At 44.2% G+C, this 566,151-nt stretch overlaps 7 protein-coding genes, 1 long non-coding RNA gene and 1 other non-coding gene across 26 annotated transcripts; 2 read left to right on the top strand and 7 right to left on the bottom strand.

Annotated features, from left to right (window-relative positions):
* Positions 1-83,394: 83,394 nt before the first annotated feature.
* On the bottom strand, positions 83,395-137,262 carry LOC128101485 (uncharacterized). Of its 7 annotated transcripts, none has more exons than XR_008215114.1 (7): positions 137,012-137,262; positions 100,217-100,558; positions 95,966-96,048; positions 89,777-91,433; positions 87,296-87,504; positions 85,801-85,927; positions 83,395-85,189 (listed from the first exon to the last, which is right to left on the bottom strand). It is a non-coding gene; the product is annotated as an uncharacterized LOC128101485 (long non-coding RNA). The 7 variants fall into 7 exon arrangements; XR_008215113.1 differs by having other exon boundaries at positions 83,395-85,927; positions 89,777-89,888; positions 91,357-91,433; XR_008215109.1 differs by having other exon boundaries at positions 83,395-85,927.
* Positions 137,263-197,445: 60,183 nt separating this feature from the next.
* On the top strand, positions 197,446-200,991 carry Dlx2 (distal-less homeobox 2). The gene is made up of 3 exons (XM_052725546.1): positions 197,446-198,271; positions 198,744-198,928; positions 199,433-200,991. The coding sequence occupies exons 1-3, from the start codon at positions 197,851-197,853 to the stop codon at positions 199,841-199,843; spliced, it is 1,017 nt and encodes a 338-aa protein (XP_052581506.1). The 5' UTR covers positions 197,446-197,850; the 3' UTR covers positions 199,844-200,991.
* Positions 200,992-210,499: 9,508 nt separating this feature from the next.
* On the bottom strand, positions 210,500-215,051 carry Dlx1 (distal-less homeobox 1). Its single transcript, XM_052726709.1, has 3 exons — positions 214,274-215,051; positions 213,420-213,619; positions 210,500-212,210 (listed from the first exon to the last, which is right to left on the bottom strand). Exons 1-3 carry the CDS (start codon positions 214,584-214,586, stop codon positions 211,956-211,958), a joined length of 768 nt encoding a protein of 255 aa, XP_052582669.1. The 5' UTR covers positions 214,587-215,051; the 3' UTR covers positions 210,500-211,955.
* A 2,035-nt stretch (positions 215,052-217,086) lies between these two features.
* Positions 217,087-299,060, bottom strand: Metap1d (methionyl aminopeptidase type 1D, mitochondrial). Of its 5 annotated transcripts, none has more exons than XM_052726706.1 (11): positions 298,916-299,060; positions 244,377-244,535; positions 238,148-238,305; positions 235,413-235,562; positions 233,847-233,995; positions 233,242-233,284; positions 229,530-229,693; positions 222,109-222,206; positions 220,850-220,897; positions 219,912-219,990; positions 217,087-219,798 (listed from the first exon to the last, which is right to left on the bottom strand). In XM_052726706.1, the coding sequence occupies exons 1-11, from the start codon at positions 298,953-298,955 to the stop codon at positions 219,720-219,722; spliced, it is 1,167 nt and encodes a 388-aa protein (XP_052582666.1). In that variant the 5' UTR covers positions 298,956-299,060; the 3' UTR covers positions 217,087-219,719. The 5 variants fall into 5 exon arrangements, with proteins under 5 accessions (XP_052582666.1, XP_052582663.1, XP_052582662.1 ...); XM_052726703.1 differs by having other exon boundaries at positions 244,377-244,531; positions 298,916-298,960; XM_052726702.1 differs by lacking the exon at positions 298,916-299,060 and adding an exon at positions 251,155-251,263.
* Positions 299,061-299,095: 35 nt separating this feature from the next.
* Slc25a12 (solute carrier family 25 member 12) lies at positions 299,096-488,106 on the top strand. Of its 3 annotated transcripts, none has more exons than XM_052726698.1 (18): positions 299,096-299,228; positions 401,349-401,402; positions 424,737-424,879; positions 434,729-434,844; positions 443,330-443,469; positions 451,143-451,289; positions 454,602-454,740; positions 455,335-455,428; positions 457,306-457,390; positions 463,188-463,269; positions 464,979-465,137; positions 468,108-468,160; positions 468,406-468,486; positions 479,725-479,865; positions 481,684-481,822; positions 485,288-485,446; positions 485,606-485,696; positions 487,073-488,106. In XM_052726698.1, exons 1-18 carry the CDS (start codon positions 299,211-299,213, stop codon positions 487,266-487,268), a joined length of 2,037 nt encoding a protein of 678 aa, XP_052582658.1. In that variant the 5' UTR covers positions 299,096-299,210; the 3' UTR covers positions 487,269-488,106. The 3 variants fall into 3 exon arrangements, with proteins under 3 accessions (XP_052582658.1, XP_052582659.1, XP_052582660.1); XM_052726699.1 differs by lacking the exon at positions 299,096-299,228 and adding an exon at positions 400,270-400,407; XM_052726700.1 differs by lacking the exons at positions 299,096-299,228; positions 401,349-401,402; positions 424,737-424,879 and adding an exon at positions 439,132-439,235 and having other exon boundaries at positions 434,751-434,844.
* On the bottom strand, positions 317,421-373,365 carry Hat1 (histone acetyltransferase 1). The gene is made up of 11 exons (XM_052726708.1): positions 373,070-373,365; positions 370,430-370,534; positions 352,944-353,019; positions 347,197-347,317; positions 338,979-339,158; positions 338,597-338,718; positions 337,992-338,096; positions 337,583-337,689; positions 326,241-326,392; positions 322,207-322,323; positions 317,421-317,772 (listed from the first exon to the last, which is right to left on the bottom strand). Exons 1-11 carry the CDS (start codon positions 373,074-373,076, stop codon positions 317,605-317,607), a joined length of 1,260 nt encoding a protein of 419 aa, XP_052582668.1. The 5' UTR covers positions 373,077-373,365; the 3' UTR covers positions 317,421-317,604.
* LOC128102696 (eukaryotic translation initiation factor 2D-like) lies at positions 353,619-355,588 on the bottom strand. Its single transcript, XM_052726701.1, has one exon. The coding sequence runs from the start codon at positions 355,438-355,440 to the stop codon at positions 353,722-353,724; it is 1,719 nt and encodes a 572-aa protein (XP_052582661.1). The 5' UTR covers positions 355,441-355,588; the 3' UTR covers positions 353,619-353,721.
* Positions 380,411-380,518, bottom strand: LOC128102801 (U6 spliceosomal RNA). The gene has a single exon (XR_008215549.1). It is a non-coding gene; the product is annotated as a U6 spliceosomal RNA (small nuclear RNA).
* A 15,502-nt stretch (positions 488,107-503,608) lies between the features above and the next one.
* Positions 503,609-559,464, bottom strand: Dync1i2 (dynein cytoplasmic 1 intermediate chain 2). Of its 6 annotated transcripts, XM_052726194.1 has the most exons (19): positions 559,113-559,279; positions 556,923-557,039; positions 553,573-553,690; positions 541,935-541,952; positions 541,058-541,148; positions 535,910-535,969; positions 533,629-533,744; positions 523,567-523,662; positions 523,193-523,355; positions 523,000-523,099; positions 522,437-522,562; positions 521,266-521,412; positions 520,751-520,864; positions 520,128-520,261; positions 519,014-519,158; positions 509,539-509,679; positions 507,124-507,249; positions 505,261-505,420; positions 503,609-504,517 (listed from the first exon to the last, which is right to left on the bottom strand). In XM_052726194.1, exons 2-18 carry the CDS (start codon positions 557,028-557,030, stop codon positions 505,307-505,309), a joined length of 1,917 nt encoding a protein of 638 aa, XP_052582154.1. In that variant the 5' UTR covers positions 557,031-557,039; positions 559,113-559,279; the 3' UTR covers positions 503,609-504,517; positions 505,261-505,306. The 6 variants fall into 6 exon arrangements, with proteins under 6 accessions (XP_052582154.1, XP_052582153.1, XP_052582152.1 ...); XM_052726193.1 differs by lacking the exons at positions 503,609-504,517; positions 559,113-559,279 and adding an exon at positions 559,336-559,464 and having other exon boundaries at positions 504,762-505,420; XM_052726192.1 differs by lacking the exon at positions 503,609-504,517 and having other exon boundaries at positions 504,762-505,420.
* Between the last annotated feature and the right edge of the window lie 6,687 nt (positions 559,465-566,151).

Genomic DNA, 566,151 nt, shown 5'->3' with positions numbered 1-566,151 from the left:
GTCATAGTGTCTCTTCACAGGAATAGAACACTAAGACACTAGGTTATAAAAATAAAAATAAAAGAAGACACAAAGTTGGGAGGAAAAGTGGGGATGGACCTGAGAGGAATGGGGTGAATAGACTCCAAATACATTCTATGCATGTATGAAATTCTCAAAGAATTAATAAAAGTATTAAATTTTTTTTTTAAATCCATCTGATTAAAAAAGAAAAGACAAGGCTGAGGCCCCACCTCAGCCTTTCCAACTTAGAATGGCTTGGAGCAAGGGTTGGTTTCTGCCTATCCAGCCCCCAGGTGAAGGCCATGTACACTTAGGTTATCAGACTCAGGCTACCTTAATCATATCTAGCAGCAAGGCATGGTGGCCTGAGTCCTTTGTTCTAGTCTTCTGTAGAAAACAAACAAAGGCTCCAACAACTTTGGAGATGTCAGCGTCATGAGCACGATAAGAATTCTTAGAGATGGGATTTTAGCTCTATCTCACCTTATCAAGCCCTACAAGGAAAGTCATCCATGGAAAATGTGAACCTGGAGTGATTGATGTTGTGGTGGTGTTGTTGTTGTTGATGTGGCTAAGGGTTCCTAGAGCCATTGATCTCTGATTTAGTTATTTAGAAAATGAAACAGCCTAAAGTTTCTGGGAACTCCGTTCAGTTTGACATTCACAAAGAAACCCCTGGCAATGCAGAGACCTCATCCCTAGAAAACCAGATGCCATTAAGAATATCAAGATAAGAGCTGGTGGTGGTGTCACACGCCTTTAATCCCAGCACTCAGGAGGCAGAGCCAGGTGGATCTCTGTGAGTTCGAGGCCAGCCTGGTCTACAGAGAGAGAGGGATCCAGGACAGGCACCAAAACTACATGGAGAAACTCTGTCTCGAAAAAAACCAAAAAAAAAAAAAAAAACCCCAAAACCTGTGTTCATTCTGCCAAAGCCTGCCTATACCATAGGATGTATTAGAATGAAGAACCTATGGTGGCTGGAGGAATGAATAAGTGAGAGCCTGCTGTTCTTCCAGAGGACCCTGGTTCAAGTCCCAGGTCTGGCAGCTCACAACTGCCTGTAACCCCAGCTCCAGAGAATCCAATGCCCTTTCTATGAGCACCAAGCACACATACACATAAAAATGATTTCTTTCTTTTAAAAGACTTCCTTAAAAAAAAATAAAGACACTATGAAACAAAAGCTTAAAAACATAATTTAATTAGCTAAACTCTGTCTTAAATAACCCCAAAGAAGACTTTTAGAGATCTAGAATTACAATGTTAAATAAACTTGTAAAAATTGTCTCTCCTTGGAGACTTCCAGTACAAACCAAGATGAAAGAACAGATACTAGATTCATTCTTCCGCTCCAAGTAATTGAAAACTCAGAAATAATATCTACAACAGTAGCTTTTGAGACAGTACGCATCAGGCAGTGAAGGTTAGTGATTCCTGGAAGAATGGGATAAAAGATGAGATGAGCCCTGAGATTGCCCCCACTAGCCACCTCGAGAGAGTTTCCAAGCCCAGCACCGGAAAGGGAGTCCAGACAGCCAGACAAAACACTACCAGAAAAGAAAACTACAGACTTACATTTCCCATAAACAAGATGTAATAATTCTCACCAAAATTTTAGCAAACTGAGTCCAACCATATAAAAAAGAATATATTATGACTAGAAAGAAAACTAGGAATGCAAGCATGGCCTGTTCATTATTCAAAAATCCGACAGTACAACTGAGCAAATATTAGTGTTTGGCTATGAAGTGTCCTCCCAAAAGACTTATGTGTTTGTTGAAGTCTGCCTCCCAACCTGGTGCATTCAGTCACTGAGGGGTGAGTGGGTCCTGGGGGTTCTGACTTAATCAATGGACTAATTAATTCATAGATAGATTAATAACCTGATGGCATTATTGGAAAGAAATTGAAACCTTTGGATGTGAGTCTTGTTGGAGAAAGCAGGTTGGTAGGGGTGGGTTCTATAGGCCTATATCTTGCTCTGGGCCTTCTCTCTCCTTTTCTCTCTTTGCTTCCCAGACACCTCAAGGTAAATAGCCTCGTGTGTCATGAAGTGTTTATCTAATTATTCTTTATCAAAAAAAAAAAAAAAAAAAAAAAACCTCGGGATTCAGATATCGGGGTAAGAAACTGATTGATCAGAGAACCAGCAGAGAAGTGACCCGTGACCTCCCCTCTCTCTGCTTCCTCCATCCAAAGGGCCTAGAATCTTTCTAAACCCCTCCCTAGTACATCCTGTGTCTCTCTATATGTCCTTGGTCCTCCAAAACCTCTATGGCTAACTTAATAAGTGATACTTAGGGCTAAAACTAACAAAAATGTAAGACCTGCACATTCAAAATCAACTGATAAGGGCCAGAGAGGTGGCTCATTGGTTGATTAAAAGCACTTACCACCTTTCCAGAGACCAGGGTTCAGTTCCCAGAACCCATGTCAGACAGCTCACAACTGTCTGTAACTCCAGTTCCAAAGGACCTGACACCCTCTGGCCTCCATGGGTTCCTGCACGCCTGTGGTGCACATAAATTCATGCAGGCACACATACATACACACAAGTAAAAATAGATGAATTTTTAAATTTTTAAATTTAAAATTTGGATTTTTTTTGAGTGATTTTAATTTTGAATTTTTTGAATTGAATTGAACTTTTAACTTTTTAAAAAGAGATGCTGAGGGGCTGGAGTGATGGTTCAGTTGGTAAGAGCGCTTGTATGTGAGCCTGAGGACCTGAGTTCAGACACTTAGCATCTATGAAAAAAAGCATTCCTTTCCTTCCCTTCCTCCCCTTCATTTTTCTGGGTAAGAAAATAACATTCTGATTCTAAAATTAAGGTGGAAATGCAAAGGCCCTCAAAAAGTCAAAATAACTTCCAAAAGAAGAACATTAAAAGATCTACACCATCTGACTTCGGAACTTATGATAAGGGCCAGGGATGGGATGTAGCTCTTAGTGGCACGCTTGCCTGGTGTCTTAGTTAGGGTTCTATTGCTGTGAAAAGACATTATGACTATGGCTACTCTTATAAGGAGAACATTTAATTGAGGGGACTTGCTTACAGTTTCAGAGGTTCAATCCATTATCATCATCATGGCAGGGAACATGGCAGCATGCAGGCAGATGTGGTACTGGAGCTGAGAGTGCTACATCTTATAGGCAATAGGAAGTTGACTGGGCCCTATCCTAAGCATAGGAAACGTCAAAGCCCACTCCCACAGTGACACACTTCCCCCAACAAGGCCATACCTCCTAATAGTGCCTCTTCCTTTGGGGACCATTTCCTTTCAAACCACCACATTCCACTTTCTTTCAAACTACCACATTCCACTTCCTGGCTCCCAAAGGCTTATAGCCATATCATAATGCAAAAAAAAGTATTTAGTCCAACTTCAAAAGTCCCCATAGTCTATAATAGTCTCAACTTGTTTTAAAGTATGAAATATCTTCTGAGACACATGGCAATCTCTTAACCATAATTGCCCTATAAAAATCAAAATAAAAAAGCAGATCATATATTTCCAACAAATCATGGCACAGGATATACATTACCATTCCCAAATGGAGGAAAGGGCGCATAGTGAGGAAATACTGGACCAAAACAAGACAGAAAACCAGCTGGGTAAACTCCCAACTCTGCATCTCTATGTCTGATGTCAAAACGCTCTTCAGGTCTCCAATTTCATTCAACACTGTTGACTTGGAACACACCTCTTTCTCTCGGGCTGCTTCCACTCCCTCTTAGCAGCTCTCCTCAGCAGGTAGCTCGTGACTCTGGCATCTCTAACACCTTGGGATCACCAAGGCAATCCAGGCTTCTACTTCACAGCTTCACACAATGGCTTCACACATTCAGGGACACCCTGACACATGCCTGGCCTCAGTGGCTTTCTTTAGGTGTGGAGGCAAATTTCATAACCCGTTTCTTCTATCCTTAACTCTAAAGCCAGAACCACATGGCCAAAGCTGCCAGGTTCTGCTGCTTACTGGGGCTGGAACATGGCCCCGTCATTCAATTATATCTTTACTAGCTTTCTGTCTTTCACTTCCTAGGCCTGGCTGTCCTGAGACTTGCTCTGTAGACCAGGCTGGCCTCAAACTCAGAGATCTACCAGCCTCTGCCTTCCCAGTGCTGGGAGTAAAGGTGTGTATGGCCACACACCAACTCTAAGCTTTTCTTTAGTTTCTTTCCACAAGTTGGAAGCTTAACTGGGTGTGATCTTGCCCTGAGGTCACCACTCCCTTTATTCCATTTCTTAACCTGTTTATCTCCTTGAACACAGGATTTAGCTCCATTCCACTTCCTGGTGCTCCTTTTCTCCTCAAAACTTACTTTTTTAAAATTTCCCCTGTTCAGCTTGCTCTTTTTTTTTTTTTTATTATAAATCTTCATTAGAGTTTCCACTAATATCCACAAGGCAGAATTTATAGTAGGCTGTTTTGAGATTTCTTTTGCCCATGGAATTAATCCAAAACTCTTCACTTCAGACAAGGGTGAAAGGCAGTTACTTTCTTCACCAAAATATCACAAGAACAATCTCTAGGCAACATGCTAAAATTCTTCTCCTCTGAAACCTCTTGAGTGAGCCCCCAAAAGTACAAATAACTCTACCACAGTCTTCCACGTTCCTACTAGTATGGCCCATTAAACAGTGCTTAAAACATTTCACTGTTTTCCAAACCCAAAGTACCAAAGTCCAAATTCCTCCAAACAAATGCACGGTCAGGCCTATCACAGCAATACTCCAGTTCCTGGTACCAACTTCTGTCTTAGTTAGGATTTTCTATTGCTGTGAAAAGACACCAAGACCGTGGCAACTCTTATAAGGAAAACATTTAATTGAGGTGGCTAGCTTACAGTTTCAGAGGTTCAGTCCATTATCATCTTGGCAGGGAGCATGGTGGTGTGTAGGCAGACATGGTGCTGGAGCTGAGAGTCACATCTGGCATGAGAGAGGTCCTAGGTTGTACCCTCAGCATCAGGAGTGGGGGACCTTAAGATAAAGTTATACCAATCAAGGCTAATCAAGTGTGATTTGGGTGTCAAGACGTACAAACAGACTGGTATAACAAAATAGAGTCCCCAAGGAGACCCAAAGGCATGCTTCTTGAAGATAGAAGCCGGTTCTACGGAGAAAGGATAGTAATGTCAACAAATGTCCCTGGAGCAATTCGTTATTGGGGGGGGGGGGGGGAATGAACATCACTCAACATCTTTCACTGTGTGACAGATTCTTTTTTTTTTTTTTTTTTTTTTTTTTGGTTTTTCGAGACAGGGTTTCTCTGTGTAGCTTTGCGCCTTTCCTGGGACTCACTTGGTAGCCCAGGCTGGCCTCGAACTCACAGAGATCCGCCTGGCTCTGCCTCCCGAGTGCTGGGATTAAAGGCGTGCGCCACCACCCCCCGGCAACAGATTCATTTTTAAAAAAGATCAAAAACTTAAATGTGAAAAAACTGCCAGAAGAAGACATGGGAGAAAGATCTTTGTGCTTTTGTGTTTGGCAGGGGTGGGGGTGGGGATGGTGGGGGTGGTGGGGGTGGTGGGGGTGGTGGGGGTGGTGGGGGTGGTGGGGTGTTTAAGGTACAATATGCAAGGTATAATCCACAAGAGAAAAATAAATCATCAAAATTGAGAACATCTTGAAAACAAACCAAAGACTGTGGGAAATATTTGTAAATTACCCATCAGATGGAGGGCCTATGTTTGGAATATACAAAAAACTTATCTTAATGCTAGCTAACAGGAGGCTGAGTGTAAAAGTGGTCAGAAGACCTGAACAAACATCTCATTACAGAAGGTAGCAAAAAAGCACACGAACCCTGCACCTCCATGTACATATAATTAACAATATTAAATTGTACACTTTAAAGTGTGATAGGGTAGATCTCATGCTATATGTATCTTATTGTAATAACAAAAATAAAAGCCCATGAAATGATGACCAATATAATTGGTATTAGAGAAACAAAATTAAAACCACCACAAAATTCCACCACATACCTTAAATATCTACAATTAAAAATAGTGAACATACCACTGGTTGGCCACCTGCTGACGGGGGTGACAGCAGAGACACCGGATGTCTTATACTCTGCTGGTGGGAACGCCACATGGCAGAATCCTTTTGGGAAATAGTTTGGCAGCTTCTTAAAATGTGAATTGTGCACCCTAACCTTTTCATCCAGCCATTCTGCTTCTAGATATCCACAAAAGAAAAATGAGAGCTTGTCTACAAAGAAGGCATGCACTTCAGTGTCCAGAAGACATTTATTTTAACAACCTAAATCTAGAAACAACTCAAACATCCAGTAACACATGAGTGAGTAAACAAAGTGTGGCCCACTGTTTGTTCAGTAGTCATGTATCTATGTAATTGAAAGCTATTTAGCAATAAAAAGGAAGGAACTTGATACATGAAACCACTTGTGTGAATCCTGGTTATGAACAATGAAAGGCAACAGATAAAAAGGATTCAATGCCTAAGTCCATTTCCATAAAAGAAAAAAAATCTAGAAAAAGAAAGGTCATCTATGGTAGCAAAAAGCAGTCTAGAGACTGTCCAGGCTTTGAAAAACCTGGGCATGGAAGAAAGAGGGAGATTGCCAAGGGGCATGACCAAACCTTAGAAGGAGATGGACACGCACATCCTTTCAGCATAGTGATGACTTTAAGGATGGGTATGACAAGCAAATCAAAGTATACGTGCAGTTATCTCCTATCATATGCTTCAATAAAACTATCTTTGAATGAACAAATAAAACATAAAAACTATATGTTCTGCGACAAGAAGCCCATTGTACGGTTGCCACCACTCTCTGCCCAGGGCAGACATTACCAATCAGTCACACAGCTATACAGGCAGCCATCACTAATCATAGTCAGATCTTGAGATAAAACTTGTTTTTCATCTCTGATCAAGGGCAACCATTTGGTTTTACAAATTGATGCTCAAGGGCAAGGCAAATTATCAGCTAATCTGAAAATGTTGTTGAGGTTTCCTGATCGCTACTGCACTGGGCACAAGTTTAGAAAAAGGGCAGAAACTGAAGCCAGTCTAATAAAGACAGGCTGCCAACAAAATATTAAAAATTTGATTAGGATATCAGATGTGAACTTCTGAAGAATGTTGGTAATGTGCTTGTGGTTGCTGGTTTAAAAATAACATCAGTATTCTTGCATAGCATGAATGGTTTCATGCAAAGGAAAGAATTATCTGCAAGAAAACTGGTGACATCCTTACTTATTTTTATCTTATTAAAAGTATTTTTTATTTGTGAAAGGATGGATGTGTCACAGGCATATGGGTGCCTCCAGAGGCCAGAAGAGGGCATTGGATTCCCTAGGCGTTGCAGCTCCAGGCAGTGTTCCAGCACCCAACATGGGTGCTGGGAGCCAAACTCAGGTCCTCTGGAAGAGCCCTAAGTGCCCTTAGCCACTGGGTCATTTCTCTAGTCCTACCCTTATTTTTGAAATAATTTAAATCATAAAAGATGTTAAAATGACTCAAACTGTTTTTGACCTAAAATTAATATTTTTATGACCAGAAAATTGCCTTATTTTCTAAATAAGGCCAAGAAGCAAAATGATGTAGGAGTATGTAATGATATAAGCTGAACCAATGAACTCAAATGTAAAAACACTGAAATAATATTAATCTTGATGAGAAAATAAACCCTGAGTTTATAGTATGAGTAATGTTTCTCTTAAGAGGCAATGACTTCTTTCAAAGCTGTTTGGAAGCCCCGTGTTCTTTAACAATAATCATATGTGCCCATTAAGATAAAGGCAGAGGGAAGATCTGGAGCTCAGAATAGAGCATCTGTTTAGCATGCATGGAACTTTGAGTCCCAGAAGTAAAATAAGATAAAACAAAACGAAACGAAAACAAGCTGAATGCCAGCCAGCTGACGGTAAGCCGTAGACACCTAGCTAGGAGGCAGAGTTCATTGCTACAGCACGCTGAGTCCCCGGATTTCTTTACCGCTCTTTCTTTCTGTTTCCAGGCTCCTGTGAGATAACAGACGTCCTGGCTGTTTGAACCAGTCAAGATGAAGTTTTACTTAAAAAAATTTTTTATTTGATTTGTGTGTGTGTGTGAGTGGTGTGTGTGTGTGTGTGTGTGTGTGTGTGTGTGTGTGTGTGTGTGTGTGTGTGTAATGCGTGTGTGTGATGTGTGTAGGCAACCCCAGAGATCAGAAGAGGGTGTTGGACCTCTGGAGCTGTTACAGTTGATTATGAACCGCCCCATGTGGGTGCTAGGACTAAATTAGGCTCTCCTTAGAACGGCTCCCAGCCCCCAGATGAAGTTCTGTCACTGGCAGCCACAGAGGTTGGGTGGGACATAACCCCGGCCTGAGTCTGTTTCCTCAGCAGTGGAACAGGGATAGTCAAATTGGCCTCACAGAACCTGTGGCAGTCAATGAAGTAATAATACACTCAGAAGCCCCTTCACCGTGCCTGCTCGGGAGCCCACGGGGGCGGGGGTTCGAGTCCCTTTCCCCCCCTTTCCTTTTCTCTCTTGGGGAAATTTCAATGTAAATATTAGGGGGAGAGTTCCACAGTTACAAAGGTGTTCCGTGTGTCATCTGCTAAACCTGATGCTGTCAATCTGGAGAGAATTATTACATTAGCCATGATTTTTCCTCTAATTTTTGTTATTGTGAAACTCCTGAAAAGGATTTATTCCAGGAAATGAGTTTTCAAAGGGTCTGTGAATGGAAACCTAAATTTGCACCACAAATGGCAAGAAAGAAAATGGCTGAGAAATCGCTTCCCTCCAGTAAACAAGCCCTGATGCCGAGAGCCCAGCAGCTGGGGCCCATTTTCCTTCCGTGGTGATTTTTAAAAAGAACTTTTTAATTTGGAAAATGTCAAACTTACAGAAAAGTCACAATGACAAAAAACAAGGAGGCTAAGAACACCTGTACTTCTGTTCCCGGATTAAACAGTTGTCAGCACGCTGCCCATCCGCCCCGCCCGCCCCGTCTCTAGACCGACAGACAACACATATGGAAATACGTTTCCCATGCATATTAATTTTTTCCTGTTAGGTTTCCTTTTAGAATTTAAACATTTGGAAAAAGTAGACACCTGTGTACGAGTTGTTCATGGTACAAAATTCACGTTTTTATAAAGGGAATGGAGTTAAAAACAAGCCTTCTGAACCGGGCGGTGGTGCTGCACACCTTTAATCTCATCACTTGGGAGGCAGAAGAAAGAGGATCTCTGTGAGTTCGAGGCCAGCCTGGTCTACAGAGGGAGTCCCAGGACAGGCTCCAAAGTTACACAGAGAAACCCTGCCTCAAACAAAACAAAACAAAACAAAAGGGGGAAAAAAGCCTTCTTTCTTAGGAACTCGGCTTAAGAATGTATAATCCATTTATAATTTAAGGAGGACTAGGTTATAGTTTGAGTCTGAAATGTCCCCACAGGCTCACACTTTGAAAGCTCAATCCCCAGCTAAATAGCACTATTTTAGGAAGCTGTAGAACCTTCGAGAGGTGGGGCCAGGTTGGAGAAAATAAGGCACTAGGCTCAGGCCTTTGAAGACTCTACCTGAAGCCTGGTTCCGGTCCTGCTGTCTGTCTCTTGTCCCTACCATGTGAATAGTTGCCACCGTGTATCTGTCATGTCTTCCCCATTATGATGGACTGTAACTGTCTGCAATCATAAGCCAAAATAGGTCTTTTCTTCTGTAACTGTTTTTATCCGGTCATTTGTCACGGTAAAACAAAACAAAAAACAACCTAACAAGTCTGGATAGCAGGTGCAAGAGACATAGGACCATTCCTCTTATAAACCTGACCGTGTGGTTCTTGGGCCTTTGGAACTGGCTTTCAAAAAGAATTCACGAGATTTTGGAGACTCATGGGTGACAGAAACCCCAGAACACTGTAATCAGTGCTCATTGGGAGGGTAGATGGGAGTTTAAGAGACTGGGATGTCAATAGATATGTGGGGGGGTCAAGAGTGTGCCCATGAGCATTCAGACAGAAGCAAGGATTCTGCTAGCGATTGACAGCGGACATCAGTGTTACCTTCTTAGGAAAGGAATGTCTTGGAAATCTGAGTGAAGTGGGCTTTAAAAATAGTGGGCTAACTTGCTTGTTGGAGGAGACCTCCGTGCAGCACAGCATTCAGATTTCAGCAAGGTTGTTGCTGGCTTTTGTTTGTTTGTTTTCAAATATAGTTGTAAACACTTTTTAAAACTTTAATTAATTAATTAATAACTTTAATTAATTAATTAATTTCCCCCTCTCAATTACAGTTTTCTCTCCCTCCTTCCTTTCCTCCCATCCTTCCCCACAGCCTTCCCTCTTCCCTTCCCCCATTCACTCCTGTGGTGATAGATTGTGAACCCTAATAAATTTGCCTGAATACCAGAGGACAGAGCCAGCCACTAGATTAAACATAGAGGCCAGGCAGTGGTGGCACACACCTTTAATCTTAGCACTCAGGAGGCAGAGATCTGTCTGGATCTCTGTGAGTTCAAAGTCACCCTGGACTACATGAGATTGATTCAGCCTAGGAGAGAAGACAGAGCCAGGCAGTGGTGGCACACACCTTTAATCCCAGTACTTGGGAGTCACACATGCCTTTAATCCCAGCACTAGGAAGGAAGTAGTATGGCTGAGTGGAGAAAGGTATATAAGGCATGAGGAAACAGGAACTAAAGCCCTTTTCGGCTGAGGACTCAGAGACATTCAGTCAGAGGATTCGTGGAGTTGGTGAGGTGAGAAGTAGCTGTAGCTTGTTCCTTTGTCTCTCTGATCATTCAGCATTTACCCCAAGATCTGGCCCTGGTTTTTTATTAAAAGACCATTTAGCAATTTGTGTTACATACTCCTCCTTTCTCTTCAGAAAAGGGCAGACCTCCCGTGAATATAAGCCAGCCATGGTATATCAAGTTGCAATAAGACTAGACACCTCCTCTCCTATTAATGCTAGATGAGGCAACCCAGAAGGAGGAAAGGGTCCCCAAAGCAGGTAACAGAGTCAGAGACAGCCCCTGCTCCCTCTATTAGGAGTCCCACAAAAAGGCCAAGCCACACAACTGTAACATATGTGCAGAGGGCCTAGGTCAGTCCCATGCAGGCTCCCTGGTTGGGGGTTCAGTTTCTATGAGTCTCTATGAGCCCAGGTTAGTTAATTCTGTGGGTTTCCTTGAGGTGTTATCCTTTAGTTTATGGCTGATATCTATCTATGAGTACATGCCATGTTTTGTTGCTGACTTTTTCTTCCACGCTTACCTATTTTTTAGTTAACCTTTTATTAGCATTTATTAGTTATACACAATAATGGGTTTCATTGTGACACTTTCATACATGTACATATTTTGATTATACTGACGTCATTACCATATCGTATACCCTTCTTACTTTACTGATCTCCCTTTTCTTCTCCTGTTTTCATTTCCCCCCACCCTACCCCCAGCTGTGTGTGTGTGTGTATGTGTGTGTGTGTGTGTGTGTGTGTGTGTGTGTGTGTGTGTGTGTGTGTTCATGTACGTGCACCAATGAGTTTAATTATAGTTACTTGCAGAAGTACGGGTAAGAAGCTATTTATAGGAGCACGGGCAACTTGCCAGTGGCTACACCACTGAAGAAAATTCACCACTAGCTGCTTATAGATCTCAAGGGAGGGTAGAGCCTCATGAGACCCTCTCCCTCCACGACGGAGTATTGACAGGCCCAATCTGTTGTAGGCCTGGTGTGGATAATCATAGCTGCTGAGAGTTCAAAATTATAGAGGCCATGCGGTGCCCAGAGGACAGCATTCCGCCACTTCCCATCCCTTCCTCTAGCTCTTCCACCCTTTCTGCTCTCTCTTCTTCCGATGTCCCTTGAGCCTTCGAGAGCTGACACAGGTGTCCCATTTAGTGCTGAGCATTCAGCACTCACATGTAGTCAGCACTTCGAGCAGCTAGGAGTCTCTGCATTGACTGCCTCCCCTTACAAACACAGGCTTCAGTAACTCAAGCTGACAAGACTAATCTACGGCCATAAACAAAAGGCATTTAGAAGGCGATTTGACAGACACATCATCTCCATTTAGAAAAATATTAGCAGTAGCTTCCCCCACGAAGGCCTATGACTTCCCCAAGGGATGAGGTGGACAGAACCAGATGAGCACTCCATCTTGGCAGGAACCTCAGATCCAATCAGAAGATGGCTCATGACCCCACAGCTGTATGGCATTGTCCAGCCAGCAGGCACATCTTGCCTGGCAGGTTGGTGGTGTATCATAGGGGGTGCACAGCTGAGTGAGACTGCTGATGGACAGTTCTCCTCCAGCAGCCTTCCCAGCACGTCCTAGCACTGTGAAAGCTATACTGCTGCTTCCTTTTAGCCATGTTCACAGGGAGACTTGCTGACAAAAGGAGAGCAAAAAAAATGAGCAAAACGCACAGTTGGAGAGCACGTGTGAGCCTTAAGCATCACAAAGCCAGTGCAGACAAAGCAGAAGTGATTGTTAAGGAGTTTAGCACCATTAAAAAGAAGCCTCACACTTCACACTGGGCCCATAAGAAATGAATGTTGAGGGCTACCGGACTGAAAATGCAAACTCACTTGAAAGACTTTAAAAAGAGAGAGCCCCAGGGGTTCCCAGCTTGCAAAGGGGGTTGCTTAGAAAAATCTCTAGAAAACTGTTCTCCCATGTTTCACAGACACTCAGGGACTGCTGCAACTATGGTCCACAGAACCTGGAATTGCCCACATGGTGCTGTTTTATAGGTGTGCTGGCTAGGGTTTTGTTGTTTGTTTGATCCAATTTGATAAAGGCTCGGTTGATCTGGGAAGAGGAATCCTTAACTGGGAAAATATCTCCGGAAGTTTGGTCTGTAGGACTTTTTTTTTTTTTTTTTAAATTAATGATATGTGTGGGATGGCCCAGCCCACTGTGGGTGGTGCCATCCATCCTTGAGCTACTGATCATGGGTTTTATAAGAAAGCAAATTGATTGAGCCATTAGGAACCAGCCTCCACTGTCTCTGCTTCAGTTCCTGCCTCCAGGTTCCTGCCCTTGGGTTGACTTCCCGTCATGATGGACTATAAGCTATGAGATGAAATAACTCCTTCCTCCCCAAGTTGCTTTTGGTCATGGTGTTTATCATAGCAATAGAAAGCAAAGTAATACAGTAGGTATGCTTGCAAAATACAAGTAGCCATGGAGGTTTGGCCCAAGATTCTAGAAAAACCCTGCAGGAGCAGGCAATATATAGCATATATATATGTTTGTATATGTTTGTTGCAGAGAACCCCTGCTGTGTAAAGGTCTGGAGATGACGCCTAAGTCGCAATGAGCCTCCAAAATGTTCACAATTCCAATAATGAGGAGCATCTGCCATAGTAAGCTGCCACCAAGTAGGACTGGCCCAAGGGAGAGGCCAGGTGTAGTCCTGCCAGCCAGTTCCCAAATAACCACACAAAGACTCATTATTAATTATAAATGCTTGACCAATACCTTAGGCTTGTTATTAACTAGTTCTTACAACTTACATTAACCATATTTCTTATCTATGCTCTACCACATGGTTCAGTACCTTTCTTCAGCACAGAATGTTCATCTCGCTTCTCCCTGCAGCTCCTTGTGCCTCTGTCCTCTTCATCCCTGTGTTATCTGCCTGTCTGCAAGTCCCCCTCATCTCTTCCTCCTAGCTATTGATCATTTAGCTGTTTGTTAAACCCATGAGAGCAGCACATCTTCGCAGTTTACAAAAAGATTATTCCATAACATTTCCCTCCCTTTGTCTAATTAAAAAGGAAGATTTAACTTTAATATAGTAAAACTATATACAACAAAAAACAGTTATCAAGTAAGAAGTACAGTCATTCTGGATGGTGGTGCTGCATGCCTTTAGTCTCAGCATTTGGGAGGCAGAGGTAGGCAGATCTCTGTGAGTTTGAGGCCAGCCTGGTCTACAGAGCAAGTTCCAGGACAACCAGGACTGTTATATAGAGAAATCTTGTCTCAGAAAATCAAGGGAGAAAAAAAAGAATTGTAGTTACAATATCTAGTCCATTTGTATTTGGCAAATTTAAAAACAATACTCTATTATCTATCTTATCATTGTGAGTCTAAAGTTTATACCTAATTTTCTTTTTTATCATAACTACGGAAAACTATAAGTTTAGCTCTTTAGTCTTTAACACCATCACAGACCCCAGAAGGATGTACTATTACCTAACGACAGGGACATCTGGCAGCCTGGAGAGTTACACAAAGTTTATCTGTAATGTTGGGGCATCCATCTTCAGCCCGCAGGCCTCTAATATCTGACAGACACTTTTGAGAAGCAGGGAATATTGAAGCACTGGTCTACCTTGTCTTGGGAAAGTTCAGCTGTAGCTGGAGAGCTCCTCTTGAGCTCCTGCCAAGCCCCGGCAGTCCCGAAGCCCACTTATAAAATAGACACACAGACGCTTATATTATTTAAACTGTTTGACCTAATGGCTCAGGCTTCTTGCTATCTAGTTCCTATATCTCAAATTAACCCATATCTATTAGTTTATAAGTTGCCACGTGGCTCGTGGCTTACCGGTACCTTACACCTCGCTTGTCATGATGGCTTCATGACGGCAGCTGGCAGTGTCTCTCTGCTTCAGCCTTCCACCTCCCAGAATTCTTCTCCTCCTTGTCCCGCCTACCCTATCCTTCCTGTCTGGCTACTGGCTAATCAGCGTTTTCTTTATCAATCAATCATAGCAACATATATTTATGGCATATAGGACATCCCATAGCATTCAGTAGTCACTTTCTTTTGTATTCTGTTTGTTCAATTTGACCAGTATACTGTCAGCAATTGAGGCAAGGGCAGTTTCTTGTCCAAATGGCTAACTTTTGCCACAAAGAAACTATACTGAGGTTCTTCAATGCCTATCATCTTTTGTGAAGTACATTGGTGCTGTCAGGAGCACACATGTCTCATTGTCATGAAAAGCCCAAGGTTAGTAAACATATTAAATGCCACATTCTGTAGGTCTTTGACATGTTTGAAGACCGTCTATCTAAATATATATATGTTTAACCTTGAAAACATACCTTTTATGGCTACAATTTTGATTATTATAGATGACTAACTACTAACCTGTATTTCTTAATTATACATTATAGTTTTAAATAAGCTGCATTAGCACAATACCCCAAACAAGTGTAGAAACATACATATAGTATAGTAAACATAACTTTAAATTTGTATCAACATACCAAAATCAATAGTTGTTTTTTGAATTAAAATAGATTCAGTAATCTACCCTTTCCCCCTATCATTCCTATATCCCCCTTTTTTTTTTATTTAGAAAGAAGTCTTTGAATTTAACTCTTTTGTCTAGCCTTTTCCCTGACCATGACCAATAACAACTTGTAATCAATCTCCCACAAATGACAAGTATCAATAACCTATCTCTTGAGAATGTGGGCATTGTTTCTTCCACACTGCTTCCTGTTGTCTGCAGGTGCTGGCATCTTTGGGGGAACCTTGAGAAAATCAAGAGAGTTGTTAAGTCCTGGCTGGAGTAGTCTGTGAGTCTGGACCATCTCATCCAGCAGCCTTGAAGCTGTTCTGGATCCAGAACTCTGAGGAAACTGTAACAGGTATTTTGAGATGCTGATCACCTGGGCCATTCATTTTCACTGGTGTCTGGTTCCCTTGCTCGGAAAACATATAAACTTTTAAAGGTAACATACATATCTGTATTAATACAGGTATAGACTGCACTGTACACAAGTCAGCCAAAGATGATTTTTGGTTTTATGTTTGAGCAGGTAAACTATATATCACTTGTCTTGTAGTTTTTCTAGGTTTATTTCTTTTTGTCTGAAGCTAGCATTTTCAGAAGGTCTACCCCAACCAAACCTGATCTTCTTTAACCCTTTAGTTTTCTGTGGGAGCAAAAGCATAACCTCTTTCCCAAAGCAACACATCTTTTGACTTCCATTTTGAAGTCAAGACACTTTTAATCCAGCAGCCTTTGTAATCCGATGTCTTCAGCAGCTATTGTTCATTCATCAGCAGTCAAAAAATTCAAAGACAACACACTAACATACAGGATCCAGACTCCCTGTGTATTTCCCATCTCTTTGTGGCTTATTCTTTTTTTTTTTAATTTTACTTCTCTCTTTAAAGACTCTATCATTTTTAAACTATTCTTTTTCTGTGACTGTCTATATCCTTTCTCTTTTCTTTATTAAGCCTATGTCTACTTTTAAACACATTGTAACCTGTTTAGATTTTTTTTTGCTTTTGCTTTTGTTTTTTAGGTCTGGATCTGTCTTTATTGAGCATCTGTAGTATTCTCTGGTTGTATGAATCTTAAACTGCTATGTCAGTCACCGGTACAGCTCAGCTTAGTGCATGGTGCTAGCGTATGGCACTGGCAGCTGGCTCTACCCCTCTCCATTCCCTGAGAGTCTAGCCACGAATGCTACAGGTGGCAGGGCCACAGAAGAGAGCTTGCCTATACCCATTGGAGTTTATGGCATGAAACCACGTATCCGGAAGACCAGGCATGGAAACCATGGGACTTAATGTTTGCTCTATTAGGTGTTAGTCTTGCTTTGGTTCAGTCTTTCCTTGGTATCAACCTGCTGGGAATGAGACTGTTCACTTGTGAGACTCTACGTGGGAAATACATACCTCCTTTTGTTGTTTTTTGGAGGCTCATGGGTAAGTCTCTTAGGTCTCAGAGAAGATTTTACATTGGATTTTTTAATAGAGTTGGGACTGTTGGGACTCTGAGATCTCTTGAAATAGGTCAAATGCATTTTTCATTTTGAAATGGCCATGAGCCTTTAGGAATTGGGGATAGAATTTTACAGTTTGAATCTGAAACATCCCCCAACAGGCTCATGCTTTGAATAGGTGTTCTCTAGCTGGTGACGCAACTTGGGGAGGCTATGGAACCTTTGGGGGGGCCCTAATTGGCACAAGTAGGCTGCTGTGGGATGTTCTGTATGCTGTGAATATGTGTTGCTCTGATTGGTTGATAAATAAAGCCATTTGGCCTTTGGCAAGGCAGCTTAGAGGCAGGCGGGAAATCCAAACAGACAAGAAGAGAAAGGAGAGGCAAAGCAGATGCTGTAAGCTGCTGCCAGTAGAAGCAAGATGTAAAGGTATTGGTAAGCCACAAACCAATATACATGTGGCAAAGTATAGATTTATAGAAATGGGTTAATTTAAGATATAAGAGCTAGCTAGCAAGAGGCCTGCCATAGACCATACAGTTTGTAAGTAATATAAGCCTCTGTGTGGTTAATTGGGTTCGAGCAGCTGCAGGACCTGGTGGGACACAGGAAAACTTTCAGCTACAGTGGGCTACTGGGGTTAAGCCTTTAAAGGCTATAGGTGGCCCCTGGTTTCAGTCTTGCTCTCTGCTTCCTAGTCTATCATCATGTGAACAGCCAGCCTCTGCCACGCCCTCCCACCACCATGGACCCAGCTACTCTACTGCGCCTTCCTCACATGACAGAGCTCAAGCTTCTGAACCATGACCCCAAATAAATCTTTCTCCCATAAGTTGTTTCTCTCAGGCATTTTGTCATAATGATACAAAAATTAATTTAATTTAAAGATCCTGGGAATCCACTTCTTTTCCCACTCCCATTAAAAGCTCTAGCCACAGAGGATGAGGATGCTAGAGAGAAAGAGATCAGAAAATGAGTTCAATCACAAGTCAGGGCAGCTAAGTAGGGCCAGGTTCTCTGGAGCTCAGGACCAAGACCCAGACCTATTACTCCTTGGATGAGCCTAGGAGCTGAAGTGGGCTTCTTCAGCTTCTCAAATCTTTCCTCACACCATCAAATGGAGGTGGTGGTGGTAAGTCATGAGGTCCCAGGCTCTGTCTAATTTTGTAACACTCAAAGACGTCAAGAGGGACAAGAGGTCTCCAAATGTAGTCCTGTAGAGTCAGGGTGCCTGGACTCCTCAATGGTCCTTATGCTGATTGTTTAAGAACAATGTTGGATGAAGAGGATGCACTTGAACTTCCCTTGTTCTTGATTCCTTTGCAAGAAGGAGCGATAAATATTTATACCCTGTTACAACACTGTAGAAAAGAAACATAAAACTGCAAGATTCCTTTTATATACTATGCTATTTTTACCTAAACTATTAGAGCCAAAGTCATGTTTCAAGTTTTAATTGCTATGCCTAAGAGATCCATAAAACAACAATGCCTCTCACCTGTAAGCCCCTTGCTTAAGGACAGATACTTCCTGAAACACTGGAGGCTAAGATAACAAGCCACATGTTTTCACTCCCCTAAACAAGTTTATTTGACTCAACTGCCTGGGATGTGCTTGATCACATGTAGGAAGGAGGTTCACAGGCAGGAAATACATGAAGATGTACGCTTGCTCCGGATTGGATAGAAGTGGGAGGTATGCAGGTAGGAAGTATTTCAGGATATGTCCTTGCCCCTGATTGGACCTGATGGGAAACGCATAGCCTCGCGGGTTTCCCTTTATAAGCCTCTGCAAAATGTGACTCATAGCCATTTTCTGGGAACCCCTGAATGGACTTGGCCAGAGTCCATCATCCATTTAATTAAAAGTTTGCTTCAAAAGTTATGGTAGTGATCTTATTCTCGACCAATGGGATTAACAAAACTACAAACTGAGAAACTGATTCTGCCTGTGCATGTATGTGGGGTGTGTGTGTGTGTGTGTGTGTGTGTGTGTGTGTGTGTGTGTGCAGTCAACTTTAGGTCCTTTCTCTTCAGGTACCATCAACGTTGGTTTTTGAGGCAGTCTTTCACTGGCCTACAATCCACCCAGTTAGCTAGGCTGACTGACCATCCAGCCCCAGGGATCTGCCAATCTCTACCACTTGAGAGCTGAGATAACCAGCATGTGCCATTGTACTTAGCTCAAATTCAGGTCCTCCCTCTTGCAAGGCAAGCACTTTACTGATGGCACTGTCCCCTCAGCTCCTGTTTTTCAATTTTATGTAAGAATACATGGCTTTGGCCAGACACATGTTGTCATGGACATGAGAAGGTAGGACTGGGCAGTCTCAGAAGAGAAGGGTGGTCCATAACTTCCACTGCATGTGTTGAAAATTTCTACCAAACCCCTTTAGCTGGGCAGCTGCTGAAAGAACAAGCCTTTTGTTCGTGGTAAGCACTACAGAAACACCAGCATCTCCTAGAATCTTCTAGACAATCTACTGTACAAGAGACGAGAGTGATGGGTTTCACCGGCCAGTGTGAAAGCATGGCCAGGAGAGGAGTCTTCTGAAGAGAAAATCAGGGCCTGGGCAAGCTTCCTGCAACCAGACAAGCAGATGCAGAATGGAGGCATGAGTTTGCTTTCCAAATGTTAATGAGTGTTCCTAATCAGATAAATATGGCTTTCACCAACTTCTGCACCCACGCACTCCGGTTTGAGACTGGACTAGGCTTGTGTGCACTTGATTAAACAGAGCCAAGATCTAATCCAAGGCACCCCTGGCATTTTCTCTCTTATAACATTAGGGGTTTTGTGAATAAAACAGATTCAGAAAATATAAATCTCCCATCTTCTCCAGTTCCAACAAAATCATACATCAATCGGCCCAAAGGATTCAGTACCTAGCTGAAAAAAATAAGAACAAAAACCTGTGTCTATCAGATCACAGAAAAAGTGAAGGGAGGGAGGGGGGAGAGATAGATAGATAGATAGAGAGAGAGACAGAGACAGAGAGACAGAGAGAGAGAGAGAGATGAATCCAGGCCTCTGTGGACAGTACAGCAGTACAACCTGGGGCATTTTGTTGAGATATCCCCCACCCCCCAAGCCCTGAGATGCTGGATTTCAAGTCATTGAGAAAGAAAAGTCAAGGTTCAGCATGCAGCAGAGCATCCTCACCACCTGTCCTAGTGTCTGGATCTTTGACAGGCTCCTCCACTCCTCCCAAGTGGCCCCATGGCTGTAGTTGTGCACAATTTCCCTCCTGGACAAAAGTCCAGGGAAGTTGAAGCCTCAATGAGTCTGTGAGAACACAAATCCCAGACATAGAGTCCACAGCACATATTTTAATTCTTTCTTTCTTTCCTTTTTTTTTTTTTTTTTTTTTTTTTTGCTTTTTTCAAGACAGTGTTTCTCTGTGTTGTTTTGTGCCTGTCCTGGATCTCACTCTGTAGACCAGGCTGGCCTTGAACTCACAGAGATCCGCCTGGCTCTGCCTCCCGAGTGCTGGGATTAAAGGCGTGCACCGCCACCGCCTGGCTAATTCTTTATTTTCTGTGAGCATTTGCAAGAGCTATCTGTCTCTTGAAATCCAAGTCGGGGGCTCCTAGAACTTAGAATATAATAACACCAACAGACAACAGCCCCACAGACAAAGAACACAAGGGCTGTCGAGAAGGAAGGCAGGCCATTGCCTACTCTAGTTTCCTTGACTCATATAGCCCAGGTTGGCCCCAAACAAATTATATAGCCAAGGATAACATTAAACTTCGGAACCTCCTGCCTCTGCCTCCCAAATGCTACGATCACAGGCAAGCACCACCACACCTGGTTTGTCACGCCCACTTCCGCAAGCATTTGTTGCCATTGTATCCAACTCTTTATTTAAACTTTCACTGTCATAATTGAGCTCCACTGACTTTTAAAGGGCTGAAGTCATATCAATTATCAGGGAAAAACTATTTCATCAGTAGGACATCTGAGGCAAGTTTGGCTTTACCCACCGTCCTGAACACCTGCCCTTAGAGTTGCTCCTAGGTTACAGGGTATGGGTGTGGCCACGAGGGAGGAGGAACCGTGAGATTCAACCATTACTCACCACCTGAGTTTGTTCATCCTCAAAGGCGCAAAGAGCTCTGCCTAAGTGTCTCCACGAAACAAAGGTGGTCCTGCATTTTACGTGCCTGCTGGGACTTCAGGCACAACTTTGCACCGGAGGCTCCTTCTTTCCTCCTATTGTGCAAGCCTTTTGTTCCATAAGGCTCTGCATCCCAAACAAGGGGAAATGCAGATCCCCTACCAATGATGCAGGAATGAGCGAGCTGGGGTGAGCCTGCCTCCTTCAAGAAAGCAACGCCACCACACTGGGCATGGAAAGGGAAGCAGGAGGTTTTCTGTAGCTTACGCCACATAGCTCATCTGAAAAGTTCAGGCTTCCAAGCTTAACAACCAGTGCTCTGTCTCCCGCCCCTGACCTGTTCCTTTAGGTTGTTTTCTGTAGCTTCCTTTGGGTGGATAATAACATGCATGTAGTGCTCTTGATCTGTTCTTTAAGGGTATCTGCAGTTTTTTTGTTGTTTTTTTTTTAATTTATTTTTTTTTTTTTTACTCTTTGTTCTTTGTTCTTTTGGGAGCCTGCCACCCAGCTCCCAAATAACTACACATGGAGGCTTATTATTACTTACAAATACCCGGCCTTAGGTTGGCTTACTTCTAGCCAGCTTTTCTTAACTTAAATTATCCCATCTACCTTTTGCCTCTGGGCTTCTTTCTTTTCTTCTGTAATCTCACTTTTACTCTTACTCCATGGCTGGTTATGTGGCTGGGTGGCTGGCCCCTTCTTTTTTTCAATCTCTCTTTTTCTCCTTCTGTTTGTTCTCTCCACCTGCCAGCCTCACCTAGCCTTTCTCCTGCCTTGCTATTAACTGTTCAGTTCTTTATTAGACCATCAGGTGTTTTAGACAGGCACAGTAACACAGCTTCACAGAATTAAACAAATGCAACATGAAAGAATGCAGCACATCTTTGCATCATTAAACAAACGTTCCAGGGCATAAAAAAATGTAACACACCTCAAAATAACATTCCACAACTGATGTCACCTCGTAGAAGACTATGACCCTTCTTCCTGTTCGCTTCCCTCTATTCTCTCCATACAGATACATTAATTATTTTGGTTAAGTGAACCGACTCTGAAGACAGAAACACACCATCATTTCCCTTCCTTTCTCTTCTGGCACCCACAGGTGCAGCTTGAAGTCCCATGTCATCCCCATTCCCATTTGAACGGAACCTGTTTTTGTCTCTCTAAGGAGATACTTGGAGTCTTCTTTGCGCCCACACTTTGAAATGTCAAGTGGTGGAAACTGGTGTGGATCTTTTCAAACACACAGGAAGTTTCCTGGTATCATTTCTTCCCTTTTCCTCTCTTCAGTCTCTGGAATCCCTGTCAGTGAATGTTAGCCCTTCCGATCAATGCTTTCATTTTTGTATGACTTCTTCACTATTGGCCACACCTCTTTTTTTATTGTTAATTTTCCTGGGAGGTAGTCCCACTTTGCTCATTTAAAAGTTCTTCTATTTTCAGCTTCTCTAGGCTCTTTTTTTCTTGTTCTTTGATGGTCCCTGAATCAAAGCATCCTGCTTTTGATGAATGAACATCTCTTCTCTCTCTTTTTCTGTGTGTGTTTCCAAGGTCTTGTTCTGTTGCCTACATCATTCTCATTTCTGCTAAATCTCTTTTCCCCACTTGAATGACCCGAATCTCTTTCATGTTGAAAGTTTTCCTCCAGAATCAGATGCTGATGCCTGAAAGTGGCCTGTTCATATTGAATCCTAAGATCCCAAACCTGACTGTGGATTGCTTTCAGGCGTCGCTAGTGGACTCATCAGTTGGGGAAGCAAATTGACTGCAACCTAGTGGTGTTGCGGGTCTTTCAGGGTGGGACCCTGAAGTAGTCTTTTCTTTCTGTCTGCTGGTTCTCCCAGGGAAAATCCTTGCCTTCCTGCCTGTAGGATGTACACTTGGATGCAGTGACCATCAGCAGCGAGGACTTTCCAGCGAGAGTCCTGGATCCCACTCCTGTTCTCCTCTGTGTATTCTGAGGCGATGCCCCGAGCCCTTGGGGCTCAGTATCTCTGAGAAAGAAAACTTCCAACTTTATTCAAGCAGATGGCAGAGGAAGGCAAAGGATCCAGACCCCCTAAAAACTGTCTGTCTTCAGTTTCTAAGCTCCTTCCAGTGTGCTGGAGCACAAGGTATCACAGAGCCTCAGGCTTTTGGGGTTCAGCTGTGGGTGGTTCATTTGGCCGTAGAGTGTTCCACAGGCAAGGCCAGCCTTCCATCTTCACAGATGAGGCCAGCCTTCCATCTGCTCTGCATCCACCTAAACAGAACAGACAATTAAAACTCCACACAGTCCCTCTGTCCACGTGTCTGATTCATGTATTTATATCCTTTCATTGCTGTTCTGAATCTCTAATCAGAGTTTAAGTCTTGAATCTAAAGGCTTAAGTCTCCCATCTTTAACCAGAAGCCCCTTTTCACTACGTAGGTTTCACATTGCCGGGAGTTCACTCTCTGGGCTTATAAAGGTAGAAGGTCTGAACTTAGATCTACCAGGTACTGGCTATGTGGCCTTGGGCTAGCTCATTCACCCTGGACCTCCTTTCCTTGAGTATTAAATAGGTTTTTGGTAAAGTTGTAACGGTTCATCTTGGTTGTTGATACTTGGGATCAATTACCTAGGACAGTTGTCTCTGGGCATGTCTGTGAGACTCCACTTCCTGGGAGAGTCAACTAAGAAGGGAAGCATGTGGGCAGCCCCATCTCATCGCCTTGAATCCCAAACTGAGTAAAAGTAAATAAATAAAAGGAAGAAAGAGAAAGGAGAGAGTTAGCTGAAGACCAGCATTCATCACTGTCTGTTTCCTAACTGCAGACACAGTGTGACCAGCGCTCACACCCCGCTGCCATGCCTTCCCCACCGTGACGGACCGTTCCCTCAGAGCAAGGGCAAAAGAAGCACCTTCTCTCCCAAGTTGTTTCCTGTCAGATATTTGGTCTCAGCAATGAGCAAAGTAACCAATATAACCATCAATCACCCTTAACACAGAATTGCCTGTGATGTTCAAGCCGCGATAATGTTTGTAATAATAACGAATGGGGTAGGCACAATAGCAACTCTGATTTTGAGATGAGTTCTACAGAAGAAAAGTGACTGACTTAGATGTGGTGTTGGGGGTGAGGAGCAAGAGTCCTGCTGGGTTACTTCAGTGAGAGAGAAGGAAGGAAAACCAGGACTCCTGACCTGAAGAAGGGAACTGTCGCTCCTGGGCGCCACCACACCTCGACTGTAGTGCTCTTTCTTCTCTTAGAGATCTGCACAGGTGATCAGACTATCAGACCTTCCGTTCAAGGAACAAAATACCAGATGCAAACCACTTAAAGGGGGGCAGGCTTGTTTGGGCTCTTACAGCTTCAGATGGTTCAGCTCATAGGGAGGGTATAGATGGGAGGGTGGGGAGGGTGTAGAGGGGAGGGTATAGAGGGGAAGGTGGGGAGGTGAGGGTGGGGAGGGTGTAGAGGGGAGGGTGGGGAGGGTGTAGATGTGAGGGTGTAGAGGTGAGGGTGGTGAGGGTATAGAGGTGAGGGTGGGGAGGGTGTGGAGGGGAGGATGGGGAGGATGTAGTGAGGCAGAGCATTGACAGCATGGTGGCCAGGAAGCAAAGAGAGAAACTGCCTACACTGGCGGCTTCCTCCTTCTTCCTCTTTTGTTCCAGCCACACCAAGAGCCCATGGGATGGTGCCATTTGCAGGTCCAGTCCATCTTCCTAGACTAATCCTCACCGGAAATACCCTCACAGTGGCACACAGAGCTGTGATTTACTGATCTTCGAGGAAGATTTCCACCCTCTCGACTTGGCAATTAAAGTTCGTCATCATAACCAAATAACAATTCAAGAAGACATAGTACTTCCAGATCTGACTCTTGGTGTTTTGAGGCAGGATCTTTCTCTATGTATCCCAGGCTGACTTAGAACTTCCTCTATAGCTCAGGCTGGCCTCTAACTCATGATTCTCCCGTGTCAGTCTCTCTGTGCCAGCAAGTCCTGCTCACATTTTTAAGTCAATACCCTTTTCATTCAAGAAAGTAAACCATTTTCCCTGGAGTATTTCTCACCTGTGTAAATGAAGTATAATTGCCTGCACATTTCACCTGCTGCATGTTGACCCCTCTGAAGTTTTAAAATTGTTCCCATTGTTCTGTCAGTCACAGAATCTGGTGCATTGGAGCTACAGGAGATCTGAAAGTTTATGTGGTCCAGCTCCCTCATTCTAGTGATGATGTTGATAGGTTCAAACAGATTAAACTACTTACTGATAGTGTGGAACTATATCCCAGGCATTGTATGGCTAATGATATCTTGAAATTGGAGCACCTGAGAGTACCCACCTGAGATCCTCCTAAGACTGGGTTCATAAACATTCCCTCATCGGAGTGAGGCTCACAAAGCTCAAAGACCCCTCAGCAAGGATATGAAAGGGTTAACATTGCTGGAGTTGGGGACCTTTCTGCAGAGGTGTAGCTGTTCATACATTGTCCATATTTCTGCAAGTAACCCTTCACCCATACTCTAGTTAAACTCATGGGTTCAGCAAACTAGACTTGGGTAGAATCAGTTCCTTGGTCCATGGTTGGTGCCCTACCTGGAGTGAATAATAATCAATATTTGTTCATGTCTCCTAGGAAAAGTTAACACCCAAAGGCTTCAGGGAAGAGTCAGAATCAAAACTTGAGCTGGCTCTCTCCACTGTACTCAACCCACTTACCCAGAACAGATGCCCAATAGGTATCTGGTGTCCTCATCATGAACTAACCTCCCATGTTCTCTCCATTGGCCATTAGTCTGTTTTCTGTTGCTAAGGAAACAACCAACACCAGTATTCTATAGGAAAAGAGGTTTCTTTCTTTCTTATAGTTCTGGAAGTTCAAAGGCATGGTCTTGGTACTGAGCTCTAGTGAAGCTCTTATGCTAGAGAAAACAATTCCATGTTGTTGTTCCTATCATTGGTTTGTTTGGTGTGAGAAAAAGTCCCTCACAATTACTGTGGAGCCTGAGAAATGAGAGTGCTAAATGAGAGAGTTGGCTCAGTGGTTAAGAGCACTGACTGATGTTCCAGAGGAACCGGGCTCAATTCCCGGATCGTCTGGAGTCCGATCACGCCAGGATTAAAAATATAAATAAATAAATAAATAAATAAATAAATAAATAAATAAATAAATAAATAAAAATAAAAGAGTGCTAGAAGAGTCCGGAAGGAATGGTGGTGGAGCTGAGCATGAGTGCCCTGCTGTGTGCCGCACACGTCTGTTTATGATCGTGATGTATGGTGATGAGGTTGGGAAGGACAGGTATCAATGGAGCCTACAGACACGCAAGCCATCTTAGGAGGTGTCAATTTACATTTCAGCATGATGTTGAACTGCATTAAGTCCTTTGGTTGAAGTAACATTTTAACTACAGTGAGCCATTCAGTGTACAGATACAGGGGCATGCCCTGGAACTCTGGCACAGAAAGATTAGTCAGACAGTGCTGAGGAACTGAAGCGTGTAACCAAATAGCTAGCAGGACTTGAGGCAGCTTCTTGTTGTCTGGCTCTCGATCCCTCATCGTCTCATCCTGAGGAGCCTCACAGTCTCTATGCTGCCGGTAGATGTCTTTCTGTACGCTGTGGATGTAGTTGTTCCCCTTGGTTAATAAATAAGCTGCTTTGGTCTATGGCAAGGCAGCTCAGAGGCAGGTGGGAAATCCAAGGAGAGAGACAGGAAAGAGAAAGGCAGAGTCTGGGGAGACACCAGCCACCACTTGAAGGAGCAGCAAGATGCCAGCAGTCCGGTAATGCCACGCCCACGTGGCAACTTATAGATTAATAGAAATGGGTTAAGTTATAAGAGCTGGCTAACAAGAAGCCTGCCATAAGCCAGACAGTTTGTAAATAATATTAAGCCTCTGAATGGTTATTTTATAAGCGGCTGCGGGACTGCAGGGCCAGGCGGGACCCGAGAAAACCTCCGGCTACACTATGCTGCTTCTGTGTACGTGTCTACTCCTTCTCTCGGCAGATCTGTGTCCCTGACCATCCACACAGCGTCCTCATCATTTCTGGGTCAACATGACCTCCGTTTTAGCAATAAGTAGAACCCAAGTCTGATATTTTTCAGTGTTAATGCCAAACTGGCATGAGAAAGGGCCTGACTGATATTGTTTGATCCATTGTCTTTCCCTGTTCTATCAAATACAGCAGCTGAGGTGTTGACATGCTGTGGGCTATTTGTACACTGTATGAAGATATATTGCAGTGATTGGTTTGATAGAGAGCTGAATGATCAATAGCTAGGCAGGAGGTATAGGTGGGGTTTTTGGGCAGAGAGAGGAAGTAGGAGGAGATAATTGAGGTGTAGAGAAAACACCAAAGAGACATGGAGGGAGTCAGACAGAATGAAAGGCAAGAAGCCACACAGTAAAATGTAGATTAATAAAAGCAGGTTAATTTAAGTTATAAGAGCTAGTGGGACAAGCCTAAGCTAAGGCTGAGCTTCATAATTAATAAAAAGTCTCCATGTTGTTATTTGGGAGCTGGCTGGTGGAACAGAAAAAGACTCACTACACTGACAGTCAACGCAAGTCAGTTTGGCCATTCATGCCGGTCTCATGATTTTTGATAGATAATGGTGATTTCCAACAACGGACACGGAAGCCACCACTTTCCCCAACAATGTCACTGTCAGGGTGTGAACTCGAAGTCTGTCACATATACGACCCTGTAAGTAAGCAGGCACACAAAAATGTCATGCTGCCTGAGCATATGAGTTCACCGAGGCCGCGGCCCACAGGCCTGGCATGACCCGCAGAGTTTACTAAAGACACCATGGCACCCGGCAGCAGAATCGGCTCAACGTGCATGGCCGGCCCCTGTCAAGGGATGGAAGGTAGCAGAGCCTTTGGTGCTCAAACCTCTCCGAAGGGGTTAAACTGGCAGGCCCACTCTAATACAGCACCAGTTCAAGGGCAAAGGCACTGTCACCACACTTGTAGCCAGTCTACGTCTTGCCCAAGTCAGTTCTTTCTGGTACCCCTTCTGCTAACTAATGACTCTAATGGAGACGCAAGTGTCTATTTCCAGTCACTTTAGAGTGTGAATCTCTCACTAGCGTTCTTCAAAGGCAATCACCAGGCCCGAGGCTTCAGATGAAAACTAGCGTATACACACATATGTATGCACACAGACACACAGGCAAACACACACACACACACACACACACACACTCACTCTCACTCACCCTAGGTGCAGTTGTGGGTTAGTTGGTGAAAGGGCTGTGCCGGATAAAAACAGGTTCTCTTTAGAGGGCTGTCCTGGAAGCCCCTCTCCCTACCCACAATGCAGCTGACACGTCACTAATTAGCCGGCCCCATCAGGAAAGGAATCTGGAATATTCTTTTTGTGCCCGGCTATATATTGCTATTTGATTAATACAGGGGTCCTGTTGCTAAGGAAAAGAGCACATAGTGAGGGGGCAGCCAGTGGCCTCTGGGCACTGTTTGGTCTAACTCCAACCTCTTAACCTTTACCTTGGTTTCCTTATCTACAAAGCAGGCTCATCAGCACCCAACCCACCAGCTCCTCCAGGGTTTTATGAGTACCCAGTGAAAACTCTTTGAAAACGGGAAGCCTTGTTCAAATAGAAGGTATCGTTCTGAGTGTTTATCTAAGAAACCTTGGGGCTGTATAACAGTGCAAACACAACCGAACATAAACATTCATTCTTCATCTACCCAGATGAAAGTGTCATTTTTTCCCCATCAAGTCTCCATATGGCCCTTCCTCTCACCCGTGAAGCTGACTGGATACACAGAGACTAGAGGGTGATTATGCGGCATTATTGCGGCTGGTCCTGGGTTAGGCACTGTACTGCCCACAGCTGAACTTGCTTAATCCTCACATGGTTACTGGTGGGCACCCCATTACGCCACTAGTTGATAAAGGAAGCAGACACTGAAGGTAGAGAGCCCAGGCAAAGGGGGAGCAGGGGTGGGACTTGGCTCTTCCATGTGTCTAAACTCCTCTTTAATTTCAAAACACTGTAGATTGTAGTCACCATGTTGCTGGATTGAATTGCAACCCTCCTCCATGCCCCTGGAAAAAGGCATGTTGAAGTTCTAGCTGCTGATGCTGGGACAGGGACCTTCTCTGGAAAGAATCTTTACAAACATTCAGATAAAGGGCTGAGGTGTAGCTCAGTGGTAGAGCATGAATTTTAATCTGCACAAGGTCCTGGGTTTGATCCAGCACACATACACACACACACACACACACACACACACACACACACACACACACACACACACTGGATTGAAGTCAAGATGAGGTCACCTAGGTTAGGGTGATTCCCAATCTTATGACTGATGACCTATGAGAAGAGGGAACTTTGGGGGCTAAGGAACTATAGGACTGGGAAAGAGTGCTTACCTAACTTGCACAAAGCCCTGGGTGCATGGCGGTACACACCTGTAATCCCAGCTTGCAGGAAATGGAGGTAGGGACCATGAGAAACTTAAGGTCATCCTGGGCTATATTTAGTCGTAGCTCAAGGCCAGCCTGAAATACATGAGACCTTGTCTCAAACAAAAGAGGTAAGTTTGGACAGAAACACAGAGGACAGGGCCATGGGTGGGCAGATACACTGACTGGGGTGCTCAGGCTGTAAGCAAGGAGCATGGAGAATCGCTGGCACCCACCAGAAGCTGGAGGTGGCCTAGTGGTTTTCCCATGAGCCTCCAGAAGGGCCAGGGCTGCCAGATCCCGGCTTCAGAGTCTAGCCTCTCACTCACTCATGGCTGCAGCTGCCACAGAAAGCTAAACACAGACAAAAATGCGAAGAGCCTGGTGTGGTCTCTACTCCCTCCACCCAGGGCACAGGACACTTGCTCCAGGAACCACAAGGGCCTCCAGAAAGCAGAAGGTTTGGCTAGGGGAGGACTGGACCCTTTCGCATACTCTACATTTCAGTGATTCCACCTTCAAATACTGTCAACTTAATTGTTACCTCTGACTTCCCAAAGCCAGTTGTAAAACGATCCTCAAATGGAAAGGCAAAATCACCGGCTGTAGACAACAATTAAAAATATTGAGGTAAAAAGTATTGATCTGTTTGTTTTTTCTAGCAGTCACAAGCCACAGTGTGAAAGAAATGTGGTATTGTAGACCTTATTAAGCCACCGTGAGGATTCTCAACCCACCACAGATCCAGCTGTGGCACAATGTTCTGTAGGAAGAAAGTGCTGGAATGGAAAACATTAAAGACTTTTTAAAAAAGATTTTACTCATTTATTTATATATTTAGCGTGTGTGTGTGTGTGTGTGTGTGTGTGTGTGTGTGTGTGTGTGTGTATGTACTTGTGCCGTGATACCAATATGAAGGTCAGAGGACAATTTGTAGAAGTCAGCTCTCTCATTCCATCATGTGGGTCCCAGGGATTGAACTCAAGTCATCAGGCTTGGTGGAAAGTGTTTTTTCCCACTCAGCCATCGTGTTTGATTTTGTTTTGCTTTCATTATTTTTATTCTATGTGTTTGGGTGCTTTGCCTGCACATGTTTGTACATCATGTACATGCCTGGTGTCGAAGGTGTTACAGATGGTTGTGAGCCACCACGTGTGTGCTAGGAACTGAACCTGGAGCCTCTGGCAGAGAAACAAGTGCTTTGAACCACTGAACCACCTCTCCAGCCCTTGTTTTATTTTTAATACAAGATCTAATATATTATAGACTTCCCTGTGCACCCCAGGCTTGTCTTGAACTCATAATCCTCCTGCCTCAGCCTCTGAAGCTGTGGAATTACAAGCATGCACCTCATCCTCAGGCCTGCCTTGAGCAGGCTTTTACATCTGTAAGTGCCATTCACATTTACAAGAGCAGCTGCTGGCCTTTCAACCCGGAGAAATGAACAGAACGGACATCTACCATTAGCATGACCTTGTCAAGTGTCACTTTATTACCCCAGATCATAACCACCGATGTGTCTCGAGTGGAGAAAATAAATAAGACCTTCAGGCTGAGAAGAGGTCCTTTCATTGTGCTGTTCCGAGGAGAAATCTGGAAACCCAGCCAAAGAACACAGGCTGACCTTTGTTCAGACACTGGCATGAGGGAGAGTGGAAAGGGCTGTTGGGATAAAGAGATATTTGTGTTTCCGACTTGCAAGGGCTGTTGGGATGTGACACTCCCCAGCACACAGGCCCTTCTGATAAGACTCAACATAGGCAAGAGTGTCTAGTGAGGTCTCATTCTGTTCCTCTGGTAAGTTGTAAAGACCCCACAGGGATAAAAGCCCAGTATACAGACGGAAGCCTGAGGGCTTAGTGTGCCCAGGAAGTCACCCAGACCACTGGGTGTCTCAATTGTTGACATTTAAGAGTTTGACCAGCGTGTAAAACACCAATTAAGTTGTACACGTTTCCTCCCTCATCTTTTTCTCTGGCACAATGCCGTCTGTAAGCATGTTCCTTGCACACTACGACTGGACAGACGGATGGCTCTGTGGGTCTTTACTCTTGCTGAGCAAGGAGTGAGGATCTGGGTTCAGATCTCAAGAACACATACAAAGCCACAAAAGCTTGTGATGCCAATGCCCCTGCAGTGAGATGAGAGGCAGAAACAGAGAATGTCCAGAAGTTCAAGGGCCAGAAAGCTTGGCATACTCAGTAGCGAACATCAGAGACCCAGTCTCATTAGAGGTCAAAGGATTCACACCTAAAGTTGTGCTGTGACCTCCACACACATGCTATGGCACGCACACGTATGTTCATGCATGCATGCATGCGCGCACTCACTCATGCACGCACGTGCAGGCACACTTGCATACCGTCCTGGAGTTCACAGTGTGAAGTCAAGGCATCATCAGGGCCAGGCTACGCTGAAGACGCTGGGGGAGACCCTCTCCTAGCTGGGATAGCTCCTTGGTTTGTGACAGCACACTCCTAGCGTTCTCTCTGCATGCCTGCTTGTGCCCCTGTCTTCCCTTTGTGACCGCTGTCAGTCAGACTGGAGTACAGTCTCATCTTAACAAATTACATCTGCAAAGACCCTCTCGGCAGCCAAAGCCACCTTCAGTTAGAACTTCGGCACAGGAATTTTGGTGGGGCACGGCTGAATCTGCAGCATACCTCTCCCTGTGATGAGGCAGGCTGCCGAGGGCTGGCTGCGGAGTCCGGTAATGGCAGATGTCAGTGGTACACAACAGGGCATGGCTGGAAAGCGGCTGCCCCAGCCTCTTTCTCATGCCGTTCTCCGGGCCTCAAACCCACCTGTAAGATAGGCAAGAGGGCAAGGGGATGCTGGGGAAGTCAACCCTTGCCAGCACGAGGCCGAGAAGGGAGAAGACTGAGTGGGCTGTGTGCGTGCGTGCGTGCGTGCGTGCGTGCGTGCGTGCGTGCGTGCGTGTGTGTGTGTGTATGTGTGTGAGTGTACGTATGCTCCCATAGGGGTAGGATGAGGGGGCGGATGGCTGAACCAGGGTCTGGATGGGTTAGGGACAAGTTGCAGACTAGTGAACACGACACAAGTGATTTGTGCCTGGAGGTATAATGAACTATTGCCCTGAGGACACTGGCCACTTTTATACCTATCGGCACATTGTTTTCATTTTTTTTCTTTATGTGTATAGAGTAGGAGGGATCAAATCCAGAGTCATCGGCATGTTGGACCCTTTGCCACTGAGCTGCAGGCCCCTTTCAGCATTCTGCTCACCTACCTATATACCGATGTTCTTCAATTCATAACACCTTACTCATTTCATCATTGACTCGTGTGTTAGTGACTTTTCTAAAGCTGTGATAAACTCTATGACCAAAGCCACTTAAAAATAGTTTAACTGGGCTTGGATGTTCAGAGTTAGAGTCCACGATAGCTGAGCCAAGGCACGGTGGAAGAACTGCTGAGCGCTGGTACCAGAAAGCCACAAGCAGGCGGCTAAGGGTCACACGGTGAGTGACTTGAGTCTTTCGAAATCTCCAAGCCCATCCCCAGTGACACACCTCCTCCAACAAGGCCACACCTAACCCTTCCAAACAGTTCTACCAACTGGGTACCGACACATGCGCCTTCAGAAGCCATTCTCATTCAGACCACCACAGTCAGTGACTGAAATACTATCCTTGATAGACCCTTACTTTATGGCTCTATCAGAGCCATGATTTGTATCCTTTTGGAAAACATTATACACAAACAACTCATATGGTTCTCAGATTGGACTGTGATCTTAGGTCTTTGTACAAGCTATGGGCACTGTCCAGAACGTCTGTTTCCCTCTTTTTTTCTCCCTGGAGAGCTCCTAACCATTCTTCAAAGCCCAACTAAGGAGTGCCTGTTCTGTGAAGCCTTCCCTGATTTCCTCAGGAAGTTAGGTGCTCCCGAGTTGAGCAGCACTTTGCATGGGCCTCTATTTCCATGCTTTGCCCATCGTTGTCTGTGGTTTCTCGGACATGCTTATCCCAGGACATTGCACATTGCTGAATATTTGTTCAACACATTCACCTGAGTGTGTTGGGCTGTTGGGACTAAAGTCCGTGAAAACAACGTAAAGGGGGACGTTTTTATACGGGATCACAGTTTGGAGGTTTCAATGCATTACGATGAGGAGGGTATGAAGGGACACGGCAGCTCTCGTGTGGTAGTCAGGAGGGAGGGAGGGAGGGAGGGAGGGAGGGAGGGAGAGAGAGAATGCCTTCACTAGCTAGCTGGCTTCTCTTCATTTACCTGGGGCCCTAGACCACTGGATGGTTCCATTCACGTCAGAGTAGGTCTCCCTCTGTTAATCCTCTCTGGAAACACTGGCACAAACACTCCCAGAAGTGCGCTTTACAAATCTCCCGGGAGCGTCTCAGTCCAGACAGACAGTATCAGGCATCAGTCCTCCCACTTGACTGATGAACTAGGTCGTGCTTGTGTTTTCTTTCTTACAAATGAAGAAACTAAGCTTAGAGAAGGCAGAGCTTGCCCCCCCCCACACAAATAAAACATTTGAAACTTTATTATTATTGTGTGAATGTGGGTGTGCATATGATGTGTGTGTGAGTATGGGCATATGCACCACGGCACACATGTGGAGCACAGGGAATGATTTTGTGAAGTGAGTTTTCTCTTCCGTTCTTCCCCTGTGTCTTAGGTAGGGTTTCTATTGCTGTGAAGAGACACCATGATCACGGCAACAGTTAATTGGGGTGGCTCACTTACAGTTCAGAGGTTCAGTCCATTATCATCATGGTGGACCATGGCGGCATGCAGGCAGACATGGTGCTGGAGAAGGAGCTGAGAGTTCTGCATCTTGTAAGCAACAGGAAATGGTCGGTGTCACTCTGAGCAAACTTCAAGCAAAATATCCCAAAGCCCGCCCCCACAGCAACACACTTCCTCCAACAAGGCCACACCTACTTCAACAAGGCCACACCTCCTAAAAATAGTGCCACTTCCTATGAGATTATGGGGACCAGTTATATTCAAACTACAACACACGGGCTCTGGGAGTTGTCCAGTTGTCTCAGGTTGTCAGGCCAGCAGGGTGAGTGCCTTTACCTGCTGAGCCGTCTTGTCCATCCAGCAAACTGGACACTCAACTGCAGTGTTGTACTGCAGCAAAACCTCCGCCCCCCAACTCTCTTTAACTTCCACTTGAACAGAACAAAAAAGGGGGCCTTAGGTTTTTGATCCCCAGAAATTGGCATGCAGCAACCAGACAAGCTCCTTGGTTATTACCGTACAGCGTAGCCTAACTTGAAACAAGTCTCCTGATCTTACAGCGAGCGCCACACTTGACACACAGAGGAAGTTGGCAAATATCTGCCCGGAGTTAGATTGTGCAATGGCATTGGCAACTCTGGCGCCAAGTGCCCTACAAAGCAGCCAGTGGTTCCCTGGCCCTGGCATCACCTGCCCCTGCCAAAGACGGTCCTAATAAGGGGGCACCTACTAGAGTGGTTGGAGTTCACAGAAGCCTCTGCGGTGTCTGATGCCTCTGTCTCCCCTCTTGGCTAGGCCGGGGAGAGGAAAGCAAGCATGCTTCCACTCGGGAAGTGTTCAGCTCCCTACGGGCTTTAGGAGTACCTCACCTCCTCCCACTCCGGGATGGCATACACAGGGCACAATGCCAGAATGAGGCCTGCGGGATGAAACTGAGCTTTGATTACCTGGGATGGTGTGATTAACGAACCTTTGATGTTGATAAGCAGCTGGGGAACCCTTCATCTCAGCACACCCCTGTCCTTGGAGGCCTGGGCTCCAGCAAAGCAGTGTAATCATTACCCAGGGCCCCAGACCGAGTGAAAGCTGGAGCTGGCCTCCAGGCAAGGCCAGGCGGCTGCAGATGCTTTTCCTCCTATGCCAGGAAAGGTTCGAATGCAAAAACAAACGTATTTATCACTTCCAACCGCTCTGCAGGGCAGGGCATCCTGCTGCAGGGCGGGGTGTCGGTGTGCACCGGGAACAGTGGCAAGCAGCCAGAGGAAACTTGCACCACAATTCCCACCAACCACCCTGCAGCCATTCTGGAGGCCAGCATTACACCAGGCTCAGAAGCCCGCCTCCTGGCCAGCCCTGAAGACACAGGCGCCAGCAAGGACTGAGCCCCGAAACCACCAGCCAACCAACTACTGCCCAAGGGAGCCGGGCATTGAGACCAGATGAGCTGTCCCCACTTAGTCACTAAGACTCTTCCTAGCCCTGAGGTGTGGGCCAACAGAGAACGGGAACATGAGCAGGCAAGTGAGGATTTGTCTTTGAATCCTGGATGCACACACGCCCTTGGGCTCCCTGATTAAGCAACAGAAGGGCTCTCTGCTCTAAGACAATTCCACCCTTGCCCAGTGGACAAGGGACTGACTGGCCATTTCTGGAAGTTGTTGCAGACCATGGAAGTTTTGCAGCTCACAGCCTCTGGGTCATTCAGTAGCCCAGACACACACACACACACACACACACACACACACACACACACACACCCTAAGCCAGACTTCACAGCTAATGGAACTCTTTTAAAAGACAAATTGGAGCTTGTCACCCTCCAGCTGAACCTCCCGGGAAGGCCATACCCCTATGGAGGCCATTCCAGACTCCTCCCTGGTTTTGCTGTACCAATCTGTCAATCTCCTCCCCCGACTGCTTCACACATCGGCCTACATTTCCCAGGCCAGCCACCTGCTTGCATGCCCAAACTGCCATTCTTGACTTCTCCACCCTCTTCTGCTTCTGCTGCATGCCTTGAAGGTGTCTCTAGGGTGAGATCTTCCATGCCTTTTTTACCCTCATCCAGATAAAACCCGAGTGTCTTCCCGCCTGGGCCTTGGTAGTTCTGTGTACACACCATTAGGCACAATAAACCAAACTGCAGCTGTCTTACTGGAATGTGACGATATACAGCCGTATCAACTGAGACCTGATTATGAATGTTATTGAGTAAAGCGCTGTGTGTGTGAGTAAAGACTCTCTCTCTGTGTACGTGTGTGTATTATATGCATTCATGTGTTTGTGCACATGTGTATGTATAGTGTTTGTTCATAAATGTGCACATGAGTGTGGAAACCACAGATTGACACTGGGTGTCTTTTTCAATTACTTTTCACCTGATGCTCATAAATGAATTAGACCAATGAGCCCAGGGATCCCCCCATCTTCCCCTCCCCAGTGCTGGGGTTACAGGCACATGCTGTGCCCTGATTTTATGTTGGTGCTACGGATCCAAACTGAGGTCTCCATCCTTTGTGGCAAGCATTTTACCGATTGGGCCATCTCCACAACCCCAATGGCTCCTTTTTATTCATCTATCTATTCTCAGTCCAGTCACTGGCACATAAAAGCTGCTCAATTAATAGGACAAAGAAATGACTGAATGTCCTTCCTTTTCCTTATGTAAAGTAATGCAATTCTTAAGCCTTCTAGGAGCAAAAGGACATTTATTATCTGCAAGAAACGCTTTGCCCTGGACAGATTCCACCATCCCAGCATCCCTAGAGCAGCTCCAAGAGTACCAAGAGCAATGTGTAAATTAACTGCTTTCAGACCAGTGAACTCCCAGATGCCAACCAAGGCACTGCATGTTCAGAGCAAAGCCAAACCACACACACAGAAATGAAACTTCCTAAACTACCCACACTCCAAATTGCTTTGACTGTTTTGGAATCTCCTTCTGAATGGAAAGGAGCTCCAGAGGAGAGGAGAGATTTTACTGGCTCTCCTATGGCAAGTCTTCGGGTTTTTTTTACTTCTGGATGCATTGCTTCCCACAAGAAGATAAGATGGGTAATGCTCCTCATTGATGGCCTTGAGTGGGCTGTCCCTGTAAAATCCACAGCCCTGATCATCCTCATGATGCTTTTGGGTTCTTTTGATTTCAAAAGGATTATTGTTTGATGAATGTTATTGTCCTTACTGAGATTGTTGTTATTGAACAATCTCTGCAAATATTATTTGAAGCTTCTCTGAAAACAAGATGCACTAAACCCTGAAGCAAATATTTCAGCTTTCTCAAAGAGAGAATCCATAGTTCCCACATTCTTATGGTAAAATCAAATCACAATAGAGAATGTTACATCAACAAATCCCCTTTGTAGACAGAATCTCATTGGTAAGAAATGCTCTAATGTCTCAGTCCCTTTGGCAAAAGAAGGTCTAAAGTTTAACACTTTTCCTTCATCCTTACTCTACAGAACACCCCCTCCACCCTCTCTTGCCCACATGGTTGGAAAGGACACCAAAGATTCATTTAGCGCTCTTAAAAATTTTTTAATAAAATATAATTACATCATTTTCCACCTTCCCTCTCCATCCTCTAATCCCCCCACATTCATCTCCCTCTTCCTCTCAAATTGACGGCCTCTTTCTTTGGTTATTGTTACAGATAGGTAGGTAGGTAGGTGGGTGGGTGGATGGATGGATGGATGGATGGATGGATGGATGGATGGATGGGTGGACGGATGGACAGACAGACAGACAGACAGTGTGGTGGTTTGCATAGGAATGGTCCCCAGAGGCTTTCATATTTAAATGTGTGGTTGTTAGGGAGTGGCACTACTTGAGAGGAACTAGGAGGTGTGGCCTCGTTGGAGCAGGTGTGGCCTTGTTTGCAGAAGTGTGTCACGGGGAGTGGGCTTTGAGGTTTCAGAAGCCCAAGCCAGGTCCTGTGGCTATCTTACTGCTGCCTGTGGATCCTGATGTAGCACTCTCGGATCCTTCTCCAGCACCAAGTCTGCCTGCTACCGTGCTCTTCGCCATGCTGATAATGGACTAAACCTCTGAAACTGTAAGCCATCCCCAGTTAAATGCTTTCCTTTATAAGAGTTGCTGCGGCCACGGTGTCTCTTCACAGCAGTAGAACATTGACTAAGACAGACAGAGAGATAGATTGTAGACAGATGATTGTACAACTATATAAATACAACCTGCCGTGTCTGTTTTGTTGTTTGTGTGTATATGATTTTAAGGCTGACCACTTGGCATTGGATAACCAATGAGAAGGCTCACTCCTGGAAGAGGCTAGAATTCTCCCTTCCTCAGCAGTCATTAGTTGCCTGAAGGTCTTTGTCTAGGGGTGGGCCCTGTGAGAGTCTCCCCCTTCCGTGTTAGCATGTATGTTGATATTGTAGTTGTTCATGTCTTGTTGAGGTGGCCATTTCTAGGAGAAACGGTTCTGCAGCAGACTTCCTGGTCCTCTGGCTCTTACCTTCTTTCCGACTCCTCTTCCCTGACCTTTAGGTGCGGGAGCTGTATTGAAGATATATCGGTTGGTGCCGAACTCCCTATGATCTGTTGATCTCCACATTGTGTCTGACTGTGGTTTTTCCTAATGGTCTCCATTTGCTATAAAGAGAAGTTTTTTTCATGGGGGGGTAAGAGCTATATTTATCTGTGTGTGTCATGGCCTGATTGCAAATGGCCCCCCAAAGCTCATACATTTGAATTCTTGGTCCACAGTTAGTGGACCTGGTTGGGAAGGATTAGGAGGTATGGTCTGTTGTGTCACTGGGAGTGGGCTTGGAGGTTTCAAAAGATTCAGGCCGTTCTTGGTGTGCCTCTCAGCTTCCTGCTTGCGGCTTTTGGAGGTGAGCTCTCAGCTGTTCCTGCCACTATGCCTTTGGTTCACCTTCATGGACTCTGATCCCCTGGAACTGTAAGACTAATTAAACCCTTCCTTTTGTAATATGCCTGACTCACAGTATTTTACCACAGGAACAGAAAAGAAACTAATCCAGTGGGTATAAGGATGAGTTTTATAATGCCATTAGGAATTATGCTGGTCTAGTAAAGGAGCAGCAGTAGATTGTCTTCTAAGACCCATGACTTCATAGCCCAGGTAGGTAACTAGGCTTCTAGTACCAGGCATGATTTTTTTCCCCATTAAGTGGGCCTTAAATCCAACTAGATGGCTGTTGGTTACCACCAAGATATGAATGCCACTGTTGTACCTGTAGGAACAGCTTGCCATACTGGTCAGAGTTTTGGTTCATAGGTGTCACAGATGGATAAGGCTATTAATTGCAATACCAGAGGGACAAAGAGCACTACAATTGCTCAATAAAGTCTCGAGGAATCATATCACTTTATATTTACCTAAAATCATATATAATGCATATAAGTGTGAGGATGTGTATGTATACGAAGGTATGCCACCTAGACTGACAATGCTCCCCACGGGAGCCATAGACTACCTAACAAAAACCCGCACACCAGGCATGAGAAAACTCCATTCGAGTTGTTGGCCAGGGTAGTCCAAGTGACTCCCCAAACAATGTAGGCTATGGCTGTTGCCATTGGCTGCCTCTCAGAGGTTAAAGGCCAACACTTAGAACACTGGACTGCGATGATTCAGCTAGATCTTCCCTAACACCCAGGGGTCCAGTTTCCATAATAACAGAAAGTACTTTGCAAGCTGCCAAGGGAGGGAAGCAATCCCTGTATCTCTAATACCCCAGCCGCCTTTCTTGGAAATGGTGGTCCCTAGCGGGATAAAGCGAGGTGCCCCCATGCCCTATTTCTCTTCGCCTCCCCCACGGCAAACTACTTACAGCTCTCCCAAATGCGCGGCACCCTGACACCCCCTGTACCTTTTCCTAGCATCAACTCCTCTCTCAGGCAGCACCTCCTCCCCAGAGCCTTCCCCTTCTCCAAGGCTGACTCAGGGCCCTTCTAAATTGCTTGGGGTCCTCTTTCTCCTCTCCTTCGCCCGACATCAATCACACCCTTAGGGAAGGGATTGGGACGCGCTCCAGCCATACCTCTCTGTTTCGAAATTCCTGGAGTTTTTAATGTTAGAAGTTGTTCATTTTGAAGAGGCAACCAAACACTGGTATAAGGAGAAGCGATGACAGCATCCCCCAAACCCAGCAAGCACCTCCAGGAAAAGCCAAAGGTCCCCTGAGCACTGCATGATGGTTCCCTCCAGAAGCTACGTGGGCTGAAATACAGGTGTGCCCAGTGGGGCTGGCTTCGTGCAGGGTAATGTGTGCTCTTTAGACAGAGGTGCCTCTACTTCGCAAGCCTGTACCCTAGTATGTCGGCCCAGGGGGGTGCTTTCTTTCTGAGCCATATAGACACCCTTTAAGCTGGCAGTCTGTTGTCCAGTGCCAACACATAGTGTCTTTACAGAGCCCAGCGGTGACTGCATGCAACCACAACCTGTCATTGTTCTTGAAGGTGAAAGCCAGCAGTGGGTTTGATGGGTCTTCATTCACTTATCCATCATTAGCCAGTCAACAGCTGTCTGGGTCTTTCTGGAACTCTAACTATGCCCTCAGCAGTGGCTGGCCCAACAACAGTCAGAGTCTTCCTGGGAGAGTTCGACTAACTTCTCTGAGAATGATGTATACGCTATGACTTCCCTGCAGTTCTTTTCTGGAAAGACTGCTTCAGTAAAACAGATTTTTTTTTTCCCCACAATTGATGATGGTTTTCCAAGAACGATGGCTCCATGGGGTCAGCTCCTGCCCAGCTGTCCAGGCTGAAAGGCTTATCCAAGGGGCAGATAGCCTGGTGGCACAGATAGATGCCCGGGTGATGATGTTCTCACACACGCTTGCCTCCTGCTTCCTCTGACTTTTCAGTTTTTGATCTGGATGGACTCTTGTGATGGGCTGTGTCGGGGCCGACAAAGAGCTTCGGAGAGGGTCATTAGACCCACTGCTAATCTCAGATGCATCTCAGGAGAGTGAAAGACAGTCCCTTTTAGCTGCTGGCGGCAAGGAAACGCAATCTGGGCTGGGCTGGAAACTGGAGATGTGCTACAACATGGCTCATTGTTACTGGGCAGAGAGGCAAAGAATAGACAGGGATTTGCAGCTGTAAGGAAAAAGAGGTCCAGTGAAAAGCTGGAATCTGATCCTGCCTCCACTCACTCATGGGACAGTTATGAGGCTCCTGTTCCCACCAAGTGACAAGCATTGACTGCAGAGGCTGGTCTCTCAAAGTGCCACTCACAGAATTTGTTTAGAATTGTAATTATGGACCACAGCAAAGAGAGAGAGAGAGAGAGAGAGTCAAATGTGGCACGTAGCAAGAAAGAGACAGAAGCAAAGAACTATGGGTGTACTAAGAAAGTAAGGCCCTGGAGGATGATGGGAAGCTCCCAGAGTGAGGGTTTGGCACAGAGCAGAGAATGTCTGGAGAAGGCGGAGGGGACATATGGACACTGCTTGAAGGCACCGCACACGAGAGGAGAGTGGCCAGAGACACACAGGGAAAGTGGCCTAAGGCCAAAAAGCACCTTTGAGTGATGCAATAAAGTTTCCCCATGCTGAAGTAGTTTCTGAAGGATGAGCTGAGATCAAATCTCAAGGTTTTGTTTGTTTTTTACTTATTTAAAAACTGAATTAAGCCAGGCCATGGTGGCGCACGCCTTTAATCCAAGCACTTTGGAGGCAGAGGTAGGTGGATCTCTGTGAGTTCGAGGCCAGCCTGGTCTACAGAGTGAGTTCCAGGACAGCCAGGGCCACACAGTGAAACCCTGTCTCGGAAAAACCAAAGAAGACTGAATAAAAGCAGTAGCTAGAGAGAAGGCTCATCCAGAAGAAGAGCTTCCACCAAGCCTGAACACTTGAGTGTGATCCCAGAACCCACACGGTGGAAAGAGGGAACTGATTTCCACAAGTTGTCTTATGATAAACACACACACACACACACACACACACACACACACACACACACACACACCACGTCCACGTACATACCTACATGCATATATAAATGTAAGAATTTTTTTTTTTTTTTTGGTTTTTCGAGACAGGGTTTCTCTGTGTAGCTTTGCACCTTTCCTGGATCTCGCTCTGTAGACCAGGCTGGCCTCGAACTCACAGAGATCCACCTGGTTCTGCCTCCCGAGTGCTGGGACTAAAGGTGTGTGCCACCACCGCCCGGCATTTTTATTTAAAAAGAAAAACAGTGCATCTTATGAACATGGCGATGAAGGCCACACTTCAAGTACAGAGTGATGATTTTCTTCCCAGAAACAATTCTAGTTTTACATACTACCTACCAGGAGTATCACAGACACAATACTTACGTATATACACAGAACAGCAACATACTACTGTGCAGGTACACACTACATGCTACCTAACAGGAGCATCACAGACACAGTACTTATGTATATACACAGATCAGCAACACACTACTGTGCAGGTACACACTACATACTACCTACCAGGAGCATCACAGACACAGTACTTATGTATATACACAGATCAGCAACATACTACTGTGCAGGTACATGCTACATACCACCACCCAATCTAGAAGACTCAGGGGATAAATTCATTGCATAATTAATTGCTTGCTAAATTGTTCTTTGGAGGGGTGTGTATTTCAAAGAAGGGTATCTTTTCCTAATGTTTTCAAGGGCATCATAATGCTAGCCAAGAACACTTACATGCATCATGCTCACCTGGGCACAAGAGCCCATTCTCACAGATTTTTATTTATATTTATGTATTCTATAATAATTGTATAGCACCTTTACTCGGCAAGGTACCACAGGCATCATTTCACACGGGCACCTGTGTATCTACTTGATTTCCTTCTGTGGTTACTTGGCATCCTTCGGCAACCAAGATCCTTCTGAGGACAGACGGAAAACGGCTTGCTTCCAATCGGCTGAAGCCCAAACCTATCGTGATGGCTAGTCTCGGTCACCAACTGCATCTGGAATCCACTAACACACAAGCTGTTGGGCACTCCTGTGGGGAGTTTTCTTGATCACATTGTTTGAAGCAGGAAGAACCACCATCCATGAGGACAGCACCTCTGGTGGCAGCCTAGATAAAAGGGCATGGGAGAAGGAAAGTCCACTGTTTGCCTGCCAGCCCTCACTCACACTGGCGAGTTCATCTATCCTGTGACTGTGGCATTCCTGCACTGATGATGTTAAAACTAACATTTTTAGGCTTCAAAAATAGACTGAAGACCGGCAGCTCTCTGGGAATCTTCCAGACCTTCGATCTCAGATTGGGACTGCAGAGACGTCCAGTCTCATGGACTGGACAACTATTGAATTCTTGGCCTCTCCAGTGTAAGACAACCACTGTTGGACAGTCATGGCCACATCTTGTAACCCAATCTTTGAATACATATTCATTCTATCAGTTCTTTTCCTTTTGAGAATGCTAATACACCAATCCAAACCGAGAGGAAGCTCACCCAGCTGTGGTATACTCCCCAGTCTCACACCAACAGGCCCTATCCTCAAAGACCTGCTCTGTAGTAGAATATTATTCTCAGGTGTGTTACTTTTGTTTATGTTGCATTTGTTTAACTCTGTGAAGCTGTGTTACTGTGCCTGTCTAAAATACCTGATGGTCTAGTAAAGAACCGAACGGCCAATAGCAAGGCAGGAGAAAGGATAGGCAGGGCTGGCAGGCAGAGAGTGTATATAGAAGGAGAAAATTGGGAGGAGAGGAGCTAGGAGCCAGAGAAGGAGGAGACCTCCAGGGGCCAGCTGCCCAGCTACACAGCAAGCCACAGAGTAAGAGTAAGATTTACAGAAATAAGAGAACTGGAAAAGCCCAGAGGCAAAAGGCAGACGGGATAAGTTAAGGAAAGCTGGCTAGAAACTAAGTCAAGCTAAGGCCGGGCATTCATAGTTAATAATGAGCCTCCATGTGTGATTTATTTGGGAGCTGGGTCGTGGGCCCCCCAAAAGGGTAAAAACAACTTATCCCTGTCTTAACTTCCTGACTCAGGTTCCTGGAAGCTTCAAGCTCTGTTCGTGGCCAGGGCTGTTCCTAGTCTCCTGTTCATGTTGATTCTTTCTGATGAGACAAGATTTCATTATACATAAAAGAGTTACTATAGCCAGGGGAAAGTGATGGCCTGAACTCCACCAATAGGGGCTCCATTCCTGGAAAAAGAATGGGTTCAGCACCAGTCAACATTTCGGGGATGAAGGCAAAAGTAGTAAGACTCCCCTACGTAATTGGATGGTACTTATCAATGTCCTTTGGCTCTGACTCATGTCTTATCTTTACAAACAGTTCCCCAGTGGATATCTTTACACATGCAAATTTGCATATGCAAGATTATAAGTCCAGCTGCTGCAAGCAGAACGTTGAGTCAAAGCACAGCACAGCATCCTTGCAACCGTGACTGACACTGCACATTTTCCTTGGGAGGGGCTGCACCCTTCAGACCTACAGCCTCCGTGAAGATGCTTGCTTCCACACATCTTGCCTGGGTGGTGTCAATTAGCTCAGATCTGTACCATCAGAGTTCAGTTTGACATTACAAAGTCTATTGTAAGTGTCTAGCAGGAACAAGAGTAAAGGGTGTGGTTGATATATTGTGCACCCCAATAAACTTATCTGGGAGTCAGGGGAAAGGGGAGTTATGAAATGAGGAAGATATGATAAGGACCTGCTGAGGGAGCTAATGTGTGTTTGCAGGGCTGAAGCAGGATCAAGGCATGGGTGTTCCCAGAGCAATATGGCAGTGAGGACCCAGCTCTGTTCCTGGAAAATTGGCACTGAGGACGCCATTAAAGAAAGAAAGAGCCAGGCATTGTAGCACACACCTTTAACCCTAGCACTCAGGAGGCCGGGGATCTAGGAGAGTGCAAGGGCAGATGGTGTACATAGCGAGTTCTGGGTCAGTTGGGGCTGCATAATGAGACCCTGTCTCAAAGAGAGAAGATGTCGTCTATAAAGACTCTGCATTTAGAAAGAGAAAATGAGCATGCTAAAATATCAAAAACCTTAACCCAGACCCTACTCAGAGAAATCAAGTTAAACATACTCAGGTCTCAAAAAAGCAAACCTAGAAATGGAATCCTGTGTTATCAGAACACGCAATAAAGGAGCACAAGACAGCATGACAATAATGGCCAGCTGTGGTGGCACACACCTGGAATCCCAACTCTCTGGAGGTAGAGGCAGAAAGACCACACGTTCAGAGTCATCCTCAGCACACAGTGAGTTCCAGGCTAGCCTGGAGTGCATGAGACCCTGTCTCAAAAATAAACAAGCAAACAAATAAGCTGATATTTTAAAGATATATCAATTAGTGGTGAATTGAAAGAAAATGGCCCCCATAGGCTCATAGGAAGTGGTACTATTAGGAAGTGTGGCCTTGGAGTAGATGTAGCCTTGTTGGAGGAAGTGTGTCACTGGGACCGGGCTTTGAGGTTTCAGATGCTCAAGCCAGACCCAGTGTCACTCTCTCTTCCTGCTGCCTGCTGATCCAGATGTAGAACTCTCAGGTTCTTCTCCAGCACCATGGAGAAGTCTGCCTAAATGCCACCATGATTTCCCTCTATGATGATAATGGACTAAACCTCTAAAAATGTAAGCCACCCAATTAAATGTTTTCCTTTATAAGAGTTGCCATGGTCATGGTGTCTCTTCACAGCAGTAGAAACTCTAACTAAGACAGTCATGTGCAATACACACCCTGAGAACCCCTATCAAGCTAATGAAAATCTTGCTTCCCCAGGCCCTTCTTCTTGGGTCCTAGGGGCAGTTTTCTGTTTGTAATATTCTCGGGTCTGGCATCAGGCTTTGACTTGTAGACTATAGGCACCATAGGCTAGAAAAGCCAAGATCAATCTCTGAAACATTTTCCTGATCAAAAAAAATGTCTTTATTTGTCCATCAAGTATGAGGCCCCGGTTCCGTGATCCCTAGTGCCTCAAAAATATTTTTTGAAGATTTCTTTAGTCTTGTTTTATTTTATGTGTATAAGCGTTTTGCCTACATGTATGTAGGTCATCATGTACATGTCCGGTGTCCTCAGAGGTTGGAAGAGGGCATCTGATCCCCTGGAACTGGGGTTGTAGCTGGTTGTGAGCCAGGTGAGTGCTTGGAACGAAACCCTGGTCCTCTACAAGAGCAACATTTACACTTAACTGTTGAGCCATCTCTCCAGCCCTTCTGAAGACATATTCTTGATTATTTAGAAATTCTTCTTCTGATTATTGGTGGGACTGTCTATGACACAATATTTTGTTGTTGTTGATTCTGGGCTGCGTGGGCCCCTCTGCCTCACTTGCCTTCCTCTGGACACCTGAAACAATTTCTCCAGTGACTGCAATGACAGGGACAAGGATTCATTTTTCTTCCTAATCCCTAGGCCCCCAATCCTGCTTTTCTCATTATCTGAGTTCCTTCTTTCCTGTAACATTTTTGGAGGAGAAAAAAAAAAAAAAAAAACAACATTTTTGAAATATCTACAAAGGGGTGGGGATGGAGCGGAATCAAACAAGTTCCTCCAAGGTTTAGTATGCTGATGAGAAAGGGGTCTGTAAACAGTTGGTGGATGGGGGAGGTCCAGGACAGAGCGGTCAAGGTCACACACAGGATGCCTCCCTTGGCAGCAGAGTGACTTGGTGTCTTGTGGCCCTGAAGCCAAACGGGGAGAGGTCACTGGTCATTGCAAAGCCAGCTGGCACCTGAAGAAGCTGCCCTCTGAGTACTGCCATGTGCTGGGGTCCAGCACAGCCAGTCCGGGCTGCTCTGAGCGCTCTACCTAGTCCAGCTTTCTCCAGCAAAGGGCCGAAGCAGAGGTCTTGCATCTGAAGTGCGAGCAATGCTTGTTTCCTGGGCTCCCGTGGGGGCATCTCAGTCTATCCCTCAGTTTCCCTTATCTCTCAATATTAAGTATTTCGTTAGAGGTCTTTTGCTAAAGGACTCTCAGTCACCTGCTTCAGCTTCGAGAACCTTTAGCCTTTGTGTCGTTGGACTGTGGTTTCTGGGAAAGGATAAAATGATGCGATCCATCTTGGTTTGATAGCCTGCCTCTCTCCAGGGGCGGCCCCTTGCTTTACTCTGAGGAGAGTCGGAGAGACCGTGGCGGTGGGATGGCTGGAGCTTCTGCTGGTGAGAGTTCTTCTGTCACCACTGAGAAGGCAGCCGGCAGGGACAATTGGGAACCTCCAGTGGGTGTCACTCCAGGAGGCCTCACAGAAGAGGCAGTCTTCCCCTCACCTCCTGGGGTGGCAGGATAGGAGCAGCGATGGGGACTTAGGGTAGGACCAGAGAAAAGACCTCTGAGGACACAGCATTACAGTTGGGTCCAAAGATTAAAAAGCATGCTTTCATTTCCGGGAAGTACAACCTTCCACTGAGTATGAACTGCTGCACTCAGTGCAGGGTCTGACTGAAAACCAAGAAGCCCTGCTGCCAGCCTCTTCCCTTCTTCCTTCCATCCTCGGTCTTGTCTCCACCCGCCCGAGGTAGACCCCAGAGGATGAGGCCTCCGAGCCCACCCTTCATTCCAGGGGAGCTGTACAAACTCCTTCTCCTTCATTAGGAAATCAAACCTCTCAGTCTTAGTTACTGCTCTATTGCCATGACCAAACACCATGACCAAGGAAGCTTCTGTAAGAAAGCATTTAACCAGGGCTCATGGTCCAAGAAGGTAGGGGTCCATGACCACCATGGCAGGGAGTATGGCAGCAAGCAGGCAGGGAGGCATGGTGTGAGGCAGGAGCTGAGAGGGCGTACATCTTGATCTACAAGCAAGAAACAGAGAGGAGAGAGAGAGAGAGAGAGAGAGAGAGAGAGAGAGAGAGAGAGAGAAACTCATAATGGTGTCTTTTGAAACCTCAAAGCCCATCACTAATGACACACTTCCTCCAACAAGGCCACACCTCCTAATCCTTCCCAAACTGTTCCACCAACTGGGGACCAAATATTCAAATGTATGAGCCTATGGGGGGCATGTCATTCAAACCACCACATTCCTGATTGCAAATACGTAAGTTTTCAATTTACCATTATTCCTTAAATGAGGAAGAGGCGGGCCAGAGTCGTTGAAGGGACAGATAGGCCTCGTAACAAACCAACAAATGAATCCCTCTGGGAATTCCCCTGAGCAGTCTTGTTAGGGTTTATTGTAAAGTGCCCCCTCAGAAGGCTCACGCGTTAAAGGATCAGCTCCTGGTCCAGGACACTATTTGGAAATGATTGTATGACAAGGATGTTAACCTCATCAATGGCTTATGTCCAAGTTCTGGGTCAGCTGCACAATGATTGGTCTACAGCCAGCAACCCAGGGTGGAGAAGAGTTCAAGGCAGAGTTCAGTGTCCCCCCAAAGACCTGGCCACAGGGGCCTGAGTGGGCAATAGGGAAGTAGGGCTTCACCTGGAGGTGGTAGATCACAGGAGGGCTGACACGGTTGGGTCTATTGTCTCCCTGGACTGGCCTTTTGTACTCATTCATTCAATCTCTCTGTGTGTCTCTCTGTATCTCTCTGTTAACGTCTCTCCCTCCCCGCCCCCCGACTACCACGAGATGAGCAGCTCTGCCATCCTTCTGTCCTGATGCTTGCATCTTGCCGTAGATCTGAGAGCCACGGCGCCAGCCAGTCATGGACTGAAGCTCCCGAAATCAAGAGCCCAACCGAGTTCTTCTGTCTGAAGCTGTTTATCCCAGGTACTTTGTCCCCGTGGTCAGAGACAAGGCAGGGCCTGCAGAAACGAACGGCCCCCATCACAGAGGTACCAGGTCACCGAGGAAGTCGTGGTCGTGCGGCCGGTCCCCCCAAAGGCCCATGGTGTGCTGCTGGCCCAGGCCGGGCAGGGGCTGGGTTCCACTCCGCTCCTGCACGGCTTGAGGCAGGAGCTTGTGTGTAGGCAGCCGCACGGGCTCCAGCGGCCTACCCCACATGTTTTCCCTTTGCTCACAAAGCTGCTTCCTTGGCAGCTCCAAAGAGGAAACCCCTGAGTAAACAGAGAGCGTGATGTTGGCCCTGAGGTCTCTCTGAGCTGCACCCCGGGGACACACTCCCGGGTCAGGCCTACTTCCGGCCCTATTCCAGCCTCCAGTCGGTCACCATGTTGTCTCCCTGAAGTATTTCTTCGGACTACACTTACCCGGCCCTTGAAGGAAAAGCCTGTCTCCAAACAGCAGAGCAGAGGAACTCTCTGAGGCAGCTGCCTGCTGAAGGCCAGCGCCCTCTGCCCTCCCTGCCAGAGGCCCTCCCCGGCCCAGAACAATGGCTGCAAGTCACTGGGAGCACTCCACAGACTTCCAGGTTGGCCCCCTTTCAGCATCTGCGCTACTCAGAAGCTCCATCTTGTGCGATGGGTGTGGAGGAAGCCAGAAGCAGCCGGCAGGAGAGGCCCCCGAGACAGAAATGCTATTACCCTCTTTTTATAGCTGGGGAAGTAAAGGTTCGGAGGTCACATAGCTGAGAACGGGTATCCAGCCATTACTCTTTGTTTCGGGTACATGGGTGGGGGGCTGGGCCACGAACTGGGTCTACCGGCTGGAAAGCACAGTCCCTCCATCTGTTGCCAAGTTCAAGGACTTGTTTAAGAAATACCTGGCTTCTCTTTAGGAGGGGATCGAAGAAAGTAGGTTTTGGCAACAGCAAAATACCACATCCTTTGACACTATTATTGCTGCCATTTTTAGGCCACACACCTAAGACTTGGTAGGCAGTCTCTCCCGCTTACAAGTTCAGTTTCAGGCATTTTATTCAATCGCTCACATGCCTCAATTCTCTCATCTGTGAAATGGAAAGACACGAGCCCCTCCACCACAGGACAGTTAGGGTTAACTGAGTTAGTACATGCAGATGCCTTCATGGTGGTGAGCACTGTGTGTTACTGATGGTATCTGCATCCTTAGCCGGTCCGACTCCTCCTCACAACTCTCTTACTCACTGCTTTATAACCTTTAATGACACCTTTATTACAATTCTTATTGCTTTGCCTCTGAGCTGGGTAGGAATTGTGACTTCTTACTGCTGTCTCTTCTTAAGAGACTTTTTAAAAAATTATTTTATGTGTACAAGTGTCTGCTTGCTTGTGTGCATGTAGGCTCACCACACGTATGCAGTGACCACGGAGGCCAAAGAGGGTGTCAGACCCCTTGGAACTGGGGTTGTAGATGGTTGTGAGGCATTGTGTGTGTGCTGGGAACCAAACCTAAGCCCTCTACAAAAGCAATAAGCACTCTTTACTACTAAGCCATCGGTCCAACCCCCCATTGCTGAACCTCCAGAGCTCTTGTACAGGACTTGGCACACAGCAGATCTGCAATCAATATATGGTAAATGAATATAAAAGGATGCTTAATTTTAAGAATAAGTCTTTCAGGTTAATCACAAAGGTCGTCAGGTTTTTATAAGATTTAAAAATATGTGTCCCCTCCTGCTCATGCGTTCTTGGAGACGATAAATAAACATGAGGATGCATGAGGATGAAATTAAAAGGGCTGTGAAGTGCTAGACACAGGCAACTCCCAACAATGAACTCATGAACGTTACCCCAAATCAGCGGTTCTCAACCTGTGGCTCACAGCCATCAGAAAAAAAGTATTTCCAATGGTCTTAGGAACCGGGACACTGCCCAATAGCAAAACTACAGTTATGAAGTAGCAATGAAAATAAATTTAATGGTTAGGGGTTCCTAAAACCATCAGAAATAAATGTTTTCCTATGGTCATGACCCACAGGTTGAGAACGACTACCCTAAATGAAAATTTGTCAAGGAATCCCCCTTGTGTAGAGTGTGTAAAATGAACATTTCAAAGACATAGCCTCAAAATCAGCACATGAGTACCAGCTGAGCACACACTGCATGCCAGGCATTGGGCCAACCAGTAGGAGTCTAGCCATGCTGCCTATCCTGGAGAACACTGTTCTCTTAGAGTGGCAAAGACAGCTAATTCATAGACAATATATAGAGTGGTCCTCAGAGGCATGCCTGGACTATTCACACTGCAGAAGAGGAGTCCCATTTGCAAGTATAAAGGTTTTAAGATGGTCAAGGGGATTGACCTGGATGCGTTTTTAAGTTCTTTCTTGGGCAGCCGTGTTTAGAGATGCCAAGGATGACTATACACTTGACTGAACAGTAAAAAGCCCTACTGGGTGGGCGCTGTCCCCTCTGGGCATGGGCAGGGCACACCCTCCAATGTCAGCCTGTAGTCTTCTGCACAGACAAAGCCAGTGCTCTTCCTGACTGCCACAGGCTCCCAGCAGCCCGCAAGCCCTCCCCACCGGTTCTATAAATAATAACTGGACGTCTTCAGTTCACCTTGAACATGCTCAGTGCCCTAAGGGATGAGCATTATTCTGGTGTGTTTGATGATTTCCTTCCTGCCACCCAGGCCTGGACTCCCTCTGGTTATCACGGCTTAGCTTCTGGTTGTGACAGAGTCACTCTGTACTTAGGTCATTGTTTATACATAAAGGAGGTGGGCTGGCAAGTGGAACTATGGGTAATAATTTTTCTCGTGGAGATGAATAAGGGAGCCTGGGTGTTAGGCCAAGGCTTTGCTCTCTAAGGACAAGATACTCCAGCTCTGGAACCTGCAGATGAACAAGGCTGCTGTGATGTGTGCCTCCTGCCCAGGGCAAGCCGTGCAGCCTCTGCCATGAACTCACTGGAGGGGGCTAAGACCAGTTGTTCCGTGTCAGGCTCCTGTGTTCTCAACTGATTTCCTTCTGCTTTGGAGGCCCGAGGAGCTGTGCCGTATGATCCCTTGTCCCCACAAGGTCCCCTGTAATGTGGGTCCTAGGAAGGGACTCTAGGAAGAAGCTGTGTTTGAGAGAGGAGCAAGCCTTGGCAAACCCAAACTGGCACCTGAGGCTTAGAAAACTAAACATAGAGCAAAAGGCTGCTTTTGGAAACTGGACAACATCCAAAGGAAACTCCACGACCTTGAGGCACTTGCTGAAGCCGATGAGGCTGCTGAAACCAGTGAGGCAGAGGAAGGAAATACCAGGAGGCAGTAGCTGATAAAAGTTTGCCCCATAGAAGAGTCCCCCATGTGTAAAACGGAAGCAGTGAACACTTCTAGAATAATAGACATGGTCTACAGCTTGGAACATCTAGCCAGCAAAGGTATGAAGTGAACTTGTGTAAATAATAGCAATGTATCCATGTCTGTCTTTCTCATTGTAACATATGCCTCCTGCTAAGTGTTTCAAAACTGCAGAAAGTACAATGAAAACAATCAAAATTGTCAATCATCTGTCCACCCAAGAATAGACACACCACCTCATCATCCCTTCGACTTGCTCCCTACCTATCACCGAAGGCTGAGAGTCTCACTGTGTAGCCCAGGCTAGCATTGAATTGGAAGTATTCCTGCTTCAACTTCCCAAGTTTATAGATATTCACTGCACCACCACATCTGGCTTTACTTAAGACTTTTTAAAATCAACATCCCATGATATTGTTAATTATAATCACTTCTGTAACTCGTTGATCTCATAGGTATTCATTGGTGGCCTGCTATGAGTTCAGGCAATGAACAAATCATGATGTTCTCTGTCTTCCTCACAGGCCTGCACTCCTCACGGGGAGACAGGTGACAAAGTTATATGACAAGCAACAGTAACTTCTCCAGACAAAAACAGGCTTTATGGGGCTGGAGAGATGGCTCAGTGGTTAAGAGCACTGGATGCTCTTCCAGAGGTCCTGAGTTCAATTCCCAGCCACCACATGGTGGCTCACAACCAACTGTAATGAGATCTGGAGCCCTCTTCTGGCATGTGGACAGAACACTGTATACATAATAGATAAATAAATCTTTTTTTAAAAAAAAAGGCCTTATAAGGGAAGCAGAAGGGGGCGGCAGCTGTGGAGTGGGGGCGCGCAGAACCCATTCTTTTGATGCGGCACAGCCAGGGATGGTTTGGCCGATTTGGAGAGAGTTGGCTAATGTCTGAAGGAAGGGGAGGTGCATCCACAGTGTCCAGGAACAGCTGCTGCAGCCAAAGGGACAAACACACAGCACTGAGAACACGGGGCAGGTGGGAGACCATTCAGGAGTCCGTGGTGGCAGGAGAGGAAGGGCTGGAGCAGTGGGGTATGGGGTCCGAGTAGGGAATCCTCTGCTCATGAGTGGGTTGTGAGCCACACTACAGCCTGCCTTCTTTCACTTACTGTCATGGACCATTTTCCTCGTGCTGTCGTTCAAATATGAAATGTGCCCCAAAGGCCCATGAGTGAAAGCTTGGTCCATAGCCCGTGGGCTGTTAAGAATCCATGGAGCCTTGAAGAGGTGATGCCCAGGAGAGAAGTTAGGCCATCAGGGTATGCCCTAAAGGAGAACATGAAGGCTCCAGCCCATTCCTGTTTCTCACTTGGCCTCCCAGCTATCACGAGGATGAAGGCTGCCTCTGCTGTGTGCGCCCACCATGATGCGTTGCCGCTACCCCAGGCCAAAAAGCAACAGGCCACCAGACCATGGGCTGAATAATTGTGAATCCAAATAAGGTTTCTCTCCTTTTAAGTGGATTTCAAAAATGTCATCTTTGCTAAGCATGGTGGCTCCCACCTGTAATCCTAGTCGAGAGGGTAAAAGGGGCTGCGGCAGATGGATTGAGTTGTAGGCCAGCCTAGGCCGTATGGTGGGTGGCACATGATGATTCAGGCCTATGATCTCAGCTGCTCTACAGGCTGTGGCAGGAAGGTTAAAATTTCAAGGCCAGCCTGGGCTATAGATTGAGACCAGGCTAGTGTAGGCACGTTAGTGAATCCTGTCTCAAAACAAAACGTGAATAAAGGGGTGAGGGTATAGCTTTGTGTGAGCGTGCTTACCCTGGCTTTGATCCCCAGTACTTGGGGAGAAAAATCTCAGGCATATTTGCTTCTCTAAAAGTCTGGACTGCTATAAGAAAAAATATGTCACAACACAATGGAGAAAACCAATTTCTTTTCTCATGTAACAGTCACAAATGAGCTTGTCAGTCAGGGCAGCTCCATCTCCAAGTTAATCAGAGACCCAAATGCCCTCCAGGCTGTTGCTTCACAATCTTTTGGGGCACAGCTATTGTCTACATGGCACAATGAAATGGCCTCCATGCCCATGTGACCAGCAGTGTACAGGGAAAGGAATACTGACTGGTCACTCTCATCCTTCAGGTTAGGTCTCGGGATGCTCAGATCCCACTGGAAAGAGCTCAGTCATCCTGCCACTTACCTGCAAGAGGACTGTGAAAATAGTGACGTATTGCTGCCTGGGTGACAGCCTTCAGACAGCCCAGGGTTCTAAATGAATCCATGGTGTCAGTGCGAACTAAGACTTTTCTATCTGAGGGAGTTAGGGAAAAGACACTCACTCTCTTGGTGGTCTCCTTCAGACCTTTTCTTTATCTTTTTTTTTTTTTTTTTTTTTTGCATTCTCTATACTTTATTTTCCTCGTGAGTTTCTTCTCTCATTCTTGATGTTTTCCTTCCAGCCCATTTTAACTCTATCTTTATTCTTTTTCCTACAGTTTATATACCCCAGCAAAATCTTCCAGGCAATATAAAAATTACAATGTGGTTACATTCTGTTTTTCGAGTGAATGATTACAATGAATAAAAGACAAACGGTAAAAAAAAAAACAGCATGTTTTCCATATCCCTTACATGATTAAACATTTTACGTATTATAGGTGAAAAACAAATTATCCCAAGAACCCACATGCATTCATACCCAAGCAACTTGTTATAGATTAACTGTGTATGCAAGCGAGTTCTTTTTCTTAGTCAGCTCTTTTAATGGCAGGCTGCAGTTTTGCAGTTACAAAATTATTTTGAAAGGTAATCTTATAAGGAATCACAAACCTAAACTTTTATATATGAAAAAGAATCAGTCAGCTCTACTTTAAATCTTTGGGGTGCATACCCACTCATCAATAGTTTCTTATATCAAGAGACTGAGGGCAAAAATGGCTATAAGGAATTAATCATCACCTTTGGTCATCAACCAATCCTAGCAAGAAAGGTGCGTCAGTTAGTAATAATTAATTGGGCTGCTTTGGTCTTGTTCCCTGACTTTAAAGAGTTCCTCACTCAGCTCTGTGCCTTTCTAAAACTTTGGATTATCTTCTTGGGTTTTTAACCTCGAAGCAATTTGACAAAAACATCTTAGTTTAACTTTAAGTTATTTTCAAAGCTTTGTTTCAGCTGTGATGCATTCCGAAACCTGTGAACATATCTTCCAACATTAAGGTTAAAAAAAAAAAATTAAGCTAGCTGGGCTAACTGGGGCTCAATTGTTTTTTTTAATCATTAACCTAAACCACAGTCTATACATCTCCTCAATAGAAGCTCATGTGTTGTAGCAGTGTGACACTTCCTTGTTAATATTTTTAATCATTAAAACTCTATTTAACATTATTATCATTTAGACAGTACAGCTTAGGAAGAAATCATCTTTATGATAATCCACAGGTGAAAATGCCCAGTCAAATGGGATGCTTCCATGAGATAAACATAGTACATTACAGGCAGTGGGGATCTCCCCACACCCATTCACACCACGACAGACACCAGAGAAAGATGGCAGCAGCAAGCATGTAAAGGCACAACAGAAGCAAAAGACATGCCAGGGTCTGTGGTCTTGGGGGCCTTGCCTGTCCGAGATTGACCCATCAGAGAGTTTCCTCCCGGTGGGTTGACACCTTGAACTTCAATTGCCACCTGCTGCTCCTCTGTCATGGCCACCAGCAGCCACTCATCTTCCAGGAAGAAGGAGAGGCCAAATTTGGTGAGAAACTACCAAGACTGGCCATGGAAATGTGGACACCAGGAAATGTGGACAACAGAAGGCCAATGATTTAAAAAGCGATGTGTTGATTGGTGTGGTGATGTGCAGCTGTAATCCCAGCACTTGGGAATCTAAGGCATACAGATTATGAGTTCAAGAACTACATAGCAAAACCCTGCCTCTAATAGTCAACGGCTAGGAATATAGTTTGGTGCCATGGTATCTGACTAGTGTGTGCAAGGGTCTGGGTTCAAACTGCAAAAAAAAGGAAGGTATATTTAAAAAAAAGAAAACAGAAAGGTATGTCTAGTCACACACCACACCAGTTCTGGTGCCTCTCTTCAGCCCTTCTGTGTTGCTGTTGCTGTGAAAATATGAAACATTGGCACATTTGTTAGAGCAGGTTGTCTTTTCCTGGAAAGCAGGCAGAAGACTCACTGATTAAATCAAACTAACCAGAGTACACACTAATCTTTGCCTCTGAAGACAGCACTTTGGTGCTGCACTCCATCATGGCAGCTGAGGTTTTGTGCACCGACCTGACCTTATTCTGAAGGAAATGCTTTCTATTTATGTCATCAGACCCAGATGTCTGCAAGCAAGCCAGTGTAGACACTCACATCTGCTCTCCATCGTATAAAGTCAGCATGTGGCACAAATGGCAAGTTCCTTGTGAATATCTGGTCTACTTTTCTAATCCCCACCCCCCCAAATAGAAGGAACCCTTGCTTCATAGCCCAAGCTGGTATGTTTTATTATTCTTTTTTTTTTTTTGTAAGCGCTCTACCACTGAGCTAAATCTCAAACCCTGTCTTATTATTCTTAATTTTTAATTATTTTATTATTTTGTGTGAATGGGTGTTTTGCCTGCCTGAATGTATGTCTGTGTACTTGTCATGGTCCCCCTGCCTCCACCTTCTGAGTGTAGTCACTACAGACATGCACCACCAAAACCAGCTAGTCTCCTTTGTTAGAATATGATGGTTCACATGGCCACTCAAAATAAAGACCATGCATTTCTCATTATCCAGCTAGATGTGCCCATGTGTCTAGGCTCTGGCTGAGGAGTGTGAGCTGAAGGGATATGGACCTCTGATACACACATGATGTCCTTCAACAGAAAAAAGCATGTCTTTCCCTTCATCCCTTCCCTCCTCTTTCGAACTAGAACACGGATATAGTAGGATCAACTGGGAGGGGGACTGCTGTGGAATAATCCTCTTGTACACTGTAAAGACGTGTCACTCAAATTGATTTAATAAAACACTGATTGGTCAGTAGCCAGGCAGGAAGTATAGGTGGAGTGACCAAACTAAGGATGATGGGAAGGAGAAGGGCAGAGTCAGGAGTCTTGAGCCAGACACAGAGGGAGCAGGAAATGAATGTGCCATGTTAGTAAAGGTACTGCCATGTGGCAAAGCATAAATAGAAATATGGGTTAATTTAAATGTAAGAGGTAGCTAATAACAAACCTAAGCTATTGGCCGAGCATTTATAATTTATATTAAGCCTTTGAGTGACTGATTACTTGAGAGCAGCTGCAGGACACAGGAAAACTTACCTTTACAGGGGACCTAGTTCTGTGATACACTAAGAGCTAGGTCACATATGGGTTTGGAATTTAGAAGGAAATGGCCTTCTGCTTTGTTGGAATCAGGCCTCTCCAACAGCAGCTGAGCTCAAATGTGAATCTTCAAGGTCTCACGAATTCGTTCTGGTTTCACCGGGTGCCTCTTTGGCAACTTGTCTTGACTGCTCTGGCCACAGTTGGGCCTCAGCAGCTGCCACAGGCTGGCAGAGGGACTCACTCTTCATTCCCTTCCAACATATGTGTTCAACACACCCGCCATGTGCCTGGCAGGGAGGCGCAGTCTTTAGAGACCCAACAAGTAGGGCTTTTCTTCACTTTTTATTTGTTTAAAGAAGTCTGTTCTGTCTCTAGAGACAGAGGCAGGTGGATCTCTGAGTTTGAGGCCAACCTGGTTTACAGAGCAAGTTCCAGGACAGCTAGGGCTACACAGAGAAGCCCTGTCTCAAAAAGTTTCACCCCCCCCACACACACACACCAACCCCACCAAAAGAAAAAAAAAGAAGGAAAGAAAGGAAGAAAAGAAAGGAAGGAAGGAAGAAACAAAGACAAAAAGAAAAGAAAGAAAAAAAATGGTCGTTTGAAAGGTTTTAAGCTTGAAAATAAGTCATGATGGCACAGGCCTGTAATCTCAGCACTGGGAAAGATGAGAAAGAAGGATCATAAGTTCCAGGCCCGTCTGAGTCATATAGCAAGGCCTGTCCCAAATAAATAATAAAATGCAGTCAATCCAGAGATCTGTAGCCCTTGGAGTAAGCATCTAAGCTTAGAAACTCTCTGGAAAGCGCTCCTAGGAGTTTGCTTGGTTTTGTTTTGTTTTTTACTTCCTCAACTGCCTTTCCTAAGTAGCGCTCTAAAGTCCAGAGAGTCTCTTAGAGATAGTGTGGCATTTCAGTGCCATAGTCTAACGTTTTGAAGATGGTTAAAGTGAGGACGATTTAACCGACCTGAAGTTTTGCACCTCCAAGCCCGTGAGCCCGTGGCTGCCCTTCTGGTCATCATCAATCCCTTCTCATGAGAGCAGAGGATGGATGATGGCAGATCCAGCCTGGCCTGGCCCAGCTTCTAGCCCAGCCTCTCACTCAGGTGTGCTCCAGCACCCTCTTCCTGAAATACCTGGTGCTTTCCAGTGTCTGTGCCATTGTTCAAACTCTTTTTGAACCCTAGAAAACTCTTCAGACTCCCAGTGGCATCCCAAATACCGTGAGAATCATTCTGGTCCTGGAGCGGGAGCTGTCTCTCTCATGGCATGGTGGCCCAACAGAGGTGCCACGACACAGAAGTGACTGGGAGATGACTGCCCCGGTTTTCTTTTATGAAAAACTGAGATACTAATGGTAACTCCTGCTGTAGCTTTAGAGAAGAATATCAAAAGTACCATGTCTTTGTGAAACCTCTGGTTCACTAACCAGCATGTGACCTTGCTGAGGACTCTGACACTTTCTGGACTGTGTACCCTACTACAGCAGCCACATCCTACTTTGAGAACAAGGAATGGATTTTAGTAGGCACCACAGTCTCTGTCATGTTAAATCATAAAGACTGATCAACATTAAAATGCCATTCAACAAAGACACACACACACACACACACACACACACACACACACACACACACACACAAAACCAAAATGATGAGTATGAGGCAAGAAAACAATACGTTGGCCACATATAAAACTAACATAAGTGGTACCTCAACTCTGTGAAGGATTCTTTCTCAAAAGCACATCCCCTGCCAGGTGGTGGTGGTGCATACCTTTAATCCCAGCAATCAGGAGGCAGAGGCAGGCGGATCTCTGTGAGTTCGAGGCCAGCCTGATCTACAGAGTGACTTCCAGGACTGCCAGGACTGCCACACAGAGAAACCTTGTCTTGAAAAACCAAAAAAATAAAAATAAAAAAATTAAATTAAATTTTAAAAAAAAGCACATCCCTATGACATCCAAACACCCACACAAAGAGCTCCATGGCCTTTTCTGGGGCCATGTCCCCAACTGTGGGTTGATTGGCAGCCCCTCCCCAGTGTGATGACTTGGGAAGTCAGCTTCCAACGGAAGGGAGTGGGCTGCCAGAGGTGTCTGTGCACACCAGCCCCGTGTACTTGTTCTGGAACTTCAGTGGGAAGCTAGGCACTGGAGACCCCATCTTACACCCCTACAAAGGGTGAAATTCCTTGCCTTCTTGTCCTCAAACTCATGGCTGAGCAGGAGCCCTGCCCTATGACACCCCTGTCCCAAGAGCCCTTTAACGAGCTGTGTCCCTCTGCTTGTCAAGCAGATGCTAGAGCTAGGTGGAAAGTCTCTGAGCCCCAGTCACAGCTACCACTCAGGATGGAGGTCAGCCCTGCAGTATTACCCACCCTGATAACTGGAGGTTTCCAGCAACCACCACTGGCTATCATGGAAGAAGTCCCCATATGTGTCCCCCTTCACGAAGCCACTGAAATAACCACCGTGATGCAGCTCCCCCAGCTCCAGCTCAGAAGCCATCTGAACAGCCCAGTCAATAAAAGTCCATCTGCTGCTCATCAAGGTAGAGAGAAGTCACCCCAAGTGTACCTCTGGCTACGGGGAGAGGATAGCTCTTTGCCCTGGTTTTACCAGAACTGTGATTCCATAGCATTCAGGCCTGTCCCTCTGCCCCTCCCAACACACGCCCTCTTCTCTTGAAAGTCCTCTGTTTCGTTATACAAGTTCTTTCCACCACACAGTATCTGGCTACTGGCTCCATCTCATCTAAATCACAAATAGCTGTGGAAGATAAAGAAGACGAGATCAGCATTGTGGAGACACGGAAGAGCACCAGGGATAAGGCTCTAAGGCTGTCGATATCCCACCAGCCATCTCTTGTCCTTGTGGACCCAATCCCCCCGACTCAGAACTGTGAACTTGAAGATGGTAGTCTTCAAGAGTAGGGAGAGGTTCAACACACCTGGAGGTCCAGATGTGTTCTTGTGATAGTCTTGTAAGCCCGTCCCTGCTCAGCTAACTCCGACACGTCCTCTGTGTCCTGGAGGGCAATTTCTTTTCTTTGCTCCTGATTTTTGAAATAGTAACGAACATTTTTCTTGTCATCTCAGACACATGTGCTGTTGTCATGGGAGCCAAATGTTGGGGTTAGTTAGTGATCCTTAGATAAAAGATGCTTCACGTGTGTGAAAGAATCAGCTTTAATTTAATCTCTGGGGTATACGGTGAGGATTGATTACTTAATCATGGGAAAGAGGTATAGCAGTGGGCGGGGTTATAAAAAAAAAAAAAAACCCTGGAAGAAAAGCAGCTCTGAGCTTATTGGCTTAGACAAGCTCTGCTGGGGGAGGCAGAAAGAGTATTTAAGAGCCAGTGGGGATGGAGGACACCAAGGAAACAGGGCCTTCTGAATCAACAGGGCCAATGCACAAATGAGCTCACAGGGACTGTGGCAGCATGCGCAGGACCGGCATGGGTCGAAGCCAGATGGGTTCTCAGCACTGAGTGCAGAAATGTACATGACCCGCCCCCCATCCCTAACCCGGAAGCTATCTCCAATTGGTAATCGCTCACCAAGGAAAAAATAGTTTTCTCCAGAGTCTCGCCCGGTATACAAACCACTCTTAAGGGCAGGCAGGTCCCATGCCCAGCAGTAGATTGCCAACACAAACCAAATTCAATGTCATTTTTGGAGGTTCTTTTCTTTTTAACCTTCCGGGTCTTTTGCATATTTATTATGGTTTCCGGTTTTGTGTTTTTATGGAATTTCTATGTGTGTACGTGAACGTGTGTACATCTCTGTGTCTATACATGTTTCTTGTGCTTTTTCTTTGGCTTTCTTCTGTTTGTTTTGTGCTGTTACAGTTTGTTTTTATTTTATCTTATTATTATTCTTTTAGATGCCTGTTTGTTTTCTAATGAGAGAGAGAAAGAAAGGATTTGGGTCAGAGGGTAAGGATCTGGGAGGAGTTGGGGAAAGGGAAACTGTAATCAGAATATATTGTACCAAAAAATATTTCCAATAAAAAGAAAATAGAGGGAAAAATGCTCTTCTGATGGCTGTCCTGTCTCTCCGCTGTCTCCCAGACCGGAATGTCAGTGAGGAGCCGGAGTGCAGAGGTAGATCAGTGAACAAGAAACACTCAGGGTCCAATTCTGTTCTTGCTATTGACCCTGATTGGGTCCTACAGGAACAGGGCATGCTGACCTGCATAGAGCTGACCAGGACAACAGGCAAGGAAACACCAGTGGGCTCCACAGCAGCCGGTCCTTCTTCATGTCTGCCCTGTAAAATAAAAAGTAAACCACATACATGTCCAGGTGTTGCAGGCCTTTTCTGCGTGATGCCACACAGTGCCTGCTTCTTCCCATGCATTCCCTCCATCATAGAACAGCCCTGTGAGAGGATGGGGCATTTCCCACCCTCCAGAGCTGGGAAGGGAGTGTGTACCAGGAGGTCAGCTCCTAGGACTACTGTAGCCTGAAGTTGACGAGTCTAAAAACTCTTGGTCAATCTCTGTAACCATGAAGAACGGCAGCATCGGGGAGCATCTGGTTTTATTTATTTTATTTTACGTGCATTGGTGTTTTGCCTGCATGTGTCTGTGAGGGTGTTGGATCCCCTGGAACTGCAGTTACAAACCGTTGTGAGCTGCCGTGTGGTTACTGGGAATTGAACCCTGGTCCACTGGAAGAGCAGCCAGTGCTCTTAACTGCTGAGTCATCTCTCCAGCCCAGGCATATCTTTTAAATACCAAATGGAATTCTTTGTTCTGTTCCACAATGTAAGCCTGAGATCTTAGAAATAAATAGCTCCGTTATTCTTTCAGGCGTCTGAACCACTAGAGAATCTGACAATAAAGAGATCGTGAGTGCAACCCCTCTCTCCCTGCGCTTTTAACTATTGAAAGCGGATTGCATGTTGCTTCTAAACCTAGACTGCATCCTCAAACTGAAATTGTTGTTTAGACAACGGTGCTTTTGACAGCCTCTTAGCAAAACTAGCCAATTACGTGAACCCCAAATGCCAAGCTTATCTGGCTTGCAAAGGCCACTTGGAGACTTAAGTGCACTGATTTGGATCATTTTTCCAGGGACTCCTTAAAAGGAAAGCTAAGCGTGAGGATTCTTATCTGTTCTTGCCTGGATCCTCCTCTAATCTAGCCACCAGTGAACTGATTGACATGTGGCTGACATCTGAATCCCTCCTCTAATCTAGCCACCAGTGAACTGATTGACATGCGGCTGATATCTGCATGAGGCACCAGAGAAACGAGAAACACCAAGACAACTACAAATGAAAATTATTCATTTCAGTATCTGGTTGTCACTTGTACTCCCTCTGGATTCTCTTCCTCTCTTCCTCCTCCTCCTCCTCCTCTTTGAGACAGTCTCACTATGTAGCCCTGGCTGTCCTGGAACTCGCTCTGTAGATTAGGTTGGCCTCTGTTTCCCAAGTGCTGGGATTCTCCTCCTCCTCCTCCTCCTCCTCCTCCTCCTCCTCCTCCTCCTCCTCCTCTTCTTCTTCTTCCTCTTCCTCTTCCTTCTCCTCCTCTTCTTCTTTTTCTCCTCCTCCTCCTCCCCTTTCTTCTTCTTTTGGTTTTTCAAGATAGGGTTTCTCTATGTAGTGCTGGCTGTCCTGGAATTCACTCTGTAGACCAGGCTAGCCTCGAACTCACAGAGATCCACCTGCCTCTGCTTTCCAAGTGCTGGGATAAAAGCACCACCACTGCCTGACAGGATTCCGTTTCTTCTAAAGCAAGCCATGTAAGTCATAAGTAGACAGAGGGGCTAATTGCTTGGATTCACAATTGCCCGTGGGAAAGCCTACAGCTTCGGAGTCCAGCACCCGAACTTTGCAAGCCAGTGATGTGCCTGAGGACCTTGTTAATGCTTCAGATTCTGATTCTCAAAACCCTTCTAGTGATTTCCAGTAACTTCTGGTCACTGCCAAGGCTGCTGGTCTTTTGACATGTTTTGTGTGTCTAACTTTTATACCTCACTTGAGGAACAGGAAGAGGTGACTGGCTGACAGGTAATGCACAAACCAACCTGTGCAGCATCCAAAACAGTGCTGTCTTTGTAATGTAACTGTGAGGGCATGGTTGTGGGTAGACTCCAGTTTACAGAAGGTAGAAGCCCTGGGACCGAACATAAAGTAAAGCTTTATCCTTTTGTCTCCGTAAACACAAAGACCCTGAGAAGAAGGGTGTGTGTGTGTTCTGTAATTTGTTAAGGACTCTGCTGGGATTTGACCATCCCTCCAAAACTCATTGATGTTCCACTGCCACGGCAACAGTACAGTTTTTAAATTGGTTTTTATGTATTATGGGTGTTCCGCCTGCATAGATGTATGTGCACCATACCATGTGCATTCCTGGTGCCTACAAAGGTCAGAAGAGGCCAACAGATCCCCTGGAACTGGAGTTACAGATTGTTGTGAGCCAGCATGTGAGTGCTGGGAATCCAATCTGGGTCCTCTGGAAGAGCAGCTAGTGCTCATACCCAATGAGCCAACTCTGCAGCCCCACTCCTGGAGTAACGGTAAGAAGGGATTAGGTGCCATGTGTGGTGGCGCACACCTTTAGTCCCAGTTCAGAAGGCAGAGGCAGGCAGATCCCTGAGTTCGAGGCCAGTCTGGTCTACAAATGGAGTTCTAGGACAGCCACAACTAAACAGAGAAACCCTGTCTCAGGAAAAAAAAAAATAGAAAGGGATTAGGCTAAGTGTGGTGGTACACATCTTTGATCCCACCACTGGGGCAGGGGAGGCAAGAGGACCTCTGTGAGTTCCAGACCAGCCAGAGCTACATAGAAAGACCCTACTTCAAAATTAATAATAACAATAACTTGTCCTTGTTGTTGCTGTTACAAAGAAGTGATCCAGTCATGAAGACTCTGCCCTCATGAGTGAATGAGAGAGTGGGTTCCTGGGCACACTGATAGGGCTGTCTCATTTCCTCTCATTGATCTACATAGGCTTTGTCCCTCCATTTGAAGATATAGCCAAAGGCCCTGCTAGATGACAGCTCCATGCTCTTGGCTTCCCCAACTCCAGAACTGAGACACACATTCCTTTCCTTTAGAAATGACACAGTGGTACTCTACTCCAGCAACAGAAAATAGACCAAATGGGACAGGAATCGGGCATTCAAGGGAGGAGGTGAGAACACCCTGAGGGAGCCAAGGAACATGGAGATGTTGAGGATCACAAATGTCTGGGATAAGGAAGGTCAGAGCTGGAGGTCCAGAGGAGTCTCCACACACAGCAGCTTTTGCTGGCTACAGTGTTTTGGAGATGGCTGAAAATGAAGTCTCAGAAAGATGCTTTCTAGATAAACACAGAGCATGGAGACCCCAAGAAGCTTATGACACGGAGAAACGGCAGCAAGAGAACTCCAGGGAGGGCCTAAGAGCACAGCCCACTGGTGCTCAGGATGCTGACTGGCCATATCCAAATCTCCCCTCAGTCACCACATGGTCAACTGCCTGTCCTTAAGAGGCTGGCTCTTTAACTGCCTGTGCCCTGTTGACTCACTGGTCAAGAGCAATGTAGAGAAACTGTTGACATCTACTCCAGTACCTACTCCAATATCTACTCCCATCTTCTCAGAGCAGGACTCAGATACTGAGTGGTGTTACATCACCAACCAGGAAACAATACCCCAGCCTTCCAGTGGCTGGGTGTAAATAGGTAAATTTGTAGCATCTGAGTTCCATTTTTTATTATTACTGTTATTTTTAATTTTTTTCTTTTTCTTTGAGATAGGGTCTTACTATGTACCTCTGGCTGTCCTGGAACTCGCTCTGTAGACCTCGAACTCAGAGATCTGCCTGCCTGTGCCTCCTGGGTGCTGGGATTAAAGGCGTGTGCCACCATGCCTGGCTATTTGCCAGAGGAGGACATAGGGCCGTTGACTCTTTCCTTCCACCATGTGGGAACTCAGGCCGTCAGGCACCTTTACCCACCGAGCTGGACCAACAAGCATAGATGTGGGAGTCAGTCTGAGATTTATCATTGAATTTTCCTAATAGTTCTTCTGTTTTAAATTGTGTGTGTGTGTGTGTGTGTGTGCGTGTGTGTGTGTGTGTGTGTGTGTGTGGTGTGTCAGTGTGTGGGTATCTGGGTGTTAGTGCAAGTGCCAATGGAGGCAGGAGGCATCGAATCACCCAGAGCTGGAGTTACAGGTGGTTACAATCTGCCTGTTACAGGTGCTGGGAATTGAACTTGGGTCCTCTGAAAAAGCAATACATACATACCCCTAACCAATGAGCTCTCACTCAAGCCCCTTCTAATAGTTCTTATGTGACATTAGGCAAGTTATTTTCAGCACCTTAGATGGCTCATCGATCACACAGAGGTTATAACCGTAGCTGTCATGCCCCCTAGAAGTTATTAAACTTTGAGGGAGGCATGAAGGTCTAGTACCTTCTCTGAAGACACTTGCTACTCTCAGTGTCAGCAATCTCCACCACCCTCACTGCCTGACTCAACTCCCCAAAACCAGTGTGTTAGGATTCTGCCACGCCAGCTATCTGACCGCACATGCGCAGTACCGTAGCTAAGCAAGGGGTCTTATGTCTTACGTCATCAGTGCGCTGCGGGATTGCGCAAGTGTGCCCAGCGCATGCATGCATGCATGCATGGCATAGCTCGGTAAGCCCACGGGCGCGTGTGCAGGGGAATCCTTAAAAAGCTGGACACAGACTCCTCCCCTTTCTTCTGCTCTCTTCCCTGCCCCCCCCACCCCCCACTCTCTCTCTCTCTCTCTGTACATGTCTCTTCCCGGGTCTGATAATGGGTTTTGTCACGCCTCATGACCTTTCTCCCACAGTAACCAGTGCCGTTTTATTTAAAACCAAAAGTAGGCCTGGGCAAAACTAGTGGCTACTTCATAGGTTTGCTCGAAGAATTAAACGAGCCTGCCACACGGTGACGCCTCAGCAAATGATAGTCTTCTCTGTTTGTAGCGTGGTAAATCTTCCTCAGTGAAGACAAACTTGGCTCTGAATTTGGCTCTGTGATTGAGAGGAGGTCTGTGTGTGTCCGTCAAGGCTTCAACATTACACTTCCGTCCCCTTCAGTCTGAGGAATGAAGAGGAAGGAGGCTGGGGAGGGAGCACGTGCTCAGCACGTGTGAGGCCCTGGGTTTGATCCCCGGGAGAAAGAACAGGAGCAAACCCCGAGGATGGCAACAGGCTGCGGTGTTTAGAGAAGAGGCCTCTGAACGGGATTAGGAGTAAAGGGACCACAGTGGGAGCCTCCGTGGAATCCTGGCGGCTTTAGGAGAGTGAAAGGGGCCAGGCGATGGTGGCACATGCCTCTAATCCCAGCACCCGAGAGACAGAGGCCAGCCTGGGCTACAGAGTGAGTTCTCGGACAGCCAGGGCTACACAGAGAAACCCCGTCTCCAAAAGAAAAGAAAACAAAAAAGAAGTGTGAAAAGGGCAAGAAGATATTTGTAGTCGCTCTCCCCTCCCCTCCCCTCCCTCATCCCTTCCCACACAATGCCCCATACCACCCTGGTGCTCCTCAGCAAGCAGGTCTTCACCACATGGAGGCACTCCCATAACATGAGCCCAAACAAACCTCTTATTGATGGAACTTACTCTGTCTGTGGTACCGTGCCATTAGCAGCCAAGGGTTGATTAATACACTCGCATTGGGGCTCTAGTTTAATTCACGTTATTAAATGAAACCTCCTCTCGTGACTTTTGCAGAGTGAATGACAAATCAGCCTTGTGTGCATGTGGTTTGGAAAGACGCTGGCTTTGCCAGACCATGCAGGCAGCGTGCCCCCCGAGTGCAGGATGTGTACCATGGGCACGCTTCCAACCCAGCAGCCGTCTGCCAGGAGCGGCTACTCAACACATAGGAAAGCAGACAAGAAGCCCTGTCTCCCAGAACCAGTATTCACAAATGATGATCCTGTCTCATCCCAGGCCTGTGCTGGCTAGACTCCCCTGCCATTAAAAGTGCTCCATTCCAGCTGCAGCGGGAGAAAGGAGTGGTGGTTTATTTTGCAGCCTGCCGCGCCAGCACAGCATGGAGCAAGCATTCAAACGCTGGGTTTCCTCTTTCCACAAAAGACTCTGGGCAAAACAAAGCCTGGATGAGCAGGATCAAGGGCCCCTGGGTCCTAGCGGGTCACTTACGTGCAACAAAGGCAAACCAGAGCCTAGCTGGCCACAGTTCTGTGGACGGGGGGTGGGGGGTGGGGGGGGTACGTTGCCATGGTGATGGTTCAGCACCAGTCCCAGAAGCTAGTGCTGGAGACTCCAGGTGCAAGGTGCGCTTCCTGAGTGGGAAGAGGGAAACTCAGAGGGAACTCACACCAGTTCGTAGGATTTCCATGTTTTGTCTGAAAGAGGTATTTCTAGCTCATCTTCTGTTGGAAAATTGTGTTCAGAGCTCTGAACTCTGGACACAGTAGATTTACCACATCCTGAATGTCAGAGATCATTTAAAACCAGACCAGAGGGAAGGAAGTGAAGTTGAGGCTCGCGCTGTGGTCCAATCGGAGTCTGATAGAAAGCGTTCGATAACGGTCTATTTTTAGAGACATATGGGATACTCATTAGGAGGAGAGGCCAGGGTTCAGCCCCGGCTCTGTGACAGGTTTTGTGGAAGACAGTCGCCAGTGTAGAGGAATAATTTGATCTCTTGATATTTCAGATTAGATCACCAATGAACATGAGTAAGAACCGTGGAATTTCACGTTGAGGAGAAAAGCAGGAAGGGAGTTCATACATTCATTTGCAATACCAAATATATTCAATTTTATTTATTTGTTTGTTTATTTGGTTTCTGAGACAGGGTCTCTCTACAGAGAGTCACTATGTAGACCAGGCTGGACTACAGCCTGCCTCTGCCTCCCAAGTGCTGGGATTAAATAAAGGTATATGCCACCACAGTGGGCATCAAATCTTATTTTAAAAGCAGACTACGTTCAGGGACAATGGAGCAATGAGTTTATTTATATTGAATGCCTAGTTCTGACAAAGGATCACTAGGAGTTCTTATTTCTGAGCCAACGCTGTACTTGAATGGAAATGTAGTTTTTGTCAAGAGAAAGCTCATATCAGACAGCTCTTTGACCTTAAGTCCAGACTCATCTCTGTGCCCTGTGAGCCATGTGCCTCCCTCTCCCCACAGAAACAACAAGAAGCCATTAATTGGCAAGGTAGAAAAAGTCTAGCATAACATCAGAGGGCGGTGTCTGCAACCCAGCCAAAAACAGCCCCTTAGATACTAGCGGACGTGGGGAAAGGGGAGGGTCAGGGAGCTCCATCAGGGAGCCCACTCACTCCCCTCGAAGGGTTTCTGGGTTTGTTAGAACCACAGCATGCAATTTCAGGAGCTAAATGGACACTTGGGCTTGTACCGTATGATGGTTACTATCCATGGTCAACTTGATAGGCTCTAGAGTCACCTAGGAGACACACCCCTGGGTGTGTCTGTGAGGTTTCTAGGCTGAGTGAAGTGGGAAGACCTATCCTAAATGTGGGTGCCACCCATTCCATGGGCTGAGGGTCCTGGACTGGATCAAAAGGAGAAGGGGAGGTGAACGCCAGCACCCACTGCTGCTTCCCAACCGCAGAAGAAATGACCCGGCTGCCTCATGCCCCTGTTGCCTGCCTTCCCCGCCTCTGTGGACTGTTCTCCTGAACTGTGAACCAAGTAAATCCTTCCTTCGGTTGCTTTAGTCAGGCATTCTGCTTCAGCAATGTGAAAAGCAACTGGCACAGACCAGCAAGCCTGCCTGCGCATAGCTCCTGTCTATACTGCCTATTGACTCCGATGCTCACACCACTTTGAAAAGCTGATGGTATCTCCATCTTACAGAAGCAGAAACACTATCACAGAGAACAAACTGTATCCAAGGCAGTTTTGCCACGGAGAGACGCAGCCTGTGAAGTTTTGTGGTCACCAAGCAGTGAAGCCTAAACCTAGGTCCACCAGTTGGTAGCCCTGTTCCATCAAACTTTGGGACATGACCAGTCCACCACTACCTGCCAACTGAAACTTTCTATTCAAATATTAAAACCACAATAATAGCCATAATAACATTGTAAAGAAAAATTTTCTCTGAAATTTTACTCAGACATTAGTTATCCAGTAGCATCATAAAATTTAGATATGAAAATAATTGGTATCTACAATTCTTGGTTTATAAAAATATGAAACAGAGAGACACAGTGGTTAGATAACTTGCCTGGGGTCATACAGCTTAAACCACTTGTGACCTTAGTTAACATTTTCAGTCAGCTAAACCTGGAGGCACAGGCCAATAATCCCAGATATGAGTGAGGTTGAGGCAGGAGGATCACAAGGCCCTTCTGAGCTACCAAAGTGAGTTAAAGTCCAGCAGAGGCGACTTAGTGAGATCTCATATCAAAATAAAAAGTAAAAAGGGGGCTGGAGACCTAGCTGAAGGGTAGAGCACTTGTCTAGCATGTATAAGGTCCTAGGTTCAATTCCCAGTACTGGGGGGAAAGGGGGATTAGTTCAGTCATTTCACAGTTTCCAAAAAACAATGAGAAAACACCCTATCTACAGAGTGTGAGTCTCAGCCAACCTTATCTTTAAGGAGGCAATTAATTGACTTTAATTTGCTTTGATTCTCCTGGTTCCTAGGTGACTCAAAGTTAAAAACTTATAGCACATATTCCAGATGCAAGGAATGGTGAAACCAGTCTGTTACTTGAGCTGTCACTAAAGGCTCCTTGACCAGATGAAGCACCAACCATGACAAAGATGTCTTTTCTTCTCTGAGAATCCCATCAGCAGGGCAGCTCTGTTGGGGGATATTTGATCACACTGTGAACCCCGAGTTAACATTTGTGTTAATTAAATAAAATTAAGCTTGGTTCAGGATGCTGAGTTAGCAACTAGTTGACAGAAACTAATCATAGAGCATCAGAAGAGATAGAGAGGCACACCGGAAATAGAGGGGAAGGATTTGGAGTTTCGCAGTTCTTTTGTTTTGGCAGAGGGGAAGGACAGGCTTTTGGGAGGATACCAGCAAGGAGAGAAGGTTGCTACTCAACCTCTCTGAGCTAGCGGGTTTTCACCGCAGCCTTTGAATCTCAAGTCTTACTCATAAATAGAATGACAGAGGTTTAGTTAAAGCTACCTTTAGCCACAGAGCCAGTGCCTGTGGGAGCAGAAATCCTGCCAGGCTGGGGCCTGCGTGGCAGGGCCGCTTTGGGAGAAGCAAGCTGGTAACTTCGGAGTCACACTTGCTGGCTGAAATAGCGGTAGATTAAGATGGAGCCACTGTGCCAAAGTTAAAACAACACAGATCCACATGGAAGAGTTCAGTGTCTCCATTGTGTCAGCCGGAGCTTGAGTCCTTTCTCTCCCCATAACCTGTGATGCCAGGTTTGGGTTGGCAGATCACATACATTGCCATATTCATTGCCACCCCAAGATGCTGGTCTGCAGCCTGGAACACACGTAGACCCCAGCGTGCAGGGTCATAAAGAGGAGTGCTCCCTTTTTAGCCCAGGAAAACTATCCCCAGGCCCATCGTCATCAGAGTGGCTCCTTCTTGCATCGCTGCGCTGTCTTCGCGAGGGCTCGAACCTGCCTTGGTCACAGCTCTGGTCAGGGTCATTGCTTTTCAAGCTGCGGTTACAGTCCATAAGCAGCCATCAAAGTCAGTTCCATGTTAGCTTCTCATCGTTGTAACCACATACCCAAGAAAGTCACCTTAACTGCGGAGATTAACTTGCAACTTCAGAGGACCGGGTGATCAGCTCCGTGGTTTCTCACCATGATGAGACAGATCGTAAAGGAGGAGGGCACATAGCGTGCCTTGCGACAGCCAGAAAGCAGAGAAGAGTGCGCCGCCGCTCTGGTGGGCTCTCTCGCTCTGTGGCTCTTGTTCTATTGAATAGTGCCCGCCCCCCACCTCCCAGTCACAAACAGACCTACCCTCATTTGCTATCCTACATGCCAGTCATCTCTGGAGCCCCCTGACAGACACCCACAGCTGTGCTTTGCTGATGTCTGAGGCATTTCTCCACCCAAACAAGTTGACAGTCGCAGCTGATGGTTGAAAAACCATCGGAGTCGCCGTCGGGGTTTCTAGTGAAGTAGAACAGAGGGTGACCGAGCACTTTGCGCGTGAGGGTGAATATGGCTTCAAGAAACTTTGGCTCTGAGTAGTGTGTGCGCGCGCGCGCGCGCGTGTGTGCGTGTATGTGTGTACTGCGTTGCCATGTTTCCTGTCAAGGGTGGCAATGAGGTTAAAAGCCCATAGTAACAAGGGTTTGCATTGCTCATCCTGGATCCCTGGTATCTGCCATAGAAGGTCCTTGGGAAATGTCAGATGAACTACAGTGATTTTTTTTTTAATTGAGGTTTGTGCTGTATCCCACAGTTGCCTCTAGCAAAGATTCACATGCTAAATTCTTTGACAAACTTCAGACTGTTTGGGCAAGAGCTATTTCTCAATAGCCAAAATGAGCATGCCTCCTTTTGGCTAGGGATGGTAAGGGCGTAATGCGGGCCTCATTTTAGCTAATCTTCCAAGCAAGCGTCCAAAGTCAGCACCATGATTCCTACTTGTCGGCTGAAGCCATCCACGATAGTTTGTTGTTGTTGTTGTTGTTTTTAAAAAAGAGAGCTTTTTGTTGGAGTCCTAGAAGTTTAAGCAACAGAGGTTTGGGGACAAGGCTGATCCAGTCCACACCCTCGGTCCTTGCTCTCCAGTGGCAGTGACAGTGCTAGCTGCCATCCCAGCCCTCTGGAGAGGAAGGTGCAGGCACAGCAAGGGATCTACTCATTTACGGGTGAGAACTCTTTACTTTTAATTAATACAAATATTTGTACACATTCATGGGGTGCATTATGCTAATTTGATACATGTATGCCACACATCTGATCAAATCAGGGTAATTGGCATTTCTACCTCATCAAACATCAATCATTCCAATGTGCTGGGAAACTTCGGATGTTTCCGGTTATCTTGAAACATATACCAAATGGAGGTGAGCACAGTGATCGCCTCCATATGGACACCTTGGGCTCAACCAGATCCAGAAACATGAGTCTCATCTATTCCACAACTGTTGCCTTCCAATTCCAGCAGATCCAGTCTGCGTCTCTGGTGGCCCCAGACAAGAGACTCTGCACTCTGAGCTCACACAGAGCACCCTGCAGCATATGTCTCCCTCAGGGGCACACAGGCACAGTCACTTGAGGCCATGACCTCCAACAGCCCAACTGGCTTCTCTGCTTCAGGCTGGCCAAGCCTGACCTGAGGGATAAAGAACTTAGGTTCAGTTGAAAGCTACCATAGCCTTGTGAATCACCAGGCCCCTGCCCACCACATCCTTAGGTGCCTGGGCAGTGCTAGGCCTTCTGGCCCAGAGGAATGAGCTCCTGAAATGTAGCAATTATTTCATTCAACTGGTCTCACACTACATGCTCTATGGGAGAGAAGAGAACTGAACTGTGAGTCTATGGCCTGCTCAAATGATGCAGAAGGGAGGGGACAGGGACCTGAGCCCCCGAAGGGTTTGTCAAATGAATTCTTGGTCCCTGGCTCCTCAGCGATTTGCTCTTCCATTTCTAAGGTGCGTCTGACAGGCCAAGCCATTGGAAGAGGCTGGCTTGTATTCTCAGTTCTGTCTTTTACCATTTGTTTTTCAATGCCCAGCTGAAAGGACACTAAATTCTATTTAAGAAAAAGGAAGAGGATCCAAGTGTGCTGGCATTTGCCTGTAATCCCAGCATTTAGGAGACTGAGGCAGGAGAATCACCTGGAGTTCTGAGATAGTCTGGGCTACACAGCAAGGCCCAAGCTTGGCACTGTCCCCTCCCTTCTCTTTTTCTTAGTATTTTACTTGTTTTTCCTGTTTGTTTGGGAATTTGTTTGTTCATGATAGGGACTTGCTATGTAGCCATTGCTGGCCTGGAAAGCTGTGTAACCCAGGATGATCATGACAAGTCTCCTGCCTCGGCCCTCTTGAGTGCTAGGGTTATAGGCATGTACCACCATGCCCACTCTTCTGCACCCCTAAAAGTCCAACCCAAGTAGAAAGACTGAACCTGACTCCAGAGAAGCAGGTGTCTCTTAAATTCCAGTTTGATTTGTGCAGCTAGACAACAATACCCACTCTGGAGGGGGGTTCTGAGAAGACATGTCTCTCCTGGGGATTTCCCTAGGCCAATGACACACACCCTTTAAATGCAGCCTTGGCATGTGTACCTCTCCTGGCAGACCCACACAGAGCACGGCGTACTAAGAGGAGGCTGACGACCCTGCCACCCCAAGATGTGTGTGTTATGGAAAACACACCCACATCATATCTTCAGCAGCAGCATGTGCCTTTACTGAACTCGCCTCCACAATGCACACCACCACAAGGACATTTTAAATACTCTCGACCGCCCATGCTATCTGGGGTGCAGCACTGGTTCCTGTCTGGTGAACTGCATAGAGACCAAAGGAATAAGAGCTAATGTAATTGGTGGAAGTCATTTCCAGAAAAACACTGTTGGGGACACATCAGAAGGTATCTGCGTTCTGAACAGGAAATCATAATACTCAAACCACTGCAGCATCCAAATTGCTTTAGGGAAAACGATCGCTACAAAATCAGATTACAGACACACCAATGCCCCTGTCAGCTGTTGAAACAGGCTTCCTTTTTCATTACACATCATTATTTTGGTCAATTCCCTGCTTATTCTAGAATGCATCTTAACTATTCGTCATCTCTATAATTTGCTCATAAAACAGCACCACTATACTTCAGCCTCCTCTGAAATACAGCTTGACCCATGGTAGAGGACAAAAGGAGCTATACATTTTACTAGCAGGATCCACACAGTCCCAAGTGAAACATGTAAGGGCCTCCAAGATTAGAACAAGTCTAAATTGGGGCCAGAGGAAGGAAATGCATAGGCCTCCTAGGATGATGGGAAATCAGCCTTGCAGCGTTGTATTTCAAGCACCCAGGGCCCTGACGTTTATACAGGAATGGCCTTGAGAGTGAACGGTCCGATGCTGTTAGCAAGCAGCAAGATAGGGAATCTTTTTGCTTTTGCAAAAAGTGACATGTAAGCTATCTAGAAAATGCTGGTGAGGTGTGGGAAAGAAGAAGCTGGAGTGGGAAGGATGATGGGATAGGATGACCTTCACTGGACTCTGCCACTGGTCGGAAGCCCCGGTTGCAGAGTTCCTTCAGGGAGTTGATGGGCAGCAAGGAGCTTATTCTGGAAATTTCTCCATGGCTCCACAGAACTCAGCATCCTCAATACGGTGCCCTTCATTTTGCAGTGGTGTTCCGTTTTGCACTGTTCTTTCCTGCCTCCTGGCTTGCCTTGTTTGTGATTAGCTGGAAGCAAGTACATTATCATCATCGACCACTGACCATGCAATAGCACATCTTCTGTCTCTGGACATTCACTGGTTACCCCATCAATCACTTTCCATTGACCTTGAACTAAGATCCATGAATTCAAAAACAGCACTGTAAAAACTGTATAGGCAAACTAATGACATATCAATTTATAGAGAGCTGATTTCTTGATAGCATGCTTGAAGGGCACTGTCCCTGTCACTGAAGGCACTCCAGATTGGAGGTTTTTACCTACAATTACTAACCCTCTGGTATTATGTGTGGTGCTTGCCATGACTTCTGTCAACTCTAAGTTGCTGTCAGTTGTAACCCGTTCATTATTTTATTTGCTATAAAAACAAACATATTACCAGCCAATTAAAAGTGCCCACCACAGTGCATTGCTTGTGAAACTGAGAGAGCGAAAGGCTCAAGGCCCCTTGCTTGCACGGGCCCCTCCAGTGGAGTCACGTGATTATCTTTTTGTGAAACCTGCAGAAAATATTTTAGCTCTATCTGCTGGCCCGCCGTCTCTTTCCACCCTGACTTCCCCTCCGGTATACTTCTGCTTGTGTTCAAAGGCATTGGGGAGACCACAGGCAACACTGGGGATCCAATTAAGGGGAAGTTGACAGGAAAACACATTTTGTCTATCTTGGGGATATGTTCACGTGGTCACAGTCATGTCTGCACTGAAGCCACTTCTCATCATTCTGGTATAAAAACGGCTTCTTGTTTTTCTACTTTCCATGACACTAACTCCCCTGCAGCCAGACCCTCAAGTGCAGGGCTGGGAGGTTGTGTCCAGGAATACAAACATGCCTCATTGAGCTCATGGAAAGAATCCGACAGGGGTAGGAAAAAGGAACAAGGTTTCAGTCAGAAAGTCTGTGGGAAAATCCCCCAAGCCTCACAGCTCACATATAAAAGAAACTTCATAAAGATTTTGCCAAACTTAGCAACCATCCTGGCAATTTCTATGACATTGCCAAAAATAAATGATGTGGTGGCGCACGCCTTTAATCCCAGCACTCGGGAGGCAGAGGCAGGCGGATCTCTGTGAGTTCGAGGCCAGCCTGGGCTACCAAGTGAGTTCCAGGAAAGGCGCAAAGCTACACAGAGAAACCCTGTCTCGAAAAACCAAAAAAAAAAAAAAAAAAAAAAAAAAAAAAAAAAAAAAAAAAAAAAAAAAATGATGAAGTTAGAAAACACTTTTGTAAATTATCAATAGGAAAATACAACTTTCTGTCAACCATAGAGATAGCTGGGTGGTCTAACTATTCTCTTGGTAGAAAAATGACATAATAAATTCATTGTTGTAGAGACAGCTTTGACCAAAGCAAAGCAGTACAGAGACATTACAGAAGTGGGTCACAAAGTTAATTTCTAAAATATCATGAGGTGTTTGGGAGAGGGAGTATTTATGTTGTCTGTGATTTCTGTGCCCCTTTAAAAATAGGGTAATTTTGTTTTGTTTGTTTTGAGACAGGGCTTCTCTGTGTAATAGCCCTGGCTGTCTTAGAACTCACTTTCTAGATCAGGCTACCCTTGGACTCACAGAGATACACCTGCCTCTGCCTCCCGAGTGCTGGGATTAAAGGCGTGCAAAACCACCGCCCTGCTATAAGAGGGTAATTTTGTTGATTCTTCATCTAAGCAAATATGCTGTTGCCTAATTTTTAATACATAGCTTATACTCTCTTTTTAATTTTGGGGGGGGAGAATTTCATACATGATTACTGTATTGACATTATTTTTATTAAATAATATAAAGTTCAGGCCCCATAACCTAGATGCAGCCTGGGATGCCACCCCAGTTTCAGAGAACATTTTAGCATATAGGGAGAAAGTGTGTGTGCTGGAGTTGATAAAATATATAGTACATGCTATTTCATTTAGTCCCACACATTGTGAGGTCAGAATGATCATTTTACAGATGAGAAAAACTGGGCTCAAGAAGTTGAGAATGTTTCCCAGAATTGAGGGCTCAGGATTAATACTATCATGATTTCACTGACAGTGTTCAGATGCTGGTGCCACAAACAGCACTCGAGTGGAATCACTCTTTAAGGAGCCCTGGGTTCTTTTATTCCTGCTGATAGTAAAATGCAGAGCTGGGATTGGAAGCAGAGCTGTCAATCTCAACCCTGAAGTCCCACCCTAACTTCTGGAAAAGAACTGCTGCCTGCCAGCACCTTCCAGTTAACCCTTCCAAAAGGTATTCCATTTTTCACCCTCAAGTGGAATGTTGAGATTTAACATCTGTCTTCCATTCCAAAGGTTCAAGAGTTTAAGGATCTGTCCCCTAACTCGGTTGCTGGCTCCTACCCCACCACTCCATCTGTCCAAGAAGACTTTGCCACCAGATGTTATTTGAGCTAAGTATTTTAAAGTCCTCTTTCTCTCCTAATGCCCGTGTCTACCTAGAAGGAGAAACTCAATAAGGATGCTCCCTTGGACCTCATTAAGAACTAATGAGGAGACTGTGTCATTGAAAAGTGGTAATATCAAAGGACTCCTGGGAGGAAGGCAAAGTGTTGGTCCTGGCAGGGTTTGTTTTGCTTTGGAGTCAGGGCACAAAAGCACAGGATTCTGGGTACCTACAGGACAACTGGTACTGTGGTTATTCTCAATTCTGTTCTACCCAGGAAATTGCAGTAATTAAAAACCAGCTGACTGGGGCCAGGGAGATAGCTCAGCAGGTAAAGGCACCTGCTGCCAAACCTCATGATCTGAGTTCAATCCCAGGGACCCACATGGTGGAAAGAGCAAACCAACTCCCATAAGTTTTCCTCTGACTGCCCCTACACCTCTGCCCCCAGTGAATAAATAAATGTCTTAGTCACTGTTCTAGTGCTGTGAAGAGACACCATGACCATGGCAACTCTGATAAAAGAAAGCATTTAATTGGGGCTTGCTTTCAGTTTCAGAGATTTAGTCCATTATCATCATGGCAGGGAGCGTGGCAGCATGCAGGCAGACATGGTGCTGGAGAAGGAGCTGGGAGTTCTACCTCCAGATCATCAGGCAGCAGGAAGAGAGAGAACCACTGGGCCTGACTTGGGCTTTTGAAACCTCAAAGCCCGCCCCTAGTGATGCACTTCTTCCAACGAGGCCACACCTACTCCAATAAGGCCACACTTCCTAATCTTTTTCAAGTAGTCCCACTCCCTGATGACTAATCATTCAAATATATAAGTCTATGGGGGCAGGTGTTCTTATTCTAACCACCACCATCAATAAATAAGTTCCAGCTGATTAGTTACTGATGCAAAATTCCTCTTGACTATTAAGCCTGTCCCAGCAAATCCAGTACTCCAGGGGACTAGATACAAACAGGCCGCTTCCACTGCCATAGTTGGGACTGTCCATCACAGGGAACATACCAGCAGCTCTCAGCATGAGTGACTCTCTCCACTCACCATGATTTATAGGGAAAAAGCCAGAGCTTAAGGCGAGAGTGCTGTGGGATATCTTTCTGTATGCTGTGAACATGTTTCTCTGATTGGTTGATAAATAAAATGCTGATTGGCCATTAGCCAGACAGGAAGTACAGATGGGGCAAGCAGACAAGGAGAATTCTGGGAAGAGGAAGGCTGAGTCAGGAGTCACCAGCCAGACACAGAGGAAGCAAGATGACAAGGCAGAACTGAGAAAAGGTACCAAGCCCCATGGCTAAACGTAAATAAGAATTATGGGTTAATTTAAGTGTAAGAGCTAGTCAGTAATAAGCCTGAGCTAATGGCCATACAGTTTGTAATTAATATAAGCCTCTGTGTGTTTATTTGGGTCTGAGTGGCTGTGAACCATGCAGGACACAGGAAAACTTCCAGTTACACAAGAGTCCTTAAATCTCCTTAAAACTGGACACTGATTTTGTTGTTAACTGGCTCACAATGTTTTTAACTCAGATAACAGGAATTTGTGATCTGCCAGGTGTAGTGGTGCACGCTGTTAGTCCTAGCACTTGGGAGGATGAGGCAGGCAGAGCTCTATGAGTTTGAGGCCAGCCTGGTCTACAGAGAGAGTTCCAGGACAGACAGGACAGAAAAACCCAGCCTCAAAAAAAAAAAAAAAATGTGATCTATAAGACAAGCAGAGGCAGAGGCAGAGGCAGAGGCAGAGGCACGGTCGTAATAAAGACTGGAAGCTGAGTTTTTATCCACTGAGGAGTTGGTGAGAACATGGAGATTAAGAGTTTGGAGGAGGGACGCCTTTAATCCCAGCACTCGGGGAAGGAGTCATCTCTGTGGGACACGACCAGAATGGACCCAAACATTCTGCCTGAGGCCAACCCAGGGCCCAGCCTTCCTGTGTTTTCCTGTTGTGAAACCCAACAACTTGGAGGTGTTGGTGAGATTGCCCTACTGAACAACCTGCTCAGCTGAGATCCATTCGGGAGAGGTTTCAGAAGCCTACAGTTTGCAGTCTGAGGAAACAAGATCAGCTGAGGAGTTGACAAATGAGCAAATCGTGACCTGAGAACACAAAGAAGGCGCCGCCCAGCCACCGAACCAGATTACCAAAATCATAAGCCTACACTACACCGACTGGGAACAGGTAAGCCCCCATCTCTGGACCGGCAGATCAGGTCTCTAACCCCTAGGCCCCAGCCATTAGAGTCCCAGGGACCAGACAGCTACCTTTCCCTGCTCCCCCACCAAAACAAAAACAAAAACAAAAAAACAACCCCTATGAACCTAACAACCACTGGAACCATAAGCACACCCTGCACCAACTGGGAACAGCTGCTCCCTGAGACAGAACCCACTAACACTGATTAGACCAAGCTGCTCCCAGAGAAACAGAGCCCAACAGCACCCATTCGGCCAAGAACTCCTAGTGGACCAAGACTATCAGTTAGAACAAGAGAGGCACCTTCAGACACAGACACGGCCTGCACCTAGCGGAGGAAGAGATGAGTGGACACCAGTGCAAAAATACAGGCAACAACATAAAGACCTATATGACACCATCAGAACCTAGCGATTCTACACCTGCAAGACCTGAACATACCAAGGCAGAAGAAACAGAAGACTTACTTCTTTAAAGGGGGAATAATTTATTTAAACAATATTAAGGGATTCACCAGATTTTCATTTTTAAAATGCTAGATCATTTTACTTTTTAAAAATACTATTGAGCTGGGCAGCAGGGGGGCACATAAAATTCTTATGCTGTTAACTGCTGTAACTGGGTGGTAATGGCTCACACATTTAATCCCAGCACTTGGGAGGCAGAGGCAGGTGAATCTCTGTGAGTTCGAGGCCAGCCTGGGCTACAGAGTGAGTTCCATGAAAAGCTCCAAAGTTCCACAGAGAAACCCTGTCTTAAAACAAACAAACAAAAAACCAACCAAACAAACAAACAAACCAAAAAACGAACAAACAGACAAAACGAGGGTTCAGGAATGAGGTCGAATAAGGTCGAATGCGTGTGCAACCAAGACTGGACAAGGGTCCCTGGAAGGCTGTGCAGTTCCAGACTCCAGCTAAGCTCACACCTCCTGTGCAAAATCACAAGCTAGAAAGGCATGACGCAGTGTTAAGATTATGTTTGTCTGTGTGGTGCTGGGTCAAGGCCTGGGAGGACGTAAAGGGACAGAAATTAGAGGGGAAAGTGTTTTGTGTGTCAGAAGATGAATCGGGATGAAGGTCGGAGAAGACACTTTTATTTTACTTTTTAAGTAACTCCTAATGATGCCGTGATTTATTTATTTATTTTGTCGCTGTTGTTGATTCAGGAAGCTGGTTGATTTGGCAGAACTTATTGGTATTAACAGAAACCAATTGCTGTTTTTGTTCAAGTAATAAATAATGCCCTTCTAAACACAGAGTGGAATACATTTTAAAAATAGCTGTGGAATGGAAGGTCAAAATGAAGGTAGGGTAAGGTGATTTCTGTGCGGCTCCACATTCTGCATTTAGTAGTTTGACTTTCGGGCCCCAAATAGAATTTTTGCTCAATAGTAATTTTTTTGTTTGTTTTGTTTTGTTTTTGGAACAGAGTTTCTCTGTGTAACAACCCTGGCTGTCCTGGAACTCGCTTTGTAGACCAAGCTGGCCTACATAGATCCTCCTGCCTCTGCTTCCCCAGGGCTGAGATTAAAGGCATGCACCCCTACTGCCCAAGAGCTCAATAGTATTTTTAAAGATTTTTGTTTGTTTATTTGTTTGTTTCCGAGACAGGGTTTCTCTGTCTAGTTTTGGTGCCTGTCCTGGATCTCACTCTGCAGACCAGGCTGGACTCGAACTCACAGAGATCTGCCTGGCTCTGCCTCCCAAGTGCTGGGATTAAAGGCGTGCGCCACCTGCCCAGCTCTCGTTTGCTCTTCTTATTGGGGGAGGCAGTGATTTTGTCCTCAGCTTTTTGCCAAGATAATGAATGGTTAAAGGGCCCTGCTTTTCTCTAATACTGCTGGCCACAGCAGAGCATCTGATGTGGTGAAAGCAGCTGCATCCCAAACCCCTGACATCATTCCTACACTTGGGGAGTTGCACACCTTAGAGGTATTTCCTGCCTCATGGCAGAAGCCAAGCAAGCCAAAAAAACAGTCTTTGCCTGCTCCTTTTGCAGCCAGGTCTCCCGCCTAGGGCCCGATCTGCTGGTCAATGCTCTGGCACATGGCTTCATTGGGCAGCGAGATCCGTTTCCTAGAAAAGATGGTCTTGGTGGCTCTCAGGAGCAACCGCTTGTGAACTGACCCGTGGGGTCTGGAGCTGGAGGCAGTGACGGGTCATTTGCACAATTCTCAACTTTTAAAAAACTTATCTGGGCCGGGCGGTGGTGGCGCACGCCTTTAATCCCAGCACTCGGGAGGCAGAGCCAGGCGGATCTCTGTGAGTTCGAGGCCAGCCTGGTCTCCAAAGCGAGTTCCAGGAAAGGCGCAAAGCTACACAGAGAAACCCTGTCTCGAAAAACCAAAAAAAAAAAAAAACTTATCTGGATTAATCTCATATGTGTGATGATGCACATAATTTCATATATATATATATATATATATATACACTATAGCAATACATGATATAATTTATCAATACATAAGAATGGGTAGTGCAACTCAATTTCGCTCCTATGTGAATGTACAGTGACTAAAGTCTGGAGACGAGCGCTCTGGGTGACAACTCTGGCTCACGAGTGCACCCCCAGCAGATACTCAAGCAGTGTATGCTTGGCTGAAATGTAGCCAGCACCGAAAGAGAGCACATTCAGGCGGCAGTCTGTAAGTTCAGGAGCAGTTTTCTTTGCTGCCCTTTAAATTTAAATCTGAGACAAGATCTTCTCATCCATTCTGGAGATTGGAGATGGTCTCTTCCCAACGGAATGTTCAGTTGAGCGAATGGGGGAAGGGAAGCCCTGGGTATAACCTGTAAGGTCACTCCTCCCCACCAAGAACAAAGATGATCCAGCCCGGGGCCTCCCACAGGCTGGGCAAGCCCTTTACCATTGAGCGGCATCCCCGACCCCAGTGTAAGGTGCTTGGATTCTGTGGTTACTGTACTGTCACAGTGAAATGTGGATGGGAGACCCGGTAGGGGCAGGGGCTGTCAAGAACCTGCAAAGTCACTTAGGAAAATTCTGTCCCCTGGGTTTCCTCTCTCGTCTTTGCTGACCTCCCACACAATGTAATTCCAGCCCCTCCTTTCTCGGCTGATACAAAGACCTCCGACGGCTTTGAGGTGGGGGCGGGGCAGGCCTGAGCGGGAGAGAGAGGGAAGCCGCAGCAGGATGCTTAGCCATGAGTGAAAGCGCCCGACTCTGCGGGCCCTCCCGGCTCCTCTGGCAACAAGGTGAAAGGGAGCCTCCTCCGGTTTTTGTGACGTTAAAGCAGTCACCCACCATGTAAATGTGGATTCACCCCTAGAGCCTGAATGTGTCTGTGCGACACAGCTCTTACCCCATAACCGGGTGGTTGGTTTGTTTTTCTGTCATTTTTAGAATTCTGCATCAGTCAAACTGCAAACTGCCTTTTTCCTTTCTTTCTTTCTTTCTTTCTTTCTTTCTTTCTTTCTTTCTTTCTTTCTTTCTTTCTTTCTTTCTTTCTTTCTTTCTTTCTTTCTTTCTTTCTTTCTTTCTCTTTCTTTCTCTTCCTTCCTTCCTTCCTTCCTTCCTTCCTTCCTTCCTTCCTTCCTTCCTTTCTTTCTTTTCTTTTCTTTTTTTTTTTTTACCGGTTGTTTTCTTCTTAAAAACCTGAGAATAGGAAGGCTGGGTGGGTGTAGGATCGGCACAAAGCAGTGGAAACACCCGACTCAACCACCAAAGAACAGCCTGAGCTAGCGTTCTCTGGGGGGGGGGGGGGGGGGGGCTACAGCTGCTGTATTTGGAGGCACAGGGGTGACCTTTGGCTGGACAGGTCCACGGGGTCAGCCTGCCCTGAGAGAGATCAGTCTGGGGCTAACCGTGACCCACAGAACAGGTTCCTACAGTCAGGCCGGCCACCAGCCTTGCTTCTCAGGCCGGCCTGCTCTGGGGGAATCTGACCCGTTAGGACAGAAGCAGCAGCAGCCAGTCTCGGGGCATTGGGTAGTGACAACACCCCCCCCCACACACACACACACACACACCGTGGAGAGGGAGGGGCTGCTTGCAGAAGGCTGTTCCTGCCAAGGGCTCTCCTGCTGCCAGGAAAACAAGACAGTTACAGCTTCCAAGTCTCCACAAGGAGACAGAACTGAGGACCTCTTCCACTGAACCACCTGCCAGAGACCCCTCAGAAAGGCGTTTTTCTTTCGTCTTGCTCTATTTCATTTTATTTATTTATTTATTTTTTATTTATTTATTTATTTTTTTTTGGTTTTTCGAGACAGGGTTTCTCTGTGTAGCTTTGCGCCTTTCCTGGAACTCGCTTTGGAGACCAGGCTGGCCTCGAACTCACAGAGATCCGCCTGGCTCTGCCTCCCGAGTGCTGGGATTAAAGGCGTGCGCCACCACCGCCCGGCCCTCATTTTATTTTTAAATCAATATTTAAAGTTAGCACCCACAGTAAGGAGTGTCACTATGGCATTTTCCTTCATACATGTGTCCTTATACTTTGTTTCATGTTCCTTACTGATTTAAGATGTGAAACGTCATGGAAACCTTCCAGACATTTTTCATATGAGGTTTAATTCACAGAAAATAATTGTACATATTTGTCGGGTGCGATGTGATGTTTGGACATAGGTTTATATTTTGAAGTGATTAGCATTTTCTTTGTATGTGTTGGAACATTTAAAAATTGCTCTCTTGGTAGTTTTGCTAGTGTGTGTGTGTGTGTGTGTGTTAGAGAGCGTGGGTGTGTGCATGTGTGTGTGTAGGCTAGAGGTCAAGGCAGTATCTTCCTCGGATCACTTTGTCCTTTTTTTTTTTTTCCCCAAACACATCTGTCGGTGGAGCTCAGGATTCAGCTAGACTGGTTAGCCAGAGAACTCCAGGGATCCCCCTGTTTCTGCCTCTTGAGCATTCAAGGAGGTCCTCCCTTGACTTCTGGAACGTGGTGATGATCTAGCAACCCCAGCCTTTCCTGGACGGTCGGGTGCCTCTGACTTACCCTGCAGACTCTAACCAGTGCAATGACTTGTTCCACTAACAGATAGGACTGTTCAAAAACTGGGGTTCATCCTGGAGTGTGTCTCCCCACCCCACCCCATCCCGCTACCAACTCCTTCGGTCTCCTTGATTTTGTTTTCTTTCCCCTGCAGTTTTTCAGTCTGTCCTGAGCATAGGGACCCGCTCAGCGGTCCACCTTCAGATGGTGGGGAGATGATGCGAGGGAGGGGTGGGTTCACACCTGCTTCAACCGTGCCTACCTACTGTACTCTCCATTCTCTCTTTTCTTTTTAAAATCAATCTTACTTTTTATTAGTTTGTTTAAATTGTCGTACAAAATAATGGATTCCATGGTGACATTTACATACAATGTATATGTATGTCATTGTTATGCTTCCTCACTAAGGAAATTGTATTCCCAAAAGTTCCCAGCACGCTTCTTGAAGGCTTTATTCAATTCAGGGAAGTAAAAGAAGGCAAATCAGAATTCCAAACCTCAAGGTTCAACAAGGAGTGGCCAGTCTGACGGCTACTCCCCGTGTATGAACTTGTCTAACATTTTTTTCAGTCCTGAGACATAATTTGGGTGACTAATATCCCCTGGGATAGGCCAAACACTTGATCCCTCCCCAACACACCCATATCCTCATGTAGGTCTCAAAAACATGTGCTGATTGTTAGACTGCGCCAGAACCTTCAGAGCAAGATGCTACCCCCTTCCTCCTCCGGCTGGCCTTGACAGAGGCCTTAGGAAGATGGTTGGTAGAAGCAGCCAGGGTCCATGCTGAAAGAAGAAAGCATAACCCACTGGCAAGTGCCTTGGCCATGAGGAGACAGCTGCCAGGCTTTTGAGAGGAATCAGAAGAAAAACAGAGAAAGGGAGTGTGGACAAATGAAAAGGAGTGGTAAGGGAGCTTGTTGGGAAGACACTCTATGACCATCTGGATTCACGAGAGGGGAAATCTGGAAGACAACCTGGAAGCCCCTCTCATCTGCGGTGTCCCCGTTCCTGAACTCATCTCCACTGCCGGGCTGGCCGCAGCCTTTCTTGTTGAGGTCTGCAAAGTGCCGAGGATGGAAAAGCCTGAGACAGGCTTGGGAAGGGGGAAGGGAAATTGGCTATTTGTCATCAGATTTCTTTGCTTAAACAATGCCCGGTGTCACCAAGGGATCAGCGAGGTGACATTACCTTCCTGCACTCAGAGCGTCGACTTCTCTCCCTGCCCCCCAGTAAGGCTGAGACCGTAATTATAGGGAAGGTGAAGGATTTTACATCTCTCTGGAAAACCAGTCAGACTCTCCCCATCCCCCAGCCCGACTCTGCTCCTTTTAAATCCTGGGATTTTCCATCATTAACCATCAAATGAATTCTTAAATAGTTTCTTGCTAATCCCTGTCTAGGTGATTACAGACACACACATACACACAGTCAGGCTGAAGCAAGCAGCGGGCAGAGCCCTATTGATGGCAGCAATCCTGAATTATTTGTTCAAAGAGAAGGAATCTCCTGGGGCTTTGCAGGCAATAAGCACATCAGAAGTTCAGGGATGCAGCTCTCTGGGTGGTGGAGCCTGATTGCCCATCCCTAGGCTGCCCTGTGGATGTGGCATCACTGGTCCCTCTTCCTTGAGACTGGCTCACTCAGGTGGCTTGGAGCTCTGGGGCTTACCACTCAGGAGGGGCTGTGGAGGAGGGTGGGTGTCGTGAGAAGATCGTTGTCACACTCCTTAGAGACTCCATTTTCCAGTCAAGACGTCATTCTGCTTTTCAGCTTCGAACATGCCATTGCCAGGGACCTGATGGAACAATTTATTTAGCATGGTAAACTGTGGGTGGAAAGAAATCGCTGATATGCAGTTTGATTGTTGCAGTTTTTAAAAATTCCATGCAGGAGGCTCCCTCCCTTCATCCAAGGTTTACAGCTCATTTTGAAAACAAGCATTCCACTGATACGCGGATTTTTATTGTGATTACTCATAGATTGAGTATTATCCCACCATAAAAGGCAGTGAGGCTCAATCCAGCAAATGTCATGGGTAAATCTCAGAAGGACTGTGCTAAGGGGCCAGATGCGTAAGTAAGTCTGACTACCTAAGTTCAGCCCCAGAAGGGAATTCGCATGAAGGTGGAAGGAGAGAATAGACTTCACAGAACTGTCCTCTAACCTACACACACACACCATACACACACACACACCACATACACACACCATACACACACACACCACACACACACACCACATACATCATATATACACACACCATACACACACACACCACACACACACACACCATACACCACATACATCATATATACACATACCATACACACATACCATACACACAAACCATACACACAAACCATACACACATACACACACACCACACACACACACCATACACACACATCATACACCACATACATCATATATACATACACACACCATACACACACACCATACACCACATACATCATACATACACACACACACACACCATACACACATGCACACACACACACACACACACACACAATAATTAATATATTTTTAATGTTATAAAAGTTCATGCTAGCTGGGCGGTGGTGGCACACGCCTTTAATCCCAGCACTCGGGAGGCAGAGCCAGGCAGATCTCTGTGAGTTTGAGGCCAGCCTGGTCTACAGAGATCCAGGACAGACACCAAAGCTACACAGAGAAACCCTGTCTTGAAAAAAAAAAAAAAAAAGTTCATGCTAAGTGAAAGAAGCCACAAAAGCCACCCATATGTTGGGTGATTTCATGAAACTTCCAAATGGGCAGATCTATAGAGACAGAAAGCAGATTTGTGAATAACAAGCTCTGAGTGGAGAAAGGAGGATGGCCAGTGGTGACATTTTGCAATTAAATAGTAGTGATAACTGGACATCATCAAGAATAGATTAGACATCCCCAAATGACAGATTGTCTGTTATATGAAATTTTTAAATGCTAGACTTTAAGTAGGGGGTTGTCTTAACCTTCATCTTTAGCAGAAGGCTTCATTCCTGAGTCCAGCCTCAGATTACAAAATTGGAACTTGTTAAAAGCTTTCCAGAGTTAATCAGCCACCAATTTCCCCCAATCAACCCAATAAAGGAAACATTTGATTAGGTGGCTGGGTGGCAGCCGCTCCTTGTATACTGACCTTGGTCGGTGTTAATCATTGTAAGGCCGAGTCTTATGCAAGCCCAAGGAGGCTCTTACAGAGGCCAGCCAAGAAAGCAGCAGGGTGGAGATGAGCGTGTCCAGCCCAGGGAACTGAAAGACACTCCGAAGCCTAGGAGTTTGCCCTCACTGAACCACAGAGGACAAAGTGCCTTTCACCGGCCACTCCTTGGAGTAGGGACAGGCAGACTGGCATTATTGTTTAAAAAAAAAAAAGAAAAGAAAAAAATGTTTTCAGGACAGAAACACAAAACCTATCCTTCATGTCCCTCAGGCAAAGGGAAAGAAGCAGAGGAAGTTGGATATTTCCTACTTTAAAACAAAACATTTAGGAGCCGGGTGGTGGTGGTTCACACCTTTGATCCCAGCACTCAGGAGGCTGAGGCAGGAGGATCTCTGTGAGTTGGAGGCCAGCCTGGTCTACAGAGCTAGTTTCAGGACAGCCAGGGCTATGCAGAGAAACCCAGTCAAGAAAAACCAAACCAAACAAAGAAAAACCATCTAGGGGCTGGGAGGTGGCTCAGTGCTTAAGAGTACCGGCTGCTCCTCGAGAGGACCCGGCTTGGTTTCCCAACACACACACAGTAGCTCAAAACCTCTGTAACCCAGTAACTCACGCAAGCACCCATGCATACAAAATAAAAGCCTTCTTACTTTATTTTATTTTTTATAATTGATTTATTTTTATTTGATATGCATTTGTGTTTTGCCTGTATGTGTGTCTGTATGAAGGTGTCAGATCCCCTGGAACTGAAGTTATAGACAGTTGTGAGCTGCCATGTGGGTGCTGGGAATGGAACTCAGGTCCTCTGGAAGAACAGCCAGTGCTCTTAACCACTAAGTCATCTCTCCAGCCCCCTAAAAACTTTTTAATTTAAAAAAAAAACAACTTAATTTCCTAATCCTTTAATTCTTGTGTTTGCTTGTTTGATGGTGCTTTCAAGACAGGGTCTCAATATGTAACTGGCTGTCCTGGAACTCAATGTGTATACGTAGACCCGGCTGACCTCACAGACATCCGCCTGCCTCTGCCTCCCAAGTACTGGGATTAAAGGCGGGCACCAGTACACCTGGCTCTAATCAGGTAATTCTAAGGCTTTTACAGCCATAAACTATACTGCTATATGTATGTTTGCATACACTTATGGATCATACATACATTCTAAGAATCCCAGCAGGTCACTCGAGTCTCTTAACTGGGTTGTTTCATGGCAGGATCAGGAGAATTCAAACTGGAGTATCTCTCACTTGGACACTCCACAAATATCAGTGGGGGGAAAAAAGTATGGAAGGATTGCTTCAGATTATGGGAAGCTAAACAGGCCTAAGAGAAGCTGCAGTGCATGAAACTTGGCTGGAGCCTGGATCGGAAATTAATTTTTAATTAAGCTGCATCATTAAGCTAAGGTATGGTGGTGATATCCTGTAATTACTCCAGCATTCAGAAGGCTGAGGCAGGAGGATCAGGAATTCAAAGTCATCCGAGGCTACATTGTGAGATAGTCTCAAAAATAAATGAATGAATAGCCAGGTGTGGTGATGATTATCTTTCATCCCTGAACTCGGGAATCTGAGGCCAGCCTTGTTTACACAGTGAGTTCCAAAGAGACCTTGTCTCAAGCAAATAAATAAACGGAATTACTAAGAGGATTGAGAAATTGCAATGTAGACTATTGGAAACTGGAGTTGTATTTGTGATCAATGTTAAAACTCCTAGATGTCCCAGGCAGTGATGGCACACACCTTTAATCCCAGCACTCAGGAGGCAGAAGCAGGCAGATCTCTGAGTTCAAGGCCAGCCTGGTCTACAGAGTGAGTTCTAGGACAGCCAGAGCAGCACAGAGAAACCCTGTCTCAAAAAATCAACAAAACAAACCCCCTCCCAGATGTGCCCTTTGTGAGACACAGCTGCAGACTGACTGCTTTGGGGAGGCGTAGACTGAAGGGGTGGGATCTTAACAGGTGGACAGTTAACCTTCCTGTGTGTACATGTGTGTGGAAAGAGAGGTAATACTCGTGCCAGCTTTTCATTTGTTACCTAACAACTGCCCATAGAAAGACAAGCCAAGGTCTGGTCTTTGCTGTTTAAAACTCCCTGCCATTTATTTTATCACTGCAGTAGTAAAGAGTAGTCAGGTAGGACTTTAATTCTGAGTCACTAGGCATTTTCTTGTAGCTTCCTTTTTCCTTAATTTAATTATAAAACCCACACTCCCAACCGACCGGGAGTGCGCTTTCCAGAGCCCTCTCGGCGGCCATGGCCAGCTCTGTTTGTTTGCTCCGGAGGAGGGGGCGAGGGCAGGGAGGGACAGGACTGCCAGCTGCCTCTACCCTCTGCCAGCTGATCTGGGCCCAGGCAAAGGCGTCTGACCTGGAGAGCCGGCTTTTTCCAATCGATCCCCATCCTCCCACCCCGAGCGGCCTTCACGGTTTTACACATGCGCACTCAAGCTACACATACCTCTGATGATCCAGGGCTTTTTGACTGGTGATTAAATCCTGACCCCTACAGTAATTAGTCTCATTATAACACACTTCTGGTCCGTGGGACAACTTGCCAGAAACTTGGGCTCCTAAATAGGCAAAGGGACCTTGAATCTCAGGTTTTTTTACTTTTGTATTGAATTTTATTGACCAATAACTTAAACTGCACTTGTGAATGAGTGCATGTGTGTGTGTGTGTCCACTCACATGTGTATGCACGCATGCACACTGGTCAACGTTGGTGTTTTGTTTTTTTGAGACAGGCTATTTCACTGAACCCGGAAGTCACTGATTAGGCTGGCCTGGCTGGCCAACGAGCTCCAGGAATCTTCCTGTCTCCACCTCCCCAGAACTAGTTATGGACTCCTGTCTCCACACCCATTGTTTCCCATGGGCTCTGGGGATCAAACTCAGGTCCTCATATTGGAGCAGCAGGTACTCACTGAGCCATCTCCCCAGCCCCAGTTTAACCTCTTTAAGCCTCAGTTTCTTCATCTCTAAAACAGAGTGGCATAACCACCCCACAGAGCTAATTGTGCATCAGTTAATAAGACTGTGTATACACAGTGCCCAGCACATGCAGCACATCTCAACCAACCAATCTCAAAAGGACTCTTTAAACATCTTGATCTCAACTGTTCTGACAGTAGGTTATGAAAATCAGACATCATTTCAAGAAGTCACCTTAATCATAGAAAACGGATTATTTAGTGAAGAATTTAACTTTTCCTGAACAATTCACCGTGAGAAAAAAAAACTGAAAAATGATACTTTTAAAGGGCAAACTTATCACACAGTGACACTTCCAGGTTTATTATTCCCAGTATTTAACTACTTATCTTTTCAATTTTTACACAAAGCTAATCATTAATATTATCGTATTCTAGAAGTAATTATTTTAAAAGCTTTTGCTGTAATAGCTGAAGCCTCTCTGGCTATTTCTGGTATCGAAGAAGAGGAAAGTGTTTATTTCTTTAGGACTGACAAAAAAGAGATTGATTTTTTTGATGCCAAGAAATCACTTAGCATTCATGTGACTTCAACTTCATGGCATCTTGGAATATGTTTATCCTTAATCAAAATTCTTCTAGAGGCAAGATGCCAACTCTCTCTCTTTCTCCTACCTTCCCTCAGCAGTCAGGAGAGAGGCTGGAGACAAGGTCATGATCTTAAGCTTTTCACCCACGAGGTTAACATTTGAGATGTCACCTGCTGCCCACCCATGATCGGGTGAACACTTCCCACACAATTCTACTTAACACCTCCTGTCTAAAGGATAATATGAGACCTAGCTTTCTGGAAGAGAAACTGAGGCATAGAAAGGGATTTAAAGTTTCCAGACTTGGGTCCCAGAGTCCACCATTCATTATGTGAAATATAGTCAGTAATAGATGTACACATTTTCCAAATAGCCTCTTTCCCACACTTGACTTCAGTGGAGGTAATATTGTCTTTTACATTGCCCCCACATTCAATGCAAATGAAGACAAAGGAGTTTTTTTAACATATACATAATAAACATGAATTTGGTAGAGAACAAATCTTTCTGTGAATTACTGTGGAAGGTTAAGTGTGCAGGTCAGTGGTGGAACACTTGCCCAGCACTCATGAAGCCCTGAGTTCGATCTCCAGCCCTGAAAAAAAAAAAGAGTTATTGTCAGTTTAACCATGTCAAAGTGACAGACACCATTTTAAACATGGAGATATAAATACAATTTTATAATAATTTTATCACCCCCATTTGCAGATGGGGGAACTAAGGCACAGAAGGTTAAGTAGTTTGCCAGGAGTCATGGAAAGCTCCTGGGCATGGACAGACATACTTCACTCACAGTCACGGACTCCTGGAGTCAGAGAAGCCGAGAGGGCTTTCTAAGTTTGCTCTTTTTACTTAGCATTTAATATTTTCTCATAAAAATATTTCAGGTATCACATGCATAAATTTTCACATTAGAAAACTCAAAGGACCAGTTCTAAACAACCAACCACACATGAGCTCACTCTTCCTTTAAAGACCATGGGACTCTATTTGTGAGCGATATTCCATAACCTCCCAGAAATGCTCAAACATTATTTCATTGCCCACCCACCGGGCATCGGCTGGGGCTGTTGTATATGGCATCTTTACAAAAATCACCGCGAGGTATAAACCAAAACTCCAATTTCAATTTTACGTGTGCTTTGGGGCAGTATGTAGCTTATAAAATGGAATAATTATGTGCACAGTAGCACTGTCCTCATATATCTGTTGATCTCTTTTTCTAAAGAATATGGTGAAGCTGGATACCCAAGTGATTGTTATTGGACCAGTATCCTCAGGGATTATTAGTCCCAGTCTGTTCGGACAGATGTGTTTTTATAAAAGTTCTCCGTAAAGTATAGTCTATTACATAGCAATTTTCTCTGGGTGGAAAATTCCACAAAGACAGAGGAGGGAGGCTCCTGAGACTCAGGAGGCCCCCTTTCTGAGCTTATATAAGCCATATGAAATTGTCAGGGGAGAGGGGACACTTAAGTGGTATAGCTGCCTGCAAGTTGTGCAGGGGACCGCAATAATGCAACCGTCACCCATGGGTGGGCTTTTCATTGAGACAGCTGCCCAGGTCACCCATGCTCCTCTAAGTGATCCTAATAAACTCCCTGGTTCACCAAGCAGGACTTGGATGGAGTCATTTCTTTGGTCCATCATTGCCTTCTCCATTTGGAGTGAACAGAAGCAGATGCACCAGGAAAAGTCATACAACAAGCCGGAGTTGAGGACCAACACTGTGGGTTTCAGATGGCAAGTAGGAATCATTTCAGATGCTTAATCCCAGTTAACAGATGGTGGTGTGAGGAATCTGGGAAAGACCATGATCCCCTGGGCTCAGAGGCAGAGTGCTGGGAATAGGGACCACAGGTAGCAGGTAATAGGTCTGTGTCTGTCTTGGGTACAGGGAGCTGGGGTTTGAGGTGTGCTAACCAATGCCAACCCAGCTCCTTCACTTTAAAGATGAAGGAACTGAGACCACAAAGCTTATGGATCTTACTATGTTAACAAAACTAGTGAGAAGCCAAGTCTAAGCTCAGTTTTCACCTCTTAGTCAAGACGTTAACACAGTTGAGTGACTCCCACATCGACTCCCGATGCCAAGGAGGATGTAAGGGCAGCCTGACAGGTAAGCAAACTGTGTTAGTACAAAAGTCTCCATGCGACTGAATCCAGTGCCCCTCATGTTAGGAGGCAAGAGGGCCCTGAAGCGGGTGTGACCCATAGTGGCCAAGTGGGCACCATATGATTCCCTACCTACTGTCACTGCCCTGAAGCTGCTAGTAAGGGTGTCCGTAAAGAGGGCCACACAGAGCATGGCAGGGCTGGGTCAGGAGCTGTAGCCACAGCTTCAGCTCATTACTAAGCTCTGGGAGAGGCTGTTCAAGAATGCACTGGTCATGAGCAGGCTGCTGCCCTTCATATGCCCCCAGGCACATCTCTCTCTGGCATCACATCATTGCCTGTTTTACAAGCCTGCAGGGGTGACTCACATGTCCTCGTGTGTGTGTGTGTGTGTGTGTGTGTGTGTGTGTGTGTGTGTGTGTGTGTGTGTGATTCACAGATCTGTCATAAAGGCTCCATGAGTCATTCACTTCCTGACCAGCACACTGTGGAGACAGCCTCAGGATGCACAAAAGCACAGGGAAGGAGCCCATTGGCCTGGGTGAGCTACGTGTTTTCAGGAAACAGGTTGTTTTTCGTGTAACCACATATGCACAGCATCTGAACTAAAAGTCACAAGCTTATGTCTCCTCGTTGAGACAATGCTCTGTTCCTAATGCCTTCTTAAAATTACGATGGGAAAAATGTAAATTGCATCAGATTTAGCATTTTAATCATGTTTGAGTGTGCAGCTTAGTGGCATTAAGTATGCTACACCATTGGGTAAATGCCACCACAGTCTATCTCCAGGACTTTTGCATCTTCCCAAACTGAAACTACCAATTAATACCAACATGGCCCTGCACCACACACCCGCTTCCCCACACCAACATCCTTCCTTCTCATCTTCACCGACTCCTGTCCTGCCCTCACTTATCCCTGGCAATCTCTTTCTTCCCTTAGTCTCTGTGAGCCCGATTATCACCTGTTGTTACACTTCACTAATCATTTAGGTTTTCACATGATTTCTTTAAAAATACACACACACACACACACACACACACACACACACACACACACACGATTTGAATTCTTGTTTATTTCTTTCAGAGTTCCCAATATGTAAATGGAAATGACTGGCCTTTCTCCTCCTATCTGGTAGCTGTAGCTGGAGGAACAGAGGTGCCTAAGGATTGTTCCAATTGAGCAATTGAGTTTGCTTAAGAGAGCTAAATCCAATATAATGCACCAGTTGCCCCAATCCAGTGCTCCCCACCTGCAGCAGGGTGCATTGAGAGGGAGCCACAGTAGCTCCCCCTCCCAGCCAAAGTCTTCTGGAGTGCCAAAGGAAGAAGAGCAGGGTGAGCTGTGGCCTCCACGTCTTACTGTTTCACCTCATGCATCCACAGACCAGCTCCAGCTCTCTGGATGTGCAAAGTAAGTTATTTGCCCAATCACTGTTCCCTGAGGAAAATCTCACAGATAAACTCTCTATGCCTAGCCACCCAGCCTGAGGCCAGCATGGATGACCCCATCCCTCACCCATGTGCCCAGCATGGGAATTATGTAAAAAACGAAACCCAGGGAGGGACAGGTTGGGACAGTGACATGTTTGTGGACTGCAGTAAAAAACAAAAACAAAACAAAAAAGCCTGTAATCATGCAATCAGGAAGCACAGTGGCCACTTTGAAATCTATGACCAAGCCCCATGCACACCTTCCCTAAGCACCCCTCCTTTCCCCCACCATGAGTCATGAATGGCTACTTTCCTATCCTTCTTAGGACAAAGGCCAGATTCTAACAAGACCTTCAGGCTTGCCTGTCTGCCATCCCCTTGTACCTCCTCAGGTTTGCTTTGAATCCTCCTGTACTGGCTCACAGCAACATCTTCTTCATTCAGCTCTATGATTATATCACCTTCCTTCTATTTGTAGGATCTTCGCGCATTCTAATCCTTATCCATAGAAAACACTTCCTGCTCAGCCCTTCACCTAGTTCAACCCCTAAGATTCTTCAGCTTCACAAGCTCAAAGCACAGTCCCTGGTTCCCCTCATCTCCCTGTCATTCTCCTCTATCCTTATCATCACTTCAATTTTCCTCATGTGACCAGTAAGACAATCACCTCTCCTTGTTTTCAGATTTCCTGTGAACATTAGTTTTTCAATGACAGACAGAAAACAGATATCTAGTCCAGCTTTCCAATGTACATCCTGTACTACAACGATTAGAAAGTTAAAAACCTACAATTCCTAGACTCTCTTGCAGCTATATTTTCAGATGGCATGGGGATCTTACCAGTCATCTGTCTGCTTGCAATTACGATGTAGAAAGTTGAGAAGGAGGAGGACTGGTTAAAAGGTATATATATATATATATATATATATATATATATATATATATATATATATATATATATATATATATATATATATATATATATATCCTATGTGTGCAGCAATAGTCCTGTGGGACTGGAGTCAGCAGTACTGATATCTGGCTTAAAGCCAACCCTTCTGGTTGTAGTTTTCTGACTATGGCAGAGGTGGACAATGTCTCAGCAAGAGCCATTTTTGGGATACAGTTGTGGAAGTCATCCTGGAGATCCAGCCTGATGCCTGTTCCTCTAGCCTTTGCAGACATGCTGTAAGTGCCTACTCCCCTGCATTAACTCCTTTTCTGCCTCAGCTGCTCAGTGTATCTGCACTGAACACTGTCTGATAGACATGAGAAATTGCTTCTTGAACTATAAACTGCTTTGGAAATGTGGCTTATGCTCATTAAGGCTTGTGAATTGCCTCCTTATTTAATCCTACAATTCAGAATCACTGAAGCATGAGGGCTTCTGAGTATCAGTTTGCAGTTTGGTTTCCTTTGATAGCCTTGTTTCCCCCTACCTGGCAAATGGGAGCAGTCTGGGGTTTACCATGTGCAGCATTGGTAGAGAAATTGCTGAAGCTGAACATCTCTTAACTGATCTCCCAGAAGGGCAGAGAGAGACATTCCTTTATAAGGCAGAAATCTCAAGTCATACCAAGTGATCGTACACGCCTCTCTCACTTTGACAAATGCATCCTGTATCCTCGATGCTGGCTCATTCTTCAGTCATTCCCAACTCTGTAGGGACAGGAAGAAAGGAAGCCAGCTTTGGTGTCTACTCACACCGCTCACGGCCCAGGGCTGCCCATTCCTGCCCTGGGGATGATGGCCCCCGCTGAGGCTACTGGGGCGGGTCCCACAGGATGACAGCATGGAGGTCTTGCTTCTTCAGCACATTTTTTCTCCAGTTGTCTAAAGATTCTGGCTCAGCTACAGAGAGCTCAGCTGGAATGCCCTGGGTGTGGCATTCATGAGCTTGAATGGAAAACCTAAAGCTCAGGAGAGTGTGGGTGAGACCACACTAACATCACCTACAGCAGCCTCCGGCCTCTGGTTATTTCCCAGCCCACTTGACCACTCCTCAGATGCTTGTGGCCATTGCCTGCCAGGATGAAAGAGTCTCTACAAAAGGAAGTGTGGGAAGGAAGCGGGAGGAATATTAATCACACAGAGCCTGGGGATGAAGTACAGAGAAGTGCCAAGAGCAAAGAAAGAGGAAAACAAATTGCAGCCAGGCCTGGGGGGCACACTCCTGCGATCCCAGCTACTTGGCAAGCTGAAGGAGGAGGACTGTAAGTTCTATGCCTGCCTGGGCTACAGTTCCAGGCTAGCCTGGGCAACTCAATGTGATCCCGACTCAAAAAGTTCTAAAGGAAAGGAATGATTGGGGGTACAGCTCAGTGAGAGAATACTTTCCGTGTGTGTGTGTGTGTGTGTGTGTGTGTGTGTGTGTGTGTGTGTGTGTGTGTGTGTGTTTGGGGTGGGGGTGGGGAGTCTTAAGATTCCCTGTACTATAAGGAAGAAAAAAATCCACAGCCAGGTTAAGCTAGGATCTGTGTTGGCCTATGTAAAGTGAACTTGTGTCCCTCCTGAGTGGGAAATGTTCCTTTTTAATTCGTGTACATGATGTGACTGGCTGTGGAGGACCAGGTCCAGGACGTTCCTCCTCAGACAAAGCTCAGCCCTGCTGACTTTGGGACAGGGTGGCTGAGTGCAGAAGCCAGCTCACCCCATTTTCATCAGAGCCACCCCAGCTAAACTGGTCTAACTCGAATGATCTTATTTGATGAAAGTAATACACTGAGCTTTAAAAATGAAACCAGGGTCAGGAAGTGGTGGTCTATTCCTTTAATCCTAGCACTCTGGAGTCAGGGGCAGGCCGATTTCTGAGCTGGAAGCCAGCCTGATCTACAAGAGAGTTCTAGGACAGCCAGGGCTTCACAGTAAAACCCTGTCTCTGGGGGGGAATTGGGTCTGGAGAAATTGCTCAATGGTTAAAAGCACCTGCTGCTCTTAACCACAGGACGCAAGTTCTATTCCCAGCACCCGTATAGTGGCTCACAGCCATCTGTAACTCCAGTTCTAGGGGATTTGGTGCCCTCTTCTGGCCTCTGTGGCCACTGAGCACGCACACGATGCCTGTGCATACAAGCAAGCAAAACATTCATACATATAAAGCAAAAGTAAATAAATCTTTAAAAAAATAAAAAATAAACAAACAAGCAAACAACAACAACCAACACCCGGAAAGCCACTGAAGGCTTCAGTCTTCTGGAGTCCCAGTCTGTGAGTTATTTTTTCACCCCTGACTGTAGGATCACGGGAGGTTTCTACGGGGCAAGGGTACAATGCTTGCAGCTGAGATCTGCTGCAGAGCATTAGTGCTAAGAGGTCTCCTAGAAAAGACCCTCCCTCCCCCCACACACTCAGGAAAAAGAGAGTCAAACAAGAAGAACTTGGACCCTTGACAGCACCCTGAAGCAGAGTATAGGCTCTGGGACTCACCAATGCCTTCTAGATGGAAGGGGACAGCAAAGAAAAGAGGAAGAGCTATTGGGCTTGAAATGCTGTGAGCAGAATAGAGCGGAGCCTCTCTGCTCTAAACCCATGAGACAGAGAACAGCACTGAGGTGAAAGCCAGCCACTCCTCAGCTCAATACAGAGGCCAGCTGGAGGTCAGCTCCTAAAGGCTCCAGAGCTAGAGTCAGGAGACTGTGTCCAGACCACACACAGGCGGCTCGGAGGAGTCTTCAAACAGTGAAGGTGTCCTTACGGGAACAAAAGGACCTGCCTCAGCAAGCAAGGCCAGAGTCCGAGAAATAGCATACCAGTGGCTCACACCTCATGAGAGGCCCCGAGGACTGTGTCCTGGCAAACAGAGGCTGCGAACACAGAGCAGAGCCATGTTTCAGATGGAACTATGGGGCTACTGCTTTGGTGGCGTGCGTAGATGTAAGCAGTGTCCTAAGAGGCCGGAGAAGGGCTCTTTCCACCGGGGTGACTAGGGGGGCTGCTCCCAAGACATCGTCTCCGCCTGGGCCTTGCAGGGTGAGTAGAACTGGAAAAGTTCCAGGCAGAGGAAATGGTGTGAGCAGGAAGCAGAGGCAGAAAAATGGAAAGAAGCTTGGCCAGCAAGACAAGGCTACACAGCAGAGAGGACGATCACAGGCAAATGCCTCGGCCAGACGTCAGGACGCCTAGCCCCGAGTCCCCTCAACATCTCCTCTTCCACCCCTTGTAACACAGAATGAGAATGGTGCCGGTGTCCGCGTGCCTCTGACTGCTCATGGGAAAAGAAAACGTACTTGAAGCACAGAGGCGATGCCAGACAACAGTTTTCTAAAGCAGCACTAGCTGTTTCTGGGCAGTGGGATCACACAAGGACCCTCTGCAGCACGCCGCGTCTTTTCAGGAGTCCCTGCAACCCTGAAGCTCCCTGTGGTCTCCCAAGGTTCACGACGCTCAAGAACAAACACTCGTGTCTTAGGAAAGCTAGAAACCCTTTACAGTTGGGGCTCACTTTAAATGACAGTGTCACGTATGGACTAGTCAACAGTAATCTCAGTTATTTTTATCACCATACAGTGAAGTCAGGAGGCGGAGAAAGACTCAGTGTGACATGAAGCCAGTGGAGGGTCAAGTTCCAAGTGCCTTTCCGTATGTGCTCTGACCTGCCATCTTCATGGTGTGTGTGTGTGTGGAGGGGGGTTGTGTCTCTTCCCATGACAACCAGTACCAACAAGTGTCTTCATGAAACCAACTCTCAGATGGGCATGTATTCTTGGCAAACTGAGCAGGAACAAACTGAACACAATCTGTTCATAGAAAGTGGATGGCATCTAGGTATACTATGTGGTTTTTGGATGTGAACATGTGAACTTGGGGATGTTTCATTTCCCATTGGTGTGCACTAAACCTTCCTTCTTGGTGATAAGTGGACATCCTTTCTTTATGACTTTCTTCTGTGCCTGGCTAATTCCTTCTTTTTTTAAATTTTATTTTTAAATTTGTGTGTGTGCGTGTGTGTGTGTGTGTGTGTGTGTGTGTGTGTGTGTGTGTGTGTGGGTCTGCGATGTGTGTGTAGGCCCCCTTGGAAGCCAGAAGATGGTGTCAAATCCCCAGGAGCTGGAGTTATAGGCAGATGTCTGGTACCAGATGTCGGTGCTGGGAACTGAACTCACGTCCTCTGCAAGAGCATGGAGTGCTCCTAAGCACTGTAGACTCCCTAACTGGTTCTTATGAGGGCCCCAGCATCATACCAATGATCTCATTTGACCTCTTTAAAGACCTAGTCTTTAAATACAATCACATTCTGAAGAACTTCATGTTAGGACTTCAATATACTGGAGGGCACAAAAGTCAGTCCACAGAACCGCAAATAGTTTAACCAAGGACGGCACAATCACAGACTGGAATATCAGATAGTTGTTAGAAATAAGGCAGCAAAAGAAAGCCTATTTTAGAAGCTCTGGAATAATCTCCAAGATAAGTACATTATGAATAATGAAGAACTCTATATTAAACAATGAAATACTGTGGTAAGGATGGACACTTGGCTCACCTGTGCACTAGCCAGTATATGGGCCATCTTGGGATCCCCATGGGGTAGGGCAGGAAAGGTCATCTCAGAAAAAAAAAAAAAGAGGTCTAGAGACACTAGGGGCTAGAAGTGGAAAAGTGGACGAATTTCCACTGTGATTGCTCATATACATGAGGAATTATTGATTAAATAATACTACACCATAGATATTTGATTTTTATCGTGGAATATTAAAAATGAAATTGAAGGTGTAGAAAGGTACATGAGCATGTTCAGGTTTGTTGGGCGAAGTTGCAGGTCAATAAGGAGTTTGCTTTGTCCTCCAGCATCTTCCCCACCCCCTGGCTGCTTCTTCTTCACAAATACCTCTTCACAGAAGCTGTCTCCATGGCAGCTGGCCAGTGCTTTGTGGCTCCCGTTCAGGCTTGTGCTCTCTCTCTCTCTCTCTCTCTCTCTCTCTCTCTCTCTCTCTCTCTCTTTCTCACACACACACACACACACACACACACACACACACACACACACACACACACACACACACACTGACTCAGATCCAACTGCAGAAGTGGAATTTTCCAGAGTCTCCACGAACTTTGAGTGGCGGCGGCGGCACTCTGTCAGGTTATTTCCCACTGCCGAGATGAAGGCGGAGGGGAGGCGGTGAGAGAGGGAATCCATCACTCCACACACGGAATGAAAATGCAGGCTCTGCAAAGCAAACAGCCGAAAATCTCCCGAGTGTCATTCACGGTTCGAAAAGACTGTTTTTAGACAACATAATAATCCACTGCAACATTTATTCCGTCGGCAAGATCGTTTCAGCACAATTTTACCTTTCCATCTTCGGCGGCGTGGGGTGATTTCTTTAGTAGTCATCCTTTGTCTTTCCCAAGTTTGGGGTTAAGATTAATCTGAACGCTGACGTGGGGAGGGAGGGGGATGAGGCACCAGCAGCCGACAGAAGTGTGTGGGGCCTCTGGTGCCCTCGGGGCTCTCAGGCAGACTTGTTCTCAGCGTGAACCTGTGCAGTTGACTAGGTCCAGTTCCAGGCCGAGCCCACCTCCCCTTCTCTGCCTCCCTTATATGAGGACAGTGGTGCTCAGCCTTCCGAACGCTGCGACCCTTTAATCCAGCTCCTCATGCTGTGGTGACCCCCAACCATAAAATTAGTTTCATTGCTACTTCATAACGGTCATTTTCCTACCATTAGGAGTTGTAAATATCTGTGTTTTCCAACGGTCTTAGGTGACCCCCATGAAAGGGTCTTTTGACACCCCTCCCAAAAGGAGTCAAGACCCACAGGTTGAGAACCTCGGCTTTCACAACGCTTTGTTTGGCCACAGCAACATTGTTCCCTCACTAAGTAAACATCCTTTGCTTGTTTCACCTGCTACCAGCTAAACCTACTTTGGTATTTGGATGTCAAATCCCCAAGGAATGGCAGGTGAAACATTTTAGACCGGGTAGGCAAGCCTTAGCACCTGGGTCTGTCATTCGTTTGGGGACACTTTTTGCCTTTCCTTTCTTTTCTGCCCACAATGCACTCACTTGGTATCTTTACGCAAACTAGAAAAGGGAGCACCCTGTGGACATCTGGCTTGGAGCGCTTACTGGAGGAAACTGTCAGGTGCTGAGACAGCCCTGTGCGAGCTGAGCTCAGAGTCCAGTAAACAGCACCTCCGGATTGCAGCTGCTGTCTCAGCCTGGGCCCCTGTGCGGACAAACTGATCAGCCTTCTGGCGCTGTCCCGGTCTCTGTCCACCCAGGTCTACACAGCTAGATCCCAAATCGACTATGTGGAGCCTTCACACCACATCCCAGCTTCCTAGGGATTCATCTGTTTTTTGAAAGCAACCGGGTTTTTCCCATTCTTTGCACTAGGTTTCGATCAGGCAAGCTTGCCTTATAATTCAAACCTTTCCCCTTAAGAGCTGAGAAACAAAAGCATCAGACCTGTACCTCACGCACACATGCGATACCAGGTCCCTGTCCCAAGTCAGAGTGCAGGAAAGACACCGAATCCTCGGTCAAAAGCAGAAGCTCCAGGATGCCACATCTTCATGTCCCTCGCCTTCACGGCACCTCTCCACTGTGCCCACATCTCCACATCTCTTGCTCTCACAAACCTCTCCCAGCCACATGCTGTGAGGTCCGCATCCCTTCCAAGCCTAGCTTCACACAGCTTCCTTCTCGCCTTTATTCTCTGATCTTTGGAGTCTCCTTTGAAAAATTGATTTGTGTCATTTTTTAGCATAATTGAAGAACTGACTACCTTTGAGATCTCAGTTATCTGACCTAAAGGTATTTATTTATCCTTTCTGTCAACTGTGCGTGTGTGTGTGTGTGTGTGTGTGTGTGTGTGTGTGTGTGTGTGTGTTCACCATTCAGGCTAAGTCCGGGCAAACACTCCACCATGTCAAAAATCATGGTGAAATAGTTACAGGGTTCATCTCACTGTCAATACCAAACACTTGGTACAAATGAATGAGGCTCTCAAATACCCGGGGTGGGTTAGAATGAAGACGAGAAAGAGGACAGGGGCTTTAAAGAAGATATAATATTGGTGTGAGTTAGTAAGCTTTGAAATTAGAATAAGCGGGGGAAGGACCTTTCCTTAGTTGCATTTAAAGTTGCATACGAGACCTGGACTCACGTTAATGTCATTATATCCTCATCCTTACATCTGGCCCCAGAGAAGAAGCTCACCCTCCTTGTTATCAAGCTTAGTTTCATTTTTCCCCGGATTCCCATTTTATCTCTATTTGTTTGAAGCTCCAGCTCATGAGTACATAGCTTTAGTCATTGGTCCTGGCTAATCTCACGCCAGTTCCAGCCCTCTGATCTGAACTGATTTCAAGTCAGTAGGTCTTCACTGTTACATAACTCTGAACTGTGGGGAAGGCCGCTGACTTCCGCCCACATTCCTGCTGTGGCAGCACCTCCTGCGCGGTCTCTTTCTCACGTGAGGCACGAAGTCCAGTGTACAGAGCAAGAAGGTGGATCGTTTGCATGAGGGGCTCTGTGGAGGAGTCAGGGCAGAGGGCGCCCTGGTTGCTGACAACAGAGGCTGCCGGAGTCCAGAGGAGAGGGTGGGCAGGGAGCCGAGCAGAAGAGAAAGGAAAAGCTGTGTAGAGGCCTCGGGTGTAGGTGTACCTAGACGGGGCGGGGGGGGGGGGGGGGGGGGGGGGGGGGGGGGGGGGTTTGGAGAGGCAGGCAGAAAGGAGAAACGCCCCCTGCTCTGTCTGGTACTTTCTAGCTTCCTTTTCCAGCTCACTAGCCACTTCCCCCTCAGAAGTGCCTTTCCCTTCTTTTAAGATGTCTTTAATTCTATTACTTAATTTAAAAAAAAAAAGGAAATAGAAATACAGCAGGATTTGGCTGAATGAAAATCAACAACAAGGAACTCTGATTTTAAATCTTGAATCATTTATTTATTTATTTATTTATTTATCTATTTATTTGTTTGTTTGTTTATTTATTTATTTTGGTTTTTCGAGACAGGGTTCTTCTGTGTGTAGCCCTGGCTGTCTTGGAACTCAATTTGTAGCCCAGGCTGGCCTTGAACTCACAGAGATCTGCCTGTCTCTGCCTCCCAAGTGCTGGGATTAAAGACATGCGCCACCACCACCCAGCACTTAAGTCCTGGATCTTAAGTATAGCTTCTTTTCCTCTGGGGACCGCAGTCAAGCACCTCTCATGCAGTGAGCCTCTCACACTGAGTTCTGAGCAAAGACTGTGAGCAGAAGCAGAGTTTTCCCAAAGCAGTGTGGTCGTAACACACTTCTCATGTGCTGTTCCTTTCTTCCTTCCCATCCTTCTGATGAATGAAGTCCACTCTGAGGCTGAAGAGTTTTGGGTCATTTTTCATGGCAATTGACTTGAGACTAAAACAATATCTATCCCATCTTTTTTAATGTGTATGGGTGTTTTCCCTGTATGTATGCCTGTGCTCCACATGTGTGCCTGGTGAGGCCAGAAGAGGTCGTCAGATCCCCTGACTGTGATCTACCATGTGGGTGCTGGGAATTGAACCCAGGCCCTCTGGAAGAGCAGGCCGTATTCTAAACTGCTGAGTCGTCTCCCTAGTCCCTATTTCTACCATCTTAGGAACAAATACAGGGAGTGGGGATGGGACAGAAAATATAAAAGTTGAGTGCTTCATCTCAAGTAATTTTGTTTTACAATGATATCAAACAAGACCTAAGATGAGCCTGGCAAATCCTTGTAATCTTAGCACTTGGGAGGTAGAGATGGAAGAATCAGGAGTTTTAGGCCAATCTCAGCTAAATAGAGCATGCAATCTATCCTGGGCTACATGAGATCTTGTCTCAAAAACAAAGAAATAAAACAAGGCCTAAATTCACCTAAAGGACAATAAAGAAGTTATTGACAAAGCTTCCAGCTTTAGCATGGACTAAAAATCTTTCCCACAGTTGTGAGAATTATTCAGACCAGCCCAGCTTAGGTCACATGCCCACCTAGGAACCAATCAGAAAGGCCAGGAAATATGATGATGGCCCTGGTTATCTCTGGGAGGAGTAGAACGTTTCATTCCAACACCAGGACACCAGGAGTGAAACAGCTCTTCATGAAGTGTACGGTTCCCCACAAAGAAATCAGAGTACCACTCTTCTTTTTAATTTATTTATTCTGGTTTTATGTGTGTTGGTGTTTTACCTACATGGATGTCTGTATGGGGGTGTTGGATCCCCTGAAACTGAAGTTACAGAAAATTGTGAGCTACAGTGTAGGTGTTGGGAATTGAACCCAGGTCCTCTGAGAGAGCAGTTGGTGCTCTTAACCACTGAGCCATCTCTCCAGCCTCCAGAGTACCACTCTAAAGGAGGGGAAATGGATGTGGGATCCACACTCAGTAAAAGGGTTTTATTTTAGGTGCAGGACAAGCTTAACTCTTAACTGGGACTTTGGAAATGGATTGAAACTGGCTAAACAAGAGGCACTGAGGACTGTCACTCATAAAAGAATTGCATCACCAAAGACAGCAAGCTAATTAGGAAAACTGCCATGATACCGTTTTGCTGCCTCCGTAAATTCTTCCCTAGAAGACCAAAGCTCCTCTTTCAGTTCTCTCCTACCCAGTATTTCCCTGCTCTAGCCCTTTTCCAGCATCTTCAGCTAGAGCAGTGGTTCTCAACCTCCCTAAAGCTATGACTCTTAAATACAGTTCCTCATGTTGTGCTGACCCCCACCATAAAATTATTTTCATTGCTACTTCATAATTGTAATTTTGCTTCTGTTATGAATTGTAATGTAAATATCTGGATTTTTCTGATGGCTTTAGATGACCCTGTAAAGGGTCATTTGTCCCCAAAGGGGTCATGACCCACAGGTTGAGAACTGCTGAGCTAGACTCTATACCAGACCCCAGACATCTTCATTACCATGGCTTTATGTCCTGAGATGAAGTCATGCAAATCTTCCAATTTTGTTCTTTTACTCAACATTGTCTAGATTATTCTAAATTCTCTGGATGCCAATATCAATTTTAGAACCAACTTGTCAGTTTCTACTTAAATTTTGTCTTGAGGAGAAATACCATCTTTAGAAAATATTTTATATGTTGCACAAATCCTAATTGGTTTTATAATGAAAACCCGGAGCCAGATATCAGGATAAAAGGTGAAAGATCAGAGAAGCAGAGCAAGTCACCACCCCTTTTGCCTCACCAACTCCTCAGCCTGAAAGAGCGTGAATTTCTGCCTCCTCCCACCTTATATTCCTTACTCTGCCCAGTCATATCACTTCCTGTTCCAACCTTCCTGGTGCTCAGGATTAAAGGTGTCTGATCTCAAGTGCTGGAATTGAAGGTGTGTGCCGCCACTGCCTGGCTCTGTTTCTCTTTTAGACTGGATTAATCTCATGTAGCCAATGTGGCTTTGAACTCACAGAAATCCAAACAGATCTCTACCTGTGCCTCCCGAGTGCTAGGATTGACCTCTATGGCTAACTCGGTGGCTAGCTCCATCATCTGATCTTCAGGCAAGCTTTATATCCTAGATTACAAACAATATATCACCAAATTTATATTTTATGTGTATGAGTGTTTTACCTGATTTATATATATATATATATATGTGTGTGTGTGTGTGTGTGTGTGTGTGTGTGTGTGTGTGTGTGTGTACCACTTGCATGCGTGGTATCCACAAAGTTCAAGAGAGGAAGGTGTTAGACCCCCTAGAACTGGAATTACAGATGTGAGTCACCATGTGGGGCTTCTGCAAGAACAAATGCTCTTAGTTACTGACCGTTCTCTCTATCTCTGAGAAATAATTTCTTATGAAATCAAGTTTCTTCAGCCCATGAGCATAGAATGCAATTAAGTCCTAAAGTTTCTCTCAGCAGTATTTTGTAGTTTTCAATGTTTGGGTCAAACATGTAATTTACTAAATTTAACTCCGTATATCTGTCTTAGTCAGGGCTTTTATTGCTGTATGGCAACTCTTTTTTTTTAATTGTATCTATTTATTTGTTATGCATACAGTGTTCTGCCTGCATGCCTGAACATCATAAGAGGACACCAGATCTCATTACAGATGGTTGTGAGCCACTATGTGGGTGCTGGGAATTGAACTCAGGACCTCTGAAAGAGCAGCCAGTGCTCTTAACCTCTGAGCCATCTCTCCAGCCCAGTCATGGCAACTCTTATAAGGAAAATATTTAATTGGGGTGGTGTGGAGGCCCACAAAGGTTTCCTAGTGAGATCTGAGCTTGCCATACCCAGTGGAGCTGCATTAGAGGATTGCTTGACCATGTACATGGTTTCCAGATGATGGGAAGGGTCTACACTTGACTGAGCTAGGGGGAGGTCTTTTGCTCCACTCCTTGGTATTCCTATAAAAGGCCCTTTAGAAGAGACAGGAGAGGCCAGTGGATAATGATCCAGGCCCTCCCGAGGCTATCCTGTGTTTCTATCTGTTTCTCTCCCCTCTATCCTTCTGTCTAAATATTCCTCACTCCTTCCTCCTCAGAGTACCCTGGAGAAAAAGTGGGAGGGGGCCTCCCACAGAGAAATGGGTAGGGCCTCCCCACAGATGGTGCCTGAACAGGGACCAGGGACTTGGTGAAAGGGGGGTTGGGGATCCCGTAGGAATCAGCTGGGCATGTCCACTTTTGTAGTATAATGAAGTTGGGGGTATTCTGTTTCCTGGAGTGTAGATAAAGTAAGGCAGCTGAAAGAAATTCCAAAGTTAAAAGTGAGGCTGTAGCGAATCTCTCTCTCTCTCTCTCTCTCTCTCTCTCTCTCTCTCTCTCTCTCCTCCCTCTCAATTTCTATCTACAAAAATTTAGGAAAAAAATTTAAGGTAGAATACAGGAATATAGTGTAAGAAAAAACAGGATAAGGTAGAATATAGGAATATTGCATAATAAAAAACTTAGGATAAGAAAAGCAACAAGAGCCGGGCGGTGGTGGCGCATGCCTTTAATCCCAGCACTCGGGAGGCAGAGCCAGGCGGATCTCTGTGAGTTCGAGGCCAGCCTGGGCTACCAAGTGAGTTCCAGGAAAGGCGCAAAGCTACACAGAGAAACCCTGTCTCGAAAAACCAAAAAAAAAAAAAAAAAAAAAAAAAAAAAAAAAAAAAAGAAAAGCAACAAGACAGAGGAGCTATGTTCTTGGTTATCCAACTATGGGACTATGAATGCAAACTCCTGGGGAAGAATCTGAGTCGTGATAAACACATTGAGGAATTAAAAAAAAACACCATGAGGAAAACAGGCAGAAAAAGACTCCTGTGGAAGCTTTTGGCCTGTGCATAGATTAGCTTTAAGCCATGAGCGGCAGGGGAAAATATTTTTCCCTGAGGCAGACAAGGGAGGAATTGAAAAACTTAGTAATCTTTCTCTCAAAAACTGAAAGCTTTTCGGGTCTTTCCTCCTCAGATTTCTTTTCTTCCTGTAAGGGCAAAATTAGATTCACTTGGAAATTACATCTATCAGAATGAGAAAATCACCTGTAATTGCCCTAGAAAAAAACATAAAAACCTCTTGAAACATGGCAAATCCTCTCCACTAGTCCTGCCTCCCCTTCAAGCAAGTATTAGAAAAACAGAATCCCCTGTAGCCACAGCCTATGCCTGAGAGAGTACAGGCAGAAAGCTGAAGAGGGGCAGCTTCTTCCCAGGGTGGAGCCACAGCAAAGGTGGTGTAGGACCCAGAGAAGGGCTGTGGGTGTGGAGGAAGTCGTGAAGGCTTTGATATCCTCCCTGCAATGAAAAAAGCAGGGTCTGATTTCCTAGCAGTAGCTGCAATACAGGAAAAGTAAGGCAAAATTTGGCTGCACAGAACCAGGGACACAGTCCCTACCCTCAGAACAGGAAAGCAGTTAGCAGAGGAACTGAGCTGTGGCCGAGGCATCAGGAACTCTGCATCTTGGGGGAGGGGACAAGTAGAAGATCTATCGTGGGAAAAAATCTCTCTGAAAAGGCTGAAATGACTTTTATTTCAAGCACTTTCATTTTCTTTCACTGACCCGGTAAGGAAGGAGAGCAACCAAGCACCCATCCATAAGTGCATGCAGGCAGACGCAGCCCACTCTGGGAACAATGTCAGGCGAAGGAAATACATCTGCCAGTGCCAGCTCAGGGAGAACAGAAATCTCCTGTGGCAAAAAAGCAAAATCTTGGTTTCAGTACAAACACAGAACATGTAAACAGGTACCAGGAGTACAGCAGCTGCCATTGGTTGCAGCTGGACCTGAAAGGCAGCTTAGGAAGGGTAGTTCACAAAATCAGGGCAGCATAGGCAAGCAGGCCCAGAGAAAAGACAGACTGGGACAAAAATTTTCAAATGCTGCCCAAAAAACTCTGCTTTTTTTCAGCTCAAAATATTGCTTTTTTCCCAAGAGCTGCTAGAAAGCTTACTTTACTTCCCCAAAATGAGAAACAGGTGATGCTTGTCAGGAGGCAATTAAAATGCTAATGATGCTTCTCAAGTCATTTTGAATCAGAGAAATTATTTGCCTTTTAAACAGCAGCCTGCAGTGAGTGATTCCTCTGCAAATCTAATGGGGGAACAAGGAAGCATGTATTCAGAAAAGAGTGACTGTTTTGTAGATGGGGACCAAACTCCAGAAAATCTAGCTGTCTTACAAAATAGAGTCACTTCACTTGAAAGTTCCCTATAAGGAAACAATGCTAAATTAGAAAATGCTTGCTTAGTGAATGCACTGGTGTTTGTGAGAATAGGAAAAATGTGCCAAGTACTGAAGGTTGAAAAGTTACAACTATAGTCTGAGCTGAATGACTCATGATCAGAGTGGATCACAGCAACTAGTGAAATGGCATCAGGGGTTGAGAAGCTAGTGAATGAAGTGAAAATACTAAATCATGAAAATATCCTTCCTCAAAGTGAGCTAGTGAAAAGATGTGTTTCATCATAAATAAAACAACACATCTATGTTCCTGACTCCTTTGGACAGTAGCAGTTTCAATGAACAAATAACCTTGTCAGAAACATTGAGCTAATAAAAATCTATCAAAGACAAGGAATCGTTGAAAGAGCTCATGGCAGTCTAAAAAAGCAGCTTTAAGAAATTAAGAAAGGGGAAAACTGAAACCTTAGTTACCAAATGAAGCTTACTGGCTACCCACAGGAGTCTCCTCTCAAAGCTGACCATGAACTCTGGACTTTAGAAATGAAGCAGTTCACCTACAATTTTAACTGCGGTAACTCACGATTTGCAAACTCTGTCTTGTTGAAAGATCTCTGTTAAGAGATCTCTTCTAGATGTTTGCTAAAGTTTATAAAGTAGTCCTATAGAGTTTGCTTTTGAATGTAAGTTAGTCCTGTTAAGAGATTCTTCTAGATATTTGCTAAAATTTGTAAAATAGTTCTATAGCGTTTCCTTTTGAATATAAGTTTGTAAAAAGTGTAAATATGTATAGTGATATTCAGGCTACTTGTAAATATGTTGAATGTAAGTATGTAAAGTGTAAATGTTGAACATAAAAAGTGTGAATGTTGAATGTAAGTTTGTAAAAAATATAAATATGTACTAGAATTGTTTTTATTATTCCATCAATATCTGTTTAGTCTAGACAAATTAGGTAACATTAATTTTTAAAGGACAAATCAAACCAATCACATTAGAAGCATCTTGAAGTCTTTATTAGTCTTTTACCTTTAGATATATTTGAACACTTTTTATGATAGCTCAAAATATAATTTCATGGTCTCAGTGGCCCCTAGAGAACTTAAGTGAAGGTGTCATAATTAGGGGAGATTTTATGTCGTCTTCCTCAAAGTTTCCACTCCTCATCTGTTTCTGTTTAGAAAGGGATAGGCCTCCCACAATCGAGTTAGTTTGTACAGAAATTCTACTGCTATAATAGAAACACATGTATATATGAACTACTTAAACAGCTAAAAGTGTCTTTATAATTAGCATGGGTTTTTGTTTACTTGAGTGGATACTTTGAAGTGTTTTGAAATGACTGTTTTCTCCTGGGAATCAAAATAGTCTCTTGAAAATTTTATTGAGCATCTGTTAGGAGAAAGTTTTGATTTAGAAAAAGACTTGGTGCAGCTAAGACTGCTGTAGTCACCTTAGACCCATTCAAAAACAGATATTCCATCTTTATTATCCTCTACTCCTTTACTGGGAGGTGTGGCAGCTATGGAGATCACTGTGGATGTTTGCAAGCTCTTAGTAGGGACCTGGGTCAGAGCTGAGTTAAGCTCTGTACCCCCTCTTGCCAGAGGCTGGTAGCCAAAGATTGTCAACTTTCTTCTTGATAGATTCCTGGATATATATATATATAATCAAGAAGGATGACCTAAGTTAGGCACAGTCTATCTGAGGGGCCTGGGGGGCCCTTTGTTATATCAAGAAGGGGGAGTTGTGGAGGCCCACAAAGGTTTCCTAATGAGATCTGAGCTTGCTTTACCCAGCAGAGGTGCATTAAAGGATTGCTTGACCATGTATGTGGTTACCAGGTGAGGTGATTGGAAAGGGTCTGTACTTGTCTGTGCTAGGGGGAAGTCTTTCGCCCCACCCCTTGGCATTCATATAAAAGGTCTTTTAGAAGAGACATAAGGGGCTGGTGGATAATGATCCAGGCCCTCCTGAGGCTATCCTGTGTTTCTATCTGTTTCTCTCCCCTCTATACTTCTATCTAAATATTTCTCACTCTTCCTTCCTCAAGAGTACCCTGGGGAAAAAGTAGGAGTGGGCTTCCCACAGGAAAATGGGTAGGTCCTCCCATAGGGTGGCTCACTTATAGTTTCAGAGGTTCAGTCTCTTATCATGGCAGGGAAAATGACAGCATGCAGGCAGATGTGGTGCTATAGTAGCTGAGAGTGCTACATCTTGTAGGCAACAGGAAGATGACTGAGACACTGGGCAGTATCCTGAGCATATATGAGACCTCAAAGCCCGCCCCTGCAGTGACACACTTCCTCCAACAAGGCCACACCCACTCCAACAAAGCCACACCCCCTAATAGTGTCACTCTCGATGAGATTATGGGGGCAATCACATTCAAACTACCACAGTGTCTCATATTTTTATATAAAAATGGCATTTTTAAGAATTCTATTAGCATGTATTAGCTATATGTATTAATGGGGTTCATCTTGACATTTCACACATATGCATTTTGTTCATATTCACCCCCCTCATTACCCTCTCCTCACCCTTGACTCCTGCTGATTCCTGACTCTTCCCAACTAGTCATTCTACTATGTGTATGTGTGCATGTGTGTGTCTGTATATGTGTGTCTGTAGTGTGTATATGACCCCAACGCATTTAATTAGCATTGCTTACATAGTTATGGTGTAGAGGGTATTTACAGGCCTACAAGCAACTTACCAATGTCTATGACACTGAAGAAAATGTCTTCCCTTTCCCCAGCAAGTAAGCAGTGGTTTTGCTTTGGGGAGTTTGGGGGTTTGTTTGTTGCAGTGTTTGTTTGAGACAGGGTTTACCTGTGTAGTCCTGGCTGCCCTGGAACTTGCTCTGTAGACCAGGATGGCCTCGAACTCAGAGATTCTCCTGGCTTTGCCTCCCAAGTGCTGGGATTAAAGGTGTGGGCTACCACCACCAGGCACAAACAGTGTTTTTTAATGTTATATTTCTGAAGACTATCATGTAGAAACAGAATTGATTGTTACATGTTGACCTTGTTTCTCGCAACCTTGCTAAACAATGTAAAATGTCAATCACTTTGGGAACACTTCAGCAAACCTACAGCTAACAATATGGCTCAGCAAGTCCACTTTTAAGAAATGAAAACATATCCCTATGAAGACTGGTATGCAAATGTTCATAACAGCTTCTTTCATACCAGTCAGAACTGGGAACAACCCAAACATCAATCAACAGGTAAACAAATAGAAATATGCCCATGCAAAAGCCCAGCCATATGCCCAGCCATTGTGCTGGTTTGAATGAGAATGGCCTCCATAGGCTCACATATTTGAATTGCTTGGTCCTCAATTGGTAGAACTGTTTGGGAAGGATTAGGAGGCTTGGCCTTGTTGGAGGAGGTGGGTCACTAGGGGTAGGCTTTGAGATTTCAAAAGCCCACACCATTCCCACTTGACTCTGTCTTCTTCCTATGGATAAAGACTCTTAGCTACTGCTCCAGTGCCTGCCTGCCTGCCAGCTGCCATGCTCCCCACCATGATGGTCATGGACTCTAACCCTCTGGAATCATGAACCCCCAAATTAAATGCTTTCTTTCACAAGCTGCCTTGGTCATTGGTACTAGAAAAATAACTAAGTCATCCATAAAAAAGAACTGAATGAATAGAACACAATGAGATGGACATATCTCAAAAGCATGATTCTGAGGATGAGGGTCCAGACGTGAGAGAATGTTACAGGAGTCTGTTCATATAGAGTTCTAGGGGTGTCCGTTTCAATATATCATGGCAGAAAGCAGAGCAGTGCTTGCCTGGAACAAGAGAGAAGGAGGCAAAAGAAAAGGTCACAGTGAACATGAACAGTCTGTGTCTTGATGATGGTGGTCATAGGGTGCTTCACCTAGGCCAAAACTCACTGACCTATGCATGAGAATGAGTAAATTAATTTCCTATATGTTTTGCCTCAAAAAACCTCAAACCTTCTCAGGCTACCTTTTAGGAAGCAAGAGGTATGTGTCCAAGAAGTAACTGAACTTCACATAAGACAGAAAAGGGATGAAACTTTCCACATCTTCATGACATCTTAGTCTGTAGATAGATACAACACTATATAACGGAGTGTTTTCCTAACAAAACAATGGCTAAGGGGGAAGGGAGCACCATTTGGCATTTTGTTTGTTTTGTTTGAGACAGGGTCTTTCTGTGTAGCATTGGCTGTCCTGAAACTCACAGAGATCCACCTGCCTCTGCTTCCTGAGTGCTGGGATTAAAGGTGTGCACCACCACTCCCGGTGCTATTCAGTATTTTAAATGTAGCTAGCATGCAGTTGATAACATACCCTCATTTTATTTTTAAAAAAATATTTTATTTAAAATTGTGCATGTGCATGTGAGTGCTTGTGCCCCAGGGGCATCAGACCCCCTGGAGCTAGAGTTAAAAGCACTTGTGAGTCAGCTGATATGAGTGCTGGGAACAGAACCCGGCCCTATTAATCACTGAGCCATCACTCCAGTCCCTCACTTTATTTTAATTAAATTTAAATTACTCCATGTGCCCAGGGAAACAATGTTGAACAGCATAGTAAGGGTGGGAAAGATACAGTCCGATGTCTCCACGGGCCTATTACCTAATCTCAGGCCTGGTAACAAAGATAGAAAAGGACAAAAATAAAATGCAAATAACCCCACAATGGTGTAGCAGCCCTAAGTAGTGTAAGGAAAACGACATGACATGATGCGAGCCATCAAACTCAAAAGCCAAGTCACTTGGCTCCTCTTCTGTTAGGATGTGGCCTGCCTGTATTCCCGGCAGACTTTGCTGTTGTGATGGAGCTTGAATGGGAGAGTGCGAGGAATACCAATCTATATTTGCAAAGCACTGTGCATTCCGGAGGTACCGGACTAAACTGGGCTGGAGGGAGGCTGCGCTCCCACACCTCCGTCCCATTTTGGCTTTGACGTGCTCATCCTGCAATCCCTACAGAGCGTGAGCCACCTGCGCCTCATAAACCTTTTGATTTACAGACACCCGTGTGACCTTTCCCGTCCTGGGGCCGCTTTAGCAGTATTGACCGCTGACTTTCAAGGAAAGGCGCTTAGCAACTGCATAGGAAATGAAGCTTGCCCCTTCGATGTTGGTGGCCTGCAAGGATGAAAGCGGTAGGGGCGAATGAAAGCAGATCCGCCGTGAACAACCGAAATGGATCCAGGAACAGGACCGGGAGTCCTCACTTGCACCCTGCCTGGTTCCCAAGTTGCTCTGATCTCTCCAGTCACCTCTCCTCCTCCCTCCGCGGCTGTCTTTTGTCTTTGCAAGCCGGGGGAGACCGACAATAGATTATTAACTGTGCGTGCAGGTGTTATTGAAGAGACCAATTTGTGAACAATGGCCCTTCCCACGTTGTCCAAACAGAAAGATTGTTCCGCAGCTGTTATTTGCAGAACCTGTCAGCGTTCTCAACGCTGCTACGGCGGCGCCAGCTGTCCTAGAGCGCGGCTCTCCCGGCACCGCCCACTGCTGACAGCGCTGCCCGGCCCTCGCTGCGCAGCTGCCCACCGCTGGCCGCACTCCATGCCCGGCTGCCGAGCGCCCGCCACCGGACCCGGCTCCCCGCCTTCCTCGCAACAGCTCCAAAACTCTCTCCTGGGAGCATCCTTCTAGTTCTCATATCCTCGAGATGTGAAAACCGGAATCCAGAGAGCGGCTTGGGAAGCCTAATGCCTTGCGAGTTTGAAGGACAGATATTCGTGCAGACATTATGTAAAATGTGTGGCCCAGATGCCAGGTTCGGATCTTCTCTGTGGGATCTAAGTGCAGTCGTCTTGAACCCACCAATTCTGCAATCTAGGGGTGTTCCAGATTTTCTCCCGGGAATGCTTTCATTCCCTCACCTACCCTAAGGTAGAATGCAACCCTTTCAGTGCGTCCCTAAATAAAGCATCTGCTAGAGTGTCGCCCCAAAGTTTTCCACCAGAAGGGGACACTTTTCATCCGCATCCAACCCCTATGAGCTTGTTTCGTTCTAGAGAACTCTGACTTCTTCGTGTGTGTGTCTCCACCCCTTAACACACACACACACACACACACACACACACACACACACACACACACACACACACACACACACGCCATTATACCATCAGCAGTTCTCTACTCTCTAGTCCACAAGCCCTTCCTCCAAGCCTCCCTACCCAGGTCCTACCAACCGCTTCCAAGTGGCAGGACTCCCTCTCCTTCAAGGAAGAGGCTCTATTTTATTCCTGGTACAAAGACCTTCAGTTCCAGGGGTGTCCTGCTGGCGCCAGAATGTCTGCTGGGCTGCCAGTTTCTCAAAAACCTCACTGGCCTTCTGCACTCCCCTTTTCTCATTTTGAGATGACTCCCCTACAGAGGCTGTGAGTTTCCCAGGGACTAGAAAAAAGTCCATTGGCGCTTTCTGTCCTGAGTTTCCAACAATGACCTGAAAACCTTCCACAGTTGGAGCTTGCCCCATGCAGCAGCCGAGCCCAGTCTTAGTTGCTGTTCCTATACGAATTTCATTCAAACGGCCATAAGCTTTCCCAAATCCCCCAAACAGGGGCCACAGTCTTAGTCTCCAGCCTGCCTTGGGATTTGTGTGCCAAATTCAAGTCTACAGACACGAGCCGATAGCATTCTGTAGGCTACAGTACCGCCCACCTTATACTAGAGTACATTTTTTTCCACACACGAATTTCTAAGACTTCTGCCTCCTTCAAGCACAGAGACATAAAGTAGATATTCAAGCCCTCTTCTTAACCCCATTTTAGGCTGATGGTGACATTCTAAAATGATCAATCATATCCTTTCTGAAGTAACCTTAGGTCTCCTTTGCTAATTCGCAATGAAAGAAAATGTGTATATTAAAAGCATTCTACAATTCCTTGGCTCTTGACTTTTAACTAAGAAAAGAAATGATAACCATTCCAAAAAGAAAATATTAACCCTCAACTTAGCAACCTCTAGTTGATTTTGGACTATTTATTAACAGTCTGAAGGAAACACAGATAATGTGGACAAAGTTCTTCTCAACATCCTAAAAAGTACTCTGAGAATTCAAGAGATTGTAGTTTCTCAGGATTCCTGAGAATTATGTCCACCGCCCCCGCATTTCCCCAAAGCCGGGGCAGCAATATAGATCCACACAGGACTGCACTTCCTGAACACAGCATTATTTCAGATGCAAGTTGATCCACTCCAGTGTACAGTCGCTCACATGCAGCAAGTCCGTGCCTGCATTAAGATGGGTAAGTGGCTGCCGGCCCAGCCCAGGCGCTGTCTCCCAGCAGAGTTAGAATGCCACAGGCAGTAGGGATGAGAGTGTCGCTGAATGTTAACAAGCTGAGTGGAAGGAGGCAAGGCACTTACCTCGGTGCCACATTAGGCTGGGGAACAAACTGAACACCGCACAAATATTTACCTTCAGGGACCTTTGAGAGACCTCTGGGGGAAGGAAAATAAATCTGCCCACGTGTTTACTCATAATGATTCCCAACAGTCCCACCAGAATACAAGCCTAGCATGTCATTAAGCAGGCATCTTCAATGGCTGCTGAGCTGTGTAAATACATTATAAATAAAGCCACAGATCCGCTTTGCTGGCAGGGTGGAGGTGTTGCATCTGGATACATGATCCTTGTCTCCCAAATGGATTCCTTCTCTGGAGGCCCAGAAAGCAAGGAGTTTGCCAAAGGATTGTATTTCTCCTTCTCATGGGTCACTTAGAAAGAAACTTCTAATCTGAAAGCATATATGCTCACTCTTACGCTTTGGAGAAGGAGAAAGAAATGAAAACGATTTGATTTAGCTCTCTCCACACAGATTTACCCAAGAAAAGCACTGGGATTAGTAAACCCAGCCGATATCCATTGAACTGAATGAAAAATGAGTTTCCTCACGAGGCTGCACCAGCAAAGCTACCGTGGGGCTCTCTGTCAGACCCTAAGAAGGAAAAGTGCATGACCTCATGTTGACCTCTGAACATCCTTGGTGCCCTGCACGGTCCTAGGCAATGCTGAAATGCTGATGGGGAGAACAGGCTTGCCTTGGCAAAGTCTCCAGTTACACACACTCCTTCCACACAATGATTTGGCACAAGGAAATGGCTCTCCAGGCTAAAGACTCTCTGTGTCATTAGTTTCTCTTCCCTTCTCCTCCCAGCTCACCAACTGGGCAGGGCAACAGCCTCAGCAGGGAGAGGCCAGCCATGCCTCAAAAAACACAAGCGTCCTTTTAAGTATATTGGACTTTTAAACTTACTAGTCACCAAGGGATAGAAGCCAGCCAAAAAGGGATGCCGACATGAATTTGGGGCGAGGTGGGAGAGGAGAGGCACACACGCCAGTGAGTGGGGAAAAGAAAATTTCTCCTTTCCCGAAATGGCTTAGTCAACTGGGAAGGAGTCTGATCTCCTTGCCACGCTTCTCTGGAGCCTTCTGCCTCATCTGCCTTCGTAAAGCCCAAGTCCCATGAGCATCCTTTGTTACCCGCTGGAGGAGGGCAGAGGCATCATACAGTATAACAGGATCTCAACAACAGTGGAAGCAGAAAGGAACTCAGATCTGAGCCGAGAACCAGGACCAGGATACACAAGGGGCGGGCGGGCAGAGGGCGGGCAATGTCTCCCAGGCGGGAAGAATTCCTTCTGTGCATGGTGGGTCCTTTGTGTGTGGCACCTAATTTGTCCATATTGAGAGAAGACATTGCTCCGAGGGAAACACCACGTGGCGATGCCAGGGAGAGCTTGCCCACTCTCTCTGTGAAGGCCCTTCACCTTCCACCATTTAGAGAGTCCGCGGCAATGGCTTGCTTCCTGCCAGCCCTCAAATGCCACCTCACAGAAAGACCTCGCAGGGATGCTCATTCTAACCTCTGCCTGTTCCTCCATGTCACCGCTGCTGCTCGCATCCAGCCGTGCTGATGTGATTGGACCAGGACGGCTGTGAAAATAGACGATGAAGAGGGGGAGAAAAACTCCTGAGAGTCTCCACATTCAATCACACACTCCCCAGCCTGGAGGCTCCCAGCAACAGCACTCCCGTTAGCGTGATTTACAGCTAGCTTATTAACCAAACCCCACCACTTCTGGCTTGTATTTGGGCCCTGATACAAAGGAATGAGTAAAAGCTGTTTTCTCCACAGCGGTATCTCGCCTCCTTGGCAGGTGGCAGAGGGTGATGTATAGGAGAGCTGGCATCTCCTCCTCCTCCTCCTCCTCCTTGGAAAGGAATTCAGCACATAGCACCCCTGTCAGCCAACCTACCAGCCAACTGGCTCTCTGGGGGCAGCGGCAAGGCTGGTTCCAGCTGCCTAGAAGAGGAACAAGCCCCATGTGGCTGAGGACCCTGCACCAGCTCTGTCCTCTCCTGGGGTTCCAGTTCCCACCCAGGCAGCCTCTGCATCTATGCTCCAAGCCCTCAAATTCTCCTCCCTCATCCTTATGTGTAATCAATTACTGTAAAAATGTCATTGGAACTTTCTCCTCCTGCCTTCTCTAAAAGCCCATCATCAGTTCCATTAACGTGGCCTATCATCCACCACTCTTTCCTTCATTGCAATACATACATCAGCGTATTCTCCTGGATGCAGAGCTATCACTATGCTAATTGAGCCTTTTTTTTCTCCTAAATGATGAAGCTTCTAGAACAGTTTGTGCATTTCTTGTTTCTTCTATCTGTGCTCTCACAGAAACAAACTCTGATGGTGTCCAGAGGGAGCAGTTGGTGACACCGAGCTCCTCTAGCATTTTCCATCATCTGGCCCACGGACAGCCCTAATATTATCATGCAGAGGTCTGGGGCTGCAAGCTGATCAGAACAGAGACCAGTCAGGAGCTGGCTTTTCAGAGCAAGCACGCTACACTTTCTGAGATGTGCTGTTACCGTACAGAGGTTTTAAGAAGGAGCGTATGAAACCAGAGTACCAAGTTCCTACCCTACCTTAGGGCTGCATCCACCTGTCAGGGTGCTAAGAAACCCCCGGAACCATCTAGAATGAGCCTCAAGAGCCAATCAGCCTGCTCTCTTGTGTCAAAAAGAAAGCATTAAACGCTCCCATTTGCATTAGCTTGAGGCAAGGTTGAAAGGATACACATGGTCATGGGGGTGGTACAGAGTAAACAATATGAGCATGTTGATAGACATTAAGCAATATCATTATCTCGGTCTTGTGCCAGATAACTGACTCTCTAAAAGCCTCGAATAGTTTCTCTCAGGTGCCTTCAACACAACCCTGAGAAGTGTCACTTCTAACCCATTTTAAAGACAAAGAAACAGAGTCCCAGTTCTGTGGTCCCGTAAGCACTGGCCGAAAGCTTTGAAGCCAGGTCGAGCTGACTGCCAAGTTTCCCTTCTCACAGTTAGCCCTGTGAGTATCCTGGCACTTGCAACCTAATTCTAACACAGGTCACCAAAGTCCCATGGAACGAGGGTTGTCAAACTTAACCAAAACGAAACAATACCCCAACTAAATTTGAATTTCAGATAATAATGAACAACTTTTTGAAATGCGTGTGTCTCATGCAGGATCTACCAATAATTATGCTAAAATATTATTTGTTTAAGTGGAATATAGACTTAACCAAAGTCTCCTATTTTACCTGAGACTCCTAATATAGCATCATTCCCTTAAGAAAACCAGCCAACTAGTAAAGGTTAGAAACTATCTCAGGAATGATGGTTGAATTTATCCAAGTCATCTGGTCTCCAAATTAAGACCCAGAGGATCTGTGCTGGTTGGTTCTTGTTGTTGATGTTTTATCAACTTGACATAACATTTAGGAAAAGGGAATTTCAACTGAGAAAATATCTCATCAGACTGCCCAGGAGGCAGGTCTGTGGTGTGTTTGTTTTTTGTTTTTTAGTGTGGGAGGGCCCAGCCCACTGTGGGTGGTGTCACCCCTGGGCAGGTGGTCCTGAAAGAAAGCAAACTAAGGCAGGCTCTTCCATCAGGGACCTGATGGGAACTTCCCACCAGGACAGGCTAGAGCTGGACAGCCACAACCCTGGAAATGCCCTAAAAACAACTGGTGCATCCCTGCCACCCTGGTCTTAGGGCTGCAGATACACAGCTCTTTTCTCAGCTCCCTTTCATGATGTGTGCCCATGTCACATCCTCCTCTGCCCGAGGCAGGAAACTCCTTCCTGCTCCCACCCTGCCGTCTATTTTAAACAAAGGAACTAAGAATCTCTCTCATCTGGGAGAGCAGAGGGGGGAAATGGCAGTTATATAGCCCCACCACCACCAGAAAAAAAAAAATGACACTGGATGCCAGAACAAGTTCACACTGGTAAACACCAGCTCTGGCCAATGCGTTCATTTTTCATGTGTGAGCATGTTCTGACATCTAGATGCCATTTCAAACTGAGAATTGGAGAGAGCAGTAACTAGGCTTTACTGGCACTAAATTCTCTCCCTTCCTTCTTCCTCTGCAGAGGAGCAAACATCACAGTTTCCACCTCACCTTTTGTGAGAGCCCCTCTGCTCTGACCAGAGGAGCAATAACCCTAGCCAGAAAGTTCCTCAGGCAGTTCTGAAACCAAACTCTACGACCTCTCCTACCTGGCTCCTATCTCTAAGTTATCAGTATAACACACACAGACACACACAGACACACACACACACACACACACACACACACACACACACACACACACGTGACAAAACCTGCTTTTCTCAGAAGTTAGCAGTCTGACCCCAGCTTACTCTAGACAAGCCAAAAGCCGCAGGCTACCCCACACATGTAAGGCAGCACCCCCTTCCAGTTTCATAATCATCTGGTTTGGCCAGTCTGAGCTCTGGGATTCAGAGAAGGGTTTTGGAGCCTTGGCTAACCCTGACGGCAGTTACTGTGGCTCATGTCTACACCCAGGACCAGGGATTCTCACAGAGAAAGCCTGCCTTCCCCCGACAAAAAGGAGCCAAGTACAGACTGTCCAGGAAGACAGTTCAAGTGCATTTAATAGTATGCTAATTTATGTTTTTATATTTGAGTAATATAAACAATAGGCACTAAATGCCTATTGTTTTTCCATTACAGAAGAAAAGCTCCATTCTTGGAAGTGACAGGAGTCAAGTCTTCCACATTTCATGGTTGCAATAATAGCTAATGATTAAGAGCCACCTGCTACCAGGCACCACGCTAAACTGCTTACATAAAGTGTCTGCTCCCTCCCCAGCCATCCCACAAGTCTGTCAGATTGGCAGACAGAGGAATGCCCAGCTAAAGAGTAGGTAAAGAGCCAGGCAGTGGTGATGCATGCCTTTAATCCCAACACTCAGGAGGCAGAGGTAGGTGGATCTCTGTGAGTTTGAGGCCAGCCTAGTCTATAGAATAAGTTTCAGACCAGCCAAGGCTACACAGTGAAACTCTGTCTTGAAAAACAAAAACAAAAAGATTAGGAGCTGTTGCTAGGATCCAAGCAGCTGACTCCAAGATCAAACCCGAAATCACTCCACATTTGTCCATGCACTGGCATGCCCATGCTCTTGGTTTCTCATCACTTTAGATACTGCTGGCTTTCTGTCCTCTCCCAGAAAGCTGAGACCACGTTGAGAATTAGGAAAAGAATTATAAAGTCAAAGCTATTACCTCGTCATTTCCAATAGTCTATAGATGGTATACATTGTGTGCATGTTGAAAGGCCAACACTAATAGAATCACATTTTGATATGGTTCTTTCTTATTAAGTCCTTTGCCAATGGAGGAAACATTCTACTGAAGTCCAGGAAAAATCATGCTACACACACACACACACACACACACACACACACACACACACACACACACACAAATGGCAGCCACTGAAAGAACCAGTATTGTGACACCACTAAATGAGTGCCTTGGACAAACTATGTGCTAGGCAAATGCCATTCTGCTGCTGTGGGTGGGGGCACTCTGCAGAATTTTACCCCTCCCTAGCAACCTCCACAATCCTCTGGTTTGAATGTGTTTCTCAAGACCTCATGTGTTGAAATGTAATCCCCACCATGCAGGGTAGAATTTACAGGTAGACTCTTGATCCAGCAATGGCGGTTAGAGGTGGTGATGGGGGTGGGAGTCTTTGGAAGGTGTTTAGGATTAGTAAGGTCACTGAGAATGAGCTTCCATGAGTGAACCCTGACTGCTTTATCAGAAGAATTGAGAGAGCAGAAACGTCACACAGACATGACTGACTCCGTGTGATCCCATCCACGGACTTAGGAGTGATCTGCTAGCAATTCAGCCATCATTAGTTGCTATCCCCAGACCTTGGACCTTAGAACCAGGAGCCAAAACACACTTGTCTTTCTCAAACGTATCCAGTGTGGGGGGCTGTGTTACTGATGACAGAAAACGGGGTGACTCAGCAGGTGCAATGCAATAGATCTTTCAGTTACTAGACAGGTTTGAACTAACCAGGTTTAACTGAGTAGCTCTCCAACAGAGCACCCCCCCCAGGCCTGGTGTTAGACCCCAAGAAGAGGTAGTGCCAGCCAGATCATTAGAACAGTACAGACTATTGGAAAATTCTGCGTTCCATACCTTTTCTCTTTCTTTCTGCCTTTCTTTCTCTCTCTCTTTCTCTTCTTTCTTTCTCTTCTTTCTTTCTTTCTTTCTTTCTTTCTTTCTTTTTTCCTTCCTTCCTTTCTTTTCACGTGTATGTATATATGATGTAATGTGTATGTTTGTGTTTTACGTGTGTGTGTGTGTGTGTGTGTGTGTGTGTGTGTTCAGGGTGCACATGCAAGTGTGTGCACATCAGGCTGGAGGTTGACATTGGGATCTTCCTTGTTTCCACCTCCCTCCTTCTGAGGCAGGGTCTCTCAATCAAACCCAGAGATCACCAATACAGCTAGTCTTCCTAGCTGGCGTGTTCCAAGGATCCCTTATCTCTGCCTTATCCGACTGGACTTGTTACATGGGTTCTAAGGGTTCAACCTCCAGGCCTCCTGCTTGGTTGCATGGCAAGCATTTTAACAGCTGAGTCATCTCCCAGCCCCCAAGATAGTACTTTCAAATGTAAAACACCTGCGGACCAGTTTTCTTGTTGCTGTGTAAGCCTATTCGCTCACAGTTTTGAAGTCTAGGCACACAGCGGTTTCCCCCTGGATCCCGTGGTCTTTGGTACAGTTCACTTCCTTGCATCCATGAGACTGACATCTCAGATTCTCTGTCTGTCAGCTGGCACTGCCTTAGCTCCTAGAGACCATTCACATCCCTTGCATCGTGGCCTCCACCTTCAAACCGCAAATGGCATGGCAGATCCTCCTTTTGTTTCAAATCTCCCACTTGGGAACCAGCCATGGGGAATTCCACCTTTAAAGAGCTCACCCAACTAGGTCAAGGCATCAAGATACTTCTCCCTTTACCATATCACTGGGGCTCATCTGAGAAGGCTGCCTGCCATGGGTGAACAGGATTGGAAAATAACGTCTTTCCAAACATTGTTGGCAGTGGCCCAAGGACTGCTGAACTCTGAAGGAAAACAAGGACACCACTTTCCTAAAGTGACCAAGGAAGTATGGTCCCCAAAAATTACCCACTGGGATCCTCACTGAGAAAACAGCACTAAAACAAAAGAGTCGTGACCTGGAGCTGGGGAGACCTGGAGCTGGGGAGGTGACTTCACCGATAAAGAGCTCACAATGCAAACCTGAGAACCTGAGTGAGGCTCCCCAGCACTCACAGAAAAGCCAGGGATGGCAGTGTGCTTCTATAACTCGGGCACTGGGGGTGGGGGTGGGGCTGGGGGTGGGGGGTGGAGACAGCAGAGCCCAGTGGCTTGCTAGCCAGTCAGTCTAGCCAAAGCAATGAATTCAGGTACCATGAGAGGTCCTTTAAAAGTCAGGTAGAAAAGTGATTGAGGAAGACGTGATGGCGTCAACCTCTGGTCTCTGTGTGCATCTGTACGGCCAAGTTTACACACACACCCACACCTGTACACACAGGCACACCACACACACACACACAGAGAGAGAGAGAGAGAGAGAGAGAGAGAGAGAGAGAGAGAGAGAGAGAGAGGGAGAGGGAGAGGGAGAGGGAGAGGGGGAGGGAGGGAGGGAGAGAGAGACAGAGAGACACACACAGAGAGAGAGAGAGAGAGAGAGAGAGAGAGAGAGAGAGAGAGAGAGAGAGAGAGAGAGAGAGAGCGAGCCAAACCCGAGCAGGAATCTTGCAGGATAAGAAGGTTTGAATGTGTGAGAGCAGATGAAGAGAAGCTTGGCCGTGAAGGATGGGAAAGGTTTGGAAAAACAATACTGTACCAGGTTACTTCTTGAAAGTCTTCTGCGTTTTGGAGAAATGATAGCTCAGCAGTTACCAGCACTAATTGTTGTTCTAAAGGACCCAGGTTCAATTCCCAGCACCCAAATTGGGCAGCTCACAACCTTCTGTAACCCCATTCCAGGATACCTGCCTTCTGGCCTCCAAGGTCATGCCATACATGCAGCGCACATACATACGCTCAGGCACACACACATAAAGGAAATAGATCTCTTCTTAAAGGACCCTGACTGTAGGTAGAGAAGACTTCAGTGGAGAAAAAAGAACAAACACATGACCAAAGACACAGAGAAGGGCTGGGCAGAGACCAAAGGAGCAGAGAAAGTGTTACCACTTTCTATGGGGACAAGATGGACTTCTGCTTCTCAGCTATGCATGGGAAGAAGCAATGGGAAAGCCTCCAGATGTGGAGGTGGGACGAGAGCAGTGGGGCGTGGTGGTTCCGGTGTCAGTGACTGTAAAGATGAGCTCCCGGAACACAGAAGTTGAAGAAATGAGATCTTACACACGCAGTGCCAGGATTTCTTCTCCAGGCAGCTTTCCCCTGGCAGGGCGGAGATGCTCCAGGAAACAAGAGCAGGAGAGGAAGAACGAAGGCTTGCTGAGCCGTCCTCATCAGAAGCGTGCCGGTCACAAAGAGAAGTGGAAACGGCGCGAAAGTGCCTCTACTCCACGGGAAAGATGTGCAAGACAGACCACAGCACCCGGGTCCTGAAAGGGGCGCCCCACCAGAACCTGATGGCAAATTCATCCGGTTCACCTAATTTATCTTCTTTTTGCCTGTAACCAGCCAGGCATTGACAGGCATAGTTACCACTATGTTAGCTCAAGAAAATGCAACCTTTCCCACTCATGTTTTGAAAAAAAATTATTTACTTATTTAGGTTATGCAAGACAGGGTTTCTTTGTGTAGCCCTGGCTGCCTTAGAACTCACACTGTAGACTAGGTTGGTCTTGAACTCACAGAGATCTGCCTGCCTCTGTCTCCTGAGTGCTGGGATTAAAGGCATGTGCCACCACTCCACTGCCTGGCTAAATCTTAACATTTTTAAAAAGATTTTTTTTTGTTTTATGTGTATGAGTATTTTGTCTGTATGTGCACTTTGTGCATGCCTGGCACTCGTGGAGGACAGAAGAGGGCGCTGCATCTCCTGGAGCTGGAGTTATAGGTGGCTGTGAGCTACCGTGTTGGTGCCAAAACTGTACCCGGGTCCTCTGCAAGAGCAGCAAGTGCTCTTACCTGCTGAACCATCTCTCCAGTCCCCAATTTTATATATATATAAATAGTTGCTTATATTTTATATGTGTAATATATACTACATGCTTATATATGATCTACTATATACATAATTTAAAAAAGAAACTTAGAACTTACAAAAGAAAGGATTTCTTGTTGTTGCTTTTCCATGTACCAAAGCCATCTGAAGACAGCAAGGGTATTTGGGGAAATTTTATCTAATGAAGTCAGTTTTCCTCAAGTGGACAGCTACTACAGAAGAGCAATGTTTGATCCAATTCTGGTCCAGAATGATGGCTCTTGTGCAGGGGGGTGTGTGTGTGTGTGTGTGTGTGTGTGTGTGTGTGTGTGTGTGTGTGTTGTTGTTGTTGTTGTTGCTGTTGTTGTTGTTGTTTGAGACTATGTAGCCCTGACTAGTCTCAAACTCACAGAGATCCACCTGCCTCTTTCTCTGGAGACTTGGATTTAAAGGTGCGCACCATCATGCCTCATATTTTCCAGTTCTGTAAGGGGAATATACACTCTTAACCTCCTTAACATAATCTTTGACCTTGAACCTTCTCTTCCATCTGACGAGCTAGATTTTTACTGCAATTCAGGAATGCAGCTCGAATTGCTAAGGGTTTGCTGTTGTTGCTTTTATAGACTAAAGACACCTTTGTTTAACTGATACGAGTCAGCTATGTGCCATCATTTAGTAGAAATTGATAGATAAAGATGATATTTGTACAAATACATGGAGAAATGTGTAATGTGTCAAGTTTAAGAAAGTTATTTTAGCTGGGTGGTGATAGTGCACACCTTTAATCCCAGTACTCGAGAGGCAGAGGCAGGTGGATCCCTATGAGTTCAAGGCCAGCCTGACCTACAAAGCAATTTCCAGGACAATCAGGACTGTTACACACAGAAACCCTGTCACACACAAAAAAAACCCCCAAAGAACAAAAAAAAAGATAGTTATTATAAATGTTATAATGTTGTTTCACTGAAAATATTCTAATAAAGCAATAGGATTTGATACATTGTGTGTATGCATTTTGGATGAAAGTTTGTGATATCAGTCAGCCATATAAAAAAGATGATTCATAATTTAAAACAAGTGCCAAGACTTAGCAAATGGACCAGATCAAACATCGTTTTAGAGAGATAAGAAGAAATAGATTATTTTGATGGATTCCATTTCCTAAAGTTATTTTAAGTAAAATCCAGGCCAACATTGGATGAAGTCCTTCCAAGGTAAGACAAAAATGAAAGCCTGGTTGGTAAGCCTCCAGCATACCCTAGAGAAATATTGTTATGACCCAGGAATATTGAGGAAGCGGGCTGTTCAGCATTAGCCATACATCTCCTATAGATTAGAAAATTGAGTATGTTCAAGGCCATGAGGACACTCAGAGCAAAATCAGACAGAAATCCTTGTACTATTGGGCTTAAGGTTATCCTTGTCTTTCCAAGTGAAGGATAAAGATGCAAAGAAGAAAAACCAATCGTTCTTATTTACACGTTAGCCCTGGAACAAATACTGCTCAGGTTTGTTCCATCTCATACCCCCCCCCCCAGCAATTTGGGCTAGGTCATTTTGGAGAAAGTGACAGTGCTTTGGCTGAGATAGAGTCAGGGTGGAGGGGTACAAGATGACAGTGTCATCAGGGCAGGAATAGGGTGACAAACCATCCCACTTGCTCAAGACTGAGGGATTTCCTGGGACAGGGAGCTTTGAGCATAAAAACTGTGAATTATGATTAAGTTCTTTGAGCCTCAGATTTCCCATCTGTTAAATGGGATGTCAATATGACAATGCCCATGATCGCTAACTAGTGACTCAAAAGCCTTAGCTACTGCGTTACTGTTCATCTTTGCCACATCCAATATTGTTTTCTGAGGGTTTTACTCAAACTATCAGCTTTCAATCTAACAACATGCACATTCTGAGGCTCATGATACAATTACCAAACTACCCTATGTGCATCAGAGTGTAGATTCTGAGTGTAGTGCAATCCCTAAAGCATCTAATAATAAAAAGTACCTTTGTCCAGTCAAGTGGGCAAAGTGGCACACACCTTTAATCCCAGCACTCGGGAGGCAGAGGCAGGCAGATCCCCGTGAGTTCGAGGCCAGCCTGGTCTACAGAGTGGGTTCCAGGAATTCCAGGGCTATGTAGAGAAACCTTGTCTCAAAAAACAAACAACAAAAAAAGTGCCTTTGTCCATTTCCCCCAAACCTTTTTTTTCCATTCAACTTTCTTTTTGCCTTAAGTATACCTTAAATTTTAAAATTGCCTTAAAGATTATAGCTTTAATACATAAACACAGTAGAATGATCTGTCATATTTGAAAATTAGACATGTTTTCCCAAATACTGTATCTATTAAAAGGGCCAGATGGATGGTGCCAGATGTGGAGGTACATATTTTTAATCCAGATGTGGGGGTACATATTTTTCATCTCAGCACTGAGGAGGCAGGCCCGACATATCAGATGGATAGGGCTATATAGTGAGACTCTGTCTCATAAATAAATAAATAATAAATGAGTGAAAGGTGTCATTTATCTGTAATTTGTAACTAGCTGCCTGTCTGCTTCCAAAAGACAGCTTCAGGGTAAAAATAGCCTGAGACAGTTAAAAACCATCAAGAAAAAAAGTGTGGGGTTTTTGGTCTGTTTGTTGGTTAGTGTGTTGGGGTTTCTACTGCTGTGAAGAGACACCATGACCATGCAACTCTTATAAAGGAAAACATTTAATTGAGGGGGCTCGCTTACAGTTTCAGAGGTTCAGTCCGTTATCATCATGGAGGGAGCATGGCAGCACGCAGGCAGACATGAAGCTGCAGGAGTAGCTGAAAGTCCTACATCTTTCAGGCAACAGGAAGTCAACTGAAAGTCATACTGAGGGACGCTTGAGCAAGAGACCCCCAAAACCCGCCCCCACAGTGACACACTTCCTCCAGCAAAGGCATACCTCCTAATAGTGCCAATCCCTTTGGGGACCATTTTCTTTCAAACCACCACAGTGGGGTTTTTGGTTTCTAAAGACAGGGTCTCTCTATATAATCCTGGCTATCCTGGCCACTATGTATGCCAGACCTCAAGCTCTCAGGATCTACCTGCCTCTACCTCCCAAGTGCTAGGATTAAAGGCGTGCATCACCATGCCCTGAAAAAAAGGAAAAAAAAATCTAAATATTTAGTAGGATTTAGTAGGGGAACAATGTGAGATGGCCCCTCACTTCAGCTATGAGCTTCCTAATGACCACAGCAAAGTTAGAAACAGACTTTCCATCTAAATAAAAGGAAAGCACAGAGTGTATCTAGGAATCAATGTCTTCCTGTTACTGGGTTCTGAGAATTACCATGTATTGCCTTACATAAAAGGCACAAAGTAACGTAACAGTGTATTGCAGCCTGAATTTCCTGGAGACGTCAGATTTCACGTAACCATTTCTACAGACCCTTGAGAAAAAGCACGGACTGAGGAGCAGGCCCTGTTTCAGTAAAAACAGAATTTTAGCTTTGGTTGTCTTCTCCCAGCCCTCCGGCTCCTCTTCTCTGCTTCTTCCTGGACTCACATCCATTCATGATTTCCCTGCCTCTGTTCACTCAGTGCTGGTACCACATCCAGCAAAACAATCTTTTGATTCTAATAAAAATCAGGTATGTGGGGGTCTGATGATCTTAACTTTGGCATTTCTCAAATATGAGCCCAGTTAACAATGGTCATTTTGGACAGTGTTCACCAAATCTTTCTGGTTTTCTTCATTTCCAGACACACAGTGAGATTTGCACCCCTCAGCCAGATGTGGTGGCACATGTCCATCATCCCAGTGCTCCCAAGACTGAAACAAGGGGATCTTGAGAGTGAGGCCAGTCTGAAATACAGAGTAATACCCTGTCTTCAAAAGAAGAAGAAAGAGGCGGTGGTGGCGCACGCCTTTAATCCCAGCACTCGGGAGGCAGAGCCAGGCGGATCTCTGTGAGTTTGAGGCCAGCCTGGTCTACAGAGCGAGATCCAGGAAAGGCACCAAAACTACACAGAGAAACCCTGTCTCGAAACACACACACACACACACACACACACACACACACACACACACACACACACAAAAGAAAGAAAGGAAAAAAAGAAAGAAAGAAGAAAGATAAGAATAAATATTTGAAACCATGTGACATCCTATGGTCAATGAAATGTGAACATTAGCAATATTAGTAATATATGGAATTACCAAGTGAAAATGTAAGTCTGGACATCTTTTGCCATAGCATTGTGTGGTTGCCAAGGATGTTTGACATACTCCTTACTTCTGACACATATAATTATATGCAGCTAAATTAAAAATAAGTAAATTGGACTTTAAAAAGTTTTTAAAAAATTATTGTGCATCAAAGGGCATTCCTGGGATGAAGCAATCATTCTGTTGCTGAAATGCACTTGCCCAGGCATGAGGACCCAAATTTAATTTCCCAGAACCCACTTTTTAAAAACAAAAACAAGGCTGGAGAGATAGTTCAGCTGTTAAGAGCACTGGCTGCTCTTCCAGAGGACCTGAGTTCAATTCCCAGCACCCACATGGCAGCTCACAACCATCTATAGAGGAGTCGGATGCCCTCTGCTGCTGTGTGTGAAGACAGAGCACTCATATACGAAAAATACATGAAGAAATATTTTTAAAAATTTAAAAAGCAAAACAAAACAAAACCCACTGGACAGGCTGGAGAGATGGCTCAACAATCAAAAGAACTGAGTTCAGTTTTCTCAGCACCTGTATGATGGCTCACGACCACATGTAATTCTAGTTCCCCAGGGATCTGATGCCCTCTTCTGGCCTCCATGGGCACCAGACATTCAAGCAGTGCATAGACAAACATGCAGGGCAAATATTCATATACACAAATAAACATACATATGTATTATGTATTTGTTTATGTATATCATATACATACATAAATAAATAAATCTTTAAAAATTAGAGGGGGCAGGCATAGTAGTGGTTGTAACCCCGGAGCTGGGGAGGCAGGGACAGACTGACCTCTAGAGCATGAAGTTAGCCGGGCAGTCTAACTTCCTTGGTAAGTTACAGGCCAATGAGAAATCCTGTTTCATAAAACAACATCATGCCAGCTGTGGTAGCATTTCATCCCACTTAGGAGCACTTGGGAGGTGGAGGCAGGAGGATCTCTGTGAGTTCGAGGCCAGCCTGATCTACATAGAGAGACCTTGTCTCAAAACAAAACCAAACAAAAACAAAAGAAAGAAAACCAAGGTTGGCAGCATTTGAAGAATGATGGATGAGGTTCACATCTGGCTTCTATATGCACCAGAACACACACACACACACACACACACACACACACACACACACACACACACACTCGACATTATCACCAAAATAAAAAGACAAGGCACACAATGGGAGAACTGTTTTTAATTATATATATGAAAGGGATCTACTGACTAAAACACGTAAGTTACTACAACCAACAAAAAGACACATAACACAGTTTAAAAATAAATAAGAGGCCTAGGGATACAGCCCAGCACTGGAGCCACACCAGGCACCCACAGCTCGGGTCTGACTCCCAACCCTGCGGGTCTTTGAGAGCACTGGACCCTCTGTCAGCCCAGATTGTGTGACGCAGGCATTGAGGGGGCTGGACATTCAACAGACACCAAAAGCCAGCCTGAGACAGTGGCTCTGAGCTCATCGTCTCGCAGTGACGATGATTCAACACACAGAAATGTGCAGGCATAAGCAAAGCAAACGTTATTAAGTAGAATTTAGGGGGCAAGGTAAAAGAAACTACTCAGTGTTGGGAGGGCCACCAAGAAAAGAGAAAGCTGTTTATCTAGGACCTTTTGGAAGACCTGTGGTAGAAATCGGACAAACATGAGGTAATTTCTATGGAGACTGATTCATTCTCTGAATGTATCTGGGGCTGAGCCAATTGGGGGGTGGCACACTCTGTGCATGGTCTCCTGGCCCACCGGGAAATCATTGAGTACAATTCACTCACCACTCATCCAGTTAGCAGTGGCTGAAGCTCCCTGCTGGCCATCTTGTAGATCTGTTTCTTAGTTGCTGACCTTGACTGTCTGCTAGCTGCTAGTCCTGGCCAACATGCTGCTGCCCAGCTTGCAGGTGTTGCCGATCTCCAACCTTATCTGGCTGGTATCTTGCTGGCTGTCAACTATGCTCTCTGTTTTCTTGACATTTCTGTATCCAGCTGGTAGTTTTCACTATGGTCCTTTGACCTTACTACCCACAGAAAGCCAGCTCCTGCCTCACCAACACCAAGAAAGAAAGAAAGAAAGAAAGGGAGGGAGAAAGAAAGAACGAAAGAGCAAGAAAGCCAAATAAAGAGAATTTAAGTGAGTATTTCTCCATAGAAGACACATACATAGACAACAAACACATGGAAAGATGCCCACGTCATTAGTCAACGGAGAAATGCAATTCTAAACTGCACCGACTGCTGAGTCAGCTCCAGTGACAAAGGCGGACAGGAGGTGCTGGAGAGAAACGAAAGGAACAGGAACCCTCACTGCTGGGAAGTTTGTAGAATGATCCAGTTACGCAGAAAATACTTTGCCAACTCCTCAAAATGATAAATGCAGAGTTATCTTGTAATTCCGCAACTTCATTCCTAGCTATATGCTCAAGAAAATTAAAAACACAAATTCACACAAGATGTATACATGCATTATTTACAATACCCGCAACTCAACAACTCAAATGTCTATCCATCAACGTGTAGATAAATGAAATGTGGTCTGTTTGTACAGTGGGATATTAGGCAACAACAGAAAGAAATGAAAACAAACAGAAAGAAACAAAAACAAAAAGAATATATCTGCTATATACTCTAACATGAATGAGTCTTTAAAATAATATGGTAGGTGAGAGAAGTCATATATGAGAACCATCCAGAACAGGTAAACACACAGCGGCAAAAGCACATTAGTGGCCACCAAGAATTAATACGCAGGAGGAATCCTGCTAATAACTACAGGGTTCTTTCTGAGGTAATTAAAACATTATGGAATTAGTGAAGGTGATAGATTAGATTTACAACATGTAAATATAACAAAACCCATGTAATTGTGTACCTTAAAATGTCACGTTGTGATGGCATGTAAATTATATCTCAATGTTGTATTTTCTCAAAGAATCCCCAAGGCTAAGCTGGAGACTGGGCTCAGTGGTAGAGCACTTACATAACATGCACAAAGTCCCTGGGTTTGATACCCAGCAGGAGAGACAGCTAAATGAATGAAATGCTTGTATACAAGCGCGAGGGCTTGAATTTAAATCCTCAGCTCCAGCTTAAAGTGTGGGCATTGCAGTATGCTCCTGTAATCCCAAGACTGGGAGGTGGGGTCAGATGGAGAAGAAAGATCCAGTCAGCTTCAGTTTTAGTGGATGACCCTGCCTCAAAACCAAGGTCGACATCTACAGAGGAAGACAGCTGACCTTGACCAACCTGACCTCTGGCTTCCCCAACACAACACATACACACACCACACACATACATACACACCACATACATACTCAACACAACACACATACACACACCACATACATATACACACCACACACACAATACACATACACACACATACACAACATACATATACACACACCACACACACATACACACCACACACACACACATAACACAACAACACACACACACACACACACGCTTTAGCTGAGAATGGCGGGCTGAGCAACAAGCAGACATTCAAAGCCGTTCATGGCTACAAAGCAAGACCTTGTCTCAAAATGCTAAAAATAGGCTGGAGAGATGGCTCAGCGGTTAAGAGCACTGGCTGCTCTTCCAAAGGACCTGGATTCAATTCCCACCACCCGCCTGGGAACTCACAATTGTCTGTAACTCCAGTTCTGGGGATCCTACACCCTCACACAGACACACATGCAGGCAAAACACCAACACACAGAAAAAATAAAATGAAAAAACTTTTTAATTCTAAAAACAAAACAAAACCTGAAAGAAAATGAATTTTCAGAAGGCAAAATAGAACAGAGTGACCTCGAGTAGCAAAATCCCTTCAACTTTTGTTGAGTAATTAAAGACTCCTTTTCATAATTTTTTCTTTATTATTTTGGGAGTTGAAGAATAGGTATACGTGTGGGTGTAAGTCAGAGTTGGTTCTGTCCTTCCATCATATGGGTTCTGGGACTCGAACTCAGTTCATCAGGCTTGACAGCAGGAGACTTTACCTGTCTTGTCAGTCCTACAGACTCTCTGTTGCAAAATATTTGTTTACATTGTAAAGATGTGTCTTTGCTTTAGGTGCCTTCCAATTGGTTGAATAAAGAGCTTAATGGCCAATAGCTAGACAGCGGAGAATAGGTGGGACTTCTGGGCAGAGAGAGAGAAACTGGAAGAATCTAGGCATGCGAATTCACCAGCAGACTCAGAGCAAGTCGAATGTGCCATCCTAGGGAGAGGTAATTGAGCCACATGGCAAAACGTAGATTTAAAAAAGATGGGCTAATTAAGTTATAAAAACTAGTTGGGAAAAAGGCTAAGCTTAGGCCAAGCTTTTATAATTAATAATAAGTCTCCAGGTCATCCTTTGCGGGCTGGCGGTCCAAAGACAGTCCGACAAGAAAGCTTGCTATAACTCTCTTAAACAACACAAATCTGCATGGCTCCCAGAGCTCGTTTAATTATTTTCATTATTACCTTACTTAAATCTATGCAAATATAAGTTTCAGCTTAAGGTTCACTGGTTTATACATGCAAGCCACTATGTAGTCAAAATAAGCTTTCAAGTTAAGCATATTCAAAACTACAAAAAAAATCAAGTTATCAGCATTAAATGGACAAGGGAGATGATGCTGTTTACTGACACTGTCACGCTCGGGTAGATACTGACAGCTGTGGCGTAGTCTCTCCTCTCCGACTGTTCAAATTCCTGCAGCGTCTCTGTCCACCCACTCTCCACCTGGCCCAAAAGCATCTCACAAATCTACAGCAGGAAATGCTGCTCTGCATTAACACAAAAGCAAACCCCTGAACTACACACCAGGAAAATATATCAGAACTTGTTCAAAAGATCACTCAGACCGGGCGGTGGTGGCACGCCTTTAATCCCAGTAATTGGGAGGCAGAGACAGGCGGATTTCTGTGAGTTCGAGGCCAGCCTAGTCTACAGAGTGAGCTCCAAGACAGCCAAGGCTACAAAAAGAAACTCTGTCTCAAAAAAGCAAGAAAACAAATTTCCCAGAATATATTTATAACAGGGTTTTTTCCTGCCAAAATAAGACAGTTTGTGTTTTTATGCTCTAGCAAAATCTCATGTCTCTCCTCAGTACACTATAGCTTTTCCTTTACCCCAGATCTACATCAGACCATCTACAACATCCACAGCACCCACGACCTAGGAAAGAACACGTTACCCCCAAGTCTAGTTTGGTGAATTACAGAGGTGAGTGGGGTGGAGCGACTCAAGGCAACAACAAAAAAAAAAGATCTAGCTCGGCATGCATGAAAACTCACCAACACTGCATCTCTCTCTCCCTGCCCAACATGCGCTGAAGAGGGTCTCCTCCTATCATTTATACAACCTTAGAGAAGGGACTTGGAACCTTGAAATTTTCTGAGTTTCTTGAGCCTTCTAAGTTTCCATAGTTTCCTGAGTCTTAGGCACCGCACCCCCTTCCAGGAGGGAATGCTTCAACTTAGAAGAAAGAGCTAAGAACGCATTTGCTGACCCTGGGGTTCCAGGGATCCCAGTTTGAGAAACACCACTACAGCTTTCAGATTTGTGCCTGCATCCAAAGCAGGTAGGAGGGCTTGTTAAAACACGGAGTGTGGGTCCCACTTCAGTTTTTGATTCAATAGGTCCAAGATGAGGAAGAATTTGCCTCTGTAACAGTTCCCTGACTTGTACTGAGGCTGCTGCCGCCGGAGGACCACTGCTTGAGAACCACTGCTTGAGAACCACTGCTTGAGAACCACTGCTTGAGAACCACTGCCCTCTGGCTTTCAAATGCTCAATAGCTCTCTCTCCCTCCCTCTCTCCTTCCCTCTTTCTCCCTCCTTCCCTCCCTCCCTCCCTCTGTCCCTCTCTTCCTCCTTCTCTCTCTCTCCCTCCCTCTCTCTCTCCCTCCCTCTCCTTCCCTCTCCCTCTCTCTTTTCCTCCCTCCCTCTTCTCCCTCTTCTCCCTCCCTCCCTCTCTCCTTCCCTCTCTCTTCTCCTCCTCTCTCTCTTCTCCTCCTCTCTCTCTTTTCCTCCCTCCCATGTGCAAAAACTAATGAGCCTTTCTTAGATTCTCATGCAGAGTGTGCCCAGAGGTAGTACGGGGAAATTCTCATTAATAAACCTTCCTGATCCATTCACCTCTAGTCAAAGGTTTCTATAGCAACCCAAGTTCCAGCACAAGGCTCAGGCCACATTTTCACCAAATGCAGCTAGATGAGTGGAAATAAGTAACCCCTTGTGATCAACCAAGAAAATGAGAAATAATCAAAGAGTAGCGCCAGGCCTGACTGGAATTAATTCCCTGAGATTTAGGTCCATGGAACACTAGGCACCTACCAGAGATTACTTGAGGTTCAAAGCAACATTTTCACGACACTATTTTCATGGCCTCTGCTCCGTGCATGAGGATATTTTTCCTTCGTTCTTTTTAATTGCCTCATAGTCTTTCTGAGAGGCCACACGGGGTGTGTGAGACTATGACCTCTGAGACCATATTTTGAATAGTAATTCTGTCACTTGCTAGTTGCCATGGCCTTGTGGTTATTCAACCTGTGGAGACTTCCATCTCCTCATTGGTTTACTAAAAACAGCAGCTCCAGCCTGGATCCTGAAGCTAACCAAGAAACAGAAACTACTTTTAAGTGTTTATCATAAAAAAGACCAGGAATCATTTCCACAAACGAAGAGGGAGCTGATGTAAAAGCTCCTACCATCATCCTGGTGGAAGACAAAGACAAGAGATGGGATTCTAGTGTCCAGGATCACCTGAAGATGCTGGGTCTCTGGAGTCCAGTGTGGTAGATACTCTCCAAACAGCCTCCTGGGGGAGGGGTGGGATCACTGAGTTTCCCCACCACCCGCCCACACACACCCCACACTCATGCATATACATACATACTTAGACACACACACACACACATACACATACACACATATGTACACACATATACACACATGTAGGTGCGCACACACATATATACGTATATACATGTACATACGCATGTACACACATACATACACGTGCACACATATCCATACATACACACACGTGCACACCCCTTCAATTGGACCAGTTCCTGCCGCCGTACACCCCCACAGAGGTACCCTGGAGCCCTGCTCTACAGATAGGTTCCCCAGTGCCACGGTTTAGGGGCCACATGCATTTGAAGATGAGGACCTCGGAGCGAACCCAGAGCTGCTGGGAAAAGGCTCACACGAGAGTCCTGGTCTGCCGGGGAAGGTGTGTTTCGCACTGACGTTCACTGGCTTTTTCCTCAGAGCCCCCCCTCCCCCCCTCCCGACAGCTCCTTCCATACCTCTCGGCATCTCTTTGTCCTCCCGACTCTCATCACGGCTGTTCCTTCCTCCCATTTCCTCGCCCACACTCCGCAGCAGACAGCAAGTTGGCTGGCCTCCCAACCAACAAGACAAGGCACTCCCTGAAATCCTGGGGAAGGGGTTGCACAATTCAGCTGCCAGATCCAGTCATGTCCCCTTCTACACGAGTGCCCGTCTCCACACACTGGGTCACACAGGCAGGCCCACAAGCTGTGGCACCCATCCAACAACTCCGCAGGACGCACCGGCCCCTTACACTGCCCTCTGTCTGTGTCCAGACCACCATAGCTGGCCTGGTTAGAACTGTGTAGATTTTTCCAGAGTCCCCTCCTTCCAACACTCAGGGCTGCACCTTCTCAGGTGAAGAGGGAGCAGACAGAGGTGACTTTGGAGACCTCTCTTTCCGCCATCATCCTGGGACACCTGGACTGTTTGCATTGGCACATGGCTAGTTCCTGGACACCTCTGCCCACCCGTGTTTCATTCAGCCACAGTCAAACAACTCAGAATCCTGGCAACCTGGTCCCGAGTGATTCTCTGCTAATCACTGAGAAACTTCAGGAACAAAAGACCCCCACGTCTTATTATTAGAAGTGGTGCAGGATATATTGTCAAATTCAATCCTTCTTACAAGTAAGCTATTTGTAAATTTAAACAAATCAGAATTGCATTAGGACAATTAAGAGAAGAAAAATTATTTTATCACACAGGGCCTGTGTGAAAATATTGTACCAATTTGTACTGCCGGGCATATAAACGAATCTTTCCTGCCAGGACGTCTCTCACAAATGGAATCCAGATGTGAACTTGAGTCCATGCCTGGTCAACACAGGCTGGTCTTATGAAGTTCCACTAACACACAGTTGGCTAAACACTCTATTTATCGATTTATTGTTTCAAGTTTGATATAACCAGGGCAGAGTTTTAGATGGTCAGTGTATGTGTGTGTGTGTGTGTGTGTGTGTGTGTGTGTGTGTGTGTGTGTGTGTAGGCCAGAGGACAATCTTAATGTTATTTACTCCTCAGACACAGACACTTTTTTCTTTCTTTTTTTAAGATAAGATCTCTGGCCCTGAACTTGCCAAGTAGGCAATGTTTCACCCACGTGCCTCTGTTTCCCCAGCACCGGGATTACAAGCCTTCATGCTTGCATGGCAAGGACTCTACCAACTGGGTCATCTCCACAGCCTCGGTGTTAGACCTTTTAGCCAGCCTTGCTCTGGCCGCACTTATCAAAGTGTGGCTCAGCATCTCCGGGGACCTGGTGGAAATGCATGGTCTCAGGTTCTGTCCCACACTCTATACTGAAGCGGAGGCCAGGAGAGACAGAGCTGAGCCGTGTGGAGTTAGCAGGACTTTCACGAGTTTCTGTTGCACACCAACTTTGTGAACCACACTGGCCCATGACGTCAACCTGAGTACACCCTTCCTTCTGTATTTTAACAAGCCCTGGAGGTGATTGCGGTGTGTGTAGTGTGAAAATCACTGGGCTATGGAAATCGACGCTGGTTCACATGAACTAAATTATTGCCTTTTCCCACCCTAAAGATCTGAATTTGGATTTAGATCTCAGACCTCCTCACAATCTGGAATATTCCAGCTTCTTGTACCGGTTTATTAAGTACTCTCTATACAGGAAGGCTTTGGCCATTAAGGGGCCGGGGGGGGGGGGGGGGGGGGGGCGGGTGATTTGCAATAAGACTACAATGGAGATTGCAACACACTAGCATTGTCCCGCCGGAACGAACCAGTTCCCCTCTCCCAAGCTGTCATTTTCCATTTGGAGAGAAAGGAAGGTTATATACCTGTTCCAAGCGCGCCACACTCTGCTGGTAAATGCGTCTTTCCCGTAATTGACTGAGCGTGTACAAATGCCCTTCTGTGCCCACTAAGAAATAGCAGGGCCCGACATGGGAACGAAACCCTACTTCCTTGTTCCTTTTTTTCTACCCTGTAAAAGCCCTTCATCCCTTCCGAGAAGAGAGGAGTCTTGGCAAAGAGGGAGGTTTTTCCTCCAGGGTGACAAAAAGCACTTTCTCGCCACTCTTTTGTTGTGCTGTTAGATTCTGAACCCTTTGGCCCTGAGAACAATACACTGCAGTTACTTTATTCTGGGGCTTTCTACTGCGCTTTCTGCCACCCTTAGGATAATGGGCCACCATTTTAACACCAGAGAACAGGTAGCCCCGGTGACTGTGAGTCAGCCAGGCCTATAAGCACCCCGCTCTTAGCTGGGCTGCTCTGAGAGGCCCAATTTAAAGCAAGCCGTGTGGCACTCCAGTTAAGGCCTGGCGAGCAGGAAATGGACTCCCACATCAATAGACTGCTAACCACCCTGGTGGGCATACAAGCCTGTAGGTAATTTGGAAAATTTAGGAAGTCAGTGAAGATGAATAAATAAGAGACCAGCCAATTTCCTTTTTCGTTTTTATGAAGACTGAGAGTGTATGTAGGCCACAATCTTCCTGGCATCACTAATGAATGAAACGGGGGTTGGGGGGGCTTTTAAATATGTGGTGGTGCTAAATAAGCCATAACTAAATGCGTGAGGGGGCGTGAAGAATGTACATCCTCCTGTGGGACGGAGTGAGGGCTGGCAGACTGCATATAGCATTCTCTCCAGATAGTCAGCGAGGAAGACTTAATGGGGGAACGTCTTCCCTTGCTCTACACCAGAGATATTGTATGTCTTTAAACATTGCTTCCGGTGACATAAAACCAGCCATAACTCCCTAGGCTCTAGTGAAATGCAGGTTTGCTAGTTAGCCTGATAATTAGATCGTCCTAGACAGCCAATCTGGACAAATCATGTCCCAAGGTTAATGTTTCCCCTTGTAATTATCTGATGTCTGTCTACATGCAGCCCTTTGGATTAACCAAGTACCTGTGGAGTCAGCAACTTGCTGTACAGGAGAAGCTGCCCTTGGGGTGGGGGTGGGGTTCTCCTCCTGCTACCCTCCCCCTCCATCTGTTACTACTTACACTTCCCATCTCTCTGTCAGGACTTACAAAGAAGTAGAGGAGAGACCTCTGAGCCTGTGTGTAGCTGGAGTTTTCCTGTCTTGCCCACAGTCAGGACAAATCTCTGACACCCGCCAGTCCCACAGCCGTCAGACCCAACCAAGTAAACACAGAGACTTATATTGGTTACAAACTGTATGGCCGTGGCAGGCTTCTTGCTAACTGTTCTTACAGCTTAAATTAATCCATTTCCATTAATCTATACCTTGCCACATGGCTCATGGCTTACCGGCATCTTTACATGTTTTTTGTCGTCATGGCGGCTGGCAGTGTCTCTCCCACTCAGCCTTCCACTTCCCAGCTCTATTCTCCTCCTTGTCCCACCTATACTTCCTGCCTGGCCACGGGTCAATCAGTGATTTATTTATTGACCAATCAGCAACACATTTGACATACAGACCATCCCACAGCACTTCCCCTTTTCTTTTCTTAAAAAGGAAGGTTTTAACCTTTACACATCTCCAAAGTCAGCTTGGTATATTTGGGAATTTGGGCGTAGCTTTTCTTACTACTTCCTGCTGGAGGGGGGCGCTGTTTCTTTTGGGGAAACAAAGAAAATTTTAGGATCATGGAGTAGTCCGTGAGGCTGTATCGTCTGAGCCAGTTGCCTTGAAACCATTCTGGATGTTGAATCATCTGGGCCATGGTGTCATCGGAGACCTTTCAGGTGGTCTTGGCTGGTCAAACCTGATGTATCTTAATCTGGAACAAATCCATAGCCTTTGACTTTCTGTGGAAACAAAAGCAGAGCCTCCTTTCCAAAGCAACATATCTTTACATCCAAATTTTGAAGTCAAGGTACCTTTAAAATATACATTTTGGCATAACTCAACAGCTTTTGTAATCAAATGTTTTTCTTCAGTTACAAATATCAAAGAGAACATAATCCAGATTCTCTGTGTGGGAGCCATCTTTACGTGGCTTATTTTTTTATATTAGTTTGAGCCTATTGCTTTAAACTGCAGCCTTCTAAGCCTGAAATGGCGCTGGCGCTGTGGCTGCTGGCTCCGCCCACTTCAGCTTCCCAACATGGCGGTCGTATGTTTTCCGCCAGCTCTGGGAGCCATCAACTCTCAGAAATAGTGGGTCTATGCTTCTATCAAAGCAGCGTGTAGCCCAGAAAACTCTTTTTTTTGTTGTTTTGTACTAGCAAAGGCTAAATCCACCACACAGCTTAATGTGCCACTTGCAGAGGCCTCATTCCCGCCATACTGCAGGTTGAGCGCGCACGCTAGGAACCCGCCAGTAGCTCAAACTGGCAGCTGCCGCTCATTTGAGAGAGACAATTAGGAAGCTGTTTTTAGCTCCGTTTTAGAATCTTTTTTCTCAGTTTTTAGGTGGAAACTCTTGCCCCACGTTGGACGCCATTTGTAGCTTGAGTTTTCCTGACTGGCCCACAGTCAGGACAAATCTCTGTCACCCGCCAGTCCCACAGCCGTCAGACCCAACCAAGTAAACACAGAGACTTATATTGGTTACAAACTGTATGGCCGTGGCAGGCTTCTTGCTAACTGTTCTTACAGCTTAAATTAATCCATTTCCATTAATCTATACCTTGCCAGATGGCTCATGGCTTACCGGCATCTTTACATGTTGTTTGTCATCATGGCGGCTGGCAGTGTCTCTCCCACTCAGCCTTCCACTTCCCAGCTCTATTCTCCTCCTTGTCCCACCTATACTTCCTGCCTGGCCACGGGCCAATCAGTGATTTATTTATTGACCAATCAGCAACACATTTGACATACAGATCATCCCACAGCACCTGTGATTTAGAGAATCTGTTGGGAATGTTTCAAGCCCGACTTTCTTTTTAACTGACACTCATCTTGACTGGCTTCATGCATTCCACCCAAACACTCACCTTTAAGACTTGCCAGAATGGGCTGGGACCTAAACTCCGCTGTCTTCAGAGTACTGTGTTCTACTTTGTTCAAATCTACTGCCCTGTGACCAGGAGTTTACACAACTGTCCTCACACAATTTGCCAAAGTCAGAGTCTAAAAGTCAAGGATTACCTAGAACCGAGGTCTCCTGTGTCCCCATGGCTCTGAGACCAAGCTGAACTATTTAACAAGAATCGAATAATTGGCCAGCTGTGGCGGCCCACGTTTATAAACCCAGTAATCAGGAGCCTGAAGCAAGAGGACTATTGCAAGTTAGGGACCACCCTGCACTATATATTGAGTTCTAAGCCAGGGTGAGACCCTGTCTAAACAAAGAAACAAAGAGAATGGAATACCAAAGAAAAGAACACCAAAGTACCTCTGTAGCAAAATAAGGATCGAGAGGGACCGGTGTCAAGGCTAGGCATCTGCGTTTTTAAGCTTTATGTCTCTAGTTACTTCTAGCTAGACATGATGGCAGGATCTTAACAGCTGAGAAGCAGAGCCAGGAGTAGCCTGAGCTTTACATCAACCTGGGTTACATAGCAAGACTTTCTTAAGAAAAACCCCAAGGGTTAGAGGTACAGCTCAAAGACCAGGGCACTGATCTAGCATGTGCAAGGCCTTGTTCAATCCCCAGGACCAAAATACAAGAAAGAAAGAAACTGCCTAAGCAAGACATTGTTCTGACCTCACGCTACCTGTCATTCAGGACAGAATGAGCGCCTCTGCCTTCCCCAGGTGACGAAAAAGGATGACGACATCTCTGGAACTTCTCAGAGTCCAAGACAATACTCACCCTTCTCAATGTGAGTGGGACAAGACCCAGGGAAATACTTGAAGCTGGAGCAAAGGAAGTGAGGATACTTCAGGGCGCTCTGAAGATAAGTTGCGTCCAGAGCAGGGGTGAGGAAGTGGTGAGCAGGCCCCGCCCTGATTCTGTAGTCAACCCTGAGAACTGGGACTAACGACTAATCCAGGATTCTTACAGGTCATTTAGAATGTATTTAGTCACAAGAAACAGAGTGTGTGTGGGGGGGGGTTAGGAGGAGGGAGAAACTCTCATAAAGGAAGTGAGGGGTTTGATTCAGTAAGGCAAGTGCGCATCACGATTCTGAGACTCTGAGCACAAGATCGAATCTTCAAAGGCACTTGGGAGGAAATTTCCAAGACTTATGATCTAGCCAGAGAAAACTCAAAATGCCACTTCAGCAACAGTTGGAAAGTCACTAAAACAACATAGATTTGAGGAAGAGAAGAGTAGACCCCACTTCTTTTTTTCTTTTCTTTTTAATTTAATTTCTTTTTAATTTGGTTTTTTCAAGACAGGCTTTCTCTGTGTAGCCCTGGCTGTCCTGGGATTCACTCTGTAGACCAGACTGACCTTGAACTCAGAGAGATCCACCTGTCTCTGCCTCCCGAGTGCTGGGATTAAAGGCATTCACTACCATGCCCCGCTAGACCCCATTTCTACATAGAAAGGGCAACAGATGTGTACAGGAAAGGCAGACACTTTGGAGAGCGTGAACCACACGTAAAATGGCCAAGCCCTACAGAGGAAGACCTCACTCTCTCTCCCGCGGCCTGTGTGCTCTCACAGCCAAATTCTTGGTCTTTGAGACTGCCGCGTTTACTGTTCCTGCCTCATCCATCACTCTTTGTGATTGCGTATTGCATAAAAAAAAAAAAAACCTCTGTGGTTTTGTTTATAACATTCTATATTCTGCGAAGGTTCTCCTCACTCACCTCTTCCCAGCTTGCCTGTGGAGCCTGGTCCTCCAAACGCCTTCCATTCGGGGCCACGCTTTGCTCACGCAGTTCGTGTTACTGGGTAACTAACGCACCATCCCAGGGCACGGTGCTAGGAAAAAGAGTGAGCAAGAGGGCCAAGCTCCTACTCCCTTGGGTTGCTCTTTGTAGCAGCTCGGGCTGGGGATAAAGCGCAGCGGTGAAGTGCTCACCCGCTGTGCCATGCAGCTGTGAGTTCGATCCCCAGGCTGAAAGAAATTATTTATTTGGTAATACAAAAATAAGCAAGAGCCTTAGCAAGGATGAGTAGAAGTTCATGAGAAAGGTTGGTAAGAGCTAGAAAATGGCCAAGTTTCAAACAGAAAAATAGTTGATTCTGACTCCTCAAACGATATTAGCTCTGTACCCTTGGCCTTCCGTGTTTCCCGGGTCCATAGCGTGTGCTCCCCGGGTCCATAGCGTGTGCTCCCCTTTGGTTTAGTATCTCGGGCTCAGTGTTTTCTTAAGACTGTTTAGCAGGAGTGTGAAGTGGAAGCTGATACGTCAGGAACCTCAGAGCTGCACCAGGCACACCTTGCCACCAGAACAAAACATCTGGCCAGTGTCCCATGTTCCCCGTCTTCCGTGAGCATCTCTGGAATGAGGGTTAGCTACCAATCAAACTGCAGACTCTTCCTTCTTTAGGCTATGCGACAATCTTTTCCGGTTGTCTTCCTTTGAAAACTGCCATCCCAGAAGAGAAAATCTGTTCCCTTCCCTTCTTAATTCTGTTTTCACAAATGTGGATGTCGTAAATGGATTGCCCTGCTCCCTCCGTCTTGGCTCTGAGCCTTGGTTCTTGGAGTCAAAAAACAAAAGCAATTAACCCACGGAAGCATCATCTGCATGGAGTTAGGCTTTGACTTTCAGAGGTGAATGTATGCCTAGTGAGGATCGGGCTGTTTTCCTTCCCAAGGCCTGGAGAAATAGACATTCGACAATGCCTCCCCTGACTGGAGATGTACCCCTCCTTCTGTGATGGTCAATCTTTCTCTCTTGACTGGGGTTTAGAAACACACCTGGGTGACTGGATTCTGGAGACACACTTCTGGGTATGTTTGTAAGGGAGTTCTTGAGAGGTTTAGCTAATGAGAGAACACCCACCTGCATCTCCTCCAGTCTGAGCAACGAGGAAAAAGGTGGGGGGCAGGGCACCGACATTCATTGTCTCTGTAGACACATTGTAACCAGCCACCTCACGCTCCTGCTACGCCCTTCCATGCCATTACAGACTCCTCTCCCTCTCTCCCTCCCTCCCTCCCTCCCTCCCCACCCCCACCCCCAGCTCTTTGAGACAAGGTTTCCCTGTGTAGCCTGGCTGACCTGGAACATGCTATGTAAACTAGGCTGTCCTCGAACTCACAGAGATCAACCTGCCTCTGCCTCCCAAGTGCTGGGATTAAAAGCGTGTGCCACCACCACCCGGCTATACTCTACTCTCAAACCGCAAGCCAGAACAAACCTTCCTCCGTTACATTACTTTTATCAAGACGATTGTCACACCAGAAATGTAAGTAACATACCTTCTAACGCAAAGCCTTCCTGGAGAGCCAAGAACTAGTTGTCAAACCCTTCATGGGCATCACTTAGCAAAGTACTACCGTCCCATGGTGAAGAAAACGGGATAGGTCCTCCCACCCCTTCCAGATCATTGCAAGGCAGAGTGCATGGAGATAATGTCCTCAGTGTCCATGAATAAAAGAGGCAGGTAGGTGTCACTCCTGAGAAAGAAAATAAGATTGCGAAGTCGGGATGAAAGGGGGTCCTTTAAGGTGTCCGTGTGGCGATATATCTTGATGCCATTCTTATTGTGAGTATTGGAAAAGACATCTCCTACCCCTCTGCGAATTTACCCCATAGAAGACGTCACTGGAAGCATCAATGTACGGAGATAAACCCTACAGAACTCCAGCTAGAAAGCAGAAGAGGGATGGGACTGGATGAGGATATGAGGCTGTGTGTCTGGTTTCAACCGGTTTCCAGCCTTCCACAAAGGTGGGATGGGAGATGATGAAGAACTCCGGGGCTTCCGGGATGGAAACACTTGTCTGTGAGAAGGCGTTGGCGCTCACCCTCGGGACAGGTTTCTAAGGTCACACATGCACCCTCATCCATCAGCCTCCATGCCCCGACACACTGTTTACCTAGGTGGGAAGCTCAATGGGAGGGGTGGTGTGATCACCCGAACAGCCGCCAGCAGAGAGCATGGCTGTTACAGGGCTGTCTAGACTTCTACCCCTTGAGTTACAATGAAGCAGATGTAGAGCTCACAGAACGAACCACCCACCAATGGGGTCTTCTCAGACAACCTTTTTCTTTTTTCTTTTTCAAAACCAACTATACATGCCAAAAGGGTGTGTTAATTGGCATGTGATTTCCAAGCAACTATATAACAAGTCACTATAGCTCCGGACAACTGGCTGGCTCTCAAACCCAGTTTAAACCAGACCCCCCTGAAAATGTGCCTGATAGGAAAAGGCTTACAAGAAATGAAGGCAGGGACTCTGAGGAGGCCTCTGAGGAAGGAGCCTTCCGTAAATGGGGAACAGCCAGGCACGGGGAACACAGTGGACTTCCTTTCTGACAGTGTGGAACTTCATTTCTGTGAGCAACCTCTTAGGCATCTTCAGAGGCCAGAATGAAGAAGCGACAGGCAGGCAGTCTAGAGCCGAACCCCAACTTTAAGGAGAAGCTCAAAGGAGGTGAGAGTTAGTTGCAGGGATGGCGGGACAGAGGCTCCTTGGCCAGGCTTCCACACCCACTCCATAACTGATGTGGGCTCTGGGCTCCAGAACTGCGGCCCTCACGCTTGCATGGCCAGAACTTTAACCACGGAGCCGTGTCCCCAGCCCCTCTCCTTTTCGATGCACCCCCTTCCCTGAAACAAATACACAGATGTGACAATCTGGCATCATTTCGTATAACTGAGCACACAATCACAAGAATTGTATCTCTCAGGTAATTGCGTTTTCCCAATTTTGATAACTATCATCAGTCTGTCATGGAATGCTTAAGCAGAGGCCTGTGCCAAGAGCTCTTCAGAGTGCTTTCCACGTACAAATGTAACTAGCTGTTACTACCCTGTGAGGCAGAGATCATCCCTAACCTGTTTGACGGGGAAGACAATGGGCAAAGCCACAGCTCTGTACCATGGCATCACACGGACTGCCAAGGACAAGGGAGCCACAAAGACTTTTCTTAGAGGAAAGATGGAGCCGGGGGCTTGGTTTCTACAAGGGCCATCCACGAGCACTCACCTAGCTGCAGGGAGAAGTCCAGAGCGACCAAGCCTGGGGAGCAGAGATTGAGCTGGAAATAGAGACCTTCAGTTTATTGCAAGAGACCTGGAGCCTCTGGGAAATGACTTGCATTTAAAATGCAAATGTCGGCGTGGGAGAGAAGGCTTTCTGGTTAGAAAAATGGCTGTTGTTCCAGAGAACCAGGGTTTGATTCCCAGCCCTGGTGATAGCTCACAACCATCCTTATCTGCAGTTCCAGGGGATCAGATGCCCTCTTCTGACCTCCCAGAGCACCAGGCATGCACATGGTACACATACATACGTGCAGGTAAAACACTCATACACATAAAACAAATTTAAAAATAAAACTGCAAATGTCAGGAGAAAACTGGACAGTACAAATGTTGCAAATTCCAGAGAGAGAAAGAAAATAACATCTAGAATATTGGTTTGGCTATTAAACATAGCTTCAGCTGAGTATGGTGGTATCCACCTGTTATCCCCCCACTCGGGAGACTTAGGCAGGAAGATCTCTAGGTTAAGGCCATCCTGGGCTACATAGAGAGACCTTGTCTGAAGAAGAGGAGGAGGAGGAGGAGGAGGAGGAGGAGGAGGAGGAGGAGGAGGAGGAGGAGGCAGCTGGAGGCTGGAGAGATCGCTCAGTGGTTTAAGAGCACTGGCTGCTCTTCCAGAGGACCTGAGTTCAATTCCCAGCATCCACAACTGGCAGCTCACAACTGCCTGTAACTGCAGTTCCAGGAGATCTGACACCCTCATATAGACACACATGTAGACAAAACACCAATGTGTGTAAAATAAAAAGACATAAATCATTTAAAAGAAAAAGAAAAGAAGGTTGAGGCGGTGGTGCACACCTTTAATCCCAGCCCTCGGGAGGCAGAGACAGGAGGATCTCTGTGAGTTCAAGGCCAGCCTGGTCTACACAGTGAGTTCCAGGACAGGCGCCAAAACTACACAGAGAAACCCTGTCTTGAAAAAAAAGAAAGGAAGGAAGGAAGGAAGGAAGGAAGAAAAGAAAAGAAAAGAAAAGAAAGAAGCACATATAAAATACATTTATGTAAACATCTTCATTTGTAGAATGTGCATCCATTTTCAACTTGTCTCCAGTAGCACACAACACCATTTCGATCCCTGGGTGTAGGCCAGATTAATTGGATTACAAGTTTTATTTAATACCAACAACCAATTATATAAAAGTGAGGTAGGTTTCTTCTGTCTCTCCTGGTGCAAAGCTCTCTGCTTTGAACTTTCAAAGTGTAGAGGTACAATTTGACAGTCAAAAAGCAAAGACCAAGGACCTGTTCAAGGCCCTGGCATCTTCACAGACTGCCACCTCTCCCAGTTATAACTTACAAGTTACACCAAGCCAGAGAGTGTGTCTTGAATCAAGAGTCGGTCCCTACTTTAGTGAAGCAAAGCAGAGAAGCAGCCTCCATGTTACGAAGCTCGGTCACATTCCTACTTCAAAAGAAAAGCTTGGATGTCCGTCCTTTGCAGCAACACAAATCCAGTTCATGTGCTTGTAGGTGTCCCTTAAGATTTCCTTTGGAGGAGTGTTGGAGAGGTGGCTCGGTGGTTAAGAATACTGGTTGCTCTTCCAGAGGACCCGGGTTCTGTTCCCAGCACTCACACAGCAGCTCACAATCCTCCAGAGGATCTGATGCTCTCTTCTGGCCATTGCAGGCACTGTATGCATGTGGTGCACAGACCTACATGCAGACAAAAATTTGTACACAGCAATTAAAAATAAATAAAATCTAATTTTTTTTTGTTTGGTTTTTGAGACAAGGTTTCTCTGCATAGCCCTGGCTGTGCTGAAACTCACTCTGTAGCCCAGGCTGGCCTCCAACTCAGAGATCCGCCTGCCTCTGCCCCCCAAGTTCTGGGATTAAAGATGTGTGCCATCACTGCCCAGCTAAAATAATATTTTTTAAAAATTACTTCCTTTCTATCTCCAAGTATTCATTGTGATGAATGGATATTTAATGTTAAGCTAATTAATTAATTTTCTAATTTACCTTTTTTGGCATAGTTATTGATCCATTTTCAGTCTTGAAATAAAGACCATCTTCCAGACTGCTGGCCAGCTGGATGGACCCATAAGTAAGACGGGGTCCTGATCGCTGCCCTTGACACTAAGGATGCAGCTTGTCTGTGCTTTCCTGGCCAGGAGGATGGATCTAAGGTGAGTCATCAGCATTCCGCTGCTGTCCTTTGGAGCAGGTGATTTTATGACCTTGAAACGGAGGTCTTTCCTACAGATGTGACACCAGCTGCTCTCACGTGCATGTTGAGTGTCTCCCAAAGGCTTCCCGTGCTAAAGGCTGGACCACCAGAGTGATGCTATTGGTAGGTGTGGAGCCTTTGGGAGGTGAGGCCTAGTAGGAATTCCTTAGGTCATTTGGGGCATGCTCTCAAAGGAGATCTTCGAATCCTCGCCCTATCCCCACCTCTCTCAGACACATGAATGCTCTCTCTCACCCTTGCTGTCTCTCCCTCTCTCTCATCCATGAGACAGACAATCCTGTTCTGTCCTTCCATGTGTCTCCCCATCTCTGTCTCTCTCTCTCTGTCTCTCTCTCTCTCTGTCTCTCTCCTCCTTTCTCTCTCTCTCTCTCACTGTCTCTTTCTCCTCTTTTTTCTCTCTCTCACTCTCACTCTCTCTCATTCTCCTGCTCTCTCACTGTCATCCATGAGGTGGACAGTTCTCTACCACACACCTTTCCATGATGTGTTGCTTCCTAAAGCAACAGAACAAACTGATCTCGGGCTAAAACTTCCCAAACCATGAGCCCAAGCCATCTCCTCTTTATAACCCACTCTTCTCAAGTATTTTGTCACAGTCACAGAAGGCTCACACACCAGCCAACCTGGGAATTAGGGTCATCAGCTTCAATTTGTGGGTGCTAGAAAACCGACGCCATGGCAGCAAGTTCCTTCGTCCTGCATTCAAAAACTCCCTGTGAACTGAGCATTTGTCAAGAGCTGTGCTGAGTGTCATTGCTAAATGAAAGGTGGGGCCTCTGACCATAGGGAACCTGAGATTTAACTGCCCTTAGGACAATACCAAGCGATCCTCTTCATGCCGCAGGCCACACCACTGTCATGGTCTGAGGGATAGTACCAAGCATTCGCAGAGTGGCGTGCTTTATTGCTCCCCCTGATTCTATCATGTCCTAGAAATTTCTCTCAGAAATTTCTTTTCTCTCAGAAAATAATATTTTTCATAGAAGCAATATAATACCACAATCCTGAAAGCAGATTATGGGGGGGAAAATCAGTAAACCAAGTCTCTAAACTGGCTCTGAGTTTTCCCATCAAGTTTAACTTACTATTGTCAGACAGGTGACAGTACTAGGGTGACATGAACTGTAGGCAGCAAAGTTTAATTTGAGGGAACTGAATCCACTTTCCATGACCCGAGAATTGACCAGCACAGTTTGGAATCAGTGGGGGCATGCAGCGGGAAATTCGGCGGGAGGGCAAGGTCACACCTGGTGAAGGGCGACACCTACTGGTAGGCTAGCACCCTGCAGCTCAGTTCTACTAGACATTTATGAGCCCAGCAATCTCAATGCACAAGTATGGGTGGAGAGAGTTTTGTTCCTTAGCATCCTAAATTCTCTTCCAGCGCTGGAGACGGCTTCACCGCAAGGCTAGAGAGGCTCACATGGTTTTCGCCAGTAAAGGAGTCTTTCCAAGTCCTAAACTGCATTTTGTGTATGAATGTAGATTTATGTCGTGATGGAAGATCATCCCCTGAGGGAGGAAGCCTGAATCCACCCGGATGAAGCCATGCATTGGTCAGATTAGAGACTCAGGTTGCAGATCTGAAGCTCAAGCAGACACAAACCTGCAGAATATGGACTTGATTTAGTTGCTTGAATGCTTATTTAGTCATTTGGGTTTTTAAGGATTGATCTATATTTATTTTATGTGTGTGGGTGTTTCGCCTGCACGCATGTCTGTGCACCACATGCATTGGATCCTCTGGAACTGGATGAGTTAGACCGTTGTGAGCTGCCATGTGGGTTCTAGAAATGAAACCCCAGTGTTCTGCAAGACCAGCCAGGGCTCTGAACCGCGCAGCCCCCAAGTTTTTTTATACAGGGTCTTCTGTAGCTCCAGTTAGCTTCAAACCCTCTTTGCAGCTGAGGTTGGTCTTGAACTCCTGACTTTTCTACCTCACACATCCCAACTGCTGGGATTGCAGGCATGTGCCACTATGTTCATTTGCTTCAGAAGATGGCTTTTAAAAATCACAAATATGCTGGGCGGTGGTGGTACATACATCCCAGCACTCAGGAGGCAGGGGCAGGCAGATCTCTGTTAATTAGAGGCCAACTTTGTCTACAAAGTGAGTTCCAGGACAGCCAGGGCTGCACAGGAAAACCCTGTCTTGAAAAACCAAAACCAAACCAAACAAAATCAAAAATAAACCTGAATAAGACAGGCATAAGAGCCACACTTATAATATCCCAGCATTCAGAAGCTGAGGTAAGAAGATTATTGGGAGTAACAGAACAGCCCATGTTGCTACAAAATGAGCTCCAAACCAACCTGAGAGACACCTAAGAAACCCTATCTCAAAAAGACAGCAGAAAGCCTAGACAACTTTGTGGTTAAGAGCACTTACTGCTCAGGCTGGAGAGATGGCTCAGTGGTTAAGAGCACTTGCTGCTCTTGCAGAGGACCCAGGTTCGGTTCCCAGCACCCACATGGCAGCTCACAACTGTCTGTAACTCCTCTTCCAGCAAATCTAATGCCCTCTTCTGGCCTCCACTGGCACACATATGGTACACATATATAAGTGCAGGCAGACACAGGAAATAAGAATTAAGAAAACGCAAATAGCCTTGAAGACTACCATTGCTTTCTTGTGCCCTGGGGGGAAGGGGAGGGCTGGGAGTTATTTTTTATTTATCCACACAGGTCTCAGTGCACACTCCTGGGGTTTTAAAGACCACTCACTATCAAGTAAAACAGGATACTTTACATCTCTTAGTAACAAGACTGAGTGTGAGTCCTGATCATCAGGCCCTCTTTGGAGAACCAGCCAGATATGTCCCTCAAGAAGATCGATAGCCAAGCCTCATCTGGACCACTAAGGGGACCCTGCTTTGATGTAATAAGCCGGTGGCACACATCATGAATTTCAATTCCATAACAGTGTTTATGAGTACCAAGTGTTGGGGTGCCAGCCTCCTACATTTTTGCACACAAGGTGAGTGTCTCACACCTTGCCCTGGAACTAGCTCTTACTAGACATGCAAAGGTTGGGGTTTCCCTCAAAATAACACTAATTGATACAACCATTTGTCTAGAGAGCCACTAGTCAATCATTGCCAAGAAGACCTCCTGAGAAGGTGGGCTTCATCATTAGCCAGTCTCCTCTGTATGAGAACATCGGGTATACGGACGGACACAAGCTACTTTATTAGAGGCTCTGGCCCCATAGAGCACCATCACACATGTGGTCTGTGCGAGCCGTGACTGTGTTTCCAACGCAATGCTCAAGACCTGCATCAGCCATTTTTGTCTTTGTGTCTTCTTTCTTTGGGGGTGAGGAGGGGCTTGGACTGGTCAGATTTTCTTTTCTTTTTTTTTTTTTCATTTGTTATTAATTTTAACTATATCTATTTATGGGGCTTCAGTACATGAATAGGATGTGTATTGATCGAATCAAGGTAACCAATGTTTCCTTCTTTATGCTGGTTTTGTGTATGGTGCCTTCAAGCTGTTCTCTCTTGGTTGTTGACAAAATAATAGCTTACCTTGTAGAACTTTAAGGGGATGTACAGAATTGCGATTACTAAAGGCTGAGGGAAGCATGGCATGGGAGGCTGGATAATGGGCCCCCAGACACAGATAAAAGTAATAACTGCTTCAAATTCCAGTACTTTACAAATTCTTTAGTAAAATGGATGGAGCCTGAGGACATTAGTAAAACTAACTCAGACGCAGAAAGGAAGGTTTTTTTCAACTGAGATGAGCAAGGCTGTAAGCCAGCAAGCCCCTCCCCTGGCTGCACACTCAAATCACCTGGGGAAACTTCTGGAAAACACTAACATTAAGATCCTACCTCAGAAAACCTGACTCGGTGGTCTGCAGTGGTAGCCAGGCAGGGTTTTTAAAGAGTTTTGTTGAGATGTAATTTGTATACCATAAAATTCACCACTGTAAGTTGAATGGCATTTAATGAAGACACACGGTGTGCCACCAGCTTGACAGTCCAGCCTGGCTCTCTCTTCCCTCCAGAGCCCACAAGGGTCGATGGACAGTTTCCTCTTTTTTTTTTTTTTTAAATTTATTTATTTATTATGTATACAGTGTTCTGCCTGCACGCATCCCTGCAGGCCGGAAGAGGGCACCAAATCTCATTACAGATGGTTGTGAGCCACCATGTGGTTGCTGGGAATTGAACTCAGGTCCTCTGGAAGAACAGCTAGTGCTCTTAACCGCTGAGCCATCTCTCCAGCCCTCCTCTTTTTTTTTTAAAGATTTATTTTAATTGTGGGACGGGGGTACGTACACACAAGTGCGGGTACCCAAGGAGGCAGAGGCCGCAGAAGCCCGTGGACCTGGAATTACAGGCAGCATGAGCTGCACACTGGAATGGAATTCCGGTCCTTTGCAAGAGCACTCTGTCTTCATCTCTGAGCCATCAGTTCCGTCCTTTCCGTGTTTTGACCCCTAGCCCCATACACCACTGTGGTCCACTTCTAACCGCTGCACATTCCAAGTGTCGGTGTTTCCTCAAAACGATGTCCATTGAGAGAGAGTCTGGTGCGCAGACGTGGCTATGCATGACCGTTCTGGACACCAGACCTAAGCTTCTAAACCTTTGCCTCACAAACTTTGGTCATTTTCTGTGAGACTGCTTCCCTGTGGAAACACCTCTAATTTTATATCAAACATTCTTGGGGAAAAAAAATGAGTTTTATGGCAAATAGCCTGTAACCACCTTCACTGGGACATTAATGAAGGATGCCTACACACATATCCACGCCCCTGGTAAACACGGAGTGTACATTTCTCCACAGGCTTCAGGAATACAGAGCTCTTTTGTTCTGTGGTAACATTAAAAGCTGGAGATGATACCGTCAAAGTCAACTTCATTGCCTTAAAAATTAACAAAAGAACACTTACCTCAAATTGAAAAGCATGACGATTATTGAACTATTGTTGTCTTTAAATGTTCAGAATCCCCTCAGGGGGAAGGTTGTGAGAAGCACAAAGTATTTTATTATTATGTCACATAAACATGAGCATGAGAACACACCGGCGCAGGAAAAGTCCTGGGAAAGCAATCGCTTGCAAGTGGCCATGTAGAGCGGATGTTCTTTTGCCATTTGAGGCATGCAGGGCAAGCAAGCACTTGTGAAAGGGTGGGCCCAGGGGACAGGAACGAACACGAAAGATTTCACAGAAACATCAGCCCCAGAGGTCTACAGACATGTGAGCAAACCACAGCCAGAGGCTACCAGTGACTCAGAGATTTCTCAACTCGAGCAGCCATCCTCCTGCCTCCTTCATTGGCCAGAGCAGCCAGCCGCAGACAGCAGCTGCCATCAGGAAAAGCCAGGACTTGGGAAATGTTCTGGGGTGCAGTTAGAATGTGACCCCACCCAGACCGCTCCCAAAAAGTTGCGAAGCTTTAAAACGGTGCCCCGCAGCCAAGGAGGTGCCATCCAGGGCTAAGCCACAGAAATTCTCCGGCAACAAGGTTGTCAGCACTCGAGACACGGTTCTGAGGCAAAGTAGCCTTTGACTGTGGATTGGGGTGGGGTGGGGGAGAGAGGGGCGGAGCCTGGATTTTAGTCAAGTCCAAATTTACACCCTGACTTGGACTCCTCAGCTTTTGATGCTAAGGATGAACATTAAGCTATCCCCCATCACCCCCACCACCACCTCTAATGATCAACTGGTAGTTTTTCTAAATTCTTCACCCACGGGGAAGCTTCAAATGAGTTTGTTTTTGTTTTTTGTTTTTTTTTTTAAATCACCTGAGAAGATTGAACACATGCTGCAATCCGCTTTTCTCCCTTCTCCAAATCATGAGAGAATGGAGAATTGAGAAAATCTCAGAGAAATGAGAGAAGAAAATCTCCCAGAGCAGAAAGAGTTACTGTTAGCCCTAGAAATCACACACACACACACACACACACACACACACAGATTAAGTAAACGACTTAGAATAGGGACGATAGAGAAAGTCAACCTCTGGAAAAAATGACCCATTCCTGAAGGACACAAAACGGATATAACCAGATTAAAGAGACCAAAATGGACGGGAGAGACCAATTGTATGGTGGGATGGATCCAAGGAGTTCCAGATTAGACAGACAGGATAGTGAGTACCTGTAGAGAGTGGAAGGTTCTAGGCCACCTGTCATCAGAGGTGGCTGAGGCAATATAGAACAGCACACAGGAAAGTGGTCCTACACACACACACACACACACACACACACACACACACACACACACATCATAGGAACACATAAGCAGTACAGACAAGTCCCAAAGGCGTCCACACCCTGAATTTGGTTCAAAGAAACAAGACGTCTGCTGCTTTGCCTCACCCAGAAGAAATGGAAGCATTGTGTCCAGAAGACGTCCTGACTCACACTGCCCGGCCCCACACCTTCCCCACCTCACCACTAGAGTGAACTCATTCTCAGCCTGTACTCTCCGGGCCTCTCATACCAGAAGAGAACACACGATCACAGACCACCAAACATTTAGAGGGAGCACTGTGACAGAGAGACAGACACCAAATCCACGAAGACAAGAGCCACCCTTAAAACCAAAGGCATCAGAGACTCATTTCACAGTTTCGCCGGCAGAATGGACACACTGGAAGAGAGCCTGGTGACAGGTGACAGAGGAAGGTTCTCCAGAGAGAGGAGCAGAAAAGAGAGATTAAATGCACAACATGGACATACATTTACGAGAGAGAATCTGGAAGAATTCCTAAAGTTTTGCTTTTTTTTTTTGAGGGGGGGGGGGGTCTGATGTAGCCCAGGCTAGCCTTGAATTCTCCAAGTCACTATATGGACAAGGACAACCTTGAACTCCAGAACCTCCTGACTCCTCCTGCCAAGTTCTACTATAATAGGCATGCACTGTAGCTAGCTTTAAATTGAATATTTTAAAGAAGTGGGGGAAAAAAAAAACAAACGCTGTGTTAAGAACTAAAGAGAATATATTCAAATGCTGTCTCACCAAATAGTGACTATCAGTGAAGACAGAGGAAATGTGAAAAAACAAATAGAAGTCTGGAGAGAAAGATGCATTAACTAAAGCGAAAAATTCATAGCCCTCATCTAATAATTCTAACTTTTTGGCCCCATACCAAGAAAACAGAAGAAGAAGACACAAGATTTAGTCACCAGCATGAAAACTATCTACCCAAGGTGGAAAGTCCAAAGTAAGCAAGCAGCTTCTCATGGATTACCTATTAGACAACATCCAAAGTGCTTATACCAACCCTTGTGAATGTGTAACGTGCTCCTGGTGTCAAGCTGAGGTAGGAAAACAAAAATCAAGACGCAAACTAATATTAAAATAAAAAGAAGTATAGAAGTATACTTTTCAAAAGGAAATGCCCCCAAATGTTTTAAAGCTTTTTAAAATTATAATTTCTGTTTTCTTTAAAATTCTGTTTTCCTGATTTCCCCTAAGGAGTACACATTTTATTCAATTTTTTTGTTTTAATTTTTAAGTACTTGTAAGATCTGAACAGACTATATGAAGGAGGGGATCCCCTTCCTCATGATGGGCTTCCTAAAGGAAATGAAGATAAGAAAGTCAGTCATGCCTTCCCTGAGGGGAGGGCTAGTGTGTCCCAGACAGAAGTCACAGACACTAAGAAAGAAGATGGTGGATACAGGAGAACTCCAGGTCCTCCCCACCTGAGAAATGAAGAGATTTGCCAGAAGCTCTAGATGTTAGAGCCAATGCTGACTGCTGAGGTCATGAAAGCCACATAAGGAGGCTACAGTATCTCCCGAAGACCATAAGAAGGACAGCATTTGAGGCGTTGTTCAGCGAGCAGAGGAGGGTGATGCTGCAGCCGGGGACCCCGGGGAGTAGATGGCTGTCTAATGAGAGCCTCATGAGCTGTGTGGAGAACTACAACCGGATCTTCTTCAGAGTGCACCCCCTGTGCTCCTCCTACCGATCGCCTCAGCCTTCCCAGGCTTTGCACAGCAACCACCCAGGGAGGCAGTGAGTGCCACTCTCCTTGTAAATTGCAAGCTGTTCCTTTGTTGAAGAAAGAAGCTCAGGAGGGTTTCCAGAGTCTAAATTATATCCTGGTAAGATGAAGAGTGTACCCACCCCTGACATGGCAAGATGCTATTTCCTGGGTCTGTTTACAGCTCTTATTTTTTTTTCCCCTCTGACTTTAGAATTTACAAAACATCCTAGATGTACATGGATCCATCTCTGTACAGCTATAACTCATATCATCTGTGGTTTTAAGGTGTACTGAAGGGAGGGAAGGTTTTTATTTTAAAATGTAAACAGTTTAAAAATGTTAAAGTCACCAACTGGGTGTGTTGCTGTGCCTGTAATTCCGGCGCTAGGGCCGAGGGGGCAGGAAAACCAGGAGTTCAAGGTCATTCTCTGCAGCTTATTATATTCAAGGATAGCCTGGGCTACATGAGACTCCATCTCAAAAGAAAAATAACGGTAAACTTTTCTTATATTTAAAAGCATCATCCGAATCCAAACACCAATGAATGGAATAAACTTGAGGACTCTAAAAATGATGCTAGCAACTTAAAATTGTGAAATTAAATCCAAGTCCCACAGGAGACACCGAACGGCACAGAGCCATTGTCCCCACAATCACGGAGCATCTGTGTGCTTTGAGCCATGAATCATTCCGATTGCTAAGAATGGACAGCTTCTGAGTCTTGCTTAAGAGAAGCAGAGGTATCCAGTGAGGAAGAGGCCATCTTGTCTCTAGCAGCTCCAAGCGTGGCCAGGAGCCCAGTAAGATGCACCAGGCAACCGGTACACTCGGCAGAGGTGAAGAGCGCCTTCCCATTGGCTGCCCAGAGATTCCGCCCACCATGGCGGCCCGAAAGCAGGGTGTGTAGAAAGACAGAATTTCTGTAGGCAGCCATGAGAGAAGGACAGTGAAAGCAGAGGTAGAAATATGAGTCAAAGCGGGAGAAATGAGAGGGGTACAGGCAAGGGATGAAGGAAGCAGAGGCGGAGAAAAGAGTCGAGTCTGGCTCCTTGGCTCCTTGACTGCATCCTAGCTAGGCTGTCCCTACAACCCAGCCTGCCTTTTTGAACAGTCTTGAGACGAGGTGACAGGAAAGAGACAGACATTTAGGACAATTGAATCTACTATGAGCATTTTCAAACTAAATATGAAGGAAATCCCTATCCTCTGACTGCAGCCCTGCAGACACCCATGGGTGTCCCAAGCAAATGAGGGGCCACGGGGAGCTTGCTTGGGGGCTGGAGACAGAAGCTGCCAGGCATCCTATGAGACTAGTGTGGCTTCCCTGTATAGCCCACAGCTAGAAAGGAGGCCATTACAGCCTCATAATTTTCTCAGACATTTGCCAAACCCTCAACAATGAGCCACCTCTATGGTTAACCACAGCAAGGACCATGGGGAAGTGATGGGACCAGATTCTGGCTCTGACTCAGCCTTGAGGGAATTTCTCTCCCTCCAGGAAATCCCTAATGACACAGTAGCTCCTGCGACATCTTCCAACGATGGCCAACGCCTGGCGCAACTTGGAGCCACTGGCCGCTGGCCGCGCCAGGAGGAGTGTGCAGAGGGAAGGACAATGGGAATAGCACCTTGTAAAATGCCACGAGAGCCTCTAAAACAAAGGATGGGTTACATAAATTTGTTCACACCTATATAATTGATCGTTGTGCAGGATGAAGGTGCTCTAGCTGCACAGCCAAGGGTTGCCCTCCGAATTATGGTACCCGTGAAAAAAAAGCAAGTTCCAGAACAGACAGCATGACTTTACATGTCTAAAGAAAATATACATGCCTGCTTGCAAATCCATGGGAGTTTCTGGACTGTGATAAAAGAAGCTGTCATTTCTGAAGATAGCAGGGATAGAGAGAATTTTATTTTTATCCCATTCCCTTCAAATTCTTCTAACTTTATGATGGTCCAGGCCAATAAAAACAATGATGAATATAGTATCTCTATGTTAAGCAAATGAATTAACCATCCCCAAGCTTCAATCTCTATAGGCTAACACATTTCTTTATTAATGAATAAAGTCCTGCTATGGTGCTACTTTTTAAAAAAGAGATTATTTCATTTTATGTTTATGTCTCTAAATAGGTGTGTGCAGGTGTCCTTAGAGGCCAAAGGTGGAATTCTCCTAGAGCTGGAATTACAGGCTGTTGTGAGCTTTCTGATATGGTGCTGGGACCAAACTAGGGTTCTCCATTTGTTTGTTTGTTTGTTTGTTTCAAGACAGGGCTTCTCTGTATAGTCTTGACTGTCCTCGAACTCACTCTGACCAGGCTGGCCTTAAACTCATAGAGACCCACTTCCTCTGCCTCCCAAGTGCTGGGGTTAAAGGTGTGCACCACCACTGCCTGGCAGACTAGGGTCTTCTTAACTGCTGTCTCTCCAGCCCCATCTACAGTGCTCCTTTTCTGTTCCCTAGAGCTCAGACTTTATAGTGAAAAAAAAAAAATTAAGGTCAGACATGGCGACTCGTGCCTATAATTCCAGCACTTAAGAGTTGGAGGCAGGAGGGTCAGGCACTCAAGCTCAGCCTCAGCTACATAGAAGTTGGAAGCCAGTCTGGGATACATGAGACCATGTCTCAAAAACAAAACAAAAATTAACAGTGAACATATGTACAAATTAGATCTATGGAGTGAGACATAAACGTGGCTAACCGCTGAACTTGAGCAGGCACAGCTAACCACTCATAAGGCTCAGAAGCCTTTGAAGTAGCCATCTAGCAACCCTTCCCTCATTGTCTGGAAACCACAGCCCTTATCTCTATGGGTTGTTGGATTGTTTTTCTATCAAAGTGCTCAACCTCCCCGCTGCCAAAGAGTGGGCCCTACCCTGGCTGATCCTATGAAACGATACAGGTAGAAGAGCGGCCGGTGCCCAGCTCGGGGTGCTCCACCACAGGCAGGAAACTCAACTAGTTCTGGAGGGGCTTCGGGGGAAACAAAAGCCACTGGGGTGAACATGATGACGTGCAGCGGACTGGGCCTCCAAAAGCTCTTCCGCAAGTGGCTGGGTATTGTAGTGGGTAGCTGTTCCAGCCTTTGACCTTGAAGCACCGCCTCAGTGAGGCCGCTGGTAACTGCCACGCCTACCTATGACCTGCCCCTGGGGTGTGGCCGAGATAGGAGCCCATAAGACCCAAGATCCTCTGTGCTGGCCCTCTTGGCTCCTTGTGATCCTGGATGCTGGATGGCAGACCGAGTCATAGTTCTCCAAAGAACCCCACTGGACTACAACTCACCTCTCCCTGATCCTGTAACCAACCCCTTTACTGGCTGTGAGTTACCCCAAAATAAAACTCCTTTTAACAACATGGAGTTGCCTTGTTAAATCCCCACATTAGACTATGAGAGATTCACCAATCAAGGTCCACCTGACCTTAGATAAACCTAGCATCTGGGAGTTTAGACGCTCAGTTTCCCCTACAGAACTCCAAGGAGAAGGAAGACACTGAATGTTAGTTACTTTTCTGTTGCTGGAATAAAACATCATGACCATGGCAACTTATAGAAGAAAGAGTTGATTTTGGCTTATGGTTCCAGAGGGATAAGAGTCGATGATGTTGGGAGGCATGGATGAAATAGAACATCACCAGAGTTCCTGGACTCCACCAAGCTAAAGACCAAAAGCACCCTCTTGGCCTTCCCATTTGCATGATCAATAAATCTAATGTCTTAATCCACTCAATACGGCTGTAACAAAGTCTCTGAGGCTGAGTATTTTATGAAGAAAAGAGGCTTATTTATCAGTTTTGGAAGCTGATAGTCCATGACTGGCAGTCTCGTCTGGTCCGCCTCTGGTGAGGGTCTTCTAGCTGTGGGCAGATGGCATCACAGGGTCAGAGAAAGACCACAGGCCGAGAGAAATCACATGACAAGAGAAGACACAAGAGACATGGAGGGGCCAGGCTCACTCTTTGGTAATGATGGCTCTCATATGAACCAACTCACTCCTTAAGGCCAGCATCGATGGTGGCCAGGACTGTATCATTCACCATTGCGCCTCACCTCTTACAGCGGCCACCGCCTCCCAGTGTTGTAGAATTGGGGATCAAAGTTCAGTCTGATAATATTTTAATATGATAAAATGATGATGTTTTTGCAGAGGCAAACTGCATCCAGACAAGAGCAGAGGGGCTCTCTTATTGTGTCTCTCCCTTGCAACTTTAGAGCTCTTAACTAATTATTGTTACCACCATTGTCTTATGAAAGGCTTAACCCCGACACCAGGACTAGGAATTTCAATCACATTTAAGATTCAAGTGAAGTTTTATATTCATATTCTGAATGTCATTGCTAAGTAGGAAATCCTATTTATTCCTCAGGAAAAGGAGGTTCAAGGAATTCATTATATGGGAATACAATTCATCTGTAGCCAAGTCTAGAGAAAAAATAATTTCCTAGACCTTTTCTGTCAAAAAAATTATTTATTCTACATCAAAGGCAGAACTTTCTGCAAAATCAACCAGAGATGATAAACTCTGTCCTGATGATATCTTCATGCTAAGCACCAGCTCCAGATTCTTCACATTCCCAACAGGCAGGCTTTAATACACTACCATTGCTTATTTCTAATCCAAAAATATTATCAGCAACTGATTTTTTTTTAAAAATATAGTATCCCCCTAGGTAGTCCTGACTGACCTGAACCTCACTCTGTAGACCAGGCTGGCCATGAACTCAGAGATCCGCCTGCCTCTGCCTCCCGAGTGCTGGGATTAAAGGTGTGCGCCACCACCGCCTGGCCCATGTTGTAGAATCTGACAGTGAGATCAAATATACAGAAGTAGAGAATAAATACATTCAATCACTGAGGGAGGGGAGAGGACACAGGAGGCACAGGTCAAAGGATACAAAGTACCAAGTAGTCTCCAGGATTGGGCAAGAAAAGTCTTTAAAAAACAAGCCAATTTGGCTGCTTTGAACACTTTTTCTGTGTGAGGTGGCAATTGTGATGGTGATCTGTGGTAACCATCTTGCTATGTATCCTACAGCTTCATGATATAATCTCAAATATAGGCAATAAAACTTACTTAAGCTTAAAAGGAAGTTCTAATAAAATTTATTTCAAATGAAAATTCAAAGAGTTTTGAGAAATTATAAAAAATCAAACATGGTGGAATAAACCTGTAGTCCCAGCTACTTGAGGGACTAAGGTAGAAGGGTCTCCTTGGTGGGTCTGGCAGTTCAGCAAGGAGAGAGAGAGAGAGAGAGAGAGAGAGAGAGAGAGAGAGAGAGAGAGAGAGAGAGAGAAGAGAATGGGGGGTGCGCCTATAACACAGAAGCTCTACTTTCTTAGTGAGATACGGAAGAAAAACCCCCTAGACATGGGGGTTGGGGGAGGTGAGCCCAGGGTAAAATGGGTTCAACTCCTAGAGCAGGGAAAAGAAGTCAAGGAATGAACTGTGGAAGAATTCTCCAGACCAACTGATAAAGGGAGAAAGGGAGGCTGTGCAGAGCTGTAATTACAGCTGGCCATTCCTCTGCAGCCAGGCCAGAATTCTACACACGTCCCATTCACAAATCGAATTATCTCAGCTAGCAAAGGCTAAGCATGGGGAGGGGGGAGTTAGAGAAAGAATGTGCACTTTGGATAACCAGTAACGACAGCAACAACATCCCCAAATGAACCCTGGGCCACGTCCTGCAGGTGGAGCATCTTAGAGTCTGAAAGGCTCTAGGATCTCAGAGCCTCAGGCCCTCACTTGCAAGTGAGGGGTTGCATAGACAGCCTCTGGGGTCCTTTCTGGACACAAGGACTATAGTTTATAATAGTTTTTCACTCTGAGACTCAGGTTCTACAGATGAGGGGAGAGAGGTGTGGTGGAATCCAGTTTTCACTCTGATGGGAAGTACTGAACCTAGAACCTGGAAGGAGCCGCTTCTTCCTTTCTGTGTTAAAAAACACATGAAGACAGGGTGGGAAAGATGGCTCAGAAGTTAAGATCAGGACAGAGCCTGCACCACGCTGTGTGGACTTTTTTAGCCTGCAAATGTGTGAACTAAATAAACCTCTTTTCCTTATAAAGGAATAGCCTGCCTCTATGATACTAATGTGAAATGACTTAACACAGAATTATTGGCAACCTCAAAAGTCCAACAGGAACAGGGAAAGGGCATTAACCATCAAATTCAAAAAGCCTCAAGGAGAATTTTAGAAGATGCAAATAAAAAACACGAGAGCCCCGATTTTAGTCTATACCTTGGCAAATATTCAAAAGCTTGGTGAAACCTAGCGTTAGTATTCTAGGATGGGGGTGGGAAGTGGTCTGGAGGTTTACTAGTGAAGACCTATAGAGTTTTAAATATTCTTTAAGGCAACGATTACACTTCTAGGAATGTCTCCTAGAGAGGCAGATGCACACACAGTCACAGACACACACAGATGTTCACAGCGGAATTGTTCGTAATAGGAAAAGACTGGGGGCAAACTCAATATCCTTCAATCAGGGATTGATTGAATAATTATAGGTTCCTGGTAGAAAAGAACACCAGGCAGCCACTCCTAAAGGATGCTGTGTCTCCACACGTGCGTGCCTGTGGAGCTATCTCCCAGATCCTTGATGGGGTGAGAGGGTGTGAGGATGATGCAGTTTGGTAGTGTGGAGTGCCGTTTAAAAGAAGGCTACAAACTTTCCTTCTGGAAGAAGTTCAGCGGAGGTCTGGTTAAGGAGGGAAGCTACTCGCTTTTCTGCCTCCTGTACTCAATTTTTCATTTTATTTTTTATGTCATTTGAGTGTGTGTGTGTGTGTGTGTGTGTGTGTGTGTGTGTGTGTGTGTGACCACAGAGGTCAGAGGATAACTTTCCTGGAATGGCCCTGTCTTTCCACTATGTGGGTCCAAGGGATCAGCTAAGGTTGTCAGACGTGCTGGTGCTGTCTGTGTCTTTACCCACGGGGCCAGCAGCCAGCCTTCAATTTGCCATTTTTTTTTTTTTTTAAACTAGCTGATTGGACTGGAGAGATGGCTTAGTGATTAAGAGCATTTGCTGTTTTTGCAGAGGCATAGGTTAGGCTCACCACCAACTTCAACTCCAGTTCTAGGGGATCCGCTGCCGTCTTCTGACCTCCGACGGAACCAGGCACATTCATGCAGACAAAACACTCATGCACATAAGGTGAAAGAAAAAAAAAACCTAATTTTTAAAACAAAATTTTAATAAACATTAAGTTAATTGTAGAGGTCTGTGGTACTTTTAGATTCCACACCCCATTCAAGCAAGAAGCACGCGTGGAAAATCAAATGATGGGGGGTCGCCAGGCGGAAATGTATTTAATAAAATAAAATTGACGTCGTACGGATAAAGAGCCGATAGAGCAATAATAGCGCAGAGCCGCACTCTATGGCCGTGCACTCCCCGGGCCCACGCAGGATCCTCGGGGCTGGCTCTCCTGCGGAACCACCTTTGACCCCAGGTCCCCCTGACAGAGAAGCCAGTGGGACTGTGTGTAGGCTTTGCTGCAGCCGCCCCGCCCTCCCATCCCGCCCGGGTCGGGCTCTTTCCCGAGGCCACAGTGCGACCCAGCGGGCCACGGGGAAACTGCGCCCGCCCGCCACCGGGGACACCCAGAAGCAGCCGGCGGAGAGCCGTGTGTTTGCCAAATCAACGTTGCCAGACCTGATCATCTTTCTTGCTCTCTTAACTTCTGATGATGTGGGTGAAAAAGAAAGTTCTGGAACGTTCTGGTGACTTAGGGATTTCTGATTTACATTTTCATGCTTTTGATAGTTTGTGAGCCCCAGGAAGGAACCGTAGCTTTTCGCTCAAGGCAAAATCTATTTATAATCCTGTAAGGAGACTCAGCCTAAAGCTGCCTGCTTCTGCATTTAGTCTTTTGTACAGACAGAAGCGTCCCCGGCTTGGGGAAACAGAAAACAGAAGTAATGTGTTAGTCACAACACTCACTCTCAGATTTTACATCATTTAATTGTTGATTGAACATCGAATGACTAATGCCGTATGTGCAGTGTTGTTCCCTTGTCCAATGTACCAGTGTTGTGCAACGGATTCCTCCATCTCTGGTTGGTTCTGCACCTATTAATAATATATAACATGATCATAGACTGAAAACACGTTTTACAAGGGAAAATGCCCTCAGAAAGTAAGATTCAGGCTTTAGGTGGTGGTGGCCAAGTCGAAAATATAAGTAGCACATTAACTAAATAAGTAGGGGAGGAACGTCTGTACATACAGTGAAGTCTATTTGGTCACAAGTAAAGTTCAAATGTGTGCAATAAGGTAATCATCTGAAATACTGCTTTCTTTCTCTCCCTTTGTTTAAGCCCATGCTGGTCTTCAACTCACTGTATAACCCAAGCTGGGACTCCAGGCAATCCTCCTGCCTCATACCTCCTGAGTGCTAGAATTACGTGTGCCACCATGCTGGCTTTTTTTTTCTTTCACTGTTTAAGGATTTATTTATTTGCATGTGTATGTGCCTGCGGGGATTTATGTGTACCATAACGCATTCAGGAGTCTGCAGAGTTCAGAAGAAAGCGCCAGATCCTCTGGAACTGAAGTTACAGACAGTTGTAAGCTCACAAGGGTGCTAGGAACTGAACCCAGGTCTTCTGCAAGAGCAGTACGTACTCTTAATCATTGACCCATCCATCTTTCTGCCCTTCCCCTTCTTTTTTCAAGACAGATTTTTTTTGTGTGTGTAGCCTTGGTTGTCCTAGAACTACCTTTGTAGACCAGGCTAGCCTCGGACTCAGAGATTCGCCTGCCTGTGCCTCAAGAGTGCTGGGATTAAAGGTGTGCACCACCACCACCTGGCTCCCTTGTTGTTGTTGTTGTTGTTGTTGTTGTTTTAATTATGTGTGTGTCTATGTGCAGCATGTGCATAAGAATGTAGGTGCCCTTGGAGGCTAGAAGGCACCTGATTACATGCCCTGACCCACTGAGCCAGCTCTCTAGCCCCCTATAAGAAGCATTTCCTATGGCTTACCACTTTTGTTTCCATAGTTTTTTTTTCTAATCTGTGTGTAAGGCTGTAATTTAATCCTAACTGTAATTACATAAATTTAAAGAAAAAAATTCATTTTTTAATTGTCCCATAGTTTAGATCTGACACAGGTACTAGCTGTCTTGACCAGTTCCAGCTGTGTTAATCAACTGCTAATTAATTTTCAGCAACCCGCATTGCCTGTGTTTTAAGGCCGAATCCTGCTTCAAGCCTGGCTGCAGAGAGCACAGGTCTGGCCTCTGGCTAGTTTAAGTGAGAAACTTACGACAGGGCATCCTAGAACTTCAGGGTCACTGACCTGGGGAGTGATGGTCAAGACGCCTACTCTAGGTCAGGTACGCTCCCAAGCCCTCGGCAGAAGACTGGTCCAAGAGTGAGATGCACCGAGGCAAATCCGCCTCCATCACTCATGCCCGTGTGAAACAATGTACCTCTGCTGCAGCCAGGAGGCCGCTGGCACAGCCCCCGGGATACCGGGGCCGCATGGCTTCTCCACCACTATACGCTAGAGCAAACACCTCTTTTCCATTTTTTTTTCTTTTTTTTTTTTTTTTTGGTGGGGGTTCGAGACAGGGTTTCTCTGTGTAGTTTTGGTGCCTGTCCTGGATCTCGTTCTGTAGACCAGGCTGGCCTCGAACTCACAGAGATCCACTTGGCTCTGCCTCCGAGTGCTGGGATTAAAGGCGTGCGCCACCACCGCCTGCAAATGCCTCTTTCCAAAGGCAGAGGATATGCATGTGTGCCTGAGTGTTAAAAATCTAATGTGTAACTAACAGTACAGAAGATTGTTTTAGTGTTCCATCTTCTACAAGACTCACTCAAAGAGTTAAGATAGATGGTGATCTGTCCTCTAGCTCACACTCCCAAGAACAATTACTAATTTTTATGTTAGCTTTATCCCTCTCCCCCTTTTAACTAGGTCTATTAGGTAAGCTCTAGCAGCAATTAAAAGCAGCATCCATGGAGTGGTTTTTACACAGTGTTCGGACGTAAGCAATTAAGAAAATGACCTGAAATATGAAATCTTAGAAGTCTTAAATATAAGGAGGCACATCTTTTAACTTTATTATTTCCTTTTTTGAGACAGAGCTTCACAGTATAGCCCAGGCTAGCCTTGACCTCACTGAGTAGTTCAGGTTGGCCTCGGACTTGAGATCCCCCCATCTCCGCTGGCTGAGTGCTGCACCCAGACGAAGACTCTTGTCCTGAAGGGTAACCTAGAACAGTGGTTCTCAAGCTGTGGGTTGTGACCCTCTTAGGGTGAAATGACCCTTTCATGGGGTCACCTAAGACCATCAGGAAACACAGATATTTACATTATGATTCATAACTAGCAAAATTACAGTTATGAAGTAGCAACAAGGTTAATTATATGGTTGGGGGTCACAACATGAGGAACTGTATGGAAGGGTCACAACTTTAGGAAGGTTGAGAACCACTGTTGTAGAGCTTTATCTCAGTGTTTGGACAGCATGTGATTGTTCTGTGAGAAGTTTCTGTTGTTGAGGGAGTGTTGGGGCTGAGGATAAACACTTATAGGGGAGTGTGTTTGCCTTGCAAGCACGCAGGCCCAAATTCAATACTCCAAACCCACTAACACCAAGGGGTCACCGCATGTGTGCTTCTAAGCCTAGCACTGGGAGACAGACAGATAGACAGACAATTGGGGCTCCCTGGTAAGTGAGTTTTGTGGGCATGTGCATCTGTTCCCTACAGCCGCCATGTCAAGTTCCCCCAAACTGGGTGGTTTAGGGCCACACAAGTGTATTCCTCCATGTTCTAGATGCTCTGGGGGAACCCTCCCTCAACCCCAGTTTCTGGTTGTGACCAGTATTCCCTGGCTTCCTTGACCTGAAGCCAGTCACTGGGATCTCCACCTCACCCTTCTGTTGTCTGTCTTTCTATTGTCTGTCTGTCTGTCTGTTGACTCGGCTTTGCACCTCTTCTCCCTCGGCTTTTCTGCAGACACTTGTCATGAGATGTAGTCCCCACGTGGACAATCCAAGGTGATCATCTCAAATCCCTCCACATTTGCAGTGTCTGTTTCCAAATGAGATCCCATCAGAAGGTTCCCGAGATGAGCTGTTAATGCACCTTCTAGAACTCATCATTCCACCCACGACAGCTAGTGGAGGGGATGCTGAGCTGAACGAATTAAACCCGTTTCTTTGCTGCAGGATTTTAAGACCTTTGACCTATTGGATGTGCCTTATGAATCTCTAAGCCTGAGCCGTGCTGTGCAGCAATTCCCAAATCCATCCAGCTTCGGATTCCCCTTTATGGGAGTGATGTTCTGCAAAACACAAAACATTTTCTGGAATAGCCTTGTCTATGCCTTGATTTTAGACCCCAGCCTCCTGAATTTTGAGGCAATCAATTTCTACCTTTTTTAAACTAGCCATCAGCTTGTGATGTTTTATTAAAGCAGCCATAGGCAACTAATATAATGTCCCTCAAAGACACTCACTTTTAAAAATGCTGTACCTTGTAGAAGGCTCACCTGTGACTCCAAATATAAGGGATCTGACGCCCTCTTCTGGCCCCTACAGGCACCTGCACTCATGTATACCTTGCTCTCAACATACATACACAATTTAAAAATAAAATGTTTTTAAATGCTTCAGTAACCCCAGTTAAACTCAGTGAGTCTTGTGTGATGGATGGAGAGAATTGAGTCCCAAAAGTTGTCCTCTGGCATTCATATGTGATTCATGGCGCATGTGCACACACTGATCCACACACCCCCAAATCACCCCTCTCACATACACACATATACAAAAATTAAATGTCATAAAAAGTTAAAAAATAATAAATTCAGTGGGTCACTTAAAAAAAACATAAAAGTAGGAGGGGATTATTGGGGAGAAAAATGTATTCAGAAGGAGCAGGGGTGGGGTGTTCTGAGAGAACACAATCAAAATATATTATATGCATGTATAAAATTGTCAAAGAATAATAATATTTTTAAATGAATGTTTGTTGCTTTTTCAATTATTCTGATCACTACCCTGGTTTTCACTATTGATTTAGCTAATGCTGAGAACATGGAGGTAGACTATATCTTAAAAAACTGTAACTACAATTTGTTACTAATTTTGTTTTCAAGTGCCCCAGAGCACCTGAGTCATGGCTTACAGATGTCATTACCCTAAACATCCTTTGATGACTACAGGTTTGGAAGAGAAAAACTACAAATGAGCCTGGAACATCTTGTTGAACCTGAAAGCAAATGTTTAAATGTCAAAAGCTATCCAAACCTGAAACAATGGGAGGGAAGTGTATTAGTTATAGTGAAATAATGATGGCAATGGATTATAGCACTATAATTGTCTTTAAAATGAAACAGAACTACTCCTTGATAACACTCAAAGAGAAGTAAATAAATATACAGATATTTATTTATTTATTTATTTATTTATTTATTTATTTGACAAAGCCTGACCGAGGAACCCAGGCTGACTTGGAACCCAGGCTGACCATGGAACCCAGGCTGAACATGAGACCCAGGCTGATCTGGAACCCAGGCTGACCTAGAACCCAGGCTGACCATGGGACCCAGGCTGACCATGGTACCCAGGCTGACCATGGAACCCAGGCTGACCTGGAACCCAGGCTGATCATGGGACCCAGTCTGACCATGAGACCCAGGCTGACCATGGAACCCAGGGTGGCCTCTAACTCTTGATCTTCCTGTCTGAGCCTTTCAAGTGCTGAGATTGTAGGCATATGCCACTATCACCAGCAAAGAGCCAGTGTTAGGCATCAGCTAACCTATATAGGGGGGTGAGCTAGAGAAATGGTTCAGTAGCTAAGAGCATTTACTGTTCTTGCAGGGTCCCCAAGTTTGGATCACAGCACACATTGGTCAATACTGGTCAACCTCCTATAACTCCAGCTCCAGGCAATCTGACTTCCTTTTCTGGCTTCTTCTGGTCTACACACACATACACACACACACACACACACACACACACACACACACACACACACTTAATTAAATGTAACTTTTTAAAATTTTAAGACATTTATGAGAAAAATTCTGCAGAGCTTATATACCAGAATCATTGCTAACTTTGTTGGGTGAAGTCATTCATTATTCTTAAGAAATGCTGGCAGCCAGGTGGTGGTGGTACATATCTTTAATCCCAGCACTTGGGAGGCAGAGGCAGGCAGATCTCTGTGAGTTCCAGGACAGCTCGGGCTACACAGAGAAACCTGTCTCAAAAAACAAGAGGAAGGGGTGTGGGGAGCTGCTGGCTAAAGTATCATAATAGCTACAGTTTTAAATTATTAACAACTGGTAAGCTAGGCAAAGAATGCTACTGTGGTTCAGATCTTAAGTGTTAGGGATCTTAAGTCCCTCAAATCTCAGCACTACTGGAGGGTGAAGGAGCCTTTAGGAGATGGGCCCTCACAGGAGGTCTTCAGGACACTGTTGGTGTTCCCTCAGAGGGAAAGTGGGATCCCAGCCCTTCCTCTTCCTTTGTTTTCTGTGTCCCAAGCACAGGATAAGTGCTTTGGTTCCACCACAGGCTCCCACCATGACATGCTGCCCCCACCACAGGCCCAGAAGCAACAGAACCAGTGAACCATGACTGAAAACCTCCCACACTGTGAGCCCAGGGAACCTTTTCTTCTTCTTCTTCTTTTTTTTTTTTTTTATATTTTTTTAAAAGATTTATTTACTTATTTATGTATACAGCATGTATGCCTGCAGGCCAGAAGAGGGCACCAGATCTCATTACAGATGGTTGTGAGCCACCATGTGGTTGCTGGGAATTGAACTCAGGACCTCTGGAAGAGCAGTCAGTGCTCTTAACCTCTGAGCCATCTCTCCAGCTCCCCCTTTTCTTCTTTATAGGCTGACTTCTCAAGGATTTGTGGCAGTTATGGAAAGCTCCCTAACACCGTTTCATCCGTTCAGCTTCCAGCAGGCTTGAGACTTTCCAACTACAATACTAACAGATGAAGATTTGACTATGGCCTCAACACTTTTTCATGCATGCTCCTGGATGGCAAAGCATGTCCCCCCCTGCTTTTCAGATCAGCTTTTCTTGCACATGTCTTCTGCCTTGGCTCCTTTGAAACCTTTGAAATTGATCCCACACCTGTCCTCATCCCCACTACCCAAAGTGGACAGGATTGTCCTCTTCCCAGTGACCATTGCTGGGAGCATTTTCTGCTGTGATGCCCACATAGCATCAAGTCATGAATGTGTGCCGCCAGAGAGATCTGATGCTGTTTCTTTGTAACCTAAAGATGAGTCAGTCTCCCACTCTCTAGAGAAAAAGATAACACACCATGACTGGCTGCTTGAGGTACCCAAAGATGATGGTGCCCAGCATCCTCTGCTAGCATTCCCAGTGGATTCAGGTGGTAGCCTTGGAACCTTACAGCTGATGGCAGGCAAGGTGTGCTGGGAATACGGCTTGGCAAACCCTGACAACCTCAAGTCAAGCATAGTTGCGCATGCCTGTGATCCCAGTACAGGAAGGCGTTAGTAAGCCCATTTTGGAAAAATTAAGACTAGGAAATTGGGGTTCCTCTTAGGGAGTCATTCCACCTCAGGGCTTCATTTTCCTCATTTGTTAAAGGAAATGATCGGAGGTTTTTGTTTGTTTGAAGATTGCTTTAAGCTCTAATCATTTTCATTTGAGCCCTGTTTCCATGAACATGTCACAGTAGCCCAACGTAGGAGGCAAGTCCTTCCCAAGACCAGTCCTCCAGTTCTCGGATGCCTGAACAATGAGGTAAACGCCTCAGCTCTTCCTCCCACAGCAAACCGAACTTAGCCCACCATCACATCTGGCCCAGGCTCACCTTCCTTCTGGGGGGAAAAAAAGTGTTTATTGGTAACTTGGAAGCAAAATGAATTCCATGTGTCCTTGGCCGGCTGTGCAGAGACAGCATCAAAGGAAGCCACTGTGGAATTTGCTTCCCCACTTCCTGCACCCTCTCTAACAGTTCTGCAGGACCCTTCGGGAGATGCCCGGCAGGCCCAAAAGAGAGGGGCAGACGTGGCGGAGGAAATCAAGAACCCCGTCCAGGGTGTGGTCAGGATGGGAAGGAAGACAAAAGGTCAAAGGGGTCCATAATGAACCAAGAAGAAAGAACAAGCTTCGAGATAATGGTCCCAGGGCCAGGATGGAGCTCAGTGAAGGGGTGTGTGCCCAGAACACAGCACAGCGGAGACAGATGTGTTTCTAAGGTTCGGCCCCCTTAGCGGTCAACGTCTCCTGTGCTGCTCACTTTTACAACACATAACAGTGGGAAAATGTTTAAGCTACAGCCTTTGCTGGTTAGCCAGCGAAGCAAGGCAGAGACACACGAACTGTGAGGAGGGACTCAGGCCAAAGCAAGCCTGCCTGCCTTCTCAAAGCCTGTGCGAGCACACATCTAAACAAGGGAAAATGCCAGTTTAAAGCAAAGAACCCAATGCCCAGGCGATTCCAACCTTCCCAACAGAGACCTCACCCTCAGGTGAGACCTGAGGACCCTGTTTGCACACTCAGAAGTAACCAGATTGCTATTCACGGCTTACTCCACACATCTACTCCAGTCAGTGTGCTAGTAGAAAAGAGGAGTGGTGTGGTACTCTAGGGAAGTCAAAAGAAAAGCTCCAGACGCCCACTGGGAGCTATAGTTACTTAATTGATGTATTTATTTTTGTCTCTTTTTTCCCCTGTAAATTCCACACCTTTATTTTTCACTACTGACTTTCCAGTTCTTACCATTGTGGAGTATTCACCAGAGAAAACTGCTCGGACAGGGTTTAAGCCGTGTCTTTACTAGCTGTCCCGTGAATACACCGGGCATTCGGGACCCCAGTGTAGCCCCGAGCCTTTTTCAGGATGAACTCCTTCACAAAAGTCATGCCCTGGGTTGATACACTTCAGTTAACAAGAAGAGTCAGCTAGAAGCAGAACTACAGAAATCAAAGAACAAGGTTAGTACATTTAGAGACTTTCCCAGAACTATGGACTTGGATGGATTAGGTCTTCTTTTTTTAGTTTTGGCAGGTGGTGCTGTCTACATACTGAATTTTACCGTCTGAATGGTACTTCCACCATGGAGTCAGTTGTGGGGGCTTACTAAGGTCTGGGTCCCTATTACATTAGCTTATGGTACAAATATAATAAGTATTTAATAAAGGAAGATAACAAGTGATATACATTTGTAATATGACTTTTAAAAGGCACAGTATGGCTACTTATCATTCATTAATTCATTCATATCTTTCTTTATAATTCTCAGCATGTATAATAGGTCTTGCTATGTAGCCCTGGTTGGTCTGCTACTGACTCCATAGCCCAGACTGGCCTCAAACTCATGGCAATCCTCCTGTCTCAGCTTCCCAAGTGCTGGTATTACAGAAATATTCTACCATGCCCAGGGTATCTTATACAGTATATATATATATATATGTATATATATATATGTGTGTGTGTGTGTGTGTGTGTGTGTACATTTACATGTATTAAACCCCCTCAGTTTGGCAAGTGAGAAAGCTTTTGATCTGAATACACCTATTTTGCTTGTAGCAAACACACTACCTTCTCTTTATATCCAATAGCTAGGGTTCTATTTATTTGATTTTCTTAATAAGCTAGGCCTAAGATGATGTCATCTGAAAATAATAAAATGTTATCTTCCCCTTTCCAGAGTTTCGGGTCACAGTCTCTTCATCCTCAGCGGTGCTGAGATGACATCAAATGACAATGGTGTGGTGGGTGTCCCGCCACTTCACGGTCCGGAGGAGAAGGCCTCCGGTGCTTCCTCATCCTGACTCTCCAAACCAGAGCCCAGCAGGCTCTCATGTACTCACTTCCCTTTGCTGCACTCTCATTACAGACCATTTAAAATCATCTTAATAGAATCATGAGAGTCTTAATAACACTGGGGTGGTTAACTCTCAATGGAGTTTCCTTTCCGTCCCTAAACCACAATGTGGGAGCATTCCTTCGCCTCTACTGAGCACACACACACACACACACACACACACACACACACACACACACACACACACAATGCCTTCAGCCTTGAAAGCAAAAGCACTCTGGGCCTAAAGTGCACATTCACTCACAGGCAAGTCTTATCCGTGCTGGATGGGTAAATGCTTAACAACTGTGTTTGTCCTAACCTGCATGAGAAGTGGACAGCATGCGGAAATGATAGAAATTAATGAAAGATAACTGCTACCCCTGCCTAGAGACTGGACAGTTGTGACCCTTCTCCTTAGCCCACTCACCCACCTCCACTTGAGCCAAATTTCCTCCATTCAAAGCAGGCTGAGTCTGCATTCCCACAGCCTGAGGCCAACCTTCTCCCCCTGCTTCAAAGGTCTCACACTTTTTAGAACCAAGCACTTCCACTAGCTGCCCCCACATTAAAGATCACGGTCACAGACACAGAGGCCATCAGACACAATGACACCAGGACCGGATGTGCCACTGAGCAGCAAAGGCCTTCTCTCGGCAGTCACATTCTCCCCAGCCCTCTCCCAACCCCCGCTAAGCTCGGATGCTGTGAGAGCAGCCAGAGAAGAGGAAAAGATGCCTGTCAGCTCCGGTGTCCAGGCCATTCTCCAAGCTTCTGGTGGCTTTTCCCAACTAAAGCAACAAGACAGACATGAGGGGCAGGAGGCCACGGAGGCAGATGGTAACAACGGTGAATTTTCTCTGCCCCCCAGGGAAAGTTTGGTCTTCCTGATGTAGATGCCGCCATAACTCAGATCCATACAGCTCAAACCCCCACCCCACCCCTCAGCCCCTTGTGGCTTCAGTCACCCTGGAGCATGCGCACAAGTGCCTTTATTGGTGCTCAAGGTCCACGGTGGGACAGTGTTAGAATTCCTAGCCACTCCTCCAGCTACATGACCTGGATTCGCTGTCTAGTAGCCAGGCAAGGTGCTTGATCATCCCAGGGCCTTACATCCTACATAATCCGTGTGCTGCGTAATCATGTAATTTTCACGAAGCGTGATCATGTAATCTATGCACATGCATGTGTGTGGGGGACCTATAAAAGCGGATTCCATCTGTTCCCCCTCCTCTCTTCCTGTGCAATCATTCCATAGGTCTATGCACACGCTTTCTATTCCCTTCCCTTAATAAACTCTTATAGTAGGGGTTTTGTTGTACCTCATGGCTTTTCTTGAACGGTAAACAGTGCTGCTTAATAAAATACATTGCACCACTTAATAAATAACACAGAGGCTGCCCTTGCTCACCCCATTTCCTCTCACTCTCAGCAAAAGTCTGCTAAGCCACATTCCAGCACCAATCCATCCAGCTATTCTGTGGCTGCTCCTCCCCAGACTTAGCTTACTGCAGTCCCCAGCCCTTCCTAACGGGTACCTAACCTTGATGCCCAATTCAGCAATCTGAACCTTGGCCTTAGATTAATAATTAGAAATACCTAAAGTGTTTTTAGTGATGGATTTAATCTCTACTGCAACCTTATGAGGTATTATTTCCATCTCACAGATGAGAACATGGAAGCTCCATGGGATTAAATGTTTTTACCCATGGTCACACAGAGCTGAGAGCCAAATCCAGGATCTACACCTCTCCCTCTCTTTCCCTCTCTCCCTCCCTCCAACCCTCCCTCCCTTTCCAAAGAGATTGATTTTTATTACTTCTTTAAGTTGTGTATATGCGTGTGTGTCGTGTATGCACATGTGAGTGCAGGTTCCCAAAGAGGCCAGAAGAAGTCATCAGATCCTGGAGCTAGTTCCGGTGGTTGTTAGCTGCCCTGCATAGGTGCTGAAAACCACCTTGGGTCCTCTAAAGGCAGTATGGGCTTTTAACTGCTAAGCTATCTCTCCAGCCCTTTGTTTATTCTTTAGACAGGGTCTCACTATGTAGACCATACTGGTCTAGAACTCATGAAGATCTGCCTGCCTCAGCCTCCCAGGTTCTGGAACTAAAGGCACATGTCACCACCACTCCTGGCCTTGTTTTATTCTTTAAGTAGCAGGACAACTTTACAGAAGGAGAAGAACAAGAAATTAGCATGAATTAATTACCCGAATAAGACAATAGCTGTGCTAGGCATGGTGGTGCACATCTTTATTCCCAGCACGCAGGAGGCAGAGGCATTCAGATCTCTGTGAGTTCGAGGCCAGCCTGGTCTACATATACATAATGAGTTCCAGGACAGTCAGGACTACATAGTGAGACCCTATCTCAAAAATAAATAAAAAAGATAGTAGTTATACATTGCACTTATTGAGATGGAACTACATTTCACTGGGATCATTACTGAAAATGCTGGACAGACTCACAAAACTTACCCTGGCTTCTCTGGCCTTTGAGCTACTAGGTCCATATTCCTGTGTCGTGTGACTCAGCTCCAACTGGCTATAGTGTGCATGCTCTAAACACCTAGTGTCTTATTTTTCTTTTTCTGTGAAGAGACACCATGAGGAAGGCAACTTATTTTTTTTTAAAAAAAAAAAAACTAATTTATTAGAGCTCACAGTTCCGGAGGGTCAGAGTCCACGATCACCTTGGCAGGGGGCACGGCAGCAGGCAGGCAGGCAGTCATGTCACTGGAGCAGTAGCTAAGAGCTTACATCTTGATCCACAAGCATTAGGTGGGGGTCGGGGTGAGGGGGTTGGGGGGAGCAGTGTCTAACTGAGCCTGGCATGGGTTTTTGAAACCTCAAAGCTCCCCCCCAGTGACACACCTCCTCCAACAAAGCCACACCTCCTAATCCTCTCCAAGCAGTTTAACCAAATAGGGGCGAAGCATTCAAACACATGAGCCTCTGGGAGCCATTCCCTCAAATCACCACCCGAGGCTGTTCTATCTCTACCCTTCCCTTTGTGCCTAGTCAGCCCACCAGGCCTAGCACACACATGCATTGGAGAAGACAAAAGATTAATACTGAAGACTCCCCAGTAAGAAACATCGGGAAACCCACACTCATCTCCACCGCAGTAGATAACTCTGATTCAAGAACAGAACATCAGGGTCTTAAATTGGCATGTGGTGTTGGGGGAAAGAACCTTCCCTAATTATTTACTAAGAGCGTTTCCAAAGAGAAGCAAAACGTGTCTACAAGTCAGGAAAGAGCTTGGGAGAAGTCTCAGCAGCAGGTAAGAGTGTTTGCGGCATGAACACAAAGACCGAGTTCAAATCCCAGAGCCCGCATTAAAAGCCAGACTCGGGCCAGGCAGTGGTGGCGCACGCCTTTAATCCCAGCACTCGGGAGGCAGAGCCAGGCGGATCTCTGTGAGTTCAAGGCCAGCCTGGGCTACCAAGTGAGTCCCAGGAAAGGCGCAAAGCTACACAGAGAAACCCTGTCTCGGGGGGGGGGGGGGGGGGGGGGGGGGGGAGCCAGACTCGGTTGGACATGTCTGCAACCCAGCACTGGGGTGGGAGAAGCAGAGACAGGAGGATTGCTGGCACTTGCTGACAGCCATCCCAGCTCTAAGTTCAGTGAGAGACCCTATTTCAAGGCAACAAAACAAAGTGGTAGACCAGGACAGGACACCCACACCTTCCTGTGGCAGGTGCACATGTGTGCACAGATACCACAAACACATGCACATAAGATATGGATTTCCAAAAGGAAAAACAAAAGGTGCCCTGAGAACCACTTCACATCTGTGTCATTAAGATCTTGCTTTCCTGCAGTCAAGCGCAGAGAAAGTGTGGGAAAGGAATGCATACGAAGCACGGTCTAGAGAAGACTCTAACTGGGGGCCATGGAATTCTTAGTGGGCTTCAGGGTGTCCATGCACTGGTTCATTCAAGTGTTGTGTGAATGTACATTTTTTTGGGGTGGGGTGGGGTGGGGTGGGGTTGGGTGGGGTTTTGTTTTGTTTTGTTGGTTTTTTTTTTTTTTGAGACAGGGTTTCTCTGTGTAGCCCCGGCTGTCCTGGAACTCTGTAGCCCAGGCTGACCTTGAACTCACATAGATCTGTCTGCCTTGTGAATTTTTTTTTTTTTTTTTTAGAAAGAAGGTTCCATAGCTATTATCCAAATACTCCCTCGAAAGGAAAATATAAAAACATTAGCATTTGCCGGGGGTTGGTGGCGCACGCCTTTAATCCCAGCACTCGAGAGGCAGAGCCAGGCGGATCTCTGTGAGTTCGAGGCCAGCCTGGACTACCAAGTGAGTTCCAGGAAAGGCGCAAAGCTACACAGAGAAACCCTGTCTCGAAAAACCAAAAAAAAAAATTAGCACTAATTAGAATTAGTTTCAGTAGAAATAAGTACTGTCTGTGATCCATCAGTAGTTCCTCAAGTCAAACTGTCCTTCCCTTCTGAAAACATTCTCTCTACCAACTTCCCAGAGGAGCTGGGAGAGCAAGTGACACTTGGCAGCTCACCTGGTAATGCTCTCCCTTCCAGCACACAGCCAGCAATGCTGGTACTTTCTAAAATCAGGGGCGGCCAAGTGTGATCCCATCGCACCCTAATTAAGCCAAATCAAAACACCCAATAAGCTGAAAGAGACACATATGAAAAATAAACACCCAGTGCTCAAGCCAGCTCCAGACTCCTGGGAAACTTTGCTGTGCAGGCTGGAATCAGTCAGGGGAGCGAAGGGTTCCTAAAGATTAGGGAGGAAGAGACCATGGCATGGGCGGGGCTTGCGGGTGTAACAAGCACAGATCAGAGGCAGAGCAACAGATTAAAGAGACGGAAATGCTGGGAAGGAACAGATGGACTGGTCCAGGGCCAGGGAGGAAGTGAAAGGCAGGATGGTGGCCATATCTTTGAGCATCACCAGGAGATGAAGCTTGAACTTTTGTGATGTCAGAGGATCGAGCAGATTCCAAAAGGAAAGAGGTCAAGTGACTAGGCTCTAAAGAACACAAGGAAAAATGAAATGAATAGGAAAAGAAGAAAAGACGTGATTGCTGAGAAGAGAAACTAGCCAGCATATGGAGTGTCGGGTATTTGTTTGAAAGGTGCATCGCCTATGAATGGACCAATCAGTAAGGGATGTGTGGACTAGATGCAGGTGTAGATAAACTTGGGAGACTTGGGTCGAAGGAAATGGAGAGGTCCCCTGTACAGTACTCCATGGCTATGACCCATGTCTTCCTTGGGGTTTCCATTGCTGCGATGAAACACCATGACCAAAAGCAATTTGGGGAGGAAAGGGTTTATTTCCCTTCTATTTCCCAGCACAGATCATCATCAAAGGAAGTCAGGGCAGGAACCTGGAGGCAGGAGCTGACGCAGAGGCCATGGAGGGGTGCCACTTCCTGGCTTGTTCCTCATGGCTTGCTCAGCCTGCTCTCTTATAGGACCCAGGACCACCAGCTCAGGCACACCTTTAATCCCAGCACTCAGGAGGCAGAGACAGGCGGATCTCTGTGAGTTCAAGGACAGCCTGGTCTACAGAATGAGTTCCAGGACAACCAGGGCTACATGGAGAAATTCTGTCTCAGAAGAAAAAAAAAATCATACGTATAAATATGTGCTGCATAACTATGTTCAATGTCCATGCATTCATTCATTCAAGATATATTTATTAAGCCTCATCTCTGTCTCAGGCTCTGCATGTTCATTCAGCCTGACTTTGGTGTGAAAGCAGGGGCAGGCAAGGGAAGCTGGTCCCCACATGACAAATTTTCATATGTTCATTCAAGATTCCCATCCTCTGAACAATATGTTTTGCTTTGTTTTGACATGGAGTCTCCTGTATCCCAAACTCTAACTCCCTATATAGCTGAAGATGACCTTGAACTCCTGAGCCTCCTGCCTCTACTTCCCGAGTGCTGGGACTACAGGCATGCAGCACTGCACTGGCTTTGGATAACCGTTGCACACCCTGCTCCACAGCAGTGACCTTCGAACTCCAAAGGGTCCCACAGATGTTCTCAGAATGCAGGGAACAGCACTGGAGAGCGGCTGATTTCATTCTCCATCTTGCTAAGCCTCCTCCCAATTAAGCTAGTATTTCCAGGCCATGAAAAGCAATCTGAAGGGGCGGCTACAACCTCAGAATACGAGCGAGCCCAGGCTCCAAGAGCCTATTCTAAAAGTTCCTTGAAGCCAATTTCAATATGCAAATTTATGCTTTAAAATTAAGCTTCATTAAAATGCACTTACCGGTTTAAGTGGAGGCTGATTTTGTAACCACGTTTGGAATTTAGATTCTTACTACTTTCAAACAAATGCTATGTAAACATGAAAATTAAGTAATCAAATGATTCTTTGCCCTCCTTCTACCACACTTTTCACTTGCAACTATCAACAGTCTTCAAAATACAAATCCTAAAGTCACCCCACGAGGAAAAGGTGGCTCTCAGCTTTTTTATAGAAAGCAACCTTGGACCTCTAGAAGATAGAGGTCCACTGACGCTCTGGCAGGAACTCAGAGAACCCTGGCGGTCTTCTGCCCCTGCCCTCATCCCAGGTGCCTGTCCTGTGTCCCCACAAGGCTTCCACTCTTGCTACTCCTCCAGGGCCTCTTCTAGGTCTGGTTTCAGACGGACCTGGGGTCTTCTCAACACCCACTTCTATGACTAGAAGGCCATGACAGAGAGACAGAAAGAGAACAAGGGGCCTATTAGAGATTTCCACTGCAGCCGGGTGGTGGTGGCACACGCCTTTAATCCCAGCATCCAGGAGGCAGAGGCAGACAGATTTCCGTGAGTTCGAGGCCAGCTTGGTCTACAGAGCGAGATCCAGGACAGGCACCAAAACTACACAGAAAAAACCCTGTCTTGAAAAATCAAGAAAAAGAAAAGAAAGAAAGAAATTTCCATTGTGCAAGCCTAGGCCAGAAAGGGTCCCTGCGAATGGCAGAAAGCTCTGGTAATCAAGATGTCCCTGGATGAGCGGGAACCACAGAACTACCTCAGGGTAAACTCTGCCCAGAACCAGGTTTTTTTGAACTGCCCGGATTTCCATGTGTGGAATTAACGATGGAAAATTTAGTGCATGTCACTCACCTTCAGTAAATTCGTTCTTATTGTGCTCTTGATAAAGTTATCTTTCTATTCTGGTGTAGTGCGCTCCAGTTTTAGAAAGAGGTCTAGTGGTATGAAAGGACAGAACGCAGAAGCAGTACCACTTACCCTCACCCAATAAAACATAGGCACTTACCCCTCCCAAACCTGAGCAAAGTGGGTTTGGGGATGTAGTTATGTGATGGAGCCCACGCTGGACAGAGCGCCTCTTTCCAGCCAGAGAGAATTTCATTTGGAGGAAGACATCAAACCAAAGAACTTGTGAGCTGCCTGGGACTGCCAACCCACGAATAAGGACACGGAAACTTGTTATTATTTCTGAAAGCTCAGCCTTTAGCTCAGGCCTGTTTCCAACTAGCTCTTATAACTTAATTAACCCACTTTTTAAAATCTACTTTCTGCCACGTGGCTCAGTTACCTCTCTTCAGTATGGAGCATCCTACCTGCTCCAAGTCTGCTGGCGAAATCTGAGAGCCTAGATTCCTCCTCCTCTTCCTCTCTCTCCCTGGAAGTCCCACCTATTCTCTCCTGCCTAGCTATTGGCCATTCGGTTCCTTATTACACCAATCACAGCAATACATCATCACGCAGTGGACAAATATCCCACAACACTTACCCTCTATCTCCCTCAATGATTCAGAGTTAGGGCTTTGGGGTCAAGGCCCTTGTTGGTCTCAAGTCTTTCAGATTAAGACTGTGACCTCAGAAGGATCATAACCTTCCTGGCTTTATTAACCTTTGTTGTTGTATTTATTTATTGTCTTTACATCCCACCTGCGATTTCCCCTCCCTCCTCTCCTCCTAGTTCTTCCCCCTCACTTCCCATCCTCCACCCCCATCCACTTCTCCTCCATTTCTCTTCAGAAAAGGGCAGGCCTCCCATGGATATCAACCAGTCATGGAATATCAAGTTGCAGTGAGACTGGGCACCTCCTCTTCTATTAAGGCTGGACGAGGCAACCCGGTAGGAGGGAAGGCTCCCAAAAGCAGGTAAGAGTCAGAGACAGCCCCTGCTCCCTCTGTTAGGAGTCCCACAAGGAGACCAAGCTATACAACTGTAACATATGCAGAGTGCCTAGGTCAGTCCCATGTAGACTCTCTGGTTGGCAGTTCAGTCTCTGTGGATCCCAGTGAGCCCCGGTTAGTTGAGTCTGTGAGTTTTCTTGTGGTGTCCTTGGCCACTCTGGCTCCTACAATCCTTCCTTGCCTTCTTCCACAGGACTCCTCGAAATCCTAATGTCTGGCTGTGGGTCTGCATCTGTTTCCATCAGTTGCTGGATGAAGCCTCTCTGATGACAGTTGGGCTAGGCACCAATCTATGAGTATAGCAGAATACCAGCAGGAATCATCATTGCATTGCTTTTTTTTTTTTTTTTTTTTTTTTGCCAGTCATGGTTGGCTTTAGCCTGAGTTTCTAGGCTATCCTGCCTCTGGGTCCTGGCCCTCCAGGCTGTGACAGTGGTGGGGTCCCTCTCATGGTATGGGTCTCAAGCTGGACCAGTCATTGGTTGGCTACTCCCACATTTTCTATGCCACCTTTACTCTAGCACATCTTGTAGGCTGGGCAAATTGTAGGTCAGAGGTTATGTGCTTGGATTGGGATCCCAAGCCCTCCACTGGAAGTCTGGTTACAGGAGATGGATGGTTCAGTGCTGTGGATATTGCTCTGTATGCTGTGAATGTGTTGCTCTGATTGGTTAATAAATAAAATGCTGATTGGCCAGTAGCCAGGTAGGAAGTATAGGCGGGACAAAGAGAGAGGAGAATGCTGGGAACAGGAAGGCTGAGTCAGGAGTCACCAGCCAGACACAGAGGAAGCATGATGTAAAGATGTAAAGATACAGGTAAGCCACGAGCCATGTGGCAAGGTATAGATTTATAGAAATGGGTTAATTTAAGATATAAGAACTAGATAGCAAGAAGCCTGCCACAGCCATACAGTTTATAAGTAATATAAGTCTCTGTGTGTTTACTTGGGTCAGAGCGGCTGCAGGAGCTGACCTCAGGCCAGGCGGGACACAGAAAAACTTCAGCTACAGTTCAGGCTCCATATCTCTCAATGCTAGGAGTCTTAACTAGGGTCATAGATTTCTGGGAGTTTCCACTGCACTAGTTTTCTCTTTTCCAGAGATGCCCCTGATCCCGGTTGTCTCCCCCAGTACTCTCTCCCTGCGTCTTACTCCCACCTGATCCCTCCCATCATCGTTGCTGCCTGCCCCCTCCCCCCATCCCCTCTCCACCAGCGATGTCTCTTCTGTTTCTCCTGGCTTTATTATTTTAATTAGCTCACAAAATGACTGACTTTGTTAATACTTCTTTCTCCTGTTGATGTCCAAGCTGTTGCCTATCTTCTCAACTTTATCTGAGGTCCACCTGTGGGTACAGGTTCGATGCAAATTTCTCCTGCTTCTCTCGTCTCTGAGTGTGACTGTAAGAGGGTTTAGATTTCTTTTTTTTTTTTTTTGGTTTTTCGAGACAGGGTTTCTTCGTGTAGCTTTGCGCCTTTTCCTGGAACTCACTTGGTAGCCCAAGCTGGCCTCGAACTCACAGAGATCCGCCTGGCTCTGCCTCCCGAGTGCTGGGATTAAAGGTGTGCGCCACCACCATCCCGCCTGTGAAATATCTCTTTATGTCTTTTGCTCATATTCAAATTGGATTGCTTGCATTTTTACTGTTGAAGGATTTTTTTTTTTTTTTTTTTTTTTTTTTTTTGGTTTTTCGAGACAGGGTTTCTCTGTGTAGCTTTGTGCCTTTTCCTGGAACTCACTTGGTAGCCCAGGCTGGCCTTGAACTCACAGAGATCCGCCTGGCTCTGCCTCCCGAGTGCTGGGATTAAAGGCGTGCGCCACCACCGCCCGGCTAGATTTCTTTTTTTTTTTTTTTTTTTTTTTTTTTGGTTTTTCGAGACAGGGTTTCTCTGTGTAGCTTTGCGCCTCTCCTGGAACTCACTTGGTAGCCCAGGCTGGCCTCGAACTCACAGAGATCCGCCTGGCTCTGCCTCCCGAGTGCTGGGATTAAAGGCGTGCGCCACTACCGCCCGGCTCTTTTTTATTTATTAGTATGGGGGAGAAGACTTGGATGGGCCACAGTGTGCACGTGGAGATCAGAGGACAACTCTGTGGAGTCAGTTCTCTCCTTCCACCTCTAAGTGAATTCCTGGGATCAAACTCAGGTCAGACTTGCAAGGCAAGTGCCTTTTCCCCGCCCAGCCATCTCACTACCCCCCACTATTTAAATGTTTTAATAACAGTCTTAGAGATCCTAATGCAGAGCCAACCTGTAGCAAACAGCAATCGAGTGCTTTTATCCTTCACAATTAAAGAGCTCACCAGACCTGTTAGCACATTCGTGTCTTTCAAAAAAACAGCCTCTAACAGCCTCAGATTTTTTTTTTTCCCCTGAAACATATCCAACTGCACATCCATGTTCTAGCTGGTGGCTTTCAAATGTTTCTGCTGATAACTGCAACAAAACCATGCTTTATTTAGCCACTAAAAACAAGCATGTGTTTATATTTATTTATGTACCATACATTTTGTTAATAAAATAAGGTCTTTGTTTTGCTCATTGCTATTTCCATTCCTTTACACTTTTTATGACTTTTTAAAAAAATGTTTACTTGTTTTGGGCCACGCAGTGGTAGCCCATGCCCTTAATCCCAGCACTCAGGGGGCAAAGGCAGGTGGATCTCTGTGAGTTCAAGACCAGCCTGATCTATATAGTGAGTTCCAGGACAGTCTGAGCTACACAGAGAAACCTTGTGTATAAAAAAAATAAAGAAGTTTACCTGTTTTATTTTATGTATGTGTGTGTTTTGCCTGCATATGTATCTGTGTACCACTTGCATGTCTGGTGCCCTCAGAGGTCAGAAGACGGTTCTCTGGAACTGGAGTGACAGATGGTTGTGAGCCACCATGTAGGTGCAGGGGAATCTAACCCTGGGTGAATTCTGCAGGAGTATCCAGTGCTCTTAAGCACTGAGCCATCATTAAAATGACCCAGATGTTGGATTAGCAAAGAAGAATTTTAAAGGAGCTACTGTAACTATGTCCAAAGATGTTTACATACTATTATGGCCATAATAAATAAACAGAAAAATCTAAACAAAGACACAAAAACTCTAACCAGGCATGGTAATTCATACCTGCAATCCCAGAATTTGGGACATAAAAGCGGGAAAATCAAAAGTTTAAGGCCAATCTTAACTACAAAGTGAGTTGAGGTTAGCCCTAGCTACCTGACAACCTGCTGTTAAAAAAAAAAAATCCAGCCGGGCGGTGGTGGCGCACGCCTTTAATCCCAGCACTCGGGAAGCAGAGCCAGGCGGATCTCTGTGAGTTCAAGGCCAGCCTGGGCTACCAAGTGAGTTCCAGGAAAAGGCACAAAGCTACACAGAGAAACCCTGTCTCGAAAAACCAAAAAAAAAAAAAAAAAAAAAAAAATCCTTCAACAGTAAAAATGCAAGCAATCCAATTTGAATATGAGCAAAAGACATAAAGAGATATTTCACAGGCGGGATGGTGGTGGCGCACACCTTTAATCCCAGCACTCGGGAGGCAGAGCCAGGTGGATCTCTGTGAGTTCGAGGCCAGCCTGGGCTACAGCGTGAGTTCCAGGAAAGGCGCAAAGCTACACAGAGAAACTCTGTCTCGAAAAACCAAAAAAAAAAAAAAAAAAAAAAAAAGAGAGAGAGAGAGAGAGAGAAAGAGAGATTTCACCTAAAATAAAATAATAAGCAAAGAGGTAGAAAGACCCAAGTAGACACATACATGAAGACTCAGGACAGTATCACTCATGTGGAAAATACACATTAAGGCCACAGTGACTTTTCACCTCCTATCTATCAGAATGGCTAAAATAAAAAATCAGTAAGACCACTGCGTTCAGAGAAGCCGGACATACTGCCAGTGAAAATACAAAACAGTGCAGAACTCTTGGTCTCTTAATGCTTTGTCTGGTTTGGTTTGGTTTGGTTTTTAACAGATATTTTGCTTGCTTATATATTCAGTTCCTGATTTTGTTTTTATTAATGTTCTATGTGTGCAGATATGTGTGTCTCAGCATCTTATATGTTTCTTGTGCCTTTTTTTTAAATTTTTTTTGAGACAGGGTTTCTCTGCGTAGCTTTGTGCCTTTCCTGGAACTTACTCTGTAGCCCAGGTTGGCCTCAAACTCACAGAGATCTACCTGCCTCTGCCTCCTGAGTGCTGGGATTAAAGGCGTGCGCCACCACTGCCCAGCCTCTTGTGCCTTTTCTTTGGCTCCTTCCCCCCCCCCCCCCCCCCGTTTTTATTTATTTATTTATTTATTTATTTATTTATTTATTTATTTATTAGATACTGTGGGAGCCCAAATTACTCAGGGTCAGAGAATCTGAGCTTGCTTTACCCAGCAGGGCTGTGTAAAGAGATGATTTGGCCATGGGCGTGTTTAACCAGGTGTTTGGAAGGGTCTACACTTGGCTGTATGGTGTGCTTTGATCTTGCAAGGGGAGGTCTTTTGCCTCTCCCCTTGGCATATTATAAAAAGCCCTTCTGAATAAAGGATGAGGCTGTTGGGTATTGACCCAGGCCTTCCTGAAGATAGCCTGTGTTTCTGTTTTTCTTCTCATCATCTAGGTCTCTCTATCTATCTGTCGTTTCTTAATTCCTCTCTCCTCCACCTCAGAACCTTTCCAAAGGTGGGAGAAGATCAGAGCTGGTCTCCCTACAGACTTCCACAAGATACCTGTTAGTTTTCTAAGGACAGAGAAAAAGACAATATGGATTCAGCTGGGTGGGGAGGTGGGGAGGATCTGAGACACATTGAGGGAGGGGAAACTGTAATCAGAATATACTGTATGGAAAAAAATCTATTAAAAAATAAAAAACAAAAAAACATACCATAGGATTTACTAAGCAATAAAATCTATCAAGTATTCACGTACACAACAACTTGGATGAACTTCCAGAGACTTAAGCTAAGTATAAAAAGGAAATCCCCTAGATGGGCGTGGGAGCACATGCCTTTAATCGCCTTTAATCCGAGAACTAGGGAGGCAGAGGCAGGCGGATCTCTGTGAGTTCGAGGACAGCCTGGTCTACAGAGTGAGTTTCAGGACAGCCAGAGCTGTTACACAGAGAAACCTTGTCTTGAAAAAAAAAAAAAAAAGGAAATCCCAAAGGCTTCACACCATATGATTGTATTTATATATCTTTATTAAAGAGATAAATTACAGCAGTAGAGAGGAGATTAATGGTTGCCAGGACTTAAGGAGAAGGTGGAGGTGGTGGGTTCATGGAGTCCTCCATGGAAGAACAACATGAAGGGTCCTTGGAGCAATAGAAATATTCCACAGAAATGATCTATCTTGGTCTTAGTATCTTGATCATTGGTACTGTCATTTCACATGTATCCTGTATTCTTTGTGGCCCACAGAGGGTACAAAATTTCTCCCTTTATTATCTCTTATAGCTGACTAGAACAGTTATGTCAAAATAAAAGTTGCAGTTAAAATCCCTCCCCTCCCCCCGCCCCGGAGCTGGAGAAATGGTTCAGCAGTTCCTAGTGTCTAAAAGCCAGCTCACAACCCTCTGTGACTCCAACTCCAGGGACTCCAACCCACTCTTCCGTCCTCTGCACACACATGATGCACAGACATACATGCAGGCAAAATACCTGTACCCATGAGATAAAAATAAATAAAATTTTAAAAAGTTTTTCTCCTTTTAAGAGTTAGAGTTGAGAACAAGCCTAAGCTAAGGCCAAGCTTTCACATTTATTAATAAGTCTCCGTGTCATTATTTGGGAGCTGGCGGTCCAAAGACACTCCAATTACAGACGCCCTTCTCTCCCCACCTGCCCAGCTAACTCTCATGTGTGTTCTTAGTCTTTTAGATAGTGGTTGCCCTTTGATCCCTCACTCGGGGGTAGGGTTATCATCTACGAGATGCGTGTCATTCAAATCAACAGAATCTAACGCAGTTTGGAATCCAGGTCGTGTTTATCTCTGTCTTGTTATCCCAAGACATTAGTGAAAAGCCTGTTTAAGCACCTCAGGAGTCCCTCCAGCCCCTCTCTGAATCCTAACAAAACGACAAGAGTAAAGACAGACCGTATTCTAGTGGGTGAAATGTGGAACCGAAGCCTCAGGTGACATCAGGGAGCAAAGGAAAGCTGTCAGGTCATGAGAATTAGGGCAACAAAATGTGCTACTACACTCCCATAAGCCAAGCACTTGGGAAATGGGGAGGAGGCAGGAAAATCAGGAGCTCCAAGCCATCCTTGGCTACATACTGAGTTCGAGGCCAGCCTCACTACATGAAACTCTATCTAAAAACTAAAGAATTAAAAAGTCAGAATTGTCGAGTTCAGCCATCACTTCCTCACAGTGGGCAGAGTTTGAGGATGTGACTCCTGCTGTAACAAGGAAGTTTTATTTTTAAAAAAAAACATAATTAAGAGCCGGACACGGTGGTGCATGCCTTTAATCCCAGCACTTGGGAGGCAGAGGGTGGGTCTCTGAGATGGAGGCTAGCATGGTCTACAGAGTGAGTTCCAGCACAGCCAGGACTACTCCACAGAGAAACCCTGTCTCCAAAAACAAACCACAGAGAAGGCCATCCAGATGGCCCAGCAGGTAGAGACGCTTGCTGCCAAGCCTGCTGCCCTGAGTTCCATCCCTGGGACTCACATGGTGGAGGGGGAGAACCGAGTCCTGCAAGTTCTGCCCTCCACACAGGCACCGTGGCATGGGCACAGCCTACACACAGATGTGTACACATGTATGTGCAAACACACAGACATACTAAATAAGTCAATTTTAGACATTTTTTTTTAAAAAAAAGAAACACAGAGAATATCACCTTTGCAAATGTTATGTGGTTTTGATGAAGACCCTAAGTGACCACCAGGTGTAATTACAATCTAGTACAAGACTTGACGTAGCTCCTGAGGATTTCCATTTTCCTGAAGTACCATGACGAACTGTGCTCAGTTACAGATGGAAACACATACCTCTCTTCTGACCTTATACAGGCTGCCACACAGGTGGGGGCGCAGAGGACCGGGAAAGGGAACGAGACTTGAAATGTCCCCAGCCGCTCTCGGGGCCCTCACATTTGTGCTGTATCTGCTCCACCCCGACTGTTGTTTTGTTTTGTTTTTGAGACAGGGTCTCATGTGGCCCTAGCCTGGGCTCAAACTCACCCAGGGCCCAGGGTTACCTTGAACTCCTGATATTCTGATCTCAGCCTCCTAAGTGCTGGGATCACAGACATGTGCCAACAGGCCCAGCTGTTCTCCTCTTTGGTGGGAAGTTCTTTGGGTTTTCTAATACTGAAGATTGGACTCGGGACCTCACACCTGCTAAGCACGTACTCTATTACCAAGTTATATCCCCAGCCCTTGTTTTTATTTTTATTTTTGATTATGTATACAGCATGTATGACTGCAGGCCAGAAGAGGGCATCATATCTTGTTACAGGTGGTTGTAAGCCGCCATGTGGTTGCTGGGAATTGAACTCAGGACCTCTGGAAGAGCAGTTAGTGCTCTTAACCTCTGAGCCATCTCTCCAGCCCTTGTTTTTATTTTTTATGACATTAAAAAAATATATTTATGGCTGGGTGGTGGTGGCGGCGGCGGCGGCACATGCCTTTAATCCCAGCACTTGGGAGGCAGAGCCAGGCGGATCTCTGTGAGTTTGAGGCCAGCCTGGTCTACAGAGAGAGTTCCAGGACAGGCTCCAAAGCTACACAGAGAAATGCTATCTCGAAAAAACCATAAATATGTGTGTGTGTGTGTGTGTGTGTGTGTGTGTGTGTGTGTGTGTGTGTGTGTGTGTGTGTAAGCTCTCATGTGGAGGTCAGAGGTCAACTTGTAGAATTAGTTCTGTCCTTCTACCGCGTGGGTCCTGGGATCCAACTCAGTCTCTTGACAGCAGGTCCTCTGCCTGCTGAAGCCTCTGGCACATCTTCTTCTCTATTCTGAGACAGGCTCCTGCCAAGTTGCCCAGGCTGGTCTTTAAAGATGTGTGTATCTGTTTGATGGATGTGTACATGTCTGTGCCTGCATGAGTCTATGTGTACCACATGCATGCAGGAACCCAAGGAGGCCAGAAGGAGGTGTTGGATCTCTGGAACCAGAGGGAAGGGTTGGAAACCAAACCCAGCTTTTCTTTGGAAGAGCGGGAATTGCTCTTGGTGTTGAGCTACCTCTTCAGCCCCCGTCACTTCCCTTTGCACTTGGGAAGCAAAGGCAGGCCCTAGATCTCGTGTGTTCAAGGCCAGCCTGGTTGTTTAGTGAACTCCAGGCCAGCCAAGGCTACATAGTGAGACCTTGTCTCGGGGTGGGGGGTGGGGACTAATTAATGAATTAAAAGATTTATTGATGCCAGCAGTGGTGGTGCACGCCTTTAATCTCAGCACTTGGGAGGCAGAGACAGGCAGATCTCTGTGAGTTGGAGGCCAGCTGTCTACAGAATGAGTTCCAAGAGAAACCCTGTCTCGAAAAAAAAAAATTATTTATTTATAGCCCAGGCTGATTTTGAACTGGCTCTGTAGCCAGGGAAGTCTTGAACTTGAGACCATCCTGTCTCAACCCCTGAACTAGTCAGGATCACAGGCATGCCCCCACAATCCCAGGCTCTACTTGGTTTTGCTTTCTTTCTCTGAAGTCATTTTGTTCGCCCTTCTTGCCCTCCTAAGCCTTTGCCTTAGCTCTGCCCGTAGCCTGGGGACTGCAAATCGGCTCCCAAGCATAATGTGCCTGAAGGAAGAATGACATTATCTGAGAGAGGAGGACCCCGTGTGGTAGGTGACAAACCTCACTATCCATCACCCTTAAAAGCACACGCCTTTAACCCCAACACTTGGGCAGTACAGGCAGGCAGATCTCTGTGAGTTCAAGGCCAGCCTGGTCTACACAGTGAGTTTCAGGACAGCTAGGATTGTTATACTGAGAAACTCTGTCTCGAAAAATCAAAAGAAGAAGAGGAGGAGGAGGAGGAGGAGGAGGAGGAGGAGGAGGAGGAGGAGGAGGAGGAGGAAGAAGAAGAAGAAGGAGAAGGAGAAGGAGAAGGAGAAGGAGAAGAAGAAGATGATGTGGGTTTAGACCTGCCAGAACCCCACTAATGATCATTTTCAAACATGCTCCGGGCGGTAACCACCGGTTGTGCTAACCTCATTCTCCTCACAGAAGGTGTTTCACAGAAGTGAGGTTTAAACCCTGTGCCTGGCCCCCGGCTCCAACTCTGGCTGTCCCAGATCCCACCCCCGTGGTTTGCTGAAGAAGTTTTTTCACCTTGACTCCAAAGTCATTGTATTACAGAGACTCGGGGGTAAAGGGCTTTCTGCTTATGCAAGGACCTGGTTCCATCCCCATCACTAGGGTGTTGTGGGAATATTTTGATCATACTCTGACAGTCCTGAGACTGCCAATAAAGTTTGCTTTGAATCAGAGGGCAGAGCTAGCTATTAGCCATAGAGGTTTTGGAGGACCAAGGACATATAGAGAGACACAGGAAGTAACAGGATTCTCAGCCCTTTTGGATGGAGGAAGGAGAGAGAGGAGGTCACTGGTTGCTTCTCCGATGCTTCTCTGATCATTCAGGTTCTTACCCCAATATCTGACTCCCGAGTTTTTATTGGTAAAGAATAATTAGATAAGCATTCTACTAGGGAAAGAAGTAATTCACAAAGTGAAGTGTGGGTTTTGATCAGTCAACCTTCCACACAAGTATATGTTTACACAGGAACATTCTCCCAGGTAGTTCCTCTAGGGCCAAGTCATCTGCAGAATTGAAGGAGAAATAGTGTTGGGAAGAGTCTCAGCTCAGCCAGAGACAGTGGAGGGGTCTCAGCTGGGCGGTGGCGCACCCTTCCACTGGTGTCCCATTGGAATTGAGTGACGTGCGTGGTTATGTATGAATTCAGGGGAGACCAGGGAGTGGGGATCAGAACTCACAAAATCAGTCCTCGGGAGACAGCAGTTGGCCCGTTCTAGTTCACATCGCTTGTTCGAAGATTTCATTTTTAGTCGATTAACCACCAAACTGAGGTACAGGGAAATGACGTAAGTTCCCTCAAGGCCACACAGGTAACAAGTGTCTAAGTTAAGACCTGAGCCCAGAGCTCATGCTTTATAACCACTGTACATATTAACTCTAAAAGTATCAAAAGGAAAGAAAAATAGTCTTATTATCTCGGGGTACTAGAGGGGAAGGGAGAGCAGGAGAGACCACATGGAAGTTTAAGTCTTCTGCAGTAGGACAGGCAGCTCGGTGCTAAAGCTCTCGTGCTTAGCGTTCAAGGGGCAATGGGTTCAAGTCCCAGCATGAACACAAAAGTGCAGACTTCACCTTCCTGAACTGGAGGTGAGAACAGCAGTAAAGGGTGGGGGGCATTGGAGAGATGGGAACGGTCTTGCTGCCAAGCCTGACTACCTGACCTAGATCCCCGGGACCCCCCCAGTGGAGGAAGACAATCTACTCCTTCATTTGCCCTCTGACCCCCACACACGTGTGGGCAGCACCCCCCCCCCCATGAACACAGAATAAGTAAGTAGAATGTTAGGGGGATGGGCTGGACAAATGGCTCAGTGGTTAAGAGCACTTGCTCTCCTGGAGGACCCGGGTCTCACTCCCAGCACCCACGTGGCAGCTTACAACTACTCACTGGACTGGCTGGCTTTGTGTGTCAGCTTGACACAAGCTAGAGTCATCAGAGAAGGAGCCTCAGCTGAGGAAATGCCTCCACGAGACCCGGCTGTAAGGCTTTTTCTTAGTTGGTGATGGGGGGGAGGGCCCAGCCCATGGTGGTGGTGGTCCAGCCCCAGGCTGAGCAAGCCATGAGAAGCAAGCCAGTAAGCCACACCCCTCCACGGCCTCTGCATCGGCTCCTGCTCCAGGTTCCTGCCCTGTTTGAGTTCCTGTCCTGACTTCCCTCAATAATAAACTGCTGTGGAAGTGTAAGTAAGTAAATCCTTTCCTCCCCAACTTGTTTTTGGTCGTGGTGTTTTCTTCCAGCAATAGAGACCCCGACTAAGACACTCACCCCGCCTTCCTCAAATAATCTCAGCTGAGACAAATGGGATTGCTTTGAGCCCACAAGTTCCAGACCAGCTTAGACAACATAGTGAGACTCTGTCTCAAAGTTCAATAACTGAACCGAGCCATGCTAAGTCAGTTTCCTGCACCCTTCTCCACTTTCAAAGACGGGGGCAGAAGCAACCCCAGGGGACCAGCAGGGAAACCGGCTCCGGGCTTCGTACCTGGACTGACCGGCAGAAGTTCAAAGCTCCAGGCAGCCCTGCACTACTGCATCCCCAGAACTGACCACCCACCAAACTGACCCCCAGAACATTACACCGAACCAAGTCCTAGGTGGGCTCTGGCCCACTGCCTCTTCCTCCTTTCTCTTACTTCTACCAGAAGGCCCTGCTTATTCCTGAGGAGAAAATGGGGCAATGCCCTTGCTCCATGGCCACTGCAAAAGAAACCCCAAGGAGCCTAAACCAGAGAAGGCCTCAGAGGGTTCACGGGTAAAGCCGGCAGCGGACTGGGGAACTTGCAGTGGTGTATTGCAGACAATCCCAGTGGCTGCATTCCACAGACATGAACTGGGGGGGGGGGGGCACCCACAAAGTCACCTTGGGAGTTCGAGCCAACCAAGTCCCATTGTCCAGATCCTGTGAGTCAGCGTCTCTTCTTGCATTAAAGCTCGGTGAGGTGACACTACTCTCTAGGTGAGGAGTGGGATGGGAAAAAGATGAGATTGCAGAGACAGAAATCCAGGTACCCAAGGATGCTCTGAGCTCTGCTGTTTCTTCCAAGGTCTCCCAGCTTGGTGCAAGTGTGTGTGTGTGTGTGTGTGTGTGTGTGTGTGTGTGTGTGTGTGTGTGTATGTGTGTGATAGAGAAACCAAATCAACAAGAGCTGTCTGGAGTAGTTCTCTCTCTCTCTCTCTCTCTCTCTCTCTCTCTCTCTCTCTCTCTCTCTCTCTCTGTGTGTGTGTGTGTGTGTGTGTGTGTGTGTGTGTGTGTGTGTGTGTGTGTATGTGTGTGATAGAGAAACCAAATCAACAAGAGCTGTCTGGAGTAGTGCTCTCTCTCTCTCTCTCTCTCTCTCTCTCTGTGTGTGTGTGTGTGTGTGTGTGTGTGTGTGTGTGTGTGTGTGTGATAGAGAAACCAATATGAGAAAGGCAGGACTGGGCTTTCCCCACAGCTTTGAGTTCCAGGACAAAGCTCAAGAGAATTAGAAATCGCAGGTCTCCAGAGCTACTGCTGTATGGATGGTTAAGGCTCTCCCCCTGCCCCCCACCCCCACCCCATGAAAGCATCACCTCTGAGGCCAGCATTGCTGGCCAGAGAGTGGAGATTCAGGCTGGCCATGGGCTGTGCAGATCAATCCGGAGGCACCTGTGGGGACATACATCCTTTCCTTCATCACACCTCTCTGCTCAGCTCAGGACACCCAGCACACAAGCAGAGGCAAAGTCTAGGGAATCTGGGCCAGCAGGAAGGCACCAGACTGAGAGCCCTGAGTGAATCTGCCCACTCTGCTTGGAGTCTCTGGAGATCCTGGGTGTTTGAGGCTTACCCTAAACACCACTGGGATTTGTGCTGTAGCAACAGAGAAGGCAGCTGGCTGGCGGGAAGCACTTGATGCAAAAGAAGCCATTTTGTTCCATCTAAGAACCTCAGTGTTCATGCCCACAAAGGGACCGGGTAGTTCGAGCCGGGGGCCTGCAGCCTTTGGAACAGGCTCCCAAATGAGATGTGTTGAAACACACAAAGTCTGAATTGAGACACCTAACTCCCTCTTCTAGGTCCAGGCAGAATAAAAGAACTCAGAGACTAAGAGTAACAACTGAGGGGAAAGAGGGCTCACCGAGGCAGAGGAGCAAACTAGTCTCAGTCAGGCAGCTCCAAATTCATCCCAACTGCCTCCTAGGAGCGGAGTGCCTCTCCTCAGAACCGAGGACCAGAGTGTAAACTATCAATATCAGTATCAATTAATACTTTAGGGTACCTGACTTTAGACCAAAGAAGGGAATCTGTTAGGTATTTTGATGAAACAATCAGATAATTTGGGGAAACCTGGATGGGGGAGGGGGGGCTCACGCCTATACCCGGCACTCGAACTCAGAGCACTCAGAGGTAGAGACAGGGGGATGATTGTGAATTTGAAGCCAGGTTAGTCTGCAGAGCAAGTTCTAGGCTAGCCAGCACGACGGCCTGAGATTTTTGTCTCAAGAAAACGAAACAAGTAAATGAAACAAGACTTAGATTTGTGTCTCTCTCTCTCTCCCTCCTTCTCCCCTTTCTCCTGACTCAGAGCTTCCACTCGACACTCACTCATGCTCACTCATCTCGTTTCCAAGATAGTAGGGGCCTCGAGTCCTATTCATTCCAGAAAGATGTCATTTTTACAGATCTCACCTGACTGATTGGGGGCAGAAGAAGAAATAAAACGCAGGAAACTTAGCACCACCGGTAAGCCTGCAGGACGTTCCTGGGGCGGCAACAAAGGGCAGAGAACGGACAGCTACGTTTTTAATTTTGATTTTCAATGAATTGTTTTCCTTTATTGGGGCAAAACAGGTACCACTGTTGTGACAGAGCACTGGGTCTTGAAATAAAGTCGCTAAAAGGCAATCTGGATTAAAAAACCACGAGGTACCACTGACGCACACAAAAGCAGCGGGGAGCACTTTAAAGTCAATGCGGGTCGGTCTGGTGCAGGCGAGCCCCACCGGGGACGGCAACGTTTCTAATAAACTCACCCTTCCCCATCTACAGGCCTGCCTTAACCAAGTGGCTGAGAACTAAATCCAGGCAGACTGGAAGGCGCATTACCTGCCTCATTATTCCGCTGTGTGAATACTGGAGTTTTAATTACACACTTGCTTTTTCTGGGGAAGACCAAAGATCGTATTTTTTAAAGTATCAACTTGTTTTCCATTAGGCAGTTGTTGTAACAAGTTCTTTCAGCGACATGTTATGTCTTTAGGAGGGGATGCTTCAGATGGCGCGCACTAGCACAATTTTGTGGCTTTTAATTACTATTTTGTTCTTTTGGGGGGTTTCAGAGGCTGGCGCCTGGGCGTGATTAGACTGTCTACCAGGCCTGTAGCAACCTCGTACTCTGTCCACCAGGTGGCGCCACAAAGCAGGCGCTATCGTAGAATCTTCGGACTTTGGGAGTCCACCACCGCGCGTGTCCATCACCTTCCCACTGAAAATCCCAACCACCAAAAAGAAAGAGAGAGAGACAGAGAGAGAGAGAGAGAGACAGAGACAGAGAGAGAGAGAGACAGACAGACAGACAGACAGACAAACAGACAACAGAGAGACAGTGACAGACAGACAGACACAGAGAGAGACAGAGAATTCATCACTTGGACTTAATCAAAAACAAAACAAAACCCCAGAGTAGGAGAAATTACAACAGCAGAGTAAGGTCCTAAAACACGAAAATGTAAAATAGAGTTCAGCACACGAAATAAAACTTTTTATGTTTATTGTTTACATCAAGAAAACTTGCTAAGTGTGATTTTGAATCTCGATAGATCTCTAGCATTACTTCAGGGTTTTTTTTTATGCCCTTTTCGTAAAAACACCGATTCAAACGACTTTGAAGGCTGTCTAATGTGCTCTACCCTTCCCAAAGAGGAAACCTCAGGATGGCTTTCCCAGCTCAGCGGTGCATCATTACTGGAGGCCTTTATGTGTATAAGGAAAAGTGATTTCAAATACATTACTAGTAATAATACCTTTGGGCTTACAGAGCTCTTCTCTCAAGCAACGAGGAAAAACGTTAAATATTATCCAATTAATTGTCTAATATCTCTGTGGGTTGGTTGGGAAGCGTGTATTATTATTATACGCGGTTTATAGATAATTTAAATCAATTGACCGTCAGGTGCCGAGTGGCTGATGAGAGTAAGTGCCAGACACTTCGAGGAAAAGTGTCTGGAGGAACAGGAGACCGAGCTGGCTCGGCCCTCTGCTTGGCTTTATTTGATTAACGTGACCTCGGACAAGATGTAAATCGTGAGCCTTGGCTCTTGGACGCAGAGTAGCGGGGGAGACCCCACTTCTTCCTCTGAGACCAGCCGCCTCCCGTCCCGCTGCGGGCCATCCTGCACCCCGGCCAGCTCCGGGTCCGGTGCCCACTTTCTACGGTGGTCTTGCACTCACCCACCGCCGCCGCCTTGCCCGCCACGTGACACGGGTCCCCCGGCCGCCGGGTCGCGGACTCTCGGCGCCCCGCGGCCCCTTCCTCCCGATTGGCTGTTGCTAGGTGACGTCGCCCGTAGTCACGTGACAAGTGTTAAATGCCCACCCTGCAGGAGCCCGCCCGGCAGACAATCGTAAAGCTGCTCCGGGGGTCGCTCACCTGCTCCCGCCTCCTGGAGCCCCTACCGGGCCTGACCACTCCTGCCCCCTCCATTGCCCGCCCCCTGCCCGAGCCGGGCCAGGAGCCGAGAGGTCCGAGGGGCCGAGGAAGGATGCGGCCGGCAGCTGCGGTCCCGAGCCACGCACGGTGATCGCCTCCTCCAGGGGAGGAGGCGCCTAGACCGTTGCCTCATTTCTTGTTTTCCTCTCCCTCCCCCCTCCCCACCCTCCTCTCCCCGTAATTACTTTGGCTGCTGGAAGGGACCTGGAGAGACAGAGGAGGCGCCTCGCATCCCCCCTCTCGCCCGCCACCCGTGCTCTTTCCTGTCCCGGGTCAGGATGACTGGAGTCTTTGACAGTCTGGTGGCTGATATGCACTCGACCCAGATCACCGCCTCCAGCACGTACCACCAGCACCAGCAGCCCCCGAGCGGTGCCGGCGCCGGCCCCGGCGGCAGCAGCAACAGCAGCAGCAGTAACGGCAGCCTGCACAAGCCCCAGGAGTCGCCGACCCTCCCGGTGTCCACGGCTACCGACAGCAGCTACTACACCAACCAGCAGCACCCGGCGGGCGGCGGCGGCGGCGGCGGCGGCGGGGGGGCCTCGCCCTACGCGCACATGGGCTCCTACCAGTACCACGCCAGCGGCCTCAACAACGTCTCCTACTCCGCCAAAAGCAGCTACGACCTGGGCTACACCGCGGCGTACACCTCCTACGCGCCCTACGGAACCAGTTCGTCCCCAGTCAACAACGAGCCTGGTAAGCACAACGCTGGCATCTAGGGTGCCAAAGTCGGCCTGGCCACGGGGAGGAACCGGGTAAGCATGGAGGAGGACAGTCTCGAGCTCTAGCCTTGCACCGTGTCCACCTCCTCCTCCTCTTCCTCCTCCTCTTCCTGGCCTTAATCCTGCCCAATCTCGATCCGCCCGATCGAGATCACTGTTTCTGTCCCTCCGCGCCCCGCCGGACAGACCCGGTGGGCTGTCGGGTTGGGTGGCATACTGTGCATGCCTCTAGGGTAGCGCGTTTTCTTGCTACCTGCCTCCTGGTTCTCTCCCCAACAGGTCTCCCCCGTCTTTGCAAGGTTCCATGGCCGGGCCAGTCTGCGCGTGCTAAAAAGTTGCAAAGGCCGCCTCCAGGCTCCCGCCAAGTTCGCACAGGCCTGGCTGCGAACTTTAGGACCCCGGGGTTGGACGGTTGGGTGCTCACGTTGCATTCCTCTTCGTTGCAGACAAGGAAGACCTCGAGCCTGAAATCCGGATAGTGAACGGGAAGCCAAAGAAAGTCCGCAAACCACGCACCATCTACTCCAGTTTCCAGCTGGCGGCCCTTCAGCGGCGCTTCCAGAAGACCCAGTATCTGGCGCTGCCAGAAAGAGCCGAGCTGGCGGCTTCTCTGGGCCTCACCCAGACTCAGGTGGGCGAGGTGGGCGCTGGCCTGGTTTAGCTGAGAAGCAGGCGCTTTCGGGACAACTTTTCAAAAGTATATTTTCATCTGTGCGTTCTGGCAACATAAACGTCTAGGCCCAAGGCTAAAAATAAATAAATAAATAAATAAATAAAAATAAAAATAAAAAACTCAAAAGGGGCCGCCGCGTGGGAGGGAATAAAAGGACCCGGGTGGACAGAAATCCGACACTGCCTCGCCTTTCCACTCGCTGCTGATAAAGCGGGTGACATAATGACCTCCTGACACCACGGTACATAGATTCCCTGGTCCCATAGTTAGAGCTTAGACGTCAGCTTTTTGAGATTTGCTAATGCAGCCAGAAGCGGCAGGGCCCGGCGGCCCGGCAAGTATCCAGGTTGCTCAAGGGCCACCTCTAACCGGCGGCGGGTCTCTACTCCGCCAACCTCCCGCCCAGGTCCCTGCACTAAAGCTCGGGTGCTTTTCCTTTTTTTTTTTTTTTTTTCTACAAAGGTCAAAATCTGGTTCCAGAACCGCCGATCCAAGTTCAAGAAGATGTGGAAGAGCGGTGAGATCCCCACGGAGCAGCACCCCGGAGCCAGCGTTTCCCCACCTTGTGCCTCCCCGCCGGTCTCGGCGCCAGCCTCCTGGGACTTCGGCGCGCCGCCGCAGCGGATGGGGGCCGGCGGCCCGGGCAGCGGGGGCAGTGGCGCGGGCAGCTCCGGCTCCAGCCCGAGCAGCGCCGCCTCGGCGTTCCTGGGGAACTACCCGTGGTATCACCAGGCTTCGGGCTCCGCTTCGCACCTGCAGCCCACCGCGCCCCTTCTGCACCCCTCGCAGACGCCGCAGGCGCACCACCACCACCACCACCATCACCACCACGCAGGCGGGGGCGCCCCGGTGAGCGCGGGGACGATTTTCTAACCCCCGAGGAAACGGCGCCAGAGACTTGAGAACTGAGACGACACGGTGTTCTTCAGCGCGCGCCCCATACATAGCTAGAGGCTCGATCCTCCCAGCCCGAGACTGGAAGTGGCGGCTGGCGGGGGGAAGGGGGTGGCGTGGCCCTTCCACGGAAGGGGGCCACTTCTCGCACTGCCACGGAGCAGCCGGGAGCAAGGAGGCCTTGTGGGATCCTCTAGTGCCAAGCCCGGCGGCCCTGGCCGCAATTCCGACATGAGCCCCGGCCACTTTTTCGGCCCACTTCGGACTTGTGGCCCCTTCCCAGCTCTCCTAGCGTGATCCTCAGGGTCCTGGGTCTCCCTGGGCCCTGAGCTGGGGATCAGGGCCCAGGGACGCCTCGCCCGCCCTCGAGGCTTCCCGGCACTCAGAGGTTCCTTTCTAAGCCTGGCTGCCCCAGGGCTCAGCTTCGGTTATTGACCTCCCGGGTCCTGCCCTCCCCCACCCCCACGTACCCCCATGACCCCCAGGATCCCGCCGTTTTTTTTTTTTTTCTCCCTTGCTGGGGGCGCGGGGAGGGGAGGGAGAGGTGTTCTAGCCCTCGCAACCCAGATCCCGTCCCTCTTTCCCCAGGAACATTCCCATGGCTCCTCATCCATCACCAGTGGAGTTTTTTTATTTTTATTTTTTTAAAAGTTTAGGTGCCTTTGCGGATGACCTCATTTTGATGTTTAAAAAAAAAACTGATTTTTTTAATATGTGGACGCTGCAAAAAAAATGTGTTTAAATTATCTTTTTTAAGATGAATTAAGGACTATTAGCCCGGACTTCGACACAGAGTTTGTAAATAAGGGTGTCTGTGCAGATTTCCCCACGTTTATTTGTATAAAATTCCTCATCTTTTCAGACGTTTTTGTAAACGCCCCCCCCCAGTTGTGAAAACTGCAATTCAGCAGTGACCTCAACAACCTCTTCGTTTTATTTTTTTCCCCTCTGAAATTTTTTCTCAGTTAAATTAAGCTACTGATTTGAATTTGTTCTTATCGTGTCCTAAAGTCTTTGTTCTTGAAATGCAAGGTATTTGGGGGTTATTTATTATGAAAGCAACATACTCTTAATGTTGATTTTACACTATGAAGAGATTATTTAAATAAATTATTGTTTTCATTGGAGTGTGTGCTTTTTTTCTTGGTGCCAGGGTTCCCTCTGCTTGGACCTTGAAAGATTACCCGGCCCAGAGTCGGATGAACAGAGCTGCACATTTGCGCCTGTCCAAGGCTGCCTTGGCCATGAAGTGCGCACACGTCCTCGACAGGCGTTTGGGCCTTGCTGAAGGGCTCAGCTCCTCCCCCGCCCGAGTCCGCGCGCGGTTCTCCAGCCTACGGCGCCCGCCGTGACTCACTCAGCGCCGGGCGGCTCCTGCCTCCGCCCGCCGGGCCCCTCTGGCGCCGGCGCCACCGCCCCGCGCCTGGGCGGTCTGCGCCGCCACCGCGTCCTCGGTGCTGGCCAGGCGGTGCACCCGAGCCGCCGCGGGCGACCGGCTATCCGGGACCTAAGCTCTGCCACAGTCTGGGATCAGACTCCGACCATGGTCCCTCCCTCCATTTGCCCCCGAGGCCCTTTGGGAGCCGGCCGATCCCAGAACTCAGTGAGTCACCCGCGTGAAGCACGGTTGGCTGCTCTGGAATGCTCGGCAACCCCTGCGTACAGTGCTGCGCTGATACACACATACTCGTGCTCTCCAACACACGCAGGCACACACTCTTGTTACACGTGCTGACTGTCACAAATTCACAAACACACAAATGCATTCACAGCGGTAGAGTGGATGTTCGTTGTTGTGGAGTGGCGCTCTTGCACCTCACGCTCTTGAAGAGCAGAGTTCCACACAACCCTCTCAACTCTGCTTCACATCACCGGCCTCACAGGACCAGCTAGCTCCCAGCTTTGGAAACAGACCCTGTTTTCTGGCATTCCCTGCAAGAATCGAGGGTAGATGTGTGTGTAATGCACGTCTGAACTAAAAGCCAGTTTCACTGAAAGCGCTGGAATCTGCAGCTGGAAGCTCCCTCGGCGTCAACCACTGACTATGTGACCTTGGGCAACCCTCTTGGCCTCTCTGTGTTGCAGTTTGCAGATCTCTAAGATAGGAGAAATAATAACAGCTACGGCTCAGAATAGTGAGCAACTTAATGAACCCTTAATGAGGCAATGATGTAACAACGCCTGGCATGTGATAAGCACTAGATAAAATTTGGCTATTTCGTAGTTAGTATTACTTTTTTTTTTTATCACGATACTCCATATATCGGAGGGGCTTTACTTATGAAGTCCGGTATTATTAGGGACCTTTCCAATTTTGCCTTGAGTGGAAGGGTTGGTACTGGGGAGGCTCTGATCTCTTTCTACAAGGTGCTTGAACTTCTGCTGTTCCCTCCGTGGAACCAGCCTCTTCTGGAGAGGAAGTGGGGCACAGACCAGAGAATCTTGCTTGTCAAATTCCTCCAGTTTATGTGGGTCACCCATGTATCCGTAACATCTTTCGCAGCGGGGCGTGGGGGGGGGGCGGAGGGGCGGCCGTGAAATGGAAGTGATTTTTCTGGACTCAGTGGCACCAACCTGAAGCGAATACTGACTTTTCTGATCAGATTGGTTTGGGGCCTTCTCAAAGTGACCAAAGATGGGCACTGGAAATGAGGGGGCTGAACAGTTGAGAATGATCTGGGGTTTTGAGCTTCCCTAGGTAACTACTGCCTATCAAAACCTCATCTCTTAACCACCCCCTCCCCTCCCCCACTTCCAAATTCTACTTTGTGGTGTGTGTGTGTGTCCGTCCGTCCATATGCGCGCCAATAACTGGTACCAGTCTTTCTCCTGGGGTTATGCCCTTCCCTCCTTTGAGAGCACTCCCCTCCCCGGCTCCTGAAACCAGCCGGGAAAGACGGGGCAGTAAATTGGCTGGTGTCTAGGATCTGCAGCAGACAAGATGATTAAGAGGCCTGCGCCGGAGCGCCCCGGGCAGGGAATGTCAGCCCAAGTTGGAATCACGCAACAGGCCTTGGCATGAGCCGAGCCTGGGAGCCGGGAGGGCGGGCGGCCCCTCTCCGGGGTGGGCCGAGGCCCCACAGACTCGCCGGAGTCACCGAACCTGGCACTCGGCGGCGGCGGGGTCGTACAGGGCCAAGACGCGCCTTTGGCCCGGCGGCGGGCAAAGGAGGGTGCAGGGACCAAGGGGGAAGGGGGCGTTCCCGGTTACAAGAAGGGCCAAAGAGGTCGCGAGGATGCACCCGCGTTCTAGAAGTGAGGGGGCGGGGAGGCGGAGGGGTGGGCTAGGGGGAGAAACAAAGCCGGGCTCCAGGAGGTGGGGGCCGGCTCCAGCCCCGCCGGGGGCGACGCGCTGGCAAACCTTTCTCACAGTCTCGGGGCCCGCCCGGAGACGCCGAGCCCTATGATCAGCCCGCCGAAGTGCAGACACATTCCCCCCCCCCTCGCCCCGACCCCCGACACGCTAACTTGCAGCTCCCCAAAGCAGGAATGAAAAATGGAAATGGGAAGCAGCGATTTCGGCTCCCTGCACTGGGAAACCAGCCGCGCTCGGAGCACACATAAATCTTCATTGTAATCCCCTTCCATTTACTCGTGGAAAACATCAGGCCAGACACAGGATGTGACAAGAGATGGGAAGCGGGGTCCGGGTGGGACCTAAGGGGTGCCTGGCCTTCCCCGCTCCGCACTCCCGAGGGGCTCCCCGCATTCCCATACTTGGGCAAAAGTGATGGTACTGAATTCTATAGAGCCAGCTGCCGGCCGCCTGGACAGCCGGCGCCCACCAGCTCCACTCCCAGGCCCGCGCTCTTGGAGCGTCCAGCTCGCAGGCCCGGGCGGACTAACTGGTCTTTACATAGAAACCCCTCCGGCTGCCTCGAATTCCCGGCTCCGGGGCTAGGGAATGGCAGAAAGAAGAGCCTAAGCATCCCAGGCCTCATCAGCCCGGCTGCAATATGGGACCATTTAGAAGGCTTCCTCTCCGGCCTGCTTTCAAGATCACTTGTGAAAATTGTGAATATCCGTGCCGTGTAAGGATTTCCGAGACTGGCGTGGCAAGTTTGGGGGAAGTATCAGGTTTACTGGGGGCGGAGAGAACCGAGCAAGGTTGGAGCTTTGTTTACAAACAGTTCTCAGGCACAGGAGGCAAAGAAAAGGGGATATGGAAAAGGAAGAGCTAACTCGGATCAGCGATTGCTCTCCCCGCCTCGGAACCTTCTTCCTAACTCCTGGGATTGCAAAAAGCCCTCTTTGCCTTTCAAAAAGCAGGACAGTACGTAGTAACCCGAGAGCAACTGCTCAGCTCCAGACGCCACCAGCACTTGCTCAAAAGTCTCCAGCCCACCCCTTTGCCTCCGGGGAAACAGCCACTGCCAGTGGCGTTAGCCTATTTAGGGTCAGATTTTCGAAAATCGAACTACCGATCTTTTCCTGAGATGAACACCGACACTCCCTTCGTATTCCACGTTGGAGTCCGGGTCTCCGAAGAAGCTGAGTGTGGCTCTCGACTCGGGACCATCTATATATATATAGCGAGGTCCTAGCTAGGGGACTAGGCTCTTCCCAGGCTAGCTGCTGCCTCTCAGTGCCCTGACACCCAAAGCAGCCTTAGGAAAGGCCTCCTCACGGCTAGTCTTCCGTCCCCTCCCAGGAGCTGCCTGGAGAGCAATCTTCAGCCCACATCACACAAACACACCCCAGTGCAGACGGGATGCAGAGGCCCACACCCCTCCGAAGCCCCCCCCTCCGTCCCCCGCACCCCAGCAGGAGTTCCCCTAGCGGGGACGGGTTTGGCAGTGATTGCCACATTACAAGATGTTACATTCCGCCCTGGGGCCTCCGGTTAAGAGACAATCTGTTTCAGGAGTTGGGGCGGGAGGAAGCAGGCAGGTCTTCGGAGCAGCTACTTGGCGCCTCCACGTGAGAACAGAGGGAGTCTCCAGACAGACTCTTCCCTGGGGTCGCACTAGCTTGCGGCTTCCCCACTCGTCGTACCCCACCCCACCCCACCCCCGGGCCAAAGCACAAACACCGCAGTGTGATAGCATTCCTAGTCTCCTCCAGAGTCCTGGAGTCCCGGTGCCACCGCTTAGGTCACGTCTTAAGTAGGGTCCTCGCTCTAGGAAACAAGGAAGAAAGTGTCCCCCAAGCCGGGACGAAGCCGTGGCGGAGCTCGCAGGGTGATCCTACACGAGGGACTTGGGCCGGCACAAACTAAGCAGCCGGGCATTTCACACTCCGGCCACTCGCCTCGGGATTTAGGTCCCACAGTCGCGGGCACCATAAAGGTGAAACCCTTGCTCCCTCCAACAATGGGGATGCAGCACTCAGAACCCTAGCAAACCTCAAGTTGGCTTCTTTGGCAGGGCGTCTAGTTGTTCCTCCTCCTGGGGGACCCTCCCCGCCCAGCCTCCTCCCTCCGCAGGCCTGGCCTAGGCTTCTTAAAGTCGCAGGGTGTCTCAGTGCCCTAGAGAAGCACCGCCCAAGTGGGGGTGTAAGTGTCTCCGGGGGGTTGAGGGGGAGTGATGCAGGATGCAAGCTCGGGACCACGAAGACAAAACAAGAGCCCAGGTGGTCGCAGGGTGGACTTGGAGGACCCCTAGCGCAGACCTTTCTTGCCCCTCCCCCTATAAAGCCCCCAAAACCGCAGGCTCTGACTCTAGGGGCGTAGGCACTGGGAGGTCACTGGCCTCTTTCCGGAGGTGATCTCTCCGGGCACTACTCCCTCAGTCGGCGAACACACCCCCACCCGGGGCCCCCAAGGCGCAGGCCATTCCAACCCAGGGCCTGCAGTGCCTCACTGTGGAGGAGACGGAGGAGAATCCGGAAAAGGGGCTCATGGAAGAGGGAGGAGGAGAAGAAAGAAAAAGTAAAAAGGAAGCGTTGATGGCGGGATTGGGGTGGGGTGTTTGGTCCAGTCACTTTCTCCATGGCTGCGTTTAGGGTGGGGGGGGGGAGGGTCTAAGACCTCCCTGGAGTCCCTGCCGCAGAGAACATGCAGCGAGGACAGGGATTCGCTTCTCAACACATTCTCAAGGGGTAGAACAGTGAAAATTTGTCTTGGGTGGTCAATTTCCTCATTTACCCCTATTAAAACAAAAAGCCCAAGAAATTCAATTAAAGCCACCCTGGCCAAGGCGCTATTTGAGGCTTGAATGTCTCCCCTAAAGCTGCAGCAATCATGTGGCATTAGACACTTCCGGAATCCTATAGCCAACCTGAAAAATCCCAGACCCCCTTTTCCCCTAATTTTTGCTCTGATCTGTAATTTTATCCACATTTGCACTAGTTTGAGCATTCTGGCTCTCCCATCTGAAAGCCTGCAATTACTATATAATTCTTCGCAATTTCAGATGTCCTAATATGGACTGTAATTTTTGCGCAAGACAATTTCCTGCTATTTCAAGCATCAACATTGTCAAAGTTGTATGTACATAATAAATGGGAATATCAATGCATAGTTTTTAGCATAACATCTTGACTCCTCGATAATTATATCCGTTCGGAGCCTACGCAGAATTAGCCTGAATTGCATGGTAACTGCCGCTGCTTTAAAATTTTTAAAAATTACTCATAATTTTCCCAAAGATTACCAAGATCTCGAGTGCACAATGTCATCAGCGTAATGAAGAGTAAACATTTATGCTAATAATCTGCAATTTTTTTCATCAGCTATAAAGACAGAGGCTATATAGCCGAAATTTTCAGTTCTATTCTGCAAGCTCAGAGATGCAAAAAGCCTGCGGCGCTCGAGGCGCCTGGTCCTGGGGACCTCTTTCCTTTACTCTTTCTCTCAGGATAGGAAGATGGGGCCGGGGAATTCTTTTTGGTTTTCTGGTTTTGTTTCACTCTGGTTTTGGTCGGTTTTTGCATTTTCCTATTTTTCCTGTTTTTCCCTTTTTCCTTGTTTTGCCTTTTTTTTTTTTTTTTGCCTTTTCTTTCCTGTCATTCTCCCAGCCAAAAGCCGCCTTCGACCCTTTTGATTTGATGTAGCAAAGAGTGTGTGTCCAGATTATCTGAAATTGACACTGAAGAAGGTAAGGGTGGAAACCGGTTTCGTTTTTCAGAGGGTTGGAAGGCTGCGCTGTGCTGCCTGCCGCGGGGCTCCCGCTCCGGGAGTAGGAGGGTGGGGGAGTGATTATGTATGCAGCAGCTAATTCTTCCATCAAAACTTCTTGTCAGCGATGTCAGGAGTATTTTTTTCCCCTTTTTATAAAAACACTTGATGTTTCAGGAAGTGTTAATCCCTGAAGATTGGGGGGGGGGTGAGAGAGGGGGTAGGGAAGCGATGGGTGGGGGTACTAATGTTTCTTGAGCCTGGAGAAGCACCCTTTGGAGACTTTTGCTTTTCCTCTTTGGAACTGGGGTTTGCTGTAGAGTTGAGGGCAGGGAGAAGGTTTCTATGGGCATGAGAGAAAGAGACGCTCACACTCTGTATTGCATTAGATGGGGGCTCCGGTGGCCATGTGAATTGGGTAACAGGAAAGTTTGCTTTTCTCTGTGATTTCAAGGGTCTTTAACGCAGGTGGGAGGATGGCAAACCACAGAGGACTCTGCACACGGGCTGTCAGAAGACGTAGGGAGAAAGAGGGGAGCACTAGAATGCAGATGGGGGGGCATGGATTGCTACTTTCTGCCCAATTTTTCTTGATCTAATAATAATATCCAGGACTCAGACCTGCCCTTTTTGGGGAAAGCAGATGACAATTCCTTTAAGGGGAGAGATTCAGTTAATTTCTTCATCCAATGACTCTCGACAAACAAAATTCACACTTTGGGGCACAGAGGTGGATGGAATTTTAAGAACTTGTGTGTGTGTGTGTGTGTGTGTGTGTGTGTGTGTGTGTGTGTGTGTGTGTGCTTACATGTAGTTAGAACCAGGAAGTCTGATGAACCATCCAACCTAGACCAGGTGCAGATCCCTGGGGGGGGTGGGGGGAAGAAATACAAATGCAACCTAGTGATCAGTGAGAGCAAGCTGTGGACTATGAATGTTTCCAGTTTTGTCTTTTTAAAAATATTGTTGAAATGTAGGCTCTGGGTTCTGCCGCCAATAGACTTCACCACTCACAGGGGCCACTCGGAGCCATCCAGAGGACTGAAAGCCAAGACCAGTGAGCGAGTTAGGACTATGCTTCCGCCCCACCCCCACTCCTACCCCTTTTAGAGCTAGTGTGTGTGAGAGAAGATATTAAAGAGGTATCTGTTGTTTAGCAATTTTGCTAAGTCTGTCTTCATTACTTTGCTGCTGTGCATTTGCTAATTCGGAGGCCCGGCCATTGACAAGCTTGCTCCATACACCTGGAAGCAATTTGCCTGCTCCGGCACCGGAGAATTACAGAGATGGCAGCTCGTACCTATTTGATTTTTTTTTTCCCTTTTCTCAATGCACAGCAAATTTGGCTTTCAGTGCGTTATCTCTTTTGTTAATGCAAAAAGATTCCCTGGGCGAAAAAATTGCTCATAATTACCAGAGAGATGGGGAAACTGCATTAGAATAAATAAACCTGAAATTACTGTAATTATGTTGTGTTTGATGGGCCCGGCTTGTAATCAAGAAGAGAATACAGTGAAATGATGCTGACCCTCTTGGGTTTGCAGCTGTACGCGCACTTTGGGGTCTTTTTTTGCAGAAAAGAGTCATTTTGATAATCATTAAGCTGTGTGTAACCTATTTCAGAAGTGTTTTAAAATGAGGTTCACATTTTTTGAACAAGGGAAAAAAAATCCCAAAATTGCATTTTGCCATTACGGACTCATACATAAGGAAAGGTTGTGTTTTCTGTGTGACAATTGTTAAGACATAATATTCGAAATCAGTATTTAATCATTATAATGAGGTATTGTTTAAATATAACCACCTTTAGATTATTCATAGTTTAATTAATATACTCATTATGAAAATCTTTGAATCAGATATTTGATGAACTACTTGTCAGTAACAAGGCAGCATTAATTAGGCCTATATTGAGATTAACATTTTTAAAAAGTACAACCGCTTATAATTATAATAGAGCCCTAACTAAACACCGCCTTCCTTGAGCTAAAACTAATAATTTCTCTATTTGAACTGTTAGCAAGAGATTATTAAATTAGTATAAGCTAATATCTCAAAGTATTAAAATTGGCTTGACCAAACAGATTTTGTTTGTGGCTTGAGAGTTTGGGGACTAGCTGTCCTCTGATGGACCGAGTGAGATGAATGCGAAAGTCTCACGCCTAGAGAAGTCACCTTTCCCGGGGGAAACTGAATCTAGGCCTAGCTGGATTCAAGCTTCAGCTCTTACTCCGGGGCCTAGCCTGAGAAGTTGTTCTCCTCAGTTTCAACCCGGGTCTATCCAGTGCCATGTTAAGTCTGATCTTACTCCTGAGCGCCACTTGGTTCTCATGCCGCCGCCGGCGGAAAAGTCCCAATTTCAGTCCCAGAATGGGCATCGAAGTTCCCCAGCTTCATTCAGCCCAACCTCCTGGTCTTCTCCCATTAAACGGCTCCCCCTCCAGCCCCGCCACTTCCTCCTCCCCTTCCCAAAGGGCGTCGGAAGAGCTCCGCGCATCTGATCTTTCACCAGCACCAATTGAAAAATGGGTGCTTGTCACAACACAGATCACTGCCTTCCAGGCTCTGCTCCCCACCGCGCGCCGGAAAGGACCCCCCAAAGGCGGAGGGCCAGCCCCCTTGGGCAGCGGGTGGGTGCCAGGGAAGCAGGGGTCGCGCAAAACTGGCCTTTGGGGCCCACTGGGGCTAGGGCTGGGCTGAGACTGGGCTGGGGCTGGCTTGGGGCTCAGACCATCAGACAAGCAAGGGACTCGGCCTGGTTCTACCCTCTCCGAGTCACTGCTCTTTTGAAGCAAACTTAACCCCAGCGCTCTTACCAGAGGGAGGTGATCTCAAAATAGACTGGTACCTGAAACTCAGGGCTCGGGTGGGAGCGATGTGAGTGGCTATGGACAGCTCTCGGTCTCAAAACTCACCTAAATCCACTGTGCTTTGGCATTTCCAGCTGGTGAGTATGTAGAAAGAAGTCCCTAGGCATTAGGCAGGAATGGGTCTTTTTTGCTGTGGAAGGGTCTGGGTGGCTCTTTGGAACATGTCCTGTCCCCAAAGACCTCAGTGATTGATTGGGGCGGTGGCTTGGAAGATGCATGCTTCCTGCCCCTGCCAAGATGCTATCCTGTGCCTGAGGTCAAGCGAAATCTGGCAGGTCAGATCCGGGCTGAGACTGAGCACGGTGCCTGTTTCCAGGGTTCTTGAGAAGTCACAGGACACCAGGAAAGAACTGCCGGTCTCTCAAGCCCGCTGCCCTTGGGTTTTGTTTTCCTCACTTGGTATCCTTTCCGTTCCTGAGCCCTTGAGGTGGGGCTCTGTCCTAAAACACCTGTTCCTGAGCAGAATTCGCCAGCCCTCTCTAGGCATGCCATATCTCCTACCTAGGCAAGGATCCCAGGCCAGGCTGAGAGGGGAGAGGTAATGGGAACAGGCCTTTGGGGCACCCCCACAGACCTTAGGATGATATTTTGATGGAATATTAAGAGTCCCCAATCTATCCCTAGTAAGTAGATATGCCTATGGTAATGTACCAAAGGTGTGGGAGGGGGGCACCTCCTTTCCCTCCACACATCACAGGATGCAATGGCTCTTTCATGAAATCATAATTTTACTGTCTCAAAGAAACTTTATAACTTATTTACAAAGTTTCCCTCCCCCCAAGATACAAAGCAATAAGTTAACATTCTCAATATAAAACTAAACTTTGACATAGAGAACACAAAACACGGTTGAATTTCAATCGATCACATTTTCCAAATTTCACAAGTAAAATGTCAAGATTCTTATTTCACAAAGCATCGGGTTTACAGCCACACACAATGGAACGGAAAGAGGCTAAGCTTGTGCAACATGTTTACAGAACAACAATAATAATTATTAATAATAATAACAATAATAATATGTACAGCAATTAGATCCTGCACCAGAGACTGTGCGTTCAGGGTGATGACTTGTGTTCTGTGGTCGAGCCGCAGGGGTTGTTTAAAGCTGTTTATGTCTTACTTCAAAGAGACCTGGAAGTGGGGGGCTTTCACAGGACTGATTTTTCTCTCCAAGGACCATTGGTCCTCTCTCTTGCTGCCCAGAGGATGATTTTCTTCTTGGCTGGGTGTTCTTGTCCGTGTTCCTGACAAAATCCTGATGGCTTCACTTCTCTTTCCTTTGTTACTTTGTTCTTTCTTTTGTTGTTATTTTTAATAACAAACTGTAAATGTAAAATGTAAATCACGCTGCTCCCACCACTCCATTCCAGCAAAGCACAAAAGTTACCGTGTACCTTAAAAACCACTATCCCCCTCCTTGTTCCCTTTTCTGGTGTATTCAAGGTAAATAGTTTGTTTGGACGGTGCCCACTCCATGCCCCAGAGAACCTGGAATTGGCCAACACTCAGCGTCAGATAAAGTCTGTTTTTCAATAAATTAACCCCCCCTCCCTCTGATTTTCCCCGTTTCCCAAACAAGCTACACAGGTGGTCAAGCAGGGCCCGGAAGAAGACCATAAAGGAAAAAGCGTTCCAGGGTTCGCTGGTGGGCTGCCGGCAGACCGGTGTGGCTCAGACCTGGTGACTTTTTGGAGAGGCCGCAGAATGAGGACAGCAGACACACGAGGACCTTGACTCAGCGCACAGACAGTGCAAAAAGGAGACAAAGACAGACAGAACCGAAAAAAAAGAGAGCATTTCCCCCTCCTACGTATTTTTTTCCTGATAGTCTCACAAAGCTGAGAGTCTGGTCGGGTCCAGCCGGTTGTCTTGTGGCTCAGTCTCCAGTGGCTGTGCCTGCTTTGAGGCCACTCTGCTGTCACGGCGTGGCCCAAACCAGGTTTGGGCGGAGAGTTGGAAACTCGCTGGACCAGACCTCTAGGGACCCCAAAGAGGCGGCAAACCCTCTGTTCCTTTTTCTTTCCTTTTTTTCCCCCACTTCCTCACCTCGGGGTCCTTCTTCTCCCGGCCCAGGGCACGAGAAAGGGTGGATGGACCTGGAGGCGAGAGGGGCCGGGCCATGGGAGACGGGAAGGAGGCGAGTGTGTGCGAACTGATAACCTCACATGAGTTGAGGCTGCTGCATAGCTTCTTGGTGCGCTGAAGGATACCAGGAGGTGTAGCTGGGGACGTAGGAGCCTGCGCTGCTGCCGGAGCCCTTCCCAGAGGAGGAGTTCGGATTCCAGCCGGGTGGCACCGGTGGGGAGCCGGCAGACAAGGCCCTGCCATTCGCCAGCGCGCTGCCCTCCAGAGCTGCCCCGCCTTGCTTCATCAGCTTCTTGAACTTGGAGCGTTTGTTCTGGAACCAAATCTTGACCTGCAAGATCGGGCGACAACGTGACTGGACTGTGACCACCGAGCCTACCCAGGCCTGGGGAGGAGGGAAGGGACTGGTGGAAGAGAATACCCGCCCTCCTGGCTCTGCCGAGGCTGGCAGCTCCAGGCTAGAGGGGCAGTGACCACCATCCCCACCCCCAGTCCCCATGAGAGCCAAAGACTAGAAAACTGATCACCCAATCCCGCCGCTGCTGATGGCCCTTAGTGCGGTTCTCAAATACGGGGGTGGGGGTGGGGTAAGGAGAGCAGGGGAGACCCAGGCCTTGGCTTGCAAGTGGGTCAGTGCCAACCGGGCTGCTGTTTATGGAAGACCTCTTGCATGCAAAACAATGCAATATCAATAAAGAAAATTTAAAACCTAAATAGGGTTTTAATAGAATGGGGGGGGTAATCTATTTACAGTTAGACCACCTTCCTTTTGCCCGAACTTTCTGCCTTTGGATGAGTTTAAGAACTTGTGGATGAAGCCATGGAGGGTTTGTGAAACTTTTCTTCAGACTCAATCCAACTTTTCCCCCCGTTAGGTGTGTTCGCTTTCCCCAGCTCCAATCCAAATCTAAAGACAGACTTTGGAAACCGGCGTCAATCCGGTTTGAATGCCTACGAACTGCCCACAGTGTTAGAGAAAAGCAGGAAGAAAAAAAAATCTCAAATACATATATATATTTGTTCTCTCTCTCTCTCTCTCTCTCCAGGATCTGGGACTTGGGAGGGGAAAGGGCAGAGGGAAGGATCCTCCTCTGCCACCTCGCGAGAAGGAGGAGGTGGAGGGAGATTGAGGCTTAGGCCCAGGATCCTAGTGATTAGCCACACACTTTAAAGGCAAAGGAGGATTAAATTCCCCTTCTATTGTTCCAGTTGTTCCGGCGCGTGTGACCTCAGAATCTCCAAACAAAACCAGTGGAGAAATCCTTCCTGCTCCCAGATCAGAAGTCCAGGGACCGAAGAGCAGGCGGCCTGCAGGTCAGAGTAGGGTCCGAGCTAGGGCAAGCAGCATGTGGGAGGAAGGGGAGACGCTGAAAGTCAGAGGTGGACACACAGACACGCGCGCACGCGCGCGCACATGCACAAGCACACGCACACGCACAGTGACACCTCGAACCAGAGGCCCAGTGAACACGAAATTCGAAGCCTGGGGCTCAAGCCCAGCGCGGGGAGCCTGTTTGGCGGAGAGACAGCGGCCAGGTACCTGAGTCTGTGTGAGTCCCAAGGAGGCCGCGAGCTCCGCCCTCTCAGGGAGAGCTAGGTACTGAGTTTGTTGGAACCTCCGGTTCAAAGCCTGCAACTGCAAACTGGAATAAATTGTCCTGGGTTTGCGGATCTTTTTCCCTTTGCCATTAAAGCGCACTTCACCGCCTTCCACCACGGTGCTCTTCTCGGAGTCCGCCCCTGGAGGGACAACAGAAGCAGATACCCGTGTTAATTCTGGACTGCCTTTAATGCGGAGGGATAAGAGTGCGTGTCTATGGACGGGTTGGTTTGAGGCAGGGTCCGGAAAAGAACGTTCCAGAAACCCTGAAAGACTGCAAAGGGTTGCTCAAGGTCCGAGCGCAGGTCCCTGGCTGCTGTAGACAGAACTGGGCCGGTACTCAAGAGCGCAGCTATTGCCTTTGCAGGGAAAGTTTGCTATTTTTGCAGGCGGTAGTTGAGGTTTAATTACCCTTAATTGCATACATTGTTTATAGCGCTACGCAATAAATAATTACCGAGACTAATACGTGCACATGTGGGTTTCTGTTTTCCAGCAGGGCATTGTGTGCTTGGCGCACCGAGCGGCCCAGAGGCCCAGCCAGTGTCAAGAGACGCGCTCGGATTTATCCTTTGCTGGACAGTTGTAAATTGAATTGACTTATAATTTTTTTTTTTCGTTTCAGTGACAAGGATCCATAGATTGATATCCGAAACCTCTACTACTTCCGCGCTTTCCCCACCCCCACCCACCTCTCTCTATCCCACTCTCGTCTTCTCTCTTTCCTCCTCCCCTTCTCCCCCTCTCTTCTAGTCTCCTTCCCTTCTCTCCTTGTCCCTGGCAAGCGCACGTACCTGGGTCCTCCAGGCGGCTCTGGGCGAGGCTGGCGCTGCCGGGGTAGGACTGCACGGAACTGATGTAGGGGCTGGACGCGTGGCTGCTGACCGAGTTGACGTAGGGGTAGCCCAGCGGTCGGGAGAAGGACGAGGCCGAACTGTAGGCACTGTCGGGCTGCGAGTGGCCCGCCGAGTGTAAACAGTGCATGGAGTAGTGCCCGTGGGACATGGGAGAAGGAGACATTTGCTGGTTGGGCGGCCCAAACTCCATAAACACCGCCTTGCCCGACACGGGGCTGTTGAGACTTTCTGGCATGGTGGTCATGGTCATCTCTTCTCGCGGGGGTCTGGGTGTGGGTCTTTCTCTCCTCTGCTTCCCTTTTGGGGGTCTCTATGTTTCTCAGGACAGGAAGGAACCCAATTTAAGCGGAACAGGGGTTTTCACTTTCCATTCATAAGAAAATGGAGTTTGTCTCTTTGAAAAGTCTAAGCATGATGCTGCCGAGCTCCCCAAACTCGGTTCAAAGCTTTGACTCAGCCAAGGTCATAAATATTCATGAGCTGGTGGAGCTGATTGGTCGGCTCTCTTGCATAATCACCGGGGATTGGTCCGAGAAGCTCCGGCTCGGCTGGACTAGAGCAGGCGACGCGGCCCGGCCTGGGGAGAGTCGGGTCCACTCGTCCCGGCCGGGGCTCCTCTGCAACGGAGCGCGCGGCGGAGCGTGAAGCACAATGGGCTCCGGCGTCCGCGCTGGGACCTTGGAGGCCCGCGACTCCAGCCTCCCGCCTCCCTCGCGCGCTTCCCGCCCCAGAAACCAACCAGCAGCCCCCTGCCGTCGCCCTCCCCCTTGCTGTCCCCACCCTTCGCCCGCCCCCAACTCCTGGGACCCCGGACCACTTCTTCTCGCAGTCACCCAGTCCGGTGCGGAGCGCCGCTCCAGTCTGGCCGCGGTCTCTCTGGATCGCGGGGTCGCGCACTGGGAGACAACCCAGGTAGCCAGCAGCCAGAGGTTCTGAGTGTCCTGTGCCTAGCTCCGCACGCTCCAGGCCGCGCCTCCCAGGCTGGGGTCCGCTCGGCCACATCCCGGGGATCGGGGTTTGGGGGCTCTCCGGCCCAACTCACTCACTCGGCCGCCGCCCCGCCGCTGCCACCGCTCCCGGGGGCTTGCTCGCATCTCTCCAGGCCCAGTTGGCCACTCCAGCTCCAGGCTGCACCGGTCTGATCAAAGCAGTGCGCGGGGAGAGCCAGGAACCCGCGCTTCTCCTCCCAGGAGAGGCGGCCGCACCGCCTCCCCCGCTTTCCCTCCCAACCTTCCTGCCTCCCCCTCCCCTGTCCACTCCCCCTGAGCCATGCGCCCGGGGCTCACTCGCCCCGAGGGCGCGGCGCAGCGTGGAGTCCGGGGACCTGAGGGCGCCTGGCGGCCGGAGCGTCGAACGCCCGCCAGGTGGTCATTTTCCAACCTCCTGGGGTCTGGCCAGACTACTTGGGGTTTGGGAGTCCTAGGGCGACACCGAAACCCTCAGCAAATCCAGATCTGTGGTAGGCTCGGGTATTGGTGTATAGACGACATGCCCCTCTTTGTCGCCCAGTTCTTCCTCACCTCCAGTTGCTTAAGCTGGAGCCTCCAGAACCGAGGGTGAGTCGAGGGGCGCTGGTGGAGGCAAAAGCTGCCAAGGCGCCGTCTACCTTCGTATTGAAAAGTGCACAAAAGGCTCTCTCGCCCCCACCCACCACTACTACCACACGGCCGCCCCACGCGGCGCGGCGTGGCGCAAACTACGCTGGTTGCTAGGGACTGCTGGTTCCCAATCCTGCCAGCCCCACGATGAATCCCAAATTACTTTGTTAGGTAATTAGAAAGTGTTGATAATTATTTCTTTCATAATTTAGCGGTGTGACGGGGGGGACGGGGAAATGATCTTGTGAAAGTTCACACGTGCACACGTATTAGTTACTGATTCATTTGATTAAATGGTAGTCTCAAGTGCTCAGATCCGCAGCTGAAGGCGCCCCATTAGCATAACACTGATGTTTAATTTTCATACGCATAATTAGCCATATATTTAACACTAATAGCAACACGCAGCCTTTCAGCGTTCAACAGCCCGGGATTTGATCTGGCCTGAGCTGAACCTTCGCCGCGGCACCTTCCCCTATCTGGAGTGCGCAGTGATCACAGGACAGACCTCTGTAATCAAGCACATTTTGGCAGAGGGAACACCAATAAAAATGAACATTCAAAACAAATTACATCGGTGATGTCGTTACAGATATGAGTACAGGGGATTCTCCCTCCCTCTCTGACTCACTCACTCTCTCTCTCTCTCTCTCTCTCTCTCTCTCTCTCTCTCTCTCTCTCTCTTTCTCTCTCTTTAACTTCTTTAGCAGCGGCTCCTGCCTTCGGGAATTCTTCTTCGGTTTAAGGGCATGAAGCTGGGGGCAGAGATATTTCATGCAACGTGGTGGTTGGAGCAAAAGAGAAGAACGAGAGAGAGAGAGAGAGAGAGAGAGAGAGAGAGAGAGAGAGAGAGAGAGCGAGCTAACAGTCCAAATTCTGTAAACCAATAAAGGGTTTGTCAACGCCTAAAAGATTTTTTTCCCTTAATCACCGAACCACACGGTGAGGCAGGCTTTGTAGCAACAACCAACTAATGACTCCACCACAACTCCCGAGCCACTAGGCTCGCCCTGATTTTCCTGTAGTACTCGTGACTTTAATTGCTCCTTCTTAGCGCCTGTTTTGGGGTGTGAAGTGCGGTCCTGTGCGCCCATTGCAGCCGCTTGGATGCCGTCTGAACCCGAGGTCTCTTCGCCTTGCGGGCCTTGCCCACGTAAGTGATCGCTGCGGTGTGTGCCGGGGTCGAGGTTGGGACTGGGGGAAACTAGACTGGTGTCTCTTGGAATTTAGTGAAAGGCCAGAGGACATACGAAGGCCAGACTGCCCAGGGCCAGTTTATCCCAGAGACTTGCTGGGTTGGGTAACCGGAGAGACGGGACTACGAGGTGCTCTGTCCTTCCACTTAGCAGAGCAGGAGACCAGGCTGGCTTCTGGGAACAAACGACCGACTGGCTCGATAGGGTTTCAGAGACTGGCATAATTTAGAACTGAATTGTGAGGGAGCACACTCCAGAATTATTTCCTGATACGAGGAAGAAAGCAAGTCTAGGGAAAAGCTAAGCAGGGCCCCTGGAAGAGTGCACACGCCTCACTTAGCTTCCTGAAGTGAGATCTTATAGCTACCCGGTGAGCCCAGAGTGTCCCAAGTGTCCCAACTCTAAGGCGACACCTGTTCTAAAATGCTTAGACCTTTTCCTGCCCAAGTATGAAAGGAAATTAGAATTTCGCATTGGTCTTGAAGATTCCAGGTGGGGAGCAGAACTCAATGGAGTCACCTCGGGACCCAGCAGCTCAGATGGTAGCCAGCTTATTCTTCCTGGCTGGAATCGGTGTGGCTCAGGGCTAGGTGTCGGTCAGGTCAGTTCAGCTGGCCAACTGATGAGGAAGTGGACAAGGCGAGGCTCTTTTTAAAAAAAACCTGCGTCCTAATCCCAACTTCAAAGAATGTTACACAAAATTCCTTTAATTCAAGTTTGTCTCCTACAGAGCTGCTGAATTCAGCAGTGCAGCCTAGATTACTAAATCAGATTATATACCTTCCCCATAAATACCTCCACCTGCAATAATTGTCCCAGTGGTGGGTAAAATCCTGTGGTCCTAATAAAACTATCCTTAGGGGGACCCGGGAGTAAACTGATCTGCAGATAAAGACACTACATGCTAATCTGATTGCTCTAAGAAAGTCATTCTCTGGCAAATAGCTCCTAAGGCCAGCTGGGCCCTGTTCCTCTCTAGGGAATAGGAATTGCTCCATGGCCACAGCTCCATCCTCTGACCCTCTGCCTGGCTAATTCCAGAACACCTCAAAAGTTGGCCAGTTGATCTTACAAATCCCCATTCCTTCTCACTCTCAAATAAACTAGGTTTAGAATCATTCCCATAAACAACTGTAATCTCTAGACAGAGATAAACTGATCTGGAGGGTTGGAAAACATGGAGAGATTCCCAAGTTTAGAGAAGAGCTGGGATTTACCACTTTTCCAAGTGCTTGTCCTCAGTATCTCACCCCTTTTTCCATGGCTCTGGGTGTCTGAAAGTCAAGCTAACTCCCTGTGGATGTCCTGGCAAATGTAAGACGCGTCCTTGGCTCCCTGACAACCAAGCTCTGTTTAGACTATGGCCACTTTACCATCCACAGGAACACAAACGAGAGTTAGCAGTTAGAGGTCTGGACCTCTCTAGACATGCTCTTTCTAACATGCCCAGAGGGGACTTGACTTCCTGTGAGGCTCAGCCCGGCCCACTCTGGAGCTAGCTGTGAACAGATCCCCAAGAACAAGGGAAAGCAGATGCTCCAGGCAGGAATGGATTTCCGCTTTTGAAGCAAGAAGGTGCTGCAGGCAAGTTGACCGGTAGTTACAGCTCACAGTTCTGGACCAGGCCAGCTAGGGCCTTGTCTTAACTGTGTCTGGTGTCTCCTCTCTCAGGGATCCTGTGAGGTCTCAGGAATATCTGATTTGTATAGCCCAGGGGAACAGAGGAGTGCCTGTCCCAGACCAGCAGCCAGGGGTTGGATAGTGTAAGGACTGGTTGGGCTCTAAACTCAGGGGACACACATCTAAAGTATGGGGTTGCGGCTCAATTTTTCAGCACAACAAATGACCTAGTGTGGGGGTGGTCTCAGCTGGGAGGGGATCAAGCATGGCTGGTTGCTGATGAAGAGGTTCAGGGGTCTGCAAGGTCTTGTCTGCACTGCTAACATCTTCAGAAAGGCTAAACTATGGTCCACCGCCCAGAAAACATTTGTAGGCAATGCTTCCTGGCTCATGTTCTCTAGGCCAGACCTTGATGAAGAGGAAGCTGGGCAGGGGGTGGAAGCAGGTGCTGCCTCTGGGAGTGCCCTCAGGTCCAACCAATTTAAGATCCACAAGGGGAAAAAGCAGATTAAAACATGTTTTTTTTTTCAGCTAACAGGTTCTGTTTTTTCTTTCTGCTGGCATGCTAAAAGTTTGGAGATTCCAAAACTAACCACCTGCCCCCCACCTCTGTAACTGTTACATATAAAGAGTGAACACAATGGTTTTAAGAGGTTTTTGTCTTGGGGTTTTTGTTGTTATTGTTGTTTTATTTTTGGTTTTTGTTTGTTTTTTTAAACTTGGATAAAACCTGGAATAGATTTCAGGAAAATCAGAATTAGAATCAGGGAAAGGGCAAACCACCTGCCCAGGAGGTGGTTCTTCAGGGGCCATGGCAGGCCGCAGACTGAGTCCCCAGAGCCCTTGTCCTCGATGTATTTTTCTCTGAGACATCATAGGCTCCTATGTGGCCTGTGGTTGGTAACTCAGTTCTCAGAGGTCTCCTAAAGAAAACGGGCCCTGGGCCTCGGTGGCCTTGCTGGTAGATTCTCAGGCTTCTTGAGGCAGTTTGGTTAGGATCTCCACGCCGCTGGACGTGATGAGGACTGTGTGCTCAAACTGTGCGGACCTGAAACACGCAGGGTGGCAGTCAGGACACTTGTGTGCACCGGCAGCTCTGGGTGCCGCTGCGCGCCCTCCCTCCCTCCCTCCCCAGCAGTTCAAACGTAACAGAGCAAGCACCTTTGGTTGTCCAGTGAGACCACAGTCCACTCGTCCTCCATGACTTTAAATTCTGGGGACCCCTCAGTGATGATTGGCTCTGTAGGAGAGAAAAATTTCCTATAGTAGATATTGTTTCAGTTTGTAATGAGAGGAAGAGAGAGGGAGGGAGGGAGATCAGGGGGCTCTCCCTCCCCCTGAGTGTTTCACCCACAGTTCCTGTTGTCATCCTGCAAGGGCTGATAATTGATGTTGCTTACATAGTACACTACAAACCAAACAGTAGGAAGAGGAAATGCAACAGCATTTAGAAAAAAATGTGTGAAGTTGCCTAGCTCATAATTTTTTAGAGAAAGAAGGGCATTTTAATCAAGCCTTAATTAGGACCCTGTGGATAATAACCACCCAAACACCAGTCCCTCTTATAAATACCAGTCAGTTTTTTAAAATATTTGAATTTTTAAAACACGCTCAAAATGTTCATTAATCAGCAAATAACAATTTTCTTATTTTACCATAATTGCTTCTCCATTAAGTCCTACAGTCAGAACTAGGAGGCCTCGGTGGCCCTAGGTGATTGGAATTTGGTGGTGACACCAATCATGCCATCAGCCAGGAATGGGCCGCCACAGAGCACCCGCCACTTGCTGACAGAGAGCAAGGGACTTAATCGTCTCTAGTTACTGGGTGTTAATGAAAAAACAAAACAAAAAAAACAAACAGCACATTATGCCGGTAACAGAATTAGAGGTTGGATGGCTGCAGTCTCCTAAATGTGTCGGTAAGTATCTGATTTAGGAAGACAGGGCTAGAGGATATTATTTAATCACATTTACTATGCATCCAAATTATTTCATTATGCTGATTAGCTTCATTAGTCCTTTGCAGGACTTCAAGTCTCGGCAAAGGCCAGTTTCCATCCAGGGGCCCCAGCTCTCTAAAGAGGAGCCCAGCATTACCTATTGTGAAAGCCATGCCCGCCTCCATGGTCAGATCATTGTCATTTGCTGCAACACAAATACAGGGCACTGTGAGAAAAGGAACCAGGAAGAGAAAGAAACGCAAGCGGGGAGTGGGACTGTTTTAAAAACTTGGCCATTTTGCTTTTGGAAAGGGTAGAGGGTTTTGGATACCTGGAGGAGCCCACAGGATTAAACACAGGGCTTGCAGGAGATGGGGGAGTCTCACTCTTTTGTTGGTATCTGTGTTCTCAGACTCCACCCACTCTTTAGCAGTTTGGCAAGGCCTGGCAGGGGCAGCTAGGGTGTTCATATACCAGTACAATTCCTTCTCTTCTTCATGTCTGCCGTTCCCCATGCCACCTGATGCTAGGTCTCCTGGTCTCCCTAAGACCAAAATAAGTCCTGGGGGACAGATGCCAAAGGATAGCACCTGGCATGTAGGAAGGGGCATGTGCATGCATTGGCACTGGTGAGGCCCGGGGAGACAGGCTCTTTAAACACTGAAGTGGGCCTCTTCTGAGTTGCCTCAGGTAGGGCTCTGGCTCAAAGGGGCACTGTTCTGCGGGGTCTCCATGGATCCTCTAGGGTGGTTTCCAGTTAGTTCTTCCAGGGACTTGTCCTAGCTCAAGTACACAGGGCCAGACTCAGCACTAACTGTCTCTTAGCTCTTGTTCAAATGGGCATCCCCTCGGGACTCCTCCACGGCGCTGCTTCCTACCTTTACCCAAGTCCTCCCTCCCACCCCTCCTGGTAGTTGCCTTCTCTCTGTAGGGTGCACACCCAGTCAGGGAAAAACTGGATTCTGGGGAAGGAACACAAGGGTGGGCATAATCCGGAAAACACTAAAGAGTACATGCTGCTAAATACATCAGCTGTCAACGCTGTGTAGGATGTAATGAAGTTTAACCACAACCGTCAGCGGTTGGAAAAGGGGGTAGAGAAGAAAAACAGCCAACAGTCATGTGTGCACGCTGCTGGGATGGCAGTGCAGCGGGGTTTTGTTTGCAGTAAGTTTTCCTAGACAAACACCCCTCAGGCCTGCCAGCCATGCATCCTTCAGGAGAAGAACAAAACCAAAATAAACTTCATTTGGGAAATGTGCTGAGCTGTGACCCAACAGCACAGTAACATCCTGGTTAAAAACCGGGAGGGGGTGGGGGAGGGGAGGAGGGACTGTGACAAGGTGGATTCAAAGCAAAAAGAACTTGGAGAAAAACTGATGTCATTCAATAAACAGCTTCCAAAATAACTCTTACCATGATGCCAAATTTCTGGATGTCCATGAAAGTATGATCCTATCCCATGTCCCACAAAATGTGGACAGACTTGCAAACCGTTCTGATGAGTTATATGGCTTGAAAGTGACCAAAAGACATCTAATTTAATCCAATGTTTTAATGCATATTAAGATCAAAAATAAAATCACTTACAATAGTCTCTGAGAAAGAAAAAAATCAGTTCTGTGGATTCGGGGGGCAGAAGGGAGGCAGGGAAAGAGAACAGGAGGGGAGGGGGAGGGGAAACTGTAGTCGGGGTGTCAAATAAATGAACAAATCTAATCAATAAAAAAAAATCAGTTCTATTTCAAGTCTGATGATAGCATGAATGTTCCCTTTCTTCTGGAATAATTTTAGTGTTGGTTGATGTTTATGAACAACTCCTTTTGGATATACAAAGAATATATACATATGAGACTTGTTTGAGTTATCCACCTAAGTACATTTAACAAAGGTTATTTTTAGGCAAGAAGTAAATACGCATACCCACAAATGTAGACTGATATACATAAGGAAGGTATACACACACACACACACACACACACACGTCTGTAACAAGATCACAAAAAGCTTACCTGGTTTTGACGGCTTTATCAACAGTTACTACTAATTCAGGCATTAAACAAAGAAAATTATAATCTCCAAGTATGACTTTCTACTTTTATGGTGTCCTGTACTCTCATCTAATTAAAGTGTTAAACATTTTGTAAACAGACACAAAAGATTGTCTGTTTTGTCCACTTTCTTTCAAAACTGGTGACCATTTTAGGGTTCTACTTAAGATACATATCATTAGCAAAGTTCATAAAAGTGTTTTTTTTTTAAATCACAATGATATTTAAAGGGAGTTAATATTTATCCTAGTAATAAATACAGACATTTTGGGTTCTATCTAGCTCTTATAAATGGAACCTAGCACATAGAATCCAAACCTGGAATCTTTACCTGCAAGGATGAAAAGGTTTGTTATTGAGGTCAGGTGAATATAGTTATCTTGAGGACTGCCAGACTGATAACAAACATGTACACCACCAATGATACATATTTTCATGTGGGCAAAGGCACAACACCTCCAACCTTACCCACAGCAATGGGCAGGTATTTATGGAACCATGGCTACAATTCCGAACAAAGCCAAACATTTGAGCTCTCAAACTCATTTCTTCTCTTTCTTCTTTTTGGAGGGGGAGAGGGTTTTTGAGACAGGGTTTCTCTGTGTAGCCACGGCTGTCCTGGAACTCAATCTGTAGACCAGGCTGGCCTCCAACTCACAGAGATCCACCTACCTCTGCTTCCTGAGTGCTGGGATTAAGGACATGTGCTACCACACCCATCTTCAAACTCATTTCTAACAGATTCTAGTTTCGTTTCTCACACACCCTTTTGGCTACCATCTTTATAAACCATCACATCTACACACACTTTTGGAGACTTTTTTTTCCTTCTTTTTTCAACAGGTCTCAATTTGTGTGCAGGAATGACTTTGAACTCACCACCCTCCTATCTATGTGTCTCAAGTGCTGGGACTACAGACATGTGCCATCACACCCAGTTTTATTTATTTATTTATTCATTTTGAGACAGCGTTTCTCTGTGTAGCTTTGGTGCCTGTCCTGGATCTCGCTCTGTAGACCAGGCTGGCCTCGAACTCACAGAGATCCACCTGGCTCTGCCTCCCGGGTGCTGGGATCAAAGGCGTGTGCTGGGATCAAAGGCGTGCACCACCACCGCCCGGCCTCCCAGTTTGATTTTTAAGAACACTTAAAAACACTTCCAGATTTATAAGACTCTTCACTTAGACAAGGCTGTCCCTGTAACCAGCAGACAGGCAGCATCTCATGGAAACTGAATTTTGGTGTAACCAGTAGGGCGGAAATGGACAAGCTATGCAAGTGCCAAGGAGAAGAATAAGCCAAAGCCTTCATCTGCGAAGCTGCGCTTTAGGATCCTTGTAGATCCCTGTGCTTTGACCAGGAAGCCAGGAAGCATAACATCCCTCCCAAGGGGTTTCTCCTGCTTCCACACAATTTCTGAATAAAACCGAGGGTGGAGCGTAAATAGAAGGTGGAAGAGAGATGACTAAGTGACTCGTTGTTGCCTAGGTTATTAGTTTATTTACATAAAAATGGTGGTGGCAAACGCCTTTAATCCCAGCACTCGGGAGGCAGAGCCAGGCAGATCTCTGTGAGTTCGAGGCCAGCCTGGGCTACCAAGTGAGTTCCAGGAAAAGGCGCAAAGCTACACAGAAAAAAACAAAAAACAAAAAAAAAAAAAAATGAGCTCTCCCAACACCTGTCTGTTACGTCAGTTCAGTCCCAATCACCTTTAATAATTTGAAAAGTATTCAATATAAAGCATTCTGGTGTTCTTAAAAAAAAATACTAGGTTTTTTTTTTTTTCCTTCAATGATCCAACTGATGGGCAGGCTTCACAGCTACATCGTCAATGTGTGTTACAATGGTAATCTTCATTTTAATTTCCAATGAGAGGAGAAAGACCACTCTAAACCCCCCTCGGGGTTCCCCCCTTCATACCTCTCATTCTCTTCATAAGAGAGGCTGTACGACTATAAAGTAACTAAAGAGATTTGAGTGCCTTCACCTGCCACCGTTTGCTCTCTGGATCCTGACGGAACTTCTGGCTATCATATCCTAGAATCTGTATCACATATGCAGAGACTAGAGGATTTCACAGATGGAGACGGGGGAAAGAACTGGACAAATTCCCCTCAGTTCCCTGGTTGAATACGTTTGCTTCCCAGGAGTTAAGGATGCACTTCTGTCCAGAGTATTTCCCTTTTGAAAGTGTAGTTTTCAACTTACATGTAAGTGAGATAAAATTCCATTAATGTTCTCAAGTGCTGTTTGAAAACACGTGCTTTCAACTATTTCAGAACACCTGGTGAGCACAGACTCATCCCCTGGCTGTGGGACTTAGATCTGATTTTGCAAAGACAATCCAAATGACTTAGGAAATCAAATTCCACTCCATCAGTAGGAAAGCAGATGCCGGTCACTTGGACGTGGCATGGGAAGGTGGGGTGTGCATCTACCTCTTTGCAGCAATGTTGGGGGGTGGAATCTGGAGGGGCAGGCAGACACTGAGAAGTGAGGTAATTGCTCTCCAACACCAGTCCACCGCAGAACCACAGCTGTCTCTCAGTACAAGGGTTTTCTTGTCCTGAACATTTCACAGATGAAACCTTCTTTTCTTGCTGAAATCTACTGGAAACAACTCTCGGGTCTTCTGCTCTGATTTTCGCTAACTAAAATCCTTTAAGACAGGACGATGTCTGGTCCTGAGACCTGCACAATCATGACTGGATTTCAGAGGGAATACTGGGGAGACCTGTGTAAAGGCAGCTTTGAACCTCACTTTTCAATTACACTGCATCACAACTGTCCATGGCTCAGTTACAATTCAAAGGTGAAGAGAAATTCCCTTTAAGGAGCGTCTTGTGACCTTTTTCTTCACTATAATTCCTTTTCATGAAGCAGTTAGACTCTACTTACGGTCTTGTCTAAATAAATACAATTTCTTAACACATTTCAAGTAATTTATGTGACTAAAACTGCATTCCCCAAGAGGGCAGAGGAGTACCGTGTTTAAGTACATGCTCTTAAAGAAATAAGCATGCACATGGGAATGTTTTATTACCGCTTTCACATGAATCTGTGAACACTGAGCTCCAGAGGGCCACATCTCCGAATAGAGAAGGATCTCAAAAGGCCGCTGATTTGATAAGTTAGGGGATTTTACTTTAATCTTTTTAGATTTTCAGTCCAAACAGTAGCCTCTAAATGGAGGAATGTACAAAGCCAGGGATCCCCTCTAATGACAGGAATGTTTAAGTACAATTAGTCATATTTTTGAAAGCCAACAACTGTTTTCCAATAGATTGGGACATTTTATTTTTTGTTTCAAGCTGGATCATAAATTACTGTATTTTTCTTACAATAGAGCTGAACTTTTATTTGAGGTTCTCTGTTTCTGAAAAGCAGACATGACGGATTGAAATAAAAGATAATTTATTGCAATGCTTACTTTCATGTGCAGAGAGACGCAGTGTAATTGTAATTTACAGTAGCTGTCAAGGAAAATCCATCACAGATGACATTAAAATGACTTATTTTGCCTGAGGCACTTATTGTTTAAATGTGCATAATCTAATAGAAAGAGATTATTTTTTTAAAAAATCTGCTTTGTATTGTTCTAAATTAATATTAACACATATACTTATGAATTAAACATTAAAAAATCATTTATTGATAGTTTCATCATGACACCTCCAACTCTAAGTTTAAATTATTTTGGAGTGAACTGTCATAGACTAGTGATGCATGTAGCCGCATATTCATGTTCTTCTCACACATATGGATAATATAGAGATTACTGTAGAGTAAATTCAGTTAGAGAGAGGGTATAATAGCGCCATGGCCTAGAGACCACTGGGAGTTGCTCCTGAAGAAAAGGATACAGAGGAAAATCGTCTTTGTGAAACCATTTTAACTGACAGTTCTTCAGAGACACCCTCCTATTCTTTAGGTTTCTGAGCAGGAGTTCAAGTTCTCTTGTGGTGACCTCAAGGTTTGGGGTAGCACCCAAGAAGTGCAAGTTTCCTGGGTATTCTCAGAGGGTGTCCGTAGAGGGAGGCTAAGGCAAATGTCTACTGACTATCTTAAAGAAAGGGGACCAAGTTTAAAAAATTATTGTAAGCCTTTGGTCTGTAAAGATTTCAAGTACTAGATCTCATTTGTTTATTTACTCTCTAAATATTTTTCCAGAATAAAAAAAAAGGCAAAACAATAGATGTTCAGAAATACTGCTTTAATGCATCAGGACAAACATTTGTCAGAATCGGCCAGTTTCCTCGCCAACGGCAGACATAAACTATCCAAATAATGAAATGTGTTAGGGTAAGAGTAAAAAGTTCATTGTCTGTTATTTTCCATGTAGTTTTCTGTGTGCAGTTGTTGGGGCTGATCTGGTTTTCAAAGGAGCCTGTTCATGCAAATTCATACTCTGCCCAAACTGACCTTCGCATCCAGATAGCTAAAATCCAATGTCACTTTGAATTCCACTCTTCTGCTGCTGTTGCTTTTTTTTTTTTTTTTATGTAGCTGGAATTAATGTAGTGAATATGTAATGAAATGCATTATCCTGCATGGAGATTTATCAGATTTTCCGACTGAATGCTGGGCTTTGCAAGTACTGGCTGGAGTTCACCTGCATGTTGGTGTGGCGTGTGGCTCTTTTTTGTAAAGAGTTAAGTCGTATACAAAAAGAGGGAACAAAGGTCAGCGCCCAGCCACCACTTGAATGTGAGATTTTTCTTTTTATTCCCCTTGATGTATACTAGGCTCTGTGTTATTAGTCTTAATGATGGAAAATTGTAGTGTTGATACAAATCTTTTTTTCAAAGTAGTAGGCGGGAGCTCCATTTGTTAGTAAGTTTTTTTTGTGACTAAAAGCCACGGACAGTACATTTATGTAGCAGTAAAAGGCCTGGATGCTCTTTCCATAGCAGAGCTAATTATTCCTACTGTGACCTTACTGATCTAGCCTGTTCCTAGTACATCTCATCTGCACGCCTGTTCCTCTGTGTAGATGGTGTCAGAGAATATGAAAAACCCTATAATGAAACCATTTTCATGATGGAGAAAGGCTACTGGAGTTGCACTTGCTACAAAGAGGCTCAATTATATGAGTAATTGTGATAATTTTCTACATTCATAGCCTTCAATGGGGAAAAAAGAATGGGAGCCACAAAGGAAAATTACTTTAACAAGAAAGTACAGAGAGTAAAAATGGAAGAAGAGACAAAAAGGGGGAAAAATAACCAGAAAAAAAGTTTAAAAAATAGATCTGGAGGGAGGAATAGCAAGACAAGGAAACAACAGAAAAGCTCAAAAGCCCATGTGCAGCTGTGTTGCACAATTAAATTGAATTTTTTTTCTGCAGTTGATGAATGTGACTACTGCAAATGTGCTTCTGTAGTTAGCTATCATTTGTTGTTCCGTGACAGGAAAAGGATAATTACCTCTCAGAGAGAATCAAAGGCTGACATGCCCTTTAGACACAGCCATGAATGCAGAGCTCCACAGAATGCCTGAATAAGAATCCAGTGTTCTCTGCCCCCTTCTACTGAAGAATAAATTTTGTTAAAATGCAAGAGCGCCACCAGTAAATTTGTTGAACCCTAGGTGTTCAAAAATATGAGGTGCATCCATCGACTCATCCCATTTGCAAAAATAAAACTGCATTTTGAATTCATTTCTATTATATTCATGGACAGTAAGATAGTGAGATATGCATTAAATTTCTTTTCCCAGTAGGGGTCTGATTCAACATTTCCTATGAAAGAACAGAGAGACACTATCCTTTTTTCCCAGGCTAGTTAGCCTATAATTTAAAACTGTCAAAAACACAATTTTGTTCAAAGTCTTCAATAAAAGCTTCTCAGATATAACCCAAAGAGATTTTACTAAAGTTTGATTCAGACACTGTTACAATATTTTTAAAGCCATAAATACATTTAACTGATATTTTACTGCCTTTTTTCTTAAAGTATTTGAAGGCGGACTCAGAGAAAAAGGCAGCATCTTTTCAAGGTGACTGAGCTTTCTATCCTTTGGGCAAACAGGAGTACTCAGAGGCCCAGGCTCATATTAATGAGAACAGCACTTTAAAGGGACTGGCCGATCATCTTTAACAAAATGTGTTACTTTTAAATGAAAACACATATTCTGCATGGCTACTCCAAAACATTTAGGGGAAGAAAAAAAAGGATCTGAAAGTGGGAAACAGATTACAAAGAAAAGTCTTGAGTTCAGGAAATACACTTATACTCAAAAAGCAAGCACAGGAAAAATTCTGGGGAAAGTAAACAATGTTTTATAGGAAAAATGACCCAGACAAAAAAAGTGATGCAGAGCAGCCTTTCAGGATATTTCTTAATCTGCTAACATAAAAAGTCAGGGTGCATTGAGCTCACACTTCTGATCTTGGCATCACAGGAATGCCTCTCTATAAAACAGAAGTTTTTTTCCTTTCTGACCATCCAAGGGCTGGGGTGATCAGTGCCTTTCTTAGGTACCTTCTTCTACATTTGAATAAGGGAACATCACAGACCAGTATGTCAAGCTAAAACAAAAGCAGCCATATAAATATTGCTCACTGCTCCAATAAGTTTCTTTGCTGATCCTGTTCAAACTCACTTTTTTTAAACCATTTTTTTTTTTCAACCCAGGGAACAATATTGCAGCTTGGCAGTTCACAAACTGATATCAGACTGAAATGATGGCTGTGAATCATAAAACATGTCATCAACTTTACACCAAGCCACAATAACCTTTGTACCACTCGCCAAGTCCCCTTTTACTTGTCAGGACAAGGCTTACCTGATGGTGTTTCCAATTACAGAGAAGGGGGCCCCGGGTCTGCAAGCCATGATTGCTTCATCTCTGCACCTCCTGGCAACCTCTACTAACTTCTTACCACATTCATCCACAGTGCCCACCAAAAAGGTTTCAGAGGTGTCTCCATGGTAGCCATTGTAATAGACCTAAACACAGGCACAGATTTTAAGGTAGGTCCTCGTCAGGAATCCTTTTCTCCTAAAGTATATATACTGCTTGTTTATGCAGTTAGTAAATTTATTACCTTCTCAGAGTTAGTCTCAAGTTCACATAGAAAGAAAAAAAAAACATATACTCAAACCATTCTGAAATTTAAAAAGTAAAACCATGCAATGATCCTGCAAAATCTTAAAAACGAACAAAATGACCAGCTCGGTTACTTCAGCTCTGAGATTAATAACACTATTGTGGCATTTTGAGCCCCCATTTTACTTCTGAGAAGGCAAAACTATGCTTGGAAAAATTAGTTATCAAATACATTGACCTGCAATTACCACAGTAGGTTTAGAAAATTAAGTACTTAGCATAGTAAAACATGTCCTCAGTGTCATGAGGATTTACACGCTCTTTTATTTACCAGCTCTAGACTTAGAAATGATACATAATGACAAGAAGAAATAAGATACACGTCAGCACTATAATGGTGGGCAGGAGAATTTCATGCTAAGAATCGATGGGGCTCGATACAATAATGAAGTATGGTGGAAAAATTCTACATCTAGAAATGAAATTTGAATCAAATGTTCCAGAAAGTACGATGGTGACAGGAACCACTCCGTGGTGTGGATTTTTAAAGAACTGGAACATACCAAAGCAAGCTTAGGAGTAAAATCACAAAGATAATTTTATCAGTCTTCAACGACTCAGGAGCTCCACGTGGTCTCGAACAACATCAGGTTCATCATGAAAAATCAATGGTTAGCAACCACTGGAACATAGGTAGAAGGCAGAGGAGACCTGGCGACTATTGATCCCTGGACGTAACATGGTATTTACTGTTTTACATGAACGTATCCTAATCATCTTCATAGTTCTCCTTTTCCTAAGGCAGAGGGCAGAGACTCTTATGAGAAAGGCTACTTACTGAAGCTTTTTGTCTGAATTAATGTCATGCCCATCTCCTGGCACGCACTGAAGAAACTCTTAAGACAATGAGAAGGGGGCAAAAAGTCATCATAGAGATCTCTGGCTCTCAAGTCAGGAAACCGAGGCACGGACAAACAGCTTGTTTGGGCTACTGGCAGAGTACAGCCCAATCAATCGGATAGACTGATGGCTACTAATATCCTCCTAATCCCCTCACAGTAGTGTTTTCTAATTTATTCCCACTTATAGTCCCTTACAGAAAAATGTGAGCATTTGTCATATACAAGAATACAAAATTTGTTACTATAAGTGTAATTATTCAAGAAAATTTGTAACTGTGTTTTTTAAGTAAAATGTATTGTTTAAATTCGTTTAACTTGCTGTTTCATAATACTTAAAAATTAAAATATATTAACATTATTTATTTTATGTGTACATATGTGTGTGTGTGTGTGTGTGTGTGTGTGTGTGTGTATGCACATGCCATGGCATGTGTGTGGAGGTCAGAGGATAACTTGCAGGAGTCAGTTCTCTCCTTGCACCATGTGGATCCCAGGGATTGAACTCAGGTTGTCGAATTTTGGCAGCAAGTGCCTTTCCTTGCTGATCCATTTCATCAGCCTGTTCTAAACTATTAATTTTTCAATAACTCTTAAGATAACTATTTAAAGGATCCAATACATATGGAATACAATGTGTGTGTATGTGTGTGTGTCTGAGTGTGTGTGTGTGTGTGTGTGTGTGTGTGTGTGTGTGTGTGTGTGTTATTGGGGATTGAACCCAGGGCTTTGCACATGTTTAGCAGGAAGAACATACTTTTGAAGGATTGGGGGCAGTCAACTATAACTACAATTTTCCCCATAAGCCATTCTCATGCTTCATTTAACAAGTATTAACTGATCAACTACTATAAACACCACCTTTTCATTAAAAAAAAAATTAACTTTCCAGAGAAAAAAACAACTCATAATAGACATAAAATGCAATGGGTATGTCCAGACAAAAGTGTAGGTGTTAGAAATGCAGTTTTTCAGTTAATAAAATATTTCATAAGAAATATAATTTTTTGATACTGACCAATATGTCTCTTAGACTCCTTTACACTTCTAGACACTAGAAAGTATTTCAAGTGAGTTTAAGAATTGTTGGAATAATTTAAGCTTCAGAAATGAAATTCTCTATTAAAAGCCTTCAGGAAACCTAGAAAGGAATAATGTGTTCTCCCCGGGCACGTTGGGAACAGCATGGGAGACTTCTCATTTCATACAAGCAGCAATATTTTATTAGTGGGTGATAAGGTGAGGTAATCAATGTGAAACCCTAAAATCAGGTTCAATCCGAAATAAAAATGTATCACAGGAGAGATTTTATTTCAGGTGCACTTCATAAAGCACCTCCCATACACTTCTGAGTCGGAAAGACCCGAACAGGATGTGTGGATTGACACTCAGGCATTCTAAGACACAATGACATGGGAAGTGATATGGGCAAGAGTTGTTTGGTTGTATCTGGGCACACACTGATCTGAAGAAACAAGGCTGAATTAACTTAAACAACTAAAAATTTAACCATCTATCGATGCCTATTTCCATTATAGTCCCACTGCTACCTGACTTTCAGCCTGAATATAAAATAACTATTATTAAAAACATTTACTCTCTAATAGAGAATGTGTTTTTTGAATGGCACTCATCTCCAAGAGTCCCTGACAGATTGCACATTTTATTTATCTAAAAGTTATTAATTAGTCATAGACGCACAGATTTTATTTGTCCTTTGTATAATTCAAAAGGCCCTCCTACAGACAGCCTGAAATGAAATGAGTACAAATAATCCAAGTCTGAGGATGGCGAAGGGCCTGGGAGATGAGAAAAGGTTACAGCTTGGACAATTTGCAGTCCCCAAGTTCAATCACTTAGGCTTGTTATTTAAAAAGAAAGGCCATCAACCATTCGGTGAAAACTTAAATTCAGACAGAAAAACCATTCTGCCTGTGTGCTGTGAGCTCAGGCCTCTCTCCACCAGGGATGGAACACGGCGTTACCTTCAGGGATTTTAATAAATCTAGGGAACACTGCTAGCAAGAGTCGCTGTCCAAATAGACTGACACGCAGGCCAATGTAGCCCCTAATGACAGAGTAAGATAATGACAGACCCCACTCAAAATCAGCAGGAAGAGGAAGATCAATCTTGGCAGAGTGAAGGAAAAATGCTGGCTTTCCTCGTGTTAGCTCATCTCATACATATCTAGCTTCAGCAGCTGCCTAGTGCCGTGGTGCTCTGCATTAACTACCCAGTGGATCAATAACAATTACACCTTCTCAAAAACATGACACATAGCAGGATTGGGCTGACATTTCACTTAGGCCAACATTGATCTCAGTGCATCTGATTCCAGCCCGAAATTCAAGTCAGGCCTGGGTTTACTTGGAATAAACACAGAGTTAAAGACAAAAAAAAAAAAGGAAACCAGCTGCTTGTGTCCGGGGCTGGAAGTAAACAGCACTCCCCGAGCGCAGCTCACATTTACAAGCCACCCTCCTTCCTGTTGCTACTAGCAATTCTGAAGTTGATCAGGGATGATTTTTTTTTTATATGATTTACTCACCGTGACATCAATGTTGATAATATCTCCATCCTGAAGAGGTCGGCTGAAACATAAACAGAAGAAATGGTGATAGACAGATCTCAATAAAAAGAAATGTGAAAATAAGTGCCTAAAGAATACTATTGCGGATTCAGTGAGCTGCGGCGATAGTTGGTCGTGAAGCAGGAATGGATGGAGCAGTCAGATCTGACCTTGTCTTACGTTAATCACACCACATTTTATAAGAAGTACAGGAAACAAATACCGCTGCCTTAAGAATTCATGATTCTTTAAAGAGATACACTTCCTAATTACCTGAAGTTTGTAAACAGTCAAAACAAGAGCTGTCAATACAATTTGCCTCCATCACCATATGGTAAAAATGGAATAAGTTAAAGGAAATAGGTAATGTACAAATATTTTTGTGGCTCACACACCACTTTAAGAAACATTAAATGGTGGTGTCATATCCCATGTAGAAGTAAAATACCTCAAAATTTTTATTTTATCATAATCCATTTCGGAAGCGTGCACGCAGGTAGGTTTCAATTGAACTACAGTATTTTTCAATATGTGCTATGGATCTTAGTTTCCAAAGGAACAATACATTATTGAAAAATGAATACCTGTCAGGAATGCCATGACAGAGCACGTTGTTTACAGAGGTACAGACAGATTTTGGAAAGCGTCCATAGCCCAGAGGTGAGGGATAGGCATCATGACAGATGATTTCCTGATGAACTAGCGCATCTATCTGTTCTGTTGTCATGTCAACCTGCAATATTAAACAAAGTGTGCAGCGACAGTTGAGATACTTCCTGCATTTATGGACCGTCCACAACAGCAACACTCCCAGGTGAGACTGTACACTCACGATGAATTCGTGGGGTAACACGAATTATTCACAACTCTCATCATCACCCTCAGCCCTGCTCTCGTCATCATTTGGGCATATGATGAAGCTATATACCATTTTGACCAAATGATGGTATATGATGGTGTTATATACCATTAGGAAATAGAGTGAGTCATTAAATGATAATTCCTGGTAGCCTGATGATTTCAGCAATACGTCTTTCATCAATTCCTTCCTTCTCCTCGAGGGTCAGAGCTCTGGCTAAAGGAAGCATACAAATGAGTGTACAAACGGAATGCTGGCTCAAAGAGCCTGGCCCCACACCTTTTTATCTTGTTGGAAACTGCATGGGCGAGCTTTGGAGCGACGGCAGGGAGGTGATGGACCGTCATTTTAAAACTCAATCTTTGACACCTTTCATAGAGGCTTTATTTTCAATAAGCTTGATTTCTTTCATGCCCAGATAAATACATTTTAATGTTTCCCATACCAGAAAATACCCAATTATTTTCCAACAAAGATGACTGAAATGGAGGGGTCTTGTTTGGTTTCTGTTTTGCCCTGCTGGGGACTGAACCTGGGCTCTCACCTAGGCTAGGCAAGTGGTCTGCTGTTTAGCTGCACCTCAACCCCAGAAACTGAGTTTCCTAAGCACATGAAGACTATCTCCATGAAATCATACCACAGATAAAATTCTATAACAAAGCAAAATTATTCAGGAGATGCTAACTACTCCCTCAACAATTTCCTGTGTTAATTTATATTCCCCTTGTGCTTGGTTATGCTGCTGTGACAGGTGGGCCACACAGGCGACATAGTAACCAAATTCGCCACTGAGTCCCACTTGGAAACTGTACTTATATTTCTTTATGAACTATAGAGAGCAGGGCGTTTTGACCGATTCTGAAAGAACCGACTCTCATAGCAGTTACTGTGGTTTCTGTGTGTTGGGCCTATCCTCTCTTTGTAGGGCACATTCAAGAAAAGAAGGGGCAGACTTGAGGGCAGGACCAACACTTTCAACACAGGGAGGGGATGTGGGAAATAGAAGCAGGGTACAGGCAGAGGGAAGGTGGCAAAGCTAAAGTCCTCTGACACAGAGCGCCTTGGATAGGCCGAGTCAGCTGAGTATCTCTAGAATTCTGCCAGTTACAATCAAAGAAGTTTGCATTATTCCTTGAAGGAACACATAAAATAGAATAATCCCCTTTTCCCATCTGAAGGCTTTACTTTAAAAAAAAATCAAATTATTAATAGATGAGTGTAAAAGGAGAGGTAAGCAGAAAGGGAGAGGAAGCCCGTCTGCAGGTCACACTGAGGCTTGGTAAGACACCACCTTTAAGCTCTTCCCAGCCAGGAGGAGGACGTGCCGGGCCAGCTGACAGGCCTCACGAAGCCCTTGGATCTGATCTTCATTCTTAACTTCTATGCTGTCTCCCCAGTCCGGCACAATGCCTGTCGTCACATAGTCTGGCTTCTTTATGTGCTTCAGGAAAAAGGATTGAAAACGGAGATCAGAACCCAGCACGCGACAATGGCGTCCTTTTTTTTCGGACACAGCCTCCTGCTTCATGGAGATCTGCCCTTCCTGCTGAAGCACCGACCTCCAAAGCCAGCACAACAGACCTCCAGGCTACCCCCAGCTCCTTCCCCTGCCCTTTTGAACTTAACATCGCCTGGTAACGCTGCTCTGGACGCGCTGTTAACCTCACCAGGCTTTGACTCGGGTTCTGCTGAAGGAGACTTCTGGTCAAAACAAACGGCGGGGTTCTGTTCTTCACTCCACCCGAGCCCGTCAGCAGCACAGCCCATGGATGAAAAAGCACCATGTTTCCAATCCGCACAATGCTTGATTAAGAAATACCCTCATCTTCTTCAAGCAAGGATAAAATGTATGCAAAGGACAGTTCTCAACACCCTCTCCCAGTGAGTCCATGTAAAAGGGCGTCAAGTTCATGGGGCCCTGCCACACACACATGCTTACAGTAGGTGACCCTATAACTGAGCACTAGACAAAACAAAACGGCTTATTTCCTTGATGTCTTCTCCAAGGACAATAAAATTACCCAGAATGCTTCCATCGTTCATCAAGAAGAAACAAAGAGCCCGCTCCTAACCCAAAGTCAAGACATCCAACCCTGATGCCCCGTGTCTGGTTCTCCAGCAGCGAAACCCACTGGCGGTTTTCAGGAAGTAACACTATCTTACACACAGCTTCTGTCCACCCTGAGGTCTGCAGGGCCCTTCCTGAGCATTTATAGCAATGGACTGCCAACCATAACACAGTGAGCCTACACAGAAGTTTGGGCCAGGAATCACACTCGAAGCTCTGAGGGCTGAGAGGTTGGGGCTCTTGTGTTTGTGAAAAGTGCCAGGCCAGACCTTAGGATCTTCTCTTACTCCACTGTTCAGAAGTGCTTTTCTCTCTTCCGCACTTGCTTTTGAGACAGGGTCTCTCATGGAATCTGGAGCTCATAGCTAGCCAACAGCTCCAGGGATCTACCTGGTCCACATCCCCACGCCTCAGCACTAGAATTACAAGCATACACCACCGTACCAGGGGCTTTATGTGGTTGCTGGGCTCTGAGCTCACGTTCTTACACTTATGTGGCAAACACTAAACCATCTCTCCAGCCCGAGGGGCTTTTGTTATTCGGGTAATAGAATGGCCTGGCTTGTCACAGCTGAGCCCTGAAGAAACATCTCTTCTCCTATAGTCACCCCTTCAACTCCCACAGCTAACCAGGTCTCCCCTCAACAAGCCTATGTTCTTATTTCTGCTCTGTGATCTGTCTTGGTTATAACTATAGCTGAGGACTGCTGGGTTGTCTCTGAAACTGACTAAAATGCATAATACAACACATTTTTTATATCTAGGGGTGTGTGTGTGTGTGTGTGTGTGTGTGTGTGTGTGTGTGTGTGTGTGGTGTGTCTGTATGTCTGTGTCTGTGCATGTATGGATACAAATGTGCATTCATATGGATACAAATACACATGTGTGCAGAGGCATGGAGACCACAGGATGATACCTATGTCTTCCTTAATTGTTCTCCACCTTATTTTTTTGAGATAGGGTCTCTCACTGAATCTGGAGCTTACTGACTTGACTATACTGGCTGGCCAGTGAACCCCAGGGATCTCCCTGTCTCTGCCTCGCCTCCCCAGCTCTGGGATTAGAGGCACTGCTGCAGTCCCGGTTTGTTTTGTGTGTGTGATAGGCCCCGTGTTTACAGAGCACACGCGCTTTACTGACTGCCCCGTCTCCCCGGCACCTAGAGATTTCTTTTTGTTTTTACTGAAGAAAAAGAATGTCAGTTTAATGACTAATACCAAATGCTAGCTCTCTCTATGATGGCCAGACCTAAGCCAAGATAGGGCTTCGGGCTCTTTTGTCTCTCAAGCCTTGTTATAAAAATGGACTACCCACCTTTGGGGGTATGCTCAAGGTGATTCACAGTAAAGAAAAGGAGTGTAAAAGGAAGAAAGCAGGTGATTTTTGTGACAAGTCTATACTTCTCTTAGCTATTTTTCTTCTTTCTAAATGACCCCTTACACCTCCTTTGCATTTTTAAAGGCAGAGAGATTGTCTTTCCACAATACTGAAACCTTTGGTGGGGGGGAATCAAGAATGCTCTGGCTTTTATTAATTTACTCTAAAAAAATTATTCAAAAGATAGTAGTATTAGTAACATAGAAAGTTTAAAGGCTTAAAAACATCCAGTATGTTAATTTCCATGAATCTCTCTTGAATCAATCCAATTTTACAGTCATTTTCTCTTAAAAAAAAAATAAAGGAAGTCATGAACTATATACACACAGTTTTAGTTCCAGTTTTTATAACATAAAAAATTTTCATGATTAAAAGTTAAAATTCCAAATAAGCTAAGCAGTGTTTGTCCAGACCCTTCTTTTTGTTTGAATATATATTCTCAAACTGCAGGATGTTAAAATAAAATGTTCTCCTATCACAATCTGAAATCACAAACTAAGTTTTAAATTCACGATTCGATTGTGCTCGTGAAGGCCACCTTTGCCTGCCAGAGAGAGTGTCAGCCTGGAGCGGTACAGTACCTTGGGGACAGGATGTGCAGGAGAAACTGCGGCCGGCGAAACTATACTGTGGGAGATATCCCTTTGTCTCCAGAAAAAGAAATTTCTTCTTTGTTGACTGCCTGACCGCTTGTGTAAGTAGAGAGGACTGAGTGGAGAAGAGAAAATTCTCTGACAACCTGTGAGCAGAAATAGATGTATTTCAGGTTAAAAAGAAAGAAAGAAAAGACATTAACAGTGTTGCCCTAGGAGGCGTCATACCTATTAAACCATTAGTCTCTTTCTTTATTGACTCAAAAAAGAAAGCCCCAGAAAGGGGGCAGTCGTATTCTGGACAACAGTAGCACACCATATTGACTGACTAGCACTGTGTACATAAATTTCTGACAGTGGAAAGCTTTACTCTAATAGGAAATAAACATACGGAAAGATCTGCCCCGCAGCAGGTGTGGAAAAGAATTTCTGCTTCGGTACCTTGTGTGACGATGTCCAGATAACCCTAGAATTCAGGGCACCACTTTGGTGGCTCTATACTCTTTAAAACCATTTTCCCTTCAAAAGCCACAGACAAATTGCCAGCTGCACTTCTGGCCTCCATAGGATTACAACTGGGTGTTAAGTCCTTGTGCATGAAGGCATTATACCAAAATTCATTGTGATGAATGCTCGTGTTGGACCAAATAGCAAAAGTGTAGGCATAAAACAAACATAGGAATTTAGAGATATTCATTAAAATATTAAAAGCACATCTTTTGACTCAGCAATTTATCTCTTCAGACTTTATCCCATGGATAATATGCAATGATGGATGTATGGAGCCACACCCTTACTTAGGTATTGTTTGGGTAGAAAACTGCAAAACAGCCTGATTTCAAATGGGAATTATCAACAGAGGATGGGCTAAACATATAATACAGTCTAGCTATACAAAAGGAAATTCTGAAGCCATTAAGAAGAATAGAGCTAACTATGGCAGTATACAACCATAATCCTAGCACTCGGGAAACAGGGACAGGCAGGAGGACCAGTTCAGGCTTGTCCTCAGATGCTCAGTGAGTTTGAGGTCATCCTGGGCTACACAGGACTCTTTCTCAGAAGAGGAAAAGGAGGAGAGGAGCTGAGTGGTCTCTGTGCATTGATAAGCAGAGACCATAAGGCACTGTTATGGAAAAGCACACACTGAGCACCATACATAAGGAGCCCGTTAGGTGGGAGCAGACATGGTCAAAGCACATTGTGTACATGTAAGAAATTCATAAAGAATAAATTAAAAAGCATGTGCAAAAAAGAAACCCATTAATATAAAAGAAGCTTACATGTTTATTTATATAAGCTTGTATATGCCTATACATTGCCAGAATTAATATTCATCAATAGTGGGAATTTCTAGAGTATGTGATTAGGGCAGGAAGTGGGAAGACTTTGATTCATTTTATTTTCTTCTATACTGTTAGCTTTTAAAAACCATCTACTTCTCAAAAAAAAAAAATCCACTTCCATCACTATTACAATAAAAGTAATCGTTTAGAAAAATCCCCCATAGGTCACAACTATATGACGAGCTGGCAAACTCCAGCTAAGGGCCAAATCTGACCTGCTGCCAGTCTCTATACAGCTTAACATCAAAAAGATGGGTTTTTATATTTATAAGTGGTTGGGGAAAAAATCAGAAGAAATAGTATCTTGTAGGGTGGAATTCAGACTTCGGCGTCCGTACCTACCCTGAGTTATTTACAACCAGTCATGACTGTTCCTAAGCTTAAGGCAGAGTTGACGAGCTGTGACAAAGGCATATTTACCTCTCAGCCCTCCACAGCTGCTGCTGACTTCACATGCTATTCACGCTGTGAGGCTCCCAGGCCAGGAGAATCGGCCACACAGGAAAAGAGATTCTCGGTGACCCCTCCTCCAGGGAATGAGAGGAGCTGGGATTACAGGAGCTCAGTCACCCCCAAGCACTCTGTGCTGGAGAACTCCTGGCCCCAGAGTCACATCTCAGCCTCGGAAACTGATGAGGATTGATCCCCAAGGTCAGCATTGCTCATGAATTGGGAAAAGGCATGAGATTCAACATCCAAAGTTTCATTCAGTTATGGTTTTCTATCAGCTAGAACTGTTAAATCAGACACACAGGCATTTTGGGTAATATGTTTACTACTGTATGACATATATAATGTTGAATAGAACATATTATACATGTTATTTATGTTTATACTTTTCTGCACTGTTGGGGACCTAACCCAGGGCCTTGTACATGGCAGGTTACACCCTCACAGAGCTACATCCCAGTCCCACTGGGCCCTAGTATTATTGTAGACAATTCCAAACACTGGACGAAAGGCAGAAAACCTTTCCCTTTCTTTCTTTAACGGTTTGTTGTTTTTATTTTTGAAATAGGACCTTTGTCTGTTGAGCAGGATGGTCCTGAACTCAATGTATTTTTCCGTCTCAGCCTTCTGAGAAGTTGAGAGTATATTCACAAGCCACTCCATTCAGCTCTAAAAGGGCTTGACACAGACAGGTATATTTTTCCTAGTTTTTAAAGTATAATATTTTTCTAATGAGTAGATGGGGTAGGCAAACATGAAAACCTGAGTTTGACCCCCAAAACCAACATAAAAAGTCATGTGTAGGCCAGGTGGTGGTGGCGCACGCCTTTAATTCCAGCACTTGGGAGGCAGACGCAGGCAAATCTCTGTGAGTTCGAGGCCAGCCTGGTCTACAAAGTGAGAGCCAGGATAGTCAGGGATACATGGAGAAATCCTGTTTCGGATCCCCCTCTCCCCCCCCAGGGGGGGGGGGGCAAAAAAGTCATGTATAGAATTGAACACGCTATCCCATCACTGAGGAGACAAGCGGACTCCTCGGGCTCTCTGGTCAGCTAGCCTGGCCAACTCGGTAAGCTTTAGGCCAGTAGGAGACCTTGTCTCACCAAGGGGTGAGGGACGCAGTAAATGAGGAACAATAACAAGTTGTCCTCCAGCCTCCACACATAAGCACACCCAGGTATTTCCCTAATGACAATACCTCCAGCCCTGGGGTTGTTAGGTGAGAGTTGTGGGATTTTTGGTTTTACAGTCCTGTGGGTTTGAACCCAGGGCCTTGCACCTGCCAGTGTCCTACCACTGAGCTAAGTGCCCAGGTTCAGCCTTAAGATTGTCAATTGAAGCCGGGCATGGTGGTGCACACCTTTTATCCCAGCACTCTGGAGGCAGAGGCAGGCAGAACCCTAAGTTAGAGGCCAGCCTGGTCTATGAAGGGAGTTCCAGGACAGCCAGGGCTACACAGAGAAACCCTGTCTGTCTTAGTTAGGGTTTCTATGTGAAGAGACACATGACCACAGCAACTTTTTTTTTTAAATTTCACTTTTTTATTGATTCTTTGGGAGTTTCACACCATGCACCCCAATTCCACTCACCTCCCAGCCCCCCATATCCTCCTCACTCCTGCAGCGCCCCCCTCACCAAAGGAAACAAAATACAGTATGCCAGTAAGCAAACAAAAACAAGAACAAAACAAACAAACAAACAAAAACCCAAAACAACAACAACAAACTTCTTTCCCGCCTCTCCAACACCTCTGCCTCTGTCCTGGTGGCGCTGGGAGCCGTGGTGTGTCACACAGTGCCCCCTTCCCAGCTTTTCTAGCAAATGTTCATTGCAGTGAGTCACTGTCTGGCTGGCTCAAGGCCTCTGGTTTCCGGTACAGCATCACGGCTGGATCCTCACCGGAAGTCCTCTGGGATATCCTGTGGCCACCCCAGTCATGGAGATCCTGAGGGTATTATTCCACAGGACCAGTCCCTTCATGAGCTCCAGCGGGTCCTAGATGGGTAGATGTTAGGGTGGGCCAACCCAAGGCCCGGTTGTGGGCCTGGGCGGTAGCTGAGCTGGCCAGTCCAGGCCACTGGGGCCACCCACCTTGGGTGAGGGGGCAGAGTCAGCTCACCTATGTCCATGACCTCTGGGTAGGTTCACCCTCACCTGTGGTGAGGGGTGGGACGGTTTCTTCGGAGTGCAGAGGCCAGCTCTCCTGTTACAGTGTCAGTGAGAGGCAAGGCCAGCATTCCCAGGGCCTGCGAAGGGACCATGGCAACCCTTATAAAGGAAAACATTCAATTGGGATGGCTCGCTTACAGTTCAGAGGGGTTCAGTCCATTATCATCACGGTGGGACATGGTGGCGTGCAGGCAGACATGGTGCTGGAGCTGAGAGTCCTACATCTGGTGGGCAACAGGAAGTGGACTGAGTGTCACACTGAGGGAAGTTTGAACAAAGGAGACCTCAAAGCCCGCCCCCACAGGGACACACTTCCTCCAACAAAGCCACATCTACTTCAACAAGGCACATCTCCTAATAGTGCCATGCCCTTTGGGCGCCATTTTCTTTCAAACCACCACACTATCTCAAAAAAAACAAAACAAAACAACAACAAAAAAGATTGTCAAGTGACATCTGGGGGGTAGAGTGTCCTAGGGAAAGTAGAGGTTTAGAACCCAGACGCCTGGAAATCTATTCAACTCTACCACTTGCTGGCTCTATGTACCTGAACATGTTTCTCCTTTAGAGTCTCAGGTGAGAATTAACCGGAATAAGGAATGTGAAAGTATGTTGTGTTTAGCAGATGCCCAGTAAACAACAGCTTCTTCAAGGGCATTTGAAAATTAAAATGTGAAATGAAATTTAAGCTCCACTAAACAACTTTTAATACTGAACACTTTTTGTGTCAGTTACTGAACAAGGTACTTTACATATGCTAGCTCGTTAATCCTCACAAGAGCCCTGCAAGTTCAGAACTATACCATATTCATTTTTAATATTTTTTAAAATTTTTCTCTACAACCTTTATGTATATGGATGGTTTGCTTGAATCACATGGTGCAGTACCTGCTGATGTCAGAAGACGATTTTGGATCCATAGAAATTGGAGTTACGGACAGTTGTGAGCTGCCATGTGGGTGCTGGGAATTAAACCCAGGTCCTCTGGAAGAGCAGCTAGTGCTCTTAACTGCTGAGCCATCTCTCCAGCTCCCTGTTACTATATGGGATATGCAGTAAGAACCAAAGCTCCCCAAAGTGCATTACCTCTCTCTGAAGCATTTCAGTAAAATTAGCTAATACATGGAAACATCCAGAAAATAGATATCAGAGAACTGCTGTTCACTACTATTATTTTTCCCAGAATGTGTCAATGGGCTGACCACACATGCTTCAGTGAGGCAGTTGGGCAGTCTGTCATATGGGATAGAAATTTTGGAGCCTCAGGTGGAACCAGGCTTTCACTCTAGCCCTAGTCACATCCTTAGGCAGGCTCACACGTAAGGGGCAGTGTTCCATCCTAAGGAAAGTGTACACTAGGATTACAACTAATAACATCAATACCGACAAGACTGTAGTGGTTCCGCCAGGTGTGGTGGCGCACGCCTTTGATCCCAGCACTGGGGAGGCAGAGGCAGGTGGATCCCTGTGAGTTCGAGGTCTGTCGGGTCTATATATCAAGCTTTAGAACTACATAGAGAGACCCCGTCTCAAACACAAACAAATAAATAAATAGTGTAGTGACTCACTTTTTGATAACACTCACTGCTAGATGTTCATTTTATCACATATTGCCTCTTACCAACTGTTAGGTAGGCAGCAGCTGGTCATGCCACTGTTTAAAGATGAGGAAACACATCCCCCCCACCCCCCCACTCTCCCCCACTCCCCCACCCCTCTCCAGCATGGCCTGATGCACTGAACCTTATCACAAAGGTTTATTTTTTACTTGTTTGTTTTGTTTGTTTTGCAAATCAGCATTTCTCTGTGTAGCCCTGGCTATCCTGGAACTAGCTCTGTAGACCAGGCTGGCCTTGAACTCACAGATACCTCCCTGCCTCTGCCTCCCGAGTGCTGGGATTAAAGGCATGCACCACCCTACTTTTTTTTTTTTAAATAAAAGTTTATTCTAGCCAGGTGGTAGTGACACACACTTTTTTTTTTTAAACATTATTGTATTATCACTCTTTTTTTTTCATTTTTATTTATTTATTTATTTATTTTTCTGTTATCAGCTTGATACAGTATAAATTCTTATCCTAATAGAGAAATGTTTCATTGAGGCTTGCCCAGTAATTGAGTAAAACCAAAACTTATTATAAGCCACAGTCATCCTAGGCTCCCCCCTGCTATATAGCCTCCCTGGTTCTGTGGGTTGCAGTCTGATTGTTCTTTGCTTTATATCTAGTATCCATTTATGAGTGAGTACATACCATGTTGGTCTTTCTGGATGATATTTTCTAGTTCCATCCATTTCCCTGCAAATTTCATGCTGTCGTTGTTTTTCTCTGCTGAGTAGTAGTACTCCATTGTGTCTATGTACCACATTTTCTTCATCCATTCTTCAGTTGACGGTTGTTTCCAGGTTCTGGCTGTTACGAATAGTGCTGCTATGAACACAGTTGAGCATGTGTCTTTGGGAAACACACTCTTACACTCTCATAGTCATCCATCCGCCTCCCTCCCCCAGCTCTCCATTTCCAAGCCTAGGGCTGCAACCAACACATTGCCCTCTAACAGTATTCAGGAGCTTTGTAAGTCCAAACGTGCCTGCCTGGCCAAAACTGCAGCATTCACAGGGTTTGGACTTTGAAGAAAGTTTTGTTTGTTTGTTTGCTTGTTTGTTTAATCTTGAAAAACATGTCCTGTGCTCAGTTAACATTTGGAGTGAAGACTTTTTTTTTCATGGAAATTCTTAGAGAAATTTCCCTCTAATTGGGAGGCATATGGTAATGAAAATAGCATACCTTGAAGTAAGCCAGATCTGAGTTACCCAAACATTTGAAGTTGCCCCACATTCGAAGCATTAAGGGGAGTAAGTGTTCTTGCTCCCATCAGGTGAGGTGGTAGGTAAGACAACAGTGTGGAAACTATCTCCAGAGTACAGTTGCTCCATAAACGATCTCTCTTCCCTCCGACCCTTTTAACATGCTTATTTGTGGGACATCCAACTTTATTCTTCTGCTCAACACTGTGTTTACTGTTTCTACTCCTATGTGCTACATCTGAGATCCAGGAAATCCAGTTGTCCCAGCTTCCAAGGAACATACTCCCGGGGGGGGGGGGGGGGGGGCAAACATCAACCCAATCAACGAAAAGGAAGGAGGGATGAAACCCGGCTGGGGAGACAGTGGTGGATGGTACCCGCCGGGGGTTGTATGACCGTTGCCTAGCGAGTGCAGTCACAGTGAACTCTGCCCCACAGACTTTCCTGGTGCCAAGGCCCTGTTGAGTGCTTCCCAGGTGTTTCAGAGACAGGAGGGTTAGCATTGGCCTTCATTCAGCAACACTTAACTGTCCCACTACAGCCAGATCAATTTTATCACACAGGATTATTCTCCGTGTGGCTGATTACGTGAAAGAGTGGCCATCTTTATCAGCATTATCAAGTTCAAGTACGTAGGCATTACAGGGGGAATCTTTCTTATGTACTTAAACTTGAATTATGAAACCATCAGGTCTCCACTGGGATGCCTGGGTAAGGCTTGTAAGTTAGTCACTTTCTGGTTGAACAGTGTGGCTAATGTATCTGTCCCGCCAAATGACAGGCTCGCTGACAGAAAGATGCAGGCATGCCCCCCTCCCTCCGTCTACAGGAAAACACTAAACATTGACAACAATGGCTCTAATCAAATCCACTTCACCTTTATATGTGAAGTCAAGTATTTTCTTTCAATTTAATAAAAGGTACCCTATACATGTTATCATAAAGTAACACGATAGTCACATACCATTATTTATTTTTCCACTAACTATTCACTATTGACCAGGAAAAAAAAAAATAGTGTTTTCACAGATGAAATGAACAGATGGGTTTAAGTCCTGGTACCTTGGAAGGTATTGGTCTTCCGATCACCTTGTAAATGGTAGCCAGGGAGGGGGTCATTAGCTATGCTAATCATATCGTAATTTTTAAAAATTTTTATTGTTTTGGTGTGTGTTATAGATGCTCATCTCTCTCTCTCTCTCTCTCTCTCTCTCTCTCTCTCTCTCTCTCTCTCTCTCTCTCTCTCTCTGTGTGTGTGTGTGTGTGTGTGTGTGTGTGTGTGGTGTGGAGGTCTGGGGAGGACTCTGGGGTCCTGTTCTACCCATCTCTGCCTTATTCCTTTGAAATAAGATCTCTTACTAAATCTGGACTAGACTGGCAATCCTCAGCAATCCAGCTGCCTCTGGTCTCCCTCTTCCAGTTCTGGGGTTACAAGTCCAAGCAGTACCATGGCCAGCTCTTAAATACAGGTGCTCAGATTTTGAAACCAGGTCCCCATGGTTGCCCAGCAAGCATTCTTACCCAAAGAGCCACCTCCCCAGCTCCATCATATTTTAATCAATCAGTATTAGTCAAAATTCCAAAAGCAAAAAGCCAGGCAGTGGTGGTGCACATCTTAAATCCCAGCTCTCTGGGAGACAGAGGTGGGCGGATCTCTGAGTTCCAGGACTACAGAGCAAGTTCCAGGACAGCCAGGGCTACACAGAGGAACCCTGTCCAAAACACCAACCAACCAAACAAACAAACAAATCCAGAATCAGAGTGGGCAAAATTAAAATCCCAGTGTTTAACATAATCAGGCTTCTAGAAACATACTCAACTGTAGTATCTGATACAGAAGAAGTCTGTTGAGTTTTCTATGTAGTTCTCTGTCTTATGATACCTATGACTACATCTGTCTCCCAATTTTCTACTAATGTGGTGCTCAGTGACCACCCTCAGAGACAAGAACACTGCCTGGTCCTCTCTGCAGTGCCCTTCACCCGACACACAGCACATGCTCTTTTGGTGCAACTGCTTGGGGAAGGAGATGCAGGAGTATGCTAATTACTGCAGGGCCAAGTGGACCTATGTGATGTTCAGGGTGCACCGTAGAAACTATCAAAACCCTCAGACCAGGGAGCCCAGAGCAACAAGGAGTCCCTTGTTGTTAATTTGATCAGAGTATCGTTACTGCTGACACCCTAGCAGAAAAGCTACAGGGTTTCCACAGGCAGTAAATCCACACGTTGTTGTAAACAGAATATTTACTGTTCTCAAAGGCAATAATGCAAATTACTTTCAACGTCACAAAATTGCTATCAGAGTCTAGAGCTGAACTCTGAAGTTTACAGACACCTGCTTCTTTCCCTCCACGGAGTCAGTAGCACACTGTGTGGGCTCAGTGTCTCCTGAAATCGTTCCCTGTCCTCCGGATCCTGTTGCACTTGCTTCGTATTTTAAATTTATGCATGGACTATATAAGTCCAGAGTATGGGTTTAAATATTTTCATATTTGGTAATAACATCAATTTCTAAACCCTGCTTTTTTATTTCCCTTCATAAATTAAGTCTGAAAGGTAGGGCTATAGAACCCTGCACGCTGGAGGGAGGGCTGTGTCTTCCATAACTAATGTCACTGCACACAGCCTGCCCTGTATTTATTGGCCTTTTAACTCCGGGTCCATTTTAATTGTTATCTGCTCGTGCATTCTATACCGCATAATGAAATGCTTCCATTCCACCCACCGTGCCCTGGGTTTTTATGTGTACCTTTACTAATGACCCTTTATTAAGTCAATTTTACCCTTGAAACTGTGAGTTTTCTTTTGGTCAACAAATATTTTTAAGGGTGAGGTCTGAATGAACTTTCAAAGGGACCTATAAAGTGCTGATTATTTGAAACAGTTGTAAAACTGAACAAAGTCCCCCTGTGCTCTAGCGTGCCTACCGACACCTCTACCTTTCATTATATACTTTCACCCGGCGGCAGCAGGCCACCAATCCTCACTTACACTACATTCAGAAGGACCAAACATCTGGGTAGAAACAGCACAATAAAGTAGCCTGGTATGACTTTACATTAGCTAACAATGTCAACCAGAGATAATAGGGAATTGAAAAGACACCCTGTAAAATGTCTTGCTGAATATATTTCTTCATAATGATCAGCAAATGCCAAAGTCTAGTAACAAAACTATTATTTATAGCATATTAACATCTAATTGATTTTACAAATGGAGGCAATTATTTTGGATGAAGGGAGGACTGTCTGCCAGATTTAAATGATTTATGATTACCAAGAGAGAAAACAACAATGTTTTACTAATTCATTTTCAACTGGGGCTCTTCCAGTCATTGATAATTTTAATTTTAACCAAATGATTTGCTTAAATAATACATTAACTTCAACTTAAAAAAAAAAGGCAACTTATTTCGTGTCAGCAATCTGACAGGGTTTGGTTTTATTTTACTATTCAAAAATGTTGCTTCCTCCAGTAGGCTTAAAAAGACCATACCCTAGGAGCACAGTTTTGAAGCGCAGATTTAGAACCACAGAGAGATCACACTTTCATGAACTCCAACCAATTACTTGGAGCAGAAGCCGCATCTCTCACAGAGCGTCGGGTGCATGGAGTCCAAGAGAACAGTGCAAATGCATCTGTCTCCGATCTCTTGACCTAAAACACTGACTGGCTGCTTAAAAGGTTTCATAACTCACACAAATGTTGCAAAAGAAAAATCAAACAGTCTGAGACACTCACTATGATGCTTTTGCAATCTAGGACTAGGATGTACATGTTTGAAAAAAGTGAGGGAAATGGTGGGTTCCTTCCCATTTCAAGGCAACTCTAAAGCAGAGGAGAAGCTCACGTTTCACAAGAAATAACCTGTGCATTTGTGGAAGGAAAAACACATCCATACACGGAGGGATTGCCCCAGGCTGAAGCAGAAACTGATTGAGAAAAGCTGAAGGACAAGGGCTCTTGAAACTAAACAAAAGCAAATTCATCCTGTTGACAGATGTTGCTTACATCAAAGCAATAACGAACTCCCCCGACTCCCAATTTTTAAAAACAATTAGTACCCTTCTACAATCCACACATTGAGGACAAAGTTAAGTTTTTTAATCAGCCATAATAAACATTATTAAATCTGTTCCCAGAGAATTTCAGTTCGGTTAGAGACTGTGCTTGTGTTTTTAGCTGTGGGTCTTGCCAAACAGTGCTTTATTCATTCCCATGGACATGTCTGGGAAGGCAAGCCGGGCATGCCATCAGCCCCTTCCTTTCAGGGGTTAACTGCTCTGGCTGCCAAATAAAATACAGAGCGAGCCATGTAATTATGGAGACAGTCAAAGGGCAGGCTCTATTTTGAAATCTATTTGCACAGACAAGGTCTTCCAATTGAACTTACAGGAAACAAGCTGGTAAAGAGCCCCTTTCCCCCAGATGCCGTCCACACTTTTGCTCCATTTCAGGAAGTCATGGATATGGACACCATCCACCACCGCTTCCTGGATTTCAAGCTAAGATGCCCTTGCAGAGGAGAGGGAAGAGTGGATCTGTTTCACAAACCTAGAAGGATCATTGGGGGGTGGGGGGGCCTAATTAGCAGCATTTGGAAACAGCCTCTGAATGGCAAAGCTACAGCGTTTGTTAACTGTTTCTAAAGAGGACACAGGCCCAGTTGGTATGCAGGTGTTGGGAAACAGCTCATTTTCTTCAGGGTCCAAAAGAAGTATATAGTTGAGGGTAACAGACTGCTACAAGTACTTGTCTGAAATAAAGACTCTGACTGACGTCCAACAGGGTTGTCCCTGCAGTTATTTATAGCTAAAACCATGACTACAGTCGTGAAGATCCCACAGAATGAAGAGAAAACGCACCAAATACTACGTGACAAAAATGTGGAAACTCACCTTTAAAAACGATTGTATTCTGTGTGTCTGGGTGTTTTGCCTGCATGTCTGTCTGTGCACCATGTGCACACCTCATACTCATGGGAAAAAGAAGAGGGCCTCAGATCCCCTGGAACTGGAGTTACAGACAGTTGTGCGCTGCCATGTGGGTGCTGGGAATTGAGCTCTGGTCCTCTGGAAGAGCAGCCTTAATTGCTGAGTCATCTCTCCAGCCCCAGAAACTCACTTTTATAGTGAAATTAAGCGTTCATCCTGGTTGCTCACACTCTAAGCTGACCACTTCTGTGAGGAGGCGTGGTTTGAACACTAAAATAGGATTGGCTACTACTAATAATAAAATAAGTGGCCGATGAAGTGAGACAGACCCTAGTCTGTGGATGCCAGAGCCATCACTCAAAGTCTGGGAGCAGACCAACTAGAGAGTCAGTCACACAGAGAGACCTTCTGAGGAAAGCGGTGGCAGCCTGGGGCCCCCTCGTTCAATAGTAAAGGTCAAGAATGGTTCCCGGGTCAAAGCAAAGCAGGACCCTCCCCAAGGCTCCCTCAGGAAGTTCGCTCTACATGATATCCTGCCTCCTTTTAAAAAAAATGTATTAACAGCAATACCACCACTGACAGGCTCAGAAACTGTTTAGGAAAAGACTTCAATTTGCTTCTCTAGAAAAATCAAGTTTAAGAATGGCGGGATGTTGAGAGCACCGGCTGCTCTTCCTGAGGACCTGGGTTCGATTCCCAGCACCCACATGGTGACTCACAACCATCTGTAGCTCCAGTCCCAGGCTATCTGGCACCCTCTTCTGGCCTCTGTGGGCATCCAGTCCTTACATGGTGCACAGACACATGAGCAAACAGAGCACCGTAAGCATAAAAGAAATCAATGTGGTAATGGGATTATTTACCAGTAGCTACCACCAGAACCTAAGGATCTACATAATTCAACAAGAAGCATTCTCCTCCTCTTGGGAAACAGACCCTCCACCCCCCACCTATATTACAAATACAGATCAATAAATGCTCACATTTACTAATGGAGACCCATGTTGGTGTGCCTGTATGTGTGTGTGGGGGGGGGGGGGGGCCTCTTTTAGGCTAGCTCAACCACAGTTGAGGGAAGGATACCAAAGTTTTGGCAAGAATTAAAAGTCCATCATTTGGCAGATCAGGGCAAGTTACCTAGAAACGATTCACTTCTACAGGGAAATATGACAATTGTATGAAATGTCTTCCACTTAAGATATAAATATTTACTTCAAGTTAAAATCTAAGTTCATCTTATACAGACTACAGATCAGAAAACACTGAGTCACAAGGAAGCAGTACTCACTGAGCAAAGCCATTGTCTCTCAGCTGAAGTCTAGAGAAAAGGAGCTTTTTCGAAGTTCGACAATACGTACACTCAGGCAACTTGTTGGACAAAGAAATACTGTGCCCTTCTAGGGAGAAATAAAGGAGCTGTTTATTAGAGCCTTGTTAAAATGTAATAATTCATTCCAGTTGAGCCCTGTGAAAAATGTCATCAAAATATCATTTTCTTTGCCAGATTTTCTGGATGCCGTAGTATCATTTAAATACAGATTCAAAAAAAAAAAGAAGAGCTCTGACCAGAGTAAAAGTACCCTGTCAAAACAGCAGGAAGGGATTTCACCCAGGCCTGGGACCTAGGGAGCGCACACTGCGGAGCTAGTGAGAACATCTGGTAACTTTCAACTCTCCAAAGTCCAGAGGAACATTCTGGTTACCTCGCACACCTCAACTAAGCAAGACAGAGACAGAACAACTTTACACTAAAACACAGAAATAGGAACCAGAGAGGACAATTCCACAGAAATCACGCATGGAATTCGGTTTCAGAGAATGGCCACACAACAGCATCATGAGGTTTTTGTTGTTGTTGTTTTGTTTTGTTTTTTAAATGAGATAGTAAGAAAGTCCTTTAATTAAAAAAAAAGACTTCATAAATACAGTTGCCATGTAAAATACTACTTAAAGTGCTAGTCATTTTGGAACAAAATACCTAATAACGGAAGATGTGGGGACACAGTCTATGTTCAAAAGTACAGCTTTGATAAGAATATTTTAAATTGTATTAAAGCATTTGAAGAGAGCATCATTTTAGTTTTCATTTTATAACAATGTCAACTGCATTCCACCTTTAGATCCCTTCCTTCCTTCCTCCTTCCTTCCTTTCTTCCTCCTTCCTTCCTTCCTTTCTTCCTCCTTCCTTCCTTCCTCCTTCCTTCCTTCCTTTCTTCCTCCTTCCTTCCTTCCTCCTTCCTTCCTTTCTTCCTCCTTCCTTCCTTCCTTTCTTTCTTCTTCCTTCCTTCCTTCCTTCCTTCCTTCCTTCCTTCCTTCCTTCTTCCTTCCTTTCTTCATTCCTTCCCTCCTTCCTTCCTGATACACTATGAAAAAGTTTTTGTTGCACAATCAAACAATTGTTCTAAAACAGTTTGAACCTTTGATTAAAACTACAGTAACAATATCAACATACATACAAAAAAATCCCCCCAGTCTCCATCTTCATTCATGTTTGATGATGTCTCCACTGCACAACGCCAAATGAAAGAAAACATTGAAATGGAAATCTTTGACAGTCTTGGGAACTGTCTCTACAGCATCTCATGGCAGTAGGGATGGAGGGAAGGGATGTCGATAATCACAACCCCAAATGGAAAAGCCAAAGCCTGAGGGAAACAATGCATCTTCAGCTTCCACAGCTGAGATTACACAGGCTCAAGACGACAGAAACCAAGTTCACTCATCAAGGAGTTATTTTCAACAGGAAAAATAAAGAGAAACTATATAGAAGTATTTTTAGTACAAGAAAAAATATGCAATTTTTCTCAAGATGGCTTTGAATTCGTCGGTTTAGCTTTGTTGCCACATGTGGTAGTTTGAATGTAATTGGCCCCCATAAGCTCAGAGAGAGTGGCATTATTGGGAGGTGAGGCTTCATTGAGGTAGGTGTGGCCTTGTTGGAGAAAGTGTGTCACTGTGGGGGTGGACTTTGAGGTCTCCTATGCTCAAGCTAGGCCTAGTTCAGTTCACTTCCTGTTGCCTGCCGACCAAGAGGTATTAACTCCAGTACCATGTCTGCCTGCATGCTGACATGTCCCACCATGATGATAATGGACTAAACCTCTGAAACTGTAAGTCACCCAATTAAATGTTTTCCTTTATAAAAGTTGCTGTGGTCATGGTGTCTCTTCACAGCAATTGAAACCCTAACGAAGACACCACAGATAGTTTTTATCTTTAATTCAACTGGGTAGACTCAGTTGACCATTTAAATAAAGAAGCACTTGACAATTTTAGGCACTAATATCAAAAATTCAATTCCAAACTAGTGCCGCCTCTAATGCTCCTCCTCCTCCTCCTCCTCCTCCTCCTCCTCCTCCTCCTCCTCCTCTCCTCCTCCTCCTAATTCTAATTCTTCTTCCTTCCCTCCCCAAGACAGGGTTTCTTTGTGTAGTCCTGGCTTTCCTGGAATCTGCTCTGTAGACCAGGCAGCCCTAAACTCACAGAGATCCACCTGCCTCTGCTTCCAGAGTGCTGGGATTAAAGCCTGTGCACCACCACCGCCCGGCCTTTCTTCTTCTTTTAAAAAAATGCTTAACAATGTTGTTTTTGGCCGGGCGGTGGTGGCGCACGCCTTTAATCCCAGCACTCGGGAGGCAGAGCCAGGAGGATCTCTGTGAGTTCGAGGCCAATCTGGGCTACCAAGTGAGTTCCAGGACAGGCGCAAAGCTACACAGAGAAACCCTGTCTCTAAAAACCAAAAAAAAAAAAAAAAACAAAAACAATGTTGTTTTTGTCTCAGAGACTAAAAATTAAAACCACCAACAATATTGCTACCAATAAAAGTGTACTCCTTATCTGTATATGGCTGGCTACTTCTCACATCTGAAAACACATCACTTGAGAACCTCAGTTGGAGATATTGGAGACACTGCTCACATTCAATGGAATGATAAATTCATCATGTCTTTTTGGAGATTAATGTTTTCATTATCCCCACAGTCATGAAGTATCTGATGTATAAAATATTTGAAAAATAATATTATGTGTATTGAATACCTTTTGAGGTTTAATTCTGCCAGAATGTCACAAAAGGAAAGCCACCTCCCAAATACCTGGTATAAAGTGTGATTTGTGGCTCAAAAGAGGGAAATCATGTAGACAGTAAGATATTTTATGGATGTGTCCTGGATGGTCTTCTAAAATAAGTGTCTTTCTAATTCTACAGGAGTTCTTTCTCTTTCTGTGGAACACCTCACAAATTTGTGTGTCACCCTTGTGCAGTGGCCACACTAACCTCTGTTGTTCCAATTTCACTCTGCTTGCAGCTGAAGTGAGCACTAGCTTTGGACTCTTGTTTAAAACTGACTCTTTTTCTCTGAGTTTACTTGGACAGGCTAAACTCCCTAACCCCTGAGTTCCCTCCTTTAATCGGAGTGAATCTTCCTCAGCAGGTTGCTATGGTAACTGTGATGACAGATAGAAAGAAGTGTAGGATAAACCCTCAATTTGAAAACACGTTTTGGGAAGAGAAAGTGATTCACAAAGGACTCTGAGCTCCTAGATGGGGCCCCAGAGCTGCTGCTTAAAGCAAGAGCCCAGAGCACCCGGCCTCTCCTGATGTCATCGAGGGGCCACCTTGGCCACCGAACCTGACTGCAGATGTACCAAGACCCCATGACTGGCCTGAGAGAAGGCTTGAACTCACAAGGATGAGTTGTGAGTCTACCATTGATGTTTTTCTGGGGGATCCTTGCTAGCTTGGTAGTTCATGGCAGGGTCTACAGAAAATCTCTTCTTCTGTGTACAGGTGGAAAAGATCCTCCCTCTATTCAAGTTTCAGATCCTTCTAAACATAGTATACAGAACCACTCTTTCGCTGTGCACAGGGTAGGAGAAGAGAGTTTCTGCTATGGAAATCTCCCACCTGCAGGGAACAGTTCCCTGGAAAGGTCACCATCGCAGTTTTAACACTTAACATCAGAATGCTATTTCAAATTTGTATTTGTTTAATTAAAATTTTTTTCTTTCTTATGCTGAGGATTGAACCTAGAGCCTTGTCACTGCGGGTTAGGCAAGCACTCCACCGTGCACAACACCCCAGTCTAGAACACTGCTCTTTTTAGCCCATTACTAAACTGTATCCAGTCAAGGTAGTGTTTAGCCATAAGCCTTGATGTTGCCCTTGGTAACCTAGTCTGTTAGAATTCAAATATTCTTGTATTGGTGTACAGTCTGCTTAACAAAAACACCTAGATGTCTCCAGCCCTATTGTTTAAAATGTACCAAGAAGTCTTCTTTGCATAAAAATTCCTGTTTATTAAACAGTGATACAGGAAGAACTTATTTACATTTCAAGGACTAGCAACATACATCATTTATGACAAAAAAGGCAAGCACTCCATAAGAAATGCTCAATCACTGTCAATCATGAACACTAAAATATACATAAACCAAAGCACGCTGTGTGAACTGTATTAAGTTCAGCTAAACACAGAATTACCAACAGAACAAACAAAACAACAAATAATTATCAGTGACTCACAGACCTATTTGCACAACACACAAAATAACTTGGAAAAGTGTAACCATGGAAACCTGATAGCCTAAATTTGGTGCCTTTAAATTTTGCATTTACTTAAAACACTGTGCAAAGGATGCCCTTACAAAATGTAAATGTTTCAAGGGCTGTCAAAGCTGATCTTTGTTATCAGATCATTCATCTAAATAGTTTCCACAGTAAATTAGTTGTCTTTAAAATTATTCAAATACCAGTTTAATAAAACTATGATAAAAATGTCAGCCAATTTTTTTTCAAAAATTTCAGAAGCGTTATTTCCATAATCACTGATTAGCAACTGAAAACCCTCAACTATTTGCAATAAATCCCATAATAGTCAAGTAATATTAAAACACGCTTTGACAGCCTTTTCTTAAACTCACACTGTTGCATGAAACCACCTCTTCACGTCCTCTTGTGAATGACTAGAGAAGGAATACTATTAGTTTTGGTTAGTAATTGCTATTCGCTAACTATTACCGTTTGAATACCAGCATTTGATGCTCTAATCATTCTCAATGTCTTATATTGTTGTTTCCCGATCTAATGACTTAAAGCATTACTTCGTAGTTCACTAGTTCCCACACTGAAGATGCAATGTGCAGTGCGATGTCATCATGTAGATGAGCAATGGTGTTGTTTGACAGGATTTAAATGGTCAACAGTACTATCCTAGTCACATTAATCATCCAGACAGCTAGAAGGGGGTGGGGGGAACCTTGAAAATGAAAGCTAGGGAATCTATTCACACAAATGACACTCACTATTGGCGGGTTATCTAGGATGTGGTTAAGGAGAAGGAAGAGTTACAGACTTTGAACACATGTTTCATTATTTATTCAGAAACCCTAGCTCTATTTCCAGAACTCAAGTGAACACCCACAGGGACAGACTGCTGAGACACCGTATTGTAATTTAAAGAAATAGCATTTGATGAAAATCTGTGTAAACCTTTCCCATTCAAGAAGAACAAATACATTTTAAGGAGCCAAGTACCAAGTGAGACTGAGTCCTGAGGGTGAGGTGGGGCTCCCAGAATCTAGAGAGGGGACCAGGTGGAGGCACACAGGCACAGAGCCCTCACCATGGATGAGAACCCCACCTTCACCTGCTGAGGGGTCCTGGGAAGTGAAGAAGAGGAGAGACAGGGCGGGGGGGGGGGGGGGGGGGGGGGGCCGGAAATGAAGGTAGAGCCGAGTCAAAAGGAAGTACCCGAGGGCAGGCGGGGTGGGGGGGAGCAAGGAAAGGCTGAGGTATGAATTTTCACTTAGCAATCCTAGTCTCTTTCCACCTCATGGCTGACCTTGGCATTGGCTGGTGAAGAGTGGTTTGGCCCACAAAGCTAGTGAGTGTGCCAGAACACTCTTGAAGACAATCATACTACCACCTTGTTCCATAGGAAGGAGGTACTTTGTAACAGCAAGTATGTCCCACAGCCATTTCTCCCGACAAAGGCCTCTGGTAGGGGCTGTGACATCTCTGAAGAAAAGAGTGTCTACTGACTATTTCAGTCATTGCGTTTGCTTTTCTCTCCTTTCTTTTTAGTTATTTATTTTATTTTATTTTCTGGACATTGCTGCTGTGTCTGTGTGAGGGTGTTGGATCCCCTGGAACTGGAGTTACAAACAGTTGTGAGCTGCCGTGTGGTTGCTGGGAACTGAACCCAGGTCCTCTGGAAGAGCAGACAGTGCTCTTAACTACTGAGACATCTCTCCAGTCTCTGCTTTTCTCTCCTACATAATCCAAGCTGGGTTTAAATTTGCCACCCTCCTCTCATATTTTATATTTTATGTGCTTATAATTTTATTAAGCAGCTATTTTGAAAGTAGTGCATCTCAGGGCTGGAGAGATGGCTCAGTGGTTAAGAGCACTGGCTGATCTTCCAGAGGAGCCGAGTTCAATTCCTAGCACCCACATGGCAGTTCGTAATTGTCTGTAACTCCAGTTCCAGGGGATCTGGCACCTTTACACAGACATACATGCAGGCAAAACACCAATGCACTTAAAAAAAAAAAAAAAGGAAGAGGAGGAGGAGGAGACAGTAGTGTATCTCTAATCCCAGCACTCAGGAGGCAGAGGCAGGCAGATCTCTGTGAGTTCGAGGCCAGCCAGGGCTACACAGAGAATTTATTCTGTCTTGAAAAAAACAAATAAGAAAAGAAAAGAAATATATAGAAATGTCTTCTAATGTATACAAGACAACTGTCTAAGAAAAAAATATATAGGATCCTACTGCACATTAGCCAATGATGAATATCACGGTAGGCACTTTTTTCACTTTGCATAATATGCCAGCACAACTGAATACATGACGATTCTTTTAGTTTAATTTGTAGAATTTTTGAGTTAAGAAATACGCAAAATTAGCTAGGTGGTGATGGTGCATGCCTTTATCCTAACACTTAGGAGGCAGAGGCAGATGGCTCTCTGAGTTCAAGGCCAGTCAGGTCTACAGACTGAGTTCCAGGACAGCCAGGGGTTACACAGAGAAACCCTGTCTCAAAAACCAAAAAAAAAAAAAGCAAAATCTTGTTCTCCACAAAAGCAGCAATTTGCATTCTCAGTGGTGCTTATTTTTCTGTACCTAGTCAATTGTTTTGTTTTGTTTTTTTGAGACAGGGTCTCTCTAGGCAGTCCTATCTGACCTGGAAATCGGTATGTGGGCCAGGCTGGCCTTGAACTTACACAGATCCTGCTGCCTCCGCCTCCGTGTGCTGGCATGCGCCACTGCTGTGGGATATTTGTACACTGTGTGAAGATGTATTGCTGTGATTGTGTAATAAAAAGCTGAACGACCAATAGCTAGGCAGGAGGTATAGGTGGGACTTCCGGGCAGAGAGAGGAAGTAAGAGGAGTAACCTGGGCATGTTAACAAGATGCAAGGAGACAGGGAGGAAGCAGGATGGGCAGTATGTAACAGAATGTAGATGAACAGAGATGGGCTAATTTAAGTTAAAAACAAGCCTAGGCTAAGGCCAAGCCTTCATAATTAATAAGTCTCTCTGTCGTTATTTGTGAGCTGGAGGCCCAAAGAAAAATCTGACTACACGACACCACTCTGAGTTTACCCTTACTCATACCATTACTATTTTATTTACTTAGAGTTTTTAGAGATAGGGTCTCACGTATCCCCATGCTGGACTCAAACTTCTGTGTAGCTGAAGATGACCCTGAAGGGATTTTTTTGTGTAAGATGTGTGTATGCGTATTCATATATACATTTATGTGTGTAAGTGTGGGAGTGTTTGCCACAAATGCACTTGCGGAGGGCAGAGGACAACCTCAGTGCCATCAATAACGCTCCAAGGGAAGGGTAGTGTGCTGGCTAGATGTATGTCAACCTGACACAACCTAGAGTCATCTGAGAGGAGGGAACCGCAAATGAGAAAATGTCTCCACAAGGCTGGGCTGCAAACAAGCCTGTAGAGCATTTTCTTAATCAGGATTGCTGTGGGAGGGCCCAGCCCACTGCAGTTATTTCTACTCCTGGGCTGATGGTCCTGGGTTCTATAAGAAAGCAGGCTGAGCAAGCCATGGAGAAAAAGCTAGTAAGCAGAACCACTCCATGGCCTTTGTATATCAATCAGCTCCTACCTCCAGGCAGAGGCAAGCAGATCTCTCTGTTAGTTCAAGGCCATTCTGGTCTACACTCAGAGTTCCAGTCCAGCCAGGGCTACAAGAAATAGCTAAGTTCTGTTACTATTGTGTTACTTGGCACCATCTGAAAAGAAACCATTCTAGAGTGAGGTAATAAGAAACAGCATCAATAAAGAAAGTGTGGTCACTGACTATCAGAAGCAAGTACAAGATAGTTCACATTCACAGAAGTGTGATACAGGACTGCCTTCCGGAGAGGATTCTCTCGGAAATGTTTTATATGTAAAATACCCCCTCCCTGGCCAAGGCATGCACGTGCGTAATCCCTGCCTGGAAGGTGGACAGAGAGGATGCCTGGGGAAAACTAGCCAAATTGGCAAGCTCAGGGTTCAGAAAGACTTCAGGAGTATGTGGACGCCAAAGGTTTCCACTAGTTGCCTTCCTTAATCATTTCCATTTTATTTGCTGTGCCAACACACATTCAAATACACCAACAGCAGATACACCCTCCTCCCCCCGCCCCCGATATTTCTACAGTAAACTGGGCGTGCTGTTGCACATCTGTAATCCCAGAACTCAGAAAATGGAGGCAAAGGGGAGCAGAGGTTCAAGATCAGTCTTGTCTCCATAGCTAGTTTGAGGTTAACTTGACTCACATAACATGCACACACCACGGATAATAGTACGGAGGGGTTTGGTATCCCTTTTTCTCTGCTCTTACCTATATTTGAAATTTGCAGTAATATGAAGTTTAAAAGACTTGCCCCAGCAGGCCTCCAGCCCAAATCTCTCTCCTAGAGACTTCTAGGAAGTGAAGGAAACACGAGAGTTGTTTTCAACTTGGGATGTATTGTTTATATGTGGGGAAGTAAAGCATTTAAAATTGGCATTGGTCTGCAGAGGCTCCTGGGCTGTCAGAGCAGCCCCAGGACTGTTCTTGAGGGTGGAAAACTGCACAGCTGTCCACACCTTCCTAACCTGTGCTGCACAGCTGTACGCGCTTCCTGGGAACAATTCTGAGGCCCAAGTTTGTAGCCGTTCATGGCATTAGTTGAATTCCTTTTTCTTTTTCTTAAATGAAGGGTCTCACTGCATAGCCCAGGGTGACTTTGAACTTTATCCTCCTGCCCCTACCTCCGGAGTGCTGGGATTAGAGGCTCATGGTATTATGTCCAGCTCAAACTTCTCAAGTATACTAGAGCCTAAAGAGAGGTCTAGACACGAGTTTCCGAATATAGTGTGCTCTAAGGTGCTGACTGGGACCGGAAAGCGTTTGGGTTTGGGCCACTGTGATGACATAGTCAGAAGTCTCCATTCCAGCTAAAACTAGACAGGGCCAGAGAAGCCTCATAGAGTAACTGAAGCTCTATTTCCCCTTCTGTGCTATAAACCCTACTGGACAACTGTGAAGGGCTCAGCGGTTGAGAGTTCATACTGCTCTTCCAGAGGAGGAGGATCCAAGTTCAGTTCCTAGTACCCATTGGAGGCAGCCCACAACTGCCTATAACTCAAGTTCCAGAGGATCTCATGCCCTCTTCTGGCTTCTACAGGCAAACACACACACACACACACACACACACACACACACACACACACACACAAAACAAAATACAAAACAAAACAAAACAACCAAAAGAGCAAGCAGCCTTTGTGGGCTGGGTTAGTCTCTCAGGAAACCTAGAAATCCTAGAAAGGAGAGTGCTGTGGGATAATGCTCTTGTACACTGGTTTAATAAAACACTGATTGGCCAGTAGCCAGGCACGAAGTATAAGAGGGGGGTGAGCAGACTAGGAGAATTCTGGGATGAGGAAGGGCTGAGTCAGGAGTCACCAGCCAGACACAGAGGAAGCAAGATGACAAGGCAGAACTGAGAAAAGGTACCAAACCATGTGGCTAAACATAAATAAGAATTATGGGTTAATTTAAGTGTAAGAGCCAGTCAGTAATAAGCCTGAGCTAATGGCCAAGCAGTTATAATTAATATAAGCTTCTGAGTCATTATTTTATAAGCGGACCATGGGACTGCAGGGGTCTGGGGGGACCGGAGAAACTTTCAGACTACAGGAGAGTCAGAGTCAGAGATGATGTGAACCTGCAACTAACATCTTGTGATTAGCACATCCAGTCTGCTCTCAGCTCCACTGCCATGACTACACCCTCAAGACGAATCTGAAAGGCTGACAGGTGACTTTGGTGACTGTGCTTAGGTTTTCTATTGCAGTGAAGAGACATCATGAACATGGCAACTCTTATAAAGAAAACATTTAACTGAGGTGGTGGCTTACAGTTTCAGCGGTTCAGTCCATTATCATCATGGTAGGGAACATGGAGGCATGGAGGTAGAAATGGTGCTGGAAGAATAGCTGAGTCCTACATCTTGCAGGCAACAGGAAGTCAACTGAGACACTGGGTGGTATCCTGAGTATAGGAAACCTCAAAACTCACCCCCACAGTGACACACTTCCTCCAACAAGGCCACACTCACTCTAACAAAGCCACACCTCCTAATAGTGCCACTCTCTATGAGATTATGGGGGCAATCACATTCAAACTCCCACAATGATGCTAACTTCAGTTCCCATAAACATTATGTAATCCTGGTCTTCTTGACTCTAGCCCAGCAGCCTGACTTGCACAACTGGCAAATATACACTGAGACCTCATGAACCCTGAACGGCAGCAATGCATGCTTCCTTTGGAATTATTCTAGTTTTTTTTTTTGTTGTTGTTGTTGTTTGTTTGTTTTTTTGGTTTTTCGAGGCAGGGTTTCTCTGTGTAGCTTTGCGCCTTTCCTGGAACTCACTCTCTAGTCCAGGCTGGCCTCGAACTCACAGAGATCTGCCTGTCTCTGCCTCCCGAGTGCTGGGATTAAAGGCATGCGCCACCACCACCCGGTGGAATTATTCTAGTTTTAGCTGGAAGCAGATCTCAGTGATCACCCCCTTTCCTACACAAATCTGAAGGCTGGCTTGTAGTTTATGTAGCTACTTTAGCAGGCTTCAATGTTTTCAGAAGACTGATAAATAAAAGGATGGACAAGGTAAAGTCAACACTAAGATAAATATGTCGTCTTAAATGTGTAGCATGAATCTTAAAGAGTCTTATTAATAAAATCAAACCTGAGCCAGATAATGGGGTGAACACTGGAAGGTCAGAGAGACAGAACAAGCCACAGCTAACCTCACCTGGCCAACTTCTCAGCTGGTCCTATTTTCTCAGACTGGAAGCTTCTGTGTCCTCATATCCAAATGGGTCTCAGCAGGACTGCTGCTCGAAAGACTGAAACTTAACTAGCTAAAAGCTTAACCAGCCAAATGCTTAACCAGCCAAATGCCTTTAGTTTCTGGTCCTCGTGCCTTATATATCTTTCTGCTTTCTACCACCACTCCCTGGGATTAAAGGCTTGCTTTCTGGGATTAAAGGCGTGATGAGTCACCATGCCTGTCTGTATCCTTGAACACATGGATTTCTGCCTCTGGAATGCTAGGATTAAAGGCATGTGCTACCACTGCCTAACCTTTATGTTTAATATTGTGGCTGCTCTGTCTCTGACCCCAGATAAGTTTATTAGCATGCACAATATTTGGGGGAATACAATACCACATACCTGTGCTCAGGGGATTATCTACATATAAATAATGTGGCTACATTCTCAGGCTAGCCTGTTAATCCAGAAAACAGCTGAAATTCTACACATTTGCATGAAACACAAAGGAAGGAGACACTTCATTCAGTAGCAAGCTCATGTTTTAGTAGGATTTTGATTTTGATTGGGGATACTGCTGCCTTTTCAAGCCGGTTTCTAAAGAGAAACACATTCCACTTTGTTGGCCAATGAGAGAATAGGAGCTATGCAATCTGCTGCTTCTGCTTCCCATGTTCGAACTCTTCCTCCCAAGCTCAAGTGGAGAAAGGAGGGTGGCTGAATGTCCCTAGAAACTAGAGAGAAGGCCAAGTCCTGCTCCTTCCTGTATTTCTGGAACAGACCTCAGAAGCAGGATTCTAATGTTGCTTTGTATTTTTTAAACAAGGTCTCACTCTGAAGACTTGACTGGGGGTTGGGGATTTAGCTCAGTGGTAGAGAGCTTGCCTAGCGAGTGCAAGACCCTGGGTTCGGTCCTCAGCTCCGAAAAAAAAAATAAAAAGGACTTGACTGGCCTGTGTAGGAGAAAATGCAGGCATGAGCTGGCAGCTAGCCTTCCTGGCACACGGCCTTCCAAATATGAGTATGCCCACAAGTCAGAACACTGAACTCTGAAGTAGCGTGAGTAGCCAGTAGCTGGCCTGCAGAGGAGCTGCACTCTCCACATCTCCTTTATGTGCTTCTTCTGCAGAGAGACCCTGGTGTTATGAATGCTCACCATCCAATCTGAGGCAATATGCTAACCAATCACAGTCCACAGGCTTCCACCACAGAGTAGCTGCTAACCAATCACAGTCCACAGGCTTCCACTATAGAGTAGCTGCTAACCAATCACAGTCTGTAGGCTTCCACCATAGAGTAGCTGCTAACCAATCACAGTCCACAGGCTTCCACCACAGAGTAGCTGCTAACCAATCACAGTCCACAGGCTTCCACCACAGAGTAGCTGCCCACACGCAATGAAGCAGATGCTGTTCCCTGAAACTGTCTCTGGAGTGGTTCATCTCCGTGACTTTATGGGGAAGGGGAGTGCCCCAGTAACAATGGCCTGGAACTCACTATGTAGACAAGGCTGGTCTCAAACTCAGGTCTTCACCAGCCTTGGCCAATGAGAGAATAGGAGCTATGCAATCTGCTGCTTCTGCTTCCCATGTTCGAACTCTTCCTCCCAAGCTCAAGTGGAGTCCTGAGATTAAAGGGGTGCACCAGCATGCCTGGCCAAAGTTGCCTTTTGTTTTTTCCAGCTTCCGCAGAGGGAGGGAGAGGAAGCAAGTTCAGGCAGCCCTATTCACCTAACTCCTAACACCTCAAAGAACGTGGCGAGCCCTGGTGCAGTCACCTCAGATGAAACATGCTGTCTCTGATGACTGAGTCCCTGGCATGGCTGCAGCTATAGATGTTAAGTGTGGATAACTGACTGGAGCAGGTGGGACTGGGCTGTCTGGCTTCACTTCTGGCTTTATGCCACCTTCAGCACATCACTCAACTACTTCTTCCCCTACCTTCTTCCTCTCCAAAAAAAAAAGGGGGGGCGGGGTCAGGCCTGTAACATGCTTGTAACCCAAGCATTCAGGAGGCAGGGCGATGCAGAAGCCAAAGTCTGTACCTTACCTTAAAAAAGTTACCGGATAAAATAAGCTTTTACTCACTATGTGCTCACCTGCAGAGACCTGGCTAGCACAGAGCAGTCAATAAACTGCGTTAGCATACACTATAGGTTGAATACCACAATGAATAAAAACTCAGAACTATGCAGAAAGAGTTTGTGTCTCTGACTCACTCAGCCACCCACACATACACATTCATTCTAGGTGTAAGCAGCAGATAACAGTAACCTATTGGTCTGTGTCATTTTCCTGGTACTAGTTTAAAAGACAGCATTAGAAGTCTAATAATGCCAAATATGGGTGAGGTTGGGCGGGCAACCAGAATGTAAAGAGGGGCTGGCCGGTGGCTCGGCAGGCGCAGGTGGGCTGGCCAGTGGTCGGCAGGCACAGGTGCTGCCAACCCTGACAACCTGAGTTCCATCCCCAGGTCCTAACTGGCTCAGCAGTTAAGAGCACTTGCTTTCCTTTCGGAGGAGCTGAGTTCGGTTCCCAGCATCCACACAGTGGCTCACAGCCATCTATAATCATGCACGTGGTGAACATATGAACATGGCAGGCAAAACATTCATATACTTAAAAAATAATAAATCTAAAACTTAAAAACATTTAAAGTGGCTTTAATGCGATGTCCATCAACAATAGGATGGATTGTTACGGTAAATTCCTAAAATGGGAACCCTCAAAGGACCCAAATGAAGGGACTACAGTTCACATTATAAAACTAGAAAGTCACAGTTTGGTGTCTATAAGTGTATGAGATAATTATAAAGGAAAACAATAAACAAATTACTATTCATCACAAGTGGGTAAAGGCACTTGCTGCCCAACTATGACAATCTGAGTTTGGTCCCCAAACCCAAAACAGAAAGGGGGAGGAAAGAGCCAACTCCACAGAGACGTCCTCTGACCCTTACCATGCACAAGACCACATACACACACTGTACCCAGACACACACACACACACACACTGTACCCAGACACACACACACACACACACACACACACACACACACACACACACTGTACCCAGACACACACACACACACACACACACACTGTACCCAGACACACACACACACACACACACTGTACCCAGACACACACACACACACACACACACACACACACACACACACACACACACATACACTGTACCCAGACACACACACACACACACACACACTGTACCCAGACACACACACACACACACACTGTACCCAGACACACACACACACACACACACACACACACACACACACACACACTGTACCCAGACACACACACACACACACACACACACACACACACACTGTACCCAGACACACACACACACACACACACACACACACATGCACACACAATAATAATAATAATTCAAAAAGTAAAGCCTGCAATCCACCACTAAAGAAGCAGAAGCAGGAGGACCACTCCAAGTTCGAGGCCAGCCTCAGCTACATAGTTGGCTCCAGAACACCAGGGCTACACAGTGAGACTCTACACCAAAAAGAAAAGAATTGAACATTTTTAATTCTGTAAAATTCAGGATATGGTTCTATGGATGACAGAAGATGTGGGGTTAAATGAGCTCCTGGCAATGGTCTAATTTTGGAAAAAACAGCAAATATATAGTTGCACTGGTAGTTATTTATAATCACTCATTAAACTGTACATTTGTTTTGTACATTTCTTTCTACATATCATCTTTTACAAAATGCTGGGAGGGAGGAAGAAAGGAAGGCAGTGAGGAAAAAGCTAGAACTCGAAACCAAAACCAACCAGGAAGGATTTTTTCCTTTTCTTTTTTAAGATTAAAAAATAAAAATGTGTATGTGTGCTTATGAACAGCGTGTGCATGTAAGCGTCGGTGGAGACGAGAGAAAGGCACTGGGTCCCCGGGCACTGGAGCTGTAGAGGGTTGTGAGCTGCCATGTGGGTGTTGGGAGCTGAGCTCGGTCCTCTGTAAGAGCAGTTAGTACTCTTAATCTCTCAGCCATCTCTCTAGCCCACCAGAGAATATTTTAACAATCAAATTTCTGTACATAATGATGCAAGAAATTTAAAACACTCACTAATATTAAATTCACACAGTTTTCTTTCTCTCTTTCTTATTTTTTCTTTCTTTCTTTTTGTTTTCGAGACAGGGTTTCTCTGTGTAGCCTTGGCTGTCCTGGAACTTGTTCTGTAGACCAGGCTGTCCTGCGTTCTAAGATCCACATGCCCCTGCCTCCTGAGTGCTGGGATCAAAGGTGTGCACCACCACCACCGCCACCCGGCTCAATTTTCAAGTCAAGGAAAGTATCAGGAAAAAATCATCCATTCATACTTATTTTGCTCTCTTTCTCTCTTTCAAGACAGGAGTTTTGTTGTATAGCCCAGGCTGGCCTCAAATTCTCAATCCTCCTGCTTCAGCCTGACGTGTTGGCATTAACTACAGTACGCACATATGTGTATACAGTATACACCATGCCCAGCTCACAGTGAGAGCATTAACAGTGCAGCGGTCTAGCATATACGTGTGTGTGTGTGTGTGTGTGTGTGTGTGTGTGTGTGTGTGTGTGTGTGTATGATATGTGAGAAAGTTTATTTGCAATTTAAGAATGGAGTTTTGGGAACTGTTCTACTGTTACAGAGCAGCTAATAAACAGCCATAATGACTAAGGACTAGTCTTATCCCAGAGTCTTTCAATTTTATTTCACTAATACTGCAGACAATCCAGCTGCTTGTGACCACAGAAAAATGTTGCTACATTTTCTTAACGGGAAAACTATCCTTTTGTGAATGTCTGTAATCCTAGGGCTTGGAAGGCCAAGGCAGGAAGATGGAGAGTTCGAGGCCAGCCTGGACTGTGAAGACCCCATTTCAAAGACCTAATCATACTAAACATCTCCCTATCCCCCTCACCAAAAACAAAGCAAACAACAACCCACTGTATCCTTTTGAGTACTAAATAATAATACAGCTGACATATTTGTAGCTATTAATGAAGAAATCTCATACATAGTCTTTAATTTGGCCTAACAATTTGTGCAAGGAAAATTGAGATGTACCTATTTTACAGGGGGGAGAAATCCCCCCAAAACCCAAACAAAAACCTTAAACCCAAAGTGGAGGCCACAGAATTTAAGGAATCTGTCGAAATTACTTTACAAGTGGCAAACATAACTGAGCCTCTGTCTGTCTCTCTGTCTCTGTCTGCCTCTGTCTGTCTCTCTGTCTCTGTCTGTCTCTCTGTCTCTGTCTGCCTCTGTCTGCCTCTGTCTCTCTGTCTCTGTCTCTGTCTGTCTCTCTGTCTCTGTCTCTGTCTCTCTCTCACCCACTCGTAGCCAAGTCTGGCTGGTAACTCAGCATGTTGTGCCGACAGGCCCAGACTTTGGGCGTTCTCTTTCACCTCAGCCCCTTAAGTGCAGAGACTGCAGGTGTGAGCCACCACACGGGGCCCTCCGCCTATTTTGCAAACACTTTTTATCACAGAAATTTCACGCGCACACACACAAACACATGAGCAGGCATATTAGTACAACAAATGCTATGTAGGTAATATGAAGTTTCGGCAAATTACTATGACCAACTTTAAGTTAAAATCATTTAGTTATTTTAAAGATAATCGCAAATACCACATGAATTCATTCATCAGTATTCATTTTAGGATGCATATCTAAGCAGCAAAGGTTATTTTTAATGGTTTATACAACATATATATGTTATGTATATAACATATAACACCAACATACTGAAAATCAATAATTTCTTAGACTCATCAAATAATTGGTTGATCCTTAGATATTGTCCATTTGTTTCTTTTTTTTAAAAAATTATAATTTTTTTTTATTTTATGTACAGTGGTGTTTTGCCTGCATGCATGTCTGTGTGAGGATGTTGGATCCCCTGGAACTGGGGTTACAGACAGTTGTGAGCTGCCATGTGTGTGTTGGGAATTGAACCCGGGTCCTCTGGAAGAGCAGCCAGTGCTCTTAACTGCTGAGCCATCTCTCCAGCCCCATCCATTTGTTTCTTTAAAAGTTCAACAACATTTTAGAGTAAACAAGATCCAAATAAGGTCTGCTGGATTTGCTTCATTTGTTTCACGTGCTATTTAAACAAATTCTTCCCTTTCTTCCCCCTTCCTAGTAGTTTATTTGTTTAGGAAATTTATTTATTTATTTGTCCCTTATATTTCCTCCATTCTGGACTTCTCTGAAGCTCTAACTTCTGACATTTTGGTTGTGAGCCTTAGCCTGTAACAGCTGAGCTCTCTCTCAGCCCTGTAGCTTTAACTTTTATTATCATGTAAAAACATTAATTACCCAGACTTAATAAATCGCTTGTCTTTTTCCGTTCTTTTATTCTCACACTTTCATTTTGGGGGTAAGATGGGGCTGGGCTATTAGAGGTAACAAGACAAGGCTGCAATTTAAAGGGGGGGAGAACCCAACTCCAAATGGATTTGTCTTAAAGAATGAAACCCAAACCCAAAAGAAAACAGGTGAAATTAGCCATTGAAATTATGGCCCTGTGAATCAACCCTTGCCCCCTACATCTGGCAGCACTTAGCTCCCCCAGGGCACACTCGGTGCCCTGGGGCACTGCTACACATGTCTGACCAGCCCGAGAACAACAAAGCACACAGAGGCTCTACAGAGAGAGGCAGCAGGTAACCATCAGGCCTGCGAAAGGCCCAGGCTGTCTGACAAGACACACACAGGAACCAACTGGTTGTTCCCATGGCTCAACAGTCCTCAGCAGAGGGCGGCTTTATTGCGGCACTCACATTCTGCAGCATGCCTCTTCAAGTCACTGGGTAACTTCCTTGTTTTTATCTCGTCCACACATTCTCCCTTTTCTCTCAGATGCTCAGTGAACAGCATCAGAGAGGAGCTACATAAAGCCCCCTTGTATTCTTGCCAAAAGCCCATCCAGAAACTCAACTATGCTGCTGTCTGGACCCTACTCCCAGACTGTGGAAGAAGTAAAGGGACCAGATTATTCTGCAAACATTTGAGATTTATATTTTTAAAAAGGAAACAGCATACAGGAATGACATCTTCTACTTATAATCATTTTACAACTTAAACGAACATAGTACTACAGTTTTAAATATGGCTCTTGCCTAAGTGAGCATTTCATAATTATAACTGCCTGCCGTTCCCAGAGCCCAAAGCCTTCTTTTAGAATCCCATGTGGGCAATGGCTCCTGTTCTCCACCAAGACCACAGTAAACATATCCAACTCACTCTCTGTAAAGCAACCTTTGCAGAATGGCATGTTCATAACTCTTATACTAAGGCTTTACGGGGTACTGCCTCACCAAGAGGGAATGCAGAGTTGGACATGTTAGGGCTCTAGCAGGCTGGAGAGGAGATAGCTTGGAGCTAGTGGATCTTTTCGATTATTTTAAATCATAATCAGACAATTGTTCACAAACCTGTTTCATACACAGAATGCTGAGGGTAGCTATACATAGTCTTCCCTTTGGGTGGAATATTTATGAATTAAGAAGCTTTGAAAATGATGACTTGAGGCAAAGCTTACCTAAATTGTCATTCAGTCTCAACTCTTCAGCACAATTTCTTAAACTATACAATAGAAACGTGTTTTTAATATCCGATGCACACACATACATACATGCATGCAGGTGAGTGTGTTTAAATGTAGAACTAAGACATTCTTTAACAAATGGATCACATACAGTTAAATATTTGGAAAAGCTAAACACATTTTCGTTTTGAAGTATAAAAGAAAATGAAATGAGAACTTGCTTGAGGAATAGAATTACTTCCTGTTAATTGATGTTGCTCTCTTGCATCTAAATTAAGATAAAAGGCAGAAAGGTAATTGCTGACTTCATTACTACTGTTCATGACTTTATCACAAAACCTGAAGCACAGCCAGGATTTGAATTAGACAGACACTTTCAGGCTGAGGAGACGGCGCAGTGTTTGCTGCTCAGACAGGAGTGCCTGAATTCAGATTCCCAGGACTCTTGCAAAAGCGAGGGGTGGTAGCCACATCTGCACCCAAGTGCTGGGAAGGGAGAGTGGAGACAGGCAGACTGTAGGGGCCACTGGCCAGCCAGGTTCAGAGAGAGACCCCTGTCTCAGAGAATAACCTGGAAAGAATGGAAGGAGACACTGAACGTCAACTTCCAGCCTCCACACACCAGTGTGCACACCAGAGCACATGCTCACACAGACAGAAAAATACTTTCAATTAAAGAAGCCCGAGGCTAGGGCTTATTGGTTAAGGATACAACTAGGGGTTGGGGAAGATGGTCCTTCCTGTGACATGGCAGCAATACTGTGTCCACACATCCTTGGACCTTCTTATTTACATCTGCATTACTTCATTGTCACTCTGCAATTAAAAAAAAAGCCAGGTGTGGATGGGGCACGCCTTTGGTCCCAGCACTCAGGAGGCAGAAGCGGGTGGATCTCTAGTTCAGACTGGTCTACATAGTGAGTTCCAGGTCAACCAAGGCGACATAGTGAGACCCTGTCTCAAAAAACAAAAACTGAAAAATAAGTAAGCGGGCTTGACTGTGCCACAGTCAGTGTCTCCCAGTCTCCCTTCTGCCTTGGTTTTATAAATAAGCAAGAATGAAAAAACACTGGAGTTTTATAGTTCAAGTTTTTATAGGTATTTCCCCCAAACATGAACATATTTTAAAAGAAAAGAGGTAACTATTTATAATTCTTCTCAGTAGGCAACCGTGGAGTCTGGCGAGCAAACCTGGCCTAGTCAGGTCTGGACACACTAGGCTTGTCTTTCTGTCTTCAACTTTGTTGAAATTCAGACTATGCTGAATATAGACTACAAGTTGTCTGTAAAGTTGTTTCAATAGTAAACATGATTAAAGTTGCATACTGATTATGATTAAATTAGAAAAATAAAATCTTTTTTTTTTTTTTTTTTTTTTTTTTTTGCAGTACTGGAGAGTTGAAGCCAGGGTCACAAGTGCTTTATCACTAGGTTACACCTTCTCTCTCTCTCTCTCTCTCTCTCTCTCTCTCTCTCTCTCTCTCTCTCTCTCTCTGTGTGTGTGTGTGTGTGTGTGTGTGTGTGTGTGTGTGTGTGTGTGTGTGAGAGAGAGAGAGAGAGAGAGAGAGAGAGAGAGAGAGAGAGAGAGAGAGAGAGAGAGAGAGAGAGATGGTGTTTCAAACAGGGTTTCTCTGTAGCTCTGGCTGTCCTGAAACTCGCTCTGTAGGCCAGGCTGGTTTTGAACATCAGAGATCCACTTGCTTCTGCCTCCCCAGGGCTTTTGTCACCACACCTGGCTCAATGTGTGTGTGTATGTGTGTTCTTGTTTGTTTTTCTAGACAGAGTTTCTCTGTGTAACAGTTCTGGCTGTCCTAGAACTCGCTTTGTAGACTAGGCTGGCCTTTGGAGATCCGTCTACCTGCACTTCCTAAGTGCTGGAATTAAAGGAGTTTACCACCACCTCCTGGCCTTCAGAATATGTTTTTTGTTTTTTTTTGTTTGTTTGTTTGTTTTTTCGAGACAGGGTTTCCCTGTGTAGCTTTGTGCCTTTCCTGGAACTCGCTTGGTAGCCCAGGCTGGCCTCGAACTCACAGAGATCCGCCTGGCTCTGCCTCCCGAGTGCTGGGATTAAAGGCGTGCGCCACCACCGCCCGGCCAAAATATGGTTTGTTTTTTTTTTGGTTTTTTGAGACAGGGTTTCTCTGTGTAGCTTTGCGCCTTTCCTGGAACTCACTTGGTAGTCCAGGCTGGCCTCGAACTCACAGAGATCCGCCTGGCTCTGCCTCCCGAGTGCTGGGATTAAAGGCATGCGCCACCACCGCCCGGCTCAAAATATGTTTTTAATGCTCTTAAAATTTTGTTTTTGAGACAATGTCTTGGGCTGGAGAGTTGGCTCAGTCATTGAAGGCTAGGCTCACAACCAAAAATATGAGAGACAATGTCCCATTTTGTAGCCCACGCTCGCCTAGAACTCATAAGGTAGTCCAGGCTGACCTCAAATGTTCGAAATACTCCTCCTGCCTCCATTTCCCAAGTGCGGAGATTATAGACATGAGCCACCACACCCAGCAATATTTTTAAGTTATGAACTGAATTCATATTTGCAATGAGATTAAAAACAGGTAGTCCCTTTTCACTCCTAAGAAGTTATTTTTCCATCCTAACTTCTAATGTTTACATATCTCCATCTGTCACACAGTTCACAGCAAAACAAACTTATTTTTTTCTATAAATCTTCCTTTCAGAGATGCCCATGCTATTACTGATAAACCAAGGACCAGATTGCAGATCACAGACAGGACGGGGTCATCAAACACACACACACACACACACACACACACACACACACACACACACACACACACACGGGGGGGGAGAAAGGGGGTGTGAGCAAGCTTGAGTTTGCATATCTGTAGGGTGAAGTCTACTTGAGGATAATCAGGCTTTTCTGCTTAGAGCTCGAAGCATCTGCCCACAGCTTCTTGACCAGAGCTCCAGATTTTCACGACAGCCCACAAGGGCTGCAAGTCTGGCCCCAGCTCTGCCGCCGTCTGCAATGGCTCCATTCTGCAGTCTTTCTCTGCCCTCAGGCTGTGGGCCCCTTTCTGATCCTCAGACACACTAAGCCCTTCTGTCTCTGCATCCCCCCTTTCACCAGCTCCTCACATCCCTGGCTCATTCACATCTTTCAGGCCTCGGCTCAAATGTCACTCGGTCAGTGAGGCCTTCTGGACCCTTCTCTAAAGTGGTCTTCCCGGTTATTCGTACCCTCTTCCCTGGGTTCCCCTGAAAGCCTTTCACCCACTTTGTAGTTATGTTGATTTGCCCAAGTGCGTCTTCCTGGAGCCCCACCAGAAGGCTGCACCCCGCCAGGCACTTGAATCGCTTGCCCAACTTTGGGGGTGCAGCTGCTGGGGTCTGGCCCTCTCTTTCTTTAAGACTCTCCAGTCTCATAAAATCCTTAACACTGTACCTGGATTTCCTTCTTTCAGAGTCTAACTTTTAAAATGTGTGCTTTACTTTCTTGTTCAAAGAACTATCCGCATGCCCAGAGACAAGAGCAGGTTTTTGTTTTGTTTTGTTTTGTTTGAGACAGGGTCTTACTATATAGTTCAAGCTGGTCTAGAACTCACTATGGAGTCCAGCAGGGACTTAAACTCATAGAAATCCACCTGCCTCTGCCTTTCAAGTGCTGGGACTAAAGGTGTGGGCTACCACACCTGACCCCTATGAATATTTCTTTTCTTTTTTCTTTTTGTTTTTTTCAAGACAGGGTTTCTCTGTGTAGCCCTGGCTGTCCTGGAACTCACTGTAGACCAGGCTGACCTCAAACTCACAGAGATCCACCTGCCTCTGCCTCCCAAGTGCTGGGATTAAAAGTGTGTGCCACCACTGCCCAGCCTATAAACATATTTTAAAGATTTGTATTATAAAAACGAGGGGCTGGAGTGACAGCTCAGAGGTTAAGAGCTCTTGTTGCTCTTCCTGATGACCCATCTGTAACTCCAGTTTCAGGCAACCAGACACCTTCTTCTGACCTCCGAGGGCATCAAACATGACTGTAATGTACATACATATCTCTAGGCAAAATGCTCATACACATAAATCTTTTAAATCAATCTTTTAAAAATATATAAAATTATAAAAAATGAAACTATAGGGGGTGGGGAGATGGTTTAGTTGGTAAAATGTTTGTGATGCAACCATGAGGACCTGAATTCAGATCTCCATCACCCAATTTTTAAAAACCCAGTTATAACAGCACACACCTATAACCCCAGCACCGGAGAGGCGGAAACAAACGGACCCTTAGAGCTCACTGGCCCATCAACCTAGCTGAACTGAGAAGCTCTAGGTTTATAAGTGTTTGTAATATATAACTATAAATATTATATGATATAATTATTACATTATAAACCTACAGTATATTATAGGTTTATAATAATAAAGTGGAGTGTGATTGAGGAAGACTTCTGACATTGATTTCTGGACTTTACATGCATGTGCACACACATGCACAAGCATACACACACACACACACACACACACACACACACACGCATGAGCATGTGCAGACACCACACACACCCACATGAGCATGTACAGACACTACACACAATACACACACAACACCATATATACACAAATTAAACTATGATATGAAATAAAAAAGCATTTCTACTTTCTGTAGCAAAAAAAAAAAATAGATCTAAGGAGTCAGCTAAGACTCCAGAGAGACAACTGTAAGTGTTTTAAAAGCTTAATTTAGAAAAAAACCAAAAATCTGTGATGAGAGGGAGAGGTTCATGAACTACCTGGAAACAGTAGTGTATCTATTCTTAAGGAAAGAATAGGCTTCCAACTCAGTAACAGAGTGCTTGCCTGGCACACACAAAAAACTGTGGGTCTAATTCCCAGGACTACCCCCCACCAAAAAAAAAAAAAAAAAAAAAAAAAAAAAAAAAAAAAAAAGAAAGAAAGAAAGAAAGAAAAGAAAGAAAAAAATCTTGCTTAAAAACTTTTTAGTTGGGCCTTGGTGGCACACGCCTTTAATCCCAGCACTCAGGAGGCAGAGGCAGGTGGATCTCTGTGAGTTCCAGGCCAGCCTGGTCTACAGAGCGAGTTCCAGGACAGTCAGAGCTACACAGAGAAACCCTGTCTCAACAAACAAACAAACAAACTTTTGCTGCACACAGTGCTGCACACAGCGCTGCACACAGTGCTGCACAGCGCTGCACGCCTATAATCTCAGAAGACTGCTGCAAGGTGACATCAGCCTAAGCAACACAGAGTGACAGGCTACGGAGTGACCTTGTCACAAGACAAACAAGCAAAACTGGAAAAGAGAACAGAGTTCCGCAGTGCTCGCTAGAAGTAGCAGCGACGGGAAGGGAGGAAGAGCAGAAGGCATGTCCGGATAGAGCTGCAGGACAGTAACACGGTGTATTCAGAACAAAAATCCCAGCTCCGACCTGACAGCATCCGGGGAAGCAGCGGACACAGGAGGGAGAAAGGAGGTGACGGAGTGGGAGTCAAGTCGGGAAAATCGACACCCAAACATCCATACAACAAATGATCTGGTTTCTTCAATAAACAAATCGCAGAGAATATAAAGAGGGGGGAGAGACCCTAAAGACAGAGCCAATCAAATTCAATGTGTGCCTGTGTTTGCTCTTTGATTCTAGCAACTCTTCTATTAAAAACAGACACTCAAGGAAATCTAGACAGTGACATAATGGACACCAAGAATATTCTCAAAGTCTGTAAAGTTTAGCAATGGTATTCGTGTGAATAAATATTACATAATACACACACATATTATGTGTGGTGCATGTGCTTGTATGTTCACATGTATATGGACTCACACTTCTATGGGTGTGTGCATGCACATATGTGCACATAAAGACTCAAGGTTGATGTTGGATGTCTTTCTCAATTGCTCTCCACTTTATTTTTTTAAGATTTACTTTTATTTTTATGTATGTGTATGTGCACATGCATGCAGGTGCTTGTAGAGGCCAGGAGAGGGCAGCAGATCCTCTGGAGCTGGAATTACAGGTGTATGTCAGCCACCTCATGTCAGTTCTGAGAGCTGAATTCTGGTTCTTTGCAAGTAACAGGTGCTCTTAACTTCTGAGCCATAGCTCCAGCCCCTACTTTACTGAGACAGGGTCTCTCACTGAACCTGGAGCTTGCCAATTTCTACCAGACTAGCTAGTTGGCTTGGTGTGGAGATCCCAAATCTCTGCCTCCTGAGTCCAGAGATTACAGATGGCCAAAATGTCTGTATGGCTTTTGTGTGAGTTCTGGGATCCACACTCCAGACCTCACCCTTGAGCCACGAGTATTCACTGAGCCATGTTCCCAGTCCCTACTACAGTAATATATATAAATATATTATATTTTATTAATTATATTATATTATATATACATACATACATATATATGTTTTTCAAGATAGGGTTTCTCTGTATATCCCTGGCTGTCTTGGAACTTACTTTGTAGACCAGGCTGGCCTCAAACTCACAAAAATCCACCTGCCTCTGCCTCCCGGGTGCTGGGATTAAAGGTGTGTGTTACCACACTCAGCTATAGTGTATATTTTAAAGTACTTATATTCTAATATACTAGAGATGCCTACTAAAATATTTACAGATATAATGAAACACCTAACACTGCATACACACAACATTTATGGAGAAGGGGTACAGGGAATGGATATGTGTATAGATAGTGGAGCATACAATGGTTTGTGGAATTTCATTGTACTATACTGTCTAATGTATCTTTAGATTTTTCCATAGTAAAAAGCCAAAGGGGTGTGTGTGTGTGTGTGTGTGTGTGTCTGTCAAATTACTCTGTTATCCCTTAAAGCACATTCATATCGGCCACTTCTAGTTCCAGCCACTTGGGAAGTTAGTCAGGACAAGAGGAGCCGTGAGTTTGAAGCCAGCTTGGTCAACATAGAAAGACCCTGTTGAAAACAAAATAAAAATCAAACCTCTGAATCTATGCCATGCCCCTTAATCCCACAGCCCCACAAGTATCACACTGGATATTCATAAACACAGATTTGCAGGCCCTGCCCTAGACAAACAGATTCAGGAAGCCCTGTTTGGAACCTGAAAATTACTATTTTTATACATAAAACTTCTTAAACAACAGTTCTTATATAAATTAAACTCTGGGAACCATGGGTGGGACATTTTGCATCAGGTTTGATTCCTCACCTTCCAAGTGAGAAAAATCAAAGATCAGGGATAAATTAACTGGTCAGAGTTCAGCCCCAGAAAGAAGTGTGCGCTCAGCCTCTCAGACCTTGACTTTTCGTATTGTTCACTCACCAGCTCAGGGGCACGGCCTCACTTATAAATACATGATCATTAGCTTTCAAAAGTCTGCTTTAAATTCCCCCAGAACCAAACTTACCCTTTGAATGCACCAACATTAACACACACACACACACACACACACACACACACACACACACACACACACACACAAGCGCGCGCGCGCGTATAAGGGTTTGTGGGTCCAATGTATCTGAAAATGAACGGTATCGGTGTAAGAGAGAGCTTGGCATTCTGATAAAAGTGGAGGTGTTTATGGCCAAATCTCTGGGTCTGGCAGAAAACTGAGAGGCATTTTTCATTTGATAGGACCTTAGCACAGGGATACAGCAGGGAGTCACCTGCTCGCCACTGGTGAAGATCGGTATCAGGAGCCACCTCCCTTTGCCATGGTGAGGGTCTGGAGGACTTTTTTCTGACCACAGAGGTCACTGGCTGGGCTTTACGGCTTTGGTTTCTCATAGCTCCTCCTAACTGTAAAGGTGTCCCTGGCATCCTCAATTGGTAACGGGCTCAGCAGGTAACTAGAGACTGTGAGGTGGGTGCCTTTTCTGGCTGCATTCATATTCCTTCCCTTTTTTGGTATCAACCCAAGTGTTCTTAATTTGAATTAAGGGTGATTACAGTGGAGATACACGGGTCCTTAGTGAGCACAGCCAAGTGCTATGGATGGAATGCGGGCTTTATGTAGGCTAGGCGGGTGCTCTGCCACAACTTTAACCCCGGCATTTCAGTTCAGAAAATGCCAAACACACGCAGACTGGGAGAATTTTACAGTGAACATTTATTTTCTGGGCTCTATTACATTTCACTATACTTGACCTTTAGGGTATTTCTAAACATCCCACCATCTACCCATCAACCCATCTTTTCAGTTGTTCTATCCTTCAACTCCTGACCCTCCTGCCTCCCAAGAGCTGGGATTGCAGGTGGAGCCACACAAACACACCCAGCTTTTCCTTTTCTTTCAAAATGCATTTTATAGTAACAGGAAAGACCAAGAGCAGCTTGGCATGCTTCTGCACTCATATCCTGAACTGTAAGCCTTCAACATGCATTTACAGATAAGTACTGGGAGGTGGGAGGTATACTTGTCACAGCACATGCACGTACAAATCCTCAGTGCACCATGTGGTGAGTTCTGACAGATGCCCAAACTCCTACAAAGACACAAGCTACTCCCAAAGTCACAGATGCGCTGTTGCATCCCAGCAGACCCCGCCTCCCACAGCACCCATGGCAGTGGTGATCTGCCACATTCATGGGTGAGGACAGGGCCTAGAACGATGGTAACGCTTCCCCAGTGAAATGGCTTAGACTGCAGAGAGGCTCATTCTTTTTCTCACAACCCGAAAACCAAACTCCAGGCCCTGAGCAGTTAGTTACTTCAATGCTTTTCCCTACTTGACTGTGTACCAGATTTTCATTTCAAAACTTCTACGTTAAATTGAAATGAAATTCAGAACTTCTGACTGGTTCCAAGCAAGTAGATATTTTTTCCATAACTCTTTATCAAGATGAAACCTACAAGAATAGCTAGTATAGAGGAAAATAATCTTGAATCCATTTAAAAGGGACTAAAAATAATTCACATAGGAAATGCAATTATGTTTAATTACATTGGCTGGTAATATTCACCCTGCAATCTTAGAAACAAGTGTTTGAAATATACTCTATGCAAGAAAAAGCCCCAGTCGATCACACAGCTAAAAAGCATACATTTGCTTAATCTCCGAATTTTCCTGACTCCAAATGTAACACAATCCAGGTTTCAAAAATTAATGACTATTATTTCTTAGGCACGCAAGCAAATCAGGAAGATTACCAAGGATATTCTCAGGCTATCTGAGAACTACCAGCAAACGCCATCTTTTCTCCTATCTGTTTAACAACTCCTGCCACTCTTTCCGTAAGCAGCAATCAGAAGATGTCAAACACATTCTGCCTTTGCTGTGCGCACTGATAGATGCCTCTGCTTGTTTTTATTAAAAACAAAACAAAACAAAAATGTTCCCTCCAGTCATTACCAACCCTGGCGAAGTGGGGGCACTGCTGGGATGCTCGGCAGCCTCTGGGCAAACAGAGATGCTGGGAGAAAACCACAGAGCAAATGGGAATGCCGGAACACATTTTTCTTTGGCTCCCTTGGGGATCCTGTGACTCGGAATCTTGGATTCCTTTAAAGGGAAAAGCAGGAGTGTGCATGGGGGCAGGGTGGGATCATGTTTATCAGTCACAACAGTTCATCTGGGCCGGGGTCCAGGTAGTCTGCATGTCTAAATTTGATGAAATATAGGCGCCACCAGGTAACAGTAGTGGTCACGGAGCTTGCCAGAAACCTGTAACTCAAAACTAAAAAATGAAATTAAAAGACTACTTAGGCAGGCAATTTCTTTCTTCGGGATGCAATAATTGCAAACTACAAAGTGGAAAGAACAGACAATGCTTTGTGTGTTTTTAGGGTTTCTTCTTAATGTAACACAACATCTGGGCCAGAAAAATATACACAAATATTTTCCAACTTGCATTTCAATATGGAACTGGGATGTGTCAGCCGGCCTGACCTCCCTCCCTCCCTCCTTTCCCCCACCACATTCTGGACAGTTCGGCCTGTGGTGGACGGGAGGCCGGGGAGGTCTTGGCTGTATCCGGAGGGCAGGTACATGGGGCAATGGTGAAGGAGCAACAGCCTGACCCTGTCCTGTCAATAAACCTTAACCCCTACCCTCGGGGCCCCGAGCTGCCTCTTCCCTGTCTAGCTTCTTCTATAATTGCTCTAAAAATGACTCTTCATTTAAAAGTACCTTTGTGTAAATACCCCACAGGAACTGACAGTCATCAGAATTAGCACTCAGTTCAAGTTTTTAAGAAGTACAAGAAAAGTCTTTCATTATGGTGGGACTCTGAACAAAAAAAAAAAAACGATTTCAACTGCTGTGCAAAACAATACTCATAGCTCTTCGGCTTTCTCTGCAGGTGACATCAATTTTACTTTTAAGATTGTTTACAATGAAACATTAAATCTTTTGATTAAGTTATTTGAGAGTAAAGACTGAGAAGTGATTCCACCCCCCACCCCCCGGAAGCAAACTGCTTTTCTTCTAAGCACCCCACAGACGTGAAGTCTCATGTCTCATTCCATTCCATGAGGCGCCGCTAAAAATTCTAATAGGGACTCATGTCCTGCTTACCTACACATGAAAAGGCAAACAAACAAACAAGTTCAGACAGGGAGCTGAGATAAGTTCTGGAGTAAAAGTTTATGTTGCTGATGCTTGAGACAGACTCTCATGTAACCCAGGCTACACTGAAGATTTTCAGTGTAGCTAAAGAGGACCATGAACTTCTGATTCTCTTGCCTCCATCTCCCAAGTACCCGAATTGCAGGCATGCACCCCCACGCCTGGTTTGTGTGGTGTTGAAGGATTGCACCCAGAGTTTTGTGCAATGCTAGGCCAACACTCTACCAACCAGGCTACATCTCCAAGCCCCCGCTGCTGTTAATTTATAAAACTTTTATTTGGTATTATTTGTGTATATGTGTGTGTGTGGTACATGTGTGTGGATGCGGGCAAGCATGAACCATGGTCCGTATGTGAGGTCAGAGGACAACTTCCGGGGGTCAGCTCTCTCCTTCCACCAAGGGTGGTGGGGATCGAACTCAGGTTGTCAGGCCTGTGGGGCACGCACTTTGACCCTCTGAGCCATCTTGCCGGCCCTGTTGTTTTTAAGTAACAGATCAATTCAGTCTTGCAGACAAGAACAAAATGTATTTTCATCGTTTGTGGCTTCGTATGTGTGTGTATATAAATTTATATCAACATAAATTTTGGACTCCCTGGAAGCAATTCCCAGAGCCACTAAGTTATTACTTTCCTACTGACAAAACAGGAGAGCCATTTGTTGTCAATTTTACAAAAGGCAACCAGACCTCAATTCTGCAAATCTCAAGTTCTCTTCTGATTGAGTATGGGCTAATTTCTGCCATTTGAAATGACTTATTTAAACAGCTCAAATGAAATAATTCTCTCTGGTGATTTTTGCTGTTATTGCTGGGGTACTGGGGTCTGCGCACGCTGCAAGCACCCCAGCACTGCGGAGTCCCCGGCGCGCTTGACTCTTACATCTTTTTTTTAGAAGAGGGTCTCACTAAATTGCTCTTCCTAGTCTTGAGCTCACGCCGCAGCCCAGGCAGGACTTGAACTTGTGGTTCTCCCACTTCAGCCAGGAACAGGGATTACAGTCCTCTACCACAAAGCCTGGTGTGCTGGCTAGGTCTGTGTCAACTCGACACAAGCTAGAGACACATCCGGGAAGAGAGAATCTTAATTGGGAAAATGTCCGTAAGTTTGGCCTGTAGGCAAGTCTGTGGTAGATTTTCTTGCTGGTGATTGACGTGGGTAGGCCCAGCCCATTGTGGTTCCACCCCTGAGCAGGTGGTCCTGGGTGCTATAAGCAAGCAGGCTGAGCCAGGCAGTGGTGGTGCACGCCTTTAATCCCAGTACTAGGGAAGCAGAGGCAGGTGGATCTCTGTGAGTTCAAGGCCAGCCTGGTCTGCAAAGTGAGTTCCAGGATAGCCAGGGCTACACAATAAAACCCTGCCTGGGGGCTGGGGGATGGGGTGGGGTGGGGCGGAGAGAAAGCAGGCTGAGCAAGTCATGAGGAGCAAGCCAGTAAGCAGCACCCACCCCGGTCCCTGTGTCGGTTCCTGCCTCTAGGTTCCTGCCCTGACTTCCTTGGATGATACACTGTAAGCTGTAAGATGAAAAACACCCTTTCCTCCCCAAGTTGCTTTAGGTCATGGTGTTTTATCACAGCAATAGTAAAGTAACCAAGACACCTAGCTCTCTAGTAATGCATTACTAAATACTGACAAAACAAAAGCAAGCCTCCTTTGCTAGTCTATTTTCTCCATATTACACTGGGGTTTGGAAGTGTCCCTTATATGCCCGTGTGTTAAAGGCATGCATGGTCTTCAGCCTTCGGTGCTACTGGGAAATAGCAGACCCTCTAAGAAGTGGGGACCTTGTGGAAAGATGGTTGGTTATTGACAGTGTGTGCTAAATGGGATACTGGGACCTTCGGTAGTTTGAATGAGAACGGCCCCCATAGGCTATGGGTATACTGAAATGTTTAGGAGATATGGCCTTGTTGGAGGTATGTCACTGGAAGTGAGCTCTGAGTTTCAAAAGCCCGTGTCATTCCCAGTTAGTACTCTCTCTTTCTCCCTCTCTCCCTCCCCCTCTCTGCCCAGTGGTTGCTGTCTCAATACGGAGGCTCTCAGCTACTGCTCTAGCACCGTGCCTGCCTGTCTGCCGCCATGCTTGCCGCCATGATGGTCATGGACTAACACTGAAGAGCTCCTGTGCTTTCTCACTTAAAACCTGACCTTTGCCCCGGGGCCCTCAGTGTCTATGTCTGTTCTCACCATTTTAGGACTTTGACATATTGTTCCTCTAACTTCAATAATCTTGTTCTTCATTCCCATTAACCTTTAGGTCTTCTAAACTGTCACCTCCTCTGATCCTTTAAGACCTCAGTAGATGGCCCGCGTTCACTGTGAGTGCCTGGCAATAGCCCTTAACACATGTGCTACCATTGTCCGTCATCTTCCTACTCTGACCTTCCACTAAGTTGCCAGCTCCCTGGGGACAAGGAATGTGACTATTTTATCACTGCATATCATGTCTGGGAAATCAGGAATCTCTTACAAATAAAATGACGCGGCATGAAGTAGATTAAAGAAAGACAAGTAAAGGTGGACTAAATGTGGTCCATGGATAACAGATGTCAGGGACTAGCTATCGTGCCCACAATTTAACAGGAAAAGGACTTGCAGTTGCCATCACATTAGAGATGTTGGACATCTGTCACTGGGTTCAGGAAAAAGACTGCAAATTAGATCAAGGTTACCCCACAAAAGGAATGATAAAACCATAGTAAAACGAAAGAAGATAGAATATACCTAGGAACAGTCTTTCTGCCCAAATGTAGCAAAACTCATTTCAGAGGTCAAAAAAGATGGTGACTCAAGCACGTATCCACTTTGACTGCTAACTGACTTATTTACTTACATAACTTCATGGTGCCAGTGTTTGAACCCAGGGACAAACCAGGCAAGTGCTCTACCACGGAGCCCCAGACCCAGACCCACCTCACTTACAGATTACAGCAGGAGCCCACACGATCAGAAGCTGAAAAGCTCATGATGGGTGGGGAAGGCTTGGAGAACCAAAGAAACGGAACAGAGTCTATGCAGTGCAGTGAGGTGGGAATTCTCAGGGACCAACTGTGTCACCAGAATTCCAGACAAGAGAAAGCCAAGTTATAATGACAAGTGGACGGAAGTGTTTAAAACACAGAAGTCCCCAGATCTCATAAGACACAAGGTGAGACCACTAGACCACTACCCCTTGACCATTTTGTTTGTTTGTTTGCTTGCTTGCTTTTTCAAGACAGGGTTTCTCTGTGTAGTCCTGGCTGTCCCGAAACTCACTCTGTAGACTAGGCTGGCCTCGAACTCACAGAGATCCACCTCCCTCTGCCTCCCAAGCGCTGGGATTAAAGGTGTGCATCACTGCCCAAACCCTCTGACTATTCTGATCGAAGACTAGGGAATGAGTCTCAGGAGGTGAGACAGTTGGACACGGGGCACAGTGCTGAGGAGGAGGGGGTTGGGTGACATACTCTCTCCAGCCCCTCTTTGACAGTTTTCTAACTATACATTCCTCGAGATGGAATTAAATAACGGAGCTAAGGCTGGGTTTGCACCACAGGGAGAATGTGTGTCTATCACATCTGAGGCTTAGTTCCTTCCCCAGCACTTCAAAAACAATACCTTTCATTGTTTTTAATTTTATGCATTTGGATATTTTGTCTGAATGAGTTTATGTACCACACGCATGCAGAGCCCATGGTGGCCAGTAAAGGGCATCAGATCACCTGGAACTGGAGTTAAAAACAATTGTAAGCCACCGGGTGGGTGCTGGGAATCGAACATGGATCCTCTGGAAGAGCAGCCAGTGCTCTTAACCACTGAGCCATGTCTTCAGCTCACAATACCCTAATTTTTAAAAGCAAGTGGCAAGCACCTACAGTCATCAAAGGCAAGACTTCCCAACTTCGTGGCTGGAGCATGCCATATTTAAAATATTCAACCTGGGACTGAGGATGTAGCTTGCTTGGGAGAGTGCTTGCCTGGCATACATGAGGCCCTGGGTTCAACTCCCCATCACACAAAACAAAACAGTGAACCTAACCAGCAAATAGGAATCATTTAGGGCATCCTAAAATCATCTCAATGTAATATAATACGTTGTGTGAACGAATTCGTGGTTCGTCTGTATTTTTATTTTTCCGCTGAGCTAAGGATTGACCCTGTGGCATCATGGATACTAGATAAGCACTTTACTACTGAGCTACACTCTCATCCTTATAAATATATTTGCTGTAAACATATTTACAAGTCAGAAAATCATGCACCACAGCCATGTCTCCCTCCCGTGGTCAGACTCTGAGGCTGAGCGGTCGCTTCCTCGTCCACAGTTTTCCTTCTCACACATGTGGCCTCTTGTGTAAGGCAAATATGTGTCTTCTGCTCCTCATATCAGAGGGGACCTGCCACGCATTAGCTCCTTCACCTCTTCACCCACTCCTTCCCACTCTCATCCTGGGTCTCAGAACGGCCTCCTCACCCTCCAGTTCTAACATGTTAATTCTTTGTCTCTGACTAATGGGGCCCTTTCTGCCTGCCTCCCCATGCTTTCCTCTCAGACTCCTGAGATGCGTCTCCTCTCCTTTCACATTCTCTAACTCCTGGCCTGGCTCCTAATTTGAACTGTTGCTTAGGAAATCTGGTAAGGTGGCCGAGGAGACAATTGGGGCAGATGCATAAATGCAGGCCAGGCGGAGACCAGGTGGCCAACCCAGGGTTCCCAGGCCTCTGTGGCAGGAGGGGGTGGGCCTGAACTAAAGGATGGGGCCAGCCAAGCCTCCGCCAGAAGCCCAGTCCTGCTGATCAACAGCCGGAGTGCCCACACAGGGCTGGCCTGGATTGGCTCTGAGAGTCGCCAGTTGGACATCCTGACCTAGACAATAATTAGGTCACGTTCAAGGTCTGTTGCACAGAACAAGAAAGACAGTTTCAAAGAAGGCTAAATCTCACCCTTACAGATTTTACTCCTAAATTTTCTGGATTTGCAGACACGGTAAGAATTGAAAGGCAGATCCGATCAGGTGCTGGACACTGTGACACACAGAACCTTCGAATGAATGTTCTTTTATGTGCTTTTGGAAATGACCCAGGTGCTTGGTGAACGCAGGGGAACCTAGTAGGTATGCTTGATGAGAATCCACACTGGGAAGGAATTGAAGATCAAGGTCAGGAGTGATTAATATACACACAGGAAGTCATCAACATTGAGGCAATATGAATCTCATTAAATCTTCAATAGCTTCCTATTGCCTGAAGGAACGGAGTGGTATTCTAATGATTAAAGCAATAACATTAAAGTAGAAAACAGCATTAGAAAATTAATCTGGCCCTTACGAAAGAAGCTACCATCCAGCACTAACCACTAAGCCCTCCTCCTAGGGCTCTCCTTAGCTGTGACTCTTGGTTAACATGCCACTTCTCCTTCGTTAACTTTGTTAACCTAAACCTTCTCCCTAGTTGGAAGCCTTGGCGGAAGCTAACTGGTGATGGAGGCACTTGAGGCCCTCCTCCTCCTCCTCTTCTAACCTAGTTAACAGATCATCCCCCACGGTGAGGCCATCCCGCGGCGGTTCCTGGCTGTCTGCCCCCCACCCCCACCCGCGGTGTTCCCTGGCCCAGGAAGCTTTCTCCTGCTGTGGCCCTCACTGCTTTTCTGACTGCAGTGCCGGGCCACTGCCCTCTACAATCCCTCCAACGGCTGCTCTGCACAGAGCGCGGAGCAGGGGAACCGACAGGGGGCGGCGGAGCTGTTTCTTGACATGGCGATTCTCGGACCGGTCGGCACCGGTCGGCACCGCACAGCCGGTCGGCACCGCACAGCCGGTCGGCACCGCACAGCCGGTCGGCACCGCACAGCCGGTCGGCACCGCACAGCCGGTCTGCAGTGAGTCTGTCCAGGGGCCCTTTCACCGCTCACTTCGTTCTGTTGGATCTTACAGGAAAATCATAACCTTACCTGTGCTACAGACAGGCTGTGTGAGGCCCCAAAGGCGGAGATCGCGGGCTGAACTGAGAAAAACTGAGTTTGTTACACAGACTCCACATGCGAGAGAGAACATTAGCCTAACGGAACACTTCAGTGACTGATCAACTTTCGTGTAGGCAGGAGAAACTTTTTTTTTTTTTTTTTTTTTTTGAGACAGGGGTCTCTCTACATAGTCCTGGCTGTCCTGGAACCCACTATGTAGACCAGGCTGGCCTCAACTCCAAACTCACCGAGATTTACCTGCCTCTGACTTTGCCTCCCAAATGCTGGGATTAGGCCAACACGACTATTCCCTGCTCTGTAGGAGAAATCTTTATAGACCACAGTCTCTGTCACTAGCTTCCATAAGGACAGAAAGCAATTTTAAAAAAGACGACTGAAGTGTAGCATTTGAACTGAAATACTCCCTCCTAAGGGAGGAGGGAGGCCTAAGACTCAGGAGGCTCTCAAAGCTGCTGATCCCAGGTCCCCCAGAGGATACACAGTGAGCGATTGCTGGGGGAAGGGGACTCTTTCGGAGCTACCCGACTGCCAGGCTCCAGCTTTTGAGATTGACACCATGATGGGCCACTGGGGACGCTTGAGTCACTGGGGCTCCTGAGGGTGACCCCAATAAGCCCACTGGCTCACCAAGCTGGACTTGGCTGGGCTTAGAACAGAAGTTTGTTCTTATCTCCCCCAGGATGGAAGAAAAGAAATCACAGGACACAATGTGGGGGGAAAGCACTTTGGAAATACTTCCTCTTAGGCACTGGGATGGCTCAGTGGGTACAGGAGCCCACCAAGTCTGCGGGCCTGAATTCAGTCCCTGGGACCGACGACGACACGGAAGAAGGAAAGAACAGACTTCTGCACTGTTCCCTGACCTCCACACGTGCTCTGTGGTGCACATGCCCATACACATGCACACGCACGCATAAACAAATGTCCAGAACACTAAAAATCAGAAAGGAATGCCCACCCTTCCTATCTAAATGGCGAGGAGCTTCTGCTTGTTGTTTGGGGACAGGGTCTCATGTAGCACGTGTGGGCTGGCCTCGAGTTTGCTGTGTAACTGAGAATAACCTTGAACTTCTGATCCTCTTGCCACCGTCTCCCCAGTGCTGGGATCACATGTGGAGGCCACCTCACCAAGCTATGGTTTGTTGGGGATCAAACCTCGAGCTTTGTGCAGGTCAGGTAAACTACCAACTGAGCTACATCCCCAGCCCCTAAATGGTGAGGCCTTTATATATTTCTAAATGTATAGTGAACAGGATCTTACTTGGCAGCATTGTCCAGCTGGCCTCAAGGTTTTGACCCTCCTGCCTCAGCTCCCCAAGTGCTGGGGTTACCAATGTATACCACCATACTTTACAATATCTTAATACCGCTACCAGGAGTAGCTATCATGGGCTTACCCTATGCCATGCCTTGTGCTAAGTGATGCTGTAGTAGCCAGTCTCCAAGATGGTCCCCAATGCCAGCCTTCTGGTATGAATGCCCTGGTCCAGCTCCTTACCCCAGTGTATAATGGGATGCATGCCATATAACAGAAGCAATGGGAAGTCATTTCTGAGGTTTGGTGAACAAAGGTTGTGGTATGTTTTTGTGGCTACTCATCACTAGCTCCATGCTGTGATGACTATGGCTAGAGTCTCAGCTAGAAAAATGAAACAGTAGCAGAGTGTGGTGGACCTCATCTGTAGTCCCAGCACTTGGGAGCTGAGGCAGGAGACTCATGAGTTAACAAACAGCCTGGGACAAAAAAAAAAAAAAAAAAAAAAAAATGGGGTCTGTAGACCAACAGCTCAACTGCAACCTTCTGATCCTGACCAGAAGCACGCAGCCAACTACTGGCCTGTTGGTCCTTGGGCCGTGGCTGGTGCTGTTTGTCAACTGCACCCTAGTTGTCTGAGAGTCATTTGTTATACAGTGATGATTAGCAGTATTTATTTGTTTATTTACCACCACCACCACCACCACCACCACCACCACCACCACCACCCCATGGCCAGGTTTCTCTGTGTAGCCCTGGCTGTCCTGGAACTCACTTTGTAGATTAGCCTGGCCTAAGAGATCTGCCTGCCTCCGCCTCCCAAGTGTTCTGATTAAAGGTGTACACCAACACCACCCAGCAAAGATGTATTTATTTATCTGTTTTGTCTGCATGTACATTTGCACACCATAGAGCTAGAGTTCTAGACAGTTGTGAGCTGCCATATGAGCGCTGGGAATTGAACTTAGGACCTCTAGAAGAACAGCCTTAACCACTGAGCCATTTATCTAGCCCTATTTCCCTTTTAAATACAGGGCCTCATGTAGCCCAGGCTGACCTCCAACTTGCTATGCAGCCAAGGAAGAACGGAGTGCTAGGACTTCAGGTTTAGCCACTACATCCAGCACCCAGTTTCCCTGACGCTTGAGATGGAGGCCAGAACTTCATGGCAGGTGAGCACTCTACTGAGCTGGATCCACAGCTAGCCCAGGCACGATTTCTTTAAACATTTTCGGTATCCCAGGAAGGCAGGTGAGCCTTCACCACCATTTACAAATGAACTCACAGAGGTGAACTAATACGCCCCAATACATGACTAGCTGGTTTCGGGACTCAGACATAAGCAGCCTGATTTGAGAACCCACATTTTTAGCTATTGTTTATAGCCTGCCTCCTACTTCTTGTGTGCGAATGTGTGTGTGTGTGTGTGTGTGTGTGTGTTAGTTATTAGGGATCAAATCCATGACCTCATACATGTTAGGTAAGTGCTCTACCACTGAGCTACACATATCCATAGTCCTCATATTACTTTTATAATCAGAAATTATAGTGGAAAGTATTTTCGCCCCTAGAAAAGGGAACTCCCACTGTCCCTTCACTGTGTCAGGGTGGAGGCTCCCTTCCCAGGTCCTAGGACCCCCCTCTGCTCTTTCTTACCTCTTTCAGGTCTCCTCTTTCTAGGAGGCCTCCTGATCCCGGGATCTCCAGTGATCCTGCCTCCTTACCATTTTCTTTCTTTCTCTGCTTCTACATATGGCCATTCTCTGCTTCCAAAACAAAGCAAGGGCTGGAGGGATGGCTCAGCAGTTAAGAGTGCTGGTTGCTTCCAGAGGAGCTCACAACTGTCTGTAAATCCAGCCCCAGATGATCTGATGCCCTCTTTTGGCCTCCCTGGGCACTGAATACATGTGGTACACAGATATACAGGCAAACAAAACACCCATACACATAACTAATTAATTAACTCGAAGGCTGGAAAGAGGGCTCAGTAGCAAACTTGTGTTTGCTGCACAAGTGTGGGGATCTGAGTTCGGTTCCCAGCACCCACATCAAAAGCTGGGCACAGTGTTATGTTTGTAATGCTCGCACTGGAGATGCAGAGATGAGCAGATCGCTAGAGCATACTAGCTACTCATCCTAGCCAAACCGCTGAGCTCCAAGTTCAGTGAGAGACCCTGTCTCAAAAACTAAAGTGAAGAGCAATTGAGGACGACAGCCAGCATCAACCTCTGACCTCCACACGCATGTACACACAAGTGTATGTGGCCACACATGCAGATGCACACACGTGAACACACACACACAGAAAGAGAGCCAGTGCTGGTGGTGCATACCTGTAATCTAGCTCTCAGGACACTGAGGCAAGAGATTCACAAGTTCAAGACCAGCCTGGGCTCAACAGTGAGAGCCTGTCTCAAAAACCAAAACAAAACTTATGTCCATAAAAATCATATACACAAATGTCCTAAGCATCATTTTTCATCATTGCTAAAAAGCAGAAACAACACAAATGTCCATCAGCTGGCAAAGGGATATACAAAACATAATCTCTCTATATATTCTAATAAACATATACTACATACAGAAATGATGTATAATTCAGGAATATAAAGGAATAATTCTGGCAAATGCCTGAAAACATCGTGCTAAGTGTGAGAGGCCAATCACACAAGACTACATATTACATAATTCCATGTACATGAACTGTCCACAGACTAGGGATGTGCTCAGCTGGTAAAGTGCTTTCCTAGCATCCACGAAGCCCTGGATTGGATCCCTAGCATCACATAAAGTGGGCATGTGACTCACACTTGTGATCCCAGGCTTCGGGAGGTAGGCACAGGAAGATTAGAAATTCTAGGTCATCTTTAGCTACATACCGAGTCTGGGGCCAGCCAGGGCCACATGAGAGCCTACAAGGCAGAAACAGAAGGCGAGCGGCTGTGAGTGCTGTGGGGGACAGGCAGGCCGAGGACTGACTGCTATGAAAAGATTCTTCCTGAGGTCATGAAAATATAACTGATCCTGGTGATGGCTGTACAATTTGGTGAGTATATTTAGAAGCACGGCATTATACTCTCTAAATATGTGGATGGTGATGGTTGTCAATTTTATCTCTAGAAAACTCTGTTTTTAACAAAAGGGAGTCTCCCTCCATCTCTTGACACACAAACAAACAAGTGCAAAACATCGTTCTCTACAATGACTATCCATCCTAAGTTTCTTTTCTTTCTAAAACTTTGCGCCTCATCTCTGTCTACCTCTTAGTGGGCAAACTCACTCACTTTTACTAGCTACCCCAACTTCCTCCTGAGAATCTCTTCTGGACTCGGCTCTCCATAGCCGTCAATCCCTTCCTGGCTGCTCTGGAGGACCCTCTCCCAGGCCTTTTCAGGAAGCCTCCAGCCCCTGCTCTCACCTCTCCTTTCGCATCCATCCCCCGTTACTACGCACCATTACTCTGATTCTACACTGTTGTCTAACGGACCGAAAAGGCCTTCCCCCATACACTCAAGAGTCCTTGAACAGTAGGCTAAAATGGAGATACCCTCTCATTTCCCTGTCTCAGTGGTCACCGACGTCAAGCTGATGACACCTGAGTCGGACATCGGTTTCCCAGGACTGGATCCTGACCTGCCTTCATCACTTATGAATCCCTTACACAAACCCTCTATCCTAAACACGTCCTGAATGTTTCTGTGTCCTGGAGGTGTGTCTCCACCACGCTGCCTTAACGCCTTTGGAATGCCCTTCTCCCCACACTGCTGACTGTCTTAATCGTCCTTCAGGACCTTGTTCAATTCTCACTTCTGTGAACTACCAACTCCGGCTCCCAATTCTCTGCCTTCCTTCCCCTGCTCCAGGAGCACCACCACGGGATGTACTGTCAAACATGCTAGGAGGCTCGTTCCTCCAAACTCACAACTGCTTGGCAGAGTACAAAGCCACCCTCACGATGACACTCCAGGCCTTCCCTGCTGCCCAGTTTTCTCCTCACGTCCGTTCTCTGGCCTTGCTGGGAATTCTCATCTTTGAACACTCTTTTTTTTTTCAAGACAGGGTCTAGCTATGTAGCCCTGGCTGTTCTGGAACTTACTGTGTAGACCAGGCTGGCCTCAAACTCAGATCCACCTGCCTCTGCCTTCCAGGACTGGTGTAAAAGGCATGTACCACTGTGCCTGGCTTGAATCCTTTTTTTTTTCTTCTTCAAACTAACAGTTTCTTCCGCTTCCAGGTTATTCAATCTAATAATAAAAGACACAGCTTTAAACATAACAGAGTTTTTGTTCTTACGCAGCAGCTAGCCTTGGCTAACTCTGGAATTCCTCATCCTCTTGCCAAACTCCGGCCTCTTCTTTCCTGTTCTTTCTATAATGCCCATCTGGAAAATTCCCACTCAGTCCAGCTCTCTACCTCATCCCTGCCCATCATTCCACAGACACTTAGCCTGGCTGGCCTTAAACTCACAGAGATCTGCCTGCCTCTGGAGTCCTGGGATTAACGGTGGTCAGCACCACACCCAGCCCTTCTACCTCAGGTACCTACACATACAAGGTGATACGCATTTGGAGAAAATCACACAGTATCAACAGGTAGGCCACTAAGATTACTGTCATGTCAGTGAGTATCAATTCTGCTGGGCGATCCTACTCCTCATTGGTTGCCCGTTTCCTACACTATTTCCCAATTCCCCACCTCGTTTCATCTGTAATCTCTAAAACAATGAAAAGAAATAAATGTAAATCAATGAAGACAAGGGGCTTCCTCAGTTTTCCGTGTTATCTACTCCATCTACCATTTCCTGAACTCCTCAGAGAACAGGAGTCTGACTGTCTTCCCTCTGCCTCATAGGCATGCCTCAGCTCAGCTCGGCTCAGCTCACACTCACGTCCCACCCAGGCAGTCCTCAACCCCCAACCCAATCTCTGCGTTGGCCACTCCCTAGCTCTTCCTCAACCTGCCTGGCATGTTAATCCCGCAGCTCTTCCAGGGTTTTAGACAAGAAGCTCTCTTTAGACAAGGCTCTCCTCCCGCCCTGACAAAGCCTTCTTTGTGCTGGCAGCCACGACCCAGGCTAGCCGGCACAGTGATGCTCACTCTCCAGTCTCCACCGAAAGGTCCGCCGTGCCAGTTACTGTGTCCGCGCATCCTGAGTGACAGGTCTGAGTCCCTCAAGGACTGAGAACTTGGGAGGATAAGAACCACATATTTCAAGTTCAGGACACCGTTGCTGGCATCCCCACTTCCTAGGCTCCTTTTGTGTTTCTACAACATTTAGACCAAACCTTCCCTTTTCTCATTAACTTGTGCATTAATACTTTGTGGCTAGAGAATATAGCTCATAATTTGTTGTTGTTTTTAGCACTATTAAGGCTTCTATTGGCATGAGTTATCAAGTTTTATCCTATTTCATATGTATCTGGGATTTTTGGTTTGGGTTCTTCCTTTACACATATTTGTAAAAATAAAAATAAAGGTAATATTAAACCCAAAGCATCACATTTAATTTTTAAATCAAACTTACTAATTATACATTCTGAACTTTAACAGCCTTATTGTATCTACTTGTCAACTTCTTAGTTCCCACTGTGACTGTGGTTTTTATCAGTTTTTCCTTTTGTTTCTAATAGTTCTTGCCTCATGTATCTCAACACATTATTTGATTCATTATTAATAACTTTATTGTAGCATAATTAACTAGTCACTTTTCATTCACTCATTCAAAAAAAAATCTTCACTGAATTTTACATGTCAGACATCATTCTAGGTGCTTGACGTACGTCAGAGAACAAAGGAAACACAAATCCTTGTAGCTCTTACATTCTGCTGGAGACGGGCACCAGGCGAGCAGCCTGACAAGGAGCCACTGTGCTGGGCAGGGCCTTCCCGGGCTCTGCAAGGATCTGGCTTTTACTTTGAGGGTTTTAAGCAGAAGAATGACATGATCTAATTTGCATTTTTATAAGATCAGTCAGTCTACTAATGTTCACAATAGAATACAGAGGGCAGGGATAGCGACAGAGAGACCAGCGCAACTGCATTAATCCAAGGAAGAAATGATGTTGGTTAAAATCAGGTGGTAATGGAGAGAGAGAGAACATTTGTTTGGTTTCTGGGTATAAACTTTTATTTATTTATCATTTGTTTGTTTTTGTTGTTACTGTTTATTAGACAGGGTTTCTCTGTGTAACAGCCCTGGCTGTCCTGGAACTCACTTTCTAAACCAGGCTGCCCTAAAACTCACAGAGATACACCTGCCTCTGCCTCCCTAGCATTGGCCTGGGTATATCTTAATGGTAGGTCCATCAAAATTTCTATTTATTTATTTATTTTGGTTTCTCGAGACAGGGTTTCTCTGTGTAGCTCTGGCTGTCCTGGAACTCACTCTGTAGACCAGGCTGGCGTCAAACTCAGACATCCACCTGTCTCTGGCTCCTGGAATTAAAGGTATGTGCCACCACTGCCTAACAAGATTTCTTAAAGGTATTTCTTAATGGACTAAACACTGAAGCCAGGCGGATCTCTGTGAGTTCCAGGCCAGCCTGGTCTACAGAGAGAGATCCAGGACAGGCACCAAAAACTACACAGAGAAAACCTGTCTCAGAAAAACCAAAATTAAATAAATAAAAAATAAAAAAGAATGTGATACACATATATGAAAAAAATATATTTCTTATTTGACATGTTGACTTTGAGATGTCTATTAAGTGAAGATGTTCAGTAGGCAGGAGATGCAGCCCCTTACTGGTGTGAGCCCTGGGATCCTACAGCTGAAGGGACATTGTTTAGAGCCACGGGCTTAATGACATCTTTAAGGGGCGGCTGAGTCTAGACACGGTCTGCAAAGTACTTATAATCTGCTCAGTGTTAATACTGCTGCTTTGCATTTCACAATGGATTCTTCTCTGTGAACCAATTTTACCTTCTAGCTCAGCTCTGGAAACCTGGTAAAGGTGGGATGTCAGCTGTGATACAAAGGATTGTGGTTTGTGATGAAAGTGACTGTACTGGCTAGTTTTGTCAACTTGACACCTGCTACCTCATCTTTGGGGGGGGCGCTCAGTTGAGAAAATGCCCCCATTAGATCAGGCTACAAGCAAGCCTGTAGGGTATTTTCTTAAGTAGTGATGGATGGGGGAGGGCCCAGCCCATTGTGGGTGGGGCACCCCTGGGCTGGTGGTCCTGGGTTCTATAAGAAAGCAGGCTGAGCAAACCATGGAGAGCAAGCCAGTAAGCAGGCCCCTCCATGACCTCTGCATCTGCTCCTGCCTCCAGATTCCTGCCCTGTCTGAGTTCCTGTCCTGACTTCTTTTAATGATGAACAAAGCTATGGTTACACAGGCCAAATAAACCCTAGTGAATTCTCCATTAGTCTAGAACACACGAGATCCTGTCGACAATCAAAACAAACCTTCTTCTATTTATGGCAGCATAACTGCTATAAGAATTCCTTGTTGTGTGATATTTTGAATGTGTTCTGACAAATAAAGATTGCTTGGAGTCAGAGGGCGGAGTTAGCCACTAGCCAACCAAAATTAACCACAGAGGTTTTGGAAGACTGAGGACTGATAGGAGAGGAAGCAGTAAGGCGGGGTGGAAAGGGATCAGGAGAGGAAGTAGTAAGGTGGGACTGAAAGGGATCTGGCTCTGTTTTGGAGGAAGGAACAGAGCAGGTAGGAAGGACTGGTGACTTCTCTGTTTCTCTGATCCCAATATCTGACTCCTACACTTTTATTGACAAAGAATAATTAGAGTAACATTTCAGTTCTTTCTGTATTAAGCAACCAGGCTAGCACGGGGACCAACTGGTTGGTGGCACTACATATTGAGGTAATGCAGAGGACAGTAAGCCTTAAGAGAAAACAAATTAATAACATGCACCCCCAGATTTCTGCTCTGCAAAACCTTTCCAAACATGGCATTGGGAAGTGAGGCCATGAACCATCTGAATGCTTGGCTAAGTCAGAGAATAAAGGTTTTGATTCAAATGCAGCAGGAAAAGAGGCATGCCACTCCACAAGGTCATCAAGACTAAGCTGCTGCTGACTGAGAGCGGAACCAATTCCAGAGTTCGCAATGTTGGTAGAAGTAGAAACCGCAGTTTAAGTCCAGAGCCAACATACTTCCCTGAGCAAACCTCACAAAGCCTCCTGAACCCCAACAGCATTCAACTGAGACCCTAGAAAGTCTATGACTTAGGAGCTAAGAATCACCTGTTAACAGGGTAAAAGTGGATAAATTCCATCTAGCTGGCTGCTTGTCTTTATAAATAAAGTTTTATTGGAACGTAGCTGTGCTCACTTGCACCTGGTAGCATTGAGAAATTGCAACAGATAGTATTGCCACAAAAGCCTAAGATACTATCTGGCCTTTACTGAATTCTACTCTGGAGTAAGACTCCTTGTATTTCCCCCTCGAATAAGGGCAACCCCCGAAAAAAATCTGTTCTAACAAAGAATAACATCAAGCCTGGCAGAACAAACTGCTGCCTAACACTCAACATAGCATAAAGAAAATCAATATAATCTCTAAAAGATATCCATTGTGGCCAGGCGTGGTATAGCACACCTTTAATCCCAGCACTCGGGAGGTGGAGGCAGAGGCAGTTGGATCTCTGAGTTCGAGGCCAGTCTATCTACATAGTGAATTCCAGGATAGTTAGAGCTGTTATAGAGAGAAACTCTGTCTCAAAAAACCAAGAAGAAGAAAAAAAAAAGATATCCATTGTGTGACATATACAATTAAATATTACATGAGATGGCTCAGTAGTTAAGAGCACTGACTGCTCTTCCAGAAGACCCAGGTTCAATTCTCAGCACCCACATGGCAGCTCACAATTGTCTGTAACTCCAGTTCCAGGGGATCTGATACTCATGGCAAAACACCAATGCATATAAAATAAAAATAAATAAATTAAAAAATAAATACTACATGAGATATGAAGCAGGGAAATGTGAAGAAGGAGGAGGAGGAGGAGGAGGAGGAGAAGGAGAAGAAGCAGCAGCAGCTAATAAAACAGACTGTGAGGTAGCCCAGATTTCAAGTGTTTAAAATAGCTGTTATGGGCTGGAGAGATGACTCAGTAGTTAAGAGCAGTACTGCTCTTGCAGAGGATCTTGCCAGGTGGGTTCCCATAATCCATATCTTGGGCTCACAACTGCCTATAACTCCAGTTCCAAGGGATCTGACTCCTCTGGCCTCCTTGGGTACCTGCACTTATGTGGTACACATAAATTCATGCAGAACACACACATGCACATAAATAATAAATAAAAACTAAATCTTTTTTTTTTAAGTTGTTATGTTTACTGGGTGTGGTGGCACATGCTTGTAATCTCAACTCTTTGGAGAGGACAGGAGGACCAGAAATTCAAGGCCATCCCACATAAGACACTTGTTAGGACAGTTGTTATAAATGTATGTTCAAGTCCTTAAAGGATGGAGTTAATGAGTGAATGGCTGGGAAATCTGAACAGAGAAACGGGGGGAAATGCCCAGGACTGAGGTTCACACCTCTAATCTCAGCACACAGGAGGTAGAGGCAGGAGGATCAGGAGTTCAAGGACACTTTGGACTACAAGAGACTCTGTCTTAAAACAAATAGCTAAATGGCAATTCTAGAAATAAATACAATATATATGAGGGTAAGTGGGATTCTCAGTCTTTTTTGTCTTTTTTCCCCCTTTTGTGGTACTGGGGATGGAACCCCAAACCAGGGCCTCATGGGTGTTAACCAGAGTTTGACCACTGAGCTACATTCCCAGCCCCTAGGCTCATTTTTTAGAGATACACAGTGAAAAGGATCTACAAATGAAGTGATATATACCTAGGGCATACCTTAAAATAATACAGTTTGGGGAAGGCAATGTGGCTGGGGGAAGAGGAGGAACGGGTCTCTAGGCGCACGGTATGTGTTTGAAATTTCTCATATTAAGAACATTCAAAGGCTAAAAAAGTATAATCTATTCTTCAAAGGACAAAGTTGTTGGGTTCTGTTTTGTTTTTGTTTTTTTCTTTCTCTGTGTAGCTTTGGAGCCTGTCCTGGAACTCACTCTGGAGACCAGGCTGGCCTTGAACTTATAGAGATCCACCTGCCTCTGCCTCCCAAGTGCTGGAATTAGAGGCATTCGCCACCACCGCCAGGCTAAGAATAAGTTGTTTTAAATGTAAAAGATCATTCAAGTGATGCTCTGTGTACACATAATGATTGGCTCATCTTTGCCAAAGTCTCTAAGATATGTTAGATACTACATCTTCACAAATTTTGAATGCTTTGGTGAATAAAGGCATTTCATAAAAACTGAGTATTTTATTTCACAAAACTGTGAATGTGTGTCATTCTCTGTATGTATTACAAACTTAGATACACACATCCACACCAATATCTGGGTATCTGACTTCACAAACAGGGGTTGCTTTAAGCTAAACTGGACCGGTGAGACTGTTCAATGGGCAAAAGTGTTACTACCAGGCCGGATGACCTAAGTTCAATCTCTGGGACCCAGGTGATGGAAAGAGAAGTCCCCAAAGTTCTCCAAAGGCCTTTATTGCACACCTTGGCACCTGCTTGAGCACACACTTACACAATAAATAGACAAACAAATACATGTAATTTTAAGAGCAAGGAAATTTTCCTACAACTTGCTTTTTCCCAACAATATGTTTTGAGGATACCATTCCATGTTAACTCAACCCTTTTTACATATCCTAAGATACGCATACACACACACAAAGATGTAGGTACCTGCTTTCACACAAGGTGACTGTGTTAAATTAATCTGAGTTGGCATACAATAAGTGCTGAGTATTACTATGAAAATATTACCTCCTAAAACTGTTCCTATGTGCCTGGCATTTAAGTAGCCCCTCAAGTTGTTGGTGCTCCTTTTTCCTCGTCCTTGAACCAATTTCTGCGTTCTTTCCAGAAAAGAGTCAAAACCTATACTAATTCAACAATGATTCATTCACGCGAACGCACCTGTATGGAATGACTTGGGCATCACTAGTTCTCTTGAGTTATCATGACAGTAATCACATTTTACAAGTTTCTCAAAAAGACATGCCAATACAATAGCTCTAAACCGAGTGTCCAGGCGCATTTCACAGTCGTCGTCGGTATATATGTCTGGAACACTAACCACACAAGTAAAATGGGGTGAGAAAACTTTAGGCAATGACCCGCAAATCTCAAGGACTAACCAACCACTCAGGGACATGGTCCAGGAAAGGAGTGGACAAACGTGTGTCTGTGTTTCTGCAGCGTGCCAGTGTGTATCGCGTGCGTGGGTAGGACTGAAAGTACGCACGTGCGTACCAAGTCCACGCGCGGACGCATCTCTAGGCGCGCAGCCCTGGAGCGGTCGTGTTCCGATCGCTTACCTCCACGGACGCGCAGGTGGACGCCGATGGGCGCCGCCATGTTGGCTCCGGTCACGTGGCCAGGAGAGGGCCCCGCAGCTCCGCCCACTGGAGTAGCCGCGCTACCCAAGCCCAGAGGCGCTGATGCAGCCGGACCGGAGTGCGCGTGCGCGTGAGACTGGCTGCGGGAACCCGGGTTAACTAGTGAGTGGCTCTGGTGCCTCGACCAGCATCTCCATCCGCGGCCAGCTCGCTCTCGCCACGAGAGGCTGGCACCCGCCGCAGCTCGTGCTCTGCGCCCTGGCACCCATCTAGGATGGAAGAAAACTGTCAGGTAAGTGTGGCCTCCAGTGTTTATAGCATCAACATTTTGGTGCATGGAAACATGAAGTTGGGCTGGAAAAAAGAACACAATTCAGTGTGCAACATAGCACTTTGCATCGTCTTCCACTCTCTCACAAATTATTTCACGGCAATTAGTTGAAAGGTAGAATTTGGCTCAAACTGATCAGCTGCCTCTTGCTATGTTTGAACCTAAATTACTCAGCAGAGACTCCAGAATAGAATAGCTCAGACACCTATGTGCTCCAGTGGGTATCCTCAGGGGATTTCTCTTTCCCCGATTACACTTCCTGCTTGGCAGTATTAACTGGTGTTGTTCCTTTAGACATTTAAAGGATGACCCTGTCAACATGCATAGCCCACAGCTGAACCCCGTTGAAAGTCAAGTACGAGTTAAGCGAGGCAGCCGGTGTATCTTCGATGATACTGTTGCCCATTTTTATCACCTTCTGCCCTTGTTCTGATGTGGATTCCAGCCAGTCATGGACCATGTGTTACCCATCTTGGTAGCCTCCAGTGCTCAGCACAGAACATGACACCTCGAGATGTGTGTGGTGAAGGAGCCCAGACTGTGGGTGTAGCAGTTTCTGGACTTTGAATGCCGTCAAGATCAATAAGATTCTTTGTGAATGTGCTGATGTCTTCTAATTGATTTTTAAGACTCCATATGCTGAACCGGCATGGTGGTGCACACCTTTAATCCCAGCACTCAGGAGGCAGAGTCCAGAGGATCTCTGTGAGTTCAGGGGCAGCCTGGTCTACATAGTAAGTTCCAGGACATCCAGAGCTATATAATAGAGAAACCCTGAGTCAAGACAAAACAAAACTACAAACAAACAAAAACAAAAAGCCAGAAAAGAACTCACAGCCTCAATGAAAAGTTACACAGTTCAGAAATGAGTAAAGGGGAAGCACAAGCCCTTCCTCGCCTCAGCACACGACAGTCCTCATTCCAGAACTCTGCCTTGGCTTTAAATGAAGTCACAGGCTCTAAAGCTTTACCCTTTCTACTCATCATAAACCTCAAGTCTGAGAACACTTGATCCAAGCTCCTTCTTTTTGTTTGAGAATGCACATAATATGATTTGATCAAATCACCTCCCACGAGCCCCCACCCTCCTCTTATTCCGTCCTCGTCTCTCCCACCACTTTCCCTCCCAACTTCATGGGGGTTTTTTCATTTTTGTTTTTGTTTTTTAACCCACTGAGTCCACTTAATCCTGCCAGCATGCACATTAATGTAAGGCCGTCTGCTGGAGCACAGGTATCCTATCAGGGCCAGAAACCCTGAGGAAAACTGTCCTCCCTCCCCCAGGAGCCATCCATTGCCAACCCTCAGCTGGGGGTGGGACTCTGTGACCTCCTCCTGATCCCTATTGAGATCTTGGCTAGCTAGGCCTTGTGCACATGGTCATAGCCACTGTGAATTCTTGTGTGCGTTGTGCCTGTTGGGTCAAGAAAACACGGTTTCAGAGCAGTCACCCACTACCTCCGGCTCTTAGAATCTGTCTGTAACTCCCCTCTGATGAGATGATTCCCTGAGCCTTGGAGCAAGAGAATCTAACATGAATGTCCCATTTAGGGATGAGCACAGTCTGTTATTCTTGCATGTTAACCAGTTCTAAGTCTTTATATTAATCTTCATCTGCTACAAAAAGAAACTTCCCCTCAAGGTTAAGAAATGCACTAATGTCTGGGTATAAAGAGAAGACCTTAGAGCTGGGCATTGGTGTCACATGCCTTTAATCCCAGCACTTGGGAGGCAGAGGCAGGCAGATCTCTGAGTTCCAGGCCAGCATGATCTATAGCATGAGTTCCAGGACAGCCAGGGCTACATAGAGAAAAAGAAAAAAAAAAAAGATAAGATCTTAGGGTGCAGTTTAATACCATGTCTATTTAGCAGAGTAATAGTTTATTCTCCCCTAGAGTCTATGACCTACACAGTCATGGATGCCTGGCCTAGTTAACAGTACCATACATGTGTTTTGTCTTGTGGAGTGGACCTTAAATCCAATTAGAAGGTGACTGGTTGCTCCCATAACATTCATGACATTATTGCACCAGTGGTCCATCTTGTCAGCCAAGCCGGTCATTATTGTAACTTACAGAGTTCACAGCTGAGTAAAACTGTTGACTATTTTTCTCCCCTAGCAGCATGCATCATGCCTTCCAGCACTATAAGGCAAATAGATTCTTGTAGCTTCCTTCAAGCTCCTTTACTTACAAACTCTGATCATTTCTAGGGAGAGGATTTCTGAATGTGGCATATCTGTCCTCTGTGTAACTGAACCCCCAGAGAGTAGCAAAGGAGCCTGACAGTCGGGCACTGAAGCTAGGAGATGTGCAGAAAAAACTTAGAATCCCTAGTGAAGCACCAGAAGGAATAAAGCCCAATTTCAAACATCTGAAACAGAAGATGTATTCATGCAATGTAGCTTAGCCAGCCCTTGGAAAACAAATGCATGATCTGTGTAGAATCCTATGGAGGAAGTCTGCAATAAGTTCAGTATGGTGGGGTTAGAGGTATAGCTCATCCTGCACAGTGCTCGTCTAGTCATGGGTTCGATCCCCAGTACCCCACATAAAAAAGCCATAGTGGTACATGCTTCAATCCCAACACTCAGGAGGTAGAGACAGGAAGGTCAGAAGTTCCTGATCAGGGAGTTGGGGTAGATATGATCAAGATACATTGTTTGAGTGGATGGATGGATGAAATTGTCAAAGAATAACCTTTTAAGTTCAAGATCATTCTTAGCTACTTGACAAGTTCAAGGCCAGATACATGAGATGTTGTCTCAAAAAAAAAAAAAAAAAGTCAGGGGCAACGGGTATCTGCAGATGAAATATAACGGAATTGTCTGGTGAACTTGTTGCTGGGCACCCAGTCTAGCAAAGTGATGAGCTCCAAGTTGGATAAGAGACCATGGAAAGTGACATAAAAGGACATATGACAGTCTCTGGAATATACACACACATGCATGTGTACACCATACACAAAAGACTTGCTGGGCATGGTGGCACACACCTTTAATCCCAGCACTCAGAAGGCAGAGGCAGGTGGATCTCTGAGTTTAAGGTCATGTGATCTACAATAGCTAATTATAAGCTATCCAGGGCTACATAGGCCCTGTCTAAAACACAACAAAACATGTTGACTTGTTAGTGATTACTGATCTAAAAAATGAATCAGAAATTCCTCTATGCATGCTTTTGAAAAACTAAACATTCCACCCTTTTCTTTTACTTAGTATTAAAGATGGATGCATGCTTCCTTTGGCTTCACATATACCAAGGTTAGAATGATATAAAGAAGATTAACATGGCCCCTGTGCAAATGATGTACAAAGTCATGAAGTGTTCTTATGATTATATTTTTAGTTGGGGGGAGGGGAGAGAACATGCTCAAAATATATTGCATGAAAACAATTTTTTTTTTTTTTTTCCGAGACAGGGTTTCTCTGTGTAGCTTTGCGCCTTTCCTGGAACTCACTCGGTAGTCCAGGCTGGCCTCGAACTCACAGAGATCCGCCTGGCTCTGCCTCCCGAGTGCTGGGATTAAAGGCGTGAGCCACCACCGCCCGGCTGAAAACAATTTTAAATAAAAATGAAAAATCAGTGGAAATAATACCTTAAAAAGATTTCTGCCACACAAGTTTTTCTAAAGTTGTATGTAATTTGTAATAAATGTTAACTCTATCAGTTTCTGTAATACTGTTTTCAGTACATTAGGGATTGTGAGACATAAAGTAAATCTTTGAAGGGCACAGTTTAGAGCTTTACATATTTTCTAGGATAACCCATAATGAAGTTATTTTTGTAAACCTAGACTGTAGCCGGGTGGTGGTGGTGCACGCCTTTAATCCTAGCACTTGGAAAGCAGAGGCAGGCGGATCTCTGTGAGTTCAAGGCCAGCACCTAGATTGTAAAAAGAGCCTGTATTCGTAATGTTTCTGTTGCTGTTGTGAAAACCTCACAACCAAGGCAATTTATAGAAGGAAGAGTTTGTTTGGTTTATAGTTCCAGGGAGATTAGAGTCCCTTGTGGTGGGGACGTGTGGCAGCAAGCAAGCAGGCATGGTATCTAGAGCAGGGAGCTAAGCACTCCCATCTTCAACCGAGGAGGTAGTGGACTGAGTGAACAGGAAGTAGGGCGAGGCTCTATAATCCTAAAGCCCTACCTCTTCCTCCAGCAAGGCTGCATCACCTAACCCTCCCCAACAGCGCCACCAACAGAGAACCAAGTGTCCAAACAGTCAAGCCTATGGGGCACATTTCTCATTCAGATCACCACAGGGGCAAAGGTATTTGTCCTGTGTGGATTTTTGTTAACTAGACTCAGAACTATCTAGGAAGAGGAGTCTCAGTTGAGAAAATTACCTGTATGCAAGTCTGTAGGGACATCTTCTTGATTAGTGATTGATGTGGGATGGCCCACCTCACAGTGGGTGATTGACACCCCTGAGCTGGTCGTCCTGGGTGCTGTAAGGAAGCAGACTGAGCAAGCCATGAGGAGCAGGCCAGTAAGCAGCATTTCTCCAAGACCCCTGCTTCAGTTCCTGCCTCCAGGTCCTTGCCCGAGTTTCTTCTCTGACTTACCCTCATGATGGAGTATACCTGTAAGCTGAAACACACCCTTTCCAGCCCAGGTTGCTTTGGGTCCTGGTGCTTATCACAGCGATAGAAAACAAACGGAGACAAGATTCATAGACACATTTGTCACATAAGGAAACATTGTAACGCTAAGTGGCCGATTGCAGTGTGAACTAATACTCGTCCAAAGTTGCTTCCCTGATCCACTGGGGGAAACTGGTGCCTGGGGACCCCCACAGCTTCCTGGGCCTCCTTGTCTGCACTTAGCTGCCTTCTCTCTCTCTCTCTCTCTGACCCTGCCTCTGAGTTTTGCCCTCTGAATTTCCCCCTGAAAACTTAGCTTTTTTTTTTTGTTTGTTTGTTTGTTTGATTTCAGGTTAATTTCTTAACCTTTTACTCTGTGGCTTGAGAAGAACATTTCCAATCCTACCCTTTAATTTGTCCAATTTTAGGATGAAGAAATGCTTTATTTATTTACATGTTTAAAGCCAAATGAGCGTTTCTTTCCATGAACCAGGAGTGCCGCATAAACATACTCTTTGTGCATTGCGGAGACCCGTCTTCGTACTGTCTGGACCCCTTGTTCAGCATTGAGCAATTATATGTCTGGGCAGGTGGTCTCTGGGGTGCTCTTTTAACATGAGATAATCATGTATATGTTACCGAACCATCTAGAAGTACTTTTAGAGAAAATAGGTAAATGCTCCGCATTTCATGGGGAAAGCAATGCCATGTGAGAGGCAGTTGTGAAGTGGGTTTCTCTTTGTTATTTGTGCTCGTCCTGCAGGACCTAGACGGGTGCCAGGACAAGAGGGGAGTTGTGGTCACACTGCTGCCCTCCTCATCTTTCCTGGTATTGTCTCAGTCCTAGAATTCCTAAGCAAATGAAGTCCCCTGAGCCCATTCTCCTTGAGCAACCCAGTGGCATTCAGCGAGTTTCAGAATCCAGACGTTTATACACAGGAGGCCAGCAGCTACCTTGCTGCATTCTCTCGAGGATTCTTTTTTCTTTTCTTTTCCTCTTTATTTTTATTTATATTTATTTGTTTGTTTGTTTGTTTGTTTATTGACTTTTTTGAGTGAGGGTTTCTCTGTATAGCCCAGGCTCTCCTGGAACTCGCTCTGTAGACCAGGCTGACCTCGAACTCACAGAGATCGGCCTGCCTCTGCCTCCCAAGTGCTGGGATTAAAGGTTTGTGCCACCACCGCTGGGCTTCTTGAGCATTCTTCAGGGAAAGGGGACTGGAATGGAACCAGACAGGGGCAATTCAACTAAAACATTATCCCGAAGGAGTTAGCGCCCGGCACACCAAGATCAGTGTTCCCTTCATGCTGGTTTAAAACGTCAGCTTGAAAACATGGGAAATTGCAAGTGGTGATGATGGATCAGCATTTTCTCACAATGCTGCCCGCCTTGGTCAGAGTTGCCTGTGGAACTGTAGTAACACACAAGAGAGAAGGCTCTTCTGAGCCTCCCTGTCTCTCGAGGCTGTCTAGATTTAAGCAGAGCTGTGTGCCTTCGATAGAGCTGGGGCTGTCGCTCAGACGGTGGAATGCTTGCCTAGCATGCAAGAAGCCCTGGGTTCATAAAACCAGCCATTTTGGTTCAGGTCTATAATCCCAACCATCAGATGGGTCCGAAATTCAAGGCTACATACCAAGTTCAAGACCAGCCTGGGCTTACTGTGGCTTCTTTTATTGTTTTATTAAAGTAAATAGATATTTTTATCTATTAAAGTAAATAAATAAATAAATATTAAAATAAATAAAATAAAGCTTGGGAGTCAAATATTAGAGAATAAACCTCATAGATCCACAGAGTGGTGGAGAAATGATCATCTGACCCTCTTCTTCACCTTCCCAGAGCAAAAAGACCGTGCATCTTTTAAGCCCCTTCTTATTCCTCTCTGTGCCCCTCTATCTTCCTCTGAGTCGTCCAGAAAACTTTATGGTCTGCTCCATTGGCAGTCTCTGATTGACAACACAAATCTTCCACAACATTTCCCCCTTTTTGTCTTAAAGGAAAGGTTTTAATTTTAACATAGCAAAACTATATACAATAAGAACAATATCAGGTATTGTCTAAATAAAAAGAAAAGCTATTAACTTTATAACAAAATGAAACTATATGCAATAAGAACAATTATCAAGTAAGAATTACAGTTACAATATCCAGTACAGTCGTATTAGGCAAATTCAGAGAAAATACTCCATTATCTATCCTCTTTTGGTGAGTCACATTGTAAGTTTTGAAATAATTTAGTTCACGAGTTGTTAATCCAATTGTGGGCCATAGCCAGTTAATATCTCCTAGCAATTTTTGAAAGTCATTAAGAGTTCGTAATTGATCTCTCTTTATTTGTACTTTCTGTGTTTGAATTGTTTGTAAACCTATCTTTTATCCTAGGTAATTAATAGAATCTCCTCTGTGTATTTTTTTCAGGAGCAATTGGTAATCCCTAACAAGGCATTTTTTTTTCACTTCAAACACTTTTTTAAGGTATCTGTATCTGAATCAGCTAGTAAGATATCATCTATTTAATAGTAAATTATAGATTGAAGAAACTATTTATGAATTATTTTAATGGATGTTGTACAAAATATTGACACAAGGTAAGACTGTTTAACATCCCTTGTGGAAGAATTTTCCACTGATACTTTTTAATAGGTTGAGAACTATTATAAGTAGGTACTGTGAAGGCAAATTTTTTTTCTATCTTGTTCTTGTAAAAGTATAGTAAAAAAGCAGTCTTTTAAATCAGTCATTATAATAGACCATCCTTTAGGCAATAAAGAAGGCAAGGGAATTCCAGGCCGTAGAAGGCCCATTGGCTGAATCACCTTATTTATGGCTCTTAAATCTGTTAATATTCTCCATTTTCCAAATTTCTTTTTAAAGACAAATACAGGAGAATTCCAAGGACTGGTTGGTTCTTCAATATGTTGTGCATTTAGCTGCTCCTGAACCAGCTTCTAATGCCTATATTTTTTCTGATGTCAAAGGCCATTGTTCCACCCACACAGGTTTGTCAGTTAACCATTTTAAAGGCAGGGCTGTTGGCCCTTTGAAAGATCAGCAGCTGTTTTGCTGGGCTTATGTACAACCTGAACAGATTGGTGACTCTTCTTGATAATACCTTTTAATATTTCTCTCAGAAGCATACTTTAGTTTGTGGTTTGTTTCTGAGATTGGAGGAATATTAATCTGGGTTCTCCATTGTTGTAACAAATCACATCCCCATAAATTCATTGCTATGTTAGCCACATATGGTTTTATTTTCCCTACCTGTCCTTCTGGCCCTATACACTTGACCCACCTTGTACTTTGTTTTATCTGTTGTAAAGTTCCAATCCCTAGACACTGAATATTTACCTCCTGAAGAGGCCAATCTGGATGTCAAGATTTGGGTGAAATTACTGTTATATTCACGCCTATATCTAGTAAACCTTTAACCACAATGACATTTATTTGTATTTTTAGCTTTGGTCTTAAATCATTTATAGAAGTTTGCCAAAATACTTTTTTTGTGGTCTCTCCTGAAATTTTTGTTTTATCTAATGAAGCTGTTATGTCATTCAGAGCAGTATGGCTTTTAACAATAGGCACTGAGTCTTTAAATTGCTCTGTGAAGGGGTTTCCCAATACTGACAGGGAATGATTGAACAAAATTTGATATGGGGGCTTTCGAGAGGCCCCCTGAGGCATTTTCTGATTGCAAAGGGCTGCCTTATGTTGTTATTTGTTTTTGCTCTTTTTTAGGGGCCTGCCACCCAGCTCCCAAATAAAAACCACACGTAGAGGCTTAGTCTTATTTATAAATATCTGGCCTTAGCTTGGCTTGTTTTTTGCCAGCTTTTCGTATCTTTAACTTATCTCATTTACCTTTTGCCTGTGGGCTTTTCCCATTTTCTTACTTCTGTAAATATTACTCTTAGTCTGTGGCTTGCTGTGTAGCTGGCTGGCTGGCCCCTGGAGTCCTCCTCCTTCTCTGGCTACTTCTTCTTTCTCCCAGATTTTTCCTTTATACTCTCTGCCTGCCAGCCCTGCCTATCCTTTCTCCTGCCTCACTGTTGGCCATTCAGTTCTTTATTAGCCCATCAGGTGTTTTAGACAGGCAAAGTAATACAGCTTCACAGATTAAACAAATGTAACATAAACAAAAGTAACACACCTTAAAATAATATTCTACGGCACCTTACCTGTGCCTTGTTGATCTACAGTCATTAGTCCAATAATGGCCTTTGCCACACCTTCTGTATATTCCAGAAGGCAGGTGCCTTCTGTTTGGATTATCTCTAGAAAAAACATTGTTTTTCAGTAATTCCTTGTCTACAATCCCTTTTAAGATGACCTGGTTTACCACAATTAAAACATCTGACCTTTTGATTTTTCTTAAAATTTTTAGGAATCACTTCTCCTATCCAAGTTTCATCATAATGTGAGATCCAATATCAGCTGTGTTTTAGGTCCATTTATCTATGGGTGCTGAGCTTATCTTTAAAGGCTTAATCACCTTCTTTTGCATTCTAAATTAACATTTTCAAAAGCCAAATATTTAATTAATATTTATCTAGCTACTGGGTCTGATATCATTCTTTTTACAGCTGAAGTCAATCTTTGTAAAAGATCAGTGAAGGCTTCTTTTGGGCCTTGTATAATTTTTCTAAATGATTCAGTCCTCTTTCCTGATTCTTCAACCCTGTCTCAGGTATTCAAAGCTGCTGTACAGTGTACGGCCAAGGTGTGACCATCAACTGTAGACTGCAGTTTCAATACCTCTAGCCCTATTTCAGTGGTCTATGACCCTAGCTTCCTCTCTCCACCATGTTTTCCATTGTAACTGAGGACCAGCTTCCAATACTGCTGTAACTAAATTTTTCCAGTCTTGTGGAATAAATCTGTTCCAAGTTGGCCATGAATTTAACAAATCTGTTTCACAAAAGGTGAATGCCTACCATATGAAACTACTGCTTCCTTAAATCTCTTCAAATCTAACATTTCTGTAGGATCCCAGTTAACTTCTGCATAATCTTGGGGATGCCTATCATCTGATGGTCACTCCTATATGGTAGCTGGATAAATTAAGGCTGGTTTTCTAATAACCTTAGGCCACTCCTCTTCAGTTTCATAATGCAGTAGTGTGGTAGGTTCTGCTCTAAACTCCTGTCTCTTTGTGAATATTTTTCTTAGTTTTATTAGTAGGTCTTTCCAAGTATTATATCTTAGCAGTCACTTTTTCATATTTGGCACCGATATCAAACCACTTTTTAAAGGATAAAACATGAATTACCAAACTGATAATAATTATAATCAACATTATGTTAATCTCAGCCAAATTGATTAATCCCTTCATTTAATTTTATCATTTTCAAACCATGCATTATGGAGCCATACAGATACCTAATTCCCTGTGTCTTAATATTCACCATTCTTAACATGGGAAAGATATATATGGGTTTTTTGTTTGGTTGTTTGGTTGGTTTCTTGAGATAGGGTTTCTCTGTGTAGTTTTGATGTCTGTCCTGGATCTCACTCTGTAGGCCAGGCTGGCCTCAAACTCACAGAGATCCTCCTGCCTCTGCCTCCCGAGTGGTAGGATTTAAGGTGTGTGCCACCACCGCCCAGCCGTTTGTTTGTTTTTAATCTAATTTTTCCTTCAAGAATTCCCAGGTGTCTCACCAGATCTGCTGACACTAACAGTGAAGGCAAAGCTGTGGTGGCTGTGGTCAACTGTGGGGGTGTGGCAAGGCAGCCAGGCACTTGTGCCATCAGGACCAGCTTGGGAGGGTGTTCCAGGGAGCCTGCCCAGCTGCTTGTGCCAGGCTGTGCTGTTGAGTGGGAAGGAGGGGCCTGAGAAGTGGATACAATGGGCGAGAGAAGCCTTGGCAGCTAGGACACAGCACAGAAGGGCACCAGGCCGCCTGAATGACAGCTAGTGGTCGGCGGCTGCAGAGCCTGTAGGCAACAGCGACTGCGCATCTGGGGGCCAGGGTGCAGTCTTTGCGGGGAAATCACAGCAGAAAAAGCCCCTGATGGGACAAGCTAATGACCCACGGCAGTGGGGAACCGCCAAGTGATCTCGCCAGGCGTTCGACACCAGATATTGCAGCTTCTTATATTGTTTTATTTAAAAAAAATAAAGCTTGGGAGTCAAATATTAGGGAACAAATCTAATAGATCCCTGGAGCAATGGCGAACCGATCACCTGACCCTCTTCTCCACTTTCCCAGACTGAAAAGACCGTGCATCTTTTAAGCCCCTCCTTATTCCTCTCTGTGTCCCTTTCTCTTCCTCTGAGTGGGCCGGAACTATGGTTCGTTGGCAGTCTTAGAGGAACACCACAAACAAATCTCCTAAAACAGGGGCTATCTGCATCCCATCTCAAACAAACAGGCAAAAAAACTATGCGTTTCTCCAGTGAGCTCTAAATAAAAGTGTGAACAATTAGAATCTGCTATATTCCCCAACTGATGACTCCTGGGAAAGGAGCACTTGCTTATGTATTTTTGGAGAAAGAAAATTTCCATTTGTAGCAGAGGGAGAGTTTCCAGGAAAATAGAGTTATTGATCACTAAACACACAAGTGCCCACTCTAGACTCCAAAGAGGTATAATGTTTTTCTTTTTACCATCATTGGAAAGCTGAGACTCACGTGGTCACTAGACCATCCATCACAAAACACTAAGCCATAAGCTCCATTGAGCAATGTCAAATGTAAGGATGTTACAAATTGTAGCCATCCCTGGGAGACAAGAGCTGAGAATAATTTGGAACTTAAAAGGCACAGGTTGCAGATCATCGCACCTGCTGCATCTCCTTTACCGCCTGCGAAGATGCAGGGAAGGAGGACAGGGAGAGGACACGGATGCCTCCTTTAGTGTCCCCAAGCCATACTTGAAAAAGAACAGAGTGGATGTGCTCTCTTGATCACCTTGCTGGAAGTTTGGGAAAAGTCGTGTTTTTTCTTCTCCATTCACATGTATAATATCTGCTCTTAAAAACATTGCAAAATTACAGGAATGTGTAATAGTAATAATAATAAAAACCTCCCAATGTGTTTCCCAGGCAATGATAGTTAATGAGTTGTTGTTTATCCTCAAGACCTTTTTCTATGTGTATTGCACTTATATTTTTCCATCATGGCATAATCTCTTGTTTGTTGTTAAATATTTAGTGTGCTTGATTTGAAACATATGGTCCCCTAGGACAGTGTAAGGCAGTTCATTTGGCCATTAATATCAGAGGTTGAATATTGGTTTTTTTGAGACAGTTTCTTTGTGTAGCCTTGGCTGTCCTGGAACTAGCTCTGTAGACCAGGCTGGCCTCAAACTCATAGAGATCCATCTGCCTCTGCTTCACAGTGCTGATTAAATGTGTGCACCAGGGCAGTGATGGCACATACCTTTAGTCCCAGCACTGGGGAGGCAGAGGCAGGTGGATCTCTGTGAGTTTGAGGCCAGCCTGGTCTACAGAGTGAGTTCCAGGAAAGGCGCCAAAGCTACACAGAGAAACCCTGTCTTAGGGAAAAAAAAAAATGTGTGCACCACCACCACCTGGCTGTGTGTGACTGTCAATATTTCCTTCTTAAAAGCATGAAACACTGTAATCCTTGATCAGTTAATCAAAAAACTTTAGTAAGCAGCACTTGGTCTGCCGAGGCAGGAGGATTAGCAGTTCAAGGCCAGCCTTAGCTATACAACAGACCCTGTCTCAGAAAAGAAAAGGGCCTGGGAGCTGCAACGTGGAAATTACAAAATAAGGATTTGACAATAGAAAACTACCCCCCCACCCCACACACACACTGACTGCAAAACTAAGCTGTATGGTGCACTTGAGACCTACACCCCACCCCACCCCCACTCCCACCCCCACCCATTTCAAGACTTGCTCCCTCTCTTGGCCAATTCTATATTCAAGACTGAGACTGGGGATGCAGAGCAGAAGGCATATGCTGCAAAGCAGCTCCGCGCTCCCAGCAGCTCCAGCCTTGGGAGTCCGCTGCCTGGAGTGCATTCTCTACATCTGATGCACAAGCACTGGCACTTGCTTTTGCTTGATAAAGAATAAAGAAAGGCAAGCGGCAGCTGCTGCAGGAGCAGACGGAAAACAAGCCTTGCTGGGCAGCCCAGCAGCCTTCACAAAGGCCGATTCAGAGGCCCGCGCAGACAAACGGAGCAGCTGAAGACTTCAGCACGGTCACCTGCCCAAATGTTAATTGCACATTTAAAGAACTGTCTAGGTGACCTGAGGATTTAACAGAGCACATTTCCAACTGCCCTTTCATTAAGATGGACAGGAGAATGCAGATGAAGAACTGGAGATAGGGGTCGGGCGGTGGTGGCAAACAGTTTTAATCCCAGCAAAGGCAGGCAGATTTCTTGAGTTCGAGGCCAGCCTGGTCTACAGAGCTAGTTCCAGGAAAGCCAAAGGTACATAAAGAAAATCTGTGTCAAAAAAAACAAACAAAAAAAAAACCAGAAGAACTGGAGATCGCTGCAAAGCTCACAGAATGCAGCTCTGGCCCCACCTAACTCCAAGGAGACCACAAGGGCCAGGGAGAAGGTTGGAGGAAAGGCAGCCCTTTTGCAATCTGTGTACGTTGTGACATAGCGGGAAGGTGTTTTTCCTTTTAAAAGTATTAATACTTGTTTGTTCATTTGTTGTTCTAGACAGGGTTTCTCTGCGTAGCCTTGGCTGTCCTGGAACTCGCTCTCAAGTCCAGGCTGTCATATGTGTATGCTGTTAAATCTGGTTCCACATATGAGAACGAATGTGTATTTGTCTTTCTTTCAATTCATTAACCTTTCTTGTTCCTTTAGACCTCTCTTATCACATGGTTTATTTCCCCTAACATGAGGATCTTCAGTTCTAGCCATTTTTCTTTTTCAAATGAACCAATTTCACTTTTCTTTATGGTCGAATAAAACTCCATTGTGTGTATCTACATGTCATTATTCATTCATCTAAAAAAGGGGCATCCAGGCTGGTTCTGTAGTTTGGCTATTGTAAATGGTGTATCAGTAAACAAAACTGGAAACTGAAAAATAGTTTAACTGTGTCTAAGGCACTCCTTGTCGTTTTTGTTCTGTTTTTTCCGAGGCAGAGTTTTGCTGTGTAGCCCTGGCTGTCCTGGAACTTGCTCTGTAGACCAGGCTGGCTGGTTTCAAACTCTGAGATCTGCCAGCCTCTGCCTTCTCCTGAGTGCTGGGATTAAAGGTGTGCGACACCCACCGGCTCCTTATAGTTTCTTACAGCAACTCCTCCACAAGTGAACCCATGTCATTTCTACTGCTTTCTGTTTCTCAGGGTTCATGAAAAGCCATCAAATTATGTTAACTTGCAGAGCTTTAACTGCACCACTAGTGGCCGCTGTTCCCGGCGCCAGAGTGTCTAGGATGGAAGTACTTTTTTCTTTTAATTCTTTAATGACATTTTTGTTTATATTTCACTGTTTATGTGTATGGGTGTTTTGCTTACATGTATGTCTGTGCACCACACACATGCCTGGTGCCCGAGGAGGCCAGAAGAGGGCATCAGATCCCCTGGAACTAGAGTTACAGATGGTTGTGAGCCCCCTGTGATTGTTGGGAACTGAACCTGGGTCCTCTGGAAGAGCAGCCAGTGATCTTAATCACTGAGCCGTCTCACCAGCACTTGGGGTGTGTGTGTGTGTGTGTGTGTGTGTGTGTGTGTGTGTGTTGGTCAGACAGGCAAGGGTAGAAGTCAGTTTTCTCCTTTCATTGTGTGGGGTCTCTGGTATTGAGCTCAGGTTCTCGTGCTTCATGCCAAGCAGCGTTACCCACTGACCCACCTCACCCACCCAGTTTTTTAGTAGGAAAATTTCCCATTAAAATGTTTGCCAATAAAGTACATGATAGATTGATTCCTTTGAGAATCAAGGAAATTATCATTATTAGTGTTGTTTTGTGTTATTGTTTTTTGTTTGTTGTGGAGAGACAGGGTCTCACTATGTATCCCTGACTTGCCTGGAACTCACTGTGTAGACAAAGCTGGCGGTGAACTCAGAGATGTTCTCTGCTCTGCCTCCCAAATGCTAGCACTGAAAGAAGGCATGCTCATCACACCAGGCTGTTGTTAAGTTTCTTCACCTAGTGAATTCTGCTTTATTTGTGAAGTCTGGGGAAATACTAATTGTTATACACCCTCATGTAAAGGCTCTGCTTACTTACTTCAGATAAGCCTTAGAATTTTTCTGTGCCTTTTAATTTTTTTCTTTGACAGTCATATAGAAACCTGCTACTGAAGAATATAATAATGCTTAAACTGCATTTTATGTGTGGTGGTATATACCTTTAATAAGCACTCCGGAAGCAGAGGCAGGCTGAGCTCTGGGAGTTCCAGGGAAGTTTGATCTACATAATGAGTTCAAAGACAGCCGGGGGTACCTAGTGAAGCCTGCCTCAAAAACAAAGAAATATGATTAATATCGAAGGAGCGCGTATACAGCATGTATCTTTAAATGGACCTATCGTCTCACAAGGCTTATGATGAAACGCAGTGGTTTCCCATCCTATGTCTCCCCAGTCGGACTCACCACAAACACTTCCAACCATTGCTTTTCAGGTACTGCGCAAAACCATGCAGCTATAGTTGATGGCGTTTACACTTCGGCTTTCCCCTACTCTTCCCCTGGAGTTCTGATTTCCTATTCCGGTTTGGACTGGTTTCATTCTCAGACAGGCTATCCACTTGCCACCTGGGGGCTTCTTTTTATTGGAATCAGGTTCATTTTGCTTTTTTTTTTACAGCTTATAACTTTTTATTAAGACAAAATCCCATTTCTACATAACCAATTATATTTGATTTAGCTAGCTATTCTTCTTGAGTTTGGCTTTTTGTTGTTGTTGTTGTAGCATGATAACTGGAGAGCAAAAACCTGTTGGAAAGGACTTTTTATTGTTGCTCATGGTAATTGAAGGTTGAGTCTATGGTGTCCTGTCTCATGTCCTTGAACAGAACATCATGCTGGTAGGTATGAGTGGCTTTGAAGCTTATTCTTCTGGTTGTAGAAAGCAATCAAAAAGGCCAGAAAGGGCCAGAGAATATAATGTACAAGGACATGACCCCAGTGGTCTAGTTTTTCTAGCTGGTCCCAACTTCCTGAAGTTGTCTTCACTGCTAAAAATAATGTCACCAGCTTATGACCAAGCATCTGGTGCATGAATCTGTGGAGGATCTTTCATATTCAAACCAAGGATCAAAAACCATCCTAAAAATGTGACAGCTTTTTATTCTTTAAACTTCCGTTTTAAAGCTACTTTTGGCACTGGATATTGAAGCTAGGTAGACAGTCTGCCTCTGAGCTACATCTCCTGGCCCGCCCCCATTCTCGAGTTTCCCATCCTTCATGCTCTTCGGTCTGGCCTTTATGCTGCTCCCATGAGTCTCTGAATAGCATCATCACAAAGTTTTCTAGTCTCGCATTTCTAAGAACCATCTTTTTTTTGGGGGGGCTCTCAGACTTGACTGGTAACTTAGCTTAACTTTGAAGATTTTTGTCCTACTGTCTTTTTAACACGCTGTGTAGTTGGTATGGCTAGTATAGCAAGCTTTCTCATCAGACTTTCTTGGCCTGCCAGCCCACAAGTGACACGGAGACACATTATTATGAAAGCTTGGCCTTAGCTTAGGCTTTTTCCCAATGAACTCTTAGAATTCAAATTAACCTGCTTCTGTTAATCTACGTTCTGCCACATGGCTTTTACCTTTTCTCAGTACATGTCCGACTTGCTCCGAGTCTGCTGGTAAATTTAAATCTCCATCTAGATTCCTCCTCTTCCTCCTTCTCCCTGGAAATCTCACCTGTCCTCTCCTGACTAGCTATTGGCCATTCATCTCTTTATTAAACCAGTCAGAGTGACACATCTTCACAGTGGCCCACGTTTTTTTTTCCCATAAAAATTTAGGATATTCAATTTTATACTCCATGCTATCAGTAATATAGCATAAGTCAATTTTTAAAAAAATGTTTTGATTTTTTTATGTGTGGTTTGCCTGCATGCATGTCTGTGAACTACATGCCTACCTGGTGCCCACAGAGGTCAGAAGAGGGCATCAGATCCCCTGGAACTGGAATTACAATTATGAGCTGCCATACGGGTACTGGGTATTAAACTGGGGTCTGTAAGCTCTATGTGTTGATCACTGCTGAACCATCTCTCCAACCCCCTTACACCTGTTTTTGATGTTAACATTTTTTTACTGATGTACGTTCTAAACATCAGACTTTCTCTTATCATAGTTCTGTATAAGCAGTTTATTTTACTCTACTTCATTAGAAATGACTATTAAATAATAATTTGTCATTTCTTTAGCTTCTTGATGTATTTCAGCACCATGGTAATCTTATAGAAAATCCTTGACAAATACACATTTATATTACACATGGTGTAAGTTTTTCACTTTGTGACAAGCTTTTGCCACACAGCCCAGGCAGGCTTTAAGTCATGACCTTTCTAGCTCTGCCTCCTGAGTGCTAGAAGATAGGCATGTACCATATCCTGGGTTCAAATTGTATTTTTATAATATTTGTTATGTTTACATTACTTATATTTTGTGCTAATACCTATCTCCAGTTATTATTTGATGCTAAACCTTGAGGTTTTAGGGTGCACCTAGTTTCTGGTTTCCCTTACCCAAAATAAGCAGTTAAGACAGGCAGGAGTTTTTCTAAGCATAGCCACCTAATTTCCAAAGTAGAAAACTCCTATGGGGTAGCAGCAGAAGTGGAGAGAGGACCAACCAAAGCACACATGAAGATGCTATAAAGAAACCCATCACCTTGTAAGCTGACGTTAAAAACTAATGCCAGACAGGAAAATCAAGACTACTAAGAAAACCCAAAGAAGCGGGTTTTAAAGATAGGGAATAGTTAAAACTTTAAAAATGTAAGGTGCTTTCGGCTTTAGATATTCATTTGTGGGTGTGTGCACAGAGGCCAAAGGAAGGGGCCAGGGGGCCTCTGGGATGCTCCATCTGTTCTTTGAGGCAGGGTTTATGCTTTATTGGCTAGGCTGGAAGCCAGCAACCTAGAGCAATCCTCCTGTTTCCACTCTCCCAGAGCTGGGTCTGCAGGAGTGTGCTGGACAGACAGTTTCTTACCTGGGTGCTGACATCCAAATTCAGTCACGGCTGCACAGGGTGCATTCTTATTAATCTTTGAGCCCTCTCTCCAGCTGATTTTTAGGTTTTGTTTGAGACAAGGTCTCACATGGGAACGTAGGCTGTCCTGCTTCTGTCTTGAGAGCTGGATTACAGGAGTACACTACCAAACACAACTAAAAACGTAAGGTTTTAGTAAACTGAAAAGATTTATCTTAAATCCTTAAGCACAGTATACCTTAATATAGCACCCCAATCACCTATCATACTCTTTAAGAGAGCAGTGGGCCGGGCGGTGGTGGCTCACACTTTTAATCCCAGCACTCGGGAGGCAGAGCCAGGCCGATCTCTGAGTTCAAGGCCAGCCTGGTCTACAGAGCAAGATCCAGGACAGGCACCAAAACTATACAGAGAAACCCTGTCTTGAAAAAAACCAAAAAGAAAAAAGAAAAAAAAAAAGAAGAGAGCAGTGGTATTTCACAAGCCATCTTTTATTAATGCAATATATGTTCATAAACTCTAGACAGTATTTTAAAATATACAATCTCTCAGAAGGCATATTCCACTAAGGAGAACAATAGATAACTTTAGGGTCATCAGAGGTTTCACAGCACAATGCACAGCAATCTGCAGGTGTCCTGGGGAGCAGGAGCGAGTCACTCTTGAGCGAGCCGCTCAATGACACGCCGGTAGTCCTCCAGCAGCTCCTGGAAGCGCTCCTCCAGCTGCTCATGCTGCACACTTATTTCTATCTGGTTCATCTGGTTGGTCAGCTCTTCTGGTCTCAAGCATTTCCTCATCTTGGCAAGATCTCTCTGCTTTTTCTAAGAAGCAACAATTATTGTTTTTTAGACAAAGAAAGCATTTGTTTATACAGCTACAATTTTAAGCCTTAAGTGTTAAGTAGCGGGGCTAGCCATGGCTCAGCAGTTCAAAGCATTGAGTGTGCTTAGAGAGGGCCTGGGTTCAATTTCCAGCACCCACATGGCAGCTCACAACCACCTGTAACTCCAGTTCTAGGGGATCCAATACCCTCTTCTGAAACTCTGCAGGCTTGTGCATAAACCTAGGCACACACGCATAAAATAAATAAATTAAAAATAATAGTGGCAATGTGCCCAATTCTGTCCTATGCAGGTTCTTCATTAAGGAAACACGGGAATTGCAAACCTTCTAAAGAGTTAACAAGACCTAGTACTTGTTTCAAATGGTGGTAAATACATACATGTGGCTAGTAACCAGTCCTGAGCTAGGAGTGATGGTGCACACTTACAATCTCAGCACTTAGGAGGTAAAATCAGGAATTCAACGCTATCCTGGGCTACAAGACCTGATCTCAAAAAACTAATCAGAAACAAAAACAATAAACAATAACAAGTTGCCAGGGCTGGGCATATAATTCAGCATTAGAGTGCCTGCTTACTCAGTGGAGATACTCAAACTTTTCTTTTTTGTTTTGTTTTGTTTTTCAGAGCTGAGGACCGAACCCAGGGCCTTGCACTTGTCTACCACTGAGCTAAATCCCCAACCCCTCAAACATTTCTTAAATAAATAAAATACATTAATTGAAGATAACTGACATGATGTACAGCTATTATTTTACTGTAAAATGACTATTTCTAAAAATTCAATAATGAAAGTATAAAATAATATATCATGATCAAGTAGAATTTATTCCAGGAGCATAGACTGGTCTGAGAGAATCTATTAATATAATTCTACTTCATTAAAGAATAATCTTGCTCTGTAGCCAAGGTTAGGCTTGAACTTGCAATTCTCCTGCATCAGCAACCCAAGTGCCAGAATTATAGGCATGTGCCACATGCCTGCCAATAATCCTTTTTTAAAATTAAAAATCACACACATATCCAGTTTTTTGTTGTTCTTCAATTTTGTGTATGAATGGGGTACCCAGAGAGATCAGAAGAGGGCGTTGGATCCCCTGGAGTTGGAGTTAGACTCCATAGTTATAAGCAGCCATGTGGGTGCTGGAAATCCAAGCAGGGTCCTCTAGAAAACAGCCAGTGCTCTTAGCCAGAGATCCACCTCCAGCCACAATGTATGTATATAATGCACGTGGAGCATAGTCCCTCATTCTACCTTCCAGTCAGTCCCTCTGTCTTAGATGGTTTTACTTGTATTTTCATGTTCTATATACACATTTGTAAAACCACTAATTGTAAGAGTTTTGTGATGCTGGGGACCAAACCCAGAGTCTTGCACATACTAGGCAAATATTTTACTGTTAAGCTGCAGGCTCAGCACTAATTATAATAGTTTTCAATTCCAAAGTGACAGTTTCCTGCCACTGTGCTCATTTCTAGGTTTTCTTACTAAGTATATATTTATAGACATACTAAGTTTAACTGTTCTACTTATACAACACACTAACTAGCATTTACTATTGAGTCTACTAGCTCATGGCACATTTTATTAAGCCTTCCTTATTTTATAGAAACTGACCTTACTATGCTGAGGCGTTTGCAGTAAGTAACTGGTAACAGTTTGATGTAAGACACCTGTGTCAGGCTAATCACGGCAGTGCAGCTCAGGATGGGCACCAGCAGGACTAAGTTGGTAGCTACTGCAGTAGTCCATGCCTGAGATGGTGCAAAGCCAACTGAGACAGAGATCCGAGGTCCCCGTCACAAGTGGAGGGACAGGGCAGATGCAGGAAGGCAGCACTGGAGAATGGGGAAGAATGACAGGTACTGCCAGCACACCTCCTCACTCCCCGTTCATGGGCATCTCAGGTTTTGGACAGAGTGGTCTAGATGATCACATCAGTTATTTCACTAGAGTAGGTACTAAAGAGGCGGTGCTCACCTAGCATGTATGAAGTCCTGGGTAGGGTAAACTCCTAAATTCCAGCACCCAGGATGTGGAGATAGGAGGATCACAAGGCCGAGGTCATGAGCAGTTACACAATTACTTCAAGGCCAGCCTGGGCTTAAAAATAAATAAAGAAATAAATAAAAAACTGACTTCCTACAGAGATCCAAAATTAGATCTATAAATTTATAATCCCAGCAACTCTGAGAGAAGTTCTTAGATGGAGGGAGAGTAATGCCAGAGCTAAACAACTTGTTCAAGGTCAGGGACAGTGAGCCAAGAAGCCAGGATTCAATCTCTAACAGTATCTGCAATTCTGAGTTCTAAGTCTGTTTAGTCTTTCAAAAGGAATAAAAACAACTCAAACCACATTAAGAGCCCATTCTACAACTAATAAATGTCTCTTAAAGCGAAACTATTTGTAATTGTGGAATACCAGGCAAATGTGGTCATTACTTTAGAACAAATCTGTACTAATACATTATAAGACAATGCAACAAAGTACTCGGGATAAGTATATATACCCACCTACCTACCTGAGATAGGCTCTGTTTGGCTGAACTTAGAGACCTACTACCTGCCTCTACCTCCCAAAAGCTGGGATCAAAAGCACACATCACCATATTCTCTCAGAGATAAGCCTTTATCTTACACCACACAAGAAACAAACTTGATGCTTGAGTTAAACTCCATTTTAATATTTTTAAAATAATGTACTAAAACTATTAAAAACGGCATTTTAATATTCCTCGGGAGGCAGTGGCAGGCGGATCTCTGAGTCCCATGACAGCCCGGCTACACAGAGAAACCCTGCCTTGAAAACAAAACAACAAAACCCCTACATTTTCTACTTTGTATGTGTGTAAATGTGTTATAAATTAAGGTTTGGAGACAAGGTCTCAGCCCAAGCTAACCTCAAATTTCCTATGTAGCTGAGAATTACCTTGAATTTCTGATCCTCCTGTGTCTGAGTGCTTAGATTACAAGTGTGCCCCACTGCTCACAATTAATGTGGTTCTGGGGGTCAAAGCTCGGGCTGCATGCTAGAGATGCAGGCACTCTATGAACTTAGCCACACCTCCAAAGACTGAACTCTTGGCCCATCCTGCTTCCACTTGAGTGCTGAGAGCACAGGTATGTGCCACCACACCCAGCTTACAGATCTTGTTTTGTTTTTCTTTTGGTTTTTCGAGACAGAGTTTTTCTGTGTAGCTTTGCTCTTTTCCTAGAACTCACTCTGTAGCCCAGGCTGGCATCGAACTCAGAGATCCGCCTGCCTCTGCCTCCCGAGTGCTGGGATTAAAGGTGTGCGCCACCACCGCCCGGCTTTTTTCTTTTTTTAAGGTGTGTGTTTATGTGAGTATTTGTATGTGAGGATGCCCAAGGATAACATAGGATACTTCTTAGAAATACTGTCCTAGAGCTCACTGATTAAGCTGGGATGGCCGGCCAGCAAGCCCCAGGGATCCTCTGGTCTCCAGTTCCCCAAGATCTCCTATTATTAAACAGTGAGCACCACCCTAGCATTTTTCATGGGTTCTGGAGTTAATCTCAAGTTCTCGTGCTTATAAGGCTTTACTGATGGAGCCATTTCCTATCCCATACATATCAAGGTTTAAAGAATGTATAAAAAGAACTTCTAAAGAGATTGTTAAGAAAAAGCATGCAAAAATATCTGGCAAATTGAAGAAATGTGAAAGGACAATTAAGATAATCTATTAAGGATGAGTCTGGGCATTCGGGTTTTTAAAAGGATGTACACATGCACACACAACAACAACTCTGTCAGTTTTTAAGTGGTTAAAAAACACATTTATAGCTCATGTTGGAAAAATAAAAATGACAGTTCTGTAACTAATGGAACAATACTTTCTTCTTCAATCTAACGAAATGATTTGGACTTTCCCATATCTGTCACTGTCTAGCTCTTCTTTCTTAAACAGTGACCAGAATCTAACAGTTAATGGGATAGAGGGATGGCTCAGTAGTTAAGAGCACTGGATACTATAGAGGTCCAAAGTTCAGTTCCCAGCACCCGAGTGGGCAGCTTACCATCTCCTGTTAACTGCAGTTCGAGGGGCTCCAACACCCTCTTCCAGTCTCTGGGGGCACCTGCACTCATACATACCCCTCCAACACATACACAGACATAATACAAATAAATAAAAATAGGGCTGGAGAGATGGCTCAGTGGTGAAGGGCACTTGTTGCTCTTCCAAAGGACCCAGACTCAGTTCTCTGCAGCTGCACAGCAGCTCACACCTGCCCCTAACTCCAGTTCTGGGGATGGCCTACTCCTGTCCTTGCTGGCCCCAGATAATCATGCAGTGCACACACACACACATGCAGCCACTCACACACACACATTCAATAGAAATCTTAAAAATCTCTCTCTCTCAGATGCTTACGAGTCTTGAAAGTCGTACCTTATAAGGGCTAATTAGTCGTCTTTTAATGTCCAGTCTGTAGCTTCTGTACTGTTCAGCATCACTCAGGTCAGTTACCAGCAGTCGAAGAATTTCATAAACCCGTCTAGCATGTTGCTAAACAAATGAAACAAGAAAAATGTGGACATTTTCCTATTAAAAAGCAAGTTTTTCTAAAAAGAACACAGAATACAGTTAATATCTGTAGTGGACAAAGAATTACGATGATTGGTAGAGGAAAAATAAGATAGTCTCTGACTCAAGAAACTAGTAGCTTTGTAGGTAACAAACGAATAAGGTATTCTAGGACATGATGGTAGCACAGCCTGGGAATGTGGGAAATGGTTGAAGACAATTCTTGTGAGAATGAAAAATAAAATCCGAGTACTCTGACGCATAGCCTCTCTCCCTTTTCCGGTGTGTGTGTGTGTGTGTGTGTGTCTGGGGATCTAACCCAAGGCCTCACATACCCTAGACAAGTGCTCTCCAATGAGCTAATATCCCCAGCCTCTGAGCTGAATCTGAAAGCGAGGAAAGCATTATCCTAGAAATGGGAGGGCACTGCCTGTAAACTTACGCACATGCATATACACTTAGAACAGAGTAGCTTGTTACTGCTGGAGGGGAAAAAAAAAAAGCAACAGGAAGAAGACACCAGGGAAAGTGACTGACATACAGGGTTAAAAACCAGACTCCTACCTAGTCACTACCAAGTTTTTCAATAGGAACAAAGGTGATGTGCACAAATTTCTATTTTAAGTAAATAAATAAGCTGAACACAAATGGTGCAAAAATAAGGGTAGACAGATCAGTTAAACCACTAAGGGCTGTAACTTATTGGTGGAACACTAGCCCAGCATGCATGAGGTCCTAGAAGAGAGAGAGAGGGGGGTGGATCCAGAGACAGAGGGTGGGGAGAAGAAGGGGGTGGGGGAGAAGCTAAGCTATGAAACCAGGATCAATTCCCAGCACCTACATGGAGGCTAAAATTCAGCTATAACTCTAGTTCCAGAGAATCTTATGGCCTCTTCTGAACTCTGCAGGCTCCTGCACACATGTGATATACATGTGATCAGGTATATACACATACACAGAAAAATAAACACAATAAAGACATGAGCTAAAATAGCATAAGTAAGACTACTGAGGAGACAAGGACTCTAGAGATGTATAAGGAGTACTTGGGGGAAACTATGAAATGACTGGATTTTTACAGAGCAGAGAACAAAGAGGCAGGTGAACATCTAACTCAGGTCTAAAGGTTGAGGATTTCAACAGTTCAGCACATATGTAAGAGAGCCAATTGTGCCCAGGGACACTTAAAAAGACAGAATGAAGGAAGGCTTGAGGGTAAAGCTAAGTGGTAATGCACCTACCTAGCATTTGGGTTCAATCCCTAGATGGCAGAGGAAAATGAGAGAGGGGAGGAGGAAGGGGAAGGAAAGATTGTAGGAAGTCTGTGGGAAAACTATTTCAACTTCCTAGAAGAGTTGTGAGTTGAGTCTAAAAAATTGAGTACTATCTGGCCAGGAAAACAGAGGAAGTGTTCCCTATAAAAGGAATAATATTTATACAGGGACACAGAAGTAAGATTTGGCATTCGTGAGAAATTGTAAGAAATTCAGCAAAGCCAAGAGCATGCACAAAGTTGGAAGGAAGCTGAAATTAGCAAGGTGCAGATCCAGACACAATGAGCTCAGCATGCCCTACTTAGCGGTTTCCTTTTTTTGTTAAACCATCATTTGTTTAAAAAAGTGTTCATATACACTTTAGAAGCTGAGCTATTAATTACTCAATAAATATAGGTTTGATATAGTAAATAGATATAAATTATTTCTAAATATATATTCTTTATTTTAAATAGGAAGTCATTAAAGAGCAGAAGACAGGGAGTTTCAGTTCACATTGTATTGTTGAAAGTAATCAGCAGGTCTTTGGCTATAATTCTGAGAGCTCAAGGAGAAAAATCTAGATTTGACAGTTTGGATGAAATTTCCCAAGTAGAATGAGAAAAAATGAGTATAAAGAAGCCTGAAGAAGAGTTACATTTAAGAAGCATCTGGAAGAGTAGAGACTAGTGGAAGTGTTGCAATTAGGGTTAAAATGGTGCATGGAAGGAAATGCAGGAACGTGATACTCTCAAAGCCAGAGTGGCCAACAGCATCAAATGGCTTGTTCTTATCAGGAACACTGATGCCCATGCATTTCATAATCCAATCCCTACCCACTCCTCAGAGTTTTCACTAAAGGTTAGCCTGTCAAGACAGTTAGAAAAAGAAGTGCAAGAGCTGAATGCATCAAGAAGGAAATATCACTGGGCAGTGGTGGCGCACGCCTTTAATCCCAGCACTTGGAAGGCAGAGTCATGTGAATCTCTTGTGAGTTCAAGGCCAGCCTGGACTATAGAGTGAGCTCCAGAACAGCCAGGGCTACACAGAGAAACCCTGTCCTGAAACACACCTCCAAAGGAAATTTCATTAGCTTTATTAGTTACAACGTGAATTTTCACACTAAAATGCATTTGAATGTGGAAAAAAAGCACTGCCCTTCCCATGAAGTGCCCTGACTCTCATTATGAATATGTACTGACATATATAACTTCCTTGACATCCCATGTTTCCCCTATCCCTATTTTACTACTTTAAACTTTAAACAAACATACAGAGCATAAAAAAATGAGGGCTGGCGAGAATGGCTCAGTGGGTAAAGATATGAGCAGTTAAGCCTGATTACCTGAGTTTAATCCCTGGATCCAAATGTGTAAAAAAAAAAAGAAAGTATAGAAAATGAAAATTACACATTTTCTTAGCATCTTTCTACCAGTACGTATGTAGGGACAGAACCACTTCCCAGCTTGGTTTTAGGGCTGGAGAGATAGCTCAGAAGCTAAGAGCACTGGCTGCTCTTCTAGAAGATCTAGGATCCTACATGCTGGCTCACAACTGTCAGTTCCAGGGGATCAGATACCTTCCAATCTCCTTGGTACCAGGAACACACATAGCACAGACATACATGCAGGCAAAACATCCATACACATAAAATCAATCTTCCCCCGAAAGCTTAATTTTACAAAGATGTACTGCATTTTCATATGGGGGTGATGGTGGTGGTACAAAACTTGTACCAAGGAGCATGTTAGAGCCAGAGGACAACTTTCTGGAGTTGGATCTCCTTATACCATGTGGGGCCTGGGGACTGAATTCAGGTCACTAGGCCAAGCAGCAAACTCCTTACCCATTAAGCCATTCTGTCAGCACAGTTGATCTTTTTACTCATCTTTGATGTGCTTATTATATTTAGCACAACATAAAATGTATTCTCTCATTCTGTCAATAGGAAAGCGAGTACTTAGTACAGTGTAGTGTGTATTCCCTCGTCATCTGTCAATAGGAAAGCGAGTACTCAGTACAGTGTAGTGTGTATTCCCTCGTCATCTGTCAATAGGAAAGTGAGTACTCAGTACAGTGTAGTGTGTATTCCCTCCTCATTCTGTCAATAGGAAAGTGAGTACTCAGTATAGTGTAGTGTGTATTCCCTCCTCATTCTGTCAATAGGAAAGCGAGTACTTAGTACAGTGTAGTGTGTATTCCCTCCTCATTCTGTCAATAGGAAAGTGAGTACTCAGTACAGTGTAGTGTGTATTCCCTCCTCATTCTGTCAATAGGAAAGTGAGTTACGAAACCATAAACTAAACTGTTCTTGATGACAGAGCCAAGTTCAGGGCAGTGTTACTTCAGACCTACACTCTAACCACTCTTGCGTCCCACACATCTTAAAGTCTTTACATTAGTTTAGTTAAGTACTTAAAAGATGTAGATGTTTCTCTCCTATGAAATAAAAATTAAAGAGATACAGTCTGGTGGTGGTGGCTCACGCCTTTAATCCCAGCACTCGGGAGGCAGAGGCAGGCGGATCTCTGTGAGTTCAAGGCCAGCCTGGTCTCCAAAGCGAGTTCCAGGAAAGGTGCAAAGGTACACAGAAAAACCAAAAATAATAATAGTAATAATAATAATAATAATAAATTCAAGAGATACCTTATTTATTTTGAACTTCTGCTGTGCTTGTATCGCCATATCTTCACTGAATCCCTGCATCAATCTTTCCCGGGTGAAACAGGGCAAATCTTGACAAAGCTTCACAAGCACAAAGTCTCTTAGTTTCACATAGCTTTTGGATGGATCTTCCGCTAAAAAAGAGAAGAAAAAAAATAGCACTGCCCTTGCCCAACACAATTCCACCATCATTTGTAATCTCAATAACATGGTAACAAGATAACATTCTGAATAGAAAATTATATATCCAAAAGTAAAGTATTAAAGATCATTCCTGATAACTATTGTACCAAATAAAATGGTAGGTATGCTTTTACAAAGACATTTATACTATTTATGAAATGACAGCTGCTCATTCTGCACATCAGTTGTTTGACTGGAATGTTACCACATGCATCTTCATTTAACTGCAGTCAAAGTAGCCATACATGAAATATTCAGGTGTGGACAACAATTTCAAATACATTCGTTCACTTTTTGGTAGCTAAGAATTCCAAGGTCAACTATCACTTTCTTTCAAGACTTTATTTATTGCTTGAGAACTTCACACAGCATATAATGTGTTTTGATCAAGGCTCACTTCTATTCTCCCCTCCAGTTCCTCCCATACTCCCCAAATGTAGCAACTTCCTTAATCCAACAGCGTGTATGCTCCTCCAATATCAACTCTTGAAGACTACAGTAAGGACATGATTTTAGTCCTTCCTTCATCATTTCTGAATATCACACATCTTCTTTTATGTTCTCCTATGGTGCAACTACATTAGATTAAGTAGCAGTCCAGTCAACATTGGAGCAAGATGGCTAGAATACAGTACTTAACAGAGTTGTGTCATTCACAGATGTGGGACCATGGAAGTTATCCCACTTCTGTATTTCCATTTCCTTATGAGTTGACAAGTTAAAAGAATGAACACCAAGATGGTGCAGCACTCAGATGGTCAAGGCACTTTCTACACAAGCCTGGCAATCTGAGTTCAATTTCCAGAATCCTTTTAAAGGTGGAGACAACCAATCCCACAAAGTTATCCTCTGTCCTGAACACGTGTCCATGCTCACAAAGACAACCACAAATGATAAATAAAATTATGTGTATGAATGTTTGCCTCCATACATGTTTGTGTACCATGTGCATGTACCCAAAGAGGCCAGAAGAAGGCATGAGATCCCCTGGAACCAGAGTTGTGAGCCACCTTGTGGGTGCTGGGAATCGAACCTGGGTCCTTCAGAAGAGTAGTCAACGTTCTTGACTGCTGAGTCATCTCTCCAGCCCCTCATAAGATTTCCCCATGTCAATATTACTTCAAAGCTACACTAATTTATAGTATAGCACAAGCATAGGGACAGGTAGACATCCTGATAAAGTAGAGAATCCAAAGTAAACCAATATATTATGGTCATTTTCTGACAAAGTTACTAAGACAATTCAATACAGGAAGTCTTTTCATCAAATGGGGGTTGGAAAGTGGGTTCTCCACAAGCAAAGGAGTGAAGCTGGAGTCTCATTCCTCATACCAAATATCTACACGGAACAGGTTAAACTATAAAACTCTTGGAAGTGGGCAGTGGTGGCGTTCAGTTTAATCCCAGAATTCAGGAGGTAGAGACAGGCAGATTTCTTGAGTTCAGGGCCAGCCTGGTCTACAGAGCAAGTTCCAGGACAGCTAGGGCTACACAGCTTGGGGGGGGGGGGGGGGGGGGGGGGACCAAGACAGAAAAATAAAACTCTTAGAAACAAGCATGTGCATACACCTTCATGACTTTTGCTTAGGGAATGATTTCTTAAGACACAATAACAAAAGTGAAAATAAACAGGTAAGCTACATTTTAGCACAACTTAACACTTTGTGTTTCAAACAATATTATTAAGAAAACAGACAAGATCTTCAAAACATATAGGATAAGACCAAGTGTTCAGACTATCTAAATTTTTCACTATTAAGTAAAAGACAACAGGATACAAATAGTCATTTCTCAAGAGGATACATAAATGGACAATGAGCACACAAGGACACATCATTAGCAACAGAGGAATGCAAATCACAACAGTAAGATCCCATTTCTTCCACAAGGATGACCAGAATAAGACAATATCAAATCTGATGTACAGAAACTGAAACCCTCAGATACTACTGACGGTACATACTCTAAAACTCTGCAGTCACTCTGAAACACAATCCAGTGAGTCTCAGAGGTGTGACACAGTTACTGGGTTTTTTACAATTTCCATCCTTAGAGATGTAAAACGTAAGTCCATATAAAGACATGTACGCTTGCCAGGCATAGTGGCACACTATGTGGGGTCAGAGGCAAGTGGATCTCTGTGAGTTCAAAGTCAGCCTGGTTTACATTGTGAGTTCTAAGCCAGTCAGAACTACACAATGAGACTGTTTCAAATGACAACAAAAAAACTTGGGACTCAAATGTTCCTATTATTCCCATGAGCCAAACACTAGAAACAACCCAGTGCCCCCTCAATGAAAGAATAAAAAGTAAATGCTATCTGACTATCGCTTTAAAGCGGTAACTGAAATCCCATCAACTCACCAGTCTGATGACTAGAATGAAGAAACCATGGTGTTGCACTGTTGGAGGCCCTCGTACTCTTGTGGAGTTTTCTCTTTCCTCCGATGGCCTAGCACTTCTCCAGTCCCCTTCTGAGAACGTTATTTTCAGTACTGGCTCTGGAGATTATACTGACTTTGTAACTGCACCGTATTTCAGAGTAATGTGAACTCTGGAGTGAACTGTGACTTCTTTCTCTTCTCCTTTGTGCTATTACTGTCTTACCTTTGTAACTGTCCTGTTTTCTTTTCCCTTTTCGTGTTTGCTGTGCTTGTTGAGGCAGGGTCTCTACATTGCCCAAACTGTCCTCAAACTTAACAAGCCTTCTGCCTCAACCTCCTGAGTGCTGGGATCATAGACATGCATCACAGAGCCTGGTTAGTGCTCTCAATCTCTTCATATGAATCTGCAGTGCTATGTTCTTTTGGTCTAAAGAACTTCTCGAGTGTTTCTTATAAACCATGTCTGCTAGCAACAGACTTGGTCTTTATTTTGCTTTCCTTTTGAAGGCTAATTTTGCTGACTATAGAAATCTTACACAAGTGGTACTCACCCCATTTGTACATACTTCTGCTACTATAATTTTTAGATCAACTGTGAATGAAGTATGATGAGAGACCAGGAGCAGGCATGTTCTTGAACCCTAGAACTGGGAGCTAAGTAATCTCTTTATAAGCCCAATGCTTAAAGTTATGTAACAGTCACATAAAATGGACCACGATAGTCACCCAGCAAAAGAGAAATTCCAAATTCAATCATGGGCATCTATGTTACTTATTCATGATGGTGAAAGACAAAATGTTTTCCTGGTTAGATTGAGAGCAAGGCATAAGTACTATCTACCCCCATTTCTAGTCAGCCATTTTTTTTGTAACCACCCTCGCTGTTCTGGAACTTGATCTGTTGACTATGGGGGTCTTGAACTCAGAGATCCACCTGCCTCTGCCTCTGAGTCCTGGGATTAAAGGTGTGCGCCACTACCACCTGGCTCTAGTCAGCATTTTCTTGGAAGATTCTTAGCTACGTAGTAAGGCAAAGTAAGTAAATAAATAACACAACTATAGATAATTACTTTATATGTGGTTGACATAATCTTGTATATAAAAAATACTAATCCAAAACCATTACTACTACTGAGCTAGTTAAGTGCAGAAAGGATGCAGGCTATAGGACCAATGCACAGATCCAACTACAACCCTCCAGTAGCCCAACACTTGGGAGGTGGAGAAAGGATGATCATGAATTCAATGTCATCCCTGGCTACATCCCGAGTTTGGCCTGGATTATGTGAGAATTTGTCTCAAAAACAAATAACCTAATTATTATTTACATACACTAATCAACAAAAATGACACCAAAACAGTATCTTATTTACAATACACTAAAAAGAATAAACTATTTGTAATATATCTCACAAAAGCAGTACAAGACTACACACTGGGAACTACCACACTGTTGAGAAATACCTGGTGTGGAGGACTAATGACTGAACCCAGGGCTTTGTGAATGATACATGCTCTATTATTTATACTACACCCACAACTTGCACAAAAGAAATGTTGAAAATTCTAAATAAATGAAGACAGTTCATGTTAACAGTGGAAGACTCAATATTAATATGGCCACACTCTTCAAATTGATTACTCAATGCAAGCTTTATTAAAACTCAAGAACGTTTATTTATGTTTTCCAGAATTTGATCAACTGACTATGGCTTTTATGGATCCATACAGGACCACAGATAAAGAAAACAATTCCGAGAAAGAACAAAGTTGGAGGGCTTTTACTTCTTATTTCTAAGCTCAATGTAAAAGATGAAGGTGCTGTTGCCACTAGCACCCTACACCTCAAGGCAAACAAAGGGAGACCACAAAGGCGGGTAGTACAAAAGCTCCAAGAGACCAATGCACAACTCCAGGCTATAAACAGGCCATACAAGAGGAATACAGATGGTTGAACTTGGGCTGCAGGAGACCTGCCCCTCTCCAGAAGAACTCTAGCTCCAGACAAGAGTAAGAATATGGACAACTGCCAGCCAAAGCACAAAGGTGTGAAAGATTCAACACTGGTAACTACATGCCATAACCAGAAAAGCCACTCATCTGATCAGACAGGACAAAGGAACTCTTGACGTGGGCCCTGGGACCACTGCAGCACTCCTTCATGCTGGCAGGGAAGTCAGCTGGGGAAGGGAGAAGCTGGTGGGAGTGGGCAGAGAAGAAGTATGCAGATTATTTCACACATACAACAAAATTGAAGATTGGATTTTTGTTGCAGAATTACAAACTTTTGAGTTTATAATGATGCCTAGGTGAGGAGAAAAGTTTCTGTAAGGTATGCTGCACAGTCAAGTGACTGTGCTAGGGAAAAGCTCCCGCCTGTGTTGACTGGGTACTCAACTCAGACTCAGTCTTTCCATCTCTGCCCTCCTCATCCTATCCCTGCTAACCTGGCCATAGCCAGTGCTCATTTTTAACCCTACCCTGCAAAAACATCAATAAACTTGTTTATTCTGCAGCACCCAGGCGAAAAACATGTTCACAAATTCAACTTTATACTGTACAGAGTAAACTTTATATTATCATTAAAAAAAGATATAAAGCTATAACAATCTACTCTAATCAAGATGATATGGTACTAGCATTAGGACAGACACAGATCATTACAGTATTTAATAAGCTATCATACTTATGGTCAACCAATTTTCAGCAAAGGCACCACAGCAATTCAACAGGGAAAACTACTTCTCAACAAACAGTACTAAAACAACTAAATAACCACATGTAAAAAGATGAACTTAACTAGAGTGTGTAGCATACATCAGCCATCCCAGCACTTGGGAAGCAGAAGCAGGAGATATTTCAAGTTTGAGGCCATGTTGTACATGTCTAGACCAGCCAGGGCTTCACAGTGAGATTCTAATCTCAAAAAGAAAAGGTAAACAAAACAACAAAAAAAGACAAACATTTAACCTTTGCCTTCAGTTGGGAGAGTACTGTTATACTATACAAAAACATTAACCCCAAACATATCTAAGACTTCAGTGGAGACTAGGTATGGAGGAGACAAGAGACTTGAGAATCTTCACAGAGGCTGGCAATGTTCTAACACAGGACTATGGTGATGGCTGCAGACTTGCTAGCCATCTTTGAGCTGTACACTTTATACCTGTGAATTTATGGAAATTATATCTCAATAAAGTTGTTTTAATTAAAAACCATCTCAAATGTATTATTATGTGTGGAGAGGATTATGAACACAAGCCTAGTGCATTATACATCCTAGGCAGAAGCTTTATTATTGAGCTATAGCCCCAGTTCTTAGAACATTTTTTAAAAATTTCATATATATGGGTGTTTTATCTACATGTGTGTCTGTGCATGCTGCCATATGGGTGCTGGGAATTAAACCTGGGTCCTCTAGAAAAGCAGCCAGTGCTCTTAACCACTGAGTCATCTCTCAGGTTCTTCTGAAACATTTAAAAACAACAACAAAAAACAAAACTGGGTATGGTAATGAAAGCTTATAATCCCAGCACAAAAAGCAGAGGTGGGAAGATCCTAAGTTTGAGGCCTGCCTGGGCTATATGGTCAGTTCCAGGCCATCTAGGACAGAGGTAGATCCTGATTTAAAAAAATTAAGACATTCCACTAAACAAGTTTACCCAGTGTCAGTTTTCCCACTTCTGTCTAAACTAATTAAAACAACATCAAAATCTTAAACTGCATTCTGAATATTGTTTTAATTGAGAAAATAAGAAAACTCAACCTACATTTTTATCTAAAAATTTTGCACAAATAAAAAAATTATGCCAAAAATTTCCAATTAGTTTTAAACAACTACAAACTGATCATGTTTTATTTGCAGCTTAGTAACAGGGGTCAACCACCATTCAACCTTTAAGCTCTTTAATACAAGGATCAGCTTGAAAATGTTCCTAAAATGATGATATTCAATAATTTGTGATGTCCTTCCATCCCCTTGGTTTGAATTATACAAAGAAGCAATACAGTGGGCTGGAGATGTAACTCAATCAGTTGAGTGCTTTTCTATAATACACAAGGTCCTGGTTCAATCTCCAGCATGGTCTTACAAACCCAGCGTGGCAGTACATGCCTGTAATCCCACCACTTGGGAGGAGGAGGCAAGAGTATCAAGAATCCAAGGTTATCCTGGGCTACATTACAAGTTCAAGACCTTGTCTCAAAAACAGAGGTATGGGGCTTGGAGAATGTTTCGGTGAGAAAGAACTTGCTGCATGAAAATCTGAGTTCAGATCACATCACTCATTTAAAAACCCAGGTGTTGGGGTTGGGGATTTAGCTCAGTGGTAGAGCGCTTGCCTAAAGGCCCTGGGCTCAGTCCTCAGCTCCGGAAAAAAACAAAAACAAAAAACCAGGTGTTGGCCATATGCTCTGGTAACTCCAGTGCTTTGGAATGGAAAGTAAAGGCAGGAGCATCCCTGGGGCTTACTAACTGCCCTTTTAGCGTCAGAGGTTCAGTAAGAGACTGTCTCAAGGAAGCACAGTAGAGAACGATGAAACAAGACATTCACCATCCTCCTCTAGCCTCTGAATGCATATGCAAACACACATGCACCTAGCATACATACATGTGTATACACCATCCATACATAGACCAAAAGTAATATATTTGAAGATAAAATTCGCTTGAATATAAATCTATATTCAAGTGAAATATAGAGTCGAAAAACTAGGGTTTGTTCCACATTAAATACATCAGCTTGCTGGCAATGGTGGCGCACGCCTTTAATACCAGCATTTGGGAGGCAGAGACAGGTGGATCTCTATGAGTTCGAGGCCAGCCTGGTCTACAGAGCGAGTTCCAGGACAGGACAGCCAGGGCTGTTATACAGAGAAACTCTGTCTCGCAAAACCAAAAAAAAATCAGCTTGTAGCAGCATTAAGTGTTCTACCATGTTCAAAAGCCTCTCTGTATTAATATGGTATATTATTAAAAATATTTTAACGAAAATGAGATAACAAATCACCTAAGTATTTAAAAGTCCACATTAACCTTTAAAAAATTTGTATAACACATCTCAGAACAAGGGGCTTTAAAGGACAAATATATTATTTGTTAATGTACTATTGGTAGATTAAATGCACATATATATATATATATACACACACACACACACTCCAGCCAGAATCAATTTCTACTGTCCAATGAAACAAATTATTGATTCTACTTATATTCTGAGAAGTATTCAAATGTTATCCATCTAGAAACTGACAGCCTCAAAATGAAGACAGTGTATATAATAAGAACTGTCTGCCAATAAAACTGAAGCTAAAAAAAATAAAGTGGATAGAAACTGCATCCCAAACATGTATCCACTGAGAATAGAACCTAAGCTACCAATGATTAAATATTAATTATAATTATTTCTGCCAATATATCAAGGAAGAAAAGGCCACCTCAATACTAACAGCCTGGATTTCAAAGGAAGACCCCAAAGCCCACAAGAGTCATTAAGTTAAAAACATAAAATAATGGAGAGATAGACAACTAAATGACTAGGGTACAAAATTTGGTAAGTTTTTTTTTTTTAATGCTTTTTAAGGACTCAGTATGAAAGCTAAGAGAAATATATTGAGAGCAGCTAGCCAAGCATTTTTAGCATTTTGTAATGCCAAGAAACGTGAATGCTGAAAATAAAGGTCGATACTTAGTTGTCAAATTCAGACGTCCTTTTAGCATGTTTAGCCTTTCTCTTTAAAGACTTCAGTTTCTAATGAATCATAGCAACGAATAAAGGGTACTATTATTAATGACTCTTCACTGAGATTTAAGAAAGAAAATTCTTTATCTGCTAATTGGTGCTAAGTATCAAGGACTTCATTGGCTAGAATAGACAGAAAAAAGTAGTTAAGAGGCTTCAGAGAAACAAGCCCCGCTGGCACATTACCCACTAGAGTAGACAAAGACTACTAATGTGAACTCCAGATTAAGATCCCCAGAAACGTCCCCTCACGTAGCACCAAGGCTAAGCTGTCAGGGAACAGAAGCTGGTAACTCTGGCTCAGCTCTAAGCAATGACAGAGCTGGCTGTACTGTTTGGATAATATTACAGGTCACGAAAAGTAGTTAAGGTATCTGTCCATTTATAACTTCTGATATAAAGTAAGCTGATTAATTACTTCCTTATCACTGAAGTTTCAACTCCTTTTACCAGCAGTGAGTCAGAAGGAAAGATAACTCAATTTTAAAATGCTGAGCTGGGTTATAGCTCAGTGGTAGAATGTTTCCTAGCATGCACAAGGCCCTGGGTTTGATTCTTACCACAGCAGAAACAAAACAAAAAACCCCATCATGCTTTCCCTCTAGTTTATCAGTTTAAACCATTTAAAGAATACCCTGAATTAATTAATTTTCACATAAAGCAGAATTCCCTAGACCACAGTTAGGGGGAAAGGCAAGTATTTGTTAACAAGACAGTTCACTATTCTGGCAGCTCCATATTTCCTTCTTGAGCAAGTGAAATCAACATACTATATGAAAAAAAAAATCTGCCCATTAGTTCATTTTATAACTTTTCAGTTTCATAGTCAACAATTTTTTGTTGTTGTTTCTTTAAACAATTTGAAAAAATTTTGAAAAATAATTTTAAAATTAGCATTTTAGTGCATGTTAAAAGATAAATTTTAGAAACAAACTTAAGTATCTAAGCCAGTTGTGATGGTATAGGTCTTTACTTAGCGGCTGAGGCTGAGGTAGGTGGTTCTCGAGCTCAAGGCTTGCCTAGTTTACATGATGGAGGCCAATCTGGGTAACATAGCAATTAGTTCTAATAATCCAAAATATATATTCTTACTTATTTACTTATTTTGAGGCATTGAGGATCAAATCCTCCAGAACTCATGCTCCTGAGTGAGCATTTTACCATTGAGTTCTACTACATCCCAGTTTCATGTTCAAGCCTTTATAAAATAAACATTAGTATCTAACTTGGATGTGACTGTCTTGTATAGGGTTGAGCAACTCTAACTGAAATGGGTGGGACCAAAAGTGTTTCAGATTTTTTTTTTTTTTTTTTTTTGGTTTTTCGAGACAGGGTTTCTCTGTGTAGCTTTGCGCCTTTCCTGGGACTCACTTGGTAGCCCAGGCTGGCCTCGAACTCACAGAGATCCGCCTGGCTCTGCCTCCCGAGTGCTGGGATTAAAGGCGTGCGCCACCACCGCCCGGCCTCAGATTTTTTTTTTTAAGGTTTATTTATTATGTACACAGTGTCCTGTCTACACGACAGAAGAGGGCACCAGATCTCATTACAGATGGTTGTGAGCCACCCTGTGGTTGCGGGGAACTGAACTCAGGACCTCTGGAAGAGCAGCCGGTGCTCTTAACCTCTGAGCCATCTCTCCAGTCCATGTTTCAGATTTTTGAGGATTTTCTGTTGTTGTTTTGGAGTATTTTTATAGTTTACCAGTTGGAATCCTTAATTTGCAAATTCTAAAACATTTTAGAAATTTGAAATTTTGAGTATCATGTTGGCACTCAAAAAAAATCTTAAATTTTGAAATTAAAAACAAAAGGCTTGGTGAGGCGGGGCTAAAGAAATGGCTCAGTGGCTAAGGGACCTTGCTGCTCTTCCAAACAATCTGAGTTCAGTCCCATCACCCTTGCCAAGTGGCTCACAGCTACCTCTAACTCCAGCTCCAGGGCATCCAATGCCCGTTTCTGGCCACACACACTAAAATAGTCCTGAATTTTGGACTTCAGATTTTCAGATTGAGAGTGCTCAACCCTATACACTCGCTACACATGAAGGAAACAAAAATGACTCCCAGGTTTTTTTAAAATTTTTGTTTTATTTTAAAACAGTCTCGGGGGCTGGAGAGATGGCGCAGAGGTTAAGAACATTGGCTGTTCTTCCAGAGGTCCTGAGTTCAATTCCCAGCAACCACATGGTGGCTCACAACCATCTATAATGCACCCTCTTCTGGTGCACAGGCATATATGCAGGCAGAACACTGTATATATAATAAATAAATCTTAAAAAAAAAAAAAAAAAAAAAAAAAAAAAGACAGCGTCTCCCTGTGTAGTCCAGGTTGACCTCAAACTCTCAATCCTCCTGCCGTAGCCCCTGAGTGCTGGGACTATAGGTCTCTGTGTCACAACACCTGGCAGTGACTTTCAGGTTAACCAGCAACTTTACGGACAACAAACCTGAACATTACTCAGGATAAGAAAATGACATCTGTTGGGCAGTGGTGGCACACACCTTTGATCCCAGCAATCAGGTGGCAGAGGGAGGCAGACAGAGCTCTGTGAGTTCGAGGCCAGCCTGGTCTACATACAGAGTGAGTTCCAGGACTCCACAGTGAACCCTGTCTCGGAAAAACAACAACAACCCCCCCCCCCCCCAAAAAAAAACAAGGTGTCTTCTATTAAGGAACTACTACTCCCCACCACACTATGGTTTAAAATTAATGCACAGGTATCTCCTAAATGATGGAAATGTTTGCCAAATAAGCTGAACAAATAAGTTATAGCACACTTGCAATGCACTTATGTCTGACCAGAATTTCCCCAAATAATATATATTCAGTTCATTATTTGTAATTTGTTCACTTCAGTTAGGGATGCAGTCCAATTTCCATAAAAGCTTATGATCTAAAATGTAACCTAAAGCAGTCTCCCCTAAAGACCCCAAGGGAATGCTAACATTAAGACAGAAATAAAATTACGAAGATGTTTGAGAAAGGCTCTTTTAGTAACATAAAATCTTACATACCTGTGATATCAAGAACTGAAGGAGATGCAATGTAGTATCTATGAACTGTTTCAAGAAGCTGAGCACCATGGCCCTGACCTTGAAATGGAGTCAGTATCAGCATCTGACTATAGAAAAGAAATTATTCTAAATTAAAACATCACATCATGGCCAGTTAAAAAATCAAATTATATTATGAATGTTGATGCTTTATAAAAATCAAACTTCAAGAAACCGAAAAATTACCAACATACTCAAAATTGGTTTACTCTGCCAGACAGTTTCAAAGAAAACAATAAAATAAATCAGTACATAGCCAATGAATGGTGAATTTTTTTTAAAACAAATCAACACTACTATAACAAGTATTGGAAACTTCAGCAGTTCCTTCTGAAATAAAAGACAAGGCACGTGTTATACTGCCAATTACCTTACACGTGGCCGGGTTTTGTCTGGGTACACATAGTAATTATAGACTGTCATGTAGCCTACGGTCGCAAAGAGCGTAGCTCCATCCTTATTATACTTCTCAAATCTGCAGATAAAACAGAAAGCCAAGCAGGTCAATTACAGTCGCGCTCCCATGCAGTGTCCATTTTCTTTTCCATTCTCCGACTGAATTTTCAGTGTCAGCAAGCTACTCTGTGAGGGCCCAATGGGTACACCTGCTATGTTCTGAATGTACAATTCCCTTAATTGGTGTGCAGCAACTTGGATAAATCAGGCCTCTTTCCATCACTTCAGTGCACTTGCCTATTATAAAGATGAATAGGTGGCAAGTAAAAGAAAACACAGGCAAAGCTCATTTTACTGTTTAAGCCTACATTCAGGGCCCTAACAGACAACAGCATTTAATTCACTTCTATTCTCAAGTCCCCCAAAGCATAATGAAGGCAAACTCAAGCCTAATAAACAATGGTTTTTCTTTCCTGGGAAAAATATCATTATACTGTCCCCAATAATTGGGCTGCCACAATTAAAATGCTGGCTTTGTGGAGGTAATAAGGTCCACTGTTGCTTTAGAACTGTACTTACACTAGAAAGTAGTGCCATCTTTCATCATCCACGTCAATAAAGCTAGCAGTTTCAATAAACCACATCAAAAAGGTCTGAAGCCTTTCATGATATTCTCGAAAGCCTCTACATGTCATGTCAGCCTAGGGAAAAAGCCAGAAAAAGTCAGGTGAAACTCATCACTGAGGTAAGTCAAAGTCTGCAGAGCACAAAACTATCCTGTGGGAAACATTTACAAGTCTCAGATTAAATATGTATACAAACATACAGTCAAAACAGAGCTGGTTTTAGTGCCAATAAAAATCAGGGTTTTTGGTGGTTTTTTTTTTTTCCCCCTGATGCTAGAATTACTGAATGTACAATCCCATATAGGTTCCAGGCAAAGGGAAATACTTCTTTTTACCTTGTAGATCTGAAAAGTAAAGTTTTCTCCTCCTGTTGGACAAGTAACTGAGTATGTATGGAGTAGGGTTCCAAATGGCTTGAAATCAGCTTCCTTTTCCAGCAAAGAAAGAAAATCATTTGTGTTTGTGCAAAACCCAGGTGGGATGATTTGTCTGATTTTCCCTTCAACATCATCTGCCTGAGGAACAGAGGACAAAGAACAAAGTAACAAATTTAGGTTTTAGCTGAAAATGTTTTATTTCTTTAAATTGGACAAAACTGGTTTAGGTGTAGTGATTAATCCCAGCACTCAAGAAGCAGAGGCAGGTGGATCTCTGTGAGTTTGAGACCAGCCTGGTCTACATAACAAGTTCTAGACCAGTCAGGGAGAGACCCCAAGTTTCAAAACAAAACAAAACAAAAAATTTTTAAGTTACTTATTTTTATTTTATATGCATTAGTGTTTTGTCAGCATATGTGTCTGTGTGAAGGTGTCGAAACTCCTGGAGCTGGAGTTACAGACTGGTAAACTGCCATGTGGATGCTGGGAAAAGGAAGGTCCTCTGGAAGAACAGCCAGTGCTCTTAACTACTGAGCCATCTCTCCAGCCCCCAAACAAAAAATTTTAATGGACAAGTTTTAATGGACAAAACTATCACAAAACTTCACAATTAACTAAAGAAGTAAACAACGCAGTGAAACGAAAAAGGGTAAGTTTTATCTAAATAAACCACTCTCACCCAAGTTAGAGATGCGCATTAACATAAAAACAAATTAGAGGCAGGTAGCCTAATATCAGGTGCAAGAGTAATGGGAGTGCTAGCATCATCAGAAAGTGACTATTACCTACCACCCTTCAAGACAATCTTAACAAGCCAGAACAAAAGGCTGATTATTATTATACACATGCCAAAGAAACCATATTACCCAAGACATGAAAAGATCACCAGCAGTAAGTGGTAAGGCTAGATAGTCTGACCAAGTGAATAGCAAAGTAAGACAGATAAGACCCTCATATGCTAAACTAAGATGATAATTTTTAAAGTATCTCCACTTAGGAAGTAAAAAAATCATATGAATGGTTATATTATCCACTCCACAATGTGACAACTTTCATAGACTTGGATTTGTGATCGTATAAAAGAGAAAAGACTGGACAACAAAATTAAACTCAGAGATTAAAATTACCCTTGTTAAACAACCTCAATGAATGAAACTATCAGCTGAGCAGACTTCATAATCCTTTTCAAAACCCCAAAGACCACTTGATTGAATACATTTACTACTTCTCTTTAACCATGAATATTTGATGAAGTCTTACAATAAAGTATTACTGCTTCTCACCAGGCAATAAAACTTAATGAATTGGTCTCAACTTAACAAAACCTTATCCTTCAATACAGTCCCTAAAAGCCTGACATTACATTCAACAAAATGAGCTAGCATTCTATTCAAACTTTTTCCTGAACAATGAGGCCAGGTTTTTACTTAATGGAGTTTGCCGTGAGTTCAGCTGTAATGTTTGTATTGTATCTATTTCCACAAGGACTGACACAAGAACACTTTGTGTTAACTTACTAAGCAGCTCTTTCATACCGTTTACATGCATGATGGGTATTAGTTCTAAACCAAGACCCTTGCTACTTAGCATTCAAAACAGGGAAATTAAGATGCTTAGGACAAAATACACTACAAAAGGCTAATACAACATGCTACTAATTCCTGTCCTTTCAACCATCTTTTAACTAAGTAGGAGCAATGCACCTGCAGATGAATAGTACTTTATTATCACTGAGTTACATTTTAGGATAGAGATACAAGGATGGAGCTTATCACAAATAAGTGTTATTTTCAATGCATTGGTACCAACATTTATATATGATTTATTTGTGGTCATAAAAATAAGCTATTACTTAAAATATGTCTTTTCAGCATCCTGGCTGACAGTTTATTTGTAATGTGTACATCAGTACTTGCAAGTCATCCTCAATTGCAAATAAACTAAATTTGATAAATCTACTTTATTTTAAAAATATACTATTTGATAAATATTTTCCCTGAAACTATGAATGTGAAAAGCACCCAATTTTCATTAATTGCATGACAGAAGTATTTAAAAAGAGGAATAATTGCAATAGATTTGTTACATAGTAATTTTTTTTAAAAAGTGATGAGTAAAATAGCACAGTATAATTGTATTTCTGGTTTTTAAATGTCAGGAAAAAAAATACAATTAAAAAAATCACCACAGGTCAATCTCAACATTGTGATTTTAACCTTTAACTTTCCTCATGTCATATCTTCTAAGCAAGGCAGGAACTACAGAAGCATGAGTCACTTTACCCATCTTGCATTTAGAAAGATCAAAGATCTCTGTAACTGCTAGGTTTCAAGTCACAATTCTGTTGAAAGGCAAACTACCCTCAAATCTGACCTTAAACAAGTTGAAAGAACATATAACTTTTAGTATGCAAAGATATTTACTCAATAAACACCTTCATATAAAATCTTATATCTCTGCACCGTAAGTGCATCAGATGCCCTGGAAATAGTCACTGGTGGTTGTTGCCATGTGGGTGCTGGGTATGGAACTTGGGGCTCTACAAGAGCAGCCAGCACTCTTCAGCACTGAGCCCCTTGGAATATCTTAAAGGACATACTTTCTCACCAGGGCCATTTAGAATTCCAATGCTCTATGCTTTGTTACCTAAGAAAATGTTCCTATGGAACAATTTTTGTTTTTCTTCGTCGCTGCACAAAGCAATGTGCCTGAGAAAACTAGTAATGTTACAAATATTTAATTTGCTTTTAATTTATACATATTTGGAAATACAATAACCTTTCTAGCACCTTATCTTAAGCAGCACTGTTTGTCTAAGTTTGTCCCTGGTGAGTTATTTTTGAGGTTGCAATTAAAGGCATGTTAAGTAAGTGGAACATGTAATTCTTTACGTGGCTTAAGTGTCAAGATTTAGCATTACTATAAATCTAAGAATATCTAAGATATGCTAGAAAAAGTAAAAGATGTTGTTTCTACTTGATTCTCTCTCTCTCTCTCTCTCTCTCTCTCTCTCTCTCTCTCTCTCTCTCTCTCTCTCTCCCTCTCTCTCTCATTTTCAAGACAAGGTTTCTGTGTAGCCCTGGCTGTCCTGGATCTCACTCTGTAGACCAGGCTGGCCTTGAACTCACAGAGATCCACCTGCCTCTGCCTCCTGAGAGATGGGATTAAAGGCGTGCGCCACCACCGCCCAGATTTGCTCATTTTCATATTGTGCTATTTCAGCTTTAAAGGTGGAGATTTGAAGTATGAGCTTTTTCACTAGTTTATTTATGCTCACTTAGGTTTTCTGATACTGTATTAGTGTTTTACTACTCAAACTAAGCAAGATGAAGTTGCCAACATGTAATTTTACAACTTTTATGATATTGTATTTTTAATAAGATTATGGGTACATGAGACTAGGTAGCTCAGTGGTAAAGTGCTTGCCTTGCAAGCACATGGACTTGAGTTCAATCCCTAACACTCATATAAAATCCAGGCTCAGTAGCATGCACTTGAAATCATAATGTTGTAGAGGCAGACATAAAGATCCTTGGGGCTTGCTGGCCAAGCCTACTTGGTAAATTCCAAGCCAGTTAAGACTCTGTCTCAAAATTAAAAGAAAACAACAAAGGTTGATAGAGCCTGAGGAACAACACTTGAGGTTATTATCCTCTGGCCTCACATATACACACCTACATCTGCATGCACACAAAGATGCACACACACATGCACACACATATATACACATACAAGAATATATTTCTCTATAAAGTACAAAGGATTTTCATACAGCTGGGCTTAGTAGTACAGGTCTATAACCCCAGTTACTCAGATGGCAGGTAAGAGAATCTCACCATCAAGGCCAGCCCAGGCTATCTAATGAGTTCAAGGTGAGCCTGGGCCACTTAACAGGAACCTGTCTCAAAAATAAAAATAAACAAACATCTGGGGATACAGCTCAGTGGCAAAGTCTAATGAGTTCAAGGTGAGCCTGGGCCACTTAACAGGAACCTGTCTCAAAAATAAAAATAAACAAACATCTGGGGATACAGCTCAGTGGCAAAGTGCTTGCCTACTGTATGTATGACCCTAGACTCCATCCTTAGTTCTTTCTTACAAGAGGTAAAGATTCCAAGAAAAAAATTAAATATGCTTTCATTTGTCAAATTCAAGCTTCATTAGTGTACAAAAATAAAATAACTGAAAATTTACAGATAACAACACAACCTACCCATATAGCTCATGTTCTCCGTCAAATCTCCCAGAAATGCAACTAGAAAAACGAACAGTTTATATACTCCTTAATTTAACAATAAAGTTACCCCAAGAGAAGACAGAGGAATTAAAAAAGCAAAGGACAAGCAAAGATGAACAAGTCAATGTCTGAATAATCAAGTTGGTTATAAGATAATGACTAGTAAAGAGGCTTCTCAGGCATCTTACCTGTGCTACAGAATTTTAGGTACACTGTAGAACTCATTTGGGGGAAAAAAAGAGATGATAAAAGATTAATTGATGGGGCAGTGAAATGGCTCTGCAGGTGAGGGTGCCAGCCACTAAGCCTGGTGATCTGAGTTCAATTCCCAGGACTCACATGGTGAAAGGAAAGAACTCCCACAAATTTTTCCCTGGCCTCTACATGTGGACTGTGGCACACGTGTACCCCACACATATACATACATAGGCGTGTAGATGCACAAAAAAAGTTAATGTAATAGCAAAACTGCAATAAGCAAATTAACCTTTGCTATCTTCTATTCACGCCTTAAGAACATACGCTTGCTTTTTTGAGACAGAGTCTCAACACGTAATTCTGGAACTATGTAGACCAGATTGGCCTCAAGAGACAGTTATATGTGGCAGAGTCACTATTTCTTAGGCAATAGTTTTTTGTTTTTGATTTGTTTGGTTTGGTTTGGTTTGGTTTTTCTTTTTTTTTTTTTTTGGTTTTTCGAGACAGGGTTTCTCTGTGTAGCTTTGCGCCTTTCCTGGAACTCACTTGGTAGCCCAGGCTGGCCTCAAACTCACAGAGATCCGCCTGGCTCTGCCTCCCGAGTGCTGGGATTAAAGGCGTGCGCCACCACCGCCCGGCTGGTTTGGTTTTTCAAGACAGGGTTTCTCTGTGTAACTGCCCTAGCTGTCCTGAAACTCACTTTGTAGACCAGGCTGTCCTCAAACTGAGATCTGCCTGCCTCTGCCTCCCTAGTGCTGGGATTAAAGGCGTGCACCACCACCGCCAGGCAGCAATGGCTTTTTCCCCCCTCCTTATTTCTCTCTCTCAAACATCAATCATATCTACTCCAACCGCAAACATAATAATACCCTCAATTTGACAACTAATACTGCAAAATTCTGGTTTCTGGTCTCCCTTCTTTCACTTTACTCACTATAGTGGGTCCTCCATATGCCAGTTTTTTGTTTCGTTTTGAGACAAGGTCTCTAAACAGACCAGGCTGTCCCCATGTACTTGCCATGTAGCTCAATCTGGTTTTTAACTCAGATCTTTCTATGGGTCTTCCACTTCCAGGATGCTGGAATTACAAACGTGCACACATGCCAGCCTACCTTTTTAATGTGAATTATATTATATAATGCACCACCTGCTTAAAACCTATAAAGGCTACTAACTATTCTTGCTCTTAGCAATACCTTATCCTGGCACAGAAAAATCCCAAGGCTCTGCACAATCTAGATTTGCCACTCTCTTCAACCATTCCAGCAAAGTATTTCTAACACTCTCTGAGTTTATGATTTGTTTATGGTAAATTCTGAGCGCAGAGAATGTTTTATTTACTATATTCCTGGCATCAAGAGCATAAGAGGCTAGTCTGGAGAGATGGCTCAGATGTTAAAAGCAGAAGACCTAAGTTTGGTTCCCAGCACGCACACTGGGTGGTTCACAACTGCCTGTAACTCCAGCTCCAAGAGACCCAAAGCCCTCTTCTGGCCTCTTTGGGTACCCACATTCACATGGCATACCCACATACAGACACACTACATAGTACACATAATAAATGGGGAGGAAAAAGGACACAGGAAGTCATGGGGAATGAGCATTACTGCTGCAAACTGAAACAGAAGAAGCCAGTCCACTATGCCCATATCATCTACCATTCTTTAAAACAAAAAGGGGTAGGGGGAATCTTTCCTTAACACTAAACAAATGATTTTGATCATGAAGCAAATAAGTAACCCTACAAAAACACTATACAAGATCGATTGATTCTTATACTTAACATAGTACTTCTAAATGGAAACCCTGGTTTTCAGAAATGGAACAATTAGAAGTTAGTGCAAATAGATAGCTATTTTCACTACACACAGTATTTGAAAGATTTATCAATAACCAAGTCAATATTTCCTTTGGAAGAAATCAATTTAGCACTATCAGCTGCAAAATTAAATCACACACTCACACACACACACACACACACACACACACACACACACACGCCTCAAATGACACTGAATTTTGTACTGCACAAAGGAAAACATCAGCTGTATTTGAAATCAGAATACTTAGTACAAAGTATTGGATTTTGGAGAAATTCAACCATATCTAATAAGAAAAATCTCATTACTGAAAACCTCTATTTTAATAATTTATTCAAAGCTGGTTTAGATGGAATTTAGTTGCAAACATTCACTTATCATAACTACAGCATTATTCACAATCATCTATCAGTAAAATTAAAAGAAAATTTCACGACATAAACTACTAGATAAAACAAATACTAAGTACAATTACATTATTATTTATCTGTCAAGCTTTGTAATTTTAAATGACTGAGAAGTGCAAGAAAACAAAGAAAAGAACAAGTAGTACTCAAAATATTTCTAACACTAATATTGAATATAAGACCTTTCCTTTTGAAAAATAATTATTTTATTATTGTTCTGTGTGGGGGTGTTTTGTCTGCATGTATGTATGTATACTGTGTGTGTCTGGTGCTCAGAGACCAGAAAAGGGTGTAGATCTCCTGGAACTATAGAGTAACAGACCATCCAGAGCTGCCTTGAGGATGCTGGGAACGCAACCCCAGTCTTCTGAAATAGGAGCCAGTGCTCTTAACCTCTAAGACATATGTCCAGCCTGTGACTATTGATAAATTTTTGAGGTGAAAGATACATCAGTTACTCTGCACTGACCATTACACATTGTACACATGTATTGGAATACTATGCTGTACCCCATAAATATATAAAGCCAATCAAAAACTTACTAAAAATTAAGACTATTTCAGGCTTCTTTCTTTTTTTCTTTTGGTTTTTTGAGACAGGGTTTCTCTGTGTAGCCTTGGCTGTCCTAGAACTCACTCTGTAGACCAGGCTGGTCTCCAACTCAGAGATCCACCTGCCTCTGCCTCCTAAGTGCTGGAATTAAAGGCGTGCGCCACCACCGCCCGGCTCAGGATTCTTTCATGCTGTATAGACATTATATAGCACTTCATTAAACATACCAATATACTATTTTTATATAGACTGCTAAAGAGAAGCCCCTCACAATGACACTTAATTGACAGTTAAGAGCATAAAACATGGGAGAAAGAGAAAAATATATAATACAATCAACAGGATAAAAGTCAGAAGTTGGCCGGGCGGTGGTGGCTCACGCCTTTAATCCCAGCACTGGGAGGCAGAGCCAGGCGGATTGCTGTGAGTTCGAGGCGAGCCTGGGCTACCAAGTGAGTTCCAGGAAAGGTGCAAAGCTACACAGAGAAACCCTGTCTCGAAAAACCAAAAAAAAAAAAAAAAAAAAAAAAAAAAGTCAGAACTTAAGCCAGGTGGTGGTAGCGCATGCCTTTGATCCCAGCATTCAGCAGGCAGAGGCAGGCGGATCACTGTGAGTTTGAGGCCGGCCTGGTCTACAAAGTGAGTTCCAGGCCAGTCAAGGCTATACAAAAAACAAATACATAAATAAAAACCCAAAGTTCAGTAAGTTAAAAGCCTTCAGAAAGCTGTTAACTTGCATGTCTACAATCAAAACAAAAGCCAGTAAATAGAGCTCTGCTCATTAAAGTAAAGGTTTTCATAGAGAAGGTTCACCCAAGAGATGGGCAGACTGACAAACATCTCCTATACCCGAAAGACTGATCTGAAGAGACGACATTTCGATTTCTCCTCTTCAGAACCTTAACTTAAGACCTCTCTTACACTCGTAGAAAAGTTAACATATATGTATTTCTGTTCTTACCTCCACGCAGTCAAAGTTCTCATCAACTTTAGATGCATATTCAACACGAAACATTGTTGACAGGCTACCAGCAATATAGTACAGCAGGATCTTCAGACCCTTGTAACCAAAAGCAGTTTCACTGAGATGAAAAGCAAAAACAAAAACCAGCCAAAATGAGTTTTTGCCAAGTCATCAAAAAGCATTACCTATACACATATAAACAAATTTAAAATCTTAAAAATGCTGTGAAGTTAAACTATATTTACTTGTTTAAAAATGAAAGGAAATGAGCATTCACAATGATACTGTACTCAGCTTCATGTAAAGAAAGAGAATCGAGATGCCTAACTCAGGAAAGCAACCGGGTTCAATGAGCATGTTAAATAACTGGCACATCGTGAATACTAACTGTTAGACATTACTACCGCTGTTACTATGCCTACTGCTGCTACTATTAACTAGAAGTCATCTTAGACCAGGCAACTAGCATTAAACTGAGACCTAGCTAGGCAAACAGGTAGCCTTGGGCAGGTCCTTTCAGCTTACCACTTGCTATATCACTAGCATCCAAGGCTGTTCAAAGTAGTGATAACACCCAAGCCTTCTGTGAATTCTACTTCCGATCTCTACTATCATAAAGCACTGGTATTCTCTTTTCAAGGGTCTAAGGGGAGGGAGACTGCATTCTAAACTATCTGATCAGGAGAATTTATAGACAGAAATTAGGTCACTTTCTGTCTGGGACTGAGGAGGCTCAAAGTAGGAGGGGCTTTTTGGTGAGAGTAATAAAAACATTTAAATTGGTTATACGGATGCAATTTATCTCAGTAAACCTGGCTTTTATTTATATTTTTTAAATGAATTCTTTTTTTTTTTTTTGGTTGATATATTTTTTTATTATGTATGTGCCTGTGAGTAGGAGGGTGCCTGTGAGTATAGTATTTCAAGAGGCCAGAAGACACTGGATGCCCTAAAGCTGGGGTTAGAGGCAATTCCAAGCTGCCCAACATGGGTGTTGGGAATTTAACTAAGACTGGGTCCTTTGAAACAGCAGTGAAAGCACTCTCAACTGCTGAGCCGTCACGTCAGCCCCTAAAACAAATTCTAAAAGGAAGAGAGTACTTGTAAGAAAGAGTCCAGATTTCTGTCAAGGCTACCAAGTATGTTCATTCTAGCGATTCTCCAAGTAGAAGAAAGGAGTGGCAGTAAAACCCAGCATGAGGACTGTGCTATGCTTGGGTCATAAGTACAGGATCATCACCAGCACATGACCGTTACCTGTCCAACTTAGAATAATGCTATATGAGCACACTATTTGCAGTAATACTATACAAATCAAACAGACGAATGTGAAAGTCATTAAGAACCAATATCTAGACACTAGATTTCAGCCACTGGGATATAACTGAAGAGTTTGTTTGTTGGCCAGGAATCAGTCTACCACTGAACTATACTCTCAACCCTAGAAGAGATTTTTTTTTTAATAGTTAAAAAGGTAAGAGTAAAATAAATATCCTTCTTTAAAAAATCCAAAGGGGAAAATTTTTTTGGTTTTTGAGACAGGGTTTCTCTGTGTAGTTTTGGTGCCTGTCCTGGATCTCGCTCTGTAGACCAGGCTGGTCTCAAACTCACAGAGATCAGCCTGCCTCTGCCTCCCGAGTGCTGGGATTAAAGGTATGCGCCACTGCTGCCCAGCAGGAAAGTATTTTTATAATAAAACACAACCTGTTAAAAATAAAAAAACACTGGGCTAGAGAGATGGCTCAGAGGTTAAGAGCACTGGCTATTCTTCCAGAGGTCCTGAGTTCAATTCCCAGCAACCACATGGTGGCTCACAACCATCTGTAATGAGATCTGGCTCCTTCTTCTGGCCTGCAGGCATACATGCAGGCAGAACACTGTATACATAATAAATAAATAAATCTTAAAAAAAATTAAAATAAATAACACTGATATTTTAGAGTCTATATATAATAAGATTTGATTATTGATAATTAAAAATACATAAAATGCCTAATCTGATACATATTAAACATACACATAAAATTTGTTCCATGGAGAGACATTTTTCAATTTAAAAATACATTTAAAGAATTAAAAGCCTGGTGATGGCAACACATGCCTTTAATCCCAGCACTGGAGAGGGAGACAGGTGGATCTCTGTGAGTTCAAGGCCAGCCTGGCCTACAAAGAGAGTTCCAGGAAAGGCGCAAAGTTACACAGAGAAACCCTGTCTCGAAAAACCAAATTAAAAAAAAAAAAAATTAAATGTTAACTGTGTTCAAATATCCTTCCTGGCTCCAACAGAATAGTTCCTTGGGGAACTGGTTGAGTTTGGAATTAACAGGGAAAGCTGAAGATGAATCTGAGACACCTTGTACTAGAATGTCTCAAAACTGATGTGAACATATCAAAAAGAGCCAAAAGCAATCTAAAAACATGGTCAGTTGCCAAATATGGACTAACCTGGGCACCAAAATTAGTACTAACAACAGATCATAACTCAGTAGGTTTAAAAAAAAAAATCTTTGGTACTAGTAAGATGGCTCAGTGGATAAGGGCACTAACTGCTAAACTTGCCAATCCAAGTTCAATTTCTAGGCCTCATGAAGTAGAAGAAATTAAATTAACCTCCCTAAACTGTCCTCTGATCTCCATTTATCCACCCATACAAACAAAACATTTATTTATTTATCTATTTATCTATCTATTTATTTATTTATTTATTCATTCATTCATTCATTCTTGAGAATCTTTGCCAGGTGAGGTAGCACACACCTTTACTCTTAGTGCTAGGGAGGCAGAGGCAGGTGGATCTCTAAGAGTTAAAGGCTGCCTTGGTCTAGAAAGCAAACTCCAGGCCAGGTAGGGCTACATAGTAAGAGGCTGTCTCAAACATTAAAAATCAAGGGCTGGAGAGATGGCTCAGAAGTTAAAAGCACTGACTGCTCTTCCACAGGTCCCCAGTTCAATTCCCAACAACCACATGGTGGCTCACAACCACCTGTAATGACATCTGGCACCCTCTTCTGGTATATAGACATACATGCAGATAGAACACTGTATACATAATAAATAAATCTTTTTTTAAAAATCAAAATAATCATTGAATTTTTGAATTGACTCTAAGATAAACAAATGAATAATGGGAAGTTCTTCTGTTGAATACCAATTAATAAAAGTATAAAGCACTGAGCTAGAAAATCCCCATCTTATCATAGTAAAATACTGATTAGACAGGAATCACTAATGAATGCTAGAACTACTGCAAGGACATCTTCAGCCCTTTTTTGGAGATAGTTTCTCTATGCAGCCTTGACTGTTCTGGAAATTACTATGTAAAACAGGCTGGCCTTGAACTCACAAAGATGCAACTGGTATGTGCCAACACACCTGGTCAGGAATCTTCAGTCTTTTTTTTTCTTTTGGTTTTTTGAGACAGGGTTTCTCTGTGTAGCTTTGCACCTTTCCTGGAACTCACTCTGTAGCCCAGGCTGGCCTCAAACTCACAGAGATCCACCTGCCTCTGCCTCTGCCTCCCGAGTGCTGGAATTAAAGGCGTGCACCACCACCGCCCAGCGCATCTTCAGCCTTAAGAGCATCTCCCCACAGACTACTTATAAATTACAAAAGGAAAAAATGTCAACTATACAGTGGAGACAGCCTCCAGGCTCCTCTAAGTTAGCCAAGTTACCTCAGCCAACAATGGAACAAACGAAATTATGGACCTCCTGGTGTGACATTGAGGACACAATACTACCTTGGTTGTAGAATTGAAAAAGCAGGCATTACTGAATTTGTAAAGAAACAAATTCAAACTGAGGCTTCTGTAAAAGGAGTCTATACAAAAATGTTTATTATATGCTACAAAGACTAAAACACTTTTCAGATGAAAGGAGAATGAGGAAATACAGCAACTAAATGCAATGCAATTCAAGGCTGCAGCCAGGAGGGGACTATTTTAAAAGTGACTGCAAGTTTTATTTAAAAAATGTACTGTATATACTGTATATTATGTATATGAGAAAACAGTACTATATCAATGTTAAATATCTTAAATTCTAATAATTCTACCATGACTATCGTTCTTTTAGGAGATGCATACTATATTATTGTTCTTTTAGGAGATGCATACTATATTTAAGCAAAGTCTCAGAATTCAGGATCAAGAGGCTGGAGAGATGGCTGAATTGTTAAGAGCACACACTGCTCTTCCAGAGGACCCAAGTTTGGTTCCCAGCACCTACTTCAGGTGACTCATGAATGCCTGTCACCCCAGCTCCAGGGATCAGATGCCCTCTTCTGTCCTCCATGAAAAATGCATTCATGTGCACATACCTACACATGTACACATAATCAAAAATAATATATATATATATAAAATTTTTAAAAATTTTGAGACAAGGTCTATGTAGCCCCAGATATTCTGGTACTCACTATGTAGACTAGGCTGAACTTGAACTCACAGAACTCTTCCTACTTCTGTCTCCTGAGTCCTGGGTTTAAAAGGCATGCACCGCCACACCGAGCCCTAATATATTTTTAAAAATTCAGGATCAAATCTGCAACCTATCTTCAAACAATTCAACAATAATACAGTGATATGTACTAAAAGAAAATTATTGAAGCAACTTTGGCTAAGAATTAAAGAGTCTAGCTGGCATGGTGGTGCATGCCATTAGGAGGTGGCATGGAGGTGCATGCCACTAGCACTTGGGAGGGAGGCAAAGGTAGCTGGACAATGAGTTCAAGGCCAGCCTCTACTACAGAGTAAGTATGAAGACAACATGAGCTACATGAGATTCTACCTTAAAACAAAACAAAAACTAGTTAAGAGCTGAATCCAAATGAAGAGACTAGTGCCCATTAAATTATCGCAACTTTTTAAATAAGAAAGAAAGAAAATAATGACTGACTATATTAACAATGTATATAAGGCTTAGGGAATCAAAGAATGTGCTGAATATCCCAGGACATATCTTTAAAGTTGTTTTAGGGTCTGGGAAGATGGCTTAATGGGAAAGAGCACTTGCTGCCTAATCTTAACAAGCTATGCTGAAATCACAGCCTCCACATAAAAAGCCAAGTCTCCATGCATATGCCTGCAGCTCCAGTGCTGTGGAAGTGGAGAAAGGATAAGAGCTGGTGCTCGCTGCCAATGACCTAGCTCCAGGCTTCATTAGAGACCCGTCTCAAAGGAATGAGGGAGAGATTGTCAGAGTAGCACACCAACATCTCCCTCTGCTTTCTGTGTACTCCTATGTACATGTACGTACACACACACACACACACACACACACACACACACACACACACACACACACACTTTCTTGAATTGCTTATTTAATTATTGAGTAATACCTGGAACTTTGTAAATTTCCGGAGTTACGCTATACTGGAAGTAGTATGACAAGAGGTAGGTAAAACTAAAGAACAGTAATGATAAATATGAACTCTGGATTGTCTGAATCTGAACTCCAGCCACTTTTGCCTCCTTAGGCAACTGTTCAATTCCATCAATACACAAAGTAGCAAATACAACGGTTAATACTGAAGTGAGAATGAAAACATACATGTTTGTAGTAGTAAACAGTAGGTATTACATCCATAGTGCTCAATGAATAAACTATCATTCCAATAGACATTTTAGGATAAACTACATGAAAAAAGAGTAAAAAAATAAATCTGACTTACAAATCCTAAAAGAAAAAAGTTTCTTGCTTTTTGCCACATTAAATATTTGGTAAATATTTCATGTTACTTACTCATCTCCAAAGAGCTGATGGGTATATTCAGGAAAGAAAGTTCTAATGTCGTTCTCAAGATCTTCAGGAAAACGAACTGTTCAAAAGAATAAAATATATAGACATTAAAGATAACAAACATTTCTATTTCCAGAACTCCACTACAGCTAGGATACTACCATTATTTTTCTTACTTCCAATGTTTCTTCTCTTACATGATTACACTAGACTCTCATGAGACTGGTCAACCCTGAAAGCTAAATGATACTAAAGCTTCAGCATCAAAACCCTGTTTATTCTAAAACTGAGAAACAGCACAATAAAGGCATGGGATTTAGTTTTTATTTTTCTATATTTTATATACAATGAAAAACATACGAGGAAAACAAACCCCAAAAGGATACTTTGAGATAAAACTACAGCACCTAGGAAATGAAAACAATACCGTACAAAACATGTAAAAAGGACAACCTGAGTTTGATGATGTCCCTAATATGCCATCACTAAAGACAGAGACAGAGAGAGCGCTATTACTGTGTGCATGCAGTGGTCAGAGGTGAACTATGCAGCTGTTCTCTCCTTCCACTTTATTTGACGTGTGAGGACTGAACTCAGATCATCAGGCTTATCCAGCTTAAGCCATCTCGTCAGCCCCCATCGTTTTTTGACTGCAAAATGACATTTAATTTTTTTTTTTTAAAAGAATTACAGTTTTTATTTGCAAAAGTTGAAAATGCTTATATCAATTACCAGCTCAGAACCTGAGTTCCCATGGGATCCACTGCATAAAATGGGTCTGTCACTTCTTGCCAGGTTTGGGGGCCTTTTCTAGGCCTTGGATGTATTTTCCCGGGAGCCGATACTCTTCAAGCAACAGCTGGCCAAGGTGGTGGATCTGGTTTCCTTGGATCTGCACCTGCACACTGTCTTTGGCCCCAGGGGCAGGAGAGACGATGGTGCTGGCCTGACATCGCTGCTGGAGAGTGGTGGCCACCGAGCACGGATCAAGACCATAGATCTCCAAGTTCCGGACCACAGTCACCTTTTTATTATAAGCCTTCTGGGCAAGGGTGATGTCAATCGGACTGAGTTTCCCTTTCTTCAGAATGGGCTCCTGTCCAGGAAACGTCACTTGGTAGGCAGGCTGCATATTTTGCAAACACCTGGTCAGGAGACAGTCCCACGGAAGCCTCATGACCGAGTGCTGTTCATTTTTCTCTAAGATGCAGTCACATAAAATAGGATCCAATTTCACCAGATTCCTGTTGTCTGCATCCACCAGGCTGTTCCTCTTGGCATAGTCAATGATGATCCTGCGGACCTCACCGCCCTCAAGGGTGCTCCCCTTCTTGTGGCCAGACTCCTGGAAGAGCTGGGTCATGTTGGCTGGGACACAGTAGAGGGATTTTATATCTGGAGGGTGATAGGGCTGTTCCCTGCTACCCTCCTGGACAGTCTGGGAAGTCAGGGAAGGCTCGGGGATGACAAAGGATGTGATCCTCGGGTGCCTCCAGTCCACAGCCACAATGCTCTCCACCCCTTTGCTCAGCTCCTTGACCTGGACAATCTGTTCCTGCTGCATGTGCTGCAGAAACTTAGAGAGCTTTTTATAGCTTGACTTCTTTATATCCAGCTGCTGTCCTTCGGGGCAGCAAGAGAACATGTGACTGCCAAGGAGAGTGCTGGTGAGCAAAGGGAGGTCAGCTTTTTTGACTCGACTCTTCAGGGCATGCAGGAAGCATTGATGTAACAGCTCATCCATTTGCTCTTGAAGGGGCTTGCCATCCTGGGAATCCTGGCTCAGGGCTCCGGAACTGGTGTCTTCAGAGGCTTCTGGGTGATGAACCTTCCTATTCTCCTCCTCTCCCTCCAGGGTCAGGCTGCTCAGGTTTCCATGCAGACCAAGGTCCACCTTCTCTTCATTGCTATCTGTGGGATTCACTGCCAATGGGGCAATGGCAGGTGGAGAGGACTTGTCTCCAGATTTCCACAAGTGATCCTGATAAGTGTGGAGCACAGAGAAGCCCTTTCCCTTCAGGCCTGAAGCCAGCATCTGAGGTGTGGACATGGCAGCCACTCCAATTGCTACAGGAGCTCTGTTCCCCACCAAGGCAATGGCACAGAGGTCGCCTTGCTGTACCTGGGGCAGACCAGTACGGGGCACCACTACCCCTGGCAGCATCAAATCTGCTCCCCCGACCAGTTTTTCCAGTACCAGAGGCCATGTTGTAAAGGCTGGTAGGAGATCAGGATAGGACCACAGTGTGTACACTGTTGGGTACAAATTTTTCTCCAGTTCAAACAGGATGGGGTTACCACCAATCATGTACACAGTCACTGCATCCCCTTTGTGAGCATACACCTTCACGACGTTTAGCTCTTCCTTTCCAGGGATCAACTCAGAGACCCGATCTGTTCCAAGGGTGGGAAAAGCAGCTGTCACATCCGCCCGAAGTTTTCTTCTGTCCGATCCCTTGATGGCCGTGTTGGACTTGACCCGAAAGGCCTTAGCGAACATGTCTGCTAGGGTGGCCCAGGAAAGACAAGAAGAACAGAGACTCCAGGGACGGTCAGCAAAACGAGGGTGTGGCAGCTCCCCAGCCCTCAACCCTGGAGGCTGCCATGCTGAGGACCCGGCGCCAAAAAGCCGACATTTAATTTTTTATGTTGTTTTCCCCCTCTTAAAAATAATTCTGCTTGGGGGCTGGAGAGATGTCCCATCATTTAAGAACACTTGATGCCCTTCTAGAGAACTTGGGCTCAGTTCCTAGCACTAAGAGAGCAGATTACAATTGTCTGTTAACTCCAGCTACTGGGGATCCTGTGCCTTCTTCAGGAACCAGGCACACATGTGGTACATATACATACATGCAGACAAAACAATCATACAAATAAAACAAAACTAAATCTTTTTTAAAAATTAAAAATACTGCTGCATGAGCCTCAGGATACAGCTCAGTGCCCAGTATGACCAAGAGATTCTTGGTCATACACTACAGAGCATATATAATCCCTACAGTGCTAAACAAGCAAGCAAATAAAAAAAATTTGGAATGACACTCATATATATCTTACTGTACTTTTATGAACATGTAAGGGGAAATATTTGGTAGTAGACAAGTAACAGCACTGATGTTTATTTTTTCTTTTTTGGGTTTTTTGTTTGTTTGTTTGTTTGTTTGTTTTGAGACAGGGTTTCTCTTTGTGTAGCCTTGACTGTCCTAGAACTCAATCTCTACCAGGCTGTTCTAGAACTCACTCTGTGGACCAGGCTGACCTCAATTGACCTCAAACTCACAGAGATCCACCTGCCTCTGACTATGAAGTACTGGAATTAAAGGCGTGCACCACCACTGCCTGGCAATGTTATTTCTAATAAACACTGCTTAGATGCCTGGGGTACCAGCATCTACATTAAACTCCTATTTCCTAAAATCTTGAGAATACCCTCAACTTCTATCTGTTGCTTTTATTTGTATCTGTTAGGGATACTGAATTACTGGATGCTTTCCTGATACAATTTATATTAAGAAGAAAAACTTATTCCTAAGGCTAGACTGATGACATGGTTCAGTGAGTAAAGACACCTGCTACCAACCCTGACAGCCTAAGTTCAATCCTAGGGAACCATATGGTGGAAAGAGAAAGCCAACTCCCACAAGGTACCCTCTGATTGTCATAAGCAGTGTCCTACTACTTCCAAAAAGAATTGAAATAAGAATGCAATTTTTTTAAAGGCCATAAGCAGCAAAGATTAAAAAAGTAACATATAGACAAAAAATTTTCAGTCTTCGTGGTCAATTAAGTCATTCACCGCATATAAACTATCACCCTGAACATTGCCACTTTACAAAAGAGGTAACCTTCACTCTGGTAGCTGCCTTTTCAAGGGGTTAAACTTAACTTCACTCACTGTGGGAAAGACCACCAGCATTGATGACTCATGAAGCCTTCTTACCTTTTCCTAAACTTATTCAATTAAAAAAAAAAAAAAGAAGAAAAATTTTTTTTCTTTTCTTTTCTTGTTTTAGTTTTTTTGAGACAAGGTTTCTCTGTGTAGCCCTGGCTGTCCTGGAACTCACTCTGTAGAACAGGCTGTCCTTGAATTAAGAGAGATCGGCTTGTTTCTGTCTCCCAAATACTGGGGTTAAAGGCATGAGCCACCACTGCCCGGCTTCAATTTTTTAAATTTACAGAAAATACAGGACAGAGAAATAAGTTTCAAGAAAGCACAGGTAAGACAAATTCAGAATGTAGATTTGTCTAGTAAGTCTACACACTGACTTTATTCTCCCAAATAAACTAATGACCTGGAGAATCTGCACATAGGAGAGATTGGCGGTTCTAAGGAAAAGAAAAGTAAGAAACAAATTACAACCTAACATAGAGCAGGGGACTCAGAGTGCAGCTCAGGGCTGGAGTGTTATCTACTGAGAACAAGGTCTTAATTCAATCCTCAGCATCACACAAAGAAAAATAAATGCAAATAAATAAAGTACCCTTGACTAGATCCTGCCTTAATAAACTTTTTTGATGTTTTGGTTGTGAGCCCAGTTTTTAACAGCTAAGCCATCTCTCCAGTCCAATTTTTTTTATTAGTAAAGGAACTTGAGGATAGCCAGAGAAACCAAGTAATAGCGTATCAGTTCTGATAATGGCATTATGATTATGTGTACATATGAAGACAAGTTCGTAAGAAGAGACATACAATAACAAGTATGTGCAAAAAGCTAGTTTCAAATAATTCTCCAAAAATACACACTAAAGCAAATACAGCCAAATGTTAAAATCTGAAAAGGGCTGTGGATGTAGCTTAGTAAGAAGTTTAAAGTTGGTCCATAAAAGCCCAACAATGCCTGTCTCAGGAGTTCCAGGAGTGGTCCTGACCAAATCCATCTGGGATGTCAGTATTTAATATTTTAATAAAGCTTGCTTCAAATTTGGCTCAAAAAACAAAAACAAAATAAAATAAAAAAAAAACAAGTTTAAGGTTAAGTGTGACATGAATGCACACACATGTGCAAACTCCAGGATAACAGAAACATTAATATTTTTAAGTTTTTAAAATCAGTTATGTAGCTCGGCAAGCAAGCAAACCCAAATGAGCTGTCCATGCCACTATGGACTCAAATTATAAAAAAGGAAAAATATAAGTGGATGTATGATAAAATACCCAAATTATATTACAAAAGGAGTTATTTAGTGATGAACTATGGGTAACTTTTATTTTTACCCTTTGCTTTTCCCTTTCCAAAATTTCAACAGAACATATTACTCCAACAGACAGAAAGTTAGTAAGATGTTGAAAAAAGTCTGGTATGGCACAGGGGAGACTGAGGCAGAAGTAGTACAAGTTCATGGACAGGCTGGACCACATAGTGAGTTCTAGGTCAGCCTAGGCTATACTATGAGATCTGTCTCAAAGCAAAACAAAACAAAACAAAAACAAACAAACAAAAAACCCTAATACCTTCCCCTACCTTAAAAAAGAAACTAACTAAATAACTAAAACTTTTCCATCCATGAAAACTTGTATCACTCATTATTTTAATGGTACCTGATTGCAACAAGACCATAGGGCTTGCAACCAATCTTCCCTTTGAATATGTCCCACTTTTTCTAAACATGTGGCTTCTATACTTCCTAGTAATTTAGAATTTAGAGAAATTGCAGAAAAGAGATAGTTTATCCTGTTTTATTAGCCACAGGAAAATTAAGCTGGGAATGTGGCACATCTCCTTATAATCCTAACACTTAGGAGATGGAGGCAGGAAGATTAGAAGTTCAAGGCTAGATTTGGCTACATATTGAATTCCAGACCAGTCTACATGTGCCCCCATCTCAAAAGACCAAAATTAAGGAATTATCAAAACGTGAATTTAGTCAACTTTTAAAATTTAATGACTATGGTGGTCTGAATAAGAATGGCCCCATGGGATCATACATTTGAATACTTGGTTCCTTAGTTGTTAGAAGTGTTTTAGGAAGGATTAGGAGGTGTAGACTTGTTGGAGGTATATAACTGGGGGTGATCTTTGAGGTTGCAGAAGCCTATACCAGACAGTTTCCCTCTGCCTCCACCTTTTAGATAAGGTATAAGCTCTCAGCTACTGCTCTAATGCCATGCCTGCCTGCCTGCTACCATGCTTCTCACCAAGATGATCATGGACTAACTCTCTGAAACTGTAAACAAGCCTCCAATTAAATATGTTCTTTTATAAGTTGCCTGGGTTGATAGTTTCCTGCTGAAAGACTACATTTTCTAGCTTCCCTTGTGGACTACAGAAGCCACTTCTGCCCCTATAAGGGGCCACATCACATTTTCTTCTGTAGGCATTTTGGTCATCCGTACACGCTGAGAGACAAAGTGCACCCCACAGTGAATAAACAGGGTCCCAGCCTAAGGTCAAACCAAACCTCTTTCTGTCTCTTCACAGCTGCCTTTTAATAATCTAACATATGGTGCCAAAGACCTGGAAGAGTAAATCTGTGACTACTAGCGGCTCAAGTCCACTCACGGACAAGCCTCTTTGGCTCTCTCATACACTTCCAGGCCGGGAGCAGGCCAGGCAGGACCACCCTTTTCTCTCCCACAGCCCTTTCTTTTCACTGTCTCTGCCCTTTATCTCTCATGACACAGTCTGGCCTAGGTGGCAGGCCACACTGCATTCGGCCAGAACACATATAATCTAGCAAAATGCTGGGACAAGGTAATCATGACCCTGACTCAGAGGTACCCTACTTAGGTTCTGGGCTCACTGGAGCTTTCTTAAGGTCCATTTGGTCAAAGGCACTAGAGAATTCCTACCAGCTGGAAGAAAGTTTAGCCAAGAATTCTGAATTCTCCACTGGCCAAAAAGCTGACAACCTTCCACTGGCCCTGCAGCTCCTTAAGCCTGGAGTTGTCTAGGTTGGAGACACTCCCTTACTTCCCAGGTGCATTTGGCCATTTCCAGACTTAGAGGATACTATGAACAACTGGGCATTGAACCCTGTCTGTCTGTCCCTTGGTCCTGAGTGCAGCCATGGGTTCTAAATTTTCTGTACCAAAAAAACTTCTTTGGCCTGTTTGAGGGCAAACTTAAAGGAGCTCCAATTAGAATTAAAACCTTTCAATGTAAATCCGGCTTCAATATACACTGGACAAAAGGCCACTGCTGGCCCCAACTCGGAACTTTCGATTACCTAAACTGATTTAGATGACTCCATAAGACAGAACTGTTGGTGTGAGACCCCTCCCCCATATAAGTCACAGTTCACTTTCATCTTCTCAAGGCTCTGGTTTACAACCACACCCGGAGCCAAAATGCCTGCTGCTGTATATGCTAGGTCCCCAAACTGGCATCTTAATAAAACTCCTTGGCCTTATGCTTTTGGCCTACTTGTGTGTCTGCCTCTCCAAGCCTGGAAGATGTATTTTTAACAGCTAAAAGGTAAAAGCATTTCCAGTTGTGTGCTCCCATCTACAGACAAAAACAAACTGGTTACGGATACTCAGATCACTGGGTTGTGCCTACAGTGATTCAAATATCTTATTGGGGGAGGGTATGGATACTCTCAAAAAATTGTTTAATGCTGTTCTATTCTACTGAGAAGGCTGGCTCTGGAGTTGGATTTTGGCCTATCTGACCCAGATCCAAGAATGTCTGTTTAAAACTTTCCTCCCAAGTTTCTGCCCCGGGTCAGGCAGGCCACCTGACTCTGACAGGGAACAGAAGAGCAAACTAGAGTAGCCCAGGGACAGACACTTTGTGCTTGAGAATTAAGAAGTTAACTACTTCCCACAGAGGTCACAAATGGCAAGGTGTTTAACTCTCTGAGTTCTTCCCTCACTTTCCTTGGTTTTGTTCATTATCTTTAAAGCTTTTGTTGGAACTGTATCTTAAAATTTGTAAGTTCACTGAGTGTAATTTTAAAAGAATGTATAGATAATCTTAATTTGCTATAGCATACCATGTATGTAACTTGGATTCAATACTTGTTTAGGAAGAACATGCCTGCTGGCCTCACCCTGGAGTACCACTTGGCTGATGACCTAGGTCCACCTTGGAGTAACAACCTTGCCATTTGTTACCGTCTTGATATCCATGTGACTCAGCCACCCGGTTCTCTAAGGTTTAAAAAAGGGCATGCCATGTGACTTCACCACCGTCTTGGTTAAGGTGACCACGTGGTATAAATCAACTAAGGCAGGACCCATAAAACAACTAGACTCACTGAGCCCTGTGCTTATCATTGTATCTCCCTTTTATTAGACTAAGGAGGCAACACCAGGCTTCCAAGATGGTTTATTCTGAAGCTGAGTCATATTTAAAAAACTGGCATTTAGTACAAGCACTTATAAAGGATCAGGAAAATGAGGTTCCCAGCTTGGAGCAAGAGACCAATTTATTTCCCATCATATAGTCTTCTGTTACCTCCCATCATACAGTATTCTGTATATTCTGTCAAAATTAAGGCTGAAACAAGTAAGTCAAAACAAGTTTAAAAGTTTATTTAATATGAAATAATATTCAAGATCAGGTATAATTTTTTAATTGATTTAAAAAATTGAATACTTGAGTAAAATGAATTAAATTTACAGCACACTTGTGTTAAGTTTCAAATCCTGGACAAATGGCTATGGTGCCTATTTAACCTATCAAAGCAGACCTGCAGCCTCCAGGTTCTCCTGTGTCCCTCAGTCCCTACCTGTAACAGGTTATGGCTGGCATACCCTTCCCTCAGAGGCTCTTCTCTTTATAATCCAGACATTTTGGTTACAAGCCCCTCTTGTACCTTTGGCCTCCTGGCTGCTACACCTGGCTCCCCTCTCTCCCTTCTCTCCACAGGGCCCATTTCAGTCTGGTCATGTCCACTCTGGACTTTCCCAGATACACCTGTCTCTGCCTCTGGCTATGCTCCCTTTTATCTATAGTAAACTTTCTCCTCCACCATACCTAGGAGCAGTCATGTCCTTTCTTTTCATTCAACTAGGCTCAAGTAGTTCCCTTGGATAGAGGACCAGGTCCTTAGGATGGAGCAGCATCCCACCAAAGTTAAGTTGCAGGTTAGCTTCCTTACAGGACAAGGATGCATGGGAAATAAGACCAAAGTCTGCTGCTTCTACCTCTGGCTGTATAGGTCTGGCCAGCTCCAGCTGCATAGGCCTGACCACCTCGGGCTCTATAGGTCAAACAAACATACATCCTTTTTATGTAAAGATGAATTACTCCTTGTGTCTCACATGACAGGGGAATGGATTCTCTTGCCGAATAGAGGATCTCAGAGTCTACACCCATATCCTAAATATCTGAGAGAGGCAAAGAGCAACTATTCTGCCTTCAATATCTTGTGAACTGACATATGGGAATGCTGTGAACAGGAGAATCTTGTACATAAACCTACCACCAATTGCTGTGGGACCTGCATACTGGTTCAACCGGTCATGCCCTTTACCTTTGCATTCAATTCTTCCTCTTAGCAAAAGCTACTTCCAGGGTCTATACCCTAAACACCCATGTTCCTTCAATAAAGGAGGATGCCAGATACTGCCATCCAACTTACAGCTTTGGAAAGTTACTCAGAATATGCAGTGTCTTTTACAGGTGGTTTTGTATCAGTAGAGTCAACAAAAGATTCTACTGATATTCCAAGAGATGACTTAGATGAAGGAGATTCTCTCCAACCTGGGCTCACCTGTGGTGAGCAGACTATAATCTACTCTCTACCCACATAGAGCTCCAGTGCCATTGCCTACACTCTTACCTTAAAGCCTACAAGAAATACACTGGCTTTAACAGTGATGTTGGTAGATGTTTTCTAAGAAATTCCAAAAGTCAATATTTGTTACAGCTCATTTAATTTGGTTATCTTGTTTTATAAATTATGCCTCTAAGCAATTAATCTATTACAAAATAAAACAATGTTAGCCAGGTGGTGGTGGCACACGCCTTTAATGCCAGCACTCAGGAGTCAGAGCCAGGCGGATCTCTGTGAGTTCGAGGCCAGCGTGGTCTACAGAGAAAGATCCAGAACAGGCACCAAAACTACACCGAGAAACCCTGTCTCAAAAAACCACAAAAATAAATAAATAAATAAATAAATAAATAGACAGACAAACAGATAGAATGATGTTAAGAAATATACTTACTGCTGTCAGTATGTATTGACCTAGAGATTTGTCCAGTGGCAGAAAGAGTTGGCTTAGGCCGGGCGGTGGTGGCTCACGCCTTTAATCCCAGCACTCGGGAGGCAGAGCCAGGAGGATCTCTATGAGTTCAAGGCCAGCCTGGGCTACCAAGTGAGTTCCCGGAAAGGTGCAAAGCTACACAGAGAAACCCTGTCTCGAAAAACCAAAAAAAAAAAAAAGAAGAGGGCACCAGATCTCATTACAGATGGTTGTGAGCCACCATGTGGTTGCTGGGAATTGAACTCAGGACCTTTGGAAGAGCAACCAGTGCTCTTAACCTCTGAGCCATCTCTCCAGCCCCCTTTTGAAGCACTCTTAACTGCTGCTCCCATCACTCTTCTGTCAGCTTTGAAGCAGTTACTGAATGCTCCCAAACTCTTAAAAGCAATTTGGGTGACCTCTAAAAGGGGACTAATGGGCCATGGGCCATCCAACGCATCCCTTTTCTTGCCATTCTGGACATTGTTTTCAGGACTTAGAACGAAAACAGCTAGCCTGGAGCCTCCTTTGCATCAATTAACCTTTTGGTCTCACCATCTCAGATCAGCTTAACATCTTTCAGGACCAGCTCAACTCCTTAACTGCTGCAGTATTCCACAATTAAAAAGGACCAGATCTAACTACTGGGATGGGATCTGTGCTTTCCTCTATGAACATGCTGCTTCCAGGCCAACACATCCTAACTGCTTTGAAACAGAGCCTCCAGACAGGGACCAGACTTCAACCACAAGCCTCCTCCTATGTATGGGCTCTGGTTCCCTCCTCCTCTGGCTCTTCCCTTTGACCACTCCTTTCCGCATTATCCTCATACTCATGGTTATGCCCTGTCTGAATATTTTGCTTACTGAACTTTACCCTCTACCCAAACAAAATGCTCCATGCAAGTTCTCCCAATAGCGTGCACCCCACAACAGTCTGTGTGTTTCCAATACATCAGCAAAACGATCTTTTAGATGCTGTGGAGAAACTCTGGCTAAAATGGACCTTCATCCCTTTCACCCCAGGCCAGACACAACTTTTTACATTAGTCCCCTATCTTCTCCTGCCCCCTTCCTGTGATGCGCTGGAGCTCCCTGCTACTTCTGCTAGCTCATTCCGGTGCAACAGTCCTGGCAATGGACCAGTCACTGTCACCCGGAGTCAACTCTATGCCCACTTTCTCCCACCTCTGTTCCTCCTCATTCCTCAACCTTCCTGGCAAATTTTAGTTCTACTCTGTGATCAAATTATCTGCTTGCAACCGTCTCATAATTATTTTCCAAATCTCTTCAGGACCACAGGTTGGCATCACCTGATCCAATTCAGCCAATCAAATTAAGACTCTCCCCTGATACACGACAAGAGTACCCCCTCTTCAATGGACTCAGATCTATTCCCCCCACTGACAAAGACCCTCCTCTGCAACAAACAGCTATAACACCCCTGCTCTACATTTTCAATAGCCTCTCAGAATTAGGAATGATAGTTTCCTGCTAGAAGACTACATTTCCCAGCTTCCCTTGCAGACTATAAGTAATTTCCACCCCTATAACGGGCCACATCCGAGCTTCCTGTTGACATCTTGGCCATACACATGGGTAACAGTGTCTCCACAGCTGCCTTGTAATGATCTAACATTGGTCATGGTGTCTCTTCACAGCAATAGAAAAGAAACTAAGACAAAAGTTGGTACCAGGGACTGGGATACTTCTGTGACAGGCCTGACCATGTTGCTTGTTGGAAGAATGTGGCCCCTGGGACTTCGAACTAGGAAAGCGGTTGAAGGCTTTAGTAGGGCTAACTGGACCATCCCAGTGGAAGCACTGGAAGAGAGCAGTGCTGAGAGCAATGTGGACTATGCAGGCCCTGCTCAATAGTTTTCACGGGGACCAACATTAGCAACTTGGCGAGAGTCCATATTGGCAAAGAAACGTAGCTTCATTTTGCCATTTTCTTGAGAATCTGCCAGAGGCTAAATTGAAGTTTTTGGATTAATGGTAATGGCAGAGATTTCAAGACAGCCTAGCACTGGCTATGCCACATGGTTATTAGTGATGATTATACAGATCTACAATGAAAAAAAGAAAATAGGACAAAAAAAACGTACAGTTTGAGGAGAAAAAGAATAACAGGAAATTTTAATGTTGGAGCCAAATCTTGTGCTCAAAGAGACGAGAAAGATTTAAGGAGAAATAGAATAGAGGGAGTGGTGCCCTGTGGTAGTCTGAATACAACTGGCTTCCATAATCTCACAGGGAGTGGCACTGTTAGGAGGTGTGGCTTTGTTGGAGTGGGTATGGCCTTGTCGGAGGAAGTGTGTCACTGTAGGGACAGCTTTGAGGCTTCCTATGCTCAAGATACTTGTCCAGTGTCTCAGTGAACTTCCTGTTGCCTACAAGCCAAGATGTAGCCAGCACCACGTATGCCCTGCACACAGCCATGGTCCCCCACTATGATAATACTAAACTCCTGAAACTGTAAGCAAACCACCCCAATTAAATGCTTTCTTTATAAGAATTGTTATAGTCATTGTGTCTCTTTCCGGACAGAAACCCTAATTCATGCCCCAAGGGAAAGACCCCACCCAGCTAAGCTTCCAACATGTTATTCACAAAGGAAAGCACTAAGTCAAAGCTTATACAAACGTAGTTCAGGAGGGGGGCAGGTTCCAGACAGGTAGCAGAACAGCTTTAGTGAAGTGTTCTGGCTTCCTCAACAAAAATAAAGGAGCTGTGGAAAGAGGCTTCCTTCAAGGTTAAAGAATCCTGGGGTTGGGGATTTAGCTCAGTGGTAGGGTTAGATCCTCAGCTCCAAAAAAAAAAAAAGAATCCTACTGAGGCCCAGAAAGGTCATTGTGTGAAAGTTTGGATTGTGTTAAAGACCCCAAGATGTTGGAGACACAAGAGCCATGGAATATTTGCTAAGGAGGTTTGCATACAAGATGTGGAACCAGCCCCCAAAAAGGAATTTGTTGCAGTTAACAAAGCTGAAAAATATGGGAGATCTGAATTTGGAGTTTGCCCTGCTGGGTTTGTTTTTCTTTGGTCCAGTATTTCCTCACTATACCTACCCACCTCTCCCTTTGGTAAAGGATATTCTGGGACACTGTATGTTGAAAATATGTAATTTACTTTATGTATTTTAATTTTACAGGGGGCTACAGTTAAGACATTGCCTTTAGTCTAAAAAGAGACTTTGAACTTTGGGACTTTCTAGTGTTGATACTGTAAAGGACTATGGGGACTTCCAAAGTTAGACTGTAATGCATTTTGCATTATGATATGGCTACAAGCCTGTGAGGGCCAGGGAGTAGAATTTGGTGCTTTGAACAATAGTCCCCATGGGCTCATATATTTGAATGTTTGGTTCCCAGTTCAGGGACTGTTTACGAAGAATCAGTGTGACCTTGTTGGCTCTGGGGTTTCAAAACTTGTCTCTCTCTGACACTTGCTTGTGGATCAGATGTAAGCTTTCAGTTACTGCTCCAGCATCATGCTAACCTGCCTGCTAGCATGCTCCCCAACATGACGATCATGGACTAACACCATGAAACTGTAAGCAAGCCCCCAATTAAATTGCCTTCACAGCAATGGGTAACAACTAAGACACTACCTAAGGCAGACTAATTAACTGACAAATAGAGTCCTTTCCCCTCTTATATGCTCAAAGATATCAAATCTTGAAGTACCTCCTTTTCTCCCCAGTAATTTTTCCTATCTGATATTCTTTTTTTTTTTTTTTTGGTTTTTCGAGACAGGGTTTCTCTGTGTAGCTTTGCGCCTTTCCTGGAACTCGCTTGGTAGCCCAGGCTGGCCTTGAACTCACAGAGATCCACCTGGCTCTGCCTCCCGAGTGCTGGGATTAAAGGCGTGAGCCACCACCGCCCCGCCCTATCTGATATTCTTGACATCAACATATGAACACAGTGTTAGCCCTCCCTCCCTCTTTTAAAATCTTATCCCACTAGAGACATGGCCCAGTGGTTAAAAGTACTTATTGTTCTTGAGCAGTTTGGCTCTAGCACCCACATCAGGCTGCTTACAACTGCTTATAAATCCAGCCCCAGAGTCCCACACCCTCCTCTGGCCACCATGTGCTCAGACACAGATGCATAGATACCCATGAATAAAAATAAAGGTCTTTTAAAATTATCTTACAGCTGATCGGTAGTGGCACACACCTTTAATCCCAGCAGAGGCAGTTGGATCTCTGTGAGTTCAAGCTCAGACTGATCTACAGAGTGAATTCCAAGACAGCCAAGGATACAAAGAAAAAGCCCGTCTCAAAAACAAAACCAAAACAACAAAAAAAATTATCTTCTGATAAGATTAGTATCTGATAAAGTGGAAGTCAATATAAAGCAAGATGAGGAGCTAAAGAGAGGTTATGCCCTTATTACCAGAGAAATACTTTATAACAAAGAGTTATAAATTCATGGATAGGGATGTAGTTCAATTGGTAGACTGCCTAGCATGCACGAAGCCCTGGGTTTGATTCCACAGACTCTTGACTTGGCATCACACACCTATAATCCCACCACTGAAGAGGTGGAGAAAAGAGTTAGTAATTCAAGGTCATCTTGACTACATATAAGTCTGAGGCCAGACTAGGCCAAATAAAACCCATCTCAAAAACAAAATAAATTTAAAAAGTCAATTCATTAACAAGACACAAGTGTCAACCTAAGGATTATAAGAATAGTGGTTCTCGGGCTGGAGAGATGGCTCAGAGGTTAAGAGCACTAACTTCTTCCAGAGGTCCTGATTCAATTCCCTGCACCCACATGGTGGCTTACAACCATCTGTAATGAGATCTGGCACCCTCTTCTGTATACATAATAAATAAAAAAATCTTTAAAAAAAAAAAAAACAATAGTGGTTCTCAACCTTCCTAATGCTGCAATCCTTTAATACAGTTACAATAATACAGTTAATACCAAAACATTATTTTTAAAAAATATTTTAAAATTTATTTAATTTTATTTTATGTGCATTGGTATGAGGGTGTCAGATCCTTAAAACTAGAGTTACAGTTGTGAGCTGCCATGTGGGTACTGGGAATTGAACCTGGGTCCTCTGGAAAAACAGCCAGCTCTTAACCACTGAGCCATCTCTCTAGCACCATAAAATTATTTTCATTGCTACTTTATAACTGTAATTTTGCTACTGTGATGAACCATAGTGTAAATACCTAATATGCAGGGTATCTGATATTCAACCCCTGTGAAAGGGTCGTTCAATCCCCAAAGGAGCTGTGACCCACAGGTTGAGAACTACTGGACTAGAGGCTGTGTAGCTCAGTGATAGGAATACAAATTATCAAGAGATTAACATGGGGCTGAAGAGAAGGCTCAGCAGCTAAGAGTATTTGTTGCTCTTGCAGAGGACCTAGGTTAAGTTCCCAGCACCCACATGCTGGACCTAGGTTAGGTTCCCAGCTCACAACCATCTATTTCAGGAGATCTGACCCTCTCTTCTGATCTCCAAGGGCACCAGGCACACATGTAATGCACAATAGGGCTCTTTGGAGAAATGTTAATTCCAGGACTATGAAGACCTGAATTTGGATTCTAGAGCCCTCAAAACAAGTCAAGTGTGGTCTCACATGTACCTGTAACTCAAGTGTTGTGGAGAATGGAGACAGGAAGATAACTGGGCTTGCCAGCTGCCAGCCTAGCAAGAAAAAAATGAAAGCTCCATGCATAGGGAGAGATCCTGCCTCAAAGGAATAAGTTGGAGAGCGATAAGGGTAGAACACTCAATAAATATCCTGCATGTGCATCCACAGACACACATGTGCACATGCTACAAACACATATAGAGTTCTGATCACACCCTACTACACATATGAAGACAGCAATAAACATTAACAAAATCAAAATCAACGCTGACAAGGATATGGAAAAATTGGAACTTTGTTCACTATTTGTAGTATGTAAAATGTATGTAGTATGTAAAATATCGATAATAGTATGGCATGGCAGTTCCTTTAAAAATCACAAATTTAGCTGGACTACTATAGTGGCACACACCTTTAATCTCAGCACTCTGAGTTCGAGGCCACCCTGATCTACTAAGTGAGTTCCAGGACAGAGAAACCCTGTCTCAAAAAAAAAAAAAAAAAAAAAAAAAAAAAGAAGGAAAACAAAACAACAAAAAACAACCTCCCCCCAAAAGGAACAGCAAGTAGCAATTACTAAGTATTTTCTACATGTCAAGAGTATTTGCATTGAACTTCATAACTAAAGTTGAATACTATTAACTACATTTTAGAGAGGAGGAAACTAAGGTATGGAAAGCAATGTAATCAGGATTCACAAATGTTTATTTTTTTCTACTTAAGCACACAATTTTAGTAAACTTAATTTTGCCACCAACTAATTTTGAAACATTTCTACTGTGCACAAAAAGAAATTCTATGCCTACCCTCTTCTTACATTTAGCCTGGGGTAATGATTCTCTACTGTCAGTCTTTATGGATGTCTTTTCTGAACGTTTCATACATTATGGTGACTTTTCCTGGCTTCTCTTATTTGGCATGTTCTGAAGTTTCTCCACATTGTGGCAGGTTTCGGGACTCCACTTTTTTTTACTGTCAGACAGTATTCCATTGAATAGTCAGAGCATACTTCATCTGTTTACCAACTGGTGTTTTATCTGAGTTGTTTACACCACTTGGCTACTGTGAATAATACACCTACTGAGTACTCATGTGTGTTTAGATGAACAGCATCTTCACTTCTCTTGAACAGACACCTAATAGAACTGCTGACTCATACATGTAATTTATGCTTATTTGTTTTTTAAAACCAAGCTAAAGTTATTATCTTATTTGAGATACTTACCACTAATATATGAACTTTTCCCCACATCCTCACCAACACCTGCTATTGGCTATCTTTTTTTTTTTTCTTTAAATTGTGCTCTATCTGCATGTATCCCTGCACACCAGAAGAGGGCATCAGATCTCACTACAGATGGTTGTGAGCCACCATGTGGTTGCTGGGAATTGAACTCGGGACCTCAGGAAGAGTAGCCAGTGCTCTTAACCTCTGAGCCATCTCTCCAGCCCCATCTATCATTTTCAAAAGCAAGAAAGTAAATATTATTAAGAAGCTGAGATTACATGTACCTGTGAATTTTTGTCACAGTATCTTTCCCATGTGTTAAACTGTCATCTTCCATCTACCCATTGCACGGCCTAACTCAAGACTGCATAAAACCTAAACGTTCACACATGCAGGAAATACCAGTTGCGTAATTATTCTTAACATAAAATTTTATTTCAAATTTTAAAAGGCTATGTTATATACACATTCAGTTGCATACATTAAATCATTCTGAAATTACATACGTACCTAATTTCAGTTCAATCGCTGTGTTGGTATTACATTTGTACTCAGCCAATTTCTTCTCCACCGCACTCTTGTATTCTACCAGAAATTTCTCCATTGCACCAAATCCTAGAAGAGGTTTTGAAAAGTTGGTTGAAAGTGATTTAAAAACCTACAAGCAGGATTTTTATTTGAAGTGCTCTAAGGATAAGATGGAAAACATGGTACAACAGTACATATCACTCTCCACGAACCCTGCAGTAAGTATACTGCATATGAATGCCTCATAAAACAGAAAACAAAACCACTTTTGAGCCAGGCCTTTAATTCCATCATGCAGAAGGCTAAGACAGACCTGAGCTAGAGGCCAGTGTACCCTGCATAATGATGACCTATTTCAAGAAATCTCTATGTTACAGAAATTACTTTTAAGTATGTAGTACATCAGCCCCATTTCTCCTTCAATAACTCAAGCTAAGGAAGAGGCTTAATTGAAGGGCACCAAAGGAGGAAGTGGTGGGGCTCAAATTTGAATTTTGATGTAATTCTCATTGTACAGTAACTCTTTTATGATACCAGGGTACTTCAATACCCCACTTAACAGATTCATCTGGTAGAACAGTCCTGTCTTAAACACGTGCAAACCTGAAACTACATAGTTTGTTAATCCAGCCTATCTATGAAAGTGGAGTGTTTAACATGTAGTGATACAATGTGAAGACACTAGGGGAAAATGCCACAAGAAGCTACTCAGCACTTCAAAAGATAGGTAACTGTAAAAAAGAAAATACATCAAAACAGTTCAACAGCAATTTAAACTTCTGTTTGTTCGTTTTTTTGAGACAGGGTTTCTCTGTGTAGCCCTGGCTGTCCTGGAACTCACTCTGAAGACCAGGCTGGCCTTAAACTCACAGAAGTCGCCGGGCGGTGGTGGCGCACGCCTTTAATCCCAGCACTCGGGAGGCAGAGCCAGGCGGATCTCTGTGAGTTCGAGGCCAGCCTGGGCTACCGAGCGAGTTCCAGGAGAGGCGCAAAGCTACACAGAGAAACCCTGTCTCGAAAAACCAAAAAAAAAAAAAAACACCTCACAGAAGTCCTCCTGTCTCTGCCTCCCAAGGGCTGGGATTAAAGGTGTGCATCACTGCCCAAACCCTCTGACTATTCTGATCGAAGACTAGGGAATGAGTCTCAGGAGGTGAGACAGTTGGACACGGGGCACAGTGCTGAGGAGGAGGGGGTTGGGTGACATACTCTCTCCAGCCCCTCTTTGACAGTTTTCTAACTATACATTCCTAGAGATGGAATTAAATAACGGAGCTAAGGCTGGGTTTGCAGCACAGGGAGAATGTGTGTCTATTACATCTGAGGCTTAGTGCCTTCCCCAGCACTTCAAAAACAATACCTTTCATTGTTTTTAATTTTATGCATTTGGATATTTTGTCTGAATGAGTTTATGTACCACATGCATGCAGAGCCCATGGTGGCCAGTAAAGGGCATCAGATCACCTGGAACTGGAGTTAAAAACAATTGTAAGCCACCGAGTGGGTGCTGGGAATCAAACATGGATCCTCTGGAAGAGCAGCCAGTGCTCTTAACCACTGAGCCATGTCTTCAGCTCACAATACCCTAATTTTTAAAAGTAAGTGGCAAGCACCTACAGTCATCAAAGGCAAGACTTCCCAACTTCGTGGCTGGGGCATGCCATATTTAAAATATTCAACCTGGGACTGAGGATGTAGCTTGCTTGGGAGAGTGCTTGCCTGGCATACATGAGGCCCTGGGTTCAACTCCCCATCACACAAAACAAAACAGTGAACCTAACCAGCAAATAGGAATCATTTAGGGCATCCTAAAATCATCTCAATGTAATATAATACGTTGTGTGAACCAATTCGTGGTTTGTCTGTATTTTTATTTTTCGCTGAGCTAAGGATTGACCCTGTGGCATCATGGATACTAGATAGGCACTTTACTACTGAGCTACACTCTCATCCTTATAAATATACGTCTTAAACACTGAAGACTAGAAGACTCGAATGAATGAACCAGAACACGAGACCACTACTACATACAGTACTACATACAGTACGGCAGTCCCACTCGAAGAGAGAAGTTAGGCAGCGCAAAAGCGTCTTTCTCAAAGGACATCTAAAAACGATCTCAGGAATCCTGAAGGGTCACAGGGCTAGAGTGTGCCCTGCACCAGGTCAGAGAAGCACTGCGCTCGCACAGAAGTTATTTGACCGGGAAAGGAGGGCAGGGCCCTGGAGGATGGGGGGTCGGGGAGGGCGGGAACTGGACCCTGTGGACTCCATCAGGACCGCAGTGGGCAGAGTGAAACGGAGAAAACAGGCCCCGAGGCATACCGCGCTTCACCAGACGAAATCGCCCGCTCCGCCCGGGTTCGCCGACCCCCCCCCCCCCCGGCCGAGCCCGGTGGCCCACGGGAGGCGCGGAGCGCAAACACTGGGGGCGGCGGCGGCGCCGAGCGCGGCCCACGGGGAGCCAGCCTCCGACGCTCGCCGCCTCGCGGCACGCAGTGGCCTTCTGGAACTTAGGCTAGAGCTCGAAAGTTCCAGGCGGCCACTGTCACAGCCGCCCCCGACGTTCTTCTCCAGCACCACCCGCCTCCTCCCCTTGCTAAACTTTTCCCGGGAACTTACCCGCCATTTCCGAGCTGTGAGCGCCCGCGGCTGAGGAAGGACAAATCAACCCGCGCGCTCCCGGGCCGGAAGTGACCGCACTGGCTGACGCATTTCCCCCGCCCAGTCCCGGGGCGGCACGAGCCAATGAGAGGAGGAAGTCCGCGGCGCGCGGCGGCGGAAGTGCCCCAGGAGGCGGGGCTAGGACCGTGAGAAGGCGCGAGCGGTTGCCTAGCCACCGCGAGTGCGGACGTCGCCGCTGCTGGTCTTCGGCGCCCCAGGGCTGCTGCTGCTGCTCGCTGGCGGCTGGAGACTTTCTTGGGAATTAACGTTAATTCTCAGACAGCTTAAGGAGGTTTTCCCCTCGCCCTCCTAGAGGTTGAAAATCCTTCCCTTTGACCGAGCGCATGTTTTTATGTGGAGGTTTCATTCCGCCCAAGTTTTAAACTTTTTACTTGTTTCTACTTTTGCCATAACTCATTTAAAATCGTTTTCTCTATGTATTTTATTCGTATTTTGGAGCTGGGTATCCGACTCAGAGTCATGCTTATGCTGGGCAAAACGCTTTGCCACTGGCCTATTATAAGCTCCCTTATGATTTCAATATGATAAACAGTGTCCTATTAAAGAACAGTGTCCTATTAAAACGGTGGTGGCACATGTTTTTAATCCCAGCACTCGGGAGGCAGAGGCAGGCAGATTTCTGTAAATTCGAGGCCAGCCTGGTCTACAGGGCGAGTTCCAGAACAGCCAAGGCTACACAGAGAAACCCTGTCTCAAAAACAAAAGATTTATTACCTTGGCTTAAACGGTACAGTTGGAGAGGTTATCTTACTGCAAAGGCCAAGAACCTGGTAGTTGTTCAGTCCACAAAGATAGGAGCCGCAGCAGTCCCAATCTGCCCCTGGAGACCTGAGGGATTCCAGGAGAGCTGCTGGGTTCTCTGCCTATGGAAGAAGCTGATTCTAACATAAACTGAGGAATCAGCAGAGCACCAACAGGATAGATGAACTTCCCGGCAAGAGTGAAGGTTGAGGAGGCAAAACAGCGAAGCTTTCCTACTTCCTTTTATCTGGGCCACTACCAAGAGGTGCTGCCCACAGTTAGGGTGGGTCTTCCCACAACTAGAGCACCATGGTGAGCTTCTCCCCGCCCCAGCCTCTACTGGTCCTGAGTTTCACTTTCTGTTTGGGTCTCAGATCCAGTTTCAGTTTCTGATAAGGCAGATGGGGGAGATAATGCACACCAGGCATGAGTCAGCATTGACAGCGCCAGCCAATCATAAGCGTATTAACGTGGCTGCTGCTCGCTTGACCAGCCATGCTTAGGATGACTTAATCCCCTCCTGCTTGTCTATAAAAGGAGCCTGTGAGCCTCTTTCCGCTGTGTGGGGCCTTGGGATCAAACTCTGGTTGTCAGGCGTGGCAGCAGGTACCTGCTGAGCCATTTTAGGATCCTGTCTCCCTTTCTGATCTGTCATTATGTAGCACTGACTTCATCTTCCTATCTGGACATTATGGCTGTAATCTTGTATATAATTGAGAGTTTAAGAAAAAGGATCGCAGTATTCTCTCTCCTCCGTAAATATATAATCCATATATATGTATATACCCAAGTCTTTCTTCCCAGGTGATTTTAGGTTGTGCCAAGTTGACAGTTAAAACTAACCATCACGCTGGGCGGTGGTGGCACACGCCTTTAATCCCAGCACTTGGGAGGCAGAGGCAGGCGAATCTTTGTGAGTTCGAGGCCAGCCTGGTCTAGAGAGCGAGATCCAGGAAAGGCGCAAAGCTGCACAGAGAAACCCTGTCTCGAAAAACCTAAAAAAAAAAAAAAAAAAAACTAACCATCACACTTGGTAAGATAGTCTAGAATTAATATGTTCTCTAGTCTTAGACATTAAGAAAATATAGCCGTAGTGATGGATTATGCCTAAACTCATCGCACTTGGGAGTATGAGGCAGGAATATCACTCATCAGTTTGAGGTCAGGCTGGGCTACAGATTGAGGAGATTGTGCCAGAAGAGGAGGAGGAGGAGGAAAGGGCAAAAGGGAGGAAGAGAATGAGGACCAAAGCGTATCGGGGCAAAGTGGCATATACCTGTAACCCTGCACTTGGAAGGTAGAGGCAGGAACTCAGGTCATTCTTGGCCACAGAAGCTTGAGGCCAGCTGGGCTGTGTGAGGTCCTGTCTTTAAAAAACAGAGAGACCCGGGCAGTGGTGGCTCACGCCTTTAATCCCAGCACTCGGGAGGCAGAGACAGGCGGATCTCTGTGAGTTCAAGGCCAGCCTGGACTACCAAGTGAGTTCCAGGAAAGGCGCAAAGCTACACAGAGAAACCCTGTCTCGAAAAACCAAAAAAAAAAAAAAAAAACCCAGAGAGAATCCTAGCACTCGGGAGGCAGAGGCAGGTGGATCCCTGTGAGTTTGAGGCCAGCCTGGTCTACACAGTGAGTTCCAGGACAGCCAGGGCTGTTTCACAGAGAAAGCCTGTCTGAGAGAGAGAGAGGGGGGGGGGGGGAGAGAAAGAGAGAGAGAGAGAGAGAGAGAGAGAGAGAGAGAGAGAGAGAGAGAGAGAGAGAGAGAGAGAGAGAGAGAGAGAGAGAGAGAGAGAGAGAGAGAGAGAGAGAGAGAGAGAGAAAGGAGAGAGAGAAAGGAGAGAGAGAAAAGAGAGAAAGCAAGCCAGGTGTGGCACATGCCTTTAACCCCAGCACTCAGGCAGAGGCAAGTGGATCTCTGAGTTCCAGGACAGAGAGTTCCAGGACAGCCAGCGCTACACAGAGAAACCCTGTCTTGAAAAACCAAAAAAGAAAGAGAGGTGGGCAAGGAAGGAAGGGAGAGGAAGAGAGTCAGCCCAAGGAAGGGAAATTGCCAAGTTTATCCTCAGTTTTCTGCAGTCTCTGGAAGAACCCAATTCTCCAGATACTCAGCTATGTAGAGATGCACTTCCTGAATATGAAGATCAGAAAAGGTAGAGAGGACACTGCGATCCTTTTTCTTTTTTTTTTTTGGTTTTTTCGAGACAGGGTTTCTCTGTGTAGCTTTGCGCCTTTCCTGGAACTCACTTGGTAGTCCAGGCTGGCCTCGAACTCACAGAGATCCGCCTGGCTCTGCCTCCCGAGTGCTGGGATTAAAGGCGTGCGCCACCACCGCCCGGCGTGCGATCCTTTTTCTTAAACTCTCAATTATATACAAGATTACAGCCATAATGTCCAGATAGGAAGATGAAGTCAGTGCTACATAATGACAGATCAGAAAGGGAGACAGGATCCTAAAATGGCTCAGCAGGTGAAGGTACCTGCTGCCACGCCTGACAACCAGAGTTTGATCCCAAGGCCCCACACAGCGGAAAGAGGGAACCCACTCCTCTAAGGTGTCCTCTGACCTCTTTTTTTTTTTTTTTTCCGAGACAGGGTTTCTCTGTGTAGCTTTGGAGCCTGTCCTGGAACTCACTCTGTAGCCCAGCTCTGCCTCTGCCTCCCGAGTGCTGGGATTAAAGGCATGCGCCACCACCTCCCGACGTCCTCTGACTCTTTACACACACACACACACACACACACACACACACACACACACACACACACACACAGAAATAAATAATTTTATTTTAAAAATTAAAAAGGAAAAGCAATCTTTAAAATATTTTTTCAAAATAACAAAATGTATCATTTTCCAGATCCTGGGACAAGGTAATATATTGGTAATTATTAATATTAATGTCATTAATTATTAGTAGTATATTAATAACTATGTATATTTACCTTGTCCTAAAGAGGATTTGGGAATGTGATTGGTAAAACTGCAGAATGCATTTCTACAAAAGGCCTGTGCCCTTCTGCTGTATGTGAGCAAGGCACTGGGCAGTTCAGTGTTCAGTGACCTATGAGTCCAGTTCTACTACTATTTCCTGGTTGACCTTGTCTCCTTTATGGAGTTAATTATACCTTCCCAGACATCAAACTGAGTTCTTTGGAAAATCAAATGGATATTTACAGACGAGCCTTGTAAACTCTGACATGCTATGTAAATATGAACTGATAACATGATAGCGTTGAGTCTAGTAAAACATCTTTTTGTGTGTATATGTATGGTGTTTGTGTGTATGTGTGTTTGTGGGGGGCATGCATGTGCTGTGGCTCACATGTAGAGATCAGAGAACAACTTTGGATATTATTCCTTGCTTTCCACCTTATTTTGAGATAGGGCCCATCGCTCTGTCTCTGTCTCTGTCTCTGTCATACTCCTCCCATACCTCGTGCATGAAGTTAGCTCTCCATACCTCCCATTTCACCATAGGAATCCTGAGATTATAGGCACGTGCTACTGCTCCCTACATGCTGGGGACGTGAACTCAGGTCCTTATTCTTGTGAGGCAAGTATTTTCACACACTGGGATAGCTCCCCAGCCCAAAGGCGCTTCTCTCTTCAGAGTAAAAGGTCATATTACACTGTAAGGAATTAACTAGCAACTATATATCCGCTACAGGCAGAGTGTATATAGACAAAACAATTTTTACCATCCTGCCTGAAATCTGTAGAAGGCATTTTTAAATATAGTATAGGAAATATGGTCAGAGGAGAGTGAGTGTAGGTTGGGATGATAGCCCAGTCAGCAAAGTGCTTGCTTTATAAGCATCAGGATCTGAGTTCAATCCCCTAGAACCCCCACACACAAAACCCAAGCTATAATTTTGAAGCAGGGAATAATCTACCTTTTTACCCTATCATTTCTATAACAGATAGATAGTATAATAAAAATCCTCAAATTTTTATCAATATACAAAAATCCAAGTCAATGTAAAATATTTAAGACAAGTAGTTGCTTTTTCGGTTTAAAAGTAGATTCAATAATCTACCCTTTTATCCTATGTCTATATCCTCCCCCTTTTTTTTCAAAACAAGATCCCTGAGTCTAATCTCCTTTGTTCAGCTTTTTTTCTGATCATTACCAATAACAACTTGTAACCAACCCTCCTAAATGATAATAAATATCCATAACCCACTGAATGACAAAAACCACCCACCCCACCTCTTGGGAATGTGGACATCCTGTTCTTAAAATTACTTCCTGCTGTCTGGGGGTGATGGCATCTTTAGGGAATCCTGAAAATAAAATTGGGATAATTCGGCCCATGTCCTCTCATCTGAGTCCTCAATGCCCGGCATTCAGTAGACACTTAACATGTTCATGGTGTGGCTTATCAGATAAAGGTGCTTGTCTCTAAGCTCAACAACCTGAGTTTCATCCCTGGAACCCATATGGTAGGAGAGAATCAACTCTTGCCAGTGGGCTGCTGACTTCCACACTTGCTGTTCCACACAAACATGCATACACAAATAAATAAATGCAATTAAAATTTTTAAAAAATGTAGTTTTCCAGCCAGGTGGTGATGGTGCATGCCTTTAATACCAGCACTCGGGAGGCAGAGACAGGTGGATCTCTGTAAGTTCATAGGCCAGCCTGGTCTATGGAGCAAGTTCCAGGACAGCCATGATTGCTTCATAGAGAGACCCTGTCTCGAAAAACCAAAAAATAAAAATTAAAAAAAAAAATGTAGTTTTCTTCCATTCTTATTTGGTCAAGTCGTTTGTCCTTTCAAATTCTCCAGTTCTTTAGTGACTGTATGGAGGTCAGATAAAGCAGCCTCCCTCAGGAGTTGCTGTAATTTGATATTTGAACGTTGCCTGGGTTTGAGCTCCGTTTTTTCTAGGTGACTGTCTAATCCAGTTTCCTAGTGCCAGGAGCACAGCCGTAGTGCTGCAGTTTCTTTCCCTGGTGTTTGAAGTTATTTAAATGGAAAGTGTTTCTTACATCTTTAGAAAGCCACATCCAGCATTTTGTGTGAACCTAAGTAACAATAAAAGTTTAGAACTTGCTGGGCGGTTGTGGCGCACGCCTTTAATCCCAGCACTCGGGAGGCAGAGCCAGGCGGATCTCTGTGAGTTCGAGGCCAGCCTGGTCTCCAAAGCGAGTTCCAGGAAAGGCGCAAAGCTACACAGAGAAACCCTGTCTCGAAAAACCAAAAAAAAAAAAAAAAAAGTTTAGAACTTAAAAAAAAAATTGGGATAATTGTCAAGTCCTCTCTATCATTTGTTATCCAGTCTCTCTGTAATGTTCCAGAAAGTGCTGGGCTTGTCTCAAGTCCTGGCTAGAGTAGTCTGTGAGCTGGATCATCTCAGCCAGCCACCCTGAAATTGTCCTGAGCAGTTTCTAGTCCAAAGCCAATCTCTAAGTGGTGTTTGTCAGCTTGCTGGTGTTATCATAGCACAGATGGAATCATGTCATTGTGGGGCCCCATCCTCCTTTTGGAGACTTCATAGATCGAATTAGGCCAGATTATTCCTTTTCTTGGTAATTTTTTCTAGGCTGTTCTCCCTTCTTCTTTGGATGCTGATTTGTCCAAAAGTTTTCAATTTCCTCAAGATGGTTGTTTTTATTTTCTTGGAAAGACAAAAACAAAACCCTGCCCTAACCCTAACTTGGGGAGTTTCCCTTTTGGCAAGTTATATCTGATCAAATGCATTTGTTACTCTTTTTTCTTTTTGAGTTTATAAATATATAATTTTCAAAGGCAATCAAAATGTATATAACTATTGAATTAAATTTATCATGTCCAATAGAATGTAAGATTAATTAACTGTTGTAGCTACTTTTGCTGCTAGGGTCTCCACTGTGCTAGCTGTAGTAAGCAATTATGAAACAGTAATCCCAGAAACAGTAGCAGCGGTGGCCGCCTCTGCTATAACAGCAACAACAGCAGCAGCAATGTCAAATTCTCTTCTGGAGCCTGTGGGACAGGACACAACTCCAGGAACACCAACCGCCAAGGCCCATTTTTCTTGATTCCAGCACGACTTAGGCTGGCAGCTCTTCTGGAAAATCCAAAAGCATGGCTACAGTTCCTAGGCTTATGTTAATGCTTGCCAAAACTGGCCATATTGGGCTCTCAATCCCCATTGGCATCGGAAGTGGAGAGTTTTTCATTAAGGCCCAATAGGTCTCTGTCATGTTGGGTTTCAGCAGCAGTCACAGGGTGAACACAGCACTCAGGAATCCAAAGAGGAACCTCATTGTCCTGAGGAAAGACATAAACAGAACCCCGGGCCACACCAATACCAGATCGGGTCTCCTTCAAGTGCTAGTAGAAAGATCCTTCCATTGTTCCAGAGGGTGATTTGCAACAGGAGACCTCCAGTGCTTATCTGCAATGGATACTCCAGCAGAATCCACCCATAAAAAATTTAAAATATATAAAACAAGGGAAAGAATAGAATGTGGAGAGGAATGATGAGTCCCCAGTTCCCCCTTTTTTTGTTACTCCAGCAAAATATGTTTGTTTGGATCCTTTTTAAACAGTTCAGCATTTTGTTTTGTTTTGTTTTATAAGCATGTCATCCTTGCGCAGGGGCCATGCTAATCTTCTCTGTATCGTTCCAATTTTAGTATATGTGCTGCCGAAGCAAGCACCAGTTCAGCATTTGTTACTCTTATAAGTTAGTTTAGATTGAATCATCCCGAACACTATGGGTTTTTGTTTGTTTGTTTTGTTTTGTTCTTTGTTCTTTTTTTTTTTTTTTTTACAATAGGCATTAGGTCTTTTAATTGCTTTGGGAAAGAGTTTCCCCCATGGTGACAGGAAACAACTAAACCAAATTTTACATAGGGACCTACAAGAGGCCCCCTAAGGTGTTTCCCATTGGCAAAGGTTATATCCTATTTGTCCCTTGTTGATATGCATTCATTGGTCCAAGGTTGGCCTTTGCCACACCTTCTGCAAACTCCAGAAGGGCGGGGCCTTTTGTTTGGATTATTCCTAGAAAAAAACATTGTTTCTAGGAATGCCCTGTCTACAATCCCTTTTTCAGTGACCTTATTTGCCACAATAAAAACACCTAACATTGGGTGGCGATGGCACACTCTGGGAGTTCATGGCCAGCCTGGTCTACAGAGCGAGTTCTAGGACAGGCTTCAAAGCTACACAGAAAAATCCTGTCTCAAAAATAAAAAATAAAGAAAAAAAACCTAACATGTTGATTTTTCTTCAAGCCTCTGGAAATCACCTCTCCTATCCAAGCATTATCATGGTTATGAGATTCAATATTGACTGTATCTTGGATCCATTCCTCTATGGGTGCTGATCTTGCTTTTAAAGGCCTAATTACCCTTTTGCATTGTGAATTAGTATTTTCAAAAGCCACAGATTCAATTGTTATTTGTCTAGCTTCTGAATTTGGTATCATTCTATTTACAACTGAGGTCAATCTTTGTTAAAAAAAAAAAATGTATCAGTGAAGGCTCTTTTGGGCCCTGTATAACTTTAATAAATGACTTCCAACTTCTTCAATTCCATCCCAAGCATTCAAAGCTGCTGCACAGCACAGAACCAGGGTGTGGTCATCATATAGAGATTGTCTTTGAACATTGGCACAATCGCCCTCTTCAAGAAGTTGGTCTTGGGAGATTTCCATAACTCTTCATTGTTCAATGGTCTTAGCCTCATCTTTCCACCAGGTCCTCCACTGTAACTGACAACCAGGCTCCAATACTGCTGTAACCAAGTCTCTCCAGTCTTGTGGGACAATTCTGTTATTAGTTGACAATGAATTTAAAATCTGCTTCACAAAAGGTGAATGCATATCCTATGAAACTATTGCTTCCTTAAATCTCCTTAAATCTAAAATTTCCACAGGAATCCAGTCAGCTCTGTCACAGCCTTGAGGATGTCTGTCACTTGGCAGTTCCTATAAGGTAAGTAGATAAAATAAACTTAAAGGCATTACAAATTTCTGACATTTGGATTTTCTCTCCTTTTTCTTTCTTTCTTTCTTTCTTTCTTTCTTTCTTTCTTTCTTTCTTTCTTTCTTCCTTCCTTCCTTCCTTCCTTCCTTTCTTTCTCTCATATCCTATGCATGGGCATATGGCCTACTACTTTATTTGTTTGTTTGTCTGAAATATGTATTTCTTGCTGGCCTGGAATTTACTATGTAGACTGGGATGGCCTTAAACTAACAGAGATCTGCCTGCCTCTGCCTCTCTCCTAATGTTGAGAAGAACTGTATCAGCAAGGCTGTGATAAAAATATTGACAAAAGCAACTCAAGGGAGAAAGAGCTTATTTTGGCTAAATGTTTCAGGATATAGTCTATAATGGCAGAGAGATATGTCAACAGGAACTGGTCCCATTCTAACCAAAGGCAGGAAGGGGAACAAGATGAGTGCTCATGTGTGAGCCTTGTCCTTTGTACACAGTTCTTGACCTAGTCCAGGGAATCGATGCTGCCTGTATTGATCTCACTTCCACATGATTAAGGTTATCCCCCACAGACATGCACAGAGGCTAACTTGATCTAGATAGTCCCCCATAGGTGTGCACAGAGGCTAACCTAATCTAGATGATCCCCCACAGGTGTGCACAGAGGCTAACCTAATTTAGATGATCCCTTACAGGTGTGTCTGGAGGCTTGCCTAATAGATGATTTAAAATCTGTCAAGTTGAGACTATAAACCATCATAAAAGCACACTATTTGTACTTGATCACAAAATGACCATCCAGGATGACTGCTTTACTCTTTGAAACGAGACCCACAATGTGCATTCTGAACTGAGACCATCAATCTTTGTAGCAAGTGTCTTTACCTGTTGAGCCATCACAGGCTCATAATGATTGATTGATTGATTGCTGCTGTTTATTTCCACTTTTTATAGAAAGGCCTTGGTTAGATTTAGTGGTTATGATGGTTTGAAAGAAAATAGCTCCCAAAGGGAGTGGCACTATTAGGAGGTACGGCTTTGTTGGAGGAAGTATGTCACTGTGGGGGTGGGTTTTGAGGTCTCATTTGCTCAAGTTTCCCTCAGTGTGACAGTCAGTCAACTTCCTGTGGCCTGCATATCAAGATGTAGGGCTTTCAGCTGCTCCAGCACTATGTCTGCCTGCACACTGCCATGCTCTCCATCATGATGATAATGGACTGAACCTCAGAAAATATGTGAGCCATTCCAATTAAATGTTTTCTTTATAAGAGTTGCCATAGTCATGGTGTCTCTTCACAGCAATAGAAACTCTAATTAGGACAGTGGTGCATGCCTTTAATGCCAGAACTCAGGAGTCAGAGGCCAGAGACTCTCTGTAGTTAGAGGTCAGGGCTAAATAATGCGACCCTGGTGGTGGAGTGGGGGGTGCTTTAATATGTGGAGAGGGAGACAAAATCTGTTCCTTAAAAAGTGAACAAAAAAACTTTTTTTCAAGGTTTCATGTAACCCAGGCTGTCCTTAAATTCACTTCTGGTCTTTCTGCCTCTACCTCCCAAGTGCAGAGATTATAAAAGTATGTACTACTGTGACTGACTTAAAAATAGTGAAAACTATAGGAATTCCTTCTGAAACTTAAAGAAAATAAGATTTATTTTTATGTGTATGAGTGTTCTGCCTTCATGTATATATGTGCACCATGTGTGCCTGGCATTCTCAGAGGTCAGAAAAGAGACTCTGATTCCTTGGAATTGAAGTTAGAGATGGTTGGGTGATTAGTACAGTGGGTTGAGGCACTAGGAGAGGTAGGTATTGAATGACTGGTACAGTGGATTAGGTAGTACATTGAGAGAGTCAAGGAGCAGTGGTGATTAGTACTAACAATCTTGTTCTTTTTTTTTTTAGTTTTTCATAACAGGATTTCTCTGCATAACCCTGGCTGTCCTGGAACTCTCTCTCTGTAGACCAGACTGGCTTTGAACTCATGGAGATCTGCCTGCTTCCACCTCCCAAGTGCTGGGACTAAAGGCTTGAGTCACCACTACCTGAATCTTGCGCATCTTATCTCTGGGTTCCCACAAGCAAGAATGAGACCATATAGTCCAAGGCCAGTGCCACATTTCACCTCAAATGAGGCTTTTGTATGATCTCATTTCTCCACAGTTGGCTTCATTGAGGCCAGCTATTTCTGGGACCTACTGCTTTGACTTATTAAGGAAAGTCTGCTTGTCACAGAAGGGATGCTTCTCTTCCTGATCTGTCCTTAGGTTGTGAATCACGACCTTCTCTACTCTCAAGTTATGTACTCCTTGTGTTAGTCAAAATGCTGTAGAGGAATTGGACCAATAGAATTTATATACATATATATTTTATAAAAGAGGACTGTGCTGGATAGTTTTATGTCAACTTGACACAAGCTAGAGTTATCTGAAGAGCATTTTGACAACAGTCATGGAGATACCAAGTTTGGAGTTTGCCCAGTTGGTTTTCGGTCTTGCTTTGGAACAGTATTTCCTCATTATGTTCCCTTCCCTACATTTAAAAATGGTAATGTATATCCTATGCCATTATATATTGGAAATATGTGATCTGCTTTTTGATTTTTATCCCTCCCCCTTTTTTTTTTAGTTTCTCACGACAGGATTTCTCTATGTACTTCCCATGGCCGTCCTGGAACTTGCTCTGTAGACCAGGCTGGCCTCGAACTCATGCAGGCTGGCCTCGAACTCATGGAGATCCGCTTGTCTCTGCCTCCCAAGTGCTGGGATTACAAGCTACAGCCCAACTTGATTTTGATTTTACAGTTAAGAAATTGCATGAGGGCCGGGCGGTGGTGGCGCACGCCTTTAATCCCAGCACTCGGGAGGCAGAGCCAGGTGGATCTCTGTGAGTTCGAGGCCAGCCTGGGCTACCAAGTGAGTTCCAGGAAAGGTGCAAAGCTACACAGGGAAACCCTGTCTTGAAAAAAACAAAAAACAAAAAAACAACAACAACAACAACAAAAAAAAGAAATTGCACGAATCTCAGAACAGACTTTGACCTTTAGACTTTTGAATGAGTTTGAGACTGTTAGGGACTATGAAGACTATTGAAGTTGCACGGAATGCCTTTTTTCCATAATGATATGGCTACAAGCTTTTGGGGGCCAGGGAGTGGAATGTAGTAGTTTAAAAGAAAATACCCCCGTAGGGGGTGGCACTATTAGGAGGTGTGGCTTTGTTGAAGTAGGTATGGCCTTGTTGGAGGAAGTGCGTCACTGTGGGAGTAGGCTTTGAGGTCTCCTATGCTCAAGCTCAATTAAGAAAATGCTTCCAGCCGGGCGGTGGTGGCAGCGCACGCCTTTAATCCCAGCACTCGGGAGGCAGAGGCAGGTGGATCTCTGTGAGTTCGAGGCCAGCCTGGTCTACAGAGCTAGTCCAGGACAGACTCCAAAGCTACAGAGAAACCCTGTCTCGAAAAACCACAAAAAAAAAAAAGAAAAAAGAAAAGAAAATGCTTCAATAAGATTGGGTTGTAGGCAAGCATATAGGATGTTTAAATAGTTGGGTGGGAAGGTATTTGCTTAATGATTGATGGGGGAGGGCCCAGCCCATTGTGGTCTGTGCTGGTGGTCCTAAGATCTATAAGACAGCAGACTGAGCAATCCATTAAGAGCAAGCCAGTAAGCGGCATCCCTCTACAACCTCTGCATCAGCTCCTGCTTCCAGGTTCCTGCCCTGTTTGAGTTCCTGTCCTGACTTCCTGCAGTGATAGGTTACAATACAAATGTAAGCCAAATAAACTCTTTCCTCTCCAACTTGCTTTTCAGTCATGGTGTTTCATCACAGCAATAGAAACTCTGACTAAGACAGGGACTTGGGTTGTGTCTTAGGGTTTCTATTCCTGTGAAGAGATATCAAGACCACATTAACTCTTATAAAGGAAAATATTTAATGGGGTGGCTTACATTGGTGGCATGTAGGCAGACATGATGCTGGAGAAGGAGCTGAGAATCCTGCATCTTTATCCACAGGCAACAGAAAATGAACTGAGATACTGGGTATGGCTTCAGCATATGTGAGACCTCAAAGCCCACCTTCACAGTGATACACTTCCTCTAACAAGACCACAGCTACTCTAACAAGGCTACAACTCCTAATAGTGCCACTCTTTTGGGGGGCCATTTTCTTTCAAACCACCACAGGTTGGCAAACCACTCAGTAGGGGCTAGGAAGCCAACAATGGCCATCTGTGCTTTGGAGAAGCTGAGAACCTAGAAGTCCATGAAACTGGATGCCTTGGCAGTCATTCTGGCGTCAAAAGTCTGGATGATTTCTAGATAATGGCTGATCTTCTGTCCAGGTCAGAAAGATTAAGAACCTTCAGGAAATTCTTAACTTGTCCTGATGTTCTAAACACTCGATCCTGAAAAGACTTCATAAATGAAAATCCATACCCAAATGTTACAAAAGATATCAAAAAAATTGAAATTGGAAGGGCTGGGGAGACAGCTCTAAATGCTTGTTGCTTGAGCATGACAACCTGAGTTTAATCCCTAGCATCCATGTTAAAAAAAAAAAAAAACATGCATGGCCATGCATGTGTATAACTTCATCGTTAGAAGGCAGAGATGGGTGGACAGCTGGAGCTCACTGGCTAGCCAGCCTAGCCAAAAATAGCAAACTTCAGGTTCAATGAGAGATGTTGTCCTAAGTGAGTAAGTTGGAGAGTGGTAGAGCAGAATACTTAATAGTCTCGCTGGTTCCTGCAGGCACATATATTCCAACTCCCACACACATGCATCCACATGTATTCAACACACACACACACACACACACACACACACACACACACACACACACAAACAAATTCAAATTGGAGTTGGAAATAGAATAGGTTGGGGTAGGTTGGGGTAGATGATTTCACATCAGGTGGGCCACAAGAATCTTTACTGGATGGATTGCTCAAAGACCTGTTCTCTGAAATATCTGCAATATTAACAATTATATGTATGGACTCCCTGCAAACTGCAATGATTGCTAATAATGGGAAAAGCCAAGCATAATATTCAATTTTTGATGGAAAGGGGAGGAACTGAGGAAACACTATTTAGTCTGCTTCTTTGAAATATTAGAGTGTTAATCTTTGAAAAACAGTGACAAAAAAAACCCTACCCACAATCTATATGTTCACAGAGGGTAGCCAAGAATCCATCATCCGAGGTAGGTTTACGAAAAGCAATCATCAACTGAACTTACTGTAAACCTTAAACAAATAAATCACAGAAGGGAGTAAAATAGTAGGTTTGGAAAGGCACCTGATCAGTGCTGACCTCACATGAAATTGTGATTTAGAGATAATTCAATTATCTGGACTCAGCTTTGTCTAAAGTATTCAGATTAGTGGGTACACTTATACTTGGCGTGAATATATTTTAATTTCTGAATCATTCACTTAACATTACTTAATAAACTAGGTGTCACTTTTGCTTTTCTGTGGCCAGGTTACCAAGGAACATGAGCTGGATAGAGATAGAAACATGAGTCTTTTCTTTTTCTGTCATAGATGCTGCCTCTGCATTGTATTGAATATATCTCTTCCCAGACACACATCCTGTAGATTTCACAGTTTTCTAGTTTTTAAAGTTATTTAAATTCTAGCCTAGATTAATTAAAAACTTGGTTGTTTTGAAACTTCCCCCACTGCTGGCCAGTAGTGAATAGCACTGGCTGCTCTTGCAGAGGACCCTGGTTCAATCCCCAGCAACCACATGGTGGTTCACTATCATCAGTAACTCCATTCTCAGGTCATCCCATGCCCTCTTCTAGCCTCCACAGACAGGCAAAATACTTTGTGTGTGTGTGTGTGTGTGTGTGTGTGTGTGTGTGTGTGTGTGTGTGTGATGTGATATATATAATAAAAATAAGTAAAATCTAAAAAAAACAAAAAATGAGAGAGAAAGAAAGAAAGAAAGAAAGAAAGAAAGAAAGAAAGAAAGAAAGAAAGAGCAAGCTTGTATTGGGAGGGAATGGGGCAATAAAGAGCTGGAACAACAAGGAGGAGCTGGTGACAAAGGCCAGTAGCCCTACAGACCCATCACTATGCTTGCATTGTTCTCCTTACAACAGAAACATGGACCTTGTGAGTGCATGTTAGCTGTTAATAATTGCTTTCCAGCCAGTCATGGTGGTGCACCACATGCCTTTAATCCCCACACTCAGGCAGCAGAGGCAGATCTCTGTGAGTTCAAAGCCAGCCCGGTCTACATAGTGAATTCCAGGACAGCCAGAGCTACATAGTGAGTAGGCTGGATAGTTTTATGTCTAGTTGACACAAGCTGGAGAGTCATCTGAGTAGAAGAAACCTCGAGAAAATGCCTGCATAAGATTGGGTTGTGGGCAAGCCTGTAAGGCTTTTTTGTTGTTTTTCTGAGACAGGGTTGTTCTGCATAGCATTGACTGTCCTAGAACTCAGCTCTGTAGGTCAGACTGGCCTTGAACTCCTAGAGATCCACCTGCCTCTTCTGGGATTAAAGGTGTGGCGTTTTCTTAATTAGTGATTGATGGGGGAGGGCCCAGCCTATTGTGGGTGGGACCATCCCTGTTCTGGTGGTCCTGAGTTCTATAAGAAAGCAGGCTGAACAAACACGAAGCATTCTGTGACACTATGCAGTATCTTGAACACATATGAGACCTCAACGCCCACCTCCACAGTGACACACTTCCTCCAAGAAGACCACACCTACTCCAACAAGGCCACACCTACTCCAACAAGGCCACACCTCCTAATAGTGCCACTCCCTTTGGGGGCCATTTTCTTTCAAACCGCCACTTAGGCTCTCGCTATGTTGCCCCTGCTAGCCTGGAACTCACAGAGATGCATCTGCCTCTGTTTCTCAAGTGCTGGGTTTAAAGGCATAAATCATCATGCCTGACCTAAAATAAACCTAACGCAAACAAACAAAAAAAAAAAAACAACTGTTCACAGAGAATGGGGCATTGAAGGGTTGGGATGAGGAGAGGAATTTCCATGTGAGTAAAAAGTCTCCAAGTCACAATCTACACAATGTGTCCGACTTCCTGCTCTCTTGTCACTCATGGTGACAGACAGCATAGCAAGAGCAAGTAATCATCGTTCTGAACTCTGCGACTGCAGTACTTCAGGATGTACTGTCGCGATGGTTTGAGCCCAGTTTGAGAAGCAGTTAGTGAATTAACTTAGGCACTTTCTCAAAAGTGCGGGCAACAACTTTGTGCCTAATTGTGTGAGTTGAGATATCTTTCACAACACAAACACTAATGCTATAGGACATTAAGTGGAGAGGTTATCCCCACCCTCAATTCCTGTTTACTTCATTTTCATGTACTTTTTCATTTTCCTCTCTCTCTGTCTCTCTCTCTGTCTCTGTCTCTCTCTGTCTCTGTCTCTCTCTCTCCAAGGTTTCTCTGTGTAACTCTGGCTGTCCTGGAACTTGCTCTGTAGACCAGGCTGGCCTCGAACTCAGAGATCCACCTGCCTCTGCCTCCCAAGTGCTGGGATTAAAGGCGTGCGCCAGCACAGCCTGGCTCGCGTACTTTTTCTTCTACAGTGCCATTGCCCTAAGGTGGAATCATACTATCAGGACAGCTGGAGACGGAATCTGGAGAGAGCAGCTTTGAGACCTTAAATTCCAGTCAAGTTTTTCCTTTGGTCTCAGTTGCCCTTCTTTCCGGTTAGAAGGACACTGACCACTCCCCAGACCTGTCCGCTTTGCTTCCTTTACCGCCAGGTCTAACTATCACCCTTCACCTGCTTCACACTGCTTCCCCAGAATGGTCTAATTCCAGTGCGCTCACTTATTGTTCTGATCTGGCCAATTGGTTTTGCTTTCTTTTTCAAGCTGAAGTCCCACTGCCCGAGACCGGCCTTGGCCTTAAACTTGTAATCCTTTTGGTTCATTTTCTAGACAGTCAGGATCACAGGCACTTGCTGCTGCACTCCGCTTGATCGGTACAATTTGATAGGGATTATATTGTTGTTTCAACATACTTTTTTTTTTGAGTTAGGGTCTCATGGTACCCAGGCTGAACTTCTTATATAGCTGAGGATGACCTTGAACTCCTGATCCTCCTGCTTCTACCTCCCAAGCCCTGGGATTGCAGGCATACGGCACAACACTGGGCTCATTCTTCTGTCATACTTCAGAAAGAATTTCCGGTCCTGGGAGATGGCTCAGCAGATAAGGGTGCTGGTTGCCAAGCTCCGCAACCTGAGTTGAATCTCTAGGATTCGCGTGGAGGAAGGAGAGAACTCCTGTAGGTTGTCTTCTAACCTCCACATGAACTTAAACACACACACACACACACACACACACACATAAATAAATAAATAAATAAATAGAAGAAGCTTTTAAGAAAGAATTTGTGATATACATCAGTTCTTACTTCCTTTTCTGAACGTTTGCTCCCCCACTCTGTGTGTGTGTGTGTGTGTACACACTGGTTAGTTTTTGTCAACTTGACACTAACTAAAGATACTTGGGAAGATGGACCCTCGTTGAGGACTTGCCTCCGTTAGATTGGGTATGTCTTAAGCATTCTCTTGATTGTTAATTGAAGGAGGAAGGCTTAGACCACTGTGGGCAGTGCCACCCTGGGGAGGTGGTTCTGGGTTGTGTATAAAAGTAGCTGACCGCCAGGCGGTGGTGGTGCACGCCTTTGATCCCAGCACTTGGGAGGCAGAGCCAGGCGGATCTCTGTGAGTTCGAGGCCAGCCTGGACTACCAAGTGAGTTCCCGGAAAGGCACAAAGCTACACAGAGAAACCCTGTCTTGAAAAAAAAAAAAAAAAAAAAAAAAAAGTAGCTGACAATGAGCATGGAAGCAAGCCAGTAATCAGCATTCCTCCCTATTCTCTGATTCATACAGAGAAGCAAACTAAAACGCTTCTCTTTCTCTCTCTGGCCGACTTTCGAGTTTCCCAATACAAACCTGCCTCCCTCTCCTTTTGGAAACTTCTTACTCCGAGGGTCAGTCTCATCTTATCACCTTTCTTCTGGCTGAGCAATCCAAGGTCACAATGCCCCTTGCAGAATCTTGCCTACCAAAGCCTGAGGTTCTCGATCTAGAGTTACACCCTGGGGACAGTCCAATAGGGGAGCTCCAATTTAGGCTTCAGACAGCATGCCTGGCTCCTCCTGAGGCTACGCAGAGAAGGTTCTACAAGCTTGCTTTGGTTTTCCTGTGGGTCGTGTTTAGACTAAACACACACAGCTACCCAAACATTGCCGCTGCCCAACGGCATACAATTATTGTCTGAGTCTGTGGGAAGGAAAACACTTTCCCCTCCTTAATGCAACGTAATCTTCACAGATTCTCCTGCCCACAAGGGGGTGTGTTGCTTGCCAGGTAGTTTCAGTTTTATTTCCCTCCCCTCCAGCAAAGTGAGAAATCTGTCAGTGGTTAAGAAATAGGTCTTGGAACTGGAGTAATAGCTCTGTGGTTAAGAGCACATAGCACACTTGCAAAGGGCCTGGGTTCGCTTCCTGTGGGGTCCCCTTTTCCCTCACAGTCTGTTGGCCACCAGTCCATGAGGAAGAAGGAGCAGAAGCCGTGACAGAGAGCTTTGCACAGCCTGTGAACACAATGGAAACAGCCTTCCAGGAGACATCTTCAGTGAGGCGGCTCAGCTTTATTCCAGAGTGCAGGGGATATGTAGGATTGGGGACTGTAGCAGGTGAATCACCTAATTTGCATTAAATGGCACCCTCCTATCATATAGCTGGACTAATAACAGCATGGCCCTATCAAAATAGCTAGAGAATATCACCTAATTACCATCTGGGCAGGAGCAAGGCAAGAGCATTTGCCGGGGACTGTGTCAAGGGTCGTCCTTGAGATAAGTCGGGCATCCAGGCCTAGAGATATTCTCCAAATAAAGTTAGATAGAGAGCAGGAAGCCCTTTCTGGGGAAGGGGTGTCCCTCCATATTGTGCTGAGCTCAGAGAGAGCTGTCAAGCCATGGTAGACTGCAACTTCTGACCAGCAGGACCTCCCAACAACTCAGCACCCACACTAGGAAGCTGGACTGCCTATAACTCCAGCTCCAGGGGATCCAATGACCTCTTCTGTACTCAGAGGGCACCTGCATGCACACATGTATATACCCCCACACAAACATACACATAATTAAAAAACAAATCTTAAAAAAGAAAGAAAGAAATAGGTCTCATTACTATTTCTAACCCAGGAACAGGATTATGTTATAGCTGGTTATGTAAAGACTTGACACAATTTCCCCTGACACGATTATGAAAATTTCCAGAAAGTTGTAATAATGAAACAAATATTTCAGTAAACTCTTAAATGCTCCATCAGTTCGATATGCCCCATATATCTATATCTCTATTCATTCATAAGTATTTCAGATGTGGTGCACATGCCTTTAATTCCATCTCTTGGGAGGTAGAGGTAGGAAGATATTTGTGAGTTTGAGGCCAGCCTAGGCTTCATAGTGTGTTCCATGTCAGCTAAGGCAATATAGTGAGACCCTGTCCCAAAAATAAATAAAAATATAAGATACAACACTTCACAGAATTGCTTTGTTATAATTCAATATTTTTTCATTTATTTTCTCTTGAAAACTTTACATGCATTGGTAATGATGTGCATAAACCTTAAGTGTACATTCTATGAGCTTTGAAAAATGAACCCAAACCCTAGCAAAGTGTAGCCTGCTATTACTACTCCAGATACATCCTTCAGGTCTCTTTCCTCTTAATTACTCTCTCCTGGTCATCACAGTTCTGATTTTTTTCCCACAGTACCTTAGCTCTGGCTGTCTTAGTGGCTTACATAAATGACATTAGTCAGTGTTAGCTCTTCTGTACAGTACGATTCTGTGTAAAGCTTTTACCAACACCTGACATGATGACTTTCCCTCATCCATGCTGCTGTCTCAACACTCTGCTTCTTCATCTTCTTCTTCACACAATTTCTGAATGATACTCCATTCTGAAATGTACCATACTTGAGCATTTAGACTATTTCTAGTTTTGGGTGATTATAAACATCCCCCCCCCCTTTTTAATGTTTTTGAAACAGGGATTCTTTGTGTAGCCCTGGCTGTCCTGGAACTAGCTAGTCATGTATGTACCACCACACCCAGCAGTTGCAGGACTCTTAGTAAATATATAGATATATTTTTTTCTTGATTAAATATAGAGAGATAAAATTGGTGAATCATAGAGTAGGTGCATATTTAGTTTTTTTTTAAGATTTTATTCTTTATTTTTGTGGGTATGGGAGTTTTGCCTGTGTGTATGTCTATGTACCATGTGCATGACTGGTGCCCAGGGAGGCCAGAAAAGGGCACTGGATCCCCTGGAACTGGAGTTACAGGTGTCTGTGAACCACTGTGTGAGTGCTGGAAATTCAACCCAGATCATCTACAAGAGCAGCCGGTGTTCTTAACTGCTGAATCATCTCTCCAGCCCACATACAATTTAAAAGTGACACATTTTCTTTAGTTTGGATCAGGTCCAAAGCATCTTGATGGGTTTCTTGGAGGAAGAGAGTGAAAACAGCATCTAAGTCAACCCCCAGGAGTAGGGGGAGTAGGTGGCTGAAGGACTCAGCAGGATGTTTGTCCTACCAGCTATACATTTCTTTTCCTGGACCGAGGATGCGCACCCCACTATTTTCATTTACTTTGTGGGTCTGAGCATCTAATTCAGGCCCTTGCACGTGCTGGCCCAGCACGCTATCTGTGCAACATCCTAGCCCCGCCCCGTTATTACCTAGAGCTGCCTTCCCATCTGACGCATGACAAAAGGTTCTCGTTGTTGAGCTTGTTGTTGGTTTGCTTGTTTTTTTGAGACAGGGTTTCTCTGTGTAGCCCTGGCTGTCCTGGAACTTGCTCTGTAGACCAGGCTGGCCTCGAACTCACAGAGATCCACCTGCTTCTGCCCTCTGAGTGCTGGGATTAAAACACCACTCGGCCAACGAAAGATTTTTTTTTAATGCCAAATGCTGTTTATTGAAGGAGGGAAGAGGTCTTAAATACAGGCTTACAGCACAATGGGAGAACCCCAGAGGAAAGAAGTTCACTACTGATGTTTTACAATCTTGCATCTAAGCTGTTAACACCCATTATGCAGGATATACAAACAAGGAACTTCCCTTAAGCATTCAGGAGGGTGGAACCCGGCAGGGAATTAGCATAGGGAGGATATCAAGGTCAAGGTCAGCAAGCAAGGTGACAGTTACCCAAAGGGGGGGGCAGGGACCTACAGGTCCCCCATTTACTAAAAAATGAGCTTCTGACGTCAGCAGGTCACCTTACCCGTCATAGAGACACCTGCCCAGGCCACACAGGGGCTCCGTCTTAGGTTGGTGAGCGCCCCCCAGACATTACCTGTCTCTGAATACTCATTATCATACAGGCTCAATCATATGTGAGCTAGAGAATAAACTGCTGCCAAAGATCTCAAAGTGGCACTGGGCTTGCAATCTGTGTGTTCGACATAGAAAAGACCAACAGAGGTCCTATCCCACCCATAGCCAGTAGGCTAAAGGCAATTGAGCCATTCCCTTCCTTAATGAGCCTTACTGCAAATTGGAGTCCTTGTAAGATGGTATCCCAAAACCAAATGGAACTTGAGTTTATAAATTTATAATTTTCAAAGCCAATCGAAATGTATATAACTATTGATTTAAATTTATCATGCCCAATAGAATGAAAGATTAACTGTGGTAGCTACTTTTGCTGCCAGGGTCTCCACTGTGTTAGCTGTAGTAAGCAATTATGAAATGGTAGTCCCAGAAACAGTAGCAGCAGTGGCTGCCACTGCTGTAATAGCAACAATGGCAGCAGCAATGTCAAATTCTCTTCTGGAGCATGTGGACATCCACTGGCATGGATACAACTCCAGGAACACGAACCGCCAAGCCCCATTTTTCTTGATCCCAAGAAACAGGGTTTCTCTGTGTAGCTTTGCATCTTTCCTGGAACTCACTCTGTAGCCCAGGCTGGCCTTGAACTCACAGAGATCCACCTGGCTCTGCCTCCTGAGTGCTGGGATTAAAGGCGTGTGCCACCACTGCCCAGCTGGGCTTTGAGGTCTCTTATGCTCAAGCTATAACCAAAGACTCAGTTCACTTCCTGTTGCCCGTGGATCAAGATGTAGGTCTCTCAGCTCCTCTCCAGCACCATGTCTGCCTGCATGCCACCATGTCCCATTGTGATGATAATAGACTAAATCTCTGAAACTGTAAGCAAGCCTAATTAAATGTTTTCCTTTATAAGAGTTGCCATTGTTATGGTGTCTCTTCACAGCAATAGAAACCCTAACTAAGACAGGTTCTCAGCACCCACATGGTAGTTCACAACTGTCTGTAACTCCAATTCCGAGGGATCTATTGTCCTCTTCTGTCCATTGCAGGCTCCTGCATGCGTGTGGTGCACATACATGGAGGCAGAACTCTCATACACACAAAATAAAAATCTTTAAAAAGAAGACTATACGAAGAGTTCTGTATTACTTTTATCTCCTCTCATATATTTTGTGAATTTTATCTGAGAGGTTTGTATTTTTTTTTTTTTTTTTTTTTTTTTTTTGTTTTTTCGAGACAGGGTTTCTCTGCCTAGCTTTGCGCCTTTCCTGGGACTCACTTGGTAGCCCAGGCTGGCCTCGAACTCACAGAGATCCACCTGGCTCTGCCTCCCAAGTGCTGGGATTAAAGGCGTGAGCCACCACCGCCCGGCCATGAGGTTTGTATTTTGATATATTATTAGATAATAAATTTTTCCTTAACTGGTGATCATTAGCAATTGATGTAATAGTAAATTTTAATTTGTTAAAACTTCTGCTAATAGTATTAGCCAATTATTGCATCAGAATGACAGTTTGAAAGTGTTTTCATGATAAGAACTCTGTTTATCTGGGCAGTGGTAGCGCACACCTTTAATCCCAGCATTTGGGAGGCAGAGGCAGGTGGATCTCTGTGAGTTCCAGGACAGCCAGAGATATACAAAGAAACTCTTGTCTCAAAAAACAAAGAGAGAGAGAGAGAGAGAGAGAGAGAGAGAGAGAGAGAGAGAGAGAGAGAGAGAGAGGAAACTGTTTAAAAGAAACCTAATTTTACTATGTGTATTTATATTATATAATATGATGTGATACAGTATGTATATAAGGGACTCCAGAGATGAATCCATGGTTAAGAGCACTTGTTGCTCTTATAGAGGACTCGAGTTTGGTTCCCACCACCCATATCTGGCAGCTCATAACTTCCTATAACTCCAGCTCAGGAGATTTGATGTCATCTTCTATATTCAATGGGCATCTGAACTTATGTGCACAGTCTTATGCACAGACACACATATATACATAAAATTTGAATCCTTAAAAAATATGTATATACATATATGTGTGTATAAACACAGACACACATTTATGTATATATGTATATACACAGAGCTAGTTCCAGGACAGCCAGGGCTACATAAAGAAACCCTGTCTTGAATAACCAAAATAAAAACCAAACCAAAACAATAATGTAACTGAAGTTATCCTGTGTCCCGACCTGCCGGCAGTCAGGACAAATCTCTCCCACTCGCATCCCCCAAGTAAACACATAGAGACTTATATTACTTATAAACTGTATGGCCATGGCAGGCTGCTTGCTATCTGTTCTTATATCTTAAATTAACCCATTTCTATAAATCTATACCTTGCCACATGGCTCGTGGCTTACCGGTATCTTACATCATGCTTCTCCTCCTGGCGGCTGGCAGCATCTCTCTGACTCAGCCTTTTTCCACCCAGCATTCTCCTCTCTCCTTGTTCCTCCCACCTACACTATCCTTCCTGCCTGGCTATTGGCCAATCAGCGTTTTATTATTAATCAATCATAGCAACATATATTTATAGCATACAGAACATCCCATAGCACAACAACAAAAAACAAATAATAATAATAACACCAGCCACCAAAAGCTGGGGAAATTGTGAAAGGAGATTCAAAAGCACTCCCACAGAACAGAGAATACAAAGCTAATCAGGAAGCTGACTCTATTGAACCACCCTACACACAGGGCTGCTACATGCTGGGTATTCAGCATTTGGGAGAGGTATTAGGCAGGTTATTAGACATGGCTGATCCCCTCTGCAGGGGACTATTGTGATCTGTCAAACAGGAGAGTAGATACAGTTAAGATGTGGTAGTTTCCTGTCCTGTGGGTATATGACCAGAAGTAGGATCTAGAGTACATATAAACTTTTTTTTTTTTTTTTTTTTTTTTTTTTTTTGAGACAGGGTTTCTCTGTGTAGTTTTGGTGCCTGTCCTGGATCTCGCTCTGTAGACCACGATGGCCTTGAACTCACAAAGATCCACCTGGCTCTGCCTCCCGAGTGCTGGGATTAAAGGAGTGCACCACCACCGCCCGGCAACATATAAACATTTTTAATTACACACATATATTATTTTAGTTGCACATATACATTTTTTTTTTTTTTTTGGTTTTTCGAGACAGGGTTTCTCTGTGTAGCTTTGCGTCTTTCCTGGAACTCGCATTGGAGACCAGGCTGGCCTCGAACTCACAGAGATCCGCCTGCCTCTGCCTCCCAAGTGCTGGGATTAAAGACGTGTGCCACCACCGCCACACCACCTGGCTTCTTTAGGAATCTTTGTACTGGATTCCATAATGATTCCACTAAATTCCAAGAATACCTTCGTCTCTGAACCAAGGTTTAACTTGCTGGCTTTTTATCTTTTTCGATAATAACAGTCTTAACAGGCAAGAGGTGATAACTCCCAGCACTTGTTTCTTGGCCTTTCCCTGGTGGTACGTGATCTTGAGCTCCCTTTCTGAGTGCCCACTGACCATTTTTATACCATTTTTAGAGCAATGTCTCTGCAAGTCTTCCACTCACTGTTTGGTTGGGATCTATTTGCTATGAGGTTGTATAAGTTTTGTCAATATGAATCGTGGATATGGACAATCTGAAAACGTCTTTCCCCAGGCTGGAGGCTGCTCTTTTCCTCCTTTGCTTTATTTCACTGTACAGAAGCATTTTAGTTTGATGTAGGCCCTTATTTTGTTGCCGTCGTAACCTGAGCCTTGGCTTTGGCATGCAAGAAATGATGGCCAAAGACGATGTCAGTGAGCTTCCTCCCATGCGTTTTCTCCTGGGAGCATTATGGCTGCAGGTCTTATGTTTAGCCTTTAAAAATGCATTTCGAGGGAGATTTCTGTGCATGGCATAAGGCCCAATGTCACTCACATGTGGGAACCTGGCTTCTATCACTACTTGCACCTGTTTGTTTTTTTTTTTTAATTTAAAGGAACATGTCTCATTTAAGAAAGAAGAGAAACCTCATGCTGAGGTTGTGGGTAAACATGATCTCAAAATGTCTGGAGAGCTGGCTTTTACTTGACTCTACAATTTCAAATATCCCAATATTTACTGATAGATGCAAGTATTCGGGACATGAATATGACTTTACGAATTAAGTAGACTTAATTTTAACACTATAATGAGAACAATTAATTAGAATCTCATCATTTCTTTCCCACCTACAAAAAAAACATGTCAAGTGAACTAATGATCAGGTTTGAATACGTAAACTGTGTTTCTAAAAAACAACAACAACAAAAGATATGCTGGGTGGTGGTGGCACACGCCTTTAATCCCAGCACTCGGGAGGCAGAGGCAGGTGGATCTCTGTGAGTTCGAGGCCAGCCTGGTCTACAGTGAGTTCCAGGACAGTCAGGGCTGTTTCACAGAGAAACCTTGTCTTAAAAAACCAAAAACAAGCCGGGCGGTGGTGGCGCACACCTTTAATCCCAGCACTCGGGAGGCAGAGCCAGGCTGATCTCTGTGAGTTCGAGGCCAGCCTGGTCTACGAAGTGAGTTCCAGGAAAGGCGCAAAACTACAGAGAAACCCTGTCTCGAAAAACCAAAAAAAAAAAAAAACCAAAACAAACAACAACAGCAAAAAAGACTTATACACTTGACTGGCCTCAAATATTAAAAACTAGCACATAAAGCCCATAGCTAGTGGGTAGGAATACAGGCAGACACCATCAGTTCGTGATGAATTCTCTTGTGACAACCCAGTGGATAACAAATGCTGCTACAACGCTTAAGTATGACTGAGCAAGGTGGACATCTACAGTATTTAGGATTTCTGTTTAGTTTTGTAACTTTAAACGGTCTATGATAACGGTGGCAAAGAAGGTCTTGCAATAAATAAACTGTCTTTGTGTGTGTCTGTATATACACGTATACACAGACACACTTTACATATATTTATATTTATATACACACTTTACAAATAGGATCATGTCTAGCGCAGGGAGAAGCTCAGTAAATGTGTGAATGAGTATCAGTATATGACCTAATAGGATCTTTTCTTTCTTCTCTTTAATAATTTTAAAACTTTTATCTTCTTTATTAGAGTGCATATGCACACCTGCCTAGCTTAAGTGTGGAAAATAAGGAGTTGGTTACCTTTCCCTCCTTAATGGGTTCTGAGGGTCCTCAGGCTATCACCTTGTGTGCCCCTCCCTTTTCTCTCTCTCCCTTCCCCTCTCTCTCTCCCTCCCACCTTCCTTCCCCCTCCCTATTTCTTTTCATTTTTCTTTTCTCTGAAGACATCTCTTACACATCCCAGCCTGGCCTCTGCTTCTGTGCATTCTGATCATCCTGCCTCCATTTCCCAAGTGCTGGGATTACAGGCGCATACTACCAACCTTAGACTTCTGTGCTGAGCTTGGGTTTACGCGATGCCGGGGATGGAACCCAGGCTTCCTGCTTCATGCATGTTAAGTAAGCAATTTACCAACTAAGCTACTTGCCTGGTCCTCAGATATCTTAACGGCAAGATGAAGTTTTAAGACATTATTTTGGCTTAAGGCAAAGCCGGGAACTCAATGAAGAATTGTTTTGTGTTCTTGTAGAAGTGAGAGCCAGCATAGTGCCAGCCCCAAGACAAATGAAGTTGTTTTCTATATACATCGCACAAAGGATTTGTGTGGCTAAGAAAGTGAAGCGCGTCTATTAATAAACTATTAAGACTGCTCCAAGGAATGCCAATTCAGGAGCATATTTCTAAAGTTATGTTTACTTAGCCCCCCCCCCCCCCACCAAAAGCCCTAAGTAGATAGTTTCTAATCTTTTTATTTTTTAGTCAGTATTTGTCACTAGTTGTCATTAACTCATTATTAATGGTCCAAGCGCTCAGACGCTTCCAAACCTTGCCCAATACAGGCCCCAAGTGTTCCTTTAAGCCCCAAGAGGGAACCGACTTTGGCTGAAGCCAGTGCCCAAAGCCACACCCACTGCCTGGCCTTGGGACTTGGGGCTAGCCCAGCGGCGCTTCTGCTCACGCGTCGTCTGGGATCCGGCGGCCGGAGCTCCGGTGTCCCCCGCGAGAGGTGGCAGCCCCGCTGGCCGGCAGATGGACCGACGGGGGCCTCTCGGTGCGCACCGCCGCGCTCTAGCTCATTTGCATATAGACGGGCGCGGCGCCGCGACAGGAGAGAACGCGGGCGCGGCCCCGGGCCGTGGCGCGCGCGCGCCCTGACAGCTCGGGCCCTGCTCGCTCACTCGCTCGTTCCCGGCTTCCGAGCACAGCATGGCGGTCAAGGTGACTCCAACTCTCTGCTGCTGCCTTTATTGCATAAGAGACGTTCCAAGGGCCCCGAGTGCAGCCCCCCGCCTCTTTCCGTTGCTTTCTTTGCCTGGTTCTTGGCCAGCGCGTCCCGGGGCTCTAGATTGCGGGTGGAGAGCTGTGCGGGGCTTGGACCGGAGAGAAGAGGATGCCCGGCTGGGGGAGGGGAAGGAGGAGGGATCGTGAGTTGGAGGGGCTCGTGAGGACCACGGTTGGGAGGAGGAAAAGAGCAGTGTTTTGCCCTAGGTACATGGGATTGCGAGCACAGAGTTGGAGAACATAGGAGAGAGAGAGTGAGGACAAGCGGACAGGAAAGCCGGGGATACCCAGGGCATCCGCGGTGGGGGAGGGGGTGGGTGTTGTCATTTGGGGCCTCAGTACAGCCCAGGGCACTGGTTGACATTTGCGTGGCAGGTTGCAGGATGTCGAAAGTATCCATATTTGTGGCAGCTCTCAAGGTTTAGGTTGGATGGAGAAAGGGTCGCCAGGATGACGATGTGCGGTTACTGTTTTCCATAAGAAAGGCTGCTAGGCCCCGGGTATTAATTTGGGTGTTTTACGTCTCCTGTTGCTCCACTCCTGAGGCTCTCTGGGTTTACAGCTTGGTGGTTGCTACTGTATAGCTAGTAGATGTGGAATAAAGCAGACGATTATATTACTTGGTTTCCCTTTCCAGTTCAGAGGAAGTACTGTCTGTAATTTGCTGTGTCTTGGGTTATGCACACCCTTTTTTCCCACCCCTTAGCCATAGATCTCCAGTTTGACAGGTGTTATCAGCAATTAAGCTTTGGGGTTGTTTTACACTAAATACCCTTTTAAAAGATAAGCAGATGTTAGCAGATGTAAACTATAATCTAAAGAGATTGTATGCTTTCTAGCTAAGCATTAACCAGTTCCTTCCCCTCCCCTCCCCATAGGTGCATACAACCAAGCGAGGTGATCCTCATGAGCTGAGAAACATATTCCTACAGGTAAGTTAAAGAATTTTACATCATGGAAAAACTGAAAAGAGCATAATCACTATTCCTTTTTAAGCTCTGACTTGGAGAAATATTCTACTTCCATCTAGTCTCATAAACATGAGTGGAGGATGTAGTTTGTACTCGTTTTGTTTTTCGATACAGGGTTTCTCTGTGTAGCGCTGGCTGTCCTGGAACTTGCTCTGTAGACCAGGCTGGCCTTGAACTCACAGACCTGCCTGGCTCTGCCTCCTGAAGGCTGGGATTAAAGGTGTGTACCGTCATGCCTGGTTGTTTGTGCTTTTAACAACTGATTATAACATTTCCTTTATATTGGGGATTGATAAGAGGTTTTCCTGGAGTTACTATTTTTGTTTGCTTGATTTGAGATTATGAAGTTTTCCTCCTCATAAATGTCTGTGTCATTTGTTGCACAAATAAAACAGCAATTATAGTTGTGCTTTCCCTTCTAATTATTACAACCATAGATCTGGGGGCCATGATACAACATGTTTACTTTAGATTTTTCTCATGGAGGCTGGTGAGATAAAGGCTCTGGATAAAGGTGCTCTACCCAGAACCCATGTCCATGTGGAAGGAGAGGACTGACTACATAAAGTTGCCCTCCTACCTTCATTTGTATGTGCATATGCCCACATGCTCACCCACCCACACCTTATCATAGTACATTATTTAAAATATAAGGAAAGGGGATGGAGAGATGGCTCCCAGACAAGAACACTGTTCTAGAAGACCTAGGTTGGATTCCCAGCACCCACATGGCAACACTGGATTGTCTGTAACTCCAGTTCCAGGGAATCTGACATCTCCTTCTGGCTTCTGAGGGCACAGCATGGATGTGGCGCACAGACATACACACAGGCAAAATATCCATACACATTTTCAAAAAGGAAAAATTGTTGTAAGGATTTACTTTCTAATACTTAGGTTAAGCTTTTAGACTCAGTGACTTGACTATAGACTTAATTTAAAAATTGTTGCTTAGGTTTTTTGTTTTGCTTTCTTAAATTTCTAAAGTATTTTACTAAAGATTGTGTTTTTCTATGAAGAGCTTTTTTTTTTTTTTAATTTTGTATTCTGGATGTGGGTTCTGTGTAGACACTTAACCTTGAACAGACTCCTTCCGGGTACTATTTCCCTCTATAAAATGAAAGGTGACCTTCAAGGTTCCTTCCGATTCCAAAGTCTATGATTCTATTTTAGGAACAGATTCTAGCGTCTACTAGTGAGCCTAGGCTAGATGGCACTTTTATCTGAGACATGTAGTTCCCTTAATCATTGTTGGGGAGGAGACTGCATAGGAGAGCACACACAGCATAGTTTATGAAAAGGAATTAGTAAAGGCAGGGGTGTAGCTCAGGATTAAAACATTGACCTACCTTGTTTGAGGCCCTGGGTTTGAGTGTTTGCACCAAAAGAAAACAAAATAGAATTTTAAAAAATGAGATTTATTTTTAATTTTAATTTTTTAGACAAAGTCTTGCTGTGTAGCCCAGCCTTGAATTTTTATCTGTCTGTCTGTCTGTCTAGAGACACAGTCTTAGCATGTAACTCTGGCTGGTCTGGAACTCAGTATTACACCAGGCTAGCCTCAAACTCACAGAAATCTGCCAGGGGTATCCTTGAACTTGTTTGATCTTTCTGTCTCAAGCCCCCTGAGTGCTGGGATCGTAAGTGTGTACAACCAAGCGTCTTATACTAAGAGAAGGATCTTTTCTGGAACTAAACCAATTATGATAGAACTGCGCCATTTGTGTGTTAAGACTTTTGTATTCTTTGGGACACACAAAAAAATGTTAGTATAAACTCTGTCATATGATTAGAATCAGTTGTTTTGTGGAGAGTTCATGTAATTTAGTTAATTATTTTTCTGATTAAGCAGGCGTGAAGGAATCAGTTGAGATGCTGTATGATGTAGTGAAAAGAGCCCTGTTCCAGGTATCAGAAAAACTTTGTTATTGTTGTTTGTTTGTTTTTTTCCAAGATAGGCTCTCTCACTAGATAGCTCTCTGGCTGTGCTGGAACTCAGTATGGCGATCAGGCTGGCTTTGAACTTACAGAGATCTGCCTGCCTCTGCCTCCTGAGTGATGGGCTCAAAGGTGTGCACCACCAGACCCGGCCTTTTTTTTTAGGGACCCGGGTTTAATTCCTAGGTCTGTGGGTCTGTGTTTCTATGGCTGCTTACCCTTAAGCTAATTGTCTAGCCTTCCTAAGTTTCATTTTTCTCATATGGGACTCAGTAGAACATAAGAAAATAGGAATCGGGGTCTTTTCCAGCTTTAAAAATCTATATGGAAAAAAAAGTCTGACTCCATATGACTTTGTTACTGGTTTGTGTATTTTGTTGTTTAGGGTGGGTAGTGACGGTGGGAGTGTGGAGAGCTCATAACTATACCTTACCCTTGGTCAGCAGTCACACTTTAGCTCTTCATCTGCTGTTTTACATAGTGTCGGTATCTTTTTGCACATTGTTTTTATTTTGTGGTGCTGGAGAATCAAACTCCTCATAAATATTAGACTGACATAGTACTCCTGAGTAGAATATTGCTCAGTGGAGGGACACCCTTACTCTTTTAAACATTATTTTGATGTTGTCTGTATCTTACTTTTGTACTGAAAATTTGTGAAATTTACTAATTTATATTTAGCACTAAACAGAAAGTTCTGACTCAAACATCATCATCATCATTATTATTTCATTTTTCTAGTCAAAATCTTGCTACATAGCCCTGGCTGGCCTGTACTCATTATGTACCTCAGGCTAGCCTTGAATTTAGTGTTGGGATTACAAATTCCATACTCAGCTTCAGCATTATTGGCAGGCAAGAGAGAAACGGTGTAAAGATGCTTACTTAATCCCCTGGAAAGCATAAAGCTGCTGGGAAGACAGTGTATCCAGTTGGAGCAACTTTTTGTTACCTTCTGGCATTTTAAGACTTTATTACTGGTCTGTCTACTTCAAACTATAGTTACTTAAAACAATTAGGTACTTCTATAAAAAGTTTCATTATGGATCCATATGGCTTAGTGACATATTAGATGTAATAAAATGCACACTAGCTACTTTTTTCTTTGGCAAATAACATTTATCACACACAAACACACACACATATATATTATTTTGTTTTGTTTTGTTTTTCGAGACAGGGTTTCTATCACATATATTTTTAAAATAAAGTTTATGTGTGTGTGAGTGACTATGAGTGTGGACGTGCACATGCCACAGGACATCCGTGGAAGTCAGAAGCCAACTCTCAGGACTCAGATTTTTCCTTTCCCAGTGAGTTCTGGGTGTTGAACTAGGTCATCAGGCTTGCATAACAAGCTCTGTTACCTGCTGACCATCTTGCCAGCCCTTCAACAACATTTACTAAGGACTATTTATGCCCCATGCACTTGTATTTCATTTAGTAGTAATCATCAAATTAAATAATTTGATAATAATTGAAGCCGAGAATTGAGCCAAGACTGAACGGTGGCGGTTCTTTTCTTCTCTGAGGCCCCCTCCCTTTCTAGTGGGCTGTCGTTGAGGAAGTCAGGACTTGTGAAGGCGAAACATGGCCTGATGTAGAGCAATTGCATTGGTTTGTCTAGAATAGAGGTTCATGGAATAATGACAGTGGCTGCTGACATTTTTGGGTCATTTTGAGTGTAGTGTACACTAGCTCAGGACTCTAAAAATATTGTTAATGTTCTCACCACTCTTATGAGGTAGACTTGGTACGTCTGTTATGTAGATTGAATTAAATGACTTGGTTAATGTCCCTGAGTTCATAGAGACCATCATCAAATCAAATGACCTCCAGAATCCATTTTTTTTTTCTTTAAGAAGAGCAGCTTTGCCGGGTGGTGGTGGCTCACACCTTTAGTCCCAGCATTCGGGAGGCAGAGGCAGGCGGATCTCTGTGAGTTCAAGGCCAGCCTGGTCTACAAAGCGAGTTCCAGGAAAGAAGAGCAGCTTTAGCCAGACATGGTGGTTCACACCTTTAATCCCAGCACTCAGGAGTCAGAGTCAGGTGGATCTCTGAGTTCAAGACCAGCCTGATCTACAGGGTGTGTTCCAGGATAGTCAGAGAAACCCTGTCTCAAAAAACCAAAAAACAAATAAACAAAAAAAGCAGCTTTAGTGGGCATGGTGTCTCACGCCATTAATCACAGCATTCAAGAGGCAGAGACAGGCAGATCTCTGGGAGTCCTACGTCAGCTTGGTCTTCCTGTCAAGTTTCAAGCCAAAAAAAAAAAAAAAAAAAAGCAGCTTTATGGGGTATGCTAACTTGCACAACTAGGTTGTAGAAGAAAGAATCTAAAACTCCCCCTCTTCCTTTTTTGCGACAGGCTCTCACTATGCAGCCCTAGCTGGCCTAGAATGCTCTATGTAGACCAGTCTGGCCTTGAACTCCTAGGGATCTACCTGCCTCTCTAGTGCTGGTATTGAAGACATGCACCACCATGCCAGGCTGAAAATTTTTATTTTGACCCCATTTTTATTCACCTCTAAAAGGCCTTTTGTTATTTTTTTAGACTAAGTCTTACTCACTTTGTAGCCCTAGACTGATCTCCAACTGCCTCAGCCTCCCAAGTGCTGAGTTTATAGACAGTGCTACCACACCTAGGCCTAGAAGATATATACATGTATGTGTATATGTATACACACACACACACACACACACACACACACACACACACACACACACACATATATATACTCTTGACCATTAAATTACATGCTTAAGGGGTTTTTAAATGGGGTGATTTTTGAAAGAGTTATATTAAGGATTTTAGCAGCTATATTTTGCGAAGAATATTAAAGATAAAATTACTTAAGAGATAAAATTAAAACATGCCTTTGTGCTGTAATTACCTAGAAAAATTGGCTGAGAAGTTGGGGTTTGAAATAGCAGGTAGACTCTGTGGGGTTCTGAGTGGGTCAATTGGAGTGTGTGTCGGCTAAAGTGTGGGGAGATTGGAAGTAAGTGAAGGTGTCAGCTAAGAGGCTATTGAAATAATCCATGTGGGACTAGTGACCTGGAGTGGCTGAAGTCTGGGGAAATGGAAAGGCAACACCAGGGACTTTGTAAGTGCGGACGCTATTGGATTTGCCGTTAGCTATGGAAGGGGTAGAGGAGCAGTGAAACTTGCATTTTTCGGATAGATGTCAATTGATAGAGCATCTGTTTTTGGAGTTGGAGAAGGTGGCTACGGAGTTACGCTTGATTGGTAAATGGATGTGACCCACTAGTTAAAGTCGGATTAGGAGAGACACAAGTTTGTGTGGGTGCTAGACTAACTGTAAGACAGGGCAGAGAGCCAGGAGCCAACTCACAGCGGGCACTTTTTTTTTTTTTTTTTTTTTTTTTTTGGTTTTTCGAGACAGGGTTTCTCTGTGTAGCTTTGCGCCTTTCCTGGAACTCACTTGGTAGCCCAGGCTGGCCTCGAACTCACAAAGATCCGCCTGCCTCTGCCTCCCGAGTGCTGGGATTAAAGGCGTGCGCCACCACCGCCCGGCTCACAGCGGGCACTTTTAGTCGAAGCGGGAAGGAGGAACTGAGCTGGGGAAGTAGTGCTGTGAGAGTCTGAAGGAGTTTCACAAAAAACGGTAAATCAAAGATTAAAATGTCCATCATTCTGTTAGTTAATCTGGTTTGAGCAGGACTCTGAAGTAAATTTGAGTTCAGTATCATTTGAGCTTGCTACTTGAAAGTCTGCAGAGGGCTGAGGAAATGGCTAAGTGGGTGAAGGCTTGCCATACAAGGTGAGGACCAGAGATGCCTAGAACCCACATAAAAGCCAAACAGGTGTGGCAGCGATGGCGTGTAATCCAATTTTGGGGGAGGTAGAGTCTGGGTTCAGCAAGAGACCTTATCTCAGAACTACAGAGCCATGATAAAAGAAACTCAATGTGAACGTAGGGCCCACACATCCACACATGTGTCCGTATACATGCGAACACATATGCATGCATACTGTACATGCACACATGTAACAGACTTTCCTTTGGCCACCAACCAGTTCCCAAATCAAGACATGGAGACTTATTATTAGTTATGAATGCTCAGCCTTAGCTTATGTTCATTTCTGGCTAGCTTTTTTTTTTTCTTTAACTTAATTTGTTTCTCTGTATCTCCATTTTGCCTCAGGGCTTTTTACCTTTCTTTGTGTATGTCCATTTCTGTGTCTGCTGGCTGGCGGCAGGCTGGAGGCTGGCTGGCCCCAGGAGTCTCCCTCTCTTTCTCCCCTGAGCCGGGATTCCTCCTACTACTTATTCTCTCTGTCCACCAGCCATGCCTATCCCTCAACTGCTTAGCTATTGGCCGTTCAACTTTTTATTAGACCAATCAGGTACCTTAGGCAGGCAAGGTGAAACAGCAACACATTTTTACATCGTTAAACAAATGCAGCATAAACAAATGTAACACGTCTTTGCCTAGTTAAAGTAATGTTCCACAACACACACATACTGAGAGAATATTTGATTTAAAATTTTAGGACACAGTTGAGAGTTGAGTATAGCAACATACACCTGTAATTCAATACTCAGGAGGCTGAGGCCCACCAGCTCCGGGCTAGCCTGAAATACATGGAAAAAACTTTGTCTTAATAAAGCCTTTAAAATAATAACAAAGTAGGTTAGAGAGATGGTTCACTGGATAAGAGCACTTACTGCTCTTGTAGAAGACCCGTGTTCAGTTCCTCCTAGTTCCCAGTACCCAGTACCCACGTTGGACAGCTTACAACCACCTGTAACTCCACCTCCAGGAAATAAGATACCTTCTTATTTATATCACAGACACATCCACATAGTTAAAAATAAAACAAGTCTTTAAGCAACAACACAGTCATTTGTCATGTAAGACAATAAAAGAGTCTTCTGTTATGGTTTTCAAGACAGAGTTTCTCTATGTAGTCCTGACTGTCCTGGAATTCACTCTGTAGACCAGGCTGGCCTTGAACTCACAGAGATCCACCTGCCTCTGCCTCCCGAGTGTTGCAATTAAAGGTGTGCGCCACCACCGCCCAGCTAAAAGAGCCCTTTTGGAAAGTGCGGGCACATCTGTGCTTAGAGGGGTCCTGTGTGTAATTCATGAAGGGCTTCAAAAAGAGAAACATCAAGTATAGGGAAATACTCCTTTTTTCCCATGTGTCCTTTCGTTCTTTCTTTCTACTTATCAATTTATTTATTTGGCTTTTCAAGACAGGGTTTCTCTGTGTAATCTTGGCTGTCCTCGAACTCGCTCTGTAGACCAGACATAAAAAAGCTCACAAGAAGAGATTACTGCAGGCATGACAAGTACAATAAGGAAATAAAAAGAACGAGGAGAGGACCGCTATTTTTCACCACGTTCAAGAGACCGGTGACAGCTCCTGAGAGTGCATTAGTGTTAAGAACTGAACCCTCAAGGTGAAGTGGTGGAGAGGATCCAAGCATGGAGCTCACATCTGTGTGGCTCAGATGCAGAAAATGGCTTTGCTATGTTCACCAGTAGGAAAGGAAGCCAGTGAGTCTGAAGCGTCCGTGAGTGAGGGGGCCAGTGACAGATGAGGCTGAAGGAGCCACGTCCAGCAGGCCTTTGTGTCTAGGCCATGCAGGAATTTAGATTCTTTTTTTCTTAGTAGCTAGACAGAAAACATCGAATATCCCCCCCCCCCCCCCCCCCCCCCCCCGTTTTCACTTTGGAATGGTTAAAATTATAGTTTCAACAAAGCATGTTTAAGTAGATCATATTGATATGTAAACTGGTTTTTCTGTTTCCATGCTTCCTTGTGGATGACTGCTTTGAGTAGACACTGATTCTTGGAGGTTTCATTTCCTTCTATCTGTCAACAGTGCTCTCGGAACATCTTGAGCTGGGTAAAGACATGCAGGAGGCCTCAGGGTCAATCCAGCTGGAGCCAACATGGGCCTTGTGGGTTCAGTGCTTTGTTTTGCTTTTTAAGTTCTTGATTGTTTGGTTTAGTTTGGACTTCCGTTTTTTGTTTGTCTGTTTTGTGTTTATATCCTGGATTTCATTAGGTAGCCCAGGTTGACCTTGAACTCACTGTTTTGCCCAGGCGGGTCCTGAACTCTAAATCCTCCTTCTCACATTCCCATGTGTTGGGTTATAGGCATTGACCACCACTTGCAACTCAGGCTTCCAACCTGAGTTTGAATTCTCATGTGCCCTATTTTTAATGTGCCTTAGGTATGTATAGTGCCTTTGGAGTCTGTTTTCTCTCTGTCTAAGGGCCGATGCACTCAGTGCAGACAGGTCTTATAAAGATTCAGTGAGATTACTGCTAAAGTGTGCCTGAGAACACAAAGAACCAAATCAAGCTTAGTGTCTTGTTCCAGTTCTGCTTAGAGATGAAGACTCCTTTTCCCTGTGAATATTGTCGTACATCCTCGTCTAGGTAGCTGTGCTGAAATTAATAAAGGGACTCTGCTGTTAACATGTGTTTATCACCGTGTGTGAGTAATCAGGTACATTCTTAAGACATGCATCTGAAGTCTTCACAGGATCCCAGGTGCAGATGTTATCAACCTCTGTGGTGATTCCCCTCCCTGTACAGTTCTGAGAAGATGGATGGTCAGTCTGAGGCTGGGAGAGCTGAGGCTGCGGCAGGCAGCAGCTGTTTCCTTCTGAACCGTCAGGTGCTTAGCTGGGACCAGAAAAGCAGTAATAGTTTAATTATAAACGGTTAGTACATTCGGAATCACTCTGTTCTTTTCTGCTTCAAAGAAATCTTTTTTGTGGGGCTAGAGCGATGGCTCGGTGGTTAAAAGCACTTGTTGCTGCTGCACAGGGTCTGAGTTTGGTTCCCAGCACCTGCTAGGTGGCTCACAACCATCGGTGACTCTAGTTCCAGGGGATCTTTGGGCATGTGTGTGAGCACAGACACACAGATACAAACACACAACAAACAAAAAAAGCCCCCCCCAACAACAATAACAACAACAAAACCCACAAACATGTATTAAAAACTGATGAGATGCAGGCTAGACTCATTCATTGTGTTTGATGGATCTCTCACTGATCTGTCAACATCTGCCAGATCAGAATAAAAGACCTTCTTGTTTGTGACAGAATGTTGGTTTTCAATCAAACCTTAACAGCATCGAGGTGTGCCATCTCCCCAAGAACTGTACCTCGGTTATCAAAGAGACACAGTTTGTCCAGGCTCATGAACATATATGCTCCTTGTATGTTCCCATGGTTACCTAGAACAAGAGACTGAAGTGTTTAGTTAAAGAACAGTACAAACGAATTATTCAACTTAATCTCCCCTGGGAAGCTTCCCAGTTCCAGTTATTGGATTCTCTGAGGTCATTATTTTATTTCCAAGGTTTTTCATCCTTTTGAAGAGAAAATGAAGCCCTAGCATTAGTTGGTTTCAACACTTATAAGCCTCTTGAGTTCCTCCCCAATCTGTTAGAAATTGCATTGTCCTGGTGGACGGTAGGACTAGCTATAATGGACAGAGAAAACATATGCGTTTTAAGTCTTAGTCTTCTAAAAAAATTAACTTAATTTTTTATTGTGACATTGTTTCTCCCCTTGCATCTCCACGTGGGTTCTGGGGTTTGAACTAAGGCCATTAGGCCTGGATCATTAGGTGGCAAGCTCCTTTACCCACAGAGCCATCTTGCAAGTCCAATTTTGAAATCTTTTTGTCTATTTCTAGTACATACACGAAGTAGAAAGAAAAAATAAGCACTAGCATTTATGGAAGCATTCTGAGCCAGAAAGGCAGGATTCTAGAGAATTTTGTTTGCAAAAATTAAATAGGTTTTGTATCTGATGAATCTGAAGATTATATATGTACATTTAATATTTATATTAAACCCAGGTGTTCTGTTCCTGTCCCCACCCCACACACATAATAAATAAATGTAAAAAAAATATTTCAAAGCGTATAAATAAATAAATAAAATTAAATGGCTGAAGCCACTTTTCCTTAAAACGTATGATGTTATAATCTTGGAAATTTTTATATTACTCACTAATTTTTTTTGTTTTAAAATAGTTCTATGTCTTAATGGAGTTCTTAAAGTTAAAAAGTCAATTTGTTTTCATTCGTTTGTTTTTGAGACAAGAGCTTCTTGTGTAGATCTGGCTTGTCTGGAACTTACTCTGTAGTCAAGGCTGGGCTCAAATTCATAATCCTCCTGCCTCAGTCTTCTGAGAGCTAGATTTCCAGACACAAGACACCACATCCTGCTTGTCATATGAGTAGAAAATTACTTCTTTCCCCTTGAAATACTTAGGATAGAATAAGCTTTCTTCCCCATTGACTGAGTGTATCAAAATAAGGTTACTCCCACATCCCCCTGTTGTACAAGTTTCGTGTGTCAGGTGTACTGTGGTCTTTGCTCCTCATGCAGGCGGCGTGCACAGTGAAAGGGCACACATTCCTGACTAAATTTGGCTTCCGTGGGAAGGACGAGCAGTAGTAGTGGACAGCTAGAGGATTAGCTTCCTGCTCTCAGTTCTCGCTCTGGTACATAATGTCCCCCTATTATTCACATAATTCCTTTTTCCACACAGGAAATACTCTGTGTGATACCTCTCGTTACCAAACTCAGTGACACCATTTCTGGAGTCAGTAAAGTTGGAAGGATGTTAAGATCTAAAATATTAGTTCCTATCACTTGCAACAACGGTCATGGAGAGACAGTTTGTTTTGACTTGTATTACAGCCGCATGGAGAGACAGTTTGTTTTGACTTGTATTACAGCCGCATGTTGGATATGCAGAGATAGCCACTTAGAGCAGTCCCAGCTGACCTGCTGCAAGCCGACCCCTGGGCAACCTTGGTTTGGAGAGGCGAAGCACAAGAAGAATAACTCCTTCATGTTTGCCTAAAACCAGGAAAGCCAGAAGAAGGCACTAAGACTCTCCCCTTTCCTGTTTCTGAGCATTTCAGAGCGGTGACGTCAACACTCGTCTTTGCCCATTTCTGAATACTTTGGTGTTGAAGATCCACACCCTCCCCCCCAACAACAGGCCAGCTATTTTGCTTGTAACTACTTGTCAGAGAAGAAACTGAGAGATATTTGCTTATTTAGAGATGGAGTCTAGTGGTGCTGCCCAAGCTGTTTGCAAATGAAAAACCTTAGCTTCCCACGTGGCTGCAATGTGAGGTGCAACCGTGCCCAGCTGAGTCGCCTTTTTTTTTTGGGCCAAAAAGTCCCCAATGAGTTAGTGGCCTGGGATTTAGGACCCCAGTTTCTGATTCTGATTCTCCTGTCGGTCCTCCTAACAATGTCGTGTGTCTTACTTCTTGGCACTGAGACCTGTTTAGGTGTCAATGCTGAGGCACAGTACTCAGCATGGGCTATTGATGAAACACAATAACACAGAAAGATTTGATTTCCACAGATTTTTTTTTTTTGGCTTAAAAAGCAGTTTTTCTAGATATGTGACTTTAGTTTTGGTAGGCATACTTAAAAAAAAATAGTTTGATCTTGTTTCATTATATAATCTCTGAGTTCAAGGCCAGCCTGATCTACATAGTGAATTCCAGGACAGCCAGAGCTACACAGTGAGACCTTGTCTCCAAAAAACAAAACAATAAAAAAAATCTGTTTGTAATACATCACAATTAAAAAATCATATTTAAGCCGGGCGGTGGTGGCGCACGCCTTTAATCCCAGCACTCGGGAGGCAGAGCCAGGCGGATCTCTGTGAGTTCGAGGCCAGCCTGGACTACCAAGTGAGTTCCAGGAAAGGTGCAAAGCTACACAGAGAAACCCTGTCTCGAAAAACCAAAAAAAAAAAAAAAAATCATATTTATTTTTAATTATATACGTATGTAAATATATTATGTGTGTGTTTAATTACACACACACACACACCCCTCTGTTTGGGGGTATGTGCATGTTAATGCAGTTGCCAGCAGAGTCCATAAAGAGGACACTGAATCCCCTACACTCCTTGACCTGGGTGCTGGAAACTGAGCTCTTAAAAGGGCGGTAAGTGCTTTCGACTGCTAAGCCATCTTTCCAGACCCAACATCTCAATTTTCATTTTTGCAGTTTATTGACTTCTTTATCTGATTTGTGTCTGTTTGTTTGAGTCAGGGTCTTACATTACACTCTTCACGGACGTGGAGCTTGCTAGTTACCACAGGTTGGCCTCAAACTTGTGGCAGGCTGTGTGTGTCCGCCTTCCTGAGTATCTGGATTACAGGCTTGCGTTTCCATGTCCAGCCCTGAAATAGATAGATAGGTAGAGAGATAGATAGAGAGAGAGATAGATAGATAGATAGAGAGAGAGATAGATAGATAGATAAATATATGTGTATATGTGAATAAGAATCATCAATGAATCTGTTTTTGTTTTTTTGGGTTTTTTTGTTTTTGTTTTTGTTTTTGTTTTTTTCCCCCGAGACAGGGTTTCTCTGTGTAGCTTTGGAGCCTCTCCTGCATCTCACTCTGTAGTCCAGGCTGGCCTTGAACTCACAGAGATCGGCCTGGCTCTGCCTCCCAAGTGCTGGGATTAAAGGAGTGCACCACCACCGCCCGACATGAATCTGGTTTTTTTTTTTTTTAAACTTACACCGTTCAAACAGATTACATTTTATCATTTTTAGACTTTTTTACAAAATTTATTTCAGTTATGAATTTTCGAGATAATCTTTTCTCCCCCTTAGTAGAAATTTAGAGGTGTGTGAGTGCTTTGTAAGCTATAATTAACAAAGTTAGCTGGTAAGGTGGGTGTCATGTGTTTGAAAGGTCATCTAAGGTTAATGTTAGTAAATTGCAGGGGAGTTTCTCCACTCCAGTTTACCCCAGTCAGGTGAGGCCTTGATGTATTCATCTTTTGGCTTCAAAAGGCCAACCGTTTCAGGGTGGCACGGTCTTCCCCCCTCGGGCAGTAGACAGTTCAGTGTAATTACAACATGCTTTTGTATACCAAACCCTGCCAATTTTAATATGGGATTTTGATTACATATATGAGGACTCCAGGTTCTCATAAGGTCTGTTTTGTTTTTCAAGCCTCAGACTGCCAAGGCCTTCTCAAGCACATGTGAACTATCCTTGGTGTAAATGTAAATGTCTCTGGAAATGTCAAAAGCTGTGTGCATGTTTGCATTCCGAATACTTGAGTTAGGTTGGAAAAGTTTAATCTGGAAACGAGACCACTTATTTTTCATCAGCTCTGGGAGCTTCTTCTTGTCAATATCTTCCATGTGTCCTTGACTTCTTGCCCAGGAGGGATTTACAACTGCTTAAGAAACAGCTTTAAAAATGGCAAGTGATTAACTCTAAAGGTATTTGGCATAAGGATATAATATTCGGCAATTTTATTTCAAGTCATTTTAGGTTACCCTTTGAAATGATAGGAACAAAAATGGAAAAGATGTGATAAAACTATTAAATTACTTAAGATATAAAATCTTTGGCACAATGCTATTTTGGAAGACTCCAAGCTCTATTTTTAAAGATTGTAATTAATTAATTAATTAGTTTTTTTTTTTCAAGACAGGGTTTTCCCATGTAGTCCTGGCTGTTCCGGAACCCAGGCTGGCCTCGAACTCACAGAGATCCACCTGCCTCTGCCTCCCAAGCATCCAGCTGAGCAGCACATGCTCTTTTTTTTCTTCTTCTTTTTTTTTTTTTTTTTTTGTTTTTTTTGTTTTTTGAGACAGGGTTTCTCTGTGTAGCTTTGGAGCCTGTCCTGGAACTCACTCTGTAGACCAGGCTGGCCTTGAACTCACAGAGATCCACCTGCCTCTGCCTCCCAAATGCTGGAATTAAAGGCATGAGCCACTACCGCGCGGCTGAGCAGCTCATGTTCTTAACAGCTAAGACCTCAAAATACTATTTTAAGTCTCTCTTTCCATTTTTAATGTAAATATCCAAGGTATTTTGATTAGTACAGAGAGAAGGCCTCAATAAGGCCCTTAACAGTTTTAATTTCTATTCTGATATTACCTTATTGGTATTTTCTCTCTCTCTCTCTCTGTGTGTGTGTGTGTGTGTGTGTGTGTGTGTGTGTGTGTATGACAGACTCTTGTTCACTGTAGGTGTCCTCAGGCTTCCTATTGAGAAGCATAAATGTAAGCACCACCTCAATGCTATCTTTACTTTCTAAAAAAAATAAAAATCTGTTCACAACATTATTACCAGGCTGGGTATAGTGTAGTGGTGCCTGTGTGTAATCTCACCGCTTAGAATGTAGAGGCAGGAAGATCAAAGAGTTCAAGGTCACCTTTGGCTACATAGCATGTCAAAGGCCAGCCTGGGCTACAGGAGACCCTGCCTAAAAAAAAACCTAAAGAAAAAATTAATAACCCAAATCCAACCCTCTTATTAGCAGTCAGTTAAAAGAAGCATTAAAAGTAAGTTATTTAAGATAAGTGGTCCATACATATTTTAAAAACTATTTTTTAAGGTACTTTGGGTTTAAACACATCACACACACACACACACACACACACACACACACACACACACACACCTCGATTTTATTTTGCTGCTGAGGATTGTACTCAAGCACAACCTCGTCCTCGTCTAAAGATTCATGTGCCTACAGGCCTGGCGGCGAGGCGGCTCTCAAGCCTGATAACCGGAGCGGAGCATCATCCCTGGGACTCAACATGCTGGAAGAAAAGAACCCTTTCCCGAAAGTCGGCATCTAACTTTCACATGTGTACCGTGGCATGCGTGGTGTGTGTGTGGGTGTGTGTGTGGGTGTGTGGGTGTGTGGGTGTGTGGTTCAGGGGTGTAAGAACTGGAACCGGGCTTCCATCCTCCCAGGTGTGTGCTCTCCCGCCACAGACCTGCCTCTGCAGCCTGTCACGGTGGGGCCAGCTCTTCTCTATTAGTGTAGTCTCTAATTCGTTTTAGCGTTTTAACCGACTCTGGGTAGCTTCTCCTTCCCATTCAGAACTCTCTTTGGCTCTGTCTGTTCAGGCAACAGGCTTCCTGACATTGCCAAGTAATTGCCTCTAATTTAATGGGTTAATTAGTTCACTGTTTTCTGTAGAAGTCAAGTACTGACTCCCTGCAGAGGAGAAGACTTGGGGTTTTTTCCCCCCCCTTCAGCTATACACTCCATCTTTCGATTAAAATCAAGTTAAAGTAGACTGGGAGAGTCGGGGAGTTGTTCTCTGGCATCATTTATAAGCCTAGGTACTGGCAAGGCCTTTGTCAGCTCGTGTCAACAAAAGCATTTGTTTTCCTGTTGCTGCTGTGTCCTTGGTAGCTTGCGCTAATGCTGCTGTTTCCTGGGTTTTAAAGTCGGGGGCATCCTGGGGACTCTCTGGGTGCTGCCTACTTTCACTGACTGTTCTGGGTCGGCTGTGTGCTTGTCCCGGCAGCCAGGCTCAGGCCCCGGAGAACACACGCCTCTCGATCAGAAGGAATGGGCAAGCAATACTAACAGCTCTGACATGCGTTCGTGTTCTCTCCTGTCGGCAGTGCTGCCGCTGGGGCTTTTTACCTCCCTGCGTTCCTGCTGGCCTCAGGCACTTTCACCAGGCTCTGTGAGATGGACACTATGGGTCTCCTTGTCTCAGTCACGTCTTCTGTCTTCATCCACCTGAACAGCACAGGGATAGTTTCTCTCTTCTCTAAAATCCTTCATGATACAGCAAGCTTCACAGACTAACGTCTGTTATCTGTTCAGCTTTCATGGCCTTCCATAACTTGATCCCAAACACCTTTTTCAGTCTCAACTTTCTGTTCCATACCTTTGTGTGTAGGTTGGACGTTGCTATTCTTCTTCTTCTTCTTCTTCTTCTTCTTCTTCTTCTTCTTCTTCTTCTTCTTCTTCCTCTTCTTCTTCTCCTCCTCCTCCTCCTTCTTCTTTTTTTTTGGTTTTTCGAGACAGGGTTTCTCTGTGTAGCTTTGCGCCTTTCCTGGAACTCACTCTGTAGCCCAGGCTGGCCTTGAACTCACAGAGATCCGCCTGGCTCTGCCTCCAGAGTGCTGGGATTAAAGGCGTGCGCCACCACCGCCGGCTGGACATTGCTATTCTTAAACATATCAGAAATGCTCCAGAATCCAAATTCTTGAACATTGATGTGATGGCCTATGCAAGAGGTTCTATACCCGACCTTATATAATGGGTTGAGATCAATATACAGGCACACTGAAAGTATTGTATTAAAGTCACCTTCAGGCCGTGTATAGAAAGGTGTGTGTATTACTTTTCTGTTCTGGGATAAAACACCAGGATAACAAAGGCGACTTCCGGAAGAGAAGCTTTATTTGGGCTTACGGTTCCAGAGGGCTAAGAGTCCATCATGGCAAGGAGGCACAGCAGCAAGCGGCAGACAGGAGCAGGAAGCTGAGCACTCCCGTCTTCAAACACAAGCAGAAAGCAGGAAGAGGGAACTGGAAGCGATGGGAAGTTTTTCATTTCAGAGTCTGCCCCCCCCCCCCCAGTGACACAGTTCCTCTGGCAACACTGCATCACCTAAACCTCCCCAGCCACCAACTAGGGACCACACGTTCAAATGCCCCGGACTATGGGGAACATTTTTCATTTAAGCCCCAAGAGTATGTATGAAACAGTGGAATTTGTGTTTAGATATCTCATTAAGGAACCAGATGTGGCAGTGCCTGTAATTCCAGTGTTTGAGGGGAGTGGAGGCAAGAGAATCAATTCAAGACCAGCTTCTTCTACGTAGTGAGTTTGAGGCCAGCTTAGACTACCTGAGACCCTGCCTAAAAAAGAAAAATGGAGCAAATCAACAAAAATAACAATAGCAAAAAGATTCCCCACTAGTCTATGCAAATATTCGAAAAATAATCTGTATTAAAAATACTTCTGGCCCCAGGCATTTTGAGGTACTCAATCTGTATCCATTCATTTTTTTCCTCTCTCTTTGTATTTGTGAGTGTGGTGTGTGGTCACCCTGCGGTGGGAATGGGGTGTGTGTAAGAACCTATGTGCACCTTCTCTTACTGAACCTGGAAATAGACTGGCAGTCAACAAGTCCCAGCAATCCTCCTGCCTCTGCCTCCCAAGTGCTGCTGTTACAGACACTTGCGTGGTCACCCTTGGCTTTTTACATGGGAGCTAGGAGATTTGAACTCAGGTTCCATGCCTGCATAGCAAGCGCTCTTACCCTCCGAGGTATCTCTTGAGCTATACCCACCTCCCTGCCTCCCTCCCATTCTCTCTCCTTTCTTTCCTTTTGTCTTTCTTAAACAGGAAAAGAGAACACACACAGTTACATGCTTAAGACAGGACAGTATCACCCGCCACTTCGGGTGCTGTTAGGAATCAAACCTAGGGCTTCCTTCACTCTGTGCAAATGCTGTACCCCTGAACCATATCTGCCAGCCCCAAACTCTGTTTATTACTGTTGCTCACTCCAATTAACCCCTCTCCCAGGAAGGAACAAACAAAGATTTTTCTCATTTCTAAGTTATCCCCCAGGTTGAACTCTCCTTTCTCTGGTTGAAATCAGATACTGCGGTGCCCTTAGAAGGGACACTCCTTTGGTGTTCGTGGTGTCTGTGTGATCTTACTTAGTTTTTGGCAGCCAGGTTCCCGTTGTTGCGTGACTCATTGGGCTCCTTAAATCCTGCTCTCAGATTTCTTAGTGCTGACCTCCCTTGGCACTCCCAGTAGCCCCATGATTCCTGTGCCTCTCTCCACTGCTGCCTGTCCTTAGCTCTGCTGATTTTTGTGTTCTTGTTAACCTGTCCAGGGATTGAAGGTGGAGCTCAGTCGGTAATGCTTGCCCAGCTTGCGTCAAGCCCTGGTTTGATCCCCAGCCCTACAGGGTAGCTCGTGCATGTAATCCCAGAACTGGGGGTCGGAGGTGCAGTGGGAATGATGGGGTGGAGGTAGGAGGATCCCAAGTTCAAGGTTATAGTGAGTTTGAGGCCAGCCCAGAATACCGGAGACCCTGTTTCTACAACAAAAACAAACAAAAAATCCACATGTGTCCTATTATGGCAAATGTTGACGGAAGCACAGGGAAGAAGTGTGTAATGAGAGCCAGTAGACAACATTTATTATCAGAGGCTAGAATTCCTTTACAGATACTGCTAATATCTTGTAAGATTTTTTGGTTTGGTTTGGTTTGGTTTGATTTGGTTTTTCAAGACAGGGTTTCTCTGTGTAACAGCTCTGACTGTCCTGGAACTCGCTCTGTAGACCAGGCTGGCCTCAAACTCAGAGATCCGCCTGCCTCTGCCTCCCGAGTGCTGGAATTAAAGGCATGTACCACCACTGTCTGGCCAGTTCTTTTTTTTAAGGTTGATTTTTTATTATTTTTGACTGTGTGTGTGTGTGTGTGTGTGTGTGTGTGTGTGTGTGTGTGTGTGTGTGTTGGAGAGATGATCTCCGACTGGGAATTCTGAACTCTCCACCAAAGGTAAAGTTAGCTACACCATTTTGAGATCTCCATATTCTCACCATTACTTTTGTGTCTTTGTGTCCCCCTTCTCGGGAAACTGTGGACTTTTTTGGTACATGGATTCATTTGGGGTGGGCACACGTGCCACGGCGTGAGTGTGGAGGTTGGAGAGCTACTTTCCAAAGTCCGTTCTCACCAAGCATCAAACTCAGGTCACCAAGCTTAGCCCTGGTGCCTCCCTTGCTCAGCTAGCTCGCTGGGCGGGGGTTGGGGGTGTGGGGTGTGTGTGGGGGGAACTGACGGGGGAGGGCGGGTAATGTACATGTGAATATGAGTGTCTCAGAAGGCAAAAGTGTTGGATCCCTCTGGAGCCAGAGTTACAGGCATTTGTGAGCCACCCAAACGCAGGTCCTCTGCAAGAGCAGTTATGCAGTGCTGTTATGCCATGCTGTTTTGCTAGCCCCTGGTTTTCTTTTTTTGTTGTTTTTGATCCTTTGTTTATAGACCCACTCTTTCAATATATCAAAGAGTTACTTTATCTTCATTGCACAGATGTGTGCATGATTCAGAGTCCTGGGGAAAGAAGGAGCTTGTCTAAAGACTCACATGAGCTGATTTGTAATAGAGCCAGGATTATACACAAGGCTGCTTCAGGAATGGCTTTGGTAGTCATGTGGCCAGGGCATGATTCATTTGGAGGGTGACGCTTCTCAAGTGCTCTTGATTGTATCAGCTAGTAAAGAAGTCCACCTTAGGCTTCTTCTTTTGCAAGTTGACATGATTTTTTTTTTTTTTTTTTTTTGCAAGTGTGATCTTTGATGTTTTCAGAGCAAGACAAAGGGAACATTTCTGGTTTAAATTCCCTTCTGGTTGGAAGGGCAGATGGTTTACTCAGTTTACAGGTATTGGAAATAGTTAAGCCAAGAGCACACCAGCAGTCCTCGTCCTGATCCTTCTCTGTCTTACCCCTCAGAGGCAGCCACTTGAACCTCCTTTAGCTATTTATTTTGGTATTTCCTTTTATATTTTTATGCTGACGTTTATAGGTCTTTCTCTTTTCTGAAGCACCAGGGATTGAGCCCGGGGCTTTGTGCCCGAGCTAGGCAATCTTCCTTACTAAACTTTCAGGTTTGTCCTCCGTTCTTCTCAATACAGTTATAACGTTTGATCATTATTCGGTATCAACATTTTTCTGAGTGCAAGTATTGTTTATTTTGAGGTACGTTGTGCTTTTTCGATTGTTTGTTTGAGACAGGACCTTGTTACATAGACCAGGCTGGCCTTGAACTGGGGGGGTGATCCTCCTGATTTTGCCTCTGCCTCCCCAGTGCTGGGATTTCGGGTGTGTTCCTACCATGCCTGGGTTACAATTTTTAAAATACATTTTGTTTAGGATGTGTGTGTGTGCGTGCTTACACATGCTCACACGGTGTACGTGTGGAGGTCAGAAGACAATTTAGAGGACCCTGTTTTCTCCTCCCACCTTGTGGGTTCTGGGCGTTGAACTCAGGTCGTCAGACTTGGTGGTAAACAAACGCCTTTACCAGATGCAGGCTGTCTTCAGACACCCTATGGTCCTCCTGCTTCAGCCTCCTGAGTGTTGGGATTACAGGTGTGAGCCCCCACCACCCTAGCTCAAGTCATTACTTTGGATATTTCCTATTTTGCCCAATGAAAATACATTTTCATAGTTAAAGATGATCAGACTTTTATTTGCTTGTTTATATACCTACTGCTGATTCATTAATTCAATGGGTGTTTTTTGAGTGCCTACTATGCACCAAGCACTGTGTTTGTTTCTAGGAGCATATTAGGGAACAAGCTAGACAGAGATTCTCCTCTGACATTTTAGGCGGGAGATGGTAAATTACAGTGTTGGAAGGGGATACGTGTGAAAGGGAGAACAGCTATGTCAGGGTGGGGGCGGGTATAGACACACATGGCCAAAGTGAGTAGTAAACAGCTATGTAAGGGTAGGGGGTATAGACACACATGGCCAAAGTGAGTAGTAAACAGCTATGTAAGGGTAGGGGGTATAGACACACACGGCCAAGGTGAGTAGTAAACAGGTATGTCGGGGTAGGGGGTATAGACACACACGGCCAAGGTGAGTAGTAAACAGCTATGTCGGGGTAGGGGGATAGACACACACGGCCAAGGTGAGTAGTAAACAGGTATGTCGGGATAGGGGTATAGACACACACGGCCAAGGTGAGTAGTAAACAGCTATGTCGGGGTAGGGGGATAGACACACACGGCCAAGGTGAGTAGTAAACAGCTATGTCGGGGTAGGGGGATAGACACACACGGTCAAGGTGAGTAGTAAACAGGTATGTCAGGGTAGGGGGATAGACACACACGGCCAAGGTGAGTAGTAAACAGGTATGTAAGGGTAGGGGTATAGACACACACGACCAAGGTGAGTAGTAAACAGCTATGTCGGGGTAGGGGGATAGACACACACGGCCAAGGTGAGTAGTAAACAGCTATGTCGGGGTAGGGGGATAGACACACACGGCCAAGGTGAGTAGTAAACAGCTATGTCGGGGTAGGGGGATAGACACACACGGCCAAGGTGAGTAGTAAACAGCTATGTCGGGGTAGGGGGATAGACACACACGGCCAAGGTGAGTAGTAAACAGCTATGTCGGGGTAGGGGGATAGACACACACGGCCAAGGTGAGTAGTAAACAGCTATGTCGGGGTAGGGGGATAGACACACACGGCCAAGGTGAGTAGTAAACAGGTATGTCAGGGTAGGGGGATAGACACACACGGCCAAGGTGAAGGAGTAAATAGGCGATGAAGGTAGAACTCTGAGCAGATTTACATTCTTCCCAGCATCCCTTTCTTTCTCACTCTGTGCCTTGGGTAATCTGGTCTTAGGTTTTTCCTGGTGGCTTTGCTTCCTGCAGCTTTCTGTCTGCCCCAGCCAGGAGTAGGTACCCTGGAGGGCTGCAGCACCTTGGTCCTGGTTCCCTCGCCCATTTCCTCAGTGGATCGCCTGCCCCTGATTCCTACACACTCTCTTTGATTTAGTTCACTCTCTCTTAAAAAAAGAAAAACTCCCCTGGGTCCAGCGAGCTAGCCGAGCAAGGGAGGCACCAGGGCTAAGCTTGGTGACCTGAGTTTGATGCTTGGAGAGAACGGACTTTGGAAAGTTGCTCTTTAACCTCCACACTCACGCCGTGGCATGTGTGCCCACCCCAAATGAATCCATGTACCAAAAAAGTCCACAGTTTCCCGAGAAGGGGGACACAAAGACACAAAAGTAATGGTGAGAATATGGAGATCTCAAAATGGTGTAGCTAACTTTACCTTTGGTGGAGAGTTCAGAATTCGCCGTCGGAGATAATCTCTTGGGCCTCCATCCACTGTCAACAAGTGTTGCCCTAATACTTTATTCTGACCCAGTGTTTCTCTGTGGGGACTTTTAGGATTGTTCTTTTTTATTTTGCTGTCCTGAAGTTTTATGAGGGTGAGGGAGGCTTGGTGAGATTTTTTACATTAATTCTTTTTGCGTGTGTGCATGACGTTTAATGAGTTCTTCTAGTCTTCAGTTTGGGAAACTCCCTGATCTTACCTCTTTGTTGGTAATGACTCTTGGTCATGGCCCCATGCACTGAGTCCTTGAAATGATAAGGGGTTTCTTTGATGAGCATATTTTTAAAAAATTGACATGAGATGTAAGAGACTTTTTATTTCTTTTTCCAGTGACTGGGACTTGGAAGATCTCTTTAGAACACAGTAATTTCATTTTCAATGGCAGCCTGTGCCGCCTGCAGCCCTGCCCACCCCTCCCATGGGCTCTCGGCCAAAGGCTGCATCTGGGAAGTGAGGGGTCTGTGAGCTCACCTTCGGGGCCTTGACCTCTCTTTCATTTTCCTTAGTTTTTCTGGTTTCTCTTATCTTACCAACGTTTTTATTTTTACTTACTTATTTTATTTTTGCAGTGCAGTAGATTAAACTCATGATAGGAAAGCTGTATTCCTCAGCCCATGTAGTTTTATACTTATTTATTTAGTGTGTGTGTGTGTGTGTGTGTGTGTGTGTGTGTGTGTGTGTGTGTGTTGCATGTGGGTGTGTGGTATGGCATTTGTGTGGAAGTTGGGGGACAGCTTTTGGAAATCGATTCTCTCTTACTGTGTGACTCCCTAGACTTGAACTCAGATCGTCAGGCTGATGATTGTCAGATGAACTCAGTCATCTTGCCGGCCCCTCTGTATTTTATTTTATTATTTATTTTTAAAAATTCATTTATTTTTATTTTATGTGCGTGGGTGTTTTGCCTGCATGTTGTCTGTGCATCACGTGGTTGCAGTGCCCGAGCAGTCCAGAAGGGGGAGTTAGATCTTCTGGAACTGGAGTTACAGACTGTTGTCAGGGGCTGTGTGGGTGCTGGGAACTGAACCCAGGTCTTCTGGAAGAGCAACCAGTACTCATAACCCCAGAACCATCTCTAGCCCCATCTCATGTATTTTTAATTGAGATTAAGTAGTCACATGACATAAAGGTTCCTGTTGTGATCATTTTAAAGTACACTGCTTAGTGGTTTTATTTTAAATGTTTCTAATGTGTGACCGTCACTATTATGTAATTCCAGAACCCATTCATCATCCTCAGAGAGAAAACCCCACACTCACTGAGCTGTTAGCTCCTGTTTCCCTCTCTCAGATCCTGGCAGTCATAATTCCGGGTTCTCCTTCATGGCCTTACCTTTGTGGACATTGGATGTAAATGGGGTCCTACACTGTGGGTCTTTTGTGTCTGGTTCATTTCACCCAGCAGACTTCCAGGGTTCATCTGTTCAACTGTTGACCACGCATCAGTTCTTTATTGTGGTCTTAAATTGGTATCTGGGTGTTTGGTTTTTTACTACCCAGAGGCAATCAATATCCACGTTTATTATCCTTATTTTGATTTCAATACCGTAACTTGGTTTACTTTCCCCCAAACAACTGTTGGCCACCACATGATGTTGAATCATCCTCCTTTTTCAAAGTGCCTTTTGGTTTGTTTTTCAGTATGCCAGTACTGAGGTGGATGGAGAACATTACATGACCCCAGAAGACTTTGTTCAGCGCTATCTTGGCTTGTATAATGATCCAAACAGCAACCCAAAGATTGTGCAGCTCTTGGCAGGAGTAGCTGACCAAACCAAGGATGGGTAAGAACTTTTATACCTGTTCTGAAAATTAGTCGTATATTTTATTAAAAATGTAAAGCTGTAAGTTTCATATCATCCTTTTTTTTTTTTTTTTTTTTTTTTGAGACCAGGTCTTACTACATAGCCCAGGCTAGCCTGGAACTCAGTATGTGGACTAGGCTAGCCTTGAACTCACAGAGCTCCTCCTGCTTCTGAGTGCTAGGATTAAAGGTGCATCACTATGATTAGCTTGCATCTTGAATTATTTAAAAGATGTACTTATTTTTATGTATGTAAATGTTTTGCCTGCATGTGTGTATATGCACTATGTACATGGTGTGTGAGGGGGCCAGAAGATGGCATCAGTTCTCTGGGTACTGAGTTACAGATAGTTGTGAGCTGCTGTGTGGTGCTGGGAACTGAATCTGTGTTATCGGTAAGAGTAGCAAGTGTTCCTAACCACTGAGCCGTCTTTCTGGCCCTGTATCTTGAGTTGTAATAGTAACCAATATCTTCCCTTGAAACTTACAAAATGGTGTTCTTTACTGCCGTTATCAAACATGCTGTCAGCTCTTATTTTCTAAAAAAAAAAAGTTTACATGAGAGAAGCCGTATTTTATATTGGATAATCTGATCAGGAGGGGCTCCTTATAACAAATTTTATTTATTTTTTATTCCTTTATTTGAAAAATACTGAGTGCCTGCTAATGGTCAGGCATTATTCTTAGTGTTAGAATGTGTGAGAAAGCAAGCCACAAAAGGTAATAAAATAAAATAAAAAGTAAACTATAGCATGTTAGGGGGAGGCAAGCACTATGAAGAACTTAGGGAGTGGCCTGTATTCATGTGTCTACTTATTTAGTTGGAAAACATGACGTTAAACACCACAGTTTGCCAGGTACTATTGGGCTTTATAAATGTAAGCATGAATAAAATGAGGTTGCCGGCCTTAAGAATAAGTTCATAGCTTAGTGGGAAAGAGAGGACCAGACAAAGTAAAAGCAAGTCAGTATTTCTGGGCTAAGACAGTGATGATAAATATAGAAAGTAGAAGGACCCAGGAAGCTTCATTAACTTTCAGTTAGGACAGCATCCCAGGGAGCTGACACTTGAACAAACCTGTGGGACAAAGAGGGGGAAGAATTCCAGGGAGGGAGAAAAGAACATGGAAGAACGCGAGCGTGTGTGTGTGTGTGTGTGTGTGTGTGTGTGTGTGTGTGTGTGTGTGTGTGCGTGTGTGTGTGTGTGTGTGTGTGTGTGTGTGTGTGTGTGTGCGCGCGCGCGCGCGTGGTGTGTGTGTGTGTGTGTGTGTGTGTGTGTGTGTAAGCAGTGGGGAATTTGTGTTGTAAGTACTTTGGTGCAACAACTGTGGCATTGCTTTGCTGCTGCAGAAGATGTAGTTGGAGTGAAACTGGGGACTGTGTGTGCTGGGCTTTTGCTGTGTCTCCTGACTCCCAGTCTTGGGGTCCTTTTAGCCTGGTAGTGTATGGGTGTGAAGTCGCAGAAGTAATAAGGATTCATCTTACTATGGAGTTAGTCCATTCTTCAAGGGGCGCTCTCAATGTTAGTAAAATTGCATGGGGCTGGATTATGGAACAAATACAATATTTATTGAGTTACATAAAGAAAACAATTGTTCACTATGGCAGTTTTCAGCTTTATCCCTAGCCAGGATTTTTTTTTCCTAGGTGTAGAGGTGCTTGAGTGAAAAGCTGGGCAGTGAAGATCCATCTTTATCTTTATCCATCACTGTAAATATGATCATGGTTTAGAAAAGAAGGGTGGAGAAGACAAGACTGGTCTGGAGCAACCTGGGGAGCCAAGTATTATAATGGTTGAAGTAGCCAGACTGACCAAGAGTTCCTTCTTGCCAGAGCTGATTCTGAGCTCATTTTTACTGTCTCACAGAACTTGGCACAGTGCATGAAATTTGGGACATTCAACAAATGTTTACTCAATGCATCTTTAATGACTTGGAAAGATGCATCATTGTAAATGGCAGGTGTTGGATAAAAATTATACATTTTTGTCTAGTATTAAAAATGTCAAATCAGATGCCGGGCATGGTGGGGCCTTTAATCCCAGCACTTGAGAGGCAGAGGCAGGTGGATCTCTGTGAGTTCGAGACCAGCCTGGTCTACATACCAAGTTCCAGGACAGCCAAAGATATACAAAGAAACCCTATCTGGGGTGGCGGGGGGGGGGGGGGGGGGGGGGGGGGGGCCGGACGGGGGGGACGGGGACGGGACGGACGGACGGACCAAAAAACCAAAAAGAACACCAAAATGTCAGGTCAGCTCCCAAGCTGCAGATCAGGTCATTTATAGAGTCTAAATAGTGGTTAGATAGAAGGTCTATGGAAATTAATGTATTTAATTAGAATTCTTTCTGAATTATTAAAGGTAGCACATACAGTTTGCTCTTTTAGAAAATATCGGTATGTTTGTTGTTGACCTGGTTTTGTATTTATTTATTGAAACAAGAGTCTCTCTATGTAGCCCTGACTGTCCTGAAACTCATTATGTAAACCAGGCTGACCTTGAACCCACACCTGCCTCTATCTGCTGAGTGCCAGGATCAAAGCTGTGCAGTCACCACACTTGGCCCTTTTTTTTGTCCATTTATTTATTTATTTATTTAGAGACAGGATTTCTCTGTAGTTTTGGTGCCTGTCCTGGATCTTGCTCTGTAGACCAGGCTGGACTCAAACTCACAGCCATCCACCTGGCTCTGTCTCCCAAGTGCTGGGATCAAAGGCATGTGCCACCACCGCTGCTGCCCGGCCTCCCTTTATTTTTATTTCGTGTTTTGCCTGCATGTATGTGTGTGCAGGTAATGCCCAAGGAAATCAGGCAGGAGCATCAAATCTTCTGGGACTGGAATTACAGTAGCTGGCTGTGAGCTGCCATGTGGGTGCTGGGATTGAACCTGGGTCCTCTGGCAGAGCAGCCAGTGCTCTCAACCTCTGAGACATCTCTCCAGTTCTGGACATGGTTTCAGAATGACCACGTTTTCACATAAATACCTCATGCCTTTTGTGACCATCTTGTTTTAGTTCTTTGAAACTTTAGATGATTCTTGTAGGCTGAAGGGCATTGTTAAAGTATGGCATTTTTCATGAGGTCAAGTAGAATCCAAGTATTAATTTGGCAGAGTGTATCAGTAATAGCTTGGTGTAGTGAATAATCTAGTAATATTGAATTGAGTTTACTCTTTTTTTTTTTTAAATACAGAGTCTCACTATGTAGCCCTGGCTAGCCCTGGCTAGCCTGTAACTTACAGATCCATCAGTCTCTGTCTTTCAGTGCTGAGATTAAAGGTGTGTGTCACCACAACTGGCTGAGTTTACCTTTTAAAGATACCGGTTCACTCTTCGTTTTCTTTTTTGGGTGGTTGTGAGATATGTGTTTAAACTTAGGATAATCCCCCAGCTTCATCCTCCCAATTGCTGGGTTACAGGCGTCACCACACCTGGCAGCCCTTTTCACGTTTTTTTTTTTTTTTCATTTTTTTTCAAGACAGTCTCACTTTGCTCACAAATTACTTCCAGAAGCAGAGAAAAAAACCAGAATTTTCTAGAAGACTTGGATTCTTGCCTTTTTATGGATGCATGGTGTTTAGAAGTTGCTGAACTTCCTGAATATAATGCAGAATGGGTGGATTTGTATCAGAATTTTTCTAGGGAGAAATCTCAGGCTTTCGGAAAGGCTCAGTATTATGGTTAAGGGTTTACATCTTAATCCGACAGAATCAAAGTCTTTGGTAATGTTTGACTCATTCCGAGAAGTCGCCTTTGTTTAACAATTAAGGAAAAGAGGCTCAGAGTGGTTAATCAGCTTTCTTGGTAATCAACAATTAGTTCTCTTAACATCCAGTCTTCTTTTCTTGTAATCTCTCAACATTAATTTCTCCTTCTCCAATTCTCTCTTTCTTGCTGTCACTGTTACCCAGGACAGTGAATGAAGGCTTAGAATGAAGTTGTTACTTTTATTCTGGCCTCGGGGTTAGAATGAGATTGTTACTTTTACTCTGGCCTCAGGCTTAGAATGAGATTGTTACTTTTACTCTGGCCTCAGAGTTAAAGGTTCTGTTACAGTTTTTGTTGTTGTTTGTTTTCCAAGACAGGGTTTCTCTGTGTAGTTCTGGCTGTCCTGGAACTTGCTCTGTAGACCAACTGGCCTCGAACTCAGAGATCTTCCTGCCTCTGCCTTCTGAGTGCTGGGATTAAAGATGTGTACCCCTGCCACCTGTTACACTGCCACCCGGCCTGTTACGGTTTTTTGATGTTGAGTCCTACAGGATGTAACTTGATGGCAGCGTGACATTACTTAGAATCACCCTGGCAAAGGGAAGCCACGCGAGTGAGTAGAATCAGTAGAGACAAGTTTAAGTAACCTGACTTGTGAGCTAGAGCTGGTTTAGGATTGGTCAGTAGTCTTCCTTTGTTGATCAGATCTGAGACCTGCTTTTGGAATCTCCGTGCCTTCAGGTTAAGTCTTTTGCTTTGCTTTTGGAACTTTCCGAGCACAAAAAAAAAAAAAAAAAAAAAAAAAAGAAAAGAAAAGAACATAGTGTTTCCCCTGATGTTTTCTAGCCCAGGAAGTGCTCTTTCTTGCTATCCCCTGTCCACCATAAGATGGTGAAATAAGGTGCTTGATACAGAGTCACGCAGAAGCAGCATCGTGTGGTATAAATAGCCTGCCTGCTGGGTTGTCTGAAAGTCAAGTTATCGGCCAAGTGTTATTTGTGAGATTGTGGCTTAAACTTGGGAGTTCTGGTTGTGTCATGAAAAGCAAAATGATTTTATGCATTAAACACAGATCACAGAGACTATTATGTGATCTGATCTGAAATATTTAGACAGTTGCTTCTTTGAAACTGTAACTTCTAGGATAGTGGTTTCTATATTTAGTCTAGTCAGAATTTCATCTGGAAGCTCTATCTGCTATACTGGGAAGACCCAGTTTTTTCTCTGATCCTTCATGAGTGGGTTTTTTTTTCTTACCATGCATGTTGAAGACCCATTCATTTTGGTAGAAATCTTGGCTATTTTATACAATTTTGAAGAAAATTATAAAAATAACAAACATTTTTGGCATTATATTAGTTTTCATTCTGATAAGGGACTTTGTGGGAAAATGTACTACACAGTCACACAATTTGTTACTTCAAAGTTATAAAATATGCAATTTCAAATAAAAATTTCAAGCACCCAGGAGATAGAAGCAGGAATGTCAGGAGTTCAGTGTGCCCCCTACCCGCACTGCACCCCATAAAAATAATTTAAAAAATAGGTGGACCTTGGCCAGGGATGAGGTGCACATCCTGCAAAGTCCAGGGACCTGGCCACACCTGATTTTCTCCTGCAGATGGACCAGTAGGAAAGTAAATGGTTGTAGATGTGTTCCACTGGCTCCAATATCCTGGCTGCTCAGTAGTTTGGTGGAGATCTGAGTATGCTGATGGGCAAAATGTATCAGTTTAGCAGGCTCCATCAGGCTTGCATTTTAACAGGGCTGCTTGCTGCACATAGTAAAATATCTGTGAGTCACCAGTGTCCTGAGGCATCGGCAGCCAAGGCCTACAGCTGTCTTTTTGGAGGCAGTTCCTGCTTGGCACCAAGAGCTACCAAATGTCACTTAGGACCAAGAACCTCCTGTTGCCCACGCTTGCAATTTGTCAAGGGAAATCAGAAAGCTGGATATTTGTATGAAATCTTAGGATTTCCTAATGTTGCCAACAAGTGCATCTGGAAAAGTAATTCTTTGTTTGCCAAAGAAAACATGTCTGTTGGACAAATTCCACTTGCTGGCCAGCAGCTACGGCCTTTGCTGGATAGGGAGCTAATCTTTGATTTTTCTCTTATAAAAAAATAAAGTTTTATTACTGAGCATGAAATATGTTCCAAAGTGATGCACTCTATATTTCAGAGTTACTTGTGTTTTTGATGCCCAATTCTGAATACTTAAAAAATCAAATTGTTGCTGGCCAGTGGTGGCACACGCCTTTAATCTAAGCACTCGGGAGGCAGCGGTAGGTGGATCTCTGTGAGTTCGAGGCTAGCCTGGTCTACAGAGCCAGTTCTAGGACAGCCAATGCTACATAGACTCAACCCTGTCTCAAAACAAAACAACAAAAATCAAATTGTTGCAAGTTGGTTCATTAAAAAAAAAGATAATCAGCTCATCTATTGTTTTTAAGTTTTAGAATTATTATTATCATTTTTTTTTGAGACAGTTTCTCTGTGTAGCCCTGGCTGTTCTGGAACTACCTCTGTAGCTCAAGCTGGCCTTGAACTCACAAAGATCCACCTGCTTCTGCCTCCTGAGTGCTGGGATTAAAGGCGTGTGCCACCACTGCTCTAGAATTATATTTATAGTCAGAAGAAATGATGCTGGTCATTCTTCATTATGAAATTTCAGGCATTTAAAAGTGTGTGGCTAATGAGTCTTCTGGTACCCCCTGCCTATGCCCCCGTTTCCCTGGCATTCCACGCTCTAGTCAGTCCCAGCACCCCACTCATGGCTGGCATTTTGTTTCACTCAAGCCCAGTCCCCCCATATTGATTTTCTCTCTCCTCTTTTCCTTTCTTCCCTCCATCCTTCTCTCCCTCTTGCAGCCGGGTATGGAGTCCAGGGCCTCACACATGCTTAGCTACACCTCACCCAGTTTGTTGCTTTTGAGGAATGTGTGGTTGGTTCTGGTATGCTGCAACAGGTAGCAGAAAAAGCCCAATTAAAAAAAAAAATTCAAAACAAAACAAACCAAAAAGAATAGGTGAGTCAGGACTGGGGGTCACACCTGGCAAGTTCAAGGACCTGCCGAGTTGTCCCCTGCCTGACTTTCTCCTGCTGATGGAGATGGGGGAACATCAATGGCCACAAAAGCTGGGGTGCATTGAGGGCCAGTGTGTCCTGTAGGCTCCAAGCTCCTAGGACTGTCAGTGAGGTCTGTGTTGTGTTAATGGCACCATGTCTCCCCCTACTACACCACCTGCAGACAGGGTTTCTCTGTGTAACAGCCCTGGCTGTCCTGGACTATGCTCTGTAGACCAAGCTGGCCCTGAACTCAGAAATCTGTCTCTGCCTCCTGAGTGCTGGGATTAAAGGTATATGCCACCACAGCCCAGTGGCATCATGGTTTTCAGGGGAGGATACAGGGAGACTGCCAGCAATATGAGGTGGGTAGATCCCAAATCCCACCTTTAGAATTTAAGGGTCCACCTCTGAGCCCAGGTGCCAACCCTCTCTGTAAACCTACATCTGATGGTGCCCCAGGGTTGATTTTATAGCAGTGGTGGTGGTTATAGATAAAGTACAGTAATGCCTCTTTGTGCCAAGCATTGAGCATATATGTTTTACATCATGGATTTCTCAAAATTAGCTTGAGACTTAAATGTTAAAAGTTTTACATATAAGGAAACGGAGAGGCTAAGGAACTTGTCCAGGGCATCCTCTGTTCTTGATAGTGTACCCTACTTGCTTTAAAGTCAAACCATCTTTGACAGGCTTTCAAAAGACCTAGGACGGTGGTTTTGTAATTTGCAGGCCATGTAGGCGCACAAGCCCTTAGTCCCAGCACTCAGGAGGTGGAGACAGGAAGATCAGGAGTTCAAGGTCATCCTCTACCACATGGAGACTTTGAGGCTGGCCTGGGCTGTGTGAGACCCTGTCAAAAAGAAAAGGAAAGAAGGAAAGAAAAGAAAAGAAGTAAACAGAAACAGGAAATCGCAGTGACAAGGGTGCTTTGGTCCTGGCAGCTGACACATTCGTGCTCCATGACGTCATTAAAGGCAGTTTTGTGTTATTTTGACTGCTGGTTAATTTCAGAACTCACTAAATGTATATCTTAGGGCTTAAGTTCTAGAAATTCAGTAATGTGAGATTTTACCCTTTGTTTTGAGGGTTCATTAGAGACATGTCATTGTCTTTTTTTTTTTTTTTTTTTTGGTTTTTCGAGACAGGGTTTCTCTGTGTAGCTTTGCGCCTTTCCTGGGACTCGCTTGGTAGCCCAGGCTGGCCTCGAACTCACAGCGATCCGCCTGGCTCTGCCTCCCGAGTGCTGGGATTAAAGGCGTGCGCCACCACCGCCCGGCGTCTTTTTAAACATAACAGAATAATATAGTGATTTCTTGTTCTCATCACTTTTGATAATTATCAAAATAATTATTGAATTTATTTCATTTAAACTTCTGTCCTTTGGCTTATTTTGCCAAAAGCTCCAGATGGCATAATTTATGTACGAATACTTTTTTTGTATTTCTGAAAGATTCCCAGCTCCTCTCATCTCATGTAGCCTAGGTTAGCCTTGAACTTGCTATATTGTAGAAGCTGGCTGTTGAGCTCCTTAATTTTCCTGCCTCATCTCCCCAGCGCTGGAATTATAGGAATGTGCCACCACACCCATTTTGAAGTCACTATATATGTATGTGTGTGTATACATATAAGTGTTTAGATGTAGATATAGATTCTTCAGCCAAGGCAGTGAGAAGGAGATGATTTATTGTACCTGAGTTATACTTGGGCACACATGAGAGAAGTGGAATACCCAGGTCCGAGGCAGAAGGTCAACAGGGACTGTTTAGGTTGTAGGCAGAGCAGTCTCTCCGAGGCGCACTTGGTGGTCTGATGGTGAAGTTTTGGATCTGTCGAGATAATTACAGACAGCAGCATGTAGTCAAACAATGTGTACCAGCATGCCCTCCTTTCTCCTCCCAACCCCCAGGGCTGCACAAGCTCATTTACAGGGACCTCTGCGTCATCTTTCTTCTCATGTACTTTCACTTCTTCCTGAACTTGGCTCTGTGGCGCACGAGTTTCAGGGAAGACGGCACGGAGGCCAGGAGAGCATCTTTTCTGAATGTTATCTTCTCGGACCCCTGCACCGTCTTGCGGTTTCCTCTAGGCAGCCCTTCTGTGACAACAGTTAACATGTTCCTTTGTGCATTACATTTTCTCTCAATTGATGATTAGTTCTAAATCACTGGTTCTCAATGGGGGTAATTTTGTTTTCTAGGACATCTCTGACAATATCTAAAGACATTTTCAGTTATCACAACTGAGAGATGAAATTGACATCTCGTGCGCAGAACCCAGGGATACTGCTAAATATGCTACAAATCATAGAAGACCCAACAATAAAAGATTATCCAGCTAAAAATGTCAGCAGTGCTGGGGTTGAGAGACTATTGATCAAATTCAGGCTTATTTTTGGCCTGCTCCTATCTCTGTGGTGTTAGGAGCTATTGATTAATACTCACGTTCGTTAATTTGTTAAGGGCTTACAAAAATGCACTATTCCTTCCCTTCTGCAAATGCATCCACCCTTCATCTGTCACCTGCTTACCCTGAGCTACAGTTCATACAGCAACACATACTAAATGCCTGGTAGTGATGACTCTCTCTGGAGGAGCAGGTACCCAGGGTACGTTTTCCTTTCTGTGACTTCTGCGAAACATCCACACCCATGCTCTCGGGTGTGTCTTTTGTCTGAGGGCCTCTTTCTCTTAACCCTCATGCTTTAGCTTATATTAAAATGTCTTTATTAAACTCCAACTCTGATTCATAAAAAGGTCCAGTATTTTCCTATTCTCTACTAGCCAGTAATTAAAAGAAATATTTAGTTAATTTGTGTGCATGTGTGTGTGTGTGCGCGCGCGCGCGGCGCGCGCGCGCGTGTGTGTGTGTGTGTGTGTGTGTGTGTGTGTGTGTGTGTGTGTACGTATGTATGTGTGTTTGAGTGCCTTGGAGACCAGAAGAGGACATTGGATGGACATGTGGTTGATATGGGTGTTGGAAATTGAATCTGGGTCCCCTGTGAGGCTGCGTCATCATCCCTCCAGCCCCAGTAATATTTTATATTTTGTTCCAGGTTGATCTCCTATCAAGAGTTTTTGGCATTTGAGTCTGTTTTGTGTGCTCCAGATTCCATGTTCATAGTGGCTTTCCAATTGTTTGACAAGAGTGGAAATGGAGAGGTGACATTTGGTAAGGGGAAACAAAAAGGGTTATAAGTCATAGTAATGTTCCCACGGCTGGTCCAGCCCTTCATTCCCAAATGTAACTACTGAATGCATGTTGCTGTTTACTTCGGGCCTAGTCAATGAGTGAAGGAGTAGTTTCCTAAAGGGATTTATACATATAAACGTGGCCATTACTTTCTTCAGAGTCAGACCATTGCAAAAGGTGAAGGAGTTCATGAATGATGTCGCTTCAGCTCATTCAAACACTGATGTTCTGACTTCCTAAAAGAGTCGGGTGAGCTTTCCTCATTCTGGGCCAGCCTGGGTGAAAACTCCATGAAGTAAAAGTACAAACGCCAGTGCTTGTCTCCCCCTTCTTGAAGAGCTTTTGCCTTACTTTATTTTTGAATAGGGAGATTGGAGGCTCTCTACGGCACCTTGGGAAAATTGCTATTCTGCCATTTCCCACCTGTGGGCGCGTGGGGAGGGTGGAGTTAAGGTGAGATTAGAGTCTCCACAGCCTTCTCCCCACTTTAGAGCCTTGGTTGTAGGAAACAGAGCCTAGAAAAGTAGAATTGTCATTGACTTAAATCCTTCGGTAGGAACATTGTCTCAGAAGGATACAAACTAGAATTTTTCTTTTCTTTTTTCAGCTATCATTCATCTCTAAAGGTGCTCGTTTGTAGAAATTAGTTGATGCTTAGTAACAGGGCTAATCTTTCCTTCAGCAATTTTTCAATTAAAAAAAAATGTAGTGTTCCCACGGATTTAGATCCCCCTCTCTACCATTTCTTTTTCTTTTAATATTTGAAAACAGTATTTTCTTATGGTTAAAAACAAATCGCATGAAATTTTCCATCTTAGTCACTTTTAAGTGTTCGGTTCAGCAAGGTTTGGGATGTTAGATTTCCACAACTTTCCGTCTTCTACAAGTGAGGTTGACCCCCTTTTGTGGTGGGAATTGCCACAAATATTAGTAGAGAGACCCTTGAAATTCAGGCTTTCCCTCAGTCACATCATTGATTATCCCCTCCGATGCTTTAGTTATAATAGTAACGTCCTTGATTTACACATGGACTCTGCAGTGCTGAGCATTCCCCCTGCAGGGGGTAGCACACGTGCTCATGTGGCTCCCTTCCCAATGTGGCTCAGTGACGTGGGGAAACTGGGACGCATGAATCTGAGTTAGTGACGGTTTCCCTGTGCTTATATCGTGTGTACATGAAGAATTAGGCTTCTCCAACGCGCGTTCTAATTTATTTTGTCTCCTACCTTAGTACTGTCCCTCTTCCATTTGGTGGCTTTCCCCAGCTTCTGTGTGTGTCTTTTTTAAAGTGTCACCGAAGACACTTCATGAACAGACCATCAACAGATTCCTGTCACTGTTGATTAGGAGATTAAAATGAATACAGGAAGCAGTTGGGTGGCTGACACACACCTTACTTTCTGAAGATAAAAAGCTCATGGATATACAAAAATAGCTCCTAACTTTATTACTTTATGACTTTTGTTTTTCCCTTAGATTATGATTTACGAGTTAGGGTTTTAAGAAATATAGTCAGGATGAAAAGGTAGTTTGAGTTTTTAATAGCACCCACCATGATCTGAATGAAGGGCATAGGAACCTCCCACCCCAGAGTCTTAGGTTCTTTTTTCTGTTCCGTAATATACAGATAAGATTATTACGGATTATCTACAAATCCTGGGGTCCTTGCCCAGCGCTCTGGTCCTCCTGTTTCTCCCATCCCCTCTCCAAACCCCTTTTTTCTTTCCCTCACTCGAATTTTGTAAGGACTTTGATCTTTTCCTCTTCCTGTCCGCCAACTCTAGTTTTGAGGATTCACTTGTAGATCACGTTTCTCTTTCCTTTTTTGTGGTTCTGGGAGTTGAACCCAGGGCTTCATGCATTCTAGGTAAGCATCCTGCCACTGAGCTCAGGCCTGGCTCTTAGACCAACTCTCTCAACTGATCTGAAAGTAAAAAAGAGAATATTTGACTTATGTCTGTAAGAAAATAAACATTGTAACTGTTACTTACAGCAAATGCCATGTAATAAGATTTCTAAGGCCCACTCATTTCAAAACTCCAGATTCTCTGCATCAACTTGAAGTTTATTTTTATAGGATTTTTGCTTATGTGAGGAAGGTCAGTTTTTATGTTTGTATCCATTTAATAAAATGAATTGTTCTTATAGATTTATAGACACATGTTTAGGGAAAAGAAATTTGATATTCACTGTAACTAGAGTTAAATCCTTTGCACCAAATGGCTTTCCATTTCTTAGTTGGAGCTATTTAAGGTACAGTTTTCTCTTGTACACACGAGGGAAAAGGAGGAGAGATATTGGATGCGAACTGCAGTAGAATGGGGACCAGTCACTTTGCCATTGCTATATTCTGTGGGCTCCGACAGGAGTGCCGTGTCATCTGTGCATTTGTTTATACTGTTCTCATCTGTGCCTCTGTTTTAGGTCTGTTTTTTATACACATCAAGCTATATATTTAAACCTAGCATCTTAACAAGTATTTCTATACATAGCAGCATTGGACATTCACTTGAGTGCCAGACAAGGGGCCTTTTGTTGTTAGACGTGCCTCCGTTCTGGAGAGAGGGCTTATATCAAGGCCTTGGTAATATTTTTCAGAATGAAAGCTCAGGAAAGGTTTCTAGAGTTCCGTTTCTGTTTTGTTTTGTTTTTTTAAATAAATAAAGCGTTCCTCTTTGATAATCTTTAATAAACTTTTAGTGCATGCTGTGGGTAATTACTTAATGGCTTGTATCTCTGTTACTGCCAAATGGCATGAGCCTTGTGGAGGTCATTGCATGACTGGTGTGTGCTGGATAGAGTGTACATGTGCTTGTACCTCACTGTTACCCACTAGTGTGCTGGCATCCTGCTGGCAGAATAGATAGAGGCGACCTAATCTTCATTAAGTGGTAATACTGCATGACGCTGTTATTTGCTGCCATGCACTTATTTCGATTTTAAAAAAGAAAGGCATTTATTGTTTTTATCAAAGATTTAATTTTAAACAATAAACCCAAACAAACAAAACCAAGAGAACCTCTCAACTGTTTACTAATAAACAAATATAAAACATACCATATGCTCTAGATTTTCTATCAAATACTCATGCACATTTCACTCCCACATGCTTGTGAGGAGCAGGGACTCATCAAAAGGAACGTTTCCAAGGACACGCCCATACTGTAGAAACCTTCTAAATCAGGGGTGCCTTTTGATATAGTACAGTGTTGGTGTCAGCATACAGCAAGCAAAAAATGTATTCCACATGTGCCTTTGAAATAGACTTTTCTCTCAAGGGAAGACATAACCATCACTGTTATTCCAAGTGTCGGGACATGGTAGTGTAAATACCAAGAACCTTGTATGTATGTGCCCTTTCTCTGTGGAGACAAAACTATAGATATGGATTCTAATACCCCTAAGACTAGGGTAATTTGGTATGCAGTAGGGCCACGTGGGTGTTCGATTAAATCAGGAAGAAATTTTAATTTATATTGTTTTCAGACATCACAGAAAGGACTATTTTGGAAAAAAAATACACAAGCTACTAAAGTAGCTTCGAGTTTGAGGTTAAAGGAGAGTATTCGCTGGGTTCATGTCACTTGATGGTAGACTGTTGTTAATGTTAAGGCTTGTGGCTTCTGTGATGTTCTTTAACTGTGAATCATCTTTCCTGAGAAACGACCCTTTGCGTGTATTTGGCACAGGACTGCTCTATTTGACTGATCACACAGTAATCCCTTCTGGAGGTAGGTAAGGGGCTAACAGACACCTTCCCGCAGAGTGCCAGGGGAGTTCACCCAGGACACTAATGCCCTCCTGGAAGTGGAGTCGGAAGGAAGCCGAGAGAGTCTGCATGCTTCGGCTGGGACTTCCTCCAGCAGTTCCTGCCGCTGATCTTCTCTGTTGTTATTGTTGCTGCTGTTTGTTCTCTTTTCCGGGTTCCTAGTTGTTCCTCTTCTTTCCTCCCAATTTTTCCTTCACTGAAAAGCACATCCACGAGTCTCACTGTCGTGTCTGTTCAGTTGTACACAAGGATAGTCACCATTTACCACAGGCATCCTAAGGGCCTCTCTGACTTCACCCTAAGAACTGTGCCGGTGAAGCCCGGCTGTTGAGGGAAAAAAAAAAATCTCCCCTGGCAATAAGAACGCTTGGTCTCAAGCCTTTAAGTTGGAAGGAAGCAGCGACTCCTGCTGGGCTGGGATCCTTGAAATCAGGATGTCAAGCTGGGCTGATGGTAGGCGGGCTGTGTCACGGGGCTGATGGCTTGTATACCTACAGGAGGAGTTCTCTGGCCACACCGTTGGTACAGCAGCTCCTTCCAGGCTCATTCATGGAGCAGGCATGGTGGCAGTCTTGGAGAAGAGTGCCAGCCCCGGTCAGAGGTAATTTTGTACTGCAGAAAGGTGATAAAGACCCTGGAGGAAGCGCCCTTAAGAACCAGGGTGGGCATGAGGGTGGATGAGATGGGGAGACACAGTGTGGGCTGCTGGGGAAGTGGAAACCTCTGTTAAGACATATTTACATAATATGTTTCAATGTGTATTTCACCTAGTCCAGTCTTTATAAGTGACTGATAGAGCTAAACTGACTAATATAGGTCTTGGAACATTTTTCCTTAATCACATTGTCACCATTACCTGCCCTCCTGACAAATCACGTGCTCCTCTCCTTTTGAGCAAAGAGAACATAATGACAAGCTACTTTTGCTATCTGGCCTCAATTCCCTCTTCAAAGGAATTGTAAGGCATCTTTTTTTCCCTTAAGCCCATGCTCTCTGCAGGAAGTGAAAAAGTGGTCTATTGTTTTCTCTGTCAGAAACATGAATGGACTCCTGTTTCTCTTAGCAGTACCAACCTAGTATAACCTCCTGGATCATGATCTTGCTGCCAAGATGTCAGGCCAGGCCAGAACTGTGGCCACGGAAATAGTGCTCGTAAAGAGTGCTAGTTAGAGCTAAAAATCCTTGTTTGCCACTGGAAAGACGGGATTCTCTTTGGGTGGGAAACTTGTTCCTCAGAGCAGTGAGATGACTCAGGTATGCTCGGGGTTTATGATGGTCCCCCCTCTCAGGCCTGGCAAGACCTGGTGACCCACGAAGATAAGTGCTGCAGCTATTGCCTCATGCAGGTATATGCTCCTTAGTTCTAGAACTTTTACGTAATTTTGATTTGTAAACACACCCCAGTGAAAGAACAGTGGTGATTATAAATTGGACTTCAGTAGTTGACCATCTCTGTGACATTCTGAGCCAGCTTCAGGTGATGGATCATGGACTAGATTTGTAGACTACATCTCAAGAGATGCCAAGATAGGTTTACAGTCTTATTTGCCCTAGTGACTCCAGTTGCAACCTGGGGTGTGATGAAAAGGACTGAAAGTCTAATGGAGTAGTTAATCAATTGGCGGATGACGTTACAATTGAAACCACGTACAGAGCTGTCAGGGGACCATCGGGGAAGAAGCGGTAGATGCCCAAATACTGCTTGTGGGAAATACCACTTCTGTATCTGAGAGCCTGCTCTGACTAATTCAGACCACTATTTTAATTGCTTGAACAGCAGTCTAAGATTTCAGAGATTGCTAGGAAGTTAGTAAGAGAGAGTTTCCCACTAAAGAGCTTTTATTATATTTTGTTATAGGGCTGGGGTATGGCTCCGTGGTAGACTGCTTGCTTAGCATTGGTGGGGCATAGGTTCGATCGTTAGCACCACTTTAACAATTTGTTTTTAACTATAAAGATTTTTTTCTAATATGTTGTATACATTTAGTTTGTGAGCCCGGTATGGTAGCTCATGCCTGTAATCCCAGTCTTCAGAAGGCTGAAGCAGGAGGATTGCCGAGAGTTCAAGGCCATACTAGGTGACAGTCTGAGATGTTGTTTCAAATAACAAAACCAACCCAAACAAAACTCTGCCAGGCAAAATAGTGTAAGCCTGTAATCCCAGCCACTTGGAGGCTGAGACAGGAGGATTGTAAATTCAAGGCCTACTTAGGCTTCAGAGTGAGTTCAGGTCCAGCCTAGGTAATGGCACCCTGTCTCAAAATAAAATATTCAAAAGAATTGGGGGTGAGGAGTGGAGATCAGTAGCAGGATGTTTACCTCAAATGCTTAAGGCCCTGGGCTCAATACCCAACACGACAAATAAACACACAAATAAAGACGATTTAGTTAGTAAATATCCTTTTGGTGATGTCAGAAAAAAATAGAAAAGACTATATTTTTTGTTTGTTGTCTGAAGGCTTTTGAGTCTTTGACCTCATTTGAGGCTTTTTCACACTTAATTTCCAAACCATATAAAAGGGACTCATTTTCATCTACCGTTACATAAAAATTAGGCAGATATTTGTCCTTATCTTTTGCTTTAGAGATAGCTTCATGCTAAGCAGACTCCGACCTGCTATGTAGCAGTGTGTACATTTCCAATTAGATAATTGAATGTTGTGCATTTCAACCTTTAAAGTCAAGGTTACCGTGAAATAACTCATTTTCTTTAGTGATCTTAGTATCACTTCATATATACAGTGATTTATGTTATCCCATTCTGCATTCCATTCTGCTTTTTATCTTTTAGTTTAAACTCCTTTTTTGTTAGACTTTTTTTTTTTTTTTTGAAACAGTCTCCCATGTAGCCCTGTCTGGCCTGGTACTTTTCATGTAGACCAGGCTAGCCTTCAATTCACAGAGGTCCTCCTGCCTCTGCCTCCCGAATGCTGGGATTAAAGGCAAACGCTCTCATGTCTGGTTTGTTAGACTTCTAAAATAAGTAGTTAGTTAATTTGGGAATAGAGTGACTAATTATATTAGATAGATCCTAAAAACATTTTTTCTAGTAGTCCATATTTTAAACATTTTACAATCCTTACTGTTTTAATTGTTTTATAAGCTTTAACATATTTTACAACCTGAAATTTCACTTGCATGCCCCCCCACCCCCCGCCAGGGTAGAGACTACTGGGGATTGGATCCATGATCTCATACATGATAGGCAAGCATTCTACACAAGCTACATCCCCAAGGCCTAGTTTTAAGGGTGATCTTTCCCATCGATTTGAGCCAGCATCTCATGAGTTGATATTGAAGTCTTTTCAGAATAAAAACCCCATGCGGTGTTTAGTTTATGTTTATTTAAAGTGAACATACTTGACCTGGGTTGAAAACCCTGAGATCTTGTTGCCACTTAGCTGAGAAATCCTGCATCCATTTGAGAGAGAAGATGAGAATCCCATCTCCCCAGTGACATCCAATGCCTCCTTCCGACTTTGCTACATCCTGTAAACTAGAGCTTTTGCCTTGAGTCCAGACTGCTAGGACAGTTCCAGTTCAGAGCTCCACCCAAACGCATCACTTTCATTAAGAAAAAGGGTATGTAAGGCAAAGGGAATCCACTATACCATCGTCAGTTAGGAGGTGGGCATTGTATTCAAAGACTGTCGAAATCAGAGAAGACAGCATAGAGGTGACTATAAAACATTCAACCCATGTTTATTAATTCTTTAGGATAATTGATAGCTATTGATGGCAGAACCCTTTCACTAATAAAATTGGCTTTAATTGGAAAATAATTTGGTTCTTAAGACATTTACTAAAAGGCTTCCTGCTCTCTTAACTTTGCTAATGATTTTTTTTTTTTTTGGCATGAGCTTCTGAGTTAGTCTACCCAGTCTCTGCTTGTTAAAGCAACAGTCATTATAAATGTAAAATTGTAAGGAAGAATGATCTTGCTAGTGCATGAAGATGAACAACAGAGTTCTGGTTGCATCATACAGCGTGACTCGTACCTATCGAGAAGTTAGCATGCCGTGTCTGGTGCATCATTGACAAGCGGATCACTAATTTCACTTCTCTTAAACTATTTTAATAGTTCAGACTAATAATCATGGATTTTCGGGGGATTTTGAGGCTTTGTGGCAAGACCCAATTTTTGACACTATTAGCTTTTAATAAGGGGCTTTACTGCTGAGCTAATGATACGCTGTTGGTAGTATTTCTTAAAGCTATCTTCAATAGTCATATTCAGGCTAGTGTGAATGTAATAATCATGCCTCAATCAAACCATACTTAGTATGACAAATATTGCATTATACTGTAATTTAGGTATTCACGCTTCTGATAAAAGGTTTAATTCGACTCCGTGAGGAACCAGGAAAACACTATTGATTTTATGTTGGAATGTAAAGTAGCAGCTATTTATATTTCGAGGTAGAAATCGCTTCCTAATTAAAATTAAATCGAGAGAAATTAAGAATCTCATGGCCTTATATGTAATGGTACACAATCTTAAGTGAAAAATTATATTTTGTATCAGTTGTGTTCCTGCATGGGTTTCTGGGCACAAAGAGATTTGCAGTTCCTCTTAGTAGAAGCAGACGGTCTTGACTTTTTAAACTTTTCTTAATTCTTCTCTGTAGGAGCATTGCCGTGGACCGGCTGACTCATTGTCAGTGTGACTGATGCCTTTTTCTTTTCCCTTTTAAGAAAATGTCAAGGAGATTTTTGGACAGACTATTATCCATCATCACATCCCTTTTAACTGGGACTGCGAATTCATCCGACTGCATTTTGGGCACAATCGTAAGAAGCACCTTAACTATGTGGAATTCACTCAGTTTCTGCAGGTAGGCGCCCTCCCTGGACACTTGCATTGTCTAGTACAGGGACAGAGGAGGTCCCCACGTCAGCCCATTCTTCATTTCCCTCCCACTGAAGCGAGCTCTTCAAACTCTGCAGCCATTTGCTTTCAGCATGTCCTTCCATTTATTTAAATACTCAACTTACAGTATCCCTGCTTAATCTTTCCACGTCAGCTGGGTTTGGTTGAACTCTAACTATCTGAGATGAGGGCTTCTTTTACCTCTCACTGCCAAGCACACACTTGGACATTTTCCATGCTCATTCTTTCTTCTTTTTCTTTTCCTTTGGTTTTTTCTTTTCTTGTTTGTTTTTTTCAGGATAGGGTTTCTCTGTGTAGCTCTGGCTGTCCTGGAACTCACTCTGTAGAGCAGGCTGGCCTTGAACTCATACAGATCTGCCTGCCTCTGCCTCCACCTTCATCCTTTCTATAGTTGTGTCCTCTGACCTCCTCATGTACACCATGGCAAATGTGCATGTATACACACACACGCGTACAGACCCACAGAGAGACAGACACATATCCACTAAATAAATAAATGCAAAAACAATGTAGGATGCACATAGGCTATATGGGAGAGATGTTTAAAGTATATAGGGGAACACTCATAGGCTATCTGCAAATAGTGGACCATTTAGCTCTTGGTGTCCATGGGGAGAGGACCAGTAGGGTTGGGTCCTAGAACCAAACACCTCACAGATACCGAGGGACACCTCTAATTAATGACTGGAATTGTTAATTTGTTTAGGATCTCCAGGCTTCGTTGACTTGTCTACTTAGTAATGGTAACTCATCCTGTCATTACTGGCAATCTTAAATCTTAAAATCTCTGTTGTGCATTTAAAAACAGGAGGTTATCAATAAGATAAATCAATTTCATATTAGTGGGACTCTCCAGCAGCCTTCCACCTGAAACAAAAATTGAGGGCCAGGTGTGTGTGGCCCAGTGCTTGGCATGCGTGAGGCCTTGGGATTGATTCCTAGTATAGCAGAGGATAAAGAAAATACGGGACGGGGAGGATAAAATTTCACATAAAATATAAAATGAACCCTTTAAAAATAGATAGTTTACTGGCTTTTAGTACATTAATGGTATTTTGCAACCTCTGTCTTATCCCAAACATTTTCATTACCCCAAAGAACAGCCTGCATGCACCCTTTTAGAAGTCACTCCCCGTCAATATTTCTCTCCCAGCTTCTGGGAACTACCAATCTGCCTTTTGTTTTGAATGGCTATAACAATCCTAGACAATTCATGTCAATGGGATTGTATGACAGGACTTTTTGTGTGTCTTTTTCCTCCACTTAACATAATATTTTAAAGAATTTTCCATATTAGGCCAAATGTGGTAGCACACAAGAAGGCAGAGACAGGCTCTTGAGTTTGAGGCCAGTCTGGTCTATACAGAGAGTTCTAGGTGAGCCAGGGATACATAGTGAGACCCTGTTTCAAAAAAAGAATTAGCCATATTGGGAGTGGGGTTGTAGTTCAGTGTAGAGCGCTCACCTAGCGTACGTGAAGCCCTAGGTTCAATGACCTGCACTGCAAAACAAGACAACCACTAGGCCTTTAGCTGGGTGTAATGGTTCACACCTGTAATCCTAACACTTGGGAGGTTGAGGCAGGGGGATCAGGAGTTCAAACATGCATTTACATCACACTTGGCCATATGAGAAGACCTTGTCTTAAAAAAGAAAGAAACAAACCGAACAACGAAAGAACTATCCGTATTTGATCATGTAGTAATACTCTATTTCTCTTTTTTTTAACCTAATAACATTTATTGTATAATTAACTATATTTTTGTCCATTCATGAGTTGTTCTGACCTTCTGGTTCTTGTGCGCAGTAGCTCCTACAAACCTTCATATTCAAATGTTGGTTAGATTACGTATTTTCAATTCTTTTGTGTATACCTAGGGGTAGAATTGCAGTCTTCCAATCCTGTATTAAATCCTCTGGTGTCCCTCTGTCCTTTTCTTTTGTGGTGATGGGCTTCGTACCTAGGACATTATGTGTGCTAGACAAGTGCTCTCAGTGAGCTGTGTCCTGGCCCCTGGGTTTGACAGTTGGAGGAGCCACTGGAGTGTTGTCTATGGTCATGGCCCCGTGTCCTGGTGCCCTCGCGCTCTGGAGGTGAAGCTGAGCCTGCTGCATGGCTGCTGCTCTCTAATAACCATCACCCCTTCATCCTGGAGATCCCAGCGTGTTTGCCCTTCTGCTACACCGCGTCTCCTGTTCCCTGGGTTTCATCCACCCTTAATAATGGTTTCCTTCTTTTTGATGGAATGTGTCCTGGATTAGCTCTCTGAGAAAACTAAAATAAAGAATGTTGAGACTTTTCTCATATGGAAAAGGCTCTTGTTCCATCCTAAACTTAAATAGTTTGACTGGATATCGGCTTTTAAAGCATTTCTTCTATGCTTTCTGCCTTGTGGTGTTGACGCTGAGAAGCCCAGGGCCATTCTCATTTCAGATTTCTCTTGCACTCTGGAGGGTTTTAGGATTCTCTCTCCCTGCCTGCCCCCCCTATCTCATTAACGGTGGTTGGTTTCTTGATTGGTGGCTCCCAGGTTTTGATCTCTTATTCAAGAAATTGAAATAAGGGTATACACAGATTGCAGTCTCAAAGAAACTTTATTCGGGAGCAGAGTGATAGTACAGATGAGAATAGACAGAAGTACATGATGCTGAGCAGTGACCGCGTGAGTGAGAGAATCATCATAGGCCCCGGGTGATTGCCTGAGGCTTCTTTTGTGGGGTCTAAAGGAAAGAAGGACTTGCTACTAAGGGGCGTAATTTGGTCTTGGTCAGTTCTCTATTTAGATTGACCAATTTGAGTTATAAACCTTTATTGCCCGTATTTCTTCCCACAATGCACCTGATTTTAATCATATGCATACCCAAGTATACATAGACGTAAGATGGTAAATAGCAGGGCCAGCAAGATGGCTCAGTGGGTAAAGGGACTTGCCACCAAGTCTGATGAACTGAACTCATGACAGAAGGAGGGAACTAACTACGGTAAATTGTCCTCTGACGTCCACATGCATATCCTGGTGCCCCCCACCCCCGCCCCATTTTATAAAGTAATATTTTTAATTGAAAAATAATTAAAGATAGTAAATGGAGGTTTTCTTAAAAGCTCACTCAGAGGATATGATTTGCCTTATTGCCCACGTAGCAAGACAAGTTCATGCTGGATTGGCTCCTCCCACCCTCCTATAGCATATAACTGGGAATGCATTTGAATAGAAATTATCCATGTTTGATTGCTATGGGGAAGAGAAACTCTCCTATTATTTGGAGGAGGGCGCATATGCAACTTGATACAGGTGGAGTCCTGGGTTACACAGGTTACCAGGTGCGTTGTTAGGGAAAGGTTGTGTGCATGGCCCATACCAAGTAGAGCCATGCTGGCCTGCCTTGTCTTCTTGACGATGAGTTTATTTTATTTACTGATGTGAGTTTACTTTTAATCATTTGACTGGGCATTTGATAGACTCGCATAAGAAAATTTCAATTCGTGACTTTCCCCCTCTTTTGCATTTCTCTTTTAGTTTTCATTCTATTTCCTTCTGGCTCTTTAGAGGTTTTTTTATATTTTATATTCGTTGTATTTTGAATTTTTCAGGAGTTCATTTGGTTTTCTGAACATTTCCTTTTTAAAATGTGTGTATTTTTTTGTTTGTTATTTTAATGGCATAGCTGGGTGTGTGGTATAGTCTGTGGGCCGAGCTGGGGAGAGTATTCCAAATTGGAGGTTAGTTTGGAATAATACTGCTTAGGGTTTCTCCTGCTGTGAAGAGACACCATGACCATGGCACTCTTTTTTTTTTGTTGTTGTTGTTGTTTTTTTTTTTCGAGACAGGGTTTCTCTGTGTAGTTTTGCGCCTTTCCTGGAACTCACTCTATAGCCCACAGAACTCACTCTGTAACTCACAGAGATCCACCTGACTCTGCCTCCCAAGTGCTGGGACTAAAGGCGTGCGCCACCACCGCCTGGCCCAAGGCACTCTTATACAGGAAAATATTTAATTGGGGTGTTTTACAGTTTCAGAGGTTTAGTCCATTATCATCATAGTGGGACATGGCGGTCTGCAGGCAGACATGGTGCTGGAGAAGGGGCTGAGAGTTCTACATCTAGATCCGCAGGCAGCAGGCAGTGAACTGTGTCACTGGGCATAGCATGAGCATAGGAGACCTCAAAGCCCACCCCTACAGTGACGCACTTCCTTCAACAAAGCCACATCTTCTAATAGTGCCCCTCCCTTTGGGGGCCATTTTCTTTCAGACCACCACAGATACACAGTAAGACTTTGTCTCCAAAAAAAAAAAAGCAGAAAAATAGCATATTGTTTTTATTTGAATGTTACCCTACCCTGCCCCCCCCCACCTCTTCAATGATACCAAAGATGGGGCTTTCAGTTTTGAAACTTGCTTTTTTTTTCTATTTCTCTCAAAGTGTGTTTGCTCCAAATTTCTTTTCTCTTCTCCCTTTTCTGTTTGTTTTTAAAAAAGATTTATTTCTTACTTATGTACATGTGCCTGTGTACAGTGTTCATATGCACCGTGTATGTGCAGATGCCCTTGGAGGGCCAGAAAAGGACATTGGATCCCCTGGAGCTGGAGTTACAGGTGGTTGCAAGTCACCCAGTGTGGGTGCAGGGAACTGAACAGGGGCCTTCTGCAAGAGCAGTAAGCTCTCCTAACTGATGGGTCAACTCTCCAGCCGCTTTTTGTTTTCAATGCCATAGTCTCTTGAGTGCTGGAGTTATAGGTATGTGCTAACACATCCAGCTTCCAAATTTTCTTCTTCTTTGGGTCTCTGTTTCTCATAGTGGTGACTTTTGTTGGGTCTGATGGTCCTCTGCTCATGTTTAAGATTAGGACTTGTCGCCGGGCGGTGGTGGCACACGCCTTTAATCCCAGCACTCGGGAGGCAGAGCCAGGTGGATCTCTGTGAGTTCAAGGCCAGCCTATTCCAGGACAGCCAGTACTACACAAAGAAACCCTGTCTCAAACAAACAAACAGAAAAGAAAAAAGAAAAGAAATGGTTCTCTGGGCTGTGGAGCTGGCACGGTATGTAGAGTTCTTGTTGCACAAGTGTGAGAATCAGTTCAATCGCCAGCACCCACACCACAAAGGAGAGGGGCATGTTTATGTAGTTGGATACCTGTAATCCCAGGGCTGTGTGAGGCAGAGACAGGAGGATCACTGGAACCTGATGGCTGCCAGCCTGACTCCAGGTTCAGTGAGAGACTCTGTCTGAATGGAATAAGATGCAGAGTGATAGAGCAAGTCACCTGATATCGTACACACACACACACACACACACACACACACACACACACACACACACACACACACACGAAGCAGTTACCTGCCTATTCCATCAGTCATCAGCCCAGCCTCTGCCCTTTACTAACCTTGGAGAAGACTTAAAAGTTGACTGTCAGTCTGGAGAGTTCAACAGAGGAACCAGAGGCTGATGGAAGCCAGTGCGGAACAGGAGCCTGAGAGAAGGAAACAAACTGCAAGTCTGTATCCATAGCAACTGTTGAGGCCTCCAGCCCTCTTCCCTACTCAGCAGCCAGAGTATAAGAAACCAAGTTTCTCCTCCTTAAATTTATTTATTTTTAGTCTATGTGCATTGGTGTTTTGTCTGCATGTATGTCCATGTGAGGGTGTTGCGTCCCCTAGAACTAGAGTTACAGACAGTTGTGAGCCACCATGTGGGTGCTGGGAATTTAACCTGGGTCCTCTGGAAGAGTAGTCAGTGCTCTTAACCACTAAGCCACCTCTCCAGCCCAGAAACCAAGTCTGTTATTCAAAGTCTCTGTAGTTAAGGCTGACTTTGAACTGCTCATCCTTCAACCTCCACCTCTGGAGTGCTGGGATTACAGATGTGGCTATAGATTGCAGTTCTCACGGGATCTCAGCCTTTATTTGATTCCCATATCACCTGCAGAGCTGTCTGGAGCTCTTGACCCATTGAAAGATTGAGAAAGTTTGACATAACTTGTCTTTAGCTCATCATCACCCTGCTAAGAATTTTCAAAATTTTATTGTGAAATCTCATACACATAGAGAAAACGATATAAAACAAACATATAGCATAATGAATTATGAAACAAATACTTGCTAAACTAATTTTAATGACTTGAAATACTGTTGAGATATCAAAGTCCATGGAAAAATATAATTAAAACCAGATGCTATGCTGTCAGGCCATGGTGGTGCACGCCTTTAATCCCAGCACTCAGGAGGGAGAGGCAGGCGGATCTCTGAGTGAGTTCGAGGCCAGCCTGGTTTATAGAGTGAGTTCCAGGACAGTCAGGGCTATACAGAGACACCTTGTCTCAGAAAAAACAAACAAACAAAACAGATGCTGTGGTGCACGCCCATAACCCCAGTGCTTGAGAGGTGAAGGCAGAAGAATCAGGAGTTCAAGGCCAGCTTTGACTACACAGAGAGTTCAAACCCAATCTAGGCTATGTGAATGAGACCGTTTGTTTTTTTTTGAAAGATATACACACATGTAAAATCAAAAGGGTGAGACTTCAACAAAACATTTTATCTGTCTATCCATCCATCCATCTATCCATCCATTTGTGGTTGCTGGGAGTGAAACTTGGGCCTCGTGTGTGACGGGTAAACTTCCTACCAGGAGGTCCCCCAGCCCCACAAAGTGTGTTGAATATCAGGAAGAGGTAAGGCAGTGCTTTGGTGAATGAATGGCATGGCGACGATAGTGTTTCGTCTTACCTTTGGATAATATTTAAATATAACCAGTTTCCAGCTGCATGGAGCATCTGAAAACATATCATACGTTGTACCAGCACATCCGTTTGGATTACATCAGGGATGCCCAAGACAGAAAGGCTCTGGCTTTCACTTTTGTGTCATATCCTGGGGTCCATTTTCCTCGTCTTAGTGATACTGCTTGTTACAACATTTAGTTTTACAGTAGTTCAAAACATCAGAGAGTTTCTGGATCCTTTTACAGCTGGAGAGTGCCTGTGCCCCAAGTCTGACAGACTGATAATGAGCACAAGATGGTATAGTTTCCTGGGCCTAACTTCTGGTTCAGAATCAGAAAGTGTTGCATTTGCCAGTTGGTAGAGTTTCATACTGAGTTCATTTTTTTTTTTTAAATCACTTGAAGAAAACGGTGTCTGATGTAGAGAGAAGGGGAGAGACTGGCTCTGATTGCTACATTTAAAATGAAAAACTGAAAATGAATGTGAACTCTTAATTCAGGACGTTCTCATGGACGGCAAGAAAGTAAATCATTGTGTATTGTAGCAGCTGGAAGAAGGTGCTAAAACCGCTGTATCTTTTGTTTTCAGTGATGGAAACTTTCCAAGTAAAACCCAAAGGTCCCCCCCCCCCCCCCGCCCCGCCCCCCTCCTAACCCCGCTAGGTTACTGCCAGCTCTGATCCATTCTCTTTCCCCAAGGAATACCATGTATCACGTCCATCAGAAAGCCTCCTTGCACAAATCAGAAGCTTAGTTGTGAATTCAGAGCTGCAGATTGCTTCTCTCTGTAGTAAGGACATGCCGGGGAAGGCCATCTCTCCTTCCTTTCTTTGCAGAACGTGTGCTTGGGAGATAATCCCACCATTTTAATGCTGTTTCTCTCTTTCCCCTGCAGGAATTGCAGTTGGAACATGCAAGGCAAGCCTTTGCGCTTAAAGACAAGAGCAAAAGTGGCATGATCTCAGGTCTGGATTTCAGTGACGTCATGGTCACCATCCGGTCCCACATGCTCACTCCTTTTGTGGAGGAGAACTTAGTCTCAGTAAGTAAGAAGACAGGTTTTCACTTTCCATTTCCTGAACTGTTTTGAACCTCTGGGTTCTGGAATGCCTTCTTGTGTCCACATGGCTCTTGACTAACCAGGCTTCATGTTTAGGTGGTAGAAGGTTAAATAGTGTGTGTGTGTATGTGTGTGTGTGTGTGAGGTGAGTGGTCTTTTCTTAGTTTCTAGCTTCATCCAGAGCTACCATGTTGCTCTCATGTATTTCCAATTTGTTTATTTCCATTTTCAGTGTCCGGTCCAAGGGACATGAGCATTTGTAGACAGGAGACTACGATCATTGTATCTCAGTGCTTTCTTCCTTCATCTTGGCTTCTATTACCTCCCACCCCAGGCTCCGGCAGTCTAGTTAGGACACTCCTTCCTCTGTGTGCTGGAGGGATGATCACTGGCTTATGCCAGAAGGCCTGGAGGAAGTGTGGGGCCACCAGCCTCTGGAGTCACGGCTCTCTGCCCCTTTGCGAGTGTGTGTCCCAGACACAGGTCTTTTGTTCTGTCAAAGTGCGAATCTATCTCAGGTAACCATGTGGACCCACAGCAAACTCCCGTCATCCACTTCCTTACCCAGGGGTGAAACTCCCCTCACTCACCTGTGGTCTTGTCCACACACTGTGCTGTGTGCACGTCTTTGATTACCGCTTGTTTGGGATGGAGGGAAGCCAGTGGGTACTTTGTTGTTTCAGCTGAAGACTATTATCCCCGACTTAGGCTGGGGTAGAAAGATCAACTCCTGGACTTTCTCTTCAGTGGATTTGAGCGTGGAGCATGTCACTCTCCCCTCCACATCTCACCTCCCTGACAACCCCTCCCCCCACTTCTGTGCCTTTACCTCGTACCCCAACCAAAGATGAAAGGCAAGGCAGAAAAGGAATCAAATCAGGGAGGGAAGGAGAGAAGAAAGGAAGAAAATCCAGGGGAAGGATTCACTCAGCGTCAGTTAGGATGGAGGGATCCATTTTGTATTTTCCAACTTGGTTAGATGGCCGTTGCCTCAGTTTACCAAAATACAATCACAATCCTCAGAGGAAAATATTAAGGAATCTGAACCCTGTGGTTGATATATTATGCACCCCAATAAACTTATCTGGGGGTCTGAGAGCCGAACAGCCACTATATTAAACATAGAGGTTAGGCAGTGATAACACACACCTTAAATTCTAGAATTGTGGAGGCAGAGATCCATCTGGGTCTCTGTGAGTTCAAGGCCACACTGGAAACAGCCAGGCATGGTGACACACACCTTTAATCCCAGAAAGTGATGGCAGGAAGCAGAAAGGTATATAAGGTGTGAAAACCAGGAACTAGAGGCTTTTTAAGCTTTTAGGCTTTAGCAGTTCAGCTTAGATCCATTCCGATGAGGACTCAGAGGCTTTCAGTCTGAGGAAACAAGATCAGCTGAGGAATTGGCAAGGTGAAGTTGGATGTGGCTTGTTCTGCTTCTCTGATCTTCCAGCATTCACCCCAATACCTGGCTCCAGGTTTGTTTTTATTAATAAGACTTTTAAGATTCATGTTACATCTGGCGCCCAACATTTGTGGTACGAATTTGTGAAAAGGCCACTTGCCTGTGACCTTGCAGTCCCCAGCTCAGGCCCAAGCTGCATGTGGCTGGTTGTGGTGGGGCATGCTGGTAGGATTTGCTGAAGGAGGTGGAGGCAGGAGGATCCCGAGTTCAAGGCTGGCCTGGGAGGCTTGCTGAGGAGAAGCTACAGCTGGGACCGGACCACAAACGGTGGCGGTGGGACCATGGAGTTGCCGGCTGCTTCTCATCTGCTGCTACCAGTGACGAAGGATTTATGGCTGCATTTGGTATCTAGATTGACATTAATAAAAATAAAATCTAGATGGGGGACAGAGACATTGCCCATTGTTACCTACACTGTAGAAGGTGAAGGATTTATGTCAAAGAGAAACCAGAGCGTCACACTACTTGTAATGGACTTTTTTGACTGGGGTTATTACCTTGGTGTTTCTATTAGTATTTCTTTGAGTCTTAGTGACAATTTTCGATCACCTCCGCCTTGTAACTTTGAAGTTAGACTTTTAGAAACTGGACAAACAAACAACACAAAATCCTTCTCTTTTGAGACTATGCCTAAATGATGGGAAAGGGCTCAGCCTCCAGAGGTGAGGAAGGCTACTTGCCTGCTATCCAGTGTGTGAGCCCTGTGGCCTGGAACCACCGAGGATGCCACTTAGTAGTGAACCCCTTGCCAGATCTTCTGTACATTTGGGGAGCTTTGGGGAGCTGTATTTTTCATGCTGCAGGATCAGAGAACCACACAAACTAGGTATCTTGTTTTGTTTTGTTCTTTTCTGAGACAGGGTTTCCTTGTGTAGCCATGGCTGCCCTGGAATTAGCTTTTAAAGACCAGGCTGGGCTTGAACCCAGAGATCCATCTGCCTCTGCCTCCTGGGTGCTGGGATTAAAGGTGTGTGCCACCACTGCCTGGCACCAACTAGGTACTTTAGTATAAAAATAGCTTTTAAAAAAATTGAGGAAAGTTGATGTAATCAAATGGCCTCAGGGCTGGAGGTATGGCTCAGTGGTTAAGAGCACTGAATGTTCTTCCAGAGGACTTGGGTTCAATTCTCAGCACCCACATGGTGGCTCACAACCACCTGTAACTCCAGTTCAAGGGACCTAATGCCCTCCCTTGGTTTTCTCTGACACTAGGCACATGTGTGGTGTACCACATACATGTAGTCAAAATTCCAGTATACATAGAATAAAATAATAATTTTAAATGGTCTTAAAATTTTAAGGTTACTAAAACTGGAGGTGTGGCTGAGTGGTAGAGTACATGGTAAGTATAGAGGAGGCCTTGGTTTCAATCTACAACATGAAAAAGATAATGCTTGTTTTGTGTCTATGCATAGGAAAAGTAAATTAACAACTAGGAAATATCCCTTATATTATTCATTGATATTTTTCCAGGCCTAGCAGGCACTGCATAGTTGAGGGTCTTGAAGAATTCTGTTTAAATAGCCAGGTTTTGATCTGCAGTAATCGTATTTGTTGTTTCTGACCTTAGCGGTGGATGAACCATGAACTCCAGCTTCCAGATGTTGCTTTCTTCTTTAAAACCTAAATTGCATAGACTTCCCTGAGGGTGCAAAGTGCACCGTGCTCTAGTCAGATAGCCCCTTATATTTATAGGAGGGTAGTTAACTGTTTTAATGACGGAGACTCCTTTGGGTCCACTTTGAGGGAAGAAAAAAAAAAATCAATGCAGAATCCAAACCACGTTTCTCGCTTTTGAGTTTTAAATGTTTTGTGTTGTCCTTTCCTAGGCTGCTGGAGGGAGTACCTCACACCAAGTTAGCTTCTCCTACTTCAACGCGTTCAACTCCTTACTCAACAACATGGAGCTTGTGCGTAAGATCTATAGCACTTTAGCGGGCACGAGGAAAGATATTGAAGTCACAAAGGGTAAGATTTGGAAACTGATTGGAATATTCGAATTTGTACTTTCCATCAGATAGACGTGAGGTCGGTGTCGGTCTGCCACAGAACAGGCAGAAAGCCGGTTGCCGCACGCATGTGCGTGTTTCGCGCATGCGCATGCTTCGTGGGGGCCTCGAACCCCAGGTGCATTTAATGAGATGCAAAATGCCTTTGACAGTTTTGAAAAGCGCCTTGGCCCGGTCTGTCAAACAGGTCAGTGGCAGTGTGGCAGCAGCTTGTTTGTACGGGGGCCGAGTTGCCACCGAGAGAGGAGCAAGCGCCCTCTTTTTGGGTGAGCGGTGAGAGGAGGTTTTGGGAGACCTCTGAACAGCCGCCTTTATCTTGCAGCTCCGGGGGCCAGAGTGAAGAAGTAAGAGAAATGAGGACTAGAAAGTGGTTGTTGTTGTCATGCAGTTGGTTTATCGGTTTCCGCAGTTTCACTAGTTTTCGGGAATGCAGTTATAAGCAGAACTTGAGTATTTAAATTTAGTTTTAGATGTGTAGAGTGTGCAGAAATCCCTTTGCTTTCCGTTTATATTAGGCGCTCGAGACACTCACCTTTGTTTCATTCTCTTCCAGAGGAATTTGCCCAGAACGCCATACGCTATGGACAAGTTACTCCGCTAGAAATTGATATCCTGTACCAGCTTGCAGACCTATATAACGCTTCGGGGTAAATCGTCTGTGATTCATGGCGTTTAGTAAGGGGGGGACGGACCTTCTTAGATGTGACATATGCCATTTCCTTTTACCAACAGCCTTTTCAGTGGATAGATTCTTAGCAAGAGAAGCAGGAGGAGAGAGAAGACAGAGGGCCTGGGAGGCCGAGGGAGGGAACGAGGGAGAGCAAGGGAGCGGAAGCAGAGAGAATGGGTTGGAGCAGAGAGCCAAGGGGGACGGAGAGGTAAGAGGAGGGGTTCAGGGTAAGAGGGAAGAGGGAGAAGGAAGAAACAGAAGAGTAGAGAGCTGGAGAGAGGGAAAAGACGGGCTTAATGTAGGCTTTCTCAAAGTGTTCTGAATTTAAAGAGATTTGTAGAAATTTGGTTAAGTTCGTAAATTCATGAAAATAGGCTGAGGTGCATGGAAGAAATGTTGTGTTGAGGAATGTTGTATTCTTTTCGGTTGCCATAAGCAATTGTCTTTCTGAAGACTGTGTGCCCAATGTGTGTTGGAGAGTATTATTTTCTTAAGATATGCCTCATGTATCATCACGCCTTCTCCAGAGGCGAGCTCAGGTGTTTATGCTTCTGTTTTTTTATAAGTTAAAAACAAAAAAGTGTGTAGAGGGTATTTAATCTGCAAAGACATGCAAATCCATGGAAAGCCCTCATCCATAACTACCCCATGGACAGGGTTAAAGAGGTGTATGGTCTGTTAAAAACCTGGGTTCCTGTCGGTCACCTGTAGTAGTTTGTTAAGTAATAATATCAGAACTCCTGGGCCTCAAGAGACGGCTCTGGCCGGGCGGTGGTGGCGCACGCCTTTAATCCCAGCACTTGGGAGGCAGAGAGCCAGGTGGATCTCTGTGAGTTCGAGACCAGCCTGGGCTACCAAGTGAGTTCCAGGAAAGGCGCAAAGCTACACAGAGAAACCCTGTCTCGAAAAACCAAAAAAAAAAAAAGAGACGGCTCTGAAGTTAAGGATCTCGCTCCTTTTGCAGAGGGCTCAGGTTGGATCCCAGTATCCATTGGGTGGTGCACACCTGCCTGTAACTTCAACTTGAGGGGATCCAGCGCCCTCTGGTGGCTCCAACGGGCCCCTGCACACACGTGCATATACATACACATGCCAATACACATAATTAGGAATGATTTTTAAGTATCTGGAGACTACAGAAGTTGGATATGCATGTGTGATTTATTGCCTTCTTGCCGTATGATGCGTTGCTGGACTGGAGATGGTATTTAGTCATTCAGCTGCCTTGTGCAACAGCAGTGTTTGGTGTTTTACACAAGCTGCCAGGCCATGTCTCCACCATCCGACATTCACGCTTTTAGACAAATGTTTTGAGCCTTCTTGTAAAAAAAAAAAAAAAGGGGGGGGGGGTTTAAAAGTCCTTCTCAAAACTACATCTGAAGTGACTTTTTTTTTTAACTGTCTCACAGAATGAACTTATTTTTAAGTCAGTTCCTGCACCCATGGTGCTGAATTCATTTGATTCAAAACTCAAGGGCTTTGAGGAAGAATACCATAACGGAGAAGAAGGCTCCTTCCTCTCCTGTGCCTTCTCTTGATCCTTCTTGTTTCTAACCTTCCTTCTGGGACGCCGGGGACTTCGGCATTGTGGAGAGGGTTTGTGGCCCTTCGCTTTGGCTGCCAGGGCCCATCACTGGAGTCGCCTTAGATCCCTCCCTCCTCAGTGATCTCCGGAGGCCTTGCTTTTGTTGTGAATAAGATCCAAAAGCTTACTGTTTTTTTTCTCCTCACTAAAATGGTCATAAAACGTGAACAAGGAACTAGCCCCTTAAATGCTAGCTCTTCAGGGAGGAGAACGGTGTGTTCCATGTGAGGGTCTGTCGGTATCTAACAGTTCCCTTTGCCCCTCTTCAGGCGCTTGACTCTGGCAGACATCGAGAGAATAGCTCCGCTGGCTGAGGGGGCCTTGCCTTACAACCTGGCAGAACTTCAGAGACAGGTATGGGCAGTCTGTGACTATACAAGACATCGACAATGCTGACGGGGGTGGGCGTAACAAGCCTAAAGACTTCAGTCCGCATGAATATTAAAGACCCCAGAGCTCCTGCCTCAGAGGTTCTATTGACTGAATTATCGCCCACACCTGCACTAGATATTTTGACTAGTTTGTGAGTTTCATTCTTCTAGCTTATTAAGATAAGGCGTTCAAACAGCCGTGGGTATGGCTTCCTTTCTAGTCATTTGCCTAATCATCTTTAAAGATTAGTGTTCAGGCCACTTTGTATAGTTAAGCTGATATATATAGTTGTCTTATTTTGTTTTAAGTACAAAGCATTTTGCAATTGAAACAAACCGTCACTGCGATTGTGCCTAACAGATTATAAGAGGGAAAAGGAAATGTATCTAATGAGTGAACCAGAAAGAATTTTTTTCTTTAACATTAAATATAATAAAAATGGTTGCCGGGCGGTGGTGGTGCATGCCTTTAATCCCAGCACTCAGGAGGCAGAGCCAGGCGGATCTCTGAGTTTGAGGGCAGAGTGAGTTCCAGGGAAGGCGCAAAGCTACACAGAGAAACCCTGTCTTGAAAAAAAAAGGGAAAAAAAGGGGGAGGCATGTCTTGTAAGGTAGAAAATGTCAGACCCTTGAGATGACCTCCAAGACAGAATGGAACCATTTTTTAATGAAGCCTTGTTTTAAGTGGAATCCTGGACTTCTAAGCACTTGAGCAAGCTTCAGTTGTAGCAGAGTCCACGGGCCTTGTGGGGGCTGAGGTTTAGGGGAGCAGGCCTCTTCCTCCCAATGCTTCACTGGGCTCCTCCTTGAAGAACCTCTGTTTCTCATGGTTCTTTATGAGGCTGTGTGATGTTCAGGGAGATGGGGAGGGAATGTGGGGACAGAAGGACGGAGGACACGTGGGATGGTAAGGGGCAAGCTGCCCCTTCTCCTCGTGTGACTCCTGGGTGAGTAGCCAGGGGTGGGTTTGCTGTTATTCACTTTGTCAGTTAGGTTAATGAGAAATCAAAGTACTCAGCCTGGTATGGTGATAAGTGCCTATAACCCAGTACTAGGAAGCTGAGGCAGAAGGACTGCCACGAGTTCAAGGCCAGCCTGAGCTACATGGCAAGACCCGGACTCCAAACAAAAAACACAACAAACAGGGAAAGAGGTGTTGACTTTGGAGAGGTGTAGTAGGAAATGTTTCTTTTGCTTGGGCTCCTTGGAACTGCTTTCTGAAACCAGTTAGGATTTCCAGTTCCTCCTTAACAATAAATGGGACCTCTGAGTCCGTTGAAGTGCAGGGAAATGGCGCCCTTACTCACAGTTGTGCTTTCCCTGATATCTGTGATGATTTTCTGTTTCCCTCTCCCCAAATTCTTGCTTTCTGCTACCAGTTTCTCCCCTTTCTGTTCTGTTGGTTTGTTTTTTGTTTTTTCATGACAGGGTTTCTCTGTGTAGCTCTGGCTATCCTGGAACTCGCTTTGTAGACCAGGCTGGCCTCGAACTCACAGAGAGCCACCTGCCTCTGCTTCCCAAGTGCTGGGATTAAAGTCGTGTGCCACCATTGCCCGGCTTGGTGATTTTTTTTAATAAAATTTTATAGCATAAAAAATGCTTAAGACATTGAACTATTTAAAGAGTTCTATGAAAAAACATAATTGTGAAAAGATACTGTACAGTGTTATCTCTCTATCCTTGGGAGGAGCACACCTGTTTTATGAGTGCTGGGGATTGAACCCAGGGTTCATGCTAGACAGGTATTGCACTGACCGAGCTCTGTCCCCATCTCCCCAAACCAGGCTGTTCCTGTGTGAGAATGGGCAAACCAACCTCCTCTTTCTCTTTCAGGGGGTCCCCCACATTTACTTTTTCAACTGTATGGGATAAATGATCTATATGAACCTTCTTGGGCATACAGCTGTGTGTGTGTGTGTGTGTGTGTGTGTGTGTGTGTGTGTGTGTGTGTGTGTGTGTTGCTTCTATGTGAAATTATATTAAAGCTCTAGGCAGTTTGCTCAAAATGAGCTGAGTTGTGCTCTGCTAGGTCAGTGGTTCTCAACCTCCCTAACACTGTGACCCTTTAATACAGTTCCTCACGCTGTGGTGACCCCAACCATAAAACTATTTTTGTTGTTACTTCATAACTGTAATTTTGCTACTGTTATGAATGGTAAAGTAAATATCTGATATGAAACTCCCTCCCAAAGGAGTTGAGACCCACAGGTTGAGAATCACTGACCCCGACATTCCTGGGTTGATTGCATTTTTATTTCACAAATGCTGTTCCTTAGTCTTAGGATTTTGTCTCTTTGTGTAGTTTATAGTCTCATGGACTGTCTTTGGTCTTGGATTTGTGAATACATGGAGGAAAACATTACATTTTAATGATTAGTTCCACAAAAGGGAAACCTGTTCTCTAAAAGGAAGAAATCAGATTTATATGCAAGCTATTATTTACTTATTAGTCATTTATCTCTTTAAAAATTTTAAATTGGAAGATACTGCAGTCTTTAATGCATCTGAACTCCCTCACACTGAGAGGAAAGTATACATACATTGTTTTATGGATAGAAGCAAGAAAATAATTAAAATCAGCATAGTTTCCCTCTACCTGCTTGGTCCTCCTGTTCTTTCATAGCTTTGGGTTTCAACCTTTCTTCGTAAGGCTAAAAATATTGAATTGCAGTGGAGGGTTGGGAACGTCGTCGATGTGGTTTGGAGTAGTAGCTGTTTTGTGTTTTCTAGTCCTACCTTGCTCCTCTGACCACACATTTAGCTCATAGAGAACCCAGCGCTGCTGTTCTCAGACACTTGGGCGACTCTTGTTCTCCCACACTGGCACGTGTTGTACGTGTTGTTGGAAGAGGCCTTCTCTCCATTGGTTGGCAACCTACAGAAAGCAGCCTGGGGTAGGCTTGATACACATCACATTGACACAATACCATCCTACATTTAACAAAAACACCCAAAATTTTTAAAAAAGGGGGAAGAAAAAGAAAAAAAATGGACCTCTCTCAAGTGAAATCTCCAATTCCTGAGGGAGCCAGTTAAAATCATTCAAGAGTCTCAACTCTGTTTTGCTTTGAAAACCCACTTAATTAGCCTTGTTAAATATCAACCTTCACAGTCATGATCATAACCTTAAAGGAGAAAGTGCCTTTGCCTTTGGCCGTTTGCTCCCGGTAGGTGATCTTTTTAGTGCTGAGTATTTTCTTTCAGCCTGAATGCTAAAATTCAGTACATAGTCATTAATTGGGAAGACAGCTATGGGGACATTCCTTTTATGAATATTCATGATGTGAAACCTATAGCACTAATTACATTAATTTGCATAGCTGAATACAAGGGAACTCTAAGTTGTAGTGATAACTAAGCCTTCAGAAAAAGCATCTCAGTAACCCCACTCTCGAATGTTTTCTTACAAATGCTATTTAATGGGAATGAAGGTGACATTTCTGTCAAAAGGCATTTGGATATTTATAGTTTGAGATGTTTTAGCTAAGAATTAAAGCACAGAATAATCCTTCAGTTTTCCTAGGATTTTGCAGGGCTTATAAACACTCTTTGAAGATAGGGAGTTGAAAGAAAAATCTATATTGTTGAATGCAGAAGAAAACGCCCATGTGAATAAGGGAATTAGTGGTCACTTGATGCTCCTTTGGGATCATAGACCTATTATTTTTTGAAAAAAACTTTTACCCCTTTTTTAAGATAGTGTTCCACTTTGGACCCCAGATCTGCCTTGAATTTATTTTTAAAATTTTTATTTTATGTTTATTTTATGTTTTATATTTTGCTTGTATGTATGTATGTATGTATATATGTATGTGCATGTGGTGCTTTTGGAGGCTAGAAGAGGGCATCCTTGGAACTGGGATTTTAGGTGGTTGTGAGCCACTGTGTGGTGCTGGGAACTAAACCTGCGTCCTCTGGAAGAGCAACCAGTCTTAACCACTGAGCCATCTGTCCAGATTTGAACCCTTGATCCAATGGCTTTGGCTGTCTGAGTAGCTGGGATGACAGGTGTGCACCCTCATGCTTAGCTTTATTCTATATTCCGAAATTCTGCTTTTTTCCCTCTTGAGATAGTCTCCTGTAGCCCAGATGGGCGTTGAGCTTACCCTGTAACTAACAATGACCTTGAACTTGTGAATCTCCCACCTCCATTCCCTTTAGAATTGATGTCTGACTCACCGTGTCTAGCTAATGGCTTTAATTGTTTTGTTTTTTTTACTGTGACTTTATTTGTATGTATGTGTGTGAGTGCAGATACACATTTGTCACATGTGTGGAGCTCGGAGGACATCTTTCTGGAGTAAGTTCTCTCCTTTCACCGTGGGTTCCAGGGATCAGACTCAGACCATAAGGCTCGCACATCGAGCACCTTAGCTGCTGAACCATCTCATCAGATGCTGCTGCCGCCTCCTCCTCCTTCTGTTCCTTTTCTTCTTTTTGAAAAGCTCATTACAACAAAGTAGATATTTTATTCCTTTGTTCCAGTATCTTATAGAGTGTATACTGAAAACACAAAGTTCCAGACTCACACATTGATGTAGACAAGTTATCCAGGTGCAGGGCCCATGGACTAGCATCTGAATCACAAGAAGATTTATTCCATTGTTTTATCTTACTATTATCATTGATTTTGTTAGAATTGTGAATGTGGGTAGGACAGTAGTCATTAGAGATTTTAGATGTGATCCATCTTCTCTGGCCTGGAACTCATAGAGATCTGCCTGCCTCTTTCCCCTGAGTGCTGAGATTAAAGGCCTGCTCATCACACTAGGCAATTTTGATGCATTTCTACAAGGAAGATATTTTGGTATGGGCAGTTCATGCATGTAATTCTAGCACTTGGGAGACAGGAGGGTCAGTGATTTAGGGATATCCTCAGCTATATAGCAAGTTCAGGGCCAGCCTAGGGTCTGAGACTTTGTCACAAAAAACATAATAAAGGGGGTTGATAAGATGGCTCAGCATGTAAAGGCACTTGCCACCAAACCTGACAATCTTAGTTTGCTCCTCAGAACCCACCTGGTGGGAGGGAAGAACTGATTGCTGCAGGTGGTCTTCTGACACCCACATGTGAGCTATGGCTGACTGAATACCTCCCTACCTCACTGCATGGACAGTGAATGAGTGATTCAATGTTAAAAACAGCAAAGTAGTTCAAATTTTCAACATAGTTAAAGAGGAGTAAATGGTATATGCTGCTCTATTTGCTTACCTAAGAGTCCACTTCTGGGAGGTCTAGAAACGGGTCTCAGTGATACAGTGCTTGCCCAGGCTTCTGCGCAGCCCTGGAATCAATCCCCAGTACTGCACACACAAGCAAACACAAACCTCTCAAGGATAATATGTTCCCCAGTAGCCGTCCATATGTGAAAGTCAAGAAAAAGCTACTCTGTATTTTGCTGGGTATGTTTTTTTTCTTTAGTTTATTTTATATTTTTGAGTGTTTGGAGAACATACATATCAGTGTACCACATGTATGCTTGTTGCCCTTGGAGGTCAGGAGAGGGCCTTGGATTCCCTGGACTAAAGTTACAAGTGATAGTGCACCACCGTGTGGATGCTGGGAACCCAAACTGGGTCCTCTGCAAGAGCAGTGAGCGCTCTTAACTGAGCCCTTTCTCTAGCCCCGAGGTATTTCTTTTCAAAAAACACTAATATCCTGTGTGCTTTCAGTTTTAAAGTTTCTTTTTTAAACTCAAAAAAATGCCAAACTGTAGTTTTTTTCACCTGCAGAATACTTTTTCAGGCTTTTTTTCTTTCTGTTTTCTCCCACCCCACAGCAATCTCCTGGCTTGGGCAGGCCTATCTGGCTCCAGATTGCCGAGTCTGCTTACAGGTTCACTCTGGGCTCGGTTGCTGGAGGTGAGTGCTATGCTGCTGGCTCTTTCAGGCTGGTCTTGCTGTAACACTATCCCAGCAGATTGGACAGCTCAGTGAAGGTGTGGTTCATTGTTCCTGGGGGTCAGGACTGCGGGGCCTTCCGAAGGTTCTTGATTTCAGGAGGACTTGTCATAGCCTGGCTGTGGCCCTCTGGCTCCAGTCTGTCTTCAGCATAAAACCTCTGTAATGACGGAAGAGTCAGAAGTGCATCGCTGTGCACTCACCTTAATTACATCAGTTAAGACCAGCGTGAAAAATGGAGACTAAAAACGGAGTTTATGGGGTCAGGCTTGGGGCAGGGAGGAGGCCGAGATCTGGGATGCAAACTCAGAAATTCGTGAAATGAAACAACCTCTCACAGAGAGTCACAGTGGTGAGCTTGTGATTTTTCTCTCCTTTCTCTGGCTTAAGAGTGTCCAGATATGTTGTTTATTTGCTAAAAAGAATCTCTCGGCTCCTCTCTGCTCACAGCAGAAATTAGAGAGCCTGTTAAAAAGGTTTTCATTTTTGTGTGTGCATGTGTGAACATGTGCTGGTCATGGTGGGCATGTGGAGGTCAGAGGTCAACTTGGCCAGAGTCGGTTCTCTCCTTCCACTGTGTGGGGTCCAAGGATTAAACTCAGGTTGTCACACTTGGTGGCAGGCACCTTTGCCTCCTGAGACACCTCCCCAGCCCAAGACTAATTTTGCTTAAGTAATCTACAAAGAAAATATATAAAACCTGAAATTGCTTTGTTGAGAAGAACCTCCAAAAATGATTAAAATGCTCCTGAACATTCAAAGCAAGCTGGAACTGGTGACTAGGATTTTTTTTTCAGCCTCAGTTTTAGAAGGTGCCAAGTATGTTCTGGTTTTCAACAGCCCAAAATTAGAACACTCTAGGTCCTATGAAATATTTCAATCCCCAAGAAATTCTAAAGCGTGACTGTAGGTTTTTGTTTGTGTGTTTGATTTTCAACCCAATTCCATACATGGGGGCAGGATCTTGTAAAGATTTTTTCCTCCAGAGAATGGCTAGAGTTTAGATTAATTTACTAAAATGCTTCAGTGAACTAAACTTTAAAATCACAACCACCTAGCTTATGTACCATCATTTCACAGTTATGAAGAAGGAGTAGGTGTAATATTTAGGCATTTAATAGAAAATGAAAAGAAGTGGTGCCCATGCATAATAGTTTAGTGTCACTATAGGAAATGGAGCTGGTTTTCTAATGTTGGTTGGTGTTTGAGAATCTACTTTCTGCCGGGCGGTGGTGGCGCACGCCTTTAATCCCAGCACTCGGGAGGCAGAGGCAGGTGGATCTCTGTGAGTTCGAGGCCAGCCTGGTCTACGGCGCGAGATCCAGGAAAGGCGCAAAGCTACGCAGAGAAACCCTGTCTCGAAAAACAAAAAAAAAAAAAAAAAAAAAAAAAAAAAATAGAGAATCTACTTTCTAACTCATAGACCAAAGATATCAAAGATTTTTTTAGGTTCTCCCACATGCTAGGTAAGAACTCTACCTCTGAGCTATGGTGTTGCCTTTTTTTTTCTCTATTAATAAGTGAAGGAAAAGTGTAATAAGTCGACTCCCTTTTGTAAGAATAGACACTATGTTTTATTTCTCACCTGTGGAAATGAGGTTTGATGTCCTTGTGGACGCTCCATCTAATTGTATTCCTTTTGTTAAACCTAAACATTGTTCTGTTTCTAGCCGTGGGGGCCACTGCGGTGTATCCCATAGATCTGGTGAAGACCCGGATGCAAAACCAGCGTGGCACCGGCTCTGTGGTCGGGGAGTTGATGTACAAAAACAGCTTTGACTGTTTTAAGAAAGTGCTGCGTTATGAGGGTTTCTTTGGACTCTACCGAGGTGAGTGGGCAGATCTCAGCCGCTGAAGGTGGTGATTTTTCCGTCACCATCAGTAGATGTAACTCACTCATTATGAGACCAATTAGGGCTGTGCCCCCCGCCCCCCTCCGCCCCCCGCCCCCCGCCCTCTTTGTACTTTTTCCCATGTTGCGATCTTCTGGTGACTAGCAATATTAGTCTACAAACAGGTGTTCCCTTCTCCTTCCTGCTGTTTTTAATTCTTGGGATCCAAATCCCGTGTATGTAAGTGTGCTCTTTGAGGGCACGGGCCAACAGAGATGTAGAGAGGAGTACTATACTAACTAATTCCCCGTGAAATCGAAGCCAGGTGCTACTTGAAGGTGAGTTTACCCTCTATATACACTTGTTTCAACAGAAATTCCTTTTTTTTTTTTTTTTCCTTCAAGGAGACCCGTGATAAGTCTTTTCCAGTTGGGTCATCTGAATTTTTAAAAGGCAGGGAAACCCTAGGGCCCCGAGCTTCAGCTGGGCCCCCTGTCCCCACCATGGCAGGCAGAGCAGAGCATTCCTCTCTCGTGGTGACTGCTACTGAGCGCCCAGCTGTCGGAGCCCCGGCTGCAACCCCATGTAGAATTCTCCCCAGGCCCAAATGGGCTTTGTAGGAACTTGTCTTCTTGGAGAGCGGATGGCTTTCATCTACATGTTTTCACATTAGAATTTAGGGTTCTTTTGCGGGGGAGATTAATATTTTAATCCCTTTGGGCGCCACTTGGAATTCTTTGAAACACTCTTCACATGCTCTGGACCCGGGCGGTTGTGTAATTTACTGTACCTGTTTGCATTCCCAGGCTTATTAACCCTCAGCTCCTTCTGAGCTCTGTCGAGCTGTTAGGCTCAGAGTTCTTCCTAGGAAAGAGAGACTGGGATTGAACAGATGGGCAGGAGAAGAAACACCTGTAGTTGGCATCGCCGTCAGGCATTTGAGTGGACACATTTAGAGGCGAAGAAGACCGTTTGCATGTCTGTTGTGGGCACCGTGTATGGAGTAAATAGGCTCAAATGCCCTGCTTCTGAAGCAAGTATAGTGAAATTTGCTCAACTATTCAGAACACTTTGGCTCTGCAAATCCCAGCTGCATGACTTGTACTGCAGGGGTAACAGTGGCCACTGTCCCAGGGGTCCGGTGCTGGCGTGCAAAGACTTAGTTTTAAATGGACTCAGCTCTTCACACCTAGATCTTACTTAATGGGGGAATCACGGGCGGATGGCACTACGGTTGTTTCTCTCTTTGCCATCTCCAATCTTTCATTATTGAATAATGACCTTTCTCTTAATTAGTGTGGCTTTAAGTTACAAAGGGTGTCTACAGAGAATTATTAGAAGGACTCTAGCCATGCCATGGATAGTCTTCTCAGTAGATAGATACTTCTAGAAGATTTTGTTTGGAAGTGCTATCATATTAATTAAGAGGGTGCAATATTTCAAGCAGGGGAGGATGCTGTTGACTTTGGTGAGGATCTAAGCTGATAAAATGGGTCCTTTAAATGAGAGACTTTTGTATTACAGAGTGATTGTAGGAGCCCTGCCTGGGAGCACAGTGATTGTTGAGATTGTCGTATATTGCTTAGAACTAGCCCATTATTCTGTCAGATGATTGACAGAGTTGTTGACAGATTAGCTAAATTTCTTTTGCAGGCAACAATGATAAAATGACACAAATCAGTACTTTATTAACATTCCACGAGCTTTAGGGAGGAAAGTTGGAAAACAAATACACATGCTGACACCGTGGTTCTGGATCGAGGCTCAAAGTAACAGGGTCTGCTGATCAGGAAGGAAGAATGTTAAGACTGCCATCTGCTGATTCGTTTTTTTAGATCAGTCTGCGGCCGGCAGAAGGTGTGCACGGCTTGTGTTTGTCATTGGTAATTCAGTGTGACTGACAGTAGCCTGTATGCACGACTACTTGCTGGCTCTCAGCTCCCAGAAAATCACTCATTGGCACCTTCCAAGGAGGCTTGAGATGAGCAGCAAGGAAGCATGCAGACATGAGTATCACTCCCCCTGGTTTTAAAGCCATAAGATGTGTTGTTTATTGTTAGCATCTTTAAAAAATGTATGCAAAAAAAAGAAAGAAAATAAAAGATGCCAACAACTTGGTAAACCTGCATGCTCTAGAAAGCTGAGCTCCACAGGCATCTCCAGATGGAGTTGTTTACTTATGCCTGTTCTTTTCCAGTTCGTAGCCAGCCTGGGGAATGTAGCTTTCTAAGCATAATGATTTCTTTTGTTTTGAGAAGAGTCTTTTAAAATGTCTTAATCTTGACATATATTAGTAAATAAAAATATAAGTGGCATATGTTTTCACTTACAGAAGATACTCACAAACTGGTACTAAAAGCTGCATTTTTTTTCTTTACAGTCTTAGCTTTCTTTAAAATAAATGCGTGCTGAATGCTGGGCTTCCCTTCAGAGAAGCTAAGGGAGCAGATAGTCAGTAGCAGCCATACACTGTGCTGCAAGGTTGTCTGTCTGTAGCGAAACCTAGCTGTGTTGAAAGCACACTGCCCTGAGCGTGTCTCCAAGCCTAAGGCACTGGCTTCTGTAAATTGTCTGCATGTGCTGCTGGGGACCGGGAGAAATTCAGCTACAGAGTGGAGAAAACCCAGAGACTCCATTCTTTTCTTGTGTACTTTAGGGAAGATGTTGGCTAGAGGGGTTTTATTTATTTATGTATCTTTAAGGATGTTAAAGAAAAATATTTATAGCTTCAAAAAAATGACATTATATTTGACTGGTAAATTGTGTGTGTGTGTGTATATATATGTGTGATTTATATATTTATGTAATATATAGGATTTTTTAATGTATATTTAGGATTTTTAAGGATAATCCCTTTTCCCCATTTAGATGAAAGCTTTGAGCTACTTGGTAGGTAACTTGGAGGAAAACACTTCCTTGTTGGGCTTGTCCACTCACGTAAAGACATGATCCTCTCCTTCTGTCCAGGTCTGATACCACAGCTGATCGGAGTCGCACCTGAAAAAGCCATTAAGCTGACAGTAAGTTTCTTGTCACTGGTCTGATGTCACTTACTTAGATTTTCGAAAAGCCAAAAGCAAGATCAGTACTGGTGGGATTGGCGCACTGTCAAGAGGCTTGTAAGGATTTTCACATACGTGTGGACATTTGGTAAAATCTGACTTTTAGCACGAGACAAGTGTTTTGATAATTTGGAAATATGACGGTGTGCCAGCAGAGGAAGTGACAGGAAATTCTGATGAGCTGATCTTGTCTTTCTAATTAGGTTAATGATTTTGTCCGGGACAAATTTACCAAAAGAGATGGCTCCATCCCACTGCCGGCGGAAATCCTGGCTGGAGGCTGTGTGAGTGTCAATCCTGAGTATTTCTTGTGGCAAACATATCCCTCTAACCTTTTTGCAAAGTAGGTATGAAATATGAATGATATTCCTTTTTAAAAACTTTTACTACATTTTTCGTGTGTGTGTGTGTGTGTGTGTGTGTGTGTGTGTGTGTGTGTGTGTGTGTGTGGTGGCGAGAGGACAACTTTGAGGAGGGATTGAATTTAGGGCTGCAGGTTTGGCAGCAGACACCTTTACCTACTGAGGCACCTTGCTGGCCCAACATTTTCCTTTCACTCAAAGAACTGCCCGAGAGGATTCTCACAGTAAGTGATGTTTTAAAGTGAGTGTATGCATGTGTAGACAACCTTGAGTGGCATCCTCAAGAAAACCGCCCACCTCCTTTGAGACAGAATCTCTCGTTGGTTTGAAGCTCAGCAATTTAGGCTAGTCTGGCCGGACGTGAACCCTAGTGGCCCTCTTGGCTCCACCCCTGCTCTCCCTGGGATTCCCAGGCAGGCCACCACATTTGGGGTTGTGTGGCTTGTGGGGATGGAAGCAGGTCCTCAGGCTTGCCTTGCTAACCGAGGCTTCTCCCAGTTGTGTTATCTGATTCCTTTTTTCTTTTCAGTTTTCCAGACAGCGTTTCTCTGTGTAGCCCTGGCTGTCCTGGAACTCACGCTGTAGACCAGGCTGGCCTCAAATTCAGAGAGATCCACCTGCCTCTGCCTCTTGAGTGCTGAGCTTAAAGGTGTGCGCCACCACCCCCTGCTGGGTAATCTGATTTTGAGTATTATTATCACAAGCGTTGTTTCTTTTAAGCTCCTAAAGCTCTATCTTCTAGACTTTGAAATGTGTGTGTGTGTGTGTGTGTGTGTGTGTGTGTGTGTGTAATTTTTATGTCGTATGTGTTTTGCTTGCATGCATGTAAGCGCACTATGTGGGTTCAGTGCCCATGGTGGTCAGAAGGGGGTTTCAGGTCACCTCCAACTGGAGTTATAGATGTCTGTGAGCCACCACGTGGGTGCTAGCAACTGAGCAAGTGCTCTTAACAGCTGAAGCAGCTCTCCAGCCCTTTCTAGGCTTCTTAAATTCTTAAGTTTTGTTTTTTTAAGTATCAAAGGAAATGTAATAGCAGGTAGAGTGACGGTTCATTCCTCTCCCTGGAACTTTTAAGTGGGAGGGGGCTGGTTAATTGGGCCCTTCAGTTTTATGTGTAGGAATGAGTGTGCCCTTGTAGTTTAATTAAGCCTCCTTATGGGGCTGCAAGGGGCAGTAAGATCCTGTAACTATACTGTAGCCATTGGCAAAAATTCCCAAGCCGGAGATGGAGAGTGTAAATTCTTTTAGAGCCCAGATGCTCTGTGTTGAAGGTGTAAGCACTGCATTGGATTCAGACCGGTTGACACATCTAAGTTAACAGTTGCTAATGTGATCTGCTTGGGACTTTCGTGCTTCATTTTGGTCCTGAAAATGTTAATAACTTCTGGTTGAATTGGCCTGAGGTCTTGGTGAAAACCTTCTTACTTGCTTACGGAGCCTGAGATGATGAGGTCAATGACCTTAGAAGTTTTAATTCAGAGAAGATGTCCCTGGGGTCAGGGGGAACAGTTGCTACAGGCTTTCTCTGTGATGAGGCTTGTCAGTGGGACCCTTGCCTTGTGTGTGGGATGAGGCCAAGCTTGCATATTTACATATAAGCCATGGCTGTGTGTGCTTTCTCAGGAGAGAGACTTACTTGGCTCAATTTATCTTTTATGAAAGATAAGCCCCCTGTCTACATGTGTCCACGGAAGTATGATCTTCCCCCTTATGTAGTAAGTAGATGCTATAATTGTTTCACTTCTTTGCAAATGATAGATACGTTGTTTTGGTGGTTTTAGCTTCCTAACTCATATTGACCACAGCATACACAGACCTGCCTGTAATCCCTGGAAAGCTAGGTATCTTTTATGGTGGAGGGGTAGTGCATGCCTATAATTCCCGAACTAGGGAGGCTAATGCGAGAGAATCAGAATTTCAAAGTCATCTTTGGCTACATATGGATTCAAGGCTAGCCTGGGCTAAATGAGGCCCTGTGTTGTTGGTATTTTACTCTTTTGGGGGGCCTGCCACCCAGCTCCCAAATAAATCACTTACTGAGGCTTATTTATATTTATGAATGCCTGGCCTTAGCTTGGATTATTTCTAGCCAACTTTACTTAACTTTATATTATCCCAGCTACCTTTTGCCTGTGGGCTTTTTCTGTTCTCTTACTTCTGTAAATCTTAATCTTACTCCGTGGCTTGCTGTGTAGCTGGTTGGCTGGTCCCTGGAGTCCTCCTCCTCCTCTGGCTACTTCCCTCTCTCCTCTCCCAGATTTCTCCTTCTATTTATCCTCTCTGCCTGCCAGCCCTGCCTAGCCTTTCTCCTCCCTTGCTACTGGCCGTTCAGTTCTTTATTAGACCATCAGGTGTTTTAGACAGGCACAGTAACACAGCTTCACAGAGTTAAACAAATGCAATATAAACAAAAGTAATACACCTTAAAATAATATTCCCCACCGGGTGGTGGCGCAGGCCTTTAATCCCAGCACTCGGGAGACAGAGCCAGGTGGATCTCTGTGAGTTTGAGGCCAGCCTGGGCTACAGAGTGAGTTCCAGGAAAGGTGCCAAGCTACATAGAGAAACCCTGTCTTGAAAAACTAAACTAAACTAAACTAATAATAATAATAATAATAATGATAATGATAATGATAATGATAATAATAATAATATTCCCCGACAGCCCTGTCTGGGAAAACAAAGAAACAAGAAGGTTGTACATTTTCTTTTCCACGCAGCTAATTGCTGTGCTGTATAGAGGATTTGGGTCATAAATGGGCCGGTTCTCTTGTCTGCCTGTGACCTAAGTGGTTAAGCCATAGTCAGACATGTGACAACTTTGTTCTTCTAGGTGTGGACTCTTGTGTTCCGGCGAAGTCTAAGATACCCTGAGGGTTTGGCTTTCTGAAAACACTGGATTTCTCCCTCAGTTGTGATTTATTTCTGGATCTTAATCCTGGTTGATGCTTGATTGGCTGGTAGCAGGAGAAATAGTGTTGAACTCTGGGCAAAGAGGAAGGAAAACACACATTATTAACTGGTGGTGGAATTCTTATTTTTATTTTATTCTTTGAGACAGAGTCTCACAGTGTAGCCCAGGCTGGCCTTAAACTCATGATGCTTCTTCTTTAGCTTCCTGAGTGGTGGGATTACAGGCACACATCACTCACATTGATTTTTCTACTGATGGTTCAGTAGAAAATGGTTTTCTACAGCCCACCACTTCTCTCCAAAGTCAGTAAACTACACCAGAGAATAGAGTCTGAGAGACAAGCCTCTGTTTGTGGCCCAGCATGCCCCTCCGGGTAGAGGGTGATCCTGAATGAGGCCAGTCAACAGTGTGGAAAGCGGTTTCGCAGGGGCCTGATCTGGAGTCCCTGCCTCTGTGGTAGTGATCAGATAAATGTGTGTGTCCCTCAGGGTGTTTAGCTGAGTGCTGTTGTTACCGTCACCCCAAGTGATTCACAGCTGCTCTTCCCCCAGCTACCCAGTTTTAAAACAGTGCCTCAGTTACTCAGGAAGGACAGATCTAACTGAGCCAGAAGCTCTTCCCAGCAAAGGGATGAGTGAGCGCCCAGGACTAGTTTCTTGTAGCCAGGAAGGAATACAGTTGCCATGAGACTAGGGTAAACATCTCAGATCTGCAGGTATATGTTCTGCTGGTGAGTTTTCTTTGTTTTTGTTTTGAGATAGGGTCTCACCATACAGCCCAGGCTGGCTTCCACTCCTAGAGATCCACCTGCCTCTCCCTCTGAGTGCTGGGATTAAAGGTGTGACTCACTGCATCTAACTTGAATATTTGTGTTTTTAATCAGGGTGTGTGTGTGTGTGTGTGTGTGTGTGTGTGTGTGTTATGTAAGGGTTCCAACCCAAAACCCAAAGTGAGGAAGCTGGACTCTACCATAGCCCTCCTGGTACTGTGACCAGTTTAACCTAAGTTTGTTTAATTACATTTAGTGTATGTATGCTTGTGTGTGTGCACATGTGTGTGAGTATGCATGTGTATGAGTGTGTGTGAGTGCATGCATGTGTGTGTATGAGTATGCATGTGTATGAGTGTGTGTGAGTGCATGTGTGTGTGTGTGTGTACACACACGCGCGTGCGTGCAGAGAACAGAGGACAACTTGCCAGAGTCAGTTCTCTCCTTCTACCCTGTAGGTCTCAGGGAGAGCAGTCAGGTTGACAGGCTTGCCTGCAAGCTCCCTTACCCACTGAGCCGCCTTGCTAGCTCACTGTAGTCAAGTGTGTGTGGTAAGGCTAGGTATGGTGGCTCACACCAATCCCAGCTCTCAGGAAGCAGAGGCAAGAGGATGACTTCTAGTTCAAGCGTACCCAGGGTTACAGTGTAAGACCCTGTCACACAAAATAAAAAGATATATGGTATGTGCTACATACAAAAACAAAAAAACAAACAACGACAAAAAAACAAAATAAAACAAAAAACCAACCAACCAAAACAAAACCAAAAACCTATGTTGCATAGCTTGAAGAGTTGACTCAAACCCCCCCACTGTGGTCCCATATGCGACATCTGGCAAGGATGAAATTCAAACCATGTCGATCTCCAAGTCCACAGTGTCTCACATTTGGAAGACGAGTCTGGCCTTTATTTCCTCTGTTCCCTTTTCTTCTTACTATGCACCTGCTGTGTCTTTCAGGCAGATGTCATGGTTGATGTTGGGGATCAAACTCAGGGTCTTATGCATGTAGAGCGTATGCTTTACCAGAGCTGTGCCCCTCACCCTAGGAAGAGAGTAGCTTTACTGATGCCCAAGTCACTCTCTAATGCCCAGTGTATCCAGTTCAGTAGCTTTTAGGATATTCACAGAGTATATGCAGCCAGCATCACAATCAATGCTGGAACATTTCATCCCTGTCCTCACCAACCCACACACACACACACACACAAACACACACACACACACACGTTAACTATCACTTTTCCATCTTCTCACTTCACCCTCACATCCTAGGCAGCCATTAATAAACTCTTCCATAGACACCACTTCTGAATATTTCCTGTAAATGTAACCACATGGCATATAACCTTTGGAGTCTGGCTTCTTTCCCATAGCATGTTTTCAAGGTTCATTGATACTGTAGCATGGTCCCATGGGATTTAGAAATTTCTTTGACCCTGCATCCCTTCTGGCATCCTCTGTTATATATTTGATATCCATTCTGAATGGGGTGAGATGTTTAGGTCATATGCCATTTATTGGCTGGATCTCTTGTATTTGTTATATTTTTTTTTGGTTTTTGTTTTTGTTTGTTTGTTTGTTTGAGACAGGGTTTCTCTGTGTACCCCTGGCTGTCCTGGAACTCACTCTGTAGACCAGGCTGGCCTCAAACTCACAGAGATCCACCAGCCTCTGCCCCCTGAGTGTTGGGATTAAAAGTGTGTACCACCACTACCCGGCACCATTTTTAAGTTATTTTAAAGTTTATCATTAAATTTATTTATTGCACACACACTTGGAAGTCAGAGGACAACTTCCAGGAGTTGTTTCTTTCCTTGCACCATGTGGATCCTGGGATTGAACTTAGATCATCAAGCTTGGCGGCAAGCGCCTTTATCTGCTGAGCCGTCTCACATCCCCTGGTTTGCGGTTTTGTTTTGAAGGCCCAGAGCTATAGCTAACTGAAGTCTAGCTGAAGTCTGTCTTTCTCTACAAGCTGGTCTTGTACATCCTTAAAGAGCAGTGGAAACAGCCCTTTTCTTCCGTTTCCAGGAATCAGTATGATCTCAGCTTCATGCTGCCAACTTACATGGTCACATGTGCACATGCGTACAAGTTAGACATCATTGTACATTTAAGCAACATGTAAAGTAGGATAGGTCCACAGGGATTTTTTACTTAGCTCATTCTGGCTGCTATAACAAAATGCCATGGACTGGGTAACAACAATCAACAGAAGTGGATTGCTCACAATTTTGGACTGTCTAAGATCAAGGCACCATTCTCCTCATGGTGCTGATGGCTGGCTGGGTCTCAGTGGTGCCCTGCTGCTCCACCTCCCATGGAGGAAAGGACAAAGCAGTTGCCTTCATCTTCTGTAGCAAACCAATCAGTTTCAATCTAGGTAGCTGCACATTATTTTTTAAAATCTATTTTATTTATTGATTTTTGGTTTTTGAGACAGGGTTTCTCTGTGTAGGCCTGGCTGTCCTGGAACCCACTCTGTAGACCAGGCTGGCCTCATAGAGGTCCATCTGCCTCTGCTTTCCTAGTGCTGGGATTAAAGACATGTGCCACCACTGCCCAGCTCCTTTTTAAAAAACTAACAAACTCGATTTATTTTATGTGTATCAGTGTTTTTTCTGCATATGGTCAGACTTGGGCAGGGGTCTGGAAAGCAGCCACTGTTTCAGATGCCAGCTCTGCTAACTGAGTTCCAGAGTATCACTGATGCATTCCTGTGGCTGAGACTTCCAGTGGGGTGGGTGGTGGCATTCTCCCCCAGCTGCTCGCTTCCTCTTTGCAGGATGCAGCTAATCATGTTTTAATCGTAAGACAATTCGATTTAGAAAATCTTAGGTAAATTCTGACATAATTATAATCAAATAATGTATAGCAAATATTTTATGTTCCTAAGTGATTTAAGCCAAATGCAAATATTTTATGTTCACAAGTGATTTGGCATTTCTTTTAAAGAGCCAAATCATAGTGTTTTCTGATATAATTAACAGTTTTCTTATTGGGCATTTGCTTTTTTTTTTTTTCTGTGTAATTTCATTACTATTAAAGACTACAGACTGTGTGTTGTCACAAATACAGGTGTATTTCCTCCACTGAGAAGTTACTATTTTGGGGGAACTGTATGTGTTAAATAATTGTATTTTCTGCAAGCAGAGTATTTTCCCTTTGGAAACTGTTTTGCTGTATTGTAAAAATTGGTCCTAGCATAAGAAGCACCCAGCTAAAGGGAGTGGTGGTGCCGGAGCCCTTATTCTACACATGAGTCCTCTTGTCGAACACGGAGTTTAAAAACGGACAATGCGCCGGGCGGTGGTGGCGCACGCCTTTAATCCCAGCACTCGGGAGGCAGAGCCAGGCGGATCTCTGTGAGTTCGAGGCCAGCCTGGGCTACCAAGTGAGTCCCAGGAAAGGCGCAAAACTACACAGAGAAACCCTGTCTCGGAAAAAAAAAAAAACAAAAAAAAACCAAAAACGGACAGTACATATTCTCAGGGCATATTTCTTTTGAAGTATTATAAACACCCAAAGTTTCATTATATAAATATATATATATATATATTTAATTAATTAATTAAACATTTTTTTTTTCGAGACAGGATTTCTCTGTGTGTAGCCTTGGCTGTCCTGGATCTCGCTCTGTAGACCAGGCTGGCCTGGAACTCACAGAGACCTTCCTGCCTCTGCCTCCTGAGAGCTGACATTAACTTGTTTGTCACTACATCCAGCCTGTGTTTGACTTTGTGTGTGTGTTTGTGTACATGTTGTTTGTGTGCGGTGTTGTATATGTGCACGTGTGTATATGTCTCTGTGGTGTCTGCACATGTGTGTGGAGGCCAGCTGAGGACAGGGTCCCTCGCTGAGTCTGGAGCTGGACTGGTGACCAGCTAGCCCCAATGAGCCCCTTGTCTCTGCCTGCTACAGTGTTGGGACTCCAGCTGTACGGCCAACCCTGACTTTTTATACGGACTCCAGCTGTACAACCAACCCTGACTTTTTATACGGACTCCAGCTGTACAACCAACCCTGACTTTTTATACGGACTCCAGCTCTACAACCAACCCTGACTTTTTATACGGACTCCAGCTGTACGACCAACCCTGACTTTTTATACAGGTGCTGGGCGCTTAAACTCACGCCTTCGTGTTTGCGGCACAAGCATTCTTACCCAGTAAGCCTTTCTAGCTCCATCTAAAGTTCTAGACAAATTAAATAGCAATCTTATAATTTCTAAAAGGTTTCAGTGTTTCTAGATAATAATTTGCCTACATGAGCCTAGTCCTGTTGTCAAGCTTAAAAATACTAAGTCATTTCAAAAACACGAACGAGCATTGTTGAACTGATAGAGAAGTTTTATTCCTTAAAATCCGGGGACTACATAGGAGTGACCTGCTAGTTTTGTGCCTTGCCGTGGTGTCACTGTTCATGGTTGTCACACTCCCTTGCTGGGAGATCCGTATTGGCAGTTCACTTCTGTGTTCCAGGGTGTCATAGGGGTGCTCACCTTCAGTGCAGACAACTGTAGTTGGTTTTTTTGTTTGTTTGTTTTTTTGCTCTTTTGCTCTTTGGGGGCCCACCACCCAGCTCCCAAATAAATCACATGGAGGCTTATTCTTTTTTTATGAATGCCTAGCCTTAGCTTGGCTTGTTTCTTGCCAGCTTTTCTTAACTAATTATCCCATCTATGTTTTGCCTCTGGGGTTTTATCTTGCTATATATCTTTCTTTACTTCTTACTCCGTGGCTTGCTGTCTAGCTGGGTGGCTGGTCCCTGGAGTCCTCCTCTCCTCCTCTCCTTGCTTTCTCATCCTTTCTTCCCAGATTTCTCCTCCTATTTATTCTCTCAGCCTGCCAGCCCCACTTATCCTTTCTCCTCCCTACCTATTGGCCGTCCAGCTCTTTATTAGACCATCAGGCGTTTTAGACAGACAAAGTAACACAGCTTCACAGAGTTAAACAAATGCAACATAAAAGAATGCAACACATCTTTGCATCATTAAGCAAACATTGCACAGTACAAAAGAATATAACACGTCTTTAACTAATTTTCCACAACAGACAGCAGTTAACGTGACTGTATGTGGAACGTGTGTGGTCAGCTCCAGGGTGTCCTGTGGGTGCTAACATGCACACCTTCAATGCAGACAGCAGTTAACGTGACTGTATGTGGAACGTGTGTGGTCGGCTCCTTTCCTCAGTTGTACTGAAGAAGGCTTGTTGCTTGCACCCTGAGAGATTTGGAGATGTGTTGAAGGAGGGCGCAGCTTAGTCAACTGGTCCTCATTTCTAAGAGGATCAGATGAGAGAAGAGAATCTCAAGAGAAGGGAGCTGGGGATGGGCGGGCAGGATGTGTAATTCACTAGTGGGTAAAGTGTGAAAAGACAAGCTGGAGGTGGAGGCGCACGCCTTTGATCCCAGCACTCAGGAGGCAGAGGCAGGGAGATCCCTGATTTCGAGGCCAGCCTGGTCTACATAGAGAGTTCTAGGACAGCCAGGGCTACACAGTGAAACCCTATCTCAAAACACCAACCAGCCAAACCAACCAACCAACCAAAACCCATGAAAGGACTTGGGATTTTCTTAAACATAACATTTGTATTTAACACTTAGCACCTAAAGGCCAGTTCACTGGTGGTGGTATATCTGGGGGATTATAATAAAAATGTATAGTTCTTTTCTTTTTATCTTAATCTGCCTTAATTTAGAATAGAAAGTATGTTTCCCCAAATACAGTCTTTCCAACCATTATTTAAAAAAGCAATTTCAGGGATATAGTAAACTTTTCAATTGATTTGGGCTTTAATTCTAGCTACAGGAGTAATTACTTGGATTATCATTTTAACGTAATTTGTTACCCAGCAATCCTTTTGAAAGTATTGTTTGCTTAGATTGAAACATTGAACAGCTCCTCTCTGCCTGCAGTGCAGCAGATTATAACAGAAAGAAACACAGGCAAATCACATGTCAAATCGGACCAGTACATCCTCGTTGGAGGACCTACATGCCTGCTAGTGATCTGTGCTGTGTCAAGACAAAAGGGGATTAGTTCCCTGGGGCATTCAGGACAGTCAGCTGCCCAGAGGAGAAAAGGAATCTGGGGCCGGTGTAGTGTTCAAAGTCATGAGTGTTGAAGGTCAGCCAGGATTTACACCAGAGGCATTGACGTGTGGCCCCAGAGTGGTTAGGAGCCTCCTTGCTATGCTTTGGAAGGGGTCAGGGAGGGTGACAGGTTTAGGCAGATGTGGAGGAGTATGGGTGGAGGACTGATAGCATGTTTGGGCACCTGTAAAAGTGCCCGTCGAGGAGCACACTTCTTATTTTACAGGGATGTGCGCTGCGGCTGAGTTACAACTGTGTGATGATTATGATTATATGAATACGATTACAATTATGAATATTGTATGAATATAGTTTTGATTATAGAATATAAACAGCCTCAATTTAAGACAAACCCACACAAATGAGATTCCTTTGCTTTATGAAGGGAGATAATATATATTTTATTTATTTTTATAGATATGTGATCATGCACACATGCTCATCTTTATATTACAGAAACCCAAAAAGGAGCTGTAGTAATTATTTTAAACATTCTTTTTTTCACCCCTCCACTGCTTAGCAGATATCAGATGCAAACACACTCTGATTATTTAAAAATCAAATCTGTCACTCACTGGTAGTGTGAATGCGCCTTTGATCTGAGGGTGTTGCACTCTGGGTGACTCAGAGTTCTGTTTCCCAGCTCTGTCTTGAAGATTTTTTTTCCTTGTTTTGTCTTGAAATGATACTAAAGTTTGCCTTCCCAAATTCCTTCCTTTTGTGTGGGTGTTGCTAGGCCAAGTTCAGAGCTCTGTGCATGCTCACATACAGTGTAGAAATTGACCCAGAGCAGATGAGTCTGACTCTAAAGACACCTGTGTGGGGCTCACGTTGTATTCATTTTCCTTCAAGTTAGCAGGCTGAAGACAGTGCTCTGTGGAGCATTCCCGTTACCCTGAGTCCACCACCCCCTATATTTTCATTCCATTTTGTTTTCCAAATTGGGTTTATTGATTTTGCTGTTTTGAATATGCTTGAGGTTATCCTTGAAGGTCAGTTCTGAGAATCGGTCTTGACATTTCAAATAGAAATTAACCGAAATTAACCACCAGCCATGGTGGCTCACATCCATAATCCCAGCACTCTACAGGCTGAGGCAGAAGGATTGCTGTGAGTTCTAGCTGAGACCGGGCAACATAGTGAGTTCCAGGCCTACTGGGCTACAGACTGAGTGAGATCTTGCCTCAGCTAAACACAAGCCTAAAGAGAGATTGACATGAGGCATCTTTGGGACATCTCCATGAGAACTTCTCACACTGAGCACCATGAGGGCCTCTCCTTCCCTAGTGTAAAGTGAAGGAATCTTCTGTGGCTTTTCCTTCCTGGACACCCCAGTCCAGCTCCGATGGGGGAAGAGTTGTCTGTCTCCCTTGCTTGCAGGCTGGAGGCTCCCAGGTCATCTTCACCAACCCGCTGGAGATAGTGAAGATCCGCCTGCAGGTGGCAGGAGAAATCACCACAGGGCCCAGAGTCAGCGCTCTGAACGTGCTTCAGGACCTCGGGCTTTTTGGGCTGTACAAGGTGGGTTGATTTCAGAAGCCAGGTGACACCCCCATCCCCAACATGAAAAGCACTCCTACCCAGCAGAGTGACCTATGGGATCAGAAAACCCAAGTGAAACCAGTACCCTCGGGTAAAGGCAGTGGGATGTACACACGAGGGTGCCCGTTTTCGTTTGTGTTTTTAGCTCTCATGCGTGCAGGACATCTCTTCCATAGAACAGCGGGCTTCAGGCTCTTGGCCTTCATCCCACGGGGCCTTTGAGAAGTTTCTGCGGTACTCTTTGGGTGGGTTTAGGACTGTGCCTACTCTGAGGCTGAATCCTTTCTTCTGTTATCAGACCAAGAGGGCCTTCTCTTGTCTTAGTCATCTGACCATGGTTAAAAATAAAACAAAACAACCCGATAGTAGGAATTGGACAGGATTTGAGCCTTTAAGAAGTTAAGTGGGAGGATTTGTCAATAATGAATTCCATTAAAAAACAACAACAGTTACTGTACTTTCACAAAACGCCAGTCAACAGATTCCTCCCCTGCGGGTACACTTACCGCCGTCATTACAGATCAGATGTAATGGAGCAGAAGCCAGTGTTTTCCTCTAACTAGGAGAGTATTTCTTTCCTCTCCTTTCCCTGGTAGAAGGGGGAATACGGAAATTTCACCTCTATAGGGGACTGTGTTTCTGCAGCGTTGAATTTATTTATGGATCCATAACTGCTGAAATGTGTAAATTTACCTCTGTAACTGCAAATTAGAAATTAGGAATGTCTAGATTAGAGGCATGCCACCACAGGGTGCTCGGGAGCCCGGCTGCCAGGCATGTGTGTCTTTGCAGAATGCCTCCACTCTGCTCCTCTCGCCCACCCTCTGCCGTCCGCTGAGATTCCCTTGGAGAGCAGAATGTATAAATATTGGTTCTGTCTGTATTATCCTGTAAGAGTCCTTGGATGTTTTTGTTGTTATAAAGACAGCCATGGGGAACCCAGGACTTGGGTGTAGCATTTGGCTAGTGAGGTAAAGCTTCAGGCCTGGGCTGGCATGGGTCACTAGCAATGCTGAGGAAGGTGTTCACTACCCTCTCCATGGCCGGGACAGGCTGTCTTGAGTGTAATGTGGGAGTGAACAGGCAAGACTTTAGGGGTTTTCCCTCTACTTTTCTTAGAATGAGTCCCTTCTCCATTGCCTCTGGCATTCTGCCTGGCACTCCCAGGGCTTGGAACTGAGTGGGATTGGTAATTTTTTTGGGTTTTTTTGGGGGGCAGGGGAGACGCTTGGGAATCAAGCCATTCATTTTGGGATCTCGGTCTAATACCTCTCCTCTTTGCCCTTACACCTCATCCCCACTCAGGCTCCCCACCCTCATCCCCAGCAAAGCTGACAAGTCAAGCAGCCTTGGGAATTTGAGACTCCTTATGAATCCTAAGATGTTACCTCGCTTAGTGCACAGAAAGTTCCAGTTACACATTGCCAAGTTGCCGAGACCTGCCGCAGAGTTCCCCTTGGAGTTAATATTGTACCGACTGCACTTTGGTGTGAATACCAGAACAGGAAACAAACTAAATTTTCAAACCCTAAGTCTAGCACTTGTAGAAATGCTAGGAAGTTCTTCATTGCCCGAGTGCTGCTGGGGTTAGCCTGCATACCCAGTCTCCCTGTGAAAGGAGAGTATGCTCTCTGCCATGCATACTTGCTCTGTTCCTCTATCCCCCACCTAATTCCCCCCACGTCACTCCTAATGCTGTTTGAAGGACACATCTCAGCCTGTCACTGGTCTGCTTCCCACGCGGACATTCAAACCCTGTTTACACACTGTTTTGCACTGTTTCCTCACGTGTGACAGGGTGCCAAAGCCTGTTTCCTCCGAGACATTCCCTTCTCAGCAATCTATTTTCCTGTGTACGCTCACTGCAAACTCCTTTTGGCTGATGAGAACGGACGTGTGGGAGGCATCAATCTCCTGGCGGCTGGAGCCATAGCAGGTAACTACAGACCTTTTTAACTCAAAGAATTCTCTTAAGAAGTACAGAGTCTCTGACTTCGCTCTTTATTTCTGGAAGTTATTGTTGGGATCTGACTTAGCTGGATATAGCTGCCTTTTCTCCTTTGTGGGATGTGCTGTGATTCTGATGAGAGTTAATTACATTTGCATAATGTGGATAAACAACTTAATGCAGCTTAGCAACTTGGAGCCAAATTAGATCTGCCCATCTAAATTGGGCTTTCATCATTAACACGGTTCTTAGCCTCCTGGGCTCCCGAAACCTTGGGTGCAGCCAACTGAGGTGGAGAAGTTCTTTGCCAGATCACTTGCTCCGTTGACCTAGTGCTGATGTGCAGGCCCTGCCTGCCCTTGTACTTGTCCTGGAGGGTGGAGTGTTCCTGTTTGGGCTCGGCTCTCTCTTCCTGCTACCACAACTCTCATCAGACCAAAGCAGCGCCCCATGGCAGACTGCCCTCCGCCCTCAACTCCATTTTCATCGTTTTCCTAACCGTAGCGTTCAGTTTGGCTAATGGTTGCTTGAACTGGTTTTCTTCCCTGTAGTAGGCTGAGTGCTTCTGAGGGCTCTGCCTTCCCCCGAGTGGCCGGCATAACAGTAGAGGCTCAGGACAAGGCAACAGATGATGGATCACATGAAGATCTTCATCTGGTCTAAGACAGCAGATTAGGCTCAGAACAGAGTCCATCAGAAAGAGGAGTTTGGCAGTCAGGAAGGGAGGGATCAAGACGCTCCTGACTTAGAGCAGAGGGGAGGGTTTGAACGTGTGTGTGTGTGTGTGTGTGTGTGTGTGTGTGTGTGTGTGTGTGTGTGTCCTTACTCTTGAGTTACCAGGGAACTGACTTGGAATAGAAGGGACCAACCAGGCATCCTTAGATGCAGCCACACACTGAAATGACAAGGGAAGGAAAAGGCCCGTCTGCCTTCCACACAGCCAGTAACGAACTGCACAGGTCTGCCTTCCACACAGCCAGTAACGAACTGCACAGGTCTGCCTTCCACACAGCCAGTAACGAACTGCACAGATCTGCCTTCCACACAGCCAGTAACGAACTGCACAGATCTGCCTTCCACACAGCCAGTAACGAACTGCACAGATCTGCCTTCCACACAGCCAGTAATAAACTGCACAGAACCTAAGCATGGCCAGGACTAGGCTTCTGGTCCTTGCTTGGGTCTTTTTTTTTTTTTTTTTTTTTTGCATTTATTGACATGTGGGAAGCAGGGACAGGCAGAGCTCCAGCCTGGTTTCCATAGTGACTAGTTCCAGGATAGCCAGAGCTGCAGAGTGAGACCCTGTCTCAAAAAACCCAAAAGCAAAAGAGGATTAACTTATTAATGGATGTATCGCACATGCATGCCTGTTGCTGGAGGAGGCCAGGAGAGGGCGTCAGATCCCCAGGAACTGGAGTTACCGACAGTTGTGAGCTGCCATGTGGGTGCTGAGAATCAAACCCAGGTCCTCTGGAAGAGCAGCCAGTGCTCTTAACCACAGAGCCACCTCCCCAGCTTGCCTCTTAATTGCTCGGTTAGCCTCTTCTTCTGTTTGGTGTTTTAGATTAGGAGTCCTGGGTTCTGAGAGTGTTGAGATGGTTACATTGTTCTTGCTTCCAATGACAAGGGACAACTTGCTTTAAAAAATAAACGAAAACAAGAGACACCAGGCCTTTGAGCCCTCATCTGGGGTCTGGCACATGCTATGGCCTCTGGCATGGGTGATCTTGGTTAGTGGAATGAGAACTGCTGATCAGGCTGGCATAAGTACCCAGCTCCGTTCCTGTACTCACCAGACTGTTACCAAGGGGGAAGCATTTCCCCTTCCAACTTTTCCTTGTGTTTCCTAATCAGCAGCAAAACCAGCCAGGGAAGTCCATCTACTCGCTCACAGCCAGGCAGTTGCCAGTGGGCAACAGAACCAGCTTCTTGCTTGTAGACATCTGCCGGGTTTCCAGAAAGAGGAGAGTTTTTCTAATTATTACCAGTCAAGCTTCGCTAGCAGGTCCTGAGAGCGTCGGGAGGGCCGCCTCAGAAGGCAGGCAATTTACCTGCTTCTGTCTGAATAGGGTGCTGAGCGGACCGAGGGGAGTACTGGCATCATTCTCTAAACAGAGGCCCTCAGGGCCACCGGCTCCATTTGCCTAGTGATGAGACCGTGATATTTAGGCCAAATTGAATTCCTTCCCCCTGGGGAAGGTCATGCTGCTCCTTCAAGGTTTGTTCTGTTTTATGATCAAAAGCTGTGCTTGAGAAATGCATCTTCTATGTCCTGCTGCTGCTGCTGGCATCTCAGGTGACCCCAGGGAGCTGAGGCACAGGGGAAGAAGAGTGGCCTTTAGATGCTCGGTCCCCTGCTGCTCTTTAACCAGATGCCTGACCCGCTTTCACTCAAGTTGTAATGACTTCTGTCACGTGAGCAGAGCTGAAGGGAGGATTAGTCACCTCTCTCTTGGCACCTCAAACTGGCCAGTGCTTGATGCTTTTGACACTCACCCCTATAGTGTGTGGTTGGCAAGAATCAGCCAAGACCAGTACGGTTTGGTGCCACATACATTCTGTGGCTCCTTACATCAGTGTCATCTCATACATTATACAGGAAAATACTTTGGTCTTATTTAAAGAGGGAAAAATGTGAAAGTAGTTGAAACTGGAAAGGGAACATGGGAATTGTCCTGTCCCAATCATTACATTTCTCTCTCTTTCATCGTTCTTTGGGATGGTGCAATCAAGAGAGATTTCCTGCCGGGCGGTGGTGGCGCACGCCTTTAATCCCAGCACTCGGGAGGCAGAGCCAGGCGGATCTCTGTGAGTTCGAGGCCAGCCTGGTCTCCAAAGCGAGTACCAGAAAAGGCGCAAAGCTACACAGAGAAACCCTGTCTCGAAAAAACCAAAAAAAAAAGAGATTTCCTATATTCAGAAAGAAAAACAAAACATTTTCTCCCTGATTCTGCTGAAGCAACTAGCAGGCTCGTCAACGCTCCTCTTTCTTCTTGTGTCTGGGTGTCTGTTTACGGAGCTTTCGGTTCCCCTCAGGGTTACAGTTGTGGATCGTCTTGTTGGATGTATTGTGGTGATAATTTGTTTGTGCCCTAACAAATAAAGCTTGCCTGGAAATCAGAGTGTGGAGCTAGCCACTAGTTAACTGCAGAGGCCAGGTAGTCGTGGCACACCCCTTTAATCTCAGTACTTGGGAGGCACACCACACCTTTAATCCCAGCACTAGGGAGGTGGCGACAGGAGGTGACCTGGCCGGGTGGATAGAAGACTATAAGGCAGGAGGAGACAGGAGTTCGGCCCTTTCAGTCTGAGGATTCCTAGAGGTAAATTCCAGTGGCTGCCTGTGCTGCTTCTCCGATCTCCAGGCAAGCTTTATTTGTTAGGGCACAAACAAAATATCACCACCATGTATGACACCCTTAGGATGAATGAAATGTGGCTTTCTCCTCAAAGGTGTGCCTGCTGCTTCTCTGGTGACCCCTGCTGATGTGATCAAGACAAGACTGCAGGTGGCCGCGCGGGCTGGCCAGACAACATATAGCGGGGTCATTGACTGTTTCCGGAAGATTCTCCGGGAAGAAGGGCCATCAGCATTCTGGAAAGGGACCGCAGGTAGATGCTGGGTGGGGGCGCGGGGGGGGGGGGGGGGGGGGGGGGGGGGGGGTCCTCCAGAGTGGCTGTCCGGCTTTCATGTCCTGCCCCCGTCACTCCACAGTAGCCTTGCCACAGCCATCAGGTGTTAAGCCTCCCCTCCCTGTCTGTCTTTTCTAGCTCGTGTGTTCCGGTCCTCCCCTCAGTTTGGAGTCACTCTGGTCACCTATGAACTTCTGCAGCGGTGGTTTTACATTGACTTTGGAGGCCTGTGAGTGCATCTACTTCCCCTGATAAAGACCCAAACCTGTGCTCTTTGGAAATGCCGAGAAAATGGAGGCAACAGAGTCCTTTAAAACCAGGGCATAGGGGCTGGAGAGATGGCTCAAAGGTTAAGAGCACTGGCTGCTCTTCCAGAGGTCCTGAGTTCAATTCCCAGCAACCACATGGTGGCTCACAACCATCGGTAATGAGATCTGGTGCCCTCTTCTGGCCTGCAGGAATACATGCAGGCAGAATACTGTATACATAATAAATAAATAAATCTTTAAAAAAAAAAAACAGGGCATAGAAAGCAGTGGGTTTTCAAAGTTCCATGTTAGAGTCAGACCTTATCAGAGTGACTCAGCAGATAGTATTCAGCAACTATTCGGGACCATTTTAGGGAGGCATCGAATTAAAATGCTATGTGAATAAGTGTCTTTTTTTTTTTAAGTGAGATTATGTCATTATTAGTTGGATTGTTTAATATGGCCCAGAAACAATCCAACGTGCAGGAGTCACACTCCTAAGATGATAGTTCATCCTTCCCCATCACTTCCTACCTAGATGTTCACACGGCTAGTTCACACACAGGGCTTCAAAGGGAAGTGGGTCTGTCATCTGTGTCAGCCCCAAACTGAGCTGCTCCCAGCTCGGCACTCAGAGCTTACCCTGGGAGAGAAGCGATTAATTGCTTGTTGAGTCTGTGGGGAAGCGGTATCCAAAGCAAGCAAGCAAGCAAGCAGTTATTAGCGGTTGGACAGAGGGCCAAGTACCGCTCGGAGTCTTTATCTCTTAAGCCTGTGAGCCCCTCTCCTGCCGACAGCCTCACTGGGGCATGGGCCGTCGAACCAAGTCCTGGGGGGACCTATACATAGAAGAGATGCAGGAACAGCAGTGTATCATCCCATTGTACAGATGCTGATATTGGCCTTTCTGTACCCTCAGAGAAGAACCTATAGAAGCCAGAACTAAACCTGTTTCTTTTCTAGTGAGAAGCTTCAAGAGCCCACTAGTTAAGAAGCTTTTAAATTATAAATCAATTTCTATACCTTTATGATAGATTTCACGCATGTTTCCTGCATACAGTTTGAAAATTGAGAGAAGTCCACACATAGCCAGTTTCCAGAGACTATTAATAACTGAGTGTATTTTCTCCTGAGTCCAGGAGTCTGCTTGCTCATGCATTGAGGGTGGGGCCATTTGTCTTCCATATGAGACATGTGAAAGCAATGTTGTGGGAAGGCTGGAAATCACGACAGATGCAGAAGAGGTGACATGGAGAGCTGAGACAGCCTTCTTGGTTGTGTGTGGGTGCTGCCGACCGTGCCCAGTGTCAGCTGCCTTCACCAGCCCTGAACCCACTCTCCTTTTTCCTGTCCACAGCAAACCTTCGGGCTCAGACCCAACACCGAAGTCACGCATCGCAGACCTCCCTCCTGCCAACCCCGATCACATCGGTGGCTACAGACTAGCCACAGCCACTTTCGCTGGCATTGAAAACAAGTTTGGCCTTTACCTCCCCAAGTTCAAGTCTCCTAGTGTAGCTGTGGCTCAGCCCAAGGCAGCGGCAGCTCAGTGATGTGGCAACGGCAGACTGAGGCCCAGGAGAACGGCCGGTACCGTGTCCAGTCAGCTGCATGGTACCTCCTGCGCTGGGGTCAACCACTTTCTGTGCGACCTATACGTGTATTGTTCATAAAGTGATCATACGCCCGGGGAGAACCGCAGTGCAGTTCCAAGCTTTAGTCTTATCTGTTGAAATGTTTTCTGAGCCTTGGCATGAATCCCGTGTTCTAGACTCTGCTTCGCAAGCTTGTACCTACAGTGACTGTACATATTGTACATCTTTGTACAGAGACACCTTGGCACCTCATCCCAACAAATCCCATTTATAGAAATGTAACGCAGTTCTGAGTGGCTTGAACTGTACAGAATGTTTTGAAAGTGTTTTATTAAGAATCATGTAAGAATAAATGTACTAAAGTTAAATCCATCCTCCTCTTGGTGACTTACAGAAGTCAGGCTTTAGTGTTGAATGTATCCGATTTCAGTTTGTTTCCCATCCTGGAACAGGAAGGTATTTGTTCGTAGAAGGCGGAGCGAGATGATGCTCACAGCGTTGAGTAAGAGATGCTTTGAAAAGGTGCACGCCCGTGGATGCCCGAGGACCAGCTGGTGACTCGCGTGTGCTCGTGTGTTTCCAGTTGTTTGTAGCAGAGGGCAAGCTTTCCGACAACCGGAAGTGGCTGCCCGTGTCCTCAAACACGTGGAAACAGGATGGGCTCCAGCTCGGCTCCCTTAGTTCTGCTTTCCTCCTGCGCAGCAGGGTAAAGGCCAAGATGTTGAAAGAGTAAAGTTCGGAAGTTTTCCTCCATGTGATATGATACGAATCAAAAATAAACGCACACCAAAATGTCTGCGCCGAGTCGGTTTCCTTCCTCAGTCATGGTGCTTTTGTCTGATTTGCTGACTCTCCGTGACTCGGGATTGAGTCTGTGCCCCCCTACCTTAGGAAATGTGGACTTTGGAGTGAGGGAAGGGAAGGAGGAGAGCTCCTAGGTGGTGAGCTTGTGGGTCCAGGTCCTCACAGCGAGTTCAGATGGAGACGACTCCCTCAGAAGGTCTCGCCTGGGGCCCACTTACTCATTAACAGTTACTTCCAAGCTCAGCCACACTTTGCTGTGGCTGTTACTTGACCGGTGGTGACATCAGGACTTACTTACTTTAGCAAAGTGCTCTGGGAAAACACAACTGTGGCCATTGACCAGGATGTGAGGATGTATACAGATGTATGTGTGATTAAGGACGAACCTGGAGATGGACCAAGTCATCCCGTGCCCTAGACAGCACTCATCAGCTGGTGGCCGACAGCCCCGTATCTACAACTCTGAGCTCTCTTGAAGCCCCAGAGACAAAAAATATTTGAAAGATATTTAAAAGCCTTTCTTCCTTTTTTCTCTCTTCCTTTTTTTCTTTTCTTTCTTTCTTTCTTTCTTTCTTTCTTTCTTTCTTTCTTTCTTTCTTTCTTTCTTTCTTTCTTTCTTTTCTCTTTTTTTTTTTTTTGAGACAGGATTTCTATGTGTAGTCCTGGCTGCCCTGGAACTTGCTCTGTAGACCAGGCTGGCCTTGAACTCACAGAGATCCTCCTGCCTCTGCCTACCAAGTGCTAGGACTAAAGGCATGCGCCACCACACTTGACTGAAAGCAGGCTATTTCTAAATGTGCTAGATTCGTCTCTTTAGACCTGAACATAGAGCATAATCGCTCTTGCTGTGCTTGTTAGAACTATACAAGTAGTCCTGGATATGAAATTACATGAATGTGTGTGTAGGAAGGTGACAGAGTGCCCTCACTGCCTTCTCTTCAACCACCACTTCCTGTCACTCTTTGCTGACAGGTTAGAGCCCGAATTTGTGATCCGTTTTCCATACATCTGCATATGTACATATTTAAAACCGGAGTTATGCAATGTCTGGGTGATTCTGTGGCTTGCTTTTCTTCCTATGTCTCTGAGATCTTTCCACATCGGTTTATAAAAATGCATCCTGTTTCTAGTAGGTGCGTAGTAGTTCACTGTGTGGATTATGGAGCCTTTAATCATTTCATTTTTATGAACAACACTGGAGTGTGAGGAGAACATCTTTGTGTGCATGTCGTGAGCTGCTGTGTTAGTATTTCATCAGGAGAGTACTAATTCACGAAACAGATGACTTTCATTCTCTCTCTTTCTCTCTCTCTCTCTCTCTTTGTTTTTTGTTTGTTTTTTTTTTTTTTTTTTTTTTTTTTTTTGAGACAGGGTTTCTCTGTGTAGCTTTGCACCTTTCCGGGAACTCACTTGGTAGCCCAGGCTGGCCTCGAACTCACAGAGATCCACCTGGTTCTGCCTCCCGAGTGCTGGGATTAAAGGGGTGCGCCACCACCGCCCAGCTGACTTTCATATTTTTTATACCTCTTGCCACACTGCTCTTCACAAAGGTCTTACTTTCCCTTCTCTCAGGGTATACAGGAGATCGCCCGTTTCGTAGGTGGGTCATAAACAGTGGTTTATTTTTCTAATTACTAATGGGCTTGGATAAACGTCTTTTTAGTTTGTTTGCTTTGGTTTTTTTGAGACTCACTCTTGTTACCTCAGCGTCTGGGAACTCCCTATGTAGATCGGGCTAGCTTCGAATCTGTGGCAACCTTTTGTCTCCCCTCCCGCGTGCTGGGATTGTAGGTGTGGGTGGCCCCATCTGCTGTCTTCTCGTTTTTTTACTGGTCATCGGGTATATTTTCTTCTTGTGAAATATACAGCAGGCATATGAAGCATATGTGTGCACATACACACAGAAACATGTACATGCCTATGTTCAGATGGCACTCATGTGGTGACCAGGACAAGAGATAGAACACACCTAACACCCCAGAAGTTACCCATCCACCCTCTCCACTCCTTCTCCCTCCACCCCATCCCTGCCAACCATTTCCCCATTTCTCTGTGGTTTCACTGCTCACATTTACATCCCTAAATACTGTAGTCCTGTTCCCTCTTATATCTGCTATTGTAGACCAGGCTGGCGTCCACTCGGGATGCTCCTGCATCAGCCTCCACAGCGCTAAGGTTGTAGGTCTGGACACTAAGCCTGACATACATACATACGTGTGTGTGTGTGTGTGTGTGTGTGTGTGTGTGTGTGTGTGTGTGTGTGAGAATACCCGTGTGCAGGTGCCATAGCGTGTGTGGAGGTGAGAGGACAACTATTGAGAATCAGTTCTCTCCCTCTTCCATGTGGGATCTGGGGATTTGAACTCAGGTCGTCGAGCTTGTGCAGCAAGAGCTTTTACCCACTACAGGTTTTGTTATTCCTTATTAAGTCCTACCAAACTGTTCCCAAAGATTCTTGTACTAAGTTACATTTTCCTCAGGTGTTTTGATTTATTTATATTATTATTGTTGTCATCATCTTACTAAAAATGTCAGGTAAATATCATGGTAGTTTTTTTTAAATAATTAATTAATTAGAGACAAAGTCCCACTACATAGACCAGGCTAACCTTGAACTTTCAGAGATCAGCTTGCCTCTGCCTCCAGAGTGCTGGGGTTAAAGGTGTGCACCGCCATGCCTGGTTATATAGTGGTTTTAGTTAGCCTTTTCCTGATACAGTGCCCACTTAGAGTTCGTCTTTGCTAAAAGTATATGTTAAAACCTTTGCCCAGCCTCATGAATTGGCAAGCTGTTATTTTGTTTTTCCTTCCTTTTCCTTTAAAGATTTATCCTCTCCCCTGAATAACCTTTGCTGTGTGAGTGAGTGTGTGTGTGTGTGTGTGTGTGTGTGTGTGTGTGTGTGTGTGTGTGAGAGAGAGAGAGAGAGAGAGAGAGAGAGAGAGAGAGAGAGAGAGCGCACATATATGCCGGTGCCCCCAGAGGTCAGAAAGTGTCAGAGCCCCTGGAGCCGGAGTTACAGGTGGTTGTGAACTGCCCAACATGAGTGCTGGGAACCAAACCAGGCTCCTCCATTAGGGCAGAAAGATCTTTTAATGCGAAACCATCTCTCCAGCCCTATGACATTCTTCCTATATTTTGGATACTACTGTGAGTTTGTTTTATACATTTTCCTACTTTGTGCCTTGTCTTTTTATGATGGTTTTGATACATTAACATTTTAATTTTAATATGTTCAAATGTATTGGTATTTTTCTTATGGCTAGCTTGTTGAACATCTCATTTAAACATTATTCTTTTATTGTTCTGGGCATGTTGCTCAATGATAGCATGCTTGCCTAGCTTTCACAAGACTCTGGGTTCATTCCCCAGAACCACCAAAAAAAAGACAACAAAAATAAAACTTCTAGGTAAAAATAATGAACAGAGATTTTCTTGTTATACACTTTAGAGTGTTGCCTTTCACACTCAGGTTTCATTCAGTTTGGAGCTGTCTTTGTGTCTCTGGCAATGTGGGGCAGGTCTTTGTTTTTCTGAATGGCAGCCGGTTGGTGGTGCCAGCACGGTTAATTCAAAGCTGCCCTTTCCCAGCTGCTCTGGAGCATTCTCACTGCTGTTTGCTGAAAACCAGTTAGCGTCTCGCTGTCTCTGGGCTCCTCCTTACAAGTCTCTCCCCATGCTGATGCACTCACTCTCTTTTTACCCTGTCTGTTAATTTCTGTCTCTGGTATGGTACACACGCCTGTTTGAGAGCTACGATTCCTCCTGGTTCCTTGCTCGTCTATGTATATGTCATCAGCTTATCAAAAAGCATTCAAAAAACACTGAAATGAATCTGTAAGCTGCTTTGGAAGAATTTGTATCATTATAATGGGGGCTTCTGATCCAGGAACATACTATCTCTCTACTTAAATATTTTTCATGTCTTAATAAAAATTTATACTCACCAAAGGGGTCTTGTACATCTCTTGTTATGTGTGCCTTTAGGTACCTCATGCATTTGGATGCTGTAGCCAATCTGCAGGTGTGTGCTTGTGCATGTGTCTGTGTGTGTGCATGTGATATTAGGGGTTCAGTACAAGGTCTGTGTATGGTAGACAGGCCCTCTCCCAGTCACATAGATTCCTAGCCTGAGTTTTTGAGCCAGGGTCTCACTGTGTAGCCTGGCCTGGCTCTGCTCTCACTCATGTTGATTCAGCATCTCAAGTTCTGGGAACTGTAAAAGAACACCATGGTGGTCAGCACAAGTTAGGTCTTAAAAATCTTAATTCTGCCAAGCAAGAATCAAGGATTCCACATTGTAGTTATTAAAAATTTCAAATCCATAGAAAAGTTTAAAAGAGAAAAATGAATTCTTTCAATCACACTTTCTACCCAAACTGGGTCCACTACTATGATTTTATTTCTACTTCATAAACACATGTTTTTGCCGAGCCATTGAAGAGTCACATGGAGACCCTTGTACTTCATCCCACTTTAGTGTCCACGAGCATCTGTTTCCTAAGGAAGACATTCTCTCTCTCTCTCCTCCTGCCCTGCCCCCCCCCCCCCACAAGGTTTCTCTGTTGCTTTGGCTGTCCTGGAACTCACCCTGTAGACCAGGCTGGCCTTGAACTCACAGAGATCCTCCTGCCTCTGCCTCCCGAGTGCTGGGATTAAAGGCGTGCGCCACCACCGCCTGGCAAGGAAGATATTTTCTAGCTAAACAAGAGGGGGACAATCAATAAAGGGCTGGAGATCAGGTTCATTGGTTAGGAGTACTTGCTGCTCTTGCAGAAGACTGGGGTTCGGTTCCCAGCACCCACGTGCCAGCTCACAGCCATCTGTAACTCAAGTTCTAGGAGATCTGGAGCTCTTTTGGTCTACACAGGCACCAGGCACACATACAGTACATTTAAGTGCAGGCTAAACAATCATACGCATAAACAAAATCTTCTTAAAAAACTATGAAGACTTCATAATATCTGATAATCAATATAACTCAAACTTCCCCAACCATTCCAAGAGTGCCATTGTGTTTCTGACCCAAGAGCCGTTCAGAATGGCTGCATTGGGCTCAGTGCTCAGACAGTTTGGGTGTGACTCTGGTATAGTCCGGTCATTTTGATAACCTTATGGGCCAGCTGTCTAGCAGAATGCCTCGTGTTTGTTGTTTATGTGCTTCTTCCCCTGGGTATCATCTAAACTCTCTCCAGTCTAGGTGTGCAGTTTTCTCTCTCTCTCTCTCTCTCTCTCTCTCCCTCCCTCCCTCCCTCCCTCCCTCCCTTCCTTCCTTCCTTTCTTTCTTTTTTTTTTTTTTGTTTTTTGAGACAGGGTTTCTTTGTGTAGCTTTGGAGCCTTTCCTGGAACTCACTCTGTACACCAGGCTGGCCTCGAACTCACAGAGATCCATCTGCCTCTGCCTCCTGAGTGCTGGGATTAAAGCCACCATGGTCTAGTGAAGCTTTAAAGTATTCATTTTTTTTCTTTCAATTTATACTTACTTATTGTGTGTATGTTTGTGGGCATGCATGTATCACGGTGTGCCTGCAGAGGGCAGAGAACAATTTGTAGGGATTTGTTCTCTTTCCTCCATATGGATGGATGCCAGGGGTGGAGCTCAGGGGGTCAGCCCTGTGGCAGCCCTTTACCTGCTGCTGAGCCCTCTCTCTCCAGCACTGATGTGGTCTCCATAGAGCTATATTACCAACATCACCATCCAATTTCCATAAATTCCCATCACTCTCTAAAATGTAAAATAGCATTTTCTATTCACACCAGTAATGGGCGTGTTTCTCTGCAGGCCATCAGCACTCCAGCTTTTCTTTTGACTGCCGGGTGTGACGGGATCCCACATTGTATCTTGATTTGCATGTCCCTAATGACGATCATCTTTTCATGCACCATAAACGTATGCTCTTCCATGCTGTAACCTGTGTTTAAACTGTAGCCTATCGCGTCTTGTCACCATGGTGTGTAGTTCTAGACATTCCAGATGTTGAATCCTTTATCATGTTTGCGGCTCTTCACTGCCAGTCTGTTTCCTGGGCCTATCTTCTGAAGCATGAAAGTTCAAAGTTTCTAAGTTCAATCATTCTTCTTCCTTTAAAATTTTATTACAATTTATTACAATTTGTTCATTTATTGGGGGAAGGGCATGTGCATGCTGTGGGATGTGTCAAAGGACAGCTTGCAGGAGTTGGTTCTCTCTGTCTACATGTGGGCCCTGGGATCGATCTCAGGTCATCAGGCTTGCTGGTAAGCTCCCTTATCCACTGAGCTCTCTCTCTCCTACTCTTATTTTCTGGAGGTCTCACCATGGCCTATACTAAAGTCATGAGGCTTTTTCTCTTGTATTTTCTTTGAAAAATTTTGTAGCTTGGTTCTTACAATTAGATATATGACTTTCTTTCCTTTTTTTTTTTTTTTTTTTTTTTAAGTTTTAACGTTGCCCTGTCTGTCCTGGAACTTGTTATGTTGACCAGGCTGGCCTTAAACTCAGAGAGATCTGCCTGCTTCTCCTTCCCAAGGGCTGTGATTAAAGGTCTATGTGACTATGCCTGGTTAATGACTCTGTGAGCTCATTTGTGTGTGTGTGAAGTGAGAAGCTACTTTCATTTCCATGTGACATGCAGTTGTTTCTCCATTTTCTTGTGCTTCAGTTGACCATGCCTGGGGGGACTGACGTCTAGATTCTCATTCATCTGTACCACTCTATGTACACCAACGTCACCACCTCGATGACTGCGGCGCCAAATTCAGCTTTGAAATAGGGAGGTATAAATAATCCAGCTTAGTTCTTTTTCAAAATTGCTTTGGCTATGTTGGATTTTTTGCCATTTGTGTATGATATTTAAGATTAGCTTGCCAGCTTTTAGAAAAAGATTTTATGTGAATGTTTGAATGTCTCTGAGTGTGTAGGTCATGTATGTGAAGATACCCACAGAGGCCAGAACAAGATACTGGACCCCATAGAGCGGCTTACAGGCGGTTGTGAGATGTCTGATGTGGGTGCTGGGAACCAAATTTGGATCCTTTGGAAGAGCAGTGGGAGCTCTTAACCACTGAGCCATCTCTCCAGCCCCATCTTGCCAGTTCCTTTTTTTATGTTTTTTCTTTTTATTATTTTATATACATGTGTATATATTTGGCTTATTGAGACAGGGTTTCTCTATGTAGTCCTGGCTCTCCTGGAACTCACTCTGTAGACCAGGCTGGCCTTGAACTCAAGAGATCCACCTGCCTCTGCTTCCTGAGTGCTGGAATTAAAGGTGTGCACCACCACTGCCCTGCTTATTATTATTATTATTATTATTATTATTATTATTTGGTTTTTCGAGACAGGGTTTCTCTGTGTAGCTTTGCGCCTTTCCTGGAACTCACTTGGTAGCCCAGGCTGGCCTCGAACTCACAGAGATCCACCTGGCTCTGCCTCCCGAGTGCTGAGATTAAAGGCGTGCGCCACCACTGCCCAGCTGATATTATTTTTTAATCAAGCTGTTTTAATAGGGATCTTATTGAAACCTTAGAGGTCATTTGAGAAGAATTGCAGTCCTAGCATGTTTGAGTCTTTCCAACCCACCAGCTTGGAGGCTCTCTCTAGTTACATAAACCTTCTCAGTCTCATCCACAACTGTAGTTTTCAGAGTTCAGGTCTGGTATACTTAAGACAATTTAGTCCTAAGCATTTTATTGTTTCTGGTGTCTTTAGTGCTTAAAGGCACACCACCACACCCAGCTTCTTCGTTATATTGAGACAAAGTCTTGCTATGTAGCTGGTCTGGAATTTATCCTTTTGCCTCTGTCTCCTGAGTCAGGGATTATAGTCATGTGTTGCTGTGCTCAAGATACAACTTATTTTAGTGTATTGATCTCATATCCTTCAGCCTGGTAGTCAATGTTTGTAGTGTGGTGATGTATTGTGTCCTCCAAAATATTGTGTCCCCCAAAAAAGTTTATCTGAGGATCAGAGGAAAGTCAGCTACTATATTAAACATAGAAGTCAGGCAATGGTAGCATACGCCTTTAATCCTGTCACTCGGGAGGCAGGGATCCGTCTGGATCTCTGTGAGTTTGAGGCCACACTGGGAACAGAGCCAGGCATAGTAGTACATACCTTTAATCCCAGCACTAACCATAAAGGTCTGGAGGTCTGTACAGATAGACAGGAAGTGACAAGCTGGGCAGGAAGAGGAAGTGATGTAGCTGGGTGAAGAGAGGAAATGAGATGGCAGAACAGAAAGGCATACAGGTGTGGGTATACAGAAAGTAGCTTTCTTTTGGAGACTGAAGCATCAGTAAGGTGAGGTTGGCTGTGGCTTGGTCCTATTCCTCTGATCTCTCAGGTTTTAACCCCAATATCTGGCTCTGGACTTTTTATTGATAAGACCATTTAGCACTTCATCTTACATGGTAGTTTGTTTCCCATATCTTTTTGTCCCTTCTTTCCTTCCACCCCCTTCCTCCCTTTCCCGCTCCCCATCTCCCTTCCCTTCATTTTCTTCCTCCTTCTTCCCTCCTCCTCCTGTTAGTGATGCATAGTCAAGCCCGAGCCTTGCACAAACAAAGAGAGAGAGCACCCCTTCGCTGAACTGCAGGCCCAGAACCCTCTCCTCCTTACGACCTTTCTGTAAACTACATATTTCATAGTGTATCACTGACACTTGTTTTTCAAGTTATTTCCTTGTGATTGGAGGTTATAACAAGTGTGTTCATTTGTAACAATCCTATCATATTTCCAGTGGCATATATTTCAGTATAATAGAAAGTTTTCCTCTACCCCAGCTCTGTCTCCTCCTTATTGTCATGTCTGTTACATAGTATGACTCCACCATTCCCAGGATTGTTCCTTGCAGTTATATTTTATTTTATTTTTTAAAAGATTTATTTATTCATGTATTTTATGTATATGAGTGCTCTGTCTTCATGCACACCAGAAGAAGGAATCTGATCCCATCACAGATGGTTGTGAGCCACCATGTGGTTGCTGGGAATTGAACTCAGGACCTCTGGAAGAGCAGCCAGTGCTCTTGACCACTGAGCCATCTCTGCAGCCCCAATATATTTTAAATCTATTGAAGAAAACATGCGTCCAGTCTTCAATCTTTCTCTAGTTCCCTCCTCCTTTATCTCTCGAGAGTCTGAGTTACCCTCTACCGTCATTTCTTTTCAGATAGGATTTCCTTTAGTGATCTAAAAGCAGGCTGGCTAGCAGTACATATTCTCAGTCATCACTCCTGCCATTATGCTATTTTCTCTTTATTCTTGGGAGATGGTTTTGCTGGATATAAAATTATTGGCTGACAAGCTTTTTCTGAAAATATTTGGAATGTAATCCTGTTTATGATATTCATTATTTTAAACAAATATATCAGTTGATTGTATCATGATTTTCTTTGTTTTAAATATGATTGGTCTAAGTATGCATCTCTTTTCTTTTTCTTTTCTTTTCTTTTTTTTGAGACAGGGTTTCTCTGTGTTGTTTTGGTGCCTATCCTGGATCTCAGTAGACCAGGCTGGCCTCGAACTCACAGAGATCCGCCTGGCTCTGCCTCCCGAGTGCTGGGATTAAAGGCGTGCGCCACCACCGCCCAGCTTTTTCTGTCTTCTTACCCAGTTATGCTTGACAGTTCCTGGAAGTCTTCTGTCAGTTCTTCAGATACTGAGGACTCCAGTTCTTAGATTTAGATTCAAAATCAAAAGTAGTCTAGATTTTGGAAATATATTTATTGATGCATATCTATGGCATTTCTTCTCACTTCTGATGTATTTGTGCCTTTTGATTCTAGAGATTGTCCAAATTCTTGCAGAGCAGCAACATTTAGCTTTACTCATCCTTTTGACTGCATTTCTATTGCACTGATTTCTGCTCTTAACTGTTCTAGTTCCTTGGATTTATTTTTACCCTCCCTCCCCACCCCAGCTTCTTGAGATGAATATTTACCTCTCTAACTAGTTTCTTCCAGTCATTTGCAATAATCAAAAGAGTACACTCTGTAGCCCAGGCTGGCCCCAAACTTCTGATCCTCCTGCTTTAACCTTCTAAGTATTGGGATTACAAGTGTGCTCTGCCACACTTAGCTTTAATCACACTTTATGGCAGGGGTTCTCAGCCTATGGGTTGAGACCCCTTTGGGAGATCAAATGACCTTTCCACAGGGGTTACCCAAGACTATCCAAAAAACCCACAGATATTTATATTATGATTCATAACAATAGCAAACTTACAGTTAGGACGTTACAACAAAAATCATTTTATGGTTGGGGTCACCACAACATGAGAAACTGGATTAAAGGGTCGCAGCGTTAGGAAGGTTGAGAACCACTGCTTTATAGCCTTTTAAACATATAGACAGGCTTCTCTGAGTAAAAGGTGGCAGTGTGCCTGTAATTGCAACTGCCCAGTTTGCTGAGGCAACAAGGATCAAGAGTGTGAGGCTTGGCCCAGGCAACAGAATCCTGGCCTCCCACCCCAAAATAAAATAATCAAACAAAGAAAACTTTTACCTTAGAAAAATAGATTCTTCCAAATCTGTCTAATGACCCTCTGTGTGCTGGCAAATTTGATTTACATTCAGAGATTAATGGACATGAAACCTATTAATAAAGGCCTGGTCACTGTAGCAAGATTTTTGTTCAATGATGTCGTAGTCAGCTTCAGCTATCATCCTGACACAGCCCGGAAGAAGCCTCAACCAAAGAATTCCCTCCCTTGGGTTGGCCTGGTGGCATGTTGGGGAAGCTATTCTCTTAAATGCTAATTTAATTTTTAAACCTTCTGGCTACACTAATTGATGTAGGAGGCCCCACCCACTGTGGGCAGTGCCATCCCTGGGGAGGGAGCCCTTGGGTAGTATGAGGAAGGCAGCTGAGCAAGTCAGAGCAAGGGAACCAGTGAGGGGCTCCATTTCTGCCTCGACTATGGACTTGAAGCTGGAAGCCAAATAAACGCCTTCCTCCCCAAGCTGCTTTTGGTCTCTATGTTTATCCCAGCAATGGAGAAGCAAACTACAGCACCTGGCGGTCTGCATACAAGGTTTTGATCTGAGCAGGAGATGGTGTTTTGGATATAACAACAGAGCAGGGACCTCCCAGTCCAGGGAAAAGGTGAGGAGGAGTCATTCCTGTGAGACTAACTACAGGGCTTCCGCGATGGCGCTAAGTCCCAAGTGAATGCGTACTGTTTGATAAGGGGACAGCCACATCAAGGCTCCCAATGCCTCAGCACCACGGCAGTGGGAAAGCAGGCTCAGAGGGATGGCAGAGCTTTCCTCTGGCCCAGTGTCAATGCTGACAATGTGTTCAGAAAACTCATCACAGCCTCCTCCAATCTGGTCATGGCTTCAAGACTGCTCCCCTATAGACTGTTTCTAACAAGGTTAGCTGACCTTGCCTCCATGTTCAGCTGTATGCAGTAACCCTGTCTCCCTGTTCAACCATAGATAATAAATACACCGAGCCTCTAGGGTGCTGTGGCTTCTCTAGTTAGAGCCCAGGCTACCACCCCAGCTGTTCTGGGTCTGTCATTTCTTTGTCCCCTTGCCACTCCAGTTAGGTCAATCTCTAGAGCTGTGCAGAGCACAGTGCCTCCTTGTCATGATCATCTCCCCACAGTGAGCACATGCCATTTCCAAGAAGACTAATCCTTGGAAAGGGGAAGGGGACTATAAATATTAGATCGTTGATGTTGGGGTTCTGCTGTGTGGTGGTATAGTCTCCAAGCAAATTCATTTTCTCACTCATTCACAAAGGAGTCCCACCCTCTTGCTTCAAAGGTTCCAGATGTCACATGGCCCATGCTGTATGTGTACTTGGCTCACACTACTCATTGTCAGGTGACCATGAGGGCTCAGCCCGTGATGAGAACACTTGAGAGAGTAACTCCTTTTGGACACCAAGGCATTTGACCCTTTAAAGATGAGCTCCTGTTACATCACGTAAGAGTTTTAAAATATAGGCTTGGGAGATAGGCAGGTGGATCTCTGCAAGTTCAAGGTCAGCTTGGTCTATACAGTGAGTTCCTGGTAAGTCAGAGCTACATAGTGAGATCCTGTCCTCCCTCTCCCCCCAAAAAAAGGTTTTAAAATATGGCCTCTCTCCATTCTCACATTCTTAAGCAAAGGAACTAAAAATAAAATATTTGTATTTTACAAAGTCTTCACATATGCATTCCCTCACAGAATTACCACAGTAAAGCAATTGTTTTCCTCATTTAAGAAACACTAGGCGGTGGTGGTGCACGCTTTTAATCCCAGCACTCATGAGGCAGAGGCAGGGGAATCTGTGAATTTGAGGCCAGCCTGGTCTCCAGAGAGAGTTCTAGGACAGCCAGGGGTACTACTATGTGTTCCAGGTTTTCTTATGTAAGAGGGACAAACAGGAATGGAACACAGGCTTCTGTTTTTGAGATAGGATCTCACCCTTCAGTTCAGCCCGGCCTCAACCTTATTCTTCTGTCCTGGCCTCCTAAGTGCTGGGGTCACAGGCATGTACCACCATGGCTGTCTTGGAACCGGAGTCTTTGGGGGCTCAGTATTCTTTCTCTTTTATCAGGCCATCTTTAAGTATAAAAACTTTGTTCCAGAGCATTTCCATTACTTTGCTCAGAAAAAAAAGTACTCAAAGATTCAGTATAAAAATCCACAAAAGATAAAATGACTTGCTATCAGCATCTTCCCAGCGGCATTCCTGATTTCCAGTCACAGGGTCAGGTCTCTGCACGCTCGGTGCGGTACAGGTGTGTTCCACACCCCATACAATCACTGCCCCACGGCTTTCTGGCCAAATCAAGGACATTATGAGAGAGGCAGGCTAATACATTCCCAGAGACCTGACTAAGTGACCTCACAAAGTGAAATAGACCTTTCAGCAAGCTTACCTGAGTGCAAGCTGTTCCAGGCTCTAGCTGGGAACCGGTAATGGAATATTAAGAAGCCGAAACTGAGATTCCTGCTAGGAAACTAACAACACAAAATACTATAATTTTACAAAAGTTTGTAAAAGATTGCCGATTGGCTGTGGTGAAACTCTCTGTGGCTAGAAGCGACATACTGAAAACTTAAATGCCTGACATCCATTCGGATTTTTAGGTTGAAGAATTAGGAACATGGCAACTTAGAAAGGGAATTTAAAGATCTGAAGTTCAAACATTAAGTCTGGGAGCGCTGGCTTACTGTGAAAAGCACTGTGATTTGATGACTATGTGGAGTCTTGCGGCTGGCATTCTGGCTTGGGACTGGGAAATCTTTTTCTAAAACTGTTCCCTAAATATCAAAAGAGGATTTTAAAGTCTATGTATGCTACAGTGAGAAAGCTATTACCACTTTGGGGTAGTGGACTAAAGATTACAAGAATGCTATTTAACTCTTCAATTGAAATACGGAACGTGATTTTACCTTGCCTTTACCATGTGTGTGTGGTGTGCATGCATGTTCCAGGAGTCCTGTCTCGACTGCTCAAATTGCAGGGAGCCGCCCTTCTCAGCCGGCATTTAAGGTGCTCGAGGGACCCAACTGAGCTCTGCTTGTGCTGCTTTCCAGGCGAGCGCATTACCTGCTGAGCCAGCCCTGATGTTCCTTCTGTCAACACACTTTCAATGTTGTGTTATATGTGTACATATGTACACGCAAGGCCAGGTGCTCATGGAAGCCAGAAGAGAGTGTGTTAGGTGCCTTGGAGCTGGAGTTACAGGCAGTTGTGAGCTGTGGGATGTGGGATGTGGATGCTGGGAACTGAACTCAAGTCCTCTGCAAGAGCAGCAAGCATTCTTCACCGACGAGTCATCTTTCCAGGCCCTAGATGTTCTTTTTTTTTTGGATGTTCTTTTTATAGTGCCTTTAGGACAACACTAATTCTCTCAGATCTGTAAGTCAGTCGAGTAAATTATTTCCTAGCATTTATAATAAATAAATTAATACATCCTGTGTGCACATATGTAGGTGAGAGGACAACTTGTAGGAGCTGGCTTTTTTCCTCCTACCACATGGCCCCAGAGATCCAACTCAGGACAGGCTTGGTGGCAAGTGTCTTTAACTGCTGTGTTATCTTGCCAGTATTTTTAAATTTTTAAATATTTTTAATTATTTATATTTTTATGAGTCAAATATGGGGTTCTACTTGGGAATATTTTCCCCACACTAACAATCAGCAAGATGACAGCTCAAAAGTAAGGACTTCTTTGTTAAAATTATGTAGCTTGGATTAAGACAAAAGCAAAACCCACCTCAGCCGAACTCTATAACTGTCATCAAAAGCGGCAGTGTGGTTGGCTTTTAAGCCCTAGACCTCTGCTGCAGATGTGCGACCACACCTCGGATGCCCAGGAGCAGTGTGATGCCCAGGAGCTGGGCGCAGCGGGAGCAGTGACTGAGCCCCAGCCTCACCCGTACCTAGTTATGCAGCTATTCCAGGTAGAACGCCAACGCTGGAACGCCCGGACCGTGAAAAAACACTTTCAGTTGTCCAGGAAAAGGACAGAGGGAGCGACGTGCCTCCCAGCCGTGAGGAGGCTGCAGGGAAGCGGCCGATCTGGGTGAGGACTGACTGGAGCAGCCACCCTGCCCCTGCTCAGCTAATCTTGGCTCTTCCTCCTCCACTTCCGGTCGCTCGTCCCCTCAGGATCCCTTCTAGTGTTTCTCTTACAGAGAGTTTCTACACAGCCTTGCTAAACTTTCTCTGTAAAGGAAAAAAGCTTCTACTGGGGAATATTTGACTTAAATGATACTAAAAATGATCTCAGAGATGTACTGCAAGTTAGTTACTGTCTGGAAAACGGAGTAGGCTTTCTCAGCACAAACAAGGGTGATGACATTTAACTTGCCATTCCAAATCAGAGGAACGACAAAATGCAGGAAGTCAGCGAGAAGGCTGCAGCCTGTTTCCTGTCTAGGAAACAAAAGTGAAACTGATCACAAGGCAAGCGGCAACTAACGTCACAGGACAGTTTTCAAAATCACAAAGGTCTTTCACACCTAAAAGTAAAAACTGCAGGATTCCCCGCCCCAACCAATTGGATCTCATCAGTCTGTGTGCCAGTTACAATAGCCTCAGAACTGTTGACACTGAGTAAGCCTTAGTCTTTAAATTGCAGACTCCAAAGATAATTCCTTACAGTAAACACGTGTTCGTAAAAATGCACAGGAAGGTTGAATGAGCAAGGGTCTACATAAAATTTTTCTGTAGGGTGGGGGAGAAATTAGTTTCCAGAAGCAAAACTCATTGGCCATAAGTATTTTATAAATACTTGTCAGCTGTCCTTTTTAATTAAAAGAATTTTATGTGTATAGGTGTTTTTGCCTGAATGTATGTTTGTGTATCACATGTGTGCCTTGTGCCCACAGAGGCCAGAAGAGGGTGTTATATCCCTAGGAACTGGAGTTACATACAGATGGTTGTGAGCTGCCATGTGGGTGCTGGGAATCGAACTCAGGTCCTCTGGAAGAGCAGCCAGTGTTCTTCATCGATAAGCCAACTCTTTAGCTCCTTCATTTTCTTTTATAAAAGAACAACTTGAGACCAGTGACCATTTCTATTTTAACATTTGTATTATCCCTTTTTCCTATTCATTTTTACAGACTAAGAACAGACACACAGTACCTCTGAGTATCTGAACTCTTCTACAGAATGACAGTGGGCCCTGCTGACACTGAACTTTGGACTTAGACATTACTACCAGGAGATGTTTCTTTGGTATGTAACAGACAACTAAGGGGAGGTGGGGGGCCAACTCATGAAAATGAGACATTCTAAAGGGGAGAAGTAAATGATACAATTAAGGTTACTCTTTTTAGAGCTGGGATACAATTTAGAAATAATGAAACTGACAATTCATAAATGTAAGAATAAGGCTCAGGCTTGGCTAACATCACATTTCTCATGGGTGTTAAGATAGAACTACAGTTTGGGTCTAGTATCTCTGATCAATTATTCCTTACACCACAGAGTACTAAGAATGAGCAAGTTCTGGTATGTAGAATTTCTGCTATATAGAAGTTCTGCTATGGATAATTCTCTCTCAATAAATCCTTGTTATTAAACCAAAATGTAAAAGTTCAAATTCTGATCTAATCTCTTAGTTCAAGTTCTGTCAAGTGAAAAGTTAAACTCAGAAGGATTCAAGAAAGGACAACTCGGAGCACGTAAATCTTCAAGATCCGATCCAGCCTTCCCTCCCTGGTCTTGAGACAGGCGACTGCCACACCACACAGACATCTGCCATCTGCCATCTGCCATCTGCCTTGCAGGTTTGTACAGCTGTCCTCCAAATTCCAAGATGGAGGGAGGATGTAAGGGCAGAGCGTGGGCACTGAGCGCAGCTCCGTCCTGGCTGCTGCGTTCATGGGCAAGCTTCTCTCCGAGGTGGTTTCCTGTCGGCGCGTACACGCACAGCCGCCTCAATCAGGGCAGACAAAGGGACTGAGCATTTAGTCTTTTGAAGAGAGATGGAAGGAAAGTAACAGTCAGGCAAAAGCTAACTGAGGAGAAAGTTTCCGCTGACAAATGATCCAACATGAGTTCACAATGCCCAGGGAGAGAGAGCTACATTATCCCTGTATGGTGTGTATTTAAGGCCGCATGGGATTTAAGGTGGCTGTTTGCATTAAGAACTTAAAAAAAATTTAACAAAAAATTTATAAGAGAAAATTTCAAATTTCAAGAAGTAAAAATGAAAATTTGAAAAGTTAACACATATGTTTTTATTTATAGATAACTAGCATAGAACTATAAGGAAGGAAAAGGGCATCCAAATGAGACTTAAAACAGGTAGGCGAATGCATGCTGGGACTAAGAACAATGTTCCTACACAGTGAAGGCAGTGAGAACGTAATCGACAAGAATTATGTATGTACTGTATTGCATAATGAGGAATTGTGGGTATTTAGAAATATGCAGAACTTTAGTCTGTGCTTTAGAAATAATTATATATAGTATTACAAGTTGAAAAGAATCCAAAAGAATAATTAACAATACACACCTATGTGTTAGAATTCAGAAAAGGCTGCATTCTATAAAGTTGTCAGCGGTATTAAAAATGACACCAATCCAAAACAAAATGAATAGAATATAAAAGGGGCATTATAAGCTTTGCTTCCTGCATTAAACCCAGTTTATCCATGAAATCTCCTTTTAATATGCATTTAATCAGAAGCATGCAAATAGTTTAGGAATTACTTCATCATCTGTGCCCATTCACTAAGGCTACAGCCCACTTTCAGGGCTAGGCAGGGATTCGGGTAGCGGCCTCCTCCTCGGCATCAGCTCGGTTTGCATTGATCTCTGCAAGTGTTCGGCCAAATCTCGCCCATTCATCATTGCGGGGGACAGCGATCTGCTGTTAAAAGAAAGACAATGTTTGCTGAGCAACAAAATAAAAGATCATCTTATCTACTATTACTCTGTTTTCAAATAATTTTTCCATTAAAAATTAGTAATTGACCTAAAGGGCCTTTCCATACTTAGAGAGACTATAACAATGATTTACGACATTTCAAAACAAAGAGAGTATTTGTGAAGCATGTCACGACAGCTCAGACATGAATTTGCTGTCCCCACCACAATGCAAGGGTGGCAACAAGACTTGGTCAACAGACTTCCTGGCACCTTGATGGATCTTGCTGATGGAGAAGAATTCCTTCAAATTTTTTAGTCTATGTCTTGCGCCATTACTAGTATGAAAGTTATTTTATTGTTTTCTTTTCTGAGAGAGGACCTCTCTGTGTAGCCCAGAGTGCCTCCAATTCGTGATCCTCTCGAGTCAGCTTCCTGAACACAGGGTTTGTTTGGAATATAAAGTACTCTGTCTTGATTCTCTAACTCCTTTGTGAGAAGTTATATTGCTACTTAGCACAGTGTGGAATCAAGAGCAAAGAAGAAAATGAGGTGAACGGTGCTTTTGCCTCACAGAGGCAACCCAAACTTCCCTGTAGCTGCTCTTGTCACAGAGACTAACACTGCCACAACAGGGCACAAATCATCCAGTGTGGCCAGTGGACAAACTGGCTTCTCAATCTACAACAGCTAATAGGGTAGTCACTAGCCAAGCGTGATGACAACTTACGTTAAGTTAGTTAAAATTAACTTAAAAATCACTGTTGAGCTTGACTAACCACAACTTTTCAAAAGGGTTCTGCAGCTAGCAACTACCTGTGCACACTGTCCAACCTGTGTACACTGTCCATCTGTGCACATGGTCCACTGGCTGCTCTAAATGATCCGATTGCTTGTCCCCAAGATCTGACTGCTGCAGCCACAAAGTATCAGGACAAGATGGAGAGTAATGATGAAGAAAAGGTCCAGAACGCTCTGGTCAGAACCACAAAGGGAGAACTGAGCCCTGCGCACTGTGTCCCTGGGTGCTGTGTCTCGTCAAGCAGAGTGCCAAGAGAGCTCGACTCACCCTGCTGAACTCCATCTCGGGCCTCTGTGCCCTCCGCTTTTCTCACAGTTGCTAAAGAGCCACACAAAGGGTGGAGAGGTGGCCCAGTGGCTAAGGCGTGGCTGCTCTTCCAGAGGACCCGGGTTTGGTTCCCAGCCCCACAAGGTGATTCACAACCATCCATAACTCCAGTTCCAGGGGATCCAATGCCCTTTTCTGACCCCCTACAGGCTCTTGCCTATACACAGTGCACATACACATACTCAGGCATATATATATACACATTAAATACTTTGGAAAAAACCCTATCAAAAGATGGTATCTTTGATTTCTACTATCTGGTTCAAACAAAACTATACAAAAAAATAAAATTATATCTCAACATCAATTCTAGAAAACTCCAAGTCCACTTGTAATCCTACATTTCCTTTTCTGCCTAAAGAATTCCTAGCAATGTAGGAATCTGAAATTACCCTCACATCTGTTGCACATGGGTACAGGATGCTCAGTTAAAAAGAAACACGGCCTCAGAAGCTGCTTCTGTGGTGAAAGTACACAAGCATGCAGTTTATACAATTCAAGAGGCACACGGCAAAACTTAGCTACCACAGTACCTCACAGTGCCACTAAGCATGTATGTCAAAATTGCAGGCCCATACCTCTCCCACATCATATATGACAATCTGTCCTTCAGAATCACCCACGGCAATCTCTCTTCCAGAGTGGGTCCATCTCACACGGTTAAGAGCAGGGTTTCCCTCTACAGAAATGCTGGCAGTTGGTACCTGAGTCATTTAAAATACAGCATGGTTAAAAGTTTCATCAAAGTTTCTAAACACATAAAATAGTAATTCTTCTCCAATCTGTGTTTTTAAAAAGCAGATGATAATAGATAAAAGATAATCCCAGCACTCAGACGGCAGAGGCAGGTAGATCTCTGAGTTCAAGGCCAGCCTGGTCTACAGAGAGCTAGCTGTAGGACAGCCTGGGCTACACAGAGAAAACCTGTCTTGAAAAACCAAAACCAAACCTCCAAAACCCCAAAACACACAGCAACAACAGAAGAATTTTCCCACTTTCCCTCTGTTCAGAGATTTATTATAATAACATTACCTTCAACTCTTGAAGAAGAGTTGGGAAAATAACAAGAACTTATCTAAGTAATTCTTACATGGCTGCACATATCTCTTCAGTAAAGGGTTTTTGTGTTTAACTTCTTTAAGTAGTCAAGCTGTTTAAAAACACGAGACTAAAACCCATTTTAAAATATTTAAAAGAAAGTATTTCCAGCGCCCTCCTAAAGAGATCACAGTTCAGTCTTAGAGGACAAGAATGACTTCTGCAGCTTGTACCTTCCTTCCCAGCTAGAACCGGATGATCTGATGGACAGCAGCTCCTGGAATAAGCTTTCCCAAGCCCTGCTCCCCAGGAAGGCAGGAGAGAGCACCAACAGGGGCAGCAGGTTCTGGAGTCTGACTGCATCTCAGCCACACCTGGAGTAACTAACATTCACTGATGTAGACCAAAAAGCATAAGGAAACTTCAAAGTTTTGAAATATCACCAAACTAGTCCTTATGCTTACATCAGTCTTTCCCAAGAGATTAGCCCAGGGATATTATAACCATACTACTAAGGGAAAGATCCTCATTTAATTATAGCCATAAACCTTTGGTAGCAAAATCTAAACTAAGAAAGTAAACTTGGGCAGGGCATGATAGTGTATGCCTTTAATCCCCACACCAGGGGTGGGTATTGGGGGTAGAAGCAGGTAGACCTCTGTGAGTTCCAAACCAGCTTAGTCTACATAGTGAGTTCCAGAGTTATGTAGTGAGCTTGCTAACAAACAAACTGGTACCATTCTAGAACATCAAAATTTAATTATGTAGCTTATACTTTTTTCCTAGCAGTATTTGAATGTTCCCCCCAAAGCACAGAACCAGTAGATAACAGTATTAAAATTCCTGCATTTCCAACATATTTCTCCTTTCCTCATTTTTATATAACTAAGTGCTTAACTTCCAGAGATCTGGAAAGATGCCACCAGGACCCAGAAGAAATAAGAGGGCAATCCTCTACAGCCACTACTGATAACTGGTAGCTTCTGCTAACCAGTGACCTGTGACTAATAGAGGGACCTAAGAACATTTTAAGCCTCTATCAACTGGCCAAGGACAACTCAGACACAGTTAAACTGCATTGCTAAATTTGGTATAGCAAATAAGAAATATGATGGTTTCTACATTATTATTATTATTTATGGTGCTGGGAAATTAAACCCAGGGTTTTACACATGCTAAGCAAATGTTCTACCTCTGACTTACATGCCCAGATCTTGGATTTTTTATTTTTTTTTTTTCTCCTGAGACGGAGTTTCTCTGTGTAGCCCTGGCTGTCCTGGAACTCTCTCTGTAGACCAGGCTGGCCTTGAACTCACAGAGCTTCGCCTGCCTCTCTCTCCCGAGTGCTGGGATTAGGGGCGTGTGCCACCACTCCTGGGCTTCAGCCTTGGATTTCTGAGACAGGGTCTTGGCACATATGTAGCCTCTAACTCGTGACACTCTTGCCTCTGCCTCTCAAGTCTAGTTTATAAACATGTGCCATCATGCCCAGCTCCATAGTCACTGTACAGCTAATGAATGGTACACTGATCTTAATCCTTCATGGAAAAAGGTCATCAAATTGTACTTCCTTTCTTTCAAACGAGTCAGGCTAAGACTAGCATTTAGGGATGATACACAACGCTTTCAAGGCTAACAGGTAATTTGGAATACTTTGACAATCTGGAGCTCTCTTTTTCTAGCCGAAGAATGAAAGCATATTCCGAGCCCCATGGACTTCTGGACAGCGGATACACGCCGCCGCTGCTTTCCGAAGGTAAAGAATGCCAGTGTTCCCGGCCATACTACTTCCCCCTCAGCTCTGCACAGCATGCTTTTGTCACGGAGGGCACAAAGCTTATTTGGTTTCTTTGTGATGAAGCTACAATCACAGAGCACTTTTACATTCCTTGGGATAAAAGAAGTTTCACAAATTATTCAATAAATCTCCGATTTTCTGTTATTTTCCTGCTCACCTCTGTGTCATTGTTGAGATTCCACAGATCCAGTCTCCCCATGCCATCCACACAGGCGAACAGGGCTGGGTGGGTGGGTGACCACATAACATCATAAACATAGTCTGAATTATCTTCAAACGAGTACAAAGGCTTGTTATTCTGAAAAGGAAAAGCTAATTTTTAGCACGGTCAGCATACACTACACACAGAAATCCCTAACTACTTATCCCTGAGATACGACAGTCTATAGGTACACAGTTTCTTACCAACCCAGCCCACAAATGTTCCTGGAGTCTGTTCCACTACAGAATCACCTGGCATTATAAACTAAGAACCAAGTATTAGCTTGCAGTTCCTTTTTAGCTTGTAGTGGTCTTCCTGTTTTTGAAGAAGGAACAGAATATGCTTCAAAACACTTGTCAGTGAGCGGCTGCTGGAAGACGACAGTGGTGGGTGGCCCTTTACTTCTTGAAGCACCTGGAAATCTCCCTACAGAAGCAGATAAAGCTACAAGGACAGCAAAAGCAAAGCCTCAGAGGCTCCAGCGAAAGGGAAACAGACTCCAGCTGTAAGCAGGGGGAGCCTGACCGTCCTAGCATCTGTGGGAAGATGGGACTGACAGCTGCAGCACAGACGCTCACTCGGTAGCACGGCAGCCTGGGAAGGGCAGGAACCAGGGGAGTGAGTTCAGCATCTTCCCATGAATAATAGCTGCCACAGGTGCTGAGGATGGAAGCACGGCCTCATGCTGCCGTCGGGCGGGCCGGATGTGCTCTTCAAACTGACAGACCTCGTGAGTGTGAGTGTGGAGGCTGGAAGTCAACCTGTGGGCGGCAGTTCTCTATCTACTACATCGTGGGTCTCGGGGCCTGAACTCAGGTTGTCAAGCTTGGTGGAAAGCACCTGTTTAGCCATCTTGGCAGCTCAATAAAAAGTTTTAAACTGTGAGTTTAAAATTTTAAGATATGTCAACAGCATGAGATTATTGTACTAGCCCAAAATGTTTGTTTTTAACTAAACAAAAAACAACAAAAAAAATCCAAAAAAATACACCCTGCCTCCTTCAATGAACAAAAAAATTAATAAAAAAAAAATAAGCCAAACACAGAAGATTACCTCCCCGTCTTTAAAGCCACTGTTAAGAGAGTAAGGATACAGCTTGCCTAGCCTGGAATGTGCATACAATCATCAGCTAAATTTTGTAAAGCCACCCCAGAGGTACAGTGGTATTTCTGGCACACCAAAGATTCTAAAGTCTTTGACTACCGAGGTGATAGTACACTTCAAACATTCCATTTCCAGGCAATTTTAAGGTTTACCATCAAAAACTTAAAACAAAGCTGCTAACAATCATACTCATGCCAGGCAGTAGTGGCACACACCTTTAATCCCAGCATCAGGAGGCAGAGGCAAGTGGATCTCTGCGAGTTCGAGGCCAGCCTGGTCTAAAGTCTATAGAGTGAGTTCCAGGACAGCTAAGGCTACACAGAGAAACCCTGTTTCAAAAACCAATCATATTCATACATTCAATAAAAATGTGTGTGTTGGGGGCTGGGATGGGGCTGGGGGAGTACCCAAGTGGCAGAGCAATTGCCTAGCTAGATTCAATCTCAGCACTGGAGGAAACAAAAAATATGGTGGTCTATGTGCTGGACATAGTTCATTGTTAGAACAACTGTCTGGCACGCACCAGTCTCTGAGTTCAACATAGCACTGCAAACAAGGGCAACAGAATGAACATTTCACAACATGGACAATAACCTCGTGGAAGGGTGCTTAATCACAATGATGCAAATGGAAATACCCAGAATGTCACTTTACGCACTGGAGGATTAAAAGGAAAAACATCAGAAAACTCTTAAGTGGGGACAAGGATACAAGCAATCGTACCTATACCCACTGCTACTGGTGGATGAGGAACTGGTAGACTCACATGGAATTGCTATCTATTGAAGCTGAATGCATATGCATGTCCTCTGACCAAGCCATTCCATGCTAAGTATATGCTCAACAGAACTATTTATGGCCATCAAAAGACAACTATGACCTGGCATGGTGGTAAACACCTGAAATCCCAGTACTTAGGAAGATCACATGTTTGAGGCCAGCCAGGGCTACACAGCAAGACTCTAACAAAGAAAGCGGGGGGGGGGGGGGAGACGGACACAACTATATGCTGCTACCAGGACTGAAGTAACCCACATACTACCAACAGAATGGAAACATAAACTATGTTTTATTTACATGGCTAAAAAAGAATGATCTGTAACTATATTCAGCAACATGAAACTCACATAGTGTTTCGCAAGCCAGAATGAGTACACACTCTTTTTACAATCTACAAACTATTAGAAAGCAATACACAAATTAGATTAAAACATTTATAATAAAAAGATTGCTAATTGTCTCAGGAAATGGTCAGATCAAATATTTAATTTACTCAGTAAATTGCTATATAGCTTGGGTAAAAGATTACAATTTTATTTCATTTTTAAAAAATTTTTTGTTTGTTTGTTTTTTTCAAGACAGGGTTTCTCTGTGTAGTTCTGGCTGTCCTGGACTCACTCCTCTGTTTATCAGGCTGGCCTCGAACTCAGAATCTACCTCCCTCTGCCTACCAGTGCTAGGATTAAAGGCGTGTGCCATTACCACCCAGCTGAAAAGACCACAATTTAAAAAATTATGTGGAAAAAAAAGCAAAATGTCCTTCAATTTAAAATGTGACTATTTTAAAACACTTTTCCAGTTTAATTAAAAAAAACAACAACAACAAACATTTATCTGAGGATAAGCCAGAGTTTTACCCCACAGAGAAAATGCACATATTTAACATCAAATAATGCTTCATAGTACAGTCATTTAATATATAGTATTGTAAATTAAAATCCCAAGTGGAATTGTTTAGCTATCTTTTTAAAGTGGTATCTTCCTTTCCTTTGAAGAGCGCAGGGAGAACTGGAGGGGGTGGACCCAGCCTGTTGTTTAAATCCAGCCAGCAACCAGCTGCAAGGCTTTGAGCAGAGTCCCTCATTCTTTCTAAGCCTGCTTCCTTGCTTATACAACAGAGGCTTCACATTGGTAGTATGCTGTGACCACTTAGAGCATCTTAAGGATAGTGTGGGTCTTTGGGGGTCTGCTCTCACATGTCTGGGTGTCAGGGAGCACTTTAAAGTCTAGAAAGCTGCTCCAGTACATGACCAAGAATGAGAAACTCTGAGCTGTACAAGGCATAATAGCTCTCTAGACGGACTCACAAACGACCTGCAAAAGCATATTTGCCAAGAAGAAATCAAGACCAAGGGCTTCTATGAAACAAAACAAACCAAAAACAGACGACATCTGAATAAACAGAATAATCATTTGGTTCTGCTGTGACAATAAACACGGCATGGTCAAGGGACAGGCCATACAGTTTTTCCTAAGCTCAAGGTATATGCCAGGTTGAATGGTGTTGCCCTAAAATTCCTGTCTATCTAGTGCTCCTAAAAGTACCTAAGTTAAGTAGGTTACACTGCACTGGGTGGGCCCCACATCTACTATGGCTGTGTTCTTCAGAGGAAATGTGGCCACAGAGACATAATCAAGCCAGCAGTTCAGAAGGCCATGCGATGATGACAAAGACAGAGACTGGAGGGGTACAGCTGCAGGCCAAAGGGCCCCAAGGATTCCTGGCAGTCCCCAGATGCTAGGAGACAAGTACGGAACACATTTCCAGATCTCTATGGGTAAGCAGCCCACCCACACCTCCTAAACAGTAACAACACATTTCTGTTATTCTGAGCTGCTGTGTGCTAAGCTGCTACAGCAGCAATAAGAACCTAATACACAGATTCCCTCCCATCCCCAAAGCTGGGGTAATTGGGAAGTTCTAGATTAGTAACAATAGTCTCTATAGTCAATACATCAGGATTAACAGTGAACTGGAAATAACTATGACCTCAATTTAGATGATGAGAGAAATAAACAAATTTCCTTTGAAAAGAAATCATTCAATGGCTGGAGAGATGTCTCAGAGGTTAAGAGCACATACTGTTCTTGCAGAGGACAACAGTCATGTCCAGCAAACTGCCTGTCACTCCTGCTCCAGGGAATCCAATGCTTCTGACCCAATGCTCATGAGCACATACCCACATGCACACACACACACACACACACACACGCACGCACGCACGCACTCACGCACGCACGCGCACACACACACACACGCGCGCGCGCACACACACACACATGCACACACACACATATACACATACACACACACACACACACACACACACCATCCCAAGGTCAAAAATAACTTCCCATATTACCTGACTAAAGATAACCTCTGCAGAGTGTATCTATTAAAAACAATGAAAGACAAAGTCTTACGAGGCATATGAAGATAGCACCATTTCAACCTCGGCCAGAGGAGAGGAGTCTCAGACAACAGACTATGAGAATCAACTACCCCATGGCAAGGCTATCTTTACTTGAAGATGAATGAATCAAGCTATCTTAGCTTGATGCCACTGAATATTCAAATGACAGAACTTCTTTTGTTCTAAGTCCTTGCTCACCAAGCAATCTTCTGATTATAATTTGGCTTCCCATGTGGGTAGTCTACAGGGAAACAATGAGCTGGTCAGGCCAGCAGGAGTATCTGGGCCTTCTGGCAGTTAAATTTCTGACTGTAAATTAATAAATTGACATTCTCCAATGTGCCAGGGTCTTAGAAGCCTGTTAGTTACATTCAGCATTCCCTTGTCTAATCAATTCCAGTAGCTGACAAAATTGATTTTCTAAATATGCAAAGGAGGCTAGACACTGGCCTGCAGCAAGTTACTGAGGTAAGTGCCACCAGGTGGGACTGGGTTAGACCATCAGTCAGCCTTCCCTCAGACCTGCCCTCAATTTCAAAGCATATTTTCATTTTAACTTGTCTACTACATGAACATTTCCTTTTCTGAGCATTGGCAGGTTCTTTTAACCCTCTTTAATGCTAGTATTGCCGAGAGTTAAGCGAGCATGCTGTCAGATTAAAGATGGGCATTGAAACAATGGCTGTGAAAAGTTCAAGTAGCAAATAGATTACAAAAATCTAAAAACTCTTTTTAGGTATGGCCTATTAACACCCTAACTCTGCCATTCCATAGTAAATATGGTTCTGAAACTACAATATATTATGCATACATTAAGATATCATCTACTGTAAATACTTCTTTTAAGAATAACCTATGACAGGTATATTAAGATGTGCTTGAACGTTCATCTAATTACCAGGTTAGAACTGAAATCACTATCTTCCAGGTTACCCCCCAAAAAACTGCCATTGGTCATCCATTCTCCCTGCTGTTTTTCAGACCCACTAATGCACTTCTATTGTGGACTTCCAAATTTGGTGTTTTGAGATTTTAATAGTGTCTTCTAGATATTTTAGAAGCAACATCTTGGTTTAAGTTCACCAATATGAAAGAGCTGGGCATGGTGGCTCATGCCTTCAATTCCAGCACTTAGGAGGGACGGAGAGGCAAATCTCTGTGAGTTTGAGGCTAACTTGGCCTGTCTTAGGAGTTCCAGGTCAGCCAGGGCTAAGTAAAGAGACCTGTCTCAAAAATAAACAACAACAACAAGTTCACCAATATGTGGATGATCATGATCACCTACTTGTGTGTATTCTCTACACCGCAAATAGTTTAAGTCAAAAACTGTTCAAACAATCCGATGAGCCAGAACTCTGGGGCTAGGTTTTAAATTTCCCAGCCAAGCTAAGACTGGAGACTTGTACACCGAAGACCACTTTAAGGTGCATTTGAGGCAGTGCCAGACTGAAGTTCTGCTCGCCACTTTTACAGGACTTACACAAAAAGAGAAAGAGGAGGAATCTTGTTTTGATACTGGGGCAGAGCCAGATCTTAATGGACACAGAGACACACAGCATCCAATGACTCTTTCTTCCCGTTTACAGGATTCAGTTCCTGGGGCAGGAGAGCACTTGAAGAGGACAGGCAGAGAAGCAAGACTTACGAAGTCTGTTAAGTGCATACATGTGAGCAACTGATTTTAAAAGCTTAAAATGGTGAGCTGGGTGTGGTGGTGCACACACAGGCAGATCTCTGTGAGTTCGAGACCAGCCTGGTCTACAAATCGAGTTCCAGGAGAACCAGGGCTGTTACAGAGAAACCCTGTCTTCACCCCACTTTCCCTCCCCCACCACAATGCTTAAAATTGGGGCCTGGAGAGCTGGCTCTGAGGTTTCAAGTATTGGCTCCTCTTGTAGATGACCTAGGTTTAATTGCCAGCATTCATATGGTGGCTCAAAACCATCTGTAACTCTAGTTCCAAGGTATCTGATGCCCTCTTCTGGTCTCTGCAGGCACTGGGCATGCATGTTTGTGGTCCATAGACATACACAGAGGCAAAACACCCACACACATAAAATAAATAAATTAATTTAAAAATTTTAACAATGAAAGCTTAAAATGGGCCAGGCAGTGGTGGTGCATGCCTTTAATCCCAGCACTTGGGAGGCAGAGGCAGGCAGATCTCTGTGAGTTTGAGGCCAGCCTGGTTTACAGAATGAGTTTCAGGACAGCCAGAGCTGTTACACAGAGAAACTCTGTCTCCAAAAACAAAACAAAACAAAACAATACAAAACAAAACAAAAACAAAAAAAAAAACCCTTAAAATGGAAATGGAATAATGTTTTTTTTTTTTTTTTTTTTTTTGGTTTTTTTTTTTTTTTTTTTTTTTTTTTTTTTTGGTTTTTCGAGACAGGGTTTCTCTGTGTAGCTTTGCGCCTTTCCTGGAACTCGCTTTGGAGACCAGGCTGGCCTCGAACTCACAGAGATCCGCCTGGCTCTGCCTCCCGAGTGCTGGGATTAAAGGCGTGCGCCACCACCGCCCGGCTGGAATAATGTTTTTAAAGTGGTTTTAAGACACTGTCTACCATTCATTAGAATTCATTATTCATGAACATGCCTACTACTTATTTTTCCAGCACAGGTAGGGAGGGCCTCAATCAAATCATTTGAAGGGTAGCAACAACTAAATTAGGAAGCGTAAGTTCAAGTCTGGCCATATACATAAATCTACCTAGCAAACTGTTTCTGTTTGATCCTTCACAGAACAGAACTGTGTGCAGAAAGGGTAGACTAAAAGGTAAGAATTCTTACTCTTTTCTTTTCTTCCAGAGCTGGGGATTGAACCTAGGACCTCATGCATAGTAGACAAGTATACTATCACTAAACTGTGTAACAACAACCTAGGCCAAGGCAATTCTTCTGATAACATTTTAGGGGGTTCTTGCTCATCATACATGATATAAAATACACTATTCTATGCTGGCCCACCCTTTGGCCACTAGGAAGGGTGTTAGAGGCAGGGAAGAATATCTATCATATTTGAGAGTGAATGAAAGAAACGGTAAAACTTAACCTAATTAGCAAGGAAAAGAGATATATCTGCCTATTGTTCTCAGCCAAATCTCTTCTGGGACAGGGGAGATGGCTGAGTGGACAGAGATGCCTGAGTGCAGGTCTAATGACCTGAGTTCCATCCTTATCCTGCAAGGTGGTAGGAGAGAACCAATTCTTGAAGCTGTCCTCTGACATGTACTTGTGCATGGTGGCAACCTGCATTCACACACATACACAATACATATGCGCGCGCGCACACACACACACACACACACACACACACACACACACACACACACACTTAAATAAATAAAAGCAACGTCTATGTTGAAACACAGTAAAATACAGAAACAAAAATATCAACTATTAATGAAGATCTGTGTAGAACCACAAAAGCAAATGCCTGTTAGTCTGCGATCACAGGGAAGTTCGTTCTCAAATAGGCAAGACGAGCTCTTCATTTTCAAATCCTGTTAATGAATGTTCAAATTTCAAGCAGAAAGAAAGCTAGCACACTGAAAATCTGACATTTAAAAATTAACCACTCAATCAGTCAGTCCCCAAATGAAGATTACTTCAATAGTCAAAAAAGGAAAGAAGCTGCCAAGCACGGCCAAGATAGATGCTTCTCTGGACTCCTACAGGCCGGCCCACAAGAAAGCACAGCCAGAAATCGTGCAACTTATATGGATATTTGAAACCTTTATGGAAATAGTAGGTTTTATCTTTGCAATTCTGTATCTTGCTTTGTTTTAGTAGCAGACTATGTATTTTCCCACATAGACAGAGTTGTAGATCATGCACTTCTTTGCTTCTGGCTATGAGAACTTCTTTCTCTAGGTTTTTTGCCAGTCTATGATCCAAGGATGAAAGAGATGACTGATTACATACATTTAGGCTCCGACCCCCATTAGAACGGACACTGTGTCAAGCACTTTTCTAGATGTTTCCTTCATTAGACTTCAGGTAAGTGCTATTTTTATCTGTTAATGTCAAAGCTGAAAATGTTCAATTTAAGGCAAGCTTTGCAAGGTTGTTTTAAATCATTTCATGTTAGACTGAAAGGAGGCACTGAGACAGGACAAGAGTGAACAGCAAGTGCACTCTGGACACTAGGCCAGACTTGGTAAGTGCATACGTAGGAGCTCACTACAGTGAAAGGCACCTCTTAAGAACACTAGATTTTCTCAGAGATCTCCAAGAACAACAGCATGTCTCGAAACTTTGTTCCATGGTGAAGGATTCAAAAAGTCAACATTAAGATCAAGTAGATGGACAGGAAAAAGAAAGCTTAAAATGTAGCTTCTGTAGACTAGGATACACGTGCAGTTTTACTAGCAACACTGTTATCCTGCAGAAAACTAGAAAGCAAGCAAGTTAAGTTTAATTATAAAACAAGGCAAAGCAAAATGACAGTCTATCTATCAGGAGGTCATGCTCCCTAAGCTCTGTCTGTGAGACTTTCACTGGCCAGGCCAGGCCACACTCACTGAAACTACCAGAGGACTAGGAAGCCCTTTCATCATTAAGTGAAAAGTACTTCAAGTAATGGTTTACTAAGCCCCAATAAACAGCATTAGTTATACCGGAGTAAGAAAGTACACATGTGCCTTCCCAATGCTTTCTAATGATTCCAGTTTACCGTGTAGCCTTATTGTACAGGACTTACTGCAAATAGTCTCTGTCTTTTCTCTATTTCCCATCAGCCCCGTGAGCCACTGCAGTGCTGAATTGAGGCTCCTAGCTCTCCACAGAGCAAATGAATGGCTTTTGTGTGGGGCTGGATGAAATTCTGTCAAGGGGCTTCTTTCTCCAGGGGCTTCTCTCCAACTCAGTTCAGAGTAAACAGGTCTGAGCTCGAAAAGCCTAAAGGGGTGGGAAGACTAATCTTCAATTTTTGTGGGGTCACTTTATTTGTTGGCACCCCAATATCAGCATACTCGCACACGGTGTAACTTCTTACCATGTTTTATGTATTGGGAAACAATTCTAAGACATCATCTAAGGTCTAAGACCTGTGTCTTTCTCTGTAGTATTAGAGCACCACCTTGTGTCAGGAAACTGACTAAATGCACAGAAAGCTGTATTTCAGATACCTTAGTTGTCCAAAGTTTTACTGTCCAGTCAAATGATGAAGTGACAAACAGATGTGAGAAGTCTACTGCTCCAACAGCCGCATGACAGTGGATTCCAGTGATGGGTCCCTGATGTCCCTCAAACATCTCACTGATTCCAGCTTTGCTATTTCATAAAAGTGAAAATGTTAGATACCTCTCTTATAAGTATACCACATATTTTCTGAATGCTTTTGTTTATTTATTTTTTTAGGACAAGGCCTCACTATGTAGCCTGAGCTGCTCTGGAACTTATTATATAGGCCAGGCTAGCTTCAGCTTCAGAGCTCCACCTTCCTTTGCCTCAGAGTGTTGAGATTAAATGTGTACACCATCACACTCAGTCAGTGTATCTTACTATGGGTTCATATACCAGAACTTGACTTAATTTCAAACACAATTCTATGTTCATAGTTCATTAGCATAACTTATGCCAAATGTTATTGTATTCATATTTGATAACACTACTCAAGTAGTGGGGACTTTTGGAGCCATAAACACCATGCTGTTGACAGGAGAACTCAGAAGTCCAGTCTCCATAGTGGTAGAGTAAGGACAAAGATGCTGTGTAAGAGACAATCTGGACTAATCTCAATCAAAGGCTTTGAAGTGAAGGTGATCTGTACTGGAAATGAGGTCCAGATGCTCAATGTTTCTAAAGGACAGCTAGACAATTTCAAAACAAATCCTAGTCGGTTTAACATATGTAGTGACATTACTCTACCATTATCAGTAGGCTTGCACTAAAGCTCAAAGTTCAAATAAACCCAAAGAGAAAACAGGTGACAGCCACATTTACAAACCTGAAGGCCAATTGTGGTACATGCATACTACATTTCTAATTGCCGAACATGCCTCCTACCAGTAACTTCTGTGAGCACAAGCACACACAAATCCCTACAATATACCACATCCCACACAATCCAAAACACATGAATCCAAACTACTTCTGTTAAGAAAAAATTAACGTATGTTTTAGGTGCCTGAATTTAAGGTGTCACAAGTCTAGAGTAGGATTCTACTTAAATAAGGAAAGTTGTTTCACTGAGATGATCCAAGAACCATTTAAATAACGGCGAATTCCTACTAGGTTTACCTGCCATGGCGGCATGCTGTATATACGGAACCTTCTTCACTGCCTACAACAAAGTTGTTGACGTCTCCAACAGGGAAGGACATAGATGTTACAGCTACTGCTTTGGACTGTTTGTGAACCAACTCCATGCTATCCTACATAGAAAAAAAAAAAATGAGAAAACTATTTTGTAAAGCTTTAATTCAATTCTTCATAAAAAAGCTTCCACTTTTTTTTTTGTTTTTTTTTTTGGTTTTTCTAGATAGGGTTTCTCTGTGTAGTCTTGGCGCCTTTCCTGGAACTCACTCTGTAGCCTAGGCTGGCCTCGAACTCACAGAGATCCACCTGCCTCTGCCTCCCGAGTGCTGGGATTAAAGGCGTGTGCCACCACCGCCCAGCAAAAGCTTCTACTTTTAACTGGTTGGTAAGTTATTGTTTTAACATAGTATTAATATAAACCTACCTCAGTTAAATGAAAAAGGTTTGGCAAGATATATTCAAGCTATCAACACATATTCAGGTTTATAGTCTGTGTAATATAAAAATATCTATAAATGATAAAATGATATAAACGAAACTGGGGTATATGTACAATTAAAAACTAGCATTTACTTCAAAATCCTACATTCCTGAGTTTAACCCACCTGTGGGTGGGAAAGCATGTCCAAACTCCAGGAGCAAATTTTCCCATCAGTAGAGATGCTGATCAGGTTATGAGCATTTTGTGTTCCAACAACATTCACACAGTAGACAGGGTGCTAAAAACATGAAACAGGGTTTTCAGAGGTTATTTAACAACAAACAAACAAACAAACACTCCAGAAACAATGAGTCTAATTGCGGGTATTCCATTTCATATCAAACAGTTCTGTATGCTGACAACTTTCGTTTTGTTCTACTGAGAGCTGACCCCAGGACCTTGAGCACTGCTGGGACAGCACTCCACCTCTCAGTTCCGGCCTCAGCCCTGGGGTCACTTTAACGTGAAGTCTGTTGCTATTCTGATGATTCACAAAGGTTGTCTTAGAAGAGAGATGACTTCCTGATATATGCACCCCCCCCCCACAAGGAAGCATGCTCGGAACCCCCGCAGCCAGATACTACTCTACAGTCAGTAGTGAGGGCGCACAGAAGTCTAATGAGATAACTCGTTACTTACTGTGTGTGCAGCGGCTGACAGTGGGGTTCTCTGCACGGGAGTTCTTTTATTGCTACGGTTATCCCAAAGCACAATTTGGCCTGAGTATGTACCACCAACGACAAGATTTGGATGAAATTTTGCAAATGTAGCAGACATTACAGCTGACTGCAAAGAAGTAGAAATTTTGTATTTAAGATTTAAGTGGCAGCCAGGCATGGTGGCGCACTCCTTTAGTCCCAGCACTTGGGAGGCAGAGGCAGATCTCTGAGTTCAAGGTCAGCCTGCTCTACAGAGTTCTAGGAAAGCCAGGGCTACACAGAGAAACCCTGTCTCAAAAAAACAAACCAAACAAAAAGATTTAAGTGGGAAAAGTCTGATGAATTAGAAAAACAAATCTACTATCTGAAATATTTTCCTTTCTACCACTTAAGGTATTAGAAGTTTTAAAAACGATCCATTTAATTTTAATTTTGTAAGAAATAAAAAATTATAATATTTTGTGTTCAAAAGTCAAATGTGATATTTATATGTTTACATAGTTATCAAACAAAAGTTGCTTCAATCAATTACAGTTTTTAAAGGAAAGCTGGCCTGTGACTGACTTCTGACTATAATATGACAGTAAAGAATATAGTAGTTTTGATTCAGAGTGTTTGTTTTGGATTATGACACTATTAAGATTTTAACATATACAATCAGAAAGAGGCACAAATTCTAACCTTTTGCTAAATCCACTTTAAAAAAATCTACATCTGCTTCCTAATTCAACCATATGTTTTTACTTTAAACTATTTAGTTGCAACTCCTCAGGCCATGTCTAAGTGATTCAGTGGGCCGATGTCTGACTATATATTCAGTAATAAGTCCCTGAGAAACTCCCTGTGGGAAAGACATCTTCCAAAAGATTCCTTTTATATAGTAAATCACAATAACAGAAAGTCACAACTGCAAAGGCCCTTAGGTGTAGTTTCACGTTAGACGTTAGGAAAGCTATAAAACGCAGATCATATTGAACTGAGAGTGTTCAGCTTTCTGTCTGACATCTGTTTGCAAATATGGAGTGGTTTAGTAAATGCCAATCCAATGACATCATCATGTTGACAAGAAAAGAAAAAAAGGCACTTGTCTACCCACATTCACGAGTGGATCCCTAAGCATGGGAAGACGGTTGGTTGAAAGGCCATCTTACCTGGCAGTGGAACACATACTCTGGGGTAGTCTTTTTGTACTTCATATTCCACACAAGGGCCACACCATCAGGCTCATGAGGAGCCTCTTCATTGTTATTATAGGAAGCCACAAGTAACTCTGGATACTATTCATGAGAATCAAATAGAAACAAGTCGAATAATAAGAACTATTATGTTCTTAACTATCTATCAGACTGTTCTGAAAATGATCCTTACAATTATGCTCACCAAGATGTTAGGCCGAGTTTAAATTAGCACAGTTGATTATTTAAAATGTTTAAATGTTAAAGTAGTTCATTAAAATGTTTAAATTTTATCTAAAGTGTTCAGTGGGTAATTAAATTAGCAAAACTGGATTTGGGCATAAAGTCCTGAATTTCAAATCTAAAAGTAGTTCCAATTCTTCCTTCCAGTATACACAAGTCAAAGTGGTAATGGCAACATTAGAATCATCACCCATTATAATTTATTTTAAATGATACACACTGACTTAATTACAAAAGTCCTATATCAAAATTATATGTTAATTCGAATTAAAAAGTGAAGTTGTGCTATACTTTACCTGGGATGACCAATCCAAACAGCTAACAACTCGATGCTTTGACCAACGTTCATCAAAAAATTGTCGATTTAATGATAGCTTAGCACCTGCTTGAATCTCTCTGTAGAAAAAGATCAACCCCCCAAAGACAGTGTTATAGCTTGTGTCACACTTCAAGGCTGCGGAAGCTATGACCTTGGGAATTAAACATTACCCTTCTTTGTCTTCCAAATCTCTCCCACTGTAGTCAAAGAAGATGTTAATCTGCTCAGAAAGGGCTCTTTCCACAATTCTTGTAGAATGGTCAAAGAAACTTAAAAATTCTTCTGAGTGTAAAATTTGTTGCTTTTCTTCTTCAGTTAGTTCATGAGGGGGAGCTGGAAAAAATATTTTTTAAAAAGTATGATTTAGGCCAATCAAATCCTGTCAACTCACTATTACAGTTTGGATCAAGAAATAGCACACATTCGTTTAAAATGAGAATCACCTCTTTGATTTCGGACATTTTATTCTACTTTAGTTCCTAAATAACAACACACGTTTTAAGAGGAATCAGCAGAGAAAAACACCTGAAATGTGTTAGGATACCTTTGCTATCGCTCTCTTCATCTTTTGTCAAGGTTTTCTCTTCTTCGGGTTCAACAGGAGGTTTAGGAGTTGTTACGTCATCTTCCTCCTCCTCATCTGAACAAGGATGGAACAATAAACAAAGACTAGCTTACTACAGACAGCTGGTGATTCTGAAGCACTGTCTCAGAGCATCACAACCCCCTCAACCCCTCAGGGTGAAAACATCCCACTATAAAGACTGCGTGCAGACAACAGGAACTTTACCAGCACCAACTTAACGAATGAAATGGGAACTCTCGCGTTTTTAGATACAGGGGTCAAGAGTTATCCTAGGTTCTGTAACTATGTAAACCACGAGTAAGGTATGTCAGTAGGATGCACTCCTCATGGAAGTCTTTAAAAGCTTACCAGGATTACTATTCTAGACAGAACAACGTGTGACTCCTACATAGTTCTGTAGAGCATGCTGACACATTAATGCTGCAGAATGAAGAAAATCAAATGTCTGAACAGCCCACGGAGCTGGCTGCTTACTTGTGATCTGAAACCATCAGTGTCTGATGGGTCTTCCTAGGACATAAAGATGCTTACATTAACTCTCAGGTTGCTATTTGAGAGGCAGATTTTAAAGATAATAGCTTTGAGATCACATTTTCTATTCTGTCATTTTAAATGCAAGTCTCATTATCTATCACTGTATGATGTGGCAATAGCACTTAAAACAGTTTTCTTTAATTTTAATAAAATATTCAGAAATATATCATGCTTATGACTTTTAAAAATTATCAAATCTCATAAATCCTCAAACCAGCATACAGCTTAAAATAGTTTATTTAAAAAATATTATGGTGCATATAACCCTGTCTACCATCTCTTTTAGCTATAAACCAAGGCAGATTTCAAGAAGAAAAACGTGTATTTTTATTGCCTAAGCACATCTTAGCTGTCTATTAGGGAATGGCAGCAGGCATCTGCAACAGAGTGCGTCTCAAGTAATGAAAGCCTATTCAATAAAGGGCCTTTCCTTGTCTGGTATAGTCATTTCCCTGACCCATGTCCAGAATGATCTAAACCACATACACATACAACCTACACAAAAGAACGGTCAAGGATGGGAACCAGCTGCCAAGTCACGGTCCCAGCAGTCACGCCAGCTGACTAGATAGCAGCAACCAGATGGCACTGCTGGGATTGTGTCTTTCTGCTGCAAGGTGGCAAGGGGATGGCATAACATTCTTCCGCTTGACTGCTTCCAATCCCGTGTCTCTCCCCAATGGTGAGCCTGTGCAATTACCCACACTCCAGGAGGCTACAGACAAGCCTTTACCCTGCAAACAAAATGCAGCCTGTAGGCCACACCAGCTGCCAAACCACACACAGTGTTAGATTTAGAGAGCGAAGGAAATCTTTCCAACTCTATAGTATAAGCAATAAAAATACAACTGTACCTGTGCACAGAAAGCTTTAAATGACACCGTATAACGCACACAATGATACAAGCTCCAACTTAATCAGAATGATAATGACGTATGCCAATCGTACATTACTTGAAATTGAGCGATTTTTACGTCTGACAAGTTTACAGAACTGGGATAAATGGCATGAGTGATTTCAATATATGCTCATACTTTTGAACCAAATGGTGAAGGTTAAAATTTTTCCTTTCAAGGGCCTCAATCAGCCACAAAGGAAAACAGTAATCACTGTCTTTTCAGGCAGCCCAACCGCATTTGTCAGCCCTTTCTCCGTCAATGCAGCCAGAGCAATCAACCTGCCAAACATTCAGAATGGAAAAACAATCTGAAAATACAGGGTATAATGCACCTGCCAGTGAAAATGGCCATTTCAAGAAAAGCTAGTGATCTCAGTGACCCTGCTGGGGAGGCGGTGGCGCAAAGGGGAAAGAACACGTACGAGAATTCTTAGTGGTCGTCACTCTCCTGCACACTGACACTTCCTTACAAAGCATGCCAATTATAGCTTTTGTGCTACTTAAAAAATGAAAGCTTTTTTTTGGGCAAAATAATCACATAGAGAAACAGAAAGACACTACTCCTTCTTAGATGGATTCTCATACACAAAGGATTATTAATCTGAAAACAGTGTGTCTGATGGTGACTCCATCCTGTACTGTTCTAACATTAGGATGTGACTCTGCCATAAAATAATCTACAGGGATACTGAAATGAAATCATTTAATTACATTTACTTCTGACTTCTAGAATAACAGGAGATCCTATTTCCATGAAAACTTTAGTATGAGTACTATTCTTACAGCGCTGTGGGTTTCTTTTTTACATTTAGTGTGAGAAAAGAATGTAGCTAGGTTTTCCTAATATTATCAGTTTTCCTAATCAATTCTGTTAACTAGCAGGCTCACGGTATGTAAATTCTAAATTAAGGACTTGGAATCACCCCGGACAAGTCACTCTCAAGCACTGTGAATTATAAACTGCAGCCTCCTGCCCACATCTTCTCTTCTCTCTACTCTGTTATATTATACCACTTCTAAGTACCATTTCCAAAGACAGGTGTCAAAGTCCTGTCATATGCATAGAGTCAGTATTTTCCAGTGCTAAGTGACCTACTAATCTGCATATTTAACAGAAAGGCTCTTGTTTACAGACACTCTTTCCTTCTGAAATATAAATGCAGATGAAGTACATTAGCTGCTGGTCTGTTGCTAAGCCATTCTGTAGATGGATGGTTAGTAGCAACTCTGCAAACACACCTTCTGGAATTTTATTTTAGAATCAATGAACATACATCCTTTTCTACAATGATCAAATACGGACTTAAAAACTATAATTAGTACTTAAATCAAGCTTCAGAAAGGTCACTAAACTAATTTTCCAGGAATATAAAAGCAAATAACAGGCTGCTTTAAAAAAAAAAAAAACTATAGCTGGGCGGTGGTGGCGCATGCCTTTAATCCCAGCACTCGGGAGGCAGAGGCAGGCGGATCTCTGCGAGTTCAAGGCCAGCCTGGGCTACAGAGTGAGTCCCAGGAAAGGCGCAAAGCTACACAGAGAAACCCTGTCTCGAAAAACCTAAAAAAAAAAACAAAACTATAAAGTGAACTATTTTTGTTATAAAGTATATGCTAAATAATCACATATATATGTGAATGCTCCTCTGGAGCCAAGATGCCCTTCTTACTAAGAACTTCTACAACCATAGCTATCACAGGACCACTAATATGGCCCCAGATCCAATACCACAGTTGTAAAGATTGTCTCAGACACTCCCTGTTATGTGGTAAGCTATAACATACTTAAAACTGGAAGACTGTAAGTGAACAGGAAGACTGCCATGCACATCAGTTTGCTGATGAATATTCATGACTGCATGCTAAGTGGTTAACTCCAGGCTTTCCCTGACAGAGAAGCTGAGGCTACAGGCTAAGCAGTAGAGTGCAGAGAGATACAGTTACTTTCAAAATGACACATCTCCTGTCAAGGCATGCTGAAACTAGGTTTCATGAACCACTGATTTTTACTTTGAGTTAACACCAAAACTGTCATGCATTTTGGTGAGACAAAAAGAAAACTGTTCTGTAAATTAAGCTGCACCTAGAGACAACACCAAGGAGTGAACTTCTGGTTGCTAGAATAATCAGCGAAGCAGTGGGTTAATCAGTTAAATCATCTGTGAAATGGGTGGCTTCTGTTAACCTAAAGGAAGATGGCTTCTGAACAGGGTCTCTCATTTACATGCCATTCATACTTAAGATATGTTTAAGAAACCATAAAGTACACTTTTGAATAATTCTACAATAGCCATATTTATATAGTAATATGCAAGATCTTAGAATATCCATAGTAAACAAACACTGCAACTTATAAATCCACCACTTATGGTTTTCAATATAAAGTTAATGAATCCCATCACTAGTGCATTGCTGTTCATGAAATAAAATTGTTGGCAACCAGTTCATTGTTAGTTTTATATATTGATAATATACCCTTTTAAGATGATTTAATATCTTATGATGAATTCCTAACTTTAATCAGGGAATTTGATGCTCATAAAAATGATTCAACTTACAAAGATTCAACTAATGAATAATCCTGTAGACATCTATCAGCAGTGCAATCATTAATTTGAAAATCCAGACCAGACAGGAACAATTTTCCTTTAACATTTTCTAAATAACCTTAAAATGTATCTATTTACTTCTATTTAATACGTGTATGTATGTGGGCAGGTACATGCCTGGGCCCACGTGTGGGAGTTAAGTCTACCATGTGGGTCCTGGGAATCAAAGCTGGTCATTAGGGTTGACAGCAAGTATCTTTACCCACTGAGCCATCTTGCCCACCCCCTATACAGCGATCTTCTTATACCTTCAAATCAAATGAATAATTAAAATAACCTTCAATGAAACAAAGTTGTATCATTGTATTGATAAGATTCCTTCCTTTTTGTGGGCGGTAGTGGCCCACACCTGTAATGCCAGCACTCAGGAGGCAGAGGCAGGTGGATCTGAGTGTGAGGCCAGCCTCGTCTACAGAGTGAGTTCCAGGACAGCCAAGGCTACACAGAAAAAAACCTGTCTCTGAAAATAATAATAATAATAAAATAAAACAAATTCATTCCTTTCTCTCTTGCTTTTTTTTTTTCATCCCGAATAGGATCACTTCTATTTGCTTAATAATTTGGACTTCAAAAAGGGAAACAGAGCTGACATTTTAATCACAAGTATTTTGAATTCAGATATAATGTTGGGAGGAAATAAACTTTTTAGTTTATGTGTATGACTGCTTTGCCTGCATGGATGTCTGTGCAGCACCTATGTGCAGTACTGGATCCCGCTGGGACTGGAGTTAGACAGCTGTGCTCCCATGATCGCTGAAGTGCTAGAAATCCAACTCAGGTCTCAGAGGAGCAACCAGTGTTCTTAACCAGATCTCTCCAGCCCTCTCAACATACCTTTTTAAAATAGAAAATTCGGATTTTATTTTGGCTGAATTATTATTATTAGTAATTCAATTATCTGTGATCTCATTAAATGTTACTTTTTTTCTGGGCCAGTTTTATTCAGATTTAAATTCTTCAGTTCAAAATTAAGAACAAATGACATAATGTTCAGTTCTATTTATATTCTCACATATTAAAGGTTAAAGCTAATTCATTAAACACATAATTTACTTTGGAACTTTTTAAAACTCCATTTTAGGTAAGGCTAATACTAAATTATTAACTAGAAAGCCCACAAATTTGGTCTACAAGTGGGAAGTGTAGATTCTAGATAGTAAGATTATACAACAAAAGATTACAGGTTTACATATAACCATCTTCTATATACTGTAAAAGGTAATCAACATTAGTATCTGTTTCATGAAACCAAGAAGCAACAGGTCAGAAATCCCTCCATGGACGCAGCAGAATGGAGGAAGGAGATGGCTTCTCACAGAAAGCAAGCAAGAGGCTGCTCTGCTTAATAACCCCAGGGCCTCCCTCACTGCAGACTTGGTTCATCAACTGACTTTCCAGGACCACAGCTTCCAAAGATGGAAACTAGCTGGGTAGGTTAAAGGGCCTTTTTGGATGTCTTTATACTTTTGTAATTAAAAAACAAAAATACAACAACAAAAATCCATACTGAAGAGGTGGATAAGAAAAAAAAAATGCTATTTTCAAGAGTTAAACTTTTAAAAGGAAAAGGTAGAAAGTAAGTAAGAGTGTGCCTGTGGGCACCACTCTTCCGTTCTGGAAGCTGCCTGCCTGCAGAGAAGGGAATTGACTGAGGTCACATGGTCTTAGTCAATTTCATTCACAGTAGGTGCTTTAAGACAGCAAAAGCACCCAGATTCAGAAACAGTACCACTAACTCACAGAGCAGACTTGACAGTAAGAAAATGGCTGGAATAGAGAAAAACAAAGTGGAATGAAACTGCTTTTGAAAAGGACAGCTTTAGCCACTTAAATAAAGGAGGGTGGTAAGACTAAAGACCAGTTTTCCCACACATTACTCCTGTACTGAACATACTGCCTTCTGGATTTACGGTTACACTCCAGTTGTGGGAGTAAACATTTTTTTTTCATGGCAAACTTTTTTTCTCAGATAATTACAATTAAAAAATAAATTGCAGTGCTAAGGCTTGAACCCAGTGTTTCATGAACATGAGACAAATATGCTACCACAAAACAGCACTCGAGTCCCTTAAGTAACTGCTAAATGGTCACCATCTGGGCTGAGTTTGAGGAGCACCGAATTAAAGCAATGGATGTGGTTAAGCACCAAGTGTTTTCATTAGAAAAATCTTATTTAATGTTTTTTCTTCTTGCCTCTAGAACTTCGACAACATGGGAATGAAATTCAATGTCATGAAGTTAATTGCAATGGCATAAAAAACGGCATTATCTAATTTTTGTAAGTGGTGCAAAGGGTACGAATGGCCTCACGGCATGAGGACAGGCTTCTCACTCTTCTCCACTTGGATACGCCAAGCCCTAACTGAAGCACAAAGCCGCGGAAAAGGAGACCCAGTGCCTTCATATACAGAGGGCAGCAGCACTCACCACACTCAAGGACACTTGCTGGACTGCGAATAAACAAACATGGACTTTATGAAGTGAACCTCTAAATCGAGTCTACACAGGAAGACTCTAAAGGATGGTGAACCAGTTGAACCCTCTGAAATGGGCTCCATTCACCCATCTTGCCCCTTCCATTTCCGTTAGTGAAGAAAAGATCCGTTTACTCTACTCTAGTGAAAGGGCTTCGGGGCTTACTCACTGTCTGGAGGTCACCACTAAAATGATACTGCTCTGACGCAGACAAAGCAGTACGCTATGACCCACACTCCCTTTTGAATGAAGTGTCGCTAAACGGCAGCTCTAAACCAATAAATCAACTTGGCACTTGTAGTCAGTATTTTAAAAAGGAGATGATATAGTGAGAAAAGAGATGGCACTATTTTAAAACATTTGTATTGGACTGTAATAAAACTTAAAACTACTTATAAGTTACTATCATAAAAACACAAAGTTTGCTGTTTTGTGGCAACATGAGAGAATGTATATCTTAGAATTGGTTAGACATGGTTTAGAACAGTAGTTATTAGCTGGTAAGCTTTGATAATCACTTCTTTTTTTTTTTTTTTAGCTTCTTTGTGTGCAAATAAGAATCAAAGTTTGGACTGGAGAGATGGCTCAGCAGTTAAAAGCACTGGTTGCTCTTTCTGAGGTCCTGAGTTCAATTTCCAGCAACCACACAGAGGCTCACAATCATCTATAGTGGAGCCTGATGCCCTCTTCTGGCATAAAGGTGTATATACAGATAGAGCACTCATACATATAAGAAAAAAAAGAATCAAGGCTTAATTAACATTTGGGGTTGTTGCTGCCTGTGTTTGCAATCGGCCACAAATATGTGTGTGTGCCCACAGAAGCCAGAAGAGGGCATCAGATATCCTAGACGAGGAGTTCCAAGATGTTGTAAATGATGTAATGGGTAACTGGGGTCCTTTGGAGAGAAAGTGCTCTTAACCACTGAGCTATCTCTCTAGACCCCAACTTTCAAAGTTTTGGTGAGAGGATTAGAAATACAATGCCTGGTATGTAGTGAGTACTGGGCAGTTAAATTTTTCTGCCACTGATTTAAATAGAATTTAAAAATTCTCAAAATTCAAGCATTTTGAGAACTATTATAAACAAATAGCTTTAATAGTATACTTAAGAGATGCTGACAGATTCAATTTAGCCCTGAATTCAGAGGGCTACAAAAAACACAAAGTAGGCACATGCTTATGTCTCTATTTAAGAAGGCTATCTAGGCCCGGCGGTGGTGGCGCACGCCTTTAATCCCAGCACTCGGGAGGCAGAGCCAGTCGGATCTCTGTGAGTTCGAGACCAACCTGGTCTACAGAGTGAGATCCAGAACAGGCACCAAAACTACACAGAGAAACCCTGTCTCGAAAACCAAAAAAAAAAAAAAAGGCTACCCAGGAGACCCTATAATGGTTTCACTTCTGGGCCTAAGAACACACAGTGATTAGGATATACTCAACAAGTACTGGACTAATCATACTTTTCATCCAAATTTCATCAACAATTATTTAACACTTGAAAACAACATATTTCTCTTCCATCATGAAAGCAAGAAAATTAAGTATCCCAGGTAAAACTTGTTCTCTGAGGTAGGTAACACTGAATAACACTCCTTTAGGTGTGCAGTGAGCCCACTACATGCTACACACAGGCATCATAGCCGGAAGAAATAGTTCCTAGGCTCATGGAAAAGGTGGCAAAGTTCAAGTATAATAATGTTCAAGGCCTCTGGCCTTGCAGAATTCCAAAATGGGGGGAGTAACAGAAGTCTTGTCAAACAGGGATTGGTACTGGCGTTGCTGCAAGGAAATTGGCAACCTATACACAAGTGATACAAGTTATCCTTTATGTCTTAGAGCATCTAGTACTTGTTTGTCTCAATTCTGAGTGGTCTCCCACAGGGTACAGTGTGTGGCTTTTCATTTTCCTCTTTGAGGGCCAAGACAGTCTTTCTTGGCGGTCCTGTGGAAATAAAGGGTTTTAGCCAAGAAAGGGGGTGCAGGACTAGATCCTGTCAGGTAACAACATAAGGAATCTGGTCTTCATGGCCGGGAGCCCCAAAGATAAACTCTTTGGTGTGAGCCACCAGGTAGGGGTCGAAACTTCCTTCTCCTGGTTAGCCTACATCAAAGGAAGGCCATTCTAGTTGATACAATGCGGTTAATTTCTCTTTTTTAGTTTCAAATCCGTCTCTTCTACTTCTCAAAGAAGTACATATCAGTGACAAAACGAAGACTGTGAATTTAAGTTTAAAACCACAAAAAAGCCAGGAAGTAAAAGCTTTAAAATTCTTTAAAGAAAAAACCTTTTAATGATTTATTTTTATTTTATGTGCACTGATGTTTTGTCTGCATGCAAGTCTGTGTGAGGGTGTCGGATCCCCTGGAACTGGGGTTACAGACAGCTGTGAGCTGCCATGTGGTCGCTGGGAACTGAACCCGGGTCCTCTGGAAGAGTAGCCAGTGCTCTCAGCTGCTGAGCCATCATCTCCCCAGCCTCTAAAATTCTTAAATAAACCAATAAATGAGCCTGAGCAAATGTATGAGTGGCTACATTAATTTAGCTGTGTGATGTTTTTAATCTGTGAGTTCATTACAATGTGATTTGTTTGTTTGTTTGTTTGTTTTTTGAGACAGGGTTTCTCGGTGAAACAGTCCTGGCTGTCCTAGAACTTGCTTTGTAGACCAGGCTGGCCTTGATCTCATTGGGATCCGACTGCCTCTGCCTCCCTCCCAAGTGCTGGGATTAAAGGCGCCACCACTGCCCAGCTTACAATGTGATTTTAAAAAAGATATATAAATACAGAAACTGAAGCATTATTAGTTTTATAATGGTTCTCTAAGAAAATGTCAAAAGTAAGGCTAGGAAGATGGCTCAGTGGGTAAGAGTTCTTGCTGTGGCAAGCAAGCAGGAAGACCTAAGTTCAAATCCCCAGGATCCACATTACAAAACAAAAGTCAGGCAGGACCGTGTGTGTGTGTGTGTGTGTGTGTGTGTGTGTGTGTGTGTGTGTGTGTGTGTGTGTGTGTGTGTGTGTGTGTGTAGTCTAGTTCCCGGTTCAGCGAGGCAGAAGTGTGTGTGTGTGTGTGTGTGTGTGTGTGTGTGTGTGTGTGTGTGTGTGTGTGTAGTCTAGTTCCCGGTTCAGCGAGGCAGAACTGTGTCCAGGCAATGAGGCAGAGATAGAGCAGGACCCCCAGCCTCCTCTGGCCTCCATGCGCATACATGTGTACACATACCACACTCCCTCACCCGCTAAATGCCAAACATAAAAGATAAAGAGGCTGAGCAGTGGTGGCGCACGCCTTTAGTCCCAGCACTTGGGAGGCAGGGGAGGCGGATCTCTGTGAGTTCGAGGCCAGCCTGGTCTATAAAGTAAGTTCCAGGACAGCCAGGGTTATACAGAGAAACCCTGACTCGAAAAACAAAACAAAGCCAAAAAAGATAAAGAAAAAAAAACAAACAAACCCAAATCTACTCACTTCCCACAGAGTCTTAAGGACAGTCATATTAAGGTCAGATACTCACCTTCTTTGGGTTGAGCTGTAACTGGTGTCTGAGTCTCCTTTGTATAAGTGACGATTTCTCGAGGGGGGAAGTCAACTTGAGTAATTTTGGCCATTCCAAGTTTAATAGGTCCTCGTCTAAATGAGTGAATATAAATGCTTTTAAACACAACGAATGATAAATTTTAACTACATCAAGCTTGCTATTTTCAAAAATTAAGAATTGATTCCTGTGTATGTAGCATTGAAATTCAAAACCTTGCTTTCCTAGAGAAATGTGAGGTGAACAATGAATTGGCTTTATTTTAGCAAAAGGATTAGAAGGTGGTTGGTACAGACCAAAGATATTTCTGATTCGCTCAGGGCACTTATGTTTCATTTTCAATAGGCAAGTAGTGTCATTTTTTAGGGTAAATGTGTAAGTAGTAACAGTTTGAGAGGACAGGAGTTTCAAATGGACTGCTAAAGATGGTAGGTAGGTTGTAAGAACTAACAATTAGGATTCCAGACTTTCTTCAAGAGTCAAATGCCTCACCCAGCCCTTGTTAGTTCCACACCATTGCTGGGTTTTAAGACTGAAAAGTAGGTTTCTGTTGAAACTTTCTCTCTTTAAACAAGTGTTTTAAGTGTCTGCACATGCATGTGTGCGTGCATGTGTGTGCGTGTGGGGGGGGTGTCAGAGGACAACTTTGAAAGTCACCTCTCTCCATCACCTTTCTGTAGGTTGCAGGGACTGAATTTAGGTGGCCAGGCTGGCATGGCCCAGCCATCTTGACAGCCATTTTTCTACTTCTTACATTTGATAGACACTAGAATCACATCAGTGTGGATTTTAAAATAAATTATTTATTTTTTTCAATCTCTACATAGTCAATATTGTCTGTGATTCATGGTGGACAAAGTAAGATTGAAATATTCTAAGCCTAAAGTAACAGGTTTCTTGAATATAATCAAACTACAGAAGTCACTTCTGATTGAGTGAAATGCAGGAAATAGCAGGAGAGTTGAAAGAAAGAAAAAAATACCTCTTTAGCTATTCTGGGAACTTTCACTTGGTTATTAGGTATTTAAATTATAAACTAAAGTATGCTTTCCAACTGTTAAAAGTTCTTAATCATGAAATTCTCTTGAAAAGATATCCAATATAAACATTGTTGTAACTTCCCTAGTATCTGGAATAAATGTCTCACATTTCATAAACATATCTTTTTCAATATATGTCACTGTTAATACATATAATGTGGTGATTGATATATTGTGTACCCTAATCAACTTGCTGGAAGATCAGAGGACAGAGCCAGCCAGTAGATTATAGACATAGAGGTCAGGTGTGGTGGCACACACCCTTAATCCTATCACTTGGGAGGAAGAGATCTGTCTGGATTTCTGTGAGCCATAAAACATTTTTACTGTGTTTTCTACTTTAGGAATAGCTTAGTTATAAAGGGGGGGGGTATCTTCAAATAATTAAATGGCAAAATTTAAGGATACTTGAAGCAATCTAGAGTAGTCTAAGAGTAAAGTTTGAAATTAGAACTTCATACTTCTTTTAAGATGCAAACCATTAAAGAAAAAAACCACTCGCTTACCTAGAAAGAAAAGGATAGGCTAACAGTATTAGGAACAAATTACTAACATGAAAGCATAATAAACCCAATAGCAAAAGAAAACGTTTTTTTAAAATTCTAAGACTTTATAGAAGGACAAGGGCAACACCTCACTTCTCCAAAAGCTACATTTACTGAAAATAAGGAACCAATGGGAAGGGAGAGGGAAAAGACTAGTGTAGCCAGAGAGAGGTCTGCTGGCAGAAGCCCACAGACGTTTCCTATATTTATTCTTGCTTCAGATGCAATGCAATGAAATAAGGTTGCATATTTCAGAAGCTGTAGATTATCAAGGGAAAAGAGCTATCTTGGTCAGGTACAATGGCCACAGCAAGGTTTTTTTTTTTTTTTGTATTGGAGCCTAGAATGAATGAATGAGTCAGTGACACAGTAAGTTAATACACAGAAATCCGGGGCCAGAGTATAGAGACTAACGTAGCTTGTTCCTTTCAGGACTTTAGACTCACTGATTAATTTTATTATAGAAAAATTAATTTTCATATCAAGTAACTCAGAAAAGATTTAATTAAAATGATTAATTATTCAATTAAAAGGATAAATGAGAAGTCACAGTAAAATATAACGCTTGTCTTCACTAGATATACTATTAGAAACTTAAACAGAGTAAAATCAGGACAGTTTAACAAAGAAGCAAATGAACTATTAAAGAGAGAAGGTAACAAATCTATGCAATACCCCAAATCGGACTCTGAGTGGAGCTGAAGAACGGATGGGTCTGTATCCCAGTGCAGCGTCCTAAACGGTTGTAGGACAGCCATGAAGCATTAGTGGAAAAGGTCAGAAATTAGTCAGGCAAATGCAGTCTATAAACGGCTAATGCGAAAGTACTATTCACAACTAAGAACTACGTGTGCTGGTTAGTGAGACCAAACCAAAGCCCTCACACTAGGTAATCACTCCAGTGCTCTAGTGCACACAGCAAGCATCAAGGTGGTTAAGGATGCAGGTACATAATCCAGAATAATTCTATGTATCTTCAGAATGTGGGGAATTAGTATTGCACAAAAAGGTATACAAACAGCTAAAGCACACAAACCAAATACATATTATTTATGGATGGTAAACAAAACGGGCTACCAAAGAGTTAAAAGGAGTTCTAAGATTCCTAATGAAAAAAAGATTAGTGAAAATAGTTAACATTTAATCTTGCCCAAAGCTTTAAATGTGTGCAGGAAATTGCCATATTGGTAAAGGAAATGAGTCAACACATAAGCCTCTTGGTAAGAAAAGCAAGACTATTCCACTGGGATACCAAACAGCTAACGTTTCCAAAGTGTGACCTTGCTGTAATTCATGGGTTAAGCACTGCCTTGGGCTTACATGTCACTGCTTTAGAAAAGCACTAAAGATTTCTGCCTCTAGGAAAAAAGAGATTTTTCCCTTCCCAAAGGACTTCCCTAACTTTGGGAGAATCTCAATCCTAACAAAGTCAATGCTGTTTTATCACTGCCTGGGTAAGTAAATATCTTATATCTAACCTTCTCCACCTAAGATAAATCTCTCTTTATCAGAACAAAAGGTACTTTATCACATTGGCATTCTTGTATGTTAGCAACACTTACAATGTTCACAGCTCCATACAAAGGCTAAGTACAGTTCTACATTTAGTACTAGCATTTTGTGGGATATTTACTTCTCATTTATACAAGTTATAGAAGACACACCTAGTTTTAGTTCTGTAATTTTTAATACAACAAATGATTTCTCAGCTTGCCTGCATAATTTATCAATAAAAAAAACACAAATGAAATAAGAGGAATCCTTCCTCTTACGAGGAGAGATCATGGGATTTTAAACAGGGTTTGTATGTATGCAACGAAGAAAAGAGGGCCCAGTGAAGACCTACTTTGTATTGAGCAACGAACAGTAACAAACTTAGGCTTTGTTAAACCAAAAGCAGTTTGATGAGATGGTCTCCAAAGAATGTTCTGTCAACAGCCTCTACATTATAAAAGGGCTCTAGCTGACCAATAACATAGACCTCCTTGTTGAGAATGTCATTTTAGTCTAAAATTGAGCAAAACTTCATTTCAGAATATAGCCAGTACTCAAAAAATACACCATTCAAAATACATGGTTATATATACTAAAAGGTTCTTTAGACATATAAAGTACAATCCTAATTCTTAGAAGTAAACTGATCAAAAATAGAAAAAAAAGGAATAAGCATGAACTACCTAACTGAATAACCATCACTTAAATTTTAGAACAAAAGTGATTAAGAAAGTAAGCAATAAAATGTAACATCCAACATGCAAAACTGACCAGCTCATCCTTTTATACTTACTCGTAAATTATCAGTAATACCAATAGAAATTTTTATCATTTAAAAAGAGTTATGCAACAATATCCTCCATTCTAATGTTGACTCTTATCTTCTCCTGTTCTTTGTGTGGACTAATCTTAGACCACCCTGGCCAACAATGCAGGTTGAGTGTCCAGGTCCACCTCACACATCTTCATGCATTTCCTGTGACATCTGTTCTCACTCCTCTATGGTGATATTTTATTTGTATTAAAATGTTATTTGTATGTTAATAAATAAAGTTGCCCGGGGGTCAGAGCTATTAGCAAGCCATAGGAAAGCAGGGCAGTGGTAGCGTATGCTTGTAATTCCAGCACTTAGTAGGCAGAGCTGGGTAAGTCTCTGTGTGTTCAGGGATACAGCCATTATTGGATACACATGCCTTTAATCTTAATACCAATCATGGAAAACCTGGAGGCCTATACAGACAGGCTGTGAGGAGGCGGTCATGTGGTTGGGTTTACAACCAATGAGAAGGCAGGACAGGAACTCTATATAAAGACTTTAACACAGGGGTAGCTCTGGTTCGGAGAGGTAGGACCACTGCAGGAGGAAGGGTAAGGTTTTGGCTCTTGGCTCTGACCTCTTGGCTTTCTTCTTTGCATTGGTTCTGTGTTTATTGTTTGATGGGAAGGTTGGATACATCTACACTCCTCCATTAGCATTCTGCTCAGTATGAACTGGTTTCACTTCACTTTCAGATCCAAGTAGTCCATTTAAATGCCGTGTATTTAGACATGCATTATTTTACTACTTTTTTAAACATCTACAAATTCTGGAACTTGGAGATGAATCAACAAAATGCAGGTTTCTATTTGCATGTGTAAAATGGACAAACAGCCCTCTTGAAAGTTATTTCCAGGTGAGTCAGTGCTTTCACAGGACACTGAATTAAGATGTAAAAGTTCTTTTCTTTTCTGCTAAACTTACATAAAAACTGTTTTCTTTCTCAATTAAGAACAAACATCTTTAAAGTTATCAAGTTACTTATTTTATTTTACAGTAAGTCATAAAATACACTTTACATTAAGCACAAGCTACATAATCTCCTTTGAGCAATTTGAAAAAGCATCTTCAAGCTAATGACACAATCACTAGCTTGACATTCTGTGAAAGCAGAGAATCTGTCTTATGTGGTAATCTACAGTAACTCAGACAAAGCTGGCAATGTGACGACTATCTATTTGTTCCCCACACAAATAGTTTTCTCACCAGTACTTCCTCCCAGTTTACAATAGCCTAACGCATCTCTACTAGTTTCTAGGTTATTCACGGAGGATGACACTTTTTAACTCACATTAGCTTTAAAAATTAAGTCAGTGTTACACAGTCCCTTTCAAAACAAACTTACTGACAATGCTCTAAAATACCCTCTCTTCCTATTTGGAACCAGGACCAATGAACTCAAAGTATAGATTATTTAAATAAAGATAATATGTAATACTCAGGAATTTAGAAAATACAGTAACTTAGGTTGAGAAATATTTTCACTGTTATAATGTTGGTTGTAGAAAAGAAAAAAAACCCTTTCACTTGAAAATACCAGTTGCTTATTCGATATTTAGAGGCATACTGACATATTTGTATAGAAGGGTGTGGAAATGCCAGGCATGGTGGCTCACACCTTTTATCCCAGCACTCGGGAGGCAGAGGCAGGTGAGTCTCTGAGTTCAAGGCCAGCCTGGTGCACAGAGTGAATTCCAAGCCACCCAGGGCTACATGGTGAGACCCTGTCTTAGAAACAAAAGCAAAAAGCATAGAAGCATAAACCAAATAGCTGTAGCCCTAAAAATTAATTTAGATTAAATTGCCTTCACAATATATATTTTATAGAGTAATATTACTTGTCAAAAGAAAGCTTTAATTTTTTCTTAAATGAGAGTTATCTTTACCTGCAACAATTGTACTGCTATGTTTGTTGTTTCTGGAAAGCATGTCTCAGATTCAAGCTGGCAAGCTTTCTGTACCTTTTATTTTAGATTTTACTTTTACATATCTGAGTGTTAGCCTGCATGTATGTCTATGCAGCACATGTGTGCCTGATACCAGCAGAGATCAGAAGAAGGCATCAGAGTCTCTGGAACTGCAGCTAGAGACGGTTGTATCACAGTGAGGGTACTGGAAACCAAATCTAAGTCCTCTGCAAGAGCAATATGTGCTCTTAACTGCTGAGTCATCTCTCCAGCCCATTTCTGTATCCTTTAATTGTTATTTCAGAACTGAATATACTGTTGACTTTTGGGACCATCCAGCTGCCCCTTTTCTTTGCAGGGTTTGTTGTGAGGTTTTTGTTTGTTTGTTTTCTTTCTCAGAGCTAATTGTCTATTTTTATCTTTAATCAGAGGGACACATGCACACACATGCACACGGGAAAAGAAAAAAGGTGAGAAGCTTTAATAACCTTTTTTCTTGTAGTACTGGGTACTGACAGCCAGGGCTGTACACATGCTAGGGAAGTCCTTATTGTTGAGCTATAATCTGGCCTTTAGAAGGATGCTAAGATGTTTTTCTGAGGAGGAGATTTAACTTTGGCCCGAAATAAGGATTCTGAATCAACTGTGGATTTTGACCTGCTGTGTTTACTCTTGCTTCAGCTGTAATAAAGGGGGTGTTGGTAAATAAAAACTTGCCAACTGCCATGTACAAGCAGGACACAGGAAGAATCGATAATACTTTCCTCAATCGATAATACATCCTTTAGGAAAAAAGATGAAATATTACTGAATTTCTGAAAAACAAGTTTAAACATGTATGCAGAGTCCTAAAACAATCATGAAATAGTTTTATGAGGCAGACATAAGCTCAATAAAACTGCAAGTAAATCAGTGTTTCCTTGGCAGTAATTCTTTAACACTGACACTTCATGCATTATTTTACAATTTTATTATGTGCATGTGTGTGTGCCTTGACTGTATGTGTACAATGTGTGTGCAGTGCCCACAGAGGTCAAAAGAGGTTGGATGCCCTAGAACTATAGTTACAGATGGTTGTGGGCTGGTAGATGTGGGTGCTAGGAACTAAACCAAGTCCTCTGCAAGATCAGCAAGTGCTCTTAACTACCCAGCTCTGACATTTTATGTTATGGTTACTTTTTATCTTATTTAACAGAATCAGCTACTTAACAGAACAGAATTGAGCTGCTTAATTGAATTGTTTCAATGTTCAATTAGCAAGTGGGAAATTAAGTACAACAAAGATGTTCTATACTATTTGTAGTCAAAACAGTCACACAATAACAGTACATTTGTTTAAGCAGAACAAATTTAAATTCATGAACACCTCTATTTTTAATATAAATTATCATAAAAACTACTTAACTATTTACTAACGTGTGACAGCTAAAATACTGTTGCAACAATTTACCCCAGTTTACAAGAGAATTTCTATGCTGTTCAGACTTTAAGAAGTAAATACTAAGTCAACACAAGTATTCAGACTCCTTCTTCTAAAGCACTGACAGCACTTGGCCCTGAACGCACTCTGTTCTATCATTAAAATACTGATGAAGAATTACATACCTAGACCCCACGGCGCCATCTCCAGAATCTTGGCTTCCAGCTTCGCTTGGTGTGCTCACAGATTTGGAGGACGGAGACATGGGAGGAGGGACTGAATAGTGAAACAGACAGGGATCTGCTGTTACTACAATGAGAGCGTGTGGTATTTCAAAGATAATTCAACATGAAGTAATTAACGAAAAAGGGAAAACTGATAAGAAATCAAACAACAGAAATATATGGGTGAAAGAAAATGAACAGTAGGAAGAAAGGAAAAAAGACAGTTAACAACCATGCTGAGGACTCATGCAATTTCTCTGCCAAGATGCACTCAGGCTTTCTATGTTTATAGGGCAAGATTATAGAAAGATGTATCTTCCTCTCATCCATCACCAAAGGCGGCCACTAATTTCAAAGGAGAACATTCCTTCTCACTTTTTTAATGTCACTCTTGTAAGACAATCCTATTTTATGTGTTAACTGTGATTACCCTCTCAAAATTAAAACTTTGAAATATGCTTCAAGTAACTGACTTTCTGGTTTTTTAAGATTTGTTTTAAGATATTAATCTCTGTCTAATAATTTTTTCTTTCAAACCATTTTAGGGCTGGGGACGTAGCTCAGTGCCTGCCAAGCATGTGCAAGGTCCTGGATTTAATCCCTGGTGCCTCAAAAAATTAGTATTTAAAATCAGTCCATTTCTCTCCATTGAAAAGAGACAATTTAGAGAACCGATACAGCTAAAGGAATGGCTCCTTTAAAATGTTCATTAGTTTCCAGCAATGTGGATGGAAATGCAAACAGGCCATACATAAAACTGCATGCCTTCTAGACATGATGCATAACAGAAAGCAACGCATGCAAATTACACACGGAAAGATGTATGGTAACTTCTTACCCCAGTACTCAGAAAAAACTGAACGTACAGACAAAGATACAGACACCCAAAATAGTCTTAATCCCTTCTTCGAGAAAACATACATTCTTCATAGTTTATAAAGCAACAGCAACTGTTTTCCTCCAATGTTCAACACCAGGTAACAGCAGTTAAACGTGCACATCTCATGCTAGGACACTTGTAAACTTTTTGATTACCGTAGCAGGAAGTATAGGAGGCTCATCACTGCCATCTTCTGGTTAAATTTTTACCATAACTGTCCCCAATCCCAAGTATCTTTTTAAAATAATCTTTCAGTGTGCAACATTAAGTGACCAACACATTTTATGTTGCACTGACTTCTCTTAATATCTACTAAACAGAAGGTAAATTCCTAGTTTTATAATCAGTAATATACGGGGAAAAAGCCATAGCTAGAATGCTTGTTTTCTGAGCTAATAGGGGTTAATTCTTGCTTGTATTTCAACCAGTATCAAAAACAAAGTCAGTATTTCTAACATTATGATTAATGTAACAGAAACAATTACGCAACCACGTGAACTTGATTGACTTATGGGTGACACTGTGTAGATGCTGCATATATAATTCAGTATAGCTGAAAAGGAATGTATCTAAAGTCAGGTAACAATGTCAAAACCCTTTCGCTCCTCCCGGTCCTCTCCTTGTCTTCCTGTCCCTCACTGTGAGGCTTCTCTACTCTAAGCTCCAGCTGCACACAGGAATGGCAGTGTGTGACAGCTGCTTGTCTACTGTGCTGTAAACACAAATACATGTTTAGTAAATCAGAGCGAGGCACTGTATTTCCATACCAAAGAGCTTCAAACTAGAAAGTCTATGTTCTTTATAGTGTACATAGAACTTCATAACTGAGAAACTTTTTTTTTTTACAGATACATACTAGAGAGACTGAGGAAAATAGTGAAGCTATTATTAATCTATTTCTCTGTTGGGAAGCATCAGAAATATTTTCCATTTTTATTGTCTTTTCCTCTTTCTGGTGATTTCAAGTATCAATGATTCTATTCAATAAGTTCAATAATAACTCACTTTGTGAAGACTGCATTAAAAATGTCAGCAAAATTCTTTAGAAATAGGTTAAATAGTAATTACATGTACATAAATAGATACATTAACCCAGTTCTGAAATGAATGTTTCAGAAAAAGAAATCAAGAGTGACAGAACTACCAAATTCTCATGGTGACTCAGCCATGTGCTCCCAGTGCTCAGGGCAGTTTAAAGCCAAGTGACGGAGAGGACACATAACAAAATCTAAGCTATTATCTAGCTGACTAACTTCATCTTATCAGAGTAAATAAAGTACCTCAGAAGGGACTGTCAGGAAAATGCAAATCACTACTATTACCCAAGGGTGGCAGCTAATAGAAAACAAGGGAATGGGAACATTAATTGACCACCACACTGTAGCTCAATTAGTTTCAGAAGAAAATGAAAGAATACAGTAACTATGCAACGAGGCAATGGCACTGTCCTCTCAGACATCAATGAACCACTGAAACAGTGAAAACATACATTCAAGGCGCAGAAAGCCCCTGAACCCATTAGATACCAAGTCTTAGAAAAGACTCACTTCTGGAATTCATTTTAAACCAAGGCTTGTAAATATAACTAGCTTTGAAAATATCATAAACCATTAATATGTAGCTTTTGTTGAGTATTTAAAACATGACTTGCTTATCAAGACAGTGATTTGATCAGAGTACCTGTATTTCAAGTTCTGTTGATAAAACAGCAATAACAGGTTTTGCATTGTCATAACATAAGAATATGCTAATGGATTTAACTTCACAGAAGTTCATGGCAAAGAGAGCACTTGTTCCTTTCTCTGAGAACCAGAGAGGTGCCAACTGAAAACGAAACAACCACACCACAGCCTCACTGATCACATAGTAATCCTGAAAGGAGTAACTGTTCCATTCTCTAGGACGAAAGCTTTTTCAAGAAGGCTTTTCCTCACCCCCTAAGACCTTGGCTTTCCACAGATATAAAATTAACATTACAGTGTTTGGTCAGTGAAGAAATATCTAGAATATTTGTAACCATAAAAACCTAAAAATGCACTTAGATTTAAAATTAACACTAACTCTGGTCAACTACTCACAGAAGCTTCAGAGGTGAAGGAGGGTGTGTGGTAGAATAAACTCTGGGAAAAGGACTTTTGCCAGGAAGAAGGGCATAGAAAAGGTAGGCAGCCATGGAAGGTGAATGCAGAGATTGAGAATGTTGGCAGAGATGGTGAATGGACAGTACAGCCTTCTGGGACAACCCAAAGTTGTGAGGTCTCTCGGCTGGCACATCAATCAATACACACACTACTCACACATCATGCCCCCTTGTGGATGGACACATGCTCCCAGCCTAGGGCTTAACATTTACACTCTCTGCCTTCTCTGTCCTTCTAAGAAACATTAAATATTAACCTTTGAAATACTAATTTCTCCATTTATAATATCTCTCTTCTGATAAGAATGTTAATGTGTTTTTGTTATTTTGTTTTGTTTTTTGAGACAGGGTTTCTCTGTGTAGCTCTGTCTGTCCTGAAACTCCCTCTATAGACCAGGCTGGCCTCAAACTCAAGAGAGCCACCTGCCTCTGCCTCCCAAGTGCTGAGATTAAAGGCGTGTGCCACCATTGCCCAGCTATGAATATTAATATTAAGAATATTTTCTTCAATATAATTTAGAACATTAGAGAATTAAATTTTTCTTTGTTTGTTTTTGTTTTGTTTTTTGAGATAAGGTTTCTCTGTATAACAGCCCTGGTTGTCCTGGAACTTGCTCTGTAGACCAGGCTGGCTTCAAATTCAAAAGAAATCTGCCTACCTTGGCCTCCTGAGTACTGGGATTAGAGGCCTGGCCCACCACACCTGGCCAAGTATTAATTTTTTATACAAAGTTAATAAAAATAATTTTGTAGTATTAAAATATCATAAAGGGCTGTGTGATGGTGACACATGTCTTTAATCCCAGCACTCGGAGAGCAGAGGCAGTCAGATCTTAAAAATTAGGCTACACTTAAAAAAATGACCTGGCAACATGGACAAGGTTCTCTCTAAAAATCTGATTTAAAATATCCAAAACTTAAAAAAAAAAATCCAAAACTTACAAGAAAACTCAGAGGGGAAAACAATGAAACAATACTTAACCAGTAATGCTGTGCTTAAACCTAGCTCCTTAGATATGGTTACTTAAAAGTTAAAACATTTATTTTAGGGAATATCCAAATTTCAGTTTCTGCTATGTATTTGTCTACAGTGTCTTAAAGAGGGTGTCTTTTGTTTGGTCTTCCCAAGTAGAAAGACATGATCTTAAAAACTGAACCAATATTTAAGGTCTAGCCTGCACTGACATCAGGGATAAAAATGTGAGTGATCCCGCTCTCAAGAATATCAGACAAAACCAGTCAAATGGTCAAATAAGTAACAATCTACCAGCAAATATGATGGGATATTTTACTAGTGACATGGAGGAGGAGGAGGAGGAGGAGGAGGAGGAGGAGGAGGAGGAGGAGGAGGGGGAGGGGGGGAGGAGGAGGGGGAGGAGGAGGAGGAGGGGAAGAACAAAGAAAAATCATATTAAAGAGTTTTGAACAGTAAACCTTAAATATGTTTGATAACGATTCAAGAAATTTTTATAGAGAAAAGAAAACAAGTATCTGTATGCTAGGTCATGATACAAACTGGACTTCTAAAAAAACTATCACGTTTTTCTGGTGTCCTCAGAAGTCAGAAGGAGTCCCATCTCCTGGAACTGGAGTTACAAATGATTGTGAGTTACCATGTGGGTACCAGGAACTAAACCTGGGTCCTCTGCAAGAGTAACAACTGTTCTTAACTGTTGAGCCATCTCTCCAGCCTCTGGGTTTGTTTGTTTGTTTGTTTGAAACTGTGGATTATGGAAAAACACAAAACAAAAAAAACCCAAAAAACCCAACAACAGCTTTATCCGTATTTTGTACTCTTCGTGACAAATTACAAATGAGCACTGGGCATTATCATTGGGGTTATAAGTGTATGTTTAAGGGTTATGAAATGCATTTTGCCTAATTATTTTTTAAGATTTATTTTTAATTATGTGTATGTTTATGTGGCAGTATGTGCACATGAATGCAGGTGTCCTGAGAGGCCAGAAGAGGGCATCAGATCCCCTGGAGCTGGAATTACAGGCAGTTGTAATCTACCTAAGGGGTGCTTGGAACCTAGCCCAGGTCTCCTGCTAGAGTTATACAATCTTACCTGCTGAGCCATCCTCCTGTCCTCTCATCCCTGCCCCACTTATGCCTAACTATTTAAAGGCAACAAGATCACCATAGTGTGTTTGGCCCTTTATTGATTTCATTATGTTAAATTAGCTAAGAGATGGAAAAGTCTAGAAATAAGAAGGGAAAAACATGTAGTGATGTGACTAGGAAATGGAAAGGCTAAAATCTTAAACACAGTCCAGGCCACAGCAGCTATTGAAAGATATTCTTAATTCTGTGTAATCAGCTTATGCTCTTTTGGTAAACACAATTTCATATGTCTTTACATTATTTAAATTTTTTAATGATTTAAATGAAGGCAATGACACTTAGCTTGTTTCTCAAAGCCTGCTTACTGGTGCCCTGTTCTATTTTGGCCAGATCTAACTTTCTGCTCTTACAGGCGGCTAAAAATTCTAATATTCTCATGTCAAATAGTAAGGTTGTATTTAATCAAGAGGACACTGGGGATGAAGAGACAGCTCAGTAGTCAGGAGAACTTGATGCTCTAACAAAACGTGCTGGCTAGTTTTATGTTAACTTGACAGAGGCTGAGTCATCTGAGAGAGAAGCCTCAATTGAGAAAACGTCTCCACAAAATCAGGCTGTAGTCAGGCTGGCCTGTAGGGCATTTTCTTAAGTAGTGATTGATGGAGGAGGGCCCAGTCCATTATGGGTGGAGCCACCGTGGGCTGGTGGTCCTGGGTTCTATAAGAAAACAGGCTGAGCAAGCCTTGGGGAACAAGAGAGTAAGCAGCACCCCTCCATGACCTCTGCATCGGCTCCTGTCTCCAGGTTCTTATCCTGCTTGAGTTTCTGTCCTGACTGACTTCCTTCAGTTGAATAGTGATGTGGGAGCATAAGGCTTTAATAAACCCTTTCCTCCCCAAGTTGCTTTGGTCATGGGGTTTCATCACAGCAACACTAACTCTAACCAGGCCACAGAAGATTCCCAGTTCAGTTCCCAGCACCAACATGGTGGCTGACACCCTCTTCTGACCTCTACAGACAGCAGGCATGCACATGGTGCACATACATACAAGCAGGTAAAACACTCATAAAAGAAAAATAAATATTAAAAAAGTTAAAATCTTTCAGTAACCACTCACATTCATGAAATACATTTTCATTAAAAAGAAAAAGCATAGCTATTTACAGTCTTTCCATAGTTTAGTGTAGCAGAAACATCAAATGGATGGCTTGAAGATGAACAATATTGTTTTACCTTTCATTCTCCCCCTTTCTCTCATGTCTACACGTAGACCAAAACAATGGCATAAAGAAGAGATTTTTAAAGCCAGTCTGGCCAGTAAGGAGGAGTGCTGTGCAGGCCTGGAGGCTGAGTTCTTTCCCCAGAACCCATGGAAAGGCGGAAGCCAAGGACTGACTTCATTAAGTTCTCCCTGGCGTGTAAGCCACCCCTCCTAATTAACAGGATGAAATGACTCTACTAAACAGAAATGGCAGCATGTGAGGGAGCTCTATCTGCTGAGGCTCAAGACGCCACCCCGTGCTACAGCTGCCTCCGCTAAAATCATTTCTTTTCCAGTTCTGCTTGAGACAAAATCAGCTTGTTACTGGCTAGGAACAGCTGACTTAGCAATATTTTTATTTGAATCAACTTGTCTCGGAGTTAACATTCAAAACTCAAGCCATCTAAGAGAGGCTACAAAATCCACGGCTGAAGGCCAGTTAGCTCTGATGAGTGCAGTCTCTATTGAAGGAAGTCTTGGCTTGAATCCTCATAAGCCCCCAAACTGTCAGCATGGCTCCTGTTGCCAAGCTGCCACTGACTCTTCACAGCTCCTGCCATTAGAGCGTGTGGACAAGTGCACAGGATCAAGAACTCACACAGAGGAAGAGTGGAAATGGGACTGTTGTGTGCTCCTAGGATTTGAAGAGTTTGTCTTTATGACGCTGGCAGCTATCTCAGAGCTTGAAGCTCTAGTGGGAGGAAGAAGGGTTGCTAAATTAGATCACATTCTAAGTGACAGTAATACAACAATGCTGGTTCTTGGAGAAGGACCTGAAGTATGAATGCACTTTCTTGGCTTATACTAGATTCTGGATTTTTTTTAAACCTTTGATGTTTAGATTCTTTAAGTCTCTGTTAACGGGAAATACTTTGAAGATGTACATCCATTTTCCTAAGCTAATCATAGTTATATTGGAGTTTGTTTTTGTTTTGTTTTCTTAAAGGCTAGTAAAGGTTTTTTGTTTTGTTTTGATTTTGTTAAAAACAAAGTTCTTCTATCCTACCCTAGGCTTTAAATCCCCTGGCTTCTACCCACTTCACTCTGCTTCTCTCTGGCTTATGACACCGCAACCACCTGGCTAAGCCTGGATCTACCAGGGACTGGGTGCTCACTATTCCCTCCTCCTGGCTAGGCCTGGATCTACCAGGGACTGGGTGCTCACTATTCCCTCCTCCTGGCTAGGCCTGGATCTACCAGGGACTGGGTGCTCACTATTCCCTCCTCCTGGCTAGGCCTGGATCTACCAGGGACTGGGTGCTCACTATTCCCTCCTCCTGGGTTGCTCCTACTCGAAGCTATAGCTTGCTGGGCTCCTTCTGATTATTCTGTTCTCACTCATAAAGCTCTTCCTGAACACACTATTTAATGCAGCCCTCAGTCTCCCTCGGACATATCAGCATGATAATCCAGCCCTGCTACAGGAACTCTGCAAGGCTATTGTCTATACTCAGAAGTCCATCCCTAAGGCTGGTTTATCAAAAGTTCTCAATATTTTTTGAATGAATGAGTGGATGGATAAGATTTTTCTTAAAAATATGTAAAAATAAATATTAGAAATTTGAGTTTCAAAAATCAATGTTTCAGCCGGGCGGTGGTGGCGCACGCCTTTAATCCCAGCACTTGGGAGGCAGAGGCAGGCGGATCTCTGTGAGTTCGAGGCCAGCCTGGGCTACCAAGTGAGTCCCAGGAAAGGCACAAAGCTACACAGAGAAACCCTGTCTCGAAAAACCAAAAAAAAAAAAAAAAAAATCAATGTTTCAAACTGTTTTCACGGTTCAAAAGAAAAGTCAAATTTATGGGAATTCTAAATATAAAAACTATAAATTTATCCCACATTAATTTTATAATGAGATTATGGTCATGTAAAATGTTTACCTAAGCCCTCATTACAAAGAAAGAAGCCAGCCGGGTGGTGGTGGCACACGCCTTTAATCCCAGCACTCGGGAGACAGAGCCAGGTGGATCTCTGTGAGTTCGAGGCCAGCCTGGACTACCAAGTGAGTTCCAGGAAAGGTGCAAAGCTACACAGAGAAACCCTGTCTCGAAAAACCAAAAAAAAAAAAACCAAAAAAAAAAAAAAAAAAAAAACAAAGAAAGAAGCCAATCTTTAATCCTAGCACTCAGGAGGTAGAGGCACGCTGATCTCTGAGTTCAAGGTCTGCCTGTCTATATAGTGAGTTCCAGAATAGCCAGGACTACATAGAGAGACCCTGTCTCAAAAAAAAAAAAAAAAAGAGAGAGAAAACAGGGCTGGTGAGGTGGCTCAGTGTGAAAAGGTGCTTGCCACAAAGGCCTAAAGACCTCAGATTGATCCTCTTTACCCACATGAAGGTGGACAGAACCGACTTCACCAAGTTGTCCTCTGACCGCCCAATGTCCAATGTGGTACACACACACACACACACACACACACACAAATAACAACAAATAGTTAGAAAGAAAAGAAGAACACTTAGTATTCTTCCAGAGAACCTTGGTTCAGTTCCCAACTCCTACATGGTGGTTCACAACCACCCCTAACTCCAGTTCTGGGGGATCCTGTGGTGATATATTGTGTACCCTAATAAAGCTTGCCTGAGGATCAGAGGACAGAGCCAGCCACTAGATTAGACACAGAGGCCAGGCAGTGGTGGCACATACCTTTAATTCTATCACTCGGAAGGCAGAGATCCATCTGGATCTCTGTGAGTTCAAGGCCACTGGGCTACATTACACTGATCCAGTATAGGAGAGAAACAGAGCCAGGCAGTGGAGGCACACACCTTTAATCCCAGAACTTGAGATCTCATGCCTCTGCTTGGGAAGCACACATGCCTTTAATTCCAGGAAGTAATATGGCAGGGCAGAGAAAGGTATATAAGGCGTGAGGAAACAGGAACTCACCCTCTTTAGGCTGAGGATTTCATAGAGGTAAGAACTAGTGGCTGGCTGTTCTGCTTCTCTGATCTTTCAGCTTTCACCCTGATATCTGGCTCTCAAGTTTTTTTATTATAGGACCATTTAGAAATTTGAACAACAGGATTCTACATCCTCTCTGGCCTCACACACATTAAAAAAAACACTCACACACATTAAAAAAAAAAAATCCCCCAAACAAAACCCCCAACAACTTACAGCTGATAAGAAGAGCTCTGATCATACCGCTTTCCTAGGTAAAACCTGTGAACTGTCTCCCAGTAGCCCCTCCAAGTCTAGCCTCAGCCTTCATTTCCAATATCCTTTCTCTGCCTACCTTGCCATCCAGTCAAAGTGAACCATGTGCTATTTCTCTGAGCACCCTTTCATGTCTTGGCTCACATTTCTTCTGTGGAAAGGCTCTCCTTTCCCATCTATACACACTAAAAGCCTACAGACACTGGGTAGCCAGGTCTACATAGCAAATTGCTGACAGGGCTATACAGCAAGATCAAGACAGAAGGTAGCCGGTAGACATGACTACATAAAATGAAAGGCTCTTTTCAATAAAGATTAAGAATAGAGTCAGCAGGTAACCGATTAGGAGAAGGTTGTTTGCTGTTTGTTTTTAAACCATGCAACAAAAGTCCTACAAACCAAAAGATAAAGACCTCAATAATAAACAAGCAAAAGAACACACATGTGCAAATCCCAGAGGAGAAAAGCTGAATGACTGACAGTTACCAGGTAAGTATGTATTAAAACATGTAGGGTTTATTACTACCTGTGATGGTTAGCTTTAATTCTCAGCTTGGCACAACCTGGAATCACCTGGGAAGAGAGTCGTGATGGGGCAGTGTCTACATTAGGTTGGTCTGTGGGTATGTTGTGGGGGACTGTCTTAATGAAGTTAACTGATGCGGATGACACCACTCTCTAGCAGGGGCTTCTGAACTGTGTAAAAGCAGAAACACTGGGCTGAGTGCAAGTGAGCAAGCGAGCAGCATGCACGCACTCTGCTCTGCTCCTGGCTGTGGATGTGATGGGACTAGCTGGCTTGAGTTCCGGCCACCTGATTTCTCTTTGACAGTCTGTGACTTGGAACTGTGAGCTAAAGTAAACTCTTCCCTAAGTTGATTTTTGTCAGGAAATTTTATCACAGCAACAGAAATGCCCATCAAGTCGGCAAAAATTAGAAACTTGGATAATATTCACTGATAATACAGACACACGAGGGTAAGCAATTGTAGCCACTCTTGAGACTGACAGGGAGAACCTAAGTAAGCCGATACAAAACATCACAGCAAAGTCAGTTCCTGGACATGTTCCCAGAGAAACGTTTGTGTCCTTCAAAAGGCAGGACTACATTCTTTGCAGCGTTGCTTATGGCATTAAAACAGACAGAAGCAACCTAAGTGCACAGTAGGGAACTGGAGAAGTAAAATATAATGCAGAAGGGAATACAATACAGGTTAAAAATAATCAGCCATGTATGTAGCAACATGGAATAAACAATTAAACAATACAATGTTATCAGTGTTAAACACACACAAATATGAAAAACATTAGAAATACAAGCACTCAGAAGATGGACCCAAAGAACCTATATATTCTAGAAATTCAAGAATGGTTACATTCTAGGATAGGAAGGAGAATTAGAAATGGAGAAAGAGGGCAAGCCTGTCCAGCCCACTTCTCTCAAGAACCAACAACAGAGGTAGGCGATGGGTGAAGACATGTGAGCAAGGGAAATGGAAGTCCAAGGGGGCAAAAGGAACAGGGAAGGAAAAAGTCATGGAAGAAAGCCAAACCCAACGGCACAGGAAATAAAACACAAGACCCCTCAAGGACTGTACCACTAGTAAGTGATGTAGTTCAGTTACTAGGATAACAAGAAAAAAAATCTAACTAATTTGTTATAAAATCCAAGTATATAGCACAGGATTATTAAAGACAGAAAAGTTAATGTGCTATAGTCTTCAGATTCTATCAATAAGAAAAATAGGAGCAGGAAGAAGTAACCATGAACAGATCCTAAGAATAATTAGCCTTTTCATCTTAAAACCTTTAGAAATACCAGCTTTACAAGGACAGTAAAGTTCCACAACAGGCACACAGCAGTCACTCTGTTACTGCTCTGGTCTATGTCCCCTAGGCTAGATGCAATTAGCCTACACACCTGTAATCCCAGCACTCAGCAGGCCAAGGCAAGAGGATTGTGAGTTCAAGGTCAGACTGGGCAGAAAATCCTGTCACAATAACCAAACCCAAAACCCAAAACAACCACCCCCCCAACAACCTGGAAACACGGCTGAGGAGATAGTTCCATTGTCAAGTGCTTGCTGCACAGGCATGAGGACCTGAGGTCTAGCCCCAGAACCAGCCTGGTGGCACATGCCTGTGGTCCCAGGCAGGGAGATGGAGACTGGTGGATCCCTGCACTCAATGGCCAGCAGCCTAGTCTACTGTGAGAGCCCGAGGAAAGGAAGGTGGGTAGCACCCAAGGAACCATACCAAGGTTATCTTTGGCTTCTACATGCATGGACACCTACCCGCATACACACAAACGCACATCACAAACACAAACACACAGACGTTAGCTCAAAAACTAACCTTGAAATGCCAGGTCCCTAAAGGATAAAGGTCATTGCCATACTAGAATACAATCTCCATAGCAGCATCCAACACAGAACTTTGATTTTATTATTACTTAAGTAAGCATTAAATGCTTTCTGATTGTCCCAGTATCTCTATGCAGTCTATTGGTCTAATATAACTATCAAAATGAATGACCCAGGAAAAGGACAAGACCACGTGAAATGACTACCAAAGAAGCAGCCAGTATTATGTCTCTAACTGCTCTGAGAGAATACTATAAATTTCTCTTCCTTCTCATTTGCTTGTGAGTACTAGTGATATAACTTTGATTTGGTATACCTTTCTCTAGTCTACAAAAAGGAATACACAATTAAGGTTAGGAAATATTCATCTTTAAATTTAACACAGTATGATGCACAGTACATTACTGATTTAAATAAGAAAATTCAGTTTTATAGCTTGGTATGTGTTAGTAGGTATTAATCTTGATTTCTCAAACAAATAAAATAACTATATACTACAAAGACCATATGCAAATGATATCAAACAATGCACTGAGCTCAGCTATGTCTGAGCCCAACAGAATATCTGCCTGCCTGTCTCCCATGAACAGATACAGTCAGATCCTTACCAATTGGGGAGTCTGTCGTCAGCCCCATGCTTTGAAGCAATGCCTCAGCTTCTCTTCTCTTTTTTTCAAGATCAGATTCCTCTTGCACAGAAACAGCAGCTTCCTTCTTCTGATCAGTCTAAATGTTTTAAGTTAAAAACTCAAGTTTATGTATAATAAGACACATTGCTATTTATAAAAAGATTTTATTTCAATTTATTTTTATTTTTATTTATATTATGTGTATGGTGTTTTACTTGAATGTTATGTATGTGCACCACATGTTTGCCTGGTGCTCACTGAGGCCAAGAGAAGAAGTTGGACCCCCTAGAACTGGAGCTATCAATGTTTGTGAGCTGCCATGTAGGTACTGGGAATCAAACCCAGTCCTCAAAGAGAGCAGTCAGTGCAATTAACCACTGAGGCATCTCTCCAGTCCTATATGAAGAAAAAAAAATTTTTTTTTTTTGAGACAGGGTTTCTCTGTATAGCTTTGCGTCTTTCCTGGAACTCACTCTGTAGCCCAGGCTGGGAACTCAGAGATCCACCTGCCTCTGCCTCCCAAGTGCTGGAATTAAAGGTGTGCGCCACCACCACCCGGCTAGCAAAATATTTTTAAACAAAGTTAGCCGGGCGGTGGTGGCGCATGCCTTTAATCCCAGCACTCGGGAGGCAGAGCTAGGCGGATCTCTGTGAGTTCGAGGCCAGCCTGGGCTACCAAGTGAGTTCCAGGAAAAGGCGCAAAGCTACACAGAGAAACCCTGTCTCGAAAAAACCAAAAAAAAAAAAAAAAATATTTTTAAACAAAGTTATAACTGTAAACTTTTAGGATAAAACTAGTTTTTAATATAAAGTTCTTTTTATAAATCATTCTCATTGGATCCATGTTTCTATATAAGCAAGGCATCTTCACAAGTATATTTTCAAAAAGGCTAGGAATGGTAGTTCATGCCTGTAATCCCAGAATTCAGTGGGCAGAGAATTTTCCTGAGTTCAAAGACAGGCTGGTCTACATAGTAAGCTCCAGATCAGCCAAGGTTACATGCAAGAGTCTGTCTTAAAATACACAAGTAACTTTTTAAGAAGCAAATACATCTTTAAAAAGCAGTCAATTTCAAATCTCTATAGTATGAAACTAATGACCAAGGAGAGAAATCATGGAAGTTTCCAACCCTATGGTACAAAAGCTTAGATATAAGTGTGACAGAGGGGGAAAATTAGAGGAATTTAAGATATAAAAAGGAAGTAATAGACAATTTGATTTATTGGAAAAACACATTTTTAAAGTTCTACATAAAATTTTCAATGAATTTATATAAAGACTACGTATCAAAAACTCTTCTAGAGAAGCTGAAAAGATGACTCAGTGGTTGAGAGTCCATACTGCTCTTGCACAGGACCCAAGTTCAGTCCCCAGCACCCATGTCTGGCAACTCACAACACCTTTAACTCCAGCTGTTAAACTCTTCTGGACTCCTCCTGTAGCACCTGTACTTATGTGTGTATACACACACACACACACACACACACACGTAATTTTTAAAAAAATCTTCTAGAGAACACTCATTTTTTAAAAGTTTAGACATTATCATTATTTTATCTGGTTTTGTTTTTTTTTTTTCTGTGTTACCCATGTTGGCAACAACTCTAGGGACTTGTGAGAGCTTCCTTTCTAACCTTCCCAAGTAGCTGGGGTTACAAGCAAACGCCACTAAGGCCAGCTTTCAGGTCTTATTTTAGTAACAAAAACACATAGCTGGGATGGGTTAAAACCAAAATTTATATTTTTAATAACACAAAACATTTATGTTAGAAAAATTTTACCAACTTTTGTTGTTGTTGTTTTGTTTTTTTCAAGACAGGGTTTCTCTGTGTAGCCCTGGCTGTCCTGGAACTTGCTCTATAGACCAGGCTGGCCTCAAACTCAGAACTCAGAGATCTGCCTGCCTCTACCTCCCAAGCCCAGCTGCCAACTTTTATTTTAGCCATTTATATATACTTTCAGCAAAATCTTCTAGCTATACTGGACAATTTCAACATGCTTAGAGCATATAAAACATCACGTAAAGCTCAAGCTTTCAGTGAAAAGCTTGTCAAGTAAACAACTATTACTTATATATTGAATGAATTTTGTTAGTCACAATATTTTTTATGTCACATTAACTTATTTTCATCAAAATACAGCAAAAGAGATACTGTTATCAAGCTGACCCCTCACTGTGTGCAATATTGTAGACTCACTGCTTACTGTCTAATCATGTTTTAAAGATTTTAAGTTAGACATCAATCACGTAGTAATTATTCCTTAGAGGCCACTTATGGCCACCTGTAAAAAATAAAAATCAAGTTTGTTCTCACTACCGAACAGTTTAATGTTATAAATACTCTTGGATCGACTCTGCCAGTCAGCTGTGAATCAAATAGCCAATGCAAGCTTCAACCTTTTTCTGTATATCACAGAAAGGTTCGGGAAATTATAGGAAAAAGTAGGAAACTCTTCATTACAGTCCTCTGAAGTATCTTGGCAATGCTGCACATAACTTCTGAGTCACTGTGTTAACTGTTTTTCTGCCAATGTTCTTTCTCTAGCTCCTGAGAGATGTCTAATCGTCGTGTTGTAGTCCTGGTATTTACATACATAAACTTGGTACAACAGGCACACTTAGGGCAAGTTATGGTATATTGAAGTGTATCTGTAATACAAGTAAACAAATCTGCCCGAAGAGCTGCAATAGGGACTAATGTGTAAATGTCAATGTAGGACAAGTGAAATATGTCCAGCTCAGAGCTAATGTATATTTGTGATATTTATAGATTACAGTATGGGATAAGCAAAATCAGAAGATAAAAGTACCTTTTTGGTGCTATCAAATCTACTGCTCAGTAAATGTATTTTAATGACTAACTTACAATAAACGTTAAGTACGTGCATATCCTCTACTCAAATAAATTGTTATATATAGCTCAGTTTGCCAGTAATATCATTCTAGCAAATTAGCAAAGTATCTGAATAATGAATTTATTATGATAAACATATACATGTTATCTTATAAAGTATTATAATGCAGATGACCTTATGTGGCATAAAAATATATCCTTAGAAGACTACATGAATAAATTCAATTTCCATAACTCAAAACTTAGAAATGCATCAGCTGATATGAACTGCTTCTGGCCTGTTAGAGTATCCTACTGGACTTGTCCGTCACTTTCATCTGCCTAGCTTTAGAGTAAGTCACTGGTAATTCTACACTGGCAGCAGCAACTGCGGACGGGCCACTCTCCTGCAGTTCTCACAGGAAGTCTAAGCACCTGAAACAGAATGGACTTATGTACGAAGGGGGTTGTTTGTTTTATTAACTCAAACATACTTCCTTTTTTTTCCTTTCCTCTTCTTTTCTCTTCTTTTCTTCTCTGATTTGGGCCAACCGCTGCTTCTTCCGTTCCAACTCGGCTTTTAATTCACTTTTGTCCGACATGGTTGTGACCTTAAAAAGCATACCAACATTTACAATCATCATTATATTGACTAAAAAAAGTAGCAGACTTAAAATGTACCAAGAAGCTAGGAATTTCAATGCTACCTAAGGAGAACACACAAGTTATATTTTTAAATAATAAAAACAGATACATACCATTAAGACAAAAGAAAAATTATAAACAAATGTATGAACAAGTATCACCCAAAACTTGAGCACAATAGCTAGCACACAGTGAGTGCTTTAATGTTCCAAGACCAATTTAACAATGTCTCCCTCTGTAGTCAGGTTGGCCTTGAAATCATGATGTAGCCTAGGATGTCCTCATGGCAATCCTCCTGTCTCAGACGCTGGTGTGCTAGATTACAGGAGTCAGCCAGAACATCCAAAGGTTTTTGATGACTCTGTATTTGAGTACTAGGTAATAAAAGTCATAACTAGTGTTTAAAACAAAAGACAGGTTGGCATTAAACTTAAGTCTTAACAGAGTACGATGGTTCACACCTGTAATCCCAGCTCTTCAGAAGCAGGGCAGGAAGATTTTGAGTTCCAAGCAGCCTGGGCCATACATAGCAAGAATGTTTAGTCTTCAGCCATGAAACCAAAAATATTAACAGAGATTTATGCATTTGTTCCAAGAAACTTGATGAAAACACTGAATGGTTAAAAAGAAAATTCCTAAAAATTCTTTAAGTTCTATAGATGTTCCATAACGATCAACTGAAATATTTTCCCACCCTGACACCTTCTCACAGCATTTTGATATGATTATCATCTATTTGAGTCTGGGACTGTTTCCTCATTTCTGTCCCCTTCACAGCATGGCAGTCTTAACATTAAAATGACAGTGGCTAAATGAATCCTGTGTAAAGTAGATGGGCTTACAAACATGAACATGACTCCATAGGGTTATGAAGGAGTGATGAACTAGGATCTTTCTGAACTAGAAAAGTAACCTATGGGCTGAGTGTAAGTTAGGAGCCAGGAGCTTGTTACCTTATCTGCATTACTGGTTTACTCTCTGTCAGTGTCTCTCTCAGTACAATTACAGGAATAAATGTTTTAGATTTAGGGAACTGGGTGAATAACATCTTGAAAATCTTAGGAGGCTCTCTTAGGAAACACAATAAATTTGGATTAAGGGCAAGCTGGTAAGGGGGCAAAATTCACCTACTGTAAATGCAAAAGGGAAATCTTGATTACAGTACTCCAGAAAGACTGACAGGACAGAGGACAAAAAAATGGTGAGCAGGTGACAGGGAAATCCCTTTAATATAATCATATAATATACACTCTTTCATATACTCCCAGCCAAGTCATTTGAACAAACTCACAAAGCAAGAGCCAGTGTTTCTTCACCCACCCTTTCCAGGTCTCTAAAAAGCTTCAGATGGTAAGGCCTGTGGAAGAGAGCTTCCATACACATTACTCTGTACTCTAGGTTATTTTCTGTTTACGGCTAACTGTCAACAAGTATACCAATCCTACCTGCTATCTAGATTAAAGAAATCTATCTTCAGTCAACCGTAACTAGTCTGTTCGGCTGAAGCACAGGTCATCAGCTAGCTCCCTCATCCTCAGACAGGGCAGAGCCTCTGCTCCGTGACTGACAGGTTCTTTTTCTTAAAACTCCGGGAAAAGGAAAGTGTCTAGGATGGTGTTAAAACCTCCAACACACACACAAACACACACACACACACACACACACACACACACACACACACACACACACACACACACACACACACGCCAGGTGCCTGGACATGCTACCGACCTAAGTAGTAGCGACCTTTATTCGTAAAACCAAGCAAAGCTTAAGGAATTAGTTTCTCCCTGGGCTTAAGGCCAAGAGGACGCGGTCCAGGCTGGGGTGTGTCCCGGGACCGCCAGGCGGGTGCAGGGCAAGCCCCGAGGCTCCGGTCTCCCGCGGAGGGTCCCGAAGTGTTGCCAAGGGCCGCGGTGGCCTCCCCAGGCCTTGAGTCACCAGGGCCGGCGCTGTCAGAACGATCGCCGGCCGGCCCCGCGACCTCCGACGCGGCCACCGGAGGCAAAGGGGCCTTGAAGGAAGCGCAGCCGACCCACCTGTCAGGTGGCGGGGTGGAGAAAGCTTCCTCTGGCCGGTAACTTCCCGGGAACGTCCCTCTCCAACTGTCCCCACCGCAGATCCGCGGCGTCCCAGACACACAAAGAGGGATGGGCGGCGGCCGCTACGGCGAGAGCCCAGGGACAAACGGCTGCGCAGAGACGCGGTCGCTCACAGAAGCAGAGGCGCGGCGGCCTGGCGGGGAGGGGCGGAGTTACTTACCTTGTGTAAAGCCTAAGCTGACGGGTGAAACAGATAAACACCGGCCGCAGGGCCCGAAGTGTTTCCGCTTTGGCAAAAGCTGGACAACTGCACCTCACATCCTGGGGCGGAGCCCGCAACACCCCAGAGAACTACAAGCCCCTGCAACTAGGCGCATTGTGTGATTGTGGGAATTGTGGTCCCCGATAGAAGCAAGGTATGCTGGGATATGTAGTCCGTCCTAACTTTTCAGTCCCCAGCACCAAGGCCCTCCTTCTGCCCTTAAAATGCCAATAGGAACATTCCATCTTCTGTCTTGAAAGTGTTTTCTTTAGTTGAACAGTGCTCACAATGTTGTATGTGTTGTTTCTTAAGCTCCGTGGCCCAACATTGACAAAAATCTTAAGAAATGCTGTTTTCCATAATGAACCCGAGAAAGAGACACTTTTTAGTTTGTCTATAGACATGTACCTTACCTGTAGATAGAACTTTAGCGCCTGCAAGCGAGCCTCCCGCGCGGGTTGTGTGTGTGTGTTTATTGAGGATTCGTGTAGCATGTAACACAAGATCTAAATAAAAAGATACTAATTAGTGTATAAAATAATTTATAGTATTTTATAGTGTAATACCTTTCTCTTATTGGATCTGATTAGATTTTAAATATAAAGAAAATTATTGAAATGTGAATTTACCAGAAATGTATGGGCTGATACACATGGCTTGAAATGTTTATTTAAATAATTTAAAGCATTATTTGCCAAGTATTAAAGCTAATACCAAAGCATTATCTTTCTTATCTTCTAGAAAACTGACAAGAAGCACATTGTTTAAGTTTAGATTGTTCTCAAATTTGAAGTTCTAAAATTTCAAAGAGTGTTTAGCTATACAAACTTTGTTTCCTTCTTTCCAAATATTTAGTTTTTGTTTATTTACTTGAAAAATTCTTGTGAGTGTCACTCATCATGTACCAGGAACAGAGCTTCATACTGTAAGAGCTAAAACACATCCCCTCTTCTCAAGGGAGAAAGACTGGGTTCTCAATTCAATTAACTGTTAGGACAAGATTGAGTAACTAAGCCGTAGAAATAGGCAAGAGAGGAAACATTTCATGAAGAGATGATTCCAGAGACAAGGCTTTGATTCTGGAAAGTGAATGAGATGTTAGCCATGTAAACAAGATGCAGAAAGATACCAGGGTACCATAGAGGGAAGAGGAAGGAGGAGGAGGAGGAGGAGGAGGAGGAGGAGGAGGAGGAGGAGGAAGAGGAAAAATAGGATCAAAGATAAGGGAGCAGAGCATGGTGGAGAATCGAGAAATTATTCAGAACGGCTATAGGCTAAGACCTGAGGATCGAAGCCATGGGAAGAACAAAGTCTCATATCTAGCTTAGATTGAGACCTAAGGTGGTGAATGTAAGAAAAGATTTTAAAGAGGAGAAGGGCATGATCGTGCTTACATGTTGGATAGTTCTTTAGAAATGGTCTGGAGAAAGGAGATTTACTGGTGTTATCTTTGTCCCTCAGATTCTTTCCGGCCCTGTTACACTAAACTCCACCGTTTTCGTGCTTGGGGGTGCCTCTCTAAGGACTGCTCTGTGTATGACCTCAGAGGGAGGGCATGGTGTCACAAGGTTTTATTCACAGCTCAGGGGGTGGGGGCCTGGCAGGGATAGGCACATCTCTGTGAGTTCAAGCCAGCCTGGTTTACATAGTGAGTTCCGGGACAGCCAGGGCTACACAATAGAGAGTCCCTGTCTCAAAAAAACAAAACCCAAACAAACAAACAAAAAAGGAGTCCCCCGAGGCAAGCTGGAAAATGAAGATGTTGTAGTGTGGTGTTGCTGGTCATTCACATAGGCTGTCACTGAGCTGGTTCTCTGGAACAGACCAAGAAACGAATGTCTGGGGGGAAATGGAAGACTGAGCCTGGGAGAAAGAGAAGGTAGCAGCTTTTCTTTTCTGGATGGAAGGCCTAAGGTCCTGAGTCCACTAACTGGACTCTGGCTGGGGTATTTCATAGAGCCCCTGGGTCCCTCCCTTTCCCCTCTTGGTCCTGTTTAGATGCCATCCCCTAACCTGATTTCCCAATGTTTCTCCTCAAAGTATCTTCTGGGGATAGAGGCTGGCATCTCAGGGAGCCTACTTCACTCTCCGTGTCTACCCAGGGCCCGCTAACTCTCCTTTATGGGACAGTTCTTTCCCACTCTTCCTCCCCTGAGTTACATTCACAGCAATGATTTCATTCCACCAATGATTTCGACTCTCCCTCCCTCTATGACTCTGGTTCTCACTGGCTTCTGGTAACTGTTTTCTCCTTTTAGTTCTTTATCACCTGGTCTATTATAGCTGTTCTTGAGTGCTACCTCATCCATTCAGAAAAACTTCTTACATTTGTGTGTGTGTGTGTGTGTGTGTGTGTGTGTGTGTGTGTGTGTGTGTGTGTGCGCCCTTATACTACAGTGCACGTGTGGAGATCAGAGGACAACTTGCAGGAGTTTGTTCTCTTTTTCCACCAAGGTCTGTCCTGGGGATTGAACTCAGGGTCGACAGGTTTGGCAGCAAGTGCCTTTGCCTACAGAGTCATCTCCTCAGTCCCATCTCATCCCTTGTTTGCTCACTTACTATTGCTTAGGTCTCTGCACCCCATCCTCACCCTCGCTAATACAGCTCTCTCAGAGGGATGAGAGGAGAGGAGAGGAGAGAGAGTTTGAAGCAGAGGGTAGTGTTGGAAGATTTGGGGATGGAGTCAGAAACCATAAAGACACCAAGACATTATTAATAGAAACTAGAAAAAATAGATCAGAGAAATGTTAAGGTTATGCTAATACATTGATAGCAATAAAGCATAGTAGTCACCCAACTGACTTTTCCACTGGATACCTAAAACTGCTGGATAAAACACCCTCCTTCTTATGTCAAGGCATTGGAAAGGAAGTAAGAAATGCTTAGGATTAAAAAAAACATAGGAGAGGTTTGGGGATATAACCCAGTGGCAGAGAGTTTGCCTAACAAGTGTGAGATCCCAAATTCAATCCACAGCCCAGAGGGCAAAACAAGGTGAGATGCTATAAGGTGAACTTCACAGCTTAACCTGGTGGACTCCACAACCTTGTAGGGTAAGCACAAGATGAAAAGCCCACCAGTGCCTACTTCAAACTAAGTTTTAAAAGCACACTTCCCAATGTGTCTTTGATGGAAGAAATCCACCCCAACCCTGACTCCCCTTCTGGAAAATGTCCAGCAGCCTCACTTTCCTTGGCACTGGAACCAGGCAGTCTCCCCTGAGAATAAGCTCTAACAGGGATTTGCAGCCTGGAGTGGTAGTTCCCAGATAGTTCATGAAAGCACCAACAAAAACTGGTTTAATGCTGGGGCAGACTTGCTCTCTGGGCTTGGAAGGAGCAAAAATAGGTGATAGCATATGGTGGTTTGAAAAAAAAAAATGGCCCCAAAGGGAGTGGCATTATTAGGAGGTGTGGCCTTTTTGGTTTTTTTTGTTTTTGTTTTTGTTTTTGTTTTTGTTTTTGTTTTTTTTTTTCGAGACAGGGTTTCTCTGTGTAGCTTTGCGCCTTTCCTGGGACTCACTTGGTAGCCCAGGCTGGCCTCGAACTCACAGAGATCCCCCTGGCTCTGCCTCCCGAGTGCTGGGATTAAAAGGCGTGCGCCACCACCGCCCGGCAAGGTGTGGCCTTTTTGGAGTAGGCATAGTCTTGTTGGAGGAAGCGTATCACTGTGGAGGCGAGCTTTGAAGTCTCACATATGCTCAAGATACCACCCAGAGTCTCAGACCACTTCCTGTTGCCTGCAAGATGTAGAACTCTCAGCTACTTCTCCAGCACCATGTCTGCCTGCACACTGCCATATCCCACCATGATGATAATGGATAAAACCTCTGAACTCAAAGCGAGCCATCTCAATTAAATGTTTTTCTTATAAGAGTTGCTGTGGTCATGATGTCTCGTTACAGCAGTAGAAACCCTAAGTAAGACACAGAGCTCATGAGGGAAAAGGGGACCAAGGCAAGAGCCAACCAGGATAGCAAGAAGGGGAGAAAGGCCCACAAAGACCTCGGTTTTGAAATGATCAGACAATGTAAAATAAAATGTTATCAGCGTGCTGAAAAAAAAAGAGAAAGAGCTAAGATATGACTGGAGCAACAGATATGAAAGATTCAACTAGAGCTCAATGGTCACGTAATTAAACCACTTTGTAAATACTTGTGTTTATAAACACAGACTAGTGTAGCTCTCAGCATTAGTCAGAGAAGCCTCTTCTAGCAGTGGCAACCACCAAGGCAGAGACTCAGAACTCATGAGAGGGCTGAGAATGAGGCCTGCATCTCCATTACCCATTCCAACCTGGGAAGAGATCAATATTCAAAATTTAAATGAAGTTTCTAGTGAATGCATATTTGTAGCTGGAGAGTTTCTCTCCAGGTCCCTCCAAGCCCCGGAAGTCCCATAGCCCACATAAAATAAACACACAGACTCTTATATTATTTAAACTGTTTGACCTAATGGCTCAGGCTTCTAGCTATCTAGTTCTTACATCTTAAATTAACCCATTTCTATAAATTTATACCTTGCCACATGGCTCGTGGCTTACCAGTATCTTCCATGTTGGTACTCTTGGCGGTGGCTGGCAGCATCTCCTGACTCAGCCTTTCTGTTCCCAGAATTCTCTTCTCTGCTTGTCCCACCTATACTTCCTGCCTGGCTACTGGCCAATCAGCATTTTATTTATACAGAGCGATATCCACAGCACAGAATACTGCTTTTACACAATCATAAAATTAAAAAAATTCTAGGTAAAATCACATATTTAGGATTAATCTGCATATGACAAAAAGCAGCAAAACTCACAATGAGAGATCATAATAGTATCTCTCAATGTGCAGAATGTTGACAAGAAAAGGGCATGGGAGTGCTGGTGATGCTTCCGGCCGTGATCTGGTGGGGTAACACACATTTACATATCTCTGAAAATTCCACTGAACTCAACCTTTAAGATGGATGTTGTTTTTAACTAAGTCTCTATCATTCTATTTTATCAATAAAGATTCGGGAACCAGATTCTGGCATGAAAACCTGCTAGCTCAGAAAGGCAGAGAAAGCACCCAGCTGCTTTCTCCTCCTTGGAGAGAGCTTTTTCTTACACCCTCTCAAACAAAAACCCCTCCAACTGGATGTCCCTCACTTCTGCCTTCGACTTCTCTCTCTCTCTCTCTCTCTCTCTCTCTCTCTCTCTCTCTCTCTCTCTCTCTCTCTCTCTCTCTCTCTCTTATCCTGACTTCCTCTTACTCTCTATTGTTGTTTCCTATCAACTGGTTGCTTGCTCCACCTCTTGACCTGTGGTTGATTTTATTTAATCTTGTCTACAGTAATCAAGCAGAAAGCTCTTGGAGTAAAGGTGTGTGCTAGGGCTGAGCCACACCACAGCTAGAAGCAGGTTTTTCCAGTAAATAATGCAATCTCGGGGTTCACGGTGTGATAAAATATCCTACAACAGATGGATCCTCCTTGTTGTGTGTATGTGGTATGTGATCAGGAAATTAAGAACGGAAAGTAACAGTGAAGCCAACTGTCAAAAGGAGGTCATGCCCACCTTAACTGGAAGAGGAAGTTTCAAAGGGTCACAGCTGTATTCTGCTACCCAGAGATTCAGGACCTCCAAAGAGTCAGGGGACTCACCAGGTCTTTTCTGAATAGTCAACCTTAGAATTTATCACCAATCGCTGGCAACCTTATGATGTGTATCTTCATCACACAGACCATAGAAAATATGACATTGTGGAAAAGAAAACTGTGGTCTGATAGCAGTATATGAAGCTTTTTAGCAATGGCTTTATTATTTATTTATTTATTTATTTATTTATTTATTTATTTATTTATTTATTTATTTATGGTTTTTCAAGACAGGGTTTCTCTGTGTAACAGCTCTGGCTGTCCTAGAACTCACTCTGTAGACCAGGCTGGCCTGGAAGTCACAGAGATCCACCTGCCTCTGCCTCTTGAGTGCTGGGATTAAAGGTGTGTGCCACCACCACCCAGCACAATGGCACCTTCTTAAAAATTATTTTTAATTATATGTATGTGTGTGTAGGGTGTGTACTTGTGAGTACAGGTGCCGCCAGAGGCCAGAGGCATCATTTGGAGTTACAGATGGTGGTGAGTTGCCTGATATGGCTTCTGGGACTTCTGGAATAGCAGTATGCGCTCTTAACTGCTGAGCAGTCTCTGTAGACATTAGCAATTACATCATTTAATATTTATCTGTATTGTCACTTGGTTAGATAAACTTCTACTGAAATGAAATATATTAAAGTCGAAGATATATTTCTGTGACTTTCTCACCAGGTAAAGAATATGTTTCCCAAGATCTTTGCATAAATGTGTGATCTCTATTACTTTTTCCCCACATTAATTAAGGGGTTGTCTAAGATCTCACTTTGCTTATCCAAGTTCATGAGGCTCTGCCTCTGGGACTTAAAGATTGCTTGTCTTTGGAATGTTAATGACTCCTCCCAGCTGCTCGCGTTTTTAATTTTTTTCCTAAACACTTCCGCTTCACCTTCAGGAGCTGTGTTTGACCCGTTGAGAAACACTGACAGAAGAAAGGGTTTTCTCCCAACTTTAGAACCATCTTAACTTTCCCATTTCCTCTCAAGGTAAGGGAAGCTCTTTAGGAAACCCTCTTCACCCAAGGAAGTGCTCATGAGCTGACCAGCAAGTCTCTCCTAATATAACAGCATTACTTTTCTATTATCCTTATTATTGTTCTAGTCTGTATTTTTTCCCTTCAGAGTGTTTGCCGCATTGTTAAGTTAATATGGGTTTT

The sequence above is a fragment of the Peromyscus californicus genome, unplaced genomic scaffold (assembly GCF_007827085.1).
Source record: "Peromyscus californicus insignis strain IS unplaced genomic scaffold, ASM782708v3 Scaffold_7__1_contigs__length_154581171, whole genome shotgun sequence".
NCBI lineage: Eukaryota > Metazoa > Chordata > Mammalia > Rodentia > Cricetidae > Peromyscus > Peromyscus californicus.
The sequence above is the reverse complement of the archived record's forward strand: the minus strand, read 5'-3'. Positions and strand labels throughout refer to the sequence as shown.

Excerpts from the sequence above, each read along its gene's own strand:
- Hat1 (XM_052726708.1), bottom strand. Across the intron at positions 338,097-338,596 it reads AGATGGCACTACTTTCTAGT|ATTTGAGAAGTATAATAAGG; the intron begins GTAAGTACAGTT and ends TTTTATCTGCAG. Across the intron at positions 317,773-322,206 it reads GACTAATTAGCCCTTATAAG|AAAAAGCAGAGAGATCTTGC; the intron begins GTACGACTTTCA and ends GTTGCTTCTTAG.
- Metap1d (XM_052726706.1), bottom strand. The coding sequence starts at position 298,955 with ATGGCGGCGCCCATCGGCGTCCACCTGCGCGTCCGTGGAG. Across the intron at positions 233,285-233,846 it reads TGTCATGGCATTCCTGACAG|CCGACCTCTTCAGGATGGAG; the intron begins GTATTCATTTTT and ends TTTATGTTTCAG. Across the intron at positions 219,991-220,849 it reads GGGCATGGCTTTCACAATAG|AGCCAATCATCACTGAGGGG; the intron begins GTAATGCTGGGC and ends TCTCTCCTACAG.
- Dlx1 (XM_052726709.1), bottom strand. The coding sequence starts at position 214,586 with ATGACCATGACCACCATGCCAGAAAGTCTCAACAGCCCCGTGTCGGGC. Across the intron at positions 213,620-214,273 it reads GAGCCGCCTGGAGGACCCAG|GGGCGGACTCCGAGAAGAGC; the intron begins GTACGTGCGCTT and ends TTGTCCCTCCAG. Across the intron at positions 212,211-213,419 it reads TGGGACTCACACAGACTCAG|GTCAAGATTTGGTTCCAGAA; the intron begins GTACCTGGCCGC and ends CCGATCTTGCAG.
- Dlx2 (XM_052725546.1), top strand. The coding sequence starts at position 197,851 with ATGACTGGAGTCTTTGACAGTCTGGTGGCTGATATGCACTCGACCCAG. Across the intron at positions 198,272-198,743 it reads CCCAGTCAACAACGAGCCTG|ACAAGGAAGACCTCGAGCCT; the intron begins GTAAGCACAACG and ends TCTTCGTTGCAG. Across the intron at positions 198,929-199,432 it reads TGGGCCTCACCCAGACTCAG|GTCAAAATCTGGTTCCAGAA; the intron begins GTGGGCGAGGTG and ends TTTTCTACAAAG.
- Dync1i2 (XM_052726193.1), bottom strand. The coding sequence starts at position 557,030 with ATGTCGGACAAAAGTGAATTAAAAGCCGAGTTGGAACGGAAGAAGCAG. Across the intron at positions 520,262-520,750 it reads ACATGCTTTCCCACCCACAG|GATAGCATGGAGTTGGTTCA; the intron begins GTGGGTTAAACT and ends TTTTCTATGTAG. Across the intron at positions 509,680-519,013 it reads TAAAACTTTGGACAACTAAG|AATAACAAGCCTTTGTACTC; the intron begins GTATCTGAAATA and ends TTTCCTTTTCAG.
- LOC128102696 (XM_052726701.1), bottom strand. The coding sequence starts at position 355,440 with ATGTTCGCTAAGGCCTTTCGGGTCAAGTCCAACACGGCCATCAAGGGA.
- Slc25a12 (XM_052726698.1), top strand. Across the intron at positions 479,866-481,683 it reads GGCTTTTTGGGCTGTACAAG|GGTGCCAAAGCCTGTTTCCT; the intron begins GTGGGTTGATTT and ends CACGTGTGACAG. Across the intron at positions 481,823-485,287 it reads GGCGGCTGGAGCCATAGCAG|GTGTGCCTGCTGCTTCTCTG; the intron begins GTAACTACAGAC and ends TTCTCCTCAAAG.